We start from the raw sequence: 576,716 nt of genomic DNA on the forward strand, positions 1-576,716 counted from the left end.
CAGTTGAGATATGTGGTCAGTCGATATCGACCCTTCGTCCGATTCACTCATTATAAAGGGAATTATCTAAATGTCGTTTCTCCGTTTACGGGTGCGTAATTGTATAAGACTTTAATAGCTAGTTGTAAGACTTATTATAATTATTTTCTTTCATAATAATAAGATACCACTCCTTTTACAAAGAAACTCAATTAGTCAAATAATTTAGTATTCCCCATTATACGTATAAGCCATTTCAAGAAACAATAAATGCGTGTTATGACCAGACTTGTTTAGAGTATGGTCTTAACTGTTTTATTTTAGTGTCATTCGTGGGTCTCTTAGGATTTAGCTTGTGAGCTTTATTTCTTCTTTTTAATTGAATAATAATCTTTATTTAAGTAATATGGGTAATTTGAATAATTGTACTTCTTTATGAAAGCAATTTAATAATAATTTGTTCTTTTAAATACAATTTAATCGAGTCACTTTAACAAGGTTTAGCGTAAATTTTATTATTGATAAATAACTTATATTCAGTGTTTTCTTAAATTACACGAATGAGTTCGTGGCCAGTAGGATGTTGCGATTTCTGCTTTCTCTGCTATCGCCGAAACCACTTTCGGCAGGCCTCCTTTGCTGTACCTCGCTCCCTAGCGTAGACCGATACTATTGATGTTCTCGATACGCACTCGAGTTGCCTCAGCCAACACGTTATGCCTGATGTGTATAAGGTACTCACGAGTCGCGAGAGTCAAGAGTTGACTAAAACTTTAGAGGACAAGTGACAGACGTAAAGAGAACGATTTTTCCTCTTGATGGTGCGTTTTTATAGCATCAGAGCGAGTAAAAGAGGCCTTTGGTTGAATTAGGTCAACAAATGAGCGATGTTCTTGCAGACTGCGTTGACAGTTGCACGATGATGTTACATGTTATGATTTTGCATATTAGAAAATAACAATACAACAGTACCAAACGCATTTTCTGACAAGTGCGATTGAGTTTTTGGGTCAGTGATGATGAAAGCTTGCATCGGCAATATAAGAACGCTAAATACAAGTTCAATTGTGACAGTAAGTTTACAAATTTCGAAATGAATGCTTCTGAGTATTTTACTATCAATTTTGAGTATAATGAAGTAGTGTGAATTACAAATTTTAAATTAGTATACATTATCAGAATTGAACAATTAATGAGCAAGTAACTATTCATACATACATACATGCATTTTTATAACGAGGCTGGCCATAATTCTATGTCAGCATATTATGAAGCATGCACCTTAAAGCTAATACACACACGCGCACACGTAAGTGACGTACGAGCTCCTCTTGTCATATGAGCTTGCTTTATATTCACAATATGTCTTATCTGAATTTGACCGACGGATAGTTGTTAGTTTTAATATAATTCGTATCAACTCAAGATGTAACACGCTTATCTCAAACTAGCACGTTCGTTCACTTATCTCAATAAATAACATTGGGTAAGTTTCTCATGACGTTTCCTGACTACTCTCCAGAAAAACCGTATATTTTTAAATTTGGTCGGAACCCTGTTTCATAGCCTCCACAATAACTTTGACTATTTAGATGTTGAGTAACTATGGTGTTTTTGCTTTGGTCAGTTACAAGATTTCCAGAAGACTGCCAAGAAAAACTGACGTCATCACATATGGCGGATACAGTGGCTATAGGTAGTACTGCTGGCTGCTACATTAATCTAAACTGGAAGTTGCAGGCATAAGGTGCTATTACTCTCTTGGGAATGGCAAAGTCTCTTAGAAAAATATGCCACAGTCCTCCCCTTTAAAATTATATGCAAAATATGTTTTAATCACTGTTTCGATCCTTTTTATCTACAATGTAAAAAAAATATATTTTACTATCTCTAAGAGCTTCGACGGCTTATGGTTAGCGTGCTAGCTTCCTAGCCGGAGATACTCAAAGGGTTGTGGGTTCAAATCCCATCAAAAATAATCGAGATGTTTTTCTCAAGCTTTTTTGATGTGATAAGTACTTAGGATTCCAAAACACCACTTACCTGGTTTTTTAAAAACGATTAGTGGATGTTTTCTAGTGACGTTTAGACCTCCAATATGGCTTGCTTTTCGAAGGATAAGCCAATACCTAGCCAGCTCACCGGATAACGTCACTGTTGGCTATAAGAGTTTGGTACAGCGAATTAGATGGTTTATTAGAAAATATTTTTCCATTTAACTTGATAATAGCTGGGGTGTTCTTAAGACAATCGCTGCGCTGTGTCAATAATACCGAGTAAAATAGATGACCGTGTTGTCTGAGGGAAATGATGTAAGGAGCCCGCACGAAAGACTCACGTACTTGGGGAAAAGGATGGTAATTATAGAAAAATAGTAACAACGGTATAAATTATGGATAAAGGATACATAAAAATCTTGCAATGGGTAGACTTAAAATCTCTACTAAATACTACTATTGTATTTTACTAACTCTAGACTCTAATGATAAGTGTAATTCATATAAATGCCTTTTTACTTGATTTTTCTACAAACATTTTATACGTCCAAACGCTTCCTTCAATACCTTTTACTATATTTGGGATAAACAACTTTATAGTTGATTTTTTTTACAAGACATATGGTATTAGGATTCACTTCCCGTAGGATAAAGTGTAGCCATCACTTTAATCTGAATTTTTTTATTTACTCGTCATAAAACAGTATTTTATTTCAAAGCTTAGTGAATGAAAAACTTATTGAGAAAACATGTATAGGTAAAGCATAATTTTCTTATTACAAGCTTGCGCGAGAAGCGCACAGACTAGTGAAGCCCTATTAGTATTTCTTTACGTTATATAGAAATTATGTGTAGGGCTACATATCATCCTGCTTGCCCCTTCGGTAACATTAAAAATTTTATTCCATGCGTTATTTGGATTTCTAATGAATTATCCATTCTAATAAAAGAAGTACCAACGAACTTGGTGAAAAGGGGAGCAACATTCTTCATTTTTAAACATCTCACGTTTCGTTTCGTTTCGTCGAACCTCGTCAATCTTTTCAAAGACTGTTACAAGAAGCGCCTCCCAGACCACTTCATGATGATAACATAGTTGTATATCGACTAACAAATGAAATTGTATAATAATGACTGCAAATGTAAAGCTCAGAGTTCTGACGATTTTTTACTTCATTTATCACTCTATGATGTTATATGATAAATTTTATAGAGGAATGAGTAAACATTCAGAGATACTGCAATCACATTGATTTAACGAAAAAAGTTTTATAAATTGATGATATTTTCTAAGAAACTATTCTTGAAAAAAGCAGTATTTTTACATAGTGTTTATCATTATAAAATGTACACGGTAATAACATTTGGTATATAAGTATAAATTATTTTACTAAAGATTTCATTCATAATGATAAAACGCGCTTTTCTAGGCATTAACTAAATTTTTCTTAAACAAAGTTAACTGAGAAGGTAATTATAACACACGGAAAACTGCATTCTGTAAACATGTGTTAGATTCAATGTATTCTCATATAAGGGACGTTCTTTTACAAACCCAACACCTTTCTGACCGACACATTTTAGATTTAACTAAAACTTTTTTTACGGGTTCTACATCGAAAAAAAAAGATACGTGTAAGAGGATTTTTTTTAATTTTCGATATTTTGAAAAATAAACAAGATCAAAAATTTGTGAATTTGATGATTTATCGATAATAGCCTATTTTTCAATAATTCATAACTCTGGTTCTATTTAAGCTAAAAATTAACTTCTTTTTATTTTAAAAGTAAAAAGACAAGCTTTAAGACAAAAAATCTTACAAAACAAATTGTCAAAAAATTCAAATTGTTATTAATAATTTAAATGTTGAAATCGGTTTTTAACAGTGGCGCCACCCATGAATCAACTTTTTACTATTGTTATTGTATTCTGCGTCAAATTTTCTATCGAAAACCCTTTTAAAAACGATGGACAAGTTATTTTTTACTGTGAGAAAAAAATTAATTAATTTAGCGCGGTACTTGCACCGACACGTTGGTCACATTTTACGGCTCATATTCTTGTTTTACACTGTTTATCTCTTAAATATGTATAATTGCTTTATTTTTTCAATTAAAAAACATACTTTACTAGCCAAGAAGATGGGAAAAAATAGAAAAAATACATAAATAAAAATAAACAAAAAACAATGTTGAAAATGAAATTTTTTAATTAAGATTTCGATAATGCATTAGTTAATAAGAACAATATTTGGAACATAATAATAAGTAAAATATTTATAAGTAAGACAATTTTTACATTTTTTGTTTAAAAATTTTCACAATATCCTTTTTTTTGCAAGATGAAAACCGTTTTGCTTCCAATTGCTGTAAAGAAATCGGATTAATACAATGATATTTTAAGGTTCCTTTTATTGTTAAAGTTTTTTGGAAAGGGTTGTTGGTTATCGGGTTATTGGCATCGTTAAGTAACGCTGTATTTTCTCCAGTCGCCCCAGAGGTAGATTCACTTGCACTTTTATTGTCAGATTCTTCACTGCTTAATGCTTCCTTGTTTTCCTGCTGCAAATAATGTAAGAACTTATTAATTATATTATTTAAAATAGTGGAAGTATAATAACTTCCATCAATAAAACAAATTTAAGTAATTTAATTTTAACATTTAATTTAAAACATAACAATTTTCCAAGAAATTGATTTGATCGACTTGAAGAAGTAAACAGCCTACAAGAATCAAGGGCTTACTACACTGTTTAAGGCTGTACGTAAAAGTTAGATTCCAGTAACAAGTTTTAATATTATAATACAGTTACATTCAACATTAATACACTGATACATACCATTTTGACTTAATAATTTCCAATATCGTCATTTTTTTCTTCTTTGATACTTTTGATACGCAGACAACACGAATCGCAAATCCTTTGTTGCAGTGTCTCAGCAGTAATTGACAAATTTAAGTTTCGAAGCTGGCTATTGTTTACTTTTCGCAAATTTGACACACTTTTTTTTGATGACTAATTTTTTTAAATGGATTAGAACATACATCAGTACGAACGTTTATAGATGATCATTTTTTTAACACTGTTTTAGGCAATGTTGTATCTTTTCATCTACAATTTTCCTTTAATTTCTTGCTGTACTCAAACAACGAAAGGCCACTTTCACTTATGGAGATAGAACAAGATGGTTCAAACTGTTCAAAGCAGTAAAATTCGAAATGTTAGAAATAAGCTATTACGCAACACGTAGAGCACTAAATGCGTAAGCAACAAACGGTCACTGCACAGCTAATTCATATAATAATAGTCTACTACTTCTCCCTTCTACTATCCCTACTCCTTAAAATTGAATCCCTGTCAGTGCTAATAAGGCTACCAACAGTATTTACCAAACGCGTGGGAAATTCAAAATCTTTAAGGAATATAAGATAATATTTTCATTGCTCAAATTAATATTTAACATCAAATTTTATACTATTTGATTTAAAATATTTTGTCGTTATTCATTAATTTATTTTTATTTATGTATTTTTTCTATTTTTTCCCATCTTCTAGGCTAATAAAATATGTTTTTTAATTGAAAAAATAAAGTAATTATTTATATTTAAGAGATAAACGGTGTAAAACAAGAATATGAGCCGTAAAATGTGACCTACGTATCGGTGCAAGTACCGCGCTAAATTAATTAATTTTTTTCTCACAGTAAAAATAACTTGTCCATCGTTTTTAAAATGATTTTCGATAGAAAATTTGACGCAGAATACCATTAAAATAGTAAAAAGTTAATTCATGGGTGGCGCCACTGTTAAAAACCGATTTTAACATTTAAATTATTAATAACAATTTGAATTTTTTGACAATTTGTTTTGTAAGAACTTTTTTCTTAAAGCTTGTCTTTTAACTTTTAAAATAAAAAGAAATTGATTTTTTAGCTTGAATAGAACCAGAGTTATGAATTATTGAAAAATAGGCTATTATCAATAAATCATCAAATTCACGAATTTTTGATCTTGTTTATTTTTCAAAATATCGAAAATTAAAAAAAATCCTCTTACACGTATCTTTTTTTTCGATGTAGAACCCGTAAAGAAAGTCTTAGTAAAATCTAAAATGTGTTGGTCAATTTTTGTCCAAATCTGTTCGGTTTGTAAAAGAACGTCCCACAAATAATAGACAAAAAAATATTTTTTTTATCATACATTAATACGTTAAGAAAATTAAATCTTGTAGATAGTCCTCTAGGATAAGAAAAAATTGTTTTTCACGAAACATTAGTTTCTTACTTTATATCCTAGTGAAAAACATTTTTTCAATGGCCTGGGCTGGCACTGCATGAGTACTACATTTTCTTTATACTTATGATTTTTCTTATACAATAAGTTTAAAACAATTCCGTGCATTCGAATAAAATAATGTAATAATAAATATTTATTAAAGCTCAGGGGGAAAAAAAAGAAATTGTAGTAATCGCAAGTAACTTTACAAAGTAATGAAGAGACAAAACTGCCTGATGCCTCATTTCAAGAATAAAAACGAAAATGAACTAAAATCGTTGTGTTTACGTACAATAATTTTTTCCAATTATACTATTTTATTTTAATTGCTATATATACTTGTTTATTTATTAATTATTTTTCTTGAAAAACAGATCTGTCTCCAATTTATTCTTTTTATGTATACGTACTAAAAAATAAGTATTTAATGTATAAAAGTAATTATTCAATACATTTATACTTTATATTTCATAAGGTTTTTAATAAAAAATCACAAAATTTGCAACTTTTGAGCTATTATTCTTTCATAGTTATAATAGTTATCAAGTAATAATAGTTATGAAGCACAAAACTTTGACTTAAATGATTTTTTAACGAAGCTGTAACGTAATATATATAAACGCTAATTTAACTCATTGTATTGTCTGTTTCAACATTTTGCGTGCTACTTCTAGGTACTCACTATCGTATGACGAGTATTTTGTACCTGATAAGGGCCTTATTATTTTATAATAGCAAGAGCTGAAACATTTTTGAAAATAATGTTTTAGATAGCACTACTATCTGAATCATTTTTTTCGTAAAAATATTCATACCATGTGTCATATATTTATATCAAATTATGTTGTTATGATTTATTTGACTACTTTTAACTAGTTTTATTTCATCTCAAAACGCGTATTTTTTTATATTGATGATTCCTCTCCGTACAATTTTTTTGTTTCGAATTGTTTTCACGTTTAATTTGCATACATATTACTTCTTCAGTTTTTTATCCAGGTGAAAAATGTATAGTTGTCTATGAGGAAGAGAAAGCTATTTGTTTTTGTATGAGATGATGATATCAATACAAACAACGTTTTAATTATGCTTACAATCCCGCGAGTCTGTGGTCTGAGCGAACTGACCATCTTTGCTGCCAGGCTTAATCTAATATCCTTAGCCACTAGCTTGAGTTTGCTTCCCTAGGATTAGATGGCGCTCAAGGTACAGTCTCACAACATCTCTTATTTTTTATATTTGAAAACAATTAAATATTGTGAGATACAAAATTGTGTGATTCATACATTTAGTCCCTCTGGAGGTTTTCTCGCTCGATTTGACCTACGCAATGCAATGGCATTGCCATGCTCTCTATCATAGATACTTTTCCTATACGGTGCCGGTACAAGGTGCCAACGATTACGTCTAACACTGCCTTTCTCAGTTCTAATTAAATATGCAGACGGATTTTTATCAGCACCTAATGTACTGCTGTCTACTCGTAAATAAATTAACCAGACGCAATCATCTATTTTGAATAAAGAAAGCTTTTTACTTTATGTCTTTTATTATGATTTACTTCTTGCTTATCTTTTCTTTCTTGTTCCTTTTTAGCAATCTTCTCATGATTTACAAATGTGCCAAGGTTCTTAGGTAGTACCGGCAATCATGAGCGTATCTTTTATAAGAATATAAGTTCCGTGGGTGAAAATCCATTATCAAGAGAAGTTGTTTGATAAAGAAGCAAACCTAAATAAAAGTCGTTCGGTTTTTTAGTAAATTTTTTTCTATTTTTACCGCAGATTCAACAGCACCATTACTTTTCGAGTATTTTGGAGAACTTGTTATATGTTTAAATCCATACTCATTGGCAAATCGTTCAAATCTCAATAAAAAATGTGTACCGCAATCGGTCCTCACAATTTCTGGTATACCATAATGCGCAAATAATTTTTTAGATTCAAGAATAGTATCCTCCTCTGTTAAACTGCGCATTTGTGATATCTCTATGAATCTCGAATAACAATCAACTGATATGATGTACCATTTATCTAATTTAAAAAAATCAATGCCTATTTTTTTCCAAGGTCTTTGAGGTAAATCTTCTCTAGCTAGAGGCTCTTCATGATTTTTTCGCTCCTCGATGCAGCTTGGGCAATTTTCAATAAAATTTTTTAGACGTGTGCTTAATCCAAGCCACCACACTGATCGCTTAGTACGTTTTCTCGTCTTACTTATTCCTTGGTGTCCTTCATGAGTTTTATTTAAAATTTCTTGCTGCATCGACGAAGAAATTACAATGTGGGCATTAAACAACAATAAATTTTCGTCGCATGAAAAATTATCTTGTAAGTTTTGCATATAAAATCACATTGTTGCTCTTCTCTGATTTTATCTAATAAGCTGTTAGAAGCTGGCAAGTCACTTACAACGAAGCTTACATATTTTTCTGTTCCACGAGAGAGCATCGGCTAATATTAATTGTGTTCTCGGTCCGTATATTATATAATAATTAAAGCGCATTAAACACATTCTTATTCTTTACAACTTTGGGGTGATCTCATCAATATGCTAGATTTTTAAAATCTTTAATAATGGTCTGTGGTCTGTTTTAAGTGTAACCGTCAAACCCGTTGTGTAATATTAAAATCGGTCTGACGACCGCCGTATTTTTTTAGTATTTTCTTGTAATAGTGCTGCCCTTAATCCATAGCTGAAAGCATCGGCTTGAATTATGATTGTTTTATTATAATCAAAATGGGCTGCAACAGGAGCTTTTCATAGCAAGTTCTTTAATTCCGAAAATGCATGGGTTTGTTCTTCTGGCCACTCAAATGCTACATTATTTTTTAACAATCGATTGAATGGTTCGAGTAATTGCAACTTTTTTGGTACATATTTGGATACATAATTCACACATACTAAAAATTGTAAGCTCATGATATTTTTCGGCTCGGGAAATTTTTCAACTGTTTCTCCTCTCTCCAGTAAAATTTTAATTCTTTGCTTAGTCACCTGATGCCCTAAAAATTTAATTTCTTGAACTCTGAGCTCGCATTGGCTTCTATTAAGTGTTAACCCTTTATTTTTTAGTCTTTGTAAAACAGTTTTTAAAATTTTGTCATGTTGTTCTACCGTTTCTGCGAAAATTAATACATCGTCAACATGTATTATTACATTTGAAAGATCCGAAAATATCTTTTTAACCATGCACGCAAAATAATCAGTAGCACAGTCGGATCGTATTTGTATGTATGCTTATTTCTTACATTGTAGTTATCAATCTTTATATCACTAACTACTTTAATTAAATCAAACGCTTCTATCATTTCTTTTCCTAGTAAGCGTTTTGGCAAACCACTAACAACGTATGGTTTTGTATTTTCCACGTTTCCGTTTTTTACTAATTTTAAATCAATTATGCCAATTATCGACATTTTACTATCATCTGCGCTTTTAAGTTCTCTCTCTGGCTTAAAAATACGATTTTGCATTTTAACAGGAATTTCTCTTAATAGAATACTTCTAACATTAGCGCCCGTGTCAATATAAAAGTCTATGAATTTTCCGAAATTCTCAATCTTAAAACGTGTTGTATATTGACATTTCTTAGTATTAAAAACTTACTTCGTACCATTTCTAAAAAAGCTGGATCAGTCGAAGCGCTGGCGTCTTCTTCGGGTTCTTCGGATGAACCCCCTTGTCTCAGCAAACTCTTCCAAAATACCCCGTCTTCTTACAACTATAGCATTCTGCGTTTATTGCTGGGCACTTTTTCATGTCAACATGTCTTGGGTATCCACAACGAAAATACATTTCCTTGCCAGCTCGAGAATTTTCTCCTTCTTCTGCTTAATTGCCCTTTGCTTGTTGGTTATTTGAAAACTTTTTCTCTATTCCTACGTGGTTAACTTTAACTTCATCAGGCTGATTTGTTTGCCGTATAGCTTTACCTTCTTTATTTTGTAACTCTGCTTGCCGCAATACTGTTATGGCTTTCTCTAGCGTAAAATCTGAAGTCAATTGTAACCTTTTTGATGATTTAGTGTCTCGGATTCCAATCACAATATGATCACATATCAAGCTGTCTTTTAATGCACCATAATCAGATGTTTGTGCTAACTAATAAAGTGAGCTTATAAACGAGTCGACCGATACTTCTTGTCTCTGCGACCGTGAGTTGAACTTAAATTTCTCAAAGATTTTATTTTTCTTTGGAGAAAAATAGTCACTGAAGCTTTTTTTTACTGCAGCGTAAGTCGTGTCTGCCTGAATTTGCGGGAATATTTGAATAAGAATATCTTCTGATTGTTCTCCCATCGTATAGCAAAGTAAATCAATCTTCTCAGTTTCGGGTTTTTTCAACAACTCTGTTACCGTTAAATACCTGTTAAAACGCTTTATCCAAGTTAGCCTTATCTCGGGCTTACAAAAATCCATTTCCACAGGAGGACGAATGGTTGCTCGGCTCTCAGCTGTAGTCTTTGTAGATGTATTCGTTGTCGATGATTGAGAATCTTCACCTGTCATCCTGACGAATCTTAGTTAATTTTCACATACTATTTGGGTCCCACTTGTCAATATAATTTCTATCTAAAGTTAAACGAATATTTTAATGATTTGTCATTTTTTTTAACTGTAGTACTCATGCAGTGCCAACCAAGGCCATTGAAAAAATATTTTTTATTAGGATATAAAGTAAAAAACAAGTGTCCTGTAAGAAACGATTTTTTCTTATTCTCGAGAACTATCTATTAAATTTAATTTTCTTAAAGTTTTACTGTATGATATAAAAAATATTTTTTTGTCTATTATTAATATGAAAATACATTGAATCAAACATATGTTTACAGAATATAGTTTCCCCTGTGCTATTAGTACCTTCTCAGTTAACTTTATTTGGTAAAAATTTAGTTAATGCCCAGAAAAGCATGTTTTATCATTATGAACGAAATCTTAAGTGAAATAATTTATTCTTTTATAACAAATTTTATTACCGTGTACATTTTCTGATGATAAAAACCATGCGAAAAACTGCCTCCTTAAAGAGGAAGCATGACAGTACTAGTTTCTCGGAATTTATGATCAATTTGTGAATCTTTTTTTATTAAATCCATAGTGATTGCAGTATCATGAACGGTTTCTAGTAAGAATTCACTACGTACAAATAAAAAAAAAAAAAAATTTTTGTGTCTGGCCCACATACGTTCTTGATACATCAATGTCCTTAAGAAATTATTTGTATTTATACACATATATCGAACACTCTCTTGCATTTGTAGTAGGCTGACATCGAACTATTTTGTTTTAGTTATTGATAAAGATGATGATTTAAATGGGGAATATATACTGATTTTTGTGTTATTGTGTTCTCCATAAAAACCAGATGCCTCACAGTTTTATTAAACATATTTATATATTCATATTCGAGTGTGACTTATTTCGTTATACTACTTTATAATTAGTCAAATACAATATGTGCTAAACGCACGACCTCAAAACTAACTTTTAATTAAACTTTGATCGTCAACCCATAATTTTTTTGGCTTCGTCTTGAAGATGAGAGTTCATACGGTGTTACTCTACAATTTCAGCTTGTTTTATATATTTAGGAATTTTTTTATGCAGCCCGCTAGAAAAATTTCAATACAACTTCTGTAACGAAGCCACTCGACATGACAATTCTCAAAAAACTTAAAGGCTAATTATCGCTTATTATTAATTATTCATGTTTTAAAAAATAATTGACAATAATATAACTTCATCCACAAGTACAAATAATGTAAGTTAGGAAGTAAACGTTCTTTAAATATAGTTTATTTAAGAAAATTACATAAAAGTTACAATTAATATAATGCAGTACGGTTTCGAACATTTCAGTTTTAAACTATTAGCAGATGTGCTTTATTCTCCTTCATTTCTGATTGAAAATAATGTAACGCAGAACGTGGAAAACGGAAAAATCGTTACAAATATTCATGAATGTACAACGTGTCCTAATTAAAATGAGACTGAAGATGATATTCCCAACGATATTGGTAAAAAAAGTTTGAAAATATTCAAATAAGATATAAATGATAATGGCGATGACAACAATGATTTTCAGTTTGGCAAACTTTTGACAAGAAAATCAGAAAAGTGCATAGAATATTTGAGATTTTTTTTCTTGCAAAACAGCGATTTTCCAATAAATTCGCTTGATTTTTTCTCAGATTATGTTAATAAACAAAGTCTAATTTAAAACAAAAAGAATTGACGATTTTCTGCATCCTTCAAATAATAAAAAAAAAATTATATGTGTACATATGTACAAATTTATTTTATGACACGTATTATTATTTCAATCAAAACATAATTGGAAAAAAATGTTTTTTAATACGCCTGTGTTCAACTGATAGTCTTCATTGATTTATCAAGACAGCCGAGTAATTGGGACATACAGATGATCGCCCAAAATATTCTCAGAAAGCAGATTTGACTGTACACTAATAATAAACTCAATTCAAAATTTGATTTTGCCTCATAATTTTTTCTATCTTTCTCATTATCAAGATATATTATGTGTACTACAATAAAATTTTATCTTTACTGATCATGCACAACAAAAAGTATAGTTTGCGTGATTGTTTGGCCTTGAGCATATTAAATATTCACGCAAGATTTCTTAGGTCGTCTGAACTGCTTCTTTAAAATAATATTTCTTGCAAAACAAACGTTTTATGCTTGTATGTGTGCGTCTTATAGCGTAACATGCTAAGGTACAAACATGTTATAGTGAATACAGTGGTAAGTGCAAAACGATGTTCATTAACAAAGATAATACATGAACTGAATGATACAATCATGCCAAGCATGTAACTATAAGCTATTTACATGCTTGGATAATCAGTTTGGCATACAGTCAGAATTTGTCAAAGTGTAGAAAAATCATTAAGTGTGACATAACATGTGTTTTACCCATTTTTATGGTTCAAAAGCTATTTTAATAAAAGTTGATATGTGGGCCGTTCTAAACTATACAATGACATTGCCAATGATATCAACGTTTATACGTATAAAGAACTAACCAATTGTCAAGAGTATACATCAGAATACTTATTGGACCGTGCGCTGGAGGCTACAAAAATCATGACGCTTGTGCTCTTGACTCTTTTAAGTTCGTAAGAGGTACAGTTTTGAAGAGTTTGAAGTCTTCTCATCAGCTAGCTGCATGTATCTATACTGCTTGTCTCGTAAGCCGAAGCGTTTATTCAGAGTAATATAAATAAATGACATTTAGTTTTGTGAACACATGTGTCATACTTGCGTGTACCATACTATATACATGCAAACTGAATGTTACGAGCACTGATGGAATATAACAATTTTGAAAATGAAACTCTATCAAACGCTTTTATAATTTATGAATAAGATAATGTAGCCCTCAGCTACGAGACCAGGCTATGGCTTGAATGAGTCAGGTGGCTCCATGTTCCAAAGAAAAAGATGCAAAGCCAGGTGGCCTCGTATCCTTCTTGTTTTATACTACTACCTACTAGCATGTCATCGCATATTAGAATAAATTAATACTACTGTACAGATATCATTACATACTTATAAAATATTTTTTTATCAATAGAACGATAACCTAGTTCGCTATAACGAAAGGTCATGAACTGTAAGAAAAAAAAAAAACTAATTATTTACGTATTTCTATCTTTAACAAAAAAAGTGCAGAAGTCAATTTCTTTTTTTTAGTAGTGTATTTTAACAACTCAATCTTTTATACCACTTGATTATGGTATTGTAGTCCAATTACTGCATGGGAAGTACTTTTTGATCCTGTTGCTTTCTTCCTGACGGGCTTACTGAAAAGTACCCATTTAAAAAAATGAAGGTGCTCATAAGATCTACTAAATAGGCTACGATGGTTTACAATCAACTTAGTAGTTTAGTTGCAAAATGCAAAAAACTGATGAAGTATCGGTGTTTTAAAACGTTTATAATTAATGAACAAGTTGTACCACTTGTAAAATGTATAAATAGCCTTAAAGGTAAACTTTGAATGCTTAAATATTTTTACATAATTGCAATTGCTTATGAAAAAAAGTTTTTTTACAGTTCTAAAATTTCCTAATTAACATTTTTTATTTATGACATTAAATTTAATATTTATTACATTCTATGTAATTTCATGACTGTGATTCAATCATGCAAAATCGACTATTAAATAGACAAATGAGGATATAAACTGAAAAGTCACAAAGAATATATACCATGTTGTGATTTCCTAAATAAATATGATAATAAAAAAATGTTTGCATTAAACGATAGTAAATAGAATGAAAAAAATGAAAATTTACTTTAAAAAAATTTTCTATTCAAATTTTTATGAAGTTTGTTTTTATATCCTTAGATTTATCTGAATAACTACTTTCACTGAAACTGTACATATAACAATGATAGTGGGACAGTAATACCTTCCATGCTGCCACCCATGAGCAGCAAATTTCGTTGTATTTTGTGTTAAAAAATGAACAGTTGAATAAGGAGTTAAGTTACTAGTGATGCATATATCATTGTAGCTGTTACGATTGTAAGCACGTAAGCAGTTGGGGGCATCAGGGTCACTTTGATCTTTTTATGTTTTTTTTTGTTTTACATGTAAGTACGCTTTAAAAATCATGTGTAATTTTACTTGAAATTTCACTTCGAATGACGCATGAGAAAATTGAAACAACAATAGAAAAATAATTTTTTTTCAGAAAGTCCAGAAAAAATACTTAAGTCTCTCTGTTTTGGTGTTACTGTTAGGATTGTAGCATCTTACATGTGGTCGTTATCCTATGTAGTGTTATATATTTCAACTATTAGGACGATAAAAAAATTAATTTGAAAACCCTTTTTATAATTTTGATATTATTTATAATTTTAATATTAATAATCGCATAATGGCTGATGAAACTTCCAATCTAAATTCCAAATGCAATTTTAAATAGATTTATAAATAAACTTATAACTGGAATTACAAATGTTTTTCCATGCAAAATTACAAGTTTCATTATATAATACTTGTCAGAAGCGACGTTATCAGGATGGAGCCTACTAAACGTTGCATCTCAAGTGATGAACACCTGGGTAGCTTTTCTAACTTGAATTGGGACTTACTAAATTAAACTTTGGCTTGATTGACTTCTCAAAGTTGCTTGGTTCTAAATAATTTATTTAAATCTCAAGTCAATTGTCGTTTTATTAGCAGTGAAAGCCAATTATTTAGTTAACTGATGTTTTTATTAATAAATAAAATAAGTTTTTGATGCAAAAAAGTTGCAGTGACAAAATAATCGACCAAATTTTTTATTGAAGTACGATTCAATTTTATAACATCTTATTTTTCTTAATGTCAATGCACCAGTTAATTTTTGATGAGTTTCACGCGATCTTATTATTATTATTATTATTGCCAACGTTTTATTATCCAACTTACACACTACTCTTGGGTCAATATTATGATTGTCCATGAAGAAGGAAGTAGCAAATAGCTATAAAAAACAAAATTTTAATATCGTTGATGTTTATTAAGAGAGATTAAATCTTTGTTTGCATATCTAATCATATAAATATCGTAAAACACGTATAAGAATCATATAATCGTACGAACATTTCGATCGCTTATACAGATGAAACAAGCGGTTAGATATGTGAAAAAATTTATGTAAAGGTCACAATGTACATCAATAAAGAAATACTTATCAATAAAATTATTTTCCTACAACAGAAGTTGAACTCTACCGAGTATAAAAAATGAGGTTACTGCAAGAGTTGCATAAGTCAGTATTATCATGTGCCAAGGATAAATATAAGCAGTTTTTTGCTCTCCAGCAGTGATGATTAACAAATCAGCATACTGAAAATATAAATATTAACAGTTGCATGTGAGCGTGAGCATGTGTATACATAAATGTGTATTCTTAGTCACAATTATGTATACAGATTTGTGCAACGGTGTTTGTTCACGAAGTCTTAACTATACGTGCATATCCAAAATTAATTGGATCAATTGAACAATTAAATTAGTTAGTAACAGTAACCCACATTTTTCTACTAAAACAATTTTGTTAACTTAGCATATTCGAAATTAAATCTATATACATTTTTTAAATTCCATGATAAAATAAAATTCATAATCATAGGTATGTTAGGACATAAACTAAAATTTACATCCAAATGAAACTATCATATAAAAAACGGTGGTCTTATAAATTTCCAATAAATTCTTTTCGTTTTTCAAAGTGTTCCAAACTCACGTCTTGTATTCATATTTTAAATTTAGGTAAAATAGACTACATACTAATGAGTTAAAACTTTTAAAGTTAGGATTACTAAAATGATGACTTGCTCTAAATTCTTTTTAATGCTATATGTATTGTTTTCTTAAGTGAACTAAGCCACAAAATTGTGGTAGTTCTTATAACAATTAAAGAAAAGTTTAATTCATGTAGAATTCAATGTAACTACGTACATTTCCAACTACTTATTTTTTAAGAATAATTTCATCATATTCTTAAACAATAAAATTCAAACTTTGGTATCATATACTTTTTAAATCTTTGAAAGAGAGAGTGAGTGAAAAACGTAGAGAGCGAATGATATGAAGACATATGTAAAGAGAGGAAGAAAGAGAAGAAAAAGAGAGAGAGAGAAGTAGTACCTTAGCAAAGTAGTGAGCAATGTATTTATATATTTATACATACACTCTACTATAAGTTGGTAGGGGAAAAAGAAATTGTTCACCTGAGTGCTTACGTTCACAAGAGAGAAGTTGGCTTCACTCTGTCTTTCTACTTATGTGTCACGAGTAGCAGGTAACCACGCAAGTCTCACTAATATTTCAAATTATTTCATTCAAATAAGTTTCAAACTACAGTTTTGAGTTGACACATAAGACAAAATGAACAAAGAATGGGGCTACGATATATTTTTTTAAAGACCATAAAGATTCAATGAGTTTCTTTAGGATCAAGAATCAACAGTTTTTTTTCATTTATTGAGAGTCTTCGAACATAATTTTTAATACGACCGTAGGCTTTATGCTATCATCATTATCATTATCATCAACCTATTAAATATAAACGCTAAAGTACTGTGATAGTGGTTAACTAGTTTTAGCAACACTTGCAAGCGTATAAGAATTTAAGTTAAAAAGTACTATAAGTAGTTAATTTTTTTTTTTTTATTACATTTGTGTGTAACGTCTAAACCTTACTAAAGTTTTATAAAATAAGATAAATCGGGCAAAAAGGTGAGGATGCGAGTTCATCGAAATGTTTGCGCAAGACTGCAGAGAGGATTTCTCCGACGATGGTGTAAGTTAATATTTTGATATTTGTCCTACTAATATAAACAAATACTGCACTTTTGAAAACGTGTACGTTAACAGTTTTGAAGTTTTATCTTGATAACTAATGAATTTACTAAATATGCTATTCTAATTTTTGAACTAAAAATTCACTTAAGAATGATTAAATACGTTTCATGTATGCTAACTAATTATTAATTACATACCGTATGTACGTCGTTTTTAACATGTTCGTTAGTAATTTGCTTGAGAAATAATTTCTAGATTAAGACTGATGATTTTATTTATATCACTCATATAATTTCAAAAGTTCTCAGACTGTTTTGTTATAAATTAATATCTTAAAATGTTTTTAAAAAAACCCGTGTGAGACGAGTTGAAAAAAATTTACTCTCTATCTTTATTTTATATCTTTGTACAGGTTGATTTTTTAAAAATAAGTAAGCTAATTAAGGTAGTATAAATAACAAATATTCCAATTGTTTCATCATACTTCCTCTCTCGTTGGTATATCAATGTATGTATACATACGAGCGCGCGCACGCGTGTGTGTGTGTGTGTGCGTGTACATGTATCAAACACATGTATAGTACTTGTACATCAAACACATGTATAGCACGATTATATCAACTTGTGCATGTACTTGCATGTGCAATATATGTACAGTACAAGTAATTATATGCTCTTAAATGCTTGAGACAGCGTTTTTTGTTGAAAATATTTTGTGTATGTAAAAAATCTTTTTAGTAAATTTTATGAAAAAAAGAAGTTATCTCATATATGATGTTTTGATACGAACAAATAATAGTTACGTTTCTGAACAATTTTTTTTAATATTAAAAGTCAAGGATAAATATTATAAATCATTTGAAACCAAACTATTTATGATTTGCAGAGATTTTTACTAACTAAATAATTCTATATCACATTTAATCACTGCAGGGCTACAAGAAATATTCTTTTTATCACAGTTCCTTAAAAAAATTTATCTATACTCACTAAGTTTAAAAATCGATTTAATTATAAATAATAATTTTATACATACATATTGTTAAATTATACTTTAGATTTAAAAAATTCAATTTATTGTATCAGTAATAGTATGTTGATCTAAAATTGTGTATGCATGACGTAAACTTTTTTCAGAACCCTAGAAAAATATACTCTATAAATTTTATTTACTAATTTGATGTTAGACTCAATATAACAATATAGTAAAAACCTAAAGTGTTTTAGTAATCCTTATGTTTAGTAAAACATTACACTGCAACAGTATTGTAATCATTGTATGTAATTAAATAATAAATGTATTCAAATTAATTAGTAATAATTTTGAAGCATTGTTTTTATTTAAAATTTGTAATCAATGTTTACTGTGCAACATGATATGAGATGTTCTGACTTCTAATTAATTCCAATCCAGATAATATTAAAGAAAAATTGATTACTTTAATAAAATCAATACTAAACTCCGATCGATTATATCAATAGGATTTTTCAACATAGAAACTGTTAATTATTGCTAAAAAAAATTTTTTTATGGCTGAGCAATAGTAAGTTTACGAATTTAAAGAGACTAGAGTTTCTTACCAACAGGCTGTAATTAAAATAATATTGTTTTCTTAAAAATAATCTGCTTTTAGGACCTGCACTTAAGACGAAACCTTAAAATAATACAATTTTTTAGTTTACATGCATTGCATGATAAAAAATCTTTTAAGAAGCTTACATGTAAGATATTTCATTTGATGCGGTTTTTATAAAGAAAGGCATAAATAATTTTAGAAATACGGCAAAGATGGATAAACGCTGTACGAAAAAATTTCAACTAAACATATTAAATTATTAGTTAGTGGCTCCAGCGATAGCTATAGTCTATCAACGACATTTCGGCTATTTCGGATATACCATGGCCCTCTTCAGGTGCACTGAATAAAACAAATAAAACAAAGGTTAAAATAATACGATGACCGCTGTATCGCGATATAACAGAACGGGAATCAGAACTTACACAAATAATTTCTATTCATTAATATGTGAAGCGTCTACAAGCCTATATATTGAAGTGTACAGTCCACTAGTCTTTACAATAATGTGAATTTCGGAAGCAGCTTACAAGGCTTAGGCTCGATACATGTAACTTTTACTAAAGTACTAAAGAGAGGGGATTATATGTTATTGTGTGACATATAGACAGGGATTGAAACGTGTATATTTGCCATAAGGAGAACATGTAAAACATCAGTTGAATTATATTTTAGATTTTTTCAGAAATGTCTTATAGCAGATTTTGGGTATCCATTATTCTGTTTAATGTATTGTTAGTGAGTTGTATGTGAATCATCTCAAAAAAAAGTCTTTTATATAAATTAACTTATGTATCTAGAATTTGAACATTATTAAAATCAATAGTATAATTTGTTGTTTTCACATGTTCTCCTAAGGCCGATCTTTCATTTTTTATTAATTCTCATTTTTAATGCTCTACGTGTTTGCCCAACGTAGTTTTTATTACAGTCTTAACATCATAATTTGTAAACAGTGTTAGTTTTTTCGAGAGGGGTCGAAATATCTTTACCTAATTAAATAATACAATCGAATTTATCAGTACATCGGTAAACTACGTTGTTATGCAACTTTTTTAGTATTGAGGTAGCTTTTTTGCTAAAATGCTCAAAATATGGTAGAACAAAAAGACGTTTTTTGGATACAGCTGTTAGAATATTGACATTATAATTATCAAAAATTTGGCATTTTTTAAAAAGAGACGTTTTATTAAATAATGAATATTCGCCAAATTTTGTTGACAAATATATAAAGAAAAGAGTGTGCCGAATTTTCGATGATTATAATGTCAATATTCCAACAGCTGTATCCAAAAAACCTCTTCTATTGTTCTACCATATTTTGAGCATTTTAGCAAAAAAGCTACCTCAATACTAAAAAAGTTGCATAAAAACGTAGTTTACCGATGTATTAATAAATTCAATTATATACAAATCACATTATATATTATCGTTTTTAAAAGAATCCGTCTGTTTCTTACCTATTTCATCGACGTATACGTGTTATGAAATATTTGTTGATATTTATTAATTTTATAAATTAGGATCTGCCCTTCACTTATGGAAGTTCAGACGTAGCATGTTCACATCCTGTCTGTTTAAATTTTTGTTTTAACATAAATATAATTTTTCGACAACTGCTTTTTGATTGTAGTATATGTAGTTTTTTCTATATTATAATAGTATGCCTGTCCACATCCCAACACCACCATGGACCCCCCATAGCCCCACTTACAAAACAAGCCAAGATTCTCTATGTTTCTTTGTAAGTTTGACCGAATACAAATGGGTCAAGTCCCGCAACGCACCTAGTACACCCCCACGACTCTACTTTGCAAGTTAAGTGGTCTTTCGCACCCACACTCCCCCTAAAATAAATGAAAATATTTCCAGAAAACACTATAAGTATCTTGATTTCTGATGCGCCACACATGCCCTATGGTCACCTCTTACAAAACAAGGAAAAAAGAGAAGGAGAAATTTTTTGTGGAATTATGTTATAGAAGAGTATATGTTATGTAATTTACTCACCCCATAGCACCCCCCCCCCCACAAAAACATAGAATGTATTGTAAAGATACTTTATCATATGGTAAATGTGAAATACTTACCCCTACAGCCCCGTTATTTACACCCTGCATTACCATTGAATGTTTTGTTAGATTACTTCATAGTATGATCAAGAGGGGCTGATCCGTCACCCATCTTCATTAATTAATTAGAATTTTTCTGATATACCTGTTATTCTTATAGGTCTACAATTTCAACCAAGCTGTTCACTATGTTTGGTAGTTTTTTTTACACTTCCAATATTATTTTCTTCGAATACAAGTTCTTGTTCGTTTTCAAGGTGAATAGATGAATTTACAACTGTATGACTTTTACCGCAAATTAGAAATTTTTGCAATGTTCATCCTGCTTTCATCAGACCGAAATATATCTAGCATAAGAGTAACTATTAATTTCGTCAAATAATTTCTTATCTTGATCTATTAATTTTTTAATTTGAATGTATGCTCTGTCATTACCTTTATGTATATAGTCATAAATATATTCTACGCTTACAATAGATACACAAAGTTCGACATTAATATAATACGTATAATTCATCTACAACAATTTATTGTGGGCGTTGGCGCGCGAAATACGCGGGGACGTGGAGCCCCACTAACACCCCCGTCACACACACACACACACACACACACACACACACACAACAATCTCATTCACTTGCTTTGAAACCTAAGCTTTTTAAATAATGGTCAAAATACTCATACCAAGCTCTTTGGTTTTTCCTCAATTCGTTACTTAGCTTTAATTAAAACATTAATGTGTTTTTTATTAATTAATTTTGTCTTAAATATTTTATTCATTCTGTACAGTTATTAATTTTTCATTGAAGCACCAAATTTTCAAAAAAGTTTAAAACAATATTTTTAAGCAGAAATCTTTCTAAATAATAAAAAATTAATAATGCAAGTAATTTAATGTATCAAAATTTTACACCTATGACAAGTTTTGCATACGAGCAACTTTTTTTTCAGTTGAAACTACAAATTTGTAAAAAAAAGTGTCGTGCGTTGCAATTTTACACATAGCGTTTAGGGGAGAATCTTCACAAAATTTCAACAGCATATTTATAATGATGTTAGAAAGTCACATGTAAGTTTTGAAACTGTTTCACAACACTGTTTTTTAGATATTAAATGTTAACAAAACTTTAATTTAACACGTAATCTTAAGGAAGAGTCACATAGTGACATAAAATGGAATTTATGAGAAAGTGGTTGGTAGAATTCGTTCAATTTATTTTGCATGGCGCAATACCATAATACTAGTAATATGTTTAATTTTCCGAGAGGTCGACAAGTTATTTTTGCAATAAAATAAAAAAAACAGTGTCAGACGCCTATATGTAGGTATACAAATGCATGCAAATCAGTTGTCAGCGCTGCCACATGCTCTCCTCCCACCACTGCACTCTCTACATTTCCCCTCTAACTGTAATGAACGTCCGTAACCTTTGAAGGCTTACTGCACCCTCAGTAGAAAAAATAGAGTTTGCACCTAGTGCTCATCCAACCAGGGCAAACATAAAGTATCCCTAAATTAAATTCTTGTGCTTTCCTTAAAGACGTGTAACACCAGGGATGAGACCTACTGTTTTAACTTTACTGCGAGCCCGTTAGACCATTTTCTTTCTTATCTGTTTGTCCGAAGGTAATCTGAATGACGGTCTAATAAACTCACCAAGTAGGTAAACTATAAGGTGTATATAACTAACGTGGATTATCCTCCTTACTAGATTAGAATCCTTCTAGAATTTTCAGTCACACCCTTACTAGCCCTCACCCCTCCTATCCTAAGAAAAGTAATAATAATTAATACAATTAAATTTAAAAAAATTTAAGCTATTTCAAAAATGGCATGGATCGACGAACGTGAATAATCGACGCTGTATAATCCTCACCTTACTTACCTACATGCGCATGCATACATTACTTTTACGAGGATAAAAGGCAGTGCTGAGAATCGGAGCAGTCATTCTTTGCTTGGAGTTAATCAGGAACACATCGGCAGCAGCAGAGACACCGGGCTTTACTAGGCATGCACAGAGGATGATCTCCATGGCTTCCTCACACCGCTCTTCCTTCAGAAGACCCTTTCAGTTCGACGACTCATTGACAAATGAGCTCTTTGTGGCTGTCAGCCTTGTTATATAGAGGTTCTGGTAATCCTCATTTTTCTTATTCGCATGTGTATGCGTATATTAGTTCCACATCAATCATACGAGGATACAAGGTAGAGTGGGTACATAGACTGCCAGCTGGTGACAGAAAAAATTAACTAATTTTTACAGTCTGCCAATTATAGGGGATATATTTACAGCCATAAACAACAGAAAAATGTATAAAATAAGGTTATATACGCAATGCATTGTTAAGCATTAACGTTAATTTGAAAAAAAAGCTTTTCAAAACAACTTTTTACAGTCTACTACTTATTTACATGAAAGACCAGACTGTCCAATATACTACAAATTTGTTGGCAGACGACTACTCCAAGTACAAACTTTTACATAATACTATTAGTTTAAAAAAAAATAAATCGTAAGGTAAAGTATCCAGTAGTTGGACAGAAATAAAAATGGCACCAGTAGTTGGACAGTCCAATATAAATAACACTTTCGAATAGAAGACGTTTTTAAATGGGAAAAAAAATTTATTTATAATCCATCAATGCATAATAATGCCTGATGAAAAAATTTATCTTTAAAACTCTTTTTCATTTTACGTAAAAAAATATGTTTTAAGCGAAGCATGTAAGTGTGTACTTGGACACTCAGTACTTGGACATGGAAAAAATCGCTAAAAATTATAATTTATAGTTGGGCATAGAACGTTCAAGTTATTTTATAACTAAAGTTACCTTGCAAAATGCATATTATTATAATTTTTATTGAGTTTATCAGAGTTAAACACATCGAAAAATATAAATAACTCTGTCCAAAAATATCTTCCATTCGATAACATACGATTTTTCCTATACCTGGTACTTGGACAGTAAAAAACACTTAAAATTAATGATTATTACTGAATACAACACGTTAATGTTACTGTTGAAGACTAAAATAAAGTTGAATGATGACCAGAAACTATACCATGTAGTGAAAAATATTATAATCATTGAGTAGTTGAGAGATGTGAGAAAGCATTTTGAAATTAGGTCCACCCTAACATCCTTTTCATTTAATTAACATGGGGTATCCAACTACTGGTCTCAAGTTTTATGTTGGATCCAGTACCTGGACATTGGTGTCCAGATACTGGGTCTTGATGATTTTTCTTTGACATTAATTTTTTCTTTGTTTATTAACCTGATTTTTTTTCTAATAAATAAAAAAAAAATTTTAAACAATTAATGCAATGTTTTTTTGAACATCATTTTTTGTTAGTTTTTTATAAATCAGCAAAGAAAATTTCGACTGTCAAAAGTGTCCAACTACTGGGGACTTTACCTTACGAGACACAATGTTTTACAGTCTGCCAAGGATAGTGTAGAATTGCGCAAGCATAAGGTTGGAGAAATTTCACATGGCAGACGAATTTACGATGTATATATTTATATTTTAGACGTACTGGTAAATAAGCATTTTTTTCTCTATAACTCGGAACAATTTTTTACAGTCGGCTTTTTTAAACAAATATAATTTGTAATTAAATATCATATTTAAAATTATGGGCATACTTATTCGCAAAGTTAGATGTGGAGGCAGATAAGGTTAAACTTGTTTAAAAAACACAACCATTTTTAATAATGTATTTCAGTCTGCTAACTTTTTCTCGCAATATTTAGTTATTAAAGAGACGAACTTTAAAATGGCAGACGATTCAGTATGATATTAGTGTCCACGTGAAAAAAAAGAAAAAAATTTATTCCCCATGCTGGCCACTTACAGTACTATAACAAATAAATCAATTTTTTTCCTTCTGCCACTGTTTTACTGCATTAGTTAGTTAATTGAGACGTTCTTATTCATGGTAAAAGTGTTTGTTATACGTATGATAATTTTTTTATATTCTTACAACAGTTAGTGCCTTGAAATTACATCGTATAAAACAGTAAAAAAAAAATACAATTAGAAAATACAATAAGTAAATAAAATCAATTAGAAGCTTTCATCAGATTCGCCTTCATAAGACATGTTTATGTCAATGCCGATATCGCTTTCCACGTCACTATTATGATCAAAATCATCATGCAACAATTCGTTGTCCTGCAACACATTCTCGTCTTCTTCTTTTAAATAAAAAAAAAATTTACATTACATAGCACTCATTATCGGCAAAAGATTTCAAAATAAACTGCATTGTCTTCTGACAATTTATTTTAATAATAACATACCATGAGAAAATATTCTGTTGGCAATCGAATTACTTTGATGGTTTCTGGTGTTTCAGGTCCATCAAACCATTTAAATTTGTAGCGGCCATCATCACTTATAACCCAACCATAATTGGTTGCATCTAACGATGAAGGAATATTTTTTATCGCATTTATCCATGTATGTACCACATATTCACTCCTTAAGATTTGTTGCAGCAACTCCCTTGAACATCTCACCTTGAAAATCTATCATGCAAACTCAGATTAATATCGTGTAACGTACACCTGCGTACGTATTTATTTGAAAATCAAAACAATAATCACCTTATTATTTATACGTTATCAACAGCCACTATAGGAATGAATATAACATTTTCTTCAAAATTTTAAAGAAAGAAAACTTTAAATTTACAATGATTTTTATAAATTTATTTCTTAGAAATAAACATTTTTCATAATGGGATGTTTCAAAGTTTTGGGTTTACAAAATAACTTTAAAATTGTTAACTTGTTCAGTTAATTATTTGATTTGTTTAACTAACACTAGTACTATGAATAACAACGTCTACCAATTAATGTTTAGTTAATTAATTAACTGATAGATGCTGCTAAACAGTGGAAGGCTGGAAAAAATTGATTTATTTGTCATAATACTGTAAGAGGCCAGTATGGGGAATAAAATTTTTTCTTTTTTTTTACACGAACACTAATATCATAATAAATCGTCTGCCATTTTGTAGTTCATCTACTTAAGAACTAAATATTGCGAGAAAAAATTGGCAGACTGGAAAACATTGTAAAAAATTATTGGTTTTTTTTTGCAAGTTGAAAACACTTTTGCAGTGTCCTTTATGAGTTCTATTTGTCTGCCATTCATGTTATTTAACATTTTGCATTGTTAAGTTTATAACAAAACACATTTGACACTGTAAAAAATTGTTCCGAGTTACAGGAAAAAAAATGCTAATTTATCAGTACGTCTAAAATATATATACATCGTAAATTTGTCTGCCATGTGAAATTTCTCCAACCTTATGCTTGCGCAATTCTAAACTGCCCTTGGCAGACTGTAAGACATTGTGTCTAGTACTATTAATTTTTTTACAAACTAATAGTATTACGTAAAAGTTTTTACTTGGAGTAGTCGTCTGCCAATAACTTTGTAGTATATTGAACAGTCTGGTCTTTCACTTGAATAAGTGGCAGACTGTAAAAAGTTGTTTTGAAAAGCTTTTTTTTTTTTCAATCTAACGTCAATGCTTAATAATGCATTAATCCGTATAAAATCTTATTAAATACATATTTCTATTGCTTGTGGCTGTAAATATATCTCCTATAATTGGCAGACTGTAAAAAATTGGTTAATTTTTTTTGTCACCAACTAACAGTCGAATAAAAGAGTGTGGCTGAAGGATCTCTAGAGTGATAGTCAAGTACGTTACTGACTTCACCACCGAAAGTTAGCATGCATTTTAACTTATATGCCTAGAAGATGTCTTATTGACAGTATTACACAAAATGTATTAAAGATATCTTAAATATGACTTTAACATCATCTAACATTGTCTTAAAAACAACTAGAAAATAACTAAAATATAACTTTTAGTTACCTTAAAGATCTTTAAAAATAACTTAGACGTATTTTTACTGCTGTTTATGCTCATAAGGTAGTTTAACGTAATTTTCTAATTTCGTCATGTTAATTTAGCTGAACGCTTGTTCAGAGCCCCAACCAAATGCTCTTACCTGTAAGGTACAACCATTGAATCTTACCTACCCAAAAGAAGCGTAGCCCAAAAAAAAACTTAAGACACTAAATTTAGTTTGCGTACTGACCGCTCGATCACGTTTGTACAGTAGAAAATGACTTCATAAAGTATTAAATTCAGCCTGGCGGCCGCAAACCTTCTGCACTGAGAGTACTCTATGACCTCCACTTTCTACTGCGCATTGAGGGTTTCTACTACCTTTCACCTTCATTCTTTTCTACGTACACTACTGCGCAGTAGCAGCGAACAGCACGTAGGTGCTGTTATCGCAGAGCAGTCCCACTGCTGAACTTGCCGCTCTGTACAGTCTAACGCTATGATGCACATAGTTGGCTTTGTACGCTCTATTATGATGAAGGCATTCAGTTTATCATTATACTTAATGTTCTCTTCCTCAATGGATCACAATTTTTCATTACTTTTTTTACATTCTTTTTTTTTCTTCTATTCAGTCCACTTCACATAACTGTCAATGAACTTTTCACACTTTTTGTATTTTCTGTCGTTCTCTTTATTGTCCGCACTCTGACCATGGCTGTTGATAGATGAATAATGTTAGCAAAGTTATGCAACAGCCTTAGTTGAAAATCTTTGATATTACACGTAAGCGTGTAAATTTTCTAATGATCGGCTTGTGCGATACATGGATAGCTTTTTAAAAAATACTACAATTTTTTTTAAATATTTCGATTAGTTTTCATATTTTTTCTGTACCGATTCCTTCTCCTTACGCCTCTTCTCAAATTTTTTCCACTCTTCTTGTCTTCGCTTGTTCTCTTCTTCTTCTCTGCTCCAGCTGATGCTGCTGCTGCTGCTGCTGCTGCTGCTGTGACCTTTCTCCATGACCGTTAAAACATGAATGATGTTAAGAGAGCTAAGAACGAGCCTATAGTTTTCCCCTCACTACCACCAACTACGCCCAACACTACTTTACGTGAGTTTCTTGACATCTCCGCTCATTGGATTGTATTGAACAATGCGATCGTGTAAAATCAAGCAATAGGCTGATGTGTTGGCGGAAAAATTATCGTGAGATTCAAGTTCTAAACGTACATCAACTGGAGCATTGTTCAGTGACTTATTTTCCTTGGAGCAATTAATGGCGATGAGAGGTATATGGGATAGGAATTGAACTTTGCTTAACAGTGGGGCATGATCTTTATAATAATATGAATTCTGAAAACTTGCAGACATATCATACAACAATGCAAACTGACTTTTTGCAATATCGAAATTGATATCACAGCACGGATAATATTATGAATCAAAATAGAGTTCTACATTCCTTATGTTGCAATGATCGAACATTCTAGCATTAACTACTCTTTGATTCTCATGGTTTTTTGGACACCTTAAATTACATAGCGTAGTTTCTCCAGCTGATTGGATTTTTTGACTGTCCAAATATGTTTTGATGTTGTCGGCAAGAACGGATATTCATCGAGCTCCTAACTTTGGAAACTCATAGATGTGAACGTACCTTTCTGTCAATAACAAAGTAGTCAAATTTTATTTAAATCCAACACTACTACATAGATTATATGCCATTCAAGTTTTAATATTTCTATCTTGAACTCTTTCTAGACTCGTACTGTGTTGGCGTCGCCATTAGCCCCTACCTGTGACTGCATAACTACATTTAAATCAGTTCTTGATTTCGTAAGTATATTGTGTTCATGTTTCACGTTAACAACAATCTTGCGATAGTATTAAATACTATCGCAAGATTGTTGTTAACGTTTAACAAAACTTAATATTATTTTCAGAGGAATTAAGACATTAAAGTAGTCGTTAATATTAATTTGAGTTGTTTCATTCTAAATTCCAAACCAACTAGCGTATTAGGTCATTAGATCCTCATGAGGGCTATGTGTTAGCCAATTTTTCATGAGGGTTGTCAGACCCACATTATTACATTTATCTATCTCTGTAGCATTCATCTTGTATCTGATTTTTTCGAATAGATGGCAGATGACGCTGTTCACCAGTTGTGCACTCATAGTGTGCAATGGACTTCTCAAAGGTGACAGCTGTCTGAGTGCTTATAATTTCTTTCATCATTAATGCAACAAAATAAAAGCATACAAGTTAGTTTCCACTACGGCCTTTTATTTTTAATCCTGGACTTCTTAGAAATTGTATGTTTTGATGCGTTAGATTTTAACGTTTCAGCTGTCTCCTCCATTTACGTGTTGGCGGTTTAAATGCTCGTTATTGGCTGAGCGCAGGGGTGCATGTTGAGCTGCTTATATACCATTTATCATTGTACACGATTCCCATTATTGTGAGGGTTTTATGTGCAACCTTATCGTTATGATTTCCCCACGAAAATTGACTTGTTTACCGTCCTGGTCAACTGTACGTAAGTGTATTTTATCAATAGTGCACCCAACGATCGTTAAGTAAATTATTTATAAAGGAACTTTAATAATTTTGTATCCTGGCGAGATGATGGTAAAAAATTTGTGAAGTATGTAAATTTTTTCACCATTTATATAGGCTCCAGTAGTGATGTTGCACTCAACTCGTAATTCTTTTACTTTCAGAACAGCCATAGGTAAGTCTGAGTTATGGGAGACATCATTTTCTAAGACTCGTTCAGTGAGATCCAAGAGACGGCCTGTAGAATCTTTCGGTCTGAAATCAATCATATGACTACAGATGATTACACTACGAAGTGTGTTATTGTTAGGTTCGATATCAATAGTCATATCGCTAGGACGTAGTACGTCCACTAAAAATGACTTTATATCACGAATTCTATAGCTACCTGTTGGAAAAATGACCACTTGATCACCTACGTAAAATTTATTATTACCTTCGTCAAAATATGGAATCAAGTTCAATGTAAGGACTTCTGCTAAGGCAAGAACGTAGTTATGTTTTTGGGATAATTTGATTGGTGGAAAGTACTGCGCTTTTAATACAAAAGAACTACCAGACAGATCAAGTGCCAATGTTTCTTCCACTACCGCTGAAGAGCGAATAAATGATTTCTGATTATTACGCTCCCTTATATACATTTCGACAATCTCCTCGATAAGCATAGCAAGCATTAATGACCACAGTCGAAAAAATTAAAATCTTGACATTATTAATAGTTTAGTTACGTAAGATAGTTTAGACACATAAGATAGTACTTAACTGTCAACTCCTAAGTACAGCATTAAATCTAAAGGTAGCTGCAGATTGCCAAAGCTGTCAAAGTAAGTAACATTATCACCACATTTTCGATACACTACCCAATAAGTTCCAGGTCCATTCTCATCGTCAAGATTTACAATAGCTGTTCCACGGTATTGTGGCCCATTCAAAGGTAAATTGTTTCACAAAAATACCCCACAAAAATTAGGATTATTAAGGTTTTTACCATATTTAAGTAAATCAATGTTGGTTAAAGCTCGATCAGGAATTTTCATTTCACTAATTTTTTTTTTTTTAAGCCACTTCCAGCAAGTGGCTTTAAGTAGACACCTAAGACAGTTTTATATGATCGTAGTTTGAAACCTTCTCCAAGTGCAATAACCTCTATAGTTTTGTTGTGTCTTTGGCTTTCTTGCAGCTGCTGTCTAGTAGCCTTACTAGCATTTATATTTTTTAATATTCCAGCTACACTATTAGTTAGCACACCGGTTGCACTGAAACCAGCAAAGAAGGGTATTAGAGGTCGTATACCGCCAGTTTAAGCAGGAAAAGGTAAGATACGTAGTATTTTTACACTTCTCTTATCACCTGCTTCATCAACTGCATTACGTGCCTCCTTCAAATCCAAAGTAATAACCTTGTGTGCGTATTTATTTTTGGTATGTATTTTCCATGATGCAGCCTTACTGACTGCACGCAAGGCAGTGCACCATCTCTTCTTACTTTTCTCACCCATACCCAATTTACTTTTAAGCCTCATAGTACTCGCAATAGCTAGAGCGGCTGCTTTTTCCTCAATACTTGAATCTCCAGCTTTGACTCTTTGTCAAGCTTTCTCGGCTAGCACTCTATTTGCTGAGTTTCTAACTTCGGTGTTTTCTCGATTCTGAGAATAAGCTTTATCGTACTCCTTACACGCTTCATCTAGTGAGTTTATACCTGTATTACCGCTGGCTAGACATTTTACAAGTTAAGTACCTGGACCGTAGTACTGATAGCCTGGTATGTGAAGTTCATCGGGTAAAGTGTTTATAGTATTATTCAGGAGACCACGTCCTTTCTTATTATGTATAATCATCACTCTTTGGAGGTTCGGTCATGACTGAGCTTTGAAGAAGAAAAGCATTGTATTTAAAGTTTGCAGGTCTGAAAATGTGCAACCTCAAGAGTTTATAAGCAGTGGTTTCATGGGCTAGACGTAAGTCATGACCTGGTACATTACAGATGTGCAGTAAATATTAAAAGATAGAGCATACATCCACAAAAATCATCGTATGTACAAAACCCAATTTTTGTAATCGCAAAATACTTGCCAAGAACCTCGTGGCCTCACAACCTTCACGAAAAGGTATCACAATTAGGAGCCTTATCTACGTTGGATTCAGTGTACTCGATATTCCGTCATCACTAATACGTGACTTGCACAACCAACGTGACCATCACTAGCTTTACAAAAGTTTTAACTGGAAAATTATTGAATTCTCATAAATAGTATATCATTGCTGTGTTAATTATGTTTAATTATTTATTTTTAAATAGTTTTAATTTTTTTTCTTACCATTGGCCCAAAGTGCAACTGCTGCTTTGCGCTCTCGGGTCATACTTTGCGCCTGATAAATCACTTTGGGCTAACGGGCAGAAAAATGTTTTGCGCCCTTCAGGCCCGAAGTGCTTTTCTGCCCTAGGTCTCAAAGTGATTTACTAGGCTCTAAGCGTGCCACCCGGCGCAAAATTGCACTTTACGCCCTCGGTAAGAAAAACATTATACGTGACTCGGGCACCAAGCTACAACAATCGCGCCCTTTGGGCACTCATGTTCGTACTTTGAGTCCTAGTGACGTAATGTACCGTTAATTTACAGTACATTATCATTCTATCATGAGGTGAATATGTATAGATGGCAGAACTTTCTAAACGAGCACTCTATATCTTCCATACATGCCCTTTTCTCAATTTCCAATATACTAAAGATATTTATATATAAACTTATCTCAACTTACGGTGCGAGTGAATGTACGGCTCTTTGGTAGCTCAAATGGTAGAGCAACTGTCTAGTAAACAGGAGGTTGTGTGTTCGATCCGTACTCGGGGAGGATATTTTTCTTATTCTTATTTATGACTTGAAGAAGAATTTCTTCAAAAAAAAAAATTATGTGGTTTAGTATTACGAATCTTTAGTATATTGGAAATTGAGAAAAGGGTATGTATGGAAGATATAAAGTGCTTGTTTAAAAAGTGCCGCCATCTGTACGTATGCACCTCATTATACAATATTTAAGATGTATCAACATTCGCTTGTATATCTATTGGTCGTATCAAATTTCTAGTTTACCTACAAGCATTTAAGTTATATACCTACTGTACTAATTAATATCACTTTTCTTTAACCTAGGCTTAGCAAAGCAGGGGTTCAAAAAGAGATGAAAGGATCGAAGGGGTGAGGACTAGTAAGGGTGCGACTGAAAACCCTATAAAGATTTTAATCCAGTAAGGATTCTAATCCAAGAAAGAGGATAACCCAGTGAGAAATCTAATCCATGTTAGAACCCTTACTAGAGTAGAGTTCTTACCGGATTATAACGGTTATAGTTTACTTACTTCGCCAAATAACGGGAAAAGTTTTTGTGCTTTCGAGTGAACATTTTTTGCAGCTTAGCGTAACATTCATGTGAACAAAAAAAGTGTATCTTAAAATATTATGCATACAAACAAGTTAACAGTTGAGTTACCGAACAATAGTTTTCATGTAACAATATCAAACTATCTGTGGTAATAACAATAAAATTATCTATTATTTTTAGATCGTAATGATATAATGTTATTCATGCGTGAGACACTGATGTTAACTCATACTTGGTCCATACAGTTACTAGAGCAGTTGACTGAGTTGTATACTATAATCAAAACAGAAAGTCGGAGGGTGGCAACTGATGGGCTTTCTGTAGATTACCTACTTACATATCGAGAACCTACTCGGTAGGCATCCTAACGAACCCTAACCTAACCATTCATCAAGTTTTGGTTGACAGACACCTGATATATGAGTGCGAGAGGGACAAAAAAACAAATTGAATAAGATTAAAACTTTTATACGTCATTTCATGCTCATTTGCATCGCACTTTAATGCAACACTTAAATATTCCTGTTCGGTTGAAAATTCACAAATTTTTTTTAATCTTCACAAAATTTATAAACATTTTTACCAACACAATTTTCTCGTAGCATCTCATTAACTTGGCAGGAAATACTGGTTAGCCTTACTTGGTGTGCTGTTGCGGTGATGTTTGGGGTAGTTGTGTCGAACACTAAGTATTTTTAATGCCCTACGATCGGATAGTATAGGCTGTTGGTGCACTCGCTTGTGCTTACAATTATGGCCTAAGGATAACTGATGAAATAACCGATGCGAGTACATAAATGTTTCACCAGTTGAAAAAAATTTTTTAAATGGACTGCTACCTAATAAAAGGATTGAACAATAAAATAATACATTTAATAACAAAAAAAAAATAGTAATAATAAAAAATGCAGTACAATGCTCAACAAAAAATTATAGTTGCCTGCCCAGTGGGAGCAAGGTTATCTGTTAGATCTCTGGATGCACAATAAGAATAAATAACAAAAGTTATAACTTTAGTTATGAAATAAAAAAAAATGATTTTGTCTTTTTAGATTGGTTAGAGTTGTAAGGGCTTTTCCCTTTTTTCACTGTTGGTACCATAGTGATGTTCGCACTTCAAAATTTTACTTATCTGCCCTTCGGTACCTTCCCGTGCCCAAACTTAGCCAATACACCTTGGCTGGTAACGCGACAAAAGTGAAAGAAGAAAAAAAAATTTACCAAGTTGCAGGAGAAAAACGAAGAAATAGGTGGACAAATAAAAGGAAACTTAAAAGTGCTTAATGGATATGGGTTTAAGATGCCAAAACTGGATGCCGCCGTCCACTGTAATTAAAATATATAAATTCGTTGCCTGACGTGCTATTCTTTTTCCTTTTTAGACATATTTTTGTAATTTTTGTTTTAAAAAATGAGGTTCTTTGTTTGTTTGTTAATTTGATTATTTGTTTTTTTTTCTTCTTTTTTTAAGGTGATGGTAAATAATTTATGAAACCTTGATTGTGAATACTAAGAGAAGTATATGATAAAATACTACATTCCTAATTGTATACATGACCAAAAACAAAGAGAAAATACATAAAAATGTGATGAAATAAAATACACCATCTATGAAGAGAGAGGAAAAGAGAAAAAAAACAAGAAAAAAAATAACTCCCTAAACGGTAGGATTGCTTACTGCCTCACCAGACACCACTCCTTGATACTGCGTACATCATTGCCCGCTTGTTTGACTAGGAGGGCCCACCTTTCAGCTATTCACAGGTTGCAACAATGAGCGCAGTTTGAGATGATTTCGTTTAATTTTTTATTGACAAACTCCGTACCGTTTTTGGTTAAAATGTACTTTGGTTTCCTACGTCTGTTTCGTATTGATCCTTTCCCAGATGTTTTTTCTGTCTGCCTTTTGGAGTGCTTTCAACTTGACGTATTTAGTGAACAGATCTTGAATAATGAATAGGTACCGGTGTCCATTTTTCTATGGAGGTTTTGGTCCTGCATTATCCATTGGTATTGCCATTTATCGTTGTTCGGTAATTATTTCCCCCATGAAACCGGCTGGATCTTTCTGTACGACTTTTTGTTGTTGACATTTTCGACGCTCCCGTACCTACTGAACTACATCTTGAAAATAACCAGACCAATAATAATAATAATTGGCGAGACGGGCATAAGTTTTCTCCACCCCTATGTGACTTTCTTGGGGCATCGCGTAACGCCTAAACGCGGTGTTCCTTCGGTAGGATAATTTTCCATTCACCGAGGTCTTCTATCGTTGAACTAACAGTAGCATTAGATTTGTGGAAGAAAAGGGTCTAGTTCTCATATTTCCAGTTTGACAATTTCTGTGGAACCTCTTGTGCCCCTTTTACCCGTTTTAAAACCCATTCATCGCTTACTTGCTCTATACTGGGCGTAATTACTGTGACTGAGTTTTTCTGTGCACAGGATAGGGCATCCAGTATTTGATGTAGTTTTCGCTTTCTATGGAAAAGCTCCAAATAGTATGCCTGCAATGCGGTGTTCCACCGAGCCAATCTTTTTAATGGGTCCTTTGACCTATTGAGCAATAACAGACTGTTGTGGTCGATGATTACTGTAACATGTTCACCTTGTAGATATTCTTTTAATCCATCTACAGCCCACAACACAGTCAAACACTTCTTTTCCGTCACTGCGTAGTTCCGTTCTGGCTTGCTTAGCGTTTGGCTGACATATCATATTGGATATTCTTCGCCATCAAAGTTCCGTGTCAACACCGCAGCCACAGCATAGTCACTGGCATCCATTTTCAGGACGAATGATTGCCAGAATTCAGGCCTTAATAAAAATGGTGCTTCGGTCAGGGATTGTTTAAGGCTTTCGAAAGCTGACTGTTGCTCGTCGGTCTATTGCTACTTCACGTCTTTGGACATGAACTTCGTTAGAAGCGATTCCTTTTTGGTGAGAATTTCTATAAGCCTCTTGAGTTGTTTAAGAGTGATAGGTGCAGGGCACTCCTAGATTGACCTGACTTTGTCGAGATCTGTCCTGGGACCTCTCCCATCAACTACGTATGCAAGGTACTTAACCTCTCCTCACCCAAACTCTGATTCCTCGTGATTGATAATGAAGTTCGTCTCCTTTAATGCTCTTAAGACAATCCTCAACCACTTAAGGTGGTCCTCGAACGTTGTCATCTATATACGCGTACACGTATAGTTCCCATTGTGGTTTGATAGTTTGGTCCATGATGATCTGAAATGTAGCTGAGGCGTTTATCAATCAGTAGGGCATGCACACATATTAATGTTACGGATATAGCAAACTCTGTAAATTCCTCGTTATTATCATCCCAGAGGATTTGATGGTAGGCCTTGCTAAGATTGATTTTTGATATGTATCTGCCCAACGCAATTCATCTAAGATGTCGTCCATAAGTCGCATGGGATACACGTTTTTTCTTGTAATTTAATTAGGTTTTCAGTAATCTATACAAAACGAAATTTCTCGTTTGCTTTTGGCGCAAGAAGTGGACAGTTACACCACGCGCTTTTGGATTCTTCGATGATGTTTTCGTGCAACAACCGATCTATCTCATCGTACGCAATCTGTAGGATTTTGGGTGCATACCATTGGGGACGTTGTTTCATTGCAAGGTGGCCTAATATATCGATACTGTGTTTGGCTACTGTAGTGATACCAAGATTTTCCGGGTGACGGTCGATTAGTTCGTCAAAGACTCTCTCCATCACTTGGTCCTCAGAAGGGATCATTGTTATCAACCTTCCTGCAGCAGCGACCACTGCTGAGCGTATCTGGTCGCCCTCTTTACCCTTAAATTCTTGTCTGGGAGATTTTCAGGAAATCCATCCCAAAAATGGCTTCGCACTCCAATTTTTTCACTAATCCCAACAGCAGCGTCTTGGTAGTTTGCCTGATTGTTGCCAGGATGCTTACAATGCCTTGGATGGTTAGTATCTTGCCGTTGGCAACAGAAATCGTAGCGTAACAGGGCTGGAAAATTTGCAACCGTTTCGCGATTCCTTTCCAAAGATAACAGTGTACTGCACCGCTATCCACGAGAGCTTGTGCTATAATATCTGCAGCATCAAGCGGTAAATAGTGACATGGGTCCTCTGTCAGTGCCAAAACCTCTATCACGTTTTCAGTTCCATATGTACCTCACACAAGTCCTTGACCCATGGTGGATACTACGTCCTCGGTCGACGGTAGGACGCTTGGTTCCGGCAGCTCCTTCCATCATTTGCTTCGGAGATAGGTGTTGTTTCCAACTTCCCCACTTCGTAAGCCATTTCTGTGCACACAGTTGACTATGGAACTGATTCTTTTTATTGCTTCGTTTGTCCAGGGTATTAATGTTGTAGTAGTATACATCCAATAATTTTCGAAAGTCGACAGAACCACTTACAAGAATTCTTTAAGCAGATATACCGGCCGACTATTACACCTCTGAACATCGCCTCGTTTCCTTACTAGCCATGTTAAGAGTATTAGTTCTGCAAGTCCTATTGCTGAACAAATTTGAAGAAGCCTCTGTTATTTCTTATCTTTCGCTGCATTGGTTACGGTCACCTCTAATTTATTTGGAGTCGCGTCTTGCTTGGGTGAGGTAACACCAACTCCTACTACCCCCCTCGTCTGGCGTTTCTCGGTCTTTCCGTATTACATTTAGGACACTTGTGTCGTCTGTCCCCTATCTTGCCGTACTTGGTACAGTAATTACGGTAGGGGTAGTCATTACGCTAGTATCCGACGTTATGGCCAATCAAGCACGATCGGTCTTTGTTTTCCATAGAGGTATTTTCACCATGATTTTTTGTGTTTTTGCCAGTTGACTTTTTTCCTTAGAAACTGATGCGTGTGCGTTCTGGCACCACTGCACGGCCACTTAGTTTGCTAGCATCATATCTTTTAAGTGAGCTAGCATTTCTTCTAGTTGCTGCTGCACACTCTTCCACTGCCCTACCGTTTCATCCTCCCCAACCAGTGTAGTATTACCTGTAGCATTCAATGCTTTCATCAGCTGTAACTCAGCGTTATCTTCGACGCTAGGGGTGAGGGTACTTGCTACTACAGTCACTTTCTTCGATGCTTTCTGTTTTCGGGGAACAAATGATGTCACTGGAAATGAACAGTCCTTAGGTAGTGGAAGCAGGCAGTATTCCTTGTTCTGCTGGTGGGTTAATTTGATATTTCTCCCCAATAGCAGGAAATGTTTGAAGCTGCCTATCTGTGCCCTTGAAATCCTACCACAATACGGATGAAGATTCCTATATGCCCAATTTATCGGCTCGTAGAGCAGCAGGGGTGCACTGAAAGAAGGTTGCAACAACAGAAACCTATATATAGCGACAGCACGCGTGCACTCGTATAGAGGTAGCAGCACTTGCGACTTTTGCACTAGTGTGGCGTCCAATCAATGAGCGCCCGTAATCACCACCTATGTAGGTAGCTGACATATCTAATAAGAGAGTGGATTAGCTCATTGTATCGTGTGAGTAGTAATACTTCTATGTATACTTATTGTTTAAAGCTAAAACTTCGTTAACTCAATTTATGAGAAGGGGGGGGGGAATCGCAGCAATCCAAATAATTGTAAAAAATTTAACTACGTATCAAGAACAGTTGCAAGTAGAGTTTATTAGTATTAAAATATAAAAGTATCATGTTCTATATTATACATAAAATAAAAATAAGCATGTTAAATATCATACAAAATTGGATGTGTGCGTGTGCATGCTGATGCACCTAAATGATTATTATTATAGTCTGTGCGACGCAGAAATGTAATGTTTTTTTTTTTAATTGATGAAAGTGGGGGGCATACTGGAAAATCATTTACCATTAATAGTATTTCTTTGTTCATATTTTTCACAGTATAAGCGTGGACATGATAATCTAAATCTTATTCTTCGAAAACTTGTAAAAAGAGAAAAATGTTATTTCCAATTGAAATCACTAGCAATACTTTGCCAAACGGAGCTTTAGAGTGTTTTAAAGAGCCTAAAAGCATGAACATACCTGTATAACAGCAGATATTATTAAAAGTCACATATTTATACAATGTGGATGAATTATTTCATTTAGAAAGGGTTAAATTTGTATCGTCCTCAGAATACTCGGACGAATAATAATGTAAGACGTGGGCAACTAAAACGAATTTACTAATTCTAGCAATCTTAAAAAAATTTTTTTTTTTACGATCGTACTCAATACATTTTTAGAACTTGTAGTTAATGACGCTACAGCTATTACTAGTTGATGGCTTGACTCGAACTGCAATGTCCAAAAATGAACTGGTGGACCATTATTTAGTTAAATCATTGCATTAAAAAGTATACCTTTGGCTTTAATGCTCCGTAAAATCGAATTTATGAAGAATTTAATTTATAAATTAACTCAGATAAGATTTTTGCATCGGCTTTTGTGTAGTGTGGACAAAGCAGAGTATCTAATATTCTACGAATATACGAGTATAATTAATAATGAATTTTGTTTTCTGGTATTCTGTTATCAAAAGGAATTCGAAATAATGGACAGACCATAAGATCTCAGAAGCTGATATTTTAAGATCACCATTATTCTGTATACGGTTGAGTGAAATTTTTGACATTTGATATTTCATTGTCACATTTAAGGTTGGCTATTCCTGCATTCAATAGCTGCAAAGTGAAATATGTTTTCTCAAAAATTAGTGTGTCTACTAATTAATTTATAACGAACATACAAACTACTTTCAAAAAGTCGTACATCAGGTCGACCGAAACGTTTTCAGTTATGTTAAACTATCCACACCAAGAAAAACACACTCCTTTTTGATACCCATTTCAGTAGGATCTGCCATTTTTACGTCTTCAACATAACTTTTTAATATCCTTATTTTATTTTTCGGCTTAAGGCATAGAGAGGCACACTCTTCCTTTGAATATTTGCAAATCCTAAGAAACAGTGACTTACAAAAGATGCATTGAATCCGAATACGGAATTCAGGCCTTAGTTATCGCATACAAACAGCATTAATCGAAATTTAACAATCTTGATCATTCTGCTAACATAAATGTCGATTTCCTTTCGATTCAAGTAATTTTTAGTTTATTTATTAAAGACAGAAAATTTTCTTTGTTTTGGTATATTTTTTGTCCAAAGAACGAAATAAACTATAAACAAGAATGTAATTTAACGATAAAAAAATAATAGGAGGCAAGCAAGCCACCAATGCATATACAGCAGAGAATTCCTTTATACCAGAGTGTGACCCCAAAGCATTTCCGCATTCTAAGTCATTTCTAAATACGTACAAAGGTAAAATAATATCTTCCGTACAATCATTGCTGTACTTGTTATTCCTAATCTTTGCTTGTATTAAATTTGAAGTAACACACGTTCCTAATTTTAACGTGTTCATATGATTAATTATGCTATTAAACATGTTCGGAATTTCCAAAAACATTTTAAAAATATCTTTCAGTGGTAAATATTCTCCCAAGATGACGTGTGGCTGACGTATGATTTCATTATCAAAAATTGCCTCTCATGATTTGGTACCTATTTTGAACGTGTTCGGTTCTATTCAACGAATTATAATTTGCCGAGGTATCTGATGAACTGTCAGTGCCGAAATTTAATAGCCCTTTTTTATGGGCTTCCTTGATTTCAGTTTCGAAATGAGCTTGTTGCTAAAAAAAAAATTTTGTTTGATGATACCGTCACATCAATAAACTGTTGGAAATACGTATAAAAAATTGTGTAGAGCGACTTGGGCATAATTTTTTATTTTTTTTTTTTTTAAGATGGTTTTGTAAACAAATTAACATAATTCTATTAAAAAAAAATGATATTATCAATACTTGGAGTGAAGTAGTTAACAAATGTTAACAATAAATTTACCTTTTATAAAATGATATTGTGTACAAAAATGGTGCAATTATTATTAGAATAAGTATACCTACGTTAGTTGGGTGTGGTTTAAATAAATATTTTAATATCTCATGAGTTAATGATTATAAACAATATATTATGGCGCTACACACTAAAAATAACATATAGGCTGTCCAGTAAAAGACTGTGCTCTTTCATTGAATCTTCCGGTGATTTCAGAACAACTTCCTACTGTCTACGCTGATTACATCTGTAACGTCAAGCTCACATCTATCACATACTATCCCACACTTATCTCTCGTCCATATTTAACACCCAAAATATAATTGTATATAGAAAATTAAGAAAAACCATCCTGTAGTATAGCTTTCTTCAATAGGGTAGTATTACATGTTAGTGAATGTCCCTTCAGGACGTTTATCACACATAGATTTTTTTGACATGTTATTCAAACGGCAAACTTATATTGAAATAGTATAAAAAATACCTACAAAAATTGCAGTTTGTTTGAGTGTGCCATTATTTCATACACGTTATATTTTAAAAAATCGATATTTAATTACATTATAAAAAAAAACGTTAAATGGCATTTATACGACTTATAAGAACCTTCCAATTTTTTAGGTTTAAAAGATTACTTTTAGATAAACTTATCAAATTTTTTAATAGACCCACAAGTTGGTTTTTAAATAAATTTAGAAAGAGGGGAAGAAGTGTGCGTAAAAGCATGTATGTGAGTACATTCACATGAGTAAAACAATTGGTAGCTTTACTGCACACATTAGAGTTCCTCAAACCATGTGAAGAACGTCCTTAAGCCAAAAAATCACTTTAATAACGAATGAAAAAATTGTATAACAATAAAACACAATAAAAATTAAGTATTTCATTTGTACAGTACAAAAAAAATTTTTTTTTAATTTTGGAAAATTTTGAAAAAATATGAAAAATTGTATAAACAAATATTTATTTACTAAAAAAGTAACAAATTAATGATAAGTAAATAAATGTGTATTATTACATAATATGAAAGCTACTCTAAAGAAGTAATAAGAAATTTTTTAATAAAATGCATTAGATTTACAGTTAAAGATTTACTTCAGAAATAGAAAAAAAAATCATTAAAAAAATTTCTCAAAAGTCTGTAAATATATAAAGAGAAATATACCAAAATTTCTACATAAAAGAAAAGTTACAAAAAGAATTTTCAACACACCCTTCAAACATTGGAAACTACTAAAATATTTGTGCAAAGGAATAGCTTTTCCTTTTTTTTCACCTGTGAGCAGCACATGACGTTGAGGTTTCATTTTTTTTCACTGTACGATGACTTCAGTATCTCTGTAAAAATTTTGATCAGGATCTGTTAAACATTTGGAATCCACTCCTGAAAAAAACACATTAAATAATCATAAAACATTATAGTTCAGCATTATGATTTGTATGATATTTATTACCTTCAACATTATCACTTTCTTCACTATCTAAGTCATCAAGTGTATCTTGTTTTCTGTCAGCATTCTGACGGTGTAATCAGCAGATCGCAGATTTTTTAGGACCACACGATAATAATTATAAAAATATCCTCGGGGTCCCACGTAAACTTTTGTGTTTGTGTAAGGTGCTTTAAAGACTACGACATCCTTTTCAGTTTTAAATGATTGCTCATTTTTTTTATTTCTTCAATTACAGCTGTTTTTATTCTGAAAAGAAATCAATTAAATAAAAGTTTTTTGAGTACTTCGTACTATTTTCGAATGCACTAGCATACCTGTGTCGTCACTACATTGTGTCTGAAGTAGATACACATAGGGGTAAAGAATATTGCGACCTTCTTTTAGTGTGAGTAAATTTTATCCAGTAGGGTTCGTCAATTGGACAGAGAGCTCGCGATATCTTCATGTGGTGCCTGTGTATACCTCTCAGCCTCCTTGATTACGCTACTCTGTAGGTCATATATCCCATACTGCAACTAAAAAGGAGTGATAAACTCACCTACCGTACGCCAGTGGTATTTTTCCTGTCGGAAACAGTTATTGTCACCCACGTCAAACAATGCTGGCAACACTCTTAACAATTCCTCTAATAACAGGCTGTAAGTCGTCACATACTCCCATCAGCGCGTAAAAAAATCCTCTGGGTCGTCTTTAGCACGTCCTCTAAGTTTGATATTCCATCAAGTCAAAAGATCCAGCATGTATCTATTACACCGAATCTGCTATTCGCGTTGGTGTGCTGAGATTCCCACACCTGCTAATGTCAAGTTTTGGAGTTCGCGTATAGCGTTGGTGTTGGGAATATCCCCATAAGCCCGCCTACTTTGTCCAAACTAGTTGACCGGGATCAAACGGTAGTGATCCCTAGGCTCTCTGGTGAATTGCTGTCCATGTGGTGGGAAATTACTTGAGCCGTCAGTATGTATCTCCACGCGTGGTTAGCGGATGCTGTTGGTTGTCGGTAACTGCATACTTGCCGAATTCGTAAACAAATGCAGAGGTAAATTTTGTGTTTGGGCTGTGGGTATTTATTAAGTCTATTGGGGTACTGTACCTAGACTTTATTAATGGGTCTTAGAGTGTGCTCGGGGCGCATTTACAGTGAAGTAGGGTGCCTGAGGCGCTGCACAGTATAGAAAAAACGGCTTTTTGAAAACCAAAATTGATCCATCAAACAATTTTAAAGATAAAAAAAAATACTGTGATACTTATGAGAAAACATTTTATGATGAACCAGTGCTTTAATATAAAATTTATTAACCATAACCTAAAAAAAACATTCTTAATGAATCGATCAATTTATGATTTAAAATTTAATACAAACTTAAACAAGTTAATGCTTCAGTTACTGCATTTTATATAATTATATCTTCTTTCATGCAAAGGCAATAGTTGAACGTACAACTTAACCTTAAACTTTCAAAAACGGATTTTTGAGGACCAAAATTGATCCATTAAACAATTTTAAAGATGAAAAATTAAAGAAATACTGAGATACTCGTAAGATAATGCTTTATAATGAAACAATGGTATAATGTAAACTTTATTGAACATGACCCCAAAAAAATTACAATCTCAATGAATCGATTAATTTATCATTTAAAATTTAATACAAACTCAAACGAGTTAATATTGCTGCATCAGCTGATGCATTTTTTCTGATTATATCTTCTTTTTCACGAATGCAATAGTTTAACGTACAACTTAACCCATAATTTTTAAATGATCACGTGTTTAGTAGCAAAGTTTTATCTTGAAGAAAGATTTTTTACGTTCGTGAAAAACGTAGAATGATTTCTGTAAGCTCATATTTTCATTTTAGTGATGAGCATCACACAATGACATGAAGGTTCTTTACGATAGGCTATAGGAACATTCTAGTAAAAAATTTGTTCCAATAACTGAGTTTATATACTCATGAAAATTGAATTTCATACATTATTCTTACAAATAAACATATTCACACTATAATATTTTTGCGATTCATAACTAATTGTTACTGTGACCTTGTCCGATTGTTTACCTTTATTGAAGCAAAATGGAAATATGATATACACGGAGAAATTTTGTCACAGCTAAAGGCAGTGCAGTGCTGCTGGCAAAAACAGCGTGCGTGGTGGGAGCGCAAAACAACGTGCGCAGACAGCAAAAAAAACAGTACGAACGCGCACGTGACTTCGAGCTGCAGATGAACGCTCTTTTCCCGTGCAAGCCACTGGAATTTCAACTGAGTGGCTCCGATATAGTTCGATAATTTTTTATTAATGCCTAACTATGTAATTTATATGCATGTATGCGTATAAGTTACATAGATAAATTAGCATTTGTAATAAAAAAGCATTAATAAATAAGTGTCGAACTATACTGGAGCCGCTCAGTTGAAGTTACAGTGGCTTGCACGCGAAAAGAGCGTACATCTGGAGTTCGCAATCACGTGCGCGTTCATACCGTTTTTTTGCAGTCTGCGCACGTTGTTTTGCGCTCCCACCACGCACGCTGTTTTCGCCAGCAGCACTGCACCGCCTTTAGCTGTGATAGAATTCCTCCGTGTACAATTAAATAAGCAGTATTTTCGATTCATAATCCACATTAATTTCCATGTAAAACTCCACGTGGACTTCTTCCGAAAAATTTATGTGTATTTCTATTGAAACATCTACGTTTAATTCTGAGTACAATCTTCGTCAATTTTTTCCTGAAAGTCTGTAGTGTTATTTACGTAAAAATATAATAACTAATTGTTACTGTGACCTTGTACGATTTTTTACAAGGGCGGATCCAGTCTTCGAGTCAGGAGGGGGTCACACAGTTGAGTTCCATTCAGGACCGACTCAAAATTAACTACAGTATAAGTTTCAAAAAACTAAGCATTTTGTTATTCCTAAAATGGTGTTATTATTAGAAGAAAAAAATTTGTTACATGTTAAAAAAATTTAAATAAAATAATAAAAAAAATTTGTATTTTTTTCTTCTCGTGAAACAATTTATGACATCATCCACTTGAATGGGTAGATTTTTGTGAACGTGGGGAAGTGCCAGTCCTATAAGGTGGTCTTCTTCCATTGACACTCTAAGCCAAGTTTAGAGTCTCTTGAGAGTAGAAAAGGACCTTTCTGCTGTAGCTATACTAACAGGTAGGGTAGCAAGAATAGATAAAAAAATTCTCATGTTGGAATAAATTTCAGCATCACAGTTTTCTATTAATACGGATATTAACTGCAGAATATTCTGATCTCGCTGCCATTTCGCCATCCACAGTCCATATTCGTTTATAATTACAGAAACTGGAGTATTATTTGTTAGAGGTTTATAGTCGCTTGCGAGTTGTTTTACGATTTCGATGTCTTTATTAGTATAAGTGTATTGAATTTTGGGAATAAAAACGCCTAGTTAAAATAGATTTAGGACTTCAGGAGACAGACGATTTTGTAGATCATTTATTACGGAATCTAGAAGAGGGCGGTATACGGCCCTACGAAAATACTCTTCAGCCCTTTGAGCATGTTGGTTATTGGGTCTATGTGTTTGTCTTGATACAAGTCTGGGACACTTAATTTCGACGTGTAACTACTCAGCTACTTCTTCTGCCTCTTCAAATGGTTGTCAGAAAACTGAGTACGCTTATTTCCTTTTTTGTCGTAGGACATTCATCGTATCATTTAAAGCGTCGATAGCGGTCTTTAAATCAATTAAGTTTGTTTGCAATAATCTACTCAAAGATACGGTCGTACCTGAAAATATAATAGTTACATTTAAACCACTGTCAAGGCACTTACGCGATATAACTTATGATTTAAAATGCGTTTGTAAAAATTTTGAAGCATGTATACCTCGAGATAGCATCTAATCCTGGAAATGTGAGAATATATGCGAGAAAGAGCATTTAAACTGTAAGAGATTTTCGTTCTTTCTCTACCAGCTCGTGATAGGCCAATCACGAGCAGCTGGAGAAAGAATGGTAATTTATTTACGTTTACATGCTGTTTTGATTTTTGTGTTATCTAGTATCAAGATGTCTCCAGGTATATATGGTCTGAAGGGCTTATTAGTTCAAAAAAATAAAACAAAAGTTGCTAGGAAAATATTTTTTTCCTACCTCGGGCATTTTTGAGAGGCTGGTGTGCCTTCGGTGGACAAAATAGGATTCGCCACATAAGCGCCATTGGTCCGTGGCTACATTACGACCCTCGGACCCTGCTTCGCTGGTCCCTTGGACCACAAACTCGCCGCGGAGATGATGGCACTTATCTGGAAAAATAGCAGTTTTCGTCACACTTTTCCTACCGAAAGCGTACCAGACCCTCAAAAACGCCTGAGGTAGAAAAATTACTATTTCTTACGAAGGGCGCTGTAACAAACTTATTTCTAAAATAAGGACGGTAACTGGTATTATATCTTTCATAATTTATCGAACAAAAGTGAACGGTACAACGGACGAAAATAGAAACGGTGTGAGAGATTCGAGTCTTCAGAAAGAAGTGAAGAGAGACTTGCTCCTGCTTGACAACGTAGTCACTTTGTTAATTTTTCTGGTTACAAAGTTATTCGCTGCATAAAACAATTGCCACCCTAGATGCAAGCTCAATATGAATGGCACGTGTAGTCATACAGGTCAATAAAACTCCCCAACGTTTTTCGCGCCTTCTCCCTATTTTAACCTGAATGGGCCCAAAATAATCAAGTCTGCAATGAGTAAAGGGACGACAACGGTAAGCTAAGCGTCCTAGGGGTAGAGCAGCCATTTTAGGTTATGCTGGTTGACATTTTCGAATTTTATAAATTATACACGTACTCCATAAGCTTTTAAGACCTTGACGCAAATCTACAATCCAATAATTCTGGTGCAGTTCGTTAAAAACCGTTTGATGATTAGCATCATAATATTTTTCGTGGTATTCCTTAATTCATAATGTTGCGATCGGTTCTTTTGCACAAAGAATAATAGGATTTTTAACTACACCGTCTGATGCAAATTTTTCTATCTGACCTTCAGATCTTAAAAAATCAGTTTTGTCTAAAAAAGGTGTTAAAATTATAATTTTACTGTTTCGTGGTAATGGCTTTAAATTTTTTAACGCGTGTATTTCTTTGTTAAATGACATTAGTTGACTATTTTTAAAACAAATTTCTTCAGCTTTTTTCTTTAGCTCTACAGCTGTCAAAAAACTATTATGCCATTGTTTATTCTGTTCTAAAGCTGAGTGACTTTTTCTTTTCCAATTTTTTGCGGCTTCTAAGACTCGTGATAACGCGGAAATTAAACGCTTCCAATTTGAAAAACGCGAAAAATCAATTAACTCATTTTCGATCGAAAAAGTAAAAGTATTAACCAAATCCTTTTTAAGTTCGCAATTGTCCTGCATATTATATTTTTGCCCGAAATTTTCTTTTGAACAAAGGCTTTCATCCCCATGTAAAAATGCTGGACCAACAAACCAACGACTGTTAGAGTCTAACGCGTCAGGTGCTATTCGAGTACCATCATCTGCTGGATTCTCCTTTGTAGGAACCCAGCGCCACTCTTTTACGTTTGATTTCTTGTTAATTTCATTGAGTTGATTAGCTACGTACATCTTATAATCTTGCGAATCTTTCTTAATCCACTGTAATACTGTTTTAGAATCTGACCAAAAAAATCTACGAAAAAATGAAAAAGTATGTTCTAGCGTAACAAACTTAGCTAATCTCGTATCTAACAAGGCACTCAGTAGTTCTAAGCGGGGAATAGATTGCGCTTTCAACGGCGCAACTCGACTTTTTGACATGATAATTGCCGTGTGAAAACTCCCGTCTTTTAAAGTGAATCGCCCATAAGCTACTGCAGCACATGCTTCTGAACTCGCGTCATAGAAAATATGTAATTCTGCTGAATCAAGTTGATCGTTAAGGCTCTGATAACAGCGAGGGATTCGACAGCTTGTCACGTTATTCAAATCATGTAACCAAAGCTTCCATAATGAGAACTCGTCCTCTCGAATTTTCTCATCCCAGAGAACTTCACTAAGCCAAATCTGTTGCATAAGCATACACGCACGAATGTTAAAAGGTGCAAGGAAGCCCAACGGATCAAAAACCGACATGATTATTCGTCAAAACTCCCTCTTTGTAAGCTTTCTTTTCCCGCTGATGATATCGCTGTCTATTTTGGACTCTTTAAAAGTAAAAGATAACTCATCAGGTAAATTGAGCCATTTTAGTCCGAGAACTTTCTCCTCGCCGTTATCTTTTACCTCAATAAAGCTTTTGGTCGAGTTTCCGTCATTTATAGTGTCTACAACTAGCTTTGAATCACTAGCCCACCCATGCATTTGCCATCCTGCATTAGCATTTTTAATTTTCGATTCTTTAACGCGATTTGATGCTTGCTCAGCTGTCATGCAACTATCTAAAAAATTGTCCATGTAACAATTTTCTTTTAAACTCTTTACCGTTGCAGGAAAACGAGAAGAAAATAAATCGGTATTTTTGTCCTCGATAAATAAAGCTGTGCAAGGTGAAGATTTTGCCCCGAATAACATGGAAGTCATGACATATTCTTGTGGAGCCTTTGAACTATCCCCATCTCTCCACAAGAATCGCTGAGCATCGCGATCTTCTTTACAAATCTTAATTTTCAAAAACATATCGCGAAGATCTGCTTTAATCACGAAAGCACATTGACGAAATCGCATTAAGACATCTGGGAGTGATTTAAGAAAATCTAGGCCAGAGAATAACAAATCGTTAAAACTTAATGATTTCATTTTTGCCACCGCGTCAAAAACTAAACGTACTCTGCCTGGTTTGTTTATATGACGCACTCTGAAATGGGGAAGATACTAAACTCTTTTGCCGTATGATTTTTCTGCTTTTTCTGCGTAACCATTTTCCAACAAACTAGTCACTTCTTTGTTATGTAAATTTTCATAGTTTTTATCACGAGCTAGCTTTTTTTCTAGGAGTTAAAGCCTTCGCAAAGTGGTAGAACGACTATCCGAAAAATCTTTATCGTCTGAAACCCACGATAAACCGATCTCCCACGCCCCATTGTTATATTGACACGTATCTTAACATTATCCTGACCTAGCAACAGTTGCGGAGCTTCATCGTACGGATGAATAAAAACTTTTGTTTCTTTCGCGCAATATTGAGACAATTTATAATCCACGATTTGTATGGGAAGTGCAAGGTCATCGACAACAAGTAGATTTTTTAAATTAAAAATCGTTGAATCATGCTCTAATTGACAGTTAATACGCTCTGTGGAAATACGTTATCGTCACCACCAATCCCCTTCAAAACTGCATTTATATGTAAAGTCTTTAAATTAAGCTTTTTTACAATCTTCGAGTTAATTAATGAAACCATGGAACCTTCATCCAATAAGGCATCAATCAAAACTGAAGATTGGTTACTCAATAAAAGAACGGTTAGTCATGACTGTTTGCTAACTGACAAAACGTCAGGCTCAGAATCTTTTAGGTTCAAAACTTCTGTTTTAGTCTCAGTTTTGACATTGAAATTAGCATTATTCTTAAAAGGAGTGTGTAGAAGCTCATGGTGCTTAATATCATATTTTCTACACGATCGCACGGTGCACCTACCTCTCACATGACTCTTATCCAAACAATTAAAGCACAGCTTGCTTGTTTTGACAGTTTTTCAACGTTGAGAAATTGGAGATTTCGCGAAATCTCTACATTCAGTAATAAAATAGTTCTTGCGACCACAGTGAAAGCATTCTTTTTTCTCTGTGCGACTTTTTTTTGCATCTTCTTCAACATTAAGGTTCAAAACTACTCTTTTGTTACCGCGAGACGTTAGAAAATAAGGTTCAGACAGTTTCGCAGTAGCTTCGTTCAAATCTACAGCAATTATACCAGCTTTAATGTTTAATTCGGCTTCTTGAAAAACAAAATCAGCTATTTCTTCTAAATCAGGTTTTGATGAGTTCTCATTAGCAGAAAATCTTACATAATTGTGTATTATTGAATTTGGCAACTTTTGATACAATTGATTTGCAAGCTCTGGACGGAATTATTGGATCGCAATTACGGAATCTTTTAATTTTGTCGCAAAATCTACTAAGTTAACATTTGAATTTTCCAAGCTCGGGAGCTCTTGAATCTCCTTGATTATCTTTTCAAGAATCAGTTTTTTATTTCCAAACCGCATTTCTAGCGTCTTTAAAATTTGCTCTGTATTATTTCCGGCAATAAACAAAATTCAAGTAGCTTCCTGAGCTCTTCGATTCATTCATTCTATTTAAAAAAATAGAATTATCATTACTCAAACTAGAATTTCGAACTTCTTTTAAGGTCTCTTTTATTGCGTCTGCGAAATCTTTTATGGAGTCTGCATTCAAACGGTCAGAGTAAGTATAACAATTCGCGAGTCTATTATGAAAATTACTAGGATCGTATAAATTCTCAAAATAATTTCCAAATTCAAACTCATTTTCAGATGCAATTTCGGCATTCAAACCATTATTGGCAAAATTGTTTTCAAAACGATCTCCCATCATATCAAAATTATTTCCGAATTCATTACGGTTAGGAAAAAATGCAAAAGAAGCCAATTGTTGAAACGCACAATTCGGAAAAGGGTGCTCCTGATTTAAAGTTGGTTCAGTTTGATACGCGTGACCAGTCGCTGCTGGTAATTTTGACAAAAAAAACAGTGTACGCTTGTGCCACTGCAGAACCCATCACTGATGTCGCCGTAGAAGGTGGTGGTGCGCGTTTACGCGTCACTGCAGAGCCCTCCGCTGAAGTCATCTGAGAGGGTGGTGGTACGTGGTTACGCGCTGCTGCAGAGTTCGACGCTGAACTCTTTTAACGAGAAGGTGGTGGGCGTTTGCGTGCCACTGGAGAGCTCGCCGCTGAGGTCGTCGTACGGGGTCGTGCGCGTTTGCGCGTTGTTGCAGTTCTCGTCACTGAGGTCATCGAAAGGGACAGCAGTGCGCGTTTACGCGCTAATTCAGCACCCATCGCAGAAGGTGGCTGTGCGCGTTTGCGCGTTGTTGCAGAGCCCGTCGTTGAGATCGTTGTACGGGATGGTTGTACGCATCTGCTTGCTGCTGTAGTGTCCGTCGCTCGGAGTGGCGGTGCACGTTTGTGTGCCACTACAGAATCCACAGCTAAAATCATCAGAAGGGGTGATGGTGCGCGCTTACCCGCGGATGCAGAACCCGCCTTCAAAGTCATCGAAGAGGTTATAGTCGGGCGCGCAGTTACGCGTTTACGTGCTGCTGGGCTTTCAACTGCAAAAGTAACGGTTGATGAAGGTGATGGGCGCCTCCGCGCTGGCCTAAAATTGACATTTTCAGAAATAAAAGCAGATGGTGCACGTTTTTGCGCTGCCGCAAAACCGAGTTCACCAGACGTCAAGGTTGATGAGAGGCCCTGTGATGCTGTAGTTTAAGGAGAGAGACCCATCTCCTGCAATTCTCTGTCTCCTTACTTCATTTCCTCCTCCGAGGACTTGCCAACATTTTGAAGCACAACCTGATCAGCTGCACCGGTCTCACCCTCGAACTCGTCAGCCAGTTCTTCGTCTGATACGGCATCGTCAGCCTCGTTAACCTCGTCACCATCAAGGACTTAGTTTCGAAGCTTTCCCTTCGTTAGTGGATGGTCTTCGATATCGCGTTGTCCTCTCTTCATGTTGAGAATTATACGTTTGCTGGGTTTTTAACAAGAGGCCCCACGTCAGGCGCCAAAAATGTAAAAAACTTATTTCTGAAATAAGGACGTGTAACTGGTATTATGTCTTTGATAATTTATTGAACAAAAGTGAACGGTATAACGGAGAAAAATAGAAACAGTGTGAGAGGTTTGAGTCTTCAGAAAGAAGTGAAGAGAGAGTTGCTCCTGCTTGACAACATAGTCACTTTGTTGATTTTTCTGGTTATCAAGTTATTCGCTGCATAAAACAATTGCCACCATAGCCTACCGTACGCAAGAAAGCCATTACCCCCTCTGCCCTGGTGCTTCTTTCATTTTTGAACAGGAAAATGCGGCCCCGGACATTCCAAACGAAAGATGTGCACGCAGATTTTTAAATTGTCAACTTTACGATTTGCGGGCGAAATATACAAATAATCGATAACATATGGTATTTTAAAATCGAGCTTCTTTCTCCTTCTCTTTAATTCCTACATTTCATCGAATAAAATTGAAAAATACTTAGCTTTCCTCACATTGTGGCAAATACTGTCCTGAATGGTTTCCTTACAAACATCCATCAACTCATTTTGCACAGTTTTGCTAACGTAGGTTGCATTAGACTTAGAAGTCTCTAAATCATGCTGTACTGCTGTATCACCAGATTCTATGCAAAATTTTAAAAAGCTCTAAAATTTCCCTCACCAGCTACCGCGCTGTTATTATCTGCATTTTTATCCAATAGGTTACTATCGTCACGGTGGCCACGTAACGATATATTTTGATGACCACAAAAAATTATCGTTTTGACAATTAGTATCAAGCGTTCTCTATTTTCATTCACTTTAAGTATTTACTTGGTTAATAACAGTAGTTGCAGGTTTATGAAATGTCAATAATAAGTTTTTTCCTGTTTTGACAGCTATTTCATGATATCGGTTTCACTGGTGTTTGAGCAGAAGCACTGGTGTTGGGTAGCGTTTTTACCCAGCAAGTGATCAAACGCTTTTAACGGTCCTTTGATGAGTTGTTTTAGAGGTGTTTGTGATTGTATGCCACCTCCAGATGCAATTACAAATAGAATACAAAATTGGCAGTAAAGATCCTTGTCTTTATGAGACAAAACAAGCCAGTGAAGCCTGTCAAGATGTGATTTTTATGCGTATTTTTTTGTTTGCTTTCCTTTTTTATTAACAACAGAGTGTAGAAAAGTATAATTAGAGGGAGGCAGCCAATGATTTTCAAGCAACATAGCTTTTGTTACATCATCTACGCATTTCCCTATGTACCACCTAATATCTGAAGAAAATTGCGATTCAGAAAGCGCACTCTTTACCTGATCAGTATTGGAAGCAGACATACATGGTAATGGCAATCATTTAACATCATCAGTTGCAGTAGAATAGTTTTTTTCTTCATCTAAGGTTAATGTAGCTGTGGATATAGAAGCATCGGTAGCACACTTATCATTAGTATTAGGGATCAGCATAGGTGAATTTTTCACGTGTTCTTTGTGCAGATCGATTTCAAAATCGATCTCAAATCTTGATTTCTTTGCAAAAAACGAGTCTATTTTTCTAAATAAACCACCTTCATTCCGTTTTAATCCACCAGCATCATAACTTTTTTTACTAGAGTCACCATGAAAAAAGAAATCACGTGCAAAAAAATCCATGCAAAATATACTTGTAGGCAACAACTATTATTTAAATAAGCAAATGCAACAGTTAACTAAACCGGGTTTCGTACTAGGAATCATGAAATGAAATTTTTGAACAAAGCTACACGATTAAATAAATAATAATCAATAATGTTTCGTGTTTATCATCAGACACTCGATGGTATAATATTCCTGACATAATTGCTTTCATTGATATTTTAGTAACGTAAAAATAGTAAAAGATAGTGATGGACTAACGAACTCTATTATCCCCAAGAATATACTCTCAATCTTATAACTTTATTGCAAAAGTACCTACTTACATTAACAACAATGAGATTTGAACACTGCTACTTACCATCTCTTGCAAGGGAGGTTACAACAACTTTCAAGAGCTCAGCTTCTGTCTGCAAGAGCAAAGTAGTGTGATTGAAAACTGTACAAGCAAAATAGTCTATCCACGGCCTAATTAATTGATCGATAGACTGATTAACTGTTGCACGAGAGCGTTACCGGGTTCACGGAGAGAAGTATTCACAGCTAGGAGAGAGGACAGACAGTGAGTGTAGAACAGCGTGCCCGACTACCCATGTGGTGGCATGGTGTCCACTTGTTCGCTTTTGCTGCCACTATACCAACGCTGTGATGGTTATCCCTCCTATCAAACTGCTAGGTACAGACGGTACAATATCGGTAGCAGTCCGCTATTTCTGTGATTCCGTCACTCCCATACGGCTGATACGGCATGACAAGTTGTACCTTTGATATACAGGTACAACTTATCATGCCATATGGGAGTGACGCACCGCTAAAATGTGGACTGCTACCGATTTACGCTGTACCTATATATAGCAGTTTGATAACCATCACAGCGTGGTGCAGGGGTAGCAACAGCAAAAGTGAACAAGCAGACAACACGCTACCTACCGGTAATCCAGCACTGTCCTCTACCCGAACTAAACATACTCACTGGCGCCCTGTGTCCTCCCTCCCAGCTGTGAATACTTATCTGGATGGTAGTACTTGACTTTTATTTCTACTACAAAATTATCTGGACAAACTAATTGATGCCTTAACTTAAGAGCATCTTATGGCGTCATTAAGATGAAAATTTGTTTGTCCAGACCTTGAGTCAAAGCTGTACTACCACCTCCGTGTGAAGTTACGTACTACCACCTCCGTGTGCAGGCATTCGGCAATTCTGGCATGGTGGCATGTAAGTAAGGAGTGGTAGTGTAATTACTATGGTGTTAGTCGTACCATAGACCATAGTGATATTAAAATAGATCATGCCAGACTCTAAAAGCCTTACTGACACATTACATCACTTTTTTACAAGTATTCCTGTGAAGAATATAATAAAAGTTTTAAATCACCAAACAGTATTTTATTTATTGATAATAAGATTTTTCCATCCTGCCATGGACACACAGACAGGCAAAACGAGACCCAGCCCAAGGGGGAGGGTCATGAGGGTCATGACCCTCCCTGGATCCGCCCTTGATTGTTTACCTATGTTGAAGCAAAATGGAAATATGATTATACGATTAAATAATCAGTTTTTTCGATTCATAATCCACATTAATTTCCATGTAAAACTCCATGTGGACTTTTTCCGAAAAATATATGTGTATTTCTATTGAAACATCTATGTTTAATTCTGCATACACATCCACGTCGATTTTTTCCTGAAAGTCTGTGTTGTTATCTACGTAAAAATACATAACAATCTCTACTCATGAATCAACGTAGAATCAGATAAATAATCCCTTATAAATTTTTGTGCAACCTGTGTTAATTATTATGTAAAAATTCACATGGAATTTTACGTGCAAATATATTAAAATCCATCCGAAATCTATCAGAATCCTTGTGGACTTTTACGTGTTTATTCAGTGGCGTATCATCGATAGATCGATAGTGTAAGGTGCATAAATAAGTATTAAGCTGTCATGTTAAAGATACTGGAAGTTAAATGGATCTATGAGGCCTATGTCTCGTACATCTGGTGAGTCAGATTCAAATACTATAAATCTGATAGGCCTATGAGACTTGGATCTATTATAGGTATAGCGTGAACTTACTGAAAGTCTAAATGACCCACACAACTTTTTTCAAAACTTTATTCTTTACAATTTTGTACAAGTAACAAAGCCTGAGTATCAATTTAATGCTCAATGGTTTTTCTGTTTTTCTTTTAATTCAATCTTAAAGAACTTATTAATGGATCTGACTTTATCAATAATGATTATCAATAATCATGGATAATGTCAATATGAGTCTCTTTACGGTCGCACATTCTGCTATTTTCGTTCCTTGCCTTTTGAAATATTTTATTATTTACTTCTAATAGTTCCTCTGATACGCAGCCAATAGGAACATTCAATGTTTTTATGATTCCGGCACCGTGTATAAGAAGCTTGTGAACAGAAAACGGTATACTATACCATGGATATATCTGTACACATATATCTGCTGTTCCAAGTGAGTATTATTTTAATTGAAAATAGTCTACATTCTGTCAACATGTTATCACTTGAAGAATATTGTGGAACCACTGTAATAGATCCCTTTCAACTTTTATAACTCTTGCAATATCTGCTTTCAAAAAATAATCTCGTGCCACGTTTCCCGTGTTGCTTGTCTCTGCACCCTTTTGTCTGTTGGTCCAACATATTTTCTATTTAAACCTTCGTAATGGTTTCATAGCCTCTAAAATAGTCCGATTACTTTTTAGTCCTACCAGTATTGAATATTGAAAGATTTCCCCATCAATATACCGACTAACCGCGCCTGTGGTCACTTTCAATTTTATTTCGCAGCTCAACGTTTCGAGCTCATCTCCCCTCGCCCGTTACATTTGCACTGAAAGAAAATTCGAGGTCCTCTACCCTATCTCAAGTTGTGACGTCGATCATGATGTCATTTGTGACATCGCAAAATACGTCATTCATGACGTCGCGTCATTGACGTCAATATGACAGAGGGATTCGAAAAGTTTTTGAATTTAGAAAGTTTTTTTCCTACTTGAGAAAATTTTTTTTTATTATAAAAAATACTTGAACCCCCCAGTTTAAGTGTTACAATTCTGATCGTAGCATCTGTAGGACCATCAAATGCTTTTAAACAGCCCTTTGTTAAACAACAACCTAAGTAAATGACGTCTTTTGAGACGTCGTGAAGTACGTCTTTTGCAACGTCGTAAATGACGTCATATTGACGTCAATGTGATGCCATTTACGACGTCATGAATGACGTATTTTGTGATGTCACAAATGACGTCATAACTTGAGATAGGATAATAAAACCGTCATATTTACAAGTACGTATTACGAGAGGTTGAGAAAACACAAAAACGAAAACGAACGGGACGATAAAGTGTACCCAGCAAGGTAGTACATGTACTATGTGTATGTTATAGATGAGACCATGCTGTGCCGTAGTAATTAGCATTGGAATTATTTGGAAGGAGTTTTTAAAACATCAATATACCAGTACGCTGCTGATACGTATACAGTATACCTACGACTTACCTACATTTATTCTATAAGGACGCGTTTGAAAGTAGAGAGAGATAACTTTATTCACTTTTACAACTCGCGCTTTTACAATACTACACTTAAGCTAGGAAATATATAAATATAAATGTAAATATATATGATGCTCAATGATCCAATAAGCAAATTTCTAAGTTTAAAAAATTCTAGTTATACAATAACAACGAATAAATGCTGTGCAATAGGCAACCAATTTAAACGACCAACATGCGAAACAAAGTGGCCAGGCAGGATGCGTGACCAAACCTACCTACGCCGAAGCATACGGTCCGCACACAAAATGGCTGCCAAAGAGCACCGTGCCGAGCTTGACTATAATTGTCTTTACAATCATAGTCAAGTGCCTTGTGACATGTCACGCCTTACTCACTTACCTATAAATAGTAATGCACGCCATGTGGGTATTTTATCACAGAATTAAAGGAATAAGGCGGATAGTTGGCACTTTAACATACATTAATGAAAAACACCAATATTTTAGCATACAATGGCTCGGTATATTTCCATACAGCTAAATGCAACTATTACATATATAATTCCGTTGCTTAACTATCCGATCTCCCCTAACTACATACAACCTTAGCCCTCTGGTGCAGGTCCGGCAGTTGCTGCTCGGCACAATGCTCATGCGTTAGGGATGGGATATAAGAAAGTAGGCCTACCGTTTTACTCCAGTATAGGTGTTAAGCTGTCATACTTGATGTGCCCACCGAGAGATTCGATGGGCAGGCGTTGGCACTCGGATTTAAGGTAGTTCACTCGGCCCAGTGGCACTCCACTCAACGAAATGGCATAAAGATCATGCTGTCTTGTAACCGTACAAGAATTAGTTGATGACCTCTGTGCTCTTTTTTTGTTCGTTGCACAGAATGATAAAATCAGAGTTCTACGCATGTGTAAGCATAACGCTCTATAGCAAACTGTAGCCTCTCTCTCATGTGGCTCATATAACGAAGCAAAAAACTACGTGATTTAGATTAAACTATCTCTAAATCTAGTACCGATTGCTATATTTAACAAAATCACATCTTAATTCTTGTTTTCTAAACTGTTACATACTAGTTTTCTAAATTTTACAATATCCGTTGAATTCTTAATGATATCGTACTAAAAAAATCAAGTCAAGATGAAAATCAATTTTTTGAGTGAAATACCTGAACAATACTTGGCAGCGCACGCTGCCACAGTGCCATCTATCTACAGGTGTGCGTTGATACACACACATACCAGCTGCTGCACACGGCATAGTACCAATAGCGGGAACGGGTATGTGTACACAGGCATAGGACAGGGTAGGGCTAGGTAGCATCGTGCCGCCTTTTCTTTTGGCTGCTATGCTAGTATTACTTTGACGTTAATTTGTCACTTTACAACAGAAGCATTTAAATAAATTTATCCTATACTTTGAAGAATCTCTCAGCAACTATAAACTGCATGTAACTGATACTTAACAATTTTTTTGAGGTTCGAAATCAAGGGATGGGTGATTAGATAAAAAAAAGTTACATTGACATATAATGGAAAATAATAAATAGCAATAAATTGTTGATTATGATTTTTAAATATTTTTAAATACTGTAAGGTGTAAGAAAAAAGAATCTTTTTTTTTTATTTTCCGAGATTGAGGACGTATTTTTAGTAATAGAACATTGTTTAAAAAATTGCTCTGTTTGAATAGTATCACTTTAAATAGCGAGATTTTATAGCTGGCATGTTTGGCTGGAGCAGAAGACTTAGCCCATGCAGCTTAACCTGCTTAGCACAAGATGTCATATTCAAGTTGTAGGAAGTCGGTGGGGCTTAGGTTAAAGTATAGGTAGAGGGCGCTCCCCACTTGGGCTTTTTGTGTACAGGTGAGGGTGACTGCACACTGCGCATGAGGTGCACTCCTGAAAATCTGAGAGCCTTGGGCTCAGACTTTTTTTCCTTTGATTATTGCAGCTTAAGGCTAACATGTTTTACAATATTACTGGATCTGCAAACTTATAAAAATGACAGAGGTATAATATAATAAATAGGTTTTTAGTTATAAATATGATATCCATTTCTAAATGCATACTAATTAAGTGCTTGTACGTAGAAAAAAAGGATACTTCTCAAAATTCCAAGGTCTGATTTCAAGATTGAAAAAAAAAAATAATAATAATAAATAAAAGTACTTATTTTAGTCAGTTATAGATTACTCTAAAAATCTAACTTTTGTTTTGTTTATGATACAATAAAATATACTTATAATACATCGATCAAGAGTTTACATGTCTTTGAAGAGTTGTAAGTTCAATACAACTTGAACTCCGTAAGCATTCATAACATAACCTTAGCCTAGAAATCACAACGACATGTCACTTGAATTTGTACAGTCAGATCAGGAGTATTGCGTCTTTTTAATCAATATATCTGAATCCTATACACACTACAAGCTCATACAATCTAAGCCCGTGCTTTATCATCCACGAACCTAAATCTTGCTTTTTTGAAACCTTAGCCTTTAAATTTTTTATTTAAAGTTCATTACACTTGAACTAAGATATTTTGATGATTTTTTCAAAAGTAATCAGGGCCTGAAACAAAAGTATCAATGTATTTCAAGTTACATTACTTTTTTTTACAATTAGGTCATTTTATAAATAACAATTTATTTATTTATAAAAGAATAAAGCAAGGGTTTAATTAAGACATTTAATAGAAACGGAAATATTATCATGGAAGATAAGATAAAACGATGGCAGACAACTGTTGATATCGTAGTGATATTTATATATACATTGGTCATGCATCAGCTCAACATCATTGTAAATCATAGAACCATGCATTAAATTAAAGTAAAGCGTAAATGCTGTTACAAAAAACTACTATAATGATCTAATGAAAATAATACTATAAAATATTTAGCAAACCTGAAGCCAAATAGCCCTACTGATTGATATTTTGTAATCACATATGTAGTTTTATCTGTATTTACACTTGTAAAGTCACTTGGAATTCTACTTGGAATTCCACTTGGAATTCCACATGGGATTTTGGATTGGAAACTCCAAGAGTCATTCCAAGTGTCATTCAAGCAGTATAATGGCCATATTAGGTGTTATCACCCATATAGTAATAGCAAATCAGAGGGGTTCAAGTATTTGTTCTCAGATTTCGAAAAAATAGATTTTCTTATATTTCGTTCGAATTGTCTTGAAATGACTTGAACCCCTCTGCTTTGGTGTTACTATATGGATGATAACACCTACAAAGGCCATTAAACCACTTGAAATTTCAATTTTAACTATTTTAAAAAAGGAAAAAAATGTACCTTTAGTGGTCATTTGTAATTCCACTTGGAATGACACTTGGAGTTTCCAATCCAAAATCCCATGTGGAATTCCAAGTAGAACTCCAAGTAACTTTACAAGTGTAAATACAGATGGAATTACATATGTGATAACAAAATATCAATCAGTAGGGAGAAAAGTCCCAAAATTATTTATAAAACAAAATATAATTAATGATTATTATGTCCACGTTTCTTTGTTCTGGATTCTGACAATTGCAGTAATCAATTCAAATCTAACAAAATGTAAAAATTTAAGATTTAAGTACTCATAAACTGACTGTAAACGTTAAACTCAATGTCACCATAACAACTCGATCCACCATTTCAAGGCTTAGAGTAAGTACATAGGCTTTGTGTTTATGGGCTTGTAATTATAGACTTAAGGATACATGAGCTAAAAGTTTGTATCCTTAAGATTTATGATCTCTTAATGTACATACAAGATTTCTACGCTGTGGGGTTATGAATGAAAGAGAAATGGCATTGTAAATTATAGGTTTAGGCTACTATGTTTAAAAGCTTATGATTTTTGAATTCTATTGGAGTTAAAACTGCTTACAAATGCATATAGACTATTAATCTATATATTTTAAGTACATCCCATAAAGTTACAAACCTTAGAAATTCAGATTTTTACAGTAAGTTATTTATCTTTAGTTGACTTAAGGCAGCTACTAGGATTATTTTTAAAGAATTCTGAAAAAATGACCTTAAAATTAAAAATAGTATGTTCTTTCCATTAACGAGCATTTAATTATAGGTGTTTGGAAATAATTATATTGAATTTAAGACCTATTTATTATATCATATCCATAGTTTTCTATGGTCTTTCAGATATAAAAAAATTAAAAACTTGTAAACTTCAAATTGCAATACCTCAACAAAAAATTTTACGCGAATTCAAAGATATATTACAGGTAAAATCTTGTACTCTCAAGTTCTAAGTTTATCTGTTGTTATACATGAACTCAAAAACAGCCCAACGGTATGTTCGAATATTTTTTAATTACAGGGATCTTCGATACCGTATTGAGATTAAACACTTTATAAACCTTAGGAAAAATATAGTCTAGTTTGTAGAATAAAAGATCGGCCTTATAATGTTGGTCTGTGTTATTTTTGAAAAAACTGTTACTCGGGCCGGTATTGTTTTAAAAATAACAGCAATTAAGATACTATTTTGAGCAGAATCATTTATTTGCGTGTGTATGTGTGCAAATTATATTGCACCCATACATGTATACGTAGTTTTTTCCATGCCAAGCAAGATTAACTTACTGTTAAAATTCATACTTGGTGTATTATACAGCACGAAGTGCGTTAAAAAGGCAAACAAAGAACAGTAGTAAAAAGGGAGGGAATCGTTTCGTCCTTAATCGCTATAGCTTGAACTCATCTATGTGGCGATCTTGCCATGGAATGCATTATTAGCCACAAATAACACAAGGTTACTGACTAATCATTGTAACTGGAATAAAAACTGTGAAAATCTCAAAAACTAAGATTATTCTAATTATTCATAGTGTAAATTACAGAAGCAAAAAATAACACCAATATCCATACTAAAAAAGTAAGAGCATTACTAAATTTGATAACATAACCTTTGTTTTGTAGTATCAAGGCAGAATGAAGCAGAATGAACTGGGCTAACCCGTAAAATAACACAAGTATGACGTAAGTTACTATAAATATAATCTTTACTGGCTTTGTTTAATTAACTAGGACTTAAATACAGCACTACTAATTTTAACTTATTTTTTATAAAATTATTGTGAAGCTTACGTTCATAGTTGTGATTATTATCATTATGTCTGGCAATACTCATGGTGGTTTGGAGAGACACTCACAGTTATAAAAGAAACACTAACAAAATCAGGTTTTTGTTTCCATTATCCTTTCCAATAAGATAAAAAATGATTTTATTTTTTTTATGAGATTGTTTTGATACAAATTGAGGGATAACTTCAAAAACATATGCTATCTATGTAAGTATACATGTCCCGCGTAATAATATTTTCGTTTCGAAAAACTTTTTTAAAAGTTTGGTTTGATGAAAGTTTTTCCAAAGATTTTCCACGCACGATTCCGAAACATTTTTCAAACTTCAGTAAAACTAATAAAAAACTTTTGGTAAACTAAGAGATTACTTTTATTTCACTTTTTATATTTTAATGAAATTTTTGTAGTAGTTTAAATGAACTTTTAAAGAAGTTTGAAAATACCTCGAAAAAACTTTTTTATGAGTTATTTAAAATTTCATTTTTCAAAAAAAAAAAAAAAAATTGAAGAAAAAGGAAACTATGGCTAGTTTATTTTCAAACAGTAATTTTATAGTCACATTACATTAATGACAATAAATCACTGCAATTTTAAATTTGAACTGACTCATGTGATTATAAACATATTCAGATAATTGCAGTATATTTTTTAATTCTCTTACATGCTACTCTAGTTCATTATTATTCAATCTTATAGTAATATACAACTTTTCATCAACTTGATTATAATAACATACGTTAATAATATTTTCTACTTCAACAACGATGATATCATTTGTTAATATGCAACTCAAAGTAAAAGGTAAATGATATCTAAGTTCTCTGTAATAAAAAGCTTCTTCAACAATGCATTTCCTTATTACAGCATAACTCCTACAGTTGTTTGAACAATTTTCGCAATACCTACCCCATGGGCATTTACAGGTTAGTATAAAATTATTTATTAATTCAAAGTAAATATTGCTATGTAATTCGTACCGGATACAAGAAGAGTTTTTTTTTATTCGTAGCGTATTTGGCTTTTTCATAGTAAGTTCCATGTTTCCAAAGTCTGCTGAATAAGTGACACTTTAATTTATCGAATGAAATATTATTGACATTTAATAAATTAAAAACATCTTCTGCATCGGGTTTTACTCCAGTCATTTTTCCAAGAACAAAAATATTTTAATGAATCATTTTTAATTTACGCCTATGAGTACCTCGATTTTCTATTTTTTTACAAAAATTTAAAGCATCACTCTCAGTCTTCAATAATTTTTTGATAAATTTAAAAAACTAATTATCGAATTGGAAATTTGTAATTCGGAATTTTTTGATCCATAAACAAATTTTTTTAAAACGCCGTTAAAATTTTCAAACGAAAAGCAAGACATGACCCATAGGGGCCCGAATTTTTGAACTTCATCGGCCAAGTGTAGCAATAAATGAACGTTGCATGTCAAGTGTTTTTTCTCATACAATGTTTCAAATTGCTTTACAAATTCTGTCAATGCAATCCTCGCTTCATTAATCATTTGCTGACTGATACTAGAACAACGTAAAAATGGAATGCCGTAAACTAATAACGTGTAATGATTGAAGTATTCAGATTTCATAATATTCTTCATGACAGGCAAACTATAAACTTGTCGGAACATCTTGAACTCTGAAGATTTTCAATATACAAACTCTGAAATTTGTCTCAGGATTCTAGGTAAAAATGATGGCATTTTTAACACTTTTGTTTTTTCGTTGACCACAAAGACAATAATCGTTTCATTACTCCTTGATAAACACAGTAAATAGCATCGATCGCAGTTGATTTCACCTAGTCTCGAACGAATAAACTTAAATTTGATGGACCTTTTACGCCAAAAACAATTTTTCCGGTCTCCTGAGCATGTCTTGCAAAATTTTTTGTTTCTTCTGTACTTCTCAATTCGAAATTTTGAATGTAGGGATACGTTTGAACATTGTCTACTCTCTCTGTTTTTATTTTACAATTTTGACATCCATGTTTTCCATTAAATTGTGTCATGTTCAAAAATAAGGCTTTCGCTGGTAAGTCGCAAGTACCACTTATCACCATTCCTCTCACAAGAATTTTGTTTTCAGAGTTTGGTATTTCAAAATTCATGCCTTTGTACAACTGTTTAAAATCATCATGAAATACAGACGTAAATAATCTTGGAGATGGCTTTTTTTCACCGATCCATATTTCCGCAACAATCATGTTTTCCTTTCTTATTCTTAAGTTACAGGGCAACTCGTTGATCATTAAATAAAATGGCCATATACTTATTTTTGACGATTTAAAAACCGTTATTCCATCGCTGTTCCAAGTGAAAGTAAGGTTGTTTGGACAGAGGAGGACAGAGTTTTGACAGGGATTTGTAGATCGATCCATCATATATATCTTCATATTTGAAACCACTTGTTTTTTGTTAGTAAATCTATGTGTCAAATTGTCATAGAAATTTTTTCTTTTGAACATAAACTCTAACTGACTTATTATTGGAATTTCTAAGAAATAATTTGTATTCTCTTTATCGTGACACTCAGGACAAAATTCAAAGTTCTGCTCTAACTTTGAAAAACAGCTTGCACAGTACTAATGGCGTTTTAGGGGATAATCTATGATTGAAAAAAATTTTTTCAATTTATAAACTGTTTTTACGCACTTATTCGGTTGTATACAGTGCATTGCAATCAAAGATAATATACTAGCTAAAAGTGCGCTCGTAACGTTGAAAGTAATAGCAAATGTGAAAATGGATATTATACTTTCTGCTACAGTTGTTGAAGCACCATTGTAAATTGGGTTGTTGGCTTCATCGAATTCATCACTACTATCATCGTCGTCTGAATACTCACTACCGCTATCCGATGAATCACCTGCACTACTGCTTTCTTCAGTAGATTCATCTTCGGTATCTACTCCATCAGATTCGTCTTCGTGAGAATTCTCTTCCATACTACTGTCAGATTGACTAAGCCGATGAGTTACATCTTCATTTAAATCAAAAATATTATCATTTAACATCAGAGAGTCTCCATCGTTTATTGCAATTTGCGGTACATCTGTAACCTTAAAATTTATTGTTATTATAGTTTTTTATTTTTAATAATAATTCAAATTTAATGTACAGAAATTTTTTTCAAATTTTATGTCAACTAAAAATTTTTATACCATTAAAAAAAAATGCTCGCGCGCGTATCAGGGGAGAAAAATAGAAAGAGAAATAGAGAAAGAGAAAGAGGGACAGAGAGCAAGAAAAAAGTAAAGTTTATTTTAAAAAACCAGTATGTATGTGCATAAACATTATTATTTTTTTAATAATTACTTGGAATATTTAGATCACAAGAAATTTTCTCGAATTGAATGCTCGCGTCTTTCTGCATTTGATCTATTCCACTGCATTCAGTACTTTCTTCACTGCTACTCCAGTTTTCTATAAATTAAATGCAAAAGTTAATCCTTTCTTAAAAAGCAAAATATACTAAAGGCTATCTCTTAGCAAATGTATTAACAATTGAATCATACCACTTGAAGATTCATCAGAGCTACATTCTGTGGAATTATTTTCAGCATCCCTCTCGATTTCTTCTTTTAACTTCCTTAAGAATCGATGTTTTCCACTAGCGGAGTAGTCACAAATCGAACGCTTACGTTTCATGTTTGCACATCCTTTAAGGAAACAATGAATTAAATATATACACAACAGAAAATTGATGCAAAATCTTTTGATGGTTTGCGTATTATCTAGATAAAACGGTTTAAAAGAATAAATCTACACACTGGAGAATAGTTGGGTGAGCCTCCGTCCAAAATCACAGCAAACAGCGCCCTCCGAGATTGGTCATTTAGTTGTCTCGGTTTGGAGGGAATAACCTCCTCGACGAATCGGAGATCAGCCACGCCAAGAAGGTACTGACAGCCCAACGCTTGGTGTGGCTGATTTCACGATTTGGGGTGTTAATCTCCCCGAAACGAGAGATCCATCCAATAAAGCTCAGAGGGTGGTGATTATAGATGGAGGCTCACCCAACTAATTCTCAGTGTAGGTACGCGATGCGGCGTTATACGTAGTACGTGATATGCATCGTGCAAATACAACATTTTTTGGGGCAGTAAAAGCGCAGCTGGGACTTTATCCAGAGGAAAAAAATGTTCACGCTTTTTCGTGTTTTATCTTTCAGAGGATATTTGTTAGGCTATGATAGCCGATAGGAGACATAAAAAGTCTCATGCCGTGCATTTTTCACTACTACTATACACAACGTGAGCTTGCATTCATTCGAATTTTTGGCGCCTTACGTAAGATTCAAGTATGCAAATCTATTTAAAACTGTTGATGCTCGAAAAAGATCTGTTGCGCAGCCGTGGGTTGATTATTCAATGATTGCATTTCGAAATAATTGGCCAAAAATCTGCATAAATTCGAGCGAAGCGGACGAACTGGGGCTATTGTTGAGACAAGTCTGGTAACCGCAAATTTTGAATTGACGATATCGTTTCTTCATAAAAAAAAGCGTTTTGCACATGCGTTGTACCTACAATGCACTCTGTTGCCTGTGACACATAGGTTAGTACTTGTTTTTGTTTTCGTGATTTCTATATAGCTATAATATATAGCTATAATTTTTGATTATGTATTTACAAAGTGACAGGCGATTATTATTTGACTTTTTTCAACAGCAGCAAAAGTGAAACTCACGCGAATTAAAAAAAATGTCAAATAAATAATGCTTAGTTTTGTGGACAGAGACAAGGCAAATAAGCACTGTAATTGCAGAAGATGTACGGAAAGGAAAAGCTAAATGGGGGAATTTATGGTATCGTTGTCAAGTTTTAAAAAAATGCTATAAGTCAAATAAAAATATAACCTTACAAGTTGGAGAAAAATCAAGAAATTTATTGTACGTGTGTTGCACATTACGGTATTATTGCGCGTGTATTTAATAAGCGTTAATGTGATTTTTCTCTCTCACGGGATTGAATGAATATCTGCATAGCATGTTGAGCTTTTTGTTAATTTATTATTAACCTGCCACTCACTTCTCTCACCCTCTCACGGAATCAAATGGAGTTTCGTGGTAAAAGTTACTCTTAACGCCTCTCCATGTGACCACTACCTTAAATCTACAATTTTAAATTATACTTATAGCAACGAATCTTTTACAGGTGACGAAAAATTGCTTGATTCATACTCGGTTACCACTGAAGGAACGGTTCTACCCCCTAATGATGAATCGTTGAACACCTCTGTACTTTTAGAACAGAAAAAAGGAGCGATAAAAAGTATTAGAAAAATGAAGACGATTGAAAAAAAAGTAGATGTAGCTGAAAATGAAAAAAATATTGAAACAAAAAGCAGTATTCGAACTATCAGACAGTGACACAGAAGAAAGAAAAACTGATGAAACTAAGGCCAACAAAAGTAGTGATGATAATGACTCTGAAATAGATGAAATCACCAATAGCAAGAGCGAGAAAGATCATAATTCTAGTAACGAGGAAAGTAACACTTTTGAGTATGAAGATACCATCAAAAGAAAAAAGGGACAAGAACCAAAGTAATTTAATTTTTTTTTCCAATGTTTTCAACAATCAGGTTATAAAAATTTTCGACGTGTCTGACCAAAAAGGGTCATTTCTACTAAAAAATTCAAAAACGTTGACAGACAATTTAAATTTAAATTTGATTCCTATAATAAATGCCGAATGATAGGCCTCCCAATAAAAAATATTTATTCGAGTACACTACTTATGGGCTCTTCTATCACAATCTCTAATGACAAAGATAAGCAGCAACCAAGCAAAAATGAATAACTATCACTAAGTAAGTCAATTAAATTTACAATTTGTTGTGCAATACTTCATTTTTCAAAAAAAAATTTTTATTTTTAGTATCCATTGAGGATTGTGAAAAATTGTTTTTGATAGCAGAAATAGTGCTGACGATTAAGATTGATGTAAGTAACTATTATTTTTTGTACAACACAAAATGTAATTTAGCGTAGGGAAATTAATGCGTGTGCTTGTCTTTGGATTTTCTTCACTTTTTTTTTTTTTTTTTCTTTTCGTATTGGGCACCACTGCCAGTTCCTCTCTTTTTCTCTGCCGAGCAATGAAACACAGTGCTTGCAAGTGCTACTTGTTCGCTTACCGACTTGCAGTCGTCTGTCAGTTGTGGGTATATGTATTCACTTCGTAGAAGTCGTTGGAGGGGAGGGTTGATGTTGCATGTCACTTTGTAGACAGTGACCGATTGAATAAATTACACTCGAAATAATTATCTTAGAAAATCTCATTAAAAAAAATTATAGTTAAAATTTTTAAATTAAATTTTTGGATGATAAATGAAGATAAAACTTTTTGAGCCAAACATTACACAAAGTGTTTTGAGAGAGAAATCGACGAATCGCTGTACAAATAAACAAAGTCAAGATGATGCAGATGAAGTTATAACAGACAAAAAACATGTGAGTAATTATATTTGCACATCGAAGCATTTTGCATTAAATACTAATTTACTTATAATTTTATATGTTTAAAGGTACGTTTGACGGAAAATTCAACTCTTACTCTTCCTAAATGGAAGCTGGAGCTGTACAAAGAATCTTATCCTAAATATCCTTAAAAAGTGGTCAAACTTTTAATGATTGATCTACTAGGTACCGAAAGATGGAAAAAAATGTCACCAACTGGTAACCGAAAAAATACCAACTGATGTTGATGACGGTGTTTTTGGTAATTATATCAATTATTAAGAACCACGTTAAATAAAATTAAACGTAAAACACCAAATTACATATACTTTTAGAGTTTGCTACGTCGAACACAAAAAAAAGATATCGTCTAAAACAACATCATTATAGAGAGTATTTAACAGCATATTGCGCACAATTTAGAACTCCAAAGGCGACTAATGTGAAAACAGAAATCAAAGGAAAGAAATGTAACGAGATTAGATATTGTGAGCGTGTAACAGAAAATAAATCAAATGACAATAATTCAAAAAAAGAAACGAGTCAAAGTAAAATTGAAGAACTTGAAAAGGAAACATTCGATAAAAATAAAAGTTATGCGGAACAAGAGGATAAAGAACGATACGTGATCAGCGACATCGAAACTGAAGAGATAGAATTAACAAGGTAAAGGAATGAATTGAAATTAAAATACCTAGAAGGATTAGAAATGATGGATAAAAAAATTGAAAATAAGATGACAAGAAAAAACAATGATGCTCGAAAGAGAAGACACACTGATAAAATTACTACTACTTTGAAAAGAAAAAAATAATTTTAAAAACTATACTATGTGTTAATATATTTAATTTTTTTTAAGTTTACGTATCTTAAAAACGATACTTATTTTGTGAATATTACCTTGGTATTGTTACTTACCTTAATATGTTTGACTCATGTTAAAAGTGAATAAGTAATTTAAAATTCCGTTTATACTTATTACTGCTTATGATTAAAAATGTAAAACAATTATTCAAGTATTATTCAATAAAAAATAATAGTTTAAAATTAAAACTACATACTTACTGTTTGAAAATAAAAAAAAAAATTTTTAAGCATGCCATAAAAAATGTTTTTTTTTTTTTTTAGATAAACCTATAAATAACTAATAAAAAATTTTTTTCGACGTATTTTTAAACTTATTTAAAAGTTTATTGAAACTACTACACAAACTTCATCAAAATAAAAAAAGTATAATAAAAGTAATCTCTTAGTTTACCAAAAGCTTTTTATTTATTTTGCTAAAGTTTTAAAAATGTTTCGGAATCGTGCATGGAAAATCTTTGGAAAAACTTTCATCAAACCAAACTTTAAAAAAAGTTTAGTTTCAAAAAAGTTATTTTTAACTTTTTCGACACATCATTTTAAAAATTCAACAAAAATTAATTCCTAGTTGCCAAAACGTTTTTAACAAGTTCGATTGAAGTTTAGTCGAACTTATCTTCAAGATATGTTTAATTGAAATGAAATGGATGCGAAACTGTAACACTTTATCATAACTTGATGATAACTTGTAAGTAACTTTCGCCAAAATTTTTATATGGTTTTTAAAAATAGAATTTTATATTTTTAAGTTTTGTAGAATTATTCTAGGAAAGTTTTCAAAACTTTTCTATTACTTTAATAATGTTAATTCTAAACTTGGAAAAAAGTTTTTAATTATTTCAAAGAATTGGGAGACATTTATTTATATTTTTATAAAATTTCAATATAACTTAAAATTCAGTTTCGTATACATTTTTTACAATTTACAACGAATATTTTCAAAGTTTCATCGAAATGAAGTTAACTTTTAAAATGTAATACATTTTTACTTCTAATGTATTAAAAATAATTTGAACTTTTAAATAACTTATAGAAAACTGGGAGTTAACATATTTTATTTTTATAAATAAGTATATTAAAAAAAAATTTATATTTTATACTAGTTATAAATTGTAATAGAGTATTTTTGCATTGAAAGACATTGTTTTTAATGTTTGAAAAAAAAAATAAGAAATATTTATTTACCTCAGTCAATTAATTTTTGCTTTTTACTCCCACTCTCGTCATCATTATTATTTCTCTTGTTTGTCTTGATTTCTTATTTTTTCTGACTCAACGTTTATTTTCATTTTTTCATTTCCTTTAAGTGTTTGATTTCTAATTCTTGTATTCTACAAAAATCTGCATCTTCTGTATCGCTCAACGACACATTCAACAATTTATTTTGAGATGTATATTTGCGTTGCTCCATAGATTTTTGTTTCTCAGTTTTTGTTTTTTCTTTCGGTTCTAGTTGCTTTTTGTCTTCACTATCTTCATCTACTTTATCTGTCGACGTATGATTTTTGTCTGTCTTTGCATTTCGTAGTTGTGCACAGTAAGAAGTGAGGCACTCTCTGTACTGGTGTTTTTTGAAACGGTACTTTTTTTTCAAGTTTATTGTTACGAATTCTGGTATTTAAAAACGTAGTTCTGAAATGTAAATATGTATTTAAATATATAGATGTACACAATGTATTATTACCAAAGATGTCGTCATAAACATGAGTGGGTGTTGGTTCCCAGTTATTTTTGCCCGTTGGGGACATCTTTTTCAATTTCTCCTTTCCAACTATGTCAGTTATTAGTGCACGAACCATTTGAGCTGGTTTTTTTGCGTATGACTCTATGTATAGATTCAACTTCCATTTTGGAAGTTTTATTGTAGAATCATCAGTAAGAGGAAGCTATAATAATAGATTAATTTCAAATAATTTTAAACTTAAAATAATTTTATAAAAGAAATTCTTATTAATGTTTTGTTTGTTAGAGGGTTCGGTTTTTGATTTGTGTTTTTATTTGTACTTGTATAGCTCTTGGAATGCAAGTTGAAGTCATCTTTGTCATGTTTGTGCTGAAATTTAATTTTGTACTTTAATTATTAACATAATAAGCGGGTCAAGTAATATATTCGTGTAAATTATATATTTGTTTACTTACGTAAATTTTAATAGTTTGAGCTATTTTTGCTATTAAAATTATTTTGTTTATGTCTGCTGCTGAAAGTAATATATTTTAAATTATTTTAAAATTACTTAAGGATCGTATGATATAACAATTTTTAACTTACATCTTGAAAGTTGCTCATACTTAAATGGTTGTTTATCATCCTTATTGTTGATTCCACTCGAATTAATCGGTGTGCTGGAGACAATTTTATCAATTGCTATATCCGGAGACTTGCTTTTACTATGACCGAAAATACAAATTACAAGTTTTCATTTTAAAATTTTGCTTGTGCGGTATAACACGATTGTTAAAAAAAATATGTTTAATGAGAAAATTACAGCTTGATAAGTTACCTTCGATTATTAGGTTCCTTTCCTTGTTCTCCATTTGTATCTTTATCACCGTTATCATTGTTTTTTTTCATGTCTTTATTTGGAGAAATATTTTCTTTGTCTCGGATTTCTTCTACCTCACTATCACTTGATTCGAAAACCGCTTTCTGCATTAAAATCTTTTTGTTTGCCGCTCTATCCACTTTTTTTAAATTAAATTAAAATTTCTCTTTTCTTTCCTTTGGTTTTTTTTTTCTTTTCAAAAGTACTGAAGTACTCAAGGAATCCTCTTCAGCGTCAAGTACTTCTCCATAGGTTGTGACGGAATTCGCGTCGAGCTGTTTCTTGTCATCAAAAAATAAAATGTATAATATAAAATTCATTGTGAGCTCGATTTTCAAAAATTCTATAAAAATGGGCAAAAAACGCTAAAAAGTAGCGAAAAAAAAAACAATTTAAACATTTATGCATAAAAAATTTTTTTTTTTTTTTTAAATATTGAGTTTACTTTCTGTAAAGATGAATCGATGAATTATTTTGATGATATTAATAATCATTCTGTAACTAATCAATTAAAATTTTAATTCTGACGTAATATCGTTATATTATACTTTAATTAAATTGTCTGAATTAATTTTTTTTAAGTAGTATAAATCTGTTAGTACATTATTTTCAGAAAAAAAATATAAATTATTTAGTTCAAGTACATCAAAAATTGCAACAAATTTTAGATCAGACATGATTATAATTGATAATTTTAAACATAAGTTTATAAATAGTTACAAGTAGTAATATTGGGTATTTGTAACTACTTAAAAATGTATATTTTGATTGAAAATTTGAAAATAAAAAAACCCTTCAATAACTTACTTCAAGTAGTTAAAAAAAACCTTAGTACGCAATATACATGAATAGTATGTATATATAATGGAGAGGATGACATAAATAAAAGAAATAAAAAATAATTGAAAAGATCAACATTAAAAAACAACGTCTTGGAAAATTGATACTTACATCTTTTCTTTAGCACTTCACAAGCATACCATTGATCACCCCACAGAGCTTCTCCTTAATGAACATTTTCTTCAGGAACTGTACTAACTTCTTTCGAATCCGTCCATAAAACCAGAGCAAACATTTTGGACATTTTTTTTAGCTTGCTGATTACCAGGACTAAAAAGTTAGGGAAAAAATTGAACGCCACTATGGAGGTACTTTTGATATTTGTGAAAATATTAAGCCACGAAATCAACGAAACATCGGCATCGATAAAGAAAATTGAAAAAATGTGGAGAAAAATGATAAATAATTATTATTTCATCATAATCTCGCCAAAACTCCCTCTTCCCGTCCTGAAGCTGGGACGTACACTAGTGTACATCCAACCTCAAAAAAATGAGCCGCTTTCCAGCCTCAATAAGGGGATGGGATAAATGAGTTCCGACGTATTGCGTTAGAATAATTAAAATGTTACCCTTCAGTTCCTGCACCTGCGGCTTAACTTCAGTGTTGACTCTCGCGTCCACGGCTTTCTTGAGGATCGCTGGCCTTCGGCCACGTGTCTGTAGCTAATTTTCAAATCCAAGACAAAAGACAATATCTTTTGATCCTTGGAGCGTTATTAAGGTATGGAAATGAAGAAGGAACTTGTTCGCATCGACACTTAGCCAGCACCAACTTCCTCTCCACCCCTCCACCTTAAGAGTTAAATACAGTACTATAGTAGGGTATATCCTTAGCATTGAGAAAAAAACTACGCGAATTCTTCATTTCGATAACCTCCGCCAGTGGTCGCATGCTCTAGCAATGCCCAACGATATAAGTACAGCAGAGTAGTTGCGAGTTTCAACTATTTCGACGCAGTTGCAAGAATCACAGCTAACCTAAAAGTAACAACGAGAACTGTTTGCTGCAGCTGCTGTGGGCACACCTTTTCTCGAGGCCCACGAACCTCCGGCTGATGGTCTTACTGCAAGCTTTGACGTCAACGACGGCTGGAGCGGTCAGCTGTAGCGTAGCACATCTTGGCCAAGCCCACCGATCCCCGATCACGCTTTTGCTGCAAGACTCGAGCTAAATGTAGTGCAGATCTAGTTTTGGCTCAGTAACAGATATACTTGTGCGATTGTAAGTGACAGCAGCCAATTCTTACTTTAGATGACGACTGGAGCTGTTTGCTCCAGCAGCAGCGCTCTTTCTCCAGATCCGCTGATCCCCGATCACGTTTTTGCTGCGAGCTCGACAACGATGACTGAGCTCTTCACTGCTACTGCAGCAATAGTGCAGTCGTTGCTGGCATACCAATATCTGGTCACGCTTTTGCTGTAAGTCTCAACTTAGACGACATCAAAGTGGTTCTTAGCTTTTGACGTCTTCTGCGTTTTGCGTAATGGACTATACATACTTTTCTTGTCTAGATTTATATGTTTTATCTGTTAGATTCTTGTAATTATTTGGCTTTGCTTCGACTTGCAACTACGTCAACGAAGGTACATATGAATATTGCTTTAGTGACAAGTATTTCTTTTATTATGTATAAATTTTTTTTTGGGGTCTAACTGTAAATTCGATTAATTGAAAGATGAATTGTAGCAAAATTTTATTTTCTTGTAAAATTCCATTTGAATTGCTTGGATAACACAATCATGAGTTTTAAGCGGCCTCTTAGTGGATATTCGAGGTCTGGAAGATACCGTTTTTTGAAAAGATACAAAGAAGAAATAGTTTGTGATGACGAGTCAAAAAGTTTTTTGGAAACGTCTTCGATAGGTATAACATGATTGTAAAGTCAATAAAAGGGCTTTCGTACATTCATTCGTTTTTGTAATATTTTCTAGGAACATCTGATGATAATGATGGTAGCAGCAGTGACGAAAGCACTTCATGCTATGAAGAATTTCGCAAAATGGAAAGAAAATGGATTAATTCACAGATTGCTGAGCAAAAAAATAAGAAAGTTTCTTTGGAATTGTCTTCTGAAAGGGGTTATTGTATGTAACTATAACATTTTTGCATTTTAATTATTCCTTTATTATATTTAGTAGCATGAAGTTTTTCATCACAGTTTTTTCATTAATTATTTTGTCTCTACATATTTTTTCTCTTAGTATACATTTTCTCTTTTATGCTTTTTCTTTCATTGGATTTCTTTAGGATTGCAATTAACATTTTACAATATATACAAAACCAGAGTTTGGCATGTCAATTATTAGACGCAAAATTTATGTTAATAGTTTTACTTAATTTTATTTTACGATAAGAATCTTTTTTTTTATGTTCAATGATTATTTTGATTCATATTTTTATTGTTATTGAAAAGCGTATGCACCATTTTTCAAACAATTTTTTTTAGATTTACCGCAAGATGAACATAATGAGAACTCTGTGGAACAAAATGATGGAAGTTTTAACTTAAATGAAATTTTAAGTATAAAAAAAAAAAACGTCGTAATTGCAGGTTTATGGGTAGGTCGAACAAAGCCATGCGCAAGTTTGTTTACGTCTATTTTTGAAGAAGATTTGAGAAAGCTTTATAAGGGAATTAATATTGAAGTGCCCTCTTTAACAAATAATTTACTTGTATAGGGTTTAGTAATAAGTGGTACATGTGACTTACCAGCAAAGACTCTGTTTTTCAATATGTCACAGTTTCACGGGAAAAATGGATGTCCCAATTGCAAAATATATAGCGTGAGAGTTGATAACGTTCAAACCTATTTTTTTACTGATAACAATAAACTAAGAAGTTCTATAGAAACAAAAATTTTTGCTAAAGAAGCACATGAAAACAAAAATAATGGACGGAATTAAAGGTCCTTCTCCATTAAACATAATAGTTAAAGATTACGTCGAATCGACCGTGATCGACGAAATGCATTGCATCTTTCAAAGAATAACGAGCGAATTATTGTGGTTTTGGTTTAATGAGGATTGTCGTACTCATCCTTCGTCTTTGCTTCGATATATTAATATTATTAATAATAGAATAAGAGATTTGAAGTTACCATCGTTTATCCAACGAAATCCGAGGGCTGTTTCAGAGTATTCCTATTGGAAGGCTTCGGAATTAAAAAATTTCCCATTACTTTTTAGTTTACCAATCTTATGCAATGTTATGAAAAAAGACTACTTTCAGCACAATTCGCTATTGGTATATGGCATTTCTCTTTTAAACAGTGCAAGTATTAGCGAAGAAATGATAGAAGAAGCAAGATGTTTATCAACAGAGTTTGTGAAAAAATTTGAAACGTTGTATGGTAAGAAATACATGAGCTGCAATTTACACTTGATCACTAAGAAACCTGATTTACAAATTTGCAATTCTATAATCGGCTATTTAAATTTAATCGAGTTACGAAAAAAATCAATTCAACCAAATAGCGACGCTTTTATATTTTGTGAAAAAATGGAAGGAAGAAGTTTTTTAAGACGTAAACTGCAAATGATTGAAAAAAATATTTTTATTGTTGGAAAAGTGACAAAAATAGCTCATGATGTCCAAGAAAGTATTTTTGAAATATTAACCAACGAAAACATTTGCTTCAATAAATATGAATGTTTCTTATAGAAAAAACTTTTGAGTGGTGGAATATATTATGAAACCAATTCATATGCTGCCAAAAAAAAACATTGTCTGCATGTATACAACATACGTCAGATAATGCTATTTGCTATGGATTAGTGAATGAATTTTTACTTACCTGTCAATGTTTACATTTTCATCGATTGAATAAGTGTAAATCTAATCGTAAAAGTTATGCTATTATACAACAATTGTCTGCGAAAAATATTATGTACTGTCAAGAACTGCAAAAATACATACCATTCGTTAAACGTCTTGAAATAACTAACAATGTTACTGTAATCGATGTTAAAGATATTAAAAATGTTTGTTGCTTGATTGATGTTAATAAATCATTGTATTTAACAAACAGGTTGAAAAATTGTGAAGCCGAATAATTTTTAAATTCATAATAATAATTTCAAATCATACATGTGTTATTTATAATTGATTTGTATTAATTCTTTTGTTAATTTTGTTCACAAAATTAAAAAAAAATTGTTTGGTGTAGGATACGAATTTTATTTTTGTAAGTATTTAAAAAGTAGAGTTTTATTACAATTGTTTTGTACAATACTTCTAAACAAAACTAATTTATATGTTAAACTAAGTTAAAAGTTCTAAAATTTCAACAAGTTCATTCAAACTTCTGTAAAACTTCCTTAAAACCATCGGCTTACTTTTTCTGTTAATAAACAATTTTTCTCAACTTAATTTTAATTTACATTGAACTTTGTAACACTGCTTCTTGACCTGAAATAAAACGAGGCGCTGACACAGCATTAGCAAATCTCAATTACGTTCATCACCATTGTCCCTCTACCTCTTGGGTTTCTGCTCCTGAAAAAGGGGGATTGGCGTGGGAGTTCTCCCGTTCTATGGGAAGAACTATTAATTTACACACAACAAATACCTTTCACTATTTCTTTTATTAAACACTTAACACTAATACACAGTCTCCCTCTCCTCACAATACATTACACAATGCTTCCTCTTGTCTTCTGGACTGCGCTGCAGCGACTCCGCCTCGCACCACGCGAGTCGTGAGCACACGTCCACTACGTTCGGCTCGTCCTGGACTAGGAGGGGCTCCTGCTCGTCCTAGACCCACACTACGATACATACACTCACACTCCGTCCTCAAGCTCACACACTCCTATACTCTCTCTCTCTCTCTCTCTCTCTCTACTCGACGATGCCTCTATCTCTCTACTCTACTATCTGACCTAATACAAGACAACATGCACGAACAATGGTGGCCCTTCCAAGCATGCACCTCGCGGTCTCTCGTACACCTCGTCTCGTCAACCCAAACTCTCTCTCTCGCACGGTCTACACTACAATCTCTCTCTCTCTCGCACTGCCTACGCTACACACTACTTCTCTCTCTCTCTCTCTCTCTCTCTCTCTCTCTCTCTCTCTCTTTCTCTAGCCTCACCTCGTGGTCAAACGTCCGTGAGTCCAACCCGGCGTGATGTCGTCCGGCGTCCTCGAGTGGGTCGTTCGTCCTGCGGTTTCACCCTTTCTCTTCTCTCTCTCTCTCTTCTGTCTCTTAGGGGAGGTTCTTACGCTATTTTTTGATAGTTTTTACCGTTTTGTTCACTCTTACTCCGATTTTATAATTTTAGGTGACCTGAATAGTGACCTCCTTTGACAACGTTACCAGCAGTGCTACTACTGGACTACTATTCATCGGTGGCGTGTGCGACCCCCCCCCCCCTGTTCCCTGCTGGAGCTCAATGAAATACTTCTCTTGGTGCCTGACTCTCCGGATGCCTTCAAGTTCACCCCGGTGGACTCGGTGTAGGTATGCCAGTCGCTTATGCATTGCGTAAACTCATCCAGGGGTCGAAGCAATGACGGCATGTCCCTGGGATACTTCTCTGGTATTTTCCCAACGATAGCAGCCTATCTTGTACATGTCTTTAATCTGTCATTGTCGAAGGGTAGCTACCCTTCCATGTGGAAGTTGTCGACTATAGTACCGCTTTCTAAGGTTGCGAGGCCAACTGGTTCTCAAGAGACGCGTCCAGTGGCAAATCTTCCCCACATGGCCAAAGTCTTTGATTACATTGTCACCCAACAAATATATGACTATCTGGAGGAAAGATCTATGCTTTCACCTTTACAATCTGGCTTTAGGCGGGGATACAGTACCCAATTGGCTCTCATCAAGGTCCCCGATGATATTCGTTCTGGTATGGACCAGGGCTTGGTGACGCTTTCAGTATACTTTGACTTCCGTCGGGCGTTTGATACTATTGGCCACGTGGCCCTGCTCCGTTCGTTAGTGAAGTTCAATTTCTCGGCTGGTGCAATTAGATGGATTTACTCATATTTAAGTGATTGAACACAGGCAGTTTTGTAGCTGGACGGTACTCTTACTGATTCGCGTTGTGTGACTTCCGGTGTAACTCAGAAATCCTCACCTGGCCCGATATTGTTTTTGATGTTCATCAATTCAGTACTATCCATTTTGCGATTTACCAAAGCAATGCTATTCGCAAATGATCTTCAAATTTACATTCAATGTAGGCCAGCGAATTTGGATGTGGGCGTGGACTAGATGAATTCAAATATCCAATCTGTAGTTGAGTGGTCGAGTGAATGAGGCCTTCAGTTGAACGATAAGAAAATCCGCGCGGTGCTTTTTGCGTCGGCACAGCAGCACAAGCGTTTGGACGGGGAATCGTTGCCACATATTTTGATTGGAGACTGTGTTATCCCTCTGTCCCAAACGGTAAGGAGTCTGGGGGTGATCTTTCCTGAGGATCTGTCATGGAATCGTCACGTTTCTGGAGTATGTTCTAGGGTTCACGGTGTCCTGCATTGTCTGCGATTCAAGGGTGGAACTTTGACTTCTTCACTGCGCAAGTTATTGGCTTGTGCTTTAGTATTGCCACATTTTGACTACTGTTGCCTGATTTATGCTGATTTGGCAGGATATCTTGATATCAAGATGAAACGACTTCTTAACACGGTCGTTAGATATATTTTCCATCTGAGAAGGGACGCAGAACTTAAACCTTTTTATAAGAAACTAGGCTGGCTAACGCTTCCTTCGCGCAGAAATTACTTCAAGTTACTCTATATCATGTATTAACTACTGATAGACCTGCATACCTAAAAGACCTATTTGGCTCGACAGATAATCTACGTAGATCGGAACGAAGTGTTACATCGGAACTTTATAAACTGGCGTTTTCTACCAAGGTAAATGAACGCTCATATACTGTGTCAGCAATTACACTATGGGAAAGACTTCCGCACCCCATTAAAATGTCTAAAACTCTGGCAATATTCAAAAAGTCATTATTTTCATTCTTATTTTCAAGCGAATACGCTTAGCACAATAAGCCTAGACACTGTGATATCGCTTTTATTGTTTTATTGTCTAAAGTTGGCCCCGTGTATTAAGTTTCAATAAGTTATATATTATAAGACGCATAAGCTCCGTGACGTGAAAAACGGTCAATACATAAATGTCGTTAAAGGGAGCTCCTTTTAGTGTTACCATGTCATATTAAATTATACTACATTATATTATATTATATTGTATTATATTTTACTATATTCCATTGCATTTTATTGTATTACATTACATTATACTACCTGATAACTATTTTTATGCTTATGCAAACATTTGAAAATAATGAAACGATAATTTGAAAAAGATTGTCTAATAAGCATAATTGCGAAATTGAAAAATTGTAAACTGCTATATTGGAAATTGTAATAATGTAAAAATGTAAAATGTTTAAAATGTACATGAAATTGTGCCATCCGGGCCTTTGGCTCTTGGCTTAATAAAACCTCGTTATCAATCAATCAATCTCTCACTTCTCTCTCTTCTTCTTCTCTCAGCGGCCGTAGTCTTCGACCAGGAGACCTCGTCGTCCTAGGAGAACACAGCAGCTTCTCGTCTCGCACGCACCTTATTCTCTCTTCTCTCAAAACTCTCTGCACCTTCTCGAAAACTCACTCAACACACTCTCTCTCTCTCTCTCTCTCTCTCGCCACGAAAAACCCGTAAAGCCACCGAAGCTCTCGCTGCTCGCGCTTAAGCATGCAGCTGGAGGCTCTACTTCCGACTGACTCACGATCTCTCACTCAAGCAATGGCCGCCACCACTGCTGCCGCCACATATCTCCTCTCGCAGTCACTCTCATTCTTGGCAGCTGCTGTGTCTCGGTAGTCGCGTTCGCACTTTCCTTGTCCTTTTCTGCTGGCGCTGCTGTGTCTCTGCATCTCAACTGCTTGTCCGTTGGCGTCCTCGTCCCCTCCTCTCAGCGTGTATACAGCTCCCAAAAACAAACAGTTCGGAGAAACGTCAAATTAATGCTCTTTGTATACACGTTGCATCAGTGAGAGTATTTTAGAATATAGAGGCCATTTTGCCTCGTTACAACCTTATAAAATGCGTTTGATTGAAAAATTCAACTTTTAAAAATCACATAAAAACTTTGGCGAAAGTTACTTACAAGTTATCATCAAGTTATGATAAAGTGTGACAGTTCCGCATCCATTTTATTTCAATCAAACATAACTTGAAGATAAGTTCGACTAAACTTTAATCGAACTTGTTAAAAACGTTTTGGCAACTAGAAATTCATTTTTGTTGAAGTTTTAAAATGATGCGTCGAAAAACTTTGAAAAAACTTTTTTGAAACTAAACTATTTTTAGCTAAAAGTCCTGACGTCAATGCCGTAGTGTTATAGGGCGGTTTTATAATCTAATGTGAACTAAAGTTACATTCTATACCCACCACTGCGATTTCTTTTGGTAAAAATCACCATTTTTATCGTAAAATGTTTGAATACCTTCAATAAACTTAACTTTTTCCATGGTTTTTTGTGAACAGTCACGTCCACTGTCTTAAATAGTACGCAGCATACTGATCGTTCAACAAAAGATTGGAGACTACGAGATGAGGAAAAAAGGTTTGTAACAGCGCTTAAGAAGTGGGAGTGAATATGAGAAGAGGAGTGATGGGGGGTAGAAGTGGTAGTGGTGGTACAAGGGAAATAATGAAATGAAAGAAAAAAATTCTTTTTAGTCTATTTCTAACACGTTGTCAAATTATGAGTAAAAAACGCAATTTATCGTTTTTGTCAAATGCGTCTCAAACCGTACTTCTATTCTGACAGAACCATTTTTTACTAAATTCCAATGACCTGCAAAGTGCGCGAACAAATCTGGTGTAAGATCAAATGCAAAAAGACTATACCCTTTTGGATAATATTTTCTGAGTATGTTGTTTCCCTCGTTCATGTAATGTATTCTGGGGCCAATGGTTTCTTGGAAAATAATGTATGATAAGCTTCAACGTACATAGATCCACTTCCCGTAAAAGTAGGTTGTAATGGTTTGCTTGAAATTTGTACTTCATCAACGTATAATGACAAAAAATTAATAGAGTTATTTTGGAAGTAAAGGGGTTAAGTTTTCTGTCCCCGTTGACAAGAAGCTTACAAGCTTACAAGCTTACAAGAAGTGTTGCCTTCAAAATACTGACTGAATAATTCTTTGTAGATGTATCCATCAAAAAAATGCATCCTTTGAATGAACCCTACGTAGACGAACTTCGACACCATTTAATAAAAGTTTGTCTTGATTAAACACGTTGCAATGCAAATGACCTATTAAGTTCACTGTCATACCATCCGTCATATACTCTTGACGTTTTGCGAGACATATATTTTTCTCTGATCCAGGTAGTTCATCCATTTCATCAGCTGCATCGGTTTCCCAAAGACTCGTAGACAAGTGAGAAGTTTTTGCTGCAGGTCCGTAATTTAATAGTGTTGTGATGTATGCTCTGTTCGGGTAAGCATTGTTTGGAAGAGTCACTAGTTTTTGAATGAAATATACATCAACTTGATAAAATATAGAGTGTAAGAAATTGTTTACTGGAGCCACAGATGCATCTGTATCCTTGTCGTAAGGTATTAATTTTACACTAACTCTCAGCATTATGTGAGCTAGATCCAAATAATCCTCATTTTGGGAGTTTATGACAAACTCTATTTCGTCGTTTAGTAATGAAACAGGTTTATAATAAACCTACCGACTTGCCTTTAACGCTGTCTGAGTAAGAGGAAGAGAAGATAAATCCAACTCACTCTTGAGACATGGATCAGTGTGGCTATGCAAAAAAGACATTATTAATATTTAACTAAAAAAATTGGTCACTTTGAATTTCTTTTTTTTTTCTGCCCTTTTTTTACGCTTTTTGCAGTTAAGACGCTTAATTTTTTAAATATTCTTCTTTTTCCCTCCTCTGGCCTTCTTTTTAACAACACTTTTCTTGCGTCCATGTTTTGTCACTCAAGATGTTTTCTTTTTAGCACGAGTCATAGAGATGTGATGGGTAGCGCTTCTGCTACTAGACTGCGCTCGACGTTTGTACGGTAAAGCGTTAAATCCGGATCCTTCCAATAATCTAATAAGCTTTTCCGTTGCCTTACGTTTCAAGTTTATACCTGATTTGGTTGCACGATTTGTCAATGCATCTTTAAATGACAAATCATGTTGACCATTGTCATCAATTATATTTACACCAGCTCGGAAAGCTTCTTTTCTAATAGTGCGTACCCCTTTTGTTATGTATGGCATAGCTGTGCGAAAAAGCCCTGTGAAAAAAAGCCTAAGCCATGACCTCTGTGCCCATGCGAACCAGTAAACACATGCTTGACACCTCTACCTCCACCACCGTACTGAGAATGATACACATTACACATAGTAAAAACTCATTTTGTACAAGGATTCTAAAGAAACACTTTCCTAAAACGTAACACCACTGTCAGTGTCCCAAATTCGAATGCTATCGGTTGACCAAATTGGTCTCTTATATCTATATTGATTGTATGAAATATGTTATTGAGGAGAGGTACGTATGCAACAGGCGTATACCTCTTGAAGATTGTACTACCAAAATGAACTTTTTTAGCATCCAAGTTAATTATTTGTAATAAAGGTGCAAACGTATCCCCAACAATACATGGTTCACATTTATTAGATTAAATAAAAAGTTGATCGGGTACTGCTCTTGACATGCTTGCCGGCTGTTTACTGTGAATTAACATTAAATAATCATCCTTTATTTCTGCACGATCTTTTTCGATATGAATTATTCCTTCTTCAAATCCTGAAATGCGTTGTACTGCGTTTGATAACCATGGTAATTTTTCACCCTTATCTACTTCAAAATGTTTCATTATAAATGAAAACAGTGTTCCTTTTTTTTCTAAGGTGGGTACACCAATAAATACAAATCCACCGTCCTTGTTATAAGTTAACTTACGCTGATATTCTTCATCTTCAGAGATATATTCCATCCATTTGTTATTTATTGCTTCACATAAGCTATTTATAGAGTCATATGTACCGTGTTAAAAATGACATTCTGTTTTATCCTCAGGTGCATTGAGTAAAGCGTCTTCTCGAGTGACATGTTAAATAGTGCACGGTATGTGAATCTCGGAAATTCCAACCTCCCATTTTTCACACAGCTCGATTTCTTTTAGTAATTGAGTAGAAAAATTCGTTGTAGTATTATTAGAAAAATATTTCATACTGCTGTTGATTGGTTAAGTTATCATAAAACCGTTATGAACCATCTCTCAAGTCTCTTTTGAAAATCCACGAATTGAACTTTTCTGGATAACCCACCCAACTAACAAAATATTGTTTATTTCTTCCCTTTTTTTTAATTCGAATTATTTTTTCAATCTTATGCTCCTGATCTAATACTCGCTCTTTAGAGACTGGGCTAAGCTCCTCAGGGTAAAAAAATCCCTCAATACTTTCACCATCCAAATCATGCATATAATATGTGTATAAATTCTGTCTTTTGATAACATCAACAATTTTAAATATTTCTTTACTCCAGGATTTCATGGCGCCTTTTTCGAATACGTTTTTCTTGCGAGTGATACGCACGTAGTCTCCAACTCTATACTTTGATTTAGCTTGATTATTCTGACGACGTTTTTGCTTTTGTGTTCGTGAGTTTACTAATTTATTTCTTGCAACATGCGCGTTATGCATAGTTACTGCACTGGACGCAAGCTTGATTGTGGAGTGGGGTAATTTATTGTACCCATCAATTAAATCGATGTAGCGGTATGTATTTTTATATGTAAAATATCTGCACATACTTTCCTTGAGTGTTCGTATGAAATGCTCTACTACAGCTGCTTTAACGTCAGTGTTACTCACAATTCGAAATTTAATTCCATTATGCCTTAACAACTGTTGGAACTCGCTTCCTAGAAATTCTTTTCCCTGATCTGCTTGGATTGTTTTTGGAAGTCGATAGTGTTATTATTGAGAATTTTTTTAAAAAGCTGTGTGTGGTAACTTTACGGCTGTGGTAACTTTAGTGTTATCACGTAATGGTTGAGCCCATACAAATTTACTCACAACATCACAACGAGGGTGCACGACATGCCACTGTTGTAGTTTTTGATAGACGTCAATTGAATGAGATCAGCCTCCCACAAGTCATCCAAAGCGTTGACATCGTAAAAAAGGCGTGGAAACTTACGTTGAATAGTTTTGTGTAACATATAAACGTCTTGTCCCTTCAAACATTCCTTTATTTTATCTGATGAAACATTTTTATTTAATCTTATTAAGTTTCTAGCCCCGGTAAAACCAGCCTCATAACTGGGTGTACGGTATTGTTTTTTCAACGCGTCCATTTTTTCAAAATCTAAGCCACTGTCCTCCTCCTACTCCTCCTCCCTTTTGCAAAGATGTAGATGTCTTGGATAGACTTTTGATGTCACTTTTAATAATTTTATTCTCTTTAATAGTAGTTTCCCCAAATGATTGATATGCTTCACTGCCGTCTTTACTCGATCGACAATTCATCGGTAATATCGTCATAGTCATGGTATATCTTCTCTCTTGAGTTTAATAATTTTTAACGAGTCTTTGATAAAGTCTTGACTCGATTGACGTTACGTATCTCCCACAGATCATCATTTCCTACAAGCTCTCGAGGAGTAACGATCTCGCGCAACATATTACCAAATTTTTTTCTACCCACAGATTTGAGTGTTTTTCTGCATCTTGCCTCATTATTTATTAAGTTAATAATATTAGAACCTTGTATTTTTTCACCATCAATGGTCACGTACGACACCGTCACTATTCCAACTAATTTTACGGTTATTCTTTTTTAAATAATTTGAAAGTAATTCAGACTTTTTTTGATATGCTTTAGGTATAGTTTTCAGAATCATATTATCATGTCTTTAGAATTGGACGGATTGACAGACAGTGCTGTAAGTTTATATTATAGACCTCTTTACACACTCACGGCCGAAGATTTTCTAAAACTGTTTGAAAGGATTGAACTGAGTAAGAGAATTTTCGATGTTTTACAAAATATAACTGTTGAAGTAATATACGTACAAGTGCCTCAAGGGTTGAATGCCTCCGTAGATATTATGAAAAATACAGAAAAGAAAGGAGTATTGAGTATTCCAAATGATGATAATTAATATCTAACGAGAGCTCTTGTTTGCGCCGAGGTTTATACAAATAAAAATGACACTATTAACTATAGGAAACAGTGGAAAAGTATTAAAAATGAAAAAGAGCATAAACAAAAAGCTCTAAAACTATTAAAGGATCATAATATAGTTAAAAAAGATACAGACGCTTTTGGATATCAAGAAATTGTAAAGTTTCAAAAATATTTCTTACGAAAAAACATAGCCATTCGCGTTTTTGACTACAAACACTTCGGGACTTGCACGGCTTTAATTTATAACGAGTCGAAAGATATGCCATCAAATTGCAGTTCATTTATCAACACAATGTATTACAATAATATTAAACATTATAATTTAATTTGAAACTTTCTAGCAATCTAAACGAAAATGTTTTTCTGTTTACCGTGTCATAAAACATACAGACAAATAGTAAACCATTCGTGTCCTTTTGTTTGCACAACCCTAATTGTAATAATAATATTTCCGAAATGGAAAAAGTAGGATGCGATGACTGTGGGCGTACTTTTTACAATAGAAAATGTTTAAAAAATCATAAACATCCAGGGTCATATGCGCGAAGAAAAACACATTGGGCAGTCATAAAATCTGTATGCGATACCTTAAAAATGTGTAGCTTTTGTGCAAAATTTTGTAACTTAGCAAAAGGAAAACACGAGTGTGAAAAAAATACTGTGGACAGTGTAAAATCATACATAATTCAAATGAATTGTGTGTGATTTAAGCTGTAAAAGAGAAAGAACACAAAAAAAAATTGCTTTATTTTTTATGATTTTCAGACACGTCAGGACGAAACTGTGGACGATACGGTAAAAATACGCGTACATGTACCAATTTAATGTGTAGCTCAAATTTGATGTGATGACTGTATAAATTCAGAATCATCCAGTTGTGAAGTTTGTGGTGAAAAAGAAATAATTTTTTGGGGTGAAAAATGCTTAAAAATGTTTGTTGACTTTGCTGTACGAGAAAAAAGTGAAACGTTTTCTTTTTTTATTTGTATAGCGAACAATGCAAAATCGTTTGACGCTCAATTTATTTTAAATTATCTTGTTTCTGAAAACGAAACTCCTTGTGTTATTTTAAACGGACGAAATATCATATAAGTGACGATTGGAAAAACTAAATTCATCGATAGTCTTCATTATTTACCAATGAAATTAGCAGAATTACTGAAAACCTTTAACTTGACGGATAATTTAAAAAAAAGTTATTTTCCCCATCTTTTTACGAGCAAAGAGAATTTTAATTACAAAGGAACGTATCCATCGATTGAATTTTTTTCACCAGACTCAATGAGTTCCAAGGATCGTCAAGAGTTTAACTTTGGTATGACCAAATTATCAAGGAAAAAAAAAGTACAATATGTAGAAGGATTTAGTAGATAATTGCGTACAAGATGTTAAAATATTGTGTCAGACGTGCACAGCTTTTAGGAAAATCTGTCTATAAGTCGGAAACGTTGATCCTTTTGTGAAAAACATAACGATTCCAAGCGCTTGCTCAGTTGTATTAGGAAAAAATTTTTTAAAAAACGATACAATAGGTATTATTTTAGAAACCGGATGTACACGCTCAGGTCAATTTTTAGAAAAATCGATTAAATGGTTATTATGTGAGAAAAAAATAAGAAATATCGAAATAATCCATGCAGGACGTTCATTGAAATATTGACTAATAGAAGGACCAGTAATTAATGGTTTTTTAAAACCTACAGCCGGAGAAAAAAATTCTGAGGGTACGGTTTTTCAATTTCACGGTTGTTTTTTTCACGGGTGTACGCGTTGTTACCCCGATGAGTGAACAAAGAAACTAACAAATTTCGAAAGCTATTCAGAGCGTTATGAAGATACACTTAAAATGACCATGAGAATAAGAGAATACGGCTACACTATAATTGAGATGTGGGAATGTGATTTCGACCAATATTTGGTAAAAAATCGAGAACTTTTAAATTTTGTCGAAAATCACGCGATAGTTCAAAATAATATCTCAAATCCAAGAGACGTTTTTATGGGGGTCATACGGGGAATACTGTTACGCGATGCGACGCTCAAGAAAATCAAAAAATAAGTTATTTGGACGTATGTTCCTTATACCCATACATATGTAACATAGGAAAGTTTCCTTTAAAACATCCTAAAATTTACAATGGGGATGATTGTTTCATTTTAACAGGAGTTAATTACGAAAATTTTAACGATCACGTCGAAGGTTTGGTTAAATAAGCGATCTTATTACCGCTAAATCTGTTTCATCCCGTACTTCCCACAAAAATGCATGGAAGACTACTTTTTGGTCTATACAGGACGTGTACGGAGAAAGACGTGTATGAAGAAAGTATGCGAGGATGAATGTTCCTACCACCCGATCAGCCTCTCCCCCCACCACCGCCTCTTCTCCACCCACAGCTATAGCTAGAGCCTCTCCCCCCACCACTACCTCAAGGGGGGAGCTGGGGGGTGCCAGAACCACCATGGTTTACCTACTTTGAGTAATAGTTAAGTTAGCACAGTTACTAAAGACTATACCCACGGTTCCGCACGTCACACACTCGTGTTATTTTACGGGCCAACTCAAGTCGTTCTGCTTTGTTCTGCTTTGAAACTACAAAACACAGGTGCTATTACAAGGTTTGGTGTCGTACTTACTTCATTGACAAGGTTATTAGTGTTATTCTTTGCCTCTGTACTTTAAATTACATAAAACTAGAATAATCTTAGTAACTAAGATTTCCGTAGTTTTTACGCCTGTTATTGTTACTACTCAGTAATCTTGCGTTATTTGCTGCTGACAATACTTTGAGTGACAAATTGTCCAGCAAGTACACGCTTTTTTGGTCTCAGACGTCCTGACGCATCACTAATATAGTAATTTTGTTTTGTTTTTAATAGATTTATAAGAAAACCTGCACTACCATGATACAAAAACTTGATGGATCAAGCGCAATTATGATTTAATAGCTTTATCATCAGAAATTGTTTATTTCATAATAACATTGAGGGACTGTCACCCATATATACAAAGATAAGAGAAATTTTGGAGCTATTGTAATTTGATGTAGTTAACTTTTTGAAAAGCAAATATTTCTTTCTATTTGACATAATACAGTCGCTTTGTCAAACTCTTGTTATTGGATTAAAAATGTTATTCTCAAACTCTTGCTATTAGATAAAAATTATTCAATGTAATACACAGTTTGTGTGGGCAGATTAGCTCAAAGACTGTACTTGTTAAACAGTACACACCAACTTTACTAGTTGGTTCTTGTGAACCACAAATTTTTCACGTTTTCTTTATCGATTTCTTTTCTTTAATAACTGTGAACAATATTTTCCTACTATTATCGAAGAACTTAAAAGCCATGCTAACTCAGATGACTTCGTTGCTGTACAAGTGGTTTATTTACAATAAATATTAATCTTTACGGAGGCTTGGGCGTTTGGTGTCGTATCTATTGAGGGGCCCCTGTAGAGTACTTGTCATACAAATGATTCTTTGTAATATTTTCTTATAATCATTTTAATTATACACATGTGTGAACAAAATAGCAATAATACGCGGAAAAGTCATTAGGAAAATCGATATTAAAAAATTTATTAGTTTTCCCGAGGTACCTTGTATAAAGATGACAGCCCTGCCACGATAAAGCTGACAACACTACTCTCTTGCTCTCATCTGCTATTATATACCTATACTTGTGTTAGACTTAAATTTTCATGCTTGTATGCTTATGAATGTACAGCGCATGCGCACTTACAGTACCTGAACAAAACAATTCTCATGTTCGATGTTTTCCTCGCTATTTTCTCAAAATTTAACGTGTTGATCCTATTCTTTTTTTTAAATAATAGATTTTTTATACTTTTAAGTACATGTACCAATTTAATGTGTGGGCCCACAGCTTTTTATTGCGGTGCGGTAGTCTATTGAATTTTGGGTTCCATTAGGTTGCGTGTTAAAATGACGAATTTTCACAAGCGATTTTCTCGAAAATAAATGTGTTGACCTACCTATTATGTTTTCCTAAAAAAATCTAGCAAACTTTATCTATATAATGTCTGAATTTCAGACCTAGCCAGCATTTAATTCAAAATCGCCCAAGCCTCCTTAAGTAGGATAGAATTAGCCGAAAAACATGGTTAATTGTGAGAAATTTCTATTAGCATGAAAAAAACCATGGTGGTAGTTATTCGGTTTCTGAACAGATCTAAATATTTTTAGACTCCAAATTAAACTTAAACGGCACGGTACTCGTCGAGAGTTATTCTACAACTTACCAAAACGTCGTTCCAATTCATCTTCCAGAGGTACGAGAAAAATCGATGTCAAAATGCAGCTATTTTCTGTGGATGCGGTGGCTCGGCAAGCTGCCGACATAAGCCATGCTCTCTCTTCCCATTATGAATCCGGGATTTCCGAGCAGCCGCGTTCAAAATGAAAATGCGTATCAAAAATAATGATATCTTGGAAACCACGTAAGATAAATTAATGATTATTTTCTTAACATGGGGAAGTTTTTAATAATATTAAGATTGCACATATTTACAACTTTATATAAACAATTATTGGAGGACCTGTGCAATCAACGTTAATAATTTCTTATAACTTACTGTTGCTTTGTTTTCCTTCTGCACGTGTCACAGTTGTAAGATATGGTTCTAATCAATCATACAACACTTAAATAACAATAAAAGTTACTATAAAATGTTGCAAAATTATTTATTTATAAAAAAAATTCTTTTTTTCTAAAAAGTTTGAAACATCTAAAGATATTATTCCTTAATCATTAAATATATTATTTTTCAGTACTCACTGTTTACTTTTTTCTTACTGTTATATTTATAAAATCATTATAATGTTTTAGGACCACCGTTTTAATTTTTAATTTAATTATTGCTTATATCACTATAGCAATTACAAAAGAAATGGTAAATATTAAAATATAATGTATACATAATAATAATGATAATAAAAATAATAATAACCAGCATAATTACTTAGCCCAATATTACTGATCTTTAGATGTTTCAAACTTTTTTAGAAAAAAAAAAGAAATTTTATTGTCATACATACATAATTTTGCAACAATTTATAGTAACTTTTATTGTTATTTAAGTGTTGTATGATTGTTAAGAACCATATCCTACAACTGTGACACGTGCAGGAGGAAAGCAGAGCAACAGTAAGTTATAACAAATTATCAACGTTGATCGCACAACCTCTCCAACTATTTATATAAAGTTGTAAATATGCGCAATCTTAATATTATTTATAGCTTCCTCATATTAAAAAAATAATCATTAATTTATCTTACGTGGTTCCCGAGATATCGTTATTTTTCATCCGTGTTTTCATTTTGAACGCAGCCACTCGGAAATCCCGGGGTAAGAAAATGAGGAAAATTTGTTGTAATAGTAGATAATTTAAAGTTTATTTTAAATCCTTCACCAACTTTTATGGTGCTGCTCATGATGTAAAAATAAAAGGTGTGGCGTTGCGCAACTATTTTGATTGACCAATCAGGAACGCTTCCATTGCGCCACCATGTCTATTAGCGAATTTCAAAAGCTTTTAAAATATAAAGCATATTAACATCAAGAAACTCGTGAAACAATGAATGTTTTTTTTATTTCAATATTTTCATTCCAGTTGTTTCAGTGACCAAACGTACAATTGGTAAACATTTACACAAAAAAAGCTGACTAAAATAGGTAATCATTCATCAATTGACGTACATGTATATTCATACGTTTGTCTATATCTATATATATGTCTCACTTCGAGGTGGATGCAGGGGATAGGTTTCAGTTTCGACTTTGGCCACTTTGTTTCATTGTATAGGCTCTTTGACGCTGTAGTACTCATATCTCCCTCAAATTCTCAAATATGGCCTCGTGATGGAAGGCGCAGAACGGCCCGAAAATGAGACTTCGGAACGCCACACCTTGTATTTTTACACCATGGTGCTGCTGGTGTTAAAATTAGACTTGTTTGATTTAGTAATCTGAGGCAATCGATGTATATATCGAGGATACCTTCGAGGTTGTCTGGCGCGATGCTCGGTCAGGCGTGTTATGACCTGGCTCATGGTCATATAGACTACGGAGACGTAGGTGGCGCTCTCCGTCCTCTGGTTTATTCTGGGTAGTGAGTCCGTTATCTCGTTAGGCATGAAAGTTCCAGGTCGATCGGATATTCCTAGGTCGGTCGCTGGATACCTGGATCCTCAGTAATTTGAACGAGTAGACTCTCGATGTGGTGAACACTGAATTTGTCCCAGGAAATGACGTCCAAGTATCCTGAAAACACTAAGGAATAGGATTACTCACTTGAACTACCCTGATTGATCGCAAAACAACTACAGAGAAAATACTCGCCGTAGGTTTTTGAAGGAAGCCGCCAAAATAGAGCGTCGCAAGCTCTGCCTGGAACAGAATCTTAATTCTAACTCTCCTGCTGCATGAAAATGCAATGCGTTTTATACCCTGCAAGTCGTGTCAAAAGTCACGTAGGCCACTTGTTTGTCCTAGTTTGTCCTTGAATTTCTCTGATTAAAGCTGTTGTTTTGAAAATCCATTCAAAGGTATGAATGGTCGTAGACTCAAGGCCAAGCTTGTTTTGATTGAGGTGAGTCATGCTGGTAGTCACGTAAGCCACTTGTTTACTCAAAAGGCCCGTTATTCTGAAGGTCAGGCTTGTTTGCATTTGGTATAAGTCATGCCTTTAGTCACGTAGGTCACTTGTTTACGTTAAGGGCCTAGTATTTTGAAGGCCAAGCATGTTTATGCCTGAAACAAAAGAAAATCGACTCCCGAATTCTCGAAGAGATTAGAAATAGCTGAGAAGGTTCTTTTTTCATTGTTATTAATAACCTTTTAATCTTAATCATCACAATAATTATAAACTTTATTATTGTCAATTAAATAGTTGAAAGTTTCGCTTCAGGCCGATAGAGAGCGCTAGTGTAGCTTACATCTACGGATACGATCATTTCCTAACAGGCGATATATGTGGCGTGTCACATCTCTCACGCTTCAGGCTCTACTCACCAGGTGGCCAAGCCCCTAATATTCGCTCCCGTCCAGCGGCGAAATTCCCGCATGATTCATATATCAGCGCGATCGAGTCACTCCAAGCCCACACCTCTTCTGTGTCTAAGGCAGGGAGCACGTCATCAGCCTTACTGATGAGTCCTGGCGTGCTCTCGGGACGAAACACCTTTTTCTCTCTTATAGACGACCTCTTGATCTCCATATTGGTGATCCTGCCACGATACTTCTATATGTCTATATTGGCCATTCTACCCTTCGAACCTATACTCTCACGCATCTCCGCATCTTCCACGCCGGGTACACGCTAACACAGCTAATCCCCACACGATTCGCTCATCGCATGAACTCGTTCACGCACGGCGGCAACGCGCCCCGCACCACACGATTGCGCTCATCGCAAAACTCGTTCACGCACAGCGGCCACACGCCCCGCATCTCTCGCAACGGAGCGTGGAAGACCCGGAGATCCCAACGAAACTGCTTCTCAACATCTTTCTCCCTCTCATGCCTTCACACCCTCGACTTTCAAATCGTCACTTCCTCCTGTTACACCATCATCGTGACTAGGTGGGGAGTGATGTGGCGTGTCACATCTCTCGCGCTTCAGGCTCTACTCGCCAGGTGGCCAAGCCCCTAATATTCACTCCCGTCAAGTGGCGAAATTCCCGCACCATTCATATATAAGCGCGATCGAGTCACTCTAAGCCCACACCTCTTCTGTGTCTAAGGCAGGGAGCACGTCATCAGCCTTACTGATTAGTCCTGGCGTGCTCTCGGGACGAAACATCTTTTTCTCTCTTATAGACGACCTCTTGATCTCTATATAGTATATATCTATAGATACACATTATCAAAAACAATATCCTTTGCAATTCTTTACTTATAGTCTTTGAGCTCTTTTTTAATGTTGTGAAAATGCAAGAGATGCAGACATCCAAGTTTATTTTTAAAAGTGGAGTGAAATTTGACTAGGAAGCATGTTACGCAAAGTATTGAAGGGCTGTTAAGTGAGTATTTACAAAGTATGATAGATAAAGTCTCTGATAATAGGTACAACATATTCTTCCCTACTCATATTTTGGTTTTGTATTTTTAGAGCTCTCAAGATGCCTGGGATAAGTAATTTTGTTCCAAAACAATTAACACAACTGCCTTTAGATCCTGGATCCGAATTGCAAACTTACAAGTGCAATTTTTGTGGTACAAAATATGCAGAGCATATAACACACATGAAAAAACATTTGCTAGAATTCTGTAAAAATATTCAGCAGACATGAGACAAGTATTACTAGATAACGAAGTAAAAAAGGGGGAAAGAAGTTATATTACCATGTCTAGTCCTAGTACCCTTAGTTTTTCTAGTCAAAATATTAGTGATACTGAGGTGATAAATGGTAAGTTTGGCATAAAAATAAAATATTTTTTGTGTTAGGAAAAAATTTTTTGAAAATAAATAGATATATTTTATAAAACTTTTGTATTTATATTTAGATAATGAGAACAATCATCGAGATAGTGGGAAAGTTCGTGAGCATCCATCTATAATTCCTTAGAAAATTAGTTAATATTTTTTGATAATATTTCAATAAAAGAAAATGAAATTTGCTAACAGTTTACTTGCGAAAGCTATTATCAGGTGTTCTACTACAAATCACGAAGAATTAGTACTGGAAAGATTTTTTTTCTAGAATACGCCCTTGCTTTAAGTTACCCTCTCGTTATCAGTTGTCAACATCATTATTAGACTCAACGATGAATGACATTGAGAAAGAATAAGTAGCTTTGAAAATGTTGAATGTTCATAATTGTTGGATCTCAATGTAATGGTTGGTCCAATATTCGTAATGAGGGTATAGTTAATTTCCTTTCAACAACTCCAGAATCTGTTTTTTAAGTCTGTTACAAGTGAAGCCAATAAGCAAACTGCAGAGTATATTTCAGGCCAAATTTCATCAGTTATCGATTTTATAAGATCTAAAAAGATTTTAGGTGTCGTTACTGACAATGAAAATAAAATGACTGTTGCTTGGTCTATTTTGGAAATTAAATATTCTAGTCACAATATTTATTTTTATGAGTGCTTACCACATATTTCTAATTTAGTTGTTAAAGATGCATTAAATATTAATAATGCTAAACAGACACTCAACGCAGCTGTGTCTGTAGTCAAAGAGGTCGAGATACCCCATAAAAATTCTGCATTACTCCGAAACATAAAAAAAAACAAGTTGCTTGGAAAAAATAACCTTCAAAATAATTCATCAACTGAAACTTTAAAGTTGTATGGAAAAATAAGGTGAAGGTTGTCGTTAAAATGTTTAAAAAGTATAAGTAAAAACAGAAACACCTTTAAATAATTGGTAATTGAGCAAGATACTTAATTAAGCAATGAAACGAAAAAAAATCCTTTTAAAATCAGATTTTTGGGATTCTACTGAAAAATTTATCGATTTTTTAAATCCGATCGTTGCTTACATAATTCACGTTCAATCTGATAAATATACTTTAAGCGAGGTTCCACAAACATTTAAAAAATTATCGACTCATAATCAAAAATACTCTGACAGCTCACTAAGTGTAAGCAAATGGCTCTGCGCCCTATATGAGAGATCGTTTTAAACGCATGGGTGCATCCACAACTAAGAGAAACCGCTTATTTAACAGTACAGCATTTAAAATAACATATACAGCACACAACTTAAGAATTTTATCTCATTTTTGACCACATTTACCATTTTTTTTGGGCCGTTAGCTGACACAATTTGGAGTCTTAAACTATTTAGATTTGTTTAGAAACCGAATAAGTACAACCATGATTTTTTTGCGCTAGTAGAAATTTAATTTTTCGAAAAGCTAACTCTATCCTATTATTTGTCAGTATGACATTAACAATAGAATATATATTCAGAATAGTACAGCAACGTATAGCTGGTAAGTTTTCAGTTCGTCTGTATGACTTTCTTACAACAGTCGTTATTGTGACATAGTAGTATGTCACAATAAGCCCCTGCTATCTGGATTAGTGAGACTTTTAAGGTAGTTGACAAGATACAGTCGTGCTCAGTGAGAACGAAGATTACTGCGTATAATATTACTGTATAATCAAAGTAGAAATGGTTGAGTACCACTCGTCTCTTTGCGTGCGCAAAAGAGCAAAAATTGGCTATCTGCGCTGCTTGACGAAATCGGGCAACTTTGTATTCTCATGTATATGTATATGTATAAAGCTAGAATCACGAGAAACAAAAAAATTATTTGCTCAGTAACTGACTTTTGAAAAAAAAAATGTAAATATGGAAAACAAAAGTTAAAATATAGTTTAAAAAACTAATATCATTTGTACTGGTTATTTCTACGAAATTTATTAGTGAAATAGGTGTTTTACTTGTTACAATATTTGATAATAAAAAATCATTGTTCAAGAATTTATTTGACAGATTGTTGTAATACAAATATATTTTGGTTAATTTCTGTAATCATGTACTAGATTGAATAATCATTTGATAATTTTATTGCACATTTTTCTGTTTATTAATAAGTTTATTATTTACACGAATTACATTCCACAGTTTCAAATTATATTTTGAGTTCATAAATGACGTGCATATATAGCGGCAGTAGACGTATATATACAACGAGGGCGAACGACGTTGTCATGTCTCAAATTGTATATATAAGCTGTCTGCTAAATTGGTAACGTTCGCTCGAAATACACGATGTTTGTACTAAAATTTCTCAAAAACAAGTAGCGGAAGGAACATCATGAGATAATGCAAAATATTCCTTGGATTCTACGGATTCAAAAGTTAGTTTTCTTTAAAAATGTATAGAAAACTATTCTTGTAATCTTTAAAACTGCATGGCTCACATCAGCGTAACAGAGGCATCCCATGATAAAAGCCATAAATTTATAAGTTAATATCTTAGTTTTTAGCTGCGGTACCTATGTTGAAATTTTACTGATGTGTGAAGGATCCTAAAATGTACTTATTTGCTAAGTTTCGAGAAAATCTATAGAAAATCGATTTCCTTGTCAACTACCTTAAAACAGGGCAGTGTATTGCTGTACACTTACAAGGAAAAAAATACTATCTCAATCGATAGGGTCCAATAACAACTTATAAAAAAAGTTTTTGTTGGTATCTAGTCGGTTCTTGAACTTAAAAAAGTACATAAAATACAATAATATTCAAATGCAGATTTTTCTTACATCTATTTTCATACCAGCGTAAGATTAAACATGACCAATATACATCATTAGATCCCACCATCCAAATGGGTACTCTAAAACTGGAGGGTTCATCTGTTTGACATATAATCTTTATAAAAAATAATAAATGAACTTTTTATTAAAACTCTACGTTAAAATTGGAGCCCCCCAGTTTCAGTGTTGCTGTTCGTATGGTGAGACTTAATATAGCAGATTTATTTATACTTGATCTTGTACTGGTAAAAAAATGGATGTAAGAAAAATTTACTTTTGAACATTATGGTATTTTATATAGTTTTCCGAATGCAAAAATGGACTAGAAACCGACAAACAATTTTTTTATACGTTTTTATTGGATACTATCAACTAAGATGATTCTCCCTGATCCTTACTAACCATTACTTTGATTATCCAATCAAAATGTTTGTGCTGTAGAATTATTAAATGTTAACTTTTATTTATGACGACAACGATCTGTAGCCATGATGATGATAATAATAATGATAAAAAATGAATATTAGTTGCTAATTATTTGTATTAGCATTTTTGTTATATTAATAACGTCATGCTTCAATTACCATTTTGTGTACAGTTTCATTGTTTATTATACGATTATGGAGCAAGTGTATGGATGATTCATCTGTACAATAATTGAAAAGTAAGTCAAGCAAAGAGTCGGTAATAAGAATCTACTCGCAAATAATTCAATGTAATTTAACTGTAAGTTTGTTTATTCCTATTCGTATACGTTGTCTTTATAATTTTTTTTTATGAAACTACTTGTTTAAGTATTTAAAAATATGTATAATATACATCCAGAGAAAAATAAAAAAATTCAATGCACTGATGCAGCTACAAGAACTAATAATTTATTTAAAGAAGGTGAATAAAGTATGTATAGTATTTTTGAAATAGTATTATTACTTCAGTTATTTTTTTAGTAGATAACCAAAAACCGTCGAGGAATAATTTCAACATAACCTTACACAAAGACGACAAAGATATAGTGGTAATGAACAAAATGACATGTATTCTTCTTTAAATAATTATATTTAAAATTTTTTCCAAGCATTTACTTTTTAATAAAAAAAATAGAAACGCTTCTAATAACAGTAGTATAAGTACTAGCAGTAGCAGCAAAGTACTGTCAACAACAGCAGCAATGGTACCATTAGCAGCAATGATACTGGTATATGTTACAAAATCAAGTATTATTAGTTACGATTTTTTTTTATCAATATTTTCACAGATTTTGAATACTGTGCGAAGGAAGAGAGCGTTCACCCCTTAATAGGAAGTTTGCATGAGGCTGTTCAACGCTAAGTTTTTATGGCTGCAACTATAAGGGAAGTGAGATATGTGGACACTTGTCAAGGCCACTACCGAATGTCAATGTATATACCTGCCTAGACAGTATATAAATGATTTGAATAGACAACTAATTGGTCGAACTAAAACCAAAAATCACGGCTCTTTATGGTTGTCATTTAGGTCACTGAACAATTTTACTGACAGAGATTTGTGGGAGCTACTGTTCAGTGCTATGCAAAATACAAATAAAACTCAAATCGACGATAAATTGTCTAACACATGTGCAATTGTAAATGGTACTTAAGATTATGGCATGTACTAAGCAAAGTTACAGTAAAAAAAAGTCTATAATAACCATTAGGAACAATGAAAATCCATCTTTATGAGAGCTCTAGTGGCAGCTTATGCTTACGTTATCATGGGGAAATACATACAGGTAGATTGCATCAGTATTGAAATCCTTTAAAATGTAGTTATGAACCAATGCAAAGAAAGATGCTAAGGATTTAGTTAGCAAGTCAAAGATTAGAGTACTGGAGACAGGAGACAATCTCAATCAAAATTTTGAGTTATAGGTGTAAATTTTCGCTTACGGAACAGCCATTGATACAAATATTTTTTTCTGAATTTTGTTTTTCTGTTTTTTTCGTAGATGCGTACACAGGCAATTAATGTATTACAATAATCAACAACATTTTGAACTGATTCATAATTTAATCAGGACAAGTGGATTTCAGGGTATTGTCGAAAATTACTGATGCTTTAATAAATAATCAAATGTTTTATAAACACTGCACTGTAAATAAGTAGTGATTATAACTGTACATAGTTAGAATAAACGGCAAGTGAGCAATGCCATAGAATGCACCTACAATTATTTGACTAAGTCATAAAGAGAAAATTTATTAATAGTCTCATACAATAGTGTGTTTGCACCAAATAGAACAAATTTTTTTGAAAAGTTACAACAAGCATGAAGGTAGCAAATGACTGAATTTGTTTACGTCAATAGATCTTGGATTAAATAAAATAGGAATTTTATGTAATCTTAAAAAAAAAAAAAAAATACTAAAATAGAAGAGGGAACTTCTTTGCCCAGAGTACAACAAAATTCTTCAGCTAAGTTATTCTTCTTTTAACAATAAAAGTTACATTTAAATCACATACACATCTAAATTAAATATATGTGTCCCAACCTGAGTAAGTAAAACTATACATCAACTTGCTCCATAAACCGTGATAATGATGATGATGATGATGATGACAACGAGGTATAACAAGGTGTGGGTTTCGGGACCCCTCACAGAAGTGAAACTGGCAACTCGTACTTTTTTAAACCCAGTATTATATAGAACTGAGAAAATTAGAGTACGCACACCTTATTTTAATATGTCTTTAAAAATCAGATATTAAAATAGAAAAAGTTTTAAAATTATTACGTATTCGAGCACGCATTAGCTTAGAGTACATATGCTGTAATAAACTACTTACGTTACACGTTATTCGTGCATTTCGAGTTTTAGCATGTTTGCTATGATGTATGTATAAATGTCTGTACGAATTATTATTCATGTAATGCAGAAAGAAGCAGAAATTTTTCCACACTTCGTTACGTGGGGCGAAAATTCCTTCCATCGGTGCAGCATTGGTAAAAACTTACTTTACTTTTGCTTCGTATAGGTGGGTAATATACTATTCGTGCTTTTCATGACATCAAATATATGTACAATCAGTTCTTGTTATAATCATTATATCCAACAAATTAAAACTTTTTAACATTTCAGATACTATAAAAGTAAAGTAATTGACTATATATGATTGAGATTAAAGGGAACAAAAGACCTAGCTATTTTTCATTGTTAAGTTGTAATTTTTTATTTATTTTTTTTTGGATCATTAATTATAGTTTTATTTTAAAATTAACCAGTCGTATACAAGTTTCTACTAATCTCAAAGCTCAGAAAAGAATATAGGTTTTAGCACGTAACAATTATTCTTATAATACATGATACACACAAAGATTATTTCCCTTTACAAACATGGTGTACGTTCGGCCTTCACTCGCGTGGTGGCGTGACATCACTCGCTTAGCCGAGTGAACTTCGAGCGTTTATTGAAAATTCGGGAGAAGGAACTACGTTCACTGGGATTTTCTAGTGAACGCACTTGTAGAGCCAAGTGAACTTCGAGCGTTCATCTAGAATTAGGAGGAATGAATTGCGTTCACTAAGATTTCCAGTGAACGCACTCGTAGAGCCGAGTGATACCTAATTAGATATTGGTATGTGTGTATTTATATGGGTATATAAGAATGTTGAACTTGCATGGTATAAATATTTTGAGGTTAACAGCTACTTAATAATAACTTATAATATAAACTAGCTTAACTAATAAGTAAACTTACACTATAAAATTTTTGCAACGAAGTTCCTTTTCTCGCGTTATGAGTTTTAGGCGAATCGAGGCTAGACCAAAAAAAGGGTAACAAAACTTTTTTCTGACTCCTCTATAGTAATACAGCTATGTATTAAGCCTTATACATTGTCGCACGCAGCTCTCTCATCCTGCTAGTGCATCATGGAACTCAACGGCTCCCTATTTTTTGGCCTTCTTCAGCTGTACTCAGCTAGTAGCTCCTCTCCACAGTCGCCGCGCCGCGTGCCGTCAGCACATTTTATACCTACACATTTACAGCAGCTGCTGAGCTGCTGTGAGTATATACGTATAACTTGACTTGACATACAACGTACTAGTCTCTCCCCGCTCGTGCATCCCACGCTATTGCACAGATTACGCTGGCTGTAAAAATGGCTGTTTAGTTTAATGCCCAAATACAAAAACAATTATTTATTTTTATGTTTTTCAGTAGAGATAAATTAGTCATTTTCCTACAGAATTTTCTCAGGAATATAGGAAAGATAATTTTGTCCAAATCAGAAGCTGACTTCATTAATTAGTTTAAAAATTTATGAACAATTGACAATTTTCATTTAGTTTTTTGTTTGTATATCCGCTTCTATAGCTCGTAGAGAAATTTTACGACAGTCAATCTTTTTGTCATTAAGTTTGCCACAAAAAAGATATTTTTGAAGATTCATTATTTATTGTTTACAATACACTAACAGTAACGAAGTTCAAAACAAAATTTTTTTATAGCAAAATTTTTAAGATCTTTGTATTTAGCTGTTTGTAAAATTATAAAATAACTGTTAGTTCTTAATTAATTCATTTTCAAGGTTAAAGTTTTAAGTTTTATTACGAAAATGACTGTCAGTTTACAATAATAATTGTGTTGTTGTGTTGACACAGTCACAATTCACATTTTTATTTTTTCCTGATTTTGTAAGACATGTGCCAACACCAAACTAATTTTACTACAGTACACGAACCTTATATATACTCAAATCACTGATTTATTTGGTTGGTTCACTCTTAATAATGTGTTGCTTTTTTATTTAAGAAATTGTTGTTGTAAGTTATCACCATTTATTTTATACATGACAAATACACTTTATGATAAATTTTTTACTTTAATAACTTAATATTTTGTAACATAAATTATGACTTTATGTATCCAACGTCTGCAAAAAAGCGAATGAAACTTCGTTCTTACCAGGGGTCCATAGACCCCTCATGGCTGATTTTTCGTTTTAACTTAATGCTGTAAATTTATTTAAAACTACTTTTAACGGTTTTCATTATTACTTAGTATCAAATAAAAAACGATTACACTATTATTCTGATATCTTTTTTTTTGGAATTCAAAAGTGATAATTAAGTAAAGAATGATACTGTTTCCACACCACCTTGTGGTAAGTATCTAGGTGCGTTTTCTTATGGTATATTTTATTTGTATGGGATATTTTTTTATTGGTATGTTGTTATTATAATGACTAAGAAAGTTAACAAAAATACATGATATTGAATTAATACTTGAAAGAATTTTTTATGATTTTACGACTACCATAGCTCTTAATTCTTTCTCCGAGTAGTTTCCCCCGTAGGCCTAGTTTACTTGTTTTTATGCCTGTATCAATTTAAAAAGTCATAAGTAAATGGCAAAAAAAAACTTTGAACGCAACAGATAAAATAATAATAACTATTACAAAATATACGTATTAATGAGCGTTATCAGTCCGTACAATAAAGTTATACTTACATTATTAATTTAGACATTAAATATGTACGAATAAATTATTTAAGCATTACATTTTTATATGAGTATAAGCATGTTTGTGATACTGCATCGATGAACATCATTCTGATAATTTTATACACAAAAAGCAAACAAAAGAAACGAAAAACAGATGCAAGTGAAAATATTCACAAGATTGTTTACTATGAGGTTTATATTTTAAATAGACATTAACTTTACATTTATATATTGTTAGATTAAATAAATCAAGACGATCTTATATTGATATATATATATATATTTAATTATTATATAACTAGAGCCTCTTGTTTGTTGTGTGATTAGCGAAGACTGGTCACAAAATTTGTTTGGTAGGACTTAAAAAAAAACTAAGTTATTCAATAGTAATATCATATTTAAAAAAAAGTACAGAAAAATAGTCATTGATTAATTATTATATTACTCCGCTCAACTACCACACGCTTGACTTTGCCTTATAGATAGGTATCTCGAATAAAAGTGCTTAAGAAAATATATATACCGATCATTCTCGCAACGCACCTCCTTACCAATATCTTCCCTACGTAACAGTTTTGGTCCTAAGTGTGGGGTCTGGTAAAAGTCAGAATTTTTTTTTCTTTTATTGCACGCATTTCAAAAAAAAATTCCACCGAGAAGCACACATAGTGCAGTGCCACGAGAATACGACGATTAAAAATCGGGAAACCGAGGAGCCAATCAAAGACGACAGTTCCAGTCATATTCGACAAGCAGCGGTGGCAACAGCCTGGAAGCCAACAGGATCAGGATACCAATTGCAGATAATCCCAGGATCAAGGAAACAAGTGGCGAGTTCTGAAGGGAATGGTTGCCAAAATTTTATTCTTATTGGCGTGCGTATCTATGAGCTCGTAAGTACATTTATAATAAAATTAATTTTATCCCTTACACCTGAGGCAAGACAGGGAAGGCACTCACTAAAGAAACTAAGTGAGGGACAAACATTGCTTTTGTACTCTCTTACCTCGTCCTCTACAATTTTTTTTTCTCTCGTCCAATTATTATTAAGCTGTGACATAGGTAATTGAACGCAGCCCCGCAACTATAGGAGAATACAGAAGATCTAGTATAATCAAAAAGGAAGATACGACTCACGATATATATAAAAAAAAGTAGGAAAGAAAAATGATTTATTTTAGCGATATGATCCATAGGTCAAAAAGCGATAACGACGGCCCGGGTGATAATATAATAATCGAAATGAGCAGTCTAGGGCCCAGTAAAAAGCAGCAAAGAGAAAGTATGACAGAACAAATGTTAGAGTTAGAGCTTAAACCAGAGGGGTATGAAAAACTAGATGCCCTAGACGAAAAAACTAAAGCAATAGGGATGGGCTTATTTTCAAAAATTAGAGCGAAGCTAAAGAAAGCAAAGGAGGTGAATTTCCCTTATAAGGTGGTCACAGAGACCATACAAAATAGGTAGGGATTACAGGGATATATCTGGTGACACAGGCGTTAACATAGGACGCATGAACAAAGAAGCGGATCTTTTTTCTGGCGGACGAGTCAGCGATCAAAATGCGAGGAGAGCTGAAGAGATATGCGGAGCTTGAACAGACAAAACAAACATGCTACTGACGCAATGGGGCATGCCAGGGAAACCGGTGGCTGACTTCCGTTGCATCCTGTTACGAATATAAAGGGTCAAGAAACCCCGGGATGGGAGACTTACATAATCTACAGCTATGGTACAGAATAAACGATATGAGAGAGGAACTTGAAAAAACGAAAGAAGCCTCGTTTAGGGTAACGCTATCACCACTAACTAATAACTACACAAATTGGGCCGACTTGGATACGAATAGGGATGGACTACGGAGTGATATAGCACCTACCGCGCCCCCATGTACAGAAGATACACACGCTACACACAATCATAACTAGCCACGCAGACCGCATAACGCAGAACTAAACATTCTGCCCACGCTCAGTCATATGGCAAGCAACATTCCGTTCTTTAATGGAGACCCAATCAACCTGCCACTATTCGAAAGGATGATAAGAATGACTGCGGAAAGGGTGGGCTCAAGAAATGAGTTATTTTTTTTGGGCACACTTGCGAGTAGACTAAAAGAAAAAGTGGCTTAACATTTTGCGCCCAGACTAGCTCAATTCACGACAGTTCAGAAATTTCTTCGGGAACTTGCGAGGAGATATGGGAGCATAAATAATTCAGACACTGTTGGCACAGCTGAAGATATTTAAACAATAAAACCAGGAATCAATAGTGGACTACGGCGGTAGAGTATGAGGATTTTATAACAGGCTGACGATGCTGCATGATTCGAATCCAAGCCTACTCTCCATTCAGAAGCAGGTTCTGAAAGAAAGGGCAGAGGCAGAGGCAGTAAAGCAGTTTACATATGGCTTGCACCCAACATACAGATGTAAAATTACATGCTTAAGCCAGAAGACCCTCTGCGAAGCAATTATAGAAGCGCTGAAAATAGAGAGCGACCTTAGCTTACGGCATGCAATACCAGTACGTGCACTGCCCGCACACAATAAAGCAACAACCAAGTGAGCGCCAATAGTAAACCAAGCAAATATAGAAGAAAGAACAACAGAAATCACCAATGATCACAAGGAGCAGCAGCAGCAAACGTAAAACGCTGTATATACTACGACGGCCGAACCGGGCATTCAGTCAAGCAATGCCAAAAACTGCTAATGGCGATAAGCGACAGAAGAACGCCAAGAGATAATGGGAGGGAACCAAAGGGAAACTGCAATTATTGTTAGAAACCGGGATACTATGCAAGAGACTGCCACTCACGTAAGCAAAACAGGGAGGAAGAGCAAAACGAAGGGCACAACCAACCCGTAGATAACACCAATACCAACAGAAACGCCTATAATTACGGGAACGGAAATGATAATCCTCACAACTATAATGATAATTATTACAACAGGGGCTATAACAATGGCCCAATAGAGCATTGTAACAGGAATAATGACTACTACAACAGAAATAACAACTACAATAACAGAAACAACATTTACAATAATGAAAATAACAGAAAAAACAATTACAACAATAGAAATAACAATTAAAATGATAGGAATGATTACAATAACAGGTACAATAACAAAAATCCCACAAGCAGTAATTATTACACCCACCGCAGCTACGGTGATCCGTAAAATAATAACAACGGGCAAACATTCCACCGTTATGGAAACAACAATAAGAATCAAAACAGCAGGAACGGCTACAATAGGGAACCAATTAGGAACGGGCCACCACAGGATGGGGGGCCACAGTGGCGAGAAAACATCTCATATGGCACTGACAATAGAAGAGACACACCCACAGCTTTAAACTCGCAAGATGTTCGGCGTGCTGCTTAAACATAGAATACAAATTAGAGAAAGAGACGGAGAGAAACGTGTTAGGCGAGAGAGAACGTGCGAAAGAGAGGCCGCAATAAATGAAACAAAAAATTGTGGAGGCAGAATAGCGCATCAACAGCTCGAGTACTTACGCAATGCGGGGAAGTATAGAATGCAATACTACAGAGTGCAAAGACACTCCTACATAACAAAGGGGCAGACGCACGAGGAAAGGCAGGAGGGAACGCAGAAAGAGTAATCTATTATCTATTAATATACATCTATCAATTAAAGAACGGAAAGGCGACTTTTTATGCGGATACAGGCGCAGAGATTTTGATTATAAAGGAAAATTTTCTTAGCACAGACATGCTAATAGACAGTAGGTATTGAGTGGCTATTATCGGTGTGATTCATAGAGCACGTTAAACACTGGGCACAGTACAGGCTCAGTTGTACGGATTGGAGTTCACATTACATGTCGTCCCCCATGACTTCCCTATTGACGTGGAAGGAATCATAGCGAGGGATACTAAGTGGTACCGGGGCCATGTAAGCGCCACCGAGAATATGATTAGATTAGATAATTTAGAGATACCACTGTTAAAGCCAGAGTTTTTAAAATACCTGCAAAATCGAGACAAATAACTTATGCGCGAATGATAAAAAGCAGGATTGAAACAGAATAGGGCTGGATACCCCTCCAAGAGATGGAGGAGGGAATATTATTTGGAAACTTTATAGCCAGAAACATTAAAGGGAAATCAGTCGCAGAATGCATTAATATGAGTGACGAGATACAATACGTGCCTGTTCCAGAAGTAGAGCTGTTAGATTAAAAAGAAATTTACTGGAAGTACCCAGAAGACGTTGAAGGGGACAATGTTAAAAGCTTGGGGGAAGCAGTGATAAGGTTATTTAATGAGGGAAAAAATTATGATTAAGAAAGAACGGAAAATTTTTCGTAAAAACAAAGAGAAGTTAGAGAAACAAAAATGAGTGGACAAGATAATGCAACTAGAAGATACAGCCGGTTGCAATGATGAAGAAATAGAACATGTGAGAAGACTGATCGAGTCAAACTCTTACGTATTTGCCCTTGATGGAGAACCTCTCAAGGCAACACACCTATTGAAACACTGAAATGTAACGACGTTGGATAAACCTATCCTGGCCCATTGAGATATCCACCGGCGATAAGGGATCAGATGAAAGTCAAAATAAAGAAGATGTTTGAACAAGGGATAATAGAACCCTCCACCTCGCCATAAAGCTCAAACACCTGGATAGTGGCAAAACAACCAGGGCCAAACAATGAAAAAAGGGTAAAAGTAGTCACGAATTTTCGACTACTAAACGACGTTACGGTAGGCTCATATAACCCACTACCGTTTCAGAGTGATATCTTAGAGAACCTAGCGTCGGCACGTTACGTCATGGTAGTGGATCTCAAATTGGAATTTTTTCCGGTGGAAATACATAAAAACAATGCACATAAGACAGCATTTTCAGGTCCAGATGGGCACTTCCAATACAAGAGAATGCCGATGAGATACAAAGACTCACCAAACACATTTCTAAGGGCTATTGCACTAGCACTCGCAGGATTACAAGGCCATGAAATAGAAGTGTATCTTGATGACATAATGGTCTTTGCCCCTGACCTTAAGGAACATGAGAAACGATTCACAAAACTGCTAAAACAGATGGTAGCTGAAAACCTCACGATAGAACCTAAAAAGTGTCAATTCTTGAAAAAAGAAGCGAAAGTGCTCGGTCACATTGTAGGCAATGGACAAATAAAGACTGATCCCAAGAAATTTGAAGTGGCTAGAAATTATCCTTAACCGACAAACGTAAAGTAAAACAATTTTTAGGATTCGTAGGCTACTACAGGTGATTTGTCAAAAATTATGCAAGAATTGCTCAGCCTATACTGAGTCTCCTAAAAGCAGGCAATGCATTTAAATAGGGTGACCAAGAGGAGAAGGCATTTAAAACTCTCGTAGACACAATGTGCAGTGGACCTGTACTTATCGCCCCAGATTTGGAAAAACCCTTTATCGTCATGACGGACGCATCATATTACGCGATCAGAGCAATTCTTAGTCAGAGAGAGATCAGAAAAGATAGACCATGCGAGTACGCGTCTCACTGCCTTAAAGGGAGTGAACTCTGCTACCTGACATACGATAAGGAATTGTTGGCGATTGTATTTCCAAATTAGCAATTTAGACCATATTTATACGCATGCAAATTTATGATGGTTACAGACCACGAGCCGCTTAAGCACTTTCATTCGTCTAAGAAACCTGACATTCGCTTTAACAGACTTAAAGCAGAACTGAAAGGGTACGAGTTCGAAGTTATATACCACCCGGGCGTAAACAACAGACCACCTGACGCATTATCACGAAACCCAGTACTACAAGAGGAGCAAGTAAATCCCAAACGACCTTGCCAAGAGCTATATCAGCTCGCGGACGAACAAGAAAATGAAGAACTAGCTGATAGCGACGGACCTTCGGTGCGCATATTTAAAATACGGGTAACTCTTAGGAAGAGAATTTAAGGTAGGCCGAAGAAAATAACAGTCCACTGTACTGATTCAGAAAACTCGAACATCGTGATACAGAAAATGAAACAATATTGCGGTGAGAATATTGAAAAAGGTCCAGATATGAGTACAGAAGGTCAAAAAAACGGCGATGCGGACTCTGAATCAGAGGAGCCTTATGAAAATAATTTGCTACCACAGGAAGCACTGAAGGGGTAAAACGAATTAGAAATACGAGATGCTGCAAATAAAGGAGAACTTATTTCACAGGGGCCAGCAGACGGGAAATGAGGCTATATCATAAAAGAATCAGGCTTTCGGAAAAGTATAATGACGACAAGCACGTCAGCAATATTAGAACAAAAAAAATTACGAAAAGCACGTAAACGACAACTTGACACTTTGCACAGACACAAACCACGTTTTTCAGCCACCCAACTGACGACGAACCCGTCAAAAGAAGTAATAATAGCGAATTGTGACTCACCATTACCTAGCGTTGCAAATAAAAATCAAGAGTTAATACAGAAGAGCAGAGAACTGATATAGAAGAAAAAAAGAAGCACGAAATAAGCGAAGGAATCTTCAACAGACAAACGAAAAGAGCTGAATATACATGACTTATTGGAGGGAAAGTCTGATGAATTGCGGGCTCTAGTCATGATCGACATTAAAAAGCAAGATGTAAAAGGTAGACCAGGAATGAGGATAGATATGTGAGAGCCTAGCGAGATAGTAACGACAGACAAAGCAGCACTACGCACAAGAGACAAAGGGAACGAAAACACACATAACGGGGGGAGTATGGCTTAGTCAAAGAAAAATGAGAACACGGTGCGAAACGAACGGGATGAGCAGCTAGAAAAAGTTGCACCCCCAGATAAATGGCTAGAATATTTAAAAAACGAAACGCGAAGAGAAACTTGTGAATGCGCACAACCTGGTAGTACTCTGGCAAAAATATCGAAAATAACATACAACCCACCCGGAAACTGTTTGTTTCATAGCCTTATATGGTTGTACGAACTCGATATCTCAACTACAGAGTTACGAACGATTCTGCGCAATTCGAATTTATTGTAAAAATGCAGAGAGCCGGAAGAAACAAAGGAAAATTTGAAGTCACAAACAACGTATGGGAACAGCGATTGTACTTATCTGTTTTCTCGAAAATTTAAGAAGAATATTTTGAACTAACCAATGGAAATTATATTTACACATATTACATTGCTTCGACAGACGGTTAATTTACATTTAAAAGGCGTATGTGAAAATGCACATTATACTTCTCTTATTCAAGTTTCTAGCGCAATAAATACAGAACTTGAGCCAAGGGTAGAGATCTCACAAAGACACCGTAGCAGTAGTGAAGGAAGTGAGGAGTGTAAGCATGGATCCGAACTAGACAAGAGAGTGGACAGAGGCAAGCGGGGGTAGGAGGACAAAAGTCATTCAGGAAAGGAGCAAGACACTTCCAAAAGAGCAGTGGATACAAGTAAGCATATAAAAAAACGGGGAGAGAACAGACAGCAAACAAGCAGCGACGATGACAGCAATGAAAGTACAGCAGAGGAAGAAGGAAAGCAAGCCAACGAGTCGAATGATGCGCTATGCCAAACAGAGAGCGAGAACGAAGCCAACACAGTCATACACTTACCATCGATGGAAAAATACAGAGTGTGCAGAACACACCTACCAACGGCAAGGATACCATGGGCACCAAAAGAGGGGGAAGACCCACCCCTACTACAAAAACTAAACAGGATCGAGGGCCACCCATCTAAGTACTTAGACAATCTAGCGTTTATGACGATAACAGAAGCAGTACCCAACACAGAAATCATAGATGCGCTGCACGAAAGGGGATACATTATTCTGTCACAAATGAGCAACGAAGAAAGAAGCATAGGAGAAACTAAAATAATAATTGCAAGGAGAATAAAAATCATGCACATGTATATAAAGCAGCATTTTGAAGAGATCGCGCTTAAATCAAACATTAAAAAATGTATTCGGGCTCTCGAAGAGGTAATAGTAGCAAATTTAACAAAAAGGATTAGTAACAATAGGAAGCTAGTGATCCTAATTCTGACATAGTGGGGATGCTTTGTTGATACCTTTGAGGAAATATTCAAAGATAATAGATTAGCAGCAGTACTCTACACGAACACTCTAGTAATCTCACCAGCAGATCAAAGATTTAAAATCATTAGAGAATACCACGAAGTGGCAAGAGGTGCCCATATGGGAATGAATAAGACATATAACAGGATCGCCAAAGACTACTACTGGAGAAACATGCGCCTAGATGTAAGACAAGTCATCCTAGGATGTACATCATGCCAAACGAAAAAACCCGTCCAAATTAAAACGAAACAAGATATGCTCATTATCGACACACCAAGTAGACCGTTCGAAAAGATTTCGATGGACTTCTACATGCCCATCAGTAAACCTTCAACAAATTAGTATACACATATTTTATCTATACAAGACTGGCTTACAAAATTTATAGTTCTCGCACCTGTGAAGAGATCAACAGCTGAAGAAACGGTAAAAGCGATAACAGATAAGTTTATAGCGTACTTCGGGCCACCAGAACATTTATTATCAGACCAAGGCACTCATTTTATAAACAAAAGTATGGATAAACTTACAAGGCTGTTTAAAATAGACAAAATGGGCAGCACAGCATTCCACCTATAAACGAACGATGCCATCGGAAGTATGCATCGTACTCTCACGGAGTACATCAAGGCCTACGTAGAAAAAAATGATCACTGGGACGAACATTTACCTATGTGCATGCACTCATACATTACTGCGGACCATCAGAGTACGGGATACTCACCGCACGAATTAGTTTTCAGACAAAGAGCTAGAACACCATCTAGTATCAAACTGACACCTAAGGGCCAAACTTCGGATGAATATTGCAAAGAGTTAGTTGAGACCTTGACAGAAATGAGAACCATGGCAGTAATGAACCAAGTTCAGGCGAAATATCGATCAAAGTATTACTATGACCACCAACTGAATACAAGATATTTCTTAGAGGAAGAAATGGTTTATGTGCTGAAAGCGCCATAAAAGGGTAAATATGATTCGCAATAGGAGGGGCCATGTGAAATAAGAGGTATTGGTTATATCAACAAAAACGTAAAACTACAGAGAGGTGACGAAATAAGAGTATCCCACGTAGACAAAATCAAAAAAAACATGTATGTTAAAGGCACCACCAGAGAATGCAAACAGGGCGAGGGACACGAAGAGACAGACTTGAACATTCAACTTCGTTTAAAATTTTCGCAGCCCCTGAACGCAGTGCGAAAATATAACAGAAAGAAGGGATCAATTAGATTTATGAGAAAATTTGCGAACTATATATATATATATATATATATATATATATATATATATATATATATATATATATATATTAGACTCAGATACGCAAGCTCACAAAAAAAAAAATTAATGGGGAGGTACGCATGAAAAAAGCATTAATAATATCAATCAATAGTAGAATTTGCTTTACACGAATTGAAAAAAAAGAAAACAAAGTGAATGAGGGGCGCGTGTAGCACTCTCTAAGGAGGAGACATACTCCAACAAGCATAGAATTAGTTCACAGGACAAATGTACATATTTAAATGTACAACAGAAAAAATTATGTATACGTATAGGCTAAAATAAACATGTAAATTTAAATGAATGTATGCAAGAGGTACGAATAAAAAAACTTTAAATTAGCAAATGAAAAAAGTATGAACAAATCACAATTTTTTTTTAGCCCATTGACATCATTGTTGTATAAGAAAAACTTATTTTAGCAATTATTGTTAGGTAGAGAGGAGCATGGAGGCATGAAAGTAAAATAAATAAAGCAATGGTAAGGGAAAAATTTATTCTTTAACAGGTCCACGAGCTCACGTCGAGTACGAGAGGTTGAACCTCCTTTTCTTCCCCCCTTCCGTCATTCTCCATCAGAAAAAAGCCTACTCCTTTCGTCATGATCTGCTGACAATCAGAACGCCTGAAACGACATACACAGTTGTCATGAAGTATCGAATGGACTGCCGCGTCCAAGGCAACGAAAAGACTGTTCGTCAAACCATCCACCTTCAAGTCGGTATAATTTTGCAAATACTACATGGACCAGTACTTAATCGTTCATGTTGGGGAAACTAATAATAACGCACCCAGATCACCGGTCGACTATCAAGAAGAATAATTGACCACACCCAGTGTGCTAGAGTGTTTCTGAGAACTTGGCTATCGAAGGACAACGTTACCAGGCCACCCTCATTCAAACAGGGTCGTCGGTATTGGAAAGAAGGCATACGAATCTACAACCTGCATGCTTAACTAAAAAAAATAAAAGACGCTTGCAATCACGTAAGCTGTTACTTACATCACGACATAGCGTAACAGTGTATGCGAGCTACTCCTGCTTTTGCAGGAAGGGAAAAAATAAAATTGCGTTTATAGGGACCACACACAAAGATTCAACTGGTGAAAAAAAAAAAAAAAAAAAAAAAAAAAAAATCATGTTGTCACATCAGCAGTGTCGAAGCTTTGCTTTGAAAACTCAGACAACGGCACAAATACCTTAGAAAGCGAACTTTCTACAGAGATCAAAGGAAAACAAAAAGAGAAAAAATAAAAGTTTTGTTGTTGAGGGGAAAAACAGCGAAAGAACAACGAACGAAATCAGCAAATGCGTTTACGGCGCGGCGTTGAAAGTAAGAGCAAACAAGAAATATCCATATAATCTCTATCCTAAACCTCATCATGCTAGAGAAGAAAGAGGAGGAGTAGCAGAAAAACATAGTATCAGAAAATGTAAGGATGAAAAATACTAGAAAAATGTATGACACAGGTCTAAACGTAAATGCAGAATGCACTGCCGTAAAATAATTCCTTTCTTTCATTCATACCTCCAAGCTCATTATTACCAAAATATAAGTCAAATGTAAGATAGCAGATCGTCAAACCATCTGACTTTACAATCTTCTTGAATGTGTTATATGACTCCGTTGGCAAGATGGAGCGCACAATATTATAACCGACCATTCACATACTCAATAACCGACTCATACGCACACGATAGAAAATTTTGAAACGTACAAAAAGTACTTACATAAATAAAAATAACAAATAGGCAATACTATTTGTACAAGAAGAAAAGCAAAATAACTAAAAGATACGTTCATTATTATATACTTTATATGTAAGGAGAGAGCCACACTCGCAGCTCAATGCTAACCGAATAAAGGGGAAATATAAGATGAATGCTTGCAGGCAGGAACCAGGGTTAGCAACTAATAATTAACTGTTTTATACTTTACAGGGTTCATAAATTTAGCAATGGGGCTTCTTTCTCTTATGTATAAGTGCCTAGCCCCTACTACTAATATGTTATAGAATGTTCGCAGGTAGTCAGCGTAGAAACAACTCTGAAAGAGATGGGACCACGGCAGTAAACTTGTCAGCACCTCAGCCAACATCCATCGAAATGCAGAAAAAGACTACAAGATGCCTTATTAACATCCCAGTAATCGGCACGGAAACATCCTCCAAAGGTCGCGAGTCCGCAAAAAACACGTGACGTAATACAGCGATTTTCATCGGAGGAAAAATGAACAAAATTAAGGAATATAAAATAATAAGTAATACATAAGTAAAATGACAAGTATACTGCAAACTATGTTTTAACAATAATTCTGTAATGATATTATAAAAAATAAGGTAATAATATCATGAAAGTAATGACAATAACATTAATAAGAGAAACAAGAATGAGTGCTGGAAGTCGCTCAAGCGTAGTCCGTAGGACGAGACTCACAAAGAATTTTTTTTTCTAAAATATGTAATGTCAAGAAAACGATGTTAAAGCTAAATGTAAAAAAAAAAAAAAAAAAAAAAAAACCACCTATCGTCGATCAGAATATATGGTAGTTGTAGCTATTATAAGACTAAGCAGATGAAAATGAGCGCCGGGAGTTGCTCGACTGTATCGGGGAGCGCAGTCCGTAGGACGAAGACAAGACAGAATTTTCTTTTTTCCGAAATACGTAATGACAGTAAAGTATATTAAGTTTAAATATATACAAAAAGTTCTACCATCGAACACAATACATGAAGTCAATCAATAAGAAAATAAGTAGATATGAGCGCCAGAAGTTGCTCGGCTGTATTGAAGGGCGCAGTCCATAGGACAAAGACAAGAAAGAATTTTCTTTTCTCGTTTATACTAATGGTAAGAAATTTGTATGGAAATTTCTTATTTTGCAAAATAAACAAATAATAAGTAGGTGTATAGGAAATGACAAAATAGGAACTCCATGTGAAATAAGGTAATGTATCATTCCAAATTTATTATTTTGTATGTGAAACAACACTTAATGTAAAGTAGTTTTAAGCAGATGTCTACTTCGGGGCAGTTTCAAATATAATTTTAATATAAGGCAAAGCGCATACAAAATCAATATTGTTATATACTTAACACACAATGAGAGAAGACTGAATGGTTAGAAGAGCAAAATTATTAATGTAAAGGGAACAGCGGTTCGCTATAATACAATGGAAGGATAAGTGTGCAATACTTAATTACATAAACAACACAGACAACAGAATACAGCACAGCACACACACGCACAATCGTAAGCAAGTCCATAAGTTCAACTCTGGATAAATTGAAAAGCCAGCGTCGTCGAGGGCGATGACGTCGTGGCCTTAGACGTGTAACGTACGATATGCAAGGCATATTATTCTGACTCTCCCTAGTAACAGTGAGGCTACTTTAGCAAGAAGCCATCGACAGGTGGAGAACAAAGTAATATAAGGCCCAGCAAGACTCAAATCACGACAGTCAGGCATTCGTGCATTCAGGAATTGATTCGCGCTTTCGGCCTTCAGAAGTCGATTGCTATCAAGAGGGTCGGGTATTACCAAGAGACTCGAGCATTGCCGAATCAAGACGCCGAGCAATAACCACAGAACGACACAACGAGCCTAGAATGGAACCACACGCGCGACTTTGCTTTGTAGATGAGTATCTCGAATAAAAGTGTTTAAGAAAATATATATACTGATAATTCTCGTGATGCATCTCCTTACCAATATCTTTACTACGTAACAGTACCACGAGGTGGTGTGAAAAACGTGTTTGTTTTTTCAAGTGTCATGACGAAATAATTTCATAATTTCTAAGAAAAAGAATTTCACAATAATAGAGCAATAGTTTTTCATTTAATATTTAAGTAATACTAAAAACCGTAAGCAGTTATTATAAATAAATTCACAGTATTTAAATAAAACAAAAAAATTTTTTAGAATAAGTAGTAACAAGAAAAAATAATGTAGCTCGAAAGCTTGTCTTCAACCTAAGCTTGTTGGATCTAACGCGCAGGCAAAAGAGTTTATCAATTCGACCACGACAGCTACGGTCCTTCATAGTATTAGATTGTATTTGAGCTGTCGAAGCGGGCCGGGCTTAGGTTAATATTAAGGTAGGGGAGCTCACTTCCTTCTAAAGTAAAATTCCTTATTCGTGGAATTTGTTTCAATTTGTGGAATATTAATATTCTTATACTTATATTACAACTTACCTGATGAAAAAATTGTGGTAGTTAATATTTTCTTTACCTTTATGAACTAACAGTAAAGTCTGCATTATATAAACAATAAATAACCAATTTTAAAAATCATTGCATAAATAAGGACAAAGTCAAACATAACCTATCTTTTGAACTGTACATATCATAGTATGAAACTGCACCGAGCAACTTATATATATCTAGTAAGCAAGTGAACGTGATAATTATTTCTGTAAAATACAAAAGTGTTATGCAAGTGAAAAAACCTTAATTGTGTTAAATTACACAGCTCCACAAACAAACAAAAAATTGAGCTTCTGACCAGACCATGTAAGTCTTATGTTTTTTGGGTCACTGAATTCAAATCCAAGGTCTATTTTATTCCTTCACCCTAGAATTTTTCATCACCTCAAAAAATTAGCCTAAAAATCTGGTAATTTCTTCTAAATTCAATCTATTTATTTTTTAATACAAAAAACCATGTGTACTTAATCCCTAATCCCCTTGATCAAAGAAAACTCTAACCATATAATACTTTAACCCAAAAACTTCATAACTATGCAACCCTATAACCACATAACTACTTAACCCTATGACCCTACCCCCCCGAAAAATGAACAAAATATTTTTTTGACCATGCTATGGTATTCTTATGTTTATTGGGTCACCGAATTCTAATCCAAGGTCTGTTCAACTCCATAGCTTTAGCGTTTTTTGTAACTTTAAAAATAAACTTAAACATCTAATAACTTTTTCTAACTAAAATCCGATTCTTTAATACAAAAAAACAATAAAACATCCAATCCTCAAACCCCTTGACTCGATAACACCTACAGCTCGATGTCTCAACAAAACTGCCTAACCTTTAAAAATAAATTTCAAGAGAATCAGAAATATTTTAATGCTCTTCTGATGTTATTGTTGTAGCATCATTGTTCGCATTTGTTTTTGAATGCAAAGTAAATTGTTTTATTAGTCGCTCACTTTCTTCATGTGTCTGTGCCCAGGGCACCTCCACGTGGTGACGGCGGGCAACGGAGTAAATCCGTGAGTAAATAAACCATGGTGGTTCTGGCACCCCCCCCAGCTCCCCCCCTGAGGTAGTGGTGGGGCGAGAGGCTCTAGCTATAGCTGTGGGTGGAGAAGAGGTGGTGGTGGGGGGAGAGGCTGATCGGGTGGTAGAGAAAAGGCGCTGGTGGGGGAGAGGCTGATCGGACGGTGGGAGGAGGGGCACGGGTGGTATAGGTAGTAGGGGCGGTGGGTGGTGCGGACTACTCGGATGGTAGCGTCAGGGGAAGGGGGCCTCTTCCGGATGCTGTGACATCAGATGGTACTGACGGCTCCCTTCCTTTCTGACCGTGAATCAAGCTCCGACGTCATCAGGATGGGTCCGAAAGGTGTAGGTGACAAGCCTAACGTACAGCGTGAGATGATCAAGCATGAACGTGTATTTCTTATCACTGGATGTAGCGGATCGCGTATTCCGTTTAGCTGTGACCAACGTTGGCTTACTCGACGCAGTACCTTGCCAAGGAATTCAGCCAGCTTATGAACTTAAGTTTGAGATTTTTAGGAAAGTATGTAAATGGGTTTCAATATTAACAAAACTTTAAATTTAATACACACATATTTTTGGTAGCTTCAAAAAAAAGTCATTTTTGGTTGAGATGACTTAACGTGCTTTTCTTAAAGAGGTTTTCGACAATTTTCATCTTATTTCTCTTCCTGAGGCTCTCATATTTTGGTTTGCTAAAGATCGGACCCATGTTGTTGATGTTGCCTGATCTATCATCACAGGATAACTGAAGCAAAACGCAAATTCTCATCAGCTTATAAAATGACGCTAATTTCTTTGAACTACCACATGGCAAGATGTACTTTAATTTTTTGATCTTAAATTTTATGCTTACTTTACTCTTTTTTTTTTTTTGCCTACACACAGTCATCGTTTTTGACACCAACATTAGTATCAGTTTCCGAGTCACTATCAGTATCAGTATCAGTATCATTAGCATTAATTCCATCAACAGTATCCCAACTGGGAAGCTTTTTAGAAAATTTCTTCTTATAACTATTAAGCGCGTCTAAAAAACATTCTGAGTCTGGTTCAATGCTACTTTCCACCAAAGAGCAAAGCCATAATTTTATTTGATAAGCTTTACTAAGTGCGCAATATTGATTTCTGCGTAGACTTTTTTGTACATCATGAGTACCACACATTAACGCCTTTGTTGAATATCCCATATTAAGAATGTGACACGATGGCACCATATACTGCTGAATGTTAATCACAGTACACCCCATGGTCGACTCCAAATAAGTGGCTGTATTATCTTCATAAACGTAAATTCGATGTGCATTTTTTGCTAAAGTGTACAAATGTTGCTGTTACTTTCTAATGGAATAATCACCCTCGAACCAGTGAAGTCCATGCACTCGCTTCGACTGAAAGTCGTTGTTTTGGCGCACATCCATAGGTAAGGTGGAAAAATTGCACAAGGGCCGCACAATCCAATGACTAATCGCTGGTCTCATAAGCGACACCACAGCCACTTCTTTTGGTAAAAACTATCAAGAAGCGTCCAGAAAACTTCTTATCTCAATAACATAATCCTCGCAAAACTCCATTTTTATTTTGGAGCTCAAAATTGTCGTACTAACTGTGATATAAACGCGTATCTGTCGCGTTTGATACTGCGTGATGAACTAAGCAGCACTCTGCACCGAAATTAGTTTATATACACGTTAGTGTAGGCACTGCGCAACTGTGTGTTTTATCAGAATGAATCATTGGTTCTTAATATTTTAAACTAGTTTTGAAGAAAAGGCTACATAAGTAATAACAACAATATAATTCAATACATTTATTAATGACATAATTTCAAAAAAAGTACAGTTTCGTTGAGTTTTTTTATTATACATCTTCTTCAGAATCAGTAATATCTTCCCATTCCATATGAAAGTAGAATTTTTTAATTCGTTTGACATTGTGGGTGGCACACATAGATCTATACGCACCATTGTGGTGAGGACATGCAGTAGCTAATGTTGGGAGTTCAAACTCTGGATAATCAACCATATCATTAACTTGAAAATTAAACCTTTCGAGCCACCTTTTCTTTACTTCTCCAATCACAAAAATCTTCTTAGCATCTTTAAGATTCTCCCGAAGAACATTACTATTTTCTGTGTAGTCGATAACACCTGATTGCCAATCTAATCCATGATAGGATAGCTCAAGCCATAAATTTTCACGTTTGTATTTATCATTTAGTTCGCTCCAAGGAAATGGCGGCTTGAAGAGAAATACTTGAGGCTCATCATCTCCATGGAGTGGAAGAATCGCCAACTCTTTAAGCACATAATCGTTGCCAGGCTTCTTAAAGCCCTGCATGTCTACCATGTACTCCATCATGATAAAGACTGACTTTACTGCTAGTATTTTTTTTTTAATTTTATATACGTGCTTAAGCAAGTTTTCTCACGTCACCGCTAATGGGATTGTACTCTACGATGCGATCATGTAGAATGAGACAGTAAGCAGATACATTTTCCGGAAAATTCTCTCGTGCTTCAAACTCCAAGCACACGTCCACTGGCGCGCTTTTCAAAGCTTCATTCTGCTTAGAGCAGTCAATTACAATGAGAGGCATGTGTGTGATAAAATCTTTTTTATTCAGCATAGGTTCTGGTTCTTTCCCGTAATAGGTGGCTTGAAAATTCTTATACATATCATATAATGTTGAAAACTGATTTTTATGAATATCAAGATTAAGATTTCCATAAGGATAGTACTGTGAGTTTAAGAAAAGCTTTACATTGCTGATATTCCATTGATCAAAGAGACTGGCATTAAAAGCAGGATCATTTTTTCGCTTATTCTGAAAGCCCAAAATAACAAAACGAGGCTTTTCCAACTGATTGGAAGTTTTGACAGTCCACACATGCCTAGAAGTTTTTGGCAAAAAGAGGATACTCATACAACTACCAATAGCGGAAACTCATAGAAATAGGCTTGTCTTTTGCAATAACATCAAGCAAACGAATTTTTCGTCTGTCTGATGCAGTTATGTAAGGCACAAGCCACTCAATCTGAGTCAATTTAAGCTTATACTTTTCGAAAATTTGATTTTCAGGTACTTGTATAACGGCGCTAACATTATCTCTTGATCTTGTGAGAATTAATTCATGTTTTGCATTAGCCACAACTTTGAGATAGTCCTCAGCGAAACCAAATATTATACTCAAAGGTATTGACACTTTAAAATAAGAATGATCATTGATAATAGATTTTTTCTTTTCAATGTCTATCCAACTAGCATTTTTAAGCATTAAACTCTGACTGGGAGAGAAAGATATCCATCCTTTCATTAAAGTTGTCAATCCAACATTCTTACACCTATCAATTTCCATAACGTTTAGTTCATATCGTATTTCTTAAAACAGATGGCAGATGGCGTTATTAACTAGTTTTGTTTTCTCAAGAGGTTTATCATCTCTAGTTGTTATACGTCCAGAAATACGTAGGGAACTTTAAGAGGGTAAAAGACATAAATCTTGATGTTGAATTAAGATGCGAATTTCATCACTGCTATTAAATGCTGATGCAATGTGGGGTCGATGTGCATGAATTTCGTAGTGTGCAACCGACTCATCAAACACGACACCTGACTGAATCCCAAGAATCTCTTCCATCACAACTTTTTCTCGTTCGCAGGCAGCAAAAAAAAGCACAAGTTATTTGCCACCAAGAGCTCTTACTTTTAGGCCTAGGTTTTTTAAGAACTGCACGTTGTGAAGTGCTAACGCTTTGAGCGTTCGTCAACGACTGATCCGTCTCATCCATTTTGGTCTATTCTTACAGCTTCGTCCAATTTTGTTGTCTCGTGGATTACTATTCGTCCTTACCCTCGTTAATTTGTTTTCATAGCCTCGTCCAACTTTACTATTGTTGTACACTATGCCCATTTCAGTTGAGTTGTTTAAAGTGTAGTCTTGTATTTATAACTTCTCCAAGAAAATTAATCAAGTTACCTTCCTGATCAACAATGCGTACTTGAAGATGATTTATAATTTTAACAGCAACGGGTAAATAAATGATTTGCGATGGAACTTCGACAATCTTGTATCCCGGTGGTACAGCAGGGAAAAACTCGTGGATGGTATGAACTTTTTCTCCGTTTATATAGGCTCCACTAGTGATATTACACTTAACTCTCAATGTGTTAACCTTAGAATAGCAACAGGTAAATCTGAGATGTGAGTACTGGTATCTCTAAGAATTCGTTCAGTAAAGCCTAAAAGACGGCCTATAGAATCTTTTGGCCTGAAGGCAATAATGTGACTACACGTTATCACACTGCGAAGAGTATTATTATTTGGTTTGATGCTAAAAGCTATATCGTCAGGTTGTAACACGTCGCTCGGAAATGACTCAATATCTTGAATTTCGTAGCTGCCAGTTGGAAAAACAACCACTTGATCGCCTACGTAAAATTTATTATCACGTTTGTCGATATTTGGAATTGAATTGAAAGTTAGGAGTTCTACTAGACCAATAATGTAGTTATGTGCTGGTGACAACTCGATAGGTGGAAAATATTGTGCTTTAAGAATAGATGATGTTCCTGATAAACCTAATGTCAATGATTCTTCCATGACGGTTTGTCAATGACTAATATTACTTGAGTATTGGGATACATTTATATTGGCTGATAATGGAGTTTTTTACAAAGAAAACTTAAGTAAAGATGGCCGCAGTTGTATGTACCAAAATCTTGGAACCTTTCATAATTATATTTGACACATCTATCACCAAGATATGGCAGTAGATCAATTGGTGGCTGTAGGTCACCAAAACTGTCGAAATACGTCACGTTATTGCCTCACTTTCTATAGGCAACCCAGTGAGTACCAGGACCATCCTTATCATCGAGATTGACTATTGCTGATTCAGAAAAACGTGGGCCATTGGCTGGCAAAGCATTTCTCATGAAAACTCCACGGAATTGCGGTATTTTCAAAACTTTTGCATACTTGATGAGGTCATAGTTTGTGAGAGCTTGGTAAAGCAGTTTTACGTAGAAATTTTTTTTTTTTTCCATCTTTTAAGCCTTTTCCGAGCCTTAAATGTAGACCTAAGCCGTTCTTATGTGGTTTTAAAAACAGCCCCTTCTCAAGTAAGAATGCTTCCATTTCTTTATTATGCCTCTCACTCTCCTCTAGCTGTTTTCGAGCAACTTTAGCATCATTAATAGCCTTGACAACTCCAGTTACACCATTAGTGATAGTGCCTACAGCACTTAGGCCAGCAAATGCAGGAATAAGGTATGGTAGGAATCCTCCAGTTTTCTGCGGGATAGGCAATACCCGAGGTATTACAATATTTTTCCAACCACCAGCTTTTCTCACAGCATCCTGAGCTCCCTTTAACGTCGAACTTATAGCTTTTCGAGCACTACGATTAGGAATCATGGACTTTGAAGCACTTCGAATCAAGCTTTTCAAAGTAGTTTTCTTCGGCTTCATTTTATTCTTACTCACTTTACTAGAACTTGAACTAGGGAATGCTCCCATGCCGAGTTTGGATTTCAATTTCATGGCACTGGTAATAGTAAAAGCAGCAGCTTTCCCTAAACTAGCGTCTGAGGCTTTGAATCTTTGCCACGCCTTTTCAGCGAGAATTTTGTCAGCGGTGTTTCTTGCTGTAATATTTTTTCGATCCTGAGAGTAGGCTATATCGTGTTGCTTGCACGCCTGATCCAATAGATTGATACGCGGATCTCTGCGAGCTAATCTTTTGGCTAGTTTAGTGCCTGGTCCACAATATTGATATCCTGGTACGTGCAGCTCTATAGGCAGTTTATTGATGAGTGTGTTTATAATTTCACAGCCTTTGCAATCATAAATGATCATTACTTTTCAAGTGCTTAACGATGAATGAGCTCGAAAATATAGTAGAGCACTATTTATAGTTTCATATTTCAGGATGCAGTTCCCACGAGCTCCGAGGAACAGAATATTTAACTTCCTGTCATAAATTTCAACAAACTGATAAGTAAGATTAGGAAATTCGATGACAGATGAGTTTCAAAATATATAGGCAAACCACTTACAGTATCATGTTTCAGTCTCAGTTGAGTCAGCATACAGTAAACATGAGCTTCGTAGATCAGAATATAAAACTTTCTGTTGTGAATTCCGATAGAATCTTTAAGCAAAATAAGAAAATCCAACGCCATGGTGATTTGCTACCCGATACGATAAAAGTTGTTCTTTGTGGTCCGTCAAACTGTGGAAAAAAAATAGCTTGCTGGCTTTAATTACTTTTCCCAACGGATTGAGATTTGAGAAGGTTTATTTATATTCAAAGTCGCTGAATCAGCCAAAGTATAAGTTTCTAGAACAACTGTTGGAGCCCATAGATGGTGTAAAGTATTTTTCATACAGCGATCATTAATCAGTCATATCTCCGAATAAGGCACTACCCAACTTTATAATGATATTTGACGACATTGCCTGTGAAAAACAAGATAATGTAAAAGCCTTTTTCTGCATGGGACGTCACAAAAGCGTTGACTGCTTCTATCTATGCCAATCATATGCTCAAGTTCCAAAGCACTTAGTCAGAGATAATTTAAACTTTTTAGTAATATTTCGACAAGATAACATGAATTTGAAGCACATCTATAATGATCATTTTCATACTGATGTGACGTACAATGAATTTAAAAAATTATGTGTAAACTGTTGGAAAGTTGGAAAACATGGATTTGTCGTAATAGACAAGGAAAGAGATGTTGATACTGGTAGATATAGGAGAGGATTTGATTTTTTTGCTATAAATATTACTCATGCTTATTAAGTGCGTATTAGTCTCTTGTTAACCATCAAGCGATCAACATGGACACTTTTCGTGAGGAAAAAGACGTTCTTCGGCAAGTTGAAAAAGCTAGAGAAACTGTTCGACGTAAGCATCGATTGATAAAGTCATGAAGAGAAAATTTTGAAAAGCAGATTGGAGAGACTTTCAAGCCTATTACTGATCCACTTCTTAAAATTATCGATGAAACAAACAAAGTCAAAAACGTGCCACTTAGCTCTGAATCTTTACTTAAAAAACGCTTCAAGCCTTTTAAGTCAAAAATTAATAATACCGACGCATCAATGTTCCAATCAGCTAACAGTAACAGTGATGATGAAAAAGATACTTTTTCGTCGAATGATACTATCAAAGACTATGATACCGTTGTTGAAAAAAGTGACGATGATGATTCAGCGCATGACATCGATAAAAATGAGCCCATGAATCCATACTTACAAATACTTGATAGAAAGGAGTCAGAACTGGATCGAATTTATGGGATAAGAAAGGAAAAAAATGGACAGCATTTACTTGATGATTCGCCTATATATTTCAAAAAGAATCAAATTCAAATAAAGGATCTAAGATATCCAATGACTGATGGATGAATGGAGTTTCTTATAAAAAAGCATCCTGATAGAAAACACATGACACCAGATAATTTAGTAAAATACAAACAAATCTTGGAAACGTCAAGTGTGCATAAAAGAAAATTTGACAAAAATGAGACGATTCGTCCATACAATAGTAATAAATTCAATAATGTTATTGCCCCATTATTTAATCTCACTCAAATTAAGAAGAAAGGCGGGTCCATACTTCATTTAAAATTTCTAGGCTGAACATGCAAATGGACTACGTTTACTGGGACGATCCTAACGAGCTGGTCAATCGGCTAAGATTACTAGTGGCAGAAAAATCAGCCGGTAATCCTAGTCACACTAATGAAATGAATTCAATCATTGAGGAGCTTCGTGAAGCTAATATCATATATTGAGCATCGTTATCAATTCTACTTCAGTGTCAAAATGAGCATCGACGTGTTCGGACGTGGATCAGCTAAGTCGAAAGGTGATAGTCGAGGTCCTCGAGGAATTGGATATAATCTTACCACAGATGGTCAATTTGACTTGGAAAATAAAAGGTTGTGCAATGTTGCACCAGCTATTCAACCTCACGATGCTGTAAATCTCACTACTTTACAGAAAGAAAAAAGTTTCATTTTGGATGAACAAGAGAAAATAAATCTACTATTGAGCAATTTAAGTTATGTATTCTCAGAAACAATACTAAAATTGCAGCGTAAAATAAATACACTTAAGGAGATTGTAGCACATATATCTAGTATAACTCCAGAAGACAGTTAAGAGAGATGGAAGCAGTAGTGGAAGAGCTTCATAAACCTGCGAGACGCAAATACCTTCGCCGAAAGTTTGATATTCGAGGCTTGGATGAAACATGGCAAGCTGATCTTGTGGAGATGATACCTTATGCTCATGAAAATAAAGGTTATAGGTATTTGCTTACAGTTATAGATGGATTCTCCAAGTATGCGTGGGCTGTGCCCGTAAAGAATAAAACCGGTAAAGATGTGACTGCAGCTATGAAGTCGATATTAACAGAGGGAAGAGTGGCAACTAATTTGCAAACAGATTATGGCAAAGAGTTTTACAATGTGAATTTTCAAAGTCTCATGCAAAAGAACAAAATTAACTTGTACTCGACTTATAGTAACCTTAAAGCATCTATATGTGAGCGATTTAATCGTACACTAAAGCATGATATGTGAAAAATTTCAGCTTGCGCGGCAGATATAAGTGGATTGACATCTCACCTAAGTTACTGACGGCCTATAATAATCGGAAACATCGGACAATAGCTATGAAACCAAAGGATGTGTCAGCTGCTACTGAAAATAAAATTTTAAAAAAAATTTCATCAAGAACAATGGGGATGAGAAAACAACTAAAATTTAAAATGGGAGATAAAGTGCGAATAAGTAATGCTAAGCAAGTATTTGAAAAAGGATACACACCTAACTGGTCGACTGAGGTATTCACTACAACACGAGTAGCTATAACCAATCCACCAACTTACCAATTGAAAGATTACCAAAATCAGTCAATTTCTGGAGGCTTCTACGAGCAGGAACTACAGAAAACCAAGTATCCTAATACTTATCTTGTTAAAAAAATTCTTCGTCGACGAGGAAATCAAAAATTTGTCAAGTGATTGGGCTTTGACAATACCCATAACAGTTGAATTGATAATAACAAAGAATAAAAGTGATATGTAATTTAAAAAATTATTAAAATTCAAAAGTTTTAAAAAATTTGTATAAAACTTGTTGTGGTCTTTTAATGTTATCAATTATGTGTGCAAATGAAATTTTTTTACCATACATGGTAATGTTATATCTTACATAAGATTCATTGAGATAAATATAAACTCCAAACATGTAATGGATTGTATCATTTATTTTTTCTCACGTTAAACTAGTTTCACAGAAATAACTTTTTTTTTTGTATTTGTGTAATTAAACATTTATTGGTTAAAAAATTCAACACTATCACCATTATAGCAAACTGACAGCTTCTTTCTATCAATAGATTCCAACAAACTATTAAATGATAGTTCGTTACTCACAAGATACTCATATTCTTGATTAGGTAAAAATATTTGGAAGTGATCGTCTAGTTCAGCGATAGCTTTCGTGCCGAATTTAGTGTTAGCTTTTCTCAGCTTCGACACTACATGACTTTTCCCCTTGACCATTTCGTTGATCTTATTTGTTAGAAGGAATCTTCCACAGGCCAGCCGATTAAGTGCTCTTAAATGAGCCATCTGAAACATAAGAAAATTACATGAGTTCTATAAATAGTAAAAAAAAAAATATTTGAATAAGAAAACACGTTACAAACTTTTATTTCTGAACTTTGCTGTTTCAAACAGATCTGCTTATCTCTGTAGAAATTTTTCAACTCCAAACCTGTTCTTTTGAGAGCTTGTTGTTGACCTGAGCTGCTTGCGTTGGATGATGAAGCAGTCGATACTTTTATCTGCTCACTACAGCTCTGACTGAGTTCTGCTGGTTGATGCTGCCGATGATATAGGGACTCTTCCACTACTGGAGAAATCTTCCCCTCCACATTGGCTGCTTTTTCATTGGCTGCTGGTCTGCTATGATTTTCTACACACTCTCCAGCTCTTTGTTCTTCTATTATTTTAATTCTACAATGGCCCCAAGGCAGCGTATCTGTAGTGTTTGATAAAACATATTGTTTATCATCTCGGACACTAAGAGAAATTTTATTTTGCCTCTCAGTGTAGAGCTTATGATGACGTGATCTTATATTAATTTGCTCTCGATTAATGTTTATAATTTGGTCACGTAGGCACTCAGTATCGTCGTTGAAATCGATAGTTACGACGTTACTCTTAACACCCTTTGCTTTTTTAATCACATTTTCATTTTCAAGAAGAATACTATACATCTTACTTCTGAGCCCGACGAATTTCAATATAATATTTCCATTGCACTCATCTTTCATGAGCCCAACAATTTTTTTATTTTTTAACGGAATCGTAAATTTATTATTTTCTGGATAATCTGATGTGTCAAATTCATTAATTTCCAATTTCATGATTTTATAAATATCATGGTTTGTTACCTCATACATCAGACTGTCTGTATGAGTGTATAAGAGTTTACAATCATTTTTGAGTTTGGAGAGCATATAATCGTAGTGAAAACGATACACAAGTGTCTTCGATAAATCTAAGACACTAAGCCCAATGTATATTGGCTTTTTCATCATCACTTTTGCACGTTGTAGCTGTATGGCTACAAAATTCTCATCAAAAATATCACAACTGTTAAAATTTGGCTTTGCAATGTACGATGCCGCACCATAGCGTCCATCCCAATGGTTGAGAAGTTTGACATCGATACGCTTTCTCTCATTTTCCATCGTTTTTCTAAAAATAGCATTATTGAATATTTTGAAAAGCATTTTTTCAAACTTATTATTAGCCTTTTTTCTCTCAATGCTATTGAGATCAATAAATTCTTTAAGACATGCACTTTGCCAGAATTTTAAGGCTCGATATATTTTTGTCAGTCGTAATCCATGATTCGAGGCTTGCTTGAGGTCTTCATAATGAAGTACATATTTATGCTTGTTACTTAATGTTGTCATTAATTTAGGCTGCTTCGAACCTGGTGCTGAAATGTGTTCGGAACAAAATGGCAAATCTTTATGAGAATCGTGGAGCTCCTCTAGATACTCCAAATCCACTTCTAAAATATATCCGTAAGCACTTCCATTTCCAATATTATAAAAATCATGAGGCTGTTGCTCAACATTTTCGACCCACTGAAATCCACCATAAGGAAGTTTTTTATTCATTGCCCAACGATACAAATTATTTACGTCGAAATATGCTATATATCTTTCAGTTTCATCTTTTTTATAATTTTCCATTTAGTGATTATTAGCTTCTGCATATCTGTTACAGCACTGGCTTATTCCACCTCGTATGCCTTTTTTAATGAACATAAACATATCTATATCAGTAATGAGTTCTAGTGAAATCTGAAAAAAATTATTAATTAATAACTAAAGCACAATTGACATTATATTCTTATACATAATACTTACTTTCGTTTTTTTTAACATGGCATCCCAAGTGAAACCTGGAGTAGTGAAATAGTGAGCAGGATCTAATTTATAAACCTTGAGGCAATTATTTCTAAAGTTTTCAAATACTTCTGTTAACAGAAGTACATCAGTTTTGAGGTAAAGATCTGAATACTGTCCAAGAGTTATAATATCAAAAGTTTTCCATACAGTTTCAGCATGTATATAATCTTCACTACTTATATGTGCATTATATAATTTACTATAAAAATCATCTTTAGATGGGAGCCCGATTTCTTTAAGTTTTTCGAATGATGCTACATAATCGTATGGAAATATACCCTTTCTCTTCAGCATATTGATTTGCTCGAAAGAGTATTTATCATCTTGACTGAAAACCTTTTCTAGAGTATCATACTGCTCTAAGTAAGATTCCAACTTATCAAGCGATGACGGCAAAAATCTATACGAGTCAATGAAGCGTAAGTTTATGCGTGTCCCTTTAACGTACTTCGTAAAAGAAATGTATTTTTCTTTAGTTTGAGGGATAACTTGTACTCTTCCGGTAAAGCAAGTTACAAGTTCTTGTATAAATAAGTGGGCATCATAATTGCTGAGATTATGAAAAACTATTGGTACTACTCGCGAGTCCTGATACTTGAGATTACATACATTGTGAGCTGGGCCTCGATATCTGAGTAAAAAAAAAGCGAATTTTAGTTTAAAGGGAAAAATTTTCTCATTTACAAACTCATAAATATAATATTTACTCTCCAGTAAAATGGCAATGATCGTAAACTTTTTCATCATTTTTAATAGACTTCTCACATATGTGACTTATACCAGCATTAAAAAAATCAAAGTCCTCTTCCTCAGTTAATGATCTCATTGGCACTGGATTGTTGTACATTCTATGTAAATCTAAGGCAAGATCTTGCATTTCTTTTACAAACCAGGTAGCTGGATTCTCACTGCTTTCAGTTTTTTTTTTCTGTAGAAAATGTATCAAGATTTTGCGTTATCAAAACTGCACTTTACATAATATCCAACACTTAATGCTTCATGGTGTTGTATTGCTCGCTCACTATTATGCACAGGTGTTAATAAGCACTCAAAGTCTGTGTATACTATAAATGGTACACGATTTTTATTAATGTGATTTTCAAATTTTCAAATTTTATTATCATACCTCGGCAAGCTTATTTTACACTTATTCACTTTAACGCACTCCACCGTATGTGTTTTTAACATTTCATCAGTTGTAAAGTAATGAAGACAGCGGTCGCAAACTTATATTTTATGTTAATGTTTTCTTAAAGAACTTCTAACCAACCTAGATAAGTCTTCAATATATACGAAGTGGTATTTTATATCATTATCAGCACTATTATCACCATCTTGGATTTCTTCTAAATATTCTTCTCTATCTTCTTCTACCTTATCCTCGTCCATTGCCTCAGTATTAAAAAAACCTCCTCTATCTTCTTCTACCTCATCTTCATCCATTTCCTCAGCATTAACAAAATCATCACGTTCTCCATCAATATTTTTTTGTTTCTTTGATTTTCCCTCACTATACGTATCAATATAATAATTTTGTGTAAGCAGCAAATTAATATGTTTATCCTTTTTTTCTGCTGTCAAGTGAAGGGGTAAAGTTTTATAACTATTTTTACTTTTCTTAAAAAAGTACACGTTAATAGACACATAATTCTGTTTTTCAAATTTTGTAACTTGCTTAGGCTGCACTGGAAAGGTGATCCCCTCAAAACTATAACTGTTTTCGTTTTAAGTATAATTTGACACTCGTTGTGCATTTTTATTCACTGGACGTAAAGCTGACAAAATGGCCCATTTGAAGCATTGCTGATCTGCGTTCTGTACATTCACGCAAGCTTTTTTTTTCTCGATAGTAGTAGGGAGTTCTATGTAAGAACTACCACTCATTGCATCGTACTTATTTACATTCACTACTAAATTTAAAATTGAGCGTAAAGTCCATTCAGAATCGCACTCCTGAAACTCTTCTATATCTGTAGATATAGGCTTCTGGACATTCGTTTTAAACCATTCATGTAGGTCTGTTGTATCAAAAATGAAATCAGATTTAGTATTAAAATATTCAACTTCAACAGTCTCTGTATCATTTTTTACTGTCAAAAACTCTGCTACTAATACTGTAATAATTTTTAAAGCATTTTGCTCGTCGAGAATTTCTCGCACTTTTATAATGAATATTTTTTCCGCAGACTTAAAAATTTTTATTATATCTAAATGCCTACTATTTGTTATAACAGCCGTTCTTATGCGATTTTTAAAAGCACTATTAAGATCTTTGCATGTCACAAAATTATAATCATCTTAATTGTCTAGTTTTTCATCGAGCCCTGACCCTTGCACTTCTAGAATTTTATAAAATGCTGCTAAAAACGTTGATAAAAGACACTCAATATTCAACAACTTATTTTTCACTGGCGATGACAATTTTACAGACAGCTTATAGTCGGAAATACTTTTAAGCACTATTTCACTATTATCAATAAAATCTCGTAACTCGGTCATATAACCACTATGCAGCAAGCGTTGATATTCTATTTGCGTTATTTCACAGAAAATCACGTAACGCTTCACGGCGTTGGCGTTAGCGAAATTCTTGCGGAGTTGCTCCATTATACTTACAGCTCGCATTAACGTACTCAAATGAATGACAAGCTGCTTGAACTTTTCTTTTATACTGATTTGCCTCTGCGAAAGCGATACGAGTGATAACTAGCGGTGACTAGCAGCTGTATATAAAGAGATGACACATCGATAGAGGGGTTAATTAACTAATAATCGTCACAACCTTAAGATGACGAAGTACGTGGTTGATGTTCAAGGTTTTAAAACCGTGCACAACGAATTTATTTTTAAAGAGATCGCTATTATACCTCTACAAGAAAATGCTACACCATCAGTTTTTGTCTTTAAGTCCCCATATTCTTGGGCATAGCTCTCACCTAAGAACAAATGTGAAAATCTATGGTTGGAGTTGAATTACCACGGTCTTCGTTGGAGCTCAGGAGAAGTTCCCTACGAGGATCTAGCTACAACCTTTCGAGCCATTATTAAAGAAGATGATGTTATTTGTGGAAAAGGTCTTGAAAAAATCGAATGGTTGCGCCGTGTGCTATTTAATAGGTACAATACTCATAGTATGATTATACACTTTACTAAATATTTGCACAATATAATTATTTTTATAGGTACATTTATGATATTAAGCAATGTCCAGCTGTAAAAAAAATTAGTATGGATGATATCGAATGCATAAATCACCAATTTAATTCAGCTCATTGTGCTATGAAGAATGCTACAGCTTTAAAAAAATGGATTTTAAAAGAGCAGCAACGACAAAACGAAATTTTTTAATCAATGTACACCTGATTCACAATACTTATGCAATAAATTAGTTCTTCATGAATCTATGTCGATTTTTTTTATGCACGCCTCCTTATTACTGCGCCAATTAAAATAAGTTCATCGTATTAACTGACTCTATTTGTTGGCAAGGTACTGCGGTGAAGAGGAGTAAGCCAAACATTGTTGGGATACGCTTTCGGTTATGAAATGGTATACATGTTCTCTGGCAACACACATCACTTGATACGCCCGCTCTTGAGAAAAAAATATGATGCTGGTACATTATACGCCTAAATAAGAAGCGAAGAGTTATCGGCCACGGCTTATACATACGTGTATCCTAACATGACTCGTTGCACCCGCTCTTGCTAAGAAAAAAATATTACACTGGTACATTACGCGCCTAAATAAGAAGCGAAAAGTCATCGGCCACGGCTAACACATCTGTATAGATAAGAATCAATAGCTCCATTACTTGGCAAGGTACTGCGTCGAGTAAGCCAACGGGATACGCGATCCGCTACATCCACTGATAAGAAATACACGTTTATGCTTGATCATCTTGCGCTGTACGTTGGGCTTGTCACCTACACCTTTCGGACCCATCCTGATGACGTCGGAGCTCGATTCACGGTCGGAAAGGAAGGGAGCCGTCAGTACCATCCGACGTCACAGCATCCGGAAGAGGCCCCCTTCCCCTGACGTTACCATCCGAGTAGTCCGCACCACCCACCGCCCCTACTACCAATATCGCCCGTGCCCCTTCTTCCACCGCCCGATCAGCTTCTCCCCCACCACCGCCTCTCCTCTACCGCCCGATCAGCCTCTCCCCCCACCACTACCTCAGGGGGGGAGCTGGGGGGGTGCCAGAATCGCCATGGTTTACCTACTTCCATGATCCGGCAGAGTCCCTGGGTTGCGGATTTCATGCCGTCATGGCAGGCACACGGAAAAAGTGCGTTATGATGCAGGGAGTCGGAACCCCAGTATCAGCGGCTTGTCAGGGTAGGAAAGCGGGCCCGTAGGCGTCGTCATCATGCAACCTTAACTCAACGATAGTGGGTAACTTGGCTAGCGTTGAGTTTAAAACTACAAGAAACTTTCATGGTGTTCAATGTAAAAATGATCCAAACATTTTTTGTTATGTGTGTGCTGATTTTGTAGTTAAAAAAAATCGTAGGAAAATAAACGACAAAGGGAAGAGCATGTACGTGGAATGTTTTGAGACTCAAATATCCGATAATATTACAAAATGCACACCAAGCTTTATTTTTTCAGCTTGTTACGCGATGTTTAATCGCTGGCATGCCAATAAGGACAAAAGCAAACTACTTATTTCAGTTTCAGCAAGATAGAGCAAGCCCAAATCTAAAAAAAATTGTAACTTCTGTCAAATAAACGTTGAGGGTATCAACCAATCAACACGATGTAAAATTGTGTATCCAAACGTTAGTAGCATATTGAAACCAGAATACACGAAACAACTTTTTAAAAATAAAGATTTAACAACTGATAGTGTTAATACAGAATATAAAGACAATGATGACGGAAACATGAATTACACTAGCGAAGACGAAGAGGACGAAGAAGAAGAAAGAGAAGTAGAAGATGGTGATTCTGATGATTATTTTGTAAAAGAAAAAAAGAAAGCTAATATAGTGACACGGAAATATACACAAGCTGATCTAAGCGATTTTGTCAAGAATTTAGGTGTATCAAAGGAAGCTGCAGAGTTTTCAGCTTCTGATTTAAAACGAAGAAATCTTACAGTAGACACGAAAGTGACAACATATCGAAACAGAGAACAAAATTTTAGAAAATCTTTTTTCCCATAATGCTAATTCATCATTATTCTACTGTAGTAATGTTAATGGATTAATGAATAAAATGAAAGAAAACGTATACAGAGTTCAAGAATGGAGACTATTTATTGATTCTTCCAAGAAAAGTCTATAAGCAGTTTTACTTCATAACACGAAAAAATTTGCCGCAGTCTCAGTATCCCATTCAACTGTCATAAAAAAGTGAATTCCTAACATTAGAATTGTCTTAGAAAAATTACAAAACTTCAAACACAGGTGGCAACTATGTGGTGATCTGAAGATTTTATCCATGATTCTTGGCCAACAAAGTGGATTTACTAAATATCCCTGCTACTTGTGTTTGTAGGACAGTAGAGATAGAAAAAATCATTTAAAAAAAAAGAATAGCCGAGAAGAACAGCTTTTAATCCTGGATCTGCAAATGTCATCAACGCACCTTTAGTTGATTCATCTAAGATTCTTCTTCCTCCACTGCATATAAAGCTGGGCCTTATGAAACAATTTGTTAAGGCTTCGGATAGAAATGGAGATTGTTTTGTATATTTAAAAAGTAAATTTCCAAATGTAACAGATGCCAAATTAATTGAAGGAATCTTTGATGGGCCCCAAATCCGCAAAATAATTCGCGACAGTGAATTCATAAGTAAGATGAGCGCCACAGATAAATTAGCGTGGGTTAGTTTCAAAAATGTTGCTACAAATTTCTTAGGAAACCATATGAGTGATGATAACAAGAGAATAGTGAATAAAATGGTCGAAAATTTCGGTAATTTAGGTTGTAATATGAATTTAAAGCTGCATTTTTTACATTCACACCTTGATGAGTTCCCGGCAAATTTAGGTGACTACAGTGAGACACAAGGTGAACGCTTCCACCAGGATTTGAAAGAAATGGAACGCCACTATCAAGGAAGATGGAATGAAAATATGTTGGCAGATTGCTGCTGGAATTTGAAGCGAGAAGTAGAGGTTCCCGAAAACAAGTGCAAGAGGAAATCATTACACAGAAGCTTTGAAGACAAAAGACAAAGGTATAGTAAGAGACAGAATGAAGAAAAAAGTTTATGTGATTCTACAAACGTGAGATGCAAGGGGACTTACGCTAATCAAGCACCCCGAGACGTGAGAGGCAAGGGGACTCACGCTCACCAAGCACCCCGAGACGTGAGAGGCAAGGAGACTCACGCTAATCAAGCAACCCGAGATGTGAGAGACAAGGGGACTAACGCTAATCAAGTACCCCGAGACGTAAGAGGAAAGGGGACTCACGCTAATCAAGCACCCCGAGACGTGAGAGGCACGGGGACTCACGCTAATCAAGTACCCCAAAGGGAACATAAGCCTACTACGTCCACGTCGTTGTTACTGGGTGAGGCTAAGAGTAGGTTGAATATTAAATACAAGGATCCTAAGATGATGGAGTAGAACTGACCTCGGATTCGAATTCAGCGACCCAAAAAACATAAGAATACCATGGCATGGTCAAAAAAGTATTTTTTTCATTTTTCGGGGGGTGGGGTCATGGGGTTAAGTAGTTATGGGGTTATAAGGTGGCATAGTTATGAAGTTTTTGGGTTAAAGTGTTATATGGTTAGAGTTTTCTTTAACCAAGGGGATTAGGGATTAAGTACACATGGTTTTTTGTATTAAAAAATAAATAGATTGAATTTACAAGAAATTACCAGATTTTTAGGCTAATTTTTTGAGGTTATGAAAAATCCTAGAGTGTAGGAATAAAATAGACCTCGGATTCGACTTCAGCGACCCAAAAAACATAAGACTTACATGGTCTGGTCAGAAGTTCAATTTTTTTTTTGTGGAGCTGTGTTATTACCCTAAATTTATGTTTTTAAAAAAGTTTCGTAAATAGGGACACAATTATGAAACTATATGTACAACGTTTTATAATTATGTACATTTTGGTCTTACAATCTTTTTATATGACAAAGTAATTTGACCATTAGAAACTATACTTGACAACTAAAATAGTAAATCGTAAATACACAGCGCATCAGCATAAACCAAAGTTCCTATCATTAAAGCTCACAACTGAGAAAAACAATTAAAGAAAAGAGTATGATGAACTTCACAGTTATAAACAGGACATTTACCATACTTGGTAATACCTCCCTGGCATACAAAGACTAAATAGGTTGTGTGCTTAGTATATATATATATGGGCAACAACTCTTGATAGCTAGCACCACTGCTCGAGCACCTACTGAGCCTTTTTTCTAGCTATTGCTGTCACCACTGCACTCCTCAAATATACCGCTAGGATTAGATTGCAGACTTGTGTAAAAGAAAACATTAAAATCCTATTTCTTAGAGAATTCCTTTGAAGTTGCAGAACAGCACCGATTTTGATAAAACTTTTTGTAATGTATTTGTGCGAGCCCAAGGAACATTCAGCCAACTCGACATTGTCATGGGGGGGGGGGCAAAGCCCCAGTGGAGGGCATATGTACCCAAAAAACTACCCCAACCACGGAGGGGACTACAAAATTTTTTGAAAACGATTATTTTGGCTCTAAATTGGCATCTAGTGGGTATGTTTGGTAGCTGATTATGAATTTAAAGTCAGATTACATGAATTATGTTACGTACTCCGTAAATTGTGCCATTTTTTGCTGACATTTCAATTGTTATGGCACCAAAATGGCAAGGCAAGTATTTATTATACAAACTATGCTCGAGGGGGTATTTTTGCTTGCTGCTTACGACTCTAAAGTCAGATTACACAAATTATGCTACGTACTCTACAAATCGTATTATTTTTAGCCAAAATTTCAATTATCATGGCACGAAAATGGCAAGGCAAGTATTTATTATACAAACTATGCTTCAAGGGGTATTTTTTATCGCAGATCACGAATCTGATGTCAGATTACACGCACTATGCATAAACATGCATTGATTTCTATTTTCTATCTAATTTTAGAATTACCACCTTGACAGCTTGCCCTACCTTACCATCAGCTACTGATCTTGATCCAACGTTTCTGTTGGACCAAAATATATATATATCCTCTCTAACTGTCTACGAGCACTTAAAACGTGTCTGTTATCAAGTAAGATCTTTGATAGGTTTCATGGAAGGTGAGGTTCCATCGTTAGATGCAACCAAATGGGGTTGAACATTGTTAGATGGCACGTTTGTTTCGGTGAAAATTATAAAACTGCCTGCACCTCAAAAAATACTTGATGTAATTTTGTGTGGGTGTAAAAAAAATGTGAGAGGAACTGCGGCTGCAGAAAAGTTGGATTGCACTGCACGCAAAGTTGCAAGTATTGCCAAGGAAGCAACTGTGGTAGTTGCTTGACACCTTAGATTTCGGCTGCAACAGAAGATGACGAAGCAGAAAAATTTAATGCAAGCCAATAAGACAGTGATAACGAAGAGCTTATGAATCCAGGTACTCCAATTCTCGAGAATAATTCGGATTATCAATAGAAATATCTTAATATTCCAATTTTTCTTTTAAACACAAAGTTTTTTATATTAAGCAAACTAATTAAAAGCATAAGGCACGAATTTTAAATTACCATTATTTATATTTTTGAAAACATTTCAAAGTGACGCTGAAAGTATCATATTCCCTTCACCAATACTCCCTATGCCATTTTTATGCCAAAACAATTAAAGTTTCAACAAAAAATGGCACAACTCACGAAATACGCAGCATAACTCGTGTTCGGAACATTAGATTCGTAATCAGCGACCAAATATACCTACTAGATGCCAATTTAGAGCCAAAATAGGCGTTTTCAAAAAATTGTATACTCCCCTCTGTGGTTGAGGCAGTTTTTTGGGTACATATGCCCCCCACTGGGGTCCTTCGCCCCCCCCCATGACGAGGTTGAGTTGGTTGAATGTCCTTAAGGTCCTACAAATACATTACAAAAAGTTTTGCCAGAGTCAGTGCTGCTCCGCAACTTTTCCACGTGTTCCAGCTTATTGATTGGACTAAATGGTACACTCTTACCAGTTATATAATGTAGACACTTTCTATGCCTACTGCTGCATGGTGGAAATCGTATCGTAACTATACTAAGGGCTCAGCCAGGCTTTTGTTACAGCGAAGGTACTATCAGGTAAATGATGCCTGAAAAAAAAGTCACTTGTTTTCTTCGAAGCTTTAAGAAGTATAGAAAAAACCGTTCTTCTTTTTTATTTATCCTTTTTTGTGTAAACACGTACGTGAATAAATATGCATAAAGTATAACATATGTATAATATGGCAAGCTAACCTTTAAAAATAAGAAAAAGTGCTGTGCATTAAAAAGGAAGCCAAACTGGCTGAAAATAACTATTTCCGCCCTCGGGTGGTTTTGGGAGGCTGGTACTTCCTCGGGCAAAAAAGCAGTTTTCTGATACTCGTTCGAAAAGTCTCCTTTACGAACTTCGTTACGGACCTTGCCTTCGGCTCGGGCCGCAAACCCCTCGGTTCGCAAACAAAGACTTTTCAAACTCGTAGGAAAACTACTATTTTTACGGGTTTTCTGAGGAGAAACTGTATGATAGATGCACACAAACAAAGAAAAGTTAAAATATGCATAAGAATACTAACTTTTATAAGTAATTTATTTTTTTTTTATATTTGTAAATAACTTTTATATTTATAAACAAACTTTCACAACATAAACTCTTGAAGGAAGAAGAATAGACGTATCTTGAAAAGGAAGCCTAATAGATCCAAAATAACTATTTTTACGGGTTATCTAAAGGGAAACTACATGATCAGTACACACAAATAGAGAAGGGTTGGACTATACACAAACATAACCTTAATTTTCTGTTGATCCGACTGTATCTTGAAAAGAGCAAGTAAAAAAAAATTTTTTATTTATTTGGCATGTTTGGAAAATTAATACGGACGTTTACAAAATCTTCTGGAAAATTTTATTACAGGATAATTTCTGAAGATTATAATCATGGTCGTATCTTAATAGGAAAGCTAAATACGCCAAAAATAGCTCTACGCATAGAAAGTAAGGATTGAGGTAAGAATATGTGTTACATGAAACAGTACTAGTAATCGTAATAATTCTAAAAATAATAAAAGTGATATCTTTAATGAAAAGCTACATTTTACATATCTTACTAACAAATTGTATTATTTTCTATTCTCTACACACAAAGATTCTTTCCCTTTACAAACATGGTGTACGTTCGGCCTTTACTCGCGTGGTGGCGTGACATTACTCGCTTAGTTGAGTGAACTTCGAGCGTTCATTGAAAATTCGGGGAAAGGAACTACGTTCACTGGGATTTTCTAGTGAACGCACTCGTAGAGCCGAGTGAACTTTGAGCGTTCATCTAGAATAAGGAGGAATAAATTGCATTCACTAAGATTTCCAGTGAACGTACTCGTAGAGCCAAGTGACAGCCTAACCCTCACTGAAATCATCGATGTTTGTATTATTATAGCTCACTCACGACAACATTGTTGTGTAGCTATAGCGATCAAGGGAGATTAGAATTTGTAGCTAGGAAGTAAAATTTTATGTCCTTTCTTATGATGACAGTAACTGTCATACTATTTTGATAGTTGGGATAAGGTAAAGAGAATTCGAGTATAACAATTAAGTCATAAAATTTCAAATTTTTTTCAAGTCCTTGGTCTGAGAGTCCTACAAAATATCACAGTGACCAAATACATGTATTCCATGGGAGTGATCACAACAGCTACATCCAGTGCGGCTAAAATTTTGTGGAGGCAAGTTGACAAAAAGTTTTGAAGTGCTTAATTAACTTGTGGTACCCAGATAAGATTACACAAAACGATTTTAGAGCTGCCAATATCGGTTTGTGAGATCACCCACAACTTCTCTCATCACTGTATTAGCCAGTTGTAGGCATCTGAATATTTATACCCATGCATCACACCAAACTGGTTACTGCAATTTTTTCTAGCATTATCTTTAGGAAAGCAGTGTTAATGCATTTTCAATTCATGACAATGTAGCTTTTGAACCAGTAAAGTTAATTAAATAGGGTCTAGATGAGAATGCACATTTAGATACCTACAACTGGCTTGGTGATTAGTGAGGTTGTGGATAGTCCCACAAACCAATGTTGACAGCTCTAAAATCCTTTTGTGCACTCTTGTCTGGGTACCACAAGTTAATTGAGTTATTAAAAACTTTTTGTCAAATTACTTGCACAAAATTTCAGCCACGCTGGCTGTAGTAGTTGTAATCACTCCCATCGAATACCTGTATTTGGTCACTGTGATATTTTGCTCTTAGGCCAAGGACTTGAAAAAAATTTTAAATGTTATGACTTTTTACACTCAAGTTCTCTTTGCCTTGTGATAGCAATCATGTAGTTTGTCAAATAAAATATTAAAAATTTTTATAAATATAATTTTTTTACTGCTGACCTAAAATTGTATTTTTAGAATAAGCTTGTAAGATTTGATACAAATGTTGGGTTAAATTACTTGTTTCTTTTACACATTAGGTTAATTTATAAGTAGTATTTAATAGAGCTTATTGTTCTGAAATAATAAATGTATTTGTATTAAGCTAATCCAATCTTTAATAAACTACTTATTATTTAGTACCATGATTATTTTATTCATTCACATTTTACCCAATAATATTATATTAGTACTCTCTCCATTAGTAGAATAGTAATAATTATTATATATACGAAATAAAACTTTTTCATAATTAGTATATATATAAGAAGTAAGAAGAAAAAGGAGCCAGGTGTTGGTCTTGGGATCCCTGGAAAAGTGAAACTTTCAACTAGTAAGTTATTGAACTAGGTATTACGAAAATTGTATTGTGTTAGATACTCTTTTCATAAATTTTTATAATTCAAATAGTATGCATTGAAAAAAAACTGATTAGTAGATCACTTTCGATCATTGAATTTATTTTATATGTAGTCATGATATTATAACTACAGATGTTAGGGAAACAACTTCAAATAACAAAGTATTATTTTATAATTTTCTACTTATTATTTTTATTTTATCATGTAAACATATGAATACATTACAAATATTAAAATTATAAAATATTTTATAGAGACGATAAGCATCCATGCTTTCATGTCTTTCAGCTGTTTTTTAGCTCTTAAAAGACGAGATCAATCAGAGGACGTGATAGGTTGTGAAAAAGAACGTTGTATTGACGGTACTGATGCTTTTTGACGAGCTCTTTATTCTCGTTTCTGTGAAGGTTTTAGTTTTTGCATCACTTCCATTTTTTCAAAAGTTAATTAAAGCATTGGGTAATGAAGACGTTGTTTTCTATTTGTAGTTTCTTTTTGTTTCATTTTTAACGATTGCTTTTTAGACATCGATAATTTGAACCCAATAACTCTTGTTTTAAATTGCTTTTCTTCTTTTATCATCCATGTCAGCTCCACTTATTATAATTTATTATTTAAAATGTTAGATCTGAAGCATTAAATTATTAATCTGAAAAAAATTTTAATTTTTGTGAATTTTTTTTTTTTTTAAGAAAACAGAATAGTATTTTTTGTTATGACTTTAGAACTCACGTTGATGAGGTAAAAAAAAGCATCAAACATAAGATTTCTAAATGTAAATGAAGAATAAGTATTAAAAATAAAAGTTCTAAATGTAAATATTTTTCTATAAATATTTAAAAATGAGATTTATAAATAATTTGAGATTTTTTAAACAAGAATATCGTTTTCAAATTCGGATTTCGAACCATCAGCTTCTGTCAGTAACTAACTGAAACGCAGAAGAAAGAATATGCATTATCCCACTTGCAATTACATGAGCTTATAAATAGTCCTGTAAGTTTAAGACTCAATGCATACATCGCCTTACAATGTCTTATTACCAGCAGCGGCTGTCAGCGATAAATTGAAATTTAAAACGTAAACATGTCGTGGCTCATCAGCTTCTGTAATATCTTCTGTATTGAATATTTTTACGATTAATATATGATTTTCACATTGATTTCAATGTTATACGATAATATAGATTTTAATTTTGCGGTTCACAGATAAGCCAAGGTGTGCGTACTATGCCATCTTTCAAGTATCACTTGCCTTTACAAGAAAAAAAAAAAAACATTTTGAATGAGTCATTGTGCCACTCTCTGACTCACTACCAATGAGAATTGACGACAATTTCAAATTAAAAGTTATCTGAAATACATTAAACTTATTTTTTAAATGATAATATTTTTGATATAATGTTTATCTTAGATTCATACTTTATTTATACTTAAATTAACTGAGTTTTTGCTTAGACGTTGGTGAAACATTTCAAATCAAAATTTTATTAATAACTGGATTCATTAATAATAATTAAAAAGTTTTGCTTTTTTTCACAATTTAGTTCTTACTCTGAGCAAGGCTAACAACTGTTTCGGCAGTTATGCCATTGTCGAAGGTCATTAACCTCACATCAAATCGGTATAGGAAACAAATGCATTGATATTATATTACTTAAGGAATGCCAGCCGTTACAAACTTAAACGTTATGTTAAAAAAAAATGAAAGAGTAATTATGCCTTAAATTTACACAGACTTCCAAAAAAACCGGCATGGATAGCTGATGTAATAAGCTGAAGACTCTTAAGAACTTACAATAATAATTACACTTATGTTATCGTTGTCATGGATGATGATAGCAAATACACTGGCTGAAGTAATCAAGGAAAAGACTTCAAAGAATGTTGCTTAAAGTTTTTAGAATATTTTCCATACAGATTGCGAATCAATTTATTTTGAAACGGATAAAGGTAAAAAATTAATTAAACGCAAAAAATAAAATACGTTACGAACAAGAAAAATTAAATATTGTTTTAGATGAAACAAACGTACAGTATCATTTTTCATTCACTTAATATAGAGAAAAAGTGTGGAGACTTGTACAAACTTCGCTCTGCAACACTTTTAACGAAACAAAATCCATATATGTGTATATAAATGACATTCTACCAAATAACGGTAAATCATTGTATTTCAAACACCTTTACTAAATAATGTGAACAATTAGATTGAAAGCTGCTTTGATTTTAAATAATCATCGCTCTTTTAACAACTTATAGTTACGGAACCTGAATAGGGAAGTGTTAGTTATATAAAACTACTTACTAAGGTGGACATGTGAGGTGGATTGCAACACAGCAGTGAGCTGCTAAGTTTATTAATGAATTTTTTTTGGTGCTCTCCGTAACCACTATCCATTTTTTAACTTTTTTTTTTAATTGATTATTACCTTCCTTATTTTTCATGACAACTTTCATGATTACCGAAAAAATACTGACAATTATTACTGAAAGCATCTTTAATGTATTTTATTTTTAGTATTCATCGAATAACTTTTTAAATCGTGACTAAGTTTTGTCAAGTGAAAAAAGGTGTTTTTCTCCCCTTGTCCACATTGCATTTTCCGGATAAGATTATCCATGTTCCTTATAGAGAAGTGATGCCCTATAATTTTGAAATTTTGGTCAAAAGATATCATTGACCTTACAAGCTTTAAATCATATTTAATAACTTTACTTAAAGTCATAGAATGTTCATTAATAATTTTTTGCATTTTAGTCTTTTATATGTTCAGGTATATGAAAAATGTCACATTTAGAGTATTGGGTGCTCAAGTAAGGACCAGTGTGCTATTTTTTGAGGTGACACGGGAAGAGTGAATTGAAATGGATGCTCAGAGCTGCATTTCGTGAGATTCAATATTTGATCAAATAGATGACACAATATATACGCATAAAGAACGTATTCAAATACACAATGTATTAAATCAAAACGTTAAATCAATGTACAAAAAGAGAAGATGCTTGAGCTTTCAGAAGAACTTCAGCTACTAAAAGTTGAAGCATTTTGCTTAAAGCATGAAGCTGATCGATTACAGAAACAATCGAGTTTTTACATTTTGTAATATTTTCGGAAGTTTTTGAAATTGCTTCCAAAGTATAAACTACTATCTATTACAAGAAAAATCATGATGATACTTCTTAAATATTTTTGTAATGTACTAAAATTTTTTAGTAATCTGTGTCTAGTAAGAAAATTGTTGCTTTCCAAACTCGATATATAATAATCCAATATAGTTGTAACTGACGAAACTAGAAATTATGACTGACAAAGATATTGATGGATTCTTTTATAAAGAAAAGTTGAGCAGAGTATGAATGCAATTGAACAAGAGGTCCTTGGAGGTTGACAAGGTATTGGAAAATCAAGGAAGTATGGGACCAGATAACCTCAGGAAATTTTTTTGCCAGGACAATTTTTTTTCGTTAAGATGCACCAAAAAACGCATGTATCGTATTGTGGTGGATTTCTAGTTAAATATTCACAAACTAGCTGTAGTAAAATATCGTTACCATAAAATTTAATTCTAAGCTTTCACTGTGTCATCTTGTTGCATGCTTATAATTTTTAGCCTGTGCGTTCTTAGAAGTGTAGATATGGATGTTAATATTAACTGTAATAAATTTTTAGAATAAACAATGTCAGAGCAATATCGTCTTACTTCCAAATGTTAATGATGTTATTTAACAACTATTTTATCAATTAATTTGTGTTACATTAAGATATGTAAATAGTCGTGTACTGAAAGGTAAAACTATGCTGTTACGCTTCTTTTTTCCTTTATCTGCTATAAGTAACAGACATACATGGAAGCAACATCATGTGGTGCACGATAACTCAGCATACACTTCAGCCTTTATCACCGCCCAGTACCTTTTTATTAAAGTTACGTTCTTATAAAGTAAAGTGTCGACTTTTTATTACTTATGTGCGTGCTCACTGTCCTATGTTTTCTCTTCATCTTGATACATATCCATCCTTTTTCACCGATTCCTGAAGTAACAGGTTATGGGCTCAGGAGTGTAGTGATAACGTGGATTAAGTCCATTACTAAAAAAAGACAGAGAAAAAAAAAGCTCTATAGCCCAAGAAAAAATAAAGCCACGTGAGAGCTTACATCTCTAGACAAGAATATGATGGCAGAAGGCACGTTTTTGACCATCGACAAATTAAGAGGCTGTGTAAACTATCACACCTGGGCTGTGGCAATGAGGGCATATTGGTAAATACTGGTCCAAAGAGTCTCAACATCTCAACAAGATTGCTTTTATTCTTTACACAAGCTCTTCTTTGGACGCTTCTATTGTTTTATGCTTACAGTAATGTTGCTGCAGCAGTACTCTTTTTGTAAAAAATATAATTTGTCTTATGTTCGATAGAACACTTTATAATATGGGAGTAAAAACATTGTGTAGAATAGTTTTTTTTTTTTAATTCTAAATTTCTTTAAATCAATTGCTTATCAAGGATGGCTTATCTGCTAAGCCTTATTCTTTTTTAAATATTTTGTTCATAGCTGTAGCATGTTTAATAGCACAATATACTGATTTAAATGTGTGATTTGTACGTATCACATGAATCGTAATGAATTATTTTAATGACAAACATTCTTAAAATCTGTGAATGAACCTAAGAGGAAGAAAGTAGTCCTTTACTTTTTATTTACTATACATTGGATGTTATGACTCTTATACCTATTGACGAAGCTATTTAATTTTTTCAAGTCCTTTATCATAAATGACGTTATTTTCTTTAATAATAGACTCAAAAGTGACGATTAAATTCACATAGGGCACTTCTCCAAGGTCCCAAAATATACCCTGATCAATAAGTTCTAACCAGCGATTTTCACGTTTATTTTCAGGCCTTAGCTAACCATAGGGGTCGGGAGGGAGGCTTAAAAACAACTACTGTTAATGTAGAATCTTCTTTCTCTAAAGATCAAATTCCTACCTCGTTAGAAATAAATTTGTTAAATATACCCTTAAGCCCTTAAATATTAATCACGTATTAAGCCATATTAAAGCTAGTAGAACTAACAGTTAACTAACATTAATAATTGCACAAGACCTCTTTATGCTCACTATACATATATTATAGATTTTGTATTGCACTGTCACTAGGGTGCGTTTTTATCGAGGTAACCAGATAGCTTAAAACATATTTCAAAGCACCGTAGGAATTATTTGAGGACATTAGTGGTCAGTAATAGCATAATCAAGCGACTTTTAGATAATTCTGCTAATGCTGACAGTATATAAAATTTTGTAATTTTTTGTTAAATAGTGTGAGTAGAATATCAACGACTGGAGAATGATGAAAATACAAGAAGAATTCAAGATATATTTGATACTAGTGTAAAAGTGCTTATAAAAAATTATTAGCTATTTATGAAATTGTGATCACACATAAGGCAAAAATTATTAAGTATTGAGGGTCTTAGAACATTTTTTTTTAAATTGAAAATTCAAGGACGTGATCTTGGTACTACATTAAGCCATAATAATGATAATGCTGCTGTGAGGTGGAAAGAACTTAATAGTGCATTTTAAAACCATACAAGAATTGTCGTTATTGTGAATAGCAAGCTCTTGGATGTGGTAAAATTTCTGAACTCTGCGGAAAAAGACTTTGTTTTAAAAGTACAAAAATTCAAAATCAGCAGTATACTTTAAACATTAATGTGGCTTCAGCAGCAGAATTTGTCTGACTGAAAAATAATATGGAGAATACTAAAGTTAAGTTCTTTAATACCTTATTGGAATGTATATTTCATACGACTGATTAGCATGAATTTTTTGAAAATAATGTTTAAGAACCATTGCTACGGGCGTTGCTGAATTCAAAGAACAAGATTTCGGATAGACTCGGCACTCTATTTTTAATTCAGTAGTAAATATAAGTAAATATCAGGCTACGGCTCATAGTTCTTACATTAAACTACTCAGTTCTATTATTAACAAAAAAGCTTGCAAAAATGTTAAGAATTCAGACCACCAACGCTTTAAATGGGCCATTTTGTCGGCATTACATCCAAGTGCAAATGCAAATCAAGTCCCGAATTATAAAAAATGTAAAAATTATTACGGTGTTACTGGGATAACATTTCCAGTGCAAGCTAATTACAGCTTGCTGTAACCTAACCTTAGCTTATAAGTAAGTACTGAAATTTAAAAAAGAAAATGTTCCATGTATATTTTTTAAAAAGAAGAAAAAATACTTCTAAAACTTTTTCCCTTTATTTGACAGCTAAAAAAGCCTAAACATTTTTATTTTAACTTTCAGAAAGTGAGCTTATAGAAATGAATAATAAAGGAAAAACAAATTAAAAACAAAAAAATTTTAACAATGAAGATGATGATGATTCCAAAATGACAAGAGAGGTAAAAGAAGAAGAAGAAGAAAAAGAAGAAGGTGATGCATAAGAAGATGATATAGAATAGAGTGATGATATAAATAATAATCTTAACCATGCTTATAATCAAATTACAGAAGAGGTATACCAAAAAAAGAGACATACGAAGAAGACGATGTTGAGTCAGAAGAAAACTTAGAGAGCAGGGTTAGTCGTACGGATAATGATAAACACCATTGACATTGTATGTGGGTTAAACATTTGTCTTAGCTTGTGAGAAGCTCTCTTACTTAATCCAAATGTAAAATACAAATTAGCAATCGTTGTCTGCATTACTTCAAAGCTGATGAAAAACTTATAATACAGACAGTAGAGTGCGTTAAAGTCAATAAATGTAAAGTTAGCGTACCAGAATGTAGTAATAATATTTTAAAAACTAAAATTTCTTAGAATAAAAATTATGGTATCAGCAGACTTAAAGTGTTTATTAAAACCTGTACGCAGTTGTAAGCAAGCAATACAATACTATGGGGTATTGAGTCTTAAGTAATACGTAAAGTGTAGTTTTAACGATACTAAATCACGATACATTTCCTATAAAAAAGAAACTAAAAGCTGTAAAAATTCAGTGACCTGGTTTGTTAAAAAAATTTAAGATCTCGCTGTAAATTTTCAAAGTATGCACAACAATCCAGTGCGAATGAGATTAACTGAAGAAGAGTACTTTACTTTTTTTAACTCTGATGAATATCATAGATGTGAGAAGTATATTAAAAATTAGGAAAAAACTCACAACCATTACCATTTTACAGAAGAATAACAAATTTTTTATAACACTTCTCTAATAAGTATTATTTTCTTCTCAAACTTTTTTATATACTTTTTTAAATTTCAGATATCAAGGTCCTGCAAATAATAAATGTCATCTCAAATACTAAGAATCGTAAATGACACCTATAATTTGTCAGAACCAAAGTAACAATGATGCGCAATTATATACAAAAGCATGTTACTTGTTTTTCTGGAAAAGTAAAAGTAATACTTCAGACGAAAGAAAAATATATTTCTGTTACAACATATATTGAGGGAACAAAAATTAACTATTACATCATTGACTCTTGTCGATTTTTGCTTCTATCGCTTTATAAATTGGCATCCTATTTGGAACAGCATGATATTTTAGAGACTACTTTTAGTCAAGACGACGCATACACTACAGGAAAGCAGTTTGTATAAGAAAGAGACTTCGAGGAGGAATCAACTTGGTGACATCACGAAAATAGATAGAGACACTTTTACATTTGGAGCAACTGCAAAATAAGCGCCAACATGATCAAATAAAAACAAATAGCGAAATATAACAACTTTTAGTTTTAATCATAGCAAGTGATGTAATGTTATCTCCATGACTGACTCATCATCTTGCGAGGATAACGAAATAAATGAAGAACTTAACAGAGAAGAATGAAAGGGTGATGATAACGGCCAAGAAGTAAATTGTCAAACAGTAATGAATGGAAGAGAGATCATTATAATAGAGCTACCTCATGTGGTAGTAGAAACCTTATATAAGGAACTATAACTACAACTACAGGCCAGTTTGATCACAGTTGCCAGACAGCGACATCAAGACATCGACCGTTCAGTATTTGAAGTAAGGAGTTTCAACGAAAAACAATCTTACGATAGAGAAAGAGTGGAGACAGATAATTTTAAAGAATTTTCATTGAGAAAAAGGGCAAACAAAATTTTGGTATGAATTGAAAATTTTTTTTCTGCATACTCATATTTTTTCCTTTATTTTCTTTTTTCATGAGCACTAAAACTGATAAAAATTTTGTGTCTTTCTTTGTTACAGACATCCAATCTGGCATCTTTGAATAAGGTCGCTTCTGGAGACTTCCTTGCATAAAAGAAAATCACGGAGATGATAGGAAACCGCAGCACTACAGTTACAAAATTGGTGAAAGTTAACACTATATACGGAATAAAGGCAGTTGCGGAATCCAACGACAAGTTTAAAGTATTTTTACTTTGTGCAGTGTCAAAGAATATTATTGATAGTGAATTGCTGTATAGTAATTTATTAGATTCTACACAGAAATTGAAGCTCTTTATAACTTATAATCGTTGTCATTTTTAATTTTTAAGATAAAGATTCAATAGTTTTATGGAAATAACACAAAAAAATAACCATGCATTCTGTTTTTTTCGTACAAAACTTTTTTAATAAATCAACTTCTTCACAGTTCAAATATTTTTCTTTACTTTATTTTTTATTTACTTCTTCTATACATTAATTGTTTTTTAATTAGAATTAATCTTTTGAAATCTAACTATTGTTAATATTGCTCAAATCCAACCATTTAACAAAAATTTGATTTTTTTATTGGCGTAGAATTTTCTCAACAAGATAAGTATTAAGGTACTTGGTTTTTTGAGGTTCTTACTCGTAAAAGCCACCAGAGATTGACTGCTGCCAATAATCCTCTAAATGGAAAGTGAATGGCTTTGTTGATGCTACTCGGATTACAGTAAAAATTTCTGTCAACTAATTGGGAGTATAACCGTTTTCAAAGATTTGTTGAAAACTACTCACACATACTTTATTACCGACCTTCAATTTTACTTTTATTATTTTTCAAATATATAAACTTTTGTAAAATATATTTTATGAACTACTGAAACATCTTTTGGCTTCACACCAATCGTTCGGTGTTTTCGCTGATTGTAAGTAGTTATCAGTAGTTGTAAAATATTGAGCCTTTTGTAATTACCCCCTTTTCTAAATTTTTTCCACATAGCATGCTTTAGTGCACGATAAAATTATGCATATATAGACACCTTAATATTACTGAAGGTAAAGTATAAGTTTATTTTGTAATTTTGCATAAGAGCTTAAAAATTTTCGTTGTAAAACTTTTTTTTACTATCAGTTTGAAAATTAGTAAGAACTCTTTCTACCATTAATATAGTTTCCGTAGCTGGTGTCACATTTGTACTATTTTTTTTGTAGGGACAGGACTCATGCCTACTTAAAAAATATATATGTGACTGTCAGAAAATATCTACAACTTTCATTTTTACGAGAATAAGGTATCGTCTCCACAAGATCCACTTACTTCATCCACATCCCGAACATCAATCTTCCAGCGGAGGTACTTTTGTCTTGCAGATTTACGAAGCTCTTTCATCACTGCTTTAATCCCTCCTAACTATCTTCTGGAGTTATATAAAATATCTTGGTCAAAATCTTTTTAATTGTATTTATTTTTCTGGTTCATCCACAATGAAAGGTTAAACAGCAGATGCAACATTGCACAATCATTTATCTTTTAAGTCAAATCGACCATTTCAGGTAAGCTTATATCCGATTCCAGGGAGACCTTGAATATTATTTCTAGACTAAGCTGTTTCATGAACGAATACATCAATGCTCATTTTAATATGGAAGTTAAATTTAATAAGTAAGCGTAATATATAATATGAGTTTCACTAAGCGAAATTTATTTCATAAGTTTGACTAAGATTACTTGCTAATCTAGTTGACTAACTAGTTCGTTAGGGTTGCCATAGTAAACATAGCCCATTTGCATGTTTAGTTGAGCAATTTTAAATGGAGGTAGGGATCCATTTTTTTTTCTTTATATATGTAAGATTAAATATTGAAGCAATAACATTGATAATTTTTTTCTATCGTTTGGACGAAAAGTCTCATTTTCATAAAGTTATTTTTCATGCACACTTGAAGTTTCCAAAACATGTTTGTAATAGGCTAAATTATCTGGTGTCATGTATGCTTTATCAGGATTGAATGAGTAATTCCATCACCCATTGGATATCTTAGATTCTTTATTTGAATTTAATTATTTCTTAAATAAAAGGGTAAATCACCCAGTACATACTGTCTGTTTTTTTCAATTTTTTTCCTACAAATTTGATTTAATTCTAGCTTATTTCCATCAAGTATTTTTAAAGATTAATTCATAGATAAATTCTTATTAATATCATGTGCTGATTCATCATCATGGTTACTTTTTTCAACATCAGTATCATAGTCTGTGATAAAATAATTAGATGAAAAGTATCTTTAACGTCACTATTACTATAAGCTGAGTTAAACATTAATGTGTTGATACTATTTTTGGGTTTAAAGGCTAAAAAAGGCTCTTTGAATTGAGATGTGAAGCTTTGTGGTGGATTTTTTCCCTTATTTGTTCTATAGATAATTTTATGAAGTAAGTTAGTAGTAATATGCTTGACAGTCTCACTAATTTATTTTTAAAAGTCTTCTTTTTCTAACTTTAAAAATCGATGTTTACGTTTAACAGCTTCCCTTGCTTTTCTTAATTTGTTAAAAAACGTTTTTTGCCTCCTGCATCTGTGTTTACCGCTTCATAGTTAACAAAAGACGTATACCTAATGAAAATGAGTAAAATTTATTGCGAAAGAGTCAAATCCTTTCTTGTATCTGCCATCTGCCATTATTTACATCTTTTTCATAAGCTATTACGACAAATCCATGTTTCCCAACTTTCCAACATTTAACACATAATTTTTCGAAGTCATTGTATGTCATATCGGTATTAACATGATAATTATATTGACAAAGATAGAAGTATTTAAAATTTTTGTGACGCCCGATGCAGAAAATGGCTTTGACTTTATCTTATTTTTCACAGGCAATGTCATCGAATATCATTGTGGAATTGGGTAGTGCCTTATCCGGTGATATGACTGATTCATGCTCGCTAAATAAAAAATATTATACGCCATCTATAGGATCTAATAGTTCCTTCAGACACTCATACTTGGGTTGATTCAAAGATTTTTAATAGAAACAAATATTCTCAAATCTCAATCCGTTGGTTTGATTAATAAGAGATATTTAGCTATTTGTTCTTACACAGTTTAATGGACTGCAAAAAATAGCTTTTACAGTATCGGGTGGAAAATCATCGTGGCTTTTTATTTCATTGTCTTGCTCAACGATATCATCAAAATTTATAACGGGAAGTATAATATTTCGTTCCACGAAGCTCATGTAAATTGTATGCTATCTGAACTGAGACTGAAAGTGATAGTGTAATAAGCACGTTCGTAAAGGTTTAATTCATCGACGAAAAGGTCGTGGTGACATAAATACAGCTATAAACAAACTGCCAGAAGAACAGCTCGTAGCAGGATATCAGTATTGCGGACTGGGCACTAAATTAGCCAAGAAATTAGAAACTAGACCTAGGCATCAATCTATTAAATAAAGCTTGTAAGCAATCTGATGTGGCTTATTCTCATAACCCAGACGACATTACGGCTAGAAACGTGGAAGATAACATTCTTTCGGAGACGGCTAAACAACGCTTCAAAGTTGAAGATTTAAGTAATGGTGAAAAGGCAATCACTTTTGCTGTAAGCAGTGCAAGGAAAATAAAATCAAAACTAGGAATGGTAATATTAAAGAGTAGAAAAACAAAAAAATTAGAAAAAAAAGTTGGAAAAATAGTAACTTTGAGAAACTTAACTCAAAGTACTAAAAATTCTATGATTACAAGTAAATGTACTCACAAAGTTGTAAGTTCTGCTTTAGAAGAAGCTCGAGCACCCATGAAAAAAGCTGGTGGTAAAAAAAATATTAAGACCCTACGTATGTTACACATACTTTAGAAGATTGAAGGTTTTTTACCATATGTCATACCTACATTTGCAGATCAAAACGCTGTAGGAGCATTGCTAATGTAGCAAGTGATATGTATTAAGTAATAAATCAAGCAAATAAAGCCAAACAGCAGCTCGAAGAGAGTGTGAGACACAATCAAAAAATGTAAGCTATTTTACTTGATAGTCCTGGTAATTATTGGGTTGCATATAAAAAATAAGGTGATGACGTAACATATTTTGACAGTATTAGCGATCAACAACCACCACTAAATTTGATGTTATATTTCGGTGTTGGTATTTTAAGTGTAATTACAAAAGATATCAATGATTCAGTACTCATCACTGTGATCTTTCCTCTCTAAGATTCTTAAGTTATAATAACCGTAACCTTAATAAGCAAGTGATAGGAAAAATCTATTATTCATTAATGAACCATCATGAGAGACGCATTCACTTTAACTGTATCAAGTACATAATCTCTTCTCGAAGCACAACATTTTCCTTCGATTGAGCTCTCACCGCAACAAACATACCTTCTTGGTTTAGTGGAATACTGATATTTGATTCCATACCTAATATTATCGAGAGTAATAATAAATTTTACGTGGGTTAAGAGAATGTTACTCTACCAACGGACAGCTATAAAATGCAAGATATAGAAAATTCTCTCATGGACATATTAACACTTAAAGATATTTTGATAAGTGTAAGGACAAAAAATAATACTTGTCGTAGCGTAACTCTGTGTAGCCACCCAACTCTTTTTCGACCAGAAGACTCGTTGGGATCAGTTTTAGGTCTTACAAGACGCATAGTTGCACCAAATAAAACTCATGAGTCAGATAAACCTATATCGATTCTTAAGGTAAGTGCACTTCAAACTAAATGTAACATTACTACTGGAGCATATACGAATAAACGTAAAGTTTACACGATTCACTAATTTTTTCCTGCAATTCCTCCAGGGCATAAAATTATTGAAATTCCAACACAAAAAATTGATCTACCCGTGGCAGTCAAGATAATAGATAATCTTAAAGTATGGATTGTTGATTAAGAAGGAAAATTAATAATTTCCGAGGAGAAGTCATAATAATAAGGCTACACGTGAAGTTATTAAACTGAAAGTATGAGTATTTTATATGTCGTGAAGGAAAAAAAGAAAATTTTTATAGATGATATATATGCAAACGAACATGGAAAAGACAAATTAGTTATCAACGAGCAACCAAATGATAAACACATCAGAATGTACAGTTCTTAAAATGCTTCGGCTTAAAAGTGATCGTTGGCTTAAGCTTATTTGCATATTTTCCTGCTGTTTTGAAGATGTAAGAAATTTTAAACATTCTGTCTCGTATCACATTTGACGAATAAATTGTGGACTATAAAATGCATGCATATTAGCCTTATATTTCATTAGCATTTAACAATAGTGGCAGAGATTAGTAGGGAGATTGCTGACTGCCATGCTATGGAGTGTGCTCACTTTTTTCCAGTGGTTCGAGCACCCCGCCGCGGCCAAGCGGCCGAACCAGGCGCATACTTTTTTTTTTAATTTGAGAAGCACGGTAGGGATATGAGAGGAGTGGATTCGCGTGGAAATGTCCATATAGGCGCACATCTTGGAGACGCGTGAAAGGGGTATACCGAATGTGCGCCTACGAGGAGAGGATCGGAAATTTCGGCTATATAGCTGTATAGCTGAGTGCACAGCCAAAGCAAGCGACGACACGAGTTTTTCTTTTCTGAGTATTTTGACTCTACAACCGAGTACATATATGATATGTATATATTTAACTGACTTGCTCTCGCTCTGGCTTCAATGTTATCTATAAACCTTATTTAATTAAATCGTGGAACTAAATGCTCATTAATTTTATGCACAGACTTTTGATTTCAATACATTATTTTTTAACCCTCCCGTACTTTCAACATTCCTAAATCCATTTATGTTTTTAAAAAATAAATAGCTTCAACTACTTTTTAAGGTGGCTCATCACATTTTTGAAAGTCGAGCCATTGCACCCAAATTGAAATTTATGTTAAAATATGATTAAACGGATGTACAGTTAAAATTTTAGGGCATGTTGCCGGCCAAAATCGAAGAATAATCATATTGAAAGTTTGAAATTTTAGCATTGGTCTTATGGAGCAGTCTGATTTTTTCACCGAAAGTGTTAGATTTCGTAGGCTAAAAGTCGGGCCACAGTCTCCAGAAACTGAGAGCAAGTAGTTTAAATAATCCTCTTTCTAACAAAATCGCGAAAGTCCAAGATTACCGGTAAAAACAAAAAGATATAAAGTCTTGAAAGTTCTAACCGCAGGATAACCTCAATTTTGATTCTTGGCGCTAGCCCGGGAGATTCAAATGTCATATATAAGAATGTGGGCAAAAAAATTGTAAAAATATTGTTTACATCTAAAACTGGAATGTCATGCTCGGTTTTGAACGCATATTATTGCAAAAACTTTGTGTAAGAATATTAAATAACAATAATTTAAATAAATAGGTTGAATAAAAAATAGTTGAATATAAAACTTTTATATTAATTGTTCATTTGATGACAACATAGCAATAACGCCATAAATAATATAAGTTCTGTTTCAAAATATAAGAAATACTTTGAGACTTTTCCCTTATAATATCATCACTTATTCCTAATTTAACTAACAAATTTCTGAGAACTCGCACATCTTCCACAGCGTTATGAAGTGATTCTGTGTTTTCTGTTTGTAAAAAATCACTAACTAATGCTTCCATTGAAAATTTTTTTTTTCTTTCACTCTTTGAGGCAGCGCTTCTCGTAAAATAGACAAGGAATCAGCACAACCTTTGACAATGGTAATGAAATTTTGAAATAATTCGCATTGAACAATAAGTTTTATTAGCCAAGGAACTGACCTCGCTTTTTTCCTCTCGTTCGCCTGATATTGTAATTAGCATTCATTTTTTACAAGCATTAATTTAATATTTACTGGTAAAAAAATACACACAAAACAAGTATAAGAAAGTTGACAGGTGCTGGAGCTGAGGCACACGCGCGAGTTCGTCTGCTTGGATAGGGACGTACGCAGCTTTTTCGATACCCTATCAATAGTAACTTTTTTCAATTACGGAATTTTTTCGCATTTTTTTGCTCATAAATCATGAATAAGACATGGCACAAACCACTAACTGTCTTTTTATTGGTTTATATTCAGTAAATTTATAATTTATAGAAAAGCCCCCCCAGTGCCCCTGCTTGATACGGCACCATCGTGATGAGCCACCTTAAGGTTTTCAGTACAGCTTTAACCACTAATTTATTAACTTTACACATCTTAACTGCTGTGAACTGTAGGACAAGCTCCGGAGGCTATCCATGAACATATGTGACTTCCAAAGGGAGGTGACGTGTGCTTCTGATAGCTGAGATGCGTAAGGCTTATGCCCCTACGCGGATTGTTTTGCACTTAAGGGTTCAAGTCTCCTTCGTGGTAGATTTTTTATTTTTTTATTTGATTCATCATTTTGTCTTCATTTCTTTTATTTATGTTTCGTTAAATATACGTATATATATCGTCAACATATTTTTCCGGATATATCAAAATAAATATTGTTACTTTGATACTTTTTGTTAGCAAGGCAATTCCATGATTTTATAATACTAAAATAACTTTCAAGGATTTTAACATAAGTTGTGCATTTTAAAACTCCTAAGAAACTATTAACACCCTATTAACGACAAGAAAAGCCGCCCGTCTACTGCTATTTACGTAATGTTGAAATTTTATTCAGTTAAGTAATTTGATGAATACAATAGAAAATAGTTTTGTAAAAAATTTAAAAACGTCACAAATCTTTAATAAGGTGTGCTACTTTTATTTATTTTTAGACAGCCAGAAGAATAATAATAAATAAAACACTTCAATGAATAAGTAATAAAAATTATTTGGCACGATATTTTCTATAATACCGCAGTATGTTATTTGAAAAAAAAATAATGATAAATTACCTTTAACGGTTATGATTCATATGAAGATACGATATATAATAGAAATGATGAACATCCTATTAACGACAAAAAAAATAGCTGAAGGCAGAAGAACACTCATATTTTTACTACGATTATATCAAATATGATTATTACCAGTAACGTACAACCAACATCCAATTATACGTCAATATTCATCTATATATATAGAAATATTGTTTGTATATTATTTTTTAGCTTATATTTACATTCCTTAACAATACCTTGTGGCTATTGCATTGACAAAATTCGTACTACATATATATGTACAAACATGAAAGCAGATTCCTTAGTCTTTATCAATAGTACGTATTACAGATTAAAGAGTCTTACAAAGACTGAATGAAGCTTTTTTTATTCAAGACCTAATTATTTCAACCACTTGTAACTTGGAGTATGGATTAAAAAAAAGTAGTATTGTGCATAAACAATTAACCTTTTTACCTACAATAAATTGTTATTGTAATTTTTCAGAAATATTTACCAAAATTTTTTGACAGCGCGTAAATCATATACAGTTAACAAAAATTTTCTTTTCCTGTGTTTTGAAGGTGGCACTATATATATTTTTATAGATAAATAGCTATACAAAATATTAGAATTTCACAATTTAAATTGCTCTTTTAACTATCGAAATCGGTCAATTAATTTTATATTTTATGCAACGCACAATGATTTGCATAAATTTATTCGATTGTTTGCAGTTGATAAGATAGACCATCAAAAAACACCTCTAGACATATAACACAAGACAGCTAATTTTTTTTTTTGTAGTTATAGTAACAGTCGTATTATCGATATTTTTAACCACGTAACACAGATTGCTTTTATTAAAAAGCTTGCAAAACTCTTACAACGAGTAGCTTAACTTTAAAATCCTTGAAATGCCTTTATTATAGTTCTACATATTAATTTTTGAGAATCATAGCTTAATTAATTCATCATAAAGAAGTATGCACCTAAATACAGAAAACAATAGTTTGAATACTTCACGATTTAAAAAAAAAATGGAAAACTAGGATAAATAATTAGTCAATTTTTTCAGAAAACTGTAGACTTTTTAAAGATTTTGCACTACAAATGTATATGTTGATACTATTTTAAGGGGGTTGTCGTGGTACAGTCAATTTCAAAATTGAATTTTCGTATAAAAAATGTCTTTGTTGTGATTCTTCCTAACAAAACATGTAAATAATTTGAAAATTAGATGTAAGGAACAGAGAAATGTTAAGGAAAGTAAACACAAACGTTAAAACAACAAATTAACCTAACTTTCGTCTCGGACTGTACCACTACATAGGTATTACAGTAATAATACCAATAATAATTGTAACTAGACTTCAAACTGTTTAATTTCAAAAACGGTGAAGCTAGGCTTTCCCAATTTTAGTATACTTATTTCAACTATAAAAAACCCTAACATAATAATTTCTCGAGATATTCTTAATAAAATTTCAGGAGTTATGAGTAAAAACGTTCATTTTCCGACAAGTCCTTCTTTAGAGCATGTGTATAAGTGGCCAAATTCGCGATTTTATTTTTAAAAAACGATGAATCTTGGCTCTTTAAAATTTTACTACGTTATTTACAATACTAAAACATACTTATACAAATTTTTTCAGAAATTTCTTAAAACAATGAAATAAGTATTACAACATCCCCCTTAACTCTTAATCGAAGTTTTTGGTAGCAGAAATAGACCCAGACTCGGTTTTTATTAATATATAAATTTGTAGTTGAAAAATTTCTTCAGTTCTCACAATTTCTGACTCTTAATAGTTTGTCAGGTGAGCATAATAGAGAGTCTTTCCAGAGTAGTCGGCGTAAAAGAGCCTTTTCAAACTGAATATAAGAAACAGCCTTTAATTTTTATTTTGCCAATTTTAAGTTGGTACTACATTTATGTGTATATATATAATTGATCTATAAAAATATATACATTACTACCTTATAATAGAAGTAAACAAATTGGTTAAAAAGGCATTTATGTCTTTTTGTTAAGCTTTTTGTTTTGCTCTCCAGAATAGAACAAATGTGTGGATTCGTACTGAGGTATATGACCAACCGAGAGCTGGGTGAGGAGCAAATAAGAACTCAAAAATGTCGAAGAATAATCTTGAGCGACGTTTCGTTGGGCTTAATTATACCAATCGATGCCGGCTTAATACACCTCACTGCGAGTGTGCCTCTGTATAAAAAAGATTTTTCATTTAGTTTGAGAAGAGTTTCTTCTGACTGAAAATTTAAAAAGGCTCTTTGTTAACCCTTACTCTAAAAAGACTCTTTCTTGCACCTTGCACTCACCCGATGGTATCATTGTTAAGAATATTGCGATGCTTTTTCTGCGTTTAATATAAGTGATTTAACTTTCTTAATAATCTATAGCCTCAAAATATCTTTATTTTAAGTATCACCGTTAAAGGTAGTTCATTTTTTTTTTTTTTTTTTTTTTTTTCAAACGAAGTACTGCGGTATTATAGAAAATATTTTGTCTCAGAATCTTGCCGAATAATTTTTATTACTTATTCATCGAACTGTTTAATTCATTATTATTTTTCCGGCTATCTGAAAATAAATAAAAGTAGCACACCTTATTAAAGATTTGCAAACAATTTTAAAATTTTCAAAATACTGTGTTCATCAAATTCATTTACTAAATAAAATTTCAACATTAAGTTAATAGCAGTATTAATAGGATGTTTATAATTTCTTAGGAGTTTTAAAATGCACAATTTGTGTTAAAATCCTTGAAAGTTATTTTAGTATTATGAAATTATGGAATTGCCTTGCTAACAAGAAGTATCAAAGTAACAACCCTTAAGTGCGAAACAATCCGCGTAGGGGCATAAGCCTTACGCATCTCAGCTATCAGAAGCACACGTCACCTCCCTTTGGAAGTCACATATGTTCATGGATAGCCTCCGGAGCTTGTCCTACAGTTCACAGCAGTTAAGATGTGTAAGGTTAATAAATTAGTGAAAACCTTAAAAAATAGTTGAAGCTATTTATTTTTTTAAGAACGTAAATGGATTTGGAAATTTTAAGAGTACAGGAGAGTTAAAAAATAATGTATTGAAATCAAAAGTCTGTGCATAAAATTAATGAGCATTTAGTTCCACGATTTAATTAAATAAGATTTATAGATAACATTGAAGCCAGAGCGAGAGCAAGTCAGTTAAATATATGCATATCATATAAGTACTCGGTTGTAGAGTCAAAATACTCAAAAGAGAAAAACTCGTGTCGTCGCTTGCTTTGGCTGTGCACTCAGCTATACAGCTATATAGCCAACATTTCCTCTCCTCTCCTCGTAGGCGCACATTCGGCATACCCCTTCCACGCGTCTCCAAGATGTGCGCCTATATGGACATTTCCTCGCGAATCCACTCCTCTCATACCCCTACCGTGCTTCTCAAATAAAAAAAAAATGTATGCCTAGTTCGGCCGCTTGGCTCCGACGGGGCGCTCAAACCATTGAAAAAAAGTGGGCACACTCCGTAGCATGGCAGTCAGCAATCTTCCTATTAATCTCTGATCGTGGTATGAATCGCGTCTCAATTAACATCAGGACGTATGTCTCTTACCCTTACAAAGCGCTTTACATATTTTTGGACGTACTACATTAAACAGTAATACTGCAGTAACATGAATTGAGTTAGATAATAATGCTATTTATCATTCGTGTGAAGAAGTTTGTTCTGAACTGAAGACCATCGAATCAGACAAGTGGAAAAATGTTTGTATAACAACTTTAGTAAAAGGTTGGATATCGCACTATCCAGGTCAAAGTTTAATGCAAGAAAATACAGAAAGGCTAGGTATTGCAAAAACAAACTAATTGGTGAACCATAAAGGTTCTTTTGATGCTTCTTTACCTTCAAGCCTGACACTTGGCTTTGTTGAGGACTATCGTAAAGTTTTTGTTAATGCAAAGCATGAACTAATTCGCATGAGATCTAGAAAAATACTTATGTGCAGTCTGTAGAAACAGCTACTTATGATATTTACGAGGACTTTAAAATTACATGGACTCGAATAAAATGGTTCATGCCTTACGTAAGTGTGTCAGACAGGCTCAGAATTTGTATGCTTAATTTCATTGCAAAAGATAAGCTGATTTTAATGAGTTTTTGCAATTGGGAGTTGTATATATACATATATATATCCCCTTTTTTCAACAACTATGAAACATGTTTGGACCGTAAAAACATCAAATTAACTTGAAAAGATGTGCTTCGTTGTTTTAGACTTTCAACTACAAACAAATTGTAAAGGTCAGAAAGCTGCTAATGATAGTCGCTTTTACATTGTAAAATAAGTAATGTTAAGTTGTTTCTTAACTCTCAGTACTACCCCTATGGCAATCTGAATCTCAATATTCATGATGATTCATTTGCTTTCCTCTGCAATATGTATAAAAATTTTCAGAATGTCAATCATGGTAAAGAAACAAAACCTATGATAAATAAAAACGATTTAATTACATACGTGCAACTCGTCGTTATTGACTGTTCAAAACAAAATAAAGCTTTGAAAAGTGCACCAGCTAAGTACATCTGGATTTCAAATCGATCGATTACTTTCTGTAAGAAATAGCTGCTTATTGTATGATTCTACATAATGGTGTAGTCAAGTATAATCCCGTGAGTGGACATGTGAGAAAACTTTTTTAAACTTGCTAATAAAAAAAACAGCGTTAGTTATTTAAGTTAGTCTTTGCTGTGCTATGATGAAGTATGGAGTGGACATGTAGTCGAGCTGTATAGACGCATTCTCGTTGTAGAAGCCGACGACTCCTTGTACTTTTCGATACCTTTGAATTTCTTTCGATAACAATAAAGTTATTTCTTGTATTCTTGTTTACATTTACTTCGCGTGTGTCTCGCTTAAAACTCTGCCCATAACTGCGTTTTTGTTAACAGGTTATGGGCTCCAGCCTGCTCCCACGGACGCAAGGCTAACTATAAAAAATTTCGTGACTGTGACAAGTCCAAGGTGTGTGTGCTCGGCAGTTTTCGTTGAGGTGTCGTGTCTGGTGTGGTTGGTGATGAATCTCGACAAGAAGACGCCTTTGGAGGCTGACGATGTCCGTGAGGACAATGAGACCGACACCAGCCCCCGGATAAGCCAAGGGAACGAGGAGAGCGACGGCAGTGAGCAGACCGAGGCGACGAGCTCCGAAAAGGAGGGGAGACACCAAGCCTCTGGCAAACTCCACCAGCACCACGTTTTCTTTGTCATCAAGGGCAGGCGTCTGGAATCGCGACAGAGATTTGATTCGTGCTGAGCAGAATATCCTCGTGGGGAAAATTTCTTGAGGTATGTGTTATTTTTCATTAAGTTGCGTGGTTTAATTCGATTGAGATGCTATGCAGAGTACGGGAGTGCAGTGTCTGTATTTGAAAGAAAAATTTGAGCTCGTAATTTGTTAAATTTGAGCTCATCATTTATCCTAACTTCCGAGTCTATTCCTGCAAAGAAAAATCGGAATAGCGTTAGTGTTTTGTTTGTCCATTTATAAGAAGTGGGAGAATGCCGGTGCCACGTGGGTGACGATCTGAGACGCAGGCTGGGACAAGTAGAGGGATAGATGGTGGGGGAGCGTGGCAAGCATGCACAGAAAATAATTTTGAGCATAAGGAGATCAAGTATGTGTGCTTATAGAGTTCAAATCATTTTGAATTTCTACTACACAAGTATTTGGACTACCTAAGATCAAACGTTGTGTCACACTAGTTCAAATGTGCATTGAACTCGTAAAGCACAAGTATGAAAGCCACGCTGCCTATAGTTTGTGCGCGCACAGTATGGCGCAGCACTGAACTGTAGAAGCTTGTGGAGGGGAGTCCCTGGAGCTCAGCGATCGTGCTTTCACAGCACAAAGTCTGGGCTCTGCGGGTTCAAAGCTTCGTTGAGCTCTGCAATGCCGTATTTCGGACTGAGAAAACTAAATCGCGCGTATATCTCCTCAGCCCTAAACATCATCGAGCTGCATGAGCCTAATAATTGGGCTGAAATATACTAAAGGCTTACGGCCAATGACCACAGTGAGTATATGTATGTATACAACGGAAATAGTTTTTTAACAAATATATGAAAACTGTTTTATTTCAATAAAATAGTTATTCATTCAGATTACGTCTCGTAAGTTTTTACAATATTTGAAAATACTTGAGTGCAACAATAGCAAGTTTTTGATATATTTTTTAAAAATAATCAAGAGATTGACTAGATTTAGTTGTTAAAGCACATTTTCATTAGAATCGTTTTAACTATAATATCAATAAATTTTATCAAAAAATTTTCGTGGAACTACGTTTTCGAAACGTAATTTGCAAATAAAACTTAGTATACAACAAAAAGGAGTATTCGAAATTTAAGTACTTTTGTATGTACAAACGGATTTACAATTCTATTTGATAACTATTTTCAAAAAATTATTGAAACAAATTTTAATTACATTGTATTTATTTATACTAAACATACCTTAGGCCACAACTTATGTTAGTTGAGAAAGCTGTGCTGGGCAAAACAAGATCTAATGAGTTTAATCAAAGTTGTTTGAACCACACAACTACCAATATGAATTTTGTTACTCAATACACTAGTATAGTAGATGAAACTAATAGATATTTGTCTTAGAGTCTTCGATCCTTTTTAACAGCTAGTTAACTAAATAATTCATAAATGTGATATTTTGTTAAATGGTGACACGAATAAAAAAAATTGGAGGGGGGTGGGGGCGAAATAATTTTCTTGTGGGGTGAAAAATTTATTTAAAAAAAGTATAGTTTAAGTGCCTTTTTTTCAATTTAAATATCGTATCTGGTCACGACAAAAAAATCACTTTTTATCATTAACCGTAATGGACTGTCTTACTATACTACACATTAATGTCAACACAATAGTGACAAAAGGCTTGCACTGCAAAAGCTCGTTAATATACTTACGTTAGTATATACCTTTACTATCCACATAAGATGAGCCCAGACTTTGTGCTGTTACAGCACGATTACTGAGCTCCAGGGACTCCCCTCCACAAGCTTCTACAGTTCAATGCTGTGCCGTACTGTGCACGCACAAACTATAGGCAGCGTGGCTTTCATGCTTGTGCTTTACAAGTTCAATGCACATTTGAACTAGTGTGACACAATCTTTGATCTTAGGTAGTCCAAATACTTGTGTAGTTGTGTAGTAGAAATTTAAAATGATTTGAACTCTATAAGCACACGTACTTTATCTCCTTATGCTCAAAATTATTTTTTGTGTGGTCCGTCCTCATTTCAACTCTCTCTGAAGATGAACTCATGGTGTGCTCTTGTATATCTGTGTCCAGCTGCCTGTGTGTGTATATGTATGCAAGCCGTAGCTACGTGTCACCTGGCCAGCGAATATGTGCGGCAAAATGGAGGGAGAGGAGAGGGGTCGCTGCCGCTGCGTTTGCCGTCCGCTCCCAAGCTATATCTAAATAAAGTACTGGTGGCACAAATAATATAAGCTCAAAGCTCACAAATAATATATAATTGAAAATTTTTTTTCTCTTATCTCACAAGTTTAAACAAAATTCTAGGGCTTAATCCCTACGTTTTTTATCCCAACAAAAATAAAAATTCTGCCTATTTGAAAATCTGAAAGATTCGAGAGATTACTATGAGGGTTATAGTGAAAAAATGATCTCTCACTTAATAAATTCTTTTGTCATTTTCTTGATGCCTAAAATTGTATTCATAAGATGCATTTGAAGTTTTCCTTCCAATTCAACTTCTTGTGACTTTTGGCATAGTTGAGATTCTTGTGAGTCCTCAAGGCTATTTTTTTCAATTTTGTAAGGTTGTAATATATTTGTTGGCAAAGTAGTTCGACGTCTGATAACCCTGAAAAGGACCAGTGAGCTTCTTAAGTAAACTCGTTCTTGACTGAAGTTTCCAGCAAACGTGATTGCCTCTATACCCCAGGGTGATCGTCTCTAGCCTGTTATTGCAGCACCACACTGATCAAGAAGAAAACTACAACTTTTGAAGCTTTGGAGCTAGTTATAGAGCTCTGTCCCAACGTCTCCTGGTATAACGTCAAAGATGTTGGTGTCTTAAGCACCTGCTTTATTTGCAGACTCAGTTGTTTTGGTGAACTAAGGTAAAGAAATTTGGTTTGTGATGCTTGCCCGTTGAGAATTGTCCCGTTGGCTCATGTTTAGTATTTTTTCTGCATAGCTGTTAGGTTCTCCCAGTACAAACATTAGAGAGGATCGGTGATTCCTGGTTGAATGCTTAAAGTTAAGAGGATGATATGGGGTCGTCCGTCACCGGGGTTCCCAGCTTTGTGACGAACAACTCTGCTCGTGACGTCTACTGATGAACGACTGACTTGGTTGAATAGTGGCCAGCTTTACATAGTGTTTTAGTTGACGAATCGTCTTTGGAAATCATAGTAAAAATGTATTTGTTGGCAAGGTAATTTAAATTAAGGTAGTGCTTAAAGAAGCCGATGAGATTGATAGTTAAGTAGGGAACGTAAATACTTATAATTGACCTGAAAAGGGCCATTGGTGAAACTTGCAGCTATTCTTTATTATTATTCTTTATGATGGAGAGTCAGCTGTGGGTAGCTCGACTCTTATCTTTTGAGTCTCTGTGTACGAAAACCGTACGGGAGGGATGTACGACGCTGACCAAAGAATATCACGTCTTCAGGTCGTTCCCGGGTTAACCAACCGTTCATCGTTAGTCAGGAAAGTGGGCCTGGAGAATATCTTCTCTGAAGGTATGCTGTTGGGACGACCACTAAGAAGAAGGTCGTTGTGGCTGCTGGTACTCTGCAGGGCTTTCTTCCTGACTTGTATTTGAAGTAGAAAATTTTCTGACAGTACCAGGTTAAATAGTTGAACGGCCACAAAACGGCCAACGTTTGGAGCAGGTTGTGCTCTGGCTATACACGTCTCCTGGTATTTTACCAGAGACATTGACGTTCCAAACGTCCATTTTTTAGTGGCAGTCGGTTATTTTGGCGATCTGGGGTTAAACACGATTTATTTTTCTTGCCCATGAAAGAAGAGTGTCATCGGTAGCTGAAATCCCCAGATGCTTGACGTACTACTCTGTTCTTGGTGTAGTGCTGATGATCGACCACGATAACCGTTGACTCGATGGGGCATGTCATAACCACTCTTTACTATCTTTGATTGCGGGTGGCTTCAATTTTGCCTTGACGCCACCTAGTGGATCCTACTGAACTAAAACGCAAACTTAACTTTTTTTAGCAAAACTTTGAGCTTATTTATCACCATTGTTATTAACTTATTCAAGAAAAAAACTATGGGAAAGTTATTTTGTAATCATCAAGAATCAGTATGCAAAATTTCAGCAAAATCGGTTCAGTAGATTTCGCGGCTAGCGATTACAACGGTTTTAGCGACTTTGCTTTATATATTAGTAAGACTGCCTTTTTCTCAATAGCCTTTTTTATTTTGACACTTTTGAAGCTTACTATGAAAACTCGCATAAGCACACCAAGTAAAATTGATTAGTCTCAATTTGAATATTTGACATGTACAAAATTTTCTGAATTCCGAATCAAACCTAAATTAAATAGCTATAGGGACATAAATTTTTAGATCAGGGTACTTTAAATGTGTTCCTAAAATGGGTAAGTGCAACCTTCAAGTTGGATAAAACTCATGGAGGTGAAATCTTGGACTTGAGTTGGAACGGCGATATTGTTGTTCTAATCACTAAGACAGGATTCAAATATCAGCACAACGTGTATTGGAAATTCAACGTGTGTAACTCGAACTCAATTGACTGGTTGTTAAATTACTAAAAATACATAATACCCACTGGAAGAAATAGAAAAGAGAGATCTGTTTTACCAATCAATTTAACTGTCTGTTCTTTATGTGCGAACCGTAGATTTTGTTTATCGATCGCTGAATTCTTCTGGCCTGTCTTATGAAAGACTCAAAACCTTTCTTCTTGAATAGGAAATTATTCAACAACAGAAGATCGAAACGTCCCTTGGAGCTTCGGCAAATTACAGCCGTAGTCAGTTGGCCAGTCATCTCACTCTACAGATCGTGGGTAAAGTGGATACTTCAATCCCAGGCATCCATTCATGGCAGAGTGTCTATGCAGACAACACGGCCATGTGCCCGCTGAATGTCCAGTTCCAGGAAAGATCTTTTGCTTTTACCACAAAGGACATGGCGATCATGAGGGAAAAAACTACTCCAATCGAAAGGAGGATAAAAGGTATCGTACCGCAAATAAATATGATAAAGGAAAACTTCAACGATCTCGTCATTTGAAAGATTTGCGCAAAGGCAGGAGTAGCCATTCGAACGACGATAATAAAGATTCTAAACGTGTCAAATTTGACGACAGAAAAGAAAAGCCTAAGTACAATAAGAATCAGGGCAGTTATGATAAAAATAAAATCAAAAATAATCACAAAGGTGAGGACTCTTTAGTCTGTACAAATTTTCAGTCCTCTGAATTTGACTTAAATGAATTCAATAATCGTTCTACTGTCAGATTTGTCACTGATTCTGGTGCTACGAAGCACCTTGTAAATTAAAAAAATTATTTTGAGTCTTTAACATTCGAAAATTTCGGTAAAATTCAATGCGCAAACAAAGATTCGACAACTGATTCGCGAACACAGGGAGTTGGCAAAATCAGAGGATTTGTAAGCAATAATAGAATTCAATTGGATAACGTAATTTACTCTGAACAACTGGTTGAAAATCTGCTGTCACTTCAAAAGTTTGTAGATCAAGGTTTATCTATATATTTAGACAGTCAACATATCAACATATTATACCAAAAGTCCAGAGAGTCTTGGACATTTGTCAACAGCCTTATTGGTTCGTGGAAGTAAATCTCTTGAATAAAAATATTTCTGAAAATAAATTCATGGCTTGTATCGCCAGAAATTCAAATTATCAACAACCCAGATACTTGACTCGAAGGGCTGCTGCTAAACTTAACAAAAATCAAACTAAAATTACTGACTATGAGCATATGGAAGTGAATTTGTTGTCCAGTGAAACTTCCACTTCTTGCGTAAATGAATCATCGATAATAGAAATAAATCAGGATTCCAATGATAACGAGTTGAGTGAAAATTCTTCAGAGGAAAATTTATCTGACTCGAAAATAGGAAACTTTGAACAAAAAAATTACGATAGGAAAACTTGTAGTCCCGTTGAAACTGAAACTGAAAGTACAGTAATCGACGATTCTTCTAGTGGAAGAAATAACGACTGGTTTTTCAAAAATAACAAGGCCATGATGTGGCACATTCGTTATGGTCACGCATCGGTGGATTGTCTAAAGGTTCTGCAAAAGCGTTTTCTTAGTAACAAGTCTTTAAATGACCCTATCTTTGACGATTCAATCTTGGACTGTGAAGTTTGTAAATTATCTAAGACTACCAAGCTGCCTTTCAAGAATATTTAAATCAGAGCCTTAAAACATCTCCAGATTATCCATGCTGACACCATGGGTGCTATCAACCTGCCATCTCATCCGAAGAGATATAGGTTTGTATCTTTATTCGTTGATGATTATTCGAGACTTGCAATGGCATACATCATGACGGCAAAAAGAGAAACCGGGAAGTATTTTGAATTATTTGTAAAATCAACTAGAAATATTCTATGATTTGACGCCAAAATGTGATATTTGAGATCAGATCAAGGCACTCAATTTACGGGCGGTTACACTCGTAAAGTGCTGGTCAGACAAAATGCAGAATTACAACTTGCGTTCCTAGATACACCGGAACACAACGGTGAAGCAGAAAGGTTCAACGAAACCATTCAAGTTAAGACGAGATGCCTTCTATATGACTCAGGTCTTTCGAAAAACATGTGGGATCTTGCTCTAGCAGTAGCTGTCTACGCATATAACCAGACAGCGTTTTCGTCAAATGACATGCAGGCTCTATTGGAAAAATTCGAAGAAAAATATGGTCTTAATACAAATCAAATTCAACGGTTTGGTTGTGCAGCCGGACGTCTTTTGCCATAAAAAACTCTTATAAACCCTATGCAAAAATAATAACTACGCTAAATAAAGTAACTAAGATTTTTTGTTTGCATACTTTTAAATCTCAAAAATTTTGTGAGATACATTAACATGAACATTTCGATGAAATAGTGGTGATGGATATCGGTATAAAAATATGTAACAGTTTTTAAAGTCGATGTGCTGTGTTATTGTAACAAACTTACTAAATATCTTCATCCGAGATAAGATTTGTGATTAATGGCTTACTCAAGGAAAAAAAATACAACGGTACGAGTCTATCACTTTTAATATAGGTTAATTTTGCTGACAAAAAAATATTTTCTAATACGTTCCATCGAATAAACCTCATCAGCATGGGCATTGTTTTAATGATCCTAAAGTTATAACAATAACTTGCAAACCTACTAATAATGGTATAGTGGCATAAGACAGAAGACGTATACTACGTTTGCTCGTGAGCCATACCAATTTGGTATGAGTCCCGAGCTAACTTAGTACGTGAGATTCGATACTTCTGTAGCGCCTCAAGGGTGTTACTGTAGTATAAAGCAGAAGCTTTAGTAGTGCGTTTCATGATCTATAGTTGTAAATACGTCTTTACGAGTATACTACGGTAGCAGACTCTCGATACTACCGTTGCGTTCCACGGGCGCTACTGTAGTATGTGACGCACTATACTCCGGTAGTATACAGATACGCATATTACCATAGAATCAGAGCTCCCTCCGCGTACCCATGCCACTAAACCGTGTCTTTTTACTTGGTGAGAGAAAGGAAAATTCGTTATCTTGCTATTGCATGTGGATGGCATGATTATCACAGGAAATCACACTCGAAATTTGAATAAAATCAAATATCAACTAAAAAAGGAATTGGAAATAACTGACCTAGGTGAAGCCAAAAGCTTCCTAGGAATCTCCATCAATATAAATGGTCGAGGTTTGTTTGGATATATCAGTGCCCTCCAGTGAATTTGGAAATTCAAAGTGATCAGTGATCCGTTGGGGGCGAAATGTGAGAAAGTAAATAAATACAAGTAAAGCGTATTTAAATTTTCTTGCATTGATTTATTAATGCATAACGTTTCGCTGACAATATGCATCAGCCTCATCAGGCTACAAAATTAAAATGAAAAACACACAATGAGTGATCTGGAAGGCTCAAACACAAAATACAATAAATTTTAATGTAAATTGTTACCGCAGGTACGAGAGAATTCGTAAGTTTGGTTGACTTACTCGTCACCTGTCGTGCTATCGACTGACAATAAATTACAACAACAAGCCAGCGCTTATATAGGCAGAGCCGCAAAGGTAGACGGTAAAGGACGATGAACTCGATCGGGACATTTAAACTTTCGTAGTAAAGGAAGGTATGCTCTATTAAAGGAAAGCACATCCTCCTTTCTATTGATGTTGTGTTTGTCAAGTTAATAAAAAACAATTACCCTTTTAACATTATTAATAAAAACATAAAGGTCAGATTAAAACAACACAAATATAGTAATCATAACAGAAGCACTACAAACACCTACCCTCTCTACAAAACTGGCATACCATACATTGACAATAATTTTGAAAAAATTTCAACCATGTTAAGACCCTACAATATTCACACTTATCCTCTTATTAACAATAAACTGCAGCATATCGTCCGCTTAGGAAAAGATACAACGAATAAAAATAAACAGACAAATGTAGTGTATAAGTTCTATTGTAAAAATTGTCCTGCGTCATATGTGGGTGAAACAAAGCAAGCGGCGGAGGTCCGCATTAGTGAACATATGAAAATTAAAAACTCTGATTCCGTTGTTTGTCCACACCAAATCAATTTTGACCATGAATTCGATTGGGATAACTTTAAAATCCTTGACAAAGAATCCAATTACAAAAAAAGAATTATTTCCGAAATGCTTTATATAAAACTCGACAAACACAATATCAATAGAAAGGAGGATGTGCTTTCCTTTAATAGAGCATACCTTCCTTTACTACGAAAGTTTACATGTCCCGATCGAGTTCATTGTCCTTTACCGTCTACCTTTGCGGCTCCACCTATATAAGCGCTGGCTTGTTGTTACAATTTATTGTCAGTCGATAGCACGACAGGTGACGAGTAAGTCAACCAAACTTACGAATTCTCGCGTACCTGCGGTAACAATTTACGTTAAAATTTATTGTATTTTGTGTTTGAGCCTTCCAGATCACTCATTGTGTGTTTTTCATTTTAATTTTGTAGCCTGATGAGGCTGACGCACATTGTTAGCGAAACGTTGTGCATTAATAAATCAACGCAAGAAAATTTAAATACACTTTACTTGTATTTATTTATTTTCTCACATTTCGCCCCCAACAGGTCACTGATCACTTTGAATTTCCAGAAATGGTCGAGATCAAATCTTGACTTTGTCGCAACCAGACTACAGAGATAAAATGTTATCCAGATTTGGATATAAAAAACTTCATCCTCAAGGATCTCTTATGGTGACAAACCAAGTGCTGATTCAAGAATTAAAAAACAGAGAAAAAACTGTGACGTCAAAAGAGCTGGAAAATTTGAAAAAAAGCTTAATGTACCGTACAGAGAAGCTATCAACAGTTTGCTCTATTTGGCTAACACCCTTTGTCCCGATATTGCTTATGCAGTCAACGTTTTAAGCAGACACCAGCTGAACCTTACTGAACAAAATTGGAAAATGATTATAATAGTTTTTCGGTACTTAATAGGGACAAAGAATCTTAGACTTCCTTATCGAGAAAAAGGGGACAAATTAGAAGCATATGCAGATGCTAGTTTTGCAGATTGCAAAGGCTCTCTAAGAACTAGTGGCTATGTAATTTGATTATCCGGTGATTTGATTGCTTGGAAAACGCACAAACAAAGTTATGTGTCATTATCAAGCTATCAGGCAGAATATGTCTCAATGAGTGAGGCCTGCCAAGAGTTGGTAACATTGAACAATTTAATTTAATTAATACTTAACTATTCGCTTGCTCCAATGAAATTATGGTGCGAAAATAGTACAGCCGTCGTCGCTGCAAAAATCGGGGGGAATGGCAAGATCAGACATGTGACTGAAGTGCGTGAGCACTATGTAAACAAAAGTGTCTCACTAGATCACTTGTGGAAATAGCTTGGATTAGTTCTAAAGCTTCGATTACTGATATTTTCACGAAATTGTTATCATTTGAAGTCCATTGTTAGCTGACAAATTTATTATTGAATTCATTCGATAATTAATTTCCTATTCCTATTCTTTATGTGTACAACATGACATTTATATATTTCTTGTCTGTGCAGGCTCGAAGCCTTGAGAGGGCAAAGAGATTAGTTGACAAAGTATACAAGAGTCCTTTCATCCTGCCAGAAGCAGTGGATATGCAGTCGACGATCAACATTTAACATTTTATGTTTCTAAGATTTGATATTTAGTTCTTTGATTTTGAAATCAATAAGATATAAATATTCGTTACTTCTTAAATCTCATTAGTTTTTAATTATTAAGAGCTATAGTTTGACTTTAAAATTAATTTGATAAGAAAAAAAATAATAATTTGCGTAATGTTTCATTGCTGTGATCCAAGTAAATTCAATTGTGATTGTATTCGAAACTTATATTCAACTGATTAGAATTATATTGTAAGATTACACATTTTACTGCGAATCATTAAGGCAAAGTTTACCCGGGATGTGTTCATTGATATAATGTAATTTTTGATTATTAAAGGCTGTGCTTTTTTAGTAAGTTGACATGTACTCGTAAGGGAATAAGTGTAAGAATATTAGTGGTTGTGGCTTCCTCGCACACGCATTGTATTGCATCTACATATATATATGTATAACTGTATACAGTAGCATCGCCTTTCTTTGCTCAGCGCTGATTCTTTCTAATTCGACCACTCGAGCTATACAGACGTGCTCTCGTTGTGAAAGCCTACGGCTCCTTGTACTACTCGATACCTCTAAATATCTTTCGATAGCAATAAAGTTATTTTTTGTATTCTTATTGACACTTACTTTGCGTGTGCTTTGCCTAAAACTGTGCCCACCCGCGCAATTGTTAACAAAAACAAAAAAAGACTAAACGAATTATTGTTAACAATGTTTAGAAATTCTTTTCGTAACACTGGTTTTTTTTTTTTACTTTGTAAAAATTATTAATTTTCCGTGTAAACATTACATAACCACTTGAGTTTCCATCTGTTTCAGAAAAGATTATTTTTGTACTGCTGATGCAATTCGTTATAGAATTCTGTAAAAAAAATCTATTACGATAAAAGCTGTTCGAAATAAAAAATTTATGTAAATTTTATTCAAAGTTTTACTAACTGTGATTAGTGATGTCATGCTTTCTATAAATAAGATTCTCCCCCATTACACGCTGGAACTCTTGTAAATTTACTCCGTCATAGGTGCATATACATGTTCTCTGAAATACACCAACATATGCACTGGTGCTCTTACAGAATAGAAAGTATTATAACTATACTATTGGTAGGGGACACTTAAAATAGTTGGGTACTCTTGTTCTAACTCACTAATTTCATTTGAATAGATACAATAATGTCTGTAATAATTTACAAACGTTCACCTCCCTCAAAAACTTAAAACTTGTTACAAATACTCGTCAGTTACAAGAACAACTGCTTTTTTAATGACGGACTCAAGATCGTCTTGTAGAGTTTGGGACTACACTACTTCGTGAAGTGGAAGCATTTCGTCAACTGAAAATTTTTCTTCAAGACGCATTAGAATAATTATTTTTTTCATTCATTGTACATGTTAGGGATGTAAGCAGTTGTAAAACTGTCAAATCATTCGTAGATACAGTACAATGAGCAAAACAAGCCAAATTCCTTTGAGAAGTAGTCTTATGGAGAGGAGTATTGCAAACATTTGTGGGGTATAATTTGCGATAACATAGTGACTAACTTTAACGTTTACAGGCCTGTGCGGAAAAGTGCATGGTTCAACTCAATGCTTACTCGTTCTATTTTATTGATTCCTACAAATATAATTACTTAGAAAATATTAGCATGTACAAGTACATATACATGCGCGTACACATATGTCCATTTTCATGCATTCGTGTAGGTATAAGGTCAAAGTGGTATAAAACAGGTGATTTCCTCCCTCCACTTAGAGTGGCAGCAGCCACCCAGTTGGAGGGGACATTCCCATACCTTTACGTTACAGCTTTATCTTCTATGTTACTGTTTCTGTTGCCGCGATTTTTTTTTTTTAATTTGTGGTTAATAATGAGACTATCGTTTTCTAGACCATTTATTTACTTTAATGGTTCTAAAAATAATTGATTTTACTCAACTTAAATCAAGCTGTCAGGAGTACCTGCTTTTTCTATTATTTTATATTTCTTGCTACTTTATAGGACTGATATATTTACCATCAACATGGGTTTTATTTTCGTCTAGAAGCTTTGAGTCTTACATTAAGGCCTTATTCTTTTAGGGGATCGATGTACAGAGGAAAGTTGAAGAAGGCTGCTCAAAAATATGAAGAGGTTGGGGAGAGATATTTCTTGTGGGATATTTTTTTTGGCTTAGTTTAAGTAAGAAATATTAATAATTTTCTCTTATTTTAAGAAGGAGGGTACAAAACAATTTAAAATATTGAGGTTAGAAAGGTAGGGTTGCTGACTAAGTTCAGGTCTGACAATTATGTAATATAGTATACGTGTCTGATATTAACGTGTAATTTTACAGGTCTGATACATTCTAAATTCTGTAAAAGAAGCAAACGGCCTAAGAGACCCTTAGCTCTGACCGTATAACCAGAGGCTCTTACAATGTCTGAAACTATCATATACAACCGATTGATAAGAATTCATTTTCAGAGTAAAAGTTGATGATAAGCATTAAATACAATGTAAATTGAATTTAAGAAAAATATTAGTATGATTTTAAGCAATATAAATCTGGCATTAAATTTTACGCAGAATAGCAAAATATATCTTTAGCACTGACTTAGCCATACTGATAAGTCTTGTCAACGATTTTCATATGAAATACGATTTAATCCTGATTTTTTAAAGATTATTTTGAGTAGCTCTCAAAGTATCAATTGAGTTCTCATTATGTAACAACTCTATCGCTCAAAAAAATACAACTACGTATCTTAACTGTGACAAAAACGCCAATTACTAATATTATTGGCACAGCTGTGATAACTAATTTTATTAACGTGCCCAAGACAAAACGGATCAAGTTTTTTTTTTGTCACCAACTATTTTAAGACTTGCGGTCATACAAAAGGGTCCTAGGGTAACGGGTCTCTCCAAAAAGTGAAATGCTTTCGATACTTCGATAGTCTTTGCTTGGACGTGATAAATAGTGATTTTGATTTTGTATTTAAAATTTCTATTGGTATTTCTAAGCCTATTGATAACGTTATTGTATATTGAACTCAGCTACAGTTTCTAAAAGCTGTTATTTTATCATGTAACTAACACTTAATAATATTTATTTCAGTAATATTATTATAAAAGGTTTTTATATTTTAGGGGCTGCTGTTGGCTTAGGAGTTTTTATGATGATAATGGCAGGAATCTTGGCTGTAATTTTTCCACGGCTCATCAAAATAGTTATTAACAAAGAGATTTCATTAAATGAGGGAAGTAGAACATTTGATTGGTGGAAAAAGCCCCCAGTAACCCCACAAATGCATGTGTATATTTACAACGTGACAAATGCAGATGAGTTTCTAAATAATGGCGATAAACCTGTCCTTAAGGAACTTGGACCTTACGTTTACCTTGAGAAATGGGAAAAAGTGAACATAAAATTCAACATTAATAGTACCGTTACCTATAATGTTAAAAAGACGTTCACTTTCTCTGAGGTATATAGTTTCTGACGTATTATTTACAATATTGAAATATCACATGTTCTTTCTATTTTTACGTTGCAATTTGATGAGTATAACCTTATGAACAAATATGCTGTATCATTTTCTTATCGATGCACACATTTTTAAATATTTACAGGAATCTAAATCAAACTTTTGAAGTTAATTTCACTCAAGATTAAAATATTTTAGTATTAAAAAGAATAATGAATAAGACAAACATCACTTATCTATGAGTAATGAGTAACAAATAATGTTGTTATCTTCTGGAGTCATTGTTAAGGGTAGCTTAATAATTATTATAGCTTTTTAAATTAGCAATAAAATTATTTTAATGTTAAAGCATTATAAGATAATTTGCTGCAATTAGCTATTTTATTGACTAATACAAACACGTTAATATGTGGCGTCTCACATCTCTCGCGCTTCAGGCTCTACTCGCCAGGTGGCCAAGCCCCTAATAGTTCGCTCCCGTCAAGCGGCGAAATTCCCTCACGATTACTATATAAGCGTGATTGAGATAGTCTAAGCCCACACCTCTTCTGTGTCTAAGGCAAGGAGCACGTCATCAGCCTTACTGATGAGTCCTGGCGTGCTCTCGGGACGAAACACCTTTTTCTCTCTTATAGACGACCTCTTCGATCTCTATAAATATACGTTCTTGACTTTAAAAAAAATTCATTCAGCCTGAACAGATGCATAGAATATTAGCCCAACAACAAAAAAATAATGTGAGACTAATAAAATTAGATTTAATTTAGAAAAAAAATTTTTTTTTAGTATTATTAAAATAGTTATTGCTAAAATCAAGCTTTATTTATTCTTTGGAAAGTTAACTACGTACAGCTACTTTTTTTTAGTTTGCAAATGTAACAAATAACTGTATTATCACACGCTCAATTACGTAGGTTGTAAAGAGCGAAGTAAAAAACTAACTATATAAGAGTAAAATCTTATGCTCTGATTTCATTAGATATTTTTATCAAAATCAGAAATTTTGTTCATAATATCTTAGGAAAAAAAGAGTTTCTTTTTATTTTATAATCTATGAAGTATTTATAATTAAAGCATTATTTTGGCAGCACTTATTATAATTTGAAAAAAAAAACTTGACAATGAGATCTTACTTTTTTATTTTACTTCTTATATTGTATTCTTCACCATTTTATATGCTGAATTAATCTTTTAAAGTATGGTCATGACTTATTCATTAAAAAGTGGAGAATATGTGTGAACTTTTTTTTTTATAAAATAGCTAATTATTAAGTAAAAAATAATTTAAATCTACAAAATCAAATTTTCCTCATTGGTGAGGTAAGACAATTTGACTATTATTATACTGCCTTTTGACAGGTTTTTAATTAAATATCAGTATAAAGAGATAACTTAATCCTTTTTATAACTTAGAGTTTAACCAAGCATTGAGCTATTAAGCGCCAAATAATCACTGTGCTGTTTTGAGAACCCATGTTCCATCGTCTGGAGCTTAAGTAAAAAAAAATTAAATTCTTTTTATAAAAAAACTTTTTCTGTACTTTAAGATTCGCAAAAACTCATAATGCTGATACAATAAAACCATTTCCAGTTTCTTATATAGATCAAGTATGCTTTATATGCAGTATTTTTGTTGTATTTACTACAAAACTTTCCATTGTAGTTCGATATTAGTTGTACAGCTACAAGAACTAAATGAATAATACTAAATTTTAAGGTAAACTATTAATCCCTTTTTAATAAATATCCATATAGCGGATGAAAAGCATGAATTAAAAAATTCAGGTTATGTCTTAAATTATAAATTAATTAGGTGATTTTAATTCTTTTCAAGTATGTACTTTAACTCTGTATCAAATATTGTTCAGATCAGTTATTGATGTACTACTTGAGAGTTATAAGCTTAAAAAAGTAGTATTGAAATCCATAACTTGGTATTAAGAAGCATGACTATTTATTTACACAATTATTTACACAAATCAATATTTCACTGCCCTACTGACAGCCTCTTCAGGATTGGAGATCATGGAGGTGCCAAGACAACACGAAATAGGGATACCCATGATGTCTATATTCTCGTCATGGCGCCATGGGTGTCTCTATTACATATAGTCTTGGCACCTACATGATCTCCAATCCTGAAGAGGCTGTTGGTCGGGCAGTGAAATATTTATTTATGTAAATAATTATGTACATAAAGAGTCATACTTCTTAATACCAAGTTGTGAGTTTCAATATTATTTATGATGACAAAGAAGCAAGTAAAAGAAGTGAATTAGTACATTACGTCACGAGGCCATAAAGTGGCTGATGTACGGCCACGTGGAGTGTGGCATCACGTGACCGTCCATCAGCCACCTGGTGGCCAAGTGACGTACACGATTTTTCGTCATCCCGTACAGAAAAGTTTGTTTAATAGGTTGATTTTGTTAATGGAGGGGAAAATGAATCGCTCGGTGAACCATGCGTTCCTTACAAGAATTGGTTCTATACACTGAGGTCCTAATGAAGTGCGAACGAATGAACGATGGATAATCAAACGTGCCCAATAATCGGACCGACCGATTGACCACAAAAAATTTACGCATGATTCAACAGTGAATACTAAAAGAATACATATTTTCTTGGATGATTCTTTAAAGTACACTAAAAAAGTACTTTCATTAAATGATAAATTATCCTTGGTTTTCCAGTCATTGTATTGAATATGTGCTTTTTTATATAGAGCGCAAGACTTTTAAAGTAGCAGTCCAATAGCCATGAAAATTTTTTTACCATTACCTACGAGTAACTCTAAACTTGAAGTAAAGTTTGTAAAAAAAAGCACGTAGTAGTAATTTTGATTTCACGTACACAAGAGACAAGAAGCAGATTATACGATGAATTATAAGTAAGAGAATATAAGAAACCGGGTAATGCTACTTAGCAGAAGGCACTGAAAAGGTGAAAAGACAATGCGCACATGCGTCTGGCCGTCAAAAAAATACAACTACAACACAACACTTGGCTACCACATGTACATAGATATGAATATTCTTTATAGATATCATATGTACAGATAGATAATCAGTGTGCATTTGAGAGCCAGGACCTCGTAGAAGCACCTCGCTCAGTGGACGTAAAGAAATCCAGCAGCCGTACATTTGTGGTTTTACGTCTGACTATGCGGACGTAAACAACAAAATTTACTATTGGGGATGACGAAAAAAGAATTATAAGCTTGCAAAAGCTTAAACTTTCATAATTACAATGTTTGTAAGACAAAAAAGACTTTAAAGTATTAAAGTGTTGTTATTCAATCTTACAAAACTCTGTCTAAATATCCTTATAACGAATGGTAACACCATAGCATTACAGTAGCCTTTAACAAAAATTAATTGTTACTAACAGGTAACTCATAAATCAGGCCTTAAGTCCTTTGAAAAAAAAAAATCTTAAATTAGAAGAAATATAGGCTAATCCATAAAAAAAACATTCTAAGAAACGATAAAAAGATGCTAAGCTGCATCTTCAAACTATTAAAGATAAGCTAACATTTAATTCACGATTTAAAAAATCAACTTGGTTAATATTAAAATTCTTGAACTACATAATAATAAGAGTTAAAAATCAAGAAATAATTTGGAAGTTTTTTTTATAAATAGTTGATTTAGAAGAATGCTGTAACAGAAATAGTTTATAAAGAATTCTAAATAAATGTTCAAATATTGTTATAGTTAGTGTCAAATGTACTTGAAATGTGTTACAATAGATTAAGTGTAGGGAGATTTTATAACCAAGCTGCAGAACAAGCTGCAACCAAAGAACAGAAGGACTAATAAGACAAACAGGTGGTGATTAAAAGCGGTGCCATACACATTTTTTGTGAAATAGTGGATGCCATACAAAACTCTGTTAATCTTACTTTCCTAATAATGATATTTAATTCGTTTGTATAAGACCCATTGTAACAGGAGTCCAAATAATGCTTAATTTTTGTTACATAAGTTATGCTTGTAACTGTTCAAAATAATTTGGTATTCTTTGGATGAATTAAAAATATATTGAAAGACAATGATTGGACTGTATCATTAGGAAACGTTATGTAAAGCGAAAACCTCAGGTGTAACCTTTAAGGTAAATTGGAAGTTACTGAACTAAAAAATGAAAGTGTACTTGGGACTTGTCAATCGTTGCAAAGATAAAAAGTATTGCAAAGACAAAAATAGATAATTATGGGGGATGGAACAAAAAGCGTAAGAGAAATTTATAAAATACATCGTATTAACCTGAGCTTCGTATTCGAAAGCTACTTGGATGAAATAAAAAAATATAGCTAGATTACTTATAACATAGTGTCCCTTCACAAAATTATTCTGTAAAGATACCCTGTTTAGAAGGTGTTATTCCAATAAGTTGCTTATAAACAAGAGAATCCAAAATCTTACTATCTTTCTAGTGGATTTGAGGTACTAAGAAATTTTCAAAAAACATGGGAAAGTGCTCTTTATAGGAAGCGGTTGAAAAGTAAAAAAATTATTATTATTCAAAGTTGACCAGTATCTATAAAAAACACTCCATACAGGCCATTTGATCCTGAGATAGAAGACTTTTTTATCGGAAAAATATCACGTCTCCAGGATAACCGAGTGCACAATAAATAGTGATGGTGAGTCACTACAAATACGAAAATGTATAAGCAATTTCATGTATACTAGAGGGGATTGTATCATGAAGAAATAAATAATAAGGAAGCTTATTATTTACTTGTAAGCTAGTAATGCACTTCTGAACGACTTCAAATTTCCACGTACACTTTTTTCTATTTGAAGTACATAATCCTTATACAATACAATTAATTTCACTAAGTGCGATTTTTTAGTATTTTCAGATTAAAACAAAAATTTTTATCTTCAGCTCAGTGTCAAGTACAGTGCACAGTCAGTATGCATCATCAGTCTTATAAATAACAATAAGGCTGATAAGCTCTGGCATGTAAAATGAAAAGAGCTGAATCAGATATCAAGTTTGTTTTTCAAAAACGTAGTATCTTAGCAGACACCCCCAGGCCTAACTAATAGAAGCATAATTTCTTCTGCAGAAATGATTGATTAATGTTTTATTATTTTTAGGCATATGATTAAACGAATTGCACGGGAAAAGTCATGGTTGATGATGATGGTCGTTAATGAATGCAATTTCTGGAGATTAATATGCAGAAGTGTTGTGAAAAAGTGAGAAAATTCATCCAGGGGGTAAGTTTCATCTTGGCAGTTTAAGTAATGTTTTACTAAGTTATAGAAGTTGGCAGGATTATATAAATTATAGTCATTGACCTCTTAATTTGGAGCTAGGTAGTCAGAGAAAGACAATACAATGAGGTACTTACAGTTTACATGTGAAAAAACAAAATCTCCATAATCAATAATCAATAATGTAAAGCACAAAGTTATCCGGAGGGTGAAAGAAAAATAAAATTTTTGATACAAATATGTACAATTCCGAAAAGTTAAGAAAAAATATTGTAGTTCATGACTGAAGAGTTTTTTCCTATACTATAACTTTCTCAAACAGAGAAAAATAATAGACATGGACTCTCCATGTGATCATACCATACTTCTCATACATATAATAAAAACAAGGTATATCTAAGTAAGTCTGGGAATTGGATGGTTACATCCCAGGTATGCTTTCTCGAAAGTTATTCGAGAGAGGTGATGACGACGTATCCTTGCGAGAGGCAGTCGTCGATACGTTAACTCGGGATCAATTGCCTTTACTCCTGGTTGGGAAATGGAGAGGTCATGAGCACCTGGAATCAGTTAAAGAGTGAGAGGAGGAATGAAGAATAGGTGAAAAAAAAGACAGAAAATGGAGATTTTAAGTACAGTGATATTTATTGAATGAGTACGATTTTCTACCACTGCTTTAAGTTATAACAGATGGAAGAAAGAGATACATACCATACACTTATTTGTGTGATTTAGGCGATCTCATTAGGTTGTCGCGCAGCTCTTCTTATATACTATTAGCTTCTTTCTTACGTGTGATGTTTAGTTGCCACCTAGTAAGCGGTAGATAGTACTACTAAGTAAAAAGTTTGAAGTTGGAGCTGTGTGCGAGATTTTAAAATTTAAATTTATGGAAAACGCTTAATTTTAAAGAAAATTGATTATTTCATTAAATAATAATTGATAAAATAATATCCCAGACAGTAACAACTTGATAAGTGGAAGGTGATCATTTTCAAACTGTTCGATTTGGATAATTTACCAGCATAGTTCACAACCGTGTTCAGCATTTACAGATACTCCATTAGTTACAACTGAAGAAACAGGTTTAAATAATAAAGAGTTTTCTTTCTCTCCTAAAATATTCTGACAAGCATCTTGAAGAGCGCTAAATTTTCTAATGGCCCCAGAATCCTAGGATTCTCATGTGCCTAGGAAATAGTCTTTCTTCTTTCCTGAACTCGAAACAACTTCAGCCATAACGCACAGTTTATAGATTCATGTTAGATCAACAGATCCGTCACAGTGCAAAAAAATTGCAAGGTACACGCCATTGCAGACATAGGAATACTAGTCACATCTACACTACTTTTCTTCTAAAGCCAACAGTTAAGCTTTTTTTTTTCATTTTTCAATTTTTAAATTAAGCTGTTCAAAAACAAAGAGAACTACTTAGTTTTCCCATACGTAATCGTGCTTATGATAAAAATAGCATTGGAACGTTCCAGTCCAAGCAGTTGAGGTCCATTTGTCGAAACTTGTACACCCTGCACGGTCGAAGGCTTACCCTTATATTAGCAAATAAGAAAACTCGTACAGTTGATATAATAAGTTATGATGGTAATTTCGTGAAAATAATACAAAGAGACAGAATATAAAGTAAAAATCAAAACAAAAAATGTAGATTGTATCGAACAAGATGCGTTCAAACAATGTTTAAAATTGTTCGCTCTATTTATTACAGAACAGAAATTTGTGTATAATTTATGCTGTACTTACCATACGCACACTTGTGTTAAATACGTTACTTATGGTGTTTAGAGATGATGGATCATACGTGCATTTCTTACGTATGATTGGGGAAGAAAAAGTTTTTAAAAATCATTGGTGTTAATATAGGTTTTAGAGAATATTAACAGTTAACTTTTAAAAAAATCAACTACATCATTGCTACGTATTAAACTATTGTGACATTCTTGTTATTAAGATCTTGTATTTTAAGTATTGACAAAAAAAAAGGTAGTGAAACAAAAAATAGTATTCAAATCAATTATTTCTTGCCTTCAATAAAGATTTTTAACATGTGTTTTTATGAAATTACTTATAAATGTATAAAACGTAAATATAAATTAAAAAATTTACATTAGGAACTAAAAATTTTTATTTGGTTCTAAAAAAATAACTCAGGCCCTCAAAAAAAAGTTTGGTTCACTAAGGGATACCAACTTTATCTCATGTATTTCTGGATGATGAATCCAAATTCACCGCAAAAAAAGGGGTCCTGGGTTAAATTTCAGAGATAAACTCAAAAAACTGTTAAAAATGACGTTTTTCGGTGGTTAGAGCTTAAGAATAAAAAAGAAGAGCAACAATAATCTCAAAAAGCACCATATGTTTATGTATTTTTGCTTGCTAAATCCTAATTTTTTATAATAAAAAGATTTGATGTTCAGATCTTGGACATAACCTCAAAGAACTCCTGAAAACAAAGTTTCTGGTATTAAAAGCTCAAAAATAGTGAGAACATAGTTTGTTTTTCATCGTAAATACCTTAACTTCATATATTTATACCTGCTAAATCTAAAGTTGTCATAAAAAAAGAGATTTGACGTTTACATTTCAGACATAACTTCAAAAAACTACTGAAAACGAGGTTTTTAGTGTTGAAAACTCGAAAAAATAGGAATACGAATCGCTTTACATTAATACAATAGTATTACTGTACGTTTTCATTTTCCAAACTCGAACTTATTATGGAAAATATGAGATGAGTAAATTTTAAAGATCAGTTTCAAAAACTTGTTAAAAATTACGTTTCATTTTTCTCATTTTGGTTCAAGTACTTTCAGTTCTTCTTTTGAACTTATAAAGTACTATTCATGCCCAAAATACCTTACACTTTACAGTAAGCATAGATACACGCACAACACATTACTTTCTAGTGCTTACGTGTTCGATGGACCACAATTTCGCAAAATGTTCAGAGACGAAAAATTTGTCAGAAGTATGAATGATTTCGAGAAGGCAGCACGGTCGAGTTTTAAATATGTCACAACAAAATTTCTAGGTAAGAATGAAGATGAAAACTGTAAGAGCATCGCAGGAACTATGGTCATGAACTTCAAAAATATCGGTTGTTTGATGAATTTGAAACTTGACTTCCTAGATTCACACTTTGATCAATTTCCACAGAATGTTGGGGATTTCAGTAAAGAGCAAGGTGAAAGATTCCATCAAGACATGAAGAAATTTGAACGTAGATAACGGGGAAAATAAAGCGTAAAGACGATGGCGGATTACTGCTGGATTCTGAAAAAAAAAAAAAAATTTAATGATGAAAAGTGACGTAGAAATCCACTACACAAATAATTCGATGACAAACGTGTACGCAAGCGTAAGCCGAATTAGTTGTCGTGCATGGGATTCTTAGAATAACAATAATAAAATTAAAGTTCTTTAAGATTTTACTGCTTAAAACTCGATTATTAACAAGTTTTTGAAGCTAATATCCGAAATTTACTAAACTCATATTTTTCATTATATATTACATTACATTCGGGTTCGAAAAATAAAAACTTACAGGAATAGTATTGTATTTATGTGAAGCGATTCGTATTCCTCTGTTCTCGAGCTTTTAAAACTAAAAACTTCGTTTTCAATAGTTTTTGAGATTATGTCTGAAATCTGCACGTCAAATCTTTTTTATCCTGACAAATTAAGATTTAGCAGACATAAATATATGAAGTTCAAGATAATTGCGATTGAAAACGAATCATTTTCGCACTTTTTTCCAGCTTTTAATACTTAAAACTTCGTTTTAGTAGTTTTTTGAGGTTATGTCTGAAATCTAAGCATTAAATCTCTTTTATCATGACAAATTTGGATTAAGCAAGATTTGATTGCTGGGGATTACAGCAGTAGCGAAGGAGGAATATTTGATACTGTACACAGAAGGAGTGCAAGAGAGGTGTTGTAGCAAGATCGAGTGATATGTACACTCTTTTATGTTAAATATTGATACTGTGCTTATTTACCTAAATTCAACACTATAAGTTTCTTAACTTAACGAAAATTAACCAGATGTGCACTCTAATGTAAATGATTGTTTCTTGGCACTGACCTTTAATAACAGCGCTATTCATGTGTTTGTGACACTGCATCAAATTGTAGTTACTTTGTTGTAACTTCTTTGGTGATACAAAAAGTCAAATTTAATTGTTACTTGTAAACAAAAACATGCATATGGAGTATCAAAGTGCAAGAGTATATTTTTTGGGGATAAAGTAAATTATTGTTACTTATCTGACAATTATCTCATTCCTTGAGATGAAACAAGATGATATTTGCAATTTTCCTTGAAAGCATTAGTATAACAAGATAAGTAGTGTTGAAACTATCTTTTCTAGTGCTAGACCTACTGCATCATTAGGGTACTGGCTCTCATCTCAAGTTAGCCGAGGCCACAGTAGACGATCCCTCCTACTCCAGGTTTATTCTTGCAGCCAAGGCTTGGTACTTGATATTGCAATTTTTAGTACATGGATGCGTTGAAAAATGTCTATATACCCGTGGCCGCTTGCAGACGACAATAAATCTCTCTTTTTCTCTCTCTCTCCCTCTGTTTTTATGGCAAAAGTTAAGCTGCTGTGCAGACTCACCACCATCTCTCGACAACGAGCATAAAGTGTTATGCGACGTTGTCATTTAGGGTCAGTGCCGAAAAAGAATTATTTTTACTCGGGTATAGACACAAACCCAATTAAGCATTCTATATGGGCGACGGTATTCTCATGTGACTTGCAATGTGGTGAAGTAATTTACTTTATTTCTATAAAACACTTGCATACCTGTTGATTGCCAGGAAGGAAGCGGGTAGGGCCTTAATTGCTTTTCGATTACTTCTTAAGGACATTTACCACAGTGAATAAGGAGAAGATCGAAAAGCTAAGAGGAGCGCAAATATACAGTAACACTGGTAACGGTGTTTCTCATATGAATATACCTATGTATACATGTTTATGAATATTTAACTCATTTTTACTTTATTTTATAGCAAGATCAACCTATGAACCTCTTTAACATTCAAAATAACATTTATTTTAAACTATTCTATGATACGATAAAAAATTAGAAAAATTGTGGTAAAACGACATGATTTAAGAATTTGTGTGAGATGTTCTTATGATATAATGAAAATTAGTTCATAGATTCAACAATATCTATGGAAAAACCTATGTGTGATGGACGAGCTTAAAATTGCTAAATGCGTAAAATACCTACCAAACTGCTGCGCTAAAAAATGTTCATATGTTTCGAAAAGGCCATGTGGATCATCTGGGAACAAAAAAATATGGGCTTAAAATAATCGTCGTTACTATCACTATGATGATCTGCTACGGTATGGATTTGGCTTAATCGTCTCGCTGTACCCAGCTACACATACTATGAGGATCTACCAACATGGCGTCGTCTTGGCAAGAGCTTTACCTCAGACCACAGAGCCTGACAACAATATCGTTAGCTTTTTTTAGCAGATAATGATCATTGCAGTTGAATGTGTTACTTGTCCATAAATGCATACTTGTCGTCAATACTATCAGCATTCAGTGCGTTAAATGCGTGAGTGTGTGAGGTAGTGAATCAGTAGCAGTGGAAAGGGTGGGGAAGTAGCACGTACAGCATAACCATTTGAGATAGTTTTCCAACACATACTTGTCACGCACGTTAACCTTTTTAAAAACGCAGCATATAGTTAGTGCCATAGAGGAGATGTATATTTTACAATCCATGAGACTCCCAACGCTGACCATAATTAAGGTAGAACAAAGTCAAATAAACTGTATGGGATTCTTATCTATAATTAAACATCACTTTTCTAAATACACGTACTCTTTCAATACACATATTTTTTCTGTGTAGTATCATTTTACACGGTAACAACGATTTCATAGTCAAGCATGTTTAGCTTCGTCAAAATACTAAAAATATAAATACAATTTTTTGTTTTACAAGGATGGAAAGTGAATGCTAAACAGAAAGTTTGGTTTTGAAAAAAATTTTGTTAGTGATAAATAAGATACTTATAAAAAGTTTTTGAAAGAAATACAATTTTTAAGAAGCTAATAGCAAAAGAGTTATTGTTTAACTCAATTAATTGTTGTGTAATATCGTTACATAACATAAATTTCTTTTATAAAAAAAAATTCAGTAAGAAAATGTTAAGATACTATCTACTCAAGTTATAAGAATAATTCGAAGTATTAAATATTACGAAAATATATTTTTCCAAGCAATGGTGATTTCCAATATGATTACATATTATTTGTAAAAAAATACTCAGCTAAAAATAAAGACTTTGTAACATTATTAAGTTTCGGTGTTTTAGGATGATTTACATTGCCAAAAAATGTTATTGAATAATCAGGTGTGGACTGTCTATGTATACTATCACCTACCCAACTTGATTCACGAAAAAAATGTACTGCTTTAACATCATCATTTCCTTATGCTTTATTATTAAATCTCTTGACAGAGATATGTACTTCAAATTTCTCATTGCCGACTTAAAATGTGTTTCATTTCAACAATTTCGATATCTATTTAAGTAATTAATCCTATTACTAATATCGGATCTCGTACCTTAACTACTGTAAAAAATTACGCCGACAAAATTTCTTTACTATAAATCACTTTTTTCTTTTTTTGCTTAATCTTATTCAAGATTAACTATCATTGAAGTATCATATGACTTTGCATTTTCAAGTTTACTTATTTATCGAAGACTGATTCTTATGTTTCGGACTTAGAAGTATCTTATGATTTTCATGACTCTTATGATCAATATAAATCCACAAAAAATTTTTACTTTTCCTTATTCTTTCCGCAAAATCTTTCAGAAAGTTTTCTTTTAATCACGTCACTAGTCTTTCGGTACAAATATAATGAGTTTTCGACGAATAAAATAGTGTATAATTTACCTTTATCATTATTTATAGAATATAATTAATTTTTAACTTTATTATTCTTAAATTCTAAACTTGTAATAAATTTATTAAAACATTTATACCATTATTTAGGGCTTTCTAGCCAACCGTATAAAGTTGTTTGCAGTTTACATACTTTATTAAAATTAGTATTAAAACCTTGAGGTTTTTTGACATACACCTTTAGTTGAGCTACACGACTTGAAAAAGTAGTTTTAAGATCTATCAGATAAACAATTTAGCATTCTTGACAATAGTACGGTAGTAAGATGTTTAAAAGTTTGCATCTTAAATATCAGTAAATATACATTTCATAAATTGTTTTTGTTAAACCCCTTGAACTACTCATCTAGCTTTAAAGTTATTTTCACCTTTCTTTGAGTTAACCAATTTTCTCTGCTTTATATTTTCTTTTTCTACTTTTAACATTGTAATTTTGTTTTTTTCGTTCATTTCTGTTCGCAATAAATTTTCTATGATTTTCATCTTTCGCATTCCTTAATTAACCACTAGACTCAGATTTGCTACAAGATATTTTATTTCCATTTTCCAATGCGTTGCCATATCTCAAACTATTACAACAATAATTTTTTTTTTAATATTTATGTGTCTAGCTACAATAACTTGATTATAAATTAAAATTCCATAGTTAACATTTTTATAAGCTACAAAAATTTATAAAACAGCTTTCGTACTCCATTTTGACCTCACATACAAATACTCTGTTTTCATACATTTTCGGATGATTCAAATTTGGTTCAACACTAAGGGAAAGTTCAAAATGAATCGCCAATTTAGTAGTATTTTCAAATGTCCAGTTTTTCTATCAAAATCTTCTATCCATCTTAGCTTCACTTAACAAACATCTAACAATTTCTCTGAGACTTCTGATACATCTCTCAGCATTAACATTTACTTCACGTACATACAATTGACATGCATCTGAACTTATTTTTTTTCATTCACTAAATCAAAAATCATTTCATTTATATACTTTATACAATTTTTGGCATTTGGTATTTTATACTTAGGACTTTTTTTGGCTTTTACTATACCATGGACTTTTTTGTTTTTTACTTTTTATGCCCTAACCACGCAGTGAGCGAGTCTTTCGTAGGGGACCATTGCAAAGTTGCTTTTAGACGACTCGATCATCAATCCTACTAGATACTATTTACAGGGTGCAGCTATTGTCTCAAGTAAATCTCAGCTGTTACCAAGTCCTAATAGAAGAATCTTTTCCAATAAACCATCTACCTCGCTGTACCGACTTTTTTACTACCAATAGTGCTTTTATCCTAAGAGCTGGTCAGGTGTTCGCTTTCGTTTGAAAATAAAGATCCTGTAGGTCCAAACATCACCAGAAAAAAGGACCATTTGTTTTGAAAATCAGATAAATTGTTTTTCGGTATCCTGAGTACTCATCTCATCGGAAAGACTAAGAAAAAAATATTGAAAATTTTTCAACAGGATTTGGATACACGACCCCTTCAATATCTTCAGCTAGGATTCTATTACGCTAATCACTGAGCCATCAAAACCCTACTCATTGTCGTGAAAACACCTTAATTTTTCAATTCTTTTTTTCGTTAAATTTTCCAACTTTGTTGGTGTAAGAAATAAAACAATCATGTATCTCATCCTTCTACTTTATTGAATGAATTCTAGCAATTTTATTATAATTATCAATAAACGTTGAAAAAAAATTTTTATCCTATTTAAATCAACAGTATTGTGTGAGCCATTCAAAATGCTATAAACTCTTTATAATATTTCTATTGCCATGTATATGTTGTTTTTAAATAGTAAATTGTGCATTCTGTTTTTAATACAAATATTACATTACCCATAATCATTTTAAATTTCTTTAGCCAATCTTTTATCTAACTCAATTTTAAATATTACATTAAAATTTTTATTAATTACATATCCCACAATACAATGCCATTTTTTTTTTAAAGTTATATTATACAGGCCCACAAAGAAAAAAAATTTTTGAAGTTAACATGGGAAACATATTTTCTTAAGTATTTGTTAGTGCTGCATCTGAATCCAAAGTCAGAATGGAGGGTCCCGCAGCGAAATTTTGAGTAAATCGCTACTTTTGTCTCAGGTATTAGGAGGATGAATTTATTCTGTACGACCAAATATCTGAGAAAAAAGCAAAGAAATATTCTCAAGAACGTCTCAACAATTTAATAAGGAGTTTGGGTTTATCCAACGAATCGTGTTAATTACTGGCCTCAGATTTGAAGTCAGAAAGTATATTGATGCAAACTACCAAAGTGATATTTTATCGTGATAAGATAAAGAGTACAGGAGTTTCTTCACTCAAGCCTCTAATTTATTTTATCATCACGATATAGTAGGATTAATTAATGAATTAAAACCAGCCACATATAAAGCTCATGATTGGTGGTTGTTCAGAGATTCCGCTACAAGGAGTCTCAAGGGTGTCTTATTGCACAATACCAACAAATTTTCTCTAATGCCAGTTACTCACTCTACTGCTGTAAAAGAAGGATGTACGAACATAAAAATGGTATTGAGGGTACTTAATCATGAAAAGCATAAATGGCTAATTTGCGCGGATTTGAAAATTTTATTAATGATTCTGGGTCAACACTCAGGATTCACGAAGCATCCATGTTTCTTGTATGAATGTAATAGCCAAGATCTATAAAACTATTACGTTTAAAAGCAATACACATCTAGAACATCTTTTCAGCCAGTTCAAAGAATCTCATAAAGCAGCTGTTAGTTGAGCCAAGTAGAATTCTTCTACTTTCTTTAAATATTAAATTAGGATTAGTAAAACTGTTTGTTAAGGCTTTGGACAAGAAATGGCAATGCTTCGGATATATAAAACGTGCCTTTCCTATGTTGTTGGATACTAAAATCCAACAAGGTGCATTTAATGAATCATAGATCCGGGCTTTGTTGAGTAATGAAACTTTTGTGACTACTATATCCACTATTAGAAAAGCAGCATGTCTTGATTTCAAAGATATCGTGGAAAATTTTTTTGGGAACACAGAATGAACAAAACGTAAAAATTGTGAAGAACATGATAGAGAGTTACCGAGAACTAGGACGTCTCATGAATCTGATACTGCGTTTCCTTGACTCTCACCTCGACACTTTCTCAGAAAATCTTGGAGATTTCAGCGAAGAAACAGGTGAGGGATTTAATTATAATACTAAAGAGATGGAGAGACATTATCAAAAACGGTGGGATATTAATATGACGGTTGATTTTTGCTGGATAATAAAAAGGCAGACGAATGAGGAGAAAAGTACAAAAATTAAAAGAAATCCACTATGCAGCTTTTTCGAGGATAACATGATACATAAACGGGCGAAGAATAAAAAAAATTTACTGAAATACAATTAAGCCTTCAGCCTACTTGAAGCTTCGGAACAATTGGACTTTTCAATTTTTTCAATTTTTTTGGTTGGTATGTAAGCAGTCTATTCCTTTGTGCTCTGAAATATGAGATACTTATGATCCTGGCCTGTTAAGAACTTAAACGTGATGGATAGGATGTTTTAGACTGATTTCCTGAACTTTCTGATTTTTAACAGCAATTTACTCAAAACTTCGCTGTGGGATCCTCGATTGTGACTTTGGATTCAGATACAGCACTAAAAAATACGTCATAAGACATGTTTCCCTTACCCAGTTTAAAAACTTTTTTCTTTGTGGGCTGTGTATTACTTTTTCAGTACTCATATAACTAACGATAATCTTATCATCACTTATTATTTCACTTGGCATGTAATACAATTCAACTGTCTTATACTCTGTTTCCAAATGTGCCTTATGTTCATTATAAATCTTAGCCATATTGTTCTAAACAGTTATTTTATTTTCATCAATTACTGTAGCATGCCTAATTTTATTTGGTGTCGTATATTTATTATATGATACATTTGACAAATTAATTATAACACACAATTAAAAAAAAACTTTAACATTACTCGAAACTTATCTGTATTATGCATTGAAGTAGGTTTGACAATCTTATCTGTAAAGGCACCATATGAGTCGAATACAAGAATACGAAGCAGACCTTTGAGATACTGCAGAAGCACCATATGTATAGTAGTCTATACTACATGTGTACAAGAAAACTAGAATTCTCCACAATGAGTATATGTAAAGGGTGTACATACGCTGCTCTAGAGTGTTACAACAAGTCTAATCAAATTATTTAATAAATGCCATGGCCTTTGAACACCGCATAACTTCTACATTTAATGATTTGTTATTCTTATTTTACTTTGCAGGAAGGATAAAAATCGAACATAATTTTGGTCAGGAATATGCGAGTACGAGGACCGTAAATTGCTGAAGCATAATACATAGCTCGTGGATTTAATGGCAGTTAAACAATATTTAGTATATACTTTAATGCCAACGTGGACACGAACATGTATATGCGTCTTTATGTGACGTGATTATGATTTCAACACTTCTAAGAGTTCTAGTATGAAACGTTCATGATAGTTCTCTGTAAATGTTAGACACGTTTTGTGCGATCTGAGTTACTGTTGCTATTTTAAAATTATTTTAAATAAAAAATGTTAGTTGCATTCAAAAAAATTTTTTTTCTCTGCGAACAAATTTTGTTAAATAACAATTTATATTCAAGTGTATTACCTCAGAAATTACAAACAAAAAGACTTTCTTACTCTGTTTGCAAGTAATCTTACTCAACATCTAATTCCAGCGTCATTAAATTTAGTCTCAACCAACGACTTGAATGCAATTGGAACTCTCCATAAAAGTTATTCAATTGATTTTACGTTAGAATCGATAGTCAATCTTAATACATAGTTTTTAATCTTCGGAAACAGTTTCATAGCTTCTTTTTCCATCCTGTTGATGTCTGAGCCCAGTCTTAAAATTCCCAATTGCTTAGCTGTATCCTCTCTAACTATGGAAACAACTCCCATTACTTACCACGTAGAACCTTGCAATAACTTCTTTCTGATTAGATAAACTAATCGTATCAACAAATCTCACCCTAATATCCACTGGTTTTGCTAACGCATAAGGTGCGGTTGGTATTGAGATGAAATTCCACAAATGAGTGAATTCATCGATTTGTGACTAACGAAACATTCTATTAACTTATCTGAGGTGTTGTTTTTGAGACTTATATTAAAAGAATCAAAACTGCATAAATTATCACCTTCAGTCGATTCTGCATAATCCATGTCAATAAAATTAACTTTTGAACTATTGAATTCAAAACTTTTTGAATTTGGTTCCTGTCCTTTTTAACTTGGTGTTTTTCTCTTACTGTACGGTTGTTTGCAGAACTTGACAAAATGTCCTTGAAATTTGCGCTTCCTGCATTTTAGATCTTTTGCTGGGCAAGAGGGAATATGAGTATGTCTGATCTCCCATTACGTTGATATAATTCATTCCTGTTATTTCCTTCCTTGTTTTAAACTTTAATTTAGTTAACCGAAAAAATTCTGTCAGATTGAGTCACATAACTCAGAGTGGATGGTTTACGTCTGTCAGTTAATGTGTTCACGAAGTTTAATTATTTCATTTTAAGTTTGTTCTTTTTGCAGAATCTTTGTCTTACAATTTAGAAGAGCCCAGTTATGTATGATCACATCTTTCAGAAAGAATTCATTGATCTCATTTTGAGTTTTACCGAAATTACAACCTTTTGCTTGATATCTAATTGTTAACAAAAATTTGTCTAAACTTAGTTCGTCAGATTGTTTGATTTTTTTAAGTTCGTGGCGTTTAAAGGTTTTAAAAGTTGAGAAAAAAGATTTACATGTTGGTTTACCAATGTAACAATAGCTTTGCTGTTGTTTTTACTTTCAGTTACCGTTTGAGGTATAATAGAGGCAACTTCTTGTAGTTGAACACCACCTAAGTACAATAACTTTTCCCTTTTCTTCGCATCATATTTAACAATCTTATCTATCAAATGCAAATTAAAGGGTTTTAACCATTTTTTTATTCGATACTAATGATAGCTTTGTCAATCTCTTTACAGAGAGAAGGCTTAATATGGTATGTGTGTGTGTGTGTGTGTGTGTGTTAAGAATAATGTTAATGGGGCTTATTTATGAAATATAAATATGATACCTTTCAATTACTTATAAAAAATAAGAATATTCTAACTCTTGAAACCATTCCCTTTCCACAACCCAGACCTATATTCTTCCAAACACTCCGTTGCTATACAATCATGCACATACACATACATCGTATTCAGGATCGTTCGATTGGTATGTTACGTATAATATTTTTATACTTTAATTTTTAAAGCCAAAGTTCTGTTTGGTTGTTTATTTTAATATTGCAAAAGAATAAAATCATGTAGCTTAAATATAAATTATTTGTACGTCTAACGTGTATTAAGCATTATTCTTCTGACATCATGTTGCGACAATTCTGTACATTTAGCTTTCTACAAATCCTGCCAAACAGACAATAAGGCCAGTTTTAATCAATAAGGTAATGAGCAGGGAGGTATCAGGTACGTGAAGTTACAATACAAAGTGCAATAAATATTCAAAGATATGGTCTGTAGACACAACATGCGTGTGTCTGTCGTTTATGTACAATTATTTTTTGAATAATGGGTACTACATGAATATATGTGGTCATAAATATTTATGCGTACATAAGCTATACAAATGACAATATTATTATGCATACACACACGTACAGATGAGCTTACGTATACGTAAGTCTATTTTTTTTACAAAAATTATCATTGTATTGAGTTTTCTATTTGCAATAAGAAGTCTAAATTTACTAATATATTAGAGGCAGTGGTGTATAAAGCAAACGTACTAATTTATCATAGGAATCTAGTAAAATGATACAGTGTATCTCAAGGCTATTAAGAGTGATAAGAATTATGTCCAACAGACTAATATTTAATTTCATTAACGAATTTTTTCCTTAATTATTATTATTCGAGACCACTATAAAAAGACCTTATCATATATTTATACAAATGCTTTTTTCATAGTATTATAAATTCATACGTCTTATACCTTCAATTCATTATGTTTATTTTGTATGATATCATAAATTTATTTAACAACTGATTGAATTTTTAGTTCTATTGACAAGAGAAGTTTAATTGTATTGCATGATAAAATTTGGTATAATTTTTAGTTTTGTATCTTATTTTGCTCCATGAACTTCTGAAATTTTTTGTTTGACCCAGAGTCCTCTGATGTGCTCAATTTTATTTTTTTTAATCATTCGATTTCCAACTCTCTAATTGATTTATTAGACCATAATTATTATATTTGCATGCGTGTGTGTACGATTATATTTTCCATCGCACAATGTGGAGTGTACGTAACAGATAGAAGAAACAGAAATGTGATCGTTTCGTCCTTGATCGATACTTGGAAAATAATTATATATTACCAGAATAAGATGTACCGTAAGTGATAAGTATAGAAAAATAACGTACAGATCTGTATTTTCCTGCAACCAGACGCAAATTTTGACATAATTTTTTGTATTACTTAAGAATCGGTGATAATTCGGTTTTATAACTATACTAGTACAAGTTTTTCAATGGCGTTGGTACTGAATTTTTCTGTACCAAAGATGGTCTACTCAATATACATACTGCTCATGGTTTTTTTATACACTGCGTGTAATAGACGTGCTCATGCATATATAGTCTGCACTGATGTATATAAAGAAGTGTTGACCAAGAATAATGACTATTATTTTCTAGTTAAAAATAATTGAGTAATAATCAAGCAAAAGTGACTACACGCGCTTCCTGCACTTATCACTACGTTTTATCTCAATACATCTATTGTATACACCGTATTATATATAAAATTGTGAGTGTTGACATACTAACCTTTTAAACTTTTTCTGCCAACCACTGGTGGAAAGGTGGATTAAAATGCTGTATATTATTATTACCTTGTATTGATAAATTCTTCAAAAAGTTTTACAATGGTAATTTTTGATCCATTGCTTTTTGCTCTTTAAATATAGCTTAGTATAGATGTAGTGTTCCTATATATTAGTACAAAACTAATTACAATTTTTGAAATTTTTCAAATCTTTTTATTTTTATTGTGAAATGCCAAGATTCAGATTGTATTTGTTACTTTCAGTTAAATTTATGAAGCTACTTTTAATTAATGACAACAGGTTGTAATGATTTTTCAACCATGCAATTATGGTTTTTTAATTATAACATCAAGTTTATTTAACAACTAATGTTCATGTCATCTCATAAAAACCGTTTTTTTTCATTTTTAAAAGAAAGAAAGCATAAAAGTACTGGTTATTTTGTTTAAAATACATGACGAATACGCTGAGAATACGCATGCTTGAAGAATTTGAACATTGCCATGTATACTCATACATATACGCAAGTAACTATACATGTGTGCATAGTAACATACATTACATGCATGCACCAGTGCTCTCGCCGCAGCAGAAAACCATAGACGTGACCGTCATACTACCGCCACCCGAACTGATGCTCTGCAGCCAGAGTTGACGCGCGCTAAGTGGCAAATTCGAATGTGCTTAACCAACTAACAAAATCCCAAGCTATTAAACCTAATAACTCAGTACATGAAACCTCTTAAAACCAAATAACCCTATACTCCAAATAAGTGAAACCTAACAATATTTTGAATATACACTCAACTCATAACTGTATAAGTGAATCATACTTATAAGGTTGCAAAACCCTTAGAATATAGATCCAAATGACTTGCATTACATAAATATAATTAGAAAAAACAACCAAATAATTCTGGAAGCTTAACATCCAATTAATTTATTGACAAAAGTATAATATAGAACTACAGCGCATATCCCCATATGACCCAAGGCGTTTTATGGTCAGTTTATTAAATAATTAAACATAAATAAAAAGCCCAAGCACCTATCACCAGATGACTCGGGGCGCTTACTGGCCACTTTGTTTTGAATTAAACTAAGCGCCTATCACCAGGTGACTCAAGGCGCTTACTATAAATATAAATTAATTGGATGTTAAGCTCCTAGGATTATTTAGTTGTTTTTTCTACTTATATTTATGTAATGCAAGTCATTTGGATCTTTATTCTAAGGCTTTTGCAACCTGATGAGTATGATTCATTTTGACAGTTATAAGTTAAGCGTATATTCAAAATATTGTTAGGTTTTATTTATTTGTAAGTATGTAGTTGATACATAGATTCTGGGAGACAAATAAACTCAAGCCCTACGCGAAATCATAGCAACTTCCGAGCCTATCTGACAACGAGATATCTGAGAAATTACAAAAGCTAAAAAACATTAATAATACACATAAGAACCAACTTGAATGCTTAATAAAACATTGTAGACATATTTTTCGTAAAGAACTGGGACAATTTAAGTAATACACATACAAATTAAAAGTCACTAATGATGAACCTTACTTTTTATACCCTTACCCTGTATCCACCAAGCTAAAAGAAAAGGTCGATAACGAGATTAAAAGAATGCTTAAACTTAATATAATAGAACACTCAGATAGCGTATATGTTAACCCGCTTACTATAGTTTCAAAATCTGACGGTTCAGTATGAATATGTCTTGATGCACGAAAGTTAAATGAACGACTATTAAGTGATCACGATGGAGCTGAGGAAATGGACGAAGTGTTAAGGAAATGTAGTAATATTGGAGTAATGACAAGCGTTGATCTAACAACAAGCTTTAGGCAGATCCCGTTGCACAAAGAATCACGGAAATACACGGCATTTTCGCATAAAAAACGAACGTACCATTTCAAGGTTGTGCCTTTCGGTTTAAAAATAATAAGCGCCACTTTAACTAGAGCATCTGATTTTTTACACAATGGTATTCGAGATTTTAGAATCGATTTTGTAGATGATTATTTATGTGTCTCTAAAACATTTCCTGAACACTTGAACCACCTCAGGATCCTTTTTGAAAGAATTTCAAACGAAAATATAACTATAAATTTAAAAAAAGTTGAATTTTGTCGAGAAGAAATTAAATTTGTAGGACATATGCTATCCCTACATGGTATTAAACCCGAACCGGAAAAAAAAGAAAAAATTAAAAACTTTCCAATACCCAGAAACGCCAAAGAAATCAAAGGATTTCAAGGGTTCGTAACCTTTTGTGCCAAATTCTCACATAGTGTTTGGGGACAAATCGAACCATTACTGGAATTGATCTGCAAGGAAAAAACTTGGAACTTGGGAGAAAAACATTTACAGGCCTTTAACCAGGTAAAAGAATTGTTCCACGATGATTTATTCTTAAATCACCCCGATTTAAATAAACCCTTTGTATTATATACCGATGCAAGCAATATTGCACTTGGAGCTATCCTATGCCAAAAAGATCAAGATGAAAACGAAAGGGTAGTATACATGGCCAGTCGTACGATAAAAGGGGCGGAGAAAAATTACTTTACTACAGAACTTGAATTATTAGCTATCGTTTGGGCATTACACAAATTCCGTTCCTTCATTTTGGGTACCAAGGTTTATATTATATGTGACCATTGTGCGTTATCATATTTAATGTCATGCAAATTTTTAAGCGCCTGATTAATGCGATGGATGCTTTCAATTCAGGATTACAATTTTGAAATAACATATATCAAGGGAAGCGAAAACGTTGCGGCCGATTCATTAAGTCGATACGCATATAAAAAGGATCAAAACAGGGTTGAGGAATTTAATATATTTACAATATTAACTAGAAAACCGGATAGTAATATATTAAAACAACTTGAGGACATATCAAACTTACAATCAACGGATAAAAGAATACGCGCAATCAAAGAAAAGATGAAGATTGGACATGAATATACCTCGTATAAACTTGAAGGAGAAACCCTTTATCAATTATGTAATCATAGAAAGAAAATTCTCCTACCAACATGCCTCACCAAAGAAATTATTATAGAAGTGCACGAGTTATATGCACAAATTGGGGCCAATAAATGTGTAGCAATGCTTAAAGACGATTTTGCATATCCAAAATTTAAAAAATTTGCAGCATGAACGCTTCGTACTTGCGATACGTGTCAAAGAACAAAAGTATATACTACGGGATCACACTTTGAAACACGACCAATCATACCCGATGGACCCAAAGATTTAATTTCGATTGATTTCTATGGACCATTGCCCATTTCACGGGGAGGGGTGCGCCACATTTTGGCTGTAATCGATGTTTTTACGAAGTTTGTGGTATTGTATCTAATTAGGCGAGCTGACACAACAACAACAATTAAAAAATTATTCAATCACTACTTCCCAACATATGGTAAACCTAATCGTATACAATCAGATCACGGAACTCAGTTCACCGCGAATAAGTGCGGAAAACACTCGAAGAAGCCGGGATTAAAATTTGTTTTTCCTCTATACGACACCCACAAAGTAATACAATTAAAAGGGTAAATAGGGAGCTGGGACAATTCTTTCGAGTATTAGTCAAAGATAAACATAAAAATTGGGGAAACTGGGTAGATATTATCCCAAATTGTATGAATGAAAGCCACCATGACACAACAGAATATACCCCTATAGAATTACAACTAGACACCTTGCCCATACGATTTTAGCATAAGCATATCGAGGCCCCTGATAAAACACCAATACCCTACATTGATAAAGTTAACTAAGCAGCTAATAGGATTGAAAGAAAAGGAAGGCAAAAGGCAGATAAACATAACACACTAAGGAAACACACAGACTATAAGTAAGGAAGTCTAGTCCTAATAAAAACAAACCCAGTATCGTTTTCGGAAAGCGGGATCACTGCTAAATTTTTAGAACTATATGAAGGCCCTTATACCATCACAAAAATTATAAATCACTCCACCTTTATTTTAATGAACGACCAAAATAAAATCAGGGGAATGTTTCATGATATTGAATTGCGTCCTTATCTTACACAGAATGAGGACAAAGAGACAACAACAACGGCTCAACCGCAAAATAGAGCGGACTAAACAACGCCTAGAGATGTTATTACGGGAATTAAACCAATCACTAATGGACCCTGGTCCATCACAAGGCCCGGTTGACTCATCACAGTCGCCTCCTAAAAATCCGCCGCGAGAAACGAATACTGAGACACACGATGATTATATCGACATCGAAAATGACATCGCGATTGAGGACCTCGAGCGCCTCACAATATAATAAAAACAGCATGATGTGAGGGAAAATGTGTTGTCAGTGTCGTCAGTAGCTTGAGACAAATATCGACCTTATAAGTATAAATACATAATTAAGAAACCCTTAATAGATGGGGAAAAATGCAGAAAGGAGGATCAAAAAAAAAATGGAAAAACTGAAAGAAAGGGAGAAACAACTCCAAGCACTATACCATGGGCCACGTGACCAACAAGGACAAGTTGCAATGGCACAAATGGAAAAGGAAAAGGAGAAACATCGAGAAATGATGAAGATTCAGCAGATACGAGTAGAGCAATGGGTCATGGGGCTTCCGCACCCAACAGATACCCAGGCTCCAATCGTAGTACCCTCTCAATCTATCCTCCCTACGATTCCCCTTTCCCCACTCCTAACCCGAACCCCACCACCCCTCACGACTCATCTTTTTTATAAAACCCCCACATCAACACCCATCAAAGAAAATTTTACAGCAAAACCTACCCCACCAACCATAACCCGAAATAATGAAAAAAAATTACGAGACGCCCTCAACACACTTTTTGGTCCCCCACCAAACAAAACAAAAATAACCTGCTCCCGACTCTTTGACTGCGCTCCTGTTAAAATCAAACAACCCATCATCCCACCCACACAACCGAAAATAAAATCAATCATAGTTATCCCACCCCATTCCAAATTCAGTCAACAAAACGTAAAAACAACACAAAAAAACCCAATAAACACACCACCTGAACTCAAATTGACACCTACAACCACACCCATCATTACACCTACAAAAACGGTCACACAACTCGATCCCTTAATGAAGCCTCGACCACATCGCCTCCGTAAAAAGTTCAAGCCAGTACAAAACATTAAGAAGTACTTAAAACAAAAAACCGATGTAAATAACAATGAATAAAGCTTATTACTTCAAACCTAATTTGTTCAAAGAAAAACATTTTTTTTATTTTCACAAATTAGAGGGGGCAGATGCAAGGGGACACATCTATCACCTAGAATTTATAATACACGCCTTACATTTATATTTATATTCTTCTATTTATTATATTTTCTTGTAATAAAAAATCTGTCTAATAGACAATTCAATGGTACACATTTTTTTTTAATACATACATATATTTCATTTTATAAAAAATTCCTATTTGAAAATTTAAATTCGAACGCCACGCGCGGGAAATGTGCATCTAGTACGTCAAGAAAACGCTAGAGCGCGTTCACCCAAAGAAGGGAAAACCTGCTACTCAAAAGGAAATAACGTTAGCATACAAGGCACCAGTGCGCAATGATAAGAAAGTCCTCTTCCAGCGAGCCTGGGACGCGGTAAATCCGTTGCTCACCCAGACCTGGAACTTTCCCGTGCACCGGTACATTACCGCGACGAGCACAAAGAGAGAGAAAGAGACGAAGTACGAGGGCCGATAGCTGAAAAGTAAGTTGTACACCACCAACAGGTAACATTTCCACTAACCGGTTTCTACTTGGACTTTCGGTGCTCGACCGCTTTAAGCGTGGAGACGACGCATCCCCATGTAGTCAAGGCACTAGGGTTAGCGACCACGTTCTTAGGCGAAGTTCCTGGGTCGACGACTTGAGCAGTGCTCGAGACACCCAAGGGCCCTGAGAACGACCTAACCTTACGTGACTTGGTAGGATAGGTAGTTACCTAACATTAACCTTATGTGGTTGTAATAAAAATTCATATTAGTCTAACCTAACGTGTTTAAGCAGAGATATTAACGAGGGAAAATTCAAATTGTCATTTATATAAAAATTTTCTATTAAAAAGGCGGATAAATTTTAAGTAAATTCTCTACTTATTTAAGCAAACCTTCCCCTTCACGTAAGATTGCGAGTTCCTTTTATAGTGTAAGATAAAAACTAGAAAAATAGCTGTTAAGATTTCAAATCGCTTATATAAACTGAGAATATTATCTGTACCCCAAAAAGGGGCAGGAATAAATTAAAAAAGATATTAGATTAGAAAAATATTGAATTAGTTAAAAAAGATATTAAATTATTAAATTAATTAAATTAAGGGAATATTTAGGAGAATTCAATAAAGTAATAATCAATAAACAATTGCTGTATATGGTGCAGGAATTGATTAATTATTCAACAGATAAATTTTGAAACTTGATAATAATTATTCTAAATATTGTATATAATTGGCAATCTGAGCAATTTTGCTCTTTTACACAGGGCAACGAACCCGCCCTCCGACATACAAACACTATCATTGTTTGTGTGTTGGTTCCTAATCTTAGAGTTTCCTCGGTACAGATAATATTCTTAGCCGATTGTTACCACCACCAATTAACCGGGGTTATACTTAAAGAAACGGAAGTCGTAAGTTGAACTGATTTGTATTTGTGTACTGTAAAAATTTGTTAACCTTCTAATTAACAGCTGCGTAACGTTTGATACAAGGATGAAATGTTAATAAATATATGACTTTTTCTTACTATCAAGCACAAATGTAAATTTAAATTAAACTCTCACCTAATCAGTACATAAACAGTTACCTGTTATAAATAGTATACAATAAAAAAAAATTGTATTCCTTATAAATGTTTACTCAATCATGATGTTTGAGTGCTGAGTGTCGTCATAGCATTAAAAGACAAAAGTAAATAAAAACACTATTTTGCTTTAAGTAAGATTCAAATCTGGGATTTTGAAACTACAAGTACCGCTACGATTAACTAAGAGCTAACTATATTTACTATCAATATGTAACCCTACAATAAATGAATTGTAAAATACATGTGGAGTAGCTTCACAGCTTAAGTTAGAGGCTTTAAATTACTGAATTTGTAATGATGTTGATATCAAAGTAATTGACTTAGAATCAAGTTCTTTAAATTCATTACTCATATACTTGGTGTGAAATGTTTATCAATCAATAAATGTTTGTAACCTACTAATTTACATGCCACTTGACATAAAATAACATGGAAGTAGTATTTGTGAAAAGATGTTTGTATTCCATATTAAATACAATATAACTGGTTAGACGACCAAAAACTATAATAATTTTTCTTCTGCAATAGAGCATTTTTAACTTTATAATTCAAGTCATGAACGTTTTACTTTTAGAGCTCTTTTAAATACTTTTAAAGATTTGGAACACTAAAGAATGGTTAAGTGCATTAAGTTTTTGTTATTGATATGACATATTATTCGCACTTCTAAATGTTATAATTTTTTAATATAAATGACATAATGTTTAGTGTCATGATATTTTCAATTTCAGAGCTTATCCAATGGTTCAGAAGAGGATTTAGTTGTGGTTCCGAATGTACCAATGTTATCAGCCACTAGTCAATCAAAACACGCTGCACGATTTTTACGGCTAGCCATGGCCTCCATCATGGATATTCTTAAAATCAAACCATTTGTGGAAGTATCTGTAGGACAGTTGTTATGGGGATATGAAGATCCGCTGCTGAAACTTGCCAAGGATGTTGTACCAACTGATCAAAAGCTTCCTTATGAGCAGTTTGGACTTCTGTATGGAAAAAATGGCACAGGAAAAGATAACTTTACAATTTTTACGGGAGTAATGGACATAACAAAATATGGACTTTTAGATAGATGGAATGGTAAAGCCGGTCTAGGTCACTGGACAACAACACATTGTGATACTGTGATGGGTAGTGATGGAAGTATCTTTCCACCATACATAACGAAACATACAGTTTTAAAAATATTTGATAAAGATCTGTGTCGTGTATTACCACTAGTTTACAAGGTAATAGCATATAAATATTTACTTTTTAATGTAGTATGCATGAAAAATTTTTTATTAGCAGGATAGTAACGTGGTAAAGGATGTCATTTTTGTAGCTTGGGAGCTCAAAAGCACGTGTTCACAAGTTTAAACCAAAGCCCTCCCTCACTTGGCTCGCACCCCTAGAAAACTAATCTCTCATGTGCGTATTTTTAATCGTGGTCCAAAGGTTTATAAAATAGTAAATAGGATTGGACACTCCCTTTAGAAAAATGTTATATAGACTTCAAAATTTTTATGCCAATGAGGTATTTTAAGTGATAATAAAGACCTATTTTTCTCCAAAAGTTGCTTTGACGCAGAAACAATTATCTTTCAGTTTCATTTAAGAGATCAATATAACTTCAAACACTAAGGTTTTATTTATTCATGGAAAAAAAAATTTTTTTTAAATAGTGCTGGGTAACAGTTTGAAATTTAATTTCATATTAATACTTCGCCTAATTCTAACAGCTAATTCCTACTTGTATAATATAAAATTTCTGTTTTTCCTGATTTAAATAACGTTTCATCGTAAGTAATGATGGGTCAAGGGGTCAATGCTACTATCCCTCTGGTTTTTACTTATAATTTTCATCGTAAGAGAGAAAAATAATGTAAGCAAAGTTAAAGGTATCATGAAAAAGGTACTAAAGAGTATAGAGATAAAATCAATAACTTAATTAAATTTGAGATATAAAATCAGGATGGATCTCAACTGAATCAAGAAACTAGTAGGTTTAGTATGACTTTTTTTTATCAATCACTTGCACAAAAAAGTTAGAGGTCTGACTAATCCATAAGGTTTATTAAATGTAACATATGCTTATATAGTACCTTACGTAGTAGCTTTTTGCTGCTTACGTAGAAAATGAGATGGCTTCTGTCGTAGAAACTTGAAAAATAATTTTTTCTCACTTTTCACTTTTTGAACTATTCAAAATTCTAAACGAACAACGTTCATCAACAAAATATCTGTATTAACATAATCACCGTAAAAGTAATTATTTGAATTAATGCTTTATAATTGTATACATCCTCTTGTACGTGAAAAGATCTATATCCATGCAAGACTGTGAATAAAAATAAGAGGTGAATAAAAAGTCAATACCTTACTTTTATATGTTAGATAACTACCGTCTGTTTAATTTTTATGTGGCTCTTACGCCACCTTGCACATTTTTAAATAGCTTCCATAAGCCCTCTAGAATCCCCCCCCCCCACATAATATTTGTAACACATGCCATCGTTACTTTAAACCAATAGAATTTTTCTATATGTCTTATTACCCGACCTTTGGTAATACATTGCAATTCACTGTTGTCCTGAGCTTAATTCACTGATCTATTCTTTTTATTATACTAGAAGGCTTCGTCTCCTGCATGCTCTGTGCACCAACCCTTCAAACTTTTTTGATAAAACATATTTCTAATAATTATTTAATCCAAATCAAATGATTAAACTTTCAAAATCAATCTAAGCCCAAACGAATAAAACGACCACGATAAACCAGCGCTTGTCTACTTAATCTTACATGTACATTTAAATGTACTTTCTTTCGTCCCTCACGACCAATCAGATCATGGCGTATTTTGTCGATAGTCACGTGACCCTCCTTCTTTTACAAGAGGATTTATTCTACGTATACACTTTGATAAAAATGATATCTAAGGTGAATAGCTTTCTGTTGTTATTATTTTTTGTATACGTTACACTTAAGCTTTTTTGCAGATTAATCTAATTAATATGGAAAATTAAAATGATAGCTTGTCTGCTTTAGCTTACACTAGTGCCTATCATTCCGGTGAACAAAGATGAAATAACTGCAAAACCTTACGACACCATGCTTCAGATAAATAACCAAAGTATATATTACAAGTATACTAACAAAGTGAGACTGATTTGTACTTAATGGCACGTTACTGCTACACAAGATTTTTGTTGGATTGAGGATCCAATTTAATTTTGCTAGAAGCAATTAGATATTGCACACGTCAAACAATATGATTTGTTTGACCAAATCGATATACGATGACTTAGAACTAATTTTTGTACCTGCATTACAAATACACAGCTTAGAACAAATTTCAACAATTTAAAAAAATTATTTCTAACCACAGGGTTACTAATAGGAACGCTACTAGAATTCGTGAGTTGGATTACAAAAAAGTTACTTGGATCTATCAATCCAAATAATAAAGATAAAATAAATAAATATACGAACAATTCCAACAGCTTCACACAAAAAACATAATACTTCAAAGCTTAAAAGCAGAACATAATTCAATTGTGTACACACTCTTGAAAAACACATATAGAATGAATGAAAACCATAATAAAAAATTTTTTTTTAATTAGGAAGCTTAACGGAAAAACCATTCTTAATGAAAAATAGTAATTAAAACATTTAATATAAAATAAAATAATTAGATTAGATAAGCTCTTTTAAAATCTCACTAATTTTTATATTGAATTCTTAAAAAAACGCTAATTAGTGCAGTAAACAATCGTCAAAAGGACACCTACATTTGCTGAGGATACAAAACGAACAACTACCAAAAATTCGTGATAAAATTAATTTATGCAATAAAAAGGTTACACTACCTTAAAAAAATTAAGCCATTATACTAAAATCCTAAAATAAATGCAGTAATAATAAATGGTAGATTAGCAGTTACTTAGTTTCCCTCAAATATACGGTAAAAAACTTAGTAACTGTACAGTGCACTGAAAGGCATATCCAGGAAATTTTCATTTAGATTTGAAAAGATACATTACCATAGAGCCCCTACATAGTAATCTGATTGTAAGCAGTCATTTTGAAAACAAACATATTGTCAATATATAGTTTTTATATAATTGCATCACTGATAAAAATGTTTTATATGGTTAACCAGATGCACTTATTTTAAAAGATAATATAATTCGTTCTTATAAAATCTCAACGTTGATGAATACTACCACGGAAGCATTAAAAACTTGCCAAATAGCATTAGATAAATCAACAGAAATTTATTGTGTAAGGCTTCAGATCACTAATCAATTATTGTATTTTTCTATACTACCAGAAAATACCACTACAGTACAATTACTGTTTGGATTTCAAATGCACAACTGGCTGAAATTAAATTATAATATACGAGAACATTGACGGTTAATAGTAACCGTAGTGCTCAGGCTCCTAGCTACACCTTATATAAAGTAACGGCTCTTAAATTGACATAAAGTTACTACAACAGAACAGAACTTTATGACAGTTTAGAAATTTTCTTGAATCTTTTCGGCATCAAAAAAGATTAAATTCGGACGCAATAACTCCGCTCTTGATATTAAAAAGATAAAAACGACTAATTAATAAATGCGTGAAATTATGTAAGCACATGAAAGTAGTGGAGAACCGGGCTACTTCTTGTAGTACCGTACGCGAAAGGCTAAAGAAAACAACCTTGGATAAATACACTTAGAAGCGTTCCACATTCTTACCTAATCATGGACGTGATAGGTTGTTAAGCACTGAAAGTAAAACGAGCGACATCAACGCTGTCCGCATTTTCAGCTACAATACCGAGATAAATCTGGAATATATCAGAAACTTAAGTTTTTACAGAACTTGAAATAATTATTTAAAATACGATAGAAGCAGCAGTGACAACGTTCACAAAAACAGCGATGCCAATAAAAAAAGGTATGAAAGTAGTGTGAGATCTACCGTATAAGTTTAAGGATAGCCGGAAAGGGATAATAAAGAGATATGCAAAGCAGATCTCGAGCTAGGCATTCTAGGGGATAGGTCTTGCCTGTTTGGTAGGTATTCTGTCTGTGCTGCTAAGAATATCATAATAACACACATCTCCAGGCAGACTGCGAGTCCCACACACAAGCGACTCGTGCCCCCGTCTATTTTGTGTCAAGCCATTCTGTACAATCTTGTATAGAGAAAAAGAAGAATATAGTTATGTAAATTATAATAATAATAATAATAATAATAATAATAATAAAAACAATAATAATAATAATAATAATAATAAAAACAATAATAATAATAGTAATAGTAATGACAATATAATGATGATAACGACGATGACAATGACGATGATGAGAATGATGATGATGTCAATGATAACGATATACCTGTATTTATGTACGCATACACACACAACACTGCACAACTACACTGAAGATAGGTAAATGAGAGAACAAATAGTGGGGGTAGGCAAGCCTAGCGTCATGCTGCCCTCTGGTAATTATTTGTTGATACTCCCTCATTGAGCAAGTTTCAGTTGATTAGAGTTAATGTTATACGCTGTGAATAATAATAATAATAATAATAATATTAATCGTAATAATAATAACAAGAACAATACTGATTTTTTATTTATAACCACCGTGACAAACTTTTTGAAATTGAACAGAATGGACGTGGATTCACAATTAATACGTACACCCGTCCATATAAAAATGTTGTTGGACAAGTGAGTTTAAAGTCGTTCTTCTCCCTAAACCTTTACCACGCTGATCTAAAATTAAGAAAAAGTTAATTAGCAACCAAAACAGCATTTTTCAGTCAAGGCACCTACACAATACAACTGACGTCGAGGGGAATAGAGTATACCGCTATTTAGACAAAACCACACACACTTAACACTTTGATCAAGAAATATTATCTAAATTGAAGAAAATGCTAACTCCTAGAAGACTATACTAATAATTTATTCTCTATTCACACACAACATTCACTAAGGAAAATATTTTCCGACTTGCACTTTCAAAAAGTTGATCACCCGACGTAATATTACATTTCGCCCAAATAGTCTACGAGAATGCTGACAAAGAACTTGCCTCATGCTTTATCTTATATAAAGCAAAGTCACTAAAATCGTTGTAATCGCTAACCGCAAAAACTACTGAACCGATTTGGCTGAATTTTTGCATACTGATTCTTGAGGATTCCGAGATGGTTTTCGCACAGTTTTTTTTTTTTTGAAAAAGTTAATAACAATAGCGATCAACAAAATCAAAGTTTTGATAAAATAAGCTAGCTTTGCGCTTTAGTTCAGTAGGATCTGTTATGTGCCGTCGAGGTGAAATTAAAGCCACCCACAGTCAAAGAAAGTGAAAAGTGGTTATAAGATATCTCATTAAATTGTCGATTGTTAAAGCCGTTCATTGGTAGTGCACCAAGCACAGAGGCATTAGTCGTGCAGATGGGCATCCCAGCTACCAATGACACTCTTTTTGCATGAGCAAGTAAAATAAGTCGGTTACCAATTACCCCGGAAGGCCAAGATAACCGAGTATCAAGGAAAAATAGGCGTTTGGAACGTCAACGTCTCCGGCGAAGAACGCCAGGAGACGGGTCCAGCTAGAGCATAACCTGCTCCAACGCTTCAGAGCTCTGTAGCCGTTCAACCATTTGGCCTGATGCAGTCAGAGAGTTTTCTACTTTGAATGTAAGCCAGGAAAAAAAGCCCTGAAGAGTACGGGCAGCCACGACTTCCTTCTCAGTGGTTATACCGAGGATATACCTACAGAGAAGGTATTCTCCAGGCTTACTCTCCCGACTCACGATGAGCGGATGGTTATCCAGGGAACGACCCGGAGACGAGATATTCTTTAGTCAGCGGCGTACCTTCCTCCGTCGCGGTCTTAGTACACAAAGACTTCGAGGGTAAGAGCCAAGCTACCCACAACCAGCTCTCCATCATCAAGAATAATGATAAGAAATAGTTGGAAGTTTCACTACTGGCCCTTATCAGGGCCACTTTAAGTATTAACGTTTCCTACTTAATCATTAATCTCATCAGTTCTTTTGAGGATCACCTCAGTTTAAACTACCTTGCCAACGAATACATTCTTGTTACGATTTCTGAAAACGATTCGTCGATTAAAAGACTATGTAGGGACGGCCACTATTTCACCAAGTCAGTCATTCACTGGCAGGCGTCATGAGCGGAGTTGTTCGTTATAAGGCTGGGAAATCAGGAATTACCGATTCTCTCCAAGGTCTGCGCTGGGAGAACCTAACAGTTATGAAAGAAAAATAAACTGGAGCCAACGGGAGTCTCCAACGGGCAAACATTATGAACCAATCTCTCTACCTTAGATCATCAAAACAACTGAGTCTGCAAAAAAAAAGGTGCTTTAGACACTAATCTTTTCGACGTTATACCAGGAGAAGTTGGGAAAGAGCTTTACAACAAACTTCAAAGCTATAAACGTTGTAGTTTTTCTTCTGATCAGGGTGGTGCTACAATAATAGGCCACAGAAGATCATCCTGATGTACAAAGGCAATTACGTTTGCTGGAAACTTCAGTCAAGAAAGAGTTTACTTCAGAAGCTCACCGGTCCTTTTCAGGGTCATCGGACGTCGAAATACCTTGTCAACAAATTTATTACAACCTTATAAAGTTGAAAAAAATGGTCTTCAAGGGTTCAGAAAAGTCTTAACTATGCTAAAAGTTACCAGAAGTCGAATTGCAAGGGAAACTTCATCAACAAAATGATGCTGAACATTTATCGAGATTAGATCAGCATCAAAATCGGTAATAAAGATTTTATCAAGTGAGAGATCAGCTTTTTATTATAACCCTCTCAGTCATCTCTTAAATTTTCTAGATTTTTAATTAAGTAGAATATGTATTTGTATTTTTGTGGTGACAAAAAAAGTAGAGATTAAGCTCCAGGACTTTGTTGTTCTGGTAATAAAGTTGAGAGATAAGAAAAAAAAATGTTTCAAATATATATTTTTAGTGAGTTTTAAATCTTTACAAGTATAAAAAAAAAAGCTCTTTTCGTAGATTATACGGGAAAAACTGTAAATCAACTGCCCTTCAGGGCCAACGATTGTGACATAAAGAACGCTCGGTACTTCTCAGGATGATATTTTTTTCACTTTGTACAGCTTATTATTTGACCGTATAAATTGTATGGATTCTGAACAAATATGTTTCTAATAAGAATATATTTGTTTTAAAAAATTTTAGAAATAGATGTGAAATTTTGAACTGAAACCGTTTCACATTATATGTCGATGTTCTTTTTAGTGGCACTCGGGCGAAGCCGAGACGGGGGGGCCGCTAGTACAAAATAAAGACATAACGTAGCAAAAAAACTTATTTGTAGTGCTGCTAAAATCTCTTACATGATCAATATATGTATATACATCATTACACTCACATTTAATTCTTAACTACTTTCAATGCTCAACATCTTTTTCTTTTTCTTTTTTTTTCTTTTGATAAGAATTTAGGCTCAACGAAAAAAAATTTCTTTTCCATTTCTTCCTTTACCTTCATTTTAGTGGTATAAACTTCACTTTTGCAGTATCAGCCAACATTATTATTGCTTCATTTACGCCTCATGTATGCTACTGGATACGAGATTCTAACAACACAATAAGTTTAAAACTTCTGACACTGAGCTATCAAAAAAAAAGTAAAAAAATTTCACATAACTAATAACTAACTTACGTATTGAAACTTGACAGTTTACTACTTGTATGTATTTTTTTTAACCATACTACATTACGATGAAAGCAGGAGTATCAAATAATTCATTCATAATTCTTCTAAGATTAGAAAAAAGTCGTCGAAAGTTACGATTTAGTATCAAGATATAACCAAACATTATTAAATTAGTAAATTAACATACAGAATAATCTTATAACTATACGTCTTATCCAATTGTTTTAAATGTTATTTGATTTATAGTTACCAAGGGTAGCAATAATTTAAAAGGGTGGATGTTACATTCAGCGTTACTATAGACAAATTGTACTTTAAGCACAAATTAAATTTATTTGTCTCATTCATATACAATGTTCATGTGTATGTACACAACCTTACATGGCAAGTAGAGCTTGTAAGCTATGAATGAACATATGTATACTGGTGGGCCTCTCTTTTCTGCACACTCCACGTGCTGACCCCCCTACTGACTATCAGGTACTAATTTGACATAATTGTCAAACATATAATCATTGAATTCATAAAATATTATTACATTCCAGTTAAGATATCTTAATTAAATCATGCAATCTTGATATTTTCATAAAAATTGGCAAAACAAATTTATCTTTAGTATTTCGAAAAATAGGCAAAATTTTTATTGTACTTTATTTCCAATAATAGGTAGATTTTGTTTTTAATTACAAATCAAAACTTTATTTTTAAAATTATAAAAAAGTATCGTTTTACCAAGTAATCATAATTTTTTTTAATTGTAAAAATTATGAAAAGCAACATTAATTAACAGTTAGAGAATGCACAACAATACAACTTACAAAATCTTCAAAGACAATGATATTGCGGTGAGTATGTTTTTTTTCTAGATAAAACAATTTTTTTCATTTTTAGTTCAGAAAATTATAATAATTATTTGACACAAAATTTTAATACAAATGACATAAGTCAAAAACTTTGTTGTATAAATAAAATTTTAAGATTAGAAGATTAGTTTTTTCACTTATTTAATGCACAAATGTGAAAAATAGATGTCTTTTAACAGCATAAGAACACTTGGAAGAGTTTAAAAATAAACATTCCTTTAATTTTAGCCGTGGCGCAGAAAATTTTATTAAGCAATGACATAACCAGGGGGAGAAAAAACAGGAGTAGAAGCTGCCTTATGAAACAGTTTGTTGATCGGTGATTGGTTGAATATTACGGCGTAATTGGTGGTCATCGTTATGTGGGTACGGGATGGGGGCCGTGAGCCAAAACCAAAGTGTGCTGTAAGGCATGAAAAACAGCGAGTGTCAGTTTCTATTTTGGGGTTTTGCAAAGAGTGACAGGCAGAGCAGCCGAGAGTGCCTAATTTTCTTTACGGCTTGACTCTGCTTAAATCGTGCGATTTTTCAAAACAAGGACATAACAATTGGTTAATTAGTGATGGTGGCCTAATTAATCGACCAAAAAGTGGTTCCAGACTAGCTAATCAGGTACCTTAGGGACAATTGCTCGCAGGGGTTTCTTTGAGCTTCATCTACATTTCCATCTCGTTATCTTGTATTTGAACATATATACATATAATCATTTTTCCTCGACTAACGGCCTTATAGTTTAATTCAAGTTCTTGCTTCATTATGATTTGATTTCATTAAAGAATTGTAAGAACACCTGCACTTTGATTTTGGAGACAGTGCTGTGGTCTCATGTTTACAAATAATTGTGCGTAGGTTGAAGTATTATTCTTGGAGGTAAGTCAATGAAGTTAATTGTAAGTTCGTTATTCATTAACGTATTTTATTTCCGTTCATGAGGGAAATTAAGACTTTCAAAAAGTTAATTTGCGATATATTTTTCTCTAGTTGAAGTTTCTTAGATTAAGAGCTTTATGGGCCAGGTTATTGTAGGAATAAGCTTGCACATATACGTTTTATGATGATTTTAATAAGGAAGTGAGAATCATATCATAAGTAATCATAATTCACCATGTACAATTTTTAAAAATTATTTTAGACTCATAATTAAATTTTTTAGCGTATTAAGAATAAGCCTATATAAAAGAGCCAACATTATTTTCACTCGTCGATCAGTGAATGTTTAGACAAGCACATCAATTGTCTCCTTATTAGCGAAAATATACTTCTATTCAAGACGACGACTCTTACCTTTATCAAGGTTATTTGGGAAAGTTACAAAGCGTCTATCATTATTGGTACTACAACCTTTGCTTATATCACAGTGCACGTATCGTTGGGACTTCAAATGAATATGGAGGATTCTACTACGTATAAAAATGATTCCTTAAAACATTATGACGATTAGATCAGTGTGTGAAAGTTTAATTCTTAATTTTTTAGATTCGCCAGCCATAAGAGTGTATACATAAAAATTGTGTATGGCAATTTATATACAAGCAGCGATAGATTTCTAACCTCATAATAAAGTACATTAAACTTAAATTTTATTTTAATGCGTAGCCTTTTCCAATCCTACTTGTTGTTATACGTGTCAACTCATTAAATAAAAAGAGAACCTTGCATACTATAGAAATAATATTCTATGGATGAATTTTTTTTATACATTGTTCATTTAATGGAACAGTAACTAAGAAAATACTGTCAAAATTGTATGCAAACAAAATAACAAAACTTTAAGAGGGCTGGCGTGGCCTCAATGCTAAGCTCAATTGGTACCGAAACAACGCCTAGGGGTCGTGAGTTTGATTCCCGATCAGTACAGATTTTTTCAAAAACTCTTTTCACCGGAAAAAGTTCTTATGCACCCACAGCGGTTTCGGGGCGGGTTTTTCCGTGGAATTTTCCTTCAGAGTAATTTCAGAAGTTTTTCTTTGCCTTACAGGTTTTCAGGCATGGGTGAATTCGAGACCGTGTTAGGGTTATAGGTAGGGATTAGCAGATCCAATGCCAGGCACCAGGCAAGGATCGCCAGCCTTACCGGCGAGTAGTGGTCCCTGAAACATGGGGCTTCTCTTGGGATGCTAATTAGCCTGGATCCAATTCTTCGGCAGAGAGCGCCAGCTTAACCACCGAGGAGTGGACGTCCTGAAACACTTGGCAAGTGGATCCGATGCACCGTTGGTGCAGAGATTGTCAGCTTAACTGGCAAGGTGTTTCACTGAAAATACTCCCACTGTACCCATGTTTGATAGGTATGGTATTAGTTAGATATTTCGTAAATGGATGTGGCAATACACCCTGCCACGTAGGTGGTGAGTGGATGGCCCCGGTGACTTAGCCAATAGGCTGTCGTGGTAAACCTTTAAAAAAACCTTAATTTTAGACAGATTTGTATGATTCAGCAAAAGAATTTTCACATAAAACCTGAAATTACTTTTTTTGACAAAGAAAAAAACATTTATGACTTGGACTGGTATTGCATTCTTTTAACTTCCAAAAAGTGTAACCGATAACAAAATTTTTTGTTTGGCTTTAGATTCACTGAATCATAGGACTGTTGTAAAAAGCTTAGAATAATACAAAAGAGTAAAATGAGTAAGAATAAGTAGATTTTGGTACATGGAATAAGGCTTTCATGATTCTGTAAAAACAGCTGTGAAAATATAAGAGAAGACTTTAATACATGCAATGATTAGTTATTGTATTTATATTTCTTAGAGTAAGATTAAAAATCTATTAATGTTAGTTTTATAACAATTTGTAAGTAAATAGAATGTTAGAAGTATAAGGCACCAACTAAATATAAGTTAGGTCAATATAATAAACCTTATTCAGAATAGTGACAGAAGAGATATGTCTTATTATGATTTGATAACATGATAAATTTAAAAACAAAAGAATATGTATACATAGAAGTGTGTCAGGGTACGTGAAGATTAATAGTGTAAGTTATGTACCACAAAAATAGTGTTGAGTTGCTGAGGGACGGGAAGTCAAGAAAAATTGTATATAGTCTGGTGAAGGTCTGTAGAGGGCTGTTCAGATTGGTGGGGGGTCTGGATAAAAATCTTACAAGGTCAAAATAACGGAGGAAAAAAAAACAATTTTACCTTATTAAACGGTGACCAGTGGGAGTAAGTGGGTGTCTGTGTGGGTGCCATGGTAGGCTGCAGGGGCTTATGTTAAATGCTCGAAACAGATATGTGTACAACGGAAGAAGATTCAATTTATACGTAAGTATAACGTTCTTTATATGCCAAGCTATTTTTGTTAATATTAAAGACATACTATGTAAACAAGTTTAATATTTTAATTGTTTTTGTCTAACATGATATAGACATAAATTTTCTTTACACTATCTTATGCAACAACATTAACCCTGGAGTATCATCAAATAAAGGTGGCTGGTTATTACGAGTCAACTAAGCGAACCAGTCCAGTAATTTGACAAAAATTTATTGTTCTATCAGATGTATACATTAAGGAAAAAGTATTGTAATTATTTGTACTTCAAGCCAAGTTTAATATAAGTAAAATAGTCTTATATTTTGTAAAAAAAAAAATTTTAACTTTGTATGTAAGACTTATGGATGTAGGTTTATTAAAAAACTGTTCTTCATTCCCCATACAGTAGAACTTTTATTAATGTTCTTTAATTGTAATTTAAACGTTAAAAATGGAAGATACATGCAACCAGTTTCTCATTATTGCACAAATACAACATCGTACAAGCCAGAACTTTTTTATGTCGTAAAAATAAATTTTAAAGAAAATGTAAAATTTTTCCCGGAATATCATGGAATAACTAATAATTGTAGGCGTTGGCTGATGAAGGGCATGGAGAGGTGGAGCCTTACTAGTATCCATACATACGTATATGAGCTTTAAAGTACATTTTTTACGTGCAGATTTTCTCGTACGTTAAGTAATTCATGTGTATCATAATGGTATTCATAAGTATAACAACGTTTTGACTGGAAGTATACAGTTGCGTCAAACTACGCTGATATGTAATCAGACTGACCTTGGTGTTACAATGCATGTACGTACGGTTTTTGCATTTATTTATGAATAAATTGTATTATGTTGATAAATACATAGATTTATTTGCTTGTTGATTGTCAAATTCTAATACTGAATGCTGCTTTTGAAATTGTTACTAAAAAATGTCTTACTATACTAAAAATTAATGTGTAAAATTTCCGAAATAATTAGTAAAATAATTTGTAATTTAATTCTTCAAAACTGAATTTGTATTAGATATTTCTTATATTGCTTATTTAAAACTACATTATCAATGATACCACACCTTAATTGCACATGTCATAAAAATGCAATCCTGTTGTAATGTGATTTCTGAATATATGAAATTTAAAAAAAAACTATAATTATTTCAACCTACTATTTCGTTGTCAATGCAGTTTTGCAAATATATTGCTGATTGGTAGCTTAATTACTCTCTTTGGTGCTCTTAAAATGCCCCTTTAAGAGGAAATCACTCTTTAACGCTTTTCACCTGTCCTCTTAAGTTTTAGTCAAATCCTGAATTCCACGTCCAATGAGTACATTATACAGATCAGGCATGACGTGTTGGTTTATTTGACTTGGATATATTCCACGAACATAAATAGTCTTGGACATTAACAGAAATATAATGAATACTTTTTCGGAAAGTCTGGCATAACAGTACCACAGTATGTACTCAAATGATAGAGGCTTATTCTTTTTCTTTACCTGATAATACGTACAAGATGTTGACTTAGTTATCTCATATAGACTTTTCTCTACGTAAGTTAAGCTTGATTGGCTTCCTTATAAAATTTCACGTTTTTTTTTTTTTAATTTTTAAGGACGTTCGGTAGAGATAGCGGGAGGAAATATTTGCGGGGAAAGGGGAAACCAGCGATGACTGAAGATTTGACAACGCCGTACGGGTCTTTAATGTGTGAGTGCTTATGTACACGCATCAGGTGTCTGCTTGTCTGCTGTGTAGGTTACGACAGTGTTATACATGTATGTTTTTGTGATAAAGCAGTAAGTATTTGACTTTGATTCATTATAAAAATGTAATGAAAATGAATAAATAAGTAACTAAAAAGACTTGTGACCATTGTATTTATATTCGTAGATTTCATTCGTAAAAATGCCCAAAACCAAAGAGTATAACCTCCAAAGTACGACAAATGAGAAAGGAACAGAAATAATCTTAAATTTGAAATTTCATAAGAACAATAAATAACGTGTTATTAAAATATATTGTTATTTTCTTATGGGGAGAGGTAGGCGTAATGAACAAACGCTCATACACATGTATAAGATTGTATTTTATACGAAAATGCGTAAAATCTACGATAATATTGAAACATTTACTGATTGACGTCCCAGAGCATTTTAAATTTCCCGCCACTTGCAACGTTGCCATTGCGTTTCTATCGAACTATTATTAATTTTTTTATACATTTACGAATCAGGGGATCGTCGCGAAACTTGGTATGCATTAAACTCATAACATTATCTGTAACAAATAAAAAAAATTGGTGAAATTCACTGGGACAATTTGCTTAAAACTGAGTTTTAATCAGTTTTCCCATAAGCAACCGTGTTAAAATGACTGAGCTTTGAAATTGAATACCTCGAAGACAACACAGACGAATCTTTTAAAATTTTGACTGGTTTATTGCAACAACAACAAGAACGTCTGGTCAAAATTTCAGAAAAATTCACTGGAAAATTCTATCTCTATCGAACGTCTTTAATAATGGTCCATCAAATTTTTCACTGACACTGAATAAAAAAATTTGTTATGGAAAAACAAAAAAAAATTAATAAGGCACAAGCATAGTTTACATAATTATACCATAATCTTGCTATTTGAGAATAAGAAAAAAATTTAATACTTTAAATTCCAAACGAAATCGTGTAAATATCCATACAAATACTGTCACGCAATATGACAGACGTATTTCGAGAAATAGGAGGAGAGATTGCTAGAACTTATAGCCAATAGCCTGGGCAAAAGTAAAAACATTTTCTAGTGTAAGTATTATGACTGTCAGTAGGTTGGTGAGCATCAATAAAATAACCACAAGTTAATTTAAGCTACAGATTCTATTAATAAAAGTCAATCACTATCTTTTCTACCTTCCGTGTCTAACACAAATCAACCATAGCAAAAACTGGTGAAACAAAAACAGTGAAAAACGGCAGGGAGTGTGCACATGACGAACAACAATTTGAAAGTAAGGAGTATAGCTAGGCGTAAGCTTAGCCCTCAAGCTCAGGCATCATAAGCTTCCTGTCTTAGGACTAAGCCTAACTTCAAAATTAGCACCAATATATAACTCAACATCTAGATATATTTTTCATAAAACTGCGTAAGAGGTATGCGTTTTTTTCATAAGGTACTTCATCTATATAATAAGATAATTCATTTACAAGTTAGTTTGGATTCAAACAACTGTGACGTCGGTGCAACGTACCATTCGAGCCTAAGCTTTCGCTTAATAGCTCGGGATTCGCACTGGACGCGTAGGTGGAACACGGGGCTAAAAGGTTGTTATTTTTCTTGTCTGAGTATTTGAAAGGGGGTGAGGGCGACCGTTTTGCTTGAATCGACGCAATTGTCAAATAATAATGCTATGTACTTGTTCGCGGCGCGCTTCGGATTTATCGAGGATACTTGGTGTGATGTGTCGTACCGTATCCCGTTCGCGATCTAGAGGTTACCAGTACCATAACGAGCAAAGGTAGTTACACTCTAGAGCTTATGTAAGGGGTAGAAATGGTTTAATTTCGCGACCGGTCCAGAATCCACTAGTACCATCCGGGGTGAATGTAATTGTCTTAGACTTTACGTGAGGAGTAATTTGTCTATCAAAATTCGTAGCATGATATTCACTGATACCGAATTTCGAACCGAGAGAAAAAGGAAAAAAAAAACTTTTACTTTAATATTACAATTTGACTAACTTTTATTTCTGGTCTTAAAGTATACACTGGAGTGAACCAGCGAGGGGTGTCTGAGATCGATGATTGAAAACCACACTCGTGGAGGACCGTGAGATAGCAGAGGCGGACTCTAGCTACTTAGTCAATCGTTTAAGGGTGAAAATTAAACTCTCTTTTTCCTGTGCCCTCAGGCCCTTTTTGTAAGGAGCTACTCCTTGTAACTTGTTTTGTAAGGACCTCGGTGACGCGCTGGTTCGGTAACAACGCAGGAGAGCTTGCCGGGGGAAAATCTTGCAAAAAGAAAATAGCCGAAAATCTCATTGACTAGAACTGCTCTAGTTCAGCCACTCAGAAATTGGTACTTCCCACATCCGGTTCACTCTCCTCTTTGCGCTAAGAGAAGGGAAGGGAAGGATATTCTCTTGCTCATGCCCTTCCTTTCCCTTTTACAACGAAGTTGATAGAATTTCAATATATTTTAACCTTAACATTACGACAAGATATTGTTAATATTTACTAATGCTAAACATCGGTTGTTCGTTCAGCTAAGCTCATTGCAAGAAGAGCGGTGAAAATTGCTTAATAATTTGGTTGATGCTAGGGTGAACAAACGATCGGTGAGTTGTTAATTAATACTACTACTTAAGCGCCAAAACGGTGGCTGCGGCCGTACTAACTTATAATTAGCGGTGGTATTTATAATAATAATAGTAATAATAATAATAATGATAATAATAATAATAATAATAGTTTTAATAGCAATAATAATAATCATAATAATGATAATAAGAATAGCAGTTGTTAGAATACTAGTGCTTTGCCTGTTGTGAGTTAACATAATTTGTTTTACCGGTAGTTTGAATGTTTATAATGTTACAAAAATAATGCGGAATTTTTGTTCAATTTTGGTATAATTTTGGTAAACATGTTTTTCTGCTGCAAGTAGTTGGAGAGGGAGTTGTCTCGTGGTACCCTAGGGAGTCAGAACTCTGTTACCCCTATGGGAGGCAGGCATACGGACTCTCTCTCCGAGTCAAGAAAAAGGGAAGGGTTATTCTCCGTTTTTCCTTTACATTCGGGAAAAAGTGTTAGCAATCAACTAGATTACAAATTAGGCTATTGCAGTATGTTTATGAAAGTGTTAATGCGATGAAAGAATGGTTACTCTGTAAATCATGAGTTTGCGAACTTGAATGGTAAAAATCGGATAGTTCTTTGAAGGTTACAAATGTTGTGTACCAAATTTGTTATAGTTAATATGTAATGTAGTTGTTTGCTAGTGGTGTAGTACGTACTGGTTGTTTGTGACGATTTTGGCTTGTAATAATATTTTCGCTTATTTCTATGTGTTAATTCTAAGCTATCCTAATGTTTAACTTTATGTTTATCTAACATTATATCTGCATTTAATAATTTAGTTTAACTGTTCCCAGTTAAACTTTTGTATCTACGGTTATAGAAAAATATTTTATCTTGCATTTTCGGTCAGCGTGGGCCAGCGTGCATGTATGTGAGTCATGCATGGTCGTACTACCTTAGCTACGAGTATTCTTGTAGCTGATTCACCTCTTTGCAGATGCACATTGGCCCCTGCGTTTAGTGTTATAAAATCGGCACGGAAAGTTTTGAAGAAAGGGGAAAAAAAATTAATATGGATACACCGATGTTACCCAACGGTAACTACCTACGCCTCAGCTCTCTGACCTCCAACTCTTCTCTCTGCACATTATATTGCAAAGTTAGCTATTTTATGATAATCAGTTTAATTTAGTAAAATAAGCCTATAATTAGGAGTTATAGAAGCATCAGTAGCAGCACCAGCAGCAGCAGCAGCAGAAAGAACACCAAAAGAATCAAAACAGCAGTTGTATTATTATCAGAATCAAGAAGTATTCTAGCAAGGGCTCTGATTTTTACTCACTGAGACCTTAGAACAAGAAGATTTTATTGCTATGCTACTTTAACAATATCTTGTTTATTTGCTCCATATCCCCAGTTATCATTTTTACCCGTACAGATTACACTCTCTTTATATTATTAGAAAAAGTACTCGAAAATTTTTGCTATAAATGCATCAGATCATAACACAGCAAATAATTTTCAGTTGTTACCAATAGCAGCCTTTTACCTTTTATCTTAGTAATTGAAAGCCGTTGGTAAGTAATCCAAAGTAATTTGACTGGGATTACTCGAATATATTCCTAAACAGCGCGATAGGTTAAACCTACAGGATGATAATTATGATGCTACATTTGATTTCGTTTCTGTTACTACGTTGTTATCTCTCTTCATTCATAAGCTCACAAGTTCTCCTTACATGAGGCTAAAAAAATCGGTTGTAGGGCTTAGGTCAATAATAAGTTATTAATACTTGTGCCATAATTTATAAATTAATATTAGCGATCTTTTTAGTTTTTGGGTGATAAAGCAAGAAAATACTAGATTTTTTGAATTTTTTGAAAAGGTCAATGTCAAATGAAAATTGCTATGCGTACAGGTTGGTAATTTAAGTCATCAAGGAATTTATCTTTCTATAAAAGTATAAAAATAGCGGAGAATAATGTATCTTATCATGAGTCATACATTATAATATTCTCATTGAGTTATACTTGAAGATAAATCATTTAATTTTTTTCGTTTACATGTACTATATAAACAGTGGTGCCAGACGGGGTAGCATTCCCTTCAAAGCAGAGTTCAGCACTCTAGATACTTGCAAGTTATGGGCTGGCGCAACTAGAGTACAGCTCGAAAGAGTCTTTACCCCAGTTCCCCTACTCTTACTTTCCCTCTCCATGTGATATATATGTAGTTAATCCAAGCCTGGTTATTAGCTTATGTATAACATCTGTGTCCCCTCTGCCAAAGAACGTGATAGATTAGTGGGCTACGTATCTCATACTTATGCTGGTCATATCTTTAAATCTCATCGTCGGTAATTTTGTAAAGCGAAGCTTTTTATGTAGGGCTCTTGCTAAACGAAAGTAGAGGAAATAAGCGTCACACTTTTTCTTGACCGCTTCGTTCCTGTTTATCCTCCCACCACCACATGCTATCTCGGCAGTGAGTAGTGTAGTATTCGAGGTGATACTCGTAGGACAAGTTTTAGTATGCGTTATTGCCGCATAATACTTTTTCAAATTATAAAATGGCGCTAAATTGGCGCTATTTTTTTTTAACAAGCCAAATAAGACAGGTTTTAATTTCAACTTTGGCCACTTCATTTGTTTTTGGACAGGCTATTTGGCGCTAGTAGTCACGTCTCACCTTGAATAGCGTTCAACACATATATGTAGTGGCGCACGTACAATGTCGTCCTTCCTTTCTCTCTCTTTCTCTCTCTCTCTCTCTCTCAGTCTGTCAACTATACATATGTTAAGGGGCAGTTGGTATATGTACCGTATTTATGCAGCAAGAACAAAGTGGTACCGTGACGCAGTGAACTAGGCATCTAATTGACTCATGAAGATCTCAAGTGAAATTGAACGAAAAATACTCTTGGTTAAGTAGAACGTTCAAAAAAACATTAGGGTGGGCTTAGATGGAGTCTGGGAGTCTGCTTGAATGGTATTGAAGATCATAAGAGCAAGAGATAGGTTCATCATGGGACTACATCAAAACTCTTTTTTCGATTTTTCAAAGAACAACTAAGAATTCATCTATTTGCACATATAACTATCAGAGTCTTTAATTGCATATCTGAATTTATAGATGAACAAATATAAGAGTAGGTGGAGTTGCATTCAATCATTATAATGATGATACTTTAAACATTGTCAGTAAACATATAAATACTTTAAACATTGTCAGTAAACATATAAATTTACGCATTCCAAATGTAACAAGTGCTAATGTAAGTGAGAAGTCAATATGAGAAATTTGTCAATGATATTGTCTTGTGCAAAGAGAAAAAAAAACATCACTGTAGTTCTTTATATATCACCTCATACTCCTGTCAACATAATAGTTCAATTTATTTACGAACAATTATTAATGTATAAATATGAGGGTTCTGCAATATTTAAAAAAGATTATGATAAGATTTTTATAGGCGTAAGCAGGGATTTTAATGTTAAGTTTTCGTCCAAAGCTGCTGTACCCTAAATTAAATTTTTGAAAGAAGAATTTTAACTTAAATATGTTTAATAATACATTGCAATCGACCAATAAATATATAACAATTATCAATGCCGCTTTTGCTTGTTGTTTAGACGAAGTCCAGTTACTGATTTATATTTTATATTTTTCGTTCCACAAGCCCACAGTTATTACTGTTGAAAACCAAAAAAAGTCTTCAGCGTGAATAACAGAGTGTAAAGATGAATGAGCATTAATAGGTTTTGTATTTTTTAAGTAAAATAGTCAATAGGCAATTAACAAAAAATTTTATAATTTTAAAAACAAGTTTCTTTATAAAAAACATCATTGAAGCTTTGCTTCTTCCATCAGTCCCGCTACTCCTAGTTTTTTTATTTCTTTTCTTTTTAACTATTATTATTTCTTAATAGCTATACCATTTAATAAGCTTAATTGAAATAAATTAATGGTTACAAAAATTGCGATGATAAATAATTTTGAATGCATTTAGTGTCATTCACGTTGCATAAATGTTAGCAAAAATGCACTGGCTACAAATCACCGCACAGCTTTTTTAAGCATTAAAGATCACTATCAATAAAGAAAATAAAATTTGAATACCCTTTTTATGGAGGTTTTTATCAATTACAGGTAAAGCAGCAAATTTAATTTAATTTTTTTTTTTATGTTTGTTAATCGAGTACAGTAATTGAGTGTGTGGTTGCATGTAATCAAGCAAGAGTAGAAGAATTTTACAATGATTATTACGAGTTTTTTTAAATAATATAACCATAGGCACAAAATGCAAATGCCAATTAGTGCCCTTGAAGTAATTTTCTACCAATGGGCAGAAAATTATTTAACAGGAACAAAATAGACTCACGGACTAAGAATAGTACGATGTGCCCTCAGTAAAAAAAAAAAAAAAACAAATAAATAAATACACGACGTAAACACACACGACGTAATGACTCAACAAAAAGTAAATACTGCAAAAAAGTATGGTGTTCTAAAAAACGCATTTTTATTTTTTTTAACGATGTTATACAAAAATTTAAACAATTTTTCGAACTGGATAATTATGTTCCGTCAGCGCAACGTATTATTTGAGCCTAAGCTTTCGCTTAATAACTCGGGACTCGCACTAGGTGCGTAGGTGGGACGTGGGGCTAAAGGGTAGTTGTTTTTTTATTCGAGTATTCGAAAGGGAGTGAGGACGGTCGTTTTGATTAAATCAACACGGTTGTCAAGCAATAATGCGATGCACTCGTTCGCGGCGCGCCTTGGATTTATCGAGGATACCTGGTGTGATGTGTCGAACCATATCACGTTCGCGATCTAGAGATTACCAGTACCGTAACGAGCAAAGGTAGTTACATCAAGAGGTTACGCAAGGGGGCAAAATGGTTTAAGTTCGCGACCGGTCTAGGATCCACCAGTACCATCCGGAGTAAATGTGATTGCCCTAGACTTCGTCACCTACACATCAATAAATATATAAACAACATGGCCCTTCATTTACTTATTTATGTTATCTCCTTTTTTCGATGTTCTTGGATGCTTGGTTTTACATAAAGATATTAAATTTTCAAAGCTAGTATTATTGTCTTAAAAAAACTTCTTTAAAACTGAAAATATATCCAAAGCCAAAGCTTGTAGAGAATTAAATTCTAGAAGTTGAAGTAGATGCTGGACAACTTTTTCCTTCGTCAACTTAAAACACTACACTGAAACGCATGAAAGCTTCGTATCACTTTTTCAGTGATTTCGTTAACAAGAATAGAAAAATAAATACTGTTACAAGCGTTTACAGTGCTCTTAAATGAAGGATGACACATCATTGTTTTATTGTTTTTATCACGCGAAAGGCTTTTGTGACTCCTTTTGAATCTGTGGTACTCAACATTCACCAACTTGATTGAGACGTTGTGTTCTGATACAAATAATATAACTCTTATTTCAGAGCTCTTTTTTTTTTTTGCTGCAGCGAAAGAACAGGCAACTCGATGGTTTAAAATGTTCTCGATTTTTTGCTTTATCGATAGAGTTTCCATGTAAAGAAAACAAGTTACGCTGATAAAGGTTGTACTTATCCACACACAAAAATACTGCTCATTGTCACTAATTTAATAAAAAAAAAGGACACATAAATAAAGCTAAGCAAAAGTATATTTTTGTAGTTAAGCCAAAACAAACAGGTTGAGTTTGAACACGAATGCTATAAGCTCAAACCCGATGATAACTATCGATGAACATACGAAAAAGTTGACACCTCTAGATCATCACGTGCTTTAAAAGATAAGAAACGCGAGTAAGCACAAAGCAAAACAGAAACCGCATTTATTTTAATAGGGGTGCCTTAAACGTGGGAGGGGGGCTGAACTGGGCACTTGCTTAGGGCGCTGAAAGGCAGGGACCCTAAATAATCGATGACGCAAAACACATCAGTATTGCTAAAAAAAATTTTCTTTGTATAAAATAAAAAAAGATAGTATAAAACTTCAACTATCATAATAAAAGAGATAACCACTAACATTCTAAAATTTACTTAATCGTATTTTTCTTGGAATAGTGATACTTAAGTATCAATTACAGCGAGTTTTTTAAGTAGCGATTATTAAACTAACATAATTAATATTTTATTCAAGTGTCTTATGACATAACTCAATTTATCTATTAGTAACTTTACTAATGAAAATGTGTTACGTGACAGTCGATAACGACAAACACTTTTTACAACAATATTTGATTGGATTATTACTGATTGGGGGATTAGTAGTACTCCATGAGAACAATATTTTGCAAGTTCTTCAGATTTTTGACTAACATCTTAATCGTCTGTCATGGTCACAAATTTTGAATTTTTCACTATGACCGCAATGTTGTAAATTTTAAGGGAAAAATTATGGGGATAAAGAAAAATAAAAAAACACATTTTCGTTAGCGTTTTTCCGTTAAGTACAATAAAGTTATTTTTAAATTTGTAGGTTCAATTTTTAGCATATTACGGTAGTTTTCGATATTAAAATCAAAATTTGGGAGAGTACGACAGCCTTATAATTTTTTCTTTTGCTTTATTTTAAAGCGTGAGCCTTCTACTTTTCTTTTAAATCCTTTTTGTCCCCGAATGGGCCACGGATCAGCGTGGCTATTAGAGGGCTCTAAAGATTACACTTTTCTCATTATACTTTTCTATTCGTTAGGATTATAATAAGCATTTTGTAAAAAAAGCTTTATCAAAATACGTCTCCCAACTTGCTAATCAATATCGTTACGTTAAAAATTCAATTTAAAAGAAGGCAAATTCCATATGTCAGACCGATACGCAGAACTATACAAATTTTCAATTTTCTAAAAATATACTGTAATTTTTACATAACTTATAGTAGATAGTATGTCTTGTTGTTTTTTAATAAAGTACAGGATTATAAAATAAAGAGAAAAAAACTCTGAACGTTATTCACTTATGCATATTTTTATTAAAAAATGAAGTAGGAACTGTACAATTACCAAATAATGTACTATTAGGACCGTGCAACAGTTTGAAAGAGCACCACGACTGGTTATAGTTGGAGTCACTGTACCAGAGATAATGCACTAAAGTGAGTGACAATTTCTTTTTAATAATTAAATCTTACAAATCAACCAAGTTAGAAGACGCTTATACAAGTAAGTATAAATTTTCCGTTATCTAATTCATTGTTTTTTTCAATACATTTTGAGGTTCTAGATTTGTTGTGATGTTTGTATTAAAAAAAATAGATAAGGTTATCACAGACAATGAAAAATTTATTATAACTTGCATAAATGTCCTCTAACTCGATAGATTTGTAGGATTAAATTACTAAAAAAATATTGCCCCTTACTGTCATGCACTATCTCCAGTCCAGTGATTCTGACTGTCACCAAAGGTCAAGCTCTTGCAAACTGTTGCACGGTCCGAATAGACCAACAAATTATAATGAAGAATTTTTATAATCTTCATACATCTCGTGTTCTGAGACGTTCTTGGCTCTAATGTATTCAGAATTTACGCTTACAAGGAGTGTTTTTGTTGCATTGACCTAATTCTCTGGCTTAATACATTTTTTTTTAAGCTTGCACTATATCGCAAAACAGAAAGACAAATTTTTACTGTTAACTGTATGAAAAATACAGTATAATCTTTTAAAATGCAAAATTTGTGAGATTTCCAGTATTGATCTGCCATATTGACTTCACCATATTGAAACTCAATTTTCTAACATCATGATATTGATAAGCTAACTCTGAAACATATAATTAAACAGCTTTTTTATAAAATGTTAATAATGCTAACAAGAAAAAAAATAAAATAATAAGGAATATGCATCTTTCAAGACCTCTACAGACAACACCGATCAGCAGCCTATTTACAAAAAGGCCTTTAAAGAAGATGGCTCAAGCCTAATAGTAAAGCAAATAAGAAAGTATTAAAAGTGTCATACTTCCCAAAATACCAGTTTCTGTGTCTAAAACCGCTGTAATATGCTAAAAGTCTAACCTCAAAATTTGTCAATAATTTCATTATGTTCTACCGTTTACGTACTATAAAAAACTGTGTTTGAAAAAGTGTTACGACTATAGCAAAAATTATTATATTTTATAGCAAAGCTGAAACTTACTCGCTATATGATAAAAATTACTATGCTACATAGTAAAACAAAAACATCTTAAAAATTGTTATCGAATATACTTTGTTCAAAAATCAAATATACTTATAACTTTGTTCGGAAATTTAATTTTATATTAAAGTGAGAGAAAAAAATACGTTGTAACCCAGTAACCAGATAATCCTTCACAATTTAAAAAACTCCTTCCAGTCACCCTTCAGCTAAATCTCTAAATGATGTAAAATTATATTGGTTTTCATGTCATTTCTAGTTATATGACTATTTACACCTTTTTTCTCAGCTGTCCCTACAGTTTTAAGAAAGCCTCTAACTTCTAGCACATAAGCACAATACCACACCACTGTTGAGGTAGTGCTATGGTGTGCTGGTTTTTTTTTTCTTCAGTTTTCTATAAGCTCATAATTGCATTATTAAATATGTATAAGAACATAACATTATATCTATATACTTAATCAATAATAACGTATAATTTTAAAGAATATTTAAACCGTAGACCTTGCTTGTAGCCCTATTACTATGAAAAAATGTAAATCATATTAATTTAAAAATGTCAAACAATGCGCATCACTATGAAGCAACATTCAAATTTTAAATTTATTGATTTAATACATTTATTTATTATTTAAATAAACTGTGCAAGATTGTTTTAGATAATTTCGTAATTTTGATGTGAAGAAATTTTTTTTTATCTACTTTAAATAAGTTAACGTCAAATAAAAAAAATATTTTTAATACAAACAATATTTTCTATTTTTAAATTATCATCGCGTTCTATTTGAATGTTAATTCCATTTCCATTTTTGCATCTTGATAACGCAACGTCCAATCAACCATGCGAAAACAGTGGTTTTTTCAAATGTAATCAAATATTATTAAGACTTCAACCTTAAGATTTATTTATGGTCATTGAAAACGCTAAGATTAAGAGTAATTAATATTATAACATAATAGTAGATAAACTAGGCTGATACGATCACACGCCGAATCCAGCACACGTCCCCCTCCCTGTCCACGTGCACGACTGTGCGCGGACAGCTACGACTCTGCACGAAGCGCTAGGGGTTGTGCACAGCTTCCTTCTCTCTGGTTTGCCTGTAGGAGAGCGTGTTGTTTTGTATGTATATGGATGAGAGCCCCAACCACACGCTTATATCTGTGAGGTGTGACAAATAAGTGTTACCTTTCCAAGGTAAAACGTGTACACATATACATGTTTATCTACATACATAGATAAATACTTACGTACGATGCGTGTATGTATATATTTTTATAAAGATTTTTAATTTAAAATGTATGATGGCTAGGTAATAGGGTAGGATTAGAGTTAATGATGTAGCACAGTATATTTAGATCGAATGGTCCTTGGTTTCAATTTGACTATGTATAGATTTTTTTATGGGTGGACTGTTTATGCACAGCAGGAATAAAATCAGGAAAATAACAGCAGTAGGAATCATCTTGTTTGTGTATCGACAGGTCCTTCGTTTGAATTTGACTACCAGCCTATGTATAATGTGTTTTATTGGTGGACTGTTTACGCACAGGTAAAATCAGCAGTAGGAGTTATCTTGTATTATTATTATTACCTTTCTACGTATAACTAAAAGATCCAACGGTACACTTACCTGTAGGATACATCAGCATCTAGAACTATTTTTTATTTATGACTGAAGTGTCTCAGCCATACGCTCTTTCACATGCAGTACAACCAATACTTATTACTAAGACAGGGTTTATCTGAATAGATACGAACACGAATGGGACAAGGATGGAATTTTGAAATTATAAGGTGATAAGTTTCGTTAAAAACAAATTTTATTAAACTTTTTTATCATTTATTTTTTAAGTAATAAAAATATTTGTTTTACAATATTTTAATAAAATTTAGTTTGCATATAATACTTTGACATTCTTTTTTTATATAATACTTTGACATACTTTTTTTTTCTTCTTTCCTCCATTGATGGTACTCTTCCTTTTTTTTTTTTTGCTGACGGTTGTCGAGTTTTTAAGTTCAACTGGTGGCAGTGGGGGTGGTAGTGGTGGCATATTATCCTGCTGACTGAGGTTTTTAGTTGATAAATCCAGAGGCTGCAGTACATCACTATTCGGGCCAACTATTGGCAACGCTGCCTCGGACATCACCAATTGTTTGACGGGTGACTATGTAAGATCAATTATTAGTGGTGATGCAGGTCGGGGTGACGGTGATGTTGCCCGATGACTAGTATGGTTCTTTTCGAACTCCTCCGTAAATGAAGGAGTTGGGCTTGATGGTGATATCAACGGCAAACGTATATTTAGTATTACTGGTGGTATAGGGTCAACATTTGACAACGTTGCCTTTGATACCGGTGACCACGTGAGGTCAATTATAGGCAGCAGTTCAGGACGTGGCGGTGACCACGTGAGGTCAATTATGGGCGACAGTTCAGGAGGTGGCGGTGATGTCTGACGTCTAGCGATTTCACGCTGCTCATCGAACTCCTTCGTAAAAGAAGGAGTAGGACTGATTGATGTTATCGGTGGAAAGGATCCATCGAATAATAACGGTGATATTGGGTGAGCGGCCAATCTCTGCCAAAACAAATCATCGTCGTTGCGGTCATCACTTTGTAAATATTCAACTAGCTCACCCAGCTCTTCTTCAACTGGCAGCGATGGAAAAAGGCGATCAGCGATGAGCGGTCCTGCATCCTGGGAGTTATGTGGTTGCAGCAGCAATTGATGGTCAGCGACGACTTGTCCTGCATCCTGAGAGTTGGTGGTTGGTGAAGACTCAAACAATTGCTTGCAGACTTCCATTTTCAAACGCTCCGTCGGTGTAAAAGATACTTGGCGAGAATCCATGTCGATGAATGAATGAATTTCTGAGGGACTAACACCTCGTTTAAATAGGCAGTCGGACAGCTACGCCGAAAAATTGTAGTATTAGAAAAGGATACAATTATGTCTGCTACTATCTCTTTTCTTAAAATGCAAATAGCATTATACATATAGAAATTCGTGAGAAGGGGAAAACTGCGTCTTTCATCTATTGGACCATCAGTGAGAAGAAATCCATAAGTAAGGGAAAATTGTATTAGAAAAGGATACAATTATGACTGTATCTATCACTCTTCTTTAAATGTAAACAGCATTATACATGGAAAAATTCATGAGTAGGGGAAAACTGCGTTTTGTAGCCATTGGACCATCACTGTGCGAAAATTCATGAGTAGGGGAAATGGCACATCCAAAATACACCCCCCCCTCCCCCACTTAATACATGTGTATGTACGCAAGTTAGTCATGCACTTGATTTTCTTCGAGTGGCAAAATAAATTTGCCCACTTCTACAACAGCATTCAAGGAAGCAACAAATCTGAAAGAGGAAAAAAGCAAACAAGAAGCTCAATTCCAGAAGGAAAAGGAAAAGGAATATCAACGGTAGCCGAAACAGAAGCAGCAGTAAAGGAAGTGGTCCATAAATTTGACGCAGCAAAAGTAAGAGTGCCTCGATTTGAAAATCATAAAATCTTTCGCTTTTTTCCCTTACATAGTTGCCTAAATATGTATGTCCAAGATTGTTTCTACTTTTTCCTAAAACTCGCTTGACTAAAACTATCTCTCTGAAAAACTTTTCGTAAATAAAATATTTTTCATAATCTTTCTTCTGACACATTTCACTTTAAAATTAAGCTACTAAAAAATTTTTTTTTTTAAACTAAAAATATTTTTTCTCGTAGTTTATTATATCCATCTACATACGTTTGTTACAAGCTGCCTTTCATAAATTATTTTTACTTTTTCTTATACGCGCTCAACTAAAACTATATTTCTAAGAAAAAATTTTCCGAGTGAAAATATTTTTCCTGACACATTCACCGTTTACTTATTTTTTATCCTCAAAGTGAAAATTACTCTTCCTTTCACATAATTCATTACATCTACTACAGATGTTTCATTCACACTGCCTTTAAATTTTTTTTTATTTTTCAAACTTAAATTATTTTTGTTCGTTTTAGCTTGACTCAATTTCTATACCTACACCAGCTTTAGGAAGAAAATAGCTAGGACGATAAGCAGCAGCAAGCAGTGTGCCATAAAGTTACAAGGACTGAAGTATCCCACGAGACCCATCCAGCAGCAGCAAAGGTAAGTTATCTGTATAACAATGATTGGTTTTATTTTTTCTTCTTACGATGTATTGTGAAAGAATGTTTTCACTTTCTAATGCGGTCGTGATCTTCATATTATAAATTTCAACCATTTCTCAGATAGAAAAAAAAGTATTTTTATTTTCAAATAATACATAATGCAGTGTTCATTCACGTATTCCTATTTTTTTTACAGCATTACGATGGTCAAGACAATATCGACTTATCATTCAGGAAAAAATTCAACATCACGGTCTAAAGATCGATCAGTAGAAGAAAAAGGAACAAAAAAAATAGAAAAAGGTATCTTTTGATATTTTTCTTAGTTTTTCCAATTTTACTTGCTTATAATCTAACATCACTTTTAAACTAAAAATTTTTTTACAGAGCAGATGTCAGTATTATTTGACGATGTCTTCGAACAAGTGTGTAAGAATTTCATCCCGCTACCACTACCAGTTTCACCATTTCAATCAGATGGTCCTTTATGGTGGCTCTTTGATGGAGAGGATAATGACAAGGACGATGAATTACCTTATCAAAATCAAACACAACCAAAAAAAAAATTAGAAGTGCCAGCAATAAAAGAAGATGTCCTTTTAATGCCACCTACAATAGAAGTAAAGGATATACCGCTACCATCTCCTATATCATGGAGCGAGTGGATGAAGCTGTACAAGCAACCACCACCACCTCCTCCATCATCAACACCACCATTACCACCAGCTCCGACTCTACCATCACCATTTAAAGAATCACCGCCACTACCACTATCACCAACACTACCACCAACATCATTGCATCAGCAGCAGCAGCAGCAGCAGTCACCATTGTCAATTCAACCGCTGCCAGAGAATATTGAGGAATGGACAGAAAATGATAAAAAAGAACTGGATATGAGAGTCCAAATCTTGCTAAAGCAGCAGGAGTTAAAAATAAGGGCAGGTGAAATCATAAAAATGATGAAAGTTCGGTTGAAAATAATCGAAAATAATCGGAAAAAATTAGAAGAAAAAGAGAAGCGTCAAGCTGCCCAGCTGAAAAAAAAGCGATTGAATCAAAAGAAAAGAAAAGAAAAAGAGAAAATGAAGAAAATGAAGAAAAAATATGAATGTAAGAAAAAAAGTTATCGTTGTTGAATAATGAAAATTATATTTGTAATTTCGTAAGAATATAACTGTATTATTAAATGTAATAAATATTACAGGTAAAATTGGAACTGTTGGCTGACATAGATATGGTTATGTTCATCGAACGTGGAATTTGTGGTGGTATAAGCCAATGTTGCAATTGGTATGCCAAGGCCAATAATTCATACATGAAAGAAGGCTATGAAGCTAATAAAAGTGATAAATATTTGATGTATTATGATGTTAATAATTTGTATGGCTGGGCTATGACCAAACCATTGCCTTATGGAGGCTGTAAATGGATTCAAAATGTTAGTCCAGTTGGTATTTTGAACGTGGCAGATGATGGAGAAATAGGTTACATACTTGAAGTAGACCTTGAATATCCTAAGACTCTTCACGATGCCCATAAGGATCTACCTTTCTGTGCTAAGCACATCGCACCTCCAGCGTCCAAGCAAAAAAAATTGATGACTACACTATACGATAAACAACGATATGTGATCCACTATCGCGCGCTCAAACAAGCCATAAGCCATGGTCTTCGCATAAAAAAAGTTCATAGAGTTTTACAGTTCAACCAAAGTCCATGGTGAAAGGAATATAAAGACTTTAACAGTGAAAAGCGTAAGAATGCAACGAATGACTTTGAGAAAATGTTGTATAAATTATTTAATAATGCTGTGTATGGAAAAACGATGGAGAATGAGCGCAAACGTACTGATGTCAAGCTTATAAACAAATGGGAAGGACGTTACGGTGCAGAGAGTTATATCGCTCGACCAAATTTCTACAGCTGTGACATATTTGATGATCAGTTAGTGGCTATACAATTATTACGCACTGAAATCACCATCAAGAAGCCAATATATGTTGGATTGAGTGTCTCGGACCTATCTAAGACACTTGTATATCAATTTCATTATGACTTTATGAAAAGTCAAATGGCAGATCAATGCAAACTTTTACACAGACACCGACAGTATTCTGTATGAAATATCAAATAACAATATCTACAATGTCATGCGTGAAAATATCATAGAATTTGACACATGGGACTATCCTATCAATAATGATTTGAACATGCCTCGTAGTAATAAAAAAATTGTTGGCCTTATGAAGGATGAGTGCAATGGAAAAGTCATGTTGGAATTCGTAGGATTGAGGAGCAAAATGTATAGTGTAAGGATTCAAGACCAAAAGCCATTGAAGAAAGCCAAGGGTGTCAAGAGCTCAGTAGTAAATGCTATGATAGACTTTGATGATTACATCAAGTGCTTATGCGAAAATTCTAGTATGACTTGAGAGCAAAAAAGTATCAGGTTACGACATCATCAGCTCTTTACTAATAAAGAAACAAAAATTGCGCTCAGTGCGCATGATGACAAACGCTATTTTCAATCTGGTTCTACTGACACCCTACCATAGGGTCATTACAGCATAGTGAAGAGGGGATTAGTAAACCAAGGTAAAGAGCTAGAAGGGGGAAAGACAGCTAATCTGATCGAAAATAAAGAAGTAGGGATCGAAACAGCAAATAAGAATAAAGAAACAGGAAGAGAGAAGACTGCTCATCTAAAGCCATCCAAAATAGAGGGGGAAGTTGCAGTGGAGGGGCAAGCAACAGTGGAGGGGCTAGCTCCATATAAGAAAGTGTCACAGTCAGCAGAGCTCATTATACTACAAGCCAGAGGTTCAAATAGGACTGGACTGAAAAGACAACAAGAGCCCCTATCGCCATCAGTAGTCGTTTCTGACAAGGTTACACCGAGTTAAAAGCCTAGAATTCACACAGGTTAGTATGATTTTTTTCATTTTTTTTTCTTTAAAAAGAAAAAAAAAAAAAAAAAAAAAGGTTGCAGATGGATCTTGCACAACTCAATAACATCGCTAACAAAGGTTTTCTGCCGAAAAAAAAAATTTCCGACATGATTCCACACAAGAAATATATGGTGACCAAACTGAGGAAGGTCAACACTAGATTTGGGCCAACAGTAGTAGCTGAGTTGGCTGACGATTTTCAAATATTTTTACCGTTTAAAATATGCATAGCTCTGTATGACAATGATGATTTTTATAACGAACTGCTATATGCTGTTAATAAGTTTAGATTACATTTAATGTACAATGGAAAACATATTGTATTTTCTTGTGATTAAGAATAAGTAAATAAAATGACAATTTCTCTCAAATTTGAAGTATTTATTTCTCAAATACACTTCCTGTTACAGTTATAACGATTTTTTTCTTAATATAATATTTAATTTAATACATCACATTGTACAAAATTTCCTTAACACATTTTTTAAAAATTGAAAAAGTTTTATTTTAATAATTTATTTGATCAATTATAAAAAAAATATTTTTTACTTGTTATGAAAAAAAGATTTTTTCATAATTTACGCTTATCAATCCAACTATTGTAAGTGTTGTTAAAACCCAACCACTTTACAAAAACTTGCTGTCCACGTCTTCGAAGAACTTTTTCCACCAGGTAAATATTAGGATTTTTTGTTTTTTGCAGTTCCTGCTCATAAATTCCTCCGGAGATAGGTTAATCTCGATAATCTTTGAGACGATACGTAGTTGGATTTGTTCCTGCTACATTAGTGATTGTAAATAATTCTGTTGACCAATTAGGAGTATAGCCTTTTTCAAATACTTGTTTTATTTTGCTCACGCGTACTTTATCACCAACTTTGAATTTTGGTTTTGGTTTGCTGCTACGTTTGCATCTTTTTTTAAATTTTGTCAGGACTTGAATTTCGTTTTCAGTAGTAACATCTTTTGGTTTCATACCAATTGTTTGATGTTTTCTATTATTATATAATTCGATCAACGTTTGTAAAACATGGAACCATTTGCAATTGCCTTGTACGCTAAATTGTTTCCACATGAGGTCTTTTAAAGTACGATTGAATCGTTCGCATATAGATGCTTTGAGATTGCTGTAGGTTGAGTATAAGTTTATTTTATATTTTTGCATTAGATTTTGAAACTTAAAATTGTAGAATTCCTTGCCGTGGTCAGTTTGCAAGTTTACTGGCACCCTTCCGTCCTTTAATATAGACTGCATCGCTGTTGACACTATTTCACCTGTTTTTTTCTTTTTCGGTACAGCCCATGCATACTTTGAAAAAACATCTATTACAGTAAGTATATACCTATAACCTTTGTTTTTACTAGCGTAAGGCTGCATCTCGAAAAAGTCCGCTTGCCAAGTCTCATCTAAGCCACGCACGTCAAATTTTCAACGAGAATAATTACGTCTTGCTGCCTTGTGACGTTCCTCGACAACTGGTTCCATGTGTTAAATGTCTAAATTTATTTTTGTTGAATCAGCTTGGATAAATGGGAATTTTTTTTGTAAATTGTATATGAAAATTCGAATGCTATCTATTTCTTTTTCAATACTTATAATTTTTTCAGTTAAGTGATAACAATTTACAGCATCTCGAGGTTGTTTCGGTGCTGCAACATTGCACAATCTCTTATTATCTAAGTCATACTGTCCATCTTCAGTAAGTTTGTATCCGACCCCAGGAGGACCTTGGGTACCGCCTTTACTCCTACCTAGTTTACGACCAAATACATCAACACTCATTGTGATACTGAAACAAAATGACTGCTCACCTTAATATATATACCCTGCCTCACGTAGCTCTTCAATAATTAATATTATTTCATTGTCATGACTTGGATTTTCTGCCGATCTTTAAGCTGTGAGTAATCGTAAACGATCCACAAGTTCGTTGGAATTGTCCCAGTGCACGTAATCTACATGCTGTGTTTTTCGAGCGATTTTGTATTGTGGTAATAATGATCCTCCAGTTTTACTTGGAACGTAATCAAACATAGGAGCAATAATTTTATTAAATTTGTGACTGTTATGTTGCCTAAGAGGTTCATTTTTATCAAATCCTCTTCTATGAACACTCGAAATTTTTAAAAGCATATAATATTTTTGCATATCCTCTTCCGTTGTAAGATTTGTATTCGGGTGTTTTTTTATGAGTAGCTCCATTAATTCGTCAGTCATTGGAAATTCGAGTTAGACCATTGTAATTTTATTATTATTAAAATACATTGGTAAATTCCCAAGTTGACATGTTCTATCTTCTTTTCGTACCCCATACATCAAATCCAATAATTTTTTTTGATCATTATCAAGCATTTGCAAATATGAGTTCCTCGATAAGTTTTCATTGATTTCAACATTATTAGACATATATTTAATAGTTTTATTCAATTCATCAGTATCTTCATTAATATTATCATCACTTTCACTGGCAACAGACTCGAACACCGTGCTATTATCATCGTTGAGTGGTTCTTTAGTTTTTGCTTTCGTAACATCTTTATTTTTATCGTTATTTAAGTAGTTATAGGTTACAGATGAATTTTTTTCATTTTTCTTGGTTGTAGTAACAATTTCCTGTAAAGGTTCTGTTATTGATTTAAAAGTTTCGCTTAGGACTTTTTCAACTTCACCTTTTTACAATTTTAACTGTCTGTACTTTTTTTTCACGGCCTCTCTTGCCTTTACTAATTGATTGAGTACGTCTTTTTCTCCTTCATACATGTTGATGCTTTAATGGTTTTCGTTGGACTACAAATTTTTGCTATGTATCTCTTATATTTAAAGCAAAATTGTCAAAACCTTTTCTATATCGACCATTTTTCATCTGTACATCCTTGTTTATAACAACAAATCCATATTGATCATCATTCCAACAGCTAGAGCATAACTCTTTAAATTTAGTATATGGCATATCTGAATTTACATGATCATTATACACATGTCTCAAATTTACTTCATCCTGACGAAATAAAGCTAAAAAATTTACGTTGTCTCTCACAAGATGTTTTGGTACTTAAGCATATGACTGACAAAGATAGAAACAGTCTACATTTTTATGTCTTCTCATGCAGAAAAAGGCTTTCACATTATCTTGTTTTTCACAAGCTATATCATCGAAAATAATAATAGAATTTGGTAAGGCATCATCTGGTGAGACTACGGCTTCGCGTTCACTGAAAGGTAAGTACTTCACACCATCTATAGGTTCTAATAGCTCTTTTAAAAATTTGTATTTGGGTTGATTCAATGACTTTGAATATACGTATATATTTTCGAATTTCAGTCCGTTAGGATATACTATAAATGCTAATAAGCTATTGGTTTTACCACAGTTGGATGGACCACAAAATACAGCACGAATACTGTCTGGAAGGAGCTCACCATGTCGATTTACACGCTTTTCTTGTTTTACAATAGCATCACAATTTGGAACTTGCAATGTTACAGACTCTTCTTTAAATTTTATGTCTGTGCTGTATAACGTAATAGTTACAACTGAACTGTGAGATAAAATGATACTGCCCTTTATACTCTTGCATTTTTTATGTTATACTATGACTACATTGCAACTGATCTGATGAGTATAAGTATACATATTTTTTTTGCAATACTCAGTCACAACCCAACCTTTAAAGTGAAATGATCATACATTGTAAGCGAGGATATGGTCTTGTAAATAAAATCATAAGCTCTTTACCTGTAGAAATTCATTTACCAGGTTATCAGTACTGTGGTCCAGGTACTAAACTTACGGAACGCCTTGCTAGAGGTGATCTTGGAGTAAATCCTCTGGATACGGCGTGCAAAGAGCATTATATAGCTTATTTGAAAAATGATACGATCTTGAGACTAGAAACAAAGCAGATAAAATTTTAGCTGAGCGAGCTTGGCAAAGAGTTAAGGCTTCAGATTCGAGTATTGGTGAAAAAACAGCTGCTATTAGGGTAACAGGTGCAATGAAGCTTAAGAGTAAATTAGGTATGGGTTTGGAACAGAAAAAGAAAAAGAAAAGAGGTTCAAAAAAGAAATGCTGTATAAAAAAGAAACTAAAAACTACTCTGAACACAGTTATTAAGGCTGCCTCGCATCAAATGAGTACTAAGAGCAAAAATGCTCGTAAAGTAATCAGTAGTGCTTTAAAAGGTGCTCGCAATGCAGTTAAAATGTGTGGTGGTAAAAAAAGTATTAAAATTCCTCGTATTTAACGCGTTCCTGCTCAAATTGGTGGAGCTTTACCTCTGATTCCTTTATTTGCTGGCTTGAGTGCAACTGGAGCTTTGGCAAATGGTATTGCAGGAATTATGAAGAGCGTAAACGCGGCTAAGTCTGCAAAAAAAAAAACTAGAAGAACATCAAAGACATAGTAAAACTATGGAAGCTATTGCGTTAGGAAAAAGTCTCTATCTTAAGCCTCATAAAACTGGATTGGGAGTATATTTAAAACTATTTGGTAAAGGTCTGAAAAAAAAAAAAAAAAACAATTCTAAAAAAGTAAAATTACCTTTAAGAGCTTTAACAAATGTAGATTCAATAAAATTCTCTAAGAGTTTAAAAATTCCTTTTTTCCGTGGAGTATTTATGCGAAATGACTTACCCAGTGATGGGCCATGGTATTGTGAAACTGCTATAGTAAATCTTGACGACAAGAATGGACCTGGAACTCACTGGGTGGCGTATCGAAAATATGGCCAGAATGTTGTTTATTATGACAGTTTTGGAGATTTGCAGCCACCTATTGATTTAATGTTGTATTGGGGTGTTGATACAGTTCAGTATAATCACAAACGATATCAAAAATTTAACTCTTACAACTGCGGTCATTTGTGCTTTAAGTTTTTGTCAATACATATATAAGTACTTAAAATAGTAAAAAAAATCTCAGTTTTACATTGACGGTCATGGAAGAAACATTAACACTTAGTTTGTCTGGTACTTCTTCTACCCTAGAGGCGCAATATTTTCCACCTATTGAATTATCATCAAAACACAAATATGTTCTTGGTATATTGACGTAAATAACAATAAATTTTACGTGGGTGATCAAGTGCTAGTTACTCCAACTGGCAGTTATGAAATTGAAGATATTCAGTCATTTTTAGTCAATGTGTTACAACCGAAAGATATAAGTATCAGTATCAAGCCAAATAATAATACGCTTCGTAGTGTTGTTAGGTGTAGTCATACTATTGATTTCAGACCAAAAGACTCTATAGGGCGACTACTAGGTTTTACTGAACGATTACTACAAGATAACTTAACTCATGACTCCGATTTACCTGTATCCATTCTCAAGATTAATGCATTACGAGTTGAGTGCAGCATCACTAGTGGAGCTTATATAAACGGAAAAAAAGTTCATACAATTCATGAATTTTTTCCTGCGGTACCACCAGGGTATAAAATTATTGAAGTTCCATCACAAATAATCTACTTACCTGTCATTGGACGAGTCATAGATCACTTACAACTACGCGCAGTTGATCAAGATGGTAATTTAATCAATTTTCGTGGAGAAGTCATCACTATAAGATTGCACATTAAACCATCATCGTAATGGGTATCATTTATAATCACAAAAAGTATATAAACAGCTTGACATGTACTTCTGCGCTCAGTCAACGGCAAGCTTTTAAATCGTCGAGACGTCAGAAAGGACAACTAAACCATAAAAAATTGACCAATCAAAACATACAGTTTCTTAAAAGTCTTGGCTGAAAAATAAAAGGTGTAAACTAACGTTCAAATTGTTACCTTAAAGATGGATGACATTTTAAGCATTCAGTCCCCCGTTGCGTCTGATGAGTCTATCGCACACTATGAAATTCATGCTCATCAACCATATGCATCATCAACATATAATAATAGTGATGAAATTCGTATATCAATTCAACATCAAGACCTATACCTGCTACCATCCCGCAGTTCCTTACATATTCATGGAAGGGTAGTCAAAGCAGATGGTACTACGACAGCTGCAAATACTAAATTAGTAAACAATGCTATCCTTCATCTATTTGAAGAAATAAGATATGAGATAAACGCTATAGAGATAGATAAGTGTAAAAATGTAGGTTCGACAACTCTCATTGAAAACTGGCTAACGCTCAATTCTGATCAAGATGTATTAACTGAAAATGCTGGTTGGCTTGGTACTTCAAATGAACTTAATCTAACAAATAATAATGGCTACTTTGATCTTTTGATTCCTCTTAGTATGATTTTTGGTTTTGCTGAAGACTATCGTAAAACAGTTGTTAATGTAAAGCATGAACTTATACTCACAAGATCTAGAAATAATTTGAATGCAGTTTTACAAAGTGAAATTTCTGCTGCAGAACCTAATGGAGTGGCAACTTGGGAAGACTTCAAGATATTAATATTAAAACTAGAATGGCTTATGCCTTACGTTGTAATGTCGGATGCACATAAAATTCGTCTACTTAATTATTTGCAAAAAGATAAATTTGTATCTATGAGCTTTAGAACTTGGGAACTTTATGAATATCCACTTTTACCCACTACATCAAAACATATATGGACGGTCAAGACGTCCAATCAGTTGGAAAAGCCACGCTATGTTATACTAGCCTTTCAGACAAATTGTAAAAATCAGAGAGGTATTAATGCTAGCCAGTTTGATCATTGTAATGTAAGAAATGTGAAACTGTATTTAAATTCACAATATTATCCTTATGGGGATCTCAATATCAATATAACAAACAATCATTTTGCGTTGTTATATGATATGTATGCAAACTTTCAAAATTCATATTATGGTAAAGATCGTGCACCTTTGTTAAGCAAATATCAATTTCAACATGCTGTACCTTTGCTTGTCCTTGACTGTTCTAAACAAAATGAGTCGTTAAAGAATGCTCCCGTAGATGTGCGATTAGAATTCGAATCTCACGACAATTTTCCTAATAATACATCAGCTTACTGCTTAATCTTACATGATCGTATCGTTCAGTACAGTTCCATGAGTGGGGATGTCAAAAAACTTATGTGAGGCTATAAAACCCGATGCATGACAGTACAAACTTCATTAATCTGTTAACCGTCATGAAAAAAGGTCAGAGCAGTTGGACTAGAGAAAAAGAAGAGAATAGGCGAAGTCAAGAAGAGTGGAAAAAATTTGAGAAAAAACACGCTGAGGAATGGAAAGAAAAAAAAACTAGGCAAAACTCAAAAGATCTTAAATGTTGTAAAATCCTTTAAAAATAAAAAAATCAACTTGGTCAAAAAGATATTTATTGATCAACATGTCTCATAAGCCAACCATTAGCAAATTCACTACTGATGTCAAATATCAAAAACTTTCAACCAAGGATGATTATGATGACGGAAATAAAAAATCTTGGCTGAAAAATTTAACAGAAAAGTTCTCAACTAATAAATCATCATTTCCTAAACGTGAAAATTATGAACGATTCAAACAATAATTTAAGGTTTTTATGTAGAAAAAAGGATAAAATTGAATACATCGTAGACATGCAAGGCTTTAAAAAGCCTGGCAATGATTACGTGCTTAAAGCATTAGCTATTCTACCGCTCCATCCGAAAGATGCTGAAGTATAACTGTATCTTTTCAAAGCACCCTTTGCTTGGCGTAAATTATCACAGAAATGTAAAGATCAAAATTCATATCTTAAACATAACTATGATGGACTAGCCTGGAATTCAGGCAATATAAAGTACACTGAGATTGGGAATATTCTACGAGAGAATCTCAAAGATGCCACCAAAATTTTTGTGAATGCAGAACTAAAACAAAAGTGGCTGGAAAGATTTGGATTTAAAGTCACTGATATAACAGATAATTCTTGTTTGAGCTCCCAAAACAGGTTACCAGTTGCCCTCATCATAATGGAGCTTACAAAACCATGTGTGCTCTTCACAATGTCAAACGCATGAAAAAGTTCTACTTATATACAGAATGGGAAGATGAAAGTGATGATATTAAAGAGCTGTATACTTAAATATTTAAGAATTATGTAATTCGTACTTTGTAAATTGTAATTCAAAATAAATTTTCTAAAAAATAAGAATAAATGTTTTAAGATTTACTATTATTTTCCTAAAAAATAAAAATCCACTCCTTGTCCTACCCACTCTCATTATACATTTTAAATTAAAAATCTTTATAAAAATATATACATACACGCATCGTACGTAAGTATTTATCTATGTATGTAGATAAACATGTATATGTGTAAACGTATTACCTTGGAAAGGTAACACTTATTTGTCACACCTCACACCTCACAAATATAAGCGTGTGGTTGGGGCTCTCATCCATATACATACAAAACAACACGCTCTCCTACAGGCAAACCAGAGAGAAGGAAGCTGTGCACAACCCCTAGCGCTTCGTGCAGAGTCGTAGCTGTCCGCGCACAGTCGTGCACGTGGGCAGGGAGGGGTACGTGTGCTGGTTTCGGCGTGTGCTCGTATCGGCCTAGTTTATCTACTCATAATAATTATATGATAAAAATGGAACAGTCATGCTTCATATTACAAAGTTTGAGTCTTAATATTACTAAAGTGAAATAGTTTTCTGTATAATATAAATAGCAATGATAATGAATTTCCTGTATTGAGAGTTTTTCTTGGTATAAAAACTCTTTTTATAATTTTCTTATACTGTTATAATTTTTGCGTCAATATTGTATATAAGTAATTTCATAGTGACAATCTTGTACCGTTACTTAAGCCATCAATTATACTTCAATTTAGTTTCAACATAACAATTGCTCCAATTTTTAGATTAAGCTTATGTGGTGGTAAGCCTTCATGAATGTTGTTTAGAAATTCAATTGGAAAATTTATACAAACATCATTATTAGGTTGATCAACACGCTTATAAGTAGCATGATCTCTGCTGTAATATATCTTCGTTTCTCCTTTCACACGATTTAGAATTTTATTATTCAAAAAGTAAATATAATTATTATGAGAAGTAAGTATTACGCTATTGATTGAAAAGTTATTATCTTTACCAAAAACATCGTAATAAACATCAGTTGTTCTCCATGTATTTGGTACTTAAAATGGTTTAGTTCTTCCTTCTCCAATATCTAATAATAATTGTGAAAATATTTTGTCAATTGAACGAATATTGATACAAAGTTTGGGAATACAAAACATCGACCAAAGGCATGATGATTTAATCCTTTCTTGTATGATCATGCTTCTATTACTATTTTTTTAAACTGGAAGAATGTGTCCGAAATCGCTTTCTAAAACAATTCATTTATTGCAACAATAGATATTTGTATCACATATATTACGTAATGTTCTTTTAACTATTTCTTAGGCTTTTTTGGGATTATAGAAGAATTATCCCGTATAATTGAATCTTCTTCTTTTAATTTTTTTTAGATTTAAATTCCAAGAACGACCTTTCTACACTGTTTAAGTCTAAAAGTAAACGAAATTTTTTATGACTGATGGTCATTTCTTTTGGAAGTAATATTGATGCTTCACCAGTCCATGCCATGGATACGATTCTTGGTCCACGAGAAATAAAATAAGAAATTAACATTTTACATAGAAATGTTATTCCTGAACCTCCTGGGGCATTAATAAAAAAAAAGATTTTATCTGTTTGTTCACATATAATTTTGAAAATCCTGATTTACGATCAGAGGGATTTATTACGACCAGAGAGTACAACCATTGGTTCATTTTTATTACTTTTTTGAATATTCTTCTTTGTACTTAATATAAGGCATAATTAGAATCACATATTGGGATGTTAAAGTAAAGTAAAAAGATCCTATTTAACCTTTTTTCTGAAAAACTATACTATCAATAAAATGATTAAAAATGTTTTTTTAATTTTATCTCCTTGGATATTCTCTGCGATTATAGACAAGGCAGGCAATTGTTTTATAAATTTAGGAAAAGGTATTTATTAAATTTACACTACATCTGTTTTGAAAATTAAACTACTAAACACGGATTGTTTTATTTTTTTAACTTCAATTAGCAAACTGAAAAAAGAAAGTATTTAACTGATTTAAAATGAGGAGGGTTAGTGCATGGAGCGCGCAAGGGGCGAGGGCCAACTTACATATATAAAAAATCAAAACACATATGTAGTTTTAATGAATATAAACCTTTTGTTTCCTTAAGGTGGCTTCAGTGGCCTCAATGTTAAAATTATTAATAACCCAACCGAGGTTAATAAAATTGAATTATATTCTTTGAATTCCCATCTTTCTATTCGTATAAAAAAAAATTAAGGTTGACGATGAAAATTGTATGAAATCATGCTTAGAAAATCGTAGTTTTAAAACGGGTTGGATAGGAAATGCAAGCTTACGCGATATACAACCTACTGCTGCACTTATATAAATAACCCGTAAGGTGTAAAAAATATACTATCTTATATATATTATTACGCAGTTTTCGATGACATGAGAAAAGTGTCTTGTTATCGAACAAAATCTTTAAATAATTGGAGACTAAGTATACAGTTGCGAGTGCAAGTCAGCTCTCAGCTGTCTGTATTCTGCAGAGTACATATATATAGGTATAACTACTCTTGAACTTAGAAGTGTACCGTAACAGTTCATCAATTAGGGCACCATAAAACTTTTTTGTTTTTTTATATTAACTCACTAAAGTAACAGACAAAATGTAGAATATGGCTTACAACAGTCTCTACGATAATTTTATACCATATTTTAAAGAAAATAATGATTAATTTTTGGTCTCCCCATTTTGATACGGCACTAGGCGCTGGAGCCACCTTAAGAGTATGGATATTATCGTTGACATCGTACAAAATTACTTTTGAACATAGTATTTTTACTATACTGAGTAGCAATGCAGTAGAATGAGAAATTTTAGTACGTCACAGAGCAAATTCTACTCTAGAATGTGGGATATTTTAAAATGATCATAACAAAAATTACTATGTTGTATAGCACAAATTGTACTATTACAATTTGTACAGTATAATAATTATTATTAATTGATTTCTCGCTTGGGCGTTAGTGAAACATTTCGAATCAAAATGTATATTAATAAGTAAAAACTTAAAAGTTGGCTTTGTTTCACAATGTTTTATTATTCGCAGACAGCTGTTTCGGCAGTTACGCCATTGTCGGATGCTCGACATACACTGAATGGTCTATGTACATCAGTTCGTTAAAGTCAAGTACAAGTATTACAAATGTAGTTGTCGCTCAACGGTATGATATGTATGCGCCTGTGTATGAGTACCTTATGAGATACTATGTATTACATTTTCTATTATTGGAGATAGAGTAAAATTAATTTGATCGTTCGTTATGGATTTATTATGTTTTTTTGCTAATTCTATTTCTATTGTCTCAAACAGATTCAATTTAAAACTTTTAGGTAAACTGTGTAGTAACTTTATATAATTTTCATCTAGGAAATGCGCATTAGAATTACAATGTTCACTAAAACCCGTCGTATTACGATCATTATAAATAGACTTTTTGTGCTCCTTTATACGTTCGAAAAGGGCACGTCCTGTCTGTCCAATATATATGGCATCGCATTCGGAACAATTAATCTGATAAACACCGCATTTCTGTAAAATACCAACTTTTTTCTTATTATTACATAAAATGGATTTCAAGTTACGTTTATAATCTAACTCTATAAACGTAACTTGAAATCCATTTCATGTAATATTCAACAGAGGGAACAAAGATGTTATACATAAGCTGATAGGCGGGCTAAGGTTAACCATACATGTATCTCTTTAAGAGGAAAACTAGAAGTAGGGAGATCTAGGTAGACACTCTTTCGAGCTGTACTCTAGTTGGGCCAGGCTATAGCTTGCGAGTCTCAAAGTCTGCAGCAGAGATTAGTAGAGAGAATGCTAACTGCAATGCTACGGTGCAAGTTCACTTTTGGCCACTGTTTCGAGCGCCCCCTCCCGACCAAGCGGTCGAACCAGGCACACATTTTTTTTATTTGAGAAGCGTAGAGGAGATATACCGAGTGTGTGCCTACGGATTCACGTGAAAATGGGCATGTAGGCACATACTTTGGAGACGCGTGGAAGGGGTATACTGAATATGTGCCTACGGGGAGAGGAGTGGTCCATGGAAATGCCGACTATAGCTATATAACTATATACCCGCGTATATCATAGCGAAAGAAAGCGCCGAGTCTTCCTCGCTATATACTAACTTCTTAAATAAGGTCTTAGAAATTAAGGAGAAATAGAGAAAAAAAAGATTTTACGTCTAACATTTATAAAATAACAAATCTATTCTTTCATTTAACAATTCTTTACAACATATGAAAGCTTAAGAGAGGCTAGCCATATTATTTTTCGAAAATTAAATCATATTAATAAATGCTTACGCAATTGGAAGCTCAGACTTTCAAGGCATTTATTTTTTAGTTCTTCTTATACTTCAGATTTTCGTTTAGTACTGCGTATCAAAGTACGTTGAAAAAATATCTAGCTTAAAATATTTTTTGAGGTTGATAGTATGGCTATAAGCACCTTAAATATAAATTATTATTTTTACTTATCATTATCGCTATTAACTGTAGGCCAAGTTCCGGAGAGTATCAATGAACATATGTGACTTTAGGTTGTATGAGGTCCAGAGTTTGAATAGCTGAGATGGCTAGGGTTTATGCCTTTGACGGCAAATTTTGGCGGTTTGAGGTTCAATTCTGATTGCCATTAGATTTTTTTTTTTTTTAATGTAATTCAGTATTCTATTTTAATTTCTTATTACAACTTTTATTTTAATTAATGAATAAATGTCAACACTTTTTTTTCGGGCACATTAAAAAAATTTTATTTTTAATACTGTGTCACGTATATGGAATCCTACGCAACAACTGACTATTAAATAATTTATTAATGGTTATAGCTGGCAAGGCTAATTCATAATTTTAAAGGTAATAATTTGAATGATAGTAACATTGATAACTCACTAAATACTTGATAGATCATATAAATCTTTATGTGCGTATTCATATGCTTGCATGTGTGTGATCTCAGACTTTTTGACCAATGTCAATGATTCAGGACTCAGAAGGATTACATTTTCATATTGTTACGACGTTTCATACGTTAGACAGTTTCATTTTGAACAATAAAACAATTTTTTTTCTTGCGATTCATGCATTCAAGATTAGTATTTCAATAAGATTAATAGAACAATTTTCTAATTTATAAGTTTAATTAAATTCTTAACAAGATCTTATTTCATACAGTACGAAAAAACCTCATTTTCTATTTTCGCACACTCCATAAAAGTTTTTTTCATACGATAATTTGACTTTAATGTGATAAATATTATGACTTTATTGACAGGTTTTACACATCTGAGCTTGTAGTTTAATTGTGTAAATTTTAATACTTACTGTTGCTAAAAAGAATGAGTGTAGTTTGGTTTGTTCTTAAATATCTTATACGATTGTTCCATTACAAAAAACTTTAGATTGCAATAAATGACTAAAACTTTTAATTTGCTACTCAGCATAATTTAATATTGTTAAATCAATTTCTACCTGCAGAGAAAATACAGAAACATTTAATGATAGCAAGGCTCATTTATAATTGTATAAAACCAAACAAATGATTTTTAAGGTTATGAATAAAATTTAAATGATTTCAAACTTTCCAAAAATTATAAACATCCAGTTTACAAGAGAGAATAGCCAAAGGCCCAAAAAATTTACTTTTATTTTAATAATTTCCTTAACAATTATAACCAAAAAATTTATTTAATAGTATTTTTTTCAATTAAAAAAAATTGGTTCTTAATATTTTTATGCTGTCAGCACATGGATATTAAAATTGTATCAAATCCTACAATCTAAATTGCACCAGTGGCTTTGATAAATGCATGCAAACTTTACATATTGTTAAAATTGATACAACAATTTCCTTATTTTTAATATCAATTTAATTTTCGAAATAATTATATTTTATAGAGCCCGAATTGCTTAATTTTTATTTTTTTTTCTTTATATAAAGTTTTTAAATTTTTTATTTTTTTTCACTAAATAATAATTTTATTTATATAATATAAATACTTTGCTTTCCTCAAAAGATTTAACTAGTCTAACGTTTTAATTTATATGTACTTTAAAACGCATATTTGAATATTTTTTTGATTTTTTTGATTGCTGAGAAAGCAGTAATATGTTTTTCGGTAGCGATTTAAAGTGTTAGATAATCGTGTGAATGCTTCCCAAATTTTGCACTGTAAATATGTTTATTGGTAACATTATACCCTCTTATAAAAGACATTATGTGAAACAATAAGCTTAGATTTTTTTTTTTGATACAGAAATTTGTATAAAAAAATTAAAAATTTCAATTAACAAGTCATTAGAAGCTATTGAGAAATACAGAGTAAAAGCAGAGTGCTTTCTGGCGTATAATCACACAAATGAAGCAATAATTTGTATTGATACAGTAGATCGTACATACTCCGTGACATGTGGTAATACGCTTTTCTATTATTAATAAATGTTGTATTAATTATCCAACAACGTGGCCAGTAAGTGACCTATGTTACATAGAGATTGACCATAGTGTTATTAAGTAATGCTTAATTAATTAATGCATATAAACATACATACTTCTATTACCAACTTAAAGTTAAAGGGAAAAAAATTAACTCAAAGAAACCTTTTTTTTCCTCTTGATTTAAAAAAGCTCTTTCATGTCTTCTACTGTGAAAAGACTATTTCTTGCGCTGACCCGACGATATTATGCAGCAATTCAAAAAATTGTAAGACTTAAAAAAAAAATTGAACCACATCCTTAATTGTGGATAAAAAGCGGGCCTTACTTTAAATAAACAAATCTGTAGTGCAAAACCTTCAAAAATCCACTCAGTTTTCTGACCCTCTAAAAAGCTATCGTTAAATGTTTCAGTATTTTCTCTGCATGTAGAAATTTATTCAACAATATTAAATTATGTTGATTAGCAAATTAAAAGTTTTAGTCATTTATTGCAATCTAAAGTTTTTTGTAATGGAACAATCGTATAAGATATTTAAGAACAAACCAAACTACATTCATTCTTTTTAGCTACAGTAAGTATTAAAATGTACACAATTAAACTACAAGCTCAGATGTGTAAAACCTGTCAATAAAGTCATAATATTTATCACATTAAAGTTAAATTATCGTATGAAAAAAACTTTTATGGAGTGTGCGAAAATAGAAAATGAGGTTTTTTCGTACTGTATGAAATAAGATCTTGTTAAGAATTTAATTAAACTTATAAATTAGAAAATTGTTCTATTAATCTTATTGAAATACTAATCTTGAATGCATGAATCGCAAGAAAAAAAATTGTTTTATTGTTCAAAATGAAACTGTATAACTTATGGAGAAATTAAAAAAATGCAATTGTTTGAATTTTCCCTAAGTAAAACTAAAATATGTATAAAAATATTTTTTTCACCTTAATAATACAACAATCTGCTTAAAAAAATCAAGAAATCGTCAAGAGGTATGACAACCTTAAAAAGCTATGACGATTATTTTTCCCAAGCCATCGTAACAATATAAAAATGTAATCGTTCTGAGTCCTGAAACATTGACATTGGTCAAAAAGTCCGAGATCACACACATGCAAGCATATGAATACGCACATAAAGATTTAAATAATCTACCAGGTATTTAGTTACTTATTAATGTTACTATCATTCAAATTGTTACCTTTAAAATTATGAATTAGCCTTGCCAGCTATAACTATTGACGTAATAAATTATTTAATAGTCAGTTGTTGCGTAGGATTCTATGTACGTGACACAGTATTAAAAATAAAATTTTTTTAACGTGCCCGAAAAAAAAGTGTTGACAATATCCATAAATAAAAATGAAAGTTGCAATAAGAAACTAATGTAAAATACTAAATTATATTAAAAAAAAAAAAATCTAATGGCAATCAGAATTGAACCTCATATCGCCAAAATTTGACGTCGACGGCATAAACCCTAGCCATTTCAGCTATTTAAACTTTGGACCTCATACAACCTAAAGTCACACATGTTCATTGATACCCTCCGGAACTTGGCCTACAGTTAATAGCGATAATGATAAGTAAAAATAATAATTTATATTTAAGGTTCTTATAGCCATACTATCAACCTCAAAAAATATTTTAAGCTAAATATTTTTTCAACGTACTTTGATACGCAGTACCAAACGAAAATCCGAAGTATAAGAAGAACTAAAAAATAAATGCCTTGAAAGTCTGAGCTTCCAATTGCGTAAGCATTTATTGGTATGATTTAATTTTCGAAAAATAATATGGCTAGCCTCTCTTAAGCTTCCATATGTTCTAGAGAATTGTTAAATAAAAGAATAGATTTGTTATTTTATAAATATTAGATGTAAAATCTTTTTTTTCCCTATTTCTCCTTAATTTCTAAGACCTTATTTAAGAAGTTAGTATACAGTGAGAAAGACTCGTCACTTTCTTTCGCTATGATATACGCGGGTGTATAGTTATATAGCTGTAGTCGGCATTTCCATGCACCACTCCTCACTTCGTAGGTACATATTCAGTATACCCCTTCCGCGCGTCTCCAAAGTATGTGCCTACATGCCCATTTCCACGCGAATCCATAGGCACACACTGGGTATATTTTCTTGACGCTTCTCAAATATAAAAAAAATATGTATGCCTAGTTCGACCGCTTGGTCGCGACGGGGCGCTCGAAACAGTGGCCAAAAGTGAACTCGCGCCGTAGCATTGCAGTCAGCAATCTCTCTACTAATCGATGTTTGCAGAGTACTGAGCTCTGCTTTGCAGAGAATTAAGTCCCGTCTGGCATTTCTAATTATATATCAATAACAGGTCTTCTGTAGTATTTTTTTTGCATCCATCCCCGGCAGAAAAACGTTTTTTGAACTTTACATAAGCCAATCATTTTCACAGTATAGTCACTAAGTCGTTTTTTCATAGTCTTTGTGTTTTTTGAAAAATATTTATTACTATTATATAATAACCTATAATTGTTCTTTTTGTAAGTACATAATTTTGATATGTTAAGTTTTTGTACTTATTTATATTATACTACAAATTTAACGTGTCATGAAATTTTACATCAACGTGTAACAAATAGAATATCTAAGTTAATACTCTTAGCACCGTTGTGGTGTGTTAATTTTATCATAAAATTAAAGTGATGTCAAATCATAATATTGTATTATGATAGCTAATTAAACAATTTATTTTCTCTTTACAGCACGAATTAGATTTGGTTGCAGGTTTTTTCACTTCAAATAATATGGTTCTTATTTGTTTTGCGTTAATAAAATAGATTTCTTGTAATTTAAGGTAAAGAATTATACGTACATATTTAATTTTTTAGTACAAATTCTATAAATATTCCTTGTTTATGTATTTATTTTAGAATTTATTCTGTGCAAACTTATAAAGAAGTCCACGTTTAGACTTTGTGCATATAATTTTTATAATGATATGAAAAAATTCTTATAAATAACAGTGGTGCATTTAATGTGAAATAATTGTAAAGTTCATTAGGTGCGTTCTGTAGTATTTGATTTAAAATTACCATATAAAAGCTTTCATTCTGCAGACATGATAGGATTTTTTGGATAAGTTAATTTCTAATACACACTTTGTAATGTTTGCAGCAGTTGCAGCGTATGATATAGAAATAAACTGATAATTTGGAGTTTTTAGATTAATATTTTTACTAATTCGAAAGTTTTAACACTTTTTGTATACTTGTTATGTATGATTTTTTCAAAAAATAATATTAGTTATAAGAAAAGAGCGGCGTTGACTCAGTGGTAAGCGTGCTTGCTACTGATACAACGCTGTTCTAGGGGTCGTGGGTTCGATTCCCGGTGAGTGCAGATTTTTTTAAAAACTGTTTTCACCGAAAAAAGTTCCTATGTAATCCCGGCTGTTTTGGGGCGGGTTTTTCCGTGGAATTTTCCTTCAGAGTAATTACAGGATTTTTTTCTTGCTCCACAGGTCTTCGGGCCTGGGTGAATGCGAAACAGTGTTAGGGCCTAATAGGTAGGGATTAGCGGGCCCGATGCCAAGCAGGGATCGCCGGCCTTACCGGCGAGGAGTGGCCCCTGAAACATGGGGCTTCTTCGGGGATGCTTATTAGCCTAGATCTGATGCTTCGGACGCAGGCTACACAGTGGCGAGTTGACCCGATGCTCTTCCTCCCGGTGCAGAGAGTGTCAGCTTAACTGACAAGGTGTGTTACACCGGAGATACTTCCACTGTCCCCATGGTATGATTTGTATGGTATCATTTAAAGAGAAGATTTAGGGTAAATGGGGGTAAATACACCCCCACACATAGGTGGTGAGTGGGTGGCCCCGGCGACTGGGCCAATAGGCTGTCACGGTAACCCAATATAAAAAAAAAAAAATATTAGTTATAAGAAAAAGTGTGCATTTATACACTCTTTTGCTTACTTAGGTGTTTTTTTTCAAGTCTAGTTTTTAAGTTAAAAACAAGATGTTTTCCTACAATGTATTTCACTTATATTAAATAAATTTGCACAATCATACAATAATACAAAGACAATAAAGCGATAGTGTATCCAACTTTACTTTGCAATATCACGTCAATGGAAATATTTATAATAATTAGTTTTTGATTAAAATACACAAATGTAATCATAGACAAATAATTTCTAATGATACCTGCTGGAAAAATGATAATTCTACTTTTTTATGCATCCTTCTGTTTACATAGTTGTCGATTATCTTTTTAATTATTATGAACTTGTCCTTAGTTATTGTGATCGTCGTGGTAAAGAAATTTTTATAATATTAGTATGTCTTTTTTTTTATACATGAATTTGTTACGACTAGTACAATTTTTACATAGAACTATATCATATGTATTACACTACTAGTAATTACATTGGGTATATTAAGAAATTTTTAGATGACTCCAGAAATCAATGGTTTGTGAAGAGAAATTCTAAGTCAAGGTGTTAATAGTCGGACCGTGCAACAATTTGAAAGAGCGCCACCACTGGCGATAGTTGGAGTCACTGGACTGGAAATAATTCACGGAAATACGTTACCATTTTTCTTTAACAATTTAATCTTACAAATCTGCCGAGTTGAAAGACGTTAATACAAGTAATAATGAATTTTCCATTATCTAGTTCAACGTGTTTTTGTGTACGTTTTGAGATTATATCATCTGCTTGACCTGGGTCAAGTTGAGGTCATCTGCTTCCAGGCATTGCCTCCAGTTTAGTGACTTCGACTATCGCCAATGTGGGGGCACTCTTTCAAACTGTTGCACGGATTAATAAATGATATTTCGTTACAGTTGCAATGTTCTCACGTTCCATTATAGTGTTCTTTTAAAACAGTGAGAAAAGGGCATTAAAGTCAGAAGTTTTTATCAAATTATCTAAGCTTTGGTATTGCAATAATAAATCTGTATACAAATTTTAATTATTTTAAATACCATTATATTGAGGAGATAGGATTTGATATCAAATATTAAGAAATATTTTTGGATTTAAGAATCAGCTCTGTGAATAAATCGATGTAGTTGTTGTTACGGGGTGCAGCCGATGTGGAGTAGCGAGGCGGAATTTGCAACCTCGACTGGGCCTGTGTTGCCTGGGTACCTTCGGCGACACCTGAAATAAAACTTTATACGCGGGTCTTGCTCTCCGAGACACCGCAGGGGACAAGTATCGCGACGACCTTGGGCGTCGTTGCCTCTCGCGACGACTTTAGTACGATACAAAGGGGATCGGGTATGCACAGAATAATCACTCACGAGAAATATGAGGTAATAAAATATATTCAAGAACAAAAATATATAAATACAAATAGTACTCGTGGGTGTAGGTGTGTCTCCTCACACGTCAAGCGCGATTGCTCGACGTGCTCGCGGCGCGAAAACGCAAACCGGGCAGACCTACGCGGGCTAATCTAGGGCCGCTGTCCTTTACAATAGACTGCCTGTTGGCAGATACTTATAGCGATGCGGGGGGTTGCTCCTCATCGGTGCCTTGAATAGGTGGAAACTAGTCGTCGTTGGAGTGATTACGCAGAGGCCAGGAGGCATCCCTACTGGCTGCGTGCGGAGGTCAAGGTCGTCGGGCCTGGCCTTGGTTCGACCTTGTCAACTGGTTTAGGAGCTGGGTCACGGCACCAACACTGTACCATGACGTCGAATGGTCTCCAACGTTATCGGCGGATCACTCAATCACTCCAACACAAAATTTACGTACCAAAACGAACGGAAACAAGGGGAGACGGCAGAAAAACACCTCACACGCGTTTGCTGGCCCAAGCTAATCTACCACTCCCTCGGTCCTTTCTCCCATTTCCCTACCTTCCCTTCCCGCTTTCCCACTTAGGCCCTTTAACACTCTTTCCCCCTTTCCCTGCTTCCCTACCTGCCCTAGCCTACTAATGTGGCCTAACGGTAGGGCACCGTTACATTATATTTATTTAAATAAGTACAGTTTGATAATAATGTACTTAAATTAGAAAAAGCAGAGATATTAACTTCATGTTACGAGTACGCTCAAGAAATATTCTTTTAAACCTGCGTCTAAGACTTCTGAAACAGCTGGGGTAAGATGTAAAGCTAGAATGTAATAGTAAAACAGCTTAAACTTATTTCGAAAAGATGTATGGAGCAAGAACAGTTACACAGTGGAGAAAAACTGTTTTCATGGACGAAAAAGTTTTTTCCTTTGATGCAAACAGCTGATGTAGAGTTCTGAGAGCTGTGAACATATGATACTTAAATATTAAAAAAACAGTCAGCTTAGTAAATGCATAGTTACAGCGTAATTGGCGAGCACAGTCGTCATATCAGCTAAAGATTTAATGCAGAAACGTACGTGAATCTACTTTAGTCTCGTTTGCTTAAAATATGACGGAACATTACTTAGAACAAGATAATCTTATTTATAATATAGAATATAATGGTCCAGTGTATACAGCTTAAACCTTCTGTAATTAGTATGCTTAACACAATCTCCTCAAAAAATTAGTGTGGCTATCCTATTCACCAGAATTCAACACTTTAGAAATTTTTTTGTCAGAAATGGTTTATAGTTGGCCTGATAAAAATGTATTTTTACATATTAACTGACGAAAAAAATAACCTAAATTATCAAAATTACAAAATGTTAAAATAGCTTGAAATTATGACTCATTATTATGTGCTCATGTTTATGCACATTGGCGAGGTCTTAATAATCCAATGAAAACTTCAAAAATTTGACTAATTCTACGCCATGCCATCTGCAGAAAATACTTGAAACAGATAGTGCTCACTTGAATTACTCAGAAGTTATGAATCAATTGTATATCGAATTGTATATTGAAAAACTTTTTTTTTTTCATCTCTGACTATTGCTTATGTGTTGAATATGTAACAAAATATAAATAAATACGCAAATTAAAAATAATGACAATGTGGCTAATTAATAAGCAAATATTAGTTGTATACAGTAATAAATATTTCACAAATAACTAGGAGAATATAAAAAAATTGGCTCAAGACGATACTTATAAGATACTTTGCTTATGAAAAGTTAAATAAGAATTATCAGCGTCAATATTAATATTCAAATTGATTAGGTTATGGGATTAGCAAATTAATCACATTTCTATTCTATTTATGAGGGTTTCTGTTTTTAAATCTCGTGCCACCCGATTTCATTGCGCCACCTACTTAGCTACGTCTGGCGTTAGTTTCAGTGACGGTAAGCTGACACGTTCACGTTTAGTTCTCCTCCGCAGTATTAGAACACTTACTTTCTCTGGACAGCATAAAAATGTATTACCTTTACACAAAATACATGGGTACTAAATAGTTCACGTGTTTGGTTTAATGGTTTCTATTAGAAACATAATGAAGAATGAATATATACACATTAAGAATTTAAACTGTGGGTGTGTATATGTGCGTGCATGTGTGTGTGTAAAAGGGGGCTACTTTTATGATCGCTTATTGTTTTATCAAAAATTAATGTTGTTTTTATAGCAGTATTAGATATAAATTCAAATATACCTACTTGTATACTTACGGGGTGCATATGCGGTGGGTGTGGCATTATAAAGATATAATAGATACCTATACACCGATGTACTTTTTCATTAACAGCTGCTTACGTATTCATCCCATTTCGGAGCAGCTCGTCTCGATCCGTGCCAGCTTTGTACAGTCGTACCATATACATACGAGCTATATGGTAGGTGGAGTAGGGGGTGTTGGGTATTATTTTCCTTACTGAACTTCTCGATTCGGTCACTACGCTCAATTTCTGAGATAGAAGCTATGCAATAGCTTAAAATTTTGATGATAAAGACCGATGCATAAAGCATACTAAAGTGTAAAAGTTGTCAATATATCTGGAAGATAAAAAAAAATTGATCTTTATGTATCACTTGAGAGAAATGTTAAAACTAAGCTTAAGATGTATGACTTTGTATATTATTCAGGAAAGTTAAGACTTATCCGATGACGCAAAATTATTACGTTTCAAATAATTTTTATCGTAGTTTAGATAATTATTATTATTATGTAGCAGCCCTAAAAAAATTATTACATGGCATAATAAAAATTACTATGTCTAACGTAGTGAACATTGTGATAGTATAATTTTTGATATACAACATAATGAATTTTATTGTAATCGTTTTCAAATGTCTCACATTCTAAATAAGAATTTTTTATGTGACATAGTAAGATTTCTTATTCCACTGCATTGCTATTCAGTACAGTAAAAATTACTATGTTCAAAAGTAATTTTGTACGATGTCTCTTGTTATACATGCCTCTTGAGTTTCAAATTTGAGCTTATACTAATGTAATCATAACGAGAAACATATTTTTTGATTTATAAGAGTTAAAAATTGATACGTGCAGAAAATCAATTTTGAATCGACTAATTATCTGTTGCTAACACCGTGGTCCACAGAAGACCTTTTGATTTTTAACTTTATTGCGTGTATCAAACAGTACACGTTCCCAAGTGTTCTTTATTCATAGAAGAGCAGACATAACACACCGTGCTGTAGTGGTTATGGAGCCTAATTAAGAATCAAAAGGACGAAGGTTCAAGTCTTATTTAGTACAGATCTTTTTAAAAATAAAGTACTTATAAAATTCGTTGGTATCTGTATCATTAAAGAAAAAAAAAGTTTACTATTACTCCGTTGACGGAGATTACAGCAACGGCGGAGGAGAGCTTAGAGATATAACAAACGATTGTTTATGTATCCGTTGAGAAAGCATAACATGCGCTAATTGCTGCAAGACTGAGTAAAATAGACACTCTATAAGTTGTGAACATAATACTGTGTAACACACGAGAATATCAATCTTGGATATTCATATGTACTTTCAGCATCCTGCGCAATTCTTACGCTCTCCAACGGTGTGATTGTGTTATTTAAAAAGTAACACTTAATAAACACTGAGGTATTATCAAAACGTATTTAAGAAATTGTATAGCACTGTACAGCTTGGCTTTTCATTCATGCACACCACGCAAGCTACGCTTTTCTCTCCGATACGGTACACCAAAAATGGTGGAGAATCTTAAAATATTATTCACTGTACACTCGCGTGGCTCTGGCGTAACTTTATGGGAAAGGGTATTACTTAACTGCTCGTCAATCGTTAAATCTAATACCGTTAGCACGCTGCACATACCAGCCTGCAGCTTACTTGATACGCTTCATCCAGGCACGAGGAAGGTGCGGGATCACACACTCAGCAGAGTCACCACTAGGAAGCTGCACGTCAGTGTACTTTTTTTGTGGCTGTTGTCAGCTATAGGCACCGCGAGGGTCTGCTAACGCGGCGTCGCACTGGCAAGGGCCTTCCTTTTGACCACTGAATAGGACAAAGACAACCTCTGCCTTCCTAATAGGTAGCAACCGTTGCTGGTAGGTGTGTGTGTCTCTGCTGTGCGCTGATATGCGTGTCTCCCCGGTGTCCCGCTTGCTAACGTGTATACAGCCACGACTTCGGTGCAGTATGAAAAAAGGGGGGCGGAAAATGCGAGGGAGAATAACGCAAGATCTTTTTCTGATACTTACTTGTTGAGCAGGCACGTTGTCTTTGTGTAAAAAGTAAAATTTACTCCGTAAATCTTGGGAGTCTTCTCTCACTTCCATTTGTTGAGCTTATCTGTGATTTACATGATTTTACTTACTGGCCATTTACTTACCCACGCCTAAGCTTAGCCAATACCTGGGCGGGTAACTTAACAGGACCCATCCAGCAGGGGCAGCTGGGCGGAAGTTTGGCAGTCAATTCCAGTACACGCTGCGAGAGACCTACTCCGGCGAGTGCTTTGATATGCGGTTAAGATATTACGTATACATTTAAATAATATATTTTCAAGAAAATGATACAATGCATGGTACTAGAGCTGTGTTTAAAGCAAAACCAATCAGTTTAACAAATAACAATTAATTAGGAATTATTGACAACTTTTATATATACTTATTAATACAGAGTATCCCTCTAGGGGACTTAAAAATAATAATGAAAACAATCAAACCAATAAAACAATTTACTTAAAAAAGATATTTTGAATCAGCGGAAACAAAACAAAAATTAAAAAGAAAAGAAGAAAAAACTTATTTTAACAACAGCATTATTTAAGAAGAAGAGAAAAAAAAAAGAAGAAAAAAAATCATTAAGGGGGTAAAGAAAAAAAAAAAAAAAAACGAAAAGAAAAAGAAAAAAAGGGGAAAAAGAATTACTAGAGAAGAAGAGAAAAAAAAATTATTGGGGGTGGTAGGGGTGAAGATTTGTCTGTTTGGCCAGGAACTTTCGCCTTTCTTCTAGCCGAATTTCGCGACAATTCGGGCATTGCGCCAAGGTGACGTTTTTGAGGCCACACCGATGGCAGAACCTCCACGTCCGAGGCCAGCGACAGCACGTGAATCGATATTCAGTTCGTCCACATCTCCAGCAGACCGAATCCGGAATTGTTTCCGGTGGTGAGATCTTCCCCTGGAATTGGAGGGGGGATCTGCGTGCAACGCGCAGATGGATGCGGGAGGTTGTCTGGCCATGTCACCTTCAATGCCATGAGGGATGGGAGAGTAACTTGGGGACTTAGCTCCTTGGTCTGATGTTCTCCCATGCCCTACTAATCCGGAAACTCTGGGGCTATACCCTCCTCCTTTGCCACCGGCTCCTGTTTTGGTTCTAGTCACTCCCCGATGGTGTTGAGGGGGGACTGGACTGCTGGATCAGGCTGGTTCATTTCCATAATCCACGCGCAGGGATCGAAGTTGTCCTCCCCAATCGGCTGGACCAGTGACGTGTGGTTGGTTGGCGGTTTCTGTCGTTAACACCTCTCCTATCTCAGCCGTTGACAAGACATCATTCCTTTATACTACTATGTCTCCTAATTGGAACTGTTCGGGTTGATGATTTTTATTATAATATTTTTTTTGGCGAGAACTTGCTTCATTGAGACACTTCTTTGTTGAATCCCTTATGAGAGCTAGACTTTATATTTGATTCTCCCGATTCTTAGTATTCCAAATACCTAATTGATCCTCGTTCACAGATTCATTGGTCAGTTTCATGGGTGGCGGATTCCTACCGAAGTTTAAGAAAGCTGGAGTCATTTTAGTGGATGCGTTCTCCATGGTGTTCATTGCAAAGGCAAATTCTTGGAGATGGACATTTCAAAGTTGATAGTGTTTGTCCAGGAAAAAGCTGATCATTGAGTTGAGCGTTCTTATAACTCTCTCGGTGGAATACGCTTGAGCGTGGTATGGTGGTATTGTCGTATGTTTGACACCTGAGTTGGCACACATTTCTTTCATCTCCTTACTTATAAACTTAGTCGTATTATCCGTAAGTATATATTTTAGAGTTTTCCACTGGTTAAAAATTAAATCCTCAAATGCTTTCCTTACATTCTTGCCATCTGCTTTGCGAAGAATTCGTAATTCTTTTGCGTAATTTATTGCGATCCTGAAAAACCAAGACATATCGGTTTCTGGTCTTAGATGGTGGCTTTGACCCGAGTATGTTAGTAGACACTACCATCCAGGGCTGTTTAATGTTCCTTTCCTCCATCAAACCTGCCGGAGCCTGCTGCAAAACATTATTCTTCTGGCACTCGTGGCACGCCCTGGCATATCCCACGACGTCATGGTAGCATCCTAGCTAATAGTGGTACATGATTAGAAGTGGATAAGTCTTGTCAACTCTTAAATGTGCTGCCTGGAGCTTTACATAAACTATCTGTAGTGCTTTAAATCTTACTTCTTTTAGAAGGACAATTTTTCGTGCATCGAAATCTGGCAGTACAGGGTCTATGTAGGTATTAGGTTTATGGTACCACAATTTGCCTTCGGTGATCTTCCAATTAGGGAATTTGTGGGGAGTCCGTTTTACTGACTTTACACACCTTTTTTACCAAACATCTTCCGTAGGGGTAGTCGAGACCACCTTTCCCAATGCTGCTACTTAGCCTTCGTATGCCCACTACAATGCGTCTGAAACTTGATACAACTTCCCTTTCCTGTGAATGAATTTCACATCATATGCCTGCAGTGCAGTATTCTATCGGGCTAACCTACCTACCGGATCCTTGAATTTGATTAACCATAAAAGGCTACTGTGATAAGTGATCACTGTAAAACTTTCCCCTTGCAAATAACCTTAAAGACTGACTACTGACCAAAGTATTGCTAGAAATTCTTTTTTCGTTACAGTATAATTTTGCTCAGCTTTATTTACGGTCTTGCTTACATAGCAAATGGGATGTTCTTCTCCGTCTAATTCCTGAGAAAGCACCCCTGCAACTGCATCATCACTGGCATCAGTTTGTAGCACAAATGGTTTTGAGAAAGTAGGCCTTGCAAGTACCAGGGCTTCAGTTAAGACTTGCTTTAACTTCTCGAATGCCTTTTCTTGATCGAGAGTCCATTCCCATTTGGCATCCTTGAACATAAGCTTCCTTAGGAGTGTTTTAAGGTCAGCTAGTCTTTTAATGAAACGAGCGTACCAACCAACCATACAGCTATTCAGTATAGTGAGAATAACTGTAATCGAAAGTAAGTTTGTACAACATCTACACGTATACACGCCTATTGATTAGCAAATTTAAGGATATTGTTACGAACTAAGTTTTCTTTATTATTTATATACATTGTCAAGCGTTTGCCTGTATTTTTGATTTTTATTTAATTATTCAGTATAGATCGAGACAAGTAAACGACTCCTCACACGCTTAGATAGGTCAAGGTGAAGGTCGTGTCACGATCAGTCAAATAAGGGCTGGTCGGGGGCACTCTTTTCTTTCTCACCAATCACCTTAGTGATTGATAAAAGAGGAGGACCATGGAGCGAGAGAGCAGAGTGCTCAAACGCAGACGTTCGACCGAATCAAGTCGCCTTTTTACTTTCTCTTTGATCGAATCTCGTTACCGTAACAACTTATTTTGACATTCTTTTTTTTTCTTGGTATGATTTTTCATTTTTTCTTTCTAAGATGAGGGTTAGATCCTTTTTTGTACGTAAACAAGCAACAACGAATACCTGATTTGTATTATTGCATAAACAAATAAAAGTTCTACTCTCCATTCATGCTCGTCAAAGCTAATTTTTTTCTTTAAGTTTCTTAAACTCAGAAACATATATATTATTGTCATCATGACAAGAAACATATTTTTTAATTTAAAACGGTTAAAAATGGATACCTGCAGACAATTAATTTAAAATTGACTGATTATCCATTGTTAAATTGTTGTTGACAGAAAATTTACAAAAGACAAGGGTTTAATTTTCAGTCACTGCAGATCTTTTTTAGAATGAAACATTTTTAAAACAATTCAGTAGGTCTGTATTCTGAAAGGAAAAGAATATCTATGTACAAAAAAACTATTAATCTTAATATTCTGTTAGTTATATATATATATATATATATATATATCCCTATATAATGTAGTTATTTGTAAGGGGCATTCCATTCATCCCCCCCACAGCCACCCCACAGACCCCTTACATGATTCCCCCACAGCCCCCCCACAAATAAGCTAAAATTCGATCATTCTCATCGCTAATTTCAAATTTTCTAACTTTTTCCTTAGACCCCCCACAGCCCCCCCACAAAATTTCTCCTGTCTCTCTACAAACCCCCGACAGCCTCCAAAGCTCCCCACAGCATTTTTCATACATCATGTCATGTATACTTGTTAAATGATGAAATATTAATAAGTGACTTTCAACTTATTACCATGAATATTGCCGATTTATCTATAAAAATGTCAAGTAAAGTCAATAAACTCTGTAAAAATCTATTTTCAAACAATATTTTCGATTTCTGTATTTTTTTGCCTTTCTTCTTAAATAAATAAATCATTTTTATCTTTGCATCTTGTTTAAACCACATATAATTGACCATGAGAAAATATGAATTTTTTTTAAATACAAACCTGCACTATCGAAACTTTGATCTTGGGATTTGTTTATTGTCATAGCAAATGCCACAACGATTGAAAATTGTTGACGACACATAATAAATGGTTATGTTAAGGAGTTTCCTGTGTCTAAAGTTATTTTTGGAATGAAGACTATGTGTCCAATTTTTTTCCAGTTATTGTTTCTCCTTCTATATTATACTGTAATAGTCTTGTAATTTGTAAACGTGTTCCATTACAGAGTCCATCTGATATACTTAAATTTCTCAGTAACATCACTATTGTACCAGTTTTTGAATTAAGTTCATGAGGTGGTAATCCTTCACGAATATTGTTCAACATTTCTACCGGAATATTAAAATAAATATTGTCGTCTGATTTATCAACCCCTTTATAAGTTGCCTTATTTATACTATAGTAAGTTTTAATTTTTCCACTTAATTTTTTAAGAATTTTATTATTCAAATAGGAGGTGTTATTTTTATGCAACATAAGTATAACACTATTCATCGAACAATTGTAGATATTATAAAATATTTTAAAACATTCATCATTTGAGATCCAATTTTTAGGAATATTAAAAATTTTTATTTCCCCTTCCCCAGTTTTTAATAGTAATTTTTAAAATCCTTTTTTGTTAGAACAAATATTGATTTCTAATTTGAAAATTTGAAGTGAGGTCCATAAAAATGACGATTTAATAGTTTGTTCAATTACAATTTTTCTATCACCGTTTCTTATTACTGGGAGAATCTGACAAAAGTCACCTCCTAAAATAATTAATTCATTCCCAAAACATTTTTTAGCATTACACAAATCTCTTAACGTTCTGTCTACTATTTCCAATGCTTTTTTTGGAATCATTGAAGCCTCGTCCCAAATTATTAAATCAACTTCTTTTAATTTTTTTTCATGTGACTTGAATTCTAAAAATGCACCTTCTATATTATTAAGATCTCAATGAAGTCTAAAAGTTCTATGACTGATCATCCCCAGTCCATGCCATTAAAATGATTTTCTTATTTTGAGAAATAAAAAAACTAATCAACGTTTTATATAAACAAGTTTTCCCTGACCCTCCAGGACCATCTTTAAAGAAAATATTTTTTTTTTTCGCAAATAATGTGAAGTATATTTTTTTGGTCATTATTCAAACTTTTATGCATCGAGTTAAACATTTCTTTACTAAAACGTATTTCATCATCTATATCTTCTTTTTTACGCTCCATTTTTTTTGGTGTAGTTAAATTAAAGTATTCACATGATTTATTATCTAAATCTAAAATTTGGTTCATATTTAAAAGAGATAAATTATCTTTATTATTAGGCAAACCCCAAGAAAAAATTCTTTGTATTAATTTTCTATTTCACCACCTTGAACGTTTTCTGAAATTATAAACCAAGCAAAAAATTGTTTCCATTGATATGGAAACATAACAGCAATTACTTCTTTAAAAATATTATCGATTTTTTCATTATAGTCTTTTAAACCCATTGCAATTGCAGTATCTTTAAAAGTTTCATAAGTTTTTCCTTTATATGTTCTTATGTCTTTGAACGATGTCCAACCAGTTACTTTAATTAATATAATTAAAAAAAAATCTTTTATGATCTTTTGGAGATACAATGTTTAATCGACCAATTGCAGAATTTTTTATTATATTTTTCCTTTAAGATTAATTTTTAGTTTAAGATTACTGTTTGCATTTCCATATGTTTGAATGTCGTTGTTTGAGAAATTAACTATAACGTGAACGTGTAGTAAATCTGAGAAGCTTTTTATTTTAATACTTGTACCATAAGTCCCATTTTTGTCATTATGTTAATATATTTATGACTACTTTTTACATTTTGATCATAATCATTTCCTACTATAAATTTATAATAATTATGCCATATATTCACATCATTATTGATTACTAAAGATCGAGCTCTCATGCTGAAATCTTCTTCACTATACAGAAAATAAAAAGTTCTGAAGAAACAATTTCCATCCCCTTTCACGTTAACTTTTATATTGTTCATTTTGAAAAATTTTAAAAATGTTTAGTTTGATTTTAAATTAATTTTTAATTGTACAAAGTACTAACGATTTTTACAATTCACAGTGTCGAACTCTGTGAAAAATTTGTTTCCATGTTTGTCATTGAATCTGAAATTGAAAGATTCTTTCTAACCACTTATATCAATTGATAAAATGTAGAATGCATCATATTAACAAAAATAATACAAAGTGTATGTTATATGAAATTTAAATTATTTATATGTGATTTAAGTGATTAAAACTTTTTGTTTTTTAGAATTTAATCATTAAAAAAATAATGTACACCTTTTTTCTCTAAACAAAACGGAGAGTTCTAAAAAAAACTTTCAACGTACCACAATAGTACCTTCTGGGTGGTGTGGAAATTAACTGATAAATATACTACTAATGCTTAACGATGTAGATTAAAAACTCTTCTTCCTCACGAAATTCTGGGTACCAACCTCTTCCCACTGACAGATGAATTTTAAAGATCTTCTTTTAAGTTAGAACAGCAGGGGGTTGGCGCACGGAGCGCGCAGGGGTTAGTAGCCCCACTAGTATATATATATTTTGTGTACATCATATATGTGTATGTATATATTTCTAATTTCACTTTAGTATAGAAATTATTTCTGCACAAAGTAAGAATTACTGTGTCAAATAACAAATTTTAATATAACGTGGTTTTACTGTGTAGCATGGTTATTTTTATAATACGGCGAGTATGTCTCAGCTTTCCTATGCAATATAGTAATGTTTATTATAGTTTTTAGTAGTATAGTAACACTTTTTCAAATATAACTTTTTGCAGTGTGCAAACTGTAGAATACAATAAAATTATTTTAAATTTGTGGGTTGGGTTATTAGCATGTTATAGCGACTTTAGATATAGAATAGTATATTTCTCACCTAGGACAGAAAGTAGCACATGCGTGCCCAAAGAGTACAATTGTTCTATGTTTGTGCCCGAGGTGGGAGAGACATTTTTTGTATCGAGGGTGGAAAGTGCAACTTTGCGCCCATGGGCACACTTGCTGCCCGCCAATTACCTTCCACCCTAGAGCGGGAACAACCTTTTGATCCAGCAGGACCAGAATGTTTCTTCCTTCACGTAGCTGGAAACTAACTAGTAGACGGAAAAGGGTGCGAAGCACTCCACGTGACTAAAACGTTTCAAAATTTTTTTTGTTTTTAATTTCATATCAGTATTACGATCATGTCAATGCACGGCATAATCATATTGTAAGACTATTTTAACATAGACATAAGCTTCATGACTGCAAAATACGTTATGTAACAGGGTGACAAAGGTTTTAAACAAACACTACGTATTGATATGACGTATTTTTGATACGTACTTAAATACGTAACGAAACTACATATATATTTTTAATTGGGTATGTACTTGATCAAAAAACAACAAGACAAAGTTATAAAGATTTGATACTTTTCTAATCATTGATTTCAATGTGAAAAACTACCGTAATATGCTGAAAACCCAACCTACAAAATTTTAAAATAATTTTATCGTATTTTATAAAAGAAACGTTAACGAAAATCTATTTCTATTTTTTTTTCACCCGCATAATTTTCCCTCTAAAATTCACAAGGTTGCGGTCAAAGTGAAAAATTTAATATTTGTGACCGTGCCTAACGGTGAAGATGTTGGTAAAAAATCTAAAAATATAATATTAAAGCGTTCTAATGGAGTACTACCGATCCCCAAAAATTTAAAGGAAAAATTATTTCTGTTTCAGTTCACGTGAAAAGTCCCACGCACAAATTTGCTTATAAGTGTATCTGTGTGCATGTGTGTATGTATGTAATTACGTAGAAATAAAGTATTATAAATAGTAATAATGTTATTATTGTAGAAAAGTCTTTGTCTTAATCGACTATTGCGCAATACATTTTTATTGGGAAAGATACTAATGGACAAATTAAGTTATACCGTGTGACATTTCAGTAGAATATGAATCATATTTATTTGATAATCGTTAATTATTGATACTCAAATATCACTGACTCTAAGGAAAATATGGTAAACTAAATTTCAGAATGTAAGTGGTGAATTAGTTTATCATGGTAGTTTAAGTTTTATACTCACATTTTTTATTTTTAACTGAAAAAAATGGTTTTTAGAATACTACAGTGTTTACGTTGTCGTTTACTTGGCACCCCTACTTTTCTAGCACCCTGTGTAAGTGTCCAGTTCGCCCAACCCTTCAGCCACCCCTGGTCATCTCCCAATAGTATCAAGTGATAAGCTTTGCTAAGGTCTATCTTTGAAATCACTTTTGCCTTACGAAGCTTGTCGAGGATATCGTCAATCAGGCGCATGAGGTATGCATTCTTTTTGGTGATCTCATTTGACTTCCTGTAGTCGATGCAAAATCGAAATTTTTCATTAGCTTTTGGGACTAGTAATGGACAGCTGCCTCACGCGCTTTCTGACTCTTCAATGATGTTTTCCTGTTTGAATCTCTCGATTTCGTCATATGCTATTTGCAGCACCTTAAGGGCGTATCGACGTGTTCACTGTTTAACTGGTGCCTGACCTTGTACATCTATGCGATGTTTAGCAACTGTAGTGACACTTAGCTTTTTGGAATGTGGTGGTATGAGTTTGTCCATAAGTTGGGTCGACTCATTGTCGAACCCTATTGCTATATATCTGGTACAGGGCAGAGTAGACGAGAAGGTTAACAAAAAAAAGAGAATAGAGAAAGAGAACAAAAGTTGTTAGCACTCACGAGTAACAAAACAATTGGTTTGCTCCAAGAAAAATGCCAAAGTCGACAAGCAGCTTACTCACTTTCTCTACTCAATCTCAATACGTAGAGAAAGAATACACGTCGATCGTCATTTATCACGCCGTTTCTGGGAATTACAGCAACAGCAAAGGAGGACTTAAAAGTATAACAAACGATTATTCATGTATACGTTGAGAAAGCGTAACATGCGCTGATTGCTGCAAGACTGAGTAAAATAGACACTCTATAAGTTGTGAACGTAACACTGTGTAACCCACAAAAATATAAATTTTGGATATTCATGTGTACTTTCAGCATCCCACGTAATTCTTGTGCTTTCTAACGGTGTGATTGTATTATTTAAAAAGTAACACTTAATAAACACTAAGGTATTACCTAAACGTACTTAATGAATTACATAGCACTGTACAGCTTGGTTTTTTATTCGTACACACCACGCGAGCTACGCTTTTTTCTCCGATACAGCTCACCAAAAATGGCGGAGAATTTTAAAGTATTATTCTCTGTACACTCGAGTGTCTCTCATGGAACGTCAAGTGAAAGGATATTGCTTAACTGCTCGTTGATTGTTCAATCTACTACCGTAAGCACGATGCACCTACCAGACTGCAGTTTACTCGATACGCTTTATCCAGGCACAAGGAAGGTGCAGGCTCACACACTCAGCAAGGTCACCACTAGGAAGCTTTCGGAAAGTCGGCTGCACATCAGTGTACTTTTTTTGTGGCTCTTGTCAGCTACAGGCGTGGTGAGGGTCTGCTAACGTGGTGTTGCGCTAGCAAAGGCCTTACTTTTGACCACTGAGTGGGACAGAGACAACCTTACTGCAACTCATCAGTTTATAAATCGTCTATCAAAGGCATACTTTATTCACTCACGTGCAACAGTGCAACTTGGAGATAATCACCAATCTTGCAACAAGAGTGTGTTCTTAGACAATACCAAACATTTACCTTTTTTCGGGCCCAACATCTAAATGGTGACACACGATAATTTCTCTCAGGAATCTTTTATTGAAATAGCTTGTCAAAAAAGCTTGAAGTTCTTTGCCAAGAAGTAAACTAGCACGTCAGTGTTGTCAGTGGTGTCAAGAGTTTGCTGGTGCATGGATAAGCTTGCATCTTTATCACTTCAACCAACAGTATAAACATGATGCTCACGTTTAATGTAATAATTTTCTTTTCAACAAGCAAATTCAGATTCAAGCTGCACAAACTTTCAAGCCATTGAAAGTACCTCTAACACTTACAGCTTGCAAGACCTGTAAAAAAATTAGGCATTTAATTGCGTAGAATAATTTTAGTATAAGGTACAACTCTGGCTGGACGCTTTTGAGTTATCAGTATGCTTAATTAATATAAGATTTAGCCACTCTGTTAGCAAAATTAATGCAATTCTTATGCAATTCTTACGCAAAATTTCGTTTAGTAAATGAATTGCATAAGACGATGCTTGGTTTGTTCCGCAGAATTACATGAATCTGCTGCTAGGTACATGTGCAAGACACTGGCGCAAGAAGTGCGTCAGACTTGCATAAAGTTGCTTGCATTAATTTTTTCATTTTAGTGCACTTGCAAGGGCATCAGACGTGCAAAATAAGTGTACAGAGGTGCGTGCTTACGGGGCTTGCGCAAAAAGTTCGTCAGGCATATGTTCAATTACTTGCACTAATGTATAGTACTTTAATGCACTTGCAAGTGAATCAAACGTGCACAAGACTTGCATAAAGTTACTTGCATTAATTTTTTCACTTTAACGCACTCACAAGTGCATCAAACGTCCACAAGAAGTGCTAAGGGGCACGTGTGCAAGAATTGTGTAAGACGCATGTTGAGTAAGTCTCTATAAGTTGCCATTCGTTACGTGCGAAAGATAATTCATTGCAAAAAAATATTGATAATGTTTTATGGATGTGTCAAATATTTTGAAAATTCATTATCCAATTTTTATCAAGTTAAACATTTCATTTGCCAGTAATTTTTTTTCTATACTTCAATAATATACAAACTTCAACTAGGCTTTTAAGTTGTTTAAAACAATTGGTTAGTATTTTTGGTAAATAATCTTAACCGATAATTGTGGCTTTGCGTGTCAAATACAAGAACTATTTTGTAGGCTGAAGATAACCTTTTCAAACAACAGATTTCCAAAACTCTATGAACCTAAAGAAATTAAAATTTGTAAAGTTAAATTTAAACACAAGCTAGTACATTTAAATGTACCAACTAACAATCCCAATCTTTAGTATGCATAAAGATCTCCACAAAAACGCCAACGTTGTAGCACAGCATGCATAGGAAAGTGTTGGATATCAGAGCTAGCTCTGTATAGCTAGCTTTTTTGGATGTAGCTAGCCATCGTCGCTAGTACATATTTTTGACGACTGATCACGAATCCAAAATAATAGTGTACCTAACAGCGGTATTTGTCCCATATTTGTCCCCATAAGCTATTTTTTCGGCTTGAAAAATTCAAAATCGATATTTCGTCACAGACATACCCTGTAGAAGGTTTTTTGACTGCTGATCACGAATCCGAGGTCCAATTTAAATAATAGTGTACCTTACAGCGGTATTTGTCCCATATTTGTCCCAATAAGCCATTTTTTCGGTTTAAAAAATTTAAAACCGATATTTCGACCCAGATATACCCTCTAGAAGATGTTTGGCCACTGATGATAAATCTGAGGTCCAATTTTAAATAAAGTGCCCCGTACAGCGGTATTTTTTTAATCAAGTGCTACGAGACAAATATTAATCAAGCACTGAAGGTATTAGTATATGATGATAATTTTAACATTTATTATATTTCAAACTTACTGTATTGGGTGGGAAAAGGAAGCTAGTTATTACAATAAATAATCACAATACAGCACGTACTTAGGCAATAATAAAAGGATAAGATAATCTTTATTAAAAAATTAAAAGTTAAATCTACATAAAGTACAAAAGGGCAAGTTACTCGTAATCTGAATTATTTCTAAAACTGTGAATGTACTATGTATGGCTTCTTCTTCAGCGTCACTGATCTCCTCATCTGATATTTCATCGGAACAAATCAGTTCATCGTTATTTGTTTCAGATGTCTTATGGTTATTGCAGCTTTCTCCAGCACAAATTTTACACGCTTGCGAGCAAAATACGCCATTTTTCCAATGTAAACTTAAGGGTGAGCCACGTGTCCTCGTAGAGGTATAGTAGTTACATAGCTGTATCGACAGAATATGCGAAGTAGTAGAGAAGAGAGCTACCAATGGATTCATTCTTATGAAAGGCTAGCTATGAAAAAATGGCCTTTCGGGACGAATATAAGATAAATACTGCTCTTAGGTGCACTATTATTAATATTAGACTTTGGATTCGTGATCAGCAGCCAAAAATACCTACTGGAGGGCATTTCTGGGGCAAAATGTTACTTTTATAATTTTTTTTATATTGAGGGGTAGTTAGGGGGGTTCCGACATCCACCCCTCCCCCAATTTGCCACATGGCACTGGGGTCAGTGCCGGTGAATGTTCCTGAGGGTATAAAGAATACGTAGAAACAAGAATTTGGAAAATCGGTGCTGTTTCGCAGGTTTTCCACATTTTACAGTATTTTCCGGCTTATTGACTCCGCTAATACTGGAATCCCCAAAGCTTGTTCCGTAGCACTCTTAAATGCATTATTATGTCCTCAGATGTATACCAGTGTGCCAACACATGGGTGCTGACTTGACTGAACGAAGTCAAGTCCGTGACAGTAGAAAGTAATTTAAACGTTCTACGAAGAATAATTATAAATTTATTTACCGTACTAAGCCCACATAAATTTATAAAAGTGAAAAAACAATATCTTCTGATTAATGAATGACCACATGGTTCATCCATAAATAGCTATATGGTACATAAGACATGAGCCATAAACTACTAAATCTTACAGATGGAGAACTCTGTGAGATGAACGTATATATATTTTGCAATTTGAAGAATAAGTTCCCTGAAATCACTCTCCATTGTCATGTACGTTTGATTTCTCTAATCAGAAACAAATAGATATTACGTTGTTACTATTTATGTGATCATTCTCCATAGTTTTCTACACCTCTTAATTTTTTTTTTTTTAACCGACTGATCGATATTTTAGCAAGATGTTGTGACCTCTGGAGATGTACCTGGCTTTAGATTTGTACCACCAGCAGATGTTTTTTCGTCACCAGATCGAGTACCATCGCAACAGTGCTTTTGTCCTTCTGGACCACCTTGCGCTCCTGAGGGCACCTTCAATGCATCATTATGTCAATACGATTCACCTGTGCTTTTAAGTTTTCCTCATTTTTACTTGGGTAAGTTTAATAATGTTTCATATAAGAAAAAAAATTATTTTTCGAGTAATTGTCGTAACCTAGAGGTCTGAACAGAAATGTTTGTTTATATTTATAAACATCACAATTATGTTTTCTTTTCAAATTGAGACATTCTTTAACAATAACCTTTTTGATATCGTCGTAAACTTAGAAATTTTGTTATTAGTAACAATCTCAAAAGTTGAAATAATTGGGAGCTGAGCGCATTTGCAAAAATTTTTGTTGAACTTCCACTGGCTCCATCAGTTAATTCAGAAAATATTTCGATAAATACGAGTTGTTAGCTTTCAGTGAGGCTTCTTGTACTAACACTGTGGGATTGTTGGTTCGGCAGTAATGGAAAAGTTATTGGAGCAAAAATATTTTTAAGTAAACCTGCAGGCAAGCAAGAAGAGGGTATAAAAAGTGTCAACTACAGTACAATTTTTTGAGATTTTACAAAGAGTTGCAAGGTTCATTAAAATTTATTTGATGTTAAAATGAAAAATCTTAAAAATATTTCTGATTGATCCAAAGTTCATGGTGAATATATTAACATCATTTACTGTACTTTTTATTCTTTAGAAAGTATTAAGTCAATTTTTTATTTTGTTAGAAAAAAGTTTTCTTAGTCCTTTTTGACCTCTACTAACGTTTTTTTTTTTTTATTCATGGTTTGTTAGTGAATTTTAAAAAGTTTGTAAAACATTCATTTGTTTGCTGCGCAAAATATTGTGCTGCACAAGTGTTTGACACCGTTCCTTAAGATTTATGTTTGGAAGTAAGTAAAACTTAATTTTTCTCTAAAACTTTGAAAATATATTCTTATGTTATTGCGGTTATGACATTAACTATCACAATATTATTACTAACAATTTTATTAGTTCTTATGTAAGGGAAATTTTATAAGTAGCTGAGTAATAAAAAATTAACCATCCACACATATACCACTGTTAACACAAGAGTTACCACTCCATATACATTGGTAAGATCTAAGCAACGTAGTCATCGTTATCTACAAATTAGTACTATATTTTGTAGTTAAAGATTATTAAATTATATCTTTTCCAATTATTTTTACGTAACAGTCGTATCGTATTAGTATTTCTTGCAGAGTGTAATTACTATTTCGTAGTTCTTAATGAAATCCTGTAAATTTCTTTGGATTCTTCGATACGATATACAATGCTGTCGGCAACACTAAGCTACCTCCGTAGAATGATTTAAAAAATTACTTTGTTTACAAGAGTAGTTACCACTACTTTTAAATACAGGGGTATTCGAATATAGCAAGCATTAAAAAATCTTATACATAATTTGATAATAACTATGGCGACAGTAATAATGATATAGAAAATAATTTTAAGAATAATAAGAATAGTAGTAATAATAAAGTTCATAGTAAAAATCGTCTTGCAAATTTAACTGTTAGTCTGATGGCACTAGAGTCGAATCATGTTAATCAAAAACCAAATTGTACAGCTAATGTTACTTTTACTATTGTAACATGTTTATGATAGTGTGCGTAACTGTTCAGATAGGCGTGTAGTATTCAGGTTTTACGATAGAATGTAGCTATCGATGTAGATGACCCTTTTTTTACAAGTTGATTAACTACATAATTATAAGAATTGTTATCGGTATCTTCCTATTGCTTATTACTTTGTGTTGGTGGAAATCAACATACTAATGAAAATTTTCTGAAAGTGTATTACACGAAACTTTATAAAGTTGTTCTCACATTTCAATATTCTTTTTTAAATTCTAATTTTCTTAGTACTGCTACAGAAATCGGAAGTTAGAATAATGATTCATCATTTTTTTCTGTTTTCTATCATAATTATGTGTAATACTTGTTTTTAATTCTTTAAATATTTAAATATCTTTGCAATATCTAAACTTCCGATATCTGTTTGGTATTGTAAAAAATAATTTGTACCATATTTATGAAAATAACTTCATTCTTTTTTTTTTTAATATTACAAGTGTAAAAATCTTATGCAGCACCTACATTTGTGTATGTACACACACTTGTTACTGAATTGTCGAAAAATGAAAATTCAAAGTAACAGTAAAAAGTATTCAATCAATATAGTTTTAAATTTTTTTATATATTAATATGATGTTTTTTTAGATTATTCTGTAACATCCCGAAACTCTTATGTTTTATAGAAAGCAGCAGCTAACCTTTTTTTTTGCATTTAGTAAGTACGTTTTGTCAAACTAGGCAGAGTGACTGTGAAGCAGCAGCAGATTGCTAGCGCTAGCATAAACCGCAGCCCATGCATACATGGATCACTGAGAGAAGGTTATGTAAGGTAGCACAATACATGGTATTGAATCAGCAGATACTTCTAAGCATCTTGGCTACAGCCTTTGTATTTGTTATAACTGGACTTGTTCAAAGCATGCTCAATTGAAAGTGTCTAATAAAAACTGATAAAAAAAATTTTTGTCGATTTCTAGTCGGCTTTTGCACTCGGAAAACCACATAAAACAAAACAACGTTTAAAAGTCGATGTTTTTCATATCTATTTTTTTAAAAGCACAAGATTGAACGTAAGTAAATGTACAATATAAGGTCCCACCATCAGGATGGCAACACCAAAACGGGAGGGGGGGGGGTTCAAGTATTTTTAAGAGAATTGAAATAATTTTTTTTTTTTTTTAATTTCATGTCAAATAGTTGAACCCTACCATTATAGTGTTGCCATTCAGGTGGTGGGACCCAATGTTGTTCATTAACTTATGTTTAACCTTGTGCTTTTGAAAAAATGAATATGAGAAAAATCAACTTTAAAACCTTATTTTCTAAGGTTTTCCGAGTGCAAAAGCCGACTAGAAACTGACAAAAATATTTTTTATTAGTTTTTATTAGACATTTTTAATTGACTTGGGTGGTCTTATCTGTTTGTACATGATATCACTCGTGGATCTCCTAGTATTCGGCTTAAAAGTTTTATTTGTTTTTTTTTGTTTAAATAGTAAGTTTTAGTTTACATAATGTAGATAAAACTAATTATTATATTCTCTTATTGAATCAAATGAAAATAATTTATTCTTTGAAACAGAATTCATTGGATTACACAAACAAGGTTAAGTATTAATTATACTACTGACTGGTAACTTACATCCATCACCGTTTGATACTACTGTTTCGGAGTTCCTTGGTACATCGTGCAGTACTTCTGAGTGATTTCTTAAACTACCCGAGTGAGCTCGTGGCTAGAAAAGAAGTTGTTGTGGTTTCTGATTTCTCTGTTATTATTGAAACTACTTTTGGCAGGCCTCTTTCACTGTATCTCGCTTTTTATTGTAGTCTAATACTGTTGATGTCCATGAAATACACCTAAACTCCCCTAGCCAACACATTATTCCTGATGTATACTCTGTTCTTGCAAGAAGCTGGAGTTACACTGCGTCGACAGCAAAACGGTAGGTTGGAACGATGATAATTCATGTTATGATTGTATACATTGTATCTCACATCAGCGCAATAGGGCACAACTTTATTTTTTTAGTAGAAGTGTCATTAAACTTATGTCTATGATCATGACGTGTGCAAGTCACTGGTTGTATGAGCAAGCATGCACGTAAAAGATTCACCTTGCAGCTAATACACATATACATACACATAGAGTGTGACATATAAATTCCATTGGTAATATGAACTTGTGTGCATACACATTAACATCTTGTATAAATGTAATAAATGTAATGAATGTAATATGAATGTTCTTATATAACAATTTATAATCTGTCTACATCAACTTAAGATTGAAGAAATTTGTTTCCAATACAAACTAAACATAATTTTTTCCCAAAACAAGTGATTCACGCTGATTTATACCGAAAAAAGTTGCATTTACTTTTTTTGTAAATATTTTTTTTTTCATAGATAAACCATTAAAGACTGTTCATTTTTAAAGCTAAGCAATTCTTACTGTTAAAAAATAGTGTACTATTACAAAAATAATATTGAACTTCTTTCAATGCATCCAAAGTTCAAAATTAGAAATAACTAACAAGGGCTAAGCCACCCTTTGTTTCAAGAATGTTTTCATGTACTATGGTTACGCTTTTTAACGAATACAGCTTACATCAAATGTTCATAACTGAATTGATTTCTTTTTTATCAGCTCATAACCTTAAGACAAGGGAATACCTTAGCATAGACATAATAAAGGTTTATTACATGGACACAATGATGTAATGAGTATGCCTGATCAAGTCTGATACCATTATTTTAAATAGAGACCGCCGAAAAACAGTAAGAAAAGAAACCCTATTTTTTATTATTTGACAATAAAATTTGATAAAATTTTTAACAAGTTTTTTTCTCGCCCCTGTCTTTTTCATTTAACACTTTATGTTATACATTCACAAATAATATTCAATAAATAAACAATTGTAAAAGTTACACTCGACATAATTAATTTTAACTCTTATGTCAATACATCACTTTTCATCATGATTTGGTTTTTTATAGATTGTAAGTAAAACAGTAATGAAATTCTTAAAAAAAGGGCTTTACGCATGGTGATTTCAGGTACCATCAACAAGTTATAATAGCAGTATCTTTGTATCCAGACTGTTTACATTGACACGTGATCCACCAAATCTGAAGTCTGCTGACTTTATGAATTCATCTGATTCATCATCTAAATTACCACTCTCACGTCATAAATATCTTTATGGATTAATGTATTGACGAGAAGGTATTAAGTTATAAAGTAATAGTTGTTATTTAACCAAGAATACAACTATTGACTATTTCCAAAGTGGTTTCGTGGGAAAATCAAAAAAAAATTTTATTTTATTTATTTGGTTTTTTTCTTTTCACTGCTACTGCATAATGTCTACATAAATAAAACAAAATGTAAAAAAATTTTAAATGTTTACAAAATAAAGCAAATAATTTTTAAAAAATACTTACCATATATTATGCATAAGTCATGAGCAGAAAGAAGCTGTTTTATTATCGAGAAAATGTTTCTTTCTGCTTATGACTTATTATCAAAGACGGAAATATACTGACTAACTAATCATTTGCTTTACGGATAAAAATCCCCACGTCTGACTTTTGTAATTATTGAAAAAATTAGCACGACTGGAAGTTTACAGCTGTATAATGAAAGATTAGTTAGTTGGTATATTTTTGTCTTTTTATCTGCAAAAAAACACATAAACGGAAGTCTGCAGTTTACTAAAACACTTTGAGTATCATTTACTAAACTTAAAATTTCTTTGAAGATTGAAAAATAGAAAAATTAGAGTCAATTTTATTAACGTTATATTTCTACCCGATATATATGTTCAGAGATCCAACTATCAAAAACCTTTTTTATAAGATAAAAATAGATTCAGATAAAAATTAGAAAAAAAGTCTATTTTACAGCATGTATGATTAATGCTAAAGAAGAAATAGAAATAGAAGCATTAGATTTTGTTGTTTGCAATGTGTATGTACAAAAAACTAGTTTAATATGACAGATTAGGTGCAATTAGAAATAGTCATAGTTCATGACGTGTTAAACACTGATATTATTTAGTTTATTTAGAGCAACAATTCTATTAATAAACAACTAAGACAAATAAACGTTGAACTTATCAAGAACAATTGTTTTAAATTCCTTTACTTTTTTCTAAATAATCTTAAAAAAGTCATAGTAGCTGATCACATGATTCATGGTATTGATGTAAGAAGATAAGCTTGAAAATCTAAACAAAGTTCAAATGTAAATTCTATTTCATTGTGGGCATGTGATAACTGGCTGCAAAAATTCAAAAAAGCACATAAAGTTGTCAGTAGGAAAATATTGAATTTGTATCAGGAACAGAGTAAGTAATAAAGATAATAAAATCCTGAATCATCTATTTCATCTTAAGCCCATAGTTATTTAATTTCATCGACAATTAGTACAGCCGTCAAATAATGATCTCCATCATGTATAAAATTAAAAAAATTTAACACATGTTTAAACCATCATTCAAAATTTTACCTTTTATTTTAGCCAGAAAACATGTACTAGATGACTTTAATGTATCAACGTCATCTAAGAAGTATATAAAGTTATTGTTGTAAAAATATAACTACATAATAAAACACTACAAGTTAATCTGTCACTATAAAAGTAAAAGTAATGTCTTGTATGACTTTTATATTCATTATTATCTTAAATAGAAATTGTAGCTGTGAACTGAAATGCATTGAATGCCGAAGGCAGAGAAGAGAAATATAACGGGTTTTTTTTAATCAAAAATTAAGGATGTAAATTTTTTTTATAGGTATCTATCCATTTTCAAAAATGCTTGGAAAAAAAATTCGTTCTCCAAAATAAAATATGAAAGTGGCTGCCACCAAAGACCAAATAAGTTTTGAGAGTATTAAAATATTAAAATTTTTAATAGGCATAACTACATAAATACACATTAACATTTTTTTGTATTATTTTTGTGCAGTTTTAATTATATTTTATTTAAAATCTTTAGTATGTTATTTATGTGTTAAATTTTGAAAAACTGACAACAGATAGATGATGACTGACTACGAATTCAGTGGCTTGAAAAACGTCTGTTTTCAATTTGTCATTTAAATGGAAACTGTTACTTTCTTGTTTTGTTGGCTTTAATTTTTTTTTTCAAATCTGAAATTTAGTTTGTAACTAGCAACCTCAGACGCCGGTATTACAAAGTATGCCATTGAAATAAAAATTTTCTTGACTTTTTTCTTTTACCATTTTGGATACGACATTTTTAATTTTCAAATTATTTCGTCAGATTTGTAATCAGTGGCCTCAAAAACTCCTACATACAAATTCTTCATGAATGAAATTTTTGATCCCTGTAAAATGAAAGGAGCAATCTCTGCTTGCTAAAATCAATGTAGGTTACTCATTTCTTGTTAGTGCTTTCAGTAAAATCGTTATGAATCTTGAAAACGTCAGGCTCAAACTTAACAACACTAATAGTAGGAAATATTGAAAATTTGAGAGAGCCAAGAGGAAATGTGTTTGAATAAGGGCCCTTAAAAGTTGTTAGCTCTTAAAAGTCTAGGGTTAGTTGGTTTGGTGCCAGAATTTGTGTTGGAGAGAAATAGTATGTCAGCTCCAGTATTATCTAAGAAAATTAGACCTAACTGAGAACGATTAATAAAGAAGTGTTTGGACTCTCTTTTTGAACTTAAAGCTTCCACTCAAGAAGAAAAATACTTACACGCATAGGGAACAGTTGTTCTTTTTTTAAAGAACCTTTGTTTTGATGACTCGACCTCGACCATGCCGCTGTTGTCCTTACACTCTCGGTGACATCTATAAAATGATGTGCAGATCTCGTTCATCAAGACACCGCCGGGACCAAGTATCGCAGCTACAGGCGTCGTCGTTTCTCGTGACTTTCTCCACACGATACACAAGACGAAAAGAGATACACTTAATCGAGTTGCTTGCGAGTAAAATTTTAAAGTAAAATAATATATTATACATATCTGTAGACTTCTTTCATAAAATTATATATGTATATGTATGTATATTCAAGATTTAAAAAAATACAAGTAACTGTTCAGGGGTGTTGGTGTGTGTGTGCGTGTGTGTACGCACGTCGAGCGTGGATATTTGACGAGATCATGGAGCAAAAAATTGTGGCACGGGCAGACGCACGTGGTCTTAAGAGGGCCACTGCCCTTTACAAAAGCTACCTACAGGCTGGTACTTACGGATGCTGTCTTTAGAACGCTGTCTTCGGGATGCTGTTTGCCTCGGTCTAGGTGTCTAGGTAGTAAAGAGCGTATCAACTCAAATCAGCAGGCGTTCCTGCTGACCAAGCTACATAATTGTTGTTCATGGCTCGTCACCTTGCTGATCATCAGCCCAACATCACTTGCTCTCTCAGCAGAACCAGGAAAAAACCAGCACCAAGCAGTACACCAGGACGTCGCAATAAAAAAACGCCGGAGATAGAAAAAATGCCACCACAACAACAAATTGCGACAAATCGTGGGGACAAAAACGTCTTGCATGCTTGCAGGCTCAAGATCATCTGCTCTCTCTCGTGGCTTTTTCTCACTTCCTATGTTACTCTTCTGAGCTAGCCTACCTTTACTTTATACGTCTTTTTCCTCTTTTCCCTACTTATCTAGCCTACTTAAGTTGGCTCAACAGTGTTTTACCCTTATATGGTCAAGATTTTGAGAATTAACGGCAGCAATGTTCAGTCAAACACGACTAAAATGAAGTATAGTCACGTAGAAGAGGATCGTGGCTCATAGCATGCTTACGCGCTATAACACATTAGGTCACGAATCAAATAATTTTCTACACTCATTTGTTAACGCAAGTTTTTTTATTTGTGTACGTGACTCTCTCTCCATCTTCAAGATTATATTCTCAGTTCTTTCTCACTTATCTTTAGTATATTTTGCGATTTGACATTCGATCAACAGTCAGTGATTAATAACAAGTCCGCCAATAGGTGTATATCAGTAGAAAGGGGAGAGGATCGAGGGAACAAGTAAAAGTACCTACACTTGAGAAATTCGGCGTGTCTTGTCCAGTCTGATGTTGCCTTCATACAAAGTGCACTTACAGAGCTATTCACAACGGAGACGAGTGATGTGCACTACGCATATATCAGAGTACTCAAAACCATGTAAGATGGCGCGATGTCAGCTTTTGTATCATTGCTGCCCCTCCCGTATGTTGTGATATAGTCTCCCAATGCATAGGGGCCTGTTTTTTCAACGGTCGTGTCACTGCTGTACGCTGGAAAAGTGGTAAACCAGGCAGCAGGGTGCTTTGTACATGCGTATATTATATACATATTGTAAAGTCTGCTCTCAACTGTGTATTAAGGAGGGCTATTTAGTTGTTATATACGCACGTATTTCTTATGAATTCCTTGCATTGTAATATACTTTTGTATAAAGGAACATTCTTTTTACAAACTGTAAGTCTTATCTCGTCTTATTAAACCGGTAAAAATTTCTAACCGATATTTATGGTGTAAGGATATTAAAAATTGTCTTACATACATTTTCAAGAGTCAGTTTTTCAATGTGCACTTAAGATAATGATTGCAAGAACTCTATGAAGAAGTGGGATTAAAAAAGAAGAAGAAGCGACAACTTAATTATGGACGATTTTGTAAAAAATATTCTGATTAGCTGGAATTTATCAGAACTGATTGATTACTTTAGTAGTAAATACAATTTAAGTTGACATAGTTGCATGTCACTTGGAGGCTACTTATTATAACTTTATTTTGTTGTCAAATTACTGACAGCTTAGTTTCTTTTACGTCATTATTATGATTCTTTAATGTTTTCCAATGCAAAAGTAGAATTACTAGAGTACAGATATTTAGATAAGAATGATGAGTTCCATGAAATCAGCTTAACGCTATTACGCAAAAAAATCTGTAATCATCAGACACATTACGTGTTTATATAATAACTTGCGTTTGCTAGACGTATTTCACAAAACTTATTTGAATTTTAGCCAAACATATGGATGGTGACAAATTCTGCATTCTATCAGAAGACAATATGTATAAACTATTTGTTTTTTCATGCAAAAAAATATTTACTTTTAAGAGCTGTAACTCTTAATTCAAAAATTCTTTGGGTACTGGTGCGACTACGATTCAGAATAATGCTGAAAACTTATCAGCATTACAACAAGTACCTACGACCGGTCCTAACAACTCTGATGGTATCCACTTCGATACAATTGGACTTAAATCCAATTGTCAAGCTGAAGTACCGATCTCTTCAGATAATTCACTGTGCTTTGTTAATGATAAAGAAAATTCTTTAGCTAGTGAGATAGATATCCAAAATCCTTTGATCACTAGTATAGATAGAAAAAGATGAGCATTAAATGATTGTTAAAATAGCATTATTTCTAAGAAAATTAATAAAACGTGAACTTCTACAGCACTAGTTGTGAAACATAACAGCTCTACATCAGGCGAGTTAACAAATTTCAATGATAATTTTATCAACCATAAACTTAATATTTGTAATAATTTTGATTTATCAGAAGTTACAAAAGTTATGATACAATGTAACTTAAATAACTAAATTTTATGGTGAATAATATATGTTTTAAGTACAAAAAAAAGAACTTTGTCAATTACTTGGTGACAGTCAAAATGGGATAGTAAATTTTATGCTTATTAGCTACGAAAAAAATTAAGATTTATTGAACCTTTCCAGAAGCATTTATGCTATACAGTTATTAACAAAGAAATGTTCAAGTGCGAAAAATCAAATAATCAGTTTAACTGAGACTTTTTTTTTTACATTGCAATTAATACATCAGAGCCAATTTCTCTCTTCATCTAGAATTAACTTGACAACGTTGTTTGATGCTTTTTTCTGGTTTTGTGTAATCATGTAATATTACAAATATCTATACAAATACTATTTTAAAATTTAATTAAATTTATTGTAGAACATTGTTATTTACTTAGCTTTTCTTTATATATTAGTACTTTCCATGGTAATCTCATTGTCTATTTCTATTATTTTTAATTACATTACTCAATTTTTTCATAGCATAACGGCAGCTAGATTAAAAATCTTAGCAGAATCGGTTTCCAAATGATTTCAAGTGGAAGAAACTCAACTACATTGTACTCCATACGTCGCATTTGCTAGACCTGTAAACGATAAACAGAAAATAAGAGTAAATGCTCACGGTCTTCTCTACAATGAATACAATAAATTTCGAGAATTATTTTGCATTTCTGAAGACGTACAATTAAGTAGAGCGCTACGCAATTCCAAAAATACAGTGAATTCCAGTTCCATACAATCTGAAATTTTGGATTTGCTATGTGGTGAAAAATGTATATGCAAAGATAAAAATATTTTGGCACTATGAGACACATCTTATGTTCACAGAAGCTTGGTAATGCTGGATGATCACGGAATTCAATAGATTCAACATTTGGAAATCTTGAGAAGTGATCTAGCTCGAAAGCTGGTAAGATGCGTTTGTTTATTTACATCAGAAATTATATTCGTATATCAACAACAATATATACGCTGATCTTTTTCCATCCCTATTAAAGTATATTTATTTTCAAAATATCAGTTGAAAATCAGTAATTTACTAAGAAGGTTAGAACTCGTAACAAACTGGTTTTGTTAGTATTGTTTCAGATATCGTCAGATTTTAATACAATTTTTGAATAACATACTGAAAAAGATGAATGCACTTTTATTTTTGAGGTCGAAAAAAAATTTAACAACGTTTGTACTAACTTGATTAAACTTGTTGAAGCTTAAGTTTCAGAACCACAAAAAAAAGTATCCACTAATGTCATTAATATTCAGTTATATGTTATTCCAGATTATTTTAATCACTATGATGTAATAAAACAAAATACAAAAATAAGTACAGATGGTCAGTACTCGCATCACTTATACTTTTTATAAGACATAGAAATAATTTATGTAAAAATTTTAATAGTTTTACAAATTCATTCAACTATTTCAAAGCGCAAACAAGCTTTGCCATTACAGCTACTACAAAGTTTGATTCAAGATACAGTAAAATCTAGACTAGTGAGGCCCACAAAACTCTATGTCGTTAATTCATTTATATGACATTTTTCTTGGTAATTCAAAGATTTTTAATTTTTTGCAAAAAAATTTTTTAAAATAATTTTCATATAATGTTTACGTAAAATAAGATTACTTATTACCTTTACAGGGTCATAATGATTCAAGTCCTCTAATCAACGAATACAAGAAATTCTGTGGAACTGTCAAGTCAACATCTGGGTTCATTATTTTTTGTGATAAACTAGATAATTTATAATATTGTTACGTAATCTAAAACAACGTCAATAATTTCGAAAAACCTATGGAGACACTCAATTTGATGTATAAATTATTTTACGTTGTAAAGTCAGATTATTCTCTATTACGTCAACACTTTTGGTCATTTATTCAAAAATATATGTACGACATGGAAAGTAGTAGAAGACTCATTGGCCAGCAACAAATCATTAAATTGCGCAGTGAACTAAAAAAATTTAAGGTCAAAATATTGTCATCCCTTAGAAGAATCATACATGTAATATAATAAGATATTATGTATATATATGTAAGTAGAACTTTACCCGCCGGCGCGTTTCGAACGCCAACCCCGGGCGTAAAAAGTTAAAAGTTTATTTTCGTAACTCTAAAATTACTTGAAATTTATTTGTATTAATTCTGTTGCATTCTTTTAAAACATTGAAAAACCGTCAATTTAAAAGTTAATTTATTTCAGTATTCCTTACAAAAATAGTGCAACAAGTAGATTAAACATTATATCTCCAAAATATCATGAAAGATTTTCTTTTAAACTTTTATTAAATGAAGGAACTGGTTTGACACTGTTCAATGATATAATAACATACAAAAGAATAACATATAAAACTTTCAAAGATACTACAATTGCAATGGGTTCAATAGGCAATTAAGAAAAAAAAGATGACATTTTAAAAAAAGCCATTGCTCTTATGTTTCAATATTGATTAGGACAATTTTTTGCTTGGTTTTTAAACCCAGAAATCGTTCAAAGTGATGAAATATGTAATAAATATAAAGAATAATAGTCTGAGGATTTGCCTGATAATAAAGATGATTTGGCTCTTTTACATACTGGCTAAATTTTAGAATCAGAAGATAAATCATGTAAATGCTTTAATTTACATACATTAAAAAAAAAGGAAAATGAAAAGATGTAGACGATGCTATACGCTTTAGTAAAGAAATGTTTAAGTTGATGGATAAAAGTTTAAATAATGACTAGTAAAAAATATTTCATATTATTGGCCAACAAAAAATAAAATTTTTTAATAGATGATTCAGGAGGGTCAGGAAAAACTTATTTATATGAAACGTTCATTTATTTTTCTATTTCTCGAAATAAAAAAAATTATGTCAATCGCATAGATTGGCATAAAATCAATTTTGCTTTCAAAGGGGATAACAAGCCTTAGAACTTTCAGATTTCCTTCAGATCTTAATAATATAGAGAGTGCCTTTTTAGAATTCGAGTCACATAAAAAAATGTTAAGGGTATTTACCTCCTTGTTGGAAAAGTAGATGAAAATAATTATTTTTGAAACTAAGTAAAATTAAATATATAGTAAATTGTGATGATTCATGCTTAATAAAGAATTTTGTAGAGAGCCAAAAAAAAAGTATTGGGGCTGTGGGGGGACAAGAAAAATATTTCGGAAGGGCTGTAAAGCAGCTGAGGGGGGTTTCAGAAAAAAGTTGGAAATGTTAAATTAACAGTCAAAATGGTAGAATTTTAGCTTATATAAGGGGAGGCTGTGGGATGGCTGTAGGGTGAATATGTGAAATGCCCTACAAAAATAACTATATAATGTAAGGATGTATGTAACTTCCTATATTATATAGTGATTTTACAGGTTCATTCTACAAAACCCCCTCCACCTCCTTCCACCCCTCGTTGGCCTTCCTTAGACACCCTCTCTGAAGAAGGTGAAATTTTAACAGTTTTCACATAATTTTTATTGGGTAAAATTACTGGTTAGCCCCCTCCACCCCCTTCAACCATTCCTCAGGACCTCCGCTTAATTTTTATGAGCCCCCCCTTGGCCCCTCCTCCACCCACCCTCAGACCTTCCACTTAATACGGTAGGATTCTATCAGTTTTAACTATATTTTTATTTGGTTAAATTTTTGTTTAGCCCCCTCTCCACCCACTCTTCTCTCCCTCATACTCTTTACTTTTTGTACTCTCACTCTCAGATTTCCATACACTTTTCAAAGAAACTTCTCAGCCTTCTAACAATTTCTAAACAGCCAGTTTTTACCACTCCTTAGCTCAACGTTGTTATTTTTTATTCAAATGTAGTAATTTATTTAGCTGTATAATGTGTTAGTCCACTTCTATGCTATTAGTTTTTACCCCATTTTATTGGGTTGAATTCTCGTTTAGTTTCTTTTTGCCCTCCCCTCATGTTTCGTATAACTTAACAACCGAATTATTCAATACAACTTAAAAAACTCCTTCCACTCACCTTTGGGCCGCATCTCTTAATAAGGTTAAACTTTATCGGTTTTCATGTGATTTTTAGTTATGTGGCTATTTGCACTTTCTGTCTCAACTCTTCTAACAGTTTCAAAAAAGCCCCAGATTTTTAGCCCATTAGCACATTTTCACACCTCCGTTGAGGTAGTACTATGGTGTCCTGGTTTTGTTTTTACTAAATTCTTTAAAAGTTTATTAATTGCATTATTGAATATGTATAAGAACATGACATATTTTAGGACTCTATCAATAACAATGAACGAACTTAAAAAATATCCAAACCTTGTTTGTTGCATTATTTATCATGAGAAGATAAGAATCATATTTATGAAAATATGTCAAATAATGCGTATCGTCATAAAAAAATATTTAAATAATAATTTCATTGATTTTATACTTTTATTAATTCTATAAATAAACTCTGCAAGATTATTTCAGACAATTTCATGTTTTTGCTAATGTAAAGAAATTAAATATTTTTTTATTTACTTTAGATTAGTTAGCGTCAAAATTTTCTTTCCAAACAATATTTACTACTTTTAAATAATTATCACGTTCTATTTAAATATAAACTTTATTTTTATTGTTGGCATCTTCATAACGCAACGTACAATCGACTAAGCGAAAACAGTGGTTTTTTCAAATATAATAAAATATTATTAAAACTTCGACCTTGAGAATTATCGATGGTCGTTGAAAACGCGAAGACTACAGGGAATTTTTTTCTGTATAAAATAAAATGTAATGGTAATGAATTTTCTGTATTAAGAGTTTTTTTGGTATAAAAACTCTCTATCTTTTTTTTCTCCAGCTATAATTTTTGCTTTAATATTTTATTGAAGTAATTTTGTGATTCTAATCTTGTACCGTTACGTAAGCCATCAACTATACTTAAATTTCGTTTCAACATAACAACTGCTCTAATTTTAGATTAACCTTATGCAGTAATAAGCCTTTACAAATATTGTATAATAATTTGATTGAAAAACTTATATAAATATCATTATCAGAGTTATCAACATACTTGTAAATAGCATGATCTATGAGCAGTATAATGTTTTTATTCCTCCTTTTTCATGATTTAGAATTGTATTACTCGAACTGTAACTATATTTGTTATGCGAAGTAAGTACGACGCTATTTATCGAAAAGTTAATATTTTTACCAAAAATATCGGAACAAATATCAGTTGTTTTCTTTCATCTAGTATTTGAAACGATTTAACTTTTTCCTTGTCCAATATCTAATAATAATTTCAAAAATGTTTTGTCAATTGAACGAGTATAGATACTATTAAGTTTTAGAATACGAAACAGCGACTGATGATATTATGATTTTATCCTTTCTTGTATAATCATGCTTTAATTACTTTTTTTTTAATGTAGAAGAATCTGTCTGAAATCGCCTTCTAAAACAATTGATTTACTACCAAAATGAGTATTTTTATCACATAAATCACCTAATGTTCTTTCAACTATTTTAAGGCTATTTTTGGGATTCTAGAAGTCTCGTCACAAATAATTTAATTGACTTCTTTTAATTTTTTTTCTCAGATTTAAAATCTAATAACACACTTTTTACATTGTTTAAAGCTAACAGTAAACGAAATTTTCTAAGACTAGTCATTCTTTTTGGAAGTAATATTGATGTTATACTAGTCTATGCAGTAGATAATACTTTTTTCCACGAGAAGTGAAATAATAAATTAACTCTTTATATAGAATTGTTTTTTCTACAGCTTTTGGGCCATCAATAAAAAAAATTTTATTTATTTGTACACATACAATTTTAAAAACCGTGATTTACGATCAGAGAGATCCATTACGGTGGAGAGTATAACCACCTTTCATTTATTTTTATTACTTCTCTAAATATTCTTATCTGTACTTAATATTGGGCCTAATTTGAATTCCATATTAGGATGGTTAAGGGAAGTAAAAAGAACCTATGAGAACTTTTTTTCGGAATCACTATGTAATCCATAAGTTAATTAAAAATGTTTTTTAATTTCATTTTCTTGGATATTTTCTGCGATTAGAAATAAGGCAAAAAGTTATCTTATAAATTTAGAAAAAGGTATTTATTAAATTGACACTACTTCTATTTTGACTCTTTAACTACTTTACAAAGTATTATTTAATTTCTTTAACTTCAAAAAGCAAACTAAAATAATGAAGTATTGAACTGATTTAATAATGGGGGGGGGGGTTGACTCTTGGAGCGCGCAGGAGGTAGAGTCTTACTAGTTTATATATATACTGCTGCGTATTTACATAAAAATTATCTTATAAATAAATTTCAATTATTTGAATAACAACTTTTTAAGGTCCCGAAAGCGATAAGGAGTGATATATTGGTTTTATAAATACTAATGGTTTTTATCATATATCTACATCATCATCACATATCTACAATATCGGTTTTAAAAAAGAGTTCTGAAATTAACATGCACGTTGTGCCAAGTTTTAAATTTGTTACGAAGTGATGCTCAGTTAATTATAAATCCTTTTAATGATTTTATGACAAATACTTAAGATCCAATAATATTTAAAAATCTATTTGATACTTTAAATAACGAAATCAGTAGAAGAACCATTTCAGAACTAAAAAAAATTTTTGCCTAAGTTTCTGATCCATTACATGATTTATTTGTGGAGAACAAACAACCAAGCATGTATAGCAAGCTAAAATTATACGACGAGCCAAAAACTCAGATAATATACAATGTCCACAACGATAAGGTTTTAAGATTTTAAATAAAAGCTGTATCCGTTTGAAATATCTCTTTGTAACGCTTTCAAAAAAAGTAAAGGCTTAATGGAAGCGATGGTGAACCATTAAAATTTTTTTAAAGTGCAGAAACATGTAATTCGAAATTTTAGGCACGTTTAATCATAGGAGAATTTTTTGAATAATTTTTAACATGCTAGGCAACAAGATATAGGTTTTCTCTTAATAAATTTTTTATAATGATATTGAAACGTGCAATGCTCTTTGATCCCATTACGGTAAAAGACAGGTTGGACCAGAGTATGCAACCTCTCCTTGTTTTCTACCTAATTTTTAATCAGAATTGTAAAGTATTATTTTTTGTGGTGATTTTTATACAAAGGACAGGAAAATATACAGAAATAAGATGATCTCTAAGCTTTTGATAGAAGAGTTAAAATACTTGAGAGATCTAAGTATAGAAATTAATACAGAAAAGCAAAATTAAAAATATTTTTTATATTTGCATAAATTGCAGGAGATAACCTTGAATTAAAGAGTGCATTGATAATTTTGTGCATTATCTTGAATTAATGAAAAGAAATGGCCTCTTCCCGAAATTTTCGACGGTGAGATTTGAATCACACCATTAAAAAAAATAAGTATGTTTGGGATTGTTAAATAACAAAATTAATATTATGAAAACCATAGGTATTAGATATCAATTCAGTCAAATGTATTTATATTAAAATTTATATTTTGCAGTCTATTTGGAAATAAATATAAAATTTGGATCGCAATCGTAAGATAATTCTATAAATAATTATTTTCCATTTAACAAGAAAAAATTGTGTTTTAACAGTATTTCTATAAATGACATAAAATTCAAGAAAGATTCTTTTATTGCTCCTGAAACAAGTTCACATTTTTTAAAGTATGGAGAAGTCACAAATATATATGTTATAATTACAACTGTTTTCTCTGGAAAAATTTCTTTATCTGTCATCCAATTTAACTCTCATTATTTTGCGCACGGTGTATTCGTGGATAACGAGCAAAAATTTATAAGTCACGGTAATTTTGCATCTAAAATGGTACGTTCATCATTTATAAAACATAGTGTACAATGTATTAAGGCAAAAGATTTTTTTTTTAACTACATAATCCACTTAATATTGTATCGCCAAAATAAGATCAATAAAATGTGTTTTTTTCGGCATCAAAAAATCATTTTTTTCATCAACTCACCATTCTATGAGGCAATGCATAATAGTAATACATGGAAAAGACTGTTTTAAATAAAAATAATAAAGTGGTTTACTAATAATGAATCTGTTAAATTGATCAAATTTATTAAATTTTTTATAATTTTTTACTATATTTACTTTAAGTCTAAGAACTTTTCCATATTTTTTTAAAGGTTAACATTGTGAAGTATTTGATTGTAGGATTTTTGTTTATAAATAATGTGGTATATCATAAAAGTTATTTAATTGTGACGAAAGTTACTTAATAATGACGAAAGGTATACTTTCAAATATAATTTTAATCTAACAATGCCATGTTTCTTTAAGAACATAATATTTTGAGGAATTGTCAATGTAGAGAGAACATGCACTTTATAATATGTATATGATGTACGCATGTCCAAAGCATCTTGCTGCCTGGTAATAACTTGTCATGGCGTACAGCAGTATAGAACCGTTGATAAAACAGGCCCCCACTGCTATATGGTGAGAGAGCTTCTTTATGTATTGGAAGTATGGAAGCCTGTATGGTTCACGTTCTGCAGTGGCGCTTGTATCGGTCTACTTACCGTAAGTTGCAAAACTTCTAATGCGTGGCGAGTTACCTTTTATTCAGTTTTATTTTTATAGCTACGATTTATAAGAAATTGGTTATAAGAAATGAATTAAAGCTGTTCAAGGTTTCGTGGAGCTTCTTTAAGTACATGAGATAACTAATGTAAGACTCCTTTAACTTATAATACTACAGATAGTTGCAAAATAATAATGGAAAAAGGTTATGTTTTTTATTTTTGTTTTTTTCTACAGATCACAAGGTGATGGTTTCATACTGCAAGTAATTTTTTTTATTCAACTTTAAAAAGCCTCCGTCGTCGTCGTCTAAAATTTATCATTGCCTCCTGTTATATAAGTAAGGTCTAACATGAGTGTGACTAATGATGTTAATACGGTCAAATTGGTTGAGGCACTGTTTTTCAAGAACATAAGCTATAATGAAATTTTAAATATCCTCCAGAAAAAACATGAAATAATTATTTCATTAAGTAGTCTGAAAAGAATAGTTAAGAATTTAGGTTTGCAAAAAAAAGATATTGAAGAGAGTGATGTAGAAGATATTTGCTTAGCAATACTAGATGAAATTGAGTCTGCAGGAACAAACCTTGGATATAGAGCCTTGTGGAGTAAGTTAAAAGAAAAATATTATCTTTTCATCAAGAGAGACACTGTTTATGAGCTCTTACAAATATTGGATCCAGAATGATTAGAGAACCGTACTGCACATAGACTGAAAAGGCATGAGTATGTGAGTCCAGGACCCAATTTTATTTGGCACCTGGATGGTTACGATAAGCTAAAGAGGTATGGTTTTGCTATCCATGGATTTATAAATGGTTTCAGCAGATATTTATTATGGTTAAATGTTGCAGATACTAACAATGATCCGCAGGTTACTGCACACTATTTTTTAAAGTCCGTTCTAGAAAAAAACTGCTTGCCCTCTGTTATTCGTTCTGATAGGGGCACTGAGAATACATTAATTTAAACTCTCCAAATTTGTTTACGTTCAGAGGATGATGACAAACTGGCTGGAGAAAAGAGTTACGTAAAAGCACGTAGTGTTCATAATCAGCGAATAGAAGCATTTTGGGGACAACTAAGAAAGCACTCAGCAGATTTTTTGAATAATCTGTTTAAATCGATGAAGCAAGATAACCTGTTCAACGGAAGCGAGTGTCACAAAATGTGCCTACAGTATGCATTTGGTGCTATTATACAAAAAGATCCAGCTTTAACAAAAAGTCTATGGAATGATCATAGGATAAGGCAGCGAAAAGTTGAGTCCCATGTATATGGAGTTCCATTTGTTTTATACAACCTACCCGAAAGATACAATTGTAAGGACTATGGCAAATCGATCATCAGAGATGCAGTCGTCGAGCTGCTACAGACTATGACTGTAGTTCCTACTTTAGTTAATCTTTCATTCAAGGAATTGGTAAACAATACCCTTTAAATCTCCAAATACCCAGAAGAAATTGATGAAGCTAAGTCTTTGTACTTGAAACTGTTGGATATGTTTGATGTTCAACTTACAGAGTGAATAATATTTTCTTATTGTGTTCAATTGGTTAGTAATTATACGATCTTTTATTTACTTTTTTTTCATGCAAAATGTAATCGTTTGATTATTAATAGTAGTTACAGGTGGAATACAAGGCTTTGAACGTAAATGATATGAAAATAGTGTACAAGTAATAAATTGCACAAATCATTCTCATTATTGTTGTGTAAAGCAGTATCTTTTATTACTTTTATTCTTTATAAAATAGTTAAGCCAAAGAGTATAAAATCAGATTTTTTTTACGTATTGAAAGCTTCGGGTAAGTATAAATTGATAAAAATCACTTGATTATCGTTATTTGGAATGAATGTGTAAAGAGCAGTTATTATTTCAGATACAGAAAGTGTCTAGCAGCATCCACTCTAGTCCGCTGTATGTACTAGACATTTGCCTGTAAAAGCTTTGCTGAAAAGAAAGGTGTAGCTACCCTCAAAGAATAACAAAGATTGGAATAGTGACAATGCCTGGTCGTCGAGAAGCAGCCTTTTAATTAAATTAAGTTTGTACATAAACATCAGTGTTTGGCATTTTAAAATTTGAAATTTCTTTTTGCAACAAATTTTGATGGTTATTGTTGGTTAAAAACTGTAATGCTGTGTTTAATAACTGAGTATTTATTGAAGAAAAAAACGTGTAAAAAAAAGTAATTCTTTGATGAATTGTAACACAAATAAAAGTATAAGTGCTTCTCATTAAACGGTATTAATAGTATGAATACGTAGAATTTTTTTTACATACATCGAATCGTATGAGTTAATAATAACAGGTGAATCCCTGAAATAAGCTAATGAATTACAAAAATATAAATTTTTAGTTGAATTCCATTCTTACAAGAATTACGATTCAAAGTTTGTAATGTAACAATTTTTTTTTTTTTGATTATTGAACACATTATTTTATATGTAACAAACATTTGCGTTTTTTAAAAATAATTTTCTTACATCATTGACTTCGACAAGACCTACACTTCAAGGAGAATTACAAACTGCTCAACACTCACAATAAACTATTTTTACATTGTAGGTATTACCTTTTTAATCACAGTCTTGAATCTTATACAAAAATATTAATCACAATTTTCTTTAATCTTAGTTTAATTAACTAACATATCATGTTTCTACACTTTCATGTTAAATTTGGCTTCAAGGATAAATGGAATACTGTGTCTGAGATTCACTTGGTTTCGATAATGTTATTGTATTTTTTACTTCTACTAATGAATTATTCAATCACTGTCACTGGAATTTGAATATGACGGTTTTTTTTTTTTCAAAACACCTCAAAAGAACCGCACAATCTGGCCTCTCATCGGGAATATAGCTAAAGCAACAATTTAGTACCTTTGATATGTCATCATCTAAACCACTTAAATCTGGATATTTTTTTTGCAAGTACAATTTTTTTACACCTTCTGTATCAACTGCATTCCATACTTCTTTTTCTGTAAGTAATTCAACAATGACACAGGCCATTGCCCACACGTCAGGGGAAAGAGATGATGGTTTCAAATTTAAAAGAATCTCCGGTGCCATGTACATTGGTGTCCCTCTGTCATATTTACCAGCATTAGTATGCAATGCGAAATGCATTCCACTTGTCCGACTCAAACCCAGGTCATATATTTTAACCTTCAGATTTAAATTAACAAGGACATTCTCAGGTTTAAGATCTTCGTGAACAATGCCGATTACATCACTGTGAAGGTATACGACACCCGAACACATTTGTTTTACGATTGATTACTTATCTATAATACGCAAACTGTATTGCTTTTTAACGGCATCATTAAGTGAAATTTGATGCAAATTATAGCTATCAAATAACTCCATAACTAAATAGCAATGAGTTGAATCCATTGCTATGGCAGTAATACTAATAATATTCTCATGACGTGCGTGGTTCATTGCCATCACCTCTCGGCGAAAATTTCTCTCGTTAAATCCTAAGCGAATTGACTTGACTGCTACTACGGTTCCAAGCCAGCTGCGTTTCAGAACACTGCCAAAACCACCCTTACCCACAATTCTGTTGGTTATGATTAAGTCACTTTTATTTATTATAGCAACGCTGCTTAGACTCAGCTCCTCTAATTTTGGCATCTTACGGCAAGGCTCATCACTTAACGAAGCATATTCGTTATCCTTAGACTTTTCAGAAGGACGTGGATTTTCTTTGCCTTCAGATTTTTTGTTACAGCTTTTAGTTGTCACAGCACATAAATCTTGTTTTGGTTCAGTTGGAACGGCTTCGTTAGCTGGTACAACTGAAGGTACGTTTTCTTTGTGAGTGACTGGGAAAAGCCTTTTGTAAAGTTTTTCAGTTGTACTTTCTAAAGTACACGTATCCTTTATTACTGCATCACATTCTTCAGTGGTAATCAGATACAAACGGAACTGATCATTGCTTTTTTTAATTTCTTAGCAAACTGGTGAAAATCTTCTCCTCCTTCATCGTTGTCAAAGGATGTAAATATTGAGCTTTTAAAGTCACCTAATTCTATTTTAAAGTTATTGAAATATCCGTCGTTATTTTGATTTTTATACCCATTGACACATAACTTCAGAATGTCTGCATAAGTGTAACTGGTGCCTACGTCAATGGTTAGCATTTTGGGGCCTCCAATTGGCGTTGTAACTAATTGCTGAGATTTTTTTATCACTTTTCTTGTGCTTTCACCCCAAATGTAACTTTATTGAATTATTTTCTACATCCTTCTACATATTATTACAGAATTTTTAAAACGTCTACATTTGTTACATAATAGTAGCGGTTATTCATACCTTAACTTCATTCGACTTTGTCCCAATTTTCTTTCTTTTTTCTTTATGCTTTTGTAAAATATTTTTGATCGTAGCTTTTTGATCAAGTGCTTTTTTACTACCTGACAAAATCAAAGCATAAATATAGATATAGGATGTGGCCACTATTCAAAAACAAAACTTAAGGGTTACCTTGATCGTCGAAGTAGACAACGGTGTATTCGGAAACTCTAGGTATCAACTCAAAAAAATCGTTGACCAAATTGATGCCGCACATCTCACCGTTCAAAATGCATGTCAGGCCACTCACTTGATAAGAAAAAAGAGAGTTTAAAGTTGTTAAGCTAGCTTTATTGTTTTTTAATGGAACATTCAGCTTTTTGGATTCATCTTGGATTGTAACGAATTCCATAGTACTTTTTTCTGCAATGAAATCAAGCATAATTAAGACTCTTTGGTATGTTATTGGAGTCCATATTAATTAACTTACAAAAGTATGTACTAGTACAAAAAAATCTGTTACATGTACTAATGTGATAAGTTTTTTTTTCTGGAGGTATATATACTCTACAGAAATAAAAACAATAACCTTTTCCCATTATTATTTTGCAACTATCTGTAGGATTATATGCATTAAAGAAGTTTTGCATTAGTTACCTTGTGTACTTAAAGAAGCTCCACGAAACCTTGAACAGCTTTCATTCATTTCTTGTAACCAATTTCTTATAAATTGTAGCTATAAAAATAAAACTGAATAAAAGGTAACTCGCCACGCATGACAAGTTTTGCAACTTATGGTAAGTGGACCGACACAAGCGCAACTGCGGAACGTGAACCATACAGGCTTCCGAAGACTATATTTTCAACACACGGAAGGGGCAGCAACGATACAAAAGCTGGCGTCACGTCATCTTACGGGGTATCAAGTACTTTCTACTCTCGGTATGCGTTATGCCCATCACTCATCTTTATTATGTATAGCTCTCTGAGTGTGGCAGTGGCTTTAAAATATCTTCATAATATAAGGAAATACGTAATGTTTCGATTGCAGTTAAAAAAACAAAGCGAAAAAAGCAGTTTCTTATCTAAAATCTATTGAAGAACTCTATTGAAGAATTTTATTAATAGATTTGGTCACTTCTGCATTTACAGTATGTGCGAGGGGGATTTAAAGGCAAACTTTGCTTACATAAGTATATCATTTAGACGCGTATAGTAAAAAAATGAGACGTGGAAATAACTAATATACAGGCCAAGCACTTAATAATTTCGAGAGATTAGATGAAACAGAACAATAGTAAAGAAATCTTACACAATATGTTGGCATTATTTTCTAAAATTCAACAAATTTCAATGTTAAGGAATCTAATTTCAGGGCCAATACTAAATCAGTGGCCTGAGCCTAGAAAAACAAAACGATACAGACCGTATATGATGCTATAAATACCGATGTCAAGCTAAATACATAGAACTCAAGATTAGCTGAAAAGTTAGTAGCAAACAGCGATTGGCCATGCTTTCTTATTTTACTGAGTTACGATCTTACTTAAGAATTAAATAAAACTTATATGCATAACTACTAATTTAAAATTGAAAATACACTAATGTAGATTAAAATTAGCAGTCTGATAAAAGGAACCCAATCACTAAAACAAGTAATTCCTGAATTAATGACTTACTCATTTTTGTCCAATAACAACACCAGTTGTTTATTACATTATGCAAGAAAGCCTTCGAATAGTAAATAAACGCAAATAAACATAGCTGCAGGTTACTTATGATTATACAGTTGTAAAACTCACCCTACGAATAAAGTATATAAAATCAAGCTATTTAATCTGAGGACCCTTCAAAAACAAAAGCGTCTTTGCAGTATATCAGCTATCTCATGTATTATGTGCATCAACACAAGCAGTATTGCACAAACCCAAATACATTATTACTAACTCTATAAGTCTGCCTCACATTCACAACTGAGATAATGCAGTATAAATTAAACAGTAGGTAACATTGCAGATGATGAATTGAACTTATGATGTGACTAAATTCTCGAGAATATCGTTAATTGAAAAGTCTCAATCAGCAAGTACTTTATTATGTAGATCTTAAACTAAATAAAACTAATAGTAAGTATAGAAATCCTCAACAAACATAAAACTTAAAAATGGTCTGTTACTGGATTTAAAGCATTGAGAGTTTAATCTTATGCTCACAGCGTTTTTCTCTTATGTTGAATTTTTTAAGGTTATGTTGTTATAAAGTTATAATAAAATATTTCTTGCACTTCTACGTTAATATCCTGAACGTACTTTATTTAAATTTTTTTTCTAGAATGAATATGGGTTAAAAAAATTAAATACTATGGTTATGTTAACGTATCGAGCAATCTTTCCCTAATTGTGTACCTTTATACTGTCAATATCGTTTTAGAACGCAAGAAGTTTTTGTTTTTATAAAGTTTTGAGCATGACCTTTGAGTATTGCTGTTTTTTAAATTTTTAAAGGTTATGGTGTGACAAACATATTAAATAAGGTTTTGTTATTTTCGTAATGATTTTCATTGTGTTATTAAATATTTTTAAATTTTCTCTCAATTAATCCAGAAATTTCGAAAGTACCAAAAATTTAAGGTAATGTTTTTATACGGACGAACACCTTACTATTGGTGCTCCAATGTAATTTTTATTTTCTTTTTGAAACCTGTAGAAATAATAATAATTGTTATTCTATTTTACTTCATATTTGAGACACATCATGCGTTTTGGAAATTCATGGTCAAAGAATCATGACTAAATTTTCTTGTACACCTTTAATATTTTTAGTGAGCACTTATTTAAAAATTTCATTTCAATACTTTTAATTGACGTATAATTATTTTACTTTCCTTCCGTTGCAGTGGCTAGTGCTATAACTGGCTATACTATTTTTCGATTTGGGTTTGGGTGTTTTTTTTTTTTTTTTTTTATAAAAGCTTTCTCTCATTTACTACAAAATCAATCCAGCTTTGGTGTGGGTGTGTCAATAAAATAACATGTATATGTATTTGAAACTCAATATTATTAATGCTGAGGTAATACTTAATAACAGAGAGAAAGAAAGAAAGAAAGAGTAAAAAAGTAAGATAAAGAAATAAGTGTAATAAGCATCTGATGTGTTATCGTAGACCAGCTATGAGACAGGTTTCATTTGGGCCAGAGGTCAGATAACGATTTCAAGTCATGACTCTCTTTCATCCTCATTTTGTACACAACTTATAATTGTAATACGTTATACTTTACCAAAATTGTAACAAACAAATTGATCTAAAAAAATACTCTTTTAAACATAAATAATATACTTAAAAAGAAAGATCAATGTCTTAAAAAATAGAGTTTAACTATATTTGATGATGTATCGTACATGCAATAACTTTAAAAGATATTTTTTTACTTATCGCCCGCTGTAAATATATTCAACTTTTCCCTGATTGTACTCAATTTTCCATTAAATTAAAAAAAAATAGGTAATAAGTATGCACGATAAAAACATCTTTTCAATGCCTTATTTATACTAGGCATGAAAAACAAATAAAAATTAACACTATTACATACTCAAGAATTGAAACAGCTATGTATAAAATCTGTATGTATGATTATAAAACCACAATTATTTATTAAAAACTATTAAAGCAATCATAAAAAAACTAAAATAAACAATTCCCAGAACCAAGTAGGATGTCATAACATTTACGTGACCTAAAAAACTTTACTAATCAAAAATGATCCTATAAAAGTAAAGATACTGTCTAAGTTCGACAATATTACTATTTTTTGAAATATTTTTATTTTACTATTGAATTCGAAATAAGTTTGTTCAAATGACATAAAATAAAGTGCAAAACAATCTGATTTCCAAATGTTAAAATAAAAGTTAACTTTTCTACATTTATTAAGTTACTTAAATACAAAATTAAAGTTGGTGACGAATTAGAGTAATTTTTTCTGATGTGCGAACTAATAGCAGTTACTCTATTGGAAATAACCACGTGGTTTTACCACGTGGTAAACCACATAGTTTTACCACGTAGTTTTTGTCTCAAAATGCCACATGGTTTTTAAAACCAGGTGGTTTTGTAATACCACGAGGTTTTAACACCAAGAAGCTCAATAGTTTTCACAAATATTGCCTTTTTCTTCCTAGTTCTACTGATAAATTTTTTTCTTGTCTTGTTAAATACTATCGTAATAAATACTTTTACAAACAGTTTTCTGAGCGATTTCTGTTCCTCTATTGAAAAAAATCACGTGGAAAAACCATGTGGTAAGCCACGTGGTTTTATATCATAAATCACGTGGTTTTGTTTCAAATTAACACAGGGTTCTAAAGATCACGTGGTTTTATTACGACTATGTGGTTTTTTAAAAACCATGTGGTATTTTTAGACAAAATCACGTGGTTCATGATATAAAACTACGTGGCTTACCACAAGGTTTTTCTACGTGGTAAAACCACGTGGTTTTTTCTATTTTTGAGAGTATCGGATAAGACAAACAAACATAGCAAATATGGTAATCTTTATTTTATATTTAGAAGCTGCAATCAGTTCATCAATCACAATAAATAATTTTCTTACTACCTCCCCCGAAAGTTCGAGTTTCGGTGGCTGTAAATAGGGACGAAAGCCGATATTCCTTCCCTATCGATGCGACATTTATATCGCATAGAGGGGTCGGGAGAAAAGCTCCCTGCTCCTTACTTTTCTTTGCGTGAGAGAGAGGTAGAGAGAGTAAGCAGCAGTGCAAATGTTCATCAGTATTAAGTATTTACCAACAAAGCGTTTATTAATTTTTTTTCAAACTGTGAGAAACTTTGGAGCACGTGTCGAACTCGAGTGTGATCATAAATTTTTCGTGCAATACATGTTATCTCTTTCGGTAATGTGTAACGTAGTAAATTTCTAACCTAAATCTGAATATAGAAACAATTATAAGATAATTGTTAAAAAATCTCATCAAAATCTAACTCTTGACTTTTGCAGCAACCAATGCCGAGAGTCGAAGAAATAATCATATTAGCGTATAAATGATTGAATACTGTTGATAAGCAAAAATAGTATTTATACGACATCATTTAGTACCTCATAAAATTTAAAGGATTTTTAGTAAAATTAAATTGTTTTGACCGACTTTTTCGCATTTCGGGCCTGTTAACATCCACTAACCAACAACCCTCGCTTCACTTCGGTCGTAAATGTTATTGGATGATACAGGCTCTTTACTTTTGCTCTAAACATAACCTACTACTACTGAAGCTAATTATTTTCTGATTGTTAATGAACCACAAATTTTCGGCCGAAGCTGCAGGAAAAACAGTATACATTACACGGAACGTCACTTAATAATGCGTTCCGGCGGTTTACCCCTCGGCTTCGCCTCGGGGGGCAACTTCACCGCCAGAGCGGAGAAGTTGTCCCTTGTAATATAATGTACTATGAATTACATGTTGTGTATAGTTGAAAAATCTAGTTAATACATGTTAAAGAATGATGTTTCTATATTCCAGAGTGTCTTTTTTGGGTTTTTTGTGTCATAACAAATGTAAAAGTACAAAATAATTATACACTTAAGTTTAAGTTATAATTAGTTTAAGTTAATTAAATTTCATATGTAATATTTAAAAATAATATATTACAGCGTCTTACATTATTTTAAGGATAATTATATAATTAATTAATATGGTACGAAAATCACGTGAATTGTCACGTAAAAAATCTCGTGATTTAAACTGTGATCAATCACACGATGCATAGCATGATATTTTCGAGCAAAAAGTCACGTGATAAATCAACGTAAGAAAAATATTACATTGTAATAAGTATTACAATTATCAAAATTATGATAATGATTATCATGACTAAGATAAGTAGGATTTTACTTGTAATTACAATTATTACCGTTCAAAACCAGGATTATTGAGATACATGTACGTAATTAAGACTATAATCATCATTAAAATAATTATGTGATAATTATGATTATTCTGATTTTTTTATTATTGTGATGATAATAATATTTATAACAATAACAAAATAATAATAGTAATAATAATAATGATTATAATAATTTCTACAGTTACGACGGTGGTAACAAACGTTATGATGATGATGAACATGCTCATTCTTTTTATGATTGAAATGAGTATGATAATGATAATAACGATTATGATAATTATAAAATTATGAAGATACTGATTACTATGATTTTTTTAATAGTAATAATAGTTATTCTAATGAATGAGATGAATGCAATTGAACGAATCACAATGATAATGATGATTGTGTTTCTGATTGAAATAAATGTTATGTCTATTACAATATTTATTAAGACTGAAATGCATACACATACACGCGTGGGCGTACAATGACTCTGATAATGTTTATGATTGCGATGACTGTAATTATAATTATAGAAATAATCAATAGTATTATTGTTCTAATCGGCATGATAATCATCGCCCGATACTTAAAATCCATATCAATCCAAATGGTTTTTTTTATTGGGCGTAATTATCGTCATAGTTAACATCATCTTTATCACAACAATTATTATCGTTATTAAGATGACAGTCATTGCATTTGTTTTCTTAATTATTATCATAATCATATCAATAGCCTTAATAATTCATCCTGATCGTAATCACTACCATCTTAATTGTTATTATAGTCATCTCAATTATCATACTCGTTACTGTAATCGTCACGACCATAAACATCACCCAATTTTCATTATTATCACAACAATCCTTATAAAAACTATAACCACTAGTGTAATCATCTCTATCTTCATCATTATCATAATTTTGATAATTGTAATACTTATTACAATATTGTAATTTTTATTACGTCAATTTAACGAAAATAACGTGTTTTATCACGTGACTTTTTCATGATGTGTAGCGTGACATTTTGCTCGAAAATATCATGTGATGCATTGTGTGATTAATCACAGTATAAATCACGTGATTTCTTACGTGACAATTCTTGTGATTTTTGTTAGTAGGATATTATACTTTAAAAAAAAGTTTGCCTCATATGCGAACAACGCTAATGCCTAATTATTAACTATTGGAGATGTGTGTACTAAGACGCTGAAGTCATAAGATGCAACAGTAAAACAATAAAAAATTTTAGTCAAAAATGTTTGAAACATTCATGTACGAATCGCTTAAAATTTTTACACTTTTAAAAACTTAGTTTAAAAATAATCACGTCATATCTTGAAGGGAAAGCAAAATAAACTAAAAAATAGGACTAAAGCTACATTATATAGTTGATAGTCAACTGATTTTATTATTTTCACAGAGCTTTTAACTATGAATTATTTATACACTTCTGAACATTTACTTACGTTATGATTGTTACAGACTATTATATATACATCTTTATTTATACTATACATATTATATATACATAGTTTACCTATAATTAACTGAAGCATGCATCTTCATTGTAGACACTGTTGTACGTGCTGCGCTTGGCAACAAACTTTTGTTATTTGATCTGTAGTTAGGTCCACCTACGATCCCTTAAGTATATAATTAAATAAATAAATAATCTAGAAATAGTATTGTAAACGTGGTGCTTACAGGAGTACAAAAATATTAAGGTGCACCAAATGGAACGTATATGATTGATATAAATACTTATACTGCAATACGAATTAAAGGTACGCTGTTGAAAAAGTTATTAAATTTACTAAGAATTTTATTAAATTTTATAAACTCTTACGATATATAGGTGTACTTAATCTACAGAATTAATAAAAAGTTTAATAATACAATAATACAAATTAATGACATTTTATAAAGTTTTGCCGAAAAATTTTTAACGGTGTACACATCAAGAAAAATATAATAATACTTTTTAAAAAATAATCATAATACTATAAATTTCGAGCATAAACAGCAAAGAAATGTACGGAAATTGTGTCACATAGCTACATTTTGTTTACAATATATTATATAAGACAATATTATTCTAATCTTTGATAAATGATTAGTATTGAATATAATAATCTCCAAAATTATGATCATTTATACAAAACACTTCTTGTTCTTCAAGCTGTAAAAGATAAATATACAGATATGAACAGATTAAGAATAATTGAACGAATTGTAGCAGTCAATTACTATTACAATCACTAAATTATGTATTATATAAGAGTAGAGATAAGTGATCTGTTGGGAGTGAGGCGGGAAAATGACTATACGAAAGTATTTAACATTTTCCATGATAAAACTCTATATGCAGAGCTCTTTTTGATGCATACGTCCAATAGTTGCATTGGCCCAGTATACACAGCAAGGTTGGGTATAAGAGGAAAAAAGGAAAGGGTTTGAACACGTTTTGTCCTAGATCGTTGGCGGGACTCATCAGTGTGGCTGTGCCAACGATCTTAACTATAGACGCTGGTGTCGCAGGATGGAGTTTTTGCGTATGATATGCATTCACATACCACGGGCGTATGTATGATGGAGCAGAAGGGCTGGACGAACAGTGCAGGATGTTGTGCAACATTATTATATGTCGCGAGTCTAACTCTGATCCAAGACTCAAATATTACTATATTCAATTAGTTAAAGCACCCTTCACTGTCATATGATATAGGAGTAGAGATAAGTGATCTGTTGGGGGTGAGGTGGGAAAATAACGTATACGAAAGTATTTAACATTTTCCATAATAAAACTCTATATGCAGAGCTCCTTTCGATGCATAGGACGAAACGTGTTCAAATCCTTTCCTTTTTTCCTCTTATACCCAACCTTGCTGTGTATACACTGAGAGAAACCTAGCGCGTAATCCGTCCTTAAGGTGGCGCGGTTGAGCTGCCGCTTGTTTGGAACGCACGGGACACCAGACTAGCGCGTCAGCTGCACCACTAGACTGGCTTGAGCGTTGAGCTGTTAGGCTAGCGCAAGTACTGCATCATACAGTGTACCATACGTTAAGCATGAGAATAAAATCGTATCTGTATTTATTCGTCGATCAAAATGCGATAAGTTTAAACGCATTATGACTCAGAAAGCCACTTTGTTTCATTTTCCATTTTGAAATACTTGTTCATTTTAATCAAAAATTTGAATTAGAATATTTTTTACAAATACTACCACTTTTATCATGAAAAAACAAATATTCCAGCATGCGGTGACTGATAACAAAAATAAAATGTTGTCTTTATTATTGCAGCCACTATACTGTTTAAACAATCTTCACTATATCTTAATTCCCCTGTCAACCCGGCAATACATACTAAACGATTTATGAATATAGTTAATGTAGGTGAAAGTTGTTAATTTTTTCAAAATAAACTTATTTCCGTTATTTCATTTAAATTAAGGCAAGAGAAGAATGTCACTTACATTATATTAATATAAATGTACTGTCTAATAAAAATAAGGTTATGTGAGTTTAAAAAAAAGGTCATTTATCATGACACCACTTCATGAAGTCATCGGAATATGCTGTACATCTTTAAAAGAAGTGGTCCATCTTTCATTTAACGTACATCCGCAATAAATACTGAAGCACTATACGTTACATGGAATAGTTATAAAAAGAGTAAGTAATTATATACGGGTTGCTGTACCATATACCAAGTGCTGTACCGTATGTTTGACTGGCTGACGGACTATAGACACATTTGGTAGCTGCACTATGTACAGTACGTAATGACGATCCACACTGGACGCTCAGTCGGCCCAAGTGGTGCAGTTGATGCGCCACTGATATAGTCAAGGGCTGCTTGGTTAATTCGCGCAACAGCTGTACTTGTGGAGCAGCAGACGTGCGAGTTCTTTCTCAGTGTACTCGGCTAATGCAACTAGGGGTAAGTGTACCTATCTCCGTGCTCTGCCCTATTACCGTGGATTTCGAAAAACTGATGATTACTTGCTTAAAATAAGAAATGTTTCATATAAAATAATGTTTCAATTTTAATAATCTAAAATGACGTTAATGTAGATGCAATTCAAACAGAAATGTTTGTGTATATTTTGAGAAAATAATTATTTTCCACGGTATTCCGTACAACGCGCTCATTAACTGATTGTGTACGTATTTCCGTGGTGAGCGTACGTAAACATAACCCGAAACTTACAGAACGCACGACAGTTAACGCGTAATCAATTAGTAGGTAAGCACGTCAATCCAACGTAACCAAGATGAAGAAAACTAAAAAAGGGAAGAAAGGCAAGAAATCGATCGAAATAAAGAAAAACAAAAAGTGTTACTCTCCAGAGACATTAAAATTAGCTTTGAAAAGTATCTATTCTGGAAAATCTATTGCTGAGTGCTCAAAAATGTATAAGATTTCTACTAAATGAATAAGCAAGTACAAAAAAAAGTTATATTTTTTTGAAACAATAAATAAGTCATGTAGAAAATGTAGGTGAAATTTGCATTTTTTTTTATATTCCGCAAATACAACTTTCTTCACCCACGGTAATATGGACACGGTGATTGGGACATCCACGGTAATACGTACACGGTAATAGGTACACAACCACGGTAATACCAGCATACCGTTTTTATTCGTTTTAAAAATATTCTACTGCAGTTTTAGCTTTATAAAATTTTTTTAAATACTCCGTAAGAGATTATGTAAGATTAAAAAAAAAAATATTTCAAAAAATTTTAGTATACCATTTTTCATGGTGCATTTAAGTTGGAATTTTCAGTACGTGCCACGGAGATAGGTACACTTACCCCTATTGGACGTATGCATCAAAAGGAGCTCTACATATAGAGTTTTATCATGGAAAATGTTAAATACTTTTGTATGTCATTTTCCCGCCTCACCCCCAACGGATCACTTATCTCTACTCCTATATCATATGACAGTGGAGGGTGCTTTAACTAATTAAATGTACTAAATTATATTGTTTTTTTTGGCAGTCTAAGTCAGTTATTCTTTTAATAAACTGGCTTTTTCTTCTGCTTTTGGAGATTTTGGTAAAAAGACATTAGTTTCTTCCAAGAGTTTATTTGTTTTTCATTTTATTAATAAAAAAGAAAAGCTCATATAAGTTTGTATCTAAGAATCGACATAAGATCTTACTTAAGATCTTATATAAGTTCTTATAAATTATTTTTTCCTGGGCATACGTTAGTTGAAAAGTTTACTCTCTCATTTAAGACATTATTATTATTTATTAGTGTTTATTATTACTGTTAAAATAATAATTATCATGATCTACAAGGTATAGTTGTTGTAAAATGTAATTGATAAGACATAATTATGTTTTATGTAATAAATAATACTTTTAATGGTTCTTGCCATCCAGAATTTTTTACTGTATACTATTCTTTCTATCCTTTATTACACATACGTATTAAAGTATAAATCATACGTTAATAGTATGTCTTAATAGTCGTGTAGACTCTTATGCCTTAGCATCTATTATAAAATTGCGAGAACAGGATCCATAAAATCAAGTTGTATAACTAAAGAGACCCTCCAGTGGATCATACAATGACGGATATTAAAAAATGTGAAGAGTTGGTACTCAAAGATTTCGTAAACAATCGCATGATATTTCTATTACGTAGATTAAAAAAACGTATCCTTGCGCAATAATTGGAGTCTATAATAAGAAAGTATACGTAGCTTTTTAGTACGTTAGTAAGTTATTTAGTCAATTAATGTACAGAAAAAATATTAAGGTCAGTATCTAGACTAATAGCATTCCTTGATGCCTCTTGAGTGGAATCTTAAGTTGAGGTTTTTATAGAAAAAAAATACGTGGTTATACCACGTAGAAAAACCATGTAGTAAACCACGTAGTTTTATATCATAAACCACGTGGTTTTATCTAAAAATACCACATGGTTTTTAAAAACCCCATAGGTTTAGTAAAACCACGTGCTTTTTTGAACCCTGTGTTAATTTGAAACAAAACCACGTGATTTATGATTTAAGACCACGTGGCTTACCACATGGTTTTTCCATGTGGTGAAACCACGTGATTTTTTTCAATAGAGGAACAGAAATCGCTCAGAAAACTGTTTGTAAAAGTATTTATTACGATAGTATTTAACAAGACAAGAAAAAAATTTATCAATAGAACTAGGAAGAAGAAGGTAATATTTGTGAAAACTATTAAGCTTCTTGGTAAAAACCACGTGGTATTACAAAACCACCTGGTTTTAAAAACCATGTGGCATTTTGAGACAAAAACTACGTGGTAAACCCCGTGGTAAGACTATGTAGTTTACCACGTGGTTATTTTCAATAGAGTAACCAAGATTTAAGAAAATCAGTCAAGATTGTAGCCAATTTTAACAGAAAATCTTAGTGAAATGTATACAAATACCACCAATCTTAATAATGTAATAAGCGTAAAAAGCTTGATTTGTTGGTTTGGAGATGGGCTGGAGAAGTCTACGAAATTTTAGAGTGGGGCTACAAAGAGTTGTGAACTGACCCTCCAAAACCACTAGATATGTACTAGTATTTATTTTACCATGTGCTCTGCTCATGAACCCACTAGAAATGAATTGTGACTTTAAGTTTCATTACACATTAAAAAAATCTAATTGTTAACAATGACAAACACGTTAGATTGATTAACAAAAAATAAGGTAGAATAAACCACTGACACTGACGTGTAGCTCTGTTATAGTTTGAGGTTTTGGTTTGCCAAAAACAAATGATCCCTACCTAAATACAAAAAGCTTACCGAAATTTATCCTGAATGAATATACTTAAATAACTTATTCTATTATGTTAGTATAATGTTTTTCCATTATTTTTATTATTTGGTGACTCATAATACAGTACAAATAACCTATAAAGTTAAACAAATAGTAACAGTAAGAAGTAACGCTTATACACTAATGTTTGTATAGACCTTACAAACTATCATACAGACTTAACTAACAAAATTTAAGTCTTTTTAATTATCCGGGAGATTAACTCAATAATGTTTCATACATGCTTATGTTGCATAACGAAAATCGATTTTTCAAGAATAAGTAAAAATATTTCTGTTATTTCTAAAGAATTTTTCTCAATTCTTATAAACAATGAAAAAAGGAAAAGCTTAACAATTATGGTTTATTGTAAGAAATAAAAAATAGCAGATCTTAGATATTGGCACTAGCTAACTAATTGTTTGAATCGAATGTTCCTACACATTAGCGACAATTTTGGATTAACGATTTAGGAGGTGATAAGTTAAGATTAAATTGGTACAAATGAACTTTTTCATTTTTAAATATAACGTGAAATTATATTTTAGATTTCCCATTAATCTGGGCTCTCAGTACATCCAAACGATTTCATCAGTTGCTCTCTCTGCGTTTTCCTTCTGTGTTCTTTTCCTGAACCTCTATTTATCAATTTTGGATTATATTTTTTTAACAATGCAAAGAACACCCGTAATCAAAAACCAAACGCCTTTATTCTATTGAACATCATAATGATATTCAAACTCTACTTAGCAATCCAGTTAATACTAATCCACAAAGTAAGCAAACAAGTTTTCTATCCATACCTTTTTATGAAAAAATAGTCTACAACACAAAATCTTTTTTTTAAATTCAATATAAAACTGGTTCCGTTAGCAACTAATTGTTTTTCTTGCAAAGGGTTTTCAGAAAAAGATAAAGAAAAAGATCGATAACTGTGGTGTTGTGTATGACTTCAAGTGTCAAACTTTCAAAGCTACGTACATTGGTGAAACCAAGAAAGAGTTAAAGTTTAAAAAAGACACGTTTTAATAAACGTAAAAAAGGCTATAATCTGTATTTAATGGTTCCAGTGCAAGTTTTTAAATTCAGGGATAGTTTTAATTTCAAAAAAGTTAAAGTTTTAGACGTCAAAAATATAAGAATAAAATATCTCATACCTAATATGTTTTTTACTATAAATACTATGAATACTATCAAGCGACAGGATTATACGAAACGTCTGAACCATGTATACAAACCAGTAGAAAATTTTCTTTTGCAACTTTAATTTAAAATTGTAATAAATAGTAAATAATGCTCAATTTCTAAGTGCAATAATGTTATGTCAATCAAAATTGCAGCTCACTGCATAAAAATCATAAAATAATTTAATACAAGATAATTAAATATTACAGCATGACATTATGTATTATTATTTCTTTATTTCTAAGTTTGTTCACAAGTTTGAAAAAAAATTGTACATATGTTCTGAATGTTCTTTAATTAATATTTTGTAAGATTTTTGTACCTGTATTTGTCTAATAATACTAATTCTTACAAGATGTATTTTCGTACGTTTTGTAAAACTGTTACAAAAGTTCGTTTTTGTATTGTTTGATTTTTCTCCATATATTCTTATTTTTTAAAATTTTAGGGACATAAATTAGAAATCAATATTTTTAACAACTTTATTTTACTACGTTAAGGCTAAGGAACAATAATGTACTCTTCAAAATCATATAATAAAATTCATGTAATGATACAAATGTGCGTTTCTTATCAAGGGAGAATAGGAATGTTCAACACTTCGTAGATGCGTACAGCTACTATCAACTACTACCGCAATTACATTGTTTTTTTGTGATATTAAAATGTTTAAGAGTTATCTTACATACCATGTTATAACATTTGTTTATCTAATAATTTATCAACAAAATGACCCAAATACTAACAATAAAAAGGTATACTATCTAAACCTTGAACTTATAAAAGTTATAAGGAAAGTCTTTAAATGTCTGATTAAAACAATAGTAATTTAAATAATATAAAAAATTACTTTAAATAAATTACTATAAAGAAAGTACATTTGCCTTTATGGCATAAAAAAATCGGTGAAATATATAATCTATTATCACCAGAAGGAATAATATTATTAAATGTTAACCTAGACCGACACTTCAATCATTCAAATAAAAATTTTAAAATACTTGTTATAAAGTGTTGGAGGCAAAACAGTAGAAAAGACTTATTTTGTTTATAAACAAATAAGGGAGAAAATTTAAAAATCTTTTATTTATTTTGTGAGGGCTGTGTTATTTTAATGAAGTCTATCAAAAGTTTTTAGGGGATTTGAGTAGAATTACTTACACAAACTACTTCATAACGTAGATTTATATATATATACAAGGGGGGATTTAACCCCCTTTCTAGGGAGAGCACTTATATCTATCACTAGGGATCTTCGTGAAGTTCATAAACTTAACTCTCAGACACAAAAGTCAATTACCTCGAGGCCACATACGTATAGAAGTTCACCTTATAACACGTTAAATTTTTAAATAAGATATTGTAAAAGATCTAAAAAAAATAGTTTATTATATACCTCTTCCTATATTTGGAATGTGTTTTTAGGGTAATGCCTACTAGTTGCTTTACTCTGCTTTATTAGCCCATGATACAAAATTACGTTTAAGTCTGTGTTCGTGCTAATTATGAACTTCTCATTTTTTTCTTAATTTTCTGACTTTTCCTAGCATGATTCGGTTAATCTAATATTTAGATATTCTATAGACTTGCAATAGCTGTAACTTTGCTCAATTGTCGAAAATAATTACTTATTTATTTTTTTACTCTCACCGTTTATTCATACATACTTAAAATTTAGAATTTTTATTGTTTTATCTTATCTCTCTATTGTACTGCGACTCTTAGCGATATTCTAGTATAAATGGTTATCTATTATAATCCAAACAAGTTTCATACTTATAATGATTTTTTATGGGTATTTGAATATAGTTGACTTAAACATGTTTTCTGCTATCAATGAAATAAGATTATACACATTCTAACTGTTAAAGAGTTTCTACTTGTGAAAACTACTTAACCCATTTTGCTGATATTATGTATACTGATTTTTGATACTTTAAAGATGGTCTTAGTATACATTCTACCTTAAGAAAATTCTCTGCAATAGCTACAAATAAGCTTAAAGTTTTGTAAAAATACGTCAGATTTTTATTTCAGTTAAGAAAGATCCGCTGTGAGGTGTAGTTATTATATTCTATAGTGCCGAATACCACAGTTAATCACTGGCAGTGTATAAATAAAAGAGCTGGGAGTCATGCAGCTGGGTTCTCTGGCTACCTATAACACTGACTCTAATGGAGAAGCAACCTACGTCGAACTCCTTCTTAAGCTACCAAGATTGACGAGTGCCACCAATAAAAAGGTGTTTTAATGCTAACGTTTCCAGCAAAACACCAGGAGACGTGTGTAGCCAGAGCACAATCCACCCTAGCATTTTGAAATTTTATGGCTATTCTTTAACTAACCTGGTGCTATAATAGCGAAATTTGCTACAACAGTAAGCTAGGGAAAACAGTCTTATAAAATTGGAGCAGACACAACGGCTTTTTTCTCTATGGTTCAATTCAACGGCAGACCTACAGAGAAGATGTTTTCCAAGACCACCTTTCAAACTATTGATGAGCAGTTCGTTATCCAAGAAACGACCCGAAAACGAGATATTCTTTGGTCAGTGGTGTATCGTCCTCCAGCACGGTCTCCTAACATAGAGACTCCGAGTGTAAGAGTTAAGCTACACACAGTCAGCTCTTCATCATCAAAAATAATAATAAAGGATGGCTGGAACTATCACCACTGTATTTTCTTAGGGCCATTATAAGAATAGACGTTTCCTATTTAACCATCAATCTCATCGGTTTTTATAAGGCTCACCAAAGCTTAAACTAAATTGCCAACAAATACATTCTTACTACTATTTTCGGCAACAATTCGTCGGCTAAAAGACTATGTAGAACCGGTCACTATTAAACAAAGTCAGCCATTTACTGGTGGATGTCACTAGAGGAGTTTTTCGCCGCAAGGCTGGAAACCTCGATGACTGACGACCCTGTATTACCCTCTTGACTCTAAGTATTCAACCAGAAATTACCAATCCTTTTCAAGTTGTTCGCTGGGTGAACTTGACAGCTATGAAGAAAAAGTAAACTTTAGCAAACGTGACTGTCTTCAATGGGCAAGCATCATAAACCAATTTCCCCACCTTAAATCATCAAAACGACTGAGCTTTGCAGAAAAAAAGGTTTTTTTAACACCAGGAGACGTTGGTAAAGAGCTTTACAACTATTTTTAACGCTTCAAACGTTGTAGTTTTCCTGACAATCAGTCTGGTGCTACAGCAGCAGGCCAGAACAGATCACCCTAAGGTATTCAAGCAGTTACGTTTGCTGAAAACTCCGGTCAAGAAAAAGTTAACCTTATCGGTCTTTTTAAGGGATATCAGAGGTTAAACTACCTTGCCAGCGATTACGTTATAACTTTAAGAAAATGACAAGAAACAGCCTTCAGGACTCACAAAAGTTTTAACCGTACCTATGGTTAAAAGACGGCGAATTGAAAGAAAAACTTCCAACGCTTAAAATTTATGCCTTTTCAGGCATCAAGGAACTGACGCAGAACATTTATTAAGATTAAAACAGCAGCGTCAAAATTGACAAGTAAAAACTCTACGATGCAAGAGTTTTGCTTACCATTGTAACCCTGACAGTTATCACGCAAATCCTTCAAATTTTTAAATTGGTAAAATGTAATAATATTTATTTGTATTTATTGTGGCTATCGAGATTAGATTTTGCTCTAGGACTTTTTTGCTCTGCTAACATGGTTGTAAGATTTTAATAGAAATTGTTTAGTTATAATTTTTCTGTTAGTTTTAAATCTTTAAAGGTCCAACATATAGCCCTTTTCTATTGCTATAACGTGAGAAGGTGTAGATCAACAGCTGTTCAGGGCCAATAATTATTTTGTGACGAAAGGTACGCACGGTAGTTTTAGGATCATTTCATTTTTTCTTAAGTTTTACACTTTATTATTTGACCAAATGAAGTGCATGTATTCCAAAAAAAAATTTTTTTAAGAAAAAGTTTTTTGTTCTAAAAAAATTCAAGACTAGAAGTAAAATTTTTAACTGAAAAAAGTACATTACCTGTTGACATACACATTTGTGTACATTTTTTCAGTATAATCGTGTATATATGTATGTAGGGCTCCCCCCCCTGCGGGTTTCACGCGCTAACCCGCGGCGTAAAAGTTTGAAAGTTTTTTTGTGAATCTTCAATTACTTGAAATTCATCTGTATAACTTTTATTTCATTTTTTTAAGAATATTTAAAAACTGCAAACGTAAAAACTAATTTATTTTAGTATTTCTTATCATGTAAAAAAATTAATATTTAAAATTTTTATGCACGTATTACGTTAATATGTATAAATTTCAAACAACGTTATAATATCTGCTAGTGGTTTCATTTTTCTTAAAAAAACGCTGTCGTCAAAATTCTGAAATAATTTCTGTATACTGACGAAGATTTCCATATATGAGCTCATTCTTTAGCAATTAATATTGTAAATAAATGGAAAAATTATTGTGAATTAATAGTAGGAAACGATAATTATCAAAATGTAAAAAGTAGTGATAAATATATTCACATAATGTCAAAAAATGGGACTTATAGTACAAGTATTAAAATTAAAAGCTTCTCAGATTTATTAAATACTCATTTTATAGTTAATTTCTAAAACAGCGATATTCAAACATATGGAAATGCAAATAGTAATCTTAAAATAAATTTTTTTTTTTGGAAACATTAATTTTGGTTATTATGATGTATTAGATTTTGAGAATCCTACAAAACATTTAATTAATGATAGCTTACGAAAGTCATTCGGAAAACAAAAAGAAATCTGTCGTGATAATGACAAAACTATTGATTAAAAAAAAATTTAAACCAATTTCTAAACAATGGTACATCTCCAAAAAATGAATTTAATGGAAAAACTATGAATAAATCATGTAATATAATAAATGATGTCCTCCAAGGCGAGCAGTAGTAACAGCAGTAGCAACAGCAACGTCACCAGCGCGAGCAGTAATGGCAGCGCGACGGCCACGAGCGTCAATAGTGGTAGTGGCGGTAACTCGGTGGCAAAGCCATCAGGATCGGCGACGACGAACAGTAGGGAAGACAGGGGTAATGAGTGGCCGGGCGTGCGAATGATGCGGGAGATGGATCTGACCCCGCCGTCGAGGCAGTTGGCGAGAGTGGAGCGGCGCTTCGGGGAGACGTGCAGGGACGTGCCGCGGATCGCGACGCTGCAGGACCTGCACAAGAATATGAGCCTCAACGAGCCGACAAGCACGAAGAACCTGCTGCTACAGTTGGTCGATGAGTGGAGCGAGGTGCGCCGGCCGGCCGGTCTCGGTGGCTGCAAGAGCATCAGCCTTGACTGGTGCAGCGAGGAATCGGTCGCCTGCAACTCAACTCCGCAGTCCATCAACTCGCTTGCCGAGTACTTCCAGTCCGAGCAGCAAAAGGTCGCTGCGGCAGCTGGTAGTGCGAGCTCGATACGCTGAACTCCAGCAGGGTGGGCCTGCGCGTGGGGGTGTTGGTTGGATTTTCATTTTTCTCTCTCATACGTTAAACATAAAATAAAGAAAAAGTATTATGATAACTTAATAGTTAATTATACTGGCCCTAAACAACTAAAAAACTCACTAGACAGTAGTTTATATCAAACAGATGGAAATGGATAGCTGGAAATTTTTTTCTTTTTTTTTTAAATTAAAGACTATTTTTATTCGAGAACAAGATGAAACTGATGATAGTTAGAAATGTCATGAAAAAATGAATCTTTTATGTTGATTTTATTGTTGGAAATAAATATTTAAAAAATGTAAAAAAAACTCAGAAAATTATTTTAAAATAAAAGAATAACTCAGGGACTAACGGTACGTCAATTGAAATACCAAGTTTTATAAGTATAATAAATCTACACATTACAATTCTTATTCAGAACTCTATAAACATGTTGTATTTAGTTTTAAATGATAAGAAATGAAACACTCATTTCTCAGAAGGTGTGGATTCAGGTACATAAAAGTTATTGTGTTATCGAAATACTGGTATTAAAAGAAAACTACGAAATCTTACATTTATTGAATCACAAAAAAAAGAAAAAAACTAAATATAAAAAAAATTATAATACATTTAATGATAAAAATTTAAATCAATTTCTTAGTAGTACTCTTAATAAAAAAAATTATTTATTAGTAAATCTTGCGTTTTTTGGTGAAATGAGTTATAAGTGCACGTATTGTTCAGCAGTATTTTGGCCAGAAGAAAAAAAAAAATCAACTTGTTGTCATGAGGAAAAAGTTCACCTTAGTCCGTTGAGTAAGTAAAATTTAGAATTAAAAAAACTTCCACTTCATGATAATAATTCCAGAATACTTATCAGGTAATACAATAATGTGTTTAGTTTTGCATCTTTAATAACTAGAGAAATAAAACAAAAAGGAAAAGGTATTTACAATATTAAAATTCAAGGACAAATTTTTTTTGTTGCGCGAAACACAAGTACAAACATTTACATTAATTCAGGAGTGTAGAAAAAGTAACGAATTATTAAATCATTCATTTAAGAAAAACTGGCCAGCAAAAACATACATACAATAAATCATTCACAGCAAAATGCGGTGCTGTTGAAGTTTCAGACTCTGGACCTCCAGAAAGTTTCGACCTTATTATTTCCCTTAGGAGATTTAGGATGAAGTACCAGTTATTTTAAAAATCACTTAAATGAGAGCAAAGAACTAACTATGTTACAACATTATTCCTACAGACTGTCTTACAGATCAAATGAAATAAATTTTTATTTATTATTTTACGGGGGATGGCTGACACAACAATTTTTTACTCATTCTTAAATTATAATTAAATATATCCGTTGAAACTATTGAAGATATAATGAAAAATTTAAGAATAGAATGTTATCAAAGCTTATTAGACGCAATTGTTAATAGTGCATCCAAAATTTCCAGAAATTTCGAGACAAAAGAAAAAATTGGTGTTTTTTTTATACTTCCATCTACATACATTGGAAGTCCAAGAAACACGCAGGAACATTATCAAGATGCAATGTCTATAATGAGGAAACGTGGTAGACCAGATTTATTTATAACATTAATATGCAACCCTAAATGGAAAGAATTAGAGTTAATTTTATCAAAATTTTCTAAAAATACAACATCAAATGATATTCCAATCTTAACTGTTAGATTATTTCACTTGAAATTAATGTCAGTTTTGGATGACATCATTGAAAACGATATATTCGGTAAAGTAATATCATACGTCTATACCATCGAATTTTAAAAACGTGGCCACCTCATGCACATATTTTAATAACTTTGCGTCCTGATAAAAAAATTGTTACACCTGAACAAATTGATCAATTATTGCAATTATTTTAGCTGAAATTTCTTATGGTAATATGAAGCTCACAAAATTAAAGATTAAACACATGCTTCATGGTCCTCATACAGAACAAAAACTTTGTATGATTGATAAAAAATGTACAAAAAACTTTCCCAAAACTTTGACAAACGAAACTTTATTTTAAACAAATGGTTACCCTAAATAAAGAAAAAGAAATAATACTTCCGAACAACATTTTCATAAAATTTGGAGGAAAGATGAAATTTTAATAGATAACTCGATGGTAGTACCGTATAATAAATTGTTGTTAATGAAATATAAATGTCATGTTAATGTTGAATTCTGTGCATCTATTCAAAGCATGGAATATATTTATGACCATATACGTAAAGTTAGTGACAGAGCATACATAGAAATTCAAAAATTAAAAGACCATTACGTTGATGCTACATATGTAGGTCTAATGGAAGCAGCTTAGAGGTTACAAGAATTCCCAATGTGTGGTAGAAGTCGTAGAGTTGTGAATTTAGCTGTTCACCTTAAAAAAAAAAAACTGGTATTTAAAGAAAATAATATTGAAACTGTTATGGAAAACTATGAGACACAGTTAACAGCCTGGTTCAAATTAAATAAACATGATGAATTTGCAAAATCCGTAAAGTATGTGAACATGCCAGAATACTACATTTTCAATAAAAAATTTCAAAATTTGGTGAAGAAGAAGAAATGTAATTAAAAATATTGCAATAGGTAGATTAAACATTGTATCTTCGAAAGATCATAAAAGATTTTTTTTCAAACTTGTATTAAACAAAGTAACTGGTTTGACATCGTTCAAATATATGAGAATGTATTAAAAAATAACTTATCAAACTTCTAAAGATACTGCAATTGCAATAGGTTTAATAGACAATGATGAAAAAATTGTTGATATTTTTAAAGAAACAATTGCTGTTATGTTTCGATATCAATTAAGACAATTTTTTGCTTGGTTTCTAATTTCAAAACATGTTCAAGAACATAAAATATGAAATAAATACAAAGATTTTTGTACGGAAGGTTTGCCTTATAATTAGGATAATTAAGCTCTTTAACATATTAACCAAATTTTAGAATCACAAGATAAATCATGTAAATGCTTTAATTTACCTACACCGAAAAAATGAAGAGTAAAAAAGAAGATATAGATGGTGAAATACGTTTCAGTGAAAAAATGTTTAACTTGATGTATAAACGTTTGAATAATGACCAGAAATAGCATATTATGCCACGAGGCAGGCAAAATGTCAGATTGAGACAGTTCGTCTAAATTTGATGAAGAGGAGCAAGAAATTTCTATTAGAAACTTTGAGGACAAGGCAAAATTAATTTCCTTTAATTTGTTGCACAAGAAATCTGTTGCCAGGTATGAAAATACTTATGGAGCTTTGATGAATTAATATCATCAGAACTCACTACAAAACAGAAAGAAAGTCATTATGGAACCTTTAATTTCGGTAATTGTCAGCATTTCACTGTTAATATTAATAATTATTCATGTGAACATACTTGCATTTAAAAAACTCAATCTATGTAACAAAATTTCTTATATTTATTATACAAATGAACTATGTAATTTGTCAAAGTAACAAATAAGACGAAGACTGTAAATATACAGATATTTTTTTAAAAATAATTTCTTAGTTGTAATGATTAATAGTAAATTATTTATATTTAAAATAAATATACCGCTCTAAAATATACATGGATTTTTATTTGTTATTTAAATGTTTTGAATTCGTCAGCTGAACTTTACAATACCATTAATTATATCCGCGCTCGTGCATACGTGTGTGTGTGTGCGCGTGCGTGCGCGCGTGTGTGTGTGTAAGCAGCTGACATAAGAAAGTAACTAGGAGAGAGCTGCGCAGTACGTTAGTGCGCAACATTTTCATTCCTGTCCTGGTCAGGAATGTATGACTTCCCTGCGTTAAATCAGAACAGGAATGCAAGCTTTCCGTCAGGGTATGATGAAATAGTATAATTCGTACGAGTTTGCAAAGGCTTCGATTTACGAACTGAGAGGTTTACGGCACGACCCAAAGGCGAGGGCCATAACGAGGTTCGTAAAGAAGCCTTTTCGAACGAGTTTCGTATACTATTTTTCTGCCTAAGAACCCAAAATCAAGCGGCGAAGGTGCTATTTTGAGGTTAGAAGGTGGAAAAATAACATTATATCTTATCCATCTATATATCTCTATAAATGGTGCTGGAGGTTCAGGGAAAAATTATTTAAACAAAACGTTCAATAATTTTTTTTTTTCTCAAAATAAGAAAATCATGTCGATGGCATGGACTAGCATAGCATCAATTTTGCTTCCACAGAAAACGACCAGTCAGATAACTATTAGACTTCTTTTAGATCTTAAGAATATAGAGAGTGCATTTTTAGAATTCAAGACTGATGAAAAAAAATTCAAAGAAGTCAATTTAATAATTTGGGACGAGGCTTCAATGATTCCAAAAAAAGCATTGAAAATAGTTGACAGAACGTTAAGAGATTTGTGGAATGCTGAAAAATATTTTGTGAATAAATTTATTATTTTAGGAGGTGACTTTTGTCAGATTCTCCCAGTAATAAGAAACGGTGATAAAAAAATTAAAATTGAACAAACTATTAAGTCTTCATTTTTATGGAACTCACTTGAAATTTTAACATTAAAAATTGATATTTGTTCTAACAATAAAGAATTTTCAAAATTACTATTAGAAATTCGGAAAGGGGAAATAAAAACTTTTATCATTCCTAAAAATTGGATCTCAAAAAATGTATGTTCTCAAATATTTTCTAATATCTACAATTGTTCAATAAATAGTGTTATATTAACATTTCATTTCAAGTACACCTTTTATTTAAATAATAATTTTTTTTTTAAACTTAACTGGAAAAATTAAAACTTACTATAGTATAGATACCTCAAATTATAAAAGGGTTGGTAAATTGGACGAAACTGTTTATTTAAATTTTCCGGTGAAAATATTGATCAACTTTCGTGAAGGATTACCACCTCATGAACTAAATCTAAAAATTGGTACTATAGTAATGTTATTATTACAGAATAATATAGGAGGTGAAATAATAACTGAAAAAAAATTTGGAAATAGAGTTTTCATTTCCAGAATAGCTTCAAACACAGGAAACTCCTCAACATTAAATTTTGATTTGTATCGTGAACAATTTCTAATCGTCGTGGCATTTGCAATGACAATAATGAAATCCCAAGGTCAAAGTTTCAATAACGTAGGTTTGTATTTAAAAAAACTCTTATTTTCTTATGGTCAATTATTTGTGGCTTTATTAAGATGCAGAGATGAAAATAATTTAATCATTCAAGTAGAAAGGCAAATAAATACAGAAGTAGAAAATATTGTTTGAAAAGAGATTTTTACATAATTTGTTGACTTTACTTGATGATTTTTATGGATGAATTGGTGATATTCATGAAAATAAATTGAAATATATTTATGAATGTTTTATTATTAACTAATTGTACTTAGCATGGTGTATATTTTCTTTATGATGATAATTTTTACTAAAAAAATTAAATTTAGAAATTTTTGGCATCAGAAATCTCTGATTTTTAAAAAAAAAATTTATTTAAATATAATACCTTAATATACATGTTCTAAAAAAATCATTAGAGCTATTTCCGAAACATTAAGTTCATTTTGTTATTATTACTATTTTTAATGGCAATTATAAAGTTCAATTTTGATTCATTGAGTTAAAAAATTAAAATACAACAAGAACTATTTCATAATACGCATACGTTGAAGCAATAAGTAAGAGACAGTCGGGATCTTTAAATTAAGATAGTATTCATAACTATAAATATGAAATATTGATACTTTCAGAACATCTATAAATTAATAATATACATAAAACAAGTATACATGTGTATCATTATAAATATTATCTGAATTTACGATTGGATGCAGCAAGTTCTGTCTCTTCGTGGTTATGACAGAGCTGAATTTAAGAGGTTATTCACTTAACCTTTTTAAATAAGACGATAGTTTCATGGTTATTATTATTTAATAACTATAAAACGTTTTAATTTGTACATGTAGTTGTATCATGTCATATATGTACATGTAAGAAATAATGAATGTTACATTGCTTTAAAATAATGGAAACACAAAAAAAGTTAAATGCATCTAGAACTTTACACTTATCAATAAATTGTAACAATTGAATAATCATTTTATAACGATTTTTAATAAATTATTTATTTACATCATTACATAATTAAACATGGATTTTATGTTTCACCTATATGTACAAAGTCCATCTATTTTCCTTCTCAGCTGTGTTGAAAAATAGGTAAAAATAATTATTTTTAAAACTAAGTAGATTTAATTTTTATTGTTTATAGGGGTAATTGATACTCAATAAAGAAAGTTCTAAGAGGACGAGAAAAATGGCGTGTGGAAAGGGCTCGGAAAACAAGAAAAATAGTGTAGAGGGTCTATGGGGTGCTGTGGGGGGACAAGAAAAATGGTGTGGGGATCTGTGAGGGGTTTCTAGAAAAGTCTGTGGAGGACATGTGGAGGGCTGTGGGGGATATGTGGAATGCCTTACACAAATAACTGTATGATATAGGGACATATATATACATATATATATATATATATATATATATATATATATATATATACTTGTGCGACTTCACCCCCCTGCACGCTCCGCACCCTAACCCCTAACTATTCTTACTTAGAAGGAGAGTCTTTAAATTTCATCTGTTAGTAGGTACAGGTTGGTGCCCAAAATTTCGTGAGGAACGAGAGTTTTTAATCTACATCGTTAAGCATTAGTTATATATTAATCAGTAAATTTCCACACCACCCAGAAAATACTATAGTGGTACGTTGAGAGTTTTTTTTAAATTTCTCCCTTATGTTTAGAGAAAAAAGATATACATCATTTTTTTATTGATTAAATTCTAAACAGCAAAAACTTTAAATTACTTTAATCACATGTGAATTATTTAAATTTTATATAACATATACTTTATATTATTTTTACTAATATTATGCATTCTACATTTTATCAATTCATATGAGTGGTTTGAAAAAATTTCTCATTTTCAGATTCAGTGACAAATATGGAAATAATTTCTTCACAGTATTCCACACTATAAATTGGTGAAATCGTTAGAACTTTGTACTATTAAAATTTAATTAGAAATTAAACTAAATATTTATGAAATTTTTTGGAATAATCAATATAATATTGAGCGTAAAAGGGGACGAAAACTGTTTATTCAGAACTTTTTCTTATTTTCTGTATAGTGCCGAAAATTTTTGCATAAGAGCTCGTTCTTTAGTAATCAATAATGTTGTTAATAAATAGAAAAATTGTTATAAATTTATAGTAGAAAACGATTATTATCAAAATGTAAAAAATAGTGATGAATGTACTAACATAATTTAAAAAAGTGGGACTCATGATACATGTATTAAAATTAAAAGCTTCCCAGATTTATTTAATGTTCACGTTATAGTTGATTTCACGAATAACGATGTTCAAACATATAAAAATTCAAATAGTAATTTTAAACTAAAAATTAATCTTAAAGGAAAAGTATAATAAAAAATTCTGCAATTGGTCAATTAAACATTGTATCTCCAAAAGATCATAAAAGATTTTTTTTTAACTTGTATTAAATAAAGTAACTAGTTCAACATCGTTCAAAGACATTAGAACATATAAAAGAATAACTTATGAAACTTTTGAAGATACTGCTATTGCAATGTGCTTAATAGACAATGATAAAAAAGTTGATGATATTTTCAAAGAAGCAATTGCTGTTATGTTTCGATATCAATTAGGACGATTTTTTGCTTAGTTCTTAATTTCAGAAAACGTTCAAGGTGATAAAATATGGAATAAATACAAAGAATTTTTTACGAAGGGTTTGCCTGATAATAAAAATAATTTAGCTCTTTTTGATATCAACCAAATTTTAGAATCAGAAGATAAATCATGTGGATGCATTTATCTACCAACACCGAAACAAATGGAGAGTAAAAAAGAATACATAGATGATCAAATACGTTTCAGGAAAGAATTGTTTAACTCGATGTATTAAAATTTTGAATAATGACCTAAAAAATATGTTTCATATTATTTGCGAAAAAAAAAAATATTTTCTTTATAGATGGTCCTGGAGGGTCGGGAAAAACTTCTTTATATACAAAGTTAAGTAGTTTTTTTATTTCTTAAAACAATAAAATCATTTTAATGGCATGGACTGGCATATCATCAATTTTGTTTCCAAAGGGGATGACCAGTCATAGAACTTTTAGACTTCCTTGAGATCTTAATAATGTAGAGAGTGCATTTTTAGAATTTGAGTCAAAATAAAGAGAAGTTTATTAATTTGGATGAGGCTTTAATGATCAAAAAAAAGCATTGGAAATGGTAGACAGAACGTTCAAGGATTTATGTAATACTGAAAAATGTTTTGGAAATAAATTGATTATTTTAGAAGGTGGTTTTTGTCAGATCCTCCCAGTGATAAAAAAAGGTGATAAAAAAATTATACTTGAACAAACTATTAAATCTTCATTTTTATGGAACCTATTTCAAATTTTAAAATTAGACAGTAATATTCGTTCGAACGATAAAGAATTTTCCAAATTATTATCTAAAATCAGTAAAGGGAAAATAAAAACTTTTATCATTCCTAAAAATTGGATCTCAAATGATGTATGTTATTAAATATTTTTTAACATCTACAATTGTTCGATGAATAGTGTTATACTTTCATCGCATTATGAGATTACCTCGTATTTAAATAAAAATATTCTTTAAAAATTAACTGTAGGAATTCAAACTTACTATAGTATTGACAACGCAACTTATAAAGGGGTTGATAAATAAGATGATAATGTTTATTTAAATTTTCCGGTGAAAATATTAAACAATATTCGTAAAGGATTGCCATCTTATGAACTAAATCTAAAAATTGGTACAACAGTGATGTTACTGGGAAATTTAAGCTTATCAGATAGACTTTGTCATGGAACACGCTTACGAATCACAAAATTATTACAGTAAATTATTGAAGGAGAAATAATAACTGGAGAAAAAATTGGAAATCTCCATTCCAAGAATAACATTAGACACAGGAAACACCTTAACATTACCGGTTATTTTGTATCGTAAACAATTTTCAATCGTTGTGGCATTTGCTATGACAATAAACAAATCGTAAGATCAAAGTTTCGATAATGTAGGTTTGTATGTAAAAAAACCCTTATTTTCTCATGGTCTATTATATGTGGCTTTATCAAGATGCAAAGATAAAAATAATTTATTTATCTAAGTAGAAGAGCCATAAAATACAGAAATAGAAATTATTGTTTGAAAAGAGATTTTCACATAATTTATTGACTTTACTTGATGATTTTTATAGATAAATCGGCATTATTTATGGTAATAAATTGAAAGTTACTTTTTAATATTTCATCATTTAATAAGTATACATAACAATATGATAAATGAAAAATGGTATGGGGGGCCTGTGGGGAGCTATGTGGGGTCTGTGGAGGGACAGGCAAAGATGTATAGAGGGTCTGTGGGGGGCTTTGGAGGGACTGTGGGGGGTATACGTTAAATGCCTTACACAAATAACTACATTATATACGGAGGTTTATACCTATAAACATATACACATGACGTATTCTTTGTGAACGAATGACCCCCTTTTGTCTGAAATAGGTTGAATTTATCTAAGTTTTCCAGGTCGTAGAAAAAAAGGACTGAGCATTTAGTTTTAAATACTGAGTGGTATATATATTAAGTCAACATTTTTGATTCAATCTTGCAGCCTGAAACATGTGACCTTTAGATTTTCTTGAATAAAACTACTTTAAATCTCGTGGCATGGAATCTGCAGGGTTAAAAAAAAGCTTTTATAGAAAGTCTTAAGCTCTTATATTAAAATAAGTATAAAAAAATTTTTTGTCTGCTATACAATTTAAAATGGTGGCAACAGCACGTGATCTACAGCATTATTTTAAGAAAATTATAATAAACCTCGTAGCATAAACCCTACATTGGTCTCAAAATGCTTACAAAAAAAGTCTTAAGTTCTTCTATCAAAAAATGTATAAAAGAAGTTTGTTTTGTTTGCTATAAAATACAAAATGGCAGTAATACCTTGTGACCAACAGCTTTTTCGCCATAAACTACTGTAAGTCTCGTGGCATAAGCCCTACATTTATCTAAAAAGGCTTAAATGTAAGGTCTTAAGCTTTTCTATCAAAAGATATATGAAGAAAAATTTTTTGTTTGCTACAAAATTTAAAATGGCTGTAAAAACACGTGACATAAGCTTTCTTACATATAAGCTACTATAAGTTTTGTGGCATAAACATTACAAGGGTCTTTAAATGCTTAAATAAAGGAAATTAAGCTCTTATATTAAAAGCTGTGTATTTCTTGTTAGCTGAGCAATTCAAAATGGCGGCAAAACCCGTGACCCACACCTCATTTTTACTAAAACTATCATGAATATGCTGCATTTACCCAAGTGAGGTCTATAGATATTTGAATGACAGTTCTTAGCTTCATTCTTAGAAATCAGTCGGAAAAAGTCTTAGTTAAACTGGTAAAAGTGGCGCCAAAAACATGTGATAGATGGGTCTTTTTTAAAAATTGTAGGATAAACTCTTTTTTTGTTCTACTCAGGTCCTAATAAAGCTGCAATAATTATTCATTATATATGAAGATAATGTCAGTTTTAAAAATGTATAATTCCTATGGTTTCAAACTTGACATGTCATTATTAGTTCTGCACTGATGTCTTTAAGCTATAATACGAACGTATGGTTTTATAATTTTATATATTATTCATTGTCAAAAAGGCAGCATTGACCACGTGATTCTAGTATTTTCGGTAGGAATCGCATTCTAGCAATCATTTTTTCAAGGTTTCTGAAGATGTATAGTAGCAGGAAAGAGATATACAATAATATTCAAAATAAAAAGTATTATATAATAGTCTTTCGAACGAAATTGTAGCCAAAAACAAGTCATACTTGAAATTCCTTGACCAACCCAATAACTGTTGTCAGATATTTTTATAACAGTAAAAAATGGAACTTATGTTTTGAATCATACAATGAGGAACAGTTTGTCAACGATAACTAGTAAATTTTAAGGAATGCATTTTGATTCATACAATAGTTCAGTGCTTTCTCGCGCATCCGAATATCGTTTAATAATTAATTTGTTTTGTTGAACAATAAAAGCCTGATTTATTAAAATTTTTTGCAAACTCCTGTAGAGCTCATGCCCCAAGATTTACAGTTCACTGTAAAAAGATGTAGTCACGTGTTTTGGCATCATTTTAGATTTCATATTAGATAAAGAATTCTTTTATATAATGTTTGATAAATATGCTAAAGACTTTTCATTCAAGCCTTTGAAGACCCCTATAGGTTTTATTCCGCAAGACTTATAGTAGCTTTATTGTAAAAAATCTGTAGATCACGTCTTTTTGCAAACATTTTGCATTTTATAGCAGACAAAAAAAATTTTTTTGCATCTTTTAATAGAAGAGCTTAAAACTTTTCAAATTAGCTTTTTTAGACTACTGTAGGGTTCATACCGTAAGCTTCTTAGTAGTTTGCTTAAAAGAATTTTTTTCATACAATATTTGATAGAAGAGCTTAAGACTTTTAATTGGAGCGTTTTTAGAGCTTAGTAGGGCTTATGATGCGAGATTCACAGTAGTTTTCTTTAAAAAAGCTGTAGGTCACGTGTTATTGCCAACATTTTGGATTTTATAACAAACAAAGAATTTTTGTCATACTCATTTCGATAAAGGAGCTAAAGACTTTGAATTTAAGCCTTTTTTATCCCTGCAGGATCCATGCCACGAGATTTATAGTAGTTTTATTGAAGAAAATTTGTAGGTCACGTGGTTCAGGCAGCCATGTTGGATCAGGAATGTTGACTCATTATAAATGCCACAGGGCATTAGAAACAAGATAATTAGACTTTTTATTTGACTACCTACAGAACCTAATGAAATCAAACCAATTTTGGAGAAGAGGAGGTCATTCGTTCACAAAGAATACCTCATATACAGATATTGACGCACACACGCATATTCGGAATTCTTCAAGAAAACATCCTGTATGTTCACTTTAGCTTTAGTAGAATAATTTAGTGATCCATTTGCTAGTTAATGTTACATTAGGATGCTAATGATACATTCCTTATCAGTAGTGGAATTTAGCACACGCAGCGGGTAAGAAACAAAGACCCTTGAGTATATGTTAGGCATGTGCGATACCGACAAATGTAACGAGACTTTCTTGTTTCGTCTCAAAATTTGCCGGTCTCGGTATCGAAATTTTTTTTAAGTCTTGTCTCATCTCACTCTTGTTTCGAAGAAAATTTTCGAGAACCTTACGACTTTTTGGGGAGTCTCAGTGGTCTCGAGAAAGATTCTCAAGATTTTCGAATTTCTTGAGTAACTAGCGGAAAACTTGAGCTGCGGCCACATGTGTACGTGGATTGCAAAAAAGCTTACACGATACTGTTATACGGACTTAATTTTTTTTTGGTACGCATTAACTGTACTTTAACAATTTTTGTGACCGCAGTCTTCGGCCGCGTTCCGACGGAGGTGTTGCCATGTGTTGTAAGGTGTGTTTTTGCGCTACTAAGTTGCGTATAGCTCATATGTAAAATCATGAAAGTGAGAGTAAGGTCAGAATATTCCGTCTTTCACGCACCTTTTCCTCGCTTTCAAATATCTCTTGGGCCATACATACGACGCAACACGCAACACGCAGCACGCAACGAAGCATTGACGCATCATGTAACCCGTGGCCTACCACTTCTGCCGAGCATATCTCACTCCCTCTTGCAAGTGTAAACGTCCTGTTAATTACCGCTCTGTCAGATCGCAGTCTAAGACTGTGGTCACAATAATTGTAATAATACATATAATACCTGCCAAAAATCTTAAACTCATGAAACTGTATTGTGTTGGCTTTTTTGCAGTCTATGTACATATGTATGTGACCACAGTCCAAGTTTTCCACTAATTACTCAAAAAAATTTTTAATCTCAAAAATCGTCCTCAAGACCACTGGGCCTCCCCAAAAAATCTCGAGGATCTCGAAAATTTTCTTTGAGATCTTCAAGACTTACAAAAGTATCATAGGTCTCGAAAATTTTTTCGAGACTTCTGGAAGTCTGAAAGGTCTCAGGAATTTTTTGAGACTTTGAGACAAGACTGAGACTAGACAAGACTTTGTGAAGTCTCGTCTAGTTTCGTCTCGGTCTTTGTTTATTTATCGAGACCCTTTGTCTTGTTCGAAGTCGGTGTAGCACGCATAACTTTATTATGTTCATGTTTCTGTAAGGCATTTCGTACAAACCCTTAAAAACCCAACACAGACCCTCACAAAATTATTGTAACCAATATTCTCACCTGCTCCACTTATGCTCACTACTAATGCCCCTCCCACTCCCCTAACAAGAAAAGTGTAATTTTGTTATTTTCATTCTTACTTTGAATTGTCTTATTATTTGTTAAAACCCCCTACTACTTTCCCAACTTCCACAGTTCTTTGAAGCCTTCCATGTACCCTTTACCACCCCCTGCTTCATTTTTCCTAATCCCCACTATCTACCTTACCCCACATCCTACCACACCATTCTTGTGAAATTAAAAAATCCTGTCAAGAAAAGTTAAAAATTTAGTCAAGTTATTTTATTAATATTAATTGTGCTGTTACATGTACATGTGTTTATAAAAAAGTTTTGTAATTATTCGTGTTTCAAAACAAATAGGATGATGTTAGTACCGTCTTCTTTTCAAGAGTTTAAAAAATAAAAAACGTACATACAACGCTTAATACAGTAGGTTGATTTAAAAACTGTTCGCTGATCGTTAGCGAAATTTAAGAAGGAAAAAGCACTGACAAATGGTAAGGGGTCTAATCGAAAGGGAATCTAAGTTGAAGTAAAGAAAAAATATATGGAACTTTACTTTATTTTTTTGGTAAGCATTAGAGGTCATCGGAGGTATGTAGAGGATTGTGGAGGACGGCAGGCTAGTTAGTGGCAGTGTTGTGCTGTAGCACTACTGACAAAGGAAAAGTCTTTCCTTTTAATATACAAAATAAACGCAAATGCAGAATTGAGATTTAAGATGTTAAAAACTAATAATTTAAGATAAATAAACTTATCAAAACGTGTAACGAAAGTTAATTTACCATTTTATTTGTAAACCTCACCACACTACACCATATCACCCAAAAGCGATGGTTAAAAAAGAAGATTTTAAAATTTGTATCATTAATTGACACCTAATGCTTATAAAAAAAAAAAATTTTCCTCGAGAATTAAATCAGTAATCTTCTGCACACTAGCTGACTGCCCTATTCACTCAGCTACTAGCTACCCGTATTATAGATTAATCCAATTTCCGTTGTTATAGTGTGGTTAGTTTTTTATCTCTAATTTTAATATTTATTCATTGCTTATACTTTTATCAGGTTCAATAGTACATCATTTTCATTGAAAAACTCTTTTTTAAATTCCTTTTCTTTAATATAACCTCATAAAGTATCTTAAAATTTAACAATTATAATTATAATTCAGTAGCTGCTTTTTGATGTGTTAATGGATATTTACTTAATTTTAATTTTATTGCTACTTTTTAATAGAAGAATAATTAATTGTAAACACAAATTTTATTTCGTTTGCTAACTTCCAAGAAATTTTAAAGCAAACAACAATTTTAAAATAATTTTTTTTGTGTTGATTGTTTATTTATGCAAGGTTCTACTAATAAATTAATCAATGTTTATTTCGTTATATTTTTTCACAATTTTTCATTTAGGTATAATATTATTTTTCAATTTATAGACAGCCATTAGGATTTTTTAATTGAACGTAAAATGTATTGCGATTAAGCAACTTGTAATTTATTGTAGATACTTTTTATGCTACATCAAATACAAGTTAGATATTTTGGTAGTATGTATAAAAGACCTATGTGTGATCAACATCCTAGAGTAAGAATAACTAGCGAATGTGTTTTATAAATTGTTCTACTAAAGCTAAAGCAGTCACACTGGATTTTTTCTTGGAGACTTTATTACATGTGTATATGTATGCATAATATACATTATCACATTTTTCAACTATATCAAAAGACTGACGAGATCCACGTATCATAGGAATTTCTAATATCTCTGCCTACTGAAAGGCATACATTTTTGCAGATATGCATTGCAGGTATAGCAAGAAGTGGTGCCGGGTGTGGTCATTTAGTTATCAGGTTCTTTACGTTTTAAATCACAAAGAAACGAACAAACTTATACGTCATTTTGTGTAATGGACTGGAGGGGTGGAGTAAAAAGACTAGTAGGCATTAACCTAAGAACACATTTTTAATATAAGAAGAGGTATACAATAAACTACTTTTTTAGATCTTTTATAATATCTTGTTGCAAAATTTAACGTGTAATATAGTCAATTTCTATACGTATGCGGCCTCGAGGTAATTGACTTTTCTGTCCAAGAGCATCAGAGTTGAGTTTTTGAGCTTCACAGAGGTTGCTAGTGATAGATGTTGGTGCTCTCCCTCGAAGACGTCAGATTTTGTATAAGTTTGTAAAAAGGCAAAATTAAGGTTATTATTAGAGACATACCTAAAATTGCGTGCAGTGGAGCTTGCGTGCGTAGTAAACAGAGGGTTAAATCCCCCTTGTATATATATTTTAATCTACATCATAAAGTCGTTTGTGTAAGGAATTCTCTACGAACCGTCTAACAACCTTTGATAGACCTCGTTAAGGCTTCACAGCCCTCACTAAATGAATAAAAATTGCATCGGTTTTTCGCCTATGTCGGCTTAGCTCAGTTTCTCTCCAGACATCTTGATGACCCTTTAAAACCCGTCTTAGCCCCTTAGTTAACGCCCACATACCTCCGGTTCACCCACACCATCGAATTTCTTCTTTGAAACAGAACTACTTAGTTCGTGTTTCAGAATTAATTTATATAAAGCACACCAGCGTCCTTCCTACATACTTCCACCAATCTTCACAGAATGTTCTCGGGTTTTATCTAAAAAAGCTTGAAATAAGGAGTGATTGTAGTTGTTGGTGTGTATAGCAGCAGAAGGTAGTACCCTATTATTATACATATATGTATATATATATATATATATATTTAATTGGTATACAGTTTTTTTGGCAGGGCAGTGCTCACCATCTGCCAGATTCTTTTGACTCCCCGCACACTAGCCCTCCCAAAATAAATAAAAGATTTTTACATTTTCTCCCTTATTTGTTTATAAACAAAATAAGTTCTTTCTACTGTTTTGCCTCCAACACTTTATAACAAGTATTTCAAAATTTTTATTTGAATGATTGAAGTGTCGGTCTAGGTTAACATTTAATAATATTACTCCTTCTGGTGATAATAGATTATATATTTCACCGATTTTTTTATGCCATAAAGGCAAATGTACTCTCTTTGTAGTAATAAATTTAAAGTAAGCTTTTATATTATTTAGATTACTATTGTTTTAATCAGACATTTAAAGACTTTCCTTATAAATTTTATAAGTTCAAGGTTTAGATACGTATACCTTTTTATTGTTAGTATTTGGGTTATTTTGTTGATGAATTATTAGATAAACAAATGTTATAACATGGCATGTAAGATAACTCTTTTGAGTTTTAAGGGTTATCTTACATGCCATGTTAAATATTTTAATACCAAAACAAAACAGTATAATTGTCGTAGTAGTTGATAGTAGCTGTACGCATCTACGAAGTGTTGAATATTCCTATTCTCACTTGATAAGAAACACACATTTGTTTCATTACATTAATTTTGTTACATGATTTTAAAGAGTACATTATTGTTCCTTAGCCTTAACGCAGTAAAATAGAGTTGTTCAAAATATTGATTTCTAATTCATGTCCATAAAATTTTAAGAAATAAGAATATATGGAGAAAAATCAAACAATAAAAAAACAAACTCTTGTAACAGTTTAACAAAACGTACAAAAATACATCTTGTAAGAATTAGTATTATTAAAGAAATACATGTACAAAATTCTCACAAAATATTAATTAAGGAACATTTAGAACATATGTACAAATTTTTTTAAAACTTGTTAACAAACTTAGAAATAAAGAAATATTAATACATAATGTCATGTTGTAATATTTTATAATCTTGTATTGAATTTTTTTATGATTTTTATGCAGTGAGCTGCGATTTTGTTTGACATGACATTAATACACTTAGAAATTGAGCATTATTCACTATTCATTACAATTTTAAATTAAAGTTGCAAAAGAAAATTTTCTACTGCTTATTATCTTTATTTTATATAAAAATTAAAATTCTATTTTTGGTTATGCATCTTTGTTTGTAATTTATTTGTTACTAAAAATTTTTTCTTAAGCTCGATTTTCTATGTCTATACAGACTTGTTGATTTGTATCGTAATTTTATTTTTATTTTTGCATCGTAAAATTTTAATATTTAATTGTTTACATAAGAAAAAAGATTTTTTCAAGCCTAAACCTATGCTGCCTAAACTTTTTTGAAATAAGCTGAAATCGTTTGGACTTTACTAGATCTTAACAACGAAAAATTTGACAGCGACGTTTATATTTCACTAAAGAAAAATACGAACCAAATGTACTATTATAAAAACTTATGAAAACTGAGATAAGAGAGTTTTTATTCAAAATTTTACCTTATGCTTATGTTATCATCATGTACTTTACATTAAAGTTGACACAAGCCTCTATACGAGTCGATAATTCAATATTGAATGAAGATAGAAAGCATTCTTATTATATTTGATCTTTTGGGGCAAGAATTAATACACGCAATATGTCGTGCAACATTTTGGCAACTGGTGTGTTGCCCTTATCAGGCTTCATTAAAAATAAATAAATACCTAATTAGTTAAAACAAGATTTTTTGCAGTGCACATAATAAATTACACAATAAAATTCATTCACAAACAACTTTAAATAAAACAATACAAAAGAATGATGTAGCAAAAAAGTTTAACAAGTAATAGTAGGCCAGGAGTAGTATTGTGTCCATAGCCAGCCAAAAGTATAATAAGTGCGTATAAGACACTTATATGTGTGAAACTCTTAGAATGACGTCTAAATCGTTCAATTTACTTTTAAATGTATGTTTGTACACATGGCTCTGACGTTTCGTATCCTACTGTCTATTGACAGTTTTCCTCGTATTTATAATAAAAAAAATTTAAGGTATAAGGCACTTTTTTCTGATATTTCTGACGTCTAAAACTTTGACTCTTTTGAAATTAAAATTATGCTTGAATTCAAAAGCTTGCGCTGAAACCATCGAATTTAGATTATAGCCTTTCTTACAGTCATTAAAACGTGTTTTTAACTGTTTCTTGGTTCCACCAATGTACGTGGCCTCCTTGCAACTTTGACACTTAAAGCCACATACAATACCACACTTGTCCATCTTTTTTACTTTATCTTTTCCTAAAGTTAATATGTGAAAAAAACTATTATTTGCTAACGGAACCAGTTTTATAGTAAATGTAAAAATAAAGATTTTTTTTTGTAGAGTGATTTATCATGAAAAGGTGTGGATGAAAAATTTGTTTGTTTACTACGTAAATTGTTATGAACTGGATTGCTATGTAAAGCTTGATGATTATTTTGTTGTTTAATAGAAAAAAGGTGATAGGTTATGTATTTTCTGATAAAAGGTAGGGGTTAGCGCTTTCGCACAGTATACTTTTGACTATTTTAATACTTTTTCTGTGGAACATTGAATTTAATAATACTACCGCTCTATCTATTAAACTATGTACAATGTTTCTTTAAGTCTTTGCTGGATGATTAGAGTAAAAAATAATATTCTTACAGCTAGAAGCAGATTTTTTCTACCAATTATTAGGTATTTTATCATTTTGTTTTATCAAACTTAGGTCCAGAAAGTTAATTTCACTGTTACTTTTAATTTTGTGTGTAAATTTAGTTTTATCGTTACAATTACTAAAAAGTTGTTGTATAAAAAGTACACAGCGTTACGGGCTCTTAGCGAAAGAAGAACCCTAATCGACTTTTATAAATCCATTAAAAATTTTATATCATGACGCATCTAATATAATTAAACTTTGCACGTGTATTCATATCACATTAAAAATAGCTATCATTTAAAAACCATCGCATTTACTAGCAAAGGAGCCAATATGGGTTGACTCCAAGGCCTTAAACTAATGACTCAATGTTGTAAAAATAATTATCTCCCAAATTTCCAAATAAATAAGTATATACAGAGATAAACTTTCAATGAAAGCGTACTAAAATAAGAGCAAAGTTCAAATGTATGACATCGGGTGTAAAAGCGCATATTTCAATCAGTTCAAATGTCTCATAATCAACGAAATTAAATGAAAATAGCCATAGTAGATAAATTGTTCAGACTTTGTTAATCTTGTAGGGTAAAATAACAAAAAGATGTTAAGTAGCAACGCACTTGGGGAGGATATTTTTCTCGTTCTCACGTAATATCAAATTTTTATTTCACCCTATAAGATCAAAAAAGTCCAAACAATTTATCTGCTTACAATTTTGGGCAAGAAGATTATACTTTGATCACTAAATAGTCATAGTAAGTAATGTATAAGGACACATTTAATTTTATAGAATCTTTGAATGCCTTTTCTAATTCTGAAAGACTCTTCCCTTGGTACGAAACTCATCTGTGGGATGGTACGATCTACGTGAAAAAGAGAGTGTATGACATTTGTATTCCAAAGTAGACTATAATAACCCATATTTACACGACGAAAAAGCGTCACAACAACGATAACATTCATTATCTTCCCACAAACTTACATTAGTTATTCGGTACAAATTCGAAATTCGCAAAAAGAAACTTTGGAAACAAAATTTCAATAAACACAAGTATCACACTGAACAGCTTAGCCAGATAAAACTCACATAATCTTAAATGAATAACTCAACGTTGAGTTTCTTATACGCATAAGTAAGATAATTGTCACTAAAATTGTTTTCACGTAATAAGTTTATTCCTTCAATGTATATATAGTTATAGCTCTAATTTAAGCAACAAGTCCTTATGATAACGATCATTCGATGCACTATGATTCTCGATTTAATAATGAATATCTTTTGAAACTTAATCCATCTCATTAATCACAAATAATTGACACTTAGCATTAGGAAAAAATAAGAATAAATACAGTTCTAATTGGCTTATGAGGAAAAAAAACTTTTTGATCACGGGTGTTCTTTGCATCGATTAAAAAATATAATCAAAATTCAATAAACACAGGCCTGGGGAAAGAGCACAGAAGGAAAATGCAGAGAGAGCAACTGATAAAATCGTTTGGATGTACTGAGAGCCCAGATTCATGGGAAAAACTAAAATATAATTTCGCGTTATTTTTAAAAATGAAAAAAATCCGTTCGTACCACTCTAATCTTAACCTATCACTTTCTAAATCGTTAATCCAAGATTGTCGCTAATGTGTAGGAATATTTAATTCAAAAAATTAGTTAGCTTGTGCTAATATCAAAGATCTGCTGTTCTCCATTTCTTACAATAAACCATAATTGCTTAACTTTTTCTCTTTTTATTGTTTATAGAAATTTGTAAAATTCTTTAGAAATAAAAGAAATTTTTTTACTTATTCTTAAAAGAATCGATTTTTTTGAGCAACATAAGCATATATAAGACATTATTGAGTTTATCTCCCAGCAAATAAAAAAGACTGAAATTTTGTTACTTAAGTCTGTATGATAGTTCGTTAATAAAAAACATTTCTTACATTACGAATTTCAATAATAAACAATAATTGCTGACTCTTAAGGAAGAGGTGTAAAATTGTAATGAAATCAGAGTGTAATTTTAGCTGCTTTTATAATCTGCATTTGCAGCAATTAAATAAAGATAATAAAAGTTTTATATGCAAGTCTGATGAATACAGTATTTTTAACGAAATAAATGAGTTGGATAAAGGTATACATGGAAAATACTTATCTCACTGCTATGGACTAATAAAAATACGTAAAAAAAAATTTCTTATATGTATCAATGTCTTCACATTAAATTCATCCACTTACAGATTTTCTAAATTTTTTTCTGATTTTTTGATCAATAAATATTCGGCTGGCAAAGTCATACAGAATAATAGTTATGAATTAAAAAAGGAATTCAAAGATGTTATTATTTCACCTGGTCACACTATTATAAGTGTATATGTAGTTAGCTTATCAACATTATTTAAACTGTGTAAGCGCACTTCAAAAATGTCCTCCCCTTAAAAATCAATTTCCGTGTATGTATTTATATCATTTTCATAATCTTTTTTACATATACTATCACATTTCTACGGAATGCTGAATAACTTTATTAATCTATTTTTAATCATCAATCAAGTTAATTAATACTCTTTGTTTATAGAACGTGCATTGTTTTTTAATTGGAAGATTTCGATTTTTGTTCCAAAAATGAAAACCTTAACCTAAAAAAAAAAATAAATCGTCTTATATCTCAAAAAGGATATTTTAAATATTTTTTTTAATAGTCCCAATCTGAAGATGAAGTTTTTTTACGTTGGATATAATGTTTTTCATAGTGTAGTGGAGCAATAGTTAACGAGATATTAAGCGATGAACAAGCGGTGCGCGGCACCGCGCGGCAGCGCGTGGAACACATACATAAGGGTGCCTTTACATGGACGTCTTGAACTCTGGAAACTGTCAGCCAAATTTTGGGCAGGCGATTCAATTCATACTAACGATAAACTGATACTTATATAATTTATTTTTATAGGAAATAGGCTCTCAATTTGTCATAAATATGCATTGCGTAATTTAATTTTAATATAAAAAACTGATTTAGCTACAAACGGTGAAAATATTTTTGTGAATGATTAGTCGACAAAAAGAGAGGTTGTTACCAGAACTCTAGTCTGAACAGAAATTATAAATTCTGTTTATTTTGGTTCATGAATTAGTTTTGAATGTGAATATGCAATTACGTATTAAGTTTTATTACCAATAAAGTGTCTATTCTTCTTTTAAAAAAAATTGTAACAGTATCTGTTTAACGTCAGTTTGAATATAATGGCCCACTCAAAATTCGACTGGCAGTCTCGAGACTTTAAGACGTCCATGTACAGGTACCCTAAAGCAAGTGTTGATATGGCAAACACGACTTGAGTCTACATTTTTTATTTCTTATTTTGTACTAACGGGAGCTAAAATGCCTGTTTATTCGTGGCTAAGATATTCGTACGCAATTGGTAAAATACCGTAAGTATTTTCGACACGATATATTATCCGTTATTGTTTTGTTAAAATGATTTTAAAACCTTTTTTTTGTAGATTAAGTATAAATTCATTGTTTACACCGTGCAAAAAGCATGGACAGTTGTTTGTGTAAATCCATTAGAAAAAGAGACCCACGTAATGAGGCAAAACCTGAAGTCGTTTTCTGCAGTTTTTCGAAAAAAATATCCATCAGTGCTTCACGATGCCAAGATTTGCGAGCCGCTTAGATCTACGTAAAAAAAGCAAAGATCTTGCGACTGACAATAATTTTGAAAAGCCAGGGGCTACGGTTCTCAAGCAGATAATGAATAAATTTAATGAATTGACTACGGAACAGGACAGAATCTACTTGCTCACACTAGCACCTACTTATTGGAGCAGTCGACAAGTGAAGAAAAAATTTTCGTGCACTGACTGTGAAGCAAGAGAAGCCAAGGAATGAGTTTTGGAAAATGGGATTTTCACATTTCCAAAAAAATCTTCACGTAATGCTTTGACAGTAGAAACTAAATTATTAGTAACAAATTTTCATGAGCGTGAGGATATTAGTTGAATGATGCCCGGAACAAAAATTTTTTTATCTGTGAAACAAAGTGGTGGTAAGCGAGTTCACATGTAGAAAAGACTTTTGTAATGTGAACGAATGTTATGCTATATTTAAATCTGAAAATGAGGCTATAAAAATCGGTTTGACAAAATTCACTTAGCTACGACCATCTTATTGTGTCTTGGCTGGAAGTACACACATGTTTGCGTGTGTGTTTATCACAAAAATGTAAAATTAATGTTGCACGGAATCGACATTGAAATGTTAACAAAAGATTCACGATTGCCATTAAAAAAATTATCATGACTGTATTCGTGCGATTGTTTGTGCTACAGCAACGGATTCATGTTTTTTAGGCGATCGTTTGGATTGTCCAAATACAAGGCCACTTAGGGAATTTTAACTTGAAACATTTGATCATAGCAATATTCATGAGGTCAAATTTGACACATGGATGCGAAATGACCGATATACAATAGCTAGTCGAACTATGAACACTCATGAGTACTCGGATATATTAGCTGATAAAGTAGTAAAATTATAAACCCATGATTTTGTCGCCTCTAAGCAAGCAGCTTTTATGAAAAATCTGAAAAAAACTCTTGTAGATCAAGAATTTAAAGTTTGTTTTGATATTGCTGAAAACTATGCTTTTGTCGTTTAAAATTCAGCGCAATCATTTCATTGGAACAACAACCAGGCCACAGTATTTACAGTTTTGATTTATTTCAGAAAAAAAAGGAATTTAAGCATAAGAGCTTAACAATTATCTCGGATAATTTAGTTTACGATACAGCCACTGTTTACGAATATCAGAAACACATTATAAATTATTAGAAAAGTCATTTTAAGCCAGAGAAAATTTATTACATATCAGATGGCACAACTCATCATTTTAAAAGTAAAAATAATTTGTTCAATCTCCTCTATCATTCTGAGACTTTAAGATTCCTGCAGAGTGGCATTTCCATGCTACAGCACATGGCAAAAGAGCTGGTGATGTAGTTGGGTCCAATTTAAAACGAGGAGCAAGGCGCGCATGCCAGTAAAAATCAAATTTTTGAATACTAACTGCTGAAGATTTGTACAGTTGGATAAATAAATGCTGCAAATAAACGCAAGTGATTTTAAGCCCTAAATCTGATCACGATACAACTGCAGAAGAATTAAAAGAGAGTTTTTTAAAAGCTGTGCTCATTCCAGGTACTTTACAGTATCATGCTTTCATACCCAATCTTGGAGGTAGACTTTTGATGAAACGATTTTCCATTTCAACACAGATTAACATTTTTGCAAAAATAAAGAAGTTGGATCTAGAGACGGAAAATGAGAAAGGCAGAAACGTTTGTAATAGGAAACTGTCATCTGCTTCTAATATACCTAAGAAAATAAAAATTACGAAAAAAAATGTTTAAGGGAGAAAACTGTATATAATAAACGTATATAAGTAAAAAAATTGTAATTTATTATAGGAAAATAGTTTTGACATTTGATACTATTTATTTTAAATACCCAATGAAGTCAAACAGTAGGTTTGCACCGCCAGCGAACGAGGAAGATCACACGGTGCCCCGCAGCACCGCATTAAGCCGCACACCGCTTGTCCGTCGCTTTATATCTCGTTATCTATTGCTCCATCACACCGGGAAAAATATCATATCCGACGTAAAAAAACCTCATCTTTCGATTGGGACTTTTAAAAATACCCTTTTTGAGATATAAAACGTTTTGTCTTTTTTTTAGGTTAAGCAGCCATATTTTGCAAAACCAATCACATTATCGAAAAGCTGAAAAAAACACGGCGATTGTTTATTTTCATTATTTTTTTACAATGCTTTATGAGGTTGCAATCGTGAGCTGAAAAGTGAGTGTTTCAGCACTCACACGCCGCGCTGGGACGTCTGTCGTGAAATGCCCCATATATATTTACTGGTTTATTTTAAAATCTTATATATCAACGTAGTTTGCTTATGATATTTATTTAAAATAAAATAATATATACATATACAGGTAAGCGTCAGGGTCCATGATAGTTAATAAGTTTTAGTAAGATTTCATAAAAATGGTGTGAGGTGGTAGGAAGATTAGAAAACTTCTGAAGGATGGCAGGGGTATGTAAAGGGCTACTAAGGCTTGCAGAGCTTTTAAGTGATTGTAAAAGGTAGTTGGATGTAAATGAAAAATGAGCTATGCTAAATAAGAGAAAAAATAATGAAATTTTACCTTACTTTAACGGGGGGATGGGAAGAGGGTTGACGAGGCGTTAATAACGAACTGTGGGGATAATTGTTAAGTTTCTTGTCCTGAAACTACAAAATATAAGAATTCACAGATCCACCTGTTTTATGCAGTTGTTTTTGTGGGTCATTTCACATTAACCCCCGCCAACCCTCAACATTTCCCTATGGACTTCCACATAGTCAGGTAAAATTTGCTTATTTTTTCTGTTATGTATAACTACTAGGTTTCTTAGTGAAATCCTTTACATACTACCAACTGACCCCATGCCAAATTTTTATTGTCCACCCACTAACTCCGCATTAACTCCCCATTGACCCGAAAACTGACCCCTGAACGATTTTCAGTGCCCCTCACCGATCGTTCACCAATATACGTACCCTTTTTTTTTTTAATCAGTACAATCAAAAATACTAACAACGGTGACACTTCTTTGTTTAGCTATTTTTAAGGATTTCAATAAAAGAGGCCATAAAACCAGAAATAAGTAGTTTTCTTTGTAGACGATCAGTTTTTTTAATTTTTCATATTTATTTAGTTATTTGAGAATTGTATTAAAAAAACCACCAGAGGTGCTCTTAAGGTTAGCTTCTAATTTAAGTTTATAATAATAAAAAAACGGCATTATTAAAAAAATATTTTCATTAGTTGCTAAGAGTTTTTTAAAACTTATCTTAAAGTAAAAAACTTTGTAATATATTTTTCCACACTGCCCAGGGGATAAACAGACGGGCTTCATACTTTGTGATGACTGTTAATTCGTATAATTTTGTCGATAAATTGAGTTTATTTAAAATAATGTGACAAACAATTATTACGACTGCTTCAAGTATCTTATTGATATATAAAGAAAAGTCGATAAAACCGTTGTAATCACTAACCACGAAAGGTACTCCACCGATGTGGCTGGAATTTAGCAAACTCATTCTTGACACTTCATACAAATTTTTACTATTTTTTTCATCTTAAAAAAACAAATAACAAAAGCCATTAATGAGCTTTAAGCTAAGCAAGAATACGATAGCCTTTACCTTTAATTCAGTAAGATTTACTAGGTAATGTGGAAGTTCAATTTAAGCTACCTGCAACAAAAGAAGGTGAGTCTGGTTATAATGTACCCGAGCAAACCTCTAAACACTATTATCGCTCGTCAGCAGTGCACTAAGAGAAAAGTTGTGAGCCATGCAGCTTCGTATCCAGGCAACCAACATGATTTTTCTGCGCTGTACAAGCGACTAACGTTGAATACATCCCAAACAACTAAGATAAACAAATAAAACGAATAGAAGGTGTTCTGATTGCCAACGTCTCCAACATAATACCAGGAGACGTCTAGACAGAGTAAACTCTGCTCTAACAGTTAAGGGATTTGTAGCCATTCTTTTAGTTCACCTAGTGCTACAATAATTAACGACAGCAAGCCAGGAAAGATAATCTAAAGGAATTCAGGCAGCCATATCAACTAAAAATTTAGTCGGTCTCCTCTTCAGTGGTTTGTCCAAACTACACACGCATGGAAAAGTATTCTTTTGGCCCACTTATTTATCCCATAACTAAAACTTGGTACTCTAGAAAACGATCCAAATACGTAATATTCTTGGACCATTAGCGTGCCTCTTTGAAGCAAGTTCTGCGTATACTTAGACGCTAATGGTCACAAGTATAATACACACAGGTGGCTCTCCATCTTCAAATACAAGAAAAGAAGCAACAATAATAATAAAAATTATACGAAGAACAATGAAACGATAGTTATAATAATAACGATTATAATAACAATAATAATAATGTTAATAATAATAATCATAATAACAATAACAATCATAATAGAAGTATTGATGATAATAATAGTTAATAAAATGTTAATGATTATGCTTGTAATAATAGTGATGAGAATAATGATATCAATAACAGTAAAAGTAAAAATAATTATGATGATAACAATGCTAAAGATAATGATAATAAAAATGACAATAACGTTGTTAAGAATAAAGATAACGATGACAACGATGATAATAATAATGATGATTATGATAACGGCGATGACAATGACGATGATAATGTCAAGAATAAAAATAATAATTATGATGACGATGACAATCATAGTGAAAACAACAATGATAATGATAAAAAATAAGTGATGACGATAAAGATCATGATAATAACGATGGCGATGCCATTGTTGATATTGAGGATGATGATAATAATGACGATGACAGTAAGAAGAATAATAATAACAATAGTAATAATGCTAACAATAATAATTATAATGATAGAGACATTAATGATGATACTAATAATGATAATAATGTTGATGCTTATAATTATGAGGATAATAGTAAAAATAAAAATCAAAAATAACAAAAGATCATAATAATTGTAACGATATAAAGGACGAACATGACAATAACCATTACGTTAAAAAAACAATACAAAAAAAAATTATGATTGTAACAATAATGATGACGATGACAATAATGGTGGTAGAGATTATAAAAATAATTATAAAAGTGATGTTAATGATAGAAATAATGCAGTTAATAGTAAAAATAAGTATAAAAATAACAAAAATAATAATAGCAATAGTAATAAAAATAATGATAATAATAATAATAATAAAGATACTGATGATAGTGAAAATCAAGTGGATGATAATAATGATAATAATTACAATAATGTTAATGATTATGCTGATAGAAAAGGAATGATAATATTGAATAATAATAACAATAAAAATATCAATAATAATAATAACAATAGTAAAGATGGTAATAATAATAAAGACGACAACAACGGCGTCAACAAAAAAAGAAAATTATGACGACGACAATAATGATAATAGAAAAAATGATGATTACAACAATGGTGATGACAATGACGACGATGATGACAAGAATATAAAATATAGTGATAATGATGACGATGACAATCATAATAATACCAATACTAGTAATAATAATAATAATAATAATAATAATAATAATAATAACGATGATGATCATGATAATAACGACGACTATGCTATTTCAATGTCGAAGATAAAAATAATAATAACGATGACGGTAAGGAGGATGATAATAACAATGGCAATAATGCTAACAACAGTTGTGATGATGATAAAGACAATGATGATTATAATAATAACGTTAATAACGATACTACGAACAGTAATAAAAATAAGAGTTATAATGGGAATTAATATTATTAAGGATCATGATATTTTTAATTATTAATACGAGAACTATGACAACAACAATGACGTTAAAACAACAATAAAAATGCTAGTTGTGATAAAAACGATAATCATGATGATGATGATGATGATAATGATGATAATCATAATGATAATGATTATGATGATGATAATGATGATGATAATACTGATAAAGATGATTTTAATGATGATGAAGATAATAGTAAGAGCACTGATAATTATGATAATAATGCTGACAACTATATATATAATAATTAATTGTAATAATAATTATAATAATAACAATAAAAGTAATATTAATAGTCCTAATGATACAAATAAAAGTAATAATAAAAAATGATGATAATAGTAAGAATTATGCTTATTTATATCGAGATCACGATAATTATTAAGATTGAATTAATGATGATAATAATATTTATGATAACGATGGTAATGGTAATGACAATGATGATGTTGATAATATTAATAATGTGCAAGGCAATAACAATTATTCTATTAACAAAAATAATAATAATAATGTAGGATAATGATATTGATTATGGTAATAAAATGATTCAGGATGACCATGACAATAAGTCAAAGGATCATGATAACCATTGTAATGATAGTAATTGAAATAATGATGAAATGATAACAATAACTGTGGGAATGATAATAATTATCGGAATAATGATGATGATGACGATGACGATGATGATATAAGAATTAAAAATAATGGTGGTAATGATAATGATAACAATAAGAATAATAGTAATGATAGTAATAATTATGATTACGACAATTATCGTGATAATAATAATAAACACGATGATAATAATGATGATAATGCAAATCATAGTAATTAATTCACTGATGATAAGAATAATAATGACGATGATAACTATGATAATAATCTACAAAAAAAAAGTTCATGATGATGAAGATAGTAAATAATAATAATGCTGATAATAATGATGAAATTTATGACAATAGTTATAATGACGACAATAAAAATAATAATAAAGAAGATGATGATAAACACGATGATGGTAATAATAATAAAGATGATAATCACAATGATAATAATAATGATGATATTAATAATATTGATATCAATGATAATAGACATTATAATAACAATGATAAAACGATAATTAATAAAGATGGTGATGATGATGATGATGATGATCATAATTATAATAATATTAATGATTATGCTTAAAATAAAAGATATGATACTATCGAATATGTATGAAAATAATAATGTTAATAATAATGATTATTACAATAGTAATAATAATATTAAAGACCACAACAACATCGTCAACAAAAAAGATAACGATGATGACGATAATCATGATGGAAATGACAATGATAATAATAACATTACTAGTGATATTAGTAATAATGATAATAACAATAATAATGATGATGATAATGATAATGATAATGATAATGATCATGATAATAACTGTAACGATGCCATTCTAAATGTTGAAAATAATAATGATTATGGCGATGAAGATAAGAAGGATTATACTAACTATGGTGATGATGCTAACGATAGTAATAATGCTAACGATAATTATAATCATAATGAAGACAATAATGATGACGGTTATAATGATACTACTAACAGTTATAAAAATAATAGCAATAATAAAAATTAATAGTAATAAAAATGATGATGATATGTGTAATCATAAATACTACAGTTATAACAACAACGACGTTAAAACAACAATAATAACGTTGATTGTGATAAAAATGATAATGTTGATAATGATGATGATGATGATGATGATGATCCTTGTAACAATAATGATGATTATGATGATAATGATGATGATTACGATGATTACGATGATTATGATGATTATGATGATTATGATGATTATGATGATTATGATGATTATGATGATTATGATGATTATGATGATTATGTTGATGATGATGATGATGATGATGATGATGATGATAATGATGATAATGATGATGATGATGATAATGATGATGATATTGATATGATGATAAGGATGGTAGGGTGATGAAATAATAATTAGAGCAGTGATAATTCAAATAATGTTGCTGATAACAATAAATATGAACATTATAGTAATACTAATAATAGTTATAATAATTATAATAATAAAAGTAATGATGATAATAATAGTAATTATAGTAAGCATATTGATAATTCAGATTATGATCACGAAAATAACTAAAATTAAAATAATGATGATAATGACAAGGATGATAATAATGATGATGATAATGGTATTGACATTAATACTGATAATAATATTGAAAATTATAACAATAATATGGGAAAATGATGATGATTATGGTGATGATTATGACCATGACGATGATAAAAATAATTATAATAATCATTACAATAATATTAATCATAATACCGATGATAATGATTACGATGGTAATGATAATGTTGATAACGACACTAATAATAATGATCGGGATAATAATGATGATAATTAAAATTAACACGATGATAATATACGGACGATAGATATGATAATTATTGAATTGCTGATAATGATAATATCTATGACGATACCTACTATAATAATAAATTACAATAAAGAAGAATGTGAATTTTAATGACAATCACGATTTGAATAATGCTTATAATAATGACAATAATTATTACAATAGTAACATTTATGATGATTAAGATAAGAATGAAGAAGATGATAATAAATACGATGATAGTATGAATGATGAGGATGATGATTACAACGATGATAATAATGATCATAAAGATAATATCAATACTAATAAGAATAGATATGATGATGACGATGATAGTAATATGTTAAATTATAATAATGCTAATGATAATTATGAAGATAATGAGGTTGATGTTAATCGAAACAATAATAATGATGATGATGATGATGATTATGATGATGAAGTTGATAATAATAATGTACATGCTGATAATAAAAGAGATGATAATAATAAATATCGATAACAATAATAATAATGATAATTTTGATGTTTATCTCAGTAAAGATAATTACAGTAAGGACGACAACAAACTTATCAACAAAAAAGATAAAGATGACAACGATAATGATGATTTGAAAAATAATGATAACAATAGTTATAACAATAGTAAGATCAATAATAATAATATTAAAGATAAACACAGAGCTAAGGACTGCAAGGCTGAACCAGGATGTGTCCTATGCACTGAATCCGTGCATGGAGTAAAGAGCACTTATCATGTGCCTAGATCTGGAGCGTGTAGGGCCTTTAGACAGGTCCTGGACTGAAAAAAAAAAGACCCAACATAATGCCCAGAGTTCTCTAAGGAAACATGAACGGAGCTATTGACGCAGATGCCCTTCTGCCACAAATGATATATGAAAGAAGGGTAGACGTAGCACTCATAAGCAAACAGTACAGGAATTTTATCTGCCTGAGTGGCTTTGCAATAGAACAAATATGTGGGGCATTTTAGTTTCTAGACCAGAAAAAATCAATCATGATGCAAGAGGATCGGAAAGATATTTTGTTTGGTTGTAAAGTGGGGGCATCTTGTATGTAAGCTGCTACTTTTCACTAAACACTATTACGGAGAAATACAGGAGAAGAATGAATTACATTGAAGATTACTCAAGGGAAAGGCATGGAAGGTGACCTATTGGTCGCTGGAGACTTCAATGCCAGAGCAGTAGAATGGGGAATGTCTGCAACGAACTCTTAGAGCCAGGCAGTCCTAGATATGGTGGCAAGGCTAGGACTGATCGTTGTAAATGAAGAAAGGACCACGACTATACCAGAAATTACACTGGCTTTGAAGAGCTTTGCGCCAAGAGTGAAAGAAAGGCAGGTCATCAAGGACAAAAATGATAGCAATCACCAATATATAGTCTTTAAAATCACCTATACAATAGACAAAAGAGGCATAGCACGAAAAACAGAATGGAATGTTAAGAAGCTGGACACAGAACGACTAGCGGAAAAAGTTTAAAATGGCATCGCTGCTATCCAAAGCAATAGACGAAACTTCAACACAGCAGAAAGAGACAAAAGCTCACTGAGGCAACCATGCAACTCCTCAAAATCACATGCAAGGCCTACATGCCCATGAGAAAAAGATGGAACACCAAACGCTCAGCTTACTGGTGGAACAAGAAAATTGCGGACTTAAAGCGCCAATGTCTCAAACACAGACGCCCCCATCAAAGGGCCAGAAACAGACCAGTGGCCGGACAAAGGTACTCCAAGTACCAGCTTGCAAGAAAGACGATGCGAGCTGCTATTAAGAACAGCAAAAAGCAGTAATGGCAGAATCTGTGCCGGGATGTTAATAACGACCCCTGGGGCAGAGCATACCAGATAGTGATGGAAAAACTGGGAAGACTTGCACCAACTGCAAACAAAGATGCGGATACTATGAGACATATCGTGGATACGCTATTCCCGACGCATCCACAACTCGATGATCAAGCAGACTTGGAGCTCATGATGTACCTTTATTTACCCAGAAGGAACTCGAGCTACCAGCCAGATCGCTTGATAACAGGGAAGCTTCTGGACAGATGATTTACTGGCAGAAGTCATCAAGACAGTGATGGCAAAACACCCACAGCTGCTCTTAAACCTATGCAATGCATGTTTGTGGAAGAAGTTGTTCCCAACCCCCTGAAAAAACGCACGGCTGGTAGTGATCGATGAAGGCAAGATGGAGCCCAACTTTCCGTCATCTTTCAAGCCGTTATGCATGATGAATACGCCTGGAAAGTTATACAAAAAACTGCTTAAGGACCGTCTTCTACAGGCTACACGAAACGCGGGAGACTTATCCAACAGGCAGTACGGATTTAAAAAAGGAAGGTCTACTATAGAAGCAGTAGACGAAGTAGTAGAAGCAGTTCAGAACACTTGACACATATCCCATGGAGCAAGACCCCTCGTCCTTCTGGTGACCTTTGGATGTTAAGAACGCTTTTAACTGAGCAACATGAAAGGACATGCTTTACGCTCTAAAATACACATTGAGAACACTAGACTATCTCTTGAGAGTATTGAGAGATTATCTCAAGGACCGCTTCTTGACCTTTACGACAACAGAAGGCGAAACAAAGAAGAAAATAACTGCAGGGGCATTCCAGGGATCCATCCTTGGATCCGATCTCTGGAACGTGTCATACGACGGACTACTCTGCCAGGAAATGCCAGAGAGGACGTTTTTAGTAGAATACGCGGACGATGCTGCTGTAGTGATCGTCGAACGCACGATAGAACTTGTCCAGATACTACTTAACCAGGTCATGTGGAGAGTGGCTCCATGAATGGGAAACTACTGACTCGAAAATGCAGCAGGGAAGATTGAGATGGTACTATTGACGAGAAAAGAGATAGATACCATTATTCCTCTCAAGGTACAAAAAAAAGTAATGACGCAGGATGCCATAAAGTACCTAGGGGCGACGGTAGATAGAAAGCTCACGTTTTGGAGCCACCGTAGGCAAGCAGCAGACAAGGCGGTGGCAAGAGTAGCGGCATTAAGCCCAATCATCCTGAACGTTAGAGGTCCAAAGCCTGCAAAACGCAGGCTCCTTATGTCTACGGCCCAGTCTATTATTTTGTACGGGGCTCAGATATGAGAAGATGAGATGAACGTCAAAAATAAGAGAGTAAGAATCGGCCAACTTCAAAGAATAGAAGCCTTGAGGATAGCCTGCGCCTATCGCACAGTCTCAGAGTCTGCAATAATGGTGATAGCGGGCATAATCCTCATTGACTTCCTTGCGAGGGAAAGACGATAGATGCACCTTACGAAGCAGGACCTAGGAAGAATGGAGGTCAAGAAGAACGCTTGGAAAATGACCTGGGAACGCTGGCAACATAGATGGCAAAAGGAATCTGTAGGTAGATGGACGGCACCCCTTATAAAATATGTCAAAGAATGGACAGAGCGGAAACACGGGAAAGTAGATTTCTATTTTACCCAATTCCTCTCAAATCACGGGTATTTCTGCTCGTACCTTAACAAGATGCGAAAAATACAGACGGCTGCTTGCAAGTACTTCAGCTACGACAATGATAACGCAGAATATTCGTTCTTTGACTGCATCAAGTAGCAAGTCGAACGAAACGTGCTGCAGGAAAGTATCGGAACCTTCTATACCAACAAAGTCATTGATAAAATGCTACTCAACGAAAAAAGGTGGACTGCAGTAGCACAATACATTTATACAGTTCTCTGGGTCAAAAAAGAGAACGGTTTTCTGGACGACTAAGCGGAGGTGGTGCAAGTGTAGATCCGGTGCCATCGGGGGGCCAAGGGGTTGTGTTTTTTGCTGCAACGCCTGGGGAGTTCAGGGGAGGGTGGAGGAGGAAGGGCCTCGGGGGTGGGGCTGCTGGGGCATGGTAGTGGGGCAATTGGTGTGCGGAATGAAGACCTTCGTGGGGGCTTAAATGCGGGCAAGCAACTGAGAACCGCTTCTCTATATTACCGTCCTACCAATGACTGGCTGTACCTCGCAGGCCCGGATCTCTGCTCCTTGGGCTCTGCGGTGGATGCGCTCCTTGCGCTTTTGTTGGGTGTAGCCGGGTTTTTGGTCTGGCGCTGGGAAGTATCTGCCTATTATTTTGCTCCATCCCTCTACGTGAACAGAAAAAAGCATTTCAGATGCATGTCGAAGACTAGAAAATATCCTAGAGGACACAAAAGTTTCAAGACAAGTTTTTAACAAAACACTAAAGAAAGCCCGAAGCAGGGGCTAAGCTTCTGTGGCCCCAGCTTGAAGTGTACACGCGAGAACAGATTCCAAGCCGAGTGTCCCAGAAAAAAGGTCTTGCCAGCTGAGTATGGTCACAAGGAGTCCCACGCAGGGGAGGGTTCGTATACCCTTCTATCGTGCATAAAGACATTCTAGACGACCTCGAAAAAAAAAAAAATAGTAATAATAATAATAATAATAATAACAATTATAACAACAAAAATAATAACTAAAGTAATAATAATAATAATAATAAAGATCATGATCATGGTGATCATCAAGATCATTTTAATAATAATGATGATGATGATGATGATGATGATGATGATGATATTCATACTGATGTTAATGATTATGCTAATAATAAAAGGGATGGTAAAATTAAATATCAATTACAATATAAATGATAATAATTATAATGATTACAGTGGTAAAAGATAATCAGAATAAAGACTACAACGTCAGCGACGCCGTCAACAAAAAAGATAACGATGACAACGATAATAATAATCATAGTAATAATGATCATAATAATAACAATTTTTATAGTAATAATAATAATAAGAATAATAATAATAATAATAATAATAATAATAATAATAATAACAAATTAAATAATAATCATAATGATAAAGGTAATGATAATGGTAATGATCAAGGTGATTATAATGTAATGATCATGGTGATGATGATGATAATGCTGATGATCATGACAATAATGATAATAATGATGATGAACATGATAATAACGATGATGGTGCTAATGATGTTGATAACGATAATAATGATAATAATGTTATTGATTACGCTTATTATAAAAGAAATGATTACATTTATTATTGATGCAAACAATAATAATGTTAATAATAATGTTTATAACAATGGTAAAGATAATAATTGTAAAGACGGCAACAACGTTGTCAACAAAAAAGATAATGATGACGACGATAATGATGATAACAATAAAAATTATGATTACGATAATGGTGATGACGATGGCAATGATGATGTCAAGTATATGAAATATCATGAAGATTATGACGATGATAATCATAATAATATTAACACTGGTAAAAATAATAGTAATAATAACAATTATAATAATAGTAATAATAATTGTAATAATAATAATAATGACAATGATCATCATGATAATAACGATGACGATGCTATTCCTAATGTCATAGATTATATTGATAATGACGATGGCGATAAAAAGGATCACAATAACAATGGTGATAATGCTAACAATAGTAATAATAATTATGAAGACAATGATAATAATGATGATAATGATAATAATAATAATAACAATAGCGAGAATCATAGAACTAATGGAAATCAATAATAATAAAGATCAAAATACTTGTAATTATTAATACGACAACTATGGCATTAACACCGACGTTTAAACAACAATAATATCGTTAATTGTGATAATATCACCAATGACAATGACGATAATAATGATGATGAGAATGACAATGATGATAATGATGATGATGACGATGATGATAATAATGATAATGATGATAATACTTATTATAATGATAGTAAAAAAATTATGAAAATAATTATATGAGCAGTAATAATTATAAAAATGATGCTGATAACAAACTACTGAATCATTATAATAATAATAAAAAAATAAATACATAATAACAATATTAATACTAAAAAGAGTAACAATAATAACAACAGTAATGGTAATGATAGAAATAAAAATAGTCATAGTAATAATAATAATGATAATGATAATTAATATTATAACCACGATCATGATCAAGATTGTAATAATTATAATTAAAATGATAATAATGGTATTGACAATAATAATGATAATAACATAAATGATGTGCCTAGACAATGATCATGATGCTTAAAATATATATTACAATAATAATGTTAAATAATAATAATGATCACGATAATGATGGTGACCATGGTGGTAATTATAATAATAATGATAATCATTGTAATGATAATTATCATCATGACAATAATAATGATAACGATGATAGTAATAATAATATTTATGATTATGATAATGATGTTCAAGATAATGACGATGATGATAATTATGATAATGAAGATGATGATATTAATGATGATGATGATGATGATATTAATGATGATGATGATGATGATGATGATGATGATGGTAATAATGATAATGACGATGATGATTATGATAATGATAAGAGGATTGATAAAAACAGTAGTAATGACAACGATAATGATAAAAATGATAATCATAATGATGATAATTATAATGAACATATTAATGGTGATAATCATGATGAACACGATAATAATGATAATGGTGATGGCGCTGATGATAATAAAATTGCGCATGATAATTATATCAATGACGATAACAAGTATGATAATGAATAACATTAATAAGGGATGTTAATTATGGGGACGATCAAAATATTATAATGCTCAAAATAAAAATAAAAACTATAACAATAGTTATAATAATGATGATAAAAATCATAATAAAAAAGATGATAATAATTACGATAGTAGTAATAATTACAAGAATGATGATCACAATGGTAATAGTAATAATGATATTAATAATATCTTTAGTGATAAGAATGAATATGATAATGACGATGATGATAATGCTCATGATCATAATAAAGATATTATGTTTGATGATAATTATAACGATGGTAGTGATGATGATAAAGACGATGATAATGATGATGGCGCTGATGATGTTAATAATGGAAATAATTATAATAATGTTATAGATTACGCTTGTCATAAGAGGAATAATAATTTTGAATATCAATAGTAATAATAATGTTAATAATAATAATTATATCAGTGGTAAAGTGAATAATTATAAGGACGGCAAAGAAGATGACAATGATGACGGTAATAATTATAATAAAAAAAATCATAATTACAATAATGGTAATGACGATGGCAATAATGTTGTCAAGTGTATTAAATATAGTAAAGATAATGACGATGACAATCATAATAGTAATAACGATGACGATGCCATTTCTAATGTCATAGATTATATTGATAATGACGATGACAATGAGAAGGGTGATAACAAAAATGGTGATAATGTCAACGATGGTAATAATAATTATGGAGATAGTGATGATGATAATAACGATAATGATAATGCTGCTAACAGTAATAAGAATCATAGGCATAATAGGGACCAATATTAATAAAGATCATGTTATTTGTAATTATTAAAACGCTATATGTGACATTAACAACAACGTTAAAATAACAATAATTACAATGATTGTGATAATAACGATAACGATGATAATGATCATAATGACAATGATGATGATGATGATAATGATCATAATGATGATGATAATGATGATGATGATGATGATAATGATGATGATGATGATGATGATGATGATGATAATGATGATGATGATGATGATGATGATGATGATGATGATGATGATGATGATGATGATGATGATGATGATGATGATGATGATGAAAATAACAATAATAATAATAAAAATATTAATAAGAGCAGTGATGATTGTGAAAATAATGCTGATAACAATAAAAATGATCATCATAACAATAATAATAATAATTATTATTATTATAATAATGATAATAATAATGGTGATAATTAAAGTAATAAAAATAATAATAATAGTCATAATTATGATAATAATAATAATAATTAAGATCATAACCATGAGCATAATCAATATTATAATAATAATAATTAATGTAATGATTATAGTAACAATATTGGTATTGACAATAATAATAATAATAATAATAATATTAACAATGTGCAAGATGATAATGATGATGCTAATAATAAAAATTTTAATAATGATATAAAATAATGATGATAATTATGATAATAATATTGATGATCGGGATAATGATAATGATGATGATATTGATGATGATAACGATGTCGATAATAAAAAAATAATAATAATAGTAATGTTAATGATAATGATGAAAATGATAATTATAATAATGATGATTATAATTACGATAATAATGATGAAAGTTATGATAAACACGATAATATTGATAATAATAATTAAGGTGATGATAATTTAATTGCTAATAATAATTATATTAATGACGATACTAACCTTAATAATAAATTACAATAATAAGGGATGTTAATGATGGTAACAATGATGATATTATAATGCTAAAAATAATAATAATAATTCTGACAGTAGTTATCATGATAATAATAAAAATGATAATAAAGAAGATAACAATATTTACAATCATAGTAATAATTATAAGAATGATGATCACAATGATGAGAATAATGATGATATTGATGATATCCATATTGATAACAATAGATATGATGATAACGATGATAATAATCGTTAAGTGATGATAATGCTAACGATAATAATGAAGATGATAAGTTCGATGTTAATCATAACGATGGTAATGATGATGATGATGATGATGATGACGATGATAATAATTATAATAACGTTAATGATTATGCTCATAATAAATGGGATAGTAAAATTAAATATGAATAACAATAGAAATAATAATAGTTATGATAATTACAATGGTTAAAGATAATTTTAATAAAGACTACAATGACAGCGATGCCGTCAACAAAAAAGATAACAATAACAACTCTAATGATATAATAATAATTAATAATTAATGATAATGATGATGATGATGATGATGATGATGATGATGATGATGATGATGATGATGATGATGATGATGATGATGATGATGGTGATGATGATGATGGTTATGGTGGTGGTGGTGGTGGTGGTGGTGGTGGTGATGATGATAATGATGATGATGATGATGATGATGATGATGATGATGATGATGATGATGATGATGATGCTGATGGTGGTGGTGGTGGTGGTGGTGGTGGTGGTGATGATGATATGATGATGATGATGATGGTGATGGTGGTGGTGGTGGTGCCGGTGGTGGTGGTGGTGGTGGTGGTGGTGGTCGCGGTGGTGGTGGTGGTGGTGGTGGTGATGATGATGATGATGAGGATGATGACGATGATGATGATGATTATGATTATGATAATGATAATGATAACGATGACAGAGAATAAGAAATGTTAGAGAAGTTAGGCGTTTTTGCTGTTCGATTCGAGTGATTCAAAGTAATGTTTTCGAAGAGATGTAGTTTTAGAATTTCCGTAAAAGGACTTATTGTTTGTTTGAGTTTGTTCTAATTCTTAGCTTTCTAAGCGTAACAGTTGTATTTTTATCTAGATTATTCGTGAATAACCTATTTTTTTAAATTGGACATTAATTATTATTATAAGAAAAATGATCAGGTCTTTTTCTATACTGCGTTGCATTAAAAAGTGGGTTTTACAGTGAACTTTTCTCTACTGTTCTTTATCTGTTTCCTTTTATTATTTACTGAATACTTTTAGTTTTTGGTTAGAAAGTTCTGATGAAAAATTTTTAACCTTTCTATGATAATAAGTACAGAAATAAAAAAAGGTTTTGCTTTTTATTTTAGAAGAATCATAGCAATGATACTTTAAAGTTTAAGACCACTTGAAAATAAAGTTAAATTTATTGGTACAGCTAAGTTTTGATTATAGTTGAATTTTTTTTTTTAAGAGTTTAATCTTAACTTGTATCAAAACTTTTTTGCAGAGTTTTGAAAATCACAGAACGATCCTGTGTATCATTGATAAGCTCTTTAAGATAACTGTTATTTCTATTTAAAAATAGTAATTGTATGTTATCTATTGATAAGATAAGTGTCAATTAATGAAAATTTATCGTAGAATATGATGGCAATACTCGGAAATTGCTGCAAGGTTAGGGCGATTGCTTAAAACTGTTTTTAGCTTTGTTATTGTAAATAACAATTCTGAACTGATGGTTACGCTTTAAAAAATTGTTTTAGAAGTGAGGTTTGTTTTTTTAAAAAAAAAACAGTACCTTATAGTTGTACAACTGCAGTTTTGGGGTTCTGGCAATATCTTTTTAAGCCCTTAATCACCAATAACGCAAAATTTCAATCATTTAGAGTTTTAAATATGGTAAAAAAAAAAAAAAATGTGGCTTTCTTTCCAGTTTTGAACTTAAGTTTCAGTTTAATTAAAAAAGTCAGTCAAAAAGTATTTGATTTTAAAAAAAACATTGCAAATGTCATTTTTTGTAACAGATGTCTCTCAATCATAAATTTACTTATGTATGATAATTATTAAATCCTTTTTATATTTATTTACAGGTTCTTGCAGCTATTCCTTTATCTATTACTGTTTGAGATACTGTCACTGTGTTACTCTTTTTGTGTATTTTTTCTTATATTTAACACGGATTTCTTAGACACTGTTGTCTTTTCTTTTAATTGCAATTATTTTTGATTTTGAGTTAATTGTATGCAAAATGACAACGACATCTTGTGAGTGGATTTACTGGTGGCAAGTCACAGATTAGGATGTAGAACGAATAACGAAAAATGTCAGATTTTTGAATGAAGTAATAGCAATAGTCAGTTTTGCTAATGTCACCAATATAATATGTGTTGAACGGTGCACTATAGCAGTATTATAGCAATGAGTTACGCAAATACTGCAAGTAAACTTTGGTAGTAAGGAAGCAAAGTGAGAAGTAGTCGTAAAGCTAGTTTCACGAAGACTAAAATTTCCGTGGATATGATGCTTCATAGGGGAAATAAGTGGAAATTAATATTTTTATTATTAGTACATAGGATACATGTGAATCGTAAAACGGCAATAACATTTACGTAAAGTTATTTATCCAACATACAATAGAAAGCAAATCACAAAATTTAAATAACAAGTAACAGTAAACCTCTGCAGAAAAACGTTTTCATTAAGAAAGAAAAAACTAAAGGTGCCTCAAACTAACTAAGAATGCTTTTTTTCCATTATAAGGTTCAGTACAAAAACTTAGCCTTGTAATAAAAGTATAACCAAGTATAATAAACACTGATAAGCAAGTCAAATTTTCGAAAGTTTCTAATATACAAATAAAAACCAACTGATGCAAGATTTCATATTTAAATAAAATAAGTTGAATCCTAAATAAAGTAATAATTTAAGTGTATATCTTCGTCAAAGAATTCTTATTATATTCCTAGAGAATAGTTTTTCTGTTGCAATATTTATAATATTTAATCTTATTTCAATAAATTAGACATTTGATATATGGGTCAAATCGCGTCAACCGTAATAATTCTGGGTCCAAAATTTGAAAGCACCTACAGAGACATATAAGTGCCTAAATTTTAACTTGAGTCATGAGCTTTTGAATGCTACCAGGCCCATTGAGAAGTTTAAAATGGCAGAATAAATATGGTGGCTCGAATTATAAAAAATGATGAATTTTTAATTATATACGACAATCAAAACTCCAATCAGAGTGTATAAACCTGATACTGCTTAGTATATAAGCTTTTCAACTCCCCAGATTATTAAGTGAACTCAACGACCACTGCGATACCTAACATCACCTCAAAAATCCCCAAAACCCTGTAACGCAAGATTTTTAAACCGAAAGCCTCACGAATCGAAGTCTGTAACATTGACAGTATTTCAAACACGTGTGTTCCAACTTTACAGACTACTCAACTAAACAAACTATCACTAGGACACTTAACATAATCTACAAGTTCCCCACAACCCCGTAACGCAAGACTTTTAGACCGGAAGCATTACGAATCAAAATCTGTAAGATCAACAGTTTTTTAAACATGTGTTTTCCAACTTTACGGACAACTCAACAAACTAAACTACCACTAGGAAACTTAACGTAATCTAGAGAATCCTCACAACCCTGTAACGCAGGACTTTTAAACCAAAAGCCTTACAAACCATAATCTTTGAAATTGACAGTATTTTGAATATGTGTTTTCCAACTTTACAGACTACTTAATGAACTGGACTACCACTACAATACTTAACAAAACCTCAAAAATCACTGCAACCCTGTAACACAAAACTTTTAAACCCGAAAGCCTTACGTACCGAAATCTTTAAAATCGACAGTATTTTAAACATGAGTTTTTCAACTTACAGATAACTTAATAAGCTAAAATACCTCTAGGATACTTAACATTACCTCAAAAATCTCCACAACCCCGTAACGCAAGTTTTTTTAACTGAAAGCCTTACCAATAGGAATCTTTGAAACCGGTCGTATTTGAAACATGTGTTTTTTTTACTTTACTGTTGGTTTAAAAGATTTTGATTTGTAAGGCTTTCGGTTTAAAAGTCTTGCGTCACTTGGTTATGGGGAATTTTTAGGTTGTATTGAGTATCTTAGTGGTAGTTTGATTAGTTGAGTAGTCTGTAAAGTGGGAAAAGACTTGTTTAAAATACTGTCAATTTCAAAGATCTCGATTCGTAAGGCTTTTGGTTTAAAAGTCTTGTGTTACGGGGTTGTGGGGAATTTGTAGGTTATGTTAAGTGTCCTAGTGGTAGTTTGGTTAGTTGAGTAGTCTGTAAAGTTGGAAAACACGTGTTTAAAATACTGTCAATTCTAAAGATTTCGATTCTTGAGGCTTCCGGCTTAAAACTCTTGCGTTACAGGGTTTTAGGGATTTTTGAGGTGATGTTAGGTTTCGTAGTGGCCGTTGTGTTCACTTAACAATCTGGAGAAGTAAAGTGCTTATGTACTACAGTATCAGATTCATATACTTTGACTGGAATTTTTATTGTCGTGTATGATTCATAATTCATCATTTTTTATAATTCGAGCCACGATATTTGATCCGCCATTTAAAATTTTTTAATGGGCCTTGTAGCATCCAAAAGCTTATGACTCAAGTTATAACTTAGGCACTTATACGTCTCTGTAGGTGCTTTCAGATTTTGGACTCAGAATTGATCCAGTTGACGCGATTTAACCCATATGCATTTACCGTTTACACCCGTTTCTTTTCTTAAGTTGATTTTAGATTCGTCAATTAAACATTTTTGGACTTGCGCATACATACACAGAGTTAATATCTTTGAAAATAATTTTTTTTTCAGCTGATCCTACATTAAGAGAGGCAGTTATAGGAATTTCACCACCAGAAGCTGAAAAACATCAGCTGTACATTGATGTGCAGCCTGTAATGGGTACGACATTAAGAGCAAAAGCAAGAATCCAAATCAACTTAGCAGTAAGTCAAGTTCGTGATATCAAACAAGTTGCATCATTTCCTGATATAGTGTTCCCTATTATCTGGTTTGAAGATGTAAGTTACTATTTTTATTATATAATTGCGCACAGTAAGATTTTATTATTGTTGTATAAAACATTTCATGCATCTAATTTGTTGTGAGCAAGCATTTTTGATTTTCATCATTCTACATTTTTAAGTCTTAATTTCTACCCAGATTGAGTTGTATATTTTATTGTGGCATTGGCTCATAAATTTGTTGCGATAACTTTACCAAGTTGTATTATATTTGAAACAAAATCAAACAAAACTTTTTTAACGGGTAAGAAACTAAATATGATGAGTCATCAAGCTGTTTGTTGTTGATTCCAAACACGATGATAAGGTTTTCTAATTTTTTTTTAACAAATAAAAAAAATTTTGTTATACAAAAAAGAACCACTTAAAATTTACTGACAGAAATAAATATGTTAACATAAATTTTATAATAGATATTTAATATCCTAAAATATGTATTTTCTCCACATAAGCATGTAAAGTAAGTGTGAGAGTACATGTCCTTACGGGTTCAAGAAAACAAATATACCAATAATAATAATTAGCTTAATTTTCGTAGTATAAAGAATAAGAGTTGGAGGATCCAGATTAAATAAAAAAGAATACTCGGTGTAATTTGACTGAACATTTACTAACAAGGCTTTATTCCTTACGCACTTTGCCCACCAACCCCCACATACTCTATCTTGAAATATGAGTTGTGTGAATTAATATAACTATTTTATCTTTATTCTTACATTATTAGTCATGTGATTTCATACATACTTTAAAAAGTATTGTATATTACACACAAATTCTTATGACGAAAAATAAAATATTTAAAACAGAAATTAAATTAAAAGTTTTGTTGAAATTTATGATATTTAAAATTGAATAAGAAATGTGTAGTGTCACGAATAAGAGAAACAGTTAATAAATAGTATTTTAGGAAAAAATTAGGTCAACAAATGGAACAAATGGAAATAAAAATGCTAAACACAAAAAACAAAAGTTCTTAAGAACAAACTATCTTTGTAAATGTTTTTGTACAGAAGTAAAATCATCATATATATACTTGTGGGGATTTTTCCCCCTGCACGCTTTACGCACCTACCACACAATTCTTGAATACCAATTAAATACTTTATTTTATTAGTTTACCTTTTTGAGTTAAATAAATGCGAAAGTAGTGCACTTTTATATATAAATGAAATTTCACAATTAGAAGACAAATTATGTGGTAGTATTAATTTACTAACCCCTATAGACTTTGATATAAAAGAAAACAGTATCATATAAAAATTGGTTTTCGTACTTAAACGTTCAATCTAATGTATGATAAATTAAATGAAGATCAAAACATAATTTTTAAGATTATGTATGTTAAGAAATAAGAAATTTTTGCATTAATGGCCAAAAAGGTTTAGGACAAATATTTCTGTATAAAGCGTTAATTTATTACTGTAATTCTCATTGAAAAATAATTTTATTTATGGCATGGTATCATATAGCATTAAAATTACTTCAAAAAAGAATGACCATTCGTAGAATATTTCGTTGAGCCTCAGATTTCTATAATACAAAGAGTTTGTTGTTGGAGTTTAAATCTGAAAAAAAATTAAGAGAAAAAGACTGAATAATATGAGACGAGGCTTCTATCATCTTGAAAAAAGCCTTAAAAATAGTAAAAAGAATATGACGTGATTTATGTAATACAAATATTGATATTGGTGATAAATTAATTGTTTAAAAGTAGATTTAAGACATATTTTTATAGTTTAAGAAAATAGTAATGGAAACATGATTGTACAAGAAATTATTGAATCATTTTATAAAAATTATTTAATATTTATTAAACTAATATCAATATTTAATAAATTGGCAGATTATTCTTTGATTCATTATTATTACCGTTTATTTGATACGAAAAACTATTTCCTCTTGTTTTAGCGTTTTTCACGACTATTAATAAGTCTCAAAGTCAAAGTTTTGGAACCATTGAATTATATTTTTTTAAATCTCTGCTTTTTCATGGTCAATTATACGTTGCATTGTAAAGATGCGAGAATGAAAATGGGATTAATACAATTACTATCCGCTGATTATAAATCTGAAATAAAAATATATGTTTCAGAGATAATTGCCAAAAAAACTTTAAAAAAAACTAATAAATTTCTTATTATTATCAAAAGCCGTGAAGTTTTTCTAAAACAAAAACAAGTAATCTGTGCTCGTGGGTCCGATTATACTTATCTATCGTACTATTTCCCGCTGATTACAAATCTGAAATGAAAAATACAAGTTTCCTCGTTAATTTCAAAAAAACTGAAAAAAAAAACCAATAAATTTCTTATTTTTACAAAACGTTGTCAAGTTTAAGAAAAGAAAAAAAAAAGAAAACGTCGTGTGTGCTTGAACTTAAACTATATTTTCTTATCGTATTTAATCCCACTTAGCACAAATCTGCCAAAAACAGTTTAACGTTTTGTAGTTTATTTTCAGGAAAACAGAAAAAATTGATAAATTCCTTGTTTCTACAAAAAGTTGTCGAATTAATGTTGTTTTATGTATTTGATTTTTATGAACACGTATCTGCTGTAAAAATATGTTTTTTTTAGTTGATTTTTGAGAAAACTTAAATAAACTGATAAATTCCATATTTTTACAATTAGTTTTTGCGTTTTCTTCCAAATAAATTGCAAAACCATTGTTTTTATTGCATAATCATATTTAGCAGAAGAAAACATGCTCAATAAGTATGGTCAAATTATCAGTACAGCTATTTTTTTGGACTCGTGCTTAAGTCACTTATGGAGAAAATAAATGTTTTGTATTAGTACTATTCATACGGAAAGAAAATATGATACATTACTTTAAAAAGTTTGGCACTTTCTCCAGCGACTTAGCTGCCTCACTTGAGCTGCCACCACTGGGCCAAGTATAAAAGAACTCTCGTGGACACAGGCTGGTAACTCCTTTCTGCCGTTTGCAACGAGTCTGACGCTTTGCTCATGAGCTCTACTCTTTAAAGCGGTGTTTGTATTTAGATTTGATTTTAATAAATCAACAATTTTATATCTATACAGCACTTTTATCTATGTTGTATTAAACTCTAAATTAAATTATATAAATAGCTGTAGATAAGATGACGATGAGGGTAGTGCAGTCTTTTAGTTTTACCTCACATGTGCTTACTTTCTCGTACCGCTGAGGTGATGAGCTGATCTCCAGGGCAGAGTGAACTGAGGTGATCCTCAAGGTAAGAAGTTAGTGAACTGGCGGATCTTTAGCGCCATACAAGCTGAAGGTGCACAATTCTTATTTTTTAATAAATTTCTTGTTCTTGGATCGATATTCAAAGTATTTTTATTACTCGTCATAAAGACTGTACCGTGACTTACAGCATCTTTATCTTGATGGGTTGCTTAGTGCACTTAAAAATCTGTTGCTAAAAAATATGTTGACTATAATGACAACTGCCCTGAAAATGGAATACGTGGAATGATTTGCTGACTTAGATCTTCTTCATAAAGAAGCCAGCGAAAGCGTGCTGTCTTGCAGAGGAGCGCTATAATGTAAGAATGATGCCGTAGTTTGTTTGGCCATGAGTTATTATTGTTCTTGTCACAGTTAGAAAACTCTTATACTTGAGCCTGGGAAGGTATGAGTGTTATTACCCCTAGGACGGTTGACTTACCTGCGATCGAGACAGGATTTCTAGCTTACATGGCTTGAATATTTTTATGACTTATCACAACTCTATTTTTACATAATCCTAGAACCTCTCCTAGGTCCAATGATCATAAATGTTCTGGAGATTCGAGTAAGTTCAGCTATATTTGTGACGATTACATTGGGAACGCTACAGCTAAAAATATAACAGATTAAATTAAGCTTTTATACAAGAAACGTTTTGATACTGAAATTTTGCAGCTAAACGAAAGTTGGATCCCTAATGTCATTTGTGGCTCATGCTATACTATAATTACCCGTTTCGAAAAACACCAAAATAAAGATTGACTGTAGTTTTCAACTCCAACACTATAGAATAAACCATTAAATATCAGTGATTGTTACTTTAAAAGTGCTACACTAAAATTGGGCTTCATGAACATCTTTTAAGCCTGGTGAACAAAATGTAGTAAATATCCCTCTCATTAAACCATTTAAGATCTTGACTTCTTCACTCCATATCAAACTTGGATTAGTGAAACGATTAAGCAAAGCTTCGAATAATAATGGCAAATGCTCTGAATATAAATATCAAATATTCTTATAAAAGTGATGATAAATAAACAATACAGACAAAGCAGCTTGGTTAAGCTTTAAAGATGTGTCAACGAAATTTTCAGGTAACACGAACGTTCTTGAATGTAAAAAAATAGTAAAAAAAATGATAGAAAACCTCGGAAATTTAGGATGTCTAAATGAACTTGAAGCATTATTTCATGGATTCGCACCTAAATAAATTTTCAGAAAATGATGGAGATATTGGTAATTGGGTAGCAGAACGATTCCACCAGGACTTGAAGAAACTTAAACAATGATTTGAAGAGCAGTAGAGAGTGAGTATATTTGCAGATTATTGCTGGATGCTAAAAAGAAAAACAACCAGGACAGGAAAAGAAAGACGAAGGAACCAATTTCACAGATTATTCGATGATAATAGTGAGCACAAGAGCAGAAAAACGTAAGTTGTATGGCTAATTTTAAGGTTTTTTGGATAATTTTATGTTCAAACTCAAAAACTTCGAAGATTCATAGCAGTGTCATATTCAACAAAAGAAAGTAAGAAAAAATTCTTTGGCTCTTTACTAGCAATAACAAAGAATGTCGCAGTTTTTCCAAATTTTCTAAGGGAAAAGCTGAATTTTTTTTTGCAGGATTGTTTTTAGCGAAAAAAAGTACTTTAGAAAAATTTTGTCAAACCCCAAAAAACCGACTATAAGGAACCCTTGCAGGTTTGATTGCAAAAACAAAGAATTTTCAAGTTTTTGGATTTTAATTTGTTTTGAAAACGCAGGTCAAGATAAACCAAAGATGTGCACTGATTATCTAAATATACTTTTTCAATATTTTTTTTTCGCAAAATACAAATCTGCAAGAAAAGGGTTATCTAGTATATTTTTTAAAAACTCGACAACTTATTGCAAAAATAAAGAATTTATCGATTTTTTCGAGTTTTGCTTAATAGTTAACTAGAAAGCCCATAATTTTTATCGCAGATTTGTGTTCAGCGTAAATAATGCGATAGAAAAGCTCATGTAGACCATCAACACATTCCAGTTTTTCGAAAAAATTCATTTATCTTCAATGGGAAAAGAGTAATACACAAATATGATTAGATCATTAACATACAACAAATATTTTTTTTTTTATGTAAAAATTAGTAATTTATCAATTTGTTTTGAGTTCCTAGAGAATTATCTGGGAAGCTAATATTTTTTATCGCAAATTCGTATTCAGCGTAAACAATACGTTAAGTACTTCCTACATTTAGATCATCAACATACTCTACATTTATTTTCAAAAAAACTCGACATTTTTTTGTAAAAGTAAGAAATTTATAGGTTTCTTAAGATTTCTTAAAAATTAACAAGGAAGCCTTTTTTTTAATGCAGATTTATGATTAGCAAAAAAAAATACAATAGACAAGTATAGTCAGACCCCCAGCATACATCACTTTTTTTGTGGCCCTGTGTAGTTCTTAAGAAAGTGGTTGAAAATGTCTGAAGAGGGCTAGAACAAATATTGGAGCATTGCTCAGACAGTGTGTTTAGAAATTGTGGTAAGGCAAAGGTGGGTTTCTTAAAATGTGTAAGGTATACTGAGACGGAAGATATAAAAAATATTTTAGCTAATATGGTATGATAACCTAAATAATTTACCTTATTTAGAGAAGCAGCTGAAATGTGGCTAGAGGAAATTCTTTAAAACTGTAGAGGATGCTTGTTAGATTATCTAGTTATAGTGTTATATAATAGTGAGGAGAGGCTGAGTTAAGTTGAGTTAAAAGGATAGTGAAGAGTGAGCTAAATAAATATTTTACCCAACAAAGTAATGGTAGAACTGATATAATTATACCTTATTAAGAGTGGCTGAGGTAGGGCTCTTTAAAATTGACTGGGGTGAATGAGGGGGTGGAGGAGATCAAACGGGAGCTTATCAAATATTTAATTTTAAAAAAAGTAAGGTAAAAACCATCCCTCCAGACTCTCTAAAACTGCTATACAACAAAATAAAACGTATATATATATATATAAATATGATTTACTGTGAAAAAAATCATCAGAATTGTTTATCACAGGTATAGGTGTCATGTTACAAACTTGAGCTTGAATTCATAAATTATTAACGGCTTTCTTTTTTTACTGTTGACATTGACATCAAATAATGCAAATAAGAAAAGATTAAGAAAATATCCAATAAAATATTTAAAATCATTTTTGTTTATTAATAGTTGTTTTGAATTCTTTGAATACAGACTTGTAGTAGGTTAAAATGTCTTTCCACATTTAAAACTTTGCCTTTTACTTCGACAAAATTTTCTAAATAATGTTCAAAACAATTTAACATAAGTTTGACTTTACGAAGTGTCTCCTAAGGAATTGGAGCACTTTTGTGACAAACTAATTTTTAATTATATGAAAGAAGAAGAATCTTTCAAAATTTTTAAAACCATTAACGAAATACTTTAAAGTATATTTAAAGATGCTGCTACTACTTTAGGTTACGTAAAACACAATTCCTAAATTCATAATATTTTTTAACATGTATGTAACCTTATGCTGCCATGCCAATTGAAATAATTATTTGCGTAGTTTTTAATGTCCAAAGATATGTGAGGCAAAAATTTATTGAAAAAATTAAATAAATTACTCATGAATGATTAAAAAAAAAAAAAAGAAAATGCTTCATTACAGCTACATTCAAAAAATTTTCTAAAAAGTCTCAGAAACAGTTGAAAGAACACTACGCGATTTATCTGATTCAAGTCTCCATTTTGAAGATAAATACATTGTTTTGGGAGAAGATTTTCGACAGATTCTTTAACTTAAACAAAATAAAAGTAAAACCATGATCATACAAGAAAGTATTTAAATATTTTTCGTCATTGTATTTAATTCTAAATCTTAATGTTAATTTTTGTTTAATTGACAGAACATTTGAAAAATTTTTTTATACATTTCAGCAGAAAAAATTAAATTATTGTAAGTGCCAATTAAATGCAAAACAGCAGACGTTTGATCAGATTGTTGCTAATGATATTGCCTTTTTAAACAACATCATTATTTTTACTAATAATTTTTAGTCTTCTAAAAGCAGAAAAGAAACATATTACAGCAAAAATCATGCTACTTACAACGACGTTGATAAATCTCATAGTGATATTCATATAAATTTTCCAATTAAATTTCAAAACAACATTTGTAAGCAGTGATGTCCACATAAATTTAATTTCAGAATTTGAACAACTGTTATGTTGATACGGAGTAGTACAAGTTCTAAACTCATAAAGAACTTAAGATAATAAAAATCAGCGCCTCTTAGTACTACCTCAAGGGTGATGTTAAAATGTGTTAACAAATTATTTAAATAAAATCAATCTTAAGAAATGGTGTAAGGTAGTTGAAAAGGGCTAGAAAAAATATTGAATTGTTAAAAATTTTTAGATAGGTTTCTTGGAACGTATAAAAAAATCTGAGAAAATGAGTGCATAAGTAATTTGATCAAAAGAACCACAATAACCCACAATAACCCAATGTGATTCAAACACAAAAGTAAGCAAAAATTTCCATGACTAGTAAGTTTTTTCGGTAGTTGTCTGACACAATGCCAGTCCAGACCATTGACAGAATTTTTTTCTTTGCAATATAAACTTATCTCTTCAGAACCATCTGTAAAATAAATCTTTTCAACGTGTAACGTGTAACTATAAGAATATTTGTTAGTTAATTATTAAGCTATGAATCCATTAAGTCGATCATATGTTTCCAAAATGCAACTTTCTCTCCATTATTATTTTCTTCTAAGTCAACTTTGTTTGCAACAGGTTAATTAAATGGTTTCTGTGATTGATTTTCACGTTTAAAAATTTTGTTGATGTGTATAAGTGAGGTGATTCTCCATTTTTTCCAGTTTAATTAAACCAAAATACAAAATTATATTAATTAATCTATAAACAAAGAAGAAGCAATACTATTACTTTTAACTCATTCACTAGCAACTTACTGCTGATACTGTATTAAAATGCAATGTTTAAATTTAAACTGCAAGCAAATCTTGAAAAAAATATACAGACTGCAATCAAGACCATATAATTACATTACGTTACGTACGATAGCATATATCTATGCGTGCGTGTGCCCCCACTTGTCTAGGCCCAAAAGAGTAGGGGAATAGAGAAGAGAAGGCATAAGAAGTAAAACGAAGTAGCAGAGTAAAGGAAGATCAGCTAGAGACACGAGAGCGGAAGGACCAGGCCCACAAGATTAGGACACGCACAATTTCCCTCGAATATAAGTAATTCTAATAAAGCTGAGGGTAACCACAAGTAGGCCTATTATTTATTTTCACACCATTAAACCTACGTAATAGCTGGTGTCAGAAGTGGGATACAGACAAAATTTTTTGCGATCTGTTGCGTGCTTAGGAATCACTGAGTGTCGAAAAAACTTTATTTTCTCAAATAATTAACGTAATAAAATAAAAAAAAAGGAATATATCGCTCACCGTAAAGTAAAAACAAAAATCAAAAGTGCCAGACGTCAAATTCACTGGTCCAACCGTCAAAATAGAAGGAATCTAGAAAAAGCGTTAAAAAAGAGGAAGAAATAATTTGAAAAATAATCCTTAACACTGGACTAGACCAGTACAATAATAAGAAAAAAAATTGGATATCAAGCCAGTGGACCAGTTTAACAGAAGACAAGCAGCACGTATCAATTACTGAAGCCAGGGAAATACGGATAAAAAAACAAAACGAACACGGTACGCCAAGCCCAGACAGCAGCTATAGACCGGACACATAATATTTCACTTAAAAGTAAGAAACAATGGAAAAAGCGAAGGCAGATCAACTCAGGGGAAGATCAAAATCCAAGCTATGGATGTACATAGAATCATAACTATACTGACCATCATAACAAGAATTTGGTAAACAAAATTTCATTGTTCTTATATACTACTAGCAGCCCCCCCGTCTCGGCTTCGCCTGAGACTCATTAAATGGAACACCGTAGTATGTTAACATGTGATGTGAAACGTTTTCAGTTAAAAATCTTACATCTAGTTCTGATACTTCTCAGAACAGAAACTTATTAAAAACATATTTGTTTGGAACGCATACAGTTTATTCGGTCAAGTAAAAAGCTTTTAAAAGTGAACAAAATATAATTATGCTGCAAAGTACCATGCATTCCTCATGTCATAAAATAATCGCTGGCGTTAAAAGGCCGTTAATTTGCAGTTTCTCCCGTATAATCTAAGATTGGGCCTTTTTTTAAAAACTATAAGGATTTAAAACTCACAAAAAATGTGTAATTGAAAAAAAATTATTTTCTCTCATCACACAACTGTATTACCACAGAATCAAAGTCCTAGAGCTTAATCTCTACATTTTTCATCGCCACAAAAATACAAATACATGTTCTACCTATTAAAAAATCTAGATGATTTATGAGATTACTATGAGGGTTATAGTAAAAAGCTGATCTCTCACCTCATAAATTTTTTTACCATTTTGTTAACGTCTAAAATTGTACTCATAAGATGCATTTGAAGTTTCAATTCCAATTCAACTTCTTGTGACTTTTAGCATAGTTGAGACTCTTGTGAGTCCTCAAGGCTATTTTTTTTAACTTATCTATTTGTTGGCAGGTCTGATGCCCCTGAAAATGACCAGGGAGCTTCTTAAGTACACTCTTTTTTGACTAAAGTTTCCAGCAAACGTGACTACCTCTATACCTCAGGGTGATCTTCTCTGGCCTGTTATTGCAGCACCATATTGATCGGGAAGAAAACTACAACTTTTAAAGCTTTAGAGCTAGTTGTAGAGCTCTTTCTAACGTCTCCTGGTAAAACGTCGAAGATGTTGGTGTCTTAAGCACCTGCTTTATTTGCAGACTCAGTAGTTTTGATGAACTAAGGTGGGTAAATTGGTTCGTGATGCTTACCCATTGGAAATTGTCCCGTTAGCTCACATTTATTATTTTTTCTGCATAGATGTTAGGTCAAAATATTGTAGCAGGTTGGACTTTGGCTGTACACGTCTCCTGGTTTCTCACTGGAGACGTTGACGTTTCAAACCTCCATTTTTTCGTGGCAGTAAGTTATTTTGGTGATCTGGGGTTAAACCTGGTGTATTTCGCTTACCCATGAAATAAGAGTCGTCATCGGTAGCCGAAATGCGCAGCTGCACGACATACTACTCTATTCGTAGTGTAGTGCCAATGATCGACTGCGATGATGGTCTAATCGATGGGGCTTCTTATAACCACTCTTCACTATCTTTAATTGTGGGTGGCTTAAATTTTATCTTGACGCCACCTAGCGGAGCCTACCGAACTTAAGTGCAAAGCTAGCTTATTTTAGAAAAATTTTGAGCTTATTTATCGCTATTTATATCAACTTTAAAAAAAAAAACTATGCGAAAACCATCTCGAAATCTTTAAGAATCAGTATGCAAAATTTCAGCAAAATCGGTTCCATAGTTTTGGTGGTTAACGATTACAACGGTTTTAGCAACTTTGCTTTATATATTAGTAAGATACCCATAACCGCCGAGGTAAATACGCGCCCAGAGAGATAATTTCTATACATCGTTATTATTACTAAATCGCAAAATTGAAGGACTTTGGTTGTAACATACAATTGCATGCACAGATATATATGATAATTAATCGGCACCTCTTCGATTTGGCTGAAACTTTTTTTACGGATTCTATGTCGAAAAAAAAAAGATACGTGTCCAAGGAATTTTGTTTTCTTTGCATATTTTCGATAATAGAAGTGATCGAACATTTGAGAATGGCAAGTTTTTTGGCTCGGAGACTTATTTTCTGAAATTCATAGTTACGAATCTTTAAGAGCTACAAGATTATCATCAATTGCACTTTTGTAGCTGACGGATGAAACTTTAAGAAAAATTTTTTTTTTACAAAAAATACTAACAAATTTAAATTGTTATTAACAATTTAATTGTTAAAACCGATTTTTAACAAACGCCCCCAAAAAGAATCAAGTTTTTAGTAGTTTCATCGCATTTTCTGTCAAATTTTACGTCAAAAACATGTTTTTAAAATATGGTACCATTCCAATTATTATTGTTAAAATTTTAATTTATGTAGCGCGTAACGGCCAAAAAAACGATTTTTTGTTAATAAATTGAAATCTGTTCATCGTATAAAAAAAAGTTGAATGTAAAAGTTGTAGATAATTGACAGATCTACAACTTTTGTAAAAAATTTTTTTTGACATAACCTCAAAATTTCAAATTAAATTGCAAAAAATGTAAAAAATCAGCTTTGTAATAATTATTTTTTGGCAATTTGTATAGAAAATAATTCATGTGTAATTTATTTTGAATCAAATCTCCTGACATGTTAGAAAACCTATCTTGATTGAAAACAAAATTATTATTAAGCTTTGAAAAAAAAATCTATCCAGTGCGTTTGAAACAAATAATATATCCAGCACGTCAAGTAATATCGCCCTGTTTGTTGTATTAGCCACCACTGCCATGAAAGACTTTGATAAATAATAATCGATGATAAAAAAATATTTTAGTAAATTAAAAAAATCACGTAATAAAAAATAATGTAATACTTCTTAATATATAATATGTACTTTATTGAAATAACGACATTTATATAGTAAAATTAGCACTCTCCTTGACAGTTTAATAGTATATTTTACTTGAAAATTTTCACAACATTTTTTTTTTCATGCAATGAAAATATCTTAGCTTCTAATTCTTGACGAGATATTGGAATCATGCAATGATATTTTAGGGTTCCCTTTATTGTTTTAGCTATTGTAAATCGTTCTGATAGTAATTTTCTTTCTTCTTCGTGCTCATCATTTGTAGAATAGTGACAAATAATGTTTGGCAGTGATTCTGTCGCCCAATTGAATAGTTCTCGTGGCGTTCGAATGGGATTGTTTATCCTCTGAAGACTCGCTCTGGAGGCTAGTCGTTTTAAAGTTCCACCTATCCCGTCACAGGGTCCTTTACCATGTGAAGTGGAAAAAAAATGCCACTCTGCAGCTATTTTGAAGTCTTCCATGTGATACGTAAGATTAATAAAGTTCTTCCTATTTTTATATTGTCCACTTGCTCCATCGGACATATATATTATTTTTTGTACACCTGGCAAATTACTTTTGATGAATTCAATCAGTTGTCTTTGGTAGAGATGAACGGCAACAGTATCATGATTTAAGCATTCAGAAATGCAAACAAAACTTATTATTTTTAGTTCATCTCGATCATTTTTATAAAAAATTGAGAATGGATGTACAGTGGCTTGGTCGTTATTCCAGTGTATACCCTGAATAGAATTTTGAATTATGAAGGCATAATTTTCTGAAAAATCGCAAATTACGATGCACTCATTTTTCATTAGTTGACTTTTTTTGTCATTCAAAAAATCCCTTTGTTGACTAACTATAAATGAATGGACCAATAGTTTGTCCAAGCCGTTACTTAACATTTGCAAAAATTCATCTACTGGCGATATGAGGGTTTGTAATGAAGTTCTTTCAGTCGTAACCCATTGCTTGTATGTAATGCTTTCAATACATTTATCATCAAAATTTTCTTCCAGTTGATTAATAATATTGGACACGCCAGGGCACTTGTCACAAGAATTTAAATAACATTCAGTAGATTTTTCTTCGCACACCATACGATTCAAACAATCCTTATAATCTTTTAATGGCTGCTGAGAGCCGTCTGTAATTGCTTTTAAATTTGCACCAGTTATTAGTAAATTAACGTTTTCATGTATAGGACATACACAAACCGAATGGGTGCCGGAAGCTCCTGCCAGAACGCAGTATTTTGGTCGTAAGCTAGCAAATTTTGAAAAACTACATTTCATAGTTGGATATTTACATGTAAACACTTCATGCCGATATCCAAGTAACATCCTATATAACATTTTTTTAAAATTAATTAACAAATAAAAAGAGTAGATAATCGAAAGCAAAAACAGAAAAAGACTTTTGACTAACACTAATTAAGAGTTTAAATATCTATTAGGCTAACACAAAATACACAACAACAACAGCGTCTTATGATTAAATAAAAAAATATATATACGAACACTCAAGACAAACTACAGGTCATAACCCAGACAAAAACTAGAAGTCAACATTATTAGTGACGTTAAAATAAACGATACACTGAGAGGAGGAGTACAGGGAGTTGAGAGGTGCACAGATGTACTTGACATGGGGCCGATTAATACAAACGACGAAGTGATAAAAATTAATTTTGAAGATGACCCAAAAATATGGGAGAGTGGCAAAAAGCCAGCAAAAGACAAAAACTCTTTATGATAAAAATGCTAAGGAAATTGCCGCCAAACATAAGACTTGGGCAGGTATCTCATAGGCAAGATATGAGCGATAACGAAGCTGACGCAGCACCTCATTTAAAAGCACATAGACCCGCCTCATTTAAAAAATTAACTCCACAAGCTGAGCACAAAAATATTACGACTAACATGAATCGAGTATTTACTAATCAACCTAGTGACAAAGCGCAAGCTAAACATTATGCAGACCTACACAATATCTTAAGAGAAGCAGCTATACAGGCTGTACAACACTATACGAATCAAACAGTACCTATATTTACACAATCAAGATGTCCACCGTCACGACAGACTTGTGGAGTGGCTACACTGCGTCGTACACAAATGTAAATCCCGGTAGTTCAATGTAAACACGTAATTGGGAATGATAGCATTACTCGCAATGCAAACCACAACAATAATGATTATTAACAAAAAAGTACGGCACAACTTCTTTCTGCAGAAGAATTTGAATCAAGTTGGGCGAATAAAAATTGCTTAAGCGCCCAAGACCATTTTACGGTGCCTCCGCATCATACAGAAAATTTTAATTACGAACGCCAAATTCAGAACACGATGTCGTCATGAAGTCAGTTAGCAACAAACGTGCCAACATTTAATAGTGATCCCGTTAAGTTAGCTTTATTCGAGCAGATGGTGAACATGGTATCATGGACTGTAGGCCCTTTGTACGAAAAGTTTTTTATAGGCTCACTAGCAAATAAATTTAAAGACAAGGTAGTCGAATTATTACCACAGCTAGCATAGTTCTCTTCTGTAGACCAATTTTTAGTTGAACTAAAAACAGATACAGCAGCATCGGTAGCGTCAATATATAATTGTCAAAACTAAAAGTCATGAAGCAATACAGAGGCGAACTCGTAGACGATTACAGCAGCCACGTACAGAAAACGTAAGACAGAATAATAACACTCTACGACTCGGACACGACACTACTTTCTAGTCAATGACAGGCGTTGGAAGAGAACGCTGAAAAAGAAGCCATAAAATAATATACGTACGGGATATAATCGCCTCATAACTACAGGCTAACATAAAAATGGAAAGCGATCCAAGCCTACGCGAAATAATACCAGCACAAATTGAGGCTCAAGTATTAGTATGGTTTTTATCTTGAAAAATTTAATAACAATAGCGATAAATAAGCTCAAAGTTTTGAAAAAATACGCCAACTTCTTACTTGAGTTCAGTAGGATCCACTAGGTGGTGTTGACATAAAATCGAGGCTACCTACAACAGAATTAAATAAGTGTCGTTATAATAAATTTCTGGAATCATCTACTGGCAGTTCATCGAGCTGCATCGTAAATGTAGATGATAGTCAGGCAGCTGGGTATCCCGGTTACCGATGACGCTCTTCTCCAATGGGCAAGTGATCTAGGTTTACGTTACAACAGAGACTAGAGCTTGTTGGGTTATAGGGGATTAGCTGCTTGCGGTATTGATTAATTTATTATTATTATTAGTGAAGCATATTGCGATACTACAAATTGATTCAAGAATGCATTAGGTCATTAGGTTACAAAATGCTTGAGATTTCGTGGATGGTGGCATATAGTTTATTTGGATTGCCCGAGGCAGTTTACGCATGCTTAGTTTTTGTATACGTTCTGCACAGTCTTTAGTCACCTTAAGCTTTCAAGTCAATTGACACTACCCACCTTTATAATCATATATGTTTTATGTACCTTTATATACATGTATATATATACACCCATATGGTATATATAAATACGTATGTGTGTATGTGTGTGTGTGTGTGTGTGTGTGTGTGTGTGTGTGGATAAAGTCAACATTAAGTCACATTTGTCTATTACCATTATTTTTAGTAAAAAGTTTTATTTTTTAAAATTATTTTTAGCAATATTTTTGATGAGGTTACTTTTTGTTAGAAGATTGTGTGAAAAAAAGAATTTTTTAAGTTTTTAATTTATTTTAAATACTAGAAATAAACGTTCAAGCGTGAAATGTGCAGGGAGTGGAGGAATAAAAGTTTCTGTTAAAATCCATGCTACTTTCTCGCTACCCCACCTCTCAGCACTCAGCTCAATTTCCAAAATCCCCCTTTAACCCTCCCTGCTGCTACCTAACCCTCCTAAATAAGGTAGAATTTTATCAGTTTTTACATTATTTTCATCAGATTTAATTTTTGTTTAGCCCCTCTCTCCCCCCTCTCCAACCCTCTCATCCCACCACACTGTTATACAATTCTATGACCAGATAATCCCATAAGCTTTTCTCATTCATTGAAAGAACTACCATCAGCCACCCTTCAGCTGCACCTTTTAATGAAGTAAAAGTATGTGGGTTATGTCATTTTTAGTTGAACCTTTATCTTCACCTTATCTCTCAGCTTCTCCTACATTCCACAAGAAAAAGATATCAGCCGCTATTCATTTTTTTAACACATTTTTTGAAAAATGCTCTTATATTAGTTCTAGCTTTTCTTAGACAGTTGTTATCACTTCCTTGGGAATTATTAAATCCATATAATTTGTTAACACATTTTTCTACCACCCCTTAGGTAGGGTTATGGCGCACAGGTTTCTTTTATTTCTTAATACTTAACAGAATTACTTATTGAATTATTTTGTGTCAGCATCACACTTATCATAATTTTAAATAAAGTTTTTGCCAAAATAAGCCTTCACAAATATTGTTTGGAAATTTAATTGTGCATTTATTTCAATATCACGACTAAAACTTACATCTCTCTTGTTAGTAGCATGATCCATGCTTTAATATATTTTTGTTTTTATTCTTACATGAGGTCAAGGCTCCCAGATTTTCGGGAGTTTGCAGCATGCGCAGTGCGCAGTCACCCTCTCCTCTCTAAAGTAGACCGAGTGGGGAGCTCCCTCTATACCAATACTTTAACTTTAGCCCCACCCACTTTCTGCCACTTAAAAAACGAGTTCTTATACACTGCAGGTAAGAGCGCCGATAGTCGAATGGACTAACCTTTTTGCTCCTGCCTGGCTTACTAGCTAGGTTATCGATTTTTGCCGATATTTTTTTTTTTTTACTTACATGTTTGTTAAAAATTACTATCTACCTATAAAAAAATGTTTACAAATGATATTTTTTTTTTTCATATGCATTACAGTAAGTATAAGTACTCTACATTATAAATTATTCTTGTAAATGTTGCTCATTAAAGTCCAATACAATTCTTTAAATTACTTTCTACAATACAAGTAATAGTACAATTAATTTAAAAAAAAAAATTGAGAAGTCCAGAAAATATATTTTGCATACTTACAGTTCTTCATTTTTAGTAACGATGGAAGAAATACCTGATGACTTCTCCTTTCTTTTAACTGACATAATAATTTTTTGCCATAAATTATTTAATGTTTTGTTTAAAAACTATAGAATTTAAGGAGTTAATACATCTGGTACTGCGTTAACTTAATACAAAATGAAAAGCATATATACGTACTATTCCCTTTGCTTGTTTCTTACAACTTCAACATCACTGACAACTAAAAAACTTGTTTCTATCAATGCTTGTAAATGTGGTAAGACTCTTTCACCTAACGGTTTGGTCAATTGAGTATTGTCCTGATAAAATCATGAAAAAACAATCGTTTGCAATTAAATGTAGTGAAATTCAGCGGAATAACTTAAAAAATCTGTAAAACTGTAATTATTAATAGTTAAAATCTCATCGTGAGAAATAAAAAGGATGAGAGGACTCAGCAGAAAATAGTCAATAATTATACGTCCTTAATTTATTATTACAAGTTAATAATCCGTAAATGTTTACGCAAAATTTCGTAAAAATATAATTAAATCAAAATTTTCTACCACAAGCGTTTTAACATATGAATGTTTATTGTACCCTTGATAAATAAAAAATCTCGTTCGCTATTAGTACGCATTGGTAAGGTATACGCACCAGTGACGAAAATCATATTATTTTAATTAATCTCGTAAAATACGAGCTATTCATTCTTCAACAAACTGACATGTTTTTTTTCATAAGCCAATAAATTGTCTGTTCATTTTTCCATTAGTATCTTTAAAAATTGATAGTTAACCAAAATTTTGTAAGATCATAATTGGTTCTGAATTTTAGAAATTTTTTTGCAATAGTTGCATTGTCAATTCTCTCGACTATGGATTCAGAAATCACTTAATAATGTTCGACAATATGTACGAACAAAGGCACAACTAAAATTTTTCAATTTTATTTTAAAAGAGAAAATTTGACTTGTGTAATAAATTCGCGAAATACTTTGTTCTAAATTATTTAACATAAAATTAAATAAGAAAACAAGCGCGTAATGTAACCAAATTTAATGAACCAATCTCAAGCCCAGAAAAACTACATAGAGAAACTATCGGAAAATTTTATGAAAGTGCACAGTCTTGTACTGGCCAGCCTCCACATCGTTCATATTGTGTTGTACCAAAATATACTGCTTATAATTGTGCAGTCATTAAATATTAAAATATCTACTGAAACCACACCCAACTAACTTAGGTATACTGATTTCAACGATAACTGCACCACCTTTGTATACAATATTGTTTTATAAAAGGAATGTTTATATTTATAATTATACTGTCTACTATTTAACTTTATAGAAGTATAACTTCTTACTTGAGTACCCAAGCACCCACTGTTCACTGATTTTTTTTTTAATTTAAAATTAATTAGCGTTGATGCAACTTCTTTTTATAATTTGCTATTTAGCTTATAAAATACATTTTTTTATTAAAACTTTATCATTTTGTCATTGCAAAAAAGTGCAGCCACATAAACAATGTATTTATCTGAAGTTTATTAAATATGATACTTGCATTTAGTTTTTTTTGTATAATATTATGAAAAATTATTTCCTTGAAATAAATGTACATATTGCCACGTCTAAATTTTAGTGAGTAATTTTTTTAAAGATATCCTTATTATTCTAAATTTTATAAATTATTAAGAGTTTCTAAAATACTTATTATTACGGTTAAAAAAAAAAAAAAAAACTGTTTTCATCTGTAAAAAATAATACAAAAAACCATAAATTAAAAAAAATTTACACATTACTGACTCAACAAATTTACAGCTAGTCTAGATCTGAAAATAGTGATCAAAGTCGCCTCCCCTTGATTGAACTCTATTCATATGTGAATTGTTTAAAATTATGGAAAAAGTAAATAAATGTGTCTTGAAATTGTAAAGTAGGTTTTTAAATGTTTAATTATGTTAATCAATGGGTATTTTGTAGATTTTGGAAAGAAAATGCGAAAATTTTAAGAAATGGTAGAAATTGTGGAGTTATTTATCTTTCAGTTCATCTTAAAGACAAGAAAAAAATTATTTACCAAGTAACAAAATTGCATAAATCTATAAGTAAGTGGGAAAATCCTTTAAGAGCTTCGAATCAATTAAATTAAGTCAATTTTTTTGCAACAGAAATAAATGTAGTGTTTTTAATTACAGAATCAAAAAATAAGAAGGACTACAACGAGTAAAAAAAATGTAACTGTAGGTACAGTGAACGTCATTTTTCTAAAAGATGAGGATAATTTTTTTCATCACTATGATATCAAAAAGAATGCCTTAAGTTTGACAGATTTAAAAACAAATGAGAAAATTTGGCTGAGAAATTTCAAAGCAATTGCTATTAGTATGGGTTCAATGGAGAACGATTCTCAATTTGATCAGATTTATTTATGACAATTTTTTGCTTTTACTATCAGAAAATATTCTGTGTGATACAACTTGAAATTAATAAAAATCTCACTTTTGAGAAGATTTCCAAGTATTAAAAAAAATAATGATCTCGTTCAGTTAAACAACATGTTTGAGTCGGAAAATAAGACATATAAGAGTTTTAGTACATCTATGCCTGTTAAAAATTGTAAAAAAATAAATAATATTACAAGTGACCTAACATACAGCATTAAAACGTTTAATAAATTTCATCCTCTATTTAACAATGATTAAAAAAAGATTCTCGATCATATATGTGACAATTAACATAAAATTGTCTTAATTAATAAACTCGGTGGTTGAGGTAAAGTATTTTTATGCAAAATTTTAAATTATTTTTTTATTTCAACTGAAAAACAAGTTTTGCCTGGGGCATTGACAGGTATTGCCTTAATTTTACTTTTTAAGAAAATGGCAAGTCGAAAAACTTATGAATAAGTGCATTATTAAAACTGAAGTCTGAAACAATGGCTGTTAGTTGATGGAATTATATGGAATGAAGCTTTAATGATTCCAGAACAGCCATAGAAAGAGTTGATAATGCATAATAAGACTTAAACAATGATGATGAGGCTTTTGAAAACAAAGTCCTTCTCTAAGGGGATGATTTTTAACAAATTCTTCCTGTTATTAAAATAAGTATCACAAGTTAAGTGATATCAAACTTAATAAAATTTTTACTTCTATAGCTATTATTTCGAATATACAAATTAAGTAGTAATATTCGCGTAAATGACGCCTGAAGTTCATTACACAGATTTTTTGACAGATATTATTGAAGCATTAAAAGTATACTTAAAATACCATAAGAAATACCCAAAAAAAGTTGCAGATCGTCAAATTGTACCTTAATTCACAAGTTTAGTTTTGAAAATTTGCAATTTAACATGCAACCTTACGAAAAAATCACTTAAAATTGCTTGTGTAAAATCTGTATGAACCCCCTAATTTTTGTTTCCTATGAAAGATTACTTTTAGATATACCTGCTTAATTTTTAAATAGATCTGTGTTTTTTTTTTGTTTTGTAATATAACAAAATGGATTAAGTATTCGTAGAAGCATGTATGTAAATACATCGATTTCAGAAAAATAATTTCTAGCGTTGCTGCATACATTTGCGCTCCTCTTATCTCTCTGAATTTTTTGCTAAATCTTTCTCTACTCATTATGTGTTAAACATCCTTAAGTCAAAGAATCCCCTTAACTACGAAGTAATGATTATGAAAAAAGAAACCGCGATAAAAATCAAAGTTCTTGTATTCATACAGTACAGACAGTTTTTTTAATTATAAAAATTGTTTAAAATGGTTAAAAAATTGTATAAACATTTATTTATTTATTTTAAAAGTAACGGATTATTTTATAACGTAGTACTATCCACAGTAGCTAACGTGTTTTGGTTACTCATATTGTTATTACAAGAGGCCAAAGTCACAACAAAGCCACAACTACAAGCCAAAGTTTAAACCATTTTGCACCCTAAGGACTGCAAATAACTTTCCCGCCCTTTGTCACCATGTCACTGTAAGACGTAAAGTAATACCCAAAGACAAGAAGACTTGATAAGTATTTTTTTTTATTGTAAGGTTTGAATTTACGTTTTTTTTAATTCCATTACCATGTTTATTACTTTTGACCCTTTACTGTTGTGAACACATCATAAGAATACCATATTTGTGACACTTACATAGTACACTTAAGTAAAGCCAGTTTTACATTCGAATACTTTACGTAGATAAAGCTATAAATAATAATGTTTTTAATGATAATATTAAATCTAGCAAAAATTATGTTAAAATATGCAAGAATGCTAAAAAAATGTGCGTAATATTTCAAATTTACACAGTATACCCATTGTATAAAATAATACAGCAAAAAAAGATAAAAAATTTTAAGCATGTAGTGTTAATTACAGAAGCGAAATTAAATCTTTATACAGTTAAAATAATTAAAATGCTATTTTCACAATGATTTTAAGGAAAAATTTTTTTCTTAAATAAGTAAATTTGAAATAAAATAATTTGTCTGTTATCGAAAATACCATTGTTTGTAGTTTACTTAAAAATGTCACCAATCAGGGTATTATTTTACTGATTATTATTCATAAAAATAATTACTATCTAATAATCTTGATCGTTTCACATAAATATTATTATCAAACATCATGTGCTAATAAAACTTTAAACGCTGCTGGGGGTTAGTATTGTCAGTAGAATTCAACCGTAGCGGGTTTCAAGACAAAGTTGGCAACTCTTAGAAAATGCGAAGAGTAAGTAGAGTCGCATTGTACAAATAGCTATAATCAATTGACATAGCTGATGCTTCAGTTAGTCAACAATTGAGTATGAATATAAGACCCTATGATAAACAGTTAACTTACGTAGTCCTAAATAATGAACTAAGTACCTAACGTTTATTAATTAGCTAGCTATAAGGCATTTCATTGTATTTATATGAACTTACATGCTTACTCGATTATTGGAATAGTTAATCTCAGCGAGTTAAATATTGGAGCAGCCAATTATTTCTGAGTAAATATTTAACTAATAAAACACGTCCAATGACAGTTGGTTAGTAATAAAAATAACGTCAAATGGTGGTACTGACAAATTTTGTATTTATTAAAAAACAAAACGACGTTTCGGCCGTTTAGACAATGTCCCGGCCCTCATAAGGTACCAAAATCTATGAGTAATAAAAATTTTTTACAATACAAATCTTGATAAATACAATAAACGCAAATTAAGTAGAGTGTATAATATATCCCTGACTCTTACGAAGAAGATGTAAAATCGTAATGTAGTCAGAGTTTCAAGTTTTGTTGCTTTTATACCCAGCACATATACAAATGACACACTATTACACTCACAATACAATTAAATAAGAATCGCAAGCAGTTCCTAGTAAGACATACGTAAACAGATCATGTTTTCCAAATACCATAAATAAAAGGGGCTGACAAATCATTTACATCAAGTTAGCCTTCTTTCTTAATTAACTTAACGGGGGACTTGTAAAAAATTTTCAATTTTTCTGTACCTTGTTGTCCATTAATATAATAATTGAAATAATGTATATTTAACATTTCGGCAAACAGGCGCTTTTTATAATTTTGTTCCGTATCTAAAATTTTTATTTTATCAAAATTTAAGTTGTGTGTAAATTTAATATGCTATATTGTAATAGTACAGATGTATCCTTTTTTTCCTCTATGTCTCTTTTATGTTCTGCCATTCTTAATTTTAAAGCTCTCGACGTTTGACCGACATGACAGCAGTTGCAATTCGCACATGGTATGTGGTAAACGACATTATATTTATCGAGTGGCTGGGTTACATCTATATGTATCATTTTCTAAGTGAAAAGATCGAATTTAATTTATTGTTTGAACTGTATACAAGACCAATGTGAAGCTTCTTACGAAAATATTTAATAGGACCGTGCAAGTAGGGAATATACCGTAATGATAAGATAAGCTTATAACTATTATTGTTTCTATTGCAAATGTCAATCATGTTTATGTTTTTTAAGGTATTCAGTTTTTGTTTGAAAATTTATGAATAAATCTTTGAGGATAGTTGTTAGCTAGTCAAAATTTATTGGTTAATTTTAAATTATCGTTATGTAATTAAATGTTTGCTCACCTAATGGAAAAGTCTAATGATGTTCAAATGATACCTGTTTTATGTTGTATTGAATGGTGGGAAAGAAAATTCAAGTATCGGCCTGAATGTGTGAGTTTTTGGTACCAATTAGCTAGCACTGTGTTATTTTGTTGAATAATAATTTTTAAATCTTAGAAACTAATGCTGTTGTTGTTGCATGTCTCAACAGTAAATTGTAATTCCGGACAATAATTATAAAAAATGTTTTTAGTATAGTTAATATATTTAGTAGGCACACATATGAGAATATCATTCATATACCGCACATACAGTGGAACATCAAAACATAACTTCTCTAAGCATAAAATTTTAAGCAAACGCATGACAAGATCACGCAGTACTGGACTACAGGGACTGCCAAAAACTTGCTTATAAAAGTTGATGTTGAAATGAAAAAAAGTTAAATTCAAAATTAAAGATACACCTGTGCAAAATTCAATATAAAAAACATTGATTTTACCATTTAAGAATTTCCAAGATTGTTTTATTGTATTGCAACAACAACGGCTTTAGTTTCTTCGATTTAAAAATTATCATTCAACAAAATAGTACAGTGCTAACTTATTGGTACCAAAAACTTACACATTCACGCCGATACTTGAATTTTCTTTCCCACCATCCAATACAACATAAAATAGGTATCATTTACACATTCGTAGACCTTTCCATTTGGTAAGCAGACACTCAATTACGTAACGATAATTTAAAACTAACCAATAAATTTTTACTAGCTAACAACTATCCTCAAAGATTTATTGATCAATTTTGAAACAAAAAAATAAATACCTTAAAAACATGAACATGATTGACATTTGCAATAGAAACAATAATAGTTATAAACTAATTTTATCATTACGGTATATTCCCCACTTGCACGGTCCTATTAATTTTTTTCGTAAGAAGCTTTACATTGGTCTTGTATACAGTTCAAACAATAAACTAAATTCGATCTTTTCACTTGGAAAAGATGTAACCAAGCCACTCGATAAATATAATGTCGCTTACCACATGGCATGTGCGAATTGCAACTGCTGTTATGTCGGTCAAACGTCGAGAGCTTTAAAATTAAGAATGGCAGAACATAAAAGAGACAGAGGAAAAAAAGGACACATCTGTACTATTACAATATAGCTTATTAAATTTACACTTAACTTAAATTTTGATAAAATAAAAATTTTAGACACGAAACAAAGTTATAAAAAGCGCCTGTTTTCCGAAATGTTAAATATACATTATTTCAATTATAATATTAATAGACAACAAGATAGAGAAAAATTGAAAATTTTTTACAAGTCCCCTGTTAAGTCAATTAAGAAAGAAGGCTAATTTGATGTACATGATTTGTCGGCCCCTTTTATTTATGGTATTAGGAAAACATGATCTGTTTACGTATGTCTCACAATGAACTGCTTGCGATTCGTATTTAATTGTATTGTGTGTGTATATTGTGTCATTTGTGTATGTGCTGGGTATAAAAGCAACAAAACTTGAAACTCTGACTACATTAAAATTTTACATCCCCTTCGTAAGAGTCAAAGGTATATTATACACTTTACTTAATTTGCGTTTATTGTATTTATTAAAATTTGTATTGTAAAAAATTTTCATTACTCATCGATTTTTGTACTTGATGAGGGCTGGGACATTGTCCAAACGGCTGAAACGTTGTTTTGTTATTCAATAAATACAAAATTTGACAATACTACCATTGGACGTTATTTTAAAAAATTTTACTTTTCTGTTAATCTTAAAAAGTAAAAAAGTTGCTCGTACATTCACAAAAAAATAAAAGACCAAAGTTAACTTAATGATCTCCAGTTAAATACCACACAATTGCAGAAAAGAAATGTGTTTTCTCTGCAGATAATTAGCTAGAGCCATAAAAGATGAACAATCATAGTCACTATGTTTGGTAAGTATTGCATGACATTGCTTCTTTCCTATATAAGAAAACTTGGTCTTACATGTTAGTTATTGAAAAATTTTTAAATTACGAGGTAAACTGTGATTCAGTTAGAGCGATACTAATGTACCTGACATTGATTACCAGTAGCATCAACCCATTTTTATTTGTACATTGATTACAGCTACTAACACATGACAAACCTTCGTAAGAGTTTTGTACTATGCGCGTCTGGATAGAGAAAAAAAAGAGTGTGCATTTCTTCGTTTAATGCAAAAATGTGCAAGAAAAATTAGTTATTAAGTACAACTTTTAGTAACCACAGATTTTATTCTATAAAACTGGTAAAAAAATGTTTCAATCTTAAATCTTTATATATACAGATTTTGAAAGTTAAAAAAAAGCCGCAACACAGGCCATTAGAATAAATACTGATATACAGCGATACGTTGAAAAGAGTCTGAAAAGACAATCAACGATGCTGGCATAGGGAATATGGCATCGATTAATGCAAAAAATTAAAAGCACTGAGAGCTTCATATTTACAAATAAAGTAAAATACATTTTTTATTCGTAAAATAGTCTTATCTTTATACATATTTTTATCTTAATAGTCATGATAATTGTTACGTTACATTGTTTAATTATCATAGTTGAAATTATACAAATCAAAAACTATCAGTAAGTATCAAGTTCATTTTTCTATCTCCTCGCTGCGGTGGTGCTAAAAAATAGATGAAAAATTTCTTAGTTCAAAATATGTTTAGAAAAGCTTCAAACAACAATTGAATATGTTTATTGCACACTGATAATCAAATTCTGAATATTATGTACTCAAATTAAAAGCTAACGTGGAGAAAGACCTTGGCCCACCACGATGGAATAAGTTCTCACATGAAACACAAATTCTATAAGAAACATAAAATTTTTATTTGTTTATTTATTAACAGTTATCACCTGCAATAGATATAGGTTCTTACTTTTGAATTGCTGTTGTTGAGACGTTGCTATTGTATTCTTATTATTGTAATTTATATCCAATTATATTAATCTAATAAGTAACTACCAATCAGATACTTATTCGGAATACTGTTATTACTTACAGTTATAAATAATTATTGTGACTCAGTTTAGCGCTTACAATATCACCATAATAATTTGTTTATTAAACACATACTGTATAAAAAAAAATATCATACAAAAAGAGAATGTATGTCAACTTAGCATACTAATAATGTGTGGGTGGCCTGAGAGGGATTGGTGGATGGTCCATGAAAATGGTGCAGGGGGTTCGTGTGGGGTTTGTGGAGGGTCTGTGGGGGGCTGGTGGGTTATTTTAGTAGTAAATCAAGTATGTTAAAACAACGAATAACACAAGCACTTTTTACCTTAGTTTGCGGGTGGTTGGTGGGGGTTTGTGATGGGGGGGGTATGTACTTGTGATTAGTGTTAGTGTTGTATAGAGTTGAGGCCGTAGAGGATATGGTGGATAGAAGGGTGCTCCTGAAGGGAGCGTAACAATTGAAGTTGCGTTCGTTTCGTCGAGATCATGGAGATGGAGATGATGCATCCGATGAAATCAGGAGAGACTGAAGACCTAGAGTATATTGAGGGTCCTTGTGGTTCTGTGCTAGAGCGCAGGGACGTCTTATTAGGTCGAAGCGACCGGGTTGGAGGTTCGCGAATGCGGCGATGGTGGGGTTTGGGTGATCCGTAATGGAGGCACGAATTTTAGACGCAAGGACGGGGTCTGCTTCTATTGGAGGGACGATTTGAAACTCCTTGATCATCTGGGTATTCCTAATGTACCATGAAATATCCAGGACTAACCTCAGTGCCTTTATGAAAGGGCTATGGATGCCCTGTAGTCGGTTTCCCTTTGCAGCGCCCCACGTTGGTATCGCGTAAGTGCTGATGCTCTTGATTGTGGCGTTGAAGGTGCGCAGCTTGGTCTTGTAGGACACTGCTTTGTTATTGAAGAAGGGCTTTAGCTGCACGAAGGCTCCGTATGCCTTGCCACGGGTGTTTTTGATGTGCCGAACGTACGTGAGTCGGCGGTCTAGCGTTACGCTGAGGTACTTGGCAGAGTAGCTCCAGTCGATTTCTACTCTGTTGACCTTTATCTTCTGTAGTTGTTTTTTTGGATTTCTCCAAGAGACGAGCATGGCTAAGTCTTTGCCTCGTGTACGCCCAGTTTCCAAAGACTATACCAGTTATGGAGAGTGACAATGTGCTCGCTGCAAAAGGTGGTGCACCGAGAGTGTTGTTTTGACGTGCAGCTGACCACGACGTCATCTGCATAGATGCACGTGTTGATGTTTTCGCGCTGGGGCAGGTCGTGGCAAAAAATGTTGAAAAGGGTGGGTGAAAGTTTGGAGCCTTGGGGGACTCTGGAGGTTATTGGATGGGGGTTGGAGAGGGAGCCACCTACTTTAACGCGGATAAATCTGTGCGAGAGGTAAGATTTGACGGTGCCGATGAGGTAGTGCAAAAAACCTAACTAGATAAGCTTATACAGGAGGCCTTCGTGCCAAACTCTGTCGAAGGCCTACTGTACATCTAGGAAAGCTATCACGGTGAAGTTTTTGTGGATGAGGCTATCAGAGAGGTCTTCGGTAACTCTCATAAGCTGGTGTACGGCTGAATGTCTGGCTCTAAAACCGTACTGCATGTCTGGAAGGATGTTATTCTCTGTGGCGTGCTTGTTTAGGTGGGTAAGAATGACGCTTTCAGTGATTTTACTGGGTGATGAGAGTAGGCTAATGGGTCTGTGGTTTGCGGGGTTGCTGAGGGGTTTTTCTGGCTTCGGGAGGCAGATGACCGTAGCCACCTTCTACGCAATTGGGAAATAACGAAGACGCATTACGGCGTTGGTGATGTTGCAAATCACCGTGATAAATTTTTGAGGGAGGATTTTCAGGACGCTATTGGAGATACCGTCACTGCCAGAGGCTTTTCGAGTTTTTAGGGATCGGATAATGCCTCTGATTTCGAAGGGTGTGCAGTGTTCGAAATCTGAATTGTCAAGGACCTGTTGCTGCACCGTGTGGGTGATCCTTGCGTGTTCCTGCGCTAGTTCTCTAGTGCTAAGGTTTTGGGAGCATTGATTTTGCAGTGAATCTGCAGAGATCTTTACTTTTTTCGAATCTAGCGAGTAGAGTTTGTTCCCTTTTTGAAGGGGGGGGGGAGGGAAGGCCGTTTGTTACGATGTTTTTCAACAACCTTCCAAGCATTCCTTGGGTGAGACTCTGCCTTGGCTATGAATTTGTTAAATTCCTTGTTTCGGAATTCGAAGACTTTGGATTTGACTTCCCTTTCAAGGAAATTAAAATGAACTTTAAGTTCGAGGGTTCTCCTTTTTTGCCAGAGTTTCTGGACTCTTTTCTTCTCCTTGATGAGACGCAGGAGGTCGGAAGGGAGTTTAAGTGTGTGTTGGGAAGCTGTGGTTGTTGTGGTGGCTTCTTGTGTGCATCTGTTGAGTTCGTCAGTGAATTCGTCTACTGCTATGTTGAGTTCCGTTTGGGATCTTATGGGACGACATTTAAATGGGGAAGATTTGAGGTTATACGCAAGGTGGACCCAGTCTATGCAGCTGGTGGTAACGGGTATGGTGAGAAGGGATCTTGGAATCTCTAGGTAGACTGGGTTATGGTTGCAAGGGAGGTCTGGGAACGTTCGTGGTTCCGTAGGGATGGTCAAGTTTTTCGTCAAGCATATGTCTAAGATGTCTGGGTCTAGGTCTGGTGAGCTGGGATGTTGAGTTGGTTCACTCGGAAACTCAATGTTGATGTTGAGGTTGGGCAAGTGTTTGAGGAGGGAACGATCCTCAGGATTTTTGTGTTTGCATCCCTACGATTTGTGCTTGGGATTCAAATCACCAGCAACTATCGTAGGAATGTTGGAGTCAGACAGCGGAATTATGCATTGGAGGTTTGGATCATCCATTGGAGAAGAATAGAGGGAGATGATCCTGATGGAGGCAGATGAGGTGGTGTGTACTTTGATGCCGACTGCTTCACAGTTGGCAGCGTCCGTACTTATGACTCGATGGTGGATACCCTTGCGTACAAGGATAGCCACTCCGCCATGGGATTTTCCACGTTTGTCACGTCTGTATACCGTGTAGTTTGGTATGTAGAGTAATTTTGTATTGTCTAGGTGTGTTTCAGTGATGCATGCAATGTCAATGTCTTTTGTCTGGAGTATGTGTGTGAGTTCAGTCGTTTTGTGTGTGATGCTGTTCGCGTTCCAGTTGAGTAGCGTAAAGTCTCTGTCTAGCGTGCTGCTGTTCTGTTGCCTTCGAGACCGGACATATTGAGACACAAGTTTGGCAGAATTACTTGATAGATTTATAGAGATACATTTTAATTTTTATATCGATCATCATACGTTTGGACATCTGAACAGTAATAATGAATTAATATTGTTTGTCACGTGAAACATTTATTCAGACCATTATAATATAACAAAATATCAACATCATGATATTAAACATCAAAGAAATGATGCATCAAAAAAATTTTGCATCCAAAACAGAAGAAAGAATTTTGATGAATTATTAGACAATATACGTAAACATAAACGATTTATACACGTATTAAATACAAATCTATTAACAATCGATGGAAAAAGATTATTCTAAAATTTTTTCAACTTTTTTATACAACAATAAATATTTTTTTGCTTATGTGCGTTCTCTTATAGTTACAAATGTTATTAATAGATGGGACCATAATCAAAATTCAAATGTTGGCAATAGTTGTTATATAAATGTACAAAATAAAAATGACTTAAATAAGTCATTGTTGAAAGAAGAAACTTATGGATTTTTTAATGAAATTTAAAGTTTTGTTAAAATATTAAATTTACATGTAAAAATTTTGTTTAAAAAATAAAATGAAATTTTAAGTTTTAGAAATTATTCCAGTCATTTCAAAGTATCTTTACTTTTTTCTAGTGTTATGTGAGATTCTCGGTGCGGGAATAAAAAGAAGCGTGACTTGTTGTTAACTTATGCTTTATTAGGATTACTCATATTTGAGGGAAGTTGTGCGTGTATTCTCGTCTCGCGAACTTCCTCTCCCTTTCCTATCACCTCTCTTCTCTATTCCTCTACCTTTCAGGCACAAGCCAGCAGAGGCGCACGCACGCATAGCTTTACGCTTTCGTACGTAACATGTCCGAGTCCATGACACCGATGTCCTCGGCGGTGATTTTCTTTTTGATGTGTATGTCTATGTTATGTTGTTTGTGTTGTATAGCATTTTCCGGTTAGAGGAAAGAGGGTGGTTTAAAGTGCTCTATCTCTATTTTCTCTACTGGTTTAATTCGCTGTATTTTTTATGTGTAAATTTTTTGTTTATTGTTTGCACGTTTTCCTTGTACAAAAAATTTTTTTCTAGATTTCGCTTAGTTACTTATACTACATAATTGCTTAAATACATTGTTATCGCTTTTTATTTATGTACATATGCACTATACAGGGTTATGATAACAATTTATTCTCGCATTGTGTGATAATTAATATAACTGTCAGTTTCATATTTTTTTTTTTTTTTTTTTTTTTGATGTCAAGGATGTCGAGGGTTAAGGTCTTACTTACTGCGTTTACTAAATTCATTGGTAATAAATTCTTTCTTTGTTTTGGTTGCTTGGACAATTATTGCCCTTGTATCAGTGTGCCACTCAGATTTGTCTTGATACCTTCCTGTAAAATTTTTGCTGGTTTCAATGCCAAACTATTGTCCAGTGACGTCTCGTTGGCTCTCCGACTGGTGTTCTTTCGCTTGTTATCTGAAATAATTCTATAACAAGTCAGTAGCGGGGCCCCCCATAAGAACGGCACTTAAATTTGACCATTGTGATAAGAAAGAGAAGGCAAGTTGAGTAAATATGCTGAATCTTTGCACCCAACGTAACAGGGTAAAAATGATTTGTTTAACATTCATTATATACTAATAATTTCGCCATTAGATACTTTTTTTTTGCACCCCTTTTACACGTACATTTTCTTTTGCTTCATGATAAATTCTAATTTTTCTGTAACAACTCTTTTTTTTTTTGTGTGTGTACAAAATGTTTATACTAATTTTCTTATTAAATAAAACATTGTTTTTCTTTCTTTTTTTTTTCATTGCTAACATTGGTAGACACTGAAGGATGTATTGATTGCATAAGCTATTCAATCATATACAAAATGTGTTTTTTTCTTTTCGTCCGATGTCAATTTAAAATATTTCTCAGCTATAATACATGTTTGTTTCTTTCTCTGATTGGTGATCATGTACGTTGATGGAAGGGAAATTTATAGGAAATTCGTTGGTATTTTGGCGGCAATTTGTTCGTTTTTTTTGTTTTTTATTTTTGTATGATTCGCAAATGTTTGGTTTTTTTTTTCACTAGATACATATTTTTGTCAGGCAATACGAGGGTTTTTGACTTTTTTTTACGTTGTCATAATCGAATTGTTTTTTTTTTTTTTTTTTTTTTTTTTCTGGTGTGTATTTCTTCTGCCGTAGTAGTACTAGCATTGACTAATAATGTTGTGTAGTGTTTCAGTAGCAGGGTTGCTCCATTATTCTGGCAATTTATGTCTTATGTTTACTGTGAATTTTGAGGAATTTTATCACAGGTGTCTGCTTAGGATGTTCAGGCTTCGTTTATGAGACTGATGACTCGTATTATAGGATTTTTCCCATATAATTACGTATGTATGTACTTATGTAATGTATGTATATGTTTTTTTTTTAGTTTGTTGAGAACTATCCTCTATAGGCTCTGCTATGTTGTATTACTATGCATGTAGATGCTATTGTCATGGGCATGGTGAAATTCTGCCTCAGATTTAATTGTGATTTTGATCCTTTATACAGTGAAGGAAGCCTTATCTTATGTGGCTTCCAACCCAAATGTGTGTGAGTATTTCCCTTGTTCAGTTTTATTTTAGTCTCGTTATGAAACCGAATCTCCAGAATTTTCAGTAGTTGTCATCCTCTGATAACCATTGATTTTGATAGTAAGTTAGGAATATCAGGATTGACCATGAATAGAGTACTTGGCGAATGATAGCTGGCTGTGCAATTGGTAGAAATTTTTCAATTGCAGCTGTATTTCTTGATAATTAAGATCAAAATAATTTAAAAATAAGATTTCTTTTTGTTGAAACTTTGCATGTCTCACGTCCTTTAAAATCTACTAATAATACTATTCTGAAGTGCGTCACATTTAATCGTAATTATACTTGTAAATATTTTGTTATTAAATCCCTTTTTTTTGTATTGTTAAGAATGTTTTTCTTTTGATTGTTTTTTTTCTTATAGAACCAATAATTATTATTATTATTTACTTATTTATTATTGTTCTTATTATATTTTTTCTATGGTTTCGAGTATAAACATACAATATTCTTATCATAAACAATATTTCTTATTGGTTTCTTTTTTTTGACAATGCCTTTTCTTTTTAAGGGTTGCAAAATATAATACTGTATCTCTTACCCCATTACTATTTTCCTGTAAGTTGGATGTTGTACAGCCCAAAAATTTTACATAAGTATACTCTTTTCTTTCTTATTTTTTTTCTTCGCCTTTATTTTGCACATTCGTCTGAAGGTCATAACAAGAAAAAGTTTTTTTTTTTGTATTTTATCAATATCGTTCCTTTAGGAAAGGGGGTTATTAAATGTCTGAATGTCTGTTGGTTACGTAGTTATTTGTTATTTTATATTTTTTCCCGTATTCTTTTTGTTGCTTTCTCTCGTGGCTCGTTCGAGGACCGTGAATAAAAGAAAAATAATGTTTTTCCCTATAAACTTTTACTTGTTTATTTCTGCGTATCCTGTCTTCCTATACTATACTATATGTATATACTAGATTTACCGTTAATAAATTCCACATTACTTTTGTTTTATTATTATTACTATTCTTATTACTATCATTATTACTTTGTAATTATTATTATTATTATTACTATATTATTGTTATTCTTGTTATTATTCATGCTTATTTTTACTGTTGTAAGTATAATTCTATTCCTATAGCCTTTTCAGCCTTTTTTTTTCTTTTGTATATTTATATTATTATTATTGTTTTTATTATTATTATTATTATTATTTTTTGTGTTTACTTTGCCTTTATTGTAGTTAGGACTGCACCTTGGGGTTGATCCCTATAAGTTGTTTAACTTGCCCCTGTCGCCGGCTGTGCGTGATTGGGTGCCAGTGGGATTGGCCTTACCAATTCATCATTTCACGTACCATGGTGGCAATTGTTATATTGATGTCTACTGTCCTGGTGGTGTACTAATCCAGGTAGTCCCGTCTGGTGGTGGTGCGGTTTGGTCGTTGCGAGTGTCTGATTCTGTGGTGCGTAGACATTGTACCGTTATGGATGACGGCGCTTTTTATGCGTTGTCAGTAGGGTGCCATTGTCATGGCCTCGTAATCCTCGTGATTATTGGAGTTTCGGTTAATCCTCGCATCGATTTCCCGATAGAGCGTGACCCGGTTGTATAGGTAGTGTGTTTGCATTTCTCTGTCCTTCTTTGTAATATTGTTTTTTTCCGTACTGTATACGTGTATTTGCTTTTTCTAGATTTCGAGTCTTGCCAAGGGTCTGTTCGTCGCATCTGATGCAGCTCGGATTGTTCTCCACCCTTTTCGGCTGATGCCTTATCGGTTGTTTTGTCCTGAGTCTTAATTAAGGAGTGTTGGTGATTTCTTAATTGGTCCCTATTATTCCGTTGGCTCTTTCGTATTTGGTCGCCCTGTGTATATATTATTATTTGTTTCGGTGCTTCCAGGTTTGTTGCCGTTCCATTTCCTGTAGTGCTATTTCTGTTTTATCCGTCCATAAGCATTTTCGCCACCTTCAGTATTACCGGGCCTCCCCACTTTAGAACTCTGAATGATCCTGTGGCCGTTCCCAGAAATATTTTCACTATCATCCATGCGTACTCCTTCCATTCTGTCAGTTCTCCTTTTACATGTGTCAATTCACGTATGCGTTGTATTAGATCTGTCAATTTCGTGCCCGTCTTTATTATGTCCTCGAGTCCGTGTTCCTGACCCCCTAGTTCTTGTAGCCGGTCTCTTTTTATTACTGTCCTCATCAGATCTATCATTTTCTCTTCTCGTTTTTCTTTTAGTCGTTGCAATATTTCTTTTAAATTTAAATTTGAATTTTTAATTTGCACTATTTGATTTTCTCCCTCCTCTTGTCCCGGTTCAAATCTAGTTTCGTACGTTTGGCCCATACAGTCTGTCGCTAGGTTTATTACTCCCGCGTTGGTTATGTTTCTTGTCTCGTGTTCCGTGTGTTTGCATTGTATATGAACTTTCTCTTCTCTTGTTATGCTAAACGCATGCTGATTTTGCGTGTGTAGGCATGTCCACTACGTTCCTTTTAGCTTAGCTAGTATTATTGGGCAAACCTCCGGGTTTTCTATGGTTTCCTCAAGTATCAATCGCAGGGGTGATCCTCCTCCACCTCCTGTGTTAGTTCTACATACGGATATATGTTTATCTTTCTTAGCTTTTTGCATCGTTTGGCTGTCTCCCTTGATACTGGTGCAAACCTTTTTCTACTCATGCTGCCTGCTATATATTCATAGGTCGGTTGCAGATACGTGACTACATCTGTTATTTTTATTCCCTCTTGTACCACTGGTAGTGGTGGTATTCTAAAAAACTCTTTATTCTCCATGGTCACTAGTGGTAATTCAATGCAGTATATGATTTTTTTGTTCAATGCTATTGTCACTATTTCCAAAATCTCTGCTATTTCTTTCTCTGTTGTATTAGCTTCCCCTGGAAACCTAAGGTCCAGTCTGAATTGTCTAGCTAGTATTTTTACTTCCGATACTGCCTTTAAGGCTGAATCCACTAGGCGTGAAGTGCCTTGGCTAGCTAGGTATACTGTATTCATCGCTGTTTCGAATCTCACTACTAGTTCGTCGGACAGTTTCTCGAATTCTCTTATCATTTTTTATGTTCTATCGTACCTGTTTCTAAGGTCTGTGAACATTTTCAGTCCTTGCTCCATTATTTTTCCGGCCTTATTCTTTAGTTTTTCTATCACTTGCAGAACTTTGTCGTGATCACTGAACGTTGCGACTCTTATCTGTTCCTTCAGATACTTTGTTGTGTCTGTCGTTCGTGTCCAGTTTGACTCCATTAGCTCTCGTATTTTCTCCTTTTTTGCGTCCGTTATTTTTCTATGGAGTGTTTGTATTCCAGTTTGGTTATTTCCAACCTTTTGTCCTACCACTGCCCTGTAGGCTATTTCCATTTTTTGTAATGCTATCGGTACCTTGTTTACTGTGTGTTCTTTCCGCCCTTCCCACTCCTCCCGCTGCCTTATGGTTACCCTGCATTTCCATCTCATTTGCCTGCTTGCTTTAAAGAATGTATGTATCTCTTCCGCTAACTGGGTCTAGTCTTCGTATCATATCACCCTCCATGTTGTTGCAACCAGTTGGATTGGGCCTAAGTCTTCCACCAGAATTCCAGGGTTTCTTTTGATTTGTTCTATTTCTCCTGGTCGATATTTTGCTGGGGTGGCCCTAAAACACAAATGGCTGCTTTTTTTATGTGCGGAGGTATCTTTTTCTTTTTTTTTCTTCTATGTCTGTGCGCACGTATTTTAATTTTTTTTGCAATCTTTTCGTTTGAGTGTTCTGTGTTACGTATCACCGTCCACATCTTTCATTCGTGTGTTCCGTCTTAATTCCCACTAGTATTGTCTCGATCTTCTCTGGAGTTCTGCAAGAGTCTTCTGTTAGGGAGAGGTAACTTGAGGAGAGAGAGAGTTAGTTACCATCTTGTATGCTCCTCTACTTTTATGTTGTAATTCTACATTCACCTATAATTTTATATCGATGCGTTTCGCTTCTGTGTCTCTCCTCTTGGGTGCTTCGCGAGCTAGTCCTGAGTGTCGGGTTTAGTACTTTTTTTCCCACATGATTCGGTTGTTGTTCTTGTTGTGGTTGTTGTTGTTGTTGTTTTTTTCTGCATTTATATATATCTCTGTTTATTCATTCTTTCTGTTGTTGTTTTTTTTCCTTTTGCGCGTCCGAGGGTCGTGAACAAGATAGCGCGTGGTTATTCTGTATTATCTTGCTCTCTTTCCTTCTCATTTTGCGGTGTATACGGAGATTTTAATATACATGCTTTCTTGATTTTGTCCACATATTCTACGCGTACTTCGTTGTCCTTTTGTAATTTAACATTGTTGTTTTTGTAATCAATACCTGTTATCTCATATGGCCCCTTCGAATTGACTGTTGTACCTCCCTTTAGATGGTTCTTTCAATACATATACTTAATTCCCTTCCATAAAGAACTTTGTATTTAGTTTTTTGTCGTAGTAGTATTTTGATCTGTACTTATTTTGTGTCTGTGTCATTGCTGCTAGCGTTCGTAGTTGTGTGAGGTTCTCTGTTATTTGTTCTAGCAGTGCCGTATACATATGTCCTTTTTCCGGCTGTTTAAAGCTTAAGGGAAGTTTTGCACGTTGGCTGAATACGAGTTCGTATGGGGAGTACCCTGTGCTCTCATGCTCTGATGTGTTGTATGCCAGTACGCACAGTGGTAATACTTCGTCCCATTTTTCAGTCTGGCTGACAGGCAGCCGAGTATGTACTGTCTTACGTCTGGTCTCATATTTCGCCAATAGAAATCCTTGGCTATTTTGCCATATGATTTATTAATACCACGATGCCCACCTACGTCCGATTCATGATATTCTTTTATTAGCTTATACCTTTGATCTACTGGTGGTACCACTAATGTTCTTGTATAAAACGTAGCGCTCATTTTTATGCCTTTGAGGATTTCCTAACATTGTTCGACCATGTATGTCCATTGGTTAAGATTCAGTATCGCTAGATCTCTCACCAGTCCAATTGTTTTTAATTTGTTTACCTTTACTAGCGATCTAAGGGCTATTTCCTTATGTCGAATTCCAGTGCTGTATCTTCAAAGTGGGTTTTTGCTTACATCCGAATAACACATGCTTTTCTTATTTTGGATAGCATGACGTCACCTACTGCTTTTGTCTCGTTATTCATGACTGCTGGGTTTATATAGCCTCGCTCGTACAGTGCGCTGATGGTCTCTGTGTTTGGAATGTCCTCCGTTATTGTAACGAATGCGAGGTTGTCGATATACCTGAATGGGTGATCCTCGACCTTTTTCATTTTTTTAAACGGGGTAGATTCTGAGCCGTCCTGCGGGACCCATGGAGGTATGTTGCGTGGTAATCGTGTTCTACATACTCTATATTTTTCCATTATGCCCATCTTATCAACAATTTCCTTGTCCTCGCTACAGCTCTCATCGTTTTTCTCTATCAGCGCTTTGTTTAGGCCCTGATCGCTATCTAGTGAGAGAGAGTCTTGTTTAGTGTAAGTGTTAAGTGGTGGTGAAGGTTTAGGCAGGGGCATGCTGCGTTCTTCATCGGCCCACTCTCCTTCCTCCTCTCTCTCGCTCATTTCCTTGCTCTCCGTATCCCATGCGTCCTCTTCATCGTTCCCTTCGTCTTGTTTGTTTACGGCTTGGCCGTTGCTATCTCCTTCAAAATTTCCTTCTGTGTTATCTTGAGGTTTCTGGGTATTGGACTCGTCATTTTGATACTCATTATTATATTTGGGTGAATAATCGCCGCTAGTTCTTCTACGAAGGCTTGATAGTGTTAGTTTCTGAGATACATGTGTTTAAATTCTGCGTCTTTCCCCCTCATGAGTTGTTGGTATACTATTTTATTGGATGATACTTGTTGGTGCATAAATATGTTTGCTTCATATTCTTGTGAAAATATAAAAACACATTCTCCGTCACCAAATTCATGGCTGTTATTTAATATTTGTTTGACTCCTTTTGGGTCCTGACATTTATTTATCTATTCTGACCCATGTAGAATTTCTGTGAGCTCGTCTGTTGATTCTGTCAATCCGTACGGAAGTTTCAGGAAATGAAACAGAAAACTTCCGTCTCTAGGGACATCGATCATTATTAGCTGTCTGTGAGGTTCTGCGCATTGGGTCCCCGATACTCAAACCTTTGCATCCTCCTCTTCGTTCATTGCGATGAGTGTGTTATCGCTTTTCCACACATTGATTCTTATGCCCTCTTTTCCTTTGATGTCTTTCTTCTCAACGTTGATTGAGACCTTTGCTCGAAATCGATTAGTTGATTTATTATATATTGACCTTAAATTGGTAATTTGGCCTTTGTTATTATTATACTTATTGTTTCCACCGTTGGGTTCTTGTGTATCTGATGGTTGTTGGCTCTCATGTTCGTTCGGTGCCGTTCGCCTTTGTTCAGTCGTTTCCATCCCCCACTCGTCTACTTGCTGTCTACCTTTGGCTCTACTCTCTCTCTGGTCATATACCCCTCCTTCATTTTCTGATTTTTCTTCACTTTCTTTGTCTCTGTCAGGTGTTTTTGCTGCTACCGTTTCCCCTATTGCCTTTCTAGCTTTCTACTCTCTCTCTTTTTCCGCTATTTCTGCTGCATTGCTATTCCGCGCTAGTTGGTAACCCCAATGTTTTTCTTGCTTGGTTTTTCTCTGCGTTGCTGCTGGTGTATCACAATGCCTGATGATAATTTCCTTTGATTTGTGTGGTTGCTCGGCGATGTTAGAAAAATCTGCGATTTTCCTATGTAGAGTATCTAACTGTTGTTTACGGGTTTTGTGTTTTATTTTCTCTGTTACACCCTTGTTGATGAATGGTGTGCTCGTAGTTTTTACCCCTTTTTCCATGTTTTTCTCTTTGCACAAGTATGCCAGTTTATCGTCCGCTGGTCCTTGCAGCAAAATTTTTTCTTTGTCGTTAACCGCTGTAAGGGTGTTTTTATCTATGTCATCTTTTAGTTTTCCCGTCATTTTCCGTTCTGATCCTGTGTCCTACTACTGCAGTTGCAGGTACTTGATACCTGTTTGCTTCCTCTAAGTTTTCTGGGCTTCTTTGCCTTCTCGCCTGACTCATATGAGTCAGACGTTTCTATTTTGACTTTCCTGTTCTTTCGTATTAGATTCCCCTGTCTCCTTGTACGCATATTATATATTCGCGCTGGTGGTGCATTTATGTCTTCGTGATTGTCCCTTTCCTGTTTTTCCGCAAGCTCATACAGCTCCCAGCGTGGTAGGTCTGGGTTTTCTTCCCCTTCTTCGAGTACTAGATTGCGAGAAGGAGCATCCAGCGCTTTATTTTTCTGCCAAGGTCTATAGACAACGTCAAACACATATCCATGGAGTTCTATTTTTAATCTTGTGAATCTTAAGTCCGGTTTCTTCGATGTGTGGAAATGTTTGAGTGGTTCATTGTCAGTTACGACTGTAAATTTACGACCGAATAAATATGGCCTGAACTGCTCCTTGGCGTACACTGTCGCCAATAATTCCTTGTCGTGTGTCGGATATCGTAATTCACTGCGCTTCAAGCGTCTGGATGCATATTCGCAAGAGTGATCTTTGCCTATCTCCCCCTGGCTAAAAATTGCTCCGATGGCGTGGTCAGATGCGTCGGTTGTTACCATGAAGGGTTCGTTTATATCTAGAGCCCTGAGCACTGGCTCATTGCACAGAGCGTTTTTAAGTTTTATAAATGCATGTTCTTGTTCTTCTTCTCATTTAAATTCGGCTGTTTTTCTTGTAAGCTTTCAGAGAGGTTGGGCTATTTTTGCGTAATTCTTGATGAAGCATTGATAGTACCTGCCAACCAAAGGAATTGTTTCATTTTTTCCGCATTTGTTGGCTTAGGAAAACTTTTTACTCCTTTAATTTTTTCCGGATTTGTTTGGTCTGGCCGGTGCCTATAATATGACCGAGCACTTTCGCTTCCTTTCTAAGAAATTGGCATTTTCTTGGTTCTATTGTGACGTTTGTATCGGCTAGCCGTTTTAAGAGCCTTTTGAACCTTATCTCGTGTTGTTCCAAGTTTTCTGCAAAAACCATGGTGTCAGCCATGTATACCTCTATCTCTTGCGTCCTTGTAAGCCTGATAGTGCCAGTGTTATCACTCGCATGAATGTACTTGGTGAGTCTATGCATCCCATCGGCATCCGTTTATGTTGGTAATGTCCGTTTGGTCCTGAGAACGCAGTTTTATGAGCATCCTCATCGTGAATCTCTACTTGGAAAAACCCGCTCTTCAGATCTACCACGGTTATATATTTTGCAGCTGCTAAATTTTCCAAATTTCATTCTGGAATGGTAGTGGATAGCACGTACTGACTGCTATTTCTTTCAGTAGCCAGGAATCTGTTACGACCCTCCAGCGTTTTTCTTCGTTTGATCCCACTGTTTTCGGGACAATCCACATATTTGAGTTATATGGGGATGTCAATGGCTCAATTATATGTTGCTGCAGTAGTTAATCTATTTCTACTTGAATCTGTTCCTTTAGTTTTATGGGAGAGCGTACCCTTTTTTCAACTATTGGCTTCTCTGTTGCCGTTGTTATTCGATGCTTAAGTAAGTTTGTAGCCTTTAGTGGCTCGCCGTCGAGGCCAAATACGAACGGATTGTACTTTATGAGATCCAGAATGTGGTTTAATTCCTCCCTGTTGCAGCCAGATGTATCGACGATTTCCATTATTTTGCTTCCGTTTAAATTTTTAGTGTTAAGAAGCCCAATCATGGCTTCGTTTAACCCTTTAGTGTCGTCCCCAGCGATGCTGAATGGTTCCACCCCTTGTCTGGTTTCACATTCGAAAACATTTACTTTCGGTACTGGCACGTCAATTCGTTTGTCTGTTATGTTTATAATTTCCACATATATTTTTGAGTTTTCATTTTCTCCTATAAAATTTCCAAATAAGATTCCCTCCTTTATATTTTGTAGAGGAACCCACGTAGAGGGACTTGTACGTGGCTGCTATCATTTTTTATACGCGCAAATATTATTTTCCTCAATTTTGCGGGGATTTTAAAATATTTTGGTTTTACTAATGGGATTCTGATGCCTTTTAATTCTAAACAATTTTCTTTGGCGCTTATGAGGCCATTATACAACTTAAAAGCGTCCCAGCCAATAATGCCTTCCATTTCTATCGGCAAGGTATCGGGGACTGCGTGCAGATTCATTCTTATACCATTAAGAGGTATTGTAGTCATCCCTAACGTGCAGCGTGCTCCGTGTTTGACGCCAGTTATTAGGACTTTTTTGCTGCTTTCTATATGCGTGTCTGTAGTAAAACAGCATTCATTTATAATTGATACATCGGCACCAGTAACCGCGTCAAATTTTACGCTATAAGATTGCAGCTGATTGCTGTTTAATATTACTGATGGTGGTGTGCTTCTAGTACTCGATTTATTTACCTTGCGTAGAGGTACGTTCATGCTTTCATAGATTTTTTTTCCACTAGCTAAAAGGCTACTAGTTATAAATTCCGTTTCAATTCTTTTTTCTTTGTCAGCATTCTCAGCTGTTTGAGGAGCCTGTTTTAAGTCTGTTTCTAGCGATGCTTTAATTGTTTCTTTTCTCGTATACTTTTCTTTATGTGATGTCTCACTAGCTTAACCTCCGATGCGTATTTTATTTGACTCCGCTTGCTCCTCTCCTTCAGCTGACTCTGTTTCGTTTTTATGCTCTATCTCCTTCTCTATTCTCGGGGCCCGCTTGGCGCTTGGGAAGCACGACGAGCGTCGTGCGAGTTTAAATGTTCCGTGCTACGCGTGGATATTCTTTTATCAGGTGTATCATTTGTTATATTCGGAGGTCCTCTGTCATTATAATTTTTATCCCTATTATAATGTTTGTTATAATAATAACTTCCTCTATAATTATTGTAGTTACCGTACTGGTTGTTGTAATTGTTACTATTATTTCTTGAGTAATCAGCGTTTCTATTGTAGTTATTATATCTGTTATAGTCTGTATTGTAATAGGGGTTCTTTCTATAATTGTTGTTATAGTTTTGGTTATACGTATTAGGAGGGTAATTATAATTATTCCGGTATTTAAAGTTTCTTTCCGTATTTTCCATGTTATCTTTGTTGAATTGTTCGCGTCCGTCGCTCCAATTTATCCTCCCATTCTCTGCATCTCTTACTAGTGTGCGGCATTTGCTTGTATAGTGCCCCCTGCGTTTGCAGTAAGCGCAATTATTATCCCTTACGTTTTGTTTATCTTGTGATACCTGCACTGGTACGTATATTGCTTTATAGCTTCTTTTTCAGCGCTCTCCTTTAATGCGTGTCGTTGCCCGGGTGATAGTGTCAAGTCCGAATCGTATAGAGTTATTATTCTATCGTACAATTTTTGAACGCGCCTGCTGTATTCCTCTACTAATTCCCCTCTGTATTGTTTCACTACTTTTAATTTTGCTAGTAACGTGTCGACACTTCCGATGCTGCTGTACCTATTTTTCAATTCCACCAAGAATTCATCTACAGATGAGAACTGTGCCAGGCGTGGTATAAATTCGGCGGCTGCTTCTTTTAGCTTATTCGCTAGTGAGCCTATAAAAAATTTTTCATATACGGGGCTTACCGTCCACGATACCACTCTTACCATTTGTTTGAAAAGGGGTAGTTTAACGGAATCACCGTCAAATATCGGTATGTTTGCTGCTAGGTGACTTAGTGACAACAGTGTGTTCTGAATTGGGCGTTCGTAATGAGGATTTCCTGTGTAATGTGGGGGTACTGTAAATCGGTCTTGGGCGTTTAAGTAATTTTTATTTGCCTAACCTAACTCGTCCTCTCCTGCAAAATAAAGTGGTGCCGCTGTGTTCTGTCTATAATAATTATTGTCATGGTTTATATTGTGAGTGACGCCATCGTTCCTGATTTCTTGCTCGCCTTGAGCTACTGGGGTTTCCATTTGTGTTTGACACTGTGTAACTTCTCCGTACGTCTGTTGTTATAATGGATGTTTTAGTTATGTAAGTATAGGTTTTTGATTTGTATATTGTTGCACCGCTTGTGCCACTGCTTCTCATATTATATCGTGTAGATTAGTGTCGTGTTTGGCTTGTGTTTTATCGCTATGTGGATTAGTGACTCGTCGATTTATGCCAGTTGTCGCATTTTCACGTTCGGTATATGGAGTTAACTTTTCAAATACAGGGGATTTATGTTTTTCTGTGTGGGATGGCGTATCAGTTTCGTTATCGCTTATGTCTTGTCTATGAGATAACTGTCCGCATTTTATGCTTGGCGTTAATTTCCTTACCATTTTCATCTTAAAAGGTTCTGTTTTTTGCTAGCCTTCTATCACTCTGTCCATCATCCCAGATCATCTTCTAGAGTAATTTGTATTACTTCGTCATATGTGTCAATTGGTCTTGTTTCGTGTATATCTGTGCACCTCACGACTTCCTGTACTCCCCTTCCCCGTGTATCATTTGTTTGTACGTCACTCATAGTGTTGCTCTTTGGTCTTTTTTTTTTTTAGTTCGTCTTGTGCTTTTCTAATTTGTACATATAAATTTTTTTTTTAATCGTAAGATGCAGTCGTTTCGGTGTATTTTATGTTAGCCTGATAGATACGCGCACTCTATTGAGTGTTAGTCGATAATCTTTTTTTTCGTTTTTGTTTTCGGTTAGCTACTCCTTGTATTCAATAATTAATTTAAAAAACTTTGTATGGGGTGTTTGTCGTTTGTATATTGGTTATATGTTTGTGCATGCAATTATGGGTTGCCACTAAGGTCTTTGGATATTGCGATTTAGAAATAATATCGATGTATAAGTTTTTTTCTTTTAGGTGCATATTTCCCTCGGGGGTTGTAAGTATATAGTATATACGAGTAATGAAAATTTACTTACCAAATCGCCGTGACGGTGGTCAGCATAACGATAATCCCGTGCATACTTATGAGTCCCTTCCTTGATCTTTCCGGGAGTTGCTCAGCTTCTGCTTTCGCTCGTTGTTCTCTTCTCCTGTGCCGTGTATCCCATGTTCCCTCTGTGACTGTAGTCCGGGCTTGGCGTACTGTGCTTTCTTTTCTTTGTCTATATTTTCCTGAGTTTAGCAAACGGTAGCTGCCTCTAGTGTTCTGGTATATTAATCCACTGGCTTCATATGCAGTTTTTTCCTTGTCTGGTATCCTTGCACTATCGAAGATTTTTCCGATTGTATCTTCCTGTTCTCCTCCCCTTTTTTAATTTCCCTTATATTGTGGCACTTGACACGTTGAATTTAGCGTCTGGCACTTTTGACACTTTTTTTTCTTTGCGACGAGCAATATATTATTTTTGTTTCTTCATTTTATCACGTCAATAAAGTCGAGAAAAAATTAGTTAAAAAAATTTTTTTTGGTCCACGAAACTAAGTGATTTCCACGCTCGTGACGGACCGTAAAAAATTTTTATCTGTATCCCACTTCTGACACCAGCTGTTATGTGGGATTCTCGATGCGGGAACAAATAGAAGCGTTACTTGTTGTTAACTTATGCTTTATTAGGATTACTTATATTTGAGGAAAGTTGTGCGTATATTCTCGTCTCGTGGACTTCCTCCTTACGCTCTCGCGTCTCTAGCTGATCTCCTTGTCCCTTCTCTCTACCTTTCCTATAACCTGTCTTCTCTATTCCCCTACCTTTCAGGCCCAAGCAAGCAGAGGCGCACGCACGCATAGCTATATGCTATCGTACGTAATACTAGATACATAAATTCAAGATTGTCTAATATGATTTTTTTTGAAAATCTTGATTTAAAAACAAATTGAGAAATTGAACATATAAATTATGAAACAAGACAAAAAAAATTTTTCAAAAAATATTACACAATAGCTAACGATAATAAAAAAACAAAGTTTAGTTTCAAAAGCACTGATAATAAAGAATTAGTTTTAGAGCTTACATCCTATAATGGAATGAGATTAAAATGTCAGAACTGTTCAGCAGTGTTGTGGAAAGAAGAAAAAAAAATTGACCTGTTGTCATAACGGAAAAACTCGTGTGAGTCCCTTAAGTAAATATGACAAAAATTGAAAAAAACTTTTATTTTATGATGGAAATTTTAAAATTCTTATAAGGTACTATAACAATTATCTAAGTTTCGCATCTTTTATGATAAACGAGCTAGAAAAAAAAAGAAAGTCTATTTATAATATTGAAATTCAAGACCAAGTTTGTCACGTGACTTTCAATACTTTAAAATCAGATCATGGCAAAGCACCAAAGTATAGTCAGTTGTATATATATGACGATCAATCAGCAATTAAACAAAGAGTTTCTTTAACAAATTTCTAGTAAAAGAAGTGAGTCGTTTTGGGAATATATAAAAACTTTGACTTTAATTACAAAAAAAATTCTATAGCTCAATGTTGAAAGCATTTATATCAGGTTGCAAACATTGGGAAGTGTCATAAATATAAAATATTTTTTTTACGAAAAAATAATTATTAAGAACGCCGATCTAGTAAATCGTTAATCGCAGAATCTGGTGCAATTATTGTTTCGGACTCAGGTTTATCAGAAAATGTTAATCATGCATTTATCCTAAGCGGTTACCAGACAATCATCTAAAAGAAACGTACCTAAAAAAATTGGCACGTTTTGTTGATCCAATGGTATTTTCTTCTGTGTTTGCTTTAGGAGATTTAGGGTGGAGTACTAACATTACAAACAATTTAAAAAAAAATGATAAAAAGCATACTCTTCTACAATATTATTTGTATAGACTATTTTATACACCTGAAAAACTAAATCTTAGTCCCTTGCTGTGTGCCGGAAAATTGACACACCAATTTTTCATACATTTTTATATGATAATTAAACATAACTGTTCAAATCATTTAAAAAATAACAAAAAACAAGAAAGAATTAAATGCTGTGAAGAATTATTGGATGCAATTGTTAAAAGTGCTTCGAACGTATCGAAAAATTTTGAAAAAAAGAGAAAATTGGCAATCTTTTTATTTTACCATCAACGTATATTGGCAGTCCCAGGTACGTACAATAACAATACCAGGATACAATGGCCATAATGTGGTAAACCAGACTAGTTTATAAAAGTTTCATGCAATTCAAAATTGAGGGTAAAGAAGCTAATTATATCCAAATTTCTAAAAAAAAGCTACTTAAATATTGAATGTCCACGAAAACTACATTTTTAATAGTCAACTAATAATTTGGGTAAAAAAACGAAAAAAAAGGAAAATACTGTAATTGGTAGATTTATTACGGTATTACAAAAAGATCATTAAAGGTTCTTCTAGAAATTAATAATAAAAAAACAAAAAGGAGTGACGTTATTTAAAGATTTAAAAATATATAAAGATATAAAGTATAAAGCATCTAAAGATACTACAATCGCCATGGGTTTAATCGAGTAGGATCAACAGATTGATGATATTTTCCAAGAAGCTAGTACTGTTATGCTTCCTTATCAGTTAAGAGACTTTTTTGCATGATTTTTAATATTAGAGTATATACAAGGTGATAAAATTTAAAATAAGTAGGCAAACTTTTTTTGTGAAGATTTCATTTATTGTAAAGGAAAATATGCTTTTCTGCACATCAATAAAATTTTTAAACTGAAAGATAACTCATGTAAATTATTTAATCCATCCGTACTGTTTAAAATAACAAACAATAATGATGATGCAGAGAAAGTTGCATCCTGCAAACATACGTGCAGTTCGATGTACGCTTAGCTAAATAATGAACAAAAAAATATTATAAAAATTGTTTGTAAAAACGTTGAGGAAATTCATCTCAAGCATTGTCCTGAAAGATCAAGAAAAACTGTTTTATATGAAACATAAATTTATTACTTATATGACAAAGAAAAAAAATTTTGTCAATGGCATGGACTGGCATTGCGTCAGTACTACTACCAAAAGGTATGACCAGTCATACAACTTTTTGCTTACCTTTGGATTTAAATAATATTAAAACTGCATTTTTTGAATTTGAATCTGAAAAAAAAATCACACGAAATCGATTTAATAACTTGGGATGAGGCTTCTATGATTCCAAAAAAGCTTTAGAGACAATAGACAGAACTTTGCGTGATGTATACATTTTGGAAATAAATTAATAATGTTGGAAGGAGATTTCCATCAAACTTTTCCTTTTATAAAAAATGGTAATAGAAGGACGGTTATACTTAAAAGTATTAAGTCATCATTCCCTTACAGTTCTTTTTATATTTTTAAATCAAATACAAACATTAGTTAGGTTGATGAACATTTTTCTCAACGTCTTTGGAATACTTTCTCAATAGAAATGGAAAGTAAATGATGTACGTTTGAAAATATGTAGTTAAAATAACTAATATTTATTAAAAAGTATTATTTTGACTTCTCATAATAAATACACCAATAAAAAACTTTTAAATCTAATAAAAGGAAACTCGACAATTTATTGTGGCATAATCATGCCACGTACAAAAATGTCGATAAATCGGATAATAAAATTCTCATAAATGTCTCGACTCAAATATTAAACGATATTCATAAAGGTTTGCCACCTCGTCTTGACCTTTCATACTTTACATAAAGCAATTTCCTTTTGTCTTGGCATTCACTATAACAATTAACAAATCTCAAGGGCAAAGTTTCGATGAAGCCAGTATGTATTTAAAGAAGCCTTTATTTTCTCGTGGACAACTATACGTATTGTTATTAAGATGTAAAACGAAAAGAAGGATATTTATGCAACTTGTACGTGAAAAAAATTCGGAATAAGAAAATGTTGTTTTGGAAGAAATTTCCAATTAAGAGGAAGTACACTTTTTCAAAAGAAAAAAAAATAACGAACTGAAATTCATTACATAAATTAAAACAATATTGTTTAGTAATAGGTAATGACATAACATATTAAAATTAAATTACTCTGTTAAAAATTATTAAAATTAGGATTTTTATTCAGGATAACTATTTATAACATTTTTCTAAATAAGATCATTCTTTCAATTTTCATTAGCAAAATTGGTTTATTTTTGTAATTACTTTGTATACGTATTGAAAAACAATAATCTTGAATCAAATTTTACGATTCTGTACTAAAAATCTTATCTTATTAAAATAAGAGTTATGGTCACGATCGACAAGGTAGCTGTCGATGAGCCCATGCGTTAATCGTCTTTCAGACCAATGGAGTCCTTTACGGGAATTACTCGACAATTTACGTAATGTAAATGAAATGTCTAGACAATTAGTATCACTAGTATCATACTCACTAAAATGTTATTTATAATTTATTACTTTCAAAATTTATTTAAATTGAAAACTTAAACGAGTTTTCACAAACTAATGAGGTTATACTGCTGGAAATATGTGAGAAATTTCATTATGTACATAATCGTATTCTTCTATGCCTTTTCTCAAGAAAGTTCTTAGATGCAAATCAGACATTGAATGTTGATATAAACGGTAAGAGAAACAGGAAACCAATTAACAATATAACTATTGGAGAAGATGCATAGCAGGAGTATGATAGTTTAAATACTAAAGAAACTCTAGAATTAATGATGAGTTTTAGGAAATATTTAAAAAATTTATCAATTAAATTTAAAAATAGATTAGAAACCAAATGGTGAAATTTTAAGTATGATAACGCTCTATTACCTGTACATTCCGTAAGCAAAAAATGCCATAACAATTATTCCCAAGCCATACACGATCTACCTACGAATTTTCCTAGATGTTTGGATGTTAATGTGTTAGAGCGAACATTACAAAAAGAGAGCGATAATTCATTAGAAAATGTTTCGCTTTTTTAACGAGATATTTCTACAAACATGTTTTGGTTTAACATAACTACCATTTGATTGTACCAAAATAAATACCGTTTTAGAAACTTAGAAAAATTTTTTATAATAACATTGACGATTTTTTACAGTAACGCTGAACCAGAACACGTCTGGATTGTAGAAAGACTCATCAAAGTGCAGTACAAAAATGGGCTCTCCCTCACCACAATGACTGCAATACTTTTAGCAAGGGATACGACTTAACAAAACGTTCCAGATAAAAACATATTACATTTTGCTTTATTAAATAAACTGTGCAAACTATTTATTAATCGTTAAAATAATGATGTACTAAATAGAAATAATGATAATGACGAAAATGTGAATAACGATGGTTATTACTTCAATAGTAGTGAAGATGGTTAAATGCATATTTAAATTCTGAAAAAATGTTGACAAATTAAAACTTTTATCTTCAAGAAATTGATCTGGAGCAATACTAAGATGACTGTAATGGCACAATAAGCCCTAACGATGACATAATAGTCGCAGCCCTGATAGTTGCTATCCCCAAAGGTGACTCTGTTAGATGAAGATGTTAATTAAAATGTACGATAACAGCTCTCATACTTTAACTTTATCAATGAATAAAAAAGTTCTTGCAAAATACTGGTTTATTAAAATCAGAGTTGACACATTATATATAATGATTGATGCCATTAATATGCACTTACTCAACTTCAGATTCTCAGTGGGTGTACAGAGTGAAAAGATACTTACATTACAATTACAAAATCGGCTCTATTAACTGAGAAGGGCACACTTGGCCTTGTAAATTTCTTTTGATGGCCCTTCACGCTGTAAAAGCCAGAATTTCTAAGGCAGTAACTCCTTAGGCCCATTTTCAGTGATTTTTAGCTTATTCACAGCTCTAGATATAACAGCGTACGTAAATAAGGATTTTCTGAACGACATAGTTGCATTGCGCTAAGAATTATTTACTTATTTTTTTAAAATATAATAAAAGTTTTAAACCTTGAACAATGTCAACCCTATATACTGCTAACATAATAATCACCTATACCTTTGTCTACAAACGACTGCAAATTTTGTGCAAAAAGATATTGAAAAAATTTTTTTTCATTCGTAACAGGAATATATCGATACAAATGTATGATCTAAGTTTTCATGCAAAATAGCAAGAGTCTGCGTATGAAATCGTCACAATCAAATAATTAATGCTGCAGTAAAATGGTCTGTACAACAAATGTAAACAATCAACATATTATGTTGCAAATATTTTTTAAGCTGTCTGCTAAATAACTTCTCAGCATCTCTGCTCTTGAGCTGCATATATATATACACTACTGGCCCCCAGTCTTGTCTTCGCCCAAGACTTACTAAATAGAATACCGCAGTGTGTTGACATGTAATACAAAACGTTTTTAGTTAAAAATGTTACATCTATTTCTGACACTTCTCAGAACAAAAATCTTCTTATCAAAAACATACTTGTTCAGAATCCATACAGTTTATTTGGAACAGTGAAAAGCTGTAAAAAGTGAAAAAAATATAATCATTCTAAAAAATACCGTGCATTTTGTATGCCATAAAATTATTTTTGGCCTTAAATGGCCGTTGATTTGCAGTTTCCCTGTATAATCTATGAACAGGGCTATTTTTTAAAGCTGTAAAGATTTAAAGCTCACAAAAAGTATATCATTTAAACATTTTTTCTCTTATCTCACAACTTTATTACCGGAGCACCAAAGTCCTAATCTTTACGTTTCTTATCGCAACAAAAATACAAATACATACTCTACCTATTTCAAAATCTGGAAAATTCAAGAGATCACTATAAGGGTTATAGTGAAACGCTGATCACTCACTTAATAAATTCTTATACATCGATTTTAACGCTGCTTTAATCTCGATAACTGTTTAGCGTCATTTTCTTGACGCCTCAAATTGTATTCAATAGATGCATTTGAAATTTTCTTTTCAATTTGACTTTGTGGAACTTTTGGCATAGTTAAGACTTTAGTGAGCCCTAAAGGCCATTTTTCTCAACTTTAGTAGGTTGCAATAAATTTTTTGACAAGGTAGTTCGACGTCTAATGACCCTAAAAAAGACCAGTGAGCTTCTTAAGTAAACTCTTTTTTGACTGAAGTTTCCAGCAAACGTAATTGCCTCTATACTTTAGGATGATCTTCTCTAGCCTGTTATTATAGCATCATACTAATAGGGAGGAAAACTACAACGTTTGAAGCTTTGGAGCTAAATGTAAAGCTCTTTCCCAACGTCTGCTGGTATAATGTCAAAGACGTTGGTGTCTAAAGCACCTTCTTTTTTTACAGACTCAGTTGTTTTGGTGATCTAAGGTGGGGAGATTGGTTCGTGATGCTTGCCCGTTGGAGACTGTCCCGTTTGCTCAAGTTTATTTTTTTTTATAGCTGTTAGATTCTCCCAGCACAGACCTTGGAGAGGATAGGTGATACCTAGTTGAATACTTAGAGTCAAGAGGGTAATATAGGATCGTCAGTCATCGAGTTTCCCAGCCTTGCGACAAACAATTCCGCTCGTGACGTCTGCCAGAAAATGACTCACTTGGTTTAATAGTGGCCGGCTTTACATAGTCTTTTAGTTGACGCATTGTTTCCAGAAATGGTAGTAAAAATGTATTTGTTGGCAAAGTAGTTTAAACTTAGGTGACCCTTAAAAGAACCGATGAGATTGATGGTCTAGTAGAGAACGTAAATACTTATAATAGCCCTGACTAGGGGCCAGTGGTGATATTTCCAATTATTCCTTATTATTAGTCTTGATAATAGAGAGCCAGCTGTGGGTTGCTTGACTTTTATCCTTGGAGTCTCTGTACGTATACCATACTGGAGGGAGGCATGCCACTGACTAAAAAATATCTCGTCTTCAGGTCGTTCCCCCAGATAACCAACCGCTCATTGTTAGTTGGAAAAATGGACCTGGAGAATGCCTTCTCTGTGGGTGTGTCGTTGGGACGACCACTAAGAAGGAGGCCATTGTTTAATAGTGGTCGGCTTTATATAGTCTTTTAGTTGACGAATCATTTCCGGAAATGGTAGTAAAAATGAATTTGTTGGTAAAGTAGTTTAAACTTCGGTGGCCCTTAAAAGAATCGATAAGATTGATGGTTAAGTAGGGAACGTAAATACTTATAATGGCCCTAAAAGGGTCAGTGGTGAAACTTGCAGCTATTCCTTATGATTATTTTTGATGATGGAGAGCCAGCTACGGATAGGTTGACTCTTATTCTTGGAGTTTCTGTGTACGAAGACCGTACTGGAGGGAGAGAAGCCACTGACCAAGGAATATCTCGTCTTTAGATCGTTCCCTGGATAACCCACGGCTCATCGTGAGTTGGAAAAGGAGAATACCTTCTCTGTAGGTATGCCGTTAAGATTATCATTAAAAAGGAGGCCGTTGTGGCTGCCTGTACTCTTCAGGGCTTTAGGCTCTGGCTTACATTTGAAGTAGAAAATTCTCTGACGGCACCAGGCTAGAAGTTTAAACGGCCACAAAACCCTGAAGTGTTGGAGCAGGTTGTGCTCTGGTTAGACATGTTTTCTGGTATTCCGCCAAAGACGATGACGTTCCAAAAGCCTATTTTTCCATGACACTCGGTTATGTTGGTGATCCAGAGTAAAAACCGATTTATTTCACTTGCCTGTAAAAGAAGAGTAACATCGGTAGCCAGGATGCCCAGCTGTATGACTGCCAGTGTACGACTACGCTAATCAACAAGTGTGTGAGGCATCTTATAACCACTCTTCAGTATCTTTGATTGCGGATGGCTTTTATTTTACCTTGATGCCACCAAGTGGATCCTTCTATACTAAAGCGCAAAGCTAGCTTATTCAAGCTAAACTTCGAGCTTATTTATCGCTGTTGTTATTAACTTTTTCAAGAAAAAACGATACAAAAACTATTTTAAAATCATCAAGAAGTAATATGCAAAACCTACTCAATTCCTACTCTGTGCACAGTCTTTTTAAAAACAATTATGATTTTCCTTAGATGTAAACCGTTATTGTATCCAACACACTACCCTCCCTCACTGTAATAATAAATACCGATGAAATATGTTATAACCGTCCTGTTGCTTTATTTATCTTGTAATGTTAAAAGCCACATCTAAGACTTAGGGCGATAATGCATTAAAAAGTAAATTATCTACAGTATAATCTGGTATTCATACCGACAATATATTATTTTATATTATAGAGCAGTAGTAAACTCTGGTCACTTTTTGCTGTGTGACTGGGACCTATCCAGGTGTTGACTATGGCCAGAGCTGCTGCACCTGGTGGAGCTACACCTATAAGATTCACCGTATCTTGGCATACTTAGTACTATACATACAAATAATTTAAGTTCCTTGCTGCAAAAAAACTTAGAATTCATTAGTTACACATAATTAAGCGCTTAAAATTACAACCAAGTAGTTTATTTATACAGTTATGCTTCATTAAACAATTGACAAAGATGGCATGAAGTCTATAGGATTTGTCTTACAAGAAGCAGCAGTTTCAGAATAAAAACTCTTACTGCATTTCAATTAAATGACCATAGCACATTGGTGTGACAGACAATTTTTTTAAACAAAAAAGAGCCTACTTAAATATTGTTACTCCAGAGTGACGAGCAACTACTCATTTAATTAATATTTACTATAGCATATACTAGAATATTACATTTATAATTGTGAAAAAATTCTTTTTTAGTTACAACCCATACAAATGTGACAAATAAGAGCTTTTATATTTAAGCAGTAAAGTTAGAAAAGTGCTTAGTTTACTGCAATGGCACGAAGAGCTGTAACGATGACATAGTAGTCGCAGTCCTGATAATTTCCAGCTCTTAAGGCGACTCTGTTAAATGAAGTCGTTGACTAAAATTTGCGATCACAGCTCTCATATCTTGACTTTATCAATTATTCAGCGAGCTTCTGCAAAATATCAGAAAAAAAAAAAAACCGAAATGCGATGTTATACACCAAGTTTTTACGAATTATATATACATATAACTAAAAGCTATGCATCCGTAAAATTCAGATAAGACGTATTGTGACTATAAAACAAGCTCATATGACAAAATGAGCTCATACGTCATTTATATGTGAGTGTGTAATAGCTTTAAGGTGAATGTTCAATAATATGCTGACATATGGTACAGCCAGCCTCTGTGTAAGAATGCACGTATGTATTGAAATCGTATTATATGTATGGATGAATATAACGTATTTTATGTATGAATGAATTATTTACTTACGCATTGATTGTCTACTTCTAATAACACCGATTTTGAAATTTGTAATTAACGCACTATTTCATTATATTCACAATTGATTGTAAAATCCCCAAAAGAATTAATTTCGAAATTTGTAAGCTAACTGTCACAATTGAACTTATATTTGGCGTTCTTATATTGCTGATTTCATCATCACTGGCCCAAAAAAATCAATCGCGCTTGTCAGAAAAATGCGATTGGTACTGTTGTATTGTTATTTCCTAATATATGAAATCATAACATGTAGCACCATCGTGTAAGCCTACTGTTTTGCAGTCAACGCAATCTGCAAGAACATCGCTCATAGGTTGACCTAATTCAACCAAAGGCCTCTTTTACTCGATCTGACGCTATAAAAACTCTCTATCAAGAGGAAAAATTGCTCTTTTTACGTCTGTCACCTGTTCTCTAAAGTTTGAGTCTACTTTTGACTCCCGTTACTCGCGAGTACCTTATACGCGTAAGGCATAACGTGTTGGCTGAGGTAACTTGGGTACAGTTCAAAAGTATAAATAATATCAGACTACGCTGAGGAGCGAGGTACAACAAAAGAGGCCCGCCGAAGGTGGTTCCAGCAATAGCAGAGAAGGCTGAAACCGCAACCCCTCATAGGCCACAAACTCATTCGTGTAGTATAAGTAATCACTGGGAATTACTGCACAAAGCATTAGGGAACTCTGAAGTAGCAGTAACAACAGTCAGTCAGAGATGTAAGTTCTTCATCAGTAATCTAATTAATATCAAAATCTGTAAAGTGATCTCAATGGACTGTATCTAAGAGATCCTACTACATCCTACTTTCTCTATTCACCAACCCTCTCACTTGTAAACTCTGCTATAAGTACAATCTTTTCTGAATAAGTTTTCAGATTCAGAAAATTATGACATTTTCTAGAAAGACTTAAAAAAATTTGGTTTATGAGGGGGCTTTGTAAAGATTATGGAACTGAGTTTTGAGAGCTGTTCTCTTGACTTGTAGTTTTGTTGAGTAAACTTCAGTTGTGACAGCTCCTGCTTAGAATCAGCAGTCTTTCCTTCGTACGTTAATAAAAATTCCTTAAATTTGTTTATAAAGAAAGCACATCTTGAATTTTAAGACTGTAGTTAACGTACTGCTTGTAGGTCAAATAATGTACAATATATTAAAGTCAATGCTGGTTTATTGTATGTTAAGCATGGGAATATATTTAAGTAGAATAAATCTGTTGATGTACTATGATCTATGTAAAGACTATATAAAATATATCTCATGTTTTAGAATAAGAATGTATTTTTAAGGTTCTAGTCGTACTTTATTTGATTTTTTAGAAATCTTACTTATAGTTTCAATTAAATTCTCGCATTTTCAAATGGTAGCAGCAGTAAGGGATAGCACTAAAATCCCGTCGACAGTTTTAAGGGAAAAGGGGTTTGGTTGAATTATACGGATGTTTACGTGGGAGGAGGAAGGGCTAGGCAATAAGCTTATGCGTGACAAAACACTCTTTTTTATTTTCAGATATTATTTTTTACATAACTTTTTCTAATAGTTGACGTAAAAAAATTTTATATTTTATTTAAAGTCACTTCTTCTGAAGTCCCACTATAATTTTTGTTGATTTAGTCATTCTTCGACAACATTGCTTAATATGCTAACATTTATATTTATACTTATTATTACTAGTGTTGTTTGATTTTAAAAAATTTTCATTGTAAAATAACAAAAACTTATAATATTTTGATGTTTAACAGTTGTTTGCACCGGTAAGTAATGCTGGGATGCCGATTGTCGCGAGTAGAAATTGGCACAGTAAAGGGAGAGCTGCTTCCAGCCTTGTTGCAAGTCGACATCTCTGCATTGGAACCGACAATCTCAAATAATGAAGTGCGTTGCTCGATAAAGAGCTTCATTACAGCAAAGGTAGGAAGTTTGATGGTAGAGCTCTGCGAGGACTCCCATTCTCGCAGAGCCTGTGCGTCAAGCTTCCAGATAATGAACACCACGACTAGGTCATCCCAATGAGCAGTAGGGTGGTCTAGTTGTTTTAATGCAGCTGAGGCATTCACAGTTGCACTGAGTAATGCCTTTAGCTCTTTTGCGGAATCTTATGTAGTTGGCATGGAAAGAAAATCCTTGGTAAACGCTAAGACCAAGGGCCGCTTGTTTGTGTCGTGATCATCAAGCATCTTTCATGTGGCTTCAAAGTTCTTATCGATCGCTTGCATCGTACGCAACATTTCCGCTGCTTTACTCTGGATATGTGTTTTCAGGTGCTACAACTTCTCGATGTTGATTAGCCGAGAATCACGCATGGTGATAGCTCCGAACAGATCCTTGAATTCTAGCCAGTCTGAAAACTTGCGTGAAAAAGTTGGCACAGCTATTGGTGGAAGACTTCTTGGCGCAGCCAACGGCACAGTTTTGTCACTTTCTGGTGGCGCAGGAAGTTTCTGCAGCTCCTCAGAAAGAAGTGCAGCTGAATCGAGATAGGTCTCCTCTGTAGCACCATTGTTATCACCTGTGAAATAGCTTGTTTCTTTAGCATCGTCTTAAAGTGCGAAAATTTTATCATGATTCATTTGAAAGGTATCCTAATTGGCTCTAAACTGCTCTAAGAGTGCTTGAATTATAGAACGTGCGAGTTTTTCTTGACCTAGCTTTTTCAGATTCACGTATGCATTGTTGATCCGCTGGAAAAACTCGCCTCATTTTTTAAAAAGCGGTTTTAAGTCTGACGGCATTACAAACTTATTACTGCAGTGAAGTGCGCGTGGCAAACGAGCCGACGTGCGTTGAAGTTAACAACTGCCCGCCTTGACGATTCAGTGACTAAAGCCGCCCGCACTGTACTCGAACTCGTCAAGTCTTTCACGATCACAAACACACAACGCGCCTAATCGCCCAATACCAAATAGGTCTTAGCTGAACTTGGAGTCAGCACACGTTGCAAGTTCCGACCCTACACCAATGGTTAAATGGTTCTCGGAATCACGCTCTGCTATCAAAATGTTTGCGCCAGGAAGTAATGCTTTGATAGCAATTGTCGTGAGTAGGAATTGGTATCAGCAGGTTAATAAACCATCACGTTGCTTTAAAACTATGTACTATTAACAGAAAATTACTTATAAAAGCTCGCTGTGAGAGAAACGCTCTCAACAGCGACCGTGAGCTGACTTACTGTTGCGCAGAACAGTTGAATTCAAATGTCTTGAGCAATTAAGGTCTGTACATTGAAGTAATACAGTGAAAAAAGCTAGCAGTTTAGAAAAGATAAACATAAGCTTAATACAAGCAAAAGTTTTTGTTTTGATTTTGCACGTAAAGAGATAGTAGAGATAAGGAAAGTGTTTCTATTGTAAGAGAAAGAATGTTGATGTAAACGTGGTGCAATGAATATAACGTTTAAACTAATCAACAGTAATTAATTAAAAAGATATATTATTTTCAATTTTGTTCGAAAATGTAAAAAAAAAGTCAACGTTACTTTGGGGAGAGAGGGTTTAGTCCTGATTTACACAGAGAGGGTAAAAAAATCGAAAAACTCATCCACGGTATGTGAGGACGACCCCTAAGTTACTTAGTTAGAAGTACTAGTGTAAGCATTCTCTATTAAAGCTGGGTGTAACTGATATTATCAGGCTGTTAAGAACAAAAAAAGTACTCGTGCAATGATTAATACCGGCTAAGAGTCCGTTTACCATTGTGAAACTAAGCAACATTTAATGGAATTTGATACTAGTGCCCTTAAAAAAGAAATTTAACAAAACTTTTTGTCGAAATGAGTTATAAGAGAAACACTTTAGATCCCTACAAACCATAAGATTTTTTAAAACGGATTTTTTCACAACTTTTAGGCTTACCCTCTTGCAGCGTTTGAAAAATATAGCGTAAGATTGTCTCTTTAATATCCTTGTTCTCTAGCAGCATAAAAGAAAAGGACTTACTGGCTATTAATCCTCGAATGCTTTTTATTGTTAATCGAGCTTGAGTACCACTGATCTCTTGCTGGTGATAAGCACTTTATCTTTTACTCATCGATGGACATTTCTGAAATTTATTTATTAAGAGCATATTTTGTTTACTTTGAACTGTGGTTTTACTTCAAAGGCCTAACTATATTACAACATGTGTACGACAAAGTATTCAGAGTGCAAGTAATGTATGGGAATAAAATTTAGTAAAGTACATATGTGTATGCATCACTTGTAACATGTCATGCCCTGCTCGCTTTGAAGTTAGCAGCAAGACACGGCATATAATTTTTTTCTTATAGGACTAAAGGGATGAGGCGGATAGTTGGCACTTGAATGTGTATTAATGGAAGACACCAAAGCTATCACATACAGTTACGATCCATATTTTCAAACACTCATTGCAATTACTACATGAAGAATTACACTGCTTAAATATCTGACCTGGCCTAATTTAATATAGCCTTAGCCCTGCTGGTACAGGTTCAGCAGTTGTTGCTTGGCACAATGCTTATGCGGTAGGAACGGGATCCTAGGAAATAGGCCTACCGTAGCAGCCTGGATCGTCAGCAGGTAGCCGTTTCTGCTTTTCCTGCTGTCACTCGTTGCTGTACACCTTATTTACTTTATGAACACACGAAAAAACTCACGTACGCCAACTAGGTATAACGTCACCTCTAAATCGCATGTCACGACCATGGGCAGACAAGAGCGAGAGTGCACCTCCTGTCGGATCGCCGATTCGTGCTGCCTTAGGGCCCTAGCTACATGTATGTGTTGGTACGCATACACAACAACCTTTGTGCCTAGCCAAGTGTTGGCCATGCCACCCATAGTAGGGACAGGTGCAGATATAGGGGCCTTGGATCGGGTAGGGTCCGTACGCATTGTACTGCTTCTTCTCTTGTCTGCTATTACTAAGCGCATACTTTTACTGTGGCGTTGGCTTGCTATGTTACACATTATTTATTTTTATACTGCATCCAACATTTTAAATGATGGACAAGAATTATGTATTTATACTGTCTAAGTTGCAGACTATCAATATTTTTTAAAAGTTTTACTTGTAGTTTAAATTTAGATATTTTATTTCAATACAAAACATATTGTGCGTTTTTAGTTAGAAGTGCTAGTGTTACCACTAACTTTTGGAGAGGTTAATCAATATAATTTTTACTGGGTGAAATGTTACGGATGGAGAAAAAAAAATAACACTTAGGGAGAAAAAATTAAGCCTCAAAATTATAAAACTTTACAATACATAGAGATATATGTATATTTGATTTACGTGCTGATCCACCTTCTGACTTTGAATATAGATTAAGACAAGATCTTTGTTTAAATTATTTTAGACAGTTTTCTTTCTCGTTTCACGACTATCTTACTAACTACTATCACCAGATACTTAACATCTTATTTTTAATTAAATGAAATAAATTATTTTTTAAAACAAATCGGCAGTTAGGTAAAAGATAGAGCCAACTCAGATAATTGGTAAAAAAGGAGCCAACTCAAAACTTGAGTTGAAAAAGCAGTCAACTTAGATTTGGCTTGAAAACGAAGCCAACTCAGGTTTGAGTTGAAGAAGCAGCCAACTCGAGAGTAAATTTTTTTATCCAGTTTTGTCGTGGTAGAAATTACATTTACAATATAAGTACACCTATATGAACGGAACAAAGATTTTTTAGTAATCGAATGTTTTAGAAAAATAATTAATGATATTGTAGTAGAGTGTACTATACTTTTTTAATTATGTGATTAACAAGTCTGCTGCAATCATACGTAATTTTATGACCAGATTGTGGATATCATTAATTATTATTGTTACTTAAAACATTTTAAGCTAATTTTTTTGTTTCAAAAGGTCTTGAAAAAACAACTTATTTTAACTATAAATGATATATTTTTTTTAGCTGTAGTATAAACAGTTATTATATTTTATTATTTTCTTTCTAATTATAAAATTCATGAATTATATGTTAACGTGTCACACTATCTCATAACATTTTTATAAAAACTGTGATATTTATGTGCAAAAGTGATAAGGTATCATACAGAACGATTCCGTACTTTTTAAAGTACATTTATGTATCTGTACGTTCCCATACAACATTATAGTTATATATATTTAATATTTTTTCTTCCTCCTACGATCACAGTATAATAGTAAAGAACAGAGTTCAATAAATATAGTACGTTTTACTACAATAATATCAATTTTATTTTTCTAAAACATTAGATTATTGAAAAATCTTTGTTCATTTATATAGGTAAACCTTTTTTGTGAATGTTGGTGCTGCCATGACAAAAATTGTTGAAAAAAATTATTCCTGAGTTGACTGTTTTTTTAATCCAAACCTTAGCTCACTTCTTTTTCAAGCTAAATCTGAGTTGACTGCTTTTTAACCCAAATTTTGAGTTGGCTCCTTTTTCGCCTATTATCTAAGTTGGCTGTGTCTTTTACCTGACCGTCGATATGTATATGTTCTATCATGCGCAGCATATCCAAGCTCTATCTAGTCCATTGTTTTGATTAACATCTTCTTTTTCTAAGGTCTACTTAGTTGTCTTAAAATGTTCGTGCTATGCTTCCAACTCTTGTTGCCTGTTGGTGAGTAGTGTTTCTACCTTTTGGACTAGATTTCGATGTTTTAACTACACAGAGTCCACTTTTAAACTGAATCTGCCTTTTGTGCTGGTTCCTGCCACATGGGCCTCAAGGATTGTGGTTACTTAAAGAAGTCAGCGACCACTAGTTCCTGCTGTTGTAACTGTTGCAAAGCTTACCACGTTTTTTATGCAGATCGTTCTGTAAATGATACCCAGAAAGTGTACCATTTTTTTCGAAATGTATACTCTCTGCTCTCTAACAGATCATCTTCAGCCTCGCATCAGTTGAAGAGGCATTGTCTTTATCCCCAGAGCTCCTTTACCAATATCGATAATTTTTCTGCTTCTGCTGACATGCCATATCAAACGGATGCTGTAAAAGGTACTACGCTTGACGATGTAAAGAGCTTAATGAACTCTTAACTTTTTTAAATTTCTTAGCTGAAAAACAAGGTTGATGCTAGAAACATCTTTATCAAGACCTAAAATAATTAACTGAATGAAAGCATAAAAATTTTGGAGACTTCATCAACCTCTGTATTGGATATGAATAGAAAGCTGGAGGTTTTAAAGCAATCTTCTGCTGCTACCAAGAGTTTTAATGATGTTAAAGACAGATTGGCCACAAATGAGATCTACTCTCCCCTTTCCAATGAGGCAACTTTGGACAGTTTTTCAACATAGATGGAAGACAAACTTGACAGGTCTTCAAACGCTACTTTGTATAATATTCCTGGGCGTCCAACTAGCTCTGGTTAGGTGAGATTGCTGCTAAAAACTTAGTATTAAATATATAAACCAGATGATTTGTTTGAGAAAATTATTCTCTGTGGCCAAACAAAGGCCTATTCTAGTCTCTTTATCTTCCAGGAGGGATGTGATGCATTTGATCTCACAACGCTCTAAGTTACCTCGGGGTATCAATGTTGCCTATGATAAAACCAAGGCACAACGAGCTTATCTTTCATAACTACTAGATAGAGTGAAGAGGTATAATTAAACAAATCCGGCTATTAGGAAAATAATAAAATAAATTAAAGATACTCCGACTTTCATTGATGATTAATAGTCCTTTATTTTAGACACAAACCTTTAATAGTAAATCAAATTAACCTTTACGCACTACAACTTTAGGTATACTAATCTTTACTAAAACTTGGCTGCAACTACATACTATTAACTCTAAACGGCCTACACCTGGCGACAACATTTACAGATAAAACAGGTATGCAGTTGAAGAAGTTTATAGATGTGATGGCCGTGTTGTAGTGTCAATAGACTAAAAGATGTTATCTAATTGAATTCTGTTAAAAATAAACATTGAGTGCGTGATTTTACGTATATGGGATGCTGAGTTGGACTTAAATTTAATAGTGGTCTACATTGCTCCAAACTCTGCTCTAGGGTCTTACATATTACAGGCTATGCTCCACCGGACCGATTTCAAGCCGCTTCCCATATTATCAATATTGGTAACATTCTGAACCTTTAATAACTTATTAATCCTATTTCTGGTCATGATTACACATTTGATCTCCTATTTTTATCTGATAGTCTCGTAACTGCTGCCAACGTTAATGAAACGATTAATCCATCTGATTCGCATCGCTCACCCAGCACATTCTGCATCTACTTAGATCGTAATGCTTCTTCAACTGACCCAACCATAATCTACAGGGACTTTAAGAACTGGGATTACCAAGTCATCTATGTACAACTTCATAAAGTAATTTATACGCAACTATTCTTTGAGAAATCTATTGAGGATTGTGTTTAGTTTTTTTTTAATATCTTATACGGCCTCATTAACAACTTTGTTTCTGTTCATCATGTCACACATTTCAGGTCGCCCGTATGATTTACACAGGAACTGCTGAACCTGATCCACCAGAACAGACGTGCTTATCAGGTTTAGAAACATACCAATGTACTGACAGATTTTATTACATTCAAGATACTTAAAGCTAAATGCTTAAAACTTTCTTGAACATTCTATAAAGAATTAATGGCGAAATTAAAATTTATCCTAAGATCTGATATTTGGTCAATTTAGAGATTCATTAGGGCTCACTTTTAATACAATCCATTTCCAGGTACTCTAAGTTTTAAAATAGTTAACAGTTCTACTCCTATTGATAAGTACAACTCACTCACTAAACATTTCTTCTCAATTCATAAGCATCTCTTATCTATCCCTACTCCAACCATCTAGTATTTCATAAACATTAACGCCACTTTTACCACTTCAAATATTTTTGCTGCTATTTCAAAATTGAAAAATTTAAACCAATCAGGTCCAGACCTAATTCTATCCTTTTCTCGTTATCAGTTATCCTTTAAGTACCTGTCATCCACTTGCACTTTTTTCTCTAAATGACTGGCTGAAGGTGTCTTCCCAAGAACTTGAAAAGTGGCATACATTTTGTATCTACAAATCTGGAAAATCACAATTGGGTAACAACAACAAATCCATCGTTTTGCCAAGTCCCATACCAAAACTGCCTAATAACCTGATACACAAAAGATTTTCTGCTCTTCTTTGACTATGTACCTCACAATAATAGCGTGGGTTTACTGAGAGTCACTCAACCACCACGAAGCTATTAACGCTTAACCATTCCCTCTTACCTGCATTCGAGTTAAGTGCGTTGAGAGTTGGGCTTTTTGACGCCTTGTTGCATGAGTTTGTGGTTACTTCTAAGGTACCATAGGGTATGCACATCATTCTGCTATCAGTTACTTTGGTCATGAACAGCCTTCCTTCAGTACTCTCCAGTAAATCATCTTATCTCATCTACGCAGACGACATAAAAATATTTAAACGTATTTCTTCACATTTAGATTCTCTAATTCTACAGTCCAATCCTTAACTGTGGCCTTGTGATGCTCCAACAGTAGATTCTTGGTTCGTAAAGATAACTGCAAGGTCTTATCAGTTAGTAACAGTCAAATCTTAGTATATTTTAATCACTCAGTTAACGACAATGAATTAAAGCTGGTCGATTCAATAACTCATTTGCGTGTAACTCTCGACTCCTTATGGTCCATTAAATACCACATCCGTAACCACAGTTAGTTTTCTTTTCTGTATAATTACTCATTTTTTACCAGTAAGAATCTATATATTTACTATGACCACTATTAATTTTCTAACTTACCCGTAACTTTATCCAATGCTCTCATCTGCTTGCACTCGTCTCTGTATGTTAAAAATATTCAACACGACCTTAGGAATGTCCGATATATTACGTAAAAGTCTGTACTACAAACTACTTTTTTCACTATCCTATACCTTGCCTCAAACATTTGTTTAACAGTACTATCTAAAATTTGTCTGAAATCGATAGCATACATGCTTTCAAAACGAACTTCTGTCAAACAATACTCTCAAAACAATATTTGGTTGCATCCTATGTTTACCACTCGGCTGCCTTTCTATTTGTTCTCGCTAATGGTGAGCTTACAGTATTTTTACAGCTTACATCTATTCACTAGTCAACTAGCTTACACATTAACAAAAACTACTTTATTGACTAATAGTCGTCTAATCTCTGTATTTTTATATAGCTTCTGTTACAATTTATTTCTCTACTCTTATATATTTAATAATGTTATTATATGACACATATATTTATATTCATACCTAACATCTTAACATAATACAAGTATTCATATTTATACCTAACATCTTAACATATTTATAATTACTTTGAGCCTACATAAATATTTTTGTACGTGCTGCGTTTGGCAACACACTTTTGTTATTAATTTTGTTATTGGCTCTGCTGCCAATTAATTCTATAAATAAATAAAAATAAATGAAAAAATTTGATGTACTAGATGAAAATGTTTTTCAATAATAACATCAAGATTTAAGAAAACAAAAAGAACGTTAGAACAAGTACAGCAGTATGTATATAAGCACATGAAATATTATATTTTTTAAAGATCATAAACAAAACTATTTTTTGAGTTATTATTTAATAAAAAAGATGGGGCAACATTATTAAAAAAATGAAAAACACATTAGATCTTAAATATAAATCGTTAGTAAATACTGCAATCTCTACAGGTTCAATTAATCGTAATACTTAAATTGATAAAATTTTCATAAAAGCTAATACAATTATGGTTCCTTTATGAATACGACGATTTTTTGCGTAGTTTCAAATTTTTGGCAAACTTTAAGGCGATAATATATGAAAAAAATGTAAAAGTTATTGGAAAAAGTACTTAATATAATTAACAAAATGCTTTTCTACACAGAGATTTAATTTTTGTATGTAAGATCAATCATGCTTCTGAATAAATGCTTCTTTTTTAACTCACTATTGAAAAAAAAAAAAAAAAAAAAAATTAGCTTAATCCAAAATTGAAATATTTTAAAAGTGGCACTCGCCTAACCCGTATTTTTCGTTAAATGACAACCGAAAAATTTTTTTAAAGGATCTGTAAGCATACTACTAAATTTTATTTGTCGTTCTGGAGGTTTAGGAGGGACTTTCCTATACGAAACAATAATTCGTTATCTTACTTTTCAAGGTTAAAAAAAATGGCTTAAACTGATGCCACATTTGTATTACTTTCAAAAAAATTACCAGTCATAAAACATTGCGTTTACCAGCTTTGACCAACATGAAATATGTGGTACATAAGAATATTAAAAATGAATCTAATTTTATCGATGGGTAAATATTAATGCGAGTAATTGAATTTATTGACATCTCCGATCCACTACGAGATTGCCGAGGCAACTCGATTTTTCAGTTAAAACTACGATTTGTAGAAAAAGTGTCATACGTAGCAATTAAAAAGAAGTGCCACATTGACCAGAAGTTTTAACTGAAAAATCTAATTGCTTCGGCAATCTCGTACTAGATGGAAAATGTCGATAAATTCAATCTCTCGCATTAATACTTACCCATCGGTAAAATTAGATTAATTTCTCATTTTCTTACATACCATATGGAAAAGGCGTCAACTGAAAAACAGCCAAAATTATAAAACGTAAAAATTGAGAAGAGGAGTTGCCGAGACCTCGATGGCAAAATTGGTAACGTACTTTCCCGGCAAGAAAAAAGTTTGAGGTTCAAATTCTGGTCGAGGTGGCTCTTTTTTTCAGTAGCTACGTATGAAAATTTTTCTACAAACTGTAGTTTTAACGGAAAAATTAAGTTGCCTTGGCAATCTCGTAGTGGATGATAGATGTGGATACATTTAATTATTCGCATTAACATTAAATATGTTTTTTTTAATTGGCTTCAAAAAAAAGTTAAGCAAAATAGTTTTAACGATTTTGGACTAAGCCTTTATAGTTCTGAAAAAGCTTTAAAAGTAATGTTTATTTACAAATTTTTTTTTCAAATAGTGATCGTTAAACAATAAACGTAATATTTATTTTAGACAATAAATACACTAGTTTTTAAAATAATAAGAATTCGAGGTTTTTGAAATAAGATGATCAAACTTAGTACAGCATGAATGGTTCTAGCATAAGGTCATCGTTTTGACAACGTAGGTCGATACTTGAAGAAACATTTACTTTTTTATGGTCAAGTGTGGGTGGCATTATCTTGATGCAAAAATAAAGATAATGTTGTAATACAACTGGAACGAGAGAATGATTCGGAAATCAAAAACATAGTTTATTAAGATATTATTAATTTTATTTTAAATGAAAATGATTGCATAAAATGAAAATGACATAAAACGCTAAGTAAAGAGCTTCAATGGCTTAGTGGTTAGCATGCAAGCTTCCTATCCAGAGATACTCTAACCAACACCTGTCCAGATTACTGGGAAAGTCTCGTTTGGTTATAAAAAGCTCACTTAGTGGCTTAGATGGTTTATTCGAAAATATCTTTTGTGATACGGTAGCCGGGGATTACGACTAGCGTGTCTGTGTGGTTTTTACCTTAATCTTTTTTAGTTATTTATAGCAACACTCAGTATAATATTATGTTTAGATTCTACTAGGGAAAGGGACCGGGATTCAGCTGACAGTGTACAGTGCTGACTGCAGCAGCATGTAGCACAATATAACAAGTATCGTGGACTAGCTTTTTATGACCTATGCAACGGCACTAGTCTGCTGCCACTACAATCAGCACGGCGCACTTCCAATTAAAAATAACACTTTGCGTCTAGTTGTGAACTGAGTGTTTATTAAAATCCACCTAATTACTGAAATATAAGATTCGATTGGCACACCACGAGGACGCTCCCTCTGATGTTGCTTACTAATCTATGTGTTGCTATACGTTACTAACTTCCATAGGGGTGCTTCGGGTTGACTCTATTTAAACATTTAGGGATGGGTAGTTATGGGAGGACCACTTTCACTCACTGTATGCACAACGCTAAGATAACCTGGTGTCACCTACCAGTTCAATATTTCGGCCGGACTAATCGTCTTGTTCCCGGCGATGCTGCGTGCGTCACGGGCAGCGGAGAGCTTGGGCGACCTGGTTAACGTCGTCGAGGTTGTGTGTTGGCACTAGCTTGCAGTGTTGCGGCTACTTAGTGGCTCGGCAGGCGAGAGTCCAACGATGCCACGTCGTGCAGCACCAGTACCAGCCTCGCAGCGAGCCCAAGTGTCTATCCTTGTCTCGCCGCGCAGGCGCAACGTACTCTCTACGGTCTGCCACACACACCACCCAACACGGCCTCACCGGTCGACCACCGCTACCAAGCTATCTCCCAATACACTGACAGCTATCGCTCACGGACCTACAGCCTACTTTCATGATATTTCTCATGTACACATTACTAAGGTGCCTTTGTAGGACCACGGGAGGGAGAGTCAAGCCGAGCTCTTAGATTGTTTGTATTATTACGGCCTCCGGGCCTTGTATCGAAATTCCGCGTGTTATACTTAGTAAGCCACATACACGAGGGAAAGAGAGAGCTATCTTTGAGACTCTCGCCGTTTATTCGCGATGATAAGGGCTCTGTGACGTGCTTATACACACCTTCGCTTCGCCACGTCACACTTTCCATTAATGTTAATAATAGTTGGGGTGTGTTTGAGATAATTACTTCACACTGTAAATAGTAAATAGTGCAAAAAGCTGAAAGCAATAAAAGTCTTTGATATAGCGTAAGCTGAAAAAAGTACTAAAAATCAAAATGCTAATATCAATACCAATTAAAGGGCGTTTATGCCACTCTATAGTACTCAACCAATTCAGTACAGCTGGGAATTGACATGCTTTAAAAAATAATTGTTAATTATCATTAGTTCGCAATAATAATAATTTTAACAACTTTAACATGATGAAACACACAAAAATCAGGAATTTTAACAATATGCAATAAGGTGTGTTGAATTTTATCACTATATAGATATATAAAAAGCATGGGAAACTTTTTTTATATTCACATATCATTAAAACGGCACGGGCCATACTTTTTGGAAGATAAATCCTAGTTACATTTCTCGTATTGTACTTGTTTTCAAAAGGAACTGTTAATATATTTTTGTACTCATTGGCAAAAATAGCCATTTTCAAATGACTTGCTCGTAAGGGGCCATGTTAAAACATGTAAACTGCCAATTAAGTGTCTCAAAAACGGCACGGCAAATCTTTACAAAAATTTAAGTACTTATGTATGGTAATGATCATAACTTAAATTTAAATTTTCAATATTTTTTTAGAAAAATCGTCGTTAGCATCAATGTCCTTAACATAGTAACTTTACGATTTTTACAAATGTATGAAACAAAGTTTTATTTCTGAGTAAATTAAAAATTAATTTTAATTTTACATTATTTAATAAGTTCTTTACGTGATAGGGTTTCTTTGTATGCTGTTTAGTTTTTATAGTCTAAATAAGGTTAGAGACGCAGGTAAAAGAAAATTGGATACTTTCAAAAAAATGTGTCCTATTTTTATTGTAATTTAATTATAAGGTTGAAATGCAAGCCCTTTAAAGATAGCATGATAACGAGAATTATACGGAAATCTGTATGTTCTACACTATTCAATCTGATCGGAAATGATGCTTGTCAGCACGCTCAAAAACCCTTTAACAGCTGCATGCAGTACTTAACAACGAAAACTATTTTTACTATATACTTATAGTAAAACTTTATTTTTGATACAAACTTTTCATTATGTACTTTTACAATTTTGTAAACATAAATTATTTGTTGATTAGAACTTTGAACACCCTTTGTAAAAGCTTATTTTCATACTTAATAATAACACAGAAACCTCATTTTTACCCTAAATACTATTTTATTAAAACTAAATCACAATGTTCGTGGCAAATTTTCTAATTAGATGTAGGGAAAAGTAGATCTCACAGAAAGCGCAAAGCGTTAAAAAATCGAATCATAATATAGGCTGATTTATAATAACGGAAGTAATAGTTTTTATTAAGTTGTAACGTAAATATTCAGTTTAGCAGACAAGCAGCAAGATTATGTTTGGAAAATTCCAGTTACGTCTAATCATCGTAATAGTGGAGAAGGAGACCGTGTGGATCTTACCAAAGAAGAATAGCGTTCAATTATCAGAGAATCATACAGGAATTTATACAATGTGTTACAGCGTGCAACACAATGCAGATTTTCCAGGCGGAAACATTCCACTTCGACCAGGCCTGTCTTGCCCAGATACCCTTGGCGACACTTTCTGTAAATAATGTATGTGGATCTCATTCGCCGAGACACTGCCAGGGTCAAGTATCGCTGTGACCAGTACTGTCGTTACTTCTCGCGACTGTCTTCGATGTAGCATAAGGGGGAAAATAGGGCACACTTCTAAAGGAAAAATCACGAGTATTAGTTTATTGTAAAATAATATATATTCCAGAAATATAAAATACAAAATAAAGTTACTCACGGGTGTGTGTGTGTGTGATTGCACGTTGACCGCGAATGCTCCACGCACTCGTGGTGCAAAATCGTAACACGGGCAGAGTACTTAAGTTAACGGGGGCCACTGCCCCTTACAAAGGACTACCTACTGGCAGATACTTACGATGACGCTGGTACGAGGCCACTATCTCTGGAACGCTCTCTGCCTTGGTAGTTGTGGAGTTATCAAAGAGCACCAGCTGAAGCCATCAGGTGTCCCTGCTGACTACGACGTGCAGCTGCAGTTTGTGGCTCACCACCTCGCTGACCTTCAGCGCGTTTCACCTTCTCTCTCAGCAAGCTCATGGGAACAAGGCCAAAACACCAGCACTGCACCAGGACTTCGTGTCAAGGGAAACACCAAGGACAGCAGAACAAACGAAAAATGCTTCTTGCAGTCATAACAAGTCGCTTCATGAGTACTATTAGGCCCAAGCTAATCTGGCTCTCTCTCAATCTTTTTTCTTATTTTCCCCTCTTTTTCTTTACTCCTTTCCTAACTATTGCTCTTAAACAATTTACCTCTTTTCCCTACTCACCTATACTTACTGCTAGTAGTCTCACGGTCTCTCAACGTGACATACCTGACTAGGCGTTAGATACCGGAGTATCAAACTCTATCTCTTAGGTACCATCCGAGAAGGGCTGTGGGCAAAGCATAGGTGGGAAAAAGAAAAGCAGATGGTAAAAAAAGGGCACTATTTTTTGCCATGCAAAGTAGAAGAAAAAAAAAACAAAAGAAAGACCACTAAAAAAAAGTAATAAGGAAGAAAAGAAAAAGACAACAAAGAAAAAAAATTAATTTATAATAATAATAGCAAAACTCGATGAGAGCGATCCGCTTTTGGTCGCTATATCGCAGTAGATCGGCTGATTCCAGACACCATGGGTCACTCGCAAACCCAGTCTCCATCCTCGCGCTTAACCCCTTTCAGCCCACACATAACAACGGTCGGGGCAGGTGGTCCCCCATCCCTTATCTTCTACGAAGCGGGCTTTCAGCAAAAAATGTTCGGCCTCCTGGTGAAGCTTTCATGCCTCGGTTTCCACCTCGCACTGCTTGTGACACTCTACTTCGAGGCATCAGGCCTCCTCAGCGCACAGTGGTCTCAAAAGCCCGAAAAGCAGCCAAAATTCTTGCTTCCCACGAATTTTTAATCCATCCCTTTAATTTTGGTCTTATTTTGTTCCTAAGATGATAGGCTTTAAGGATCCGTTTCCCTCAGAGGTTAGAAAATTCGGTATATACATATGTATATAAGGTATGTATAGGGTAAATTTTGGTTGTCTAATTACTCAGGGTACATAAAAACGTAGTAAAAATAAACTGATTTGCATCACATTTGGTATTCAGGGGTTTTTGAGTTGCTGATTACGAATCCAAAATCAAATTAACCAAATTCAAGATGAAAGACCCAAAATTGTGGCGTAGATTATCTAAAATCAACCGATTTGTACCAAATTTGGTACATGAGGTTTGTATAGATCGTTGATTACCAATCTAGGGTTTTATTAGTTAAATTCAAGATGACAGACCCAAGATGGCGGCAAAAATTATCTTAAATCAACCGATTTGTTCCAAATATGGTGAATGCGGGTTTTATTGACTACTGATCACGAGTCCGAGGTTAAATTAGCCAAATTCACACTGGCAGATTCTAGATAGTGGCGAAAATTTTCGATAATCAACTGACTTGTACAAATTGTAGTAAAATTCTATTTACCTCCCTCCAAAAATCCTGAAAAACGGCCAAAATTCTTACTTTTTACGAATTTTCACTCTATCTACCTAATTGTCAGCTTACTTCGTTCCTTAGATGATAGACTACTAGGATGCGGCTCTCTCAGGGTTAAGAAAATCAATCAAGTATGTGCATTTATGTGTACTTATATATATATATGGTTAATTCGAAAAATCTACTGGATTTCTATCAATAAAGACAAAATTTATCTATATCTATACAGTTTATCTTTATCTTGACTTTTTCCTCTTCAACTTTACTGATAAAAGCAACTCTTAATTTTTTGGCTGTCAAAAACCTTAAAAAACATTGTATCTTGGTATATAGAGCATTTTAGTTCATTAATTAGACAGCGAATAAATTTTTTGAAAATCTAAAGTCAATGAAATTATAAGGGAAACAATCGGACGAAAGTACATATCTTATTTTTTCTTTCGTTTAATCGATAAATAATTTTTTTTTGTGTCTTGCAAATTTACCTCCAACCCTTCCCCATTAGAAACTTAGATGTATTAAATGTGTTTTGAACAGACAAATTTCAAAAACTCTTTTCATCTTGTTTCTATAGCCTTCAACATTAAAAACACGATATTTCTTATTGAATGACAACTTAATACTTTTCCATGTATTAATGCAAACATTTAAATACACACACATGGGGCACACGGTTACAGTGATGGGAAACATTTTTTTCTAACTGTAAGAGGTAGCTATTGGAATAAGGTTCATTATTATCAGACAACGTAGTATTTATCTTTGTCAAAATTTGGTTTTTCAATAACAAGCCCCCATTTACATATGTATACACAAAATTACCCACACTCATGGTAAATAATTATGCTGCATAGATTGTAGATATTAAAAATCTTTTTCCTTACACCTTTGTATTTGCATACAGTGATTGTTTCAACTGCTAAAAAACCCATAACTATTTTTGGTTAATCTTTTTGCAACAGATTATGCGTTTTGTATAATAACTTTTGAGGTTTTGTTTTAGAAAAAAAAAAAAATTTGACGTGTCTCATTTTTTATGATTTTTAACGCGTACTATGATTCATCTTAATTCGGTATAAAAATATTTAAAAAACTAAAAAAAGGAGTATTGATTTTACGTGACTTAACAGCCCTTTTTTTAATGCAACAATGTTCTGTTATATGTGAGAAAGCCAACAAAAATTGTTATTTTCAGTCTATCTTACTTCTTTCTAAGGGTAATAAAAATTTTCTTCACTTCCAAGGTTGTATGCCACAGTTCAATTGGTAATTGGACTTAGTTTCAACTTTAAAAGCAGAAGCCTAATTATTGTCATCGCCACGAGTGCTTTTGTGTGGAATTAGGAATATCGTTGTGGTCAACCTTTTAAGATCTTGCAACTGCGTGCGCGCAAGCAGCGGCTACCTACGATCATAGAAGTAAGTTAGGTTAAGGAAATTTTTAATTGTATAACATTGTAAATGTGAATCCGAAACTTTATTATTCATACTATTTGTGAAATTCACTGTTTACGGTTTTTCTAAATTAATTAAATTAACAGATAAGACATAAGTTGGTTGTTCATTAAATTAATTTTCTTAATTTAAAAACATTCCAAATATCAAATTATATGAAACATTTCAAGATCTAGTAAATCAAATTGATTGATACATAATTCTTATCCTAATGAATAAATTGAGTATCAAGAAAAAATAAAATAGACACTGTATATAACAAAGACCTTTACATGGACGCGAGATAAAAAGACGAATAAGATACGCTTCTACCGTATGACATAAGACATAAACTCTAACAGTAAGTAAACGCCAGCTCAGCATACACCACTCCATACGAATCACTCGGTGAAACTTGACACCACAACGCTGAGTCATCAATTTGAGAGAAAAGTATACTGTTAGTAAAAGCAAATAAGACCTTTGGGCCAATGGATGGTTCCTGACGAACATAAATAAAATTTATTTGTTCGTAGAACGAATCTATGAGCTCTAACCTTCATTTATAAAAGTTAGAACGTAACAAATTGGCATCTCTTGTAGGAAACTAAGCCCTTTGTTTTACTTGGAGTATGCTTTAACCAAATCAAAACTTTTATTGATTTATTTTTTTAATTTCTTTATTGTCTTTCATAACTATATAAAAAAAATTTTTTTTTTATGTAATGGATCAAACACTTGAGGATATAAGCAAGGTAGCAGATATAGCTACAAGGGTATTATTAGAATTCCCTGAAATATTACGTAACGTAGCTATAAATAATTCAGCTTTACATATAAGTCAAGCTGCCTTACACATACCATTAGGTATTTTTAGTGGTATATAAAGTAGTCAAAATACACCTCTCAGAGATTTCTGGGAAGATGTTAAAAATGGTAGGTCCCTTATCTCAAATACGGAAGAGCCTATGTTTCTAAGAACAGTCATTTCTATTCTAAAGGGTCAAGGAAGAAGTTGTGTAGATGGATCAACAATAAATACATTATACAATCTTATTAATCATTTAAAGGCACACTTTGCTTCTTCAGAGACTTACGCTCAATACATCACCGACATAAATGATTCTCAAATGAAACAGGGAGAAACTGTTCGCGATTTTCACGTGAGATTTTCCCAACTCAATTATCAAGGCGCTAGAGTAGCTAAAATAGAGGCCGTTTCTAACAACATCCCTGAGAACTAACAGCCTTATCCCAATTTATATCTAGAAATGACTGGCTATAAAGCATTTATGCGGGGCCAACCCAATGGATTCAAGGCTAAGATTATGTCAAACGTACCAAAAACGTTTGCTGGTGCTTGAAAAGTAGCATCAGAATTCACATATGTACCTTGCTCAGCAATTACACCCTACAGCAAGGCAAAATTTATCAGTAAACTAACAAAACAGACAACGAAATTTTGCATATTTTCAGCTCAATCAAAACAAAATACAAAAAGTTGACTATAATGATCCCAACATGTACAATCACAAAAATATATCTTATTATTACAACCATAATGACACAAAAATTTTTCCAACTACGTTTAATTTAGACGGAAGAATAGTAACACACCCAGCTCCTTAATATTAAAATAACGACTCGAATAATCAATCAGTAAAATTTTTGCAAAAACCGAATGAAACGCAATCTTACCAGCATTTGAAGGATTTGTGGAAAAATTATCGAAATTTTGGCCGCACACAATCATTGCAAGACCAAAACCAACTAATAGCGTGTTTGAACTGCCCCTTTCACACAAGCTTACTACAGTGTGTATTTAGTAACTCGTATACTTCTCCAATGGTAAATGACTCCTGCATTTGCAAAAATAACAAGATACCACATGATTCAAAAAATGACAGAATCTTCCGCTCAAGGTCGAACTCTTTGAATAATCAACAAAATTTTAGACCCAGTTCCCCTAAACCAAGCCATTCTTTAAATAGGAACGGTGCTCATCACCCAGACTTAGTGGCAAGCAAAGATCTGAATCAGCCTCCTTTGACGAACTCATTTGTGCAATCACCCAAGTGTCCGTCGCAAGAAATATTGGCAATGCACCGACAGTTAGACTTGAAATTTTACAATAAAATGAAAGCAAAGATACTTTTATAATAGATACAGAAGCTGACGTCAATGCTATAACAATACCTTCATTGCTACCAAATGTTGTTATAAATACTGATACAAAAATGGCTCTTATTGGATTAACTTCTCAAAATATCATAACTTTAGTAACAGTAACGTTAACCATATTTGATAAAAATCACGTATTTCATGTCTTAGCTTGAGAAACACATCTTAGTAAGATAATAATATTCGAAAATTTATTTCTATTAGAATAAGGAGCTAGGTTTTGTTATGACACAAGAGCCTTGATACTAAAAAGAAGACCTAAAAATCCCATTCCATTTATAGGAAGGATTGTAACAATAAGCGACGAAAAACGTAGACTTGAATTGTTTGATAGAACGCCAAAATATGTAAGTGATAAAAATAATTTTTACGAAATTATAGATAATATTAGCATAAATAAAGAAAATTCGGAATCTCTTCCAACCTTTCAACATTTTAAACCTACAGGAGTATTCTTTAGTCTAAATCGTGTATATAAGATACCAGCCAGAATAAAAGTTCCCATAGAGAATCCTGTAACACAAACTAATAGCCTCGGGCAAGCATACTTGTGCTTGATAAAAACTACTCCTGGTATATTCGTAGGCGAGGCAGCAGTAACATACGATAAAGGCTGCTATTTCACGATGGCTGTAACCACTAGAGAAGAGCCAGTAGAAATCGAAATTTCTCCGCAAAATCTCATACCTTTTGATCTAGATGATTGAGAAAATTTTCTCGACTCAGATTTTAGTGATAATGTTCCTAACATAACAACAGAGGAAAGTATGAAATATATTACGAAAAAACTTTGCTAACACCATCATGATAAGACAAAATATAAACAACTTTACCGAGTAGTATAAGAGTTTTCACATCTATTTTAAATCAAAGGTGATGCTGCTCCATGCACGTCGTACGTACAAAATAATATATCAATAGCTGACAATAAACTTGTTTTTACTATAAAATATAGATACCCTCCTGCTCTACACAAGAAAGTAAGAGATCAGATCGATAAATTATTAAAAGAAGGAACCACTAGCTATTCTTCTAGCCAATACAATAGTCCGCGGTGGACTGTCCCCAAAAAGCCAGGACCCAATGGAGAAAAGAGACATCGTCTCGTCATAGATTACAGAAAATTAAACGCTAAAACTATCCCTGATTTTTACCCATTGCCTCATATTACAGAGATATTACAGCGAATTGGTGGGTCAAAATTTTTTTCAGTATTCAACCTAGCTAATGGATTTCATCAAATTGAAGTATCTCCAGAAAATCACCATAAATCAGCTTTCAGTACTCCCTACGAAAATAACGAGTATACAGGTATGCCATTTGGATTATGCAATGCACCAGCTATATTTCAAAGACTTATGAATTCTGTATTATTGAGATTGCAAGGCACAGAACTATTTTTATTTTTAGATGATATAATACGTACTAAAACTTCAGAAGAACACAAAATAAAGGTAAGAAAATTATTGATTAGACTATCAAATGCTAAATTAAAATTACAACTAGATAAATGCGAATTTTTAACTCCCAAAGTACCTTATTTGGAACATAAAATAGGTGGTTATAGAGTAAAACAAGATTCCAAGAAACTTGAAGCAGTTAAAAATTTCCCAATACCAACAAATTGTACGAAAATTTGAGAATTCTTAGGACACATAGGATATTATAGATGATTTATTAAAGATTATGCTGAAATTTCAGAGCCTTTAACTCTATTATTACGGAAAAGTCAAAAATTTGATTGGACTAAGACTCAGGGATAGAGCTTTGAAAGATTGAAATCAGCCCTGTGTGATGCCCCGGTATTTGCATGTGTCGATGTCGACAAACCATTTATTCTAACTACCGACGCATCGGTGTTGTTTTAAGTCATGGAGAACCAGGAGAAGACCATCCTATAGCCTACATGTCTTGCACTCTTAATGAATGCGAAAGAAATTACTCCACTCCAGAAAAAAGTGTTTAGCAGTATTGAAATAAAAGAACTTATGATAACAACTGATATTTCAGCTAAAGTTTCCTCAAAAATAGGAACCTGTTCTTGTTGCAAACAAAATTCACACCGTACGATCAAACCTAGAAATGCTTCTCAAAGAAATGGAACGAACAAAAGTTAATAATTTAAAACTCACACAACAGATACAAGAAATAATTAATAGAACGACATATTTATCAGAACAAGAAAAAAAAATTGATACAATCTCACAACCAATTAACGTGTGGGTTATACATTTCCAGGAATTCTTATATAACATATTACAGTCTGATGAAACATTAATTAATTAATTAATGCAATCGAAACTACTGCCGAAGGTCATTTTAACCTACTTTTACTTTTATCCAAACAATTGAATCAAATAGTATAAGAAATTTACTCATTGAGTAACAAGCGTTCTCTATCAATAGACGAAGCACGAATAACGATTGCTAAATTACATAGCTTTTCTCATACAACAGCCATAATGGTTGACGGACGATGAGCAGTTACAATGACGATCCTTTAAATTCGAAAGGACGAATACAGCACTTACAAAATGCACTTACTACTCATGCTACAAAATATACACCAAGACTTATAAGGTCACGTAAGTATCAAGCCTAAAACAGACTATTTAATTAACCACCACCAAGGAAATTATTTTCTAGCTGATGAAGACTACATAAATGAATATACAAACCATGGTCGTTTACTACTGTAATGTCGATGGACTAAAATTACAAATAAATTCTTTTCCTCTGCACACTCCTTAGAACTGTTGTTTTGAAGGCACTCGTGCAAAGACCAACCTGCATCAGAAAAGAGGTGAATCACTTGCAAGTTACCGAGACCTGCAGTACAATGATGATTCATATACATGCACGCTGGCCTATGCTGACCGGAAATGCAAAATAAAATATTTTTCTACAACCGTAGATACAAAAGTTTAACTGGGAACAGTTAAACTGAAATATTAAGTACAGATATAATTTTAGATTAACATGAAGTTAAACATTAGGATAGCTAATAATTAATACATAGAAATAAGCAAAAATATGATTGCAAGCCAGAATCGTCACAAACAACCAGTACATACTACACCACTAGCAAACAAATACATTACATATTAACTATGACAAACCTGGTACTCAACATTAGTAACCTTCAAGGAATTATCCGATTTTTACCATTCAAATCCGCAAGCTCATGATTTACAGAGTAACCCTTTTTGCATCGTATTAATAATTTCATAAACATACTGCAATAGTCTAATTTGTAATCTAGTTAATTCCTAACACTTTTTACCGAATGTAAAGGAAAACGGAAAGTAACCCTTCCCCTTTTCTTGACTCGGAGAGAAAGTCCGTACGCCTGTCTTCAATAGGGGTAACAGAGTTTCTGATTCCCTAGGGTGACCAGAGACGACTCCCTCTCCAACTACTAGCAGCAGGAAAAAATGTTGACTAAAATTCTACCAAAATTCCGTATTATTTTTTTAACATTATAAACATTCAAACTACCAGTAAAACAAATTAAGTTGAATCACGGCAGGCAAAGCACTATTCTTCTAACAACTGATATTCTTATTATCATTATTACAATTATTGTTATTACAATTATTATTATTTTTATTATTATTATTGTTATTATTATAATAACTAACATCACTTATATTATAATTATAAATTATTACGGCAGTAGCCATTATTTTTGCGTTAAGTAGTAGTATTAATTAATAACTCACGAATCGTTTGTTCAGCCAAGCATCAATCAAATTGTCAAGCGATTTTCACTGGTCTTTTTGCAACGAGTTTAGTTGAACAAACGACCAGTGTTTAGCATTAGTAAATATTAATAATATTCTGTCATAATGTAAAGGTTGAATTATATTGAGATCCTGTCAACTTTATATGTAAAAGGGAAAGGAAGGGCATGAGCAAGTGAATCTCCTTCCCTTTTCTTAGTGCAAAGACGAGAGTGAACCAGATGTGGAAAGTGCCAATTTCTGAGTGGCTATACTAGAGCAGTTCTAGCCAGTGAGATTTTCGGCTATTGTCATTTTTGCAAGATTTTCCCCAGCAAGCTCTCCTGCGTTGTTATCGAACCAGCGCGTCACCGAGGTCCACTACTCCTTATAAAAAGGCCTAGAGACTCTTGTAACTACTACCCCTTGAACGGTAGACTAAGTAGCAAGAGTCCGCCTTTGCTACCTCCCAGTCTACCACGAGGTAATGACTTAGTTAACTTTTGTTTTTCACCCTCGAACGGTCGACTCAATAGTTAGAGTCCGCCTCTACTATCACTCAGTCCTCCACGAGCGCGTAGCAAAAACCTCTTTATTCACCTTGGCTCGTACTGGATCGCCGTGTACTCTAGTTACATTAAAATAAAAGTAAGTGTGAAAGCTATAATTTTTTAGTATTCTTTCTTTTCCGTTTTTAATTTTTTCGGACGGGTCCATAACTAAGTTGTTTACGTAAGCACTAATATCCACCACGGTATGGGTACCCTACGACCCATAAAAATTATTAAAGTTGATTACGCACGCACCAATATCCACCACGGTATCGGTACCCGTGGACCCTTGAAAATTGTTAAGTTATTTTTCGTGCACGCCACTATCTACCACGGTAGTGGTACTAGCGGAGCAGGAACTAACAGAATTAAAGCGAAAATCAGTACTAGCGACGCGACGATATTAATACTTCCTAGCCCCGTCACGAGAAACAAAACTTTTTCCCGTAACGGTGCCAGCATTGTCTAGATCGCGGACGAGATACCCTTCGGTACCCCGCTCTGAATAAAATCGACTAACTTTAGGCGCACCACGCGCAAGTTAAGTGCATCGGTATATTCCTTGCATAATAGTCGCTTCAAGTTGTGTTAAAATAGTCGTAGCTCCTTTGCAGTTATCGTGTCGTAAGTTAGAACTGTCCCTTTAGCTCCATGTCCCATTAACGTACCCAGCGTGTGTCTCGAGTTATAAAGCGAAAGCTTAGACTCGAATAGTACGTCAAGCTGACGTAACACTACTATTTGAACCTACCTATGCAATAATGAAAGAAATCGAAGATGCTACTTGTGAATTTCTCCTCTTTACAAGACTCGTAGAAGAAGCCATAAGAAAATGCGACATTGTGTTGTGTAATTCGGAAAAACCACATTGGACCAAGTTAAAATACATTTAGAAATAACTATATTCCACTAGAGATCCCCTCACACTTTGTCTAATTTGTAATAATGATCATCGCCAAGAAATAACACTCAAAGGCACAGAAATTCTAACCTTAACTGGATAATGGACGGCACACTCACGTGATGTCATCCTATATGGCATAAACTTGATAAAGCTCAACCTATTTATAAACCTGAGCTAACTCTGAATTCATCAGCGCTATTATCTCAGGACGCAATTCCTAGTAGTATCATCAACACACTTGATCCAAAGGAAGAAAAGCAAACAATATTTACAAAATGGGTTGAATTAAACGACGCCATTATTACAAGACATTGAAAGAAAACTGAGAGAAGTTGCAAACTATGAAAAGGAAAAATCCATAGAGAAAATCTGCCTCACTACAGCATTTAGAGGAAACCTAATAATTGTAATGGCCATTCTTACAGTTTATCAAATGTGTATTAATTGGTCACATAAAATTAGAAACTTAAGTATTCCTACTATGGACAATATCCCTGAACATATGACAATCTTGAAGAGCTCTAAATCTTGAAAACCGCGGCAAGACCATCCATGCAACCTATACCTACTGAAAGAACCTGCATTCTTAATGATACAGATACTATCTATACTCATATTACGGAAGGCAAGACATGGCCTTCTAAGAAAAATATCAAATTACTCACACAAGGCATGCACTAATATTATCATACACCTTTATTATTATTGTTCTTTTTACGTTTTTCTGCACCTTTTTCTTTCCTTCCATCCTTCTCACCTATCCAAATACGTATAATGTACAAACATATTAATGTGACGCAGTTCAGCAACACATACATGCAGTTGCACGGATATATGTGGTTGTCTGTGCAGACGCGTGTCTGACGACGCAGAAGAATATCGTAAAACAGTTTTCCAGCCGTTAAAAATATGTACACATATATCTTCCTATATTATATAGTTGTACTGACGAAAAATAGTCTCAGCACCCCCACCCCCCACTCCGCCTCAGCTCCAACGCAGCTCCCCTTGCTCCCCCTCCACCTCCCACCCATAAAATACTTATTTATCAAATGTTTTACCATCATAAATGTTGAAAAATATACACAATTTAGTACCCAAATCATACCTCGTTTTTAGGGTTTTTTGAGTCACTCATAATAGGTCTCCCTCTGTCTATTCGCTTCCCCTTACTCACAATATGTCTCTGAAGTACCATTATTTGTTTAACTTGATTGAACTTTTACATTTCAAATCTCCTTCTGGTCCATGTCTACTTTACCCAAATATAAAATTCTTGATAACCTGAGGACTTTATTAACAAAAAGACAGAATTCAGACGGAGGTATAATTTCAAAGACAAACACAATTGAGCTTTTGAAACAATAGTTTATTCTGTTAGCTAAATGTTGTGAAATTTTATGTGTCGTTTTAACTCATCTGTTCATTTAAAACCCTCTTCACATTTTTCACATATTTGTTTTTCATGGTTATTATGAATAAACATACGTTTATTCAAATGTGACAATCTTCAAAGTTACATATTTTCGAAAAACTAAAAAATTTTTAGCTAAACAATGTTTTTAATTTCTGGTTTATTCTCGGATGTAATTTAAATAAAAATTCTTTTTGGATTCTTACATCTTAATGAAGCAACGTATAATTGTCCGTAAGATAATAAAGGTTTTTTAATACATAATCCTGAACAATCAAAACTCTGTTCTTCTGATTTGTTAATAAATATATAACATGCTAAAGGGAAACTGTTTTCTATAGAAGATAAAAAGTAATGATAATAAGGTGCCAGAATTAACTGTTATTCTAGGAATATAAACTTTGCTTTTTTTCTCTCATAATTATTTTTGCTTGTATATTATACTTATCAAGGTTATACTTATACAGATAATTTTGTTACTTTTAATCTTGTGCCTCTACAGAGACCGTCTGATATACTAAAAGTTCTTACCAACCCTACTATAGTATTTATTTTTAATTTTAATTCGTGTGGTGAAAGACCCTCTCTAATGTTATTTAAAAATGGTATTGAAAAATTAATATTTACGTTAGTTTAATTATTTTAAGTTAATCATATGTTTTATCAACTCCTTTGTGAGTCACTTATTCTGCTGTTGTTAACTAATTTTCAGCCTGCATTGATAAATACACGAGTAATGTCGTTATTTTGTCCACTCAATCTGTTAGTGGGGGGTCAGCGCACAGGTGGGCATTACCCCCACTAGTATATATATATATATATATATATATATATATACGTATAAAAATTTTGTTACAATTATCTTACTTACGATGTTTATTTTGATTACATACTCTAAAATGTCTCTTTAAGTGCTTTGATCTCATATAACCTTTCCCAAACTTTTGACAAATATTTTTTTGAACGTTCCTTTCATGACTTTTCAAATGTCTCTGTAAGTGATAATATCTTTTGGAACATTTCCCGCATTCTATACACTTAAAATTTTTCTCAATTTTTTAACATTCCTTTGTGTGGCGCAAATAGTTTTTCTTCTTTAATATTATAATGCTACATAGATCGCACACAAAAAATTTTTTTTGTAAATTTTTTCGTGTGATGATAAACACTCTTGATTTGAAAAATTTTGAGTTACATTTGTCACACTGATAAAATTTTCCATCCATGTTGATGCATCTGAAAACATATTACATAACATGGATTGTTAAAAATTTCATAAATTCGGGTACTAGACGGTACTGAAATTTGCTTTTTTGATGAAACAAAATGTTTGTAAGAAAGTATAAAAATAGTAATAAACTATCGAATAGTTTTTTTGTCACTCTAAAATTTTATTCCAAATAATCTTTTTAATTTTAAATTCGTTTTCTGATTCAATGTGGATACCAAATTTTTTTTGGTTTCTACTTCTAGACAATGCAACATATAATTTTCCAAGAAAAAATAACGGTTTTCTAAGGTATAATCCTAAGGCATCAAAACTCTGACCTTGAGATTTATTAATAGACATAGAAAAAGGAATGGTAAATGAAAATTGTTTTCTTTACAATATAAATGGTAGCGAAGAAGAATTGTTTGTATTTAGTGTCATTTTTGGAATAGGGACATTATTTCCTTTCTTTTCACCTGTGATTATTTCAGCTTTAATGTTACATTTAAATAATTTTGTAATTCGTAATTTTGTTCTATTGCAAAGTCCTTCAGGAATGTTAAAGTTTATTATTAAAATAACACATGCATTAATTTTTAAATTTAATTTGTGTGAAAGAAGACCTTCTTTAATACTATTTAATCATTATGTAAGAAAATAAATATAAATATTATCGTCTGATTTATTTACTCTTTTGTAAGTTGCTTTATCAATACTATAATACGTTATTAATGTTCCTAAAATATTATTTAAAATTTTTTGTTCAAAAAATTTGTGTATTCATTGTGAGATGATAATATACCTTTACTTTTAAAAGAATCATCATCTTCATTGAAAATGTTAGAACATACATCATTTATTTTTCATGTCTGAGAAATTTTACAAGTTTCAATTTTGCCTTCTCCTATATCCAGTAGCAATGAAGAAAATTTTTTTTATTTAAACGTACAGTATTTTTTTAGTAAAAAATACTAAACAAAGGCCAAAAATTGGGAAATTTTATGCTTTATTAAACAATAGTAATTCTACTTTCGTTTTTTACTACTAGAAAAATTGGACGAAAGCCTCCACCTAAAATTATTATTTTATTTTCAAAAGGTTTATTACTACTAGATAAATCTTTTAAAGTCCTATCAACGATTTCTAACGCTTTTTTCGGTATCACAGAAGCTCCATCCCAAATAATTACTTCTACATTACGTAATTTTTGTTTATTTGGCTTAAACTGGAAGAACGTACTTTCTATAGTGCTCAAGTCTAAAGAAAATCTAAAAGTTTTGTGAGTGGTTATTCCCTTTGACAGAAGAATAGAAGTATTACCTGTTAAAGCTATTGTAAGAATTTCTTTTTAATTGATATTAAACAGTAAGTTAATGTTTCATATACAGAATTTGTTCTAGATCAACCAGGACATTCGATGAAAAAAAATTTTTTCTCAAGTCTTATTATTTCTTAAAAAATAAAAGTAATTGTAAAAATTTTCTCTTACAGATCCATCTTCAACTTTAAATTTAGACTTCAAGTTCTCTGTAGATCTAAAAGGAAGAATTTTTTTTTTGGTTGCAATTTGGGAGTCTAATTCATTGTCACATTTTCGTTTAGATATTTTGTAACTTTTGAAAATGAATTTAATAAAGTAAAAGTAAACGAATTAAAAAATATCAATGGGCCAAAGTTTTAGTCATAAAAAATTAAAAGTACAGAAACAATCAACTAACAATATCGTAATTTTTTAGTTTTTGACGATGTTTGAAATCTTTTAATACGTTGTCGTTTTAAATATATAAAAATTAGGCATTAGTCAGGGAAAATAAAAAATGATTGTTACAAATTTATGTAATTAATTATGATTAATATACATTTATAACATACGATAATTTTAAGTAACAATTAATATAATTCATGTTTTTTTTTATACTTCGTAAATCTATATTTGCAATTATGGAAGTTGGTGTGGAGAGCGCGCAGGAGGCAGATATAGTTGTAAGAGTTTAGAACGCGATTCTCGAAATATTTATCAACACATACAGGAAAGACAGTTCATTAAAAAAAGGAGGCCACTAGAAGGAATAATAAAGCTCACCATAGAAGAAGTCAAGGGCACATTTCCCTTCCTATATAAACTTTATCACTTTTATTGCAAATTAGCAGCTTGTACTTTATATTTCCTTTAAAGCAGCCCAGTAACTATTTTCCAGCGTACAGCGTGTATTCCTGAGTATTGTCGAGAAATGCCGTAATCCTCCGAATTCTGTCAAATATACTTTAAAATATTTTTTTTCATACTAACAATTAATTTTATCATTTTTTAAGGCTTTATAAAATATTAATACAAAACTTATTTAAAAAAAATTAGACTTTTGACACAACTAGGAGGGAGGGTTTAACGCGTGGAGCGCGCAGTGGGCAGAGCCCTACTAGTATATATATATATATATATATATATAGAAAAGGTAATTAAAAACAACCGCTGCAAGTGTATATTCAGAAATTTAGCTAAGTAAAACCAATACTGTTCGACGAGACATACCATTTCACGAACACCTGTTTGCATACACATCTGATGACACATCAAATTAGTATGCCTTATTATTTTTATTCTTACTACATGTCATAAAAAATTGGGTAGTTAAATAAAGAATAATTGAAATAACCGCAAACCGTTTAATAAAAAAAGAAGGGGATGATAATTTTTTGTAATACATTCATAAATACTGCTTGTTCAAATTTTTTTTTTGTTTTTTTTTTCCTCTGGGTTGTCAGTCAGATCGCATACTCACACCAAGTATTCAGTGACATAAAATATAAAGGTGGCGTCATGAGCTTATATTCCAACTTCCGGAATTGTATCAATTACTATTTCAGCGCAGGTAAATAATGACCTCAGGCTATATACATTTTTTGAAGGACATTGACCAACCTTTGCCAACTCTAATAAAAGGTATCGCTCATGTACCGTTTGGGTAAATGTGAAAAAAAAAAACAATTAAAAAAATAAAGCAATGAAAACCCATCCTTCTTCTCGTAGTTCAACAATCGCTGTAATCCGCATTAATCCGTATATATCGTTCTTAAATTTCACTACTCGTATCTCTTTAGACACGATGGCATAGTCCAATCCTTCCATCACCCCATCCCTATTCCACCTTAAATTGCACTGATAAAGTCTTGGCATACAAAAAGTTTCCACTATCCAAAAAAAGAGAAATAATAAAAATAATAATTTATAAATTATATATGTAAGTATACACTTTATCAGCTTTATAAACATCTTATCCTATTGTCTTTTACTTACTATTAACCAGACGAAATCATTCTGCCTTTGGTACACCGGTTTCGCTTTTAACGTCACATTGACACCCACCACACGAGATACATTATTTCGCACCCAATTAAACACTCTCTCTTCTCGAATGTATGACATCAACTCGAACTAAAACCAAAAAAAATACATTCGTTAACACATTTTTTTTTTACATAATACTAAAACACATGAACTACTAACTAAAACAGTATCTTCTCGTCGATACATTATATTTTTCTTCATATTATATATTCTATCAACCAGTCTTAAATACTTTACGAATAAAACTGAAAAAGGAAACTTTCCTTCTTACACTCACCTTGTAAAACTGCAATTCGACAAAAAGTTACATACGATGCTTACAAGATACGTAAGTAGGAATATAGTTCTCTTCCTTTTAACTTCTGCTATTCACTATACGAAAAATTATTTTCACACAATCTATTGCATCAACAGCAAATTTTTGTCAACACAATCAACTAATATTTGTTACATTATTGTGAGTTTCGTTAAAAATTTACATTTCTCATAAGTTCATAATATACGGATAGTTAGAAATTAGATTAATAATAAGATCAAACCCTAACAATTTTGTAAGGGAATAATTTCAGTAGTTAAAATATACATAACTAAATTTAAGTTAATTGGTTTCCAAACTGAAATTCTTTCCAAAATATTTAAATGTAAGCAATGTAATAAATTTATTGCCAATAATACCCAAATGTTTAAAGTATAAAAAAAAGAAAAAAGAAAAAAAAAAAACAAGAATTTTTATAACCAAATAAAATTTCACAAAATTTTTTTTACAAGTTTACATGAACTACTGGTTAAAATTATACTTTTTTATTGTATTACATACAACTTGTTAACATAAAATAAATTACATGCACATGCGAATCCATCAACAGAAGATTTAACGTTTTGAAGATGTATTTCCAACCACTGACCTTCAACAACATTTTGTTTAATACTAATGCAGTGTAAAGTTATAACAAAAATCTACAGTGGAATTTATGTCTTATGGTTCGCAAAAAAAAAAACTTTTCAAACATGTCAAAACATCAACAAAAATAAATCTCATAGTGTTATAACACAGTATTACACGGGATTAAAAACGATATAATAAAGGCATGACAGCAATACTGCAGTACCTGCTCTCACTTGATTTCAATCAAATCATGGAGCAAGGTCAATGAACCATTACGGATCCCGCAAAAATGTCGCGAAAGACATTAACGACATTAGGATGCTTTGTAAAATGCAAAGCATCCACGTCTACTGCATAACACTACCGATTAAAGCTGCAATCAAGAAGTAAAGTAACCTACAACTCTCTAATGACTTCTATCAACAGTATAACAACCTTATCTTATACTTCGGTTACAGTACACCGCCTTACCATATAACGACTTAGGAAAAGAGAAGAAAAAAGAAAAAAAAATGACCAACAACTTGAAATCCCCCTATTCATAATCAAAAGCAACCATCATTCCTACCGAATGAAGCAAAATTGTAATCATGAAACTGCCATTTCTAAATGACAATTCATTCTAAAATCATAACAGTATAATATCACACCTACAATGAGTTTAACCCGGAAGACTTGCAACGACAAAATTTCAAGAGATAATGATTCATCTTATTAACTGTATTAATTCATATGTAAAACACAACTTTTGTGTCTCATTTTTTTAAATTAATATTTTATACTAGAAATATGTATACATAATATAATTGTGTTCGTATTTTAAGAACTTGACATGGCTTCAACTATTTAAGCTCTTATAACTCCCGAGGGTGGCAATCAGCTAAGGTGGGGCGTGTGACATCCCATTTTATACATCTAATATTTATTACTTTAAAACACAGAGTTTCGTTTTTAAATTATAAAAAGCAAAAGCTCAGCAATCTTGAATCATCGAGCAGTATACCAGATTCTGCAATTGCGTGACATATGACTTACTTCTTTTGAAACAAGCTACCGTCGCAAGACTTGAACTATGCGTGCAACCTCCAACAACCTTATGAAGTGCTCATCTTACGACATTAATTCGCAGTGGTACATCCAAGAATGCTAATGATAAACAATTTTAATATTCTTTCCTGCGTATGTCCACAAGAAATATCATACATAATTTCGACAACAACTTGTGCTTAATACAAAATTTGAGACATTAGCAGTTTTAACCATCAATTATTGCACAATTATTACAGTACGACTGTGCTCGTGCCAATAGAGAGTAATAATGCTCAGCTCTGATTGGTCGTTCAGATCCCCAACTGATGCGTCCTCCTTAAACGCAAAAGTATAAGAACTCCTCACACATAACAATATTCGCCTTTTTTCTTTCATCAAGTGCTCCAAAGTAACTATAAAGGTAGAAGAGTGAGTTCTGTTCCGTCTTTCAAGCAGATGTAAGACTTAGCTCGGTGATTAAGCTAGCTGTTAAAAGCGTGCATTTCAGGCAAATTTAAGACTTAGTTTGGTGACTAAGCTGTGTGAAAAAAGTTTGAGTAAACCAGGCCACTGTAAACTCGTCTGAAAAAATTCAAGGAGAAAGTCTTATTTTTTCAATTTAATATTTTATACTTCTTAAAGTATGTACTTATATCATATACTTAATATTGATTACTTCAAAACACAAAGTTTCGTTTTAAATTATAAAAAGCAAGAGCTCAGCCATCTCGAACTATCGCGTAGTATACCTGCTTCTGCAATCACGTGACATATAACTTACTTGTTTTGAAACAAGCTACCGTCACAAAACTTTAAATACGCGTGTAACCTCAAACAATCTTATGAAACGCTTATCTTACAAAATCAATTTGCATCAGTACACCAAATAATGTGATTAATCAACAATTTCAACATTCTTCGCTGCGGATGTACACAAGAAATATCATACACGATTTTGACAGTAACCTGTACTTAATGCAAAATCCAAAAGATTAGCAGTTTTAACTATCAGTTACTGTAAAATTATTGCACCACAACTGTGCTTGTGTCCGTCAAGGTTAATTAGGTTAAGCTCTCATTCGTCGTTTGGATCCCCAACTTGACGTGTACTCCTTAAACGCAAGAGTATAAAAACTTCTCGTACACAACGATATTCCCCTTTTCTCTTTCATCTAGTGCTCCAAATTAACTATAAAGGTTAAAAAGTGAGTTTTATTGCGTCTTTAAAGTAGATGTGAGACTTAATTCGGTGACTAAGCTGTGTGAGAAAAGCTCAAGCAAACTAGGCCACTATAAACTCGCCTAAAAAGTAAGTCAAGGAGGAACAAGAAAGAAAGGATCGTCGACTTGGGTTTTGACTTAAAAAGCAGAAGCCTAATTATTGTCATCGCCATGAGTGCTTTCGTGTAGAATTAGGAATATCGTTGCGGTCAACTTTGTAAGATCTTGCAACTGCGTGCGCGCGAGCAGCGGCTAACTAACGATCATAGAAGTAAGTTAAGTTAAGGAAACTATAAATTGTATAACATTGTAAATGTGAATCCAAAACTTTATTATTTATACTATTTGCAAAATTCACTATTCACGATTTTTCTAAATTAATTAAATCAACAGATGAGACATAACTTGGTTGTTGATTAAATTAATTTTCTTAATTTAAAAACATTCCAATTACCAAACAAAAGATTTCAAGATCTAATAATTCAAATTGATTGATACATAATTCTTACCCTAATGAATAAATTGAATATCACAAAAAAATAAAATAGACACTGTATGACAAAAACCTTTACAAGAACGCGAGATGAAAAGGCAAATAAGATACGCTTCTACCGTATAACATTAGACATAAACTCTAATAGTAAATCAATGCCAGCTCAGCGTACACCACTCCATACGCATCACTCGGTAAAACTTGACACCACAACGCCGAGTCAACGATTTGAGAGAAAAGTATACTGTTATTAAAAGCAAATAAGGCCTTCGGGCCAATGGATGGTTCCTGACAAACATAAATAAAATTTATTTGTTCGTAGAACGAATCCATGAGCTCTACTTTTCACTTATAGAAGTTCGGACGTAACTTTCTCATGCAACTAAACTTTTTTATTTCTCTGCCACGATATTCTTTCGGAAACATATAGAACTGTTATTTTCAGTTAATGTAGCTTTCTTTTCAAGGTCCAGCGTATATTTCAATGCATAAAGCTTAAGTAATATTTCAAAAATCCCGTTAAATATGAGCTATCTTTGTGAATCTCCAGTACATAGAAAAATCTTACACTAATTGCTTACTCTACAAAAATATCAATGTCAACTATTCTATGTAAGTATTACATACACTCTATTGCTGTTGTGTGATCTTCGAAAAAAAAATTTGAAATTTTTGTTAAATACCTTTTTAACGTTTATTTTATTTGAAAACTCATTTTGCGCTCTTAAGCCGAAAGTGTAAAAATCAGAGATAGATAGTGTTAATTTATTGATTGACTTTGTTTAAACTGGCGAAATATTATTTTTACACATTTTAAAACATTAGATTAGGAGTTTTTTCTATAGGAATGATATCCTTTTTTCATTACTTTAGAAGTAAAAGTTGTAAGATACGACTTTTGAGTGAATAGTAATAAGATTTACAATTTAAAAAGAAGAAATTTAAAAAATAACATTTTCACACGTTTGAATATTATTTTTAAAAAAGAGGAGATTTGGAAACTTACACTTTTTAACAGTATTATTTTTATTTTTACACTTCTGAAAGTAGTTTCTCCAAACTACGACTTTGAAATTTGAAAATAGTTAAAATCACTTTTTTAAAAGACATAATTTTTAATTGATCCTTTAAAAAGTGTAAGAATTGTATTTTGCTATTTTAAAACGAGTAAATCAATAAATTCATACTTTCTAGGTGAGATTGTCAAATTTCAGGATAACTTAGTAGTTGTAGCGATTTTCACCATAAAAATAATTTTGACGTTTCTATAAATTAAAAAAAAAAGAAGTAAAATAAAGACAGCGCAATTTAGAAGGAGGAGATCAATATATAATAATTAAACTTATTACACATAATATTTACTCATCAAGTAATAACATCAATATCAATGATAAATAAAGTTTGTGATTTTAGATTTTATTATGTGTAATACTAAATTTACAACTGAAACGCACGAGAATCGTTTCTTTTTATATTTACTAAGAATCCAACAATAATTTTAATAAGAACGTTAAATCTTCTACTATATCTATACACTCAATTAAATAAATATACATTCGTACAAACACACACACACAATTCAGAGAAGCGTTTAAAAAAAGGTATTGCTTAATTCTAAATATAAAATTGAAAGCCTAATCCTATTGTATAAAATCTACCTCGAAACAAATAGAATTGAAGAAGGAGAACGGCAGTATGGAGTCAAAAAACCAATATCAATTGCCAGACTTTGTTGAATAATTCGTCACTATTTTCAAATCCGTAATGTAAATAATAAGAATCTGTTTTAATTCAACAAGGATAAGTTAGTAGTTGTACGTAGAGTAATACATAAAAATACATTTAAGATTTTTTTTTAATTAGCTGTATAATACAACTTTTAAAAAGTTATCGTTTCTATTAAAATAAGTGATGTTAGTTTGGAAATGTAATTACAGAGAAGAATCCAGTATTACTAAGCCCTCTCCAAGTAGCCGTTCTTGTAGAGTTAAAAAAATATTTTTCTTACCATGGTTACCGTGTAATGCCCTCTGTATGTGTATGTAAATACTTGCATTAATACATGGAAAAGTTTTAAGTTGTCATTCAACAAAAAATATCGTGTTTCCAATGCTAAAGACTATAGAAACAAGATCAAAAGAGTTTTTGAAATTCATCCGTTCAAAACACAATCAAAATTGAGTTCTAATGGGGAAGGGTGGGGGGAAATTTGTAAGACACTAAATAAAAACTGTTTATTGATTAAATGAAAGAAAATATAAGATATGTACTTTCGTCAAATTGTTTTTCGTATAGCTTAATAGACTATAGATTTTCAGAAAATTTATTCGCTGTCTAATTAATGGATCGAAATGCTCTATGTACCAAAATACAATGTTTTTTTAGGTTTTTGACAGCCAAAAAATTAAGAATTGCTTTTACCAGTAAAATTTTTAAAAAAATGCCTAGACATGGATTTGCTCACATCACATTTTTTATCGATAGAAAGTCAGTAGATTTTTCGAAGATTTGTGCTTTCTTGTTTCACTGGGCTACTTTCACATGCAGCATCAGAAAACGCTCCATACATTGCCTCCAGCTCTGTAGTGCCTCTTCCTGATGAGTCTTAACTGTGCTGTTCAGGCGCTCGATTGGGTTTGATTGCGGATGGTATGGCGGCGTAAGCGCGTGCCACATACCTCACTCACTAAGAATCCATCAACGTGCTTGTTCCAGCATTCAGTACCGTTATTTATCAGCATCACTTCTGGGGTATCATGGTGACATATAACGCATTCTTTCAGCCCACTGACAACAGCCTTTCTGTTGGCTCACCGCAGTGGCACGACTTTGGTCCATCTAGTAAATAAATCCTCGATTACGAGGATGTATTTGTGGCCGTGCGTTGTCTTTGGTAGGGGGCCCATCATGTCAGCTGTGACTACCTGAGGTGGTACAGTGACAACCCTACTCTCCATAAGTCCTGGTGGTAGCCTCTAGCCTACCTTGGTTTTGTTGGCAAACCAAGCAGCTCCGCACCCAACGGGCAACATCTTGGTAATACACTGGCCATTAGTACAGCCAGGACATCCACACGAATGTCTTCTAACAGCCAAGATGGCTCGCAGATAGTGTATCATGGCACTTCTGAAGCACTTAATCATGCTGGCTTTCAGGAACTACCAGCTTCCAGGTTTCAGTGTCACTAAAAGTCTAGTTGACAGTAGAGTTGGGGCGATACGCGTATAGATATCCCCCAACGATTTTTACGACAGGGCATCAGGCATGTCGTTTTACGTACTTTTCTGGTGTTCCACCTTCAAGCCATAGCTTTGAAGTACCATAGTCCACCTTGACAGCCGTTCGGTTGGGTTGTTAATATTAACCAAACATCAACTGCTGTGATGAGTCACAGCATTGAAGCGTGTCCCTCCAATATACGAATAGAACTCTCACATCTCCCATAAGACCGCGAGGCACTCTCACTTTTTCACGCTGTAGTTTTGTTCAGCTGGCATCATAAAATGGTTCGCAAATTCCAGCACCTTTTCCTGTCCATTGACTACCTGCGTCAGTACAACACCTAGTTCAGAGTTCCTAGCATCTGTCTGTGCTACGTACTAACTTTCAAGGTCCGATCATTAAAGTACAACTGATGATGGCAGCAAAGCCTTGGTCTGTTTAAAGGACCGCTATCGTTCGTCAGTCTAAACGAATGGCTGATCCTTGCTCAGTAGCCTATCTTTGGGCTCTACTACTGTTGAGTAGTTTGGCAGGAACTTCCTGTACCATGAAATCATACCTCGGAACCGCCTTAGCTGCTTCAAGTTCCTCGAGCGGAAAATACCGTTATGGGCTTTGCCAGATCTAATCGTAAACCATCCTGCTTTACTAGGACACTGAGGTATCTCACCTTGGATTGGCAGAAATTACTTTTTCCCTGGTTATGAATCCTGCATTATAAACGCATTTCAGCACGTACTCTAGCCATTTGAAATGACACGGTTAATAAGCTGCTGAAACGTCACTGGTGTGTTATTCAGGCCAAAAGGCAACCGTTGGAACTGGAGGAGTCTGGTTCAGATGCATAGCACTATGAATGCCAAGATCAGTAAAGCCTTCTCGGCTAATGGTATCTGGTGATACGCACTTCTGAGGGCGAGGATCGAAATAAGACACGCTTTTTTCAGCTTGCGCAGGATGCTATCCATGTGGCAAGGGATACACGTCGGGCACTGTCACAGCGTTAATCTTCCAGTAGTCAACGCAAAATTGATACTTGCAATCCATTTTACGTATCATGACTACGGGATTTGCCCAGCCACTAGATGGCTCGATCTCGCCACTCTCGAGCATCTCACTCACGTAGTTGCTATCTGGATCTGGACTGCTCACATGACAGCGTAAGTAGCGCCAGGGTCGTATAGCACTTTCAGCTTGTATCCAGCTACTTTAAGTTGCAGCCTTTACCGGCGCGCGTCCTCTGATGCAACCGTGGCTTGTGAAAAATGTGGAGAGGAAAACGGCGTAATATCCTCGTTTACGTCTGTCTCTTCTCTTTTCCCTGCCTCTTATTAGGGCAATCCCACGCATAGTGGCCTAAGTCATTATACTTATAGCATCGTGGTTGTGATGCCTGTGAAGGGAATGCGTCTCTCTGGATGCCGGGGTCTTTCGTGTCAGATCCACTGTTTGTATTTTGCCTTGGTGAGCGTGACTCCGAATCTTGGCGTCCCTTTTCCTGGGGAGAAGAAGAGGGTTATTGTCGCCTCTGTTTTTGGGAGACGTTTGAGGGGTGGGAGCTCTGCTTTAGCTCGTTGGCGTACTTTGCCAACAATGTCTGACTCTTTTCGACGTACAGCAGGTCAAGCAGTAGATTCACCAAATCCTCATCAACAGCAGGTTTCCTGATCTTCTTGTTTCGTCTGACTCGATCCTGCAAATCAGGTTGCATGTTCCTGTGAAATAGGTTTCACTGACGTTTGACCAGCCATGGAAGTTAAACGCTGCGCATGATATTTTTCAGCTGGGTTAAGAAATTTTATACGGAATCGCCAGCGTAGTTGGTGCGCATTTGTACGTCTGAGGTTAGGTGGAGCTACACTTCTTCGCTTGAGTCATACCATTCCTGACTTACAGCGATAAAATCAGCCCAGCTGATCTGGTCTCATTCGTTGTAGAACCATGTCACGAGGATGCCGCTTATAAGCTCGAGCAGAGCTTGGAAAAGCTCTTTTTCCGTCAACCCCGAAGCCGAGTGGTACTCGGTAATGCACATGAGGAAGTAGTCAAAGTTATTATGACTTTCTCTCGTAAACTTTGTTTCATGGCCGGACAATTTGTCCAAGGTCATGGCATCCAGACTCAACATATGACCTGCCTGACCCCGAATGTCTTGAGGTGGGAGACTCCCTCCTGACCAGGCTGGAGGTGTGCGATCAACAGGTGCAGCTGAATACGGGGGTAGGTGGGAGAAAGTCAAACTTGTTATCAAACTCACCACGTATGTGTGGCCACGTCGTAAGCGCTTGCATCTGCGTTGTATAAGCAGGTGGCGCAGTTGAGCACCTACTCATCTGCGGATCGCTTACTGATGCCGTGTACGCGATTAGTATCGCGCACAGTTAACGTATCGCTTACACCCAGCTGACTGGTGGATATGGCCATTAGGGTCCGATCCTCGTGCGTGGTCGTAGCACTGGAATGTGTGAGGATGTTGACGGTATATCTACGTTACATTGGCCATTCTCGGATGTAAACGTTTGCCATCCTGTGAGATTTGCGAACGTTTGCTCGCTGAATATTGTTTCGCGCCTTTTTGCTGGTGTCCTGTCACTTTGACATCCTTGCGAATCTTTGAATGTCACGTTTCTTATGTGAGAGTGACCCTTTTTTTCTTTAAAAGCCGAGCTTAACTGTATTAAGCTCATGATATCCTCGTTAGCTTTTGATAATTTGTCGCGCAACAATTTATTCTTTTCTTCAAGAATCTGCACTGATAGAGATTTTCTGTTCTCTTCCAAGCCTGTTATTGACGAAGATACATTTAACATCTCATTCTGGCAAGTAGTGACCGCTCAAAGGTCAGAGGCTCTGGTCAGCGTATTTGACGTTGCTGCTATTGTTATAGATTTAAGGAGCTCGTTCACTGCTATACTATCACGCAGTATATGTAGGGAGTGCACAGAGTCGTCATCGATCTCTTCATTGCTTACCCTCATGTATTCTTCACAGGCTTGAGCAATCATGAGGAGACGCGCTTTTATTAGTCATACTGTAGCTGCTCTTACGTCAGCTGCCGTTTTAAAGTCCTCGGAGATGTATCTCCCCACGAGCCACTGATAGAGGTGGTGAGCGTTAACTGTTTTACTGCCAGTCGTTAGAAGCTCTAAATTTTGTAAAAAGTCCCGGCCGAGATCTTCTTTTATGAGTGACGTACAAAAATCACTCAACTTGTCATCTTGCTCCATAGGTAGCAATGCCATAATATTATAATCGCTATATTTGTGCTGTATAAAAAAAATTACTGGCAGTAGTATACAATGCTGCAGCGCAGAGATTAGCTTGGGTAAGAAAGCTGACAGGTAAGGGGAGTTTGCGCCAAGGCGTTAGCTGGATGCAACTTTTCGCCTATTTATATGACTTAAAGCTTTTAATTCAATATATAATTTAAGATAGCTTTTCATTTAAAGCTGCATACATTAGCAGATACTATTTCCTTCAACTCTCTCTTTGAATGCTTATGCGTATAGTTCAGTATTAAATACAGTTGTGTGTAAGGTACCTTGCACACGTACATTAGTGTCTATGTGCTCGTCACACTACGACCCACAAGAAGCCAATAGCTGTGTATATACGTATACTGGTGTAAACATGCTGTATATTTTACTTGCGCTATGAATCAGCAATCGCTGCCTGTGAAATTCCGATTTTACAGGATAAGCTTGTTAGCTATCGAAAATAATATTTTGTTTCTGAATATTATTTTCTTTCTTGCTTGCACTCTTCTAAAAAGCTTTTGAGTGCTGAAAGTCAGCAACGGCTCGAAGTTATGACGTTAACAAAACTGTTACAACAGATTTTACAGGGTGCAGCACAATGTGGATTTGCGAGAAAAAATCACTCCACTTTAACTGGGCCTGTGTTATCCAAACATTCTGGGTGACATCTTTTGTACATGAGGGTCTCGGATCTCGTTTGCCGAGACACCACTGGGACCAAGTATCGCAGTGATCAGTATCTTCGTCGCTTCTTGCAACTATCTTTGACACAGTACAAGGGGGAAAATAGGACACTTTTCGAAAATAATACTTGCAAGTATCAGTTCATTATAAATTTATATAAATTCAAGATGTATAAAATATAAATGATAGGTACGCGTAGGTGTAGGTGTGTGTGCGTGTGTGTGTGTGTGTGATCGCACGTCAATTGTGATTGCTCGACGCGCTCATGGCGCAAAAATGCGATACGAGCAGACTATGCGGAATAAAGGTAACGACAAAGGCATACGATCTAGAGCAGAATTAATTGTTGCTATTTCTTGCTTGTACAGCATACCTTGATTATTCGATAGCTCAGTAATTGTGCCGGGCATGAGAGATTTGCAGGTATGATCATTGGCTGATTTTGTGGTATGATGTTGTCTCTTTTCCAGTTCCTTTTTCTTTGCAATACGCATCATCGCTATACTACTTTATTTTTCAGCGATAGTCTTAAACGCTTAATAATTAGTTCGAACATAGAAATCTCAATATTATTACAGTAGGTTATGTTAAAAAAAAAATTTTCAATAATTTAGTTATATAAATTAATTTTTTTAGGTAAATGTTTTTTTTTAAAGTTAGTAATAAGTGTATTTCAGCAGAGCAACTTTCCTTTGTTTCAATAAAAATTTAGTTACTTATCATCAGTTTGTTACTTCTAGAATAAATATACAATTTTCATACAATTTTCTTATATTTTTAAAAAGTTTTTAAAAATTAAAAAAAATTTTTATACTGTACAAATATAGTAAATGATTTTTATTGCATTTTTTTAATTCATAATTTTGTTATTTGTCATTAACAAGATTTTTTGACTTGAAGCCTTTTCCCTACTGGAAAAAAACTTCACAGAGTTAAAAAGAGCGCAAACATTTGCAATATTTTTTTCATGTGGATGTATTTACATACATGCTTTTACGCATACTTGATCCTCTCTTTTTAAGTTTAATGAAAAACTAATTTGTGGATCGATTAAAAAACTTAATGTAAAATTTTTAAGTAATTATTTGTACGAAAAAAATTCAGAGTTCTTATAGATTGTGTAATTGCAGTTTTACGTGATTTTTTCATAAGTTTACACATTCAACTGCGATTTTTTTAAAGTGAACATGTAAAAAAATTAACAGTCAAGCAATCTGCAATTTTTCGGGTATTTTTATGCTTTTTTTGAATATACGTTTCATGTGAATCATGCCTGTTCAAATAAACCTATATTTATTAAAGGTCTTAAAGGGCCATTCACTGGCATGTGATACTACCCTGTTCAAGAAAGTGGAACTACAAAATAGTTTTCCTTATTTTTTTAAATACAACTGTCTTTCAGGTATTTAATATGAACTAGGAATAAGTGTATGACTTTATGTGACAAATATCAGCGTGATGTTAGAGATGTAATCAGCATAGGCAGTAGAAAATTGTTTTGAAATCATCGATAGATTCGATAAAAGTGCACAGTCTTATACTGGACAGCTTATATATAATTTATATTGTATTGTCCCGTTATACATTGTTAACAGTTGTTAATGTAATAAATATTTAAATAATTATTGGAACCATCTCCAATCAAAGTAGGTATACTAGTTTCCAGTATAATTGAACCACCTTTGTACACAATATTATTTCATAAAAGGAATTTTTATACTTATAATTTTATTGTTTGCCTTATAGTTTCCTAGTTTTTAGAGGTTTATCATTTACTTTTGGAGCTATAATCATTTTAGTGATAAATTCCATAAGACCGCGTGACTAATTGATGGGTTTTTAGGAGTGATTTCCAAAAAAAGAAGTGGTTAACCCTAGTATTTCTTATCGCAAATTAATTAGGTATACTTTATTTAAATAATTCAAGAATTTTTAAGATTACTATTATACCAATACAAATCGCCTAAACCACCTCAACTAAATAGTAGCTGTGATGCCTACATCTTTTTTCAACTTTTACGCTGTGCAAACCATTTCTTTTAATGTATTAAATTCTTCTGAACGTTTTTAAATGGACAAATAATCTGTAGCTACAGTTTTTAATTGTTTACTATTTATATCTATCAATAAATGGGATGGATGGTCTGACGATAAGCTTTGAAATTTAGTTTTAGGCCAATGAAGTAACTCTTTTAAGTTTAATTTTCTAGAAATTTATTTTTTTTTGCAAGACTGCCTTCTAAATATATATTACGTTTTTATTTTACAATAATTTTTTTAAAGTTCCCCCTTTCCTTGGATATTGCAGCTGTAACCCAAGTTGCGTTGTTCATTTTTGTAATATTTATTATTGAATTTAGTTTTAGTATAATGTAAAAGTAGAGAAGGCGAGCGGAAGAACGAAGAGAGTAGGGCAGAGTAGAAAAAAGAGAGAGGGCAAAATTAAGGTAGAGCATAATTAACCTCAGAAGGCAGAATACGTTAACCTTCTTTTGTAACCCATGCCAAGTTTGCGCTAAACTTATTTTAGAAGCGTTTTCAGTATGGTATCCTTGAAGTAAAAGGGCTAATCCTTGAAATATTATCTTCTAATGGAGTTATTTTCAAAGTATTTGTTATTATTTACTTTTAATTCTCAGTTGGTTGTTTGTTACCAGCATCAATCACTGCATGCTAGGGTATACGCTCAATTTTGTCAACTATACAAATACGTAGTCTTGTGTGCATCCACTTGTATATAATTCATCTATTGTAATAATAATAAGAATAATAATAATAATAATAATAATAATAATAATAATGTTTGGTTGTGCTGTTGGAGAAGGGGAGACGGAGGAAAAGGAGAGAGATCCCTAGCTGGGGAATTTTGGGGCCTTCGAAAAATGGCGTGGTTTTTATAACCGGGTGGAGTCTTTGAGGTGAGTGAGGGGAAAGAGAGATGAAAATAATGAAGCTGTTTGGAATCGGGTTGACGAGATTTATTTATAGTGATAAATAAAGTGATACAAATATAAACATAACGTAAAAACTTAAGATAATTATCGATGGTATAAAATGAATGGTGACATAATACTAATACATATAGGTAAGGTTATCGCTAACAAACAGTGTTGTTAATCTAAGAGATTAAAGTCTTATACAATATAAGTAATAAGTAGAACGCAAGATGCTTAGTTTTTTTTGTGATGTATTTCATCGCTGGGACGTATATTTTAAAATTAATGAAAGTAAAACATTCTTAGACTTACAATTTTGATAACATGTTGAGGATATATTGCACCTGTTTTCTAACTGCTTACGTCGAGTAAGTTTATTCTAAAAAGTTACTCTTACTTCATCATTACTTGATGTAGTTCTTGAAAATATTAAGCAAAACATACTCAAAATATAATTATGAGACTTAAAAAATAAAAAATCAATTCAGGTATGACCATACACTCAAGAGTCAACACTCTGCAATTGATTTATATTCCACTCGTAACTAATACAGTTTTTTTTAAATTGATTAACATGGTGTAAAACAGCGGGTGACAACCCATAACTGTCACAGAAAACTTTGTGTCCACTGGTATCAACATAGAAGGTAACCCAATACGTGCCGGGTCTTGTGCTCGCATCTGTGTTGGCTACAAGGGCACATGGTCTTGTCCAAGCAAACGGCAGCTTGTCTGCTGGAAATACCCTGACTGTCGGTGCCGGAATATGCCGCAGCGCTTTTTGTATTTGTAGTGAATTCATCTTCCCTTATTTCAGCGTACACAGATGCAGTTGAGTCCCCACTTTTTCTAGATTTCCAAAGATTAATGCTTTTCATGAGGTTCCCGACCTCTTGTGTAGCAGCAGCAGCAGAGGAGGACGACGACTGGTTTTAACGTGCAGGTCTTATTAGCGGCTCTTAAGTTTTTATTTTTTTTACATCTAAGGCATCATCTGGTATAGCGTAAGAGGGAATAACTTTTGTAGAATGCACTGTCTTGTTGATCCAGGTTCATAACTTATAAATACGAGCTAAAACACAGCTAAAAGCTTCCTTTTTTTAACCACGACAAGATCAAAAGCAATCATTATCGAGAAAAAGATTTTTAAAAGATGTACAAAAGTTCTCCTCGAGATTTATTATTTAACGCCCTAAAATTTTTTTCAGTAATTTTTTCTTTTGACTACCTCGAATGTAAATGTAAAGAGCACTTCTTGCTATTTCACGTAGAGCGCTATATCTTTTTTTTTTATAATATAGTGCTGTACGTCCGGCTCCTATAAAGGGCACTACACAGGGCACTTAGCACTTTGGAGAAGGAAGGGAAGACGGATGGGAGGCCTCCCATTACTGGGAGGGGGTAGGGGGAAATTAGGCTGCGAGGAGGTCGCCTAAACCCTCCTCGAGGAGCATTGCGTGGTGAAAAAGCACTTGTAAAAATACACAGAGGTACTTGCCCGAAAAAGTCGCACTGGCCGGGAACCGAACCATGGTCTCCCGCGTCCTAATCCACGACCTAGCCGACTGAGCCACTGCGTGCTCGAGCGCTATATACATCCTCAATATTAGCTTTATCACCAAACCACTCGAGTCCGTAAAAATAACAAGTTAAATAACTGTAGCTAAAAGTCCTGACATTTGTTTCACAGTGTTGTAGGGCGGTTTTATAATCCAATGGAAACTAAAGTTACGGTCAACACCCACCACTGCAATTACTTGTGGTAAAAAATCACTTTTTTTATTTTTATCGTCAAGTGTTTAAATGTCTACGATGAAACTAATTCTTCTTCCATGGTTTATTGTGAGCAGCTGCGTCCACTATCTTAAATAGTACGCAGCATACTAATCTTTTAACTAAAGACTGGATACTACGGGTAAAGAAAAAGAAGTTTGAAACAGCGCTTTAAAAGTGGTCGGGAATATGAGAAAATAAGTGATAGTGCCAGTGGTGGGAGTGGTGGTATACATGCGGTTATAAAAAAAAGAAAAAAAGGAATGTTTTTTAGGCATTGAAATCCGTTACTATCTAACAATTTGAGGCTATTTCTTACAAGTTGTCCAACTCTGAGTAAAAAACGCAATTTATCGTTTTTGTCAAAGGTGGTAAGTTTTCTGTCCCCGTTAAAAGCTTTGTTGTTGACAAATCCTAGTACTATTTTTTTGGTAACTGGCTAAGAATAACGTTTTCTAAACAGTCGCCTGTAATATCACTGTGCATAGTAAAAGATTCAACTTCCACATGGGTGATTGGATATTTTGCAGTAGTACTTGCTAAAGTCTTTGCATCTGCAATCAAAAGTATAGTGCTTAATTCTACTCGTCGTGCAAAGAGTGTTACTTGGTAATACTGACTAAATAATTCTTTGTAGATGTATCCATTAAACAAAATGCATCCTTCGAACGAACCAGACGTAGATGAACTTCAACACCACTTAACAAAAGTTTACCCTGATTTAAGACGTTGCAATGCAAATGACCCATTAAGTGCACTATCCTACTATCCTTTATATACTCTTGACCTTTTACGAGAGGTATATTTTTCTCTGATCTGGGTAGTTTTTCCATCTCACCAGCTACATCGGTTTCCCAGAGACTCGTGGACGAGTGAGAAGTTTTTGCTGCAGGTCCGTAATTTAATAGTGTTTCGATGTATGCTCTGTACAGGCAAGCATTATTAGGAGGGGTGACTAGTTTTTGGTTGAAATATACGTCAACTTGATTAAATACAGAATGTCAGAAATCGTTTACTAGACCCACAGACGCATCTGTATCTTTATCGTAAGGTATTAATTTTACATTAACTATTGGCATTCTGTGTGTGAGGTCCAAGTAATCCTTATTTTAAGCGTTTATGACAAATTCTACTGAACTTTTTTCGGTTAGTGAGAAAAAAGGTTTAAAATAAACCCATCGATTTGCCTCTAACTCTGTCTGAGTAAGAGTAAGGAAAAGTAAATTCAACTCACCCTTGACGCACGAATCAGTGTGACTAAGTCACAAAGACATTATTAATATTTAACTAAAAATATCGATGACCTTAGATTTTTTTTTTCTGCAACTTTTGACTCTCTTTACAGTTAACACGCTTAATTTTTTTACAATTTTTTTTTCACTTCTCTGCTCTTATTCTTTTTAACAACACTTTTCTTTCATCCACGTTTTGTCACTTAAGATGTTTTTTTTTTAGCACGAGTCATGGGGATGTGATGGGTAGCTTGGAAACTCCAACCACCCATTTTTCGCACAGCTCAATTTCTATTGGTGATTGAGTAGAAAAATTTGTTGTAGTGTTATGAGAAATGTTTCATTTCGAGCCTCTAGGTCGCAATGGACCGTTATCAAGATTGCGGGGGGGGGGAACGTACCCGTTATCGTTGACAAATGCCTGTAGAGAGTAGGGAAAAAATAAAACGCTCAACACGAACACTTCAATGATAGGAAACAACTTGTATTTTTTCTTTACGGCAAATATGAAGATGAAGGCAAATCAGGAAAGAAGACCGGAAAAAATGCTAATAATTAAATCAATTGAAATTATGGACTGTGCTCAGACGAAGGAGAGAGAGGAAGGCTCTCCTTGGCCAGCGTGCGTCGCTTGGTCAGTGCGAAAAAGATCAAAAACATGCCGATCGAAGCAGTGAGTCACGCTCGTTCTAACGCTCTTCGATTGCAACTGACTCGCTCGCGGTTTGCCTAGAGAGACTGGACAACGTGGCGATTATTAAGGGAGGGGGGCTTTTTTTTCATGACTTCACTAAATTTTTTCTCGCAACATGTGCGTTATGTATAGTTACTGTACTGGGTGCTAGCTCAATTGTGGAGTGAAGTGATGTATTGTATCCATTAGATAAATCTTGTAATACATCGATGTTGTGGTATGTATTTTTATATGTTAAATATATTTACATACATTTTTTAAGGGCTTGTATGAAACGCTCCACTACAACCACTTTAATGTCAGGGGTACTAACACTCTAAAATTTAAATCCATTATGCTTTAACAACTGTTGAAACTTGCTTCCTAAAAATTCTTTTCCCCGATCTGTTCCGACTGTTTTTGGAAACTGATAGTGTTTATTGTCAAGAACTTTCTTAAAAGCTGAGGTAACTTCACGGCAACTTTTATCCCGTAATGATTGACCACACAAAAGTTTACTCAAAACATCTATTACGTCGAGAATGTACTGCATACCACTGTTGTTGTAGTAATATATAGAGACGTTGTATGGCAGAAGGTGGAAACAGATATAAAATGATTGATGTCAGAAAATCTTTTGATACATCGCAATCTGCGATAAAATGTAATTTAGTTATTTATGAGTAAGAACAAAATTTTTTGAGTTTATCGCCTCAAGCAATTTTATGCGGGTAAGGAAATATTTTACCAATATCGCCGTTAAATAATTCTCGTTTGAACGATCTAGCGAGTAGGCTTTTTTGTCGAGCAGCTAAAAGTAGAACTTTGAGGACTTTTTTCATCAACAAAGGATTAATTTATAACAGATTTCACGTTTTTCTTACCAGTAATACAATAAATGGATTAACCATTCATTTGAATACCATACTATGTGCATTTGATACGGCAACAGTTAGTTCTACTGGAATTTACCACCAAATGACTCACCTGTTAGTTTAACTCATTATGTCCCTTTTCTATTATCGTCACCTTCTTTTTCGTTAAGGAAAAATTCATAAAATAATAATCGAAACTATAAAAATGATATTATAAGAATAGTTTATGCAAGGAAATAAAATTTTTCGTACTCATTTGAGTTTTATTATTTATTAATTACATGAATTTTATATCAACACACATATTTACATATAAATTGATACACCCTTTCTAGACACTGCTTGACATTTTGTATTCAAAGATTATAAATAAAGCTAAAACGTTTTAAATATATTTGTCTGTTGCTTATAATTTTTTTTGCTTTAAAAACATACTTTTTCATTTCTTTTCATCCAATAGAGACATTTATTAATTACACAATAAACGTGACAGTCGTTGTAAGCTTATGAATAGGACAACTCCCTATTAACCAACCTAAAAACTCTTTTGGGTATCTATTAGATATACCAAATTTGATCGACACAATTTCGTTTTCTTCAATAATGTTTATAATATTCGAAGCGTGTATGTTTAAAAATTTATTAAAATAATGATACCACCCACTTCCTATCTTTTCTTACGATACTTTTTCTTCATGTAAAACCGCTTTAAATCCAAATTGCATGTAATACATGGGCAAAATCAAACAATTCTGTGAGCAATTTTTAATCGATGTATCCAAATTTTTTTTTAAATTTAACCACATACCTTCTACCATCTGCTCAGTTAACTCACCAGTTTTTACCCCAAAATATCAAGTACAGCCATAGTTATGGTTTGTTCCGTTAATTATGCGTTTTTTAAAAATTTCTTATCATAGCTCTAATAATACCAAAAAAATTTTTTGAAACAGTATACCAACGAGATATTTTTTGATCTTTCCAATAGCAATGTCTTTTTTGTTCCATTTGTATAAATACTGTGAAAAAAATCAATTTTTTAGTGTTATCCCATCAAGTAAGCTAAAATCTGAGTTTACTATCGGAAAAAGCGGGAAATTTTATGTAAAAAACAGTTATAAAAAATGGGGATTTGCATTGGGACTTAGGTAAAAATTAAATTTCAAACGCAAAAAATCTTGGTATTCAAGTTTTTTTATCGGGCACTAATTTTTTACACAACAACAACTATTGAGTATTAATATTTTACATCTATCTGAAGCATTATTTTTTAAATACATTCTCTTGAAGAATTGTACACTTCATAATCCATTTTAAAATTTACAATAAAAACTTATACATTTTTTAAAATTAAAAAAAAAGACTTTTTAACCTTTTTTAAAAAAAAACCACGTTTTTTCAGTAGTACTCTTTACTGATTGCAGGTGCCTTTCTTGCTTCATGGTAATTTGCTCTGCAGACTCATAGCAAACGTCACTGTATAGGTACTGTAACATGCAACTCTACCGTTTACTTCTATCTGAATCCTTATTTCCACATTGAAAATAGCGCTATTTCATTAAAAAATAAGTGTTAGCTTTAAAAGCTATTCTGACATTATGCCTCCTCGTAAAAGGTGTCTTAATCCATTTTGGGAATCAACTTGTAAGTAAACTTATCTCTAGTTAACCTGTATTGGAGTTATTATATGCAATTGTTAAAACAAAGAACTTAATGTATGTGAGACAATCCAAGTGAGGTTGATTTAAGAAAAGTAACTGATGATGTGAGAATTCAGTTTCCTGAAGCGTTAGGTAATAGTTTTATATGCTCGGCTTGTCAAAAAGTATCTGAAGCTCAATCCATCAAGAGCGAATCCTTAGATAGTCAATCACAAAAAACATCAATGAAAGTCAAACTCTCGAAAGTCAATCTTCCTATAAATGCTTGACGCAATCAATGGAAAATGCTTTGAATATGTCTCCAGTACAAAAATATCAGTAAGCTTTATTATCATAAAAATAAAATTGTCATCCCTCGAAGTCGTAATATAAGTACTCGATTGCGCGCTTATTTAGAGGTTGTAAAGTGACAAAAGTTTTAAGTAAAAATAAAACGCACTCATATATTACTCGCCCTCTTGTCATCAAGTTACACAATGTACTTTATTTACAAATGAATATGAAAATTTTGCAAATGTGATCAAAAGTCTTACGTCAAAAGGAAGTACGAGGAAGTCATTACTGAGAAAAAAATTTTTTTTTTAATTTTGATGCTGACCCTAAATTAGAAAACGATGAAAAAGCAGAGAATTTTGATGGAATTATTAAAAATAAAGATCTTATCTAATCAGAAACTGACAAGTAAATGTATTTTTAATGCTAATAATTAATGTATTTTAAACTCGTAATTTAAGAAATTTTTAATTTTTATTTTATTGTTACTTTTAGAAAACGAACTAATTTGTTATTAAGTATTTTGTCAAAAAAATGGGGAAAACCGAAGATTAGAGAAATTATTCAAGTTGGACTAAGTTTCATTAAAAATACGAAAGCAATGCTAAAAGAAAACGTTTATGTTGATACTTCTTATGAAAAAACAGAAAAATCAGAAAAATCTATTGAAATGATCAAAGTGCTCTTAATTTTTATGAACGAGAAGACGATTCTCTTCAATTACCTAAAAAAAAAAGATGTCAAATCTGTTAAGGATTTAACTGGAGCAAGGGATTTAGTGCCAAAGAAGTAAATATTGTTGAATGTGAAGGAACTATTTGAAAAATTTAAAGCAGAATATCCTGATCACAAAATTGGTTTAACATCATTCACTCTTTTAAGACCTTAACATTGCGTATTGGCTGGAAGTTGTGACACACATACAGTGTGTGTTTGGAAGTATCATCAACATGTTAAATTAATATTGGACAGTAAGAACTTTTCATAAACTAGTTTTAAGAATAAAAAATTACTATAAGAAAAAAAAATTGAAGTAGAATACCATTGAAAATTTCTAATATTATTTAAAAAATAATTAGTTAACAATTCATGCTCCAATTACTAAAAGAAAATTTACGGTTTTATTCATTTTTTACTACTTATTATTTTTAGGAAGGAAATTATTCTCTTTGCTCGAAAATAACGAATGGATTAACAATGCAGGTGATAAGAAATCGCTATACGAATAGTTGCTCTTGAAACTGGTGTGCATTGATCCGACAGAAGAGTGTTTTTCTCAAAAATGTTAAAATTTGCCACCAATCGACGATTTAAGACAATAATTACAACAAGTTTTTGATGAATCATCAATGACTGAAATTTCATATAAATTTTTGTGTATTGAGAAACGATGTACAATACTGAAAATAATATGCAATATTGGAGACTTTATAAAGAACTTAATTGAACGTTTGGAAAAATTGGTGCTTCATGACTTTTCTAGTGATTATTTACTACAAACAAACTAGCGAGCTGAAAAATATTAGCATAGTTCTCATGTTGGACTGTCTCACACGTAACGTAAAGTTGCTGTCTACATGTTTCAAACAAAAATAATCAGTTATTTAAAGAGTACATTCACAAGGATTGATAAGATTTTTTATTTTTCTGATGGCGCTCCACGCTCCAGTTCAAAAATAAGAATGCTTTTAAAAATCTATCATTTCATCATAAAGATTTTGCTATCCATGCAGAGTAGCACTTTTTTGCTACCTCTCACGGAAAAGGGTTATTCGATGGATTAGGAGCAAGAATCAAGTGCAACGCATCAAGAGCTAGTTTGAAAAATCAAACTATTTTAAACGTCCTCTTCTTATATAATTAGGCTAAAGATACGATGAAAAATTTTGAAATTTTTTTTGTGCCACAAGACGAGTACTTGACTTTCTCTAATTTTCTCGAAACAAGATTCTTAAATCTCAAGACTATAAAAGGTACTTTAAGTTATCACGCATTAATACCCTGCAAAAACAATAAAAATCTCATTGTTAAAACCATTTAAAACTCGAATCAAAGTAATAAAATTGTAATCTAAATGAAAAAACTCTTATTTCTCATTATCAAAATTTAATTATAAATATTACCCTTTCATGTGTAATTTTGGTCATATCATGGATTATAATGTGTAAGGAAAAATAGCCTTTTCTGTAAATGTAAAATATTAATGCTTAATAGTTGTTGTTTGGTAAAAAATTAGTTTCGATAAAAAAACTTGAATACCACGATTTTCAACGTTTGGAATTAAATTTTTTCACCTGAGTCCCAATGCAAATCCCCATTTTTATAACTGTTATCCACGTAAAATTTTCTGCTCTGTTTGGTGGTGAACTCAGATTTTAGCTTACTTGATGAAATAACACTAAAAAATCAATTTTTTTCAAAAACATCAATTTTTTTCACAGTATTTATGCAGATAGGACAAAATAGACATCGCTATTAAAAAGAGCAAGAACTTTTACGTTGGTATATGGTTTCAAAAAATTTTTTTTAGTATTATTAGAGCTATGATAAAAAATTTTTTAAAAAACGCATAATTTACGGAACAGTCCATAACTATGGCTGTACTTGATATTTTTGGCTAAACATTAATGAGTTAACTCATCAGATGATAGGAAGTATGTATAGTTCAATTTTGAGCAAACTCTGAGACATTGACTCAAAATTGGTCACAGAATTTTTTGATTTCACCCACATACAGCTTTACGCATTTTACTAATGATAATTACATTAAATAATATATAGCTCTTCTATTTTAATTTTTTTTTTTAATTTTAGCCATGTATAAGGCTCATTTATTTTTTCTTTATTTTTAGTTCGTGTAAACTATGAAGCATACTGGGTCATGTCAATCCCTCTAAAGATTTTTGAAAATCGGGGTAGTGCTTACAATCCGGATTACAATTTAGTGTGAACTGACATGAACAAATATGGACTCCTTTGTTTATTACCTGCAAGGCAGCGTATAATCATAGGGAAATAATAAAAGATTACGAATAAATACTTAAACCGTATCTAACAATTATTTAACTTTTTTATAGCTGAATGGATAAGAGCATTTTTCATTAACGAAAACACGTTTTTGTAAGACAAATGCACACGTTTTGTTTTCGATGCGAGTTATGACGTCATGCATGTTAGTTTTTCTTATCATCGTGTTTTGTGTAATTATAAAATTGTTTTTATTTTCTTCATCCTCATATAACTTTAAAATTTTTCTTTAACTATAGAGGCAATTGTATAAAAATTAATTTTTAACTCATTTTGGTAGTTGATACGAATAACTTTTACTTCACATACGTCATGTTGGAGTACGTACGTAATAACCATAAAACTTTGGTCTTCTGGACACAAAATCTTCTATAAAAGAGCCCTTACCATACTCCTTCAGCTTGTCTATTAGTTAGTCTACGAGTAATAATGATTCTGTTGGCGGTTTATATTCCTTAGGTTCTTTAGTGTTGCTTATAAATATAATCAAATCAGTGTCATAATACAACACTCTTTCACCTAAATTTTCGGAATATCAATACAATTTTAATCGGGCTTGAGCTGCAGCTACATTAATCGTAAGCAGCTCTAGTTACATCTCTACAGGGGGATGAAAGTGCCGCTTTGTCCTTTTACCTTCATGTAACGTACATTACTTTATCGTTTGTAGGAAGACAACGTTTAACGCAACTTTCTTAATAAAAAATTAGCTTTAGTAAGGATTTGTAATCATTTACTATGACCGTTTTTGTAAGATTTTTCCGTAGACCAAATTTATCCCAAAAACTATTTAAACAAAACTTGACTACAGATTGCAAGCCAGCACTTTTTGAAATATCCTTTCTATCTAGTTTTATTTTTTCTGTATTTTTATAATGAATAATAAAATTGTTTTCTTCTGCTTCTATTTCTACACTGCTAGGTCAACCACTTGCCTCTTGTTTAATTTTTAAAGAAGTATCTGTATACTCTGTAAACAGACAACCACTCCGCCAAATGGGGTCATACTGAGCAGTTTCGTACTGCCAAATTACATTCATTTCAATAAGCTTGTATTCTTATATTAAGCTTTTTTTATTTTTTTAGAAACCTTAGTTCCTCTTCACACTCGCTCATTTACATCGTGAGGACATTTTTTCTCGCATACTTTTTCCATACACGTCCTGCATAGACCAAAAAGTAGTCTTCCATGCATTTTTGTAGGAAGTACCGCATGAAACAGACTCGTTAGTAGTAATATCATGCATTTTACTAAACCCTTGACGTTATCATTAAAATTCTCATAATTAATTCCTGTCAAAATGAAGCAATCATCCGCAACGTAAGTTTTAAGGTGTTTCAAAGGAAATTTTCCTGTCTTGAAAATGTAAAGTTTTAAAGAGCATACGTCTAAATAATTTATTTTTTCATTTTCTTTAGTGTCATATCATGTAACAGTGTCTTTTGTACAACTGCCATAAAAAGCATTTCTCGTATTTAAAATATTATTTTGTACTATAGGGTGATTTCTGACGAAATCAAGAAAATTTTAATTTTTTTTTTTTTCAAATATTGGTCGAAATCACTTTGCCACATCTCAATTACACTATAACCATATTCTATTCTTGAGGTCATTTTAAGTGTGTTTTTATAACGCTCTGAATAGCTTTCGAAATTTGTAAGTTTCTTCGTTCACTCATTCGGGTAACAACGCGAACACCCATGAAAATAACAACTGTAATGAAATTAAAAAACTGAACCCTTAGAATCTTTTTCTTTGGCTGTAGGTTTTCAGAAACCATCGACTACTGGTCCTTCCATTAATTGATTGCCAATAAACGTCCGGCATGGATTATTTCGGGATTTATAATTTTTTCCTAACATAGTAACCATTAAATCTGTTTTTTTTTTTTTTAAATTGGCCTGAGCACGTATATCCGTTCTCAGGAATCTCTATTGTGTCGTTTTTTAAAAAATTTGTTCTGAATATAACTGAGCAGACGCTTGCAATCGTGAAACTTTCTACGAAAGGATAAACTTTTTCGACTTGTAGAAAGATTTTTCTATAAGCTGGACACGTCTGACACAATATTTTAACATTTTGTAAACAATTATCTACTGAATCCTTCTCCATACCGAATTTTTTTTTCCTTGATAACTTGGTCATACCAAAGTAAAACTCTTGACGTTCTTTTGAACCCATTGTGTATGGTAAAAAAAATTTAATTGATGGATATGTTCCTTTAAAAGTAAAATTCTCTTTGGTCGTAAAGAGATGGAACAAATACCCTTCTTTTTAATTATCCGCCAAGTTAAAGGTTTTAGGTAACTCTGCTAACTTCATTGGTAAATAATTAAGACTATCAATGAATTTGGTTTTTCCAATGTTCATTTGTATGATATTTCGCCCATTTCAAATGACGTTAGGAGTTTTGTTTCCCGAAGCAAGATGTTTTAAAACAAATGAAGCATCAAGAAGTAGTGCTTTGTGTGCTATAAAAATAAAAAAATATTACTCTTCTCTCTTTTTCCGTACAGCAAATTCAACAAACATTTTTAATCATTTCTTACCCCGAAAAATTAATTTTTTTACACCACAAAATTTACAAATAAATGATTCTAAATCCATACAATCATTACATCGAATTTGAGCTATCCATAAAATCAGTACATTTATGCGTGTTTTTACCGCATTGTCCAAAGTTTCGGTCTGACGTGTCTCAAAATCATAAAAAATAAAAAGTTTTTTTTCTTACAATTTTTCTCTTTCACAGCTTGAATCATACACAATTCATTTAAATTATGTATGGTCTTACACCATCCACAGAATTTTTTTTACAATCGTGATTTCCTTTCACTAAGTTATAAAATTTTGTACGAAAGCTGCTCACTTTTAAGGTATTGCATAAAGATCTTTTTGCTGCTTAGTGTGTTTTTCTTCGTGCATATGACCCTGGACGCTTGTAATTTCTAAATAAAACATTTTCTATTATAAAAAATACGCCTACAGTCATCACGTTTAATCTTTTTCATTTTGGAAGTATTATGATTACAATTAGTGTTTGCATTACATGCTGTGCAAACAAAAAGACACGAATGGTTTACTATTTGTCTGTATGTTTCATTACACGGTGAACAGAAAAACATATTTGTTTTGATCGCTGATTTGTTATTAGGTCATAGGCGCTTGTGTCATTGTTTATTATTTTAATCATTTATTAGAGTGGCCAGTAAGCACTCCGGGTCATTTGGTGATAGTCGCTTGCGTTATTCCTTAAGAGTTAATTATTTATTAGAGTGGCCCGTAAGCGCCCGAGGTCATTGGGTGATGGGCACTCATGTTATTATTTGACATTTAAATTATTTACAAGAGTGGCCAGTAAGCACCCCGGGGTCATTGAGTGATAGTCGCTTGCGTTAATATTCAAGATTTTATGATTTATTAGAGTAGTCAGTAAGCACCCTGGGTCATTGGGTGATAGGCGCTTGTGTTATTATTTAACATTTTGTTATTTGTTAAAGTGGTCCATAAGTGCCCCAGGTCATTTAGTATAGGCGCTTATGTCATTTTTTATTATTTTAATTATTTATTGGAGTGGGCAGTAAGAGTCCCGGGTCATTGGGTGATAGGCGCTTGTGTTATTATTTAACATTTTATTATTTGTTAAAGTGGTCCATAAGTTCCCCAGATCATTTAGTATAGGCGCTTATGTCATTTTTTATTATTTTAATTATTTGTTAGAGTGGCCAGTAAGCACCTCGGGTCATTGAGTGATAGGTGCTTGTGTTATTATTTAACATTTTAATTATTTATTTAAGTGGTCAGTAAGCTCCTGGGTCATCGAGTGATAGTCACTTATGTTATTATTCAACATTTTATTATTTATTAGACTGGCCTATGAGCGTCCTGGGTCATTTGCTGTAGGCGTTTGTGTGGCTTTTTATCATTTTAATTATTTATTAGAGTGGCCAGTAAGCGCCCCAGGTCATTGAGTAATTGGTGCTTGTAATACTACTTAGCATTTTCATTATTTATTAAAATCGTCAGTAAGCACCCTGGGTCATTGAATGATAGTCGCTTGCGTTATAATTCATGATTGTATGATTTATGAGAGTGGCCAGAGAGCACCCCATCGAGGATAGGTGCTTGCGTTATTATTCAAGATTTAATTATTTATGAGAGTGGCTAATAAGCACCCCCAGTTGTTAGGTTATAGGTGCTTGTATTTTTATTTATCATTTCAATTATTTATAAGAGTGGCCAGTAAGCGCCCCGGGTCTGGTTAGTTTAAAATTTAATTATAATGCTTAATATTATTGTAATACATTATGTTGATAAATGAACTGTAATTTAATGGCATATCTTTTGACCCATCATAAATGAAGGCCGTGCCAGTCCTGAAGTTTTAGTAGTCAAAAATGCGAATGGCTCTGTTTTTTTTTTTTAATATTCTTGAAACCTTTTAATTTCTAAATATCCAGAAGTGTCTGTATCTTATTAAAATGTACCACTATCCTTAAATAGTTTTACAACTTTTCGTTTTTGCTCTTTAAATTTTTTATGTTTTTTCACTGTTTCTAATATTAATCAGTATTATTTCTAAATGTGTAGACCTCGCCACAAATAAGAGCTCTCACTAGACATAAATTATTATTATTTTAAATACCTAATACTCCGTTGTTTTCAAAATTTTTTATAACATGTATGGAGGCACTCATCCCTTGAGGCACTTGAACGTATGTTACCTGAACAATTATATTTTATAAAACATCGAAAATTATCTTACTCTGTTCGATCCTTTCAAGCAGTTTTAGAAAATCTTTGGCCGTAAGGGTGTAAAGAAGTCTATAGTATAAACCTACAACACCGTTCATCAATCCGTCCAATTCTAAAGACGCTCCTACTAAACAATAATGTTGAAAATAACGGTTTGTAATACCTACAAATTCTCTCATCGGGGAAGCTAACCAACCATTGAATTTACCCAGCGTTACTAAGTTTTTATTCAGGATAGCATCTTAAACGTAATCAAATGCCCTGTTAATCTAAGCGCCTTGATATATTTTTCTACATCGCTTATTACATTAATGAAATCTCTACTTTTTGGCCCATGATCCTCTGGACCAACTTTTTCTACTTGTACGTTAGTAACACCACCACCTCTTTGCACAAGAGCACGATCGTAGTCACACCCGCAATAAATTTTTCTACTCACTTCACTTGTTTTTGGTGTCGTATGCGGTTTTTGCTGCTGCTGCTGCTAATGTTGCTGAGGCTGTTGTTGTTGCTGCTGTTTATGTCATTCAGGCTGTTGTTGTTGTTGTTCTATTTCTTATTGCAAATCACTTCACTCTGAATCAGTCAGCTCTAACAATATAAAAAAGGTTTTTTTATTCTATATTTACAATGATTTACACTCTTAACGATTTATTAAATGAGAAAATTTATGTGCTTTTATTTGCTCCAAAATAGCAAATATTCCTGATGGACCTGCCATTGATTCATCATCATTCTCAGTGTTTCTTTTCCTATTTTCAATGGTGTATGTAGAAGTCACAGGTCTTAGCATCGATGATGGCGACGAAAAAAAATTGTTTTGCTTGGCTAGCGTATATACTGAAATAAGTAACAAAAAAATTATGTAAAAAATATTGTTGTTAGAATTACTTTGATTCAAAGTCTTAAAATTTACTTACTTTTTTTTCATAGTAGTCGACTAATGGTTTCAAACAGACACCGTTTCGTAATTTGAGTGGTCAACTTTCAGCTTCCAAAACCACAGCAATATCGCTATTTTTTATACGTACATCACACGATACACTCGTCTAGTGGTTAGAAATAAACCCTCCCAATAAGTTCCACAGCACATTTTTAAGTTCTTGCACTAATGTATTTGGTAGCACCTTACTAATATAATCCACTGGATATTCCAATTCAACCGCGTCGTGAAGCATGAATTCGTACATAACACACTGCAATACTACTCCCCAAAATTTTCTAATCGTTGGATTCATGATAAACACACTAGTTCTTTTCAACGGCTAAAGAAATTTATTTTCGCTACGAGTACCTGATAGAAACTGACTTTTCCTTTTAGTCTCAAGTTCCTTACCAACTCTCTGTCTTCTTCTCTTATACCCTACTCTAAAGAAAAACGCAAGGAGAGAAAAGTATTAAAATTACATAAACAATGAGTAATGCCAGTCCCTTGATTTTCGTAAAGTTTTTTCAACAGATTTTTTAAGAGCTCGTAAGAATTTGACTTTGATTTCAAAAAAAGCCATGCACTCTTTTTTCGCAAAGCTCTGCATCTTCTCCTCTTTCACCATACCTGTAAGAGAAATGCTAAGATGAGAGTATGTAAAAATTATGCAAGCAATGAGTAAAGCCAGTTTCTTAATTTTCGTACAGTTTTTAACGATATTTCGAGAGCTCGTAAAAATTTGACATTTACTGGTAAGAAATCTGCAGACACTTGTTTCATAGAGTAATGTTTTATTTTTCACAACTCTAAAATAAAAACTGATATGCGATTACTAGTGATACAATTTGACGGCTAGTTGTCAGTTTATGTATACGGTGTAGCTCTCATACGGCTTCGATACGCAACGGTAACATTCTACGAGTTATGACTTTCGATCCCAACAACTGACAGTTTCCATACAACCATCCTGTTAAAGAAAAACGTGATATATTTAAAGAGGATAGAAGAAGAGAGAGAGAGACAGGAGAAGGATAGAGCGTGAGATCTGATTAACAGTTAGTCCCATTTATTCCACTATCCGATCCTACTTCAGTAGTGTGTCAGCAGTTGAGCAATCGATACGTTTACACACCCCCTAGTAGTCATAAATAATGCATTTTATCATCGCAAGTGTTCAGTGTAAGGTGGTGCTTAGTACCCGAAAATATTTGTAACACTTAAAAATTGAAATGGTGGCAGTTGTTTTAAGATGTAAAAGGAATACATTTCTTCAAAATAAGAACTCTTGCAAGCCCCATGAAGACGAAAACGTTAACTTCTACATATGCTGTAAACAAATTTTGTACAAAAGAAACGTTTTTCAATTATACTATGATTTTGACAAACAAGTGTTTGAAACTTTGATTTTTTTTATCCAGGAGTGAAATCACGAAAAGGTTAAATCTTAGTTCAAAAACGTGGAGTGAAATGCAAAATTATTTTTCAGTTATCTCAGATAATTTCAATAATACGACTACCGAAGTCTCAGATTAAATACATTTTAGTGACATAGAGTTGTTGTTTAGCATATCTTATGGAACCAAATCGATTATATTCGATTTTTACCAGGACAACAATAAGCAAAATGGGTGCAAAAAAAAAGAAACCCTATGGTACTACGGTAGTGATGCAGACACCAAGTTTTTGTGGACTCGCAGCTGCAAGTGTGTGTGTGGATGAGAGACTTCATTGTATTGAACGTGTTACGATATTAGCCAATAAATGTAAAAATTCAATTACCTAATAAATAGTTTGATTGCCAAAGAGTACTGATACAGCTGAAAAAATTAATGACTCAATAATACAAGATGTTGTACAGAAAAATTCGTGTCAATTTAAAGAAATTGTAAAAGAAAAGTTACTGTCTCCTACCGACAACGTATTTTTGCAACATTTTTTTGAAATTGTTTTCTTGAAGTTAACAAATATGTGCGTAAAAATATTTGTAAAGGAAGTAGGGTCCAAGTTGCGGAATGAATAATTTTTATGTACAGGAAGATATAAATAAATTTTTTTTCATTTATAACTTAAATATTTCTAATTTTTAGTTTTTTTTTTTTATGTCTATTTTTCCCAAGACAACTTACTCTAATACAATCATACAGAACTGCATCCCATAAACAGTAATCTGTATAGCTTCTCTAAGGGCATACTGCATTACATATGACTTTCCATCCCTCACCCCCTTCATATATTAGAGTTTTCCTCGTAATCAAGAAATTTTATAGCCGTTTGACTCCGATATTTCCCATAATTTCTTTTATCTACTTAATACATCTTATCTTATTTCTCAACCCTCTTTCTTTTGGTTAGAAGCGTTATTTTGGCCCTTTTCCCTCACAGTGTACTATCGCTAAAACCAACAGTTTTTTTCACGGAAACTATAAAACAAAAAATAGCTCTCTTTCTCTTCTGAGATCCTGATTTTCTCACACTACAACTAGATCTGGTGCTAGAGGATAATAACCTCAAGTAAGGAGCATATAATTTTCGGTTGGTATGAACACCCCTCTCAAACATACCTCTTACATAGATCTACTGTCGTGATACTCCAGCGCTTCTTTTTCTCCTCCATCAATAAACAAAAGAACTACCATATGTCTTGGACACCACCTTCCACCGATATCAAATATGCAAGGGAGGCAGGATCACTATAAAAGTCAATTAAAATCACTAGTCAAAGTAAATCACTATAGGAATTCCCCAGCTAGGGGACCCTCTACTTCCTCTCTGCCACTCCCCCTTCAACAGCATGACCAAACACTCACCCCAGATCCCAACCACTGGCACCAAACAGTGACCTCAGAGGTATCCAGTCCCTCAGACCTAACTAGTAAGTAGATTTCTATGATGTCATTGTTTTGCACCATAATTAATGCCTGTTAAGCACACTTGACGATTACAATACGACACTGAAACGGAAAGAAATTCTTTTCTAGTTCATTAATATGCATGTAAGACTTTTTTATAACGAGCCTTGATAGTCATCTGCCAACAGCTTTTACAAGGATTTTTCTTGTTTTCAATAAATTTTGTAAGGTTATTAACTGTGAGAAATTACTAACCTAAGAATCTGATGACTTTTCTATGAACGAGTATATAAGTGTATGAATACTTAGATTTCACATGTATTCAGTACAGAATTTAACGTTTTTTATGTCCCTTATTCTTACCTCCCTTATTCTTTTCCCATAATTAGCATCCCTTTCCCCAAGTATGCGAGTCTTTTGTGCTGGCCCCTTGCAAAGTTCCCCTTAGACGACTAGATCCATCCACCCTACTTTTAAAGATTGACAGTAGCTTAACCCAATGAACTGGCCAGGTATTGGCTTTGCGTTCAAAAAGAAAGCCCCTGGAGATCCAGGTGTCTCTAGAAAAATGGTCTATTTATTTCAAAAAATTGAATTAGTGGTGATTTGGATTCATTCCTTAAAAAAAAAAAAAGAAAAAAGGAGAAAAAAATTTCAATAATTTTCGATGAGATTCGAACTTACAATTCCTAGAGTTTCTTCGGCTCGAAGGAAATACGACGCTAACCACTTAGCCATCGAAGCTCTTACTTGACAATATAGTTTTTGAGCTCAAATTCTATAAAACTTAAAAAATATCATGCACTTCTTTTCTAATAATTATTAAAGCCGTAAGACCAACCTAATAGAAGCTAATATTATCATTCTTATTAGAATTAACTGCAATAATATTAACCTTAACTCTTCTTATTGTAACGATTATTTATACACTTAAGTATGTTTATTATTATTTTTGAGTATCGATTATAAGGTGATACAACAAGGTATGCAGCGCTACTAATTACTTTTTTCATAATTATAATTACACAAAAAAGCAGGTGTGGGTCGCACCCAACGGAAAGATATTCTCAGATATGTCGATCTAGGGTTCCGTAGGTTGAGTGACACTGACGTTAATTTTCGTTAGGAAGGTAACAGCGCTGACAGCAGCCTCTGTCGATAAAAAAGGCATCGGAGATATCCTCTTGTGATACATAGGTTTCTGTCTTCGGATAACAAACTCTATATGTGCTCTGCTGTCTGCTATAGCAATGAGGAGTGTTTGTTGGCAGTAAAGGTGTAGAAAAATACCAAATTTATATCTATTTTATGTTTTGAATGGATATTGATTTATCTTAAAAAGGAAAAAAAAGCGATGTAAAAGTAATACATAGAATGATTATACTCTGTATCGGTAGGTCATGTTGTGGAATGCATTTTTGTTTAAAAAAATATGATTTGAAAATACCATTGCAATTGAAGTAGTTCATAGATAAAAAAGTTAACTCTAGGTCTCATACCTGTTTGTGATTGGAATGGTTTCTTATTTACCTAGAAGAAAGGATGAAGACAGCATATTTTCAGATGAGTATTTTTGTGTAAAATTATGTTTTATAAAAATGTATGAGCCTTAGAACCATTTCTTTGTAGGAATATTGTTTTTTTATTTTTGTAGCTTACATGTGTTTTCAGCTAATACCTTAATCTATGGGCTTACTTTCCAGAAGACGGATTGTTTGTTGACGAGGTTTTCATTCAGATGCCACCTCATTTCTCAAGAACCATACAGCCATCTGAAGTAATCGCTGCCCCAGCAGAAGTGTTAATTGTTGATGATTGCATTTAATTCAAAATAGTCCCAAAGATGACACTTGGATAAACTGAATTCCTCGACAAGTCTTAACTAAAGTTTACATTCAACTAGATATTCCTTCGCAGCATGGACCAGTTTTTACAACAATGGACTTTACTATAATTTATAATCAATTTACTTTAATAATAGGCTGATTCTTGTTGAAGGGACAGCAGCATTATGTGATCCAAGAGTGGTTTGGTATACTGGAGACTACTTGTTAAGTACTTAGGTATTAACCAATTTGTTCGACCACACCAGTTATACGAGAAATAGTGGTTTTCTTCTTTGTAAAGGATATAAAGAAGCCAAGTTCATTAAGACACAAGTTTTATTGACATTTTATAGACAAAAAAAAAAAAAGTATAATAAATTTACAAAAAAATATCTAAAATAAGTGAACACTGTTAAACTAGGTAAAATAAACTGTGACTAATGTTTATGTGTCAATAAAAATAAATCTTATAATGTATATGTAAGCTATTAGCTTTAACGATCCCTTCTATCCTGTCATTCATGGAGTTGCTGAGATTCAAAAATAAATTAAGCTTATTTTGCAGCGCAGTCCATGAATTTCTGCATCTATCTAAAAGATCCTGATTATTTCTAATCTGGCTTGGATACCACTCTTGAGTCATGATGGGCCATATATTCTTGATCTAGTTAAGATCGGGAGAAGTAGGTGAACGTGGCAGCTGTACTAGTCTTGGGTGATCTTGGTACCATTGATGCACAATCCGAACTGTGTGAATTGGAGAATTGTCACGAAAAAATGCGCGGGGGGGCTGTGGGGGGCAGTGGGGGGTTTCGGAAAAAACTGCGATATGTCAAAATAAGAGGAAGAATGACAGGTTTTTACCTTATTTTGTGGGAGGGGGCAGTGGTGGGTGAATGGGGGGCTGTGGAGGGTTGTGTGGAATGCCCCACCGAGATAACTATATAATATTAGAAGATATAAATGCGAACGTATATGTATTATACGACTTGCATAATACAATACAAATATAATATCTAATTATTATATACTTTTCTATATAGCTATAATAATGCGGTTAGTACTTTACAAACAAGAGAGGAAAAAGAGACAGAGAGCCGAGCCAAGCCAAGTTTAACCGAAGATCGGCCGTGTTCTTCGATTCCTTTTACTCTCTTATTCGCACACTCTCCTGTACAGTATACTATGTACGCAATGTATATCTATATTTTTCGTTATGCTTTTTCGTTACGGTCACCACGCAACACTTACGTTTACTCACCACGCTCACGTGGGCCTATACATGTAAAATACTAAGATTGTAAGACTTTCTGTGACTCTGTAAAGCATTGCACTGCCAAGCATGACAGTTTAAAAAAAACTGGTGTGCTTCAACTTAAAAAAATTTAGATGATATCAAAAAATTAGACTATCGACGTCATCAGAAATACTGTATTAGATATTTTTCTGAGGCTCAGAAATGAATGTTATAAGGTTTAAATTTTTATGTGTAATGTTGCTATCAAATACCCTATGACCAGTTCAAATTTTGTAATATGTTAACTTCAAAGTTTTGAGAGTTTTATCCAAATAGTTCAATATTATTTTCGTAATTTTGCTACTAGTACAAATTTTCTTTATTAAAAAATGCAATGTTGAGCTTCAAAAGTTAGAGTTCGAAGTCTCATTTGTATTTTATGGTTATTATTGTACAAAAAAACTATTCAATATTTTATGACGATCAAAAAAACTTTGGTCTATCACACTGACTAGTATTACTGTCATTTTACTTTTTTAGGGAATGACAAGTCAAAACCTCTGAACTACGACAAAAATTACACAATGTTAAATGTACATTCATAGAACTATAGTTAAAAAAAAAATCAGGACTTTGATTTAATTATTAAAAATAAAGCTGCAAAAATTATTTAAAAAAATTTATATATAGTTACCCAAACTTTTTGAGACTTATGCGATGGTAATGCACCTTTTGAAAACGAACAAACTGCTTAAGGGCATTACTTTGGACGAATTATTTCCGTGGTTAAAATAAATAATGAGAAAAGAACTTACAAATGTTCACATGTATGTCCATTATTAACAAATTTTTAATTAAAAGTTAATCATCACTTATACATTGTTAAATTCCTAAAACCATTATTTAAAATTGAAAATGGTAATTAAAAGTCACACTATATCCAAAAAAAACTGTTTACAAAAAAAATCTATGTTAAACAATATTTCGTTTGAAGTTTCATTCCAATTAGAATATTGTTGCTTAAATATCACATATTAAACACACATGATTCTTAAATAACAAAATTTAAAACTTCGTTGGAGGAACAATTCATAAGAGACTAACACTTTTTAAAGTGTTGATAAGACAAAATATAAAAATGATAAAAAATCTGATTATAACATTGACATTAATTTTCCAACGAAAGTTATGCCCCCAAACCCACAATATACAGTGAACTCCACATTACATGCACATACAATAGGAGCATTATTTAAGTTTTTCTATTTTTGTTCCAACGCCAGCCAATATTCGAGTTTTGCCCAGATGCGTGCTAGATAAGTGCCTCTCCTCTCATCTTGTTGATAGCGAGCCGCCCTTTAAATTTCTTCGATATTTTTTATCTTCCTTCTTTTGGCAGGCCCCTTTTGTCCTCTAGGGGATAAGTTCTAATGGACCTATCTCATTTAGGGAGGTTAATTTTTAGTTAGTAGGTACACCGGGTGAATCCTACTTTAACAAAGGAATAGCCAGATGAGTGTGTATGAATATTTTTTCTTTCCCACTACTGTAAACAAAAAGTAGTAATGCACCAAGGAAAAAAAAGTGTAAAATTTCTTTCTAGGTGTAAGTAGTTACCCAAAACGATGATGAGAATAGCAACTGTGCAGAAGATATCAATATACTTTTCTTAAAAGCAGTAAATGCAATTTTCTACCCAGGAGGAACGTTGTACTTTGCTTTTTAAGAATAGGAAAACAAAGTCTTACTTTCAGTAGGGGTATAATAAGAAATCGGTTTGTACTAGAAAACACGTTTATTTGTATAATACTCTTTTACAGATAGTTATATAATACTTTCTTACTGTGTAAGTACTCAAACAATATTTACAAAAAGTTAGAGCTAGGAAAGGATTTGCAGAGAGATACTGTAATATAGTAAAACGTTTTTTGTGTTTTCTGTGAATGGCATTTTAAAATTAAAAAACCAACATCCATGAATAATTTGTATTTATTATAAACAAAAATTATGATTTCGTTTTCCAAATTTTCATTTTTAATGAAATAAGTTATACATATCCAAAACTGTATTAGGGTTTTAAAATTATACGCTTTAATACTTAATATGTAGTGAGTGCAAACAATAATAAACATATAAAAATTAGGAACAACTCAGTCATTTTCTTGTTATTTTTATTTATCACTTCTAGTACGATCATAAATCAGTTTTTATCATTTTAATTTTAATTTACATGCAATTATAACGTTCTTGGTGCTCTGAGCTTTAAATTTCATAACAAGGGATTCATCATGTACAAAATTATGTTTTTTTATGTCTTGATATGGTATGATACAAATACATGCATCAATTTAAAGTAGCAAAAAAAGATTAAATTTTTCCTTATATTTCTTGTGTTGTTTATGGTATGCGCTCTTATATTTCTTATATTGTTTATCAGGTACGATAACTTAAACATACGCTACAGACTGGCGTTGGCTCAGTGGTAAGCGTGCTTGTTAGTGATACAACACTGTTCTAAGGGTCGTACGTTCAATTCCAAGTCGACTGAGTTAGTGAGTGAAGGTTTTTCCAAAACTGTTGTCACCATATAAGTTCCTATGCAACCCTGGCTGTTTTGGGGCGAGTTTTTCTGTGGAACTTTTTTTCATAGAAATTCCAGAGTTTTTTCCTTGCCTCACAGGTCTTCAGGCCTGAGTAAATGTGAGACAATGTTGAGGTGTCAGGGCTATACGTAGGGATTAGTGGACCTGATGCAAGACAGGGATTGCTGGTTTTATCAGTGAAGAGTGGTCCCTGAAACATGGGGATTCTTTGAAGATGCTAATCAGCCTTGATTCAACGCTTTGACAGAAAGCGCTGGCTTAAACAGTGAGAAGTGGACATCTTTTAATATGGAGTCTTCTCCGCGGAAAGGCTTCACAGTGGCAAAGTAGATCCGATGCACCGTTAATGTAGAGCGTGTCAATATATAATATCAATAAGTTAAGAATTGGGTGCAACAATACACCCTCACTCATAGGTGGTAAGTTGGTGGCCCCGGAATACGTACGCATTACAGATATTACTTGCAATCTATAATTATGTGCTTTAAAAAAAACTATGCGATTATAAATATCGTAAGTTTATATAATGAAATGAATAAACAAATTAGCCTTTGGTTACGACGGTGTCATTTTTTTATACGTTACAAAATGAATTTTTTTTTTAATGCAATATAAACTATAATTTGTTTTCAAAACTCTTAAAGAAATTGTACATAAAAAATTTAATTTCAAAAAGTTACAAGAAAGCTATGTCTAATCGTGATTTAACAGTAATGTAAATTTCAAAATAAAATTTTACGTAAGGTATACCACATTTGTGCGTGTCAGGGTTCACAAAAGTTACTCAGGTGTTAGTTTGGCTTCACAAAAGTGGTGTGAGGGTGGTGAAAAATGTAGTAAAGGAGTGGGGGTGGTGAATATTAAAAATATTTGTGCAGGCAGCAGTAGGTGGATATGTGTGTGCGAGAAGGGGTTGTTGTGGAGTTAATAAAGGGCTGCTGGGGTTAGATCTAAGTCATAACAAAAATCTATATAACACAAAATGAAATAAAAATGTTTTATAAATATAGAAAAGCTTTACTCGTTAACCTTTTATAACGACACACGCATACGTAATACAATTACATATATTTGTTTTTTTTATTTATTACAAAAATTATGTATCCCCCCAATTCTACCAAGAGCCCCATGCTTGTACTAAGCACGTAACCTATCTTTCACGTGTCATAAGGTGTGTGCACGTTATAAATTATTTTTAAAAATGTCCACAGACACCACATCTTTCACTACCCCCACACCATTTTTTGAAGCCACTCTAATATCCGACTAACTTTTATGGACCCTAAATCTTACAAATGTGTATACCATACATAAAAGTGTATTTCTAAATCTATGTTAATGTTAAATCACAATGAGATATAACTTCCTCGTCATTTTTTCAGATTAGATTTTCGTAATTAATTTTTTCTAAAAGTTTTAAAAATAATTTAACATACACATGTACGTATATAAGTAGATATTACTTGTTTGTAATATATACTCTCATAGTATAGTATAAGTATGCAGACGTCATTCAAAAGAACCTTAAAATCATATCCAATTAAATGTATGTATTTGAAAAAAAATTAATCTTGTTACATACAAAACAATAAAACAGTTTTAGAATAAGGTTTATTTGTTTATTTATTTCAGAGAATAAATTTACGATATTTATAATAGGATAGTCTTTCTTAACGCATATATTTATAGATTGCAAGTAATATCCAAAATGTGTACGTGTATGTTTTTCTTTTTTTTTTCTACGAATAACCGCGACAGCCAATAGGCTGTACCGTCAATAGACCTAGTTGCTGGGGCCACCAACTTACTACCTATGAGTGAGGGTGTATTGTTGCACCCAATTCCTAACTTATTGATAGCATACCTAATCACATCATATGAACACAAAGTATGTGTCTTCGGTGAAGCACCTTGCCAGTCAAACTGACACTCTCTACACCAATCGTGCATTGGATTCACTTTGTCACTGTAAAGCCTTTCCTTGGAGAAAACCCCATCGTTAAAAATGTCGACTCCTCACCAGTTAAGGCAGTGATCTCTGCTGAAGTATCAAATTAAGGCTAACAAGCATCCCTGGAGAAGCCCCATGTTTCAGGGACCACTCTTCACCGATAAGACCAGCAATCCCTGTCTTGCATTAGATCCACTAATCCCTACTTATAGTCGTAACACCCTAACATTGTCTCGCATTTACTTAGGCCCGAAGACCTGTGAGGCAAGAAAAAAACTCTGGAATTTCTATGAAAAAAAATCTTCATTAATTACATAAGTGGCATGAAAGTGCACTGAGTTACCTGTTAAGAACGCGTTATTACTTAATTATTAATGTATTTACTGACAGTGTGGCAAGTAAGCTGATGAAATCACGTCATTAGAGATTTTTGTTATTATTGTTGTTTTTTTTATAAGTTAGAAAGTCCACACGCACACTGAATTATTTGTGTTAATGCAATTAATTGATTACTTTATTTATTATGTAATTGAACTTTAGTGCTCAAAGTAACCAGACTTAAGGCGCTTGTGAAATTATTCATGGCTCTATTTGTCATTTCTGTGGCACATTAACACACTGATTATTGTCAATCTCTTGAACAGCTGTACCGTTAACGTTTTATTAATTGTTATCTTGTGACTAGCACAAAGGAGATTATTTATACAGAATACTGTTTGAAATATTTAAGTTATTGATTATTATAATGCAGTATATCTTGTTCACGCTTAACAGTTTAATTTTTGTCAAAACCTATACATCTTTAAGTGGATGCAACTGTTTACTGAATCAACCTTCATATTATTGGTCATAGTATATTGTAAACAGTTTGTAACAAATGATCTTAGTTTTGAATAGCGTATAATGAATAATACTGATATTTGTCAACACTGATGAATGATCTACATCTGCTGCAGGTGCCATGGATCTTGTTGGTTCAATTTTGATGTCACCTATGAATCGTCATCCTCCTATAAGTCGAGGTCATTGATATTGTGTATTGTATTGTATTTAGATTTCAGGGTTCTTATGTATCTTATATTCCTAGTCTCTACCTCCCTAGTTCTTTCTTCCGTCAGTATCCTTCTTTTTAAGTATATAAGTCTTTCGTGCAGGCTCCTTAACTTAAAGGTAATGCTAAAAACATAAGAAATCAAAAATCTTCTTAGATTTTCACAGAGTAACAAAAATATTGAGGTGCACAAATAGGGACGGATTGGTCAATTTGTAAACATAATAATAAGATCTTATTATATTTTATCTGTATTATTTATAAAAGTTTAATTTTTATCAGACTCAGGTAATAGCTGATGATAAATGTTAAAAATAATGCTTCAAGTAGTAATGATATCAAGTATTTATTGAAATAAATAACATTCGACGTTTCGGACTATACAGTAATAAAGACAAGGTACAAGTTTTAATCGTTACATAGGTGACCATGTGTAGCACACAAGATGGTAAGCTGGCGAAAATTTTTGCGAACACACATATATATATATATACATATTGAAATCAATTTACAGAACTTACCTTCAGATCTCGCTTTTAAACATTTTTATTTTTAATCCTAATATAATACTGTTATATTGGCTTGCTCCCAAATTACGCTTAATCTTTGCGAGAAAATACACTGACCAATAGTGAGAAAATGTCTTGTTCTGTGAAATTCTCAATTTCTGTGTCAAATCATTTATTATTTGGTTAGTTATTCGCAACAACCTTACTAATAGTTAAGTAGTAGACATCGTAAACTACTGGCTTCATTGTACTCACGGATACATTTAACCTCATGTTTTTTTATGTATTAACCACAATGTAATTACAACCACTTACAAACTAAAAATAAAACAAAAGATGTAATATTGTATGTTAATCAACCAATAAAAAAGAATTTTTTTTATTACAGGGCATTGACCAATTACCTAACGATGTTACATCACTAATGAGATTGGCTATAGATTTACCTCCAATTGCTCGAACTACTATCTCTGGAGGTCTCGCAATCATCGGCTTTTTTGTACTTATTGGTGCACTTGCTTGCTTAACACGGGCTGCCAGTCGACAAGAAAAACTTCATTTAAGCAATCCACTACCAATTAGGTCTGTTAAAGACGAAAATAGTTTAAAAACAGCTACACAAAGTCCACCTGATAAAAAATTAAGTGGTTATAAATAACATTATTTTTATTTTTAGAATGAAAACTTATGTAGATATGAAAAAATTAAACTTTATTTAATTACTAAGATATTAAAATACCAAAACTAACTATTTTTTTAACTGCTGTAGTTATACTTAGGTTTAAATGTAATTTTTTTCTCTTTTTGAGTATTGTTAAAATTTTTTAAGGCATTTTTCTATGATAAGTGTTTGGAAATCCTCAATCTATAGAGAAATGACATAGAATTAATTAATTTCATAACACTGTATTATTCTACTATAATTGTTTACTACACTCCAACTTATGATAATTAAAAACATAATAATTTGATACCGTCTTCTTCATTACTATGGTGATAGTCACCTAAGTAAGTTTGACACAATTTGACGTAAGTATACTGTCATTGGTGAGCTTGTGTAAAAATAACGTAGAGTCTGGATGTGCAACATGTACGCTAAAGAAAGGCAGACGTAGGCTTCCCAAGTTTCTCAACTTCTGATACAAGAATTGCGTAAAACATGTGGTTTTCTAGGGTGGAAAAGTCATGTGTTTTACATGCATACTAACTAACGGCATATGTATCACATTTTGCTAAAGTTAACAGCATTATTATATTATGCAATCAGTGCATCCAACTTGTGTTGAAACAGTAAATCAGTCAATTGATTAAAGTATATGAAAACTAACTTAAAGCATAAGAAAATGAAAATTATTAAAAAATATAATTGTTTTTAATATAATGTAATTATTATGTGTCACTAAAAAACCTGGATAAAAATCACAATTTCTTGACTTTGATTTCAATATTAATCTGCATTATTTCATATTGTACATATCAACTGTATTTTAATCATTTAAATGATAAATAATGATGTTGTTAAGACAAAGTTTACACTCGGGTTACCCTGAGGTGCAAAGCCAGCCGCGAGACACGTAATCACATTGTAGCCAGATTTTTCTGTTAAAAAGTTGACCTGGTGAGGAATCAAACCCTTGCTTCATTAGATCAGCTGTACCTTATCATGACTTCTTACCAATTCAACTACAACTGGTAGTTATATTTGATTTTATATGGGTTCAATACGTCCGTATAACTCTAGTGGTACGTCCTGAATTAATTTTGTATAGGTAAATACTTACAATACTTGTATTTGAAGAAGGTTTCACTTACCTAGTATTGCAAACCTGAATCGAGTGATGCGTTCTTCAAACTGCTTACTGGTAAAAATTTCAAGATATTAGAGCTCAAAGTAAGCTCTTTGAACATATATACTCAATATAATTATACTACGAGTTATTAACTACAATCTGAACCAAAAGTGTCAGATATGACAAGTATATAGATCTTATGAACTACAACTTTATATTTCCAATTCCCTTATCAAAAAATAAGGAATCTGAATTGAAATTCAAATAGTTTTAGTAAAAGGTATGATACTGTGTGTGCTTTTAATAGTTCAAGGGAAGATCATAGATGTACTAAAATAGAGCACGCCAGGAAACAAATTTCAAGACATGTGGAGACAGAGTGTTCGTTGCCAGCGAGTCTGCCTGTGTTTTTGTCAAATTTCGTTAGTATGGTGTATAACTTTTAGATAAAGTTTGTGCAAGTTGGTGCTATGCACGAGTTGGTTTAATAACGAGAGAAGAAGACTCGTAGGCAGACTTCTCTTTTGCTTCACGTATCGTTGCCACTTCCAAACTACTAGGGTTCTAGCATGTTTTATTCTAGTGTTTCTAGGGGAAAGATGGGCAGCCATATAAGATTTCTTACTTGAGAAAATTACGTGTAGTTTGCATATGAGTAGTTGTTGCACCACTTTGGCCAGTCACAACAAATCCCCACCACCTAGATAGTAGCTTTCCATGATAAACAAAGATGAGGAATGTGAGGCCAGGAACATACTCCCCTCACAGTTGGCTTCTCCTTCGAACTTTATGCGTAGAGACAAGGCTCCCCCACTTCTTAGTTACTAGAGCAGTTAAAATTTCTCTCTCGATTAGTATAGGTATTCTTACTAATACATAAAGCAAAGTCGCTAAAACCGTTGTAATCGCTAACCGCGAAAACTACTGAACCGATTTTGCTGAAATTTTGCATACCGATTCTTGACACTTCCTAGATGTTTTTAGTATAGTTTTTATCTTGAAAAATTTAATAACAATAGCAATAAATAAGCTCAAAATTTTGAAGAAATAATCCAACTTTTCACTTTAGTTCAGTAGGATCCACTAGGTGGTGTTGACATAAAATCGAGGCTACCTGCAACAGAATGAAATAAGTTTGGTTATAATAGGTTGGAGCATCTCAACAATTTTTGTAGTCGTCTGCCGGCAGTTCATCAAGCTGCATCGAGAATGTAGATGATAGTCGTGCGGCTGGATATCCCAGTTACCGACGACACTCTTCTCTAATGGGCAAATGACCTAGGTCTTCATCCACCCTGAATTTCTAGGATTGACCAGTGCCACCAATAAAAAGAAATTAAAAGAAAAAAAAAAAATGAAAAAATTATAAAGGAAAAAAAAACAACAAACTAGGGGGTATTAATGGATCATGGGACCCACGGTAAGAACAAAGTTCTTTAAACATGAGATGGGTATAGACACAATTTCTTAGGTAACAAGGGGGTTGCCAGACCCACAGGAAGAACGGAGCTCTGTAAACGTTAGTACTGCATTCATGTTGTTTACTAAAATAAAAACTTGAAAAACGAATGAAAAAAAAAAACAAAAAGTAGTTTAGTACTCACGATGGTTCAACTTCGTGAGTACTGTATTTATGCACAACGTTCTCACGAAGTTTAACTATCGTGAGTACTAAACTACTTTTTTTTTTTTTTTTCATTCGTTTTTCAAGTTTTTGTTTTAGTAAGCAACATGAATGCAGTACTAACGTTAACAGAGCTTCGTTCTTTCTGTGGGTCTGGCGACCCCCTTGTTACCTGAGAAATTGTGTCCATACCCATCTCATGTTTAAAGAACTTCGTTCTTACCGTGGGTCCCATGACCCATTGATACCCCCTAGTTTGTTGTTTTAATTTCCTTTATTATTTTTTCATGTGTTTTTTTTTCTTTTAATTTCTTGTTTTTTTTTTTTCTTCACTTCTTGTTGTATTCTTTTTTTTTCATTTCTTTTTTTATTTTTTTTATATTTCATTTTATTACATTTTTTTCACTTTTTAGTATTTCCTTTATTTAATTTCTTTTTTTATTTTCATATTTAATTTTTTTTTTCATTCCCCTTTTTATTTAATTTTTTTTCATTCCATGGTACTTATTCATGTCTTTTGTAATTTTATTTTATGTTATATTTATGTTTCATTTCATCAATTTGAAAAAAAAATTTTTTTTTCAACAAATACATAATTGAATTTATTATTAGTGAACACATTTAAAAATAGAATGTTATTGTTCACGCCAATCATGAACTTTTAATTCTCTTTCCATTTTCTAATTTTCTTTAGCACAATACGTTAAATGCAATAGTTATATTTCCTGGAATTGTAATAGCTTTATCATTGCTTTATCATCTAAAAGTAACACTTATCAATTTTATAACTTTAACTTTATATTCATACATACTTTAATTTCAGAACTTATATTTTCTTATCTTATCTCTCTTTTTCTACTCTGACTCATATAACGACTACAGTGTATATTTATATAGTTAACTTTAGTTATTCTCTCCGCTGTTATTGTAATAAATCAGATACGTCTCAACAAGCAAAGAGCCAAGATCAATTGTGCTCTGAGCTCTGCTAACCGCTATTGTAAATACATACGCTATTAAATAAACACTATTTAAACTACTACCACTCAACAGTTTATTGATCCTCAGTAATTCCCGAACAATCGATATTAAGATCCTCACGTTCGTCAAGCATTTTTTGCTTGAATGTAACAGTTATAGTTACGAACCACACCATAAGTACAAGAAACCGAGTTACTACAGTCGGAAGCGCTCGTAGCAGAGTGGGCAGGGCACTGGACTCACATGCAGGAGGTCGAGGGTTCAAATCTCTTTATTGGAAAAAGTTTTTTTTTTTTTTTTTTTTTTTTAGAAATGTAAAAGAAAATAATTCAAAATCAAATAGAAATTATTGTGGAAAAATAAAATTAAAATTTGTTTAAAAATTAACTGCTTGGGAGTGTGAGGGGGAATGGTGGGTTAAGGTGTGCAGAAGAGTAACATGGCACGGTTGGCAGATATACATATATAGTGGGGAGAGGGAGAGTGTATAGAGAACAGTAGGCGAGGGGGACGAGGTAAGCGGGGAAACTTGAGAGGAAGAAACTCCGGGTAAACCACTTTCGTTTCAAAAAAAAAATCTGTTGGTTTTAAAATTCCAGCCCCCCCGAGTAACGCGACATAAAGAACTTCGTTCTAAAAATTATTCTAACCGATAACGTCTCCACTGGACTACCAGGAGACGTATCTACCTAGAGGACGACCTGCTCCAATACTTCACAGTTAAGTGGCCGTTCCACCATCCTGCCTGGTGCCGTCAAAGAATTTTTGGCTACAAATGTAAGCCAGGAAAGATAGCCCTGAGGAGCATGGACAGCCACAACGGGTTCTTTCTCAGTGGTCGTGTCCCCAACGACATACCCACATTTTTCTGACTAACGATGAGCAGTTTATTATCTGGGGAACGACCCGAAGATGATATATTATTTGATCAGTGGCGTACCTCCTTCCATCACGATAGTCTCCATGCATAGAGACTTTGAGGGTAAGAGTCAAGCTATCCACAGCCAGCTCTTAATCCTCAAGAATAATAATAATGAATAGCTAGAAGTTTCACCGCTGGCCCTTTTTAGGGCCATTATAAGTATTTACGTTCCTTACTTAACCATCAATCTCATCGTTTCTTTTAAGGGTCACCTCAGTTTAAACTACCTTGCCAACAAATAGATTTTTACTACAATTTTCGAAAGCGATTCGTAGACTAAAAGATTATGACTAAAGACGGCCACTATTGAACCAAGTCAGTCATTCACTGGCAACCGTCACGAGCGGATTTGTCCTTCGTAAGGCTGGAAACCCCAGTGACCGACGACCCTATATAACCCTCTCGACTCTAAGCATTCAACCAGGAATCACCAATCCTCTTCAAGGTCTGCGCTAGGCGAGCCCAACAGCTATGAAGAGAAAAAAAACTTGAGCCAATGGGTCAGTCTCTAACGGGCAAGCATGACAAACGAATCTCCCCATCTTAAATCACCAAAACAACTGAGTCTGCAAAAAAAGTGCTTTAGACACCGTCTTCGACGTTATACCAGAAGACGTTGGGAAAGCTCTGTACAACTAGTTCCAAAGCTTTGGACCTTGTAATTTTTCTTCCGATCAGTCTGGTGCTTCAATAGGAGGCCAGAGAAGATCTCCCTGAGGTATCTAGGCAGTCACGTTTGCTGGAAACTTTAGTCAAAAAAGAGTTTACTCATGAAACTCACCGGTCTTTTTTAGGGCCATCGGACGTCGAACGACCTTGCCAAAAAATATATTACAACTTAAGAAAGTTGACAGAAATTTAGGGGTCACAAAAGTCTTAAGCATGCCAAAAGTCACAAGAGGGTGAATTGGAAGAAAAACTTCAAATGTTCCTAATAAATACAATTTCAGGCGTCAAGAAACTAACGCAGAAAATTTATCCAGATTGGAACAGCAGCGTCAAAATCAACAATTAAGGAATCAATTACGTGAGAGATCAGCTTTTAATTGCATCCTCAGAGTAATCTTTTACATCTTTTAGTTTTTTAAATAAGTAGATAATATATTCGTATTTTTGTGGCGATAAAAGTTGTAGAGATTAAGTTCCAGCTCTGGTTGTGAAGTTGTAAGATAAGATAAAAAAAACTTCTTTAGTAAATATTTTTTAGGCATTTTAAATCTTAACAGCTTCAAAAAATAGCCCCTTTCGTAAATTATACGAAATAAACTGCAAATCAATGGCCCCCTATGGCCCACGATTATTTTGTGGCATAAGGAAAGCATGGTACTTTTCAGCACAATTGTATTTTTTTTTTATTTTTACAGCATATAATTTGTCCGAATAAACTGTATGGATTCTAAACAAATTTGTTTTTAATAAGAAGATTTTTATTTTGAGAAGAGTCAGGAATATGTGTAAAATTTCTAACTGAAAACGTCTCATGTTACATGTCATCACACTACGGTGTTTCATTTAGTTAGATGGGGAGCCGCTAGTCTTTTTATAATAATAAGTTTTTCTAATAGGAAGAGTGCAAAATATTTTTTAATTTTATTTTATTTTATGACGTCAAAATAAAATGTAATTTATATGGAAGTAGAGTCAATTCTACGTAAGTAACAACAAAGGTAAGTATGTTTGATTATTCATTTTAAGAATTCAAAGCCTCTTCAAGTACAATCGTACAAAATGACGCAATATTGTGAATATAATCGCATACATATTTTTTTTCTCAAATATTTACACTTCGTCGTATCTATAGACATTATTTTTTTATACACACTCTCTAAATCTAAATGATTGATACCTCTTACAGTTTTCTTTACAATATCAGATCTATAGTAATTAATTTGTGTTTCATACATATTACAACCTTTTTCTCAAATATAATATAAAAATTTTCGCACAACAGTAGGCATCAAATTCGATAAATCACTTAATAGACGTAAATTACAATCAATGCACTTAACAATCAGTTCGCTTGATTGGTCACCTTTTTTAGATCTAAACAACGATGGTATTGCTTTGTGACACTACCACTCACACCTTGTTTTCGTCCTTCCTCAAGCTCAATAGCCTTATCGTTATAAATTAAAGTAAACTCTAGGGACCCGTTGGAGCCACAAATTTTGATGTCCTGCAAGTTGCTGTCGTTCGTAGTAAAATACTTCTCAATGTCTGTAAATACCAATTTAAATTCGTTTCAATCTGAAATTTTAAAAGAAATCCCTTCAAAACCCGTGGCTAATAGAGGAACTACAGGCTCTTCATCGTTGTCAAGTAATTCCTTATATTCCAGATCAACTACGGCTTTTGTGATAAATAATTTATTTAACCCATAAAGTTTGAAAAAAATCTGCAGGTGTGACTGTTGATACTGCTTTATGCTTGAGAGATCGATTGCTGCCGACTTCCTAACCTTCTTTTTCTGAAACTCCATTTTTATGTAAAATTGTATTGACAGTGTAACAATCAGTTAGTGATTAACGACTAATCCGACTATGATACTAGTCGTAGCTTTAAAGAGAAAGTGTTAAAGACGTTTAGAGGTACTAATCTACGTTGTAGCATAAAAAATTGCGTTGACAACACATCCAGGACAACGTTGATTAAAAGAAGTATAATTATGTATCGCACGCGGATAAAAACGTTGAAAATGAGATTTTTTACAAAATATAAACGTTCAGAGGTAGGATCGCAAAACGCTGACATCGTTGACAAAAAAATTATTTCTGGAATTCATAATAATGTAACATTAGTATCTGTCACTAGATGTTCAAGAATGCGCAGACTGCAAATTACTAGTATATTCATGGATACACTTATATCAATGACATTTAACTGCAAATTTTTTGTAAACATTTTACCAGACAACCTCTACCACCCAACACTGAGCTTCTCAAATTTTTTTGCTACACCTCAATGAAATAAAACATCTGGCAATTTTGTCATTCTTTTTCAAATCAGTGGAAAAATAGCCGAGAAATTTTTAAAACCCAAACCGTTGCTCATGTAAAAAAAAAACATTAAACACAGCTGACCACATACATTTGAAGATATGCTTCGTAACTGTTTGACACTTTAACGCAGTTCCTTACAATTTTTACGAAATGGATTAATATGCTGCAGTACATAATGTAGAATACCATAGCTATCGAAGTATAAACCATTGGAATATGCATCAACGTATACATCAACCCAATGCATACCTGGTTTTGTGTGATCATCGGTATTAACGACGAGAGCTGTCAACTTCGTCCACACCCGTGGGATCGGATCAGCTAGGATTACACTGGTAGTATGCGTTGTAATTTGTGACAAGATTTGCAGTATTTGTAGACTGTCCATTACGTTCGCAGAGCCAAGATTTTAGTTTATGAGCGTCATTTAAGTTGTACCAATATTTTTGATGATTTGTTTTTAATACGTGATAAATACAATACACTTTTGATGACAAATCTCTTAAAGGTGGCCACTTAATCTCGTATTCTTAATTTATTACTTGACAAAGAGCTATTTTATATAAATCGTAGAACTTTTTGCAACTCCTGACGTCAATTTTTCTTGCACTTCTTCCAATATCATTCAAAATTTTAAAAATTGATTTTAAAGGTATTTCACCCCCAAAGAAATCACGTTCGTTATAATGTTGAGACAACCAAAAATTTAGTCGTGGCGCCTTCTTACACAACTTTTGCAAGCGAAAAGGAGGTATTACTACCCAGTGTGCGGAAAAGTCATTGTTAAAATCAATGATAGCCATTTCTTTCGCTACCGTTATGTCTTTTTTCACCTTGAAATACTAAATGTATACTACGAGGTCCATCGCGTTTTATGGCTGATTGAGTGTACCAACAGAAACTAGACCAAGAGATGACTGACGGCAGTGAGCGTAAGTATATGTAGTTAGTGGTGCCATCTACCCACTAAAGTCAACCATGATTTGACGTGACGCATCAATTTTGAGAATATTTTCATACTCGGCATACACTATATAGTTAACATTCGTAGTAAGAGCGTCGGAAAGTCAAACGTCCTATCTAACGCTACCGTGTTCGATCAGGTTCAAATGAGAACAATCGTTGGCTGATAGATCTGATGTTAAATCAAAAGCAAAGAGGCAGTAATTGATGGTATAAGATATACGATCGATGCGATTTCCTCCATCGAGAAAGTGAGCACCAGTACCTGAAAACAAAGTATAATAAAAAGCTATGTACAAATTATTCGTTTTAAAGTCTGGTTGTAATGGTTTGGAAGAAACTTGAACGGCGTCAATGTACAAAAAAAAAAAAAATTGGTATTGAAATGATAAAAATTAAATGGATTTATAGCGTGATTACCATTTTAAGTTTGATTTTGAACAAAACTAACGATTATTTGCTTACGTAACTGGCCCAAAATGATAGTATCTAAAGTTTCGCTATGAATACCGCTGTGCATCGTCAAGGCTTTTACTTCGACATGCGTGAGTAGATATTTTACCGTGCTTTTTAACAGAGCTTTGGTATGGGCTGGCAAAACAGAAGGGCTTATTTGAACACGTTACACTAAAAGATTTGCTTCTTCAATACAAACCAAAACCAAGTTCGAAGCGTCTATGAGACAAAATACATCGCAAGATCTTACTAATCGCATTCTCACCTCAACGCTATTAATGAGTGGTTTTTCTTGACTGCATACATCGCAATCAAGATGACCAATCAGATCAATCAATTTCTTTGCTGGTAGTTATGTTCGTCACTTGATGAGCCCCGCGTTGGCATCCGACACATCGTCCATCTTTATCGCCCTATCGTCACAGCTAAGGCACGCTACGTTAGCATTCAACTCTTTATCTTCATTGACGGCCAACTTGACACGGAGACTGAGCATCGTGTGAGAAAGATCAATGTTTTCGTCACCATCACCTGGTACAACAAATTTGATCGGTGAATCATCCGTGAGCGATGATGTCAGCTTGTATTGAATCTAGTGCGATCCCTCGATAGTTGTTTGAGTCAGTGGAGTATCAAACAAAAGAAACCCAGACTTTAAGCACTAGCACGAGTGACTGCGTAAAAAGCTGTTTTCAAAAAATTTATTTTTTAAAAGTATCTCTTGCAATTTTTTATTCCTTGGCACGGAACGATCCGATACCTCTATGTCCTCGTTGATTGGGGGCCCCAACGTGAATGCGTCCATTACCTCCTTCACTATTTCCATGATTTGTGGTTAGATTTTCATCTCCACTTTGTGTGATAAAGTACTCCTCGTAGGGATCCATAATTGTCAATCGACTCGTTTAAAGTAAAGCATTACCATCAGCGTCCCAAAGTCGAATGGTATGGCTCTACCAATCGGGTCCCTTATATCGATTTCAATGTTGTAAGATGAGTTAAATAACAATAGTATGTACATAGAAGGAGAGAAAATTTTATTTTTAACTCAACCATACGCGTAACCTTCAAGGTCCAACGACACGGCCCGCACCAATCGCGATTGAACGTCTCCTACAATGTATGGTTCACAGATGTCACTGTAAATCAATACCATCGATGGTAAAGCGTTGGTGATATTTGCTGGATAAACGGATCGAACTTCATGATTTTCCAAGAAAAGACTTGCACTTTTAAAACCTAAGATCTTACGTAATTTTTCGGAAAATAGTAAGCGATACATGTATTCACTGCACACTATTTCGGAACAGACTTACTTAGCCACTACGTAACCACCTTTTTTTAAACTGAAAACCACGTGATCTCACGTGGTATCCAAACTTTTGGTTTTTTGTATCATTTCTTTGATTTTTGGGTATAGACCAGGGCATATGTGATAATCTACATTAATCACAGGACATTCTTTATGTACATTTTTGTGCACCCAAAATATGCTTGTTACGGTAATTTTTCTTTCACTATTTTTAATCGCATGCTGAAACGTCAACGGTAATTGAATCTCTGTTATACCAACACTTCATCGACCTTGCAAAATAATTTTGCTGAGGTAATCTTGTCACGTAATGCGTAGTAGTATTATCAGGATAATACTGCATGCTACTAATGCTAGGTAACACAATGTTAAATTCGTCCTTCATTTTGTATCTTTTATATAATTACCTTTTACCCAGACATTAAATTTTTCAGGATACTCTTTCCAGCTGACGAAATATTCTTTGGAAAGTCCTTTACCTCGACATTTTAATATTTTGTCAACCTCGAAGAAGCGCTCGTTTAGTTCCTTTCACACTCTGCTCAACTCTTCCTTGTAAGAGAAACCGTCAATGTATCCGTTGGCCAAATCTCTGAGAAAATATACTGGAGGTTGTCGTGTGCAAGAGATACGTACGATTCTTAACAACTCTAAAGTTCAACCACTTTCATAACCTTTGGCAAAGACACTTCTTGTCTTACTGATGTGAACTAAATCTCTAACCTTGTACTTTTGATTTTTATAAATATGTCTGCCGTAACGTTACTTTACATTTTCCTGCGCAATATTGTGCAAAGTCACGTTAGCTGGCCCCACCTTTGTCGACGAATGCTTCGTACGATTGTATGCCTCTATTACATTTGGAAGAACGTTAACGAAGCGAAGATTTTTTGTGTGTGTAAGGTATTGCTATATTCTTTCTTTAATAGTTCTTATAAAACGTTCAACTATTGTAGCCTTCACCTATGGACTATGTGCAACTCTGTATTCAACTTTATTTTCTCGTAAAATGGATTGCATTTTACAGCCTACAAACTCTTTACTACTATCCATTTGCAGACACATTGGTATACAATCGTCACTTCTTGATAAAATATGTTGAAATGCTTTGGCAACGTTTGTCAATGTTTTATCCTTAGTAGGTTCCACCCAAGCGTATTATGGGTCTATATAAATTAGAGGTATCTTGATTCTCTAGCCAATTAGTAACGTTCGCACCATGTTCGCACCATGTTCGCACTTGTTTCGATGGAGGCATCACTTTTTAAAATTGTTTTTTATTTTTCAGCGACGCCGTTGATTCAGTACCACTTTCATCAAGAAAACTCCCTCTATTCAACGTAGGTCTTGGACTCTCATTTGGCAATTATAATTTATCGTTGTCGTCATCGTCATCGTCATCGATCAGTAATTTTAATTCTTGGGCATTTCCGACACACTCTTGTAAAATATTTGCCATACGAAGTGCCACTGCAAACTGATCACGCCTCACCGGTGTGCGTTTTTCTCTGTCCTTCAAGGTATCCTTCACCAGATCGACAATGTTCAACTGTGGTATGCAAACGCCACCTATGATAACGGTGTGATCATTGCTCCACTTGAAGTTACCAGTAGCGCGCAATCGTCCTACGATAACTGCAGCTTTTTGACGATACTTTTACGGTACGCTTTCGATAACCTCGGCATTCTATCTTTCCTTTTCTTTACGCTTTTCTTTGTCCTCGTCAACGTCATCATCAGAGGGATCGTTATCTTGTGATGTCTTCGTATTAGCCGTGATCGCGTTAGTATGTCGTCTTCTTGTACTGTCCAATTCCTGAAGGTGTAAATACAGTTGCAAAATTTTTTGATGTATCTTCCACTTCTGTCGCTCGTCGGTGTACGGTAAATTCAAGATGTCATTCATTTCTGCGTTGAGTCGACTCATCGTTGTACTCGCGTTGTACCCGACGTTTTGCACAGATTTTAGACCATCGTTGATAAATGTGCTTCAGAATCGGTTCACGCTTTCTTGAGGCAGAAGAACCATTTTTTTCATGCTTCATGTTTGTTACAGCATCGACAATGCTTCCACCGTTCCAAGGATTGGACCCAACAAAGCGGGTAAGAAACTTTCTGGTTATTAAACGATGACTTTTTTCTTCGACGACGAATGAATTTTTACGTTGGCGAGTTTTTTGAGAACGTCGGCGTGCCTACGCATGCATTTTTTGTGCACCGCAGTCATCACAATGTTTTCTTCGAGAATGTTCAACGCACACTCGCAAACATACTTGATTAGCGTCGTGTCAGCTTTGCGCAACAGGGTCCTCTATTTTTTGGTGTTGAGATGATAAAGAGCTCTTAAAATAGCGACGTGTTTTCTACCAAACAGGGAATGTGACTTTAACGCCATTACAATGACATGATTGGAATTTTATTCGGCGTGTCGCTTCCTTTCATCGGTTTTTAAGCCACGTATACGTACAGATACTCGTCATCTAGAAAAATACAAGTTTGAAGTCGACAATTGTCTGGTATATTTTACTTGAGATTCAAGAAAAGGTAACCGAATGGTCAGGAAGTAGCGTCCCAATACGCTTCTTGCAAGAACCAAGGATTTTTCGGGTGCACTTGCCTCGAAAGATGGTGTATTTGTGCGTGATCTCGTAAATTTCTAAAGATGACAATGTATTGTGAGTTAAGCGATATATCGCGCTGACCCTTACTTTGATGAAATATATTTTGTGAGATAAAGATTACGCTCAAATTGTTATGATGACTGTCTTTAGTAAATAAGTCAACGATACCGCTACTACCGGATAATTCACGCATCCAATTGTCAATAAAGACCAGTTTTGATCTATGGTTGCCCGCCCAATCGCTATTTTGTGGTAATCCCTCGTCAAACTTAATATTACTCCCGAGATCTCAGTTACCAGACTGCCACTCACCGTAAGTAGATAAGCTATGCTGGTTCTGGAATATCCGTTGCAGTTCTGGCGTCAATTTTGTCACAGCTAGCCTTTCTCCTCTGGCGTTCTTGGAATAGCTGTTCTAGAACTGGCACCGATTGTAGAACAGGTAGCCCCTTACTGTCGATCTTCTTTGCTGGCTTCCTCTCGCTAGGTGTTTTAGTGCTGGCTGCTAATACTTCGCTCAGCGTTCTCAACTTGGTGGGGGCTCATGCTCTTACTCGCGTTCTCAACTTAAAGGTGGCTCAAGCTGCTACTAGTGATCTTAAATTTCTCAAGTCCTTCTACTTCTTAAGTCTAAGATAAACTTTGTTGTATGGAAGTCTTCAAAAGCTCAATTGACAAATGACTGTTTCAATAAAATTAATTACTAGCTTTTTCTTAAGCTGTTAAAGGCTTGCAATTAAAAAATTTTTTTTTAATCTTTTGATTGAATAGTTTTAAATTTTTGTTATTAAAAATTGTAAATAAGTTTGAAGGAAAGGCATTAAAAGTATAATGGAAATAAATGTAATATATTATTTGATAATATTTATTTATAATCAATTTTCTTTAATAGTATATAGTGGAATCTTGTATATTATATTTTATCAGGCTCTGTACTATCGACAACATCTTCAAAAATATTTAATTGCGAGCATGATATTCCACATTTAAGTTGTTCATGTATACAATAATACATATTACTGTCTTATCCTAAGGTTTTTTAAGATAAGATTGCATTAAACCATCTTTTCAGTAAGTACGCTTTGTGCAGAGCACAAAATAGTGGTTTATTTTTCAAATGAATTTTTGCGTTGTGAGACACATGGAAGAAAGAGTCTTCATGTTCAAGTTTTTTCAAGAAACGACACACTCCAAACTAATTTTGAGCTTTACGTCCTAATATTGAGCTATTCAACTTAACTTCCTTATTACCATGCACATATACTCTTCTAAGATTCTTGCTAAGGGTAACAAAATGATGTTTTTAATTTTTCATGGCGATGCCACCTTCATACCACTCAATCCCATAATCCTCCAGTGTACAATAGTTATTATATCTTTTCACATCATGAGGTAAATCATTGAAGACGGAAGGAGATTTTATCAACCAATGTCTCACAACATTTCCATGCAGTGATACTACTCCAACTTCTTTTGGCGTGAATTTTCCAGCAACATCGTAAAAACCTTGGATATCTATTATATAATTCATGTTGTTCTCATCACTACACATTTTTATAGGGGTTATTTTAAGAAAAAAAGATTTTTTCTTCGTAAAGGAACTATGAACTGCGTTTTAACTTGAAAGATGAAAACAAAGATTTCTTTAGTAATCTGTGCTGATACTAGAAGGCTTTTTTTTCTTAGATCGCGCTAATAACAATGTTCCACTTTGTAAAGAACTGAGAGTAAAACATTACAGGACTTGTATTTATAACCTTATGTCATCCTAGCTAGCAAAGTATTCTCATGTTTTTTTTCTGTAGAAGAATACATTTATTTATTTTCAAAAAACTCAAATGCTGTATAAACAATTTACTTTTAAAAACTCAAATGCTATATAAAAATGGTTTTTTATGAATAAATATATTAATTCTTGTTACAATTTACAATGTAAAATTTACGATAATATTCTAACAACTATTAATAATTTTACGTAATTCACATATTATTTTTCTGGTGATAGAGTTTTCTTTTTTTTTAACCTTACTAACTTTATTTATTATTTCTATTTCTGGTTATGAAGGTACATCTTCAGTCAAATCAATAATTAGTGGAGCTTAAATTGTCTAGCAGGCACTCTTTTGACTAGGGACATTGTTGAGTCAAACCCAATCATTTGAATGGGTTTAATCATACACATATAAATGTAACTAGCAATATGTACAACTCATTGTGTGCGCGAATGGCTGCGTTAACGGTTATGCCAAAGCTTCTGCATCCGAGAAAAAAAGTATTTCAGATAAGTTGTCTGAAGCAGAAGTTAATGTTTCTCTTCTAACTTTGTCAATAGAGGTGGACTCTAATCCTTCTGATGAAGCTATAGTTAGATGCTATAGTCTTTGCTGTTAGGAAAAAGCTATTTAGTTAAATATAATGAAATAATACTCATATAATTATATATATATATATATATATATATAGAGGTATTCTTTATGAACGAATAACCCCCCCTTCACAAAAATTAGTTCAATTTATTTAAGTTCTATAAGTAGTCCAAAAAAAAGGTCTGAGCATCTAGTTTTTAATACCAAGTGGCATATACATTGAGTCAACATTCCTGATCCAATATGGCTGCCTGAACCACGTGACCTACATATTTTCTTCAATAAACTACTTTAAATATCGCGGAATCAACCCAGCAGGGGTCTAAAAAGGCTTAAATAAAAAGTCGTAAGCTCTTCTATCGAATGTTGTATAAAGAAAATCTTTTGTTTGCTATAAAATCCGAAATGGCCGTAAAAAAACATGACCTACAGCTTTTTAACATATAAGCTATTAAAAGTCTCGTGGCATAAGCCCTACAAGGATCTACAATTGCTTAAATAAAAGGTCTTAAGCTTTAATATCAGAAGCTGTATATTTCTTGTTAGCTGAACAATTAAAAATGGCGGCAAAATACGTGACCCACACCTAATTTATACTTAAACTATCATGAATGTGCTGCATTTACCCGATTGGGGTCTACAGAGATTTTAATGACAGTTCTTAGTACCACTCTCAGAAATCAGTCTGAAAAAGTTCTTTGTTTAACTTAGAACTAAAAAAGAAGTCAAAAACACGTAACATTTGCGTCTTTTTTAAAAACTGTAGGAATGAAACTTTTTTTTGTTCTACTCAGGTTTTAATAAAGCTGCAATAATTATTTATTATACTTGACGATAATATCAGCTTTGAAAATATATAATTGCTGTTGTTTCAAATTTGACATGTCATTTTTAGTTCTGCACTAATGTATTCAAGCTATAATATGAACAAATAGATGTATTTTTCTAGTAAAGTATAGCTTTATGATTTTATATATTATTCATCGTCAAAAAGGCAGCATTGACGATGTTATACTAGTATTTTTGGTACGAAACGTGTTCCAACAATTATTTTTTCAAGGTTTCTTAGGATGTATAGTAGCAGGAGAGAGATATTCAATATTATTTAAAATAAAAAGGATTATATAATAGTCTTCCGAACAAAATCGTAGCCAAACACAAGTTATATTTGAAATTTCTTGACCAACCCAATAACTGTTGTCAGATATTTTTACAATAGTAAAAAACAAAACTAATGTTTTGAATCATGAAATTAGTAACAGTTTGTGAATGATAATTAGTAAATTTTAAGAAATACTATTTTATTTATACAATAGCTCGGTGCTTTTCAAGTGTGCATCTAAATATCTTTTGATAATCAATTTGTTTTGTTGAACAATAAAAGCATGGTTTATTAAAATTTTTTGTTAACTCTTGTAGGGTTCTTAGTAATTTGATTAAAAAATTTTTTTTCATACAACATTTAATAGAAAAGCTCAAGACACAAAAAATTTTTTTCATACTCATTTCGATAAAGGAGCTGAAGACTTTGACTTTAAGCTTTTTTTATCCCTGCACGATCTATATCACGAGATTTAGAGTAGTTTTAATTAAAAAAAATCTGTAGGTCACGTGGTTCAGGCAGCCATATTGGATCAAGAATGTTGACTCAATATATATGCTACTCAACATTCAAAACTAGATGCTAAGACCTATTATTTGACTACCTACAGAATCTAAATAAATCAAACTAATTTTGGAGAAAGGGAGATCATTCGTTCAGAAAGAATATATACCTCATATATATATCGACGCTTCGGATGAAAACTGGCCCAGTTCAGATTTTTCAGTGTTATTTTAAACGAGAAAATCTAAACTTAGCTTATTTTCGTCCTAAGCGTCAATATACATCTTGCATAAAATTATCTATTATCTGACGTTTAAGTAGCTAACTGTGGCTCGTTTTTAAATTTAGCTGTGAACGAAGTCAGAAAGTGCATTTTTTACTGTTTTCGTATGTGCATGAACTAATATTTGACTTCTGCACATGTGCAGATGACCAAAATACGTTCAAAAGTACACGCTCGACTTCCTCAGAATGGAGCTCCAGCTCAGTAGCCCACTCCGTTGCCAAAGATAGGCGCTACTTGCTCGGACGGGCCGGGAGTCACTTGTCTCCCTCAGTTTCACCCACGAAAACTGCCCTGGCGTTGTAAGAGAGGTGTGAAAGTAGTGATTGTGTGCAGTGTATGTATACATTGGTACACTACTGCTGTTCCCGCGAGACGAGCGGCAGGCATACAATTGAATGACTGGCGCAGACAACCCGCCAATAGGAGCTGGCGTATGCAATGCACTAAAAGTGCTACCATGTAGCCGTATCAGTCGTAGTAAGCCTACGTAAGTCAGTCCACCACGTCTTTCTTGTTCATGAAGCGTGCAGCCATATAGGATGTGGTTACCCACACTTACCTGGGCCTCATCGTCCGGCTTCACCCACTGCCGGGCCTCCAACGCAAATTCGGGAAAGGCCCCACCATCCGCAACCCAGAACAATCCGTAAGTATTCCTGTGTTTGTTTAGTGAGAGTGTGATGCATGTATCTGAAAAGCATGTTATACCCACCGCTTACTTCTATACTAAACGAGGTGCTAGTTTTTGTTGGCTCGCATCAGGCATTCAGGCGTTACCCAAGGTGGCAGCAGAAAGTAAAGAGCAAAGAACACAAGCAGCGCCAGCCCACGCATTCTCACCAATGTAAGCAGAGAACACAAGGCTTATGTCCCCACAGATACAAACACACACGTTAACGCCACACCCTCCATCGCCACTACGATTAGCTGCCCTAACTGCCCGTCTTTAACTCAGATCTTAAAAGGGTGCCCCTATCCGACTTCCAGAGAAGCTCTTAGTATGGAAAACTAGCAAAACCCCCACTAGGAGTCGCAGTAGTTTTTTTTTTTTTTTGTAGAGAGAAAGAAAATGCATTAAGGCACACCACAGGGACAGTGGTAGTGTAAGACTCGGTAAATTTTTTTTATTAGACCACCCATACCCACTAAAACCCCCACATGCCGTGTGGCTTTAGTTTCACCATGCAACCACGTTAGCGTTACTTCAGGGTGGAGCTACCAGAAAGACTATCATGTCTCACAGCATTAACGAGCTAACTCGTTACCATTTGCTTGAGAAGCCAATCCTCCCAAGTCCTGAAAAGGACTCAGTGTCCCTGAAGATTGGCACCCATTCTCTAGCGCTACAACATTTAGTGCTTTTCCATGCTGCTGCCTAAGGGCAGCCTCAGCGTCCTGCGCGGCAGCTTTTTCCTCTTCCTTTTTGCGATAGACCAATGACCCAACGTAACCGTCCACCACCCTCCATCTCTCTTCGGTGCAAAGCATCTCAGAGATGATGTTTTCGGGGGTAAGTTCGACGCCGAGCTTTTCTACCAGTTGCTGGCACTCACAGTGCCATCTCTTGCACACGAAAAACGTGTGTTTGACGGTATCATCCACCGCGGGGCAGTAAGCACATCTAGGGGATGCTATCGCCGCCACGCGATGGAGATAGGCATCGAACTGATCATGCCCAGAGAGGAACTGAGAACGGTGATAATTCACCTCTCCGTGCCCTCTCTCTACCCATGGTCGCAGGTCCAGGATCAGCTGGTGCGTCCTCGAAGACCGACGCCAGAAGCCGTCTTTTGGCTTCTCGCAGGCCCATAACGTTTGGCATTAATCGTGTTAACGCTCCTGCAACCTTGGCGGCTTTGTCGGCTGCTCTCTTGATGTGCTCCCAGAAGGTGAGCCGTGAGTCAACCCACTCCCCAGGTAGCACACAACCAGGCTTGCGCAGATTGCCTCACCCGCCACGCTCAGGTGAAAGTCCCCCCCCCCGAACCACCTTTTTCTGTTAAGGATGATCATCTCCGTCTTGTCCATCGCTAGTTCAAAACCGTGGTCTTAAAGTCAATCCAACACTATCGCAACCGCCCACCGAATTTAGCGCTCGGCCTCCTCTCGGGATCCAGCTGTGATGTGCAGTGCAATATCATCAGTGAAGCCCGTCAGCTGGACCTCGGGAGGCATTTCAAGAAGCAGGAGTTGATCATAGACTAGGTTACATAAGTCAAGGCCAAGGGCAGAGCTCTGTGCGACTCCCGACGTCAGGCGCCTCTGTCTTGGTTCATCCTTCGTGTGGTACCAGAGTACACGATCCTGGAGCCTTTCACCCCAGCGCCTCTAATGCCACTGACCTTAATTCACCGAGCGTAAGGAGAGGCACTTGTCCTACACTTATGTCCTCTCGCCTCCTAGCGGGATGCTCCGGAAAAAGGCAAGAGATCACCCTCTCCAAAAAGGAAGGTTCCATCGGCGGCGTCGGGTCTGTACCATGAAGACTTTTTAACGCGATCCGATAACTAGGCCCCACGTGTCCTTATTAACCTCAGCAATGAGCTCGCACCAGCATCGGTTCTTGCTTACCTTGATCACTCTCACCAACGCTTTTTTTGCTTCCTTGTACGTGGCAACAGCTGCCCCAGCGCTTTCGCGAGTTCTGTGTCACTGTGCAAGACGCCGTAGATGCTGCGCCTTTCTGCGCAAATTAGCGATGTCTTCGGTCCACCAGTAGCACGATCGTCGACCTCTTCCAACAGACTTTTTAGGCATACACGCGTCGCACCATTTCTTGACCCGTCTCGTAGTACCGCTCACAAGTGTCTCGGCCTCCTCTAGATTTGTGATCTTGTTTAAATCGGCTGGAAGTGGCGCGCTGACCATGGCTTCCAGCAGCAAATCTTGGTTGAGTTTTGCCACGTTCCACCCGGCAACGCACCTTTGGATTACATCTCTTGAGCCTGCACCACGATCCTCGTTTACCACGAAGCTGACATACTTGTGATAACTGGCCAAGTAGGCCTTTAGAACTTGCCAGTCAGACACTCGCGCCACCATTTCTGACGACACCAGCGTAAGATCGATGATCATTCCCCGGTTATCAGGTCACCTGAATGTTACTGGTCAACCAGAGTTTATGACGATGAGATCCAGTCTCGCAACCATCTCTAGCACCGCCCGTCCTCTGGGGTTGGTTCTGGGCTCCCCCCAAGCGACGACCTTGGAGTTAAAGTCGCCAGCCAGGACAACATCGCCACTTTCCCTGCACACTCAAACGGCATCCTCGAGTTTGGCAAGCCGCTCTCTGAAGACACCAATCGAAATGTTAGGGTATATGTAGCAACTTACATAGAAAGCACTTCCACACCTGGTCCACACGAACCGGTCTCCACCTCCGATATCGGATACGGAGAACTTGTCGCTGCGAATCAGAATGGCTGCGCCTCTTGTCCTGTTGCAGTACCAGCCTCGACCCGGTTACGTGCGGGATGGCTCATTTATACAGAGCATATTCACACCCCAGGCACGAAAAAACTGGTCCAGCAGATCGTGCGCAAGCACGGTCTTATTTAGGTTTGTCTGCAGAATCAGCGCCATTTTCGCCGAGTCGTCACTGCAGGCGCCTGAGGCGCCCCACACCTAGCAGTCCCAGCAACATGTCTAGTGTCCGGTTTCGGGACCACGTTTTTGCACAGGAAACAGCTCACTTCTTTTTTCGAGCAGTTTCGTGCCACAAGTCCCTTTTTACCGCACCTCCAGCACGCCCCAGTCCTGTCAGGTCCAACACACTGCCTCGCAATGCGCCCAAACCCCAGGTACCTAAAGCAACGCTCCACCATGAAATTTTGGCGCATTCTGCAGTTCACCCAGCCCAGCCTAATGTGGTCCCTTTTTTTAAGAATCGGGGCCGCCGTCGCAGGTACCTCGACGTAGGTTATGCGGTTTCCTCTGTTAGATCCAGAAGACAACCGCACAGCCATACTGGGGGACGCGCCTTCATCAAAGCAGCCTTTTACTGATGCCTCGACGTCCTCCTTTGTCACTGTTGGGTCGACGTCTCTGATCTCCCAGGTCGAACGTGGGGCCAGTGTCCTTACATCACCCTGCGTTCGCCACGGCACTTTTAATTGCCTCGGCGAACGCATCTCGGTGCTCGGACACAGTATTTTTCAGTTCAACGAGGACACCTCCTGTCCTCGTCTCCCTGACAGATCCCACGCTCGCCCCGAGCCCGGCAACGTCGACCTTGTTCATCAGGGCCAGGACCTTGGCATACTTTTTGCCTTCTGCTGGCACAACCAGTATTGCCTCAGGCCTGACCCTGGGACGTCTCTCCTTTACGGCTTTGGGGGTTATTTTTATACTCCCTTGGAGCTTGTTCCCCTTAGCCTCTTCCTTCTTTTTATTTTTATTTTGGACCTCTGTCTATTCGGCTTGTTTAGCTGGATCTTTTGCCGCAACATCTTCTGGTTGCGGCTGGTGTCCAGCCCCTTTTGCCTTCTTCAGGGTCTCTTCTGGCGTCAGCTGAAGGCTCGGGGTCTCTCCCCCTCATCCTCGCTTTCTCTTTCCTACTTTCTCCTCCCTTACCTAAAAGCTGCTTGAAGGTGGCTCTTCCTCTTCCCTGTCTCACTCCTGAAAGCGCTTCAGGACACCCATAACAGTCACGACCAACACGACTCTGGCCTTTATGGTGCCCGCCGTGTTGGGGTGCCTAACCATAAGCGCCTGTGGGGTGCCTAACCATGAGCGCCTGGAGTTCACTCAAGGCCCTGGCAAGGTCTTCGAACGCCGCATCGGCAGCCACGTCCGTCTCCCTATCCTGTTTGGGCCCACTCATGAGATTCGCGATGTAAGGAAACTCCCTCCCACCATTTCCCTCCTTCAGTCCTTCCCCGGTTGTGGTTCTTTGCACCATGTCTGTAATAAACAAAATTCGTTCCAAGGTTCCCACTGACTCATCTGGATCCCTCACCGGTGGAGGCCGCCGTCCGCCCCCAACACATGTCTGAAGGGCGGTTTCGGTCCAGGTGGGTAACCTCGAGATATAACACGCCCTGCCCCACTAGCCCACCTCCACTCCCTCGAGCATCACGCCCCAACCAGAAGCGATCCACTCTCTGGAGAGTTTCCGGCAGACGTTTGGCGGCAGAATGCACTCACCACACTAAGGGAGCCGCGAAGAGGGGCAAGCCAGCAACACCATGACAGCAATCCCACCGGCCCAACAAGGAGCCGCCAAGCCGGAAAGGAGTAGAGGCCAAGCGGTGTCCACCACGCCTCCACACCCATCCAGCCCAACAGGCCCCCACCAAACCAACAAGACCGAAGCAGCAGTGCGACCAGCCAACCCCCACCCGCAGCCGCCCCAGTGTTAGCCAATTGACCGGTCCTGGTTAAGAATCCGGCCTCCCGTCTTGCAGTCAGCAGGAGCTAAAGACAGCTCGGGTCACTTTGGCTCACAGCCTAGGTATCGCCTTACTGCCCAGGATCTCCCTTTGGCCGCTCACGAGTTGCACTGCACGGCAAACACGGCGAGCCTTCTACCCTCGGCTAGGGACTAATTTTGAGGAGTTCCTATAAATAGTAAACTAGGTGGTGGGGTGATGTTCGAGTGTGAAAGTGTGGTTCTCTTGATCCATGCCCGCTCCAGTCCACGAGCCCAAGCAAATACAACCACCCCATATTTAACACCAGCCGAGTGAGAGAGTACCAGCTGGTATGCACTAAAAAAGCCCTCCATACAGTCCTTCAATGGCCAGATTCCTCAGCTAAAAAGATCGCCACATCTTTTTTATTTGCAGTTGTCTGACTTTATCAGCGGTAGAGATAACCGGGCCTCCCCAGTCACCGCATCAAGTCTCACCTCCTCCTCCCGCCCAACACAGAGCCACGGCCAGCAGCAAGTCCCCGCATGTAAACTGAAGCGTCCATGCTGCAAGAGTATGTCAGTGTCGATGAATGTCAGTGTTAAAAGGATTATGTAAAAGGATAAAGGAGTTGCGATGCGAGTAAGAAAGAAGGTATGCCGTCAGTTTAAAAAGCTTCCTCACCCTACCAAGGCTGCAAGCAGTACGGTATTCGACAAGGTAACGCATACCGTGAAATAAAAATGCATACCGTGGAGGGAGGTAGTTGTAGTAGTTTTTTTTTTTTTTTTTTTTTTTTGTGGAGGAAGGAAAAATGTATTGAGGCACACCGCAAGAACAGCGGTAGTCCAGGACTTAGTAGATTTTTTTTAAAAAACAGCCCATACCCACTAAAACCCCCCCCACTGCCGCGTAGTTTTTGATCCATCCTGGAACCGCGTTAGCATTACTTTAGAGTGGAGCCACCAGAAAGACCATTGCGTCTCACAGCATTAACAAGCTAACTCGCCACAATTTGCTAGAGGTGCTGATGCTCTCAAGTCCTGGAAAGGACTCGGGATCCCTGAGGACCAGCACCTTGTCCTGCGCTTCATAGTAGGCCGCCTACTCAGCCAGGACCACTATAAGCTTAATGTTTTCCCTTGCTAATAGGTAAAAAGTACCCAGCGCAGCGTGGGTCCACATAAGCCTGTCTTTCAACTCAAGGCCTTTTTGCCTTATTTTTATCCTGCTTGGGCCTTATCCCCGGCCTCTTTGAGAGCTCTTCTAAACAGGGGGCAGCTCCAGCTGCCTGCTTCGTGCTTGTTGTCCGTTGTTGGGCAAAAGAAGCACCGTGCTGGATCTGGACACTCTTTCTTCTGGTGGTTTGAGCTTCCACACCAGAAGCAAAGCTTCGATCTGTTTTCGTTTTTACAGTCGCCTAAGACGTGTCCATATCCCAGGCATTTGAAACATCTTGTTACTTCAATTCTTCTTCGAATTCGGCAGCTTACAAAATGAACTCGAAACCTGCCTTCCTTTTCTACTCGTCTGGCAGTTGCTTAGTCCACCTTTATCAACGCCAGCCTCTGTCCCCTGGCATTTAGCTTAAAGAGGGCTACTTCTGGCTCCTAGCTCTGATGTCCAAAAGTTCTAGCAAAAGCCTCTTTGACCTTATCTTGCTTTACAATTGCATCCAGGTCTTAGACCTCTAAAGTCACTTTTCTGTTGCTAATTTTGATAGTACCCTGTCCAGCTACGGACTTTTAATTTGCTGTGAGAATGCAGAAGCATTCTCCGCACCTTTGGCATTAATAAGTATGTCTTCTTTTCTTGTAGTGACAACACTTTAGACTGCCACGTTAGCCTTATCAGGGAAAAAGTTCGCCTTCATCGCCTTTAGCACCTTTGCAAAAGTCTGCCCTTCGGCCATCTTCTCTACTACTGTTGTTGTTGCATCCACCTTTTTCTCCTGGCTTGTTTTTTCGTTCGGAAGAATTTTGTCTTGTTTGCCACTGCCTGTTTTCTTCTTCTTTAAAGGCATCGTTCGCTGGCATCTATCAGGGCTGTCTAATGGGCTCCTGTTTCTTTTACTTCGTTCTATTTCCTTTAGGGCAGTGGTCAGGGTTTTTTTCTGTATATGCCGTAGAATATTATCTCGCCTTTCTTTCCTCCACTGCAGGAATTCAAATGACGAGTTCTAAGCATTGGTATACACATCTTCTTCAGTAAGACAGCCTTTTCTTAGCACCTATGCCTCTTAAAGGTGTTTCAGTGCGGCTTTGAGCACATTCTTAACAGCATCCTCTGTAATGCCGTACTTATCGTTTATTTATTGTAGCGTCTCTGTGGAATCTTTTAATGCTGATTTGACTTAATCAGCCACTTAGTGTCGCTTAACTCTGAGCCTAGTGACACTTTCTTCTTAAGAGGCAAGCTCTTTCTGAGTCTGGTGGCTAAATATCGACACGTTGCTGTCCTCGGTGTCGTTAGTGCCGATACTCGACAGGCTTTCTCTTCGTCCTGTGTTTGTAAGAAAAGGCCGTGGAACATTTAGCAGTCCCTGTTGGCCATGAGACAAATCTTCGTGGCCCCCCCCCCCAGAATTCGTGGGGCCTGCGTCAGTCACTTGGGCTTTCACCGCAACGGAACTGCCGGCGGATTCCCTCAGAGAGGTTTCAACCTGGGGTACAAGTTTTACCTCGACGTTTTCATTTCGGCATCTTTTTAGTGTCGTACTGACACGCGAAGGCCAGCACTACCCTTTTTATCTAGAAATTTGTATTTGGAATAGGTTAAAACCAGGGCAGCAGCCCTCTCTGTTAGCAGAGAAAACCGCTACTTGCTCGGGCCGGCCAGGAGTCGCCACTCTCCCTCAGTTCCACCGGCGGAGACTGCTCTGGCGTTGAGTAACAAGTGTAAGAATGGTGTTCGTGTGTAATGTATGTATTTGTTGGTACACAACGGTCATCTCAGCAAGACGAGCGGTAGGTGACAGTCTCACGACCGCGCAGACAACTCAACAAAATGGGCTGGCGTAAGACACTAAGGTGCCGCCACATAGCCTCCTCAGTGGTAGTAAGCCTAGATTAGTCGGCTCACCACGTCTTTTTTGTTTTTGAGGTGTACAGCCATATCAGATGTGGTTACCCAGACTAACCTGGGCCTCATTATCCGGCTTTACCCACCGCCAGGCTTCCAACGCAAGCCCGGAAAAAGACTCACCACACGCATTCCAGAACAATCCGTAAGTGTCCCTGTGTTTGTTTAGTGGATGTGTGTAATGCATGTATCTGAGAAGAATATTTTAACCGCCGCTTGCTTCTATACACGACGGGTAGTAGTAAAAGGAGTAGTAGTAGTAGAAGTAGTATTTTTTTTTTTTTTTTTTTTTGTGTTGGGAGGGTAAATGCATTGAGGCACACCGCAGAGACAACGGTAGTGTAGGACTCGGTGGATTTTTTTTGTTAGACCACCCATACCTACTTAACCCCCCCCATGCCGCATGGCTTTTGTTTCACCCCGGAACCGCGTTAGCATTACTTCAGGGTGGAGCTATCAGGGAGAACATCGTATCTCACAGAATTTGTGAGCAAGATCGCCACTAGTTGCTAGAAGTGCCAGTTCTCTCGAGTCCTGAAAAGGACTTGGGGTCCCCGAGGATCGGCACCCGTCTTCTAGCGCTTCAATGATGCTTCCACTTGCTGTTGAGTATAAATACTTATCGCAGCTTGAGTCCACATTCTTTACTTAGGGGCCCCTGCTACTTGCACGGTGGCTCTCTTCTCTTTGTTCTTCTGCCTGAGGACTGACCCGACGAAGCCATTCACTGCCTTCCACCCCTCCACGCTGCTGAGCATCTCGGAGATGATGGTTTCGGGAGTGGCCCCCCGCCGATCCCGTCCACCAGCTGCTGGCGCTTACGGTGCCATCTCTCACACACGAAAAACGTATGTTCGACGGTATCATCTAACGCAGGGAAGTAAAGACACCTAGATGTTGCCTTCACCGCCATGCGGTGGAGATAGGCATCGAACTGACCATGCCCGGAGAGGAACTGGGTGAGGTGGTAGTTAACCTCTCCATGTCCTCTCTCCACCCATGGCCGCAGGTCCGGAATCAGGCAGTGCGTCCATCTACCCACTATAGCCCGATTCTACTCCTGTTGCCACGTCGTCAACGTTTCCTCCCGTCTGTCGCTATCGCTTTGGTCGCCGGAGCCCAGGAATTTTCTTCGCCGCTCCCACGCAAGCAACACGACGGGTATCATTCGTGCTATCACCATAGCGGCAGCGGAGGGGACCGTGCGGTAGGCACACGCGATTCTTAAGGATCTGATGTGCTGCATCGAAGTTAGGCGCTCTCGGAGATCCTTCCTCGCGAGTGCGTCCGCCCACACCTCCGCACCGTACAGCAGGATCGAGTTGGAAACCGACGCAAGGAGCCGTCTTTTGGCTATCTGCGAACCTCCAACGTTTGGCATTAACCGTAAAAGCGCCCCAGAGACCCCATCGGCTTTATCGGCTGCTCTTCTTATGTGCTCCCCGAAGGTGAGTCGTGAATCGATCCACACTCCGAGGTAGCGCACCACCGGACTCGCCTGGATCACCTCACTCGCAACGCTCAGGCGAAAGTCCTCCCCAAACCATCTCTGCCTGGTGAGGACGACCATCTCTGTTTTCCCTACAGCTAGCTCGAAACCGTGATCCCGGAGCCATTCTGACACTATCATGACCGCTCACCGCATTTTGCGCTCGGCCTCCTCTCGCGTTCTCACTGTGACGTGCAATGCTATATCGTCAGCAAAGCCCGTCAGCTTGACCTCCAGAGGCATTTCGAGGTGCAAAAGTTCGTCGTAGACAAAGTTCCAGAGATCGGGGCCAAGGGCAGATCCCTGTGCGATTCCCGACGTCAGACGCCTCTCTCTTGGTCCATCCTTTGTGTCGTACCGGAGTACTCGATCCTGAAGGTAACTGTCCAGGATCTTTCTCAGGTAGTCCGGTACATTCTGGCGCTTCAGGGCCCTCATTATGTCGGACCATTCCGCTGAGTTAAAGGCATTCTTCACGTTAAGAGTCGCCAGGACACAGACGCTCCTCATCTTATGAGAGGGTTTCCATGCCTCCTCGACCGACTCGAGGACCTCGGCCACAGCCATAACAGTCGATCGCCCCTTACGAAACCCATACTGATTTTCTAGGAGGCTGACTTCTCCTCTCAAGCGAGTTCTGATCAGCCTCTCTGGCATTTTTCCAGCATTGTTTAACATACCTAAGGGTCAGAATGACGACGGGACCAGGATGGGTGGTTTGCCCTTGTCCAGAAGAACAAGCCTTTGGATCTTCCAACGTCTGCTGAACAGTCCAACGCGCAGGCACGCATTGAACATGTCCAACAAAACGTGTGGCTTTTTCGCAGCTATTATCTTGAGAACTTGAGACAGCACCCCGTCCGGACCAGGGGCCTTTCGCCCCAACGTCTCCGATGCCACCTACCTCAATTCATCGAGCGTAAAGAGAGGCACCTGTCCAACCCTTATTTCCTCTCGCCTTCTAGCAAGATGCTCCAGAAAGAGACAAGAGATCACTCTCTCCAAGAAGGTAGGTTCCATCGGCGGCATCGGGTCCGTACCGCGAAGTCTTTTTAACGCGATCCGGTAGCCCAGGCCCCACGTGTCCTTATCTATCTCATCTATAAGCTCGCGCCAGCATCAGTTCTTGCTCACCTTGATCGCCCTCACCAACGCTTTTTTTGCTTCCTTGTACGCGGCAACAGCTGCCCCGACGCCTTCGCGAGTTCTGTGTCGCTGTGCAAGACGCCGTAAATGCTGCACCTCTCCGCGCAAGTTAGCGATGTCCTTGAACTACCAGTAGCACGCGCGTCAACCTATCCTGGCCGACCTTTCAGGCACACACGCGTCACACCATTACTTGACCCGTCTCGTAGTGCCACTCACGAGTGCCTTGGCCTCCGCTGAATTTGTGATCTTGTTCAAATCAGCTGGAGGTAGCGCGCTAACCATGGCTTTCAGCAGCAAATCTCGGTTAAGCTTTGCTACTATCCACCCGGCAACGCGCCTTCGGATTACATCTCGCGAGCCTGCACCACGATTCTCGTTTATCACGAAGCTGACATACTGGTGATAACTGGCCGTGTAGTCCTCAAGGACTTGCCAGTCAGACACCCGCGACATCATTTCTGACAATCCAGTGTAAGATCGATGATCGTACCTCGGTTTCCGGGTCGCCTGAACGTTGCTGAACCATCAGAGTTCATGACGATGAGATCCAGCCTTGCAGCCATCTCTAACACTGCCCGTCCTTTGGGGTTGGTTCTCGGCTCCCCCCAAGCGATGGCCTTGGAGTTGAAGTCACCGGCCAGGACCACATTACCACTCTCCCTGCACACTCAAACAGCATCCTCGAGTTCAGCAAGCCGATTTCTAAAGAAACTAATCGAAATGTTAGACGATATGTAGCAACTCACAAAGGAAGAACTTCCACACCTGATCCACACGAACCCATCTCCGCCTCTGGTATCGGATATGGAGATATTGTCGCTGCAAATCAGGATGGCTGCGCATTTTGTCCTGTCGCAGTACCAGCCCTGGCCTGGTAGCGTGCAGGATGGCTCGTTTATAAAGAGCATATCCACACCCCGGGCACGGGAAATCTGGCACAACAGATCATGCGCCAGCACGGTCCTATCAAGGTTTACCTGCAGGATCAGCACCATTTCTTCGGAGCTACTCGCACAGCCACCCGTAGGGCTCCACACCTGGCAGACCCAGCGACGTGTCTGGTATCCGGCCTTGGGTTCACGTTCTCGCACAGGTAGCAGCTCGCTTCTTTTTGCGAGCAGCTTCTTGCCACGTGACCCTTTTTGCCACACCTAAAGCATGCCCTAGCTCTGTCAGGCCCACCACACTAGTTAAAAATGTGGCTTAACCCAAAGCACCTGTAGCAGCGCTCAGCTCTAGTCCTGGGCCACATCCTGCAGTTGACTGAGCCAAACCGTAGGTAGTCTATTTTGTAAAAGAAGTAGTGGTAGTAGTAGTAGTAGTAGTAGTAGTAGTAGTAGTAGTAGTTTTTTTTTTTTTTTTGTGGAGGGAGGGGAAATGCATTAAGGCACACCGCAGGAACAGCGGTAGTGTGGGACTCCGTGGATTTTTAATATTAAACCACCCATACCCACTAAGAGCCCCCCCTTGCCGAGTGGCTTTTAATCCATCCTAAAACCGCGTTAGCATTACTTCAGGGTGAAGCCACCAGGGAGACCCTCACGTCTCACGGCATTAACGAGCTAGCTCGCCACCATTTGCTAGAGGTGCTAATGCTCTCGAGTCCTGAAAAGGACTCGGGGTCCCTGAGTACCAGCACCTTGTCTAGCTCTTCATAGTAGGCCGCCTGCTTGGCCAGCACCACTATATGCTTAATACTTTCCCTTGCTGATAGGTAAGAAGTACACAGAGTAGCGTGGGTCCACATAAGCCTGTCTTTCAACTTAAGGCCTTTCTGCCTTATTTTAATCCAGCTTGGGCCTTATCCCTGGCCTGTTTCAGGGCTCTTCTGAATAAAGGGCAGCTCCCGCTGCCTGCTTCGTGCCTGTTGTCCATTGTTAGGCAAAGGAAGCACTGTGCTGGGCCTGGACACTCTTTCTTCTGGTGGTTTAAGCTTTTACACCAGAAGCAAAGCTTCAATTTGTTTTCGTTCTCACAGTTGCCTGAGACGTGTCTAAATCCCAGGCATTTGTAACATCTTGTTCCCTTAATTCTTCTTCAAATTCGGCAGCTTACAAAGCCTACTCGTAACCTGCCTTCCTTTTCTACTTGTCTGGCAGATGCTTCGTCCACCTTTATTAAAGCCAGCCTCTGTCCTTTGGCATTTGGCTTTAAAAGAGCAACTTCTGGCTCCTGGCTCTGATGTCCAAAAGTCCTAGCAAAAGCCTCTTTGACCTCATCTTCCTCTACAATGGCATCCAGGTCTTGGACCTCTAATGTCACTTTTTTGTAGCTTTTCACGGTACCCTGTCCGGTTACCGACTTTTAAATTTGCTGTGAGAATGCAGTAGCATTCTCTACACCTTTGGCTTTAATAAGTATGTCTCCTTTTTTTGTAGTGACAACACTTTGGACTGCCCCTTTAGCCTTATCGGGGTCAAAGTTCGCCTTCATAGTCTTCAGCACCGTTGCAAAGGTCTGTCCTTCAGCCATCTTCACTACTACTGTTGTTGTGGCGTCCACTTTTTTCTTCTAACTTGTTTTGTCATTCAGGGAAATTTTTTCTTGTTTACCACTACCTGTCTATTTTTTCTTTAAAAACATAGTATGCTGACGTTTCCCAGGGCACTTAGATGGGCTCCTGTTTCTCTTGCTTCGATCTATTTCCTTGAAGGCAGTGTTCAGAGTTCGTTTCTGTACATGCCATCGGGAATTATTTCGCTTTTTTTTCCTCCAGTGCAAGGATTCATATGACGACTTCCAAGCGTTGGTGTACAAATCTTCTTCAGTAAGACAGCGTTTTCTTAGCACCTCAGCCTCTTAAAGATGCTTAAGCGCCGCTTTGAGCCCATTTTTAACAGCGTTCGCTGTGTTGCCGTTTTTGTCATTAATCAGTTGTAGCGTCTCTGTGATGTCATTCGTTGCTGATTGAACGTTATCAGCAACTTGCTGTCGCTTAACTCCGAGCCTAGTGGCACTTTTTCTCAAAAGGCAAGCTCTTCCTGGGTCTGGTTGCTAAAAACCGACACGTTGCTAACCTCGGTGTCGTTAGTGCCTATACTCGACAGGCTTCCTCGTCGTCCTTTGTCTGTAAAAATAGGCCATGGAACATTTAGCAGTTTCTGTTGGCCATGAGATAAGTCTTCGTGGCCCCCTCCAGAATCCGTAGGGCCTGCATCAGTCACTTGGGCTTTCAGCGGATCGGAACTGCCGGCGGATTCCCTCAGAGAGGTTACCGCCTAGGATACTTGTTTTGCATCGACGTTTTTTATTGTAACATCTTTTTAGTGTCGTACTGACCCGCGAAGGCCAGCACTACCTTTTTTTCTAGAAATAAGTTCTTAAAAAGGATTGAAACCAGGGCAGATGCCCTCTCTGTTACCAGTAAAAACCGCTACTTGCTCGGGCCAGTTAAAAGTCGCCACTCTCCCTCAGTCCAACCCACGGAAACTGCCCTGGCGTTGAGTAACAAGTGTTAAAATGGTGTTCGTGTTTAATGCATGTATTTGTTAGTACACAAGGGTCATCCCAGTGAGACAAGCGGCAGGTGTACAGACCCGAGACTGCGCAGACAACCCAACAAAACTGGCTAGCGTAAGGCACTCAGCTGCCGCCATATAGCCTCCTCAGTGGAAGTAAGCCTAGATTAGTCGGCCCACTACGTCTTTCTTGTTCATGAGGCGTACAGTCATATCAGATGTGGTTACCCAGACTCACCCGGGCCTCATCATCCGGCTTCACCCGTTACCAGGCCCCCAACGCAAGCCCGGAAAAGGACCCGCCACACGCAACCCAGAACAATCCGTAAGTGTCCCTGTGTTTGTTTAGTGAGAGTGTGAGATGCATGTATATGAGAAGAATTTTTTAGCTGCCGCTTACTTCTATACACGACGGGTGCTAGTTTTTGTTGGCCCGCATCAAGCAACGGAGTGCCACCCACGGAAGCAGCAAAAAGAAAAAACAAGAAGCACAAGCAGAGCCGGCCCATGCATCGACACCGATGGAGGCATGGGGCACTAGTCCCCCGTCCACATCGCCGCAGATACACACGCCAACGCCACACGCCCCTTGATCAAAGCTCCCGACCACTAAAACAAAGAGCCACCCCAGCTGCCCATCGTCACCTCTTATTTTAAAAGGATACCCCTATCTGCCACCCGGAGAAGCGCCCGGTATGGAGAAACTAGAAAACCGCACCTGGGAGTGGTAGTAGTAGTAGTAGTAGAAGTTAAAGTAGTAGTAGTAGTAGTAGTAGTAGTAGTAGAAGTAATAGTAGTTTTTTTTTTTTTTTGTGGAGGGAGGGGAAATGCATTCAGGCACACCACAGAGACAGCAGTAGAGTGGAACTCAGTGGATTTTTTTTTATTAGACCACCCATACCTATTAGAACCCCCCCCCTTGCCGCGTGGCTTTTAATCCACCCTGGAACTGCGTTAGCATTACTTTAGGGTGGAGCCACCAGGGAGACCATTGTGTCCTACAGCATTAACGAGCTAACTCGCCACCGGTTTCTAGAGTTGCTGATGCTCTCGAGTCCTGAAAAGGACTCGGAGTCCCTGACGACCATCACCTTGTCTAGCACTTTATAGTAGGCTGCCTACTTAGCCAGCACCGCTATAAGCTTAATGCTTTTCCTTGCTGATAGGTAAAAAGTATTCAGCGCAGCGCTGGTCCACATAAGCCTGTCTTTCAACTCAAGGCCTTTTTGCCTTATTTTTATCCTGCTTGGGCCTTATCCCCGGCCTCTTTGAGAGCTCTTCTAAACAGGGGGCAGCTCCAGCTGCCTGCTTCGTGCTTGTTGTCCGTTGTTGGGCAAAAGAAGCACCGTGCCGGGCCTGGATACTCTTTCTTCCGTTGGTTTAAGCTTCCACACCGAAAGCAAAGCTTAGATCTGTTTTCGTTTTTACAGTTGCCTGAGACATGTCCGTATCCCAGGCATTTGTAACATCTTGTTACTTTAATTTTTCTTCGAATTTGGCAGCTCACGAAACCAACTGGTAACCTGCCTTTATTATCTTCTTGACTGGCAGTTGCTTCGTCCACCTTTACCACGGCAACCTCTGTCCTTTGGCATTTGGCTTTAAGAGAGCTACTTCTTGCTTCTGGCTCTGGTGTCCAAAAATTCTAACGAAAGGCTCTTCGACCTCATCTTCCTCTACAATGGCATCCCGGTCTCGGACCTCTAATGTCACTTTTTTGTTGCTCATTTTGACAGTACCCTGTCTGGCTACCAACTTTTCAATTTGCTGTAAGATTGCAGTAGCATTCTCTACACCTTTAGCCTTAATGAGTATGTCTTTTTTTTTGTAGTAACAACACTTTGGACTACCACGTTAGTCTTATCAGGATTTATGATCGCCTTCATTGTCTTTAGCACCTTCGAAAAGGTCTGCCCTTTGGCCATCTTTACTACTACTGTTGTTGTCGCATCCACTTTTATCTTCTGGCTTGTTTTTTCGTTCAGGAGAATTTCTTCTTGTTTGCCACTGCCTGTTTTCTTTTTCTTTAGAGACATGATTTGCTGGCGTTTTTCAGGGCTGTCCAATGGGCTCCCGTTTTTTTTACTTCGTTCTATTTCCTTTAGGGCAGTGTTCAGGGTTCGTTTCTGTACATGCTGTTGAAAATGATCTTTTCTTTGTTCCCTCCACTGCAGAGATTCGATCAACAATTTCCAAGCGTTTGCTCACACTTCTTTTTTATGAAGAAAGCTTTTTCTTAGCACCTCTGCCTCTTAAAGGTGTTTAAGCGCGGCTTTGAGCCCATTCTTAACAGCATTCGCTGTGTTACTGTACTTATCGTTTATTAATTGTAGCGTCTCTGTAAAATCTTTTGATGCTGATTTAACTCTATCAGTCACTTGCTGTCACTTAGTTCTGACCTTAGTCCCACTTTCTTTGAAAGAGACGAGCTCCTCCTGGGTCTGGTGGCTAAATACTGACGCGTTGCTGTCCTCGGTGTCGTTGGTTTCTATGCTCGACAGACTCACTCTTCGTCCTTTGTCCGGTAGAAAGAGCCATGAAACAGTTGGCAGTCCCTAATGGCCATTAGACACGTCTTTGAGGCCCCTCCCCCCCACCCCAGAATCCGTGGGACCTGCGACAGTCGACCGGGCTTTCAATGGATCGGAACTGCCAGCAGATTCCCTCAGTAAGTCTTTTTTGTTTATGAGGCGTACAGCCATATCAAAAGTGGTTACCCAGACTTACCCGGGCCTCATCATCTGGCTTCACCCACCAACAGACCTTCAACGCAAGCTCGGAAAAGGACCCGCCACGCGCAACCCAGAACAATCCGTAAGTATCCCTGTTTTTGTTTAGTTAGAGTGTGTGATGCAGGTATCTGAGAATAATGTTTTAACCGCTACTTACTTCTATACACGACGGATGCTAGTTTTTGTTTGCCCACATCAAGCAATGGAGTGCCACCTACAGAAGCAGCAGAAAATTAAGAACAAGAAGCACAAACAGAGCCGGCCCATGCAACCACACCGATGGAGACATGGGACACTAGTCCCCTGTCCACATTGCTGCAGATACACACGGAAACGCTACACACGCTTCCCGATCCACGCCTCCAACCACCATCACAGAGAGCCCCCAGAGCTGCCCATCGTCACCTTATATTTTGAGAGAATGCTTCTATCCGCCACCTGGGAAAGCGCCTGGTATGGAGAAACTAGCAAAAACCCCACTTAAGCTTTGCTTCCAGTGTCGAATCTCAAACTACCGGAAGAAAGATTGCCCAGGCCTAGCACGGTGCTTTCTTTGCCCAACAACGGAAAACAAGGACGAAGCAGGCAGCGGAAGCTGCCCTCTATTTAGAACAGCCCTGAAAAAGGCCACGGATAAGGCCCAAGCAGGATCAAAATAAGGCAAAAGGGTCTGGAGTTGAAAGATAGGCTTATGTGGACCCACGCGGCCCTGGGTACTTTTTACCTATTAGCAAGGGAAAGCATCAAGCTTAAAGTGATGCTGGCCAAATAGGAAGCCTACTTTAAAACGCTAGACAAGGTGCTGGTCCTCAGGGACCCTGAATCCTTTTAAGGACTCGAGAGCATCAGTACCTCTAGCAAATGGTGGCGAGCTAGCTTGTTAAAGCTATGAGACACGATGGTCTCCCTGGTGGCTCTACCCTAAAGTAATGCTAACGCAGTTCTAGGGTTGATCAAAAACCACGCGGCAGGGGGGGGGTTAAGGATGTATGGGTGGTCTAAAAAAAGAATCCATCAAGTTCCATACTACCGCTGTCCCTGCGGTGTGCCTCAATGCATTACCCCTCCCACCATAAAAAAAAAAAAAAAAAAAAAAACAACTACTACTTCCGGGTAGGGTTTTCGCTTGTTTCTTTATAGCAGGCGCTTCCCCAGGTTGCAAATAGGGACATCTTCTTTAAATATAAGTCAACAATAGACAGCTGGGGTAAGTCTCTGCGGTGGTGGTCGGGGGCGTGGATCGGAAGGCGCGTGTTGAGTGGACATGTGTATCAGTAGCGATGTGGATGGGGGACTAGTGCCCCATGCCTTTATCGGTGTGGATGCATGGCCCGGCTCTGCTTGTGCTCCTTGTTCTTCGCTTTTTGCTGCTTTCGTGGGCGGCACGTTATTGCTTGATGCGGGCCAACAAAAACTTGCACCCGTCGTGTATAGAAGTAAGCGGTTGTTAAAAACATTCTTCTCAGATACAGGCATCACACACTCTCACTAAACAAACACAGGAACACTTACGGATTGTTTTTGGTTGCGTCTGGCGGGTCCTTTTTGGGCTTGCGTTGGAGGCCTGTTGGGGAATAAAGCCGGATAATGAGGCCCAGGCAAGTCTGGGTAACCACATCTGATATGGCTGTACGCCTCATGAACAAAAAAGACGTGGTTGGCCTACTAATCAAGGCTTACTACCACTACAAGAGGCTATATGGTGGCACCTTAGCTTCTAACGCCAGCCTGTTTTGTTGGGTTGTCTGCGAGGTCTCAGGACTGTACACCTGCTGCTCGTCTTGCTGGGATAATCGTTGTGTACTAACAAATACGTACATTACACACGAACCCCAATCTTACACTTGTTACTTATTGCCAGAGCAGTCTCCGCGAGTGGGACTAAGGAAGAGTGGCGACTCCCGGCTGGCCCGAGCAAGTAGCGGTTTTTTCTGGTGACAAAGAGGGCTGCTGCCCTCGTTTTAACCCTTTCCAAATACTTATTTATAAATAAAAAGGGTAGTGCTGGCCTTTGTGGGTCAGTACGATACTAAAAATATGCCAAAATGAAAAACGTTGAATTAAAACTAGTACCCCAGGCGGTAACCTCTCTGAGAAAATCCAACGGCAGTTCCAATCCGGTAAAAGCCTGGGTGACTGACGCAGGCCCCACAGATTTTGGGAAGGGCCACAAAGTCGTGCCTTATGGCCAAGAGGAACTGCTTAATGTTCCATGGCTTTTTTTTACAGACAAAGGACGAAGAGGAAGCCTGTCGAGTATTGGCACTAACGACACCGAGGACAGCAACGTGTTGATATTTAGCCACCAGACCCAGAAAGAGCTTGCCTCTTCAGAAGAAAGTTCTTCTAGGCTCGGAGTAAAGCGACAGCAAGTTGCTGATAAAGTTCAATCAGCAACAAATGATATTACAAATGATCAACGATAAGTACGGCAACACAGTGAATGCTGTTAAAAATGGACTCAAAGCGGCTCTTAAGCATCTTTTAGTGGCAGAGGTGCTTAGAAAAGGCTGTCTTACTGAAAAAGATATGTATACCAACGCTTGGAAGTCGTTATTTAAATTCTTGCAGTGGAGGGAGCAAAGGCAAGATAATTTTCGACGGCATGTACAGAAAAAAACCCTAATCACTGCCCTAAAACAAATAGAACGAAGTAAAAGAAACAGGAGCTTATTAGACAGTCCTGAAAAATGCCAGCATACTATGTCTTCAAAGTAAAAGAAAACAGGTAGTAGCGAACAAGAAGAAATTTCTCTGAATGACAAAACGAGCCAGAAGAAAAAAGTGGACGCCACAACAACAGTAGTAGTGAAGATGGCTGAAGGACAGACCTTTGCAACGGGGCTGAAGACGATGAAGACGAACTTAGACCCTGATAAGGCTAACGTGGCATTCTAAAGTGTTGTCACTACAAAAAAAGGAGACACACTTATTAAAGCAATAGGTGTAGAGAAGGTTACTGCATTCTCACAGCAAATTAAAAAGTTGGTAGCCGGACAAGGTACTTTTAAAATGAGCAACAGAAAAGTTACTTTAGAGGTCTGAGACCTGGATGTAATTGTAGAGAAAGATGAGGTCAAAAAGGTTTTTGCTAGGACTTTTGGACCTAAGAGCCAGGAGCCAGATGTAGCTTTCTTAAAGCCAAATGCCAGAGGACAGAGGCTGGCTTGAATTAAGGTGGACGAAGCAACAGCCAGTCAAGTAGAAGAGGAAGGCAGGTTACAAGTCGGCTTCGTAAGCTGCCGAATACGAAGAAGAATTGGAGTAACAAGATTTTACTAATGCCTAGGATATGGACACGTCTTAGGCAACTGTAGAGAAGAAAACAGATCAAAGCTTTGCTTCTGGTTTGGAAGTTTAAACCACCGGAAAAAAGAGTGTCCAGGCCTAGCACGGTTCTTCCTTTGCCCAACAATGGAAAACAAGGACAAAGCAGGCAGCGGAAGCTGCCCTCTATTTAAAAGAGCCCTAAAAGAGGCCAAGGATAAGGCCTAAGCAGGATTAAAATAGGGAAAAAAGGCCTTGAGTTCAAAGACAGGCTTATGTGGACCCACTCTGCGCTGGGTACTTTTTTACCTATCAGCAAGGGAAAGCATTAAGCTTATAGTGGTGCTGGCCAAGTAGGAGGCCTTCTATAAGGCAATAGACAAGATGCTGGTCCTCAGGGACCCCGAGTCCTTTTCAGGACTTAAGAGCATCAGCACCTCTAGCAAATGGTGGCGAGTTAGCTTGTTAATGCTGTGAGACACGATGGTTTTTCTGGTGGCTCCACCCTGAAGTAATGCTATTGCGGTTTCAGGGTGGATTAAAAGCCACGTGGCATGGGGTGGTTTTTAGTGGGTATGGGTGGTCTAATAAAAAAAATCCACCGAGTCCCACACTACCGCTGTCTTTGTGGTGTGCCATAATGCATTTTCCCTATCTTTACAGAAAAAAAAAAAAACTGCTACTACTACTACTGAGAGTAGAAGTGAATAGTTATCGTTTCGATAGCTACGTGGCTTGTTAGAAAGCATGAGATTAAAGTCCACAAACATCTGTTTTTTATTGGATGATAAAGTTAAATAATTATAAGTAATCATTTAACTTAATTTAGTATCAGGGCGCAGTTAGGGTATCTAGCTATTTGTTTATTTTGTTCTCCCTGATTTGTATTTCTAAACAAACAATAAATAAAATTTAAAGAAATATATAAATAAATGGCGTAGAACATTTTATATGGTTATTGCATGGATGGTAAAAGCTACTAGAAAATTCCTGGTACTACGTTTTTTGTCGTCAATTAAATATAGAAAGACTTAATCATAAGATTTATTCCACACATAGTATTATTAGTTGTCAAAGAATTTTCAAAGATGGAGTACGGATTCATCATAATTTAACTGTTACACTAATGATCATACAATGAATAAAATTTTTTTTATAAAACGATAATCAATGGAACATCTGACATAAAATTTTCCAAATAATAATTAAAATGAGAAAAGAGGTAAAAAATTGTTTGTGCAGGATCTTATAAAAGAGTTAATTATCCTTAAAAAATGATTGAAGTTAATTGATAATCAAAGATAAATTAACATTATTTGTGCAAATAAGATACTAAATCATCGGAGAATAAAAATGATCATTATATAGCAGACATTAAAGAACCGTTTGACAACTTGATCATCTGAGACCATTTTCTAAAAATAGCAATAACTATAGAAAAATATGTACTGGTATTAGATTTATCTACTTATATACATACACACATACATAGCAAACATGTAGGTAGAATAAATAGAAGAACATAAATGCTGTATCTTTCAGTATTTTTTTTTAAATTTCTTTTTCCAAAATTGTGCTAGAGACTGGTAAGAGATGTTTTTCATGGTTCTTATTCTGACACCATTGTGTGAATTTCAAGTTTTATAAATATTTGTGTACATCATGTTGCTAACTCATATGTATTAAAAAACAAAAAAAAGTAAATAAGTTTGTCTTTTTGCTTTATAGCCAGTGTGAAAAATGAAAACAAAGAAGATGTTCAGTATTATTTTTAAATTCTATAAGGGCTTATAGAAATTATGATATTTTAAGTAAAAATATATATGAGATCATACAATTTCGAAAGACGTCGGGCAAGAACAAAAAAAGAGGTATAGTCATAGCAAAATGAAAAAGGGTGTTCTCCAATGTACGGATGAATTGACCAAACAAAAAAATTTTTCATTATTCTAATTTTATGGTGGGCATCAAAAAACAGTAGACTAAGATGTTTTTCAAAAAGGATGTGAGGGGGTTGGGTGTAATCGTATCCACCAAAATAATAATACGATATTAAAAGATTTAAACGTAATGTTATTCAATGTATCCTCAAGACTTTCTACCTCATAAACTACCTTTCCTCAAAAAGTTTTTATTTGTAATAAAACGTATTATTATTTAGACATAAATTTTATAATAAAGGAAGAAAGGGATAAGGCCCTTTTTGTTCCTATTATGAAGTAATCTTCAAAAAATTCTAAGTTAATAGAGGGGGTGTGGGGGCTAGTTGGGATAAGTAAATTATATTGATTTTGTAATTAAGTGTCTTTACAAAAAATTCTAAGTTTTTGTGGGGGTCGTGAGGAGCTGCAGGAGCACTAAATTGTAAAGGGGATTATGGGGAGTGGTAGTGAGAGCGTTGGGGGTGGGGGGGTCACAAACTTTTTATTGGGTTGAATTTACTTAAAAATATTGAGAATTTTTCCTCGATTTCTAGGCTGGCTAAGAGGAGAGCATGAAAGGTAGGGAAATGTGTAGATAGACCTACTAAAATAACCATATAATACAGGACGACAGGTTATGCAGGTAAGTACGTTTCTGAAAGAACCTATTTCTTTTTGATATTTTAAAGTCAATAGATGTAGCGTGACAGATGCATGAGTATTATTATTATTGTTATTATTATTATTATTATTATTATTATTATTATTATTATTATAAGTAGTATTCACGTTTATGTGTGTATATATATACTAGTGGGGCTCCACTCCCCTGCCCGCTCCGCGTACCAACCCCCCCAACCACCCTTGTTGTATTAAAAGTCTTATTTTTTAAAAATAAACTTTGTATTAATATCTTACAGAGCCTTAAAAAATGATAAAATTAATTGTAAGTATGACAAAAAATATGTTAAAGTATATTTGACAAAATTCAGAAGACTAAAGCATTTTCCGAAAAAACTCGGGAATATATGTTCTACGCTAGGAAATTATTACTGTGCTACTTTTAAGGAAATATGAAAAACAAGCTGCTAATTTGGAATAAAAAAGGTAAAGTATGAAAAGAAAGGGAGATGTGCCCTTAACTTTTTTTTTGGTGAGCCTTATTATTCCTTCTGGTGGCCTCCTTTTTTTAATGAACTGTCTTTCCTGTATGTGTCCATGGATATTTCTAAGACCTCGTTCTGAAATCTTACAACTATCACTGCTCCCTGCGCACTCTGCGCGCCAACCCCCGTAATTGGAAATATAGATTTACGAAGTATGGAAAAAAATACAAATTATATTAATTGTTACTCAAAAGTGATATATGTAATAAATGTATATTGTTCATAATCAATAACATGAATTTTTAACAATCATTTTTTATTTTCCCTGACTAATGCCTAATGTTTGTATATTTCAAACGACAACGTATTGAAAGATTTCAAATATCGTCAAAATTAAAAAATTACGATACTGTTAAAACCACAAATTGATTTTGTTTGAACAATATCGTTAGTTGATCGTTATTTTCCTTTTAATTTTTTATAACTAAAATTTTAGCCCATTGGTGTTATTTTTTTCTTTTACTTTTACTTTGTTAAATTCGTTTTAAGAAGTTACAAAACGTCTAAACAAAAATGTGACAGTGAATTAGACTCCGAAATTGCAACGAAAGAAAATTCTTTTTTTCACATTTACATAGAACTTAAAGTCTATATTCAAAGTTGGCGACAGATATGTGTAAAAAAATTGTTACTATTACTACTATTTCTCAAGAAATAATAAAATTTAAAAAAAAAATTTTTTATTGATGGTCCTGGTGGATCTTAAAAAACTTTTTTGTATAAAACATTAATTTATTATTTAATTAATTAATACTTCATATCAATTGATGAAAAAATTTTTACAATGGCTAAGACGGATACTGCTTCTATTCTGCTTCCAAAGGAAATGACTACTCACAGAACTTTCAGACTTCCTTTAGACTTAAGCGCTATAGAAAGTGAGTTCTTCTAGTTTGAGCCAAATGAACAAAATTTACGTAATGTAGAAGTAACTATTTGGAATAAAACTTTCATGATACCGAAAAAAGTGTAAGAAATCATTAATAGGACTTTAAAAGATTTATTTAGTAGTAATAAACCTTTTGGAAATTAAATACTAATTTTAGGTGGAGACTTTCGTCAAATTTTCTTAGTGGTAAAAAACAGAAGAAAAATTACTATTGTTCAAGAAACCATAAAATTTTCTAATTCTTGGCCTATGTTTAATATTTTTATTTAAAAAATAATACACGTTCAATTAATAAAAAATTTACTTCATTGCCACTGGATCTAGGAGAAAGCCAAATTTAAGCTTTTAGAATTTCTTAGACATAGAAAACAAATGATATATGCTCTAAAATTTTAAATAATGATGATGATTCTTTTATACGTAATATTAACTTCTTACAATAAATACACACGTTTTTTTAACAAAAAAATTTTAAATAATATTGTACGAACATTAGTAACATTTTAAAGTTTGTATGAAGCAACTCACAAAGGAGTAAATAGTATAGATAATAATATTTTTATTTATTTCTCTACAGAATATTTGAAGGACTTTGCAATGGTACAAGATTACAAATTACAAAATTTTTTAAATACAACACTAAAGCTCAAATAGTCACAGGTGAAAAAAAAAGGAAATAAAGTCTTTATTCGAAAAATAACACTAAATACAAACAATTCTTTTTCGCCACCATTTATGCTGTACAGAAAACAGTTTCCATTTGCTTTTTCTTAGTAAACCATTATTTTCTCATGGGCAATGATATAGTGCATTGTTTGAATGTAAAAACCCAAAAGAAGTTCTTATGCAAATCGAATTAGAAAACAAATTCAAAACTAATAATATTTCTTTGAGTAAAGTCTAAGAGTAACAATAAAACTATTTCATAGTTCATTACTATTTTTATACTTGCTTGCAAATTTTTTCTTTTATTGAAAAAGCAAATGTCAGGACCGTGTAGTACCCAGATTTATGAAATCATGAACAATCAAAAATTTTTTTAATGTGATCTATGTAGCGTTATAATATTTGAAAAAAAACAATTTGCGTTACAAAAAGAAATGCCAAAACATTGAAAAAAATTTTAAGTATATTAAATGCGGAAAATGTTTCAAAAGAAAGAATTACTTACAGAGACATTTGAAAAATCATGAAGAAAAAGTTCAAAAGAATATTTGTCGAAATTGTGGGAAAGGTTCTGTAAGAGCAGCGTACCTAAAAACATTTTAAAGTATGTAATTAAAATAAACATGGTAAGTAAGTTTATTGTAAAAAGAATTATGTTTTTTAATCAAATAAAATTATATGTGAAAATTAGACCATTTATAACAGTCAATATATAAGGCTTTACGAATTTCTTCACATTATATATAGGGCAGCCGAAGGGGAGTATAGGGAAACTGGATGAGAGTGGAGGGGTAGTCGGGAAAGCGAGGGGGAGCTAGAAAAAAGTAGAATTACTCGAAAAATGCAGGAAAACGAAAGAAGAACTACCTCATTTGGGGGGGAGTGGCAGAGGGGAGCAGGGAGGAGCAAAACCTCGCTCTTTCTCTTACGACTAGATAATATAGGGATGTATATATATATATATATCTTTATAAATGGTGACTTATGCGGATATTATTATGTAAAAAAAGGTTATTCTGAGGACGAAATCGTACTTATGCGGATTGCCCTCATAATTTTTCAATATTATTAGTATATATTTTAAAAGCACGTTAAGTCCTCAAAAGTCACCTCATATAAATTTTTATATCTCCCCATATTATATAGTTGTATTAACGAAAGTGAGTCTCAGCTCACCTCCGCTTCCTTCCACTCCCCCTTAGCTGCCCCTTAGCTCCCCCACAGCTCCCCCTCGATTCACATAGTTATGTGCTTGTTTTAACGTTATTTTTAATTAAATTATATTTAAATAACCTTTCCTCCACTCTCTCCTACTCCCCCTAAGCTCCCCAACCTCCCCCCCAAAAAGTACTTATTTTTTGAATGTTTTACCATCATAAATGTTAAAAAGTATATGTAATTTAGTACCTAAGTCATACCTCGTTCTTAGAGTTTTCCAAGTCACTGATTATAGATCTCCCTCTGTCTATTCACTCCACCTTACTTATACTATATGTCTCTGAAGTACCATTATTTGTTTAACTTAATTGAACTTTTACATTTTAAATGTCTTTCTGGTTCATGTGTACTTCACCCAAATATAAATTTCTTGATTACCTGAGGACTTTATTTACAAAAAGACAGAATTCAGAAAAAGGTATCGTTAAATAGACAAACACAATTAAGCTTTTGAAACAATAACTTATTTTGTTAGCTTATTGTTGTGACATTCCATGGGTCGTTTTAACCCATCTGTTCTTTTAAAACCAATAACCCATCTGTTCTTTTAAAACCCTTTCCACATTTCTCACATATTTGGTTTTCATGGTTCTTATGAATTACCATACCTCTGTTTAAGGTGGCTCCTCACTATAAATCCCACAAGAAGAGTAAGCATACTGCAACACAGCTTTTCATTGGCTGTGGAGGTTCTTGACTAAAAATGGATAGGTACCTATAGTCCCTTCAAAAAAAGTTTAGTCACATCTACACTGTTGACCTATATCGTACAATACAGTGACCCGAGCAGACGTATGTATACAAATCTGACAACATAACCCTTGTATGTAAATAATAATAAGCTGACGATAAGTACCTAATAATAAGCCACGGGTGACCAAAGACAAAAAAACTTTAGAAAAAATCTACAAGTTATTTATTAGTGACGAGTAAATACAACCGTGTCCTAACTTTATCGTGTCATATTCTATTAATTTTATCTATTAGTCAAAAAAGTACATAAGTCAGCCCCGCATTAAATTATTTTCTTAGTTCAGCGTCTCATTTATTTTTATTATAATTACGATTCCCCACAACTCCTATTCATTTAACGTACAACTTTCTGACCAATTCAAACTACGCGGGCTACCGCTCTTCGGTGTAGCAGACGCCCCACACTTTTCATCTGTTCCGTGACTTGCACAGTTATCTACTATTTTCACAAAATATCCTATAAAACCCATGGTAATGTCCAAGTACCTGAATGTCGTTGGAAAGATTCTGATTTCTTCTATCTGCTACATAGTTTTCTATTAAGAACTACAGTATCTTTGCTGAGATATCATACAACCTGCGCCACCAATTTGACGACCCTCTATAAGAGGCCATGTTACAGAGTTTATTTTCCAGTTAATTTTTTTCAACAATTTTGGTGGTGACGAGGTCTAAAATTTTGGGAAAAGACTCCTTGCACCTTCAAGAATCATCCTTTAAAACATCATTTAATACTCCAGTGTTTTGATTTAGTGAGGAGCCACCTTAAATGTGACGATCTTTAAAGTTACATATTTTTGAATTACTGAAAAATTTCTTGCTAAACAACATTTATAATTTCTGATTTATTTTTGGATTTAATTCGATTAAAAATTTTTTTTGGATTCTTCCGTCTTAATAAAGCAACGTATAATTGTCCGTAAGATAATAAAGGTTTTTTAATATACAATCTTCAGGATTGAAAACTCTGTCCTTGTGATTTCTTGATAAACATAGAACATATTAATACAAAGAGAAACTGTTTTTTATAGAAGACAAAAGGTAATGATGATGAGGTGCCAGTACTCAATGTTATTCTAGGGATATAAACTTTGCTTTTTTTTCTCCCGTTATTATTTCTGTTTCTATGTTATATTTAAATAATTTTGTTGTTTTTAATCTTGTGCCTCTACAAAGACCGTCTCATATACTTAAGGTTCTTACTAACATTACTATAGCATTCATTTTTAATTTTTATTCGTGTGCTGGAAGACATTTTCTGATATTATTTTAAAATTTTATTGGAAATTTAATATTTATGTTATCATATGTTTTATCAACTCCTTTTTGAGCCACGTATTCTGCTATTGTGAACTAATTATCAGCCTGCATTGATAAATACACGAGTAAGGTCGTTATTTTGTCTACTCAATCAGTTAGTGGGGGGTTGGCGTGCGGAGCATGCAGGGGAGCATTAGCCCCAAACGTATATTCATATACATTTCTATGTTTTATAGTTGTTTTCACTATTCTATAAGATTTGCTTTTCCACTCTGCCCTATGCTGCCCTACCCTTCCCCATGCTTCTTCATTTTTTCCTCCCTTTTCTACTTTTTATTTTTGGGCCTAATCTAACTGCTCCTAAGCTTTTCTACACTGCCTTATCCTTTCTTACACTCCCCCTCTTTCACCACCTCTTTTCTATCTTAGACGTTACACACCTACACTGAAAAAATTGTTGGGTGGCTGGAGCTCCGAGGCTTGACTGTGTGACACCTCATTTTAGAGCGTTGGAAGCGCCGAATTGGCGCGCTGGGCACTCCGGTATCGGAGGTCAAGCCATGAGACTTGCTGTAGGCGCTGATTCTGCTTTATTATATAAGAGCGGCGTGCGTTATGCCACACGTTGAGCCTATATAAAGAGCCAAATCTGTGTACTGTGTGATTGTATACATCATACTTTTATGCAATTTTGATGTATAGCATGGGCAGTGGTATAGAGCATAGAGCTACCTCTATGTGTGTGAATATATACATTTAATCTATTAAAACGTTACTAAAAGCACGTTATCTTGTATAGTAGTGTATACGGTTGTACTTTAGGTGAGGTAATTAGGAAATTATACTGATTAAAAATATTAGTACTTAAACATTTTTATTATTGGAGTAAAAACATGTTATTTATTATTTTTACAACGCACATATTGTAATAATATGATGTTTTCCATCTTTTGTAATGGATGGACTAATCGGTGTATCAGAGTGAGGGATAATTTGTTCTTCATCTTTTGTTTGCTGCACAACATAGGCATGAGTATGTTAATCGAAATATAATTTATGATAAATTTGTACGGTAAAAAATATTAAAACTATTATTTTTCTTTTACCACCTACACTTATATGTGCTGGTTTAACTACGCATTTTATATTATATATTTCTCCAAATTGTATTTGAGTTTCCTTCATATTGATAACAAAATACAATCTAACTTTGTAGTTTATACCGTTTATTAATACAGAATTGTAATAGTTAAAAAAAGCGGCCTTATCTGCTAGCGATTCTGAAATCATATCCCTTTTTTGTTGCAATGGATCAATAGAATGGCATTGTTAAAACATTTGTTTTATGGCTATGGGTTAAGGAATGTTCTTTAGAGAACTAGTTGCTAGTGATTTTTTTTTTAAATCTCTGTGTCAAGATTCCGGTCTTATAGCCACGTAATGAATGCTTGATCCAAAATTCAATAAAATACTTGGATAGTGTAGCAAAAAATGAAATTTTGACTTTAAGGCACTAACAAGTATCAAAAAAGTTTCATTTAACTGTTTTATCAACATTCTTAAGTATGGTACTTTCTAGACAGTGATATTGGGTGAGACAAAAATTCCAACAATTTTTCTTAGTAACCAAAATAGTTTCCAATATTTGTCATTTTTGGGAATCATATCACTAATCATAACACCGAGAGAACGACATAAATACAAAATCTCTGACGCAAAAAACTTTATGTTTAATTTTTCTTTTAACTAATTCTTACTTTATAGTTGTCATTTTGTTTGAATCTTCAGAACTGTACGAGAAGTCCTTTATACGTAAATTTAGGTACTGTAGCGTGAAATATTTTTTTATATTAATAAAATTATACAAGACAGCACGAGTAACGTACATACACACACCTTTGAAGAGGTCATGTATTAAATATGTACTATTATTTACGCAAATATAAACATTACCAACTTAGTTAAACTGACAGGCTTCTTTGATGGCAGTTTGAGACGCTTTATATTTTAGTATATCCACTTGATAATTTCCTTTTGTTTTTATTTTTTAATTATCATCTTCACGCATCAAGGTACATTCTGTCATTGTAGCCGTACAAATATGACAAAATGCATTGGCTTTGAAGGACATACTAAAGCCGCAAATACTGTTAAGCCCAAGATTATCTCCCAAAATAATAAGAACCAATGAAAATTATACAATCATCTCACGCTCATTATCATTCATCACAATACCTACACTTCGCAGCTTATTTAACTCTTGAATCAGATTTTTCAAAATTTGATTATTAGAACAGCTTTTTATGTCTTCGACCTGTACGATTGTGGAAAATAATATACTGCTCAAACGCGAAGATACGGGGGCAAAGATGCAATTATAGCATAAACCACACCAAATTTGGTTACCCCCCACGTGGCTTCCAAGTGGGTGACCTACTTTAATTACATCGTAATACACATACAAAGGGAGCACAAAATCATTTTTTATTACATTTGCAACGTTGTTGAGCTAAAATTGTCCCTGCATAACGTTGGATGGTATTATTTTTTTATTAATAAGCTTATAAACGTAAATTTTTTTTTCATTTATCACACTCGGAGCTTCTACACATAGTCATAACTTCCTCGACACAACACAAGGGGGAAAATAAAGCGCACAAATGAAATGAACACTCGTGAGTATTATATTTAAAGAAACGTATTTTCAAAAAAATATTTTAAAAAACATAAAAGGCACTCACAGGTGTGGGTGTGCATATGCGTGTGAGATTGCAAGTCGAGCGTGGTTGCTCAACGCGCTCGTGGCGCAAAATCGTGAGCCAGGCAGACCACGCGGGCTAATCAAGAGCTGCTGCCCTTTACAATAAAACTGCTTGTTGGCAGGTACTCACAGGCGCTGATACGCTCCTCGACGATGCTTCTGACAGGCCAAGATGACTGGCGGCAATGGAGTGGGTACGCTGAGGCCAGTGAGCGTCCCTACTGTCCTCTGTCCCTGCTGGCCGAGGTCGTTGGGGTTGGCCTTGGTGACCCTGAGTCCAGCGTTTCCTGTTAACTCAGCAGGACCAGGGAAATTCAGCACCACGTGCTGCACTGGGGACAACTTAAGTGCAGCCGCAATAACAACAATCGCTAAAAACCAAGAAAACGGAGAAAACTCAAAGAGACGCTTCTCGCGTAAAAAAAACAAAACCGCTTTACGTGCACTTGCAAGCCCAAGCTAATCTGCTGCTCTCTCGGCTTTTCCTAACTTTTCCCTCCTTTTTCTTACTTTTTTTCTAACAAGTCTCTTTAACTCTTTTCCCCCTTTTCCCTACTTCCCTACCTACGCTAGCCTGTCGGTGACGGCTTGACGGTCTTTTACCGTCACACCGTAATACAAGAATCCTGATGCCGCAACCTCGTTTCCTAATTGATCCCTATAATGAGGCTTGTACCAACCTGTAGGCTGAATGGTTGGAAATACTTTAACTAGTTTAAATGTTATATTAGTAAATTGATTCGATGAAATCCTGAAAAAATGTGAGCATGCACAGTAAGGTCTCAATCATGCAGTCTTTTCACTATTCCAAACATGAATTTGTTTTCTACCGCTTCTGTTTTTGTACCGATGATACACTATAAACTAGTGTTCCTACTAAAGAAAGAAGCACTACCATCTAGGGGCAGATCTAGAGGAGGGGGGGTTGTAGAGATAATTCCAACACGCACTTAAAATCCTAACTTTGAATTACCGAGATACTCAGGTAGCTCATAATATAATTAACTTTAATTAATGGAATAGTAAAAAATTATTTAAACTGTTATTAATTTAAAGAAAATTTTATATAGAAAACTAGTCAACATAATTTGAACTTGAGTTAATGAATCTTAACTTCTTAGATCGCCCCCTCCCCACCCAGAAAGTCGTCTGAATCCACCCCTTGTATCGTCCCAGACGCTATTTACTTGTTGGCTCTTATATTATTGTCATTTAACATATACCATGCTAAATATGGCATTGATAATTTAAAAATCGAAAGAAGCTTACATTTCTGTTGTACTGCAGTGGTATTTATTAGAAAATTCAGTCCTAATTAATTTTCAGATGAATGCATGATAGTGATTTTATCTAACAAAGTTAAATATGTACATGCAAAAACATAACATACTTCTGAGCAATGTGGGTAAACAAATGTTAACAAAATAAATTTTGAACTGCTGAATTTTAGCAAATAATAACTTACGTTAATGTTATAGGGTGTTTCTCCATTAACATATTTGTTATGAAATCTTTCAGAAGGCTATCTTTAAGTCATTTTGTTTTTGAAGTTATACTTCTATAGGTGCGTTATGTGCGAGGGTTAATCAAGAATTTCTGATTTTGACCTAGAGAAAAAGTGTGATGGAAGTGGATTTTGCTTCATTCTCCCCCTTCGTCTCGCCCTCCATGACGTACTTCTGGTTTCCTCTACACCACAAGACGCCACATGACATTACCATGCCACACATTTTGAATTTTATAAATTTTTTATTTTATTCTATTTTTTAAACCATTTTTAAAAATAAATAAATAAATAAAGAAATAAATGAAAAAAATAAAAAAAAACAGTTTCCAAAAAGATTCAAACCCTAGACCTTTTGTACACTAGTCGAGGCCCTTACCCGCTCTACTATAAGGTTGCCCGATAGGAGAAACTCGATTACTTTATTTTGTGGTACAGTTCGTTGCTTATTTTTAATGTAAATTTTTATTTACTGTGTACTTATTTATTTGGTTCGATTATACATTAAATAAAAAGATAATTTGTTTAATGAAATATATTTTTTAAGTACAAGTTTCGAAAATTTCGAAATTAGTCCGTATGAGCAGAGCAGCTTTAGTATTATGTAATAATAAACATTTATTTAATTATCATTAATTTGTTACTTTTACAATAAATAAATAATTGTTTACACATTTTTTCATATTTTTCAAAATTTTTAAAAATTAAAAAAAAATTTTCTTTTACAGCACACTTAATAAATAATTTTTATTGCGTTTCATTCTTTTATTATTTTTTCATTGGTGATTAAAGTAATTTTTTAATTTAAGGACGTTCTTCACATAGTTAGTGGGAGAAAAGTTCGGAGAAATGAGAAGATCGCTAACGTGTACAGTAAATCTAGCAATTGTTTTCTTCATGTGGATGTACTTATATACGTTTTTTTAAGCACACTTTATCTCCTCTTTCTTTATTCATTTAAGAATTAACTTGTGATTCGATTTGAAAATTCGATAGGCTTATGTAAAAGTAATCTTTTTTACCTAAACAACTGGGAGATTCCTACAAATCATATAAATGACATTTAACGTTATTTTAATATAAGGTTTCATTTTAAATATCAATTTTTTTAAATATAACGCATTTAAAATCATGGCACAGTGAAACGAGCTGCAATTTTCGTAGGTTTCTTATGCTATTTCAATATAATGTATATTATTCATTGTTTACAATCGTTCATTTATTAAATGTTCATATATTTACTGAATTACACCCAACTAACGCAGGTGTATATACTTATTATACTAATTTTAATGATAACTGTACCACCTTTTTCTAGTTAAAATTATATTGTTAGCCATATAATTTTGTAAAAGTACAACTTCTTACTTGAGTACCCATATACCCACTGTCCACTGTTTTATAAATACCTCATAATATTCTACCATTTAAAGTATCGTTTTACTTATATTAAAAAATACTTTCCTTTAATTCAAAGTTATCTGCGAAATTTTTAAAAATTACATAATCAGAAAAAATCATTTTTGATTGCAATACTTGGTGATTCTCGTCAAAAGTGTCGAGAAAATGAATTTTTTTCAATTATACATTTCACAAAATAAAGACAAGTAAATGGGTAGCCTGTAATGATTGAGTTAACAGTTTATCTTGCCGTAACATCGTCATTAAAAAATGCAGTGTCTGTCACGTCGTTAATGGTTTAAACATTTTGGCTTAGTTCTGCCATATTCATTCCACTATTAGTGATATCACTTATGTCTAAATGTTTTTAGGAAGCATTGTTTGTCTATGGTTAAAGCGATTCTTGATAGCTGATGTAAATCCCTTTTTCTTTTTCATAATTACAGACGAATCGAGATAACGTTCATACATCATTCAGGAAACATCGAATAACTTTTTCGTCTGGCATAGAATAAAAATCATCTCCTTCATTGTAGTCTTCAGTAAATTATTTATCATATTAAATGACCTTTATAAGTCATACTTGTAGTAGCCTTATGTTTTGTTAAAAAATTATTCCCGATCGGAATATTTTGTAATTTCATACTTGATTTTTGAATGACAAAAAATCTGCTATAATTCTCATACATGATGACATTTTCATTTTTATCCTGTCTTTCACGTCTTATGAGATACTTGCGGAACGTACCAGTAAACAATAGACGAATTATTTACTAGACGGTTATTTAACCCTTTTTCCCAGTGGCAGTTAAACAAAATGTACGTTAATTGGGCACACAATTTGATCATGCAAACACAAACATTTTTTATTTTTAAAAATTCATATGAACAGCACAATGTATACTGATACTCTTTAATGATTCCTTGATGTTCTCGAGAAACAAATACTTAGCAAAAAAGTGTTTCATGGCGTTGTTTAACATAGCCAACACAGGTCACAAAATTATTACTTATATTTGAATAAGTAACGACGACATAACTCTATACTGATGAAGAGAATTCTGTTGCACTGCGACACGGAGTGTTAACAGCATCGCATGTGTTACTCACAAAATCCGTTACATTGGATTTCATTATTTTGTGCAGGGGTAGGGGCTTTCTATATATAGACTGTACACAATCAATGCACATAGAACTACCTATACCGACCGCTGCTATATACCAGGATAGCTGCTACAGCAATTTCTCTCAGTCCATGGACCGCAGGAGTGCCAGTTGCGCCTACATTTTTTTTGTGTATCTGAAATCAAAAAATTTTTTTAACACGTTACAAATTTTCTTTTATTTTAAAATGATATTTTTTTTAAATAATATGAAACACCTTTCTAAACAATGTTGTTTGAAAATAAAATAGTATATACACCAATGAGTTTTTTGATACATGAATCTTGATACTCCAAACAATTGAATGCATTTATTTACAAGTATTCATTATTAGGACAAAGTATATTGTTAAGAATAAGTTATTTAATGTTTTAAAAGCTCAAAAGTCTTTGTAGAGCATTTTGTCTTAAAAATCCTCTTCTAAATTGTCGACAAACGTGTTTATTGATGAGTTTTTCGTGCGTTAAGTAGTACCTTTTAAAGCGATAAGCTCTTGTGTAATTGTTGTTGCAGGTGTCACATGTACAAATTTTTAAAAATTTTTACTCCTTCAATCGTTTTATTAAATTTTTTTATGCATGATTATTTTTCGACAAAGATGACGTGTAAAACTTTTTTTGTATAAATTTTTATATGCTTGATTACAAAAGAGTAGTCTCCAAGTCCTAAAATGCAATACGGAAATTGTTTTCTATGTAACGTAAATAGTAAACAAGAATGATTCCTGGTATTAAAAGTAATTCTAAATATAATTTTTTTTTTTATATTATAGTGCTTTGCGTCCGGCTCCTATAAAGGGGGCACTACTGAGGGCACTTAACACTTGGGAGAAGGAAGGGGAGAGGGATAGGAAGCCTTACATTACTGGGAGGGGGGTAGGGAGAAATTAGGCAATTTTGCTGAGAGGAGGTCGCCTAAACTCTCCTCGAGGAGCATTGCGTGGTGAAAAAGCACTTGTGAAAATACACAGAGGTACTTGCCTGAAAAGTCGCACTGGCCGGGAATCGAGCCACGGTCTACCGCGTCCCAATCCACGACCTAATCGACTGAGCTACTGCGCGCTCTTCTAAATATTAATACTATTTGTCATTTGTTTTTATCTGTTATGATTTGCCCATCTTCTTTCTGCTTTCTGCTATTACTCTAACTGTAGTGTTCAGTATCCGCATATGTCATTCACACCATTTTAATATTTTATTGATGACATAAGCAATAGATGACTGTCCTTCAAATCAGCCAGAAAAAAAGAGTACCATGCACACAAAGTCTCAAGAGGATGAAGGAAAGGCAACCTCATGAAAAAAAATATGAGAAATAAAGGTGCTCAAGAGGTTATACCAGGTATGTTTAAAAAGTTAATCCTAAGATTAAATATTAAATTGAGACATATTGAGTGATGTCAAGTGTAATCACAATAAATTTGTGTATCTCTCATTTAATTTTAGGATTTTCAAGCTGTTAATAAAAAAAATATGTGTTCTGGTGAAAGAGAAGTGATTGAATCTACACATTTTTTAAAACAAATATGGTGCAGCAGATGCAATATTTTAGTGTCATTAGACTTTGCAACAGAAAAGATACAAAAAGGATTAGGACATACCAATACTGTTCCATGCTGTCAGTGTCCTTTCCAAAAAGCTTTACATACTTTATCATCTTTTGAAGAAATACATCGTTTGTTGACTATTAATGCTAAAGCAGCAATGGGTAACTTTTAATTTTTTATTTTTATTTGATAATTGTTTTTACATGGTAAACAAAATCCACTTCAATGTCAGAAATTTTTATAATTAGGAATAATCAACAGTGGAATAGGCGGAACTGAGTTCAACTCATTGCTGTCATCGTTGAACATTGAACCAGGATCAGAAAATTTACTTAAATGATATGAGAGAACAGTTGAAAGTGAAGTGGAGACTCTTGCATTACAAGCCTGTTGTAAATCTTTAGAAGAAGAAAAGGCTTTAACAACTACTGCCAGTTATGTGATTACTGACGAGTTAGATTTTGTTTTGATACTGTGTGACGTTTGATTATTAAATGCACTTAATTGAACATAAATCAATTGTACATGTATTTATACGGGCCTCAGCAACTAGTTTAAATGTTATAGCCATGTTCAAAGTATGAAAGTGTAAATTTTTTTATGTCAATTTTTTTCGTATTCTCCATAAATTTTTACAGTATTTTTAGTACACATAAGAAAATCGGTAATCGATTGAGTGCATAAACTTTATACATCCATGACTAATAATATATACCTTGATTTATTTAAAACAACTTTGCATATTGCTCAATTTTTTAAAGAAAAATTGCTACAAGATTATTCACTGTATACGTGTAAACCATGTGATTTTTAATCAATATACTAAATCCAACATAGAAGTTACTTGCATTTCTTGTACTCAAGAATGATAACGTAATTAATATTTAATTATAGGACAGATCAAGGTAAAGTTGGCTGTACGTTAAGCTACGATGAGGGGTGGAAAAAAAGAGGAACAGAAAAATCATATAACAGTCTGTCAAGTAGCTTTGACATTTATCATTTATAGAGTACTTTTTTATACTTAAAACCTCACACTTCTAAATTTATTTTTAAAGTTATAATACACTTTTCTGTATTCCTAGGGCATTGTGTTTTAGTTGTTAACTACTTCAAGAAAATTGTTTCTTACGCAGAATGGTCTAACACTTGTCGCTTCTGTGACATGGGCCATAAACCCACTGACCATGATTTTAAAATGAATTACGATGGATCTGCAAAAAGTATTGAAGTTGACGCTGTAGAGTTACATACGAAAAATCCATTATTCACAAAGCATAACGTTTTTGGTGGTCAGCTTGTCATGGACTATGATTCTGCTACAATAGCCAGCCTAAGAGCTGTATCTCATCACAGCATTGAGTTATGGGCTAACAAAAACCACACAGTCAAAGCATGCTCTAATTCTTTGTGGGCAATGTCTTTACCAACAATTTTTATAGACTATTTGTGACATACGTTGAGTCATGCAATCATCGAACATAAAAATAATCCTGATGCTCTAGCTTACAAAATGAATGCTATCGTCCTACACTTTTTTGGTGATCACTCTTTCAAAATGAAAATTATCAGTATAAAAGGCTTTTAAACAAAAAGCTTTTAGACGGACAGAAGCTCCGAAGTTTTTTCGATACTCTTATGAAATGATACATCAATCATGTCAATAAAATTGCTCCTGCTGCTTTTATACAAATAAATTAATCTTTCAATCATCTTATATCAAGTAAAGCCCCTAAATCTATGCATTGCTTGGGATCTGAATCGTTAAATTATCTTGTAGGAGCAGCAGTATGTCAACAAAATATGGGACTTGAATATGTTAATGAAGTGCTTAAAAAAGTAGGTGTTAGCTATTAAAAAAAGGTTTTATGTTTTGAAAAACAAAAGAAAATGAAATGGAAGAAAAAGGCTTTTTGCAAGTAGTCGATAGGCAAAAGTTTGAAGAAAATTTCTGAAAACTAAAAGATCATCCAAAAGTAGTTGTGATACAGAAGAAGAAGGAGTTTCTTATCAAAGCTATATTGGCCTTAGTGATGTGGTGGACTTACGTATAGAAACTGCGATTCCTTTGTTATCTGAAGATATCAGCGAAATCAGAGAATTTAAAATCGTTTACTTTTAAACTAAAACTGCAGGTCTCAAGCGTACAAATGTTTGAGCACGTTTATTTCTCTTTTATTAATTTATTAAACATATATGCCACTTTCATTTCATAAGATTATTAACTAATGATACATTATTAACTAATGATTGCAGCTTATCATGAAGAGGAAACTTTCAATGCCTATTTACGGCCAACAAGCCTATGTAGTCGAAAGCAGCTGAAACAACTAGGCTGGTAGTAAAAAGAGGAGAGCTATTTGTCCGGAGCAATAAAGTCATAACTGTTTTTAAAGAAGAAGCTCTCATAATGTTCTTAGATTTCCTTGAAAACATAAAAAACCTCAATTCTGCAGTTAAACCATATAAAATTATATTGGTTGGTCATGATAAATGGTCTTCGATAAATCAATATAGTATGTATTTATTAACCAGCTGTTTATGTATTAAAAGACTATTTAGAAAAAAAATTCCTCAGCCAAAGAATAAAATATAATCATATTCTCGAGAAAACTTAGGAACTAAAACTTCATGATGCTGTTCAGGATATAAAAGTTCTAAAAAAGTTAGTCAAAAATTTAGGTACATCTAACAAAGACTCAAATAAAGAGTGTCAAAGTATAAGAAAACTTGATAATGAAAAAATAAGAAAAAGTATTCTGGAAAGTAATTAGGCATCCTTTTAAAACTTTCAAAACATTCTCAAATTAAGAATGAACAAAAATGGCAAAAGAAGGATTAAATATTGTGCATTCTAATAGATGCTAATAGAAAAAAATCCTATAGAGGGCATTGATATATCATCCGTCAAAGTCAATAATAAAATACGAGTTACATCTGCGAAGGATAATATCTTATCTACATACTAGCAGAAAAGAGATAAAGGAAATAAGCGATAAAAAAGTATCTACGTAACGTACAAGTACATACACAAAAAAGTGCCAAAAACTCAATAATCAATCAAAGTATGTATTTTCTCGTATTGATAAAAAAAAATACATAAAAATGTTTAAGAGCGTTAGAACGTACAAAAAAAACTTTACTATGTTATATTTATAAGATAGCGATTTCCTGTATGACTAAGAGTATATGTAACAGTATTTATTTCTTAATTCCTTATAAAAAATAACAATAGGTACATACACACTTCAATCTAAACGATCCTCAACATTTTGAAAACTTGCGCGACTAAGTAAACAAGAATGTCTGCTGCCCACGTAATGTCCTAGCTGATCTCTCAGACAATATTTATTTATTTCTATCACAAACATCTTACTAAAATGGCCTTTCAGTTAGGTTTATTATAAACGAAATCAACTTGTTTTTAACGCTACCCCATAAAAATATGTTGCTATTAGTTGAATCTTTAAGCTCGAATTTCTCAAAATTTTTACCCATTCAGGATAAAATAAAGGCTAGAATTAGATTTAGTCGACTTTTATCTACAAGAAATGATATATCTCTGTTTGGGGACTTTCGTAAAGGAACCCCCTTAAATTTCTTATCAACATCACTACTTAATTTATTTACAATTTTATCTCATGCATTGATAAGCCTTTATAAATTGCATTTAAAACCTTAGCTTAAAAATTTAACTTTACATTTTCGTTGGATTCATGTGTTTGTTGTGTTGTTGCATAATCAATATTGTTGTATGGTGTAACAGTTCCTTTCATACTGTTTAGTATTTTATTGCTGAATAACTGAGTGTATTCGTTGTCTTGTTAAAACAACTCAGTTTATGGAAAAAATATTTGTTCATTAACAATTTTACTGCAAAAGTCGTTCGTTTTCCATTGATGTAGTATTGTAAACGAATAAATGTTACATCTTATAAAAACGAAAAGAATGTTTTGTTCCGTAAACTTTGATTTTTTTAAATTTATAAATATTTAATTGTATTCATAAGTAACAATACTTTATTGTTTTTTCTATGATAGTTGATTTAAAGCTATTTTTGTAAGCTGGTAAAATGTGTCTAAAATGTTGTCTCATAACATTTTTGTTTTTCCTTAAAAATGTGAATTATAACTTCACATATCTTTTAACGTTGAACCTACTATTTTTGAAGTTTTCTTTGAAATCATTGACTTTTTATTACGAATTATAATATCTACTTCACTTAACTTTTTTCGTTGGATTCACGTTCTAAGAATTCTGTTTCAATGCTATTTAAATCTGGAGGAAGTCAAATAATTCTAGGACTTGCCATACCTCTTGATAAGAAAATAGAAAAAAATTTTCACTGACTTCTACAGTTTTTAGAAGAACCCTGAAGGCTTCTCCTGACCACCACAATTTTCAAAAAAACACACAGGCACCCCTCTGCCTTGCACAACTTATAGAAAAACCTATCCATAGGCCCTTTATAAGCCCCCTACATAATCAAGCAATATTTTTCTTTATTACAACAAGGTCTTATTTTTTATACGTATATATATATATATATATACTAGTGGGGCTCCGCCCCTCTGCGCGCTTCGCGCGCCAAGCCCCCCTTTTATTGAGTTATAAGTGTAATTTTTTCAAAACGTGGCTTGCATTAATATTTTTTAAAGCCTTAAAAAATGATAAAATTAATTGTTAGTATAAAAATAATATTTTGAAGTATATTTTACAGAATTCGGAGAACTATGGCACTTTTCGTAAATATTCCGAAACAAATTTTGGTATCATTATTTGGAACAAATACAAAAAATTTTTCATTAAAGATTGTTAAGATGATTGAAATAAGGCTCTTTTACTTTTAAACGAAATTTCTAATTCTGAAAATATGTCTTGTAAAGATTTCAGTTTACCAAAACCAACAGAAACGATGAAAAAAAATATTGATACTAACAATGATAAAAGAATATTTTGTAAACATAAATTCCATGAAATTTTTATACAACTCAGTCATGATCAACGTCGAATTTTTCAAGAAATAATAAGATTTAAAAAAAAAAATTTTTCATTGATAGTCCTGGTGGATCTGAAGAAACTTTTCTATACAAAAGATTAATTTATTATTTCATATCAATTGAAAAAAAATTCTTACGATGGCTTGGACAAGTATTGCTTCTATTCTGCTTCCAAAGGGAATGACCACTTACAGAACTTTAAGACTTCCTTTAGACTTAAGCACCATAGAAAGTGCATTCTTCCAGTTTGAGCCAGATAAACAAAAATTATGTAATATAAAAGTAATTATTTGGGATGAAGCTTCTATGGTACCAAGAAAAGCGTTAGAAATCGTTGATAGGACCTTAAAAGATTTATCTAGTAGTGATAAACTTTTTGGAAATAAAATAATAATTTTAGGTGGAGACTTTCATCAAATTCTCCCAGTAGTAAAAAACGGAAGCAAAATTACTATTGTTTAAGAAATCATAAGATTTTTCAATTTTTGGCCTTTATTTAATATTTTTTATTAAAAAAATAATATACGTTCAATTAAAAAAAAAATTTTTTTCATTGCTACTAGATATAGGAGAGGGCAAAATTAAAACTTTTATAATTCCTCAGACATGGAAAACAAATGATATATGTTCATCACTTCTTGAACTTTTTCATCAAAAATCACTTTTTGAACAAAAAAATTTAAAATAATATGGTAGGAACATTAGTAACGTACTATTGTATTGATAAAACAACTCACAAAGGAGTAGATAAATTAGACGATAATATTTATACTTATTTCTCTACAGAATATTTAAAAAGTAGTAAAGAAGGTCTTTTTCACAAGAATTAGATTTAAACATCAACGCTATTGTTATGTTAATACGAAACTTAAACATATCAGAAAGACTTTGCAATGGTACAAGATTACGAATTACGAAATTATTTAAATACAACATCGAAGCTGGAATAATCTCAGGTAAAAAAAAGGAAATAAAGTCTTTAGTCTAAGAATAACACTCATTACAAACAATTCTTCTTTACAACCATTTATATTGTACAGAAAACGATTTCCATTTATCTTAACTCTTCTTATGGCTATCAATAAATCTTAAGGTTAAAGTTTTGATGCCTTAGGGTTATACTTTAGAAAACCATTATTTTCTTATGGGCAATTATATGTTGCACTGTCCAGATGCTAAAACTAAAAAAAATTTTTTATCTTAATTGAATTAGAAAACAAATTTGAAATTAAAAATATTGTTTTTAAAGAAATTTTAGAGTAACAAAAAAACTATTCTATAGTTCATTACTATTTTTATACTTTCTTGCAAATTTTATCTGTCATCAAAAAAGCAAATTTCAGTACCGTCTAGTACCCAGATTTATGTAATCATAAACAATCCGTTTTTTGTAATATGTTTTCAGACACACCATCATGGATGCAAAATTTTATCAGTGTGACAAATGTAATTTAAAATTTTTAAATCAAGAGTGTCCATCATCGCACGAAAAAATTCACAAAAAAAAATTTTTTGTATGTGATCTGTGTAGCATTATAATATTAGACAAGAAAAACTACTTTCGTCACACAAAGGAATTCCAAAACATTGAAAAAAATTTTAAGTGTATTCAATGCGAAAAAAGTTTGAAAAGAAATTATCACTCACAGAGACATTTGAAAAGTCATAAAAAAAACGTTCAAAAAAATATTTGTCAAAATTGTGGAAAAGGTTATGTAAGAGCAGAGTATCTAAAAAGACATTTTAGAGTATGTTATCAAAATAATCATTGTAAGTAAGATAATTATAACAAAATTTTTTGTTATGGTCAAATAAAATTATAAGTGAAAATTAGACATCTTCTAACAGTTAATATATAAGGCTTTACGAATATATTAACATTATTTATGGGGAAGCTGGGGGGGAGCGGGGGGGGGGAGCTAGCAAAAAAGTAGGATTACTCGAAAAATGCAAGAAAATGAAAGAATAATTACCTCATTTGGAGGGCAGCTGAGGGGGAGCTGAGGGGCGGTGGGGGGGAGCAAAACCTCGCTCTAACTTCCACGACTATATAATATAGGAAGATATATATATACTAGTGCTTCGCGCTTATTTTATACATATATATGTACTAGCGCTTCACGTTGATCCCTAGCGTAAAAGTTTGAAAGTTTTTTCCGTAATTCTTTTATTACTTGTGTACAGAAATAAATATTAAAAATTCTTATGCACATATTACATTATTGTTTATAAATTTAAAAAAAAATTAGAAAATCAGCTCTTTGTTTCATTTTTCTTTAAAAACACTTACGTTAAAACATTTATTTGATGATTGCTTATGAAAGTCATTTAGAAAACAAAAAAAAATTTGTCGTAATAGTAATAAAAGTATTGATAAAAAAAATAATTCAAAGAAACTTCCGAACAATAATACATCTCCAAAAAACAAATTTAATGAAAAAACTACTGATAAATCATGTAATATAATAAATGATCATCATTATTCAGAAAAAAATTCTTCTAAAAATAATAAATTTAAATCCTTAAAGAATATAAATCATATTAGAACAAAAATTGATAATTTAATAAGTTATACGTTGGAAATAAAATGAAAAAAAAAAATTATGATAACTTAGTAGTTAATCATACTGAGCGTAAACATATTAAAAACTCGCTGGATAATATTATATATCAAACGAATGGGAATGAATTGTTCGAAATTTTTTCTCTCTTTTTTGTATAATAAAGACTATTTTTATTTTAGAATAAGAATAATGATAGTAAAAAATGTAATGAATAAATGGAACTCTTATGTCAATTTTATTGTTGCAAATTAATATTTAAAGTATGTGAAGAATTCGAAAATTATTTTTAAATAATGAATAACTCAGGGACTTATAATACGTCAATTAAAATACAAAGTTTTGCGGGTATAATAAATCTACACTTTACAATTGTTATTCAGAACTCTATAGACGTGTTATATTTTGGTGATTGTAATATATTTTAATAACTATACATCCTGATAAAGAAATTGTTACACCTGAATAAATTAATGCAATTATTTCAGCTGAAACTCCTTCTAGTAATACGAAGCTCACAAAATTAGTGATTGAACACATGCTTTATGGGCCTCACACAGTACAAAGCCCTTGTATGAGTGATAAAAAATGTACAAAAAATTTTCCAAAATCATTTTTAAACGTAACTTCATTTCAAACAAATAGTTATCCTGAATGTAGAGGAAAAAATAATACTTTTAAACAACATTCTTATATACTCTGAAAAACAGATGAAATTAAAATAGATAATTGAATGGTCGTACCATATAAAAAATTTTTCTTAATGAAATGTAATTGTCATATTAACGTTGAATTCTGTACATCTGGTTAAAGCATAAAATATACTTATGACTAAATGCATAAAGGTAGTGACATAACATACATCAAAATTCAAAAATTAAAAGACCAAGATGAAGAAATTTTTGATAAAATTAATAGTTACGTTGATGCTAGATATGTAGGTCCAAGGGAAGCAGCTTAGACATTACAAGAATTTCCAATTTGTGGTAGAAGTCATACAGTTATTAAATTTAGCTGTTCTCCTTAAAACGAGCAAAAACTGGTATTTAGAGAAAATAATAATAAACAAACATGATGACATTGAAAAATCAATAAAGTATGTGAACATTCTAGAATACTGAATTTTTATAAATGAATTAAAAGTTTGGCGAAGAAGAAAACATGGAATAAAAAATATTGCAATAGGTAGATTTAACATTGCATTTCCAAAAGATAATGAGAGATTTTATTTCTTATTTTTATTGAATGAAGTAACTGGTTTGACATCGTTCAAAGATATTAGAACATATAAAAGAATAACTTATGAAACTTCTAAATATACTGCAATTGCAAAAGGTGTTATGTTTCCATATTAACTGAAACAATTTCTTGCTTGGTTTTTATTTTCAGAAAACGTTCAAAGTGATAAAATGTTGAATAAATACAAAGAACTTTTTACGAACGATTTGTTTAATAATAAAGATAATTTAGCTGTTTCACTTACATATTAACCAAATTTTAGAATCAGAAGATAAATTATGGAAATACTTTAATTTACTTACACCAAAAAAAAATAGAGAGTAAAAAGAGATATAGATCATGAAATACGTTTTAGTAAGGAAATGTTCACGTAAATGTATAAAAGTTTGAAAAATGACGAAAAAAATATATTTCATACTATTTGCGAAAAAAAACGTATTTTCTTTATAGATGGTCCCAGAGGGTAGCGGGAAAAGCTTATTTATATGTAACGTTAATTTGTTTTTTTATTTCTCAGAATTAAAAAATCATATCAATGGTATGGACTGGCATAGCATCAATTTTGCTTCGAGAGGGAATGACCAGTCATAGAACTTTTACACTTCCTTCAGATTCTAATAATATAGAGAGTGCGTTTTCAGAATTCGAGTCAGATAAAAAAAATTAAGAGTAGTTAATTTAATTGTTTGGGATGAGACTTCAATGATTCCAAAAAAAAACATTGGAAATAGTAGACAGAATGTTAAGAAATTTATGTAATACTGAAAAATGTTTAAAAATTAAATTAATTATTTTAGGAGGTGATTTTTGTCAGATTCTTCCAAAGATGAATAACGGTAATAGAAAAATTGTAACCAAACAAACTATTGAATCTTTATTTTTATGAAACTCAATGTATATTTCAAAATTAAAAATCAATAATTGTTCTAACGATAAAGGATTTTTTAATTTATTATTAGAAATTGAGAAAGGGGACATAAATACTTTTGACATTCCAAAAAATTCGATCTCAAATGATGTATGATCTCAAATATTTTCTTATATTTACAACTGTTTGATGAATAGTGTTACACTTACATCGCATAACAAGTACGCCTTCTATTTAAATAATAAAATTCATAAAAAATTAACCGAAGAAATTAAAACTTACTATACTATAGATAATGTAACTGATAAAGGGGTTGATAAATCGGACGATTATATTTATTTAAGTTTTTCGGTGAAAATCTTGAAAAATATTCATAAAGGATTACCTTTTCACGAATTAAATCTAAAAATTGGTACAATAGTAATGTTACTGAAAAATCTAAGTATATCAGATGGACTCTGTAATGGAATACGTTTACGAATCAAAGAATTATTACAGTATAATACAGAAGGAGAAATAATAACTAGAGAAAAAATTGGAAATAGAGCCTTCATTGCAAGAATAACTTTAGACACAGGAAACTCGTTAACATCACCTTTTATATCATATTGTAAACAATTTCCAATCGTTATGGCATTTGCTATGACAATAAACAAATACCGAGGTTATTTCGATAATGTAGGTTTGTTTATTAAAAAACTTTTTTTTTCATGGTCAGTTATATGTGGTTTTATCAAGATTCAAAGATAAAAATAATTTATTTATTCAAGTAAAAAGGCAAAAAAATACAGAAATAGAGAATATTGTTTGAAAAAAGATTTTGATATAATTTATTGACTTTACTTAATAATTTTAATAGATAAATTGGCAATATTTGTGGCAACAAATTAAAATTTATTTATGAATATTTCATTATTCAACAAGTGCACATGAGTTGACGCAATTTTTTATGATAATAATTTTTATGAAAAAAATTCAATTTTGAATTTTTCGGCATAAAATGTCTCTAATTTTTTAAACAAAATTTATTAAAATATAAAAGTTTAGTATACATGTTATAAGAAAATTACTACAGCTATTTTCAAAACTTTTGGTTAATTTTATAACTATTAATATTTTAAATGACAGTTATAAAGTTAAATTTTGATTAATTGATTTACAAAATTAAAATACAACAACAATTATTTTATAACACGTTTACGTTGAAGGAATAGGTAGGAGACGGTCAGGTTCTTTAAATTGAGATAATATATATAAATATACTTATAAAATATTGATACATTTGAATCATGTATAAATTTATAGTATACATACAACTAGTTTATAAGTGCATCATTATAAATATTATCTGAATTACGATTGGATGCGGGGAGTTCTGTCTCTTTGTGGTTATGATAGAGCTAAATTCAATAGTTCATTAACTTAACCTTTTGAAATTAGGCGATACTTCCACGGTTATTATTATTTAATAATTATGTAACGTTTAAATTCTTATATGTAGTTGTATCATGTCATATATGTACGTATTGAGAATAATGAATGTTATTTTGTTTTAAAATAAAAGTAACACAAAAAAATTGAGTGCACCGAGAACTTTATACTTATCAATGAATTTCAACAATTTGATAATCATTTTAATACGATTTTTAATAAATTATTTATTAACATTATTACATAATTAAACATAGATTTTATGTTTTATCTATATTTTTAAAGTCCATCTATTTGCCTTCTTGGTGCTGTGGAAAATAGATGAAAACAATTATTCTTAAAACAAAGTGGAATTAATATTTATTGTTCATAAGGGTGATTTATACTTAATAGAAAAAGTTGCAAGGGGACAAGAAAAGCGGTGTGGAAGAAGGCTTCAGGAGACTAGAAAAATAGTGTGGGGGATCTGTGGAAGGCCAATAAAAATGGTGTGGGGTCTGGGGGGGGGGGGGCAAGAAAAAATGTGTAAGAAGGCTGTGAAGGAGCTCTGAGGGGCTGTAGGGGATTTTAAGTAAAATGAGAAATCTCGATTTGAAGGTAAAAACTGTTGAATTTTGAGCTTATTTGTGAGAGGTCTGTGGGATGTCTGTGGGATTTATCCATTTTTGATGAATACCTTTCAATACCGTACATATCAGGTAGAGAATTTTGTAAAAAATTCGTTACGTTCCTCCGTTATCTTAAATAGCATGATGATTTATAGTTTTCATGAAACAAATGTTTAGCAAATTTGGGTATTGCTAATGGCCAGCTGGTTACTTTTAAAGCAAAGCTTCTTCAAACGAAAATAGGGAAAAGCGTCACACTTTTTCTTGCCATCTTCGTTATCGTTCGTCCACCCTTGTATGCTCTCTTGATGGCAAGAGTAGTGTATATATATAGTAAATGGAAGCAGGTGCACCCATGCTGTTGCTCTTTCTTTCTTTCAGCATCATCGAATAGAGCGAACATTTAAAAGTTAAATTAAATAAGAAACTCGGAAATAAAACAGGGGAAGTACAAATTTTTAAGATAACATATGAGCCAGAAAACTATTGAAAAGCCCCGATCAGAAATTTCCTGCTTGAACACTCCAGATAGCACACATTGGTCCTCGTGTGGCAAATGCGTTGCGTGAGATGGCAGCATAATGTATGTATGGCTTTCCCGAAGTAATTATACATGAAATTCTGTCATATATTTTTCAGGTAGATAGCCTAGTTAGAATTTCTGATCCTGAATATGTGTGAACATGACGTTCCCAAAAGGCACAAAAATCTGAAAGTATATGAAACAAGACGGCAAAAGTGATCACGATGAATTTTTATAAATATAAAATAATGAATCAGCATTAATAAATTCTGTATTTTGAAATGAAATAATGGAAAATTACCAAAAATATTTTTAAAAAAAGTTACTTTATAAGTACCTTATCTAAGCTTTGCTTTTTTTATGGATACGGCAACCCATTGGTTTTATAAGATTTTCAATAAGTACAATAATCATATTGTTGAGAAAGAATAATTCTATTTTATGATGAAAATTTAGTAATGCAATATGCAGTTAATAAACCATTTCAATATCTTAATCGTGGTTTTTGCCATTAGTCATACTTTTTATGAAAAAGCAATTTAAATGATTCAGAAAGGGTTACTAAATTACTTCATTTCCTTTGCTTCTTTCAAGCAGTTCAATACTAGACCAAAAACATTTGTCATAAACTACTTAATAATGAGTTTCAAGTTTTTACTTTGAACAGAAAATTTTTTGTTTTCTGTTTCAATCTTTATAATATTATTAGAAAAACTTAAAGATAAAATTATTTAGTCAAACTTGTTTATGAAATACTGGATGAATCGGAGACTGTAGATACTTTACTATTTTGTTTTTGATGGCTTCGAGTGAGGAAAGAGGGCTAGTATTCGAGAAGACACGCTGATTCGGCATCGCCAAGTATTCTCCCTTTTAGAGCCGTACTTGCGCGATTAATAAAATCGAAAATAAATGTGAATTTTGGTATTTCTGGTGGTTCAGTTTCTGGGAAAGGAGAGAATTTCAAGGGACTGTAGAGGAACAAACAAAAAAGACAGTCAATCTCGGGGAGTGGAATCTAAAAGCTCTGAAAATTCTTAAGCGAGAATGGTGAGTCATCCTCTGTTGAGCGTGGTTGTCAGGCTGATAAATCATCTACGAATTGGTCTAATTTCTCTGATCGCTTCATTATAAATAGGGATACTGCCAATTTTGAGATTTATCACTCTAAATTAAGAGAACTCATGTGAATTATCTTCTAGGTCCGGGCCTCACTAATAGTTATACAAGCGAATGTTGATACGTCCTTAATCATTGTATCAAGCGGCGCATTTTCATAGATGGTGACACTTTTTAAACAAGCACTCTATATGCTCCATACATGCCCTTTTCTCAATATCCAATATACTGAAGATAATAACACGACTCAATAATCAAAATAATATTACTTCATTGGTTTCACTCGGATATATGCCGCATACAGTTGTTACAAAAAAATTGCTTGCAATACAATTTAATCAAATTAAAAAAGTGTTTTTTAAAACTTTACTTTCTCTTTATGATCAATCACCAGGATTCATGTAAATCGATAATCCATTTTAACCTTATCACCTTTATAAAGCAACACATCATTGACCATGCAAGAATAAATTTTTTTCAAATATAAGCCATTTTTGTTTAAACTGTGGCCTTGAAATTTATAAACATATTATGAGAGGCCATTGAAAATATTAATACCCAAGGAAATAGCATTTGGTACAGAACGAAGGGTAATGAAGATGTATTTACAGTATTTAAAATTATCTCCAGAGTAAGAACTTTTTTTCTGATTTGTTCACCAGTTATAATTTTAGCTGCAAATCTATATTTAAATAACTCTGTAATTTGTAATTTTTTGCTATTACATAAACTGTCAGTAATTCTTAAACTTCTGATTAGCATTACAGTCACTTTAATTTATCAATTGAGCTCATATCAGTTGTCAAATCTTCATCAATAACTTAAACTAGAAAATTTATGTAAATGTTGTCGTCATACTTGTGAGCCCCGTTAATAAGTTCTGTACTGTATACTATAGTTAGTATTTATTTCTCCTGGTAAATGATTCGGAATTTTGTTGTTTGAAAACTGAGTGTATTTATTATAGAAAGTGAGAATAACATTATGTTTTGAACAATTTTTTTTTTAAGAAAATTGTCCAGCATACATTATCAGTTTTCCATGATTTATGAATTTTGATTCTGAATGATTTTATTTTTATTTTTTTTATTTTTTAACAATATTGTACAAATTCTAGGTTATAACAGTGAAAATAAGTGCCTTATTTCATTGTTTAAAAATAGGACTAAAGAAACAATGATTTAATACTTTCGGATATAATCATATGTCTATTCCACTTTTTTAAAACTGTCAGAATTTGATGGAAATCTTTACCTAAAATTATTAATTTGTTTTAAAAACGTTTGTCTGTATTACATTCATCATACAACTGATCGATGTCCGATAAACTGAATATATTAGACTAATTCACAAAATTCGTCTCCCAATTCGAAAGTTAGATTTTTGTGTAAGTGAGCATGACTGTTTATTATCGATAAAATCTTCACTAAAACAGTTATTCATATTTTTCTCAAATGTTTTTTTTTGTATTTTTTCAAAATGAAAAACTAAGCTGAAATTTCTAGAATTAATATGATAACATGACAGTACTGGCATCTACAAAGACGTTATCAATTTGTGAACTATAATTAATTGATCTTAAAGCTTAAGAAATTAAAGTAAATATTAAATTCATTAGTCTTCTGTTTCTTCTTGGGGGTTGACGCCCAGAGTGTGCAAGGCTCATCTAGCGTATATATAATGTAATGTGTATGTATATATATATATATATATATATATATATATATATTTCTTAAGTCATGTTTATGGTACCCGATATATGTCCAAGTTTTAAAGCATATGTACGTACTATTGGAAGTGGTGATAAATAAATTTTTATTAATTTTCACACATATATTATTTATGTCCATAAAAAATACATATATAAATTTACATACAAACAATACTTTATGGCATCCAAGGTAAAAAGTAATGCTTATGGCACCCAAAAAAATTTTGCTTCAGAAAAGTATTCAAAGAAATAATTAATCTGTTCGTAAATCTTACTAAAGGATAAAGGAAGAATGTGAAGGTAATGTGAAATAAAGATGTACGCCATGATTTCTATGTTGCTTAAGGGATTTGCAGAAAACTATTTATTTATAATAATTAAAAAAAAATTTTGTACTAGGTTTCGTTATGCTAAATAAATTAACGTTATTACCTTAAAAAAGGCTATCCCTAATCCTGATCAAGAAGGTAGTAATCAAGTAATGCATTAGACTGTTCTTAGTTCTCAAAAAAGTTGTGTAAGTCTTACTTAGTTATGGTTTACTTAATATATTTACTTAAACTTACACTTACACAACATCTATCAGTTAAAACAACGATTTTATACTATGCTATCTAGGCAAGGAAATTATTTGAGCGCAATTTATATTAAAAAACTTCGTACTCCTAAATTAAATAACTTTTTTAAATATGTGTTAACTTTAAAATCTGTGTCATCGTTTATCTTATGGCTCTACAGGAGAGATTGTTTTATTTTTCAATTAAGATGGCATTTAACAGTAATATAAAAACTTAATAATAAGGATAAATAAAATAATTCCATGTATAGTAATATTAATTACTATAAGTTTATGATTAATAAGGTGTAAAAGCCGTAACATGACGTATATAATTTTCTGACTGCATTATTAAAACATTTTAATTACTTTAGTCCATATGGTGATTATTTAATATTTTTCTATACGTGAAATTGTATATTCTTAGTACAAGGTATTTAGTTATATAGCTACGATTAATTTAGAAATAATCTTAACTTAACATGCAGAGTGGCTGATTTATTCTTTACTATTGTTTTCTTCATAAGCTGAAGTACAAATACCTTGTCACTTATCGTATGTTGCTCATACTAACCTTTTTATTCAAAGAATAAAGAAAAGGCACCCTAAATTTATTTTAACTAAAGAAAATTTTTATGTCGCTTAAATGATGGTCTAGTTTTTGATGATAATACATTTAAGACATCTTGAAACACCATTGACAATCAATAAAGAATACAACAAAAATTTGGTACTTTTTTGCTTAAAAAATTAAAAATTTGAAACTAAATTCAATTAGCTCTTGCCTACTAGCATAACTCCTTTATTTATGAATGAAAATAATAATAAGACTAATGTTATTTTAAGGTCTATTTTGATTTTTAAAGTTAAAGATAAGATAGCATAAAAATTTAACAATAAAAATTATTAAAAACAATGTCCGATGGTGGTACTGTCAAATTTTGGGTTTATTGATAAACAAAACGACGTTTTGGCCGTTTGGACAACGTCCCGGCCCTCATCAGGTACAAAAATCTCTGACTTTTGTGAAAGGGATGTTAAATCGTAATATAAATGTACACATTTTTGTACCTGATGAGGGCTGGGACATTTTCCATATGGCCAAAACGTCATTTGTTTTTCAATAAATACAAAATTTGACGGTACCACCGTTGGACGTTGTTTTAACTATTTACCAACTGTTATTGGACGTCTTATTTAAAAATTCAACAATAAAAGTGTGACGCGAATATATATTAAAGTAAACAAGCGGTCTTTTAGAGGAACGATATAATTTTACAATGCTTCGGTTGACAAAATGCATTAAATTTTTATTTTGTACTTTTATGTTTGCTTGTTTTATTCCTAAGACTACAGAATTCTTTAAAATCATCTATAACTGGCTTAGGCTTTTTAAAAATGAAAAAAAACTCCTTTGTTAAACGTATGATCCTGCATATAAAGTTAAACTCAGTAACATACATTATAAAAAACTTTAACTGCTTACAACTGACTGAAATTCTAATACATTTAAGTACAAAAGTTCTCGTTGAACGTATTAACTAATAACTTTTAATGAGAATCACACCTTTATCAGACAATATTGTTTATTTTAAAGTTGTGCAAAATGTTACTAAGCTTAAATTAAGCAGCATTAAAAGTCAACATATGTATTAAGAAAAAAATTTAAACACTATTAGTACTCTTAAAAACTTAGTGCATTAACAAAAAAGTAGAACATTTACCAACAGCTGACTTAAAGTTTCAACCTTATTTAATTTTATTTTAAAAATATGCTGTTTTACCCAATACAATCGTGAATGTTTATATTTTAAAGTACAATTAGGGTTAGAGAACAAGATAATTCCATTCACCCGCTAGTTATAACTTTTCTTAGTTTTTATAACGATGGTATTGCTAAATTTGAGTCATGTGTCAAGTACGCCAGCCATTTCATTGCAAAAAATTCATTAAAAAAAAAGCTAGTGTATGATATATATTTTTAACCTCACGTTATCATCTGGACTGTATGGTTTCAATCTGTTATTGTATTTTTTTTCGATCCCTTTGAAACGAACAAAAATTCACATACGTACAAGATAATACGACAACAAGAAACAAACGGTAAATGAGTTCGAGCAATCATTCAAGACAAAAAAGGATAGTTGATAAACAGAAAAGTAATAACAAAGAAACAGTAGTAAGTACTTTATGGGCATCGTAGAAATAAAAATACTAAGAAAAACAGTTTGAGGTTATGGCCCAGTAAATAGTACGAAAAAACAAAATTTGCGCGAAAATCAAAAGAATAATGAAGAAAAACCAGGTAAACAAAAGAAAAAAGCCATGCACTGAAAAAAAAAATTTGAAGAACGACAAAAGTCTAAGATATTATACACAGTTATCATTCTCATGTTAAGTGTAAGCATGTGACAGGGCTAAAACATGGAAAGACATATTGTCACAAAAGTAAAATTGTGAGATCTAGTGCAAAAGACTCAAGGTTTAATAAGGATGAAAACTAAAAAAAATAAAATAGATACGAAAAAAATTAGATGTTATTAGTATACTAAAGATAAATTAAAGTTCTTCTAAAAGTTTACTCTTTTTCCTTGATTAACAGTAGTATAGCTTTTGTAACAAAAAATTTTTGTTTTCGAGCCCGTAGCGCATGTTGCCAGGATAAGCACCAGGCCTAAGGGACTCTGATTGGATGCACAGTAGGTGCAAACCCTGTTTCTTCTACCAAGAGAACACCCAACATTTAAAAACGCTGGAGAACGTTATTTTAGATGTAGTATTGTACATTTCAATGAAAATCTACATTAACGGTTAAGAGAAATAGTAATTGTAATGTTTTAAGGAGGTTCCATAGTGTGTGACCGTACCATTTTGAGGGTCCCAAACAGGGCACTCTATTCTTAGGAATTTATGTAGTATAAAAATAATAAGTACAGTTAAAAGTATCGAGCTGTATGAAATATTGAATATCACAGTGTAAAATGGAAAAAAAAATTTTCCATGTCCCCCTCTATGGTCGCTTAGTTTTGTACGATACTGAGACAGCACAGTGGGCAATACTGCATGAGGCATATACATACATGTGCATCTATATGCACTGACGTCTTGTCTCTCGTCTGTACTGTCTGCAGCTCTCACGTTGCCGCATCTACCGAGCATGCGTGCACGGACGAAGCTCGGAAGCTTCCTTATGCATTTGTGCTCTCAACTGCAATGTTACTTCACTTACACTGAATAGTTCTCTGAATTTTCCACGTTTACGTTGATATTTCTGAGTCCCATGATAATCCACGGGTTAAGATCTATAATCAATTAGTTTTTCATTAAGATCCTTTTAGTTGTTTCGACGTGATAGCTCAATTTGTGTGTAGGTTATACCTATTCTGTATTACGCCCATGTTAAATGCAAGTTTTTCAAACAACGATTGCTCGATACTTTCCACGTTTATCCCTCTATTTTTTCATAGCAATCAAAAGACAAATACTTTGAAGGTAGTATCTCAAAATTTTAATTAAATCTGTTTACTTTCAAAATTAACATGGAGAGGTATGGAACCTCCTTAAATAGATGTATGCAAGCTCTACTTGTAACTTTAAATATTTAGTAAAAAGAATGTCTATAAGAAAATAAAAAAAATAATGATGAATAATGTTATAAAGAATGTTATATAGACTTTTCGTAGACCCATTTAGAAGTTTTTTTACATTTCTTGTATTCCTAACCTCTATTACCATCCTTTATACCTTTTCCCTAAGTACACTACTTTGAATGTTACATCTGGACATCTCCTAAATTTTTCTTCAGATAATTCAACCATCTATCCTACTGGATACTATTTACACAGTGCAGTTATTATCGCGAGCACTGGGGTAGCTATTAAGAAATGTAATCAAGGGACTTTTCCAAAAAAAGAATTGAGCACCTTACATTATTATTTTTTAAACCAGTCGGTAATGGATTTAACAATAAGTTGATTAGTTGTAAGCTATTAATTAAAAAAAGCCCCTACGACCCCTCAAAAGATTTTCAATGGGTATATCAACACCCTTACCTCTAAGCCTTTAAGACTCTATAATGAAATTGTATTCTTCGTTTTGTAAAATATGATGACATAATTTATTTTTAATAGCTTCAGAGTTAAATATTTTTTATTTATAGTGTGATAAATATAAAATTTATTAAAAGGGCTCTAAAAACTAAAGAAAGAAAAAAATTACAAACCTCTCAAAGTGATTGCACACCAAATATATTGTAGTAAGCTTGTGATAAAATAATTTATATGAATAAGAAACCTAACTGAAAACTGTGCTAGTTAGTCACAGGACAAACAACAACGTAGAATGCTGTGGGAACAAGTATTTATACAAATAATATTATCAATTTGTTGTTATGCACTTGAGTGGTCGAGTATAAAACAATTTTATCGTTGAACGTATGGCCATAGAAAAATTTTTCTGTATTCAGAATAAAGATCATTATAATAATATAAATAAAAATAACAATTATAATAATTATAATCATAGTAATAATTAAAATAAGAATCGGAACAAAAACAATTTGGCCTAAAAGCTTATAACTAATTATGTGAGAAAGGCGCTGAATGTATTAACAATTACTTATTTATTTTAAAAGTAATAAATTAATAATAAATAAATAAATATTTATTTATAGATAGAAAAGCTGCACTGCTAAAATTTACTAATATTTAAGTTTTCCACGAAAACATCAAATGAAATAAATTAGTTTTTTAAACATATTATTTATTTATTGATGTTATTTATCATCAAATCAGATTACTAAATAAACAGTAAATAATATGTTATATTAAAAATAAGTTACAAACCACAGCTTAACAAGAAGTAATCTACATTTTTGTAACGGTAGCGCTCTCAGCAGAGTGGGTAAGGGCACTTGGCTAGTGCACAGGTTTTTTTTTTTTTTTTTTTTTTTAAGAAAAAAATGAAAAATATAAGATTTAAAAATTGTGGTGTGGTGTGGTAGTATTGTGTTAAATTGTATGGAGGAGACCAAACCGGAAGTACGTCATGAGGTGGAGAAGAAGGGGAAAGAATCAAGCGAAAACCCCTTCCGTTACACTTTTTCTCTAAGTCACCAATCTAAAATAGTTGGTTCACCCCCTCACAAAATGCGCCTATAGACGTATAACTTAAAAAAAACTACTACTGCTACTACTTCTACTACTGCTACTACTACTGCTACTACTAGTGTAACTATTTAGAATAATAATTTATCTTATTTAAGACAAAATTTTTGGGAATCGCAATGTTTCCGAATGGACTGAAGAAAAAAAAAGCATCAAATCTTAGACACAGCTGTATATTAACAATAACACGTGATATTTCTAAAAAAAAAAAAAAAAATTGTTCATGGTATAGCTTAAATGGTGCCTTTAACCCTAATTATCATATTCCTCAAGCAACCTAATTTTAAATAATATAGAATTATTCATACTTATTATTAGCTTAAGACTTTTCAATAAAAAAGGGTCTTTTTCGTTCACCGTAAGGCCTTTATCTGACACATAAAAAATTTTTTTTTTAATTTTATCATTTTATATCAACTAAATATAATGTTAAAAAGTATAAAAAAATGTCACTGCTTATAGCTAACTTAAGATTAAGCACATTTAAAAATACAAGTTTTCGTATAACGTATAATCTTAAATGATTTATCAGAAATAACATTTTTATTAGGGCAATAACTTTTATTCCATAGCTTTACTCAATGACGTTGGGATTTAAATATGCCAGTTAATATGTTGTAACGTATTTATAGATACTATAAAAACGTACTGCTTAAAATTGGTTAAAAGAAATTGAAAAAACACAAATTCAAGAAAATTAATAAATGTTTATGATGCCGTAAGCGGTGTGGTGTGGCAGTTTTGTATAGTGCGAAGGAAACCGGAAGTACGTCATGGAATAAGAGGCAAAGAAGAAAAAATGTAGCAAAATTCACTTCCGTCACACTTTTTCTCGTGGTCACCAATCTAAAATCGTTGGTTTGTCCCCTCGCATAACGCGCCTATAGAAATATAACTTTAAAAAATATTTATTTATAACACAAGCGCCAATTACCTAATGACTAAAGGCCCTTATTAACAACTCTATTAAATAAAAAGTTATCAATTAATAATACAAGGGCCTGATATCCTATAACCCAAAGCGCTTACTGGCCACTCTATTAACTCTAAAAATATTTATTTATAACACAAGCTTCAACCACATAAGAACCGGGGGAGGCGGCTTATTAGCCACTATACTAAGCGAATAAATAATAGTACACCCAATGATACATAATTTTGTCCAAAAGTTATGCGGATTCCAGAGTGAATCCAGGACATAATTATTTGTTATTGGCTGTTCATAACATAATTGTATTATTAGATGAAATATAACTGTTCTATCGAAAGGCCAGTCGGCACCCTAAGTAATCGGGTAATTAATAGCACGAAAATATTAAATGAATCAATTATTATTTAATAGAGTGGATTGTCAACGCCCCCAGTTATCAAATAAGAAGAGCTTGTGTTAAAAATTTGTTATTCAATATTAAATAAAGCAGCCATTTAGCGTACAAAGTCGTTGAGTGATAAGCACTTGTGTTGTGAGCTTGTAAGGTTTAAATTTTTGCGCTTAGTTGAGTACCGGTTTGACCACTGCCGGTTGAGACAATTTTATACGTTTTATACTTTTTAAACGTTAGTTATATTATTCACGTATATAACGTAACACGTTCAAAGTAACGCAGTTAAATCATCCCTGGCCCTAGGTCATCGGGTGATAGCATTCATGTTATAAATTGATGTTTTATGATGAATAAAATAACCATTTAGCGCCCCCGGTTATCGTATGATAAGCGCACGAGTTAAAAATTAATATCATTTTATTTCATACATTTACCTGTCAGCACCATGGATTACCAAGTGAAAGATGCGTTTGATAATCATTAATAATTTATTATTCAATTGAGTGAACTGTACACGCCCTGGGTTATCAGGTAATAGGCGCTTGTATTATTTTGTAATTATTTATCAATTGCTAGACTTTCTTGTAAGTTCCTTTGGTCATCAAGTGACAAGTAATCGTGTTATAAATTAATATTTTTAAACAAATAGAATGACCATTTCTCGCCCTCGAATACCGTATGATTGGCGCATGGGTAAAAAAATAATGAATATTTTATTTTATGGAAAAACCTGTAGGCGCCATGGGTTATCGGCTGATAGGCGCTTGCGTTATTTAACAATAAATTATCATTTGCCAAAAATTCTAGCAAGTGCCCTGGGTAATCGGGTGATAAGTATGCATGTTATAAAATAATATTCTTAGACGAAAAGAATGGCCATTTATCACCACTGGTTATCGTATGATTGGCACGTGTGTAATAAATGATTATTATTTTATGTCATGGGAATACCTGTAAGCGCCATGGGTTATCGGCTCATAGGCAGTTGAGTTATTTAATAATAATTTATCATTTGCTGGAGTTTCTAGAAAGTTCCTTCGGTCATAAGGTGATATGTAATTTCGTTATAAATTAATATTTTTAGATGAATAGAATGGCCATTTATCGCCCTCGGGTATCGTATCATTGGCGCGTAAATAATAAATAATAAATATTTTATTTTATGGGAAAACATGTAAGCGCCATGGGTTATCGGCTGATAGGCGCTTGTGTTATTTAATAATAATTTCTCATTTGCTGAAGTTTCTAGCAAGTGCCCTGGATAATCGGGTGATAAGTGTTCATGTTATAAAATAATATTCTTAGATGAATTTAATGGCCATTTATCGCCACTGGTTATCGTATGATTGGCGCGTGAGTGATAAATGATAATTATTTTTTGTCATGGGAATACCTGTAAGCACCATGGGATATCGGCTAATAGGCACTTGTGTTATTTAATAATAATTTATCATTTGCTGGAGTCTCTAGTAAGTGCCCTGGGTCATTGGGTGATAAGTATTGGGGTTATAAATTAATATTTTCAGATAAATAGAATAGACATTTATCGCCCCCGTTTATCGTATAATAAGGGCGTTGGCTTTATGTAAATATCATTTTATGGCATAGATTCACCTGTTAGCACTATGGGTTATCGGGTGGTAGACGCCTTTAATAATCATTGATAATTTATTATTCAATTAATTTGCCTGTAAACGCACTGGGTTATCAGGTAATAGGCGCTAGTATTATTTTCCAATGATTGATCATTCGCTGGATTTTCTAGTAAGTTTCTTTGCTCATCGAATAATAAGTATTCGTGTTATAAATCAATATTGTTCGATGAAAAAATCGCCCAATCATCGCTTCAATTTATCGTATGATTAGAGGGTGGGCTATAAGTTAATATCATTTAATGGCATAGATTGACCTGTTTGCACTATGGGTAATAGGGTGGGAGATGCCTTTAATAATCATTATTAATTCATTATTTAATTTATTGGCCTGTAAACGACCTGGGTTATTAGGTTATAGGTGCTTGTAATATTTTTTAACAATTTATCTTTTTCTGAAGTTTCTAGTTAGATCCTTTGATTATCTGGTGTTAAGTATTCGTGTTATAAATTAATATTTTTAGATGAATAGAATGACCATCTATTGCTCTTGCTTATCGTATGATTGGCGCGTTGGCTAAAAGTTAATATTATTTTATGGCACAGATTTACCTGTTAGCACTAAGATTTATTGGTTGGTAGACGCCTTCATCAATTATCAATAATTTATAATTTAATTGATTAGCCTGCAAACGCCCTGGGTTATCAGGTTATAGAAGCTTGTAATATTTTTTAATGATGTATCATTTGTCGGAGTTTCTAGTAAGTTCCTTTGGTTATCTTGTAATAAGTATTCGTGATATCAATTATTATTTTTAAATAAATAGAATGGCCATTCATCGCCCTTGGTTTTCGTATGATTGCAGCGTGGGTAACAAATAATTAAAATCTTATTTTATGGGTATACCTGTAAGCGCCATGGGTTATCGACTGATAGGCACTTGTGTAATTGAATAATGATTTATCATTTGCTGGAGTTTCTAGTGAGTGCCCTGGGTCATCGGGTTATAAGTATTGGTGATAAAAAAAATTATTTTAGATAAATAGAATAGACATTTATTGCCCTCGGTTATCGTATGATTGGCACGTTGGCAAAAAGTTAATATCATTTTATGGCATAGATTTACCTGTTAGCACTATAGGTTTTCAGGTGGTAGACGCCTTTAATAATCATTAATAATTAATTACTCAATTAATGAGCCTGTGAACGCTGTGGAACATTAGGTGATAGGTGATTGTATAATATTTTAATGATTTACTACTCGCTGGAGTTTCTAGTGAGTTCCTTTGGAACGGGTGAAAATTATTCGTGTTATAAATTAATATTTTTAGATAAATAGAAAAGCTATTTATCGCCCTCGGTTATCGTGTGATTGGCGCGTGGGTAATAAATAATTAATACTTTTTTTTTTATAGGAATACCTGTAAGCACCTTGGGTTATCGGCTGATAAGCGTTTGTGTTTTTTAATACTAATTTACTATTTGCTGGAGTTTCTAGTAAGTGCCCCGGGTTATTAGGTAATGAGTATGGAAGGTATTAATTAATAATTTAAGATAAATAGAATAAACATTTATAGCCCTTGGTTATCGTATGATTGCGACGTGCGCTATAAGTTAATATTATTTTATGGCATAGAATTACCTGTTAGCACTAAAAGTTATCGGGTGGTAGACGATTTTATTGATTATGAATAATTTAGTATTAAAATTATTGGCCTGTAAACGCCCTGAGTTATCAGGTTATTGGCGCTTGTATTATATTTTAATGATTTATCATTTGCTGAAGTTTCTAGTAAGTTCCTTTGATCATCGGGTGACAAGTATTCGTGTTATAAATTAATATTTTTAGATAAATGAACGGCAATTTGTTGCTCTAGGTTATTGTATGATTAGCACGAGAATAATAAGTAATTAATATTTTATGTTATGGAAATACCTGTTAGCGCTATGGGTTATCGGCTGTTAGGCACTTGTGTTATTTAATAATAGTTTATCATTTGTTGGAGTTTCTAGTAAGTTGCTTCGGTCATCGTGCAATAAGTATTTGTGTTATAAGTCAATATTTTTAGATGAATAAAATGTCGATTTATCGGCCTCGGTTAAAGTATGATTGGCGCGTGGGTAAAAAATAATTCATATTTTATTTTGTGGGAAAACCTGTAAGCGCGATGGGTTATCGGCTTATAGTTGCATGTAATATTCAACAATAATTTATCATTTGCTAGAGTGTTTAGTAAGTGCCCTTGTCATCAGGTGATAAGTACTGGTATTATAAATTAATATTTTTTGATGGATAGAATGGACATTTATCGACCTTGGTTGTCGTATGATTGGCGCGTGAGCTATAAGTTAATATCATTTTATGGCATAGATTTACCTGTTAGCACTATAGGTTATCGGGTGGTAGATGCCTTTAATAATCATTCATAATTTATCATTAAAATTATTGGCCTGTAAACGCCTTGAGTTATCAGGTTATTGGCGCTTGTATTATATTTTAATGATTTATCATTTGCTGAAGTTTCTAGTCAGTTCCTTTAATCATCGGATGACGAGTATACGTGTTATAAATTAATATTTTCAAAAGAATAGGATGGTCATTTATTGCTCTCGGTTATTGTATGATTGGCGCGTGGGTAATAACTTTTTATTTTTTTATTTTATAAGAATACCTGTAATCGCCATAGGTTATTAGCTGACAGGCACTTGTGATATTTAACAATAATGTTTTATTTGCTGGAGGTTCTAGTAAATTCCTACAGTCATCGGGTGATAAGTATTCGTGTTATAAATTTATATTTTCAGATAAATTAAATGGCAATTTGTTGCTCTAGGTTATTGTATGATTGGCGCGAGAATAATAAGTAATTAATATTTTATGTTATGGGAATACCTGTTAGCGCTATGGGTTATCGGCTGATAGGCGCTTGTGTTATTTAATAATAATTTATCATTTGCTGAAGTTTCTCGTAAGTTTCTTTAGTCATCAAGTGACAAGTAATCGTGTTATAAATTAATATTTTAAATGAATAGAATGACCATTTATCGCCCTCGAATACCGTATGGTTGGCGCAGTGGTAATGAATAATGAATATTTTATTTTATGGGAAAACCTGTAAGCGCCATGGGTTATCGGCTGATAGGCGCTTGCGTTATTTAATAATAAATTATCATTTGCCAAAAATTCTAGCAAGTGCCCTGGGTAAACGGGTGATAAGTATGCATGTTATAAAATAATATTCTTAGATGAAAAAAATGGCCATTTATCGCTACTGGTTATCGTATGATTGGCACGTGGGTAATAAATAATAATTATTTTATGTCATGGGAATACCTATAAGCGCCATGGGTTATCGGCTAATAGGCAGTTAAGTTATTTAATAATAACTTATCATTTGCTGGAGTTTCTAGTAAGCTCCTTCAGTCATAAGGTGATATGTGATTTCGTTATAAATTAATATTTTTAGATAAATAGAATGGCCATTTATCGCCCTCGGGTATCGTTTGATTGGCGCGTAAATAATAAATAATTAATGTTTTATTTTATGGGAAAACATGTAAGCGCCATGGGTTATCGGCTGATAGGCGCTTGTGTTATTTAATAATAATTTCTCATTTGCTGAAGTTTCTAGCAAGTGCCCTGGATAATCGGGTGATAAGTGTTCATGTTATGAAATAATATTCTTAGATGAATGAAATGGCCATTTATCGCCACTGGTTATTGTATAATTGGCGCGTGGGTGATAAATGATAATTCTTTTATGTCATGGGAATACTTTGAGCGCCATGGGATATCGGCTAATAGGCACTTGTGTTATTTAATAATAATTTATCATTTGCTGGAGTCTCTAGTAAGTGCCCTGGGTCATTGGGTGATAAGTATTGGTGTTATAAATGAATATTTTTAGATGAATAAAATAGACATTTATCGCCCCCGTTTATCGTATAATTAGGGCGTGGGCTTTATGTTAATATCATTTTATGGCATAGATTCACCTGTTAGCACTATGGGTTATCGGGAGGTAGACGCCTTTAATAATCATTGATAATCTATTATTCAATTGATTAACCTGCAAAAGCCCTGGGTTATCAGGTGATAGGTGCTTGTAATATTTTTTAATGATTTATCTTTTTCTGAAGTTTCTAGTTAGATCCTTTGGTTATCGGGTGTTAAGTAATCGTGTTATAAATTAATATTTTTAGATGAATAGAATGGCCATCTATTGCTCTTGCTTATCGTATGATTGGCGCGTTGGCTAAAAGTTCATATCATTTTATGGCATAGATTTACCTGTTAGCACTATGGGTTTTCAGGTGGTAGACGCCTTTAATAATCATTTAAAATTTATTACTCAATTGATGAGCCTGTAAACGCCGTAGAACATTAGGTGATAGGTGATTGTATAATATTTCAATGATTTACTACTCGCTGGAGTTTCTAGTGAGTTCCTTTAGAACGGGTGAAAATTATTCGTGTTGTAAATTAATATTTTTAGATAAATAGACTAGCCATTCATCGCCCTCGGTTATCGTGTGATTGGCGCGTGGGTAATAAATAATTAATACTTTATTTTACAGGAATACCTGTAAGCACCATGGGTTATCGGCTGATAAGCGTTTGTGTTATTTAATACTAATTTACTATTTGCTAGAGTTTCTAGTAAGTGCCCCGGGTTATAAGGTGATAAGTATGGGAGGTATTTATTAATAATTTTAGATAAATAGAATGGACATTTATCGCCCTCGTTTATCGTATGACTAGGGCGTGGGCTATAAGTTAATAATATTTTATGGCATAAATTTACCTGTTAGCACTATGAGTTATCGGGTGGAAGACGCCTGCAATGATTATTAATAGTTTATTATTCAATTGATTAACCTGCAAACACCCTGGGTTATCAGGTGATAGGCGCTCGTATTATTTTATAATAATCGATTATCTGCTGGAGTTTATAGTTAGGGCCCTAGGTCATCGAGTTATGAGTATTGGTGGCATAAATTAATATTCTCAGATGTATGAAATCACCATTTATAGCCCTTGGTTATCGTATGATTGCGGCGTGCGCTATAAGTTAATATTATTTTATGGCATAGAATTACCTGTTAGCACTAAAAGTTATCGGTTAATAGACGATTTTATCAATTATTAATAATTTATAATTAAATTGATTGGCCTGCAAACGCCCTGAGTTATCAGGTGATAGGCTCTTGTATTATTTTTTAATAATCGATTATCTGCTTGAGTTTCTAGTAAGGGCCCTGGGTCATTGAGTTATGAGTATAAGTGGCATAAATTAACATTCTCAGATGTATGGAATCGCCATTTATAGCCCTTGTTTATCGTATGATTGCGGCGTGCGCTATAAGTAAATATTATTTTTTGGCATAGAATTACTTGTTAGCACTAAAAGTTATTGGGTGGTAGACGATTTTATCAATTATTAATAATTTATAATTTAATTGATCGGCCTTTAAACGCCCTGAGTTATCAGGTGATAGGCACTTGTATTATATTTTAATAATTTATCATTTGCCGAAGTTTCTAGTAAGTTCCTTTGATCATCGCGTGACAAGTATTCGTGTTATAAATTAATATTTTTAGATGAATAAAATGGCTATTTTTTAACCTCAGTTGTCGTTTGATTGGCGCGTGAGTAATAAATATTTAATATTTAATGTCATGGGAAAAGCTTTAAGTGCCACGGGTTGCCGTCTGATAGGCACTTGTGTCAAATAATAATAATTTATCATCTGCTGGAGTTTCTAGTAAGTGCCCTGGATCATTGGGTTATAAGTATTGGTGTTATGAATTAATATTCTTAGATGAATGGAATCGCCATTTATCGCCCTCGGTTATCGTATGATTGAAGCGTGGACTATAAGTTAATATTATTTTATGGCATAAATTAACCTGTTAGTACTAAGAGTTATCGGGTGATAGATGCCCTTATCAATTAATAATAATTAAAAATTTAATTGATTGGCCTGCAAACGCTCTTGGTTATCAGGTGATGGGTGCTTGTATTATATTTTAATGATTTATCATTTGCTTAAGTTTCTAGTAAGTTCCTTTTATCATCGGATGACAAGTATTCGTGTTATAAATTAATATTTTTAGATAAATTAAATAGCAATTTGTTGCTCTAGGTTATTGTATGATTAGCGCGAGAATAATAAGTAATTAATATTTTATGTTATGGGAATACCTGTCAGCGCTATGGGTTATCGGCTGATAGGCGCTTGTGTTATTTAATAATAATTTATCATTTGCTGAAGTTTCTCGTTAGTTCCTTTGATCATCAAGTGACAAGTATTTGTGTTATAAATTATTATTTTAAGATAAATAGGATGGTTATTTATCGCCCTTAGTTATCGTATGATTGGTTCGTGAGTCATAAATAATTAATATTTTATTTTATGGGAATCCCTCTAAGCGCCATCGGTTATCGCCTATTAGGCACTTGTGTTATTTAATAATAGTTTATCATTTGTTGGAGTTTATAGTAAGATGCTTCGGTCATCGTGCGATAAGTATTTGTGTTATAAGTTAATATTTTTAGATGAATGGAATGTCGATTTATCGGCCTCGGTTAAAGTATGATTGGTGCGTGGGTAAAAAATAATTCATATTTTATTTTGTTGAAAAACCTGTAAGCGCCATGGGTTATCGGCTTATAGTTGCGTGTGTTATTTAATAATAATTTATCATTTGCTGGAGTTTTTAGTAAGTGCCCTTGTCATCAGGTGATAAGTACTGGTATTATAAATTAATATTTTTTGATGGATAGAATGGACATTTATCGACCTCGGTGGTCGTATGATTGGCGCGTGGGCTATAAGTTAATATTATTTTATGGCATAGATTTACCCGTTAGCACTATAGGTTATCGGGTGGTAGATGCCTTTTATAATCATTAATAATTTATTGTTTAAATTATTTTTCTGTAAACGCCCTGAGTTATCAGGTAATTGGCGCTTGTATTATATTTTAATGATTTATCATTTGCTAAAGTTTCTAGTAAGTTCCTTTGATCATCGGGTGACGAGTATCCGTGTTATAAATTAATATTTTCAAAAGAATAGAATGGCCATTTATTGCTCTCGGTTATTGTATGATTGGCGCGTGAGTAATAACTAATTATTATTTTATTTTATAAGAATACCTGTAAGCGCCATAGGTTATTAGCTGACAGGCACTTGTGATATTTAACAATAATGTTTTATTTGCTGGAGGTTCTAGTAAATTCCTACAGTCATCGGGTCATAAGTATTCGTGTTATAAATTCATATTTTTAGATAAATAGAATGGACATTCATCGCCCTCGGTTATCGTATGTTTGGGGCGTGGGCTATAAGTTAATATGATTTTATGGCATAGATTTACCTGTTAGCACTATAGGTTATCGGGTGATAGATGCCTTTAATAATCATTAATAATTTATTATTTAAATTATTGGCCTGCAAAAGCCCAGGGTTATCAGGTGAGAGGTGCTTGTAATATATTTTAATGATTTATCATTTGCTGAAGTTTCTAGTAAGTTCCTTTGATCATCGGGTGACAAGTATTTATGATATAAATTAATATTTTCAGATAAATAGAATGGCCATTTACCGCTCTCGGTTATTGTATGATTGGCAGGAGGATAATGGATAATTAATATTTTATGTTATGGGAATACCTGTTATCGCCATGAGTTATCGGCTGATAGGCACTTGTCATATTTAATAATAGCTTATTATTTGCTGGAGCTTCTAGTAAATGCCCTGGGTCATCGGGTGACAAGTATTCATGTTATACATTAAAATTTTTAGATGAATAGAATGGCCATTTCTCATCCTCGGTTATCGTACGATTGGCGCGTGGGTGATAAAAGATAAATATTAGATGTCATAGAAAAACCTACAAGCGCTATGGGTCGCCGGCTGATAGGCACTTGTGTCATCTAATAATAATTGATCATCTGCTGGAGTTTCTAGTTAGTGTCCTGGGTCATCGAGTTATAAGTAGTAGTGTTATAATTTAATATTTTTAGATGAAGTAAATTGCCATTGATTGCCCTCAGTTATCGTATGATTTGGGCGTGGGCTATAAGTTAATATTATTTTATGGCATTGATTTACCTGTTAGCACTAAAAGTTATCGGGTGGGAGACGCCCTTATCCATTATTAATGATTTATAATTCAATTGATTGGCCTGCAAACGCCCTGGGTTATCAGGTGATAGGCGCTTGTATTATATTTTAATGATTTTTCATTTGCTAAAGTTTTTAGTAAGTTCCTTTGATCATCGGGTGACAAGTATACGTGTTATTAATCAATATTTTTAGATGAATTGAATGATTATTTATTGCCCCTGGTTATCGTATGGTTAGTGCGTTAGCTGAAAGTTAACATCGTATTAGGGCATAGATTATCTGTTAGCACTTTGGTTTATCAGGTGGTAGACGCCTTTAATAATTATTAAAAATTCATTACTCAATTGATTTGCCTGTAAACGCTCTAAATTATAAGGTGATAGGTGATTGTATTATTTTCTTAAGATTGATAACTTGCTGGAGTTTCTAGTAAGATCCTTTGGTTATCGGATAAATATTATTCGTGTTATAAAGAAGTATTTTTAGATAAATAGAATGGTTATTTATTGCCCTCAGTTATCGTATGATTGGTGCGTGGGCTATAAGTTAATATCATTTTATGGCATAGATTTACCTTTAAGTACTATGGGTTATCGGCTAGGAGACGCCTCTCATGATTATTAATAGTTTATTTTTTAATTGATTAACCTGCAAAAGCCTTGGGTTATCGGGTAATAGACACTTGTGTTATTAATTAATAGCTTATTATTTGCTGGAGTTTCTAGTAAATGCCCTGGGTTTTCGGGTGATGAGTATTGGTGTTATAAATTATTATTTTTCGATGAATAGAATGGCCATTTATCTTCCTCGGTTATCGTATGTTTGAGGCATGGGTAATAACTAATTATTATCTTTTTCTATGGGAATACCTGTAATTACTGTGAGTTATTAAGTGGTAGACGCCTCTAATAATTATTAATAGTTTATTATTGAATTAATAAACCTGCAAATGCCCTAGGTTATCACGTGATAGGTGCTTGTATTATTTTTTATAATTCACTATCTGCTGGAGTTTCTAGTAAGTGCCCTTGGTCATCAAGTAATAAGTAAAAGTGTTATAAATTAATATTCTCAGATGTATGAAACAGCCATTCATCGCTCTTGGTTTTCGTATGATTGCGGCGTAGGCTATAAGTTAATATTATTTAATGGCATAAAATTACCTGTTAGCACTAAGAGCTATTGGGTAGTCGACGCTTTTATCAATTATCAATAATTTATACTTCAATTGATTGGCCAGCATACGCCCTGGGTTCTCAGGTATTAGGCGCTTGTATTATATTTTAATAATTTATCATTTGCCGAAGTTTCTAGTAAGTTTCTTTGATCATCGGTCGACAAGTATTCGTGTTATGCATTAATATTTTTAGATGAATAGAATGGCCATTTCTCATCCTCGGTTATCGTACGATTGGCGCGTGGGTGATAAAAATTGAATATTAGATGTCATGGGTAAACCTACAAGCGCTATGGGTCGCTGGCTGATAGGCACTTGTGTCATTTAATAATAATTTATCATCGGTTGGAGTTTCTAGTAAGTGCCCTGGGTCATCGAGTTATAAGAAGTAGTGTTATAATTTAATATTTCCAGATGAATTAAATAGCCATTTATCGCCCTCGGTTCTCGTATGATTGGGGCGTGAGCTATAAGTTAATATGATTTTATGGCATTAATTTACCTGTTAGCACTAAAAGTTATCGGGTGGGAGACGCCCTTATCAATTATTAATAATTTATAATTCAATTGATTGGCCTGCAAACGCCCTGGGTTATCAGGTGATAGGCGCTTGTATTATATTTTAATGATTTTTCATTTGCTAAACTTTTTAGTAAGTTCCTTTGATCATCGGGTGACAAGTATACGTGCTATTAATCAATATTTTCAGATGAATTGAATGAACATTTATTAACCTTAGTTATCGTATGGTTGGTGCGTTAGCTGAAAGTTAACATCGTATTAGGGCATAGATTATCTGTTAGCACTTTGGGTTATTAGGTGGTAGACGCCTTTAATAATCATTAATAATTTATTACTTAATTGATTTGCCTGTGAACACTCTTAATGATAAGGTGATAGGTGATTGCATTATTTTTTAAAGATTGATAACTTGCTGGAGTTTCTAGTAAGTTCCTTTGGTTATCGGGTGAATATTATTCGTGTTATAAATGAGTATTTTTAGATAAATAGAATGGTTATTTATTGCCCTCAGTTATCGTATGAATGGTGCGTAAGTATAAAAAATTAATATTTCATTATATGGGAATACCTCTTAGCGCCATGGGTTATCGGCTGATAGGCACTTGTGTTATTTGATAATAATTTATCATTTGTTGGAGTTTCTAGTAAGTTGCTTCGGTCATCGGGCGATAAGTATTTGTGTTATAAATTAATATTTTTAGATGAATAGAATGTCTATTTATCGCCCTCGGGTATCGTATGATTGGCGCGTGGGTAAAAAATAATTCATATTTTATTGTGTGGGAAAACCTGTAAGCGCCATGAATTATCAGCTGATAGTTGCATGTGTTATTTAAGAATAGATTATCATTTGCTGGAGTTTTTAGTAATTGCTCTTGTCATGAGGTGATAAGTACTGGTATTATAAATTAATATTTTTAGATGAATAGAATGGACATTTATTGCCCTCGGTTGTCGTATGATTGGCGCGTGAGCAATAAGTTAATATCATTTTATAGCATAGATTTACCTGTTAGCACTATGGGTTATCGGGTGGTAGATGCCTTTTATAATCATTGATGATTTATTATCAAAATTATTGACCCGTTAACGCCCTGGGTTATCAGGTGATTGGCTTTTGTATAATATTTTGATAATTCATCATTAGCTAAAGTTTTTAGTAAGTTCCTTTGATCATCGGGTGACAAGTATTCGTGTTATAAATTAATATTTTCAGATGAATAGAATGGCCATTTATCGCTCTTAGGTATTGTATGATTGGCGCCTGGGTAATTACTAATCATTATTTTATTTTATGAGAATATCTGTAAGCGCTATGGGTTATTAGCTGACAGGCACTTGTGTTCTTTAACAATAATGTATCATTTGCTTAAGGTTTTAGTAAGTTTCTACAGTCATCGGGTGATAAGTGATCGTGTTATAAATTTTTATTCTTTGATTAATAGAATGGACGTTTATCGCCCTCGGTTATCGTATGTTTGGGGCGTGGGCTAAAAGTTAATATCATCTTATGGCATAGATTTACCTGTTAGTATTATGGGTTATCGGCTAGGAGACGCCTTTAATGATTATTAATAGTTTATTATTTAATTGATTAACCTGCAAAAGCCCTGGGTTATCGGGTAATAAGCACTTGTGTTATTAATTAATAGCTTATCATTGGCTGGAGTTTCTAGTAAATGCCCTGGGTCATCGGGTGATAAGTATTGGTGTTATAAATTATTATTTTTCGATGAATAGAATGGCCATTTATCTCTCTCGGTTATCGTATGTTGAAGGCATGGGTAATAACTAATCATTATCTTTTTCCATGGGAATACCTTAAATTACTGTGAGTTATTAAGTGGTAGACGCCTCTAATGATTAATAATAGTTTATTATTAAATTAATTAACCTGCAAATGCACTGGGTTATTACGTGATAGGTGCTTGTTTTATTTTTTATAATTAATTATCTGCTGGAGTTTCTAGTAAGTGCCCTGGGTCATTAAGTAATAAGTATTAGTGTTATAAATTAATATTTTCAGATGTATGAAATTGCTATTCATCGCTCTTGGTTATCGTATGATTGCGGCGTAGGCTATAATTTAATATTATTTCATGGCATAAAATTACCTGTTAGCACTAAGAGCTATCGGATGGTAGACGCTTTTATCATTTATTAATAATTTATAATTTAATTGATTGGCCTGCATACGCCCTGGGTTCTCAGGTATTAGGCGCTTGTATTATATTTTAATAATTTATTAATTGCCGGAGTTTCTAGTTAGTTTCTTTAATCATCGGGTGACAAGTATTCGTGTTATACATTGATATTTTTAGATGAATAGAATGGCCATTTCTCATCCTCGTTTATCGTACGATTGGCGCGTGGGTAAT

At 33.5% G+C, this 576,716-nt stretch overlaps 1 protein-coding gene and 1 pseudogene across 1 annotated transcript; both read left to right on the plus strand.

Annotated features, from left to right (window-relative positions):
• Positions 1-17,027: 17,027 nt before the first annotated feature.
• Positions 17,028-486,827, plus strand: emp (epithelial membrane protein). Its single transcript, XM_089593788.1, has 6 exons — positions 17,028-17,579; positions 175,695-176,032; positions 203,677-204,174; positions 272,714-272,912; positions 359,191-359,399; positions 486,490-486,827. Exons 1-6 carry the CDS (start codon positions 17,522-17,524, stop codon positions 486,757-486,759), a joined length of 1,572 nt encoding a protein of 523 aa, XP_089449914.1. The 5' UTR covers positions 17,028-17,521; the 3' UTR covers positions 486,760-486,827.
• On the plus strand, positions 291,362-292,942 carry LOC149374424 (uncharacterized; annotated as a pseudogene).
• Positions 486,828-576,716: the final 89,889 nt, after the last annotated feature.

Source organism: Copidosoma floridanum, unplaced genomic scaffold (assembly GCF_036245765.1).
Source record: "Copidosoma floridanum isolate Cflo_tuat_1 unplaced genomic scaffold, Cflo_Japanese_pri ptg000020l, whole genome shotgun sequence".
NCBI classification, from domain to species: Eukaryota; Metazoa; Arthropoda; class Insecta; order Hymenoptera; family Encyrtidae; genus Copidosoma; species Copidosoma floridanum.

Bases quoted from the DNA above. Each gene is read 5' to 3' on its own strand.
- emp (XM_089593788.1), top strand. From the start codon at position 17,522: ATGCGAGTTCATCGAAATGTTTGCGCAAGACTGCAGAGAGGATTTCTC. The intron at 204,175-272,713 runs GTAATAGCATAT...TCGATATTTTAG, and splicing joins TATTACCACTAGTTTACAAG to CAAGATGTTGTGACCTCTGG. The intron at 272,913-359,190 runs GTAAGTTTAATA...TTTTTTTTTCAG, and splicing joins TTTTCCTCATTTTTACTTGG to CTGATCCTACATTAAGAGAG.